The sequence below is a fragment of the Saimiri boliviensis genome, chromosome 20, assembly GCF_048565385.1.
Source record: "Saimiri boliviensis isolate mSaiBol1 chromosome 20, mSaiBol1.pri, whole genome shotgun sequence".
Lineage (NCBI taxonomy): Eukaryota > Metazoa > Chordata > Mammalia > Primates > Cebidae > Saimiri > Saimiri boliviensis.
Window position 1 is genome coordinate 11,332,381 of NC_133468.1, and position 576,716 is coordinate 11,909,096.

Sequence of the window (576,716 nt, forward strand, 5' to 3'; positions counted from 1 at the left end):
TCTGGCCCAAAAAGAAATTTTTTAAACTATCTGGGCATGGTGCACTGCACTCCACCCTGGGTGACAGAGCGAGACTTCATCTTAAAAAAAAACAACTACAATAGGAGAAAACATTTACAAATCATATATTCATATACAAATCATATATGTGCTTAGGAACTTGTATCCAGAATATATTTTAAATCTCTTACACTGGGCATGGTGGCTCACGCCTGTAATCCCAGCACTTTGGAAGGCCAAGGCAGGTGGATCACCTGAGGTCAGGAATTTGAGACCAGCCTGACCAACATGGAGAAACTTTGTCTCTTCTAAAAACACAAAATTAGTCAGGTGTGGTGGCACATATCTGTAATCCTAGCTACTAGGGAGGCTGAGGCAGGAGAATTGCTTGAACCTGGGAGGCGGAGGTTGTGGTGAGCCGAGATAGCACCATTGCACTCCAGCCTGGGCAACAAGGGTGAAACTCTTGTTTCAAATATAAACAAATAAAAATAAAACTCTTACAACTCAATATAAAAAGACAAATAACTTAAAAATGAGCAAACATTCAAGTAGACATTTTTCCAAAATAGATATATAGATATATATACATAATATATATATATTATATATATAATAGATACAAATGCCTATAAGTATATAAAAAGATGCTCAACGTTATTAGCCATTAAGGAAATCTAGTCAAAACCATGAGATACCCTACACACACACACTAAGATGTCTATAATGAAAGATGGACAGTAAGTGTTAGCCAGACTGTGGAGAAATTAGGAGTCTCATACATTGCACACATTGCGGGTGGGAATATAAAACGGGGCAGCCACTTTGGAAACAATTTGCCAGTTCTTCAGAAAGTTAAACAGGGTTACCATATGACCAAGCAATTCCATTCCTAGGTATAAAAATTCAAGACAATTAAAAACATACGGCTATACAAAAGCTTGTACAGGAATGTTCATAGCAGCTTTGTTTCATTCCAATCCCCCAATTGTGGAAACAACCCAAATACCCACCAAATGATAAAAGGATAAACAAAATGTGGTACATTCGTACAATGGAATATTGTCCATAAAGAAGAATGAAGTGAGTCTCAGCTACTGGGTGTTGAAGCGGGGAGGAGGGTTGAGGTGGGAGGATTGCTTGAGCCTGGAAGGTTGAGGCTGCAGTAAGCTCAGATGACAGTACTGCACTCCAGCCTGGGTGACAGAGCAAGATCCCATCTCAAAAAAAAAAAAAAAAGAATGAAGTACCAATGCATGCTACAATATGGATGAACACTGGAAATATTATGCATTGTGAAAGAAGCCAGACTACCTGTTCTATGATTTCACTTATATGAAATATCCAGAATAGACAAATCTAGAGACAGAAAGATTAGCCGGGCGCGGTGGCTCAAGCCTGTAATCCCAGCACTTTGGGAGCCCGAGGCGGGTGGATCACGAGGTCAAGAGATCGAGACCATCCTGGTCAACATGCTGAAACCCCGTCTCTACTAAAAATACAAAAAAAAAAAAAAAAATTAGCTGGGCATGGTGGCACGTGCCTGTAATCCCAGCTACTCAGGAGGCTGAGGCAGAAGAATTGCCTGAACCCAGGAGGCGGAGGTTGCGGTGAGCCGAGATCGTGCCATTGCACTCCAGCCTGGGTAACAAGAGCAAAACTCTGTCAAAAAAAAAAAAAAAAAAAAAAAAGAAAGAAAGAAAGATTGGTGAGCCAGGTGCAGTGACTCACGCCTGTAATCCTAGCACTTTCGGAGGCTGAGGCAGGCAGATGGCTTGAGCTCAGGAGTTGGAGTCCAACCTGGGTAACATGGTGAAACCTCACCTCTATTAAAAAATACAAAAAATTAGCTGGACACGGTGAGGCACACTTGTATAGTACCAGCTATTCGGGAGGCTGAGGTGGGAGAATCACCTGAACCCGAAGGTTGCAGTGAGCCAAGATTGCGACACTGCGCTCCAGCCTGGATGACAGAGGGAGACACTGTCTCAGAAAAAAAAAGATTTTTGGTCCTCTAGGGCTGGGGTGAGGTAGGGGATGGAATGAAATGGGGAGTGACTGCTAACAGGTACAGGGTTTCTTTTGAGGATGACAAAAATGTTTTAAAATTCATTGACTATTGCTGGGCGCGGTGGCTCACGCCTGTAATCCCAGCACTTTGGGAGGCCGAGGCAGGTGGATCATGAGGTCAAGAGATCAAGACCATCCTGGCCAACATGCTGAAACCCCGTCTCTACTAAAAATACAAAAAATTAGCTGGACATGGTGGCACATGCCTGTAATCCCAGCTACTTAGGAGGCTGAGACAGGAGAATCGCTTGAACGCAGGAGGCGGAGGTTGCAGTGAGCCGAGAATGTGCCATTGCACTCCAGCCTGGGCAACAAGAGCGAAACTCCGTCTCAAAATAAATAAATTGATTAATTAAATAAAATTCATTGACTATTGTTATTTAGTCAATATGCCAAAAACCACTGAATTGTACAATGTACATTGGTGAAGGGGTGGGGGTGGATGCAGAAAAGCGAGATGTTGATTCTAGAGTACAAAGTTTCAGTTAGGTGGAATAGGCATTAGTAATCTACTGCACAGAATACTGACTATATAATGCATTGCATACTTCCAAATCGTTAACAGAGTAGACCTTCAATGTTTTCACCACAGAAAGAGATAAGTATGCGAGGTGACGGATATGTTAATTAGCCTATTTTAGTCACTCCACATTATAAACATATATCTAAACATCACACTGTACCTCATAAATGCAGTTGTCAATTAAAAATAAATTAGTGAAATACACAGTATATAAACTATATCTTATTGATAAGTTTGTTTTTTTGTTTTTTTGTTTTTTTTTTGAGACAGAGTCTTTCTCTGTCATCCAGGCTGGAGTACAATGGTGTGATCTCCACTCACCACAATCTCCGCCTCCTGGGTTCAAGCAATTCTCCTGCCTCAGCCTCCAGAGTAGCTGGAATTACAGGTGTGCACCACCACACCCACATATTTTTTTGTATTTTTAGTAGAGAGAGGGTTCCACTATGTTGGCCAGGCTGGTCTTGAACCCCTGCCCTCATGATCCACCCACCTCGGCCTCCCAAAGTGCTGGGATTATAGGCGTGAGCCACCGTGCCCAGCCTATAAATTACTGAGTGTGCGCACTCAGGTGAGCGCACGAGCGTGCACACACACACACACACACACACACACACAGAGAAGAGATTGTTTTGGCTGGGTGTGATGGCTCACACCTGTAATTCCAACACTTAGGGAAGCTGAGGTGGGCGGGTCACCAGGTCAGAAGATTGAGACCTTCCTGGCTAACATGGTGAAAAACCATCTCCAATAAAAATACAAAAAAATTATCCGGGCATGGTGGTGTGTGCCTGTTATCCCAGCTACTTGGGAGGCTGACACAGAGAATCATGTGAACCTGGGAGGTGGAGGTTGCAGTGAGCCAAGAGTGAGCAATTGCACTCTAGCCTGGGTCTCAGAAAAAAATAAAAAGGGATTGTTTGGATAGAAGGTGCCATGCAGTAATTGTTGTTGTTGTTTTGAGACAGTCTCAGGCTAGAGTGCAATGGTGTGATCTCGTCTCACTGCAACCTCTGCCTCCCAGGTTCAAGCAATTCCCCTGCCTCAGCCTCCCTAGTAGCTGCGACTACAGGTATGCACCACCATGCCCGGCTAATTTTTCTATTTTTAGTGGGTGGAGATGGGCATTTCACTATGTTGGCCAACATGGTCTCGAACTCCTGACAAGTGGTCTGCCTGCCTCAGCCTCCCAAGGTGTTGGGATTACAGGCATAAGCCACTGTGCCTGGCCTGCAGTAAGTTTACATGGATGATGCTAGACATGAAATAAACACTTGATGAAGAGCCCCACAGAGTTTGGAGCATTATTTTTGGCCCAGTTTTACAGGTGAGGAAACTAAGGTCCACAGAAACTTTTTTTTTTAGACAGGGTCTCTCTCTGTTGCCCAAACTGGGGTGCAGTGGCACGATCATAGTTCACTGTAGCCTCAACCTCCCTGGGTTCAGGTGATCCTCCCACCTCAGCCCCCTGAGTAGTTGGGACTACAGGCACTCCCCACCACACCTGGCTAATTTTTAAGTTTTACACAGAGACAGAGTCTCCCTATGTTGCTCGGGCTGGTCTCAAAACTGCTGAGCTCAAGTGAGCTTCCCACCTCTGCCTCCTCAAGTGCTGGGATTACAGGCATGAGCCACCATGCCTGGCAGAAACTTCAGACCCTATAGCTAGTACACGATGGAAGCCAGATTCCAATTCAGAAAGTTAATAGCAGAGCTGGGGCCCTGACTGCTACATTATTCTGCCTCCCGGGAACACGTGTCTGTAAGATAAAGGCAGGGTGGAGAATATCCATTGCTGAGAATCTCTCCAAGAGACTGCTCTCTCTTCCTAGTGCCAACTCCTCAGTGCTCATCAGAGAGCCCTCATCATTTGGGTGCCTACCATCTGTTTAATAGACACCGTGGAAGTCTTGGTTTCTGCAATTTCTAGAGTGAAATTCAGGACAAAGCAATCTCTTTGCAAATATTCAGCATGCAGCTTCTCTTCTTCAGGGAAGTGATGAAGTGATGTGTCTGCCAACGTGTATACTTAGTTGAAAATGATCAGATAGAAGGCTTTGTGATACAGCCCCTGATGTCAAAGCAACCTCTGAAAACTCATTAAAACATTGATTTCATAAGCTCTTTTTGGAATATTCAGGACCACAACTGAGGACAATACTAATTCCTCAGTATGAGTTTAATATAGCAGACTTCTGTATCTCACGACATTTCTATGTTTTAATTTAAGCGTAGGTTTTGCTTGCTTGTTTGTCTAATGTCTGATTATCAAATGAATACAGAGATCTAAATCTTTGTATAATATTTTGGTCTATTTCTGTGAGCTAGATTCCCAGATGTGGAATAATCCCGAGTCAAAGGATATGAACATTTTTAAGGCTCTTGATCTGTCTGCATTGCCAAACTGCTTTGCAAAAAAGATTGAACCAATTTACACTCCCACCAGCAGTGTATGAGAATATATTTAAATGCAAATCCCAAGCTGCAGAGCATCTCTTTCTTAGGTATTTCAACTTAAAAAAATTTTTTTCGTGCTAAGCAAAAGCTGACCCAGGATGTTAAAAAAAGAAAGTCTGATACAAAAATGGAGCAGATAGTTAAAACAGCCTCTTAGGCAGAAACAAGCTTTAGAAAGGCCTAAGCAAGATGATAAAAATTTTAAGGCATCAAAGCACGAAGCACAATTCTAAAGGGACCATTAACAATTTGGCTGAGATTGGAAAAGTAACCGCCAAGAATGTTGGGCGTGGTCAGTGCCCCAAATTCTAGATTAGAAAAAGCAGAGTGTTTCACTCATTTACACTTCACTTTGTCCCAAGGACGATTTAAGAGACCCAAAGGCAGGATCTTGAGAAGTAGTATTGTTTTAATCATTAATCCCGTGAAAATGAAAGAAACCCGCGCCCCCTGAGCTAAGGTCAGCGTTCATCTCTTCTCTCCACTGACGCCTCGCCTCTCATCGCAGCTGGGTTGGCCACAACCACGCCTCCAACCCTAATAATGGGGCCCCGTGATTTTAGGGAAGGCGGGAGTGGGCAGGGGAGAGGAAGCCCAGTTTCGGGGCACCAACCCACGGAGCGCCACACAAATTCACAAGGTGCTGGGACCTCCACGTTCAGCCAGAACACCCTCCCTCGAGCCCCCGTTATTGGGGAAACCGCTCCGTCCCCGCCTGCGAGTCTCCCACGACTACTTCTCGGTTTCCCCGCGCGGCACGCTTCCACCGGCGAGGAGCCGGGAACTCGAGTCGGCCCCTTCCCACTTCTCTTTCCTCACTTTTGTTCCGCGGTGCCTGCTTTCCCTCCCTCCTCCGCTCTCCTTTCTCCTTCCCGTCCTCCCTCTCTCCTCCTCGCCTCGCCTCCGGTCCTCCCCCACCGAGCCCCCCGCAGCCCCTCCCCCGCCTCGCCCTCGCCGCGCTCGGCCGCAGCCCCGCCCGCAGCCAATCAGAGCGCGGCCTCCGGGGGCCCCGCCCCTCCCCGGCGGTTCCGGGCGGGCCGGGCCGAGCGCAGGCCGTGGGTGCGGAGGGCGGCGCCGCGGGGCGGGGGCCGATGGGGCCTGGCGGACGGGAGGCGCCCGCGCGTGGCTCGCCTGCGCGCTAGCGTGCGGGGCTGTGAGGGGGCGAGGCGGGCGCTGCGGCCCGCCCGGGATGGGTCAGCCCTGGCCTGGCGGGGCCGAGCCGAAGGCGAGGGCGGCGCGCCGGCCAGGCCTGCCGGGCGGGCGGCCCGGGGGCTGAGGTAGAAGTGGGCGCGGAGGAAGGGGCAGAGCCAAGGCGGTGGGTGGAGCGGCGAGGGGGGCGGAGGCTGGGCCGCGGCGGGCGAGCGGAGCGGAGCGGCGCGCCTGTCCGGAGCTCGGCGGTGGCGCCGGAGGAGGCTGCGGCGGCGGCGGGCCCGGAGGAGCGTCCGGAGGTGGCGGGCGAGGCGCCGGGCGCCCCCATGGGCGGGTGTGTGGGCGCCCAGCACGACTCCTCGGGCAGCCTCAACGAGAACTCGGAGGGCACCGGAGGTAGGTGAGCGCCAGGGGGCAGCCTCGGCCCCCCATTGTTCCCGGCCAGGCCCGGCCACCTGTCCCGACCTCCGCGGGCCGCGCCGCCGGGCCCCCGCGCCCCTTTGTCGTCCCCTCTTCCACGTCATTCCCCGCGCTCCGCTTCCGGCCGCCCCGCCGGCCGCGGGGGTCGCCCCTTCCCGCCCCAGCCCGGAGGAAAAGTCCTCTGAGCGCCGGGGACGTAGCCCTCGGCCCCGCCGACCGCCCCGCTCGGCTCGGGTAAGTCGGACCCGAAGCTGCCCTTCTGGCCAGCTCACTCCCTCTCCAGCCCGTTTAATTATTGAGGAACAGGATGGTGGCGCCGGGGTTGCGGAAAAGCGAATTGATGGCGGGGGGAGGGAGCTTGCTGCGTTCCCTCGGACGGGCCCCGCCTCGTCTCTCCGCACCCTTCCCCGTTCGGTGGAGTTGGCTGGGCTCAGCTTTCCTGAGTTTCAGATGACAGCTGCCCAGGTTGATACCGAGTTGGCCATTTAAACCCGCGAGTTTCTGGAGCTCGGCTGGGGACGTCTCCAGGGGCCGCAGGCATTGTGTTGAGGAGGGGAGGGGAAACAGCCTTCCCGGGTGAAACGTGGCCTCCCGCTACGGCCTGGGGGCGTTGGGCCGGTGTGCTGTCGGAGTGGGCTAGTCAAATTCCGATCTGTCTTACGTAGAAGGAAAATATGTAGGATAAAAGTACAAATGCGGTTGGAGTCTGACTTCCCCAGTAAGATCAGTACTTTAAAAGTTTTCTGACACTGGAACGCACTTCTACTTTATAGCAGAAGTGTGCTGAGGATAGGTATTTTAATTCAGTCAGTAGTAGTTGTAGTACGGCAAAATTAATTCTACCTTTATTGAAGTGACCTTTGGTGAAGTGCATTCTGTGGAATGTTTTAGTTGAAAACAGCCTTTAGGCAAAGATGACGGTATTGGTTTGATTTTGACCTAATATTAGCTGTCTTAAAATGTGGATGTTTGTAAATTTTTTAATCGTTTCGGTATGGGAGGGTTTACAACTTTTTCTTAGCATACTAACATTTAGACCAGTTGCTTGCCCTGTCGCTTAAGCTCTCTTCACAAACCATGTAGACCTGTTTTGGCTGATGGATTTCCTGGATTACATGATTTTCAGCCATGCTACTTTATTAAAATCCATGGGTATCCTGTATGACTAAATCCTGGGTAAATAACGCAGTGAACGTTGTTTTGAAAAAGTGCACAAAAATGCTACTTTATAGTGTATTTCATGTGGTAGCATTATTACCGGAACTTTGAGATCCTCAGCTACAACAAGCAGGAAGATCAAAAGGGCGTGATTTAAAACAGCCTTGGGTTAAGGTAACACTGGGGATCAGAATGAATCTTCCTCTAATTGTGGTGATCATGAATGGTTCTGAAATATATTAGTATTTGTTATAGCTAGTGTTTAGTTTTAATTAAATTTTTTCACAATCATTTTAATATTATCATAAGCATTTTACCCTTCTCCCTAATGTGTGTGGACTAATTTGAGCCTTTTGGTAGTGTGGCTTATGACCAGATAGGCATTTTTTTTTTTTTTTTTTTTTTTTGAGACAGAGTTTCTCTCTTGTTTCCCAGGCTGGAGTGCAATGGCGCGATCTCGGCTCACTGCAACCTCCGCCTCCTGGGTTCAGGCAATTCTCCTGCCTCAGCCTCCTGAGTAGCTGGGATTACAGGCACGCGCCACCATGCCCAGCTAATTTTTTGTACTTTTAGTAGAGACGGGGTTTCACCATGTTGACCAGGATGGTCTCGATCTTTTGACCTCGTGATCCACCCGCCTCGGCCTCCCAAAGTGCTGGGATTACAGGCTTGAGCCACCGCGCCCGGCTCAGATAGGCATTATTAAAACGGACTTTAAAAAGCTTGAAATCTTAGCTTTGGGTAATTTGTTACCAGTGGTGTCCAGTAAGATAGATACAGTATCAGTTTCTTTGAGGACTGAGTTCACTGGACCATAAGCTGGCTATGCATAAGTTTAGGAAAAGGAACATCAACTACCAAACTTTCTCTTTTTTTCCTACTCTGTTGCCAGGCTGGAGTGCAGTGGCTCACTGCAGCCTCTGCCTCCTGGGTTCAAGCGATTCTCCTGCCTCAGACTGGCAAATAGCTGGGACTACAGGCGGGCACCACCACACCCAGTTAATTTTTTTTTTTTTTTTTTTTTTGATGGAGTCTTATTCTGTCACCAGGCTGGAGTGCAGTGGCACGATCTCCGCCAACTGCAACCTCCACCTCCTGGGTTCAAGCAGTTCTGCCTCAGCCTCCTGAGCAGCAGGGATTACAGGCCTGTGCCACCACGCCCAGCCAATTTTTTCTATTTTTTTTTGTAGAGATGAAGACCATCCTGTTGGCCAGGATGGTCTTCATCTCCTGACCTCGTGATCCGCCCATCTTGCCTCCCAAAGTACTGGGATTACAGGCATGGGCCACCACACCCGGCCTAATTTTTGTATTTTTAGTAGAGACGGGTTTCACCGTGTTGGCTGGGATGGTCTTGATCTCTTGACCTTGAGATCTGCCTGCCTTGGCCTCCCAAAGGGCTGGGATTACAGGTGAGAACCACCGCACCTGGCTGGCCAAACTTATTTTCTTCTGGGGAGGGAGCATGGGCCTTAATGTAACGGGTTGGGGAAGAGGCTCTTGGACTGAAAGGATTATTTCTAGAATTTGATTATGGATGCTTTTATTCTCCGTTGTTGTGATGATAATTAAGAGTTAATTGTGGTTTGATGAAACTAGCTCAGGTGTATTACAGGTTAATGTGTGGAAAAAAAAATTATTGCTTAGTAAGTAGTTTTTTATTGGGAAGGGAAAGACTTTTTCCTAAGGGTGTTGGCACTTATCCCTAGCTTTTCAAACATACCGTGGTAGTGACTTAGGTGTGGGGAAGGGGTGGGGTTGGTTTTATTTCTTGAGACACGTTCCTGCTTTGTTGCCCAGGCTGTGCAGTTGCCCAATCACAGCTCACTGCAGCCTTGACCTCCCAGGTACAAGTGATCCTCCTACCTCAGCCTCCCAAGTATCTGAGAACACAAGGTTCATGCCACTACACCCGGCTAATTTTTTAAAAAAATTTTAGTAGCGATGAGTTTTGCCATGTTTTTAATCTGAATGTATTGGGTTATGAAAATTGTTGTATCAACAGGAGCCTTCACATGCTTCTTAGGACGGATTTAAACTTTTCATGACAGATTTAATTACATTCATCAACCAGGTGAGATGGCTCATGCCTGTCATTCCAGCACTTTGGGATGCTGAGGCAGGAGGATTGCTTGAGCCCAGGAGTTGGAGACTAGCCCAGGCAACATAGTGAGACTCTGACTTTAAAAAAATAAACAAAATAATTACATTCACAGTGTTGTGCAAACATCACCATTTTAGAATAGCTTGACCCTTTCTAAATATCAGCCAGCCTTAGTTAAAAAAAAACAAAAACAAAAACAAAAAAACCTTAAAAACTTGACCATTTGAAATACTATACTTTCCTTTTTCCCTCTGAATTTCTCTCTTATGTATGCAAGTAATTATGTGTATATCAATAAAAGCTTCCTCACTGGGTGTATTACTTCTTTGAAGGAATTTGGGAAATTTTTGTAAGAGACTATAGAATATGGAAATAGCTTAATTCACATTATAAGATTTGTGTTATCTATTGTTTTGGAATTATTTGTTGTATTTTCCTCTGGCATATACCTTGCCTAGAATTTAGTTCTTGAGTTTCAGCTACTTAGGCTTTTTAAAATAAAATATATATATTATTTTTATATTTTGTTATTAAGACAGGGTTTTGCTCTGTCACCCAGGCTGAAGTACTGTAACGTGATCATAGATCACTGCAGCCTTGAACTCCTGGGCTCAAGCAGTCCTCTTGAGTAGTTGGGCTACCTTTTTGTTGTTTTTTGTTTTTTGTTTTTTTGAGATGGAGTCTCGATCTGTCACCCAGGCTGGAGGGTAGTGACTTAATCTCCCCTCACTGTAGCCTCAGCCTCCCAGATTCAAGTGATTCTCCTACCTCAGCCTCCGGAGGAGCTGGGGTTACCGGTGCCCACTACCAGGCCCAGCTAATTTTTTTGTATTTTTAGTAGAGATGGGGTTTCACCATCTTGGCCGGGCTGGTCTTGAACTCCTGGCCTTTAAGTGATCCAACCGACCTCTGCTTCTCAAAGTGTTGGGATTACAGATGTGAGCCACTGTGCCAGGCCTGCTTTTTTGTCGTTGTTAAATGCTTGCTTTTAATCAAGGCAGGTATGTCATAGAAGTTACATAAGTTAACAGTTCTAAGCTTCCATGTTCCTAGAATTTCCCATTGTTTTGACTTTTGTTTTGAGACAGAGTTTCACTCTTGTTGCCCAGGCTGGAGAGCATCTCAGAGCTCACTACAACCTCCACCTCCCAGGTTCAAGCAATTCTCCTGCTTCAGCATCCCAAGTAGATGGGTTTACAGGCGTGTACCACCATGCCTGGCTAATTTCTTATTTTTAGTAGAGGGAGTTTTATCATGTTGATCAGGCTTGTCTTGAACTCCTGACCTTAAGTGATCCACCCGCCTTGGCCTCTCAAAGTGCTGACATTAAAGGTGTGAGATACCTTGCCTGGCCCGTTTTGACATGTTTTTTTTTTTTTTTTTTTTTTTTTTTGAGATGGAGTTTCGCTCTTGTTACCCAGGCCGGAGTGCAATGGCGTGATCTCAGCTCACCGCAACCTCCGCCTCCTGGGTTCACGCAATTCTCCTGCCTCAGCCTCCTGAGTAGCTGGGATTACAGGCACGCGCCACCATGCCCAGCTAATGTTTTGTATTTTTAGTAGAGACGGGGTTTCACCATGTTGACCAGGATGGTCTCGATGTCTTGACCTCGTGATCCACCCACCTGGGCCTCCCAAAGTGCTGGGATTACAGGCTTGAGCCACCACACCCAGCTGTTTTGACATTTTTAGACATATTCTGTATGGTTCTCCACCTTATTTATAATGACATTGTGATGCTGGGGTTGGCACTTAGGACCTCTAGACAAGACTTTAGCCATGGCATTTGCTAAGGAATCAAATCCTTTATGATTTTTAAAAATAAATATGTGGGCAGAAAACCCAATAAAATTGTATTAATTTCAGACAACCAACAAGCTTTTCTTTGTTCACCTCTTAAATGAAAGTAATAGAGTTACAAAGTAACTTCTCACTCTCTGAGTATATCATTTATTTTATACATTCAGTGATATCCTAAGAGAACTAACCAAGTGGTCACAAGTTTCCAGGTTTACAGAGGGTAACTGAATGCTGGACACTCATTTCTTTTTTTTTTTTTTGAGATGGAGTTTTGCTCTTGTTACCCAGGCTGGTGTGCAGTGGAGCGATCTCAACTCACCACAGCCTTCACCTCCCGTGTTCAAGTGATTCTCCTGCCTCAGCCTCCCGAGTAGCTTGGCTTACAGGCATGCGCCACCATGCCCGGCTAATTTTGTGTTTTTAGTGGAGCCAGGCTTTCTCCATGTTGGGCAGGCTGGTTTTGAAATCCTGACCCCAGGTAATTCACCCGCCTTGGCCACCGAAAGTGCTGAGATTATAGGCATGAGCCACTACACCTGGCCTGGACATTTCATTTCTTTAGACTCTATTCCAGAATGTCTTGAGGACATCATGGAGTTCTTTCAGATACCCATTTATAGCAGCCTTACAGACACCTACTCAATGAGTAACAATGGTTTTTGAATAGCATCTACCATTTGTCTAGTATTTATTATATAACAGGTCCTGTGCTAAGTGATTAAGTTCTTTCATTTAGTCCTCAACAACCCTGTGAGGTGGTTAGTATCTCCGTTTCATAGACAAAGATTGAAGCCCAGAGCAATTACTACATTAGTGCAAAAATAATTTTGGTCCTTGCCATTACTTTTAATGGCAAAAATGGCAATTACTTTTGCATCAACCTTTAATAACTTGCTCAACATCACATCACATAGCTTATAACTGGCGGTCAGAGCTTAAACCCAGGGCTGCTATAAAGAATACCAGTTTTCTGTGTTTCCCTAGTTTAATAATTTTTTTTTTTTTTTTTTTTTTTTTTGAGACGGGGTTTTGCTCTTGTTACCCAGGCTGGAGTGCAATGGCACGATCTCGGCTCACTGCAACCCCCGCCTCCTTGGTTCAAGCAATTCTCCTGCCTCAGCCTCCCTAGTAGCTGGGAATACAGGCGTGCGCCACCATGCCCAGCTAATTTTTGTATTTTTAGTAGAGACGGGGTTTCACCATGTTGACCAGGATGGTCTCGATCTCTTGACCTCGTGATCCACCCGCCTCGGACTCCCAAAGTGCTGGGATTACAGGCTTGAGCCACCGCGCCCGGCCTGAATTTTCTTATGCTTCTAATCTTTTCGGTTATGCCTATAGTAAAGAGTACAATGGCCAGGTGCAGTGGCTCACGTCTCATGTCTATAATCCCAGTGCTTTGGGAGGCTGAGGTGGGTGGATCATAAGGTCAAGAGATTGAGACGATCCATGGTGAAACCTCGTCTCTACTAAAAATACAAAAATTAGCTGGGCGTGGTGGGGTGCAGCTATAGTCCCAGCTGCTTGGGAGGCTGAGGCAGGAGAATCACTGGAACCTGGGAGGCAGAGGTTGCAGTGAGCTGAGATCTCACCACTGCATTTCAGCCTGGCAACAGGGTGAAACTCTGTCTCAACAACAACAACAAGAGTAAAGCAAAATTGAGGATGAGGAGGACTGAAGATTTAGTCTACTTTTATCCCAAGTGTGACAGTGTAAATAAAAATCCTTCATATTTTCTGGATCGGTGACCTCCGGGGCTTTATGAGAGAGGTGCCTAAAATTTCATACCTCTTTGGCAAGAGACTTTTAGTAGGCATTTACCTGATACAAAACAGAAGATGGCAGATTTTACTAGGAGGAGTGGAGCTGTGGGGAGAGGACCAAAAGGAAAATGGGCACCAAGAAGATGTAGGCTGGAAATACAGTGGTAATCTGGATAGGCAGGTCTGGCAGGTATGAGAACTTAATATATAGGTCAAAGAAGCTATGGGCAGAAAATACTGGATATGGCGAGAGCTGAATCCTCTTTGGGAAAAGTTTTAGCATTAGAGTTTACCTTAAAAACTGACATGGGCCATTGTAGCTGCTGCTTGATCACCTGCCTTCCTTTGGGCTAGCCCCACTCCATTTTCAGTTTTCTGTCAAATAAAAGATTGGAATTTATGTTGGAAGGCATTTTTAAAGAATTTTGCAGTGGACATTAAGTGAGGATTCTTTTTTTTTTTTTTTTGAGACGGAGTTTCGCTCTTGTTACCCAGGCTGGAATGCAATGGCGCGATCTCAGCTCACCGCAACCTCCGCCTCCTGGGTTCAGGCAATTCTCCTGCCTCAGCCTCCTGAGTAGCTGGGATTACAGGCACGTGCCACCATGCTCAGCTAATTTTTTGGTATTTTTAGTAGAGACGGGGTTTCACTATGTTGACCAGGATGGCCTCGATCTCTTGACCTTGTAATCCACCCGCCTCGGCCTCCCAAAGTGCTGGGATTACAGGCATGAGCCACTGCGCCCAGCCTGGATTCTTTTAATCTCTAAATTTATTTAGGAATTAGTTATTAGTGTTGTATGGTTTTTTTTTGTTTGTTTTAAGAGATGGGGTTTCACCATGTTGGCCAGTCTGGTCTCAAACTCCTGACCTCAAGCAGTCCACCTGCCTCGGCCTCCCAAAGTGCTGGGATTACAGGCGTGTGCCATTGCACCAGGCCATTAGTGCTGTATCTTATGTACAGAAGCTTTAATCCATTAGACACCATAGCAATTGTTATTCTTCTGACTTTTGATAGCCCTAGTCTATAATGCCCCTCTTTGGACAGATTTTTAATAGATGGATTTTATTTTTAAATCTGCCTCTTTCTTACTGTATATGCAAAGCTTTGGCAGTACCTTGTTAGTAGTACTTTACCCAGCTGAGTCCTCTAATGAGAATGATTATTGAGTATTAAATTACGGCCAGGCACAGTGGCTCACGCCTGTAATCCCAGCACTTTGGGAGCCCGAGGCGGGTGGATCACGAGGTCAAGAGATCGAGACCATCCTGGTCAACATGGTGAAACCTCGTCTCTACTAAAAACACAAAAAATTAGCTGGGCATGGTGGCGCGTGCATGTAATCCCAGCTACTCAGGAGGCTGAGGCAGGAGAATTGCCTGAACCCAGGAGGTGGAGGTTGACGTGAGCCGAGATGGCACCATTGCACTCCAGCCGGGGGAACAAGAGCGGAAAAACTCCGTCTCAAAAAAAAAAAAGTATTAAATCACTAGTAATAACAATTTTTTTGCCTTTACATTGATGAATTAATTATATCTCTTGTGGCTTTCGACCAAAACACATTCTTATCTTGTTGCAGGAATACATCAGGTTGATTTAGTTTAAGCAACATGATCAAATTAATTGGACATGATCAATTTGCTGATTTAGTGATTTTCATTTTTCCTTACTGCAGACCACCTGAGTGGTTATCGTCATTTGGAGGGCCACTGCACCTGATTCTTTCCATGCCCCTCTTCCACCCTTCCATCTTTCTGCTTCTGCTTATCTGGCAGTACTAGGCTGCCAGCAAGCTTCTCTTGAGTCACTGGTGATTCAAGGAAGATAGACCTTTACTAATGCGTATGTACTTAAAGATGCATGTGTGTTGGCCAAGAGCAATCAGCATGTATTTGTCTTGCGTCAGCTACTTTGACGTGCCATCAGCAAGAATCAAGTGTGGTTTTTAATATATCCATATATTGAGCTGAGAGGTTAAATACCGATGAGTGTAAATTGGGTGTTGTGAGGCCATATTTTTGCATGTTTGCAATGAAACTTAGAAGTTTCCGTTATTGCTCTGTTTTCTGAAATGGAATTTCTGTTGAAGTTAGACATCTAAGAAAAATAAAATATTTACATGTGAAAGCCATTGTAAATGAATTTCACTTGAGAGTGAAGTCATAATTATATTTACATTTGCTCAAAACTTGACTGAGTAATGAATTAATGACTTTTGGGCTTTTCTGATTGAGTTCTTACCCTCAAAGGAAAACCTTTCTTTCTTTTTTTCTTTTTTCTTTTTTTTTTTTTTTTTTTTTGCATTTATTATAGTGGGCTTTTAGGTATAAGCAAGGTCAGGTTATTTCTTTGCATTGGTTCAGTTTCTATGCTTGTGGGCTATGTAATAAGGATATCAAAGGGGTATAGTAACAAATAGTTCAGTTCATTTAGTTACGAATCTGCCTTCAACTTATGGCAACGACTTTATTTCTTAAGTGAGTTAAGATGCTTCTTCCTGAAGTGTTTAAAAAAAAAAATAGCCTTCATTATTCCAACTCCCAGCACTTGAAGCTAGCTGTAATTAGAGATATAAATAAGGCCTGATCTGTGATATTAAGTACCTTGTGGTCTACTGGAGGAATCACACATTTAAGTAGAACTTAGGTGAAGTTCAAAAAATCTCCACAGCAATGAATACTGTATTATCTAACTTCAAGGAGGAGTGGGGAGTAGGGTCAGAAAGCATCACTAAACAGTGATATATATAAGAAGTTGGTCTTGAAAGAGAATTAGATGAAGAAAAGGCAAGGAAGGGCGTTCTGTATGTGGAGGAAATTACTTGTACCGAGACATGAAAAAACATGACATTTGGGGGGATTGCCAAGAAGCTTGTAAGGAAGATGGGTGAAATGTGAAGTTATTAAGATATGTTATTAGATTTGGGAAGGCATGATTGCCATAATCAGTAGACCAAGTTGTGAGAAGATATTATATTAGTTAAGTGGTTTAAAATTTTTGTTTTTGTGCTTCTAACAGACTAATTCCCACGTAATACTGCATTTTGCAAGGTTATTTTATGTAAAATTCTGATGTACTAGGTTATTATAGTCTAACAGATTTTTATTCTGTTACAGTTTTAATGCTAGAGGTTGGACACCCCTAATCCAGAATTTGAAATGCTCCAAAATCCAAAACTTGTTGAGTGGCACCATAACCAGTGCCCAGAGGATTTCAGGTCTTCAGATTAGGGATGCTCACTTAGTATGTGTGCTGCAAGTATTCAAATCTGAAAAAATCTAAAATTTGAAATATTTCTAGTTTCTAACTTTTGAATAAGAGCTACTCAATCCTTATTATCACAGATTAAGCATAAGAAATGTATTTAAGTTTAAAAAGAAAATTAGATGGACCTGGTGGTGGCTGTGCTTCTAGTCCCAGCTACTCATGAGGCTGAGGTGGGAGGATCTGTTTGAGCTCATGAGTTCAAGGCTGCAATGATCTGTGATCGTGCACTCCAGCCTGGGTGACAGAGCAAGACCCTGACTCAAAAAAAAAAAAAAAAAAAAAAAGGAGAAATGTGTTTAACCTTTTTTTTTTTTTTGATACGGAGTCACTCTTGTCTTGTCACCCAGGCTGGAGTGCAATGGCATGATCTCCACTAACCACAACCTCCTCCTGGGTTCAAGCGATTCTTCTGCCTCAGCCTCCTGAGTAGCTAAGATTACAGGCATGCATCACCACACTTGGCTAATTTTGTATTTTTAGTAGAGACAGGTTTTTTCCATGTTGGTCAGGCCAGTCTCGAACTCCTGACCTCAGGTGATCTGCCCACCTTGGCCTCCCAAAATGCTGGGATTACAGGCATGAGTCACTGTGCCTGGCCTGTGTTCAGCCTTTTTTACATGCACATATATATGTTTGTTACAGAATCAGTCTGTGTCTCTTAGGTCCCAATTTTCTGGCATATGGAAAGAGTTTGGTCTGAGATTCTTCAGACTGCTTGGGTGTGTGTGTGTGTGTGTGTGTGTGTGTGTGTGTGTGAGACAGAGTTCACTCTTGTCACCCAGGCTGGCTGGAGTGAAATGGCTTGATCTCAGCTCACTAAAACCTCCGCCTCCTGGATTCAATCAATTCTCCTGCCTCAGCCTCCTGAGTAACTGGGATTACAGGTGCCCACTACCACATCTGGCTAATTTTTGTATGTTTAGTAGAGATGGGGTTTCACCATGTTGGCCAGGCTGGTGTTGAATGCCTGACCTTGTGATCCGCCTGCCCTGTTCTCCCAAAGTGCTGGGATTACAGGCATGAGCCACCACCTTCTGACTGCTTGGGTTTTAATCTTGTTATGAAAAGAGGCCTCCAGGAGCTGTGTTCAACTCAATTTCTTTCATTGTTGAGAGGGAGTGGATGGATTAGATCATCTTTACCAAGGTTACATCTAATACTTTTTTCAAATTATTTATTTTTTATTTTTTTGAGACAGGGCCTCACTCTGTCACCCAGACTGGAGTGCAGTGGTGTAATCTCGGCTTACCGCAACCTCTTCCTCCCAGGCTCAAGTGATTCTCCTTCCTCAGCCTCCCAAGGAGCTAGGATTACAGGTGCATACCACTATTGCCCAGCTAATTTGTCTATTTTTAGTAGAAATGGGGTTTCACCCTGTCAGCTAAGCTGATATCCAACTCCTAACCTCAAATGATCTACCCGCCTCAGCCTGCCAAAGTGCTGCGATTTACAGGTATGAGCCACCTTGCCCCACCCAAACTTTTTAAATGACAATTTTCAAATATACTGAAAAGTTGGAAGGCTCTAGTACTTGAACGCCTGTGACCTATATTAAACAAATGATGTTTTGTCAAATTTTCTTTATATATCTTTTTTTGATGTATATCTCTTATTTTTTTGCACCTGTTTGAAAGTGTGAATATAGACATCATGATACTTCAACATGAATCTCTTAAAAATAAAGCTGTCCTACGTAACGACAGTATCATCACTGCTAAGAAAGATTATTATATCTTCGTGTCCTCTGAGAGCTAGTCCATAGTCTGAATCCCTTAATTATCCCGAAAATGTCTTCTATACCTGGGGTTTTTTCCCCAAAATCAGATCTTATCAGCATTTAGACATTATGTTTGTCACTACAGTCTTTTAAAATCTGGAACTCTTCCTCTTCTTCCCTATGACATTTTCTTTTTTGTTCTGAGATGTAGTCTCATTCTGTCACCCAGGCTGGAGTGTGACATGGTCTTGGCTCACTGCAACCTCTGCCTCCCGGTTTCAAGCAATTCTCCTGTGTCAGCCTCCCGAGTAGCTGGGAAATACAGGCGCACGCCACCATGCTGGCTAATTTTTTTGTGTTTTTTGATGGAGTTGTGGTTTTACAATGTTGGCCAGGTTGGTCTTGAACTCTTGATCTCAAGTGATCCACCCGCCTCAGCCTCCCAGAATGCTGGGATTATAAGCGTGAGCTGCCGTGCTGGCCAACATTTACTTTTTGAAGAGTCTTATAGAATGTACCACAATCTGGATTTGTCTGAATGTGGACCTGGGTCATTTAATGTGTGCTGTAGCCCCTGTGTTTTTCCTGGAAATTAGGTAGATTTAATTCTACAGAGGATGGTGTAACTATTTTCCAGGCTACAGTAGATCCACACTCTTCCCACTTCTCTTCTTCTATGTTTCAACTAGGATAATCTTTCATTACTGACCAACTCTGAGCCTTTTTCTCATTTTTCTACCCAGAAATAATCCTGCCATTTTCTGAACTTCCTTAGTACTATTCTTATAGTACTTATCCTCCCAACTCCTATTTAAAAAAAAAATCTTCTATCATGGCTATTTTTATACATCACTTATCTTCTCAGGATGTAAGCTGCATTGGACCTGGGGCAGAGATTGGTTCTCTCATAATGCTTTAGGCTCAATTATCATTTGTGTGGAACACATCTTTGACTTTATAATGGCATTAGAGAGAAAATAATATTCTCCTAGTAGAAGCCTTTCTTAGTTCTAGAACAGGAGCTTTGTTAAATAGGACCATATAGTGTAATGAAAAGATCTGAGAGTCAGAAGAACCCTTGAGTGCTAGTTCCACTCACCCTCCATTTCGTTATGACCTTAAATAAGTCAGTTGACTTGCCAGCGTTCATTTTTAAGTATGTTAGATGAAATCAGTAGATTCAGACGTTAACATGGAGTGTTATATTTATCTCTATTTATCTGTCATTGAGCATAGCCTTAGCATTTGATTTCTTTATATTTTGTTTTGATGGTATGGAATCAATAAATTCCTGATACACAAAATTTTCTTAAACATAATTTAGAGTCTCATAAAGTAATGTAGGAGATTTTAAGTTTGAATCACTAACATCATCAGCTGTACTCAGAAGTTAAACGTACCATGTCAAGTAGTGTTATAACTTGTTATATTTTCTCTGAGTATTGTTTATTTACTTTGTATTGATGAGAGTATATACTGAGCCAGATGCATTTGAGCTTGCTGTGACATTTAGTGAAACCTAGACATTCATATACTGTGTTAGTGTGCTCACTTCTACAGAAGCACTGCTTCTGGCTGATTTCTAAACTTTTTGTATAGATGGTGTCTTGCTTTGTTGTCTAGGTTGATCTTAAAGTCCTGGCTTTGGGTGATCTGCCCTGCCTGGGCCTCCAGAGTGTTGGGATCATGGGCATGAGCCACTGCAGCCAGCCAACTTTTGGCTGCTTAATGTACTGTAAGTGAAGTTGTTTAGTTATGATGTGAACCTTACCTCTTAGCCTATTTGAAGCTGAATATGCAACATAGCACTATTAGGCCTACTCTCCTTATCTCTCACCTGGCATTACTTTTCTCCTTCCTCTCTTGGGTGTAAAATCCTGCATCTCTTTGCCTACAATTGGAGCCAAGTTATTTTATGTTTAACTATAGAAAATTCAGACAGGAAATACTTTGTGGAAAGGGGGCCGGTGGATGGGATGTGTTTGACAGTTTGTCTGTGGCTTGTGAAGTAGGAACCAGAATCAGATGGCATGTTGAGAAGGATCTGGTAGGTAAAGTCTGGTGTCTGCTCTGCTGTGTTTTTAAAAATCTGACTGTTGCTTATAAGAATGGATTAGAGTCAGATGAAACAAGTGGGATGCCGATACACCCTTTACATCAAGTGGCTCATGTATAGCTTCTTCCCATATCCGGGCTTTTGTGCTGTTCCCTTTGCTTGGAATCTAAACAGTGTGTGGTACTGGCCAGACACGGTGGCTTATGCCTATAATCCCAGCACTTTGGATGGCTGAGACAGGAGGATCACGAGGTCAGGAGTCCGAGACCAGCCTGGCCAATATGTTGAAACCCCATCTCTACTAAAAACACAAAAATTAGCTGGACATGGTGGCACAAGCCTATAATCCCAGCTACTCAGAAGGCTGAAGCAGGAGAATTGCTTGAACCTGGGAGGCAGAGGTTGCAGTAAGCCAAGATCACACCAGTACACTCCAGCCTGGGTGACAGAGCAAGACTCCATCTCAAAAAAACAATGTATGGACAGTTCTTAAAACTAGTATGCCCCTCCCCCATGCTTTAAAAAATTTGCTTTTAGAAATTATTTGTTTACTTACGTACTTCTGTCTTCCCCCAGAATATTGTAAGCACTGTGAGGGCAAGGACTTTGTCTGATTTGTTCTTTACTTTATCCCTGGTATCTGGTATAGTGCCTAGTACATCTGCAGTAGATAGTTGCTGCTTGAGTAAATAAGTGAAATAATGAATAGACAGTTGTGGCTCTTTCATCATTTAGAAAATGAAAAGTTTACTATTTGCTTTAATTACTTCTTTTTTTGTGAAATTATTTTATTACTGACTGGTTCCTTAGTTGTATAGAAGCCTATTATCTTTAGAGAGACTCTTCATAGTAATTAACTTGGATAGATTCTTATTTGCTTGGTGTAAGGCAGTGATCTAATTTGCTTGTTAGGAGCTCCCTACTTATTTTGTGTTTGTGTATTTTATTCTGTCATCCTTAGCAAACCTAGTGGTGTCTTGACTTGCTTTAGATGTGAACAGAGGGTTAATTGCATGTATAGCCTATTTAGTCCAGTGGAATTATGTTGCCCTTGGGCTGATCTATGCTTATGTTGAATGAAGCAGAAATTCAGGCTTCATGTGCAGCCTATACTGAGTATTGTGTAAATAGGAAGTAATTACAACAACCTTTAAGAATTCTCTGAATTTTTAAAATTTGTTTTATTTTCATTTGTATTTTGAGACAGGGTCTCCATCTGTCTCCCAGACTGGAATGCAGTGGCACAACCACAGCTCACTGCAGCCTCAACCTTCTGGGCTCAAGCCATCCTCTCACCTCAGCCTCCTGAGTGGCTGGGACTACAGACACATGCCAGTATGCCTGGTTAATTTGGTCTCCAGCTCCTGGGCTCAGGTGATCCTCTTCTCTTGGCCTCCTAAAGTACTGGGATTACAAGTATGAGCCACTGTGCCCAGCCCCTTGGATTGTTTTATTTTTTTTGTTTTTTATTTTTATTTTTTGAGATGGAGTCTCACTCTGTTGCCCAGGCTAGAGTGCAGTGGCGCAATCTTGGCTCACTGCATCCTATGTCTCCTGAGGCTGAGGCAGGGTTCAAGTGATTTTCCTGCCTTAGCCTCTTGAGTAGTTGGAATTATAGCCACCCGCCACCAAGCCCAGCTATTTTTTAAATATTTTTAGTAGGGATGAGGTCTTACCATTGGCCAGGCTGGTCTCAAAACACCTGACCTCAAGTGATCCACCCACCTTGGCCTCCCAAAGTTCTGGGATTACAGGCGTGAGCCACTGCACCAGACCAGGTGGTTTTATTTTAAGCAGACATTTTAGAGAATGCTGGAGGAGGAGGGGAAGTATCTGAGGACAAGTTATCATTGGTACTGATTTGTAGAATTCTTGTTGAGGCGGCAGTAAGCCATGATGGAGCCACTGCATTCCAGCCTGGGTGACAGCGACAACCTGTTTCAAAAAAACAACAAAAGAAGTAAATAAAATACTGAAGACTAATTTCACTTCAGGGGTCAGAACTATTCATCCTTTATCTTTTTATTCGAAACCACATTTCACTATATAAAAATTAGAGCCAGATGTGTTGTTGTGCATTGTAGTCTCAGCTGCTCTGGAAGCTGAGATGGGAGGAGTGCTTGAGCCCAGCCTGGGCAACATAGCAAGATTCCATCTCAAAAAATTACACAGACACACATACACACACGAGCATTGTATCCTGGGGGGAATTTATTACTCAGCTATTTAAATATAACTTTATATAGCATAAAATTTAAACTATAACATGTTTATGCTTTTATAATACACGCTTTGTATTATGAGATGTTTAGTAATACAGATATATTTTACAATTTTTGTCCTGTTTTTACTTATGAAACTCTTGGCTGGGCATGGTAGCTCACGCCTGTAAGTCAAAAGGCCCTTTGACTTTAATGAAGACCGGTGATAATATTGCCATCTTATAGTGGAGGAAACTGAGGCACAGATCCTCAGTTCTGATTTTGATTTGAAAGAAAAATAAAAAGAGTAGCCAGAAGTATACGCTTTGTCTTCTGTTGTCTAGTTCAGTATTCTCTCCACAGATGATGGGGGTTTTGGTTGGCTTTCTTTCCGTGCATTAGAAGTGTATGTGAGCAGGCCGGGCGCGGTGGCTCAAGCCTGTAATCCCAGCACTTTGGGAGGCCGAGGCGGGTGGATCACGAGGTCAAGAGATCGAGACCATCCCGGTCAACATAGTGAAACCCCGTCTCTACTAAAAATACAAAAAAATTAGCTGGGCATGGTGGCACGTGCCTGTAATCCCAGCTACTCAGGAGGCTGAGGCAGGAGAATTGCCTGAACCCAGGAGGCGGAGGTTGCGGTGAGCCGAGATCGTGCCGTTGCACTCCAGCCTGGGTAACAAGAGCGAAACTCTGTCTCAAAAAAAAGAGAAGTGTATGTGAGCAAGGCCGGGCATGGTGGCTCACATTTGTAATCCCAGCACTTTGGGAGGCTGAAGCAGGTGGGTCAGTTGAGGTCAGGAATTTGAGTCCAGCCTGGCCAACATGGCAAAATCCATCTCTATTAATAATACAAAAATTAACCAGGCATGGAGGTGCATGCCTGTAATCCCAGCTGCTAAGGAGGCTGAGGCATAAGAACTGCTTGAATCTGGGAGGCAGAGGTTACAGTGAGCTGAAATAGTGCTAGTGCATTCCAGCCTGGGTGACAAAGCGAGACTCTTTCTCAAAAAAAAAAAAAAAGTGTATGTCAGTGTTTTCCTTCATGACAGTAAACACAGTTATTACCTAACTGGATCAAATAGGAAAAAAGTCATAATCCTGCCCATCTTCCCTTGTGCCCCTTTACTTGGTTATATTCTTTCTCATCATTGCCTTTGCCTCTTATCTCAATCCCAAGCTGAATGTTTTCACCTTAAAACTCAGTTCAAACTTAACTTGAATTTAACAGTTGAACTGTGTGTGGAACGAAGTTTCCTTGAGCTCTTTGAGGTACAAGAAAGGAAGACTTCGTTTAATCTGTAGAAAGTCTAATAAAGTTTTTCTAAGCCTGTGCTCTTCAATCACTTAGTGGAGTATTGGAAAATCTATCTCAGTTATAAAGTAGTGCTTGTCCCAAGGAGTAAGTCGAAGAGATAACGAAAGTGTCCTCTCTGCACTTAGAATATCAGCATATGGTCATTTGGGGTCACCTGGCTTTATAGCTGATAAAAGGAGCAGAGACATTCTTGCTTCTTAAAGTGTCTCCCTTAGAAGTGGAGGAGGGAGAAGCCTGCAATGGTTCTATAATATAGAGTTTTGTTATCATAGCTTGTGCTTTATCTGATAGTCACCAATTGCTGTCTTGGGAAGTTACTTGGATAATAATTTTAACTTGATGGTGATTCAAGAGTTTTTAAACCTTTGATCGTTGTTGTGTTGCTAAAAATTAACACACAGCACCTGTTAAACAAACCCTGGCTTTCACTGCTTTGGGTTTGTGATGGCTGGCTACGTCATGTCACAGAGACGCTCTTCCTAAACGATTCAGAGTAGTTTATATTCTCTTTAAATTCTTGTAATTTGAAGTTAAAAGCTGAGATGTGCCACAACATATAACAAGTAGGATACAGTGAAAAGGAACTTTAGAAACTATAAAATGATACCCAGTGTTTCTGGAATGAACTTAATCTGTAACAAGATCTCTGAGAATGGAAAGAATTGCTTATCTGTTATTGAATGAAATGACATGTAATAGTCTTAGAAGCAAGAAGGAGACTATCTTTCTGCATTGGATTAATTTTAGGGTAGAAACGGGTTATTGTGGGTGTTTGTATTTTGGTTTTTTATATTTCAGTACTAAATTTGCTGACTAGAACTTGTGATATACCCTGTATAAGGTAAAAAATAACTTTTTTTCTATAACAACCAATCCTTAAGCATTTTAAGAAGGGAATAATCAGTAGGAACAGAGCTTCGATGGTAAAATAGGTTTTTCACACAGGATAAGGATGAATACTAAAAGTTTTATCTGTAGGAAGTTTCACAGTTGATCGGAGAGGGAGGAAAAGTTTTCAGATAAAACATTAAGAGTAAAGAAAATTAAGATGTATTAATAGCATAAAATACAGTTTCCACGGAGAAATAGTTCTGATTTAATAACAAGTAGGAAGTATAAAATACATTGGCAGGTTATTTTTGCAGCAAAATCTCGGAAATATTACAAAATTTTAATGAATAGGAAATTATTGATTAATGGTGTCTTCGCATTTATTCTTTTCTTTTTTTTGAGACAGAGTCTTGCTCTGTCACCAGGCTAGGAGTGCAGTGGTGAAATCTTGGCTCTCTGCAACCTCCACCTCCCAGGTTTGAGTGATTCTCCTGCCTCAGCCTTCCGAGTAGCTGGGACTACAGGTGCATGCCACCATGCCCAGCTAATTTTTATATTTTTAGTAGAGATGGGGTTTTACCATGTTGGCCAGGATGGTCTTGATCTCCTGACCTCGTGATCTTCCCACCTCGGCCTCCCAAAATGCTGGGATTACAGGCGTGAGTCACCTCACCTGGCCTACTCTTTTTTTGGGGAGTGGGAGATAGGGGATGGAATTTCACTCTGTCACCCAGGCTGAGTGCAGTGGCATGATCTCAGCTCACTGCAACCTCCACCTCCAGGTTCAAGCGATTCTCCTGCCCCAGCCTCCCGAGTAGCTGGGCTTATAGGCGCTCACCACCACGCCCAGCCCATTTTTGTATTTTTAGTAGAGACCAAGATTCCCTATGTTGGCCAGACTGGTATTGACCTCTTGACCTCAAGCGATCCACTCGCCTCGGACTCCCAAAGTGCTGGGATTACAGACATGAGCCCCTGCGCCCAGCGCATTTACTCTTGATACAGTCTAAAAGCTTTATTTTAACCTTGCTAAACTAAATCAGTACCTTGTAAAGTTCAGATTAGAACACTTATAAGATCACTTTTGCCTTCTAGGTAACAGAAAAATTGAAGCTTTGATTCCCCTTCCCCCCACACATATATTTATGTGGTATATACACTGTATATACACATGTAACATATAAGAGTGTGTGTATTTTTTATTATATTAATATGTGGATATGTAGTCTCTTTTTTATGAGAACTCGTTGAGTGCTAATCCTTTCTTAATTATAGTCTTTTTTTTTTTTTTTTTGAGACGGAGTTTCGCTCTTGTTACCCAGGCTGGAGTGCAATGGCGCGATCTCGGCTCACCGCAACCTCCGCCTCCTGGGCTCAGGCAATTCTCCTGCCTCAGCCTCCTGAGTAGTTGGGATTACAGGTACGTGCCACCATGCCCAGCTAATTTTTTGCACTTTTTAGTAGAGACGGGGTTTCACCATGTTGACCAGGATGGTCTCGATCTCTCGACCTCGTGATCCACCCACCTTGGCCTCCCAAAGTGCTGGGATTACAGGCTTGAGCCACCGCGCCCGGCCGTCTTTTTTTTTTAAATAGAGTTGGGGGTTTCACCACATTGGCTAGGCTGGTCTCGAACTCCTGACCTCAGGCGATCCGCCTACCTTGGCCTTCCAAAGTGCTGGGATTATAGCCATGAGCCACTGCACCTGGCCAATTATAGTCATTTTTAAAACCCTCAACAAACTAGTCATTAAAAGAACATACCTCAAAATAATAACAGCCGTCTCTGACAGACTCACAGCTAAAATCATACTAAATGGGTAAAAGCTGGAAACATTCCCTTTGAAAACCAGAACTAAACAAGGATGCCCACTCTTACCACACCTATTCAGCATAGTTCTAGAAGTCCTAGCCGGAGCAGGCAGGTAAGAGAAAAATAAAACGCATCCAAAGAGGAAGAGAGGAAGTCAAACTCTCTTTTTGCAGATGATATGATTTTATACCTAGAAAACCTCTTAGTCTACCCAAAAGCCCCTAGATCTGAAACTTTAGCAAAGTTTCTGGATACAAAATCACTGTATAAAATTAGTAGCATTTCTGGCTGGGCTTGGTGACTGATATCTGTCATCCCAGCATTTTGGTAGGCCAAGGCAGGTGGATCATCTGAGGTCAGGAGTTCCAGACCAGCCTGGCCAACATGGTGAAACCCTTCTCTGCTAAAAATGCAAAAATTAGCTGGGTGTGGTGGCAGGCACCTGTAATCCCAGCTACTTGGGAGGCTGAGGTAGGAGAATTGCTTGAACCCGAAAGGTGGAGGTTGCAATGAGCCAAGATACTGCCATTGCATTCCAGCTTGGGTGACAAGAGTGAAACTCTGTCTCAAATTAAAAAAAAAAAAAATAGCATTTCTATACACCAATATCATCCAAGCCTAGAGCTAAATCAAGAACACACTTCTATTCACAGTAGCCACAGAAAGAATAGAATACCTAAGAAAACAGTTAACCAGGGAAGCGAAAGATCTCTACAAGAAGAATTACCAAACACTGCTGAAAGAAATCAGAGGACATAAACAATTGCTTATGGAGAGGAAGAATCAATATTGTTAAAATGGCCATACAGCCCAAAGCAATTTACAGATTTGGTGCTACTCTTCTCAAACTACCAATAACATTTTTCACAGAATTTGAAAACACTCTTCTAAAATTCATATGGAACCAAAAAGGCCCCAAAGCCAAAACAATCCTAAGCAAAAACAAGAAAACATCACACTACCTGACCTCAACTATACTGCAAGGCTACAGTAACCAAAACAGCTTGCTACTGGTACAAAAACTAGACACACAGACCAGTCGAATGGGTTAGATAACCCAGAAACAGAGCCACACACCTACAACCATCTTCAACAAAGTAAGTAGTGGGGCTGGAATAATAATAAATTAGTTCAGCCACTATGTGAAGCAGTTTGGAGATTTCTCAAATAACTTAATACAGAACTACCATTCAACCCGAGAATCCCATTACTGGATACATACCCAAAGGAATACAAATTGGTTTTCCATAAAGACTCATACATGTATATGTTTATCGTAACATCGTTCCCAATAGCAGAGACATAGAATCAACGTAGATGGCCATCATCAGTGGACTGGATAAAGGAAATGTGGTATGGATACACCATGGATTATTACACAGCTATAAAAAGAAGGAAGTCATGTCCTTTGCAGCAACATGGATGCAGCTAGAGACCATTATTCTAAGTGAATTAACACAAAAACAGAAAACCAAATGCTGATATTCTCACTAATAACTGGGAGCTAAACACTGAATACATGTGGATATAAGGAAACGGTAGTCACTGTGGCTGCCTTGAGGGTGGAGGATGGGAGGAGGGTGAGGATCATAAAACTTCTATCAGATGCTGTGCCTGCTACCTGGATGGCATAATAATTTGTACTCCAAACCCCAGTGACATGCAATAAATACCCGTTTAACAAACCTGCACATATATCTCTGAACTTAAAATAAAAGTTGGAAGTAGAAGGGGGGAAAAAAAGAATTCATTAAGGAAAAAAGTCATAATCATTTTTAGAGCTTTTATAAATGTTTTTTCTTTTTTTGATACGGAGTCTCGCGCTTGTTACCCAGACTGGAATACAGTGGTGCGATCTGAGCTGCAACCTCCACCTCCTGGGTTCTCCTGCCTCAGTCTCCCAAGTAGCTGGGATTACAGGTGCCTGCCACCATGCCCAGCTAATTTTTGTATTTTTAGTAGAAACGGGTTTTACCATCTTGGCTGGGCTGGTCTTGAACTCCTGACCTCAGGAGATGTGCCTTCCTTGGCCTCCCAAAGTGCTGGGATTATAGGCATGAGCCACTGTGCCCAGCTGCTTTTACAGACTTTTTGTGAAAAGAATCGGAAAAATACCAAAATGTATAATTACCAGCCCGGACAACATAGCAAAACTACATCTCCACTTAAAAAAAAAAAAAAAACTGGGCATGTTGGCATGGACCTGTAGTCCCAGCTACTTGGGAGACTAAGACCAGGAGCATTACTTGAGACTTCAGTGAGACCTGATGGCGCCACTAAACTCCAGCCGAGGCAACAGAGCAAGATCTTGTCTCCAAAAAAAAAGTATAAGAAAAAATAAACCACATTTATTCTACCACTCAACATAAACATTTTTGTGTATATCCTTTCAGACTCAAGGTATGTGTGTTGGGGGAGGGTGGCGGTGTTGGGAGTGCATGTTCAGAGAAATGTAAAGTGTTTATTAAGGTTATTGCAGCAATGACTTTAAATAGAGTTTGGCTTTACTGGTTTTCCGGTTTGGGAATGTAACTGGAATGTCATTGTTAGTTTTTCATTATAGGATGGATTATCAGTATTTTTTTGAACTTACTATCTTAAAAGTTAAGAATTCAGCCCTGACCCTCCCATCCCGATCCCAGCCTCTACTTAACCTCGCCAGCCCTGGGAAGCTCACAGAGCAAGGGCACCGGTGTCATGTACTGCCCAGAGTAGGTGCCAGGAGCCAGAGGGGAGACTGAGAGCAGCGAGAGCACCTGCCGAGTTGCCCTGCGCACCCAGAGCATGCGCTCCTATCCCTAACTCCGTAACCTGCGGCTGCTGCCACCAGCACCACCTGGATTGGAGCCCTGACATTACTGTGCTTGGGGGGCTCCAGGCAACCCGGATCCAGGCCTTTATTTCTCACCAGCGGTACCCTGTGCCATGCCTCAAAAAGCCAAACACCAGAGTACCCTAGAAAGTTTAACTAAAAGAATGCTCATGTTTGGGTCGCGGTGAGCCGAGATCGCGCCATTACATTCCAGCCTGGGTAACGAGCGAAACTCCGTCTAAAAAAAAAAAAAAAAGCTGATGTTTGACCCAGTTTCTGTCACGCAAGAGGCACCATGGACCCTGTCTTAGTGTCATACCCATCACATGGAATCTGTGAAGCTCAGCAAGTATGGGGTCATCTGCACCATAACATTGCCGGATAAGTTACTTCAGACCCCAGAAGGCCTGTTGCACAGAATACAGATAGAGCTGGTAGACCTAACTGTGAACGAGCAGAGTTCACCCGCTTTGGCTGGGAATTTGCCCTCCTCTGAAGTTCTGTCCTCACACCAGAGGGCCTTGCCTGGGTTGAGCATGCCTTCTTCCAGCCCACTGATGAAAAATACCATCTTCTCCAGGCATGCAGCCCTTCGGCATGCCACTGTTCATGCCGCTGGTGATGGCAGCTGCCCTCTCATGGCACGGAATATGGAGCCTGGGGATAAGCCTGTCATCCAGCCGGTGGTGGTGCAGCCCGTCCCCTTTATGTACATGAGTCACCTTCAGCAGCCTTTCATGGTCTCCTTGTTGGAGGGGATGGAAATTCCAATAGTAGCATGCAAGTACCAGTAATCGAATCAAATGAGAATCCTCTATCACAGAAAAAAAAATAGAACCTGGGATTGAACCACAGAAGACAGATTATTATCCTGAAGAAATGTCACCCCACTTAAACTCTATCTCCCCCTGCAAGCATTGTTACAGGAGAATCACCCTTTGGCCATCATGCAGCCTAGGAAGAGACCTTTACCTGTGGAATCCCTGGATACTCAAAGGAGTCAGAGGATACACAGATGTGATTATTATGGATGCAGCCAAGTGTACACTAAAAGCTCCCACGTGAAAGCACACAGAAGAACACACATAGGAGGAAAACCCTACAAATGTACATGAGAAGGATGCAGATGGCAATTTGCTTGACCTGATCAACTAACAAGACATTTCTGAAAACATACTGGAATCAAAGCTTTCCACTTCCTGGACTGTGACCACAGCTGCTCCCATCTGAACATCTTGCCCTCCATAAGAAATGTCACATGCTAGTGAATGCCTTTGTGTCCTGCTCAGTGTGACTCCCCACTCACCTGGCTCTCTCTCCTGCCTTTCTTTGTCTAACACATTTTTTACATGTACATTTTAATTTGATTCAGCTGGTCTGAATCTCTGAATTTATGTCATCCAAACTTCCATATGGTCAGTAGTAGATGTTTTCTAATCCCCCCTCTCCTTATCACCCGTCAGACCTAAAGAATGTGAATACTTCCACCCGCCCCCCCAAGGGATGCTAAGCAAACCCTTCTTATATACATTTAATGTAATAAGAACAAGGGAGCATGTAAACTAACATAACCAATTGTCAGTTCTCCATGTATTCCTCAAAAGAATGTTAGAGTAAATGTATTAGAAATACAAATTAAAATGTTAAGAATTCATAGGGTTGATATTGACAGTGATTTGAGAGATTTATATCTCAGGACTTAATTTGAGGAAATACAGTGTAGAGCAAAAGGAATACCCAGCTGATAATAAGCAAGTTTCTCAAAGCTTTTCTGAGTGTAGTTTGCAAGAATATTGTATTTCTTACTCCTTCTGAACATTGCGCTTAAGTAAGCTAAAAATAAAGCTTAGAATTTTGTAATGATGGTAGTCTTAGATAAAATTTAAAAAGAGTAAATGGGCACAGTGGCTCACGCCTGTAATTACAGCACTTTGGGATCCTGAGGCAGGAGGGTCACTTGAGCCCAGGAGTTTGAGGCTGCACTGAGCTGTGATGGTGCCACTGCTTTCCACCCTGGCTGATAGAATGAGACCTTTATCTTGAAAAACAAAACAAAAAAGGATTAAGTGACATCTAAGATATTTCTCTTTACCCATGAATCTAACCCCAAGAGAATATAGTTTCTAGTAGTTTTTCTCTTTGTTTTCATCAAAATATCTTTTTCTTTATAACTGGATAAAATTGGACATTTTAGTCCCAGTTCTGCTTTATGATTTCTTAGCAAAATGTTGCACAAGCCAAAATACTATTATGTTTTATCATTCTGTTGAACCTACTTTTTGATTCTTGTCCATTCTTAAAAGCAAGGGGGCTTTGACCTCAGAAACCAATTAAAGGAGAAGGACTTAACAAATGAGTACAACTTCAAGTAAAGTATGTTTATACACTTTTTTGCCAGGCTCTTAACATGAGAATTGCTCAAGCAGAGGAAACTTTTCAGACTGAAGAGGGAGACTTCCTTGAAGAAAGAGTCCTTTGGACTCCTAGTGTATTTCTTAGGAAACAGCCCTTCCTTTGGCAGTGGTCTCAGGTCAGGCAGCAATATGCTTTTGGTAATTGATGTATGCTGCCTAGGAATTATTTTGTTGTTTGGTCACTAAAGATCAATGCCACTCCCTTTCTTGTCAGGTACCAGGTATGTGCGTTCCCTGTTATATCTGGAGGCAGAGGGAAAGAGCTCTAGTCCCCTGGGCATCATGTCTTTGATGCCAGTGGCTTCCTGTCTGCCAGTTTTATCCTCAAGTACCAGGACACGGTGGGGAAAAAAGGCCAACCTAAGCATGGGTTCACATCTTTGAAATCGTACAGAGCCTTAAGACCTCTTAGATGGGTGGATAATGCAGGTCCACTTTGGGAGGGTTGGTAAAAATCCAGATCCAAGTAACTCCTAAAGTAAGCAGATAAGATAGTCCTACTGGTTAAGAACATGAACTTTGGAATCAGTCTTGGTTTGAATCCCTGTTATACCATTAGGATGACACTCAAGTTTCTTCACTGTAAATTTAACTGTTTTTCCTAATGCAAATGATAAGTGTTTTATGGGAAGATTTTACTCTATGTAAATATTTTGTTTCTTAGAAAACAGACAGTAGTAGTAAAAAAAAAAAAAGAAGAAAACAGTAGTTTTAGCATCCATTGGTGGTGTATGAAACAGTTGTTATAATGGTTGTCCAATGGTTACTTCCTAATTCCATCATTTCTTCTAGAATTATTAATTGACATTTTAATGTAAGAAAGAGCTCTCTTATCTCCCTCATTCATTTACTTACTGATAATTGATATGGACTCAAGATTTTCTTTTTTATTAAATAGATTATAATCTGTTAAGTATTGTTATGTCTTTTGATGCTCAAATTAGTCAGTGGGAGCTCCTTCAAGCTGGCTCCTTTAATATTTGGACATGCCTTCGTTATTTGAGCATTTATTTTCTGTCATAACAAATGTCCAAGACTCATCTAATATTTTACTTGTCCGTGCCCTGAACTCATCCAGGGATGCTTGGTTCCTTTTAATGAAGAAGAATATTTAAAAACCATGATCTAGATTCTAGGTGATGTGCTCAATTCTACTGGAGTGTCATTGCCTCTAGGTTCTCTTAATTGTAAGAGCTAGGACCTGCATGCACCCACATATAACACATATCTACATATTTTTATATATTAAAAACAGTGGATTTTGGCCAGGCGTGATGGCTCATGCCTTTAATCCCAGCACTTTGGGAGGCCGAGGTGGGCGGATCACCTGAGGTAAGAGTTCGAGACCAGCCTGGCCAACATGGTGAAACCCTGGCTCTACTAAAAATACAAAAATTAGTTGAGCGTGGTGATGTGTGTCTGTAATCCCAGCTACTTGGGAGGCTGAAGCAGGAGAATCACTTGAACCCAGGAGGTGGAGGTTGCAGTGAGCCAAGATTGTGCCACAGCACTCTTGGGCAACAGAGCAAGACTCTGTCTCAAACAACGACAACAAAAACCACAGTGGATTTCATACTAATACATCTAATTACAGCTTAACACTATATGGTTCATTCTAGCATTCTTTTATCCATATTTGTAACTCCTTTCTCTAGTAAAAACCTGGCTCCTGATTTCCACAGTACGTTTACTTAGATGTTCAACCCAAGAATATACACAGTTTTGGTGCTAATTCATATCATTGTGAAAAACAAAACTGTATAGAGTTCAATCTTTGTTTATAGTTCTTTTTTTCTTGGACTGGGAGTAAAGTAACTTGAAAATTTGAATTAGGTTCATACCCCTTTCATAGTGTAGTTATATTATTCACTTGAAATAGTTAGGTTCATTTATTTCTATTTGTATTCCATTTTAGTTTCTCCCTCTTGTTGATTTTGTTTTTTATTTGTGTGAAATGTTAATATACTTCCATTTATTCCTTGGACTTAGGATAAGATAAAGGCCTCATCAACCTTTATCTACTCAGGATATATCTGTATACATATATAACTTAGGATATATCTGTATAAATATATTGTGATTATACATAATTAGTTTTAGATGTAGCATTTGGTATACAGTCTCATTACTTTATGGTTATACTGTCATGCACAGTGACAAACTATTCACTAAGATTTTGAGTGTCTCAGAAATCCTGCTTTGAGATGAAGCTAGTTATTTGCATTGTAGACAGTGCATTTCTATATTGATGAGATATATTTAAATAATGTTTTTGTATGTTATGTAGTTCTAACATGTCTTAAGTGTTTTGAGTTTTCAAATAATAGTAACTTTTTTTTTCTTTTGCTTGATTGTACAATGAAGCATATAGGTACTTAGAATATACATTTTGGATCAAGAGTGGTGGCTTGTAATCTCAGCACTTTGGGAGGCTGAGATGGGCAGATAATTTGAGGACAAAACCAGCCTGGGCAACGTGGTGTAACCCATATCCACAAAAAAATACAAAAACTAGCCAGGCTTGGTGGCACATGCCTGTAATCCTAGCTAAAGAATATATATTTTAATTATATTCTTTATAATCCTGCTTATAGGATCTCTCTTTTCTTCTCTCTCTCTTTGTTTAAACAACAACAACAAGAAATCCTTAACTCTGTCTTCTTCCTAATCTTAGAAGGGAAATCTTTCAGTGTCTGTTCATTCAGTATGGCATTACATATAGGTTTTCAATAAAGACCATTTATTATGTTGAGGAAATTTCCTTCTAATACCAGTTTTATGAGTGTTTTTGTCATGAAAAAATTTTATCTGACTTTTTCTGCATTGAGATAATCATGTGGGTTCCCCCCCTTAATTCTATTAATGTGACATATTACATAGAGTCTTCTTCTTCTTTTTTTTTTTTTTTTTTTTTTGAGACGGAGTTTCACTTTTGTTACCCAGGCTGGAGTGCAATGGCGCAATCTCGGCTCACCGCAATCTCCACCTCCTGGGTTCAGGCAATTCTGCCTCAGCCTCCTGAGTAGCTGGGATTACAGGCACACACCACCATGCCCAGCTAATGTTTTGTATTTTTGGTAGAGACAGGGTTTCACCATGTTGACTGGGATGGTCTCGATCTCTTGAACTTGTGATCCACCCACCTTGGCCTCCCAAAGTGCTGGGATTACAGGCTTGAGCCACTGCGCCCGGCCTTTTTTTTTTTTTTTTTTTTTTTTAAGACGGAGTTTCGCTCTTGTTACCCAGGCTGGAGTGCAATGGTGCGATCTCTGCTCACCGCAACCTCCGCCTCCTGGGTTCAGGCAATTCTGCCTCAGCCTCCTGAGTAGCTGGGATTACAGGCACGCGCCACCATGCCCAGCTAATTTTTAGTATTTTTAGTAGAGACGGGGTTTCACTATGTTGACCAGGATGGTCTCGATCTCTTGACCTCGTGATCCACCCGCCTCGGCCTCCCAAAGTGCTGGGATTACAGGCTTGAGCCACCGTGCCCGGCCTTTTTTTTTTTTTTTTTTTTTTTTTTAAAGATGGGGTTTCACCGTGTTGGTCAGGCTGGTCTTGAACTCCCGACCTCAGGTGATCCGCCCGCCTTGGCCTCCAAAGTGCTTGGATTACAGGTGTGAGCCACCACGCCTGGCCACATAGATTCTTCTAACAATCTTACAGCCGTGAGAAAGATCTCACTTGATTGTGATGTATAATATTTATTCATTTAGTTTGCTGGTATTAATTATTTGCTGAGGATTTTTGCATATTCTGTTTTGACCAGGCTGGGCTGAAACTAGTGATCTTCCCATCTCAGCCTCCTGTGTGTCTGGGGCTGTGGGTGTGTACCACTGTGCATGGGTTTTGCATATATCTTATGGGCTGTTGCTCTGTAGTTTTCTTGTGGTGTCTTTGGCTTTGCTATTGGGGTAATGTTGGCTTCATAGAAAAAGGAAGTGTTCCTTCTATTTTTTGGAAGAGTTTGAGAAGGATTGCTATTCTTTTTTTTTTCCTCTCTGTGATGGAGTCTTGTCTCTTTCACTTAGGCTGAAGTGCAGTGGTGCCATCTTGTCTCACTGCAACCTCCTCCTCCTGGGTTCAAGCAGTTCTCCTGCCTCAGCCTCCTGAGTAGCTGGGAATACAGGTGCGCACCACCATGCCCGGCTAATTTTTTGTGTTTTTGGTAGAGACAGGGTTTCACCATGTTGGCCAGGCTGGTTCGAACTCCTGACTGCAAGTGTTCCACCTGCCTCGGCCTTCCAAAGTGCTGGGATTACAGTCATGAACCACTGTACCTGGCCCTGCTATTAATTCTATTTCTATAAGATTGGTAATAGCCCCACTTTTATTTCTAATTTTAGTTATTTGTACCTTCTCTTTCTTTCTTAATCTAGCTAAAGGGCATTTGATTTTGTTGACTCTCTATTGTTTTTCTATTCTGTTTTATTTATCTCTGCTCTAATCTTTTTTTTTTTTCCCCCAGACAGGATCTCTCTCTGTCACCCAGGCTGGAGTGCAGTGGTGCAATCATGGCTCATTGCAGCCCCACCTCCCAGCCTCAAGTGATCTTCTGGCTTCAGCCATCCAAGCATCTAGGATTACAGGCACATAGCAGCACATCCAACTAATTTTTTTTTTTTTTTTTTTTTTTTTAGACAGGATCTTGCTTTGTCACCCAGGCTAGAATACAGTAGTGTAATCTCAGCTCACTACAGCCTTCATCTCCCAGGTTTAAGCAATTCTCATGTTTCAGCCATCCGAGTATCTGGGATTAGAGGCGAGTGCCACTAGGCCTGGCTAATTTTTTGTTTGGTTTTGTTTTTTTTGAGATGGCATCTCACTCTGTTGCCCAGGCTGGAGTGCAGTGGCATGATCTCTGCTCACTGCAACCTCCACCTCCCCAGTTCAAGCAATTCTTCTGCCTCAGCTTCCCGAGTAGCTGGGTGTACAGGCACACACCACCACACCCAGCTAATTTTTGTATTTTTAGTAGAGACAGGGTCTCACTGTATTGGCCAGGCTGGTCTCGAACTCCTAACTTCGTGATCTACCCACCTTGGCATCCCAAAGTGCTAAGATTATAAGCATGATCCATCCCACCCAGCCTCTGCTCTAGTCTTTTTTTTTTTTTTTTTTTTGAGACGGAGTTTCACTTGTTACCCAAGCTGGAGTGCAATGGCGCAATCTTGGCTCACCGCAACCTCTGCCTCCTGGGTTCAGGCAATTCTCCTGCCTCAGCCTCCTGAGTAGCTGGGATTACAGGCACGCGCCGCCATGCCCAGCTAATTTTTTGTATTTTTAGTAGAGACGAGGTTTCACCATATTGACCAGGATGGTCTCGATCTCTTGACCTCGTGATCCACCCGCTTCAGCCTCCCAAAGTGCTGGGATTACAGGCTTGAGCCACCGCGCCCGGCCTTGCTCTAGTGTTTATGTTCTTTTACTTTTGGATTTTGTCTGTTCTTTTTTGGTTCCTTGAGGCATGAAGTTAAGTTATTCATTGAGATCTTTCTTCCCTTTTAATGTGTTTACATTTGTGCTTTCAGTGCATCTCGTTAAGTTTTTGTATGCTGTATATTCACTTCTATTCATCTCATTGTATTTTCTCATTTTCCTTGTGATTTCTTATTTGACCCATTCATTGTATGAGCACATTAATTTTTATGTGTTTGTGAATTTTCCAGTTTTTCATCTGTTATTGATTTTTAGCTTCATTCCATGTAATCATAGAAGATAACTTTGTATGATTTCAATCTTTTAAAGTTTATTGAGACTTGTTTTGTGGTTTAATATATAGTCTATCTTAGAGAATTTCCATCTGCCTTTAAGAATGTGTATTCTGCTCCTTTTGGGTAGAATGTTCTATATGTCAGTTAGGCCTAGTTGGTTTATAGTGTTTAAGTCTCCTGTTTCCTTATCGCTATTCTGTCTAGATGTTTCATACATTATTGAAAGTGGGATATTGAAGTTTCCAAGGGTTGTTTGTAGAACTGTATCTCCCTTCAATTCTGTGCTTGCTTCAGATGTTCTGAGGTTCTGTTTTGTGTAATTGTTATGTCTTTGTGATGAATTGACCCTTTAATTATAAAATGTTCCTTGTTACCTTTAGTGAAAATGTTTGTCTTAAAGTCTATTTTATTGTTCGCAAATATAGCCACTGCAGTCCTCTTGTTTTGTTTTTGGTGATAGTGATTGTTTTTTTGTGTGACAAAGTGTTGCTCAGGTTGGAGTGCAGTGGTGTGATCATAGTTTTACCTTGACCTCCCGAGCTCAAGTGATCTTCCCATTTCGGTCTCCCAAAGTGCTAGCATTACAGGTGTGAGCCATTGCACCTGACTTGTTTCTTCTGTAATTCTCTCAGTTTTTGCTTGTTGCCTTTTATTAGGTACATAACCTAATATTGCCATGTCATCTTCGTGAATTGACTCTTACCATTATTTATCTCTAGAGCTGTTTCTTGGTTCTGAAGTCTACTTTGTCTGATGCTAGTATAGCCACTTAAACTTTCTTTTTTTTTTTTTTTTTTTTTGAGCCGGAGTTTCGCTCCTGTTACCCAGGCTGGAGTGCAATGGCGCGATCTCGGCTCACCGCAACCTCCGCCTCCTGGGCTCAGGCAATTCTCCTGCCTCAGCCTCCTGAGTAGCTGGGATTACAGGCACGCGCCACCACGCCCAGCTAGTTTTTTGTATTTTTTAGTAGAGACGGGGTTTCACCATGTTGACCAGGATGGTCTTGATCTCTCAACCTCGTGATCCACCCGCCTCGGCCTCCCAAAGTGCTGGGATTACAGGCTTGAGCCACCGCGCCCGGCCTTAAACTTTCTTTTGATTAGCATTTGCATGATGTTATTTATCATCGTATAATGCTATTTATCATCCTTTTAATTCTGCCTTCTCTACATTAACATATTTACAGGAATTTCTTGTAGATAGCATGTCGTTGAATCTTTAAAAATGCCATCTCAGCCAGGCACAGTGGCTCACACCTGTAATCCCAGCACTTCAGGAGACCGAGGTGGACGGATCACTTGAGGTCAGGAGTTCAAGATCAATGTAGCCAACATGGTGAAACCCCATCTCTACTAAAAGTGCAAAAGTTAGCCAGGAATAGTGGCATGTGTCTGTAGTCCCAGCTATGAGGGAGGCTGAGGCAGGAGAATCACTTGAACGCGGGAGGCAGAGGTGGCAGTGAGCCAAGAATGCACCACTGCACTGCAGCCTGGGCAACAGAGTGAACTCCATCTTAGGGGGGGGGAAATGACAATCTCACAATGTGTTTCTTTTTAAAATTCATTTTAGACTATTTATATTAATGTAGTGACTGATATTATTGGATTCAGGTCTGACATTGTATTACGTGTTCTCTATTTGTTCCCTCTCATTTTTGTTCCTTTGCTTTCTGATTTCTGCCTTCATTTGGATTGTTTAAATGTTTCTATTTTTTATTTCTTTATTGAGAAATAGAAAATAGATTTTCTATTTTTCATTTTTGAAATTTTTATTTGGCTCTTGATTAGCGTTTCTGTTTCTCTGCTAACAACGCTGTTCATTTGTTTTAAGAGTTCCTTCACTCTCCTACCCCACCATGGAACATGGTTATAATAACTGCTTTAAAGTCTTTGTCTGATAATTTCAACATCTGGATCATCTCAGGGTTTTCCATTTGCTGATCATCTTTTCCTCTGAAAATTGGTCACATATTTCTGGCTCTTTGTGTGTTGAGTAATTTTGGATTATGTCCTGGGCATTTTGGTTATTATGTGAGAATCTGTTTCCTTATAAAAATCTGGAGAACTTTGGTTTGGTTTTGTTTTAGCAGGCAATCAACCCTGCTAGGTTTAGTCAGCTATTCTGCCTCTCCTTTTGTTGCTAGTGGTTCTGATGTCAGTTCACTTTTCAAAGCCTTTGCTGTGCTTTGTGCATAGCACATGCACCACTTAAGATCACTGTGGGGCTACAGTGGTGATTTATATCAGAATTTTTCTTTTTCTTTTTCTTTTTTTTTTTTTTTTTTTTTGAGACGGAGTCTTGCTCTGTCACACAGCCTGGAGTGCAGTGGCGCAATCTCAACTCACTGCAACCTCCACCTCTCAGGTTCAAGGGATTCTCCTGTCTTAGCCTCCCAAGCAGCTGGGACTACAGTCATGTGCCACCACACCCAGCCAATTTTTTGTATTTTTAGTAGAGATGGGGTTTCATCATGTTGGCCAGGCTGGTCTTGAACTCCTGACCTTGTGATCCACCTGCCTCAGCCTCCTAAAGTGCTGGGATTACAGCCATAATCACGCCCACCCATAATTCTTTTTTTGTTTGTTTGTTTGTTTGTTTTGAGGCAGTGTCTGTGTCGCCCAGCCTGGATTGCAGTGGAGTGATATCTCTGCTCATTGCAACCTCTGCCTCCCGTGTTTAGATTCTGCTGCCTCAGCTACCGAAGTACCTGGGATTACAGGCATGCGCCACACACCCAGCTAATTTTTGTATTTTCAGTAGAGACGAGGTTTCACCGTGTTGCCCAGGCTGGTCTTGAACTCTTGTGTTTAGATTCTGCTGCCTCAGCTACCGAAGTACCTGGGATTACAGGCATGCGCCACACACCCAGCTAATTTTTGTATTTTCAGTAGAGACGAGGTTTCACCATGTTGCCCAGGCTGGTCTTGAACTCTTGAGCTTAAGCAATCTTCTCGCCTTGGTCTCCTAAACAGAATTTATTTCTCAGAGAACCATGGCTGTATTGTTTTGGTACTTGTTCCATGCATTCACAGGTTAGAGGTAAATGTGGAACTTGAGTCAGTTCAAACACAGAATTTTAGGATATTCTCTTTAGCTGTTTCTGCTCTGCAATTTCCCCCCGATCTCCATTACCAACTAGAAAGACAGGCTCCTCTCAGAGTTGCTACTGCCATCACTGCCAGGTGCTTCCATGTAACTGGAACTGCCTTTGGGGTAAAGTGGCAATAATAAACTGGTAAAATGCAGAGGGAGAAAAAAATATTTTCCTCGTATTCCACAGTACCTTTTTTCTTAGTTTGTCTAATACAATAGATTTTCTTATTGAGTTTTATGTGTCCACCTTACCACCACTATTGCTAGGAACTCTTAAAAGACTACAAAACAGATTTTCTTCCATTTCCCAAGTTTTTGGGCATAATCAGTGAGGGAGATAGATTCTGGTGTGCTTATAATATCCTGACCTCCACCAAATGTCCGGGACATTTTAACACTAAAAACTGGGAGGAAAGGGAAAACAGTTTTGCCATAAGTTGATCTATCACATAAAATTTAGCATTATTTTAAAATATTATTGCTGACTTAATCAATTTTTGCTCAGAATAAGCACTACCCCATAGAAGAGGGTATTTTTTTCCGTATCTCCATTCAGTTGTAGAATTCTGACTATAGAATGCATCCAATCAGCTCTAATATTCAAGGAGCATGAGAATATGTAGGAAGATTAGGCGTGGGCCTAAACAGAACCTTGAAACTGTATCAGCGTTTCCTTCATACTAACACCCAAGATGATGGTCTCCCTTTTTGAAACCAAGGATGCAACCCTGTTGATCTCTGATTTGCCTTCAGAGTCATTCTTCCCATGTCTTGAAAAATAGTGCACATTCTCAGCCATATAACTCTGTGGTCCTATTCTGTAAAAAAAGAAGTCTGGCAACCTGTCTTCTTTCTGACCAATCTGCATCCCTTTCACTTCACATTCCCAATGTTCCATCTGGGGTGGCTCATTAAATCCATGATTCACACCATGAGACTAGCCTGGCCAACATGGTGAAACCCTGCCTCTACTAAAAAAAAAAAAATTAGCTGGGTGTGGTGGGAGGTGCCTGTAATCCTAGCTACTCAGGAGGCTAAGGCAGAATTGCTTGAACCTGGAAGCCGAGGTTGCAGTGAGCTGAGATTGTGCCATTGTACTCCAGCCTGGATGACAAGAGCAAAACTCCTGCTCAAAAAAAAATTGTTTCTCACAATTCCAGAGGCTGGAAAGTTTGAGTCAAGTTTCCAGCTGATTTGGTATCTGATAAGGGCCGCCATCTTCCTGGTTTACATACAGTTACCTTCTTGCTGTGTCTTCACATGTCAAGGAGAAATCATCTCTCTCCTCTCTAGTCTTATAAGGTCACTAGTCCCATTCAGTGCCCCACCTCCAAATACTATCACATTGGGTATTAGATCTTCAGCACACAAATTCTGTGGTGACACACATGCAGTCTATAGCTATGTGGAACTTAAGTTGTATAAACTATTGGTAAGTGATACCAGGGTCAGAACTGGAGTACCTTATTGTATTTTATATCTTATTGTTTTACAGTTCCTGTGGATTTTTCCCCCAAAAAAGTTGTATTGTGAAAGTATTTAAATATTTAACAAAAACAAAAAGACCATGTATGGTGGCTTACATCTGTAATCCCAGCACTTTGGGAGGCTGAGGCGGGAGGATCACTTGAGCTCAGGAGTTTGAGACCAGACTCGGTAACATAGTGAGACGCTGTCTCTACAAAAGAAAAGCAATTGAAGGAGACAATGTGGGTCAATTTTGGAGCATAGATAGTGACTGAAATTTATTTTAATATAATGACTAAATAAAAGTTCATGAATCCTTACCTACTACTAGAAAAGGAATGAGGGAAGACCTTTTTCTTACCAAAGAATGCCATTATTCAAGGATGAAAAGAACGACACCCTTAGAAGAATCACCTTTTCACAACCCAGTAGCTGATTCAGGTAAGAATCATCAGTAGATACACTAAAGCATCGTGGGTAACATGTCTAGAGAGGAAAGAGATGATTTCTCCTTGCCATCTGAGGACACACCAAGAAGGTAACTGTTTGTAAACCAGGAAGATGGCAGCCCATCATGTTACCCGTGTTACTTATACCTTTGTAGGTATAGGTATTTGTAAAGCATTATAGATAACATGATGGGCCGCCTTTGTAGGTATAGGTAAGGGTAAAGGAACAAGTTAAAATGTCTTCATACATTGCCAAATATCCCCTGGAGGGCAAAACTGTCCCCAGCTGAGAAACACTGGCCTATCTCAGATGACAGCATACAAGCCTTGATTGGAACTTGGTATGAAAAAAAGTTATGAAAGACATTTTGGGACAATTGGATAAATCTAAATTAGACTTGATAATAGATGTTATAAATTTTTTTTTAAATTTTCTTAGGTATGACAATGGTAATATAGTGTGTTAGTCTGACTGTTTGCCTTATTACAAAGGAATACCGGAGACTAGGTAATTTATAAAGGAAAGAGTTTTATTTGGTTGGTGGTTCTACAGACCACATGGTGAGGGCCTCAGGGAGCTTACAATCATGGTGGAAGGCAAACGGGGTGCCATTCCATCACATAGCAAGAGAAAAAAGGGGAGGAAGTGTTGTACTCTTTTCAACAACCAGATCTTGTAGGAAGGGCACCAAGCCATTAATGAGGGTCTTCCTCTGTTGCCCAGGCTGGAGTGCAGTAACACGGTCACAGCTCACTGCAGCCTTGACCTCCCAGACTCAAGCGATCCTCCCACCTCAGCCCCTGAGTAGCTAGGACTACAAGTATACACAATTACATCTAGCTAATTTTTGTATTTTCTGTAGAAATAAGGTTTCTCCCTGTTGGCAAGGCTGGTTTCAAACTCCTAGGCTCAGGCGATCCTTGTATCTCAACCTTGAAAAGTGCTGGGATTAGAAGTATGAGCCAGCACACCCAGCCAGCCTTAGACTTCTTTTTTAAAAAAAAAAAACAACTTTTATTTACCATAGTGAGAACAAGCATCACAAAAGCCTTATACTTTCTATTACAGAGGTTTTATAATACCTGGCCCCATCAGATATCAAACTATATTATATCATCTGCAATTATATATAAAATCTAATTATATCTAACTGCAGATTTAATACGTTATCTGCAATTAGAACTAGTTTTATCTATTTCTGTTTCTTAAACTTCTAGTTGTTTTATTCTGATTTTGTATCTGACACTGTTTCTGAATTGTGTTAAATAGTAGTGGAGGTACAGTGGGCGTCTTTCTTTTTTGAGACAGTTTTGCTTTTGTCACTCAGGCTGGAGTGCAGTGGCAGTCTTGTGTGTGTGTGTGTGTGTGTGTGTGTGTGTGTGTGTGTGTGTATGAATATGATCCCCTAACACGAGACCATATATATATATATATATATATATATATATATATATGTATGTCATATGAGGGTCCCTGGAGTACCTTATTGTATTTTGTGTCTTTTTTTTTTTTTTTGAGTTGGAGTTTCACTCTTGTTGCCCAAGCTGGAGGGCAATGGTGTTATCTCAGCTCACCGCAACCTCCACCTCCCAGGTTCAAGCAATTCTGCCTCAGCCTCCCGAGTGGCTGGGACTACAGGTGCGCGCCACCACGCCCAGCTAGTTTTTGTATTTTTAGTAGAAACAGGGTTTCACTATGTTGGCCAGGATGGCCTCGATCACCTGACCTCATGATTCGCCCACCTCAGCCTCCCAAAGTGTTGGGATTACAGGCGTGAGCCACAGCACCCGGCCTGTATTTTGTATCTTATTACTTTATGGTACTTGTGGATTTTTCCTGAGCCCCATGTATGGGGCTCAGGAAAACTCTGACCAACATGATGAAACCCTGTCTCTACTAAAAATACCATGTATATATATATATATACACCATATGTATATCTATGTATGGTATTTTATATGTAATATCTATATATAATACTATTTTATATGTATAAATACTATTTTATATTATATAAAATTATATATAAATATATAAAATATATATATTTAAATATATATAGCATTTTAGTACTATTTTATATTAAAATTTTTATTTAAATTTTATACATTTTTATATTAAATCTTTTTTTTTTTTGAGCTGGACTTTCGCTCTTGTTACCCAGGCTGGAGTGCAATGGCGCGATCTCGGCTCACCGCAACCTCCGCCTCCTGGGTTCAGGCAATTCTCCTGCCTCAGCCTCCTGAGTAGCTGGGATTACAGGCACGCGCCACCATGCCCAGCTAATTTTTTGTATTTTTAATAGAGACGGGGTTTCACCATGTTGACCAGGATGGTCTCAATCTCTTGACCTTGTGATCCACCCGCCACGGCCTCCCAAAGTGCTGGGATTCCAAGCGTGAGCCACCGCGCCCGGCAAGTCTTTATGTAATATAAAATAGTACTAAAATGCTATATATAGAATATTTTTATATATATAGTATTTTTTAGTAGTATTTAGCATATATATATAGTATTTTTAGTAGAGACAGAGTTTTATATATTTTTATGATAGAGACAGGGTCTTAATATGCTGCCAGGCTGACCTTGAACTCCTTGGCTCAAGTGATCGACAGATCCAAAGTGCTGGGATTGCAGGCATGAGCTACCACACCCAACTGCCTAGGCCAACATATTCTTAGTCCCAATTTTATATTATATCATCTTTCTCAATAAAGTTGTGTTTTGGGGTGGGGAGGACTTAAGTGTGTGCTTTCATAATACTTTTAATAAGACTCATCCATTAAGAAAACTCTTTTAAGATCTGAGAGCTATAGTAAAAAAGCAGTGGGGTCGGGGGTGGCCTTTGAACGTACTGTGTTGCAGTAGGCTTTACAAATGGTGCCCGTTTGTATGCTCGGATCATTGTTAAGTGGACTTCCGCTCTGAGGATTAGGGCCAGGAAGTCATTATGAAATTATGTTAATTTTTCCTCCCCCAATAAAGCCACCTCAAAAACATTAAAATTATGTAAATGCCTTTAAAATTATTATGCTTCAATTGATAAGCTGTGGGACATAAGCATGGCAGAAGTTCAGTTTATTTCATTTTTAATAAAATTATAGCACTGAAAATGCTGTGTCTAACTTATCTAGGCAGATATTTCTATATGTGATTCTTAATGTCTAGTTTGTTATAGATGCTGAGTACTTATAAGTTGAAAGTGATTGACCATAAAACCACATCACCCCTTTTTATTGTAGGATTCTTCTTTCATCATCATGGTGTTTCTACAACATGGATTAGGTGGTAGATTGGATGGCTCTAAGGAGCTGGTGTTTCTCCTTTGTGAGGTTTTCCTTTGTCCAGTCAACCATTCTGTTGGCCATAATGAAGCCCATGGATAGATCAGTTCTGTAGAAAAACAGTTCAGCATACTCTTTATTTAGAGTGAATTTTCATTATTGGATTGTTACATTTCAAAAAAAAAAAAAAAAAAAAGCAACCTGGTAAAACATGGAGAGGTATAATGGAAAGAGAGATCAGGACTTTGGGTTTTTTGGTTTTGGGGTTTTGGGGTTTTTTTGTTTTTTTTGTTTTTTTTTTTTTGAGTTGGAATCTTGCTCTGTCGCCCAGGCTGGAATGCAGTGGCTCGATCTTGGCTCACTGCAACCTTTGCCTCCCTAGTTCAAGGGATTCTCCTACCTAAGCCTTCTGAGTAAGTGGGATTACAGGTGCCCGTCGTCACACCTGGCTAATTTTTGTATTTTTGATTGAGATGGGATTTCATCAGTCCAGGCATGGTGGCTCATGCCTGTAATCCCAGCACTTTGGGAGGTGGGTAGCTCACCTGAGGTCAGGAGTTCAAGACCAGCCTGACCAACATGGTAAAACCCTGTCTCTACTAAAAATACAATAGCACTGTGCTCATGGTGAGATCTGGACTTTGAATTTGAATTTGGGCTTGTGAGTTCTAGTATAGGCTCATTATTTTAAGTCATCCTTGTTAAATCTTAGTTTCCTTTCTGACAGTAATGTTGGATTGTACAATCTAAGGTCTCTTCTACCTTTAAGAGCAGATTTTGGATATGGTATTGATTGTTGGCATTTTAGGCATTTTAATTCCCATATCCCTATTTTTATTTTGGCAGTTAGTTGCTTTAGATAAATGTAATATATGTATTATGCATGTATGTATATATGTGTACAGATAGTGCATTCTAAATTTATGTGAATATTTGCGAGTGTCCTTTTAGATTAGCACTGTCTATTACGGAAGAGTTCTAATATTCCATTTTTTCCCTCATGCTATTGGCTTAGGGGAATTGATGCTTTCAGTTTTTCAACCTGTTAAAGCTGTTACTTGAATCATATCTTTATATTTTTACCTTATCCATGCATTATGGCGTCTTCTTTCTTCATTTGAAGAGTCCCATCATTAAATTAAGGTTTTCAAAGAGGAACCCAAAACAGGAAAACAATTACAATCATAGTTAACTTCAAAAATGATTATTTTTTACCAATAAAATGTGAAAAACAGTTTTTGGTAAAATGCTTTAAATTATGTAGTAAAAATACTTAAAAGTATGTGTTATTTAGATCTGAGAAACAAGCCTTGGGTTTTCTGTGTGTTACATCTATTTATTTGCCACAGAGTGGGAAGAAATGTATAAAGATTACAAGGAAAGATAAAGAGTGGGTGAATATGATTAAGAGGCTTCTGAGAAAAAGATGACTTTTGGGTACATTTTGAAAGAAGTGGTAAATGTGGATTGATGGGGAAAGGATATTTTCTGAAATAGATTGTGTTTTTTTTTAATTAAGTTGCTTTATTAATTTTTTATTTATCATATGCTAATCTGTAGAAAACTAAAGATGGTTGTTGCCTGCAGTTTAAGGATAGAGAAACAGAAATGTGGGGAATGAAAGATGTTTCCTGTCTTTAAATTCGTCACTTATAAGAGCGTGATATCTAGTCCTGTGTACTATGAATGATACCAAGCATCTCTCTTTTGGTATCAGCAGTCAGAAAATGTGTGAAACAGATAAAACTGATAAGAGCATAAAATGAAATCCAGTTTAGTATTTATATTCCATATCTTATAAAAAATCTTTAGCTTGGTACAAACTTGAGGTACTTAGCTGCCAGCCTGAGAACTATGTCCAAGTACTGCATTTTCAGAAATACAGGTTTGTGATACCACCTGAAATCAAAGGATAAGATTTGGTGAACAAATGCCTAGAAAGTGTACTCTGATAAAGGCACAGAAAGTGCATGGCAGTCATAGGACAGTTCTTTAACATTTAAGGAAGGGACTTGGAAATTATGAAAAGAAAAAAGCCTGTATATTTTTGCCAAAGGGCTTAAAGACATTCATACAGTGCCTCCAAGTTCATTTTTATCTATTGAGCAAACCCTTGTTTGCAGTTTGATTGTCTGTCACTCATTATGAGTGCTTTGTGAGTATGAACTTAAGTCCTCTTAACCCTAAATATTTTCATGTTTTCATGAGAGGATAGTTCAAATGCTTTTGCTGAATGCTAATTTTTTTCCCAATTATTTATTTAACAAAAGTTAGTCATTTAGTTTAATATGAAGCTTGAAACTTCAGATTTTGTAGTGAAAATTCTGCACTGCTCTGTGGTTTCACTAAAGTAATTATGTTCCAAAGATTTAATCATTTTAACAATGGACATTCCATAGACAGATACTCTATATTATGTATGTTTATAATACAGGTAGAAATAGGCAAACAAAGGTAGTCTTCCTTCATGTCACAAACATTTATTTTGTCTTTTGCAGAATAATAACTGTGAAGCTTTTGACAGCATGTAGATTTGAAAATGCATTTGGGGCCTGTCATGGTGCTGTAATACCAGCACTTTGGGAGGCTGAGGCAGAAGGATCATCTGAGGTCCAGAGTTTGAGACCAGCCTGGGCAACAGAGCAAGACTCTGTCTCAAATAAATAGTTTGATAGGTAGACAGACAGACAGACAGACAGACAGACAGATAGATAGATAGCAATTGCATTTGGAAAGATTTTCCTTAAGCAACATAAATGCATCATCTATTCTTTCTGTGGGACTTTGTTCTATGCCAAATAGAAAGAGGTAAAATGAACCTACTTCACATTTGTAAGGAAGGTGTTTTACAGTTTTTCCAAGGTACTTTGTACCCTTATTATGATTGTTTTTCTGTTAGGTTTCTCTTTTCAAGGGCCTCTTCCTTTCATTTGCTTTAGTTTTAGGTCCTGAGATTGTAGATTAGGTCCTGAGATTTGTTGTTTTTGCCCGTGCTTTGTGATTCTCTCAGAATGACAGGAAAAATTATACTAAGTTATCGCTCATGGATTTAATACATATGCGATCAGATAATTCTGTAGGAATAAGTAGGAAAAAAAGAAAAAAGAAATACTCAGGTAGACCAAAAACTTCATTTAGATAGAATCTTACTGAATCTGCCTGCTTATTGTGCCATCTTCCTCCTCCTGGTCAGTAAGCTGAGTGTTGTCCATAAACTGTCTCTAACTCATCTAAACGATAATGTAGCAGAAAATAAAGGCTACCTTGCATTCCATCATATTGGTGCAATCAGTGGGTTGTGGTTATCGACACTTTCTGAACATCTTTTAGGGAATTATGCTCTAGCTGCATAATCTGTATTATTTGGAAGAAGCAGAGAAAAAATCATTAGTATAGACCGTGATAATTCAAATGTTTCTCACACTTGAATTAAATATAATAGACACTTGTAGGGTTACTCCCAGTGGACACTCAGTACATATTTGTTGATTAAGTAAGTTAGATTTGGTTTCCAGCTCTGCTACTTTAATGGATGAGTTTCCTACTCTGCTTTACCACCCGTTTAGAACTCACCTGTTTTGCATTTAACTAGGACAAGTTAGAAGGCAAAAAGTATTTGAGTTAATGCTGAGCGTTTTAAGTGGAAAACAGCTGGTGGTAGTATGGTATGCCACCCTGAAAGGGAGAGGACAGAAGAGACTTGCCTTGGCAGTCTTTGTTGGTCTTATCTGAGAGTGTAGCCTGGAGAGAGTACAGATAGCCCAACGTCTGGAGTCATTTTATTTTCTGTTTTGCATAGCCCAAATTTCATTTGGCCCTGGGCCAATGAGAGAATTGTCAATTTCGTGGATGCTTTAGAACCAATTTGAGAGTGGTTTCTTTAAAACTGGTATTCTTTCTGCAATTAAATATAGAACATTGAATTTTGACACATACCCTCTCTTCTTCCCACCTGCTCTGTCATTTTATTTCCCACCCACTCTTTTCCAACACTCTTATCTTTTCATCCAGCTTCAATTTTCTTTTTATCTTCTATCCCATCTATCAAACTATTTCCTATCTATAGCACTGTATAATGTTACAGAGCCATAACTAAGAATAGCTCTGTAGGTCAGTATGACCTGTGGAAATAGATCACAGATAATACACCAGGTAGGTATCTGGATGCAAGGATGTTGTATCAGACTTGTTCTACCACCACCACTACTACTACTACTACTACTACTACAATGATGACGACGAGGTAACATTCTCTAAGGGGATATGCTGCGCTTGTCTCTGTTTTCTTCTCTTGGGTTGAAACTAGGTTAGGGTATTGTAGTTCTGTTCCTTGTGGTTGGGAGCTAATCCCTTGGCCTAGAATCAAGGATTATCTCTTTTATTCCCAGTTCCTCAAAAAAAGTAAAGTGCTGATTCTACCCTTTGTAAATTAGTTCCTGTTCGAGTTACAGAGAAAGGTATTTACAGTTACTTGAGTAAAGTCCAGAGAGGAGAATGCTAGAGGAAGTATTCCCGCAATCAGTTTGTTCATGATTCTGATTGTTTGGCTTTTCTTTCTCTGGACACTGAAAAGCAGTCTTTTGCCTCTTTGGATTTTCTCAGTTCCTGCTTCCTGGTTTCATGTGTCTAAGCTACAGTTGCCATTTGGCTTTCCCAGTGTATCTTGCCTCTCTTGTATGGTGTCTCTTGACTCTCATATCTTGCTATTATAGTCTGAAGAAACACTTATCTTCTCGGCAGTTCTTTTAAAATGAACAAAATTTTATTGTATTTAAAAAAAATTTTTTTAGAGCAGTTTTAGGTTCATAACAGAATTAAGAGGAAGGTACAGAGATTTCCCATATACTCCCTGTACCCACACACACATAGCCTCCTTTCTCCGATTATCAGCATCCTCCACCAGAGTGGTGCATTCGTTACAACTATAATTCACTGTATGTTTTTGTTTTGTTTTGTGTGAGATGGGGTCTCACTCTCGCCCAGGCTGGAGTGCAGTGGCGTGATCATGGCTCGCTGCAAACACAACCTCCCAGGCCCAAGTGAACGTCCCACCTCAGCCTCCTGAGTAGCTGGAACCACAGGCACATGCCAACACGCCAGGCTAATTTTTGTGTTTTTTGTAGAGATGGGGGTAGTCTCACGATGTTGCCCAGGCTAGCCTTGAACTCCTGGATTCAAGCTATCCTTCCACCTCAGCCTGTAATTCTTTGTAATGATCCTGTAGAGAGGATGTACTGGGTGGAAAAGAGCTACCAATTTGTTTTGCTCAGAGGCGTCTAATGTCTCTGTTCACTTTTGTAGTTCCAGAATATGTTAAGAGGAATTTTAGAATGCACACATTAGCTAGCAGGCAAATTTCTGGCTGTAATTTTGATGAAATAATCCAAAAGAGGGAATGACCAGATAACTTTTGATACATACTTTATAAGTTTTGGTTTTGATGTCATCTTTTATTTTTCTTCTCAGTTGCTCTAGGTCGTAACCAGCCTTTGAAAAAGGAGAAACCAAAATGGAAAAGCGATTATCCTATGACAGATGGCCAACTGCGCAGCAAGAGGGATGAATTCTGGGATACCGCACCAGCTTTTGAAGGCCGAAAAGAGATTTGGGATGCCTTGAAGGCTGCTGCACTTGCTTTTGAGAGCAATGATCATGAACTGGCACAAGCAATCATCGATGGTGCAAACATAACATTACCACATGGTAGGTTTGGTGTTCCTCAAGGACGGAGGGAGTGTAATCAGCTTTGTTTCTGATAACAAGAAACCAAATGGGAGAGTTTTTCCTTGCTATAAATTATTCTACCTTTTTTTTTTAAATATAGCAAGGAATAGCATTCCTCTTTTTTTCTTGTACGTCTTTCAGCTGGAGACAGGTTTTACTTTGTGTGTTTGTATTTTTTTTTTTTAAATATATCTTAATCTTAGAAAAGAACTGTTTGAGCATCTCAAAAGTTTCCATGTAACCTAGTTCTCCATGAAGACCTCTTCTCTCCACCCTACCACCCCCACTTTACCAGCCCCATCCCACTGTCAGACTGTTCGAGCTTCTACTTCACCGGTTTCCTTCTACCAGCACTAGAGATAGAGTCTCAGTTTAGATTTTATAAGCTGTAGAGACTCAGAGGATGCTCCGTTTAGTCATTACATTTTCTCATCAAGCCTATTTTTGGCATAATAATGTAGAAGTTAGATCCACATGTAAAAACAGTTTGCCATTATTGTAGCCCTTTTCTGTTTTGTGTAGGAATGTGACTCTTTTTTAGGATAACCATAAGCTTTGAATGTTTCTGGGGATGCACACATGCTGGTTCCATGTACAGCTGGTTCCATGTACAGTTTGTTTGATCTCCTTGATGAGAAACACATGAAGAAGTTTCATGCCATATTGAGATTTAGGTGTTAATTTTGTATTTATATATATATATATATATATTTTTTAATTTCTGTATTAATATTCTCAGTATTCTCTCTAGTTTTTCAAGTTAATATTTTTCAGGATTGTCTTTTCAGATCTTTCATTTATTTCTATTTATTTCTTTCATTTATTTCTATTCATTATTATACCATCATTTTTTTAATTCCCAGTATCTCCCTTTATCAGCACTCTTAGAGGAACAGTGATTTTTCACTATCTAATTATCTGCTTTATGTCCTTTCACTCTATGTCAAATAAAAGATTTTTATTTATTTATTTATTCATTTATTTATTTATTCGAGATGGAGTTTCACTCTTGTTACCCAGGTTGGAGTGCAATGGCACGATCTCGGCTCACTGCAACCTCCACCTCCTGGGTTCAAGCAATTCTCCTGCCTCAGCCTCCCAAGTAGCTGGGACTACAGGCGCGTACCACCATCCCCAGCTAATTTTTGTATTTTTAGTAGAGACGGGGTTTCACCTTGTTGACCAGGATGGTCTCAATCTCTTGACCTCGTGATCCACCCGCCTTGGCCTCTCAAAATGCTGGGATTATAGGCGTGAGCCACCGCACCCGGCCTTATTTTGTTTTTTATTCCTTTTTTTTTTTTTTTTTTTTTTTTTTTGAGGCATAGTCTTGCTCCGTCGCCCAGAAGTCTGGAGTGCGGTGGTACACTTGGCTCACTGCGACCTCCACCCCTCAGGTTCAAGTGATTCTCATGCCTCAGTCTTGCCACGATGCCTAGCTAATTTTTGTATTTTTTGTAGAGACAGGGTTTCATCACGTTGGCCAGGCTGGTCTCAGCTCCTGACCTTAGGTGATCCTTAAGAGACAGGTCTCACTCTGTCACCCAGGCCAGAGTGCAGTGGCATGATCATGGCTCATTACAGCCTTAACCTCCCAGGCTTAAGAGATCCTCCTACTTCAGTCTCCCAAGTACTTGGGAGTACAAGTGTGCATCACCATGACTGGCTACTTTTTTTTTCCTTTGAGAGGCATGGTCTCACTGTGTTGCCCAGGCTGTTCTCAAACTCCTGGGTTAAAGCTGTCCTCCTGCCTTGGCATCCCAAAGTACCGAGGTTACAGGCATGAGCCACTATGCCTAGCCAAAAGATATTTAACTTACTGTATATTTGCCAGATTCCAAATCACCATTAATTTCCTGATTAATTGTGCTTCCAAGAAACATTCCTTTTTTTATCGCTGTCTGTTCTTTATTATGAAAGATTATTAGCATAAGCTTGTTACTAATATTATTGAGCACCCACTGATCACTTTTTCTATATATATGCAAAAGTGAACCCTCCTATGTTTGAAAAATTTATAATAGAATGCCATTTTTAGTATGACTTTTTTTTTTTTTTTTTTTTTTTTTTTGAGACAGGGTCTCACTTGCTTGCCCAGGCTAGAGTGCACTGGTGTCATCTTGTCTCACTGTAACTTCCACCTCCCAGGTTCAAGTAGTTCTCAAGCAATGCCTCAGCCTCCCAAGTAGCTGGGATTATAGGCATGCATCATGATGCCAGGCCAGTTTTTGTATTTTTTTTTTTTTTTTTTTTTGGTAGAGACAGGGTTTCACCATGTTGGCCAGGCTGGTCTCAAACTCCTTGCCTCAAGCTATCTGCCCGACTTGGCCTCTCAAAGTGCTGGGATTACAAGCGTGAGCCACTGCACCTGGCCTCAGTATGACTATTTTAGTCCCAGTTTTCATGGACAGTGTCTAAATTCTTAATGTGATTATGGGTTGGGAGGTGGTGGGCATCATCTTAGTCCATTTACCTTTTTCAGTTCTGTAATTATAGTCTTCGTATACCACCTTTATATAATATAAAGGGACAGGGTCTTCCTTTCCAAGTAGTTTTATCATCCTTCTCTTTTTGATGTCTATATCCTCTGTTTTTCAAGGAGAATATATGTTGTAGAGACCTTCATGTGGGCAGAAGAAGAGTCATGTATGTGTGATTGCGTTAAGGTGGAAGAAGCCTGAGATCCAGAATGTTAGAACTTTGAATTTCTTACTTTGTACTTATAATTACCTATCGGAAAACCTTGTTGCATTCTGTGTATTGTAGCCTTGTTTAAAGTAACTGTTGAATGTAAGGCAGGGGCTCATGCATGCCCTATTGGATGTGGGCTCAAATCACTAACTACCCAAGTCCCTCATTTCTGCTTATCTATGTAAACTGCCAAGAAAAGTAATGTTCCCAGCAGCCCTACCTACCAACAGATCAGGGAGAATTACTCTCAGAAATTCAAGAATTACTGGATGAGCCTCTGTTCCCTTTTCTATGTTTAAGGAATATTTTCTGCATAAGCATGGAAGAATCAAGCCAATGTCTGAGCTTTTCTCTTTCAAAGCTCTGTGATAACTTTCTGGGTATTTATATTGTCATTGGTACCCTTGGTTGAATTCTTTTGTTGATATCTGAAACTTGTCAGTATTTCTCGGCCCTTATGTTTTGTCATGTACTGTAACTATAAACATCAGTTTATAACTAGGCTATTGTATGCTGTTACCTAGATTGGCTCAGTGGTATTGCTGAAATTCTCTCCATCTTTTTTGTGTAATTGCATGTTTGAAATTTAACTTTGGGCACATTATGTTGTGCTACCCCTTAAATACCCCAAAGTACTTTATATTTTAAGTTTAAAGTATTGCATAGACTTGACTATTATTTAGTTCAGGCTTTGATATCAGATCTGGTCTTACTTCTGTCCCTACTGTATTACTTGCAGTTAAGTGACTTTGGGCAATTCACATCTTCTGTAAGCTTCAATTTTCTTATCTGTAAAATGTGGATAATTAGTTACCTCATGGGATGGTTATGTTGATTAAATATAATAATAATACATGTAAGTTGTTGGCCAGAGTGCTGGGTATCCAAAAAGCACTTAATAAATAGTAGTGCTGGTGATTTTATTTAAAAAACTCTGACATTAACAAGTAAATTCCCTGTTTCCTGCACCAATATTCTGAACTATAGATTTTGATCATTTTCTAGATTATCTTTTTTTTTTTTGAAGAGTTTCACTTTTGTTACCCAGGGTGGAGAACAAAATAACATTATACTTTTTAATTATCTTCCTCTGTTAATAACAACAGTAAGTCTTCAGGTTATTCTCAAGTGGCAATGAGGAGAGTAAGAGGGAACTTATCATAACTACCTGTTAATTTTCTGTATACACATAAGGTATATTTTCATTCTGGAAATTGACTCATATTGAGAATGGTGTGCATATATACTGTGGAAAAAGCTCCCCATGTGATTTTGATACCTGGTACCCCTTTCACAGTTTTCCTGCCCTGTATGAGCTTTATTTTTCAGGATTTGCACATCATGTTGTTATTCATTGTACATTTCTTTTTTTTTTTTTTTGAGACGGAGTTTCGCTCTTGTTACCCAGGCTGGAGTGCAATGGCGCGATCTCGGCTCACTGCAACCTCTGCCTCTTGGGTTCAAGCAATTCTCCTGCCTCAGCCTCCCTAGTAGCTGGGACTACAGGCATGTGCCACTATGCCCAGCTAATTTTTGTATTTTTAGTAGAGACGGGGTTTCACCATGTTGACCAGGATGGTCTCGATCTCTTGACCTCGTGATCCACCCGCCTCGGCCTCCCAAAGTGCTGGGATTACAGGCGTGAGCCACCGCACCCGGCCATTGTACATTTCTTAAAGAGCTTATTTCTTTTTGTTCATTGATTGCTATTTTGTTACCTAGAAATCCTAAAATCCTAAAAGTATTCTTTTTTTTTTTTTTTTTTTTTTTGAGATGGAATCTCACCCTGTTTCCCAGGCTGGAGTGCAGAGATGCAATCTTAGCTCACTGCAGCCTCTGCCTCCTGGGTTCAAGGGATTCTCCTGCCTCAGACTCCTGAATAGCTGGGATTATAGGCACATGCCACCATGCCCGGCTAATTTTTGTATTTTGAGTTGATACAGGGTTTCACCATGTTGGCCAGGCTGGTCTCGATTTCCTGACCTCATGCTGCTCCTGCCTCCTTAAGTGTTGGGATTATAGGTGTGAGCCACCGTACCTGGCCAAAACATTCTTTAATAGTACTTTACCAGTGACACCAGGTTATAGATGAGCAATTTGCCAAATTAGCATAAACAGGATAAGAAAAAACAAGTAGTTATTTACACTTTTCACAGTTTGCTGCATAGTGAATAGTGTACTATTCAATAATTTTCAGTGAAAGCTTATTCAGAAACTATTTTGTAAAGATGGACACTTAATGCTTTCTGTAATTACAATATAGAAGATTTAAAAGGATTTTAGAAATTACCTACTCCCAGGCCGGGCGCAGTGGCTCAAGCCTGTAATCCCAGCACTTTGGGAGGCCGAGGCAGGTGGATCACAAGATCAAGAGATCAAGACCATCCTGGTCAACATGGTGAAACCCCGTCTCTACTAAAAATACAAAAAATTAGCTGGCCATGGTGGCACGTGCCTATAATCCCAGCTACTGGGGAGGCCGAGGCAGGAGAATTGCTTGAACCCAGGAAGTAGAGGTTGCAGTGAGCTGAGACCATGTCATTGCACTCCAGCCTGGGTAACAGGGGGAGACTCCGTCTCAAAAATAAAAATGCAAGCCTTCTGAGTCAGTTAGAAAAGTCGGGAGCAAAGACATTTATTCCTATAGGCTTTGGAAGAGACCCATAGTGCTACAAAAACCTTGGAGTTCTAGAACATTGCCCCCTTCTTTCATTTTGGGAGAATGGTTTTCTTTTTTTTTTTTTTTTTTTTTGAGACGGAGTTTCACTCTTGTTACCCAGGCTGGAGTGCAATGGCGCGATCTCGGCTCACCGCAACCTCCGCCTCCTGGGTTCAGGCAATTCTCCTGCCTCAGCCTCCTGAGTAGCTGGGATTACAGGCACACGCCACCATGCCCAGCTAATTTTTTGTATTTTTAGTAGAGACGGGGTTTCACCATGTTGACCAGGTTGGTCTCGATCTCTCGACTTTGTGATCCACCCGCCTCGGCCTCCCAAAGTGCTGGGATTACAGGCTTGAGCCACCGCGCCCGGCAAGGGAGAATGGTTTTCTATACCAGATTTTCAATGTGATCTAAATATTAAATTAGTTAACTTTATCAAGATATATTAAAGTAATACTAAACAGCACATGTTTAAAGTGGACAATTTAATCAGCTTTGACATATATATGCTTGTAAAACTATCACCACAGTCAAGATAACAAATATTTCCACACCCTTGCACACATTCATTTTTAACTCTTACAGACCTGTCCATGTAGTGATGCAAGTCTCACGTGGTAAAAATTTTTAACACTGAACTACAGTCTTAAGGGAGTAAGAGCACAGAGGTATTAACAGTGAGGCCTTTAAATGCTTTAAAAAAAAGTCTTTCTAACTTGAAAGACAGCTTAAAAAAGAGTATAAAGCATTCGACCTAATGATATTTAGTAAAGGTATTTTTACTTGTCATCTAATTTTTCTAATTTTCTAGTGGGATATTTTGAGGCATAATTTAAAATAATCATAGAAGAAAACAGTTAACCAAGGAAAATAGAATATCTGAGTCAATCAGCTAGATAAAAGATAGCTAAAAACAACTTCAGAAAATTATATATGAAATCAGAACAGAAGGTGGAGACTTGGCAGCTTTCTTCCTACCATGGGTAGCTCTCAGGGCTTCCTGGCCTGGGGAAATGATGCCCTGGCACTTACTTAGCCTGGTGGCCATCTGTCTCTGCTGTGACATGAAGCCTACAATAGGTTTGTGAAAAGGAAAAAAACAAAACAAAACAAAAAACTGCCCTTCCACAGAGAATATTAGGTGAGTAATGCGAGCAATCCTGGCTAGAACTTTATTAAAACTAGTAATTGCTAAATGAATTGCACCCTTGGTGGCCAGTGGATGGTGATTAAAACCTTTTATAAATTGCAAATACAAAGGTAGCTGAAAGTGATTTTAGAAAACTAGAAAGATCCCTATGGTGTCAACTTTTAGAGTGTTCCTTACCTTTTGTGTTTAAACATACTGGGTTTCTTGAAGCAAACCTCTCTGTATTACCCCATTTTCACACTGCTGTAAAGAACTGCCTGAGACTAGGTAATTATAAAGAAAAGAGGTTTAATTGACGCAGTTCCTCAGGGCTGGGGAGGCCTTAGGAAACTTACAATCATGATGGAAGGCAAAGCGGAAGTAAGACTTTCATATGGCAGCAGGAGAGAGACAAGTGAGGAGCAAAGGGAGAAGAGGCCCTTATAAAACCATCAAATCTTGGCTGGGCACGGTGGCTCACACTGTAATCCCAACACTTTGGGAGACTGAGACAGGCAGATCACTTGAAGTCAGGAGTTTGGGACTAGCCTGGCCAACATGGTGAAATCCCATCTCTACTTAAAATACAAAAATTGGCCAGATACAGTGGCACACGCCTATAATCTCAGGAGGCTGAGGCATGAGAAATGCTTGAAACTGGGAGGCAGAGGTTAGAGTGAGCCAAGATTGTGCCACCGCATCCCAGCCTGGGCAACAGAGTGAGACTCTGTCTCAAAAAGAAAGAAAAACATCAGATCTTGTGAGAACTCACTCATTCTTATGAGAACAGCATGGGGGAAGCTGCCTGCATGATCCAGTCACCTCCCACCAGCTCTCTCCCTAGACAAATGGGGTTTATGGGGATTATAATTCAAGATGAGATTTGTGCGGGAACACAGCCAAACCATGTCGCTCTCCATCGTTTTTATCACACATTCCTCTTAAATACTGTAGATGAGACAGCCTCATACCACTGCAACTCCTCAGTCACCACCATTTTTTTTTTGCACCAACTTGGGTTCATCTTCCATTTCCTTCTTTAAGCTGTCGTAAACATCGTTAGCAAATATGTCGTTGGGCTTCACTGGGCACTGTTGGTTTCTTGCCCCTTGTGATTCATTTCTGGCCTTTTATTTCCTTCCAAGTACATTTTCTCCTTCTCATTAACTAATCTGAGAACCAAGCCCTGTATCTCTTGTACACTTGGTCACTTACTAGTTCTGTGACCCTGGACAAAAGTACTTTATCCTACTTCAATTTTTCGATCTGTAAAATGGGTGTAAAATGAGTATAATAGACTTACCTTGAAGTCCTTTTTAAGTACTACTTTTTTAAGTACTTTTAAAGTACTATCAGATTTCACTATTACTGCCTATTTGGTAATTTTACATCATTGATTTTATATTCAATATTGATTTATATATTTTATATACTTCAACAAGGCGCTATGGTGTTCTCTATTTAACTTGTAATTATTCTTATTTCCATATCACTCCCTATTTCTTGAGATGCCCTTCACTGCTATTCTGTGTCTTTAAAGTCGTGCCCAGAACACACCATTTTTATACAGAATTCCTCCATGTCAGCTCTACCAACTCTAGTCACTTTTCTGTTCTGCAATGTCTCAGCACCTGTGTTTCATTTTCATTGTATCCATTTGTACTGTAATCTGTGATGGATATGTATATGCTCCGGGGGGTCAGGGACAGTCTTGGCTCTCTTATAACCTTCTCTCCTCAGTGCCAGTGACATGCCCTACACACTTCAAGATAATCAGTAAATGTCTATGCAGTGACTCTAGAATGTAAGAATTGTTTCCAATTTCCTTATTAGGTCCTAAAGAGGTTGTGTGGTAGAAACCACTACTAACAGAGTGGTTTGTCTTTAGTAGAGATTTGGGCTTCTTAAATGGTAGAGGACTGGGAATATGTTGCTCAAAAGAGTCTGGGCCACAAAGGAGCCAGTCTGCTCTGAATAGGTAATTGTGAGGTAGTAGTCGGTTATGGAGTACAATGTAAAACATTACTTTTATTGATACTTTATGACCCCAGATATTTAATTCAGGAATAGGGTAACCCATAAACCTACAGACTTAAAATGAAATTAAATCATATTTAAGTAAATGGTATGGATTTTTCCCTTATTTGTTTTAGAGTGGTTTTGGGTTCACAGCAAAATTAAGTGGAAGAAACAGATTTCCCATATACCCCCTACTCCCACACATGCATAGCCTTCCCCAGTATCAATATTCACCATCAGAGTAGTGCATTTGTTAAATGAACCTACATCGGTGAAACATCATTATCACTCAGAAGTCCATAGTTTACTTCAGGGCTTACTCTTGTTATTGTATATTCTGTGGGATTGAACAACTTTATGTTGGCATGTATCCATCATTAATAGTATCATACAGAGTATTTTCACTGTCCTGAAAAATCCTCTGTGTTCTACCTATTTCTCCCTCCCGCCCTCCTAACATGGCAAACATTGACCTTTTTTATTGTCTTTATAGTTTTGCCTTTTCCAGAGTGTGAAATAGTTGAGATCGTATTATATATTATAGCTCTATCACACTGGCATCTTTCACTTACTAATATGTATTTTAAGTTTTCCCTACGTGTTTTCATGACTTACTAGCTCAGTTATTTGTTTATTACTTATTTATACATAGGGTCTCACTCTGTCATCCAGGCTGGAGTATAATGGCCCAGACATAGCTCACTGCAGCCTCAAACTCCAGGGCTTAAGTAATCCTTTCTCCTCAGTCTTCAAGTAGCTGGGACTACGGGCAAGCACCACCATGCCTGGCTAATTTTTTATTTCTTTGGTAGAGGTGGGAACTTGCCATGTTAAAAGTTCAAAATCCAAGCTGGTTTTGAACTCTCAGCCTCAAGCCATCCTCCCACCATAGCCTTCCTAAGCACTGATATTGCAGGCATGAGCCCCTGTGCCCAGCTTCTTTCTGGGATTTTGATTGAGATTTGCATCAAATCTATAGACTAAGCTGGGAAGAACTTGACATCTTGAAAATATTAAGTCTTCCTATCCATAAACATAGACTGTCTCTCTGTTTAGTAATTCTTAATTTTATCAAGGGTTTTTGTTGTTTCATATCTTATACATACTTTGTTAGACTTATACCTAAATATTTTATTTTTGAGGTGCTAATACAAACTGTGTTTTAAATTTCGTATTCTTGTTCATTGCTGGTATATAGGAGAGCAGTTGACTTTTGTATATTAACCTTGTATCTTGTAACCTTGCTATAACTGCTTATTAGTTCTGGTAGCCTTTTATGTTGATTTTTCTTTTTTCTTTTCTTTTTTTTTTTTTTTTTTTTTTTGAGACAGAGTCTTGCTCTTTTGCCAGGTGCCAGGCTGGAGTGCAGTGGCCTCATCTCAGCTCACTGCAACCTCCGCCTCCCGGCTTCCAGCAATTCTCCTGACTCAGCCTCCCGCGTAGCTGGGACTACAGGCGCCTGCCACCACACCCAGCTAATTTTAGTAGAGACAGGGTTTCATTGTGTTGGCCAGGATACTGGTCTGTAGTTTTCTTTGCTTGTAATATTTTGGTATTGAGGTAATGTTGGCCTCCTAGAATGAGTTAGGAAGTTCAGTGCTCCCCGCTTATTTATGGTGGGAAATAGTCTTGGAATGTTCCAAAACCGCCAGTAGATGCTTGAAATTGTGGGTAGTGCTGAACCTGAATGCTGTCAATTGGAACACAATTCTTTTCTTGTCTTCCACCCACAAATGTAATGCCTTTTTCATCTTAACTAATCACTTGTCATGCACTGTGTTTTAACTATTCTGGTTTGAAGTGCCACAGCAAAACTAGCAAGAATTTTTTTCCTTCTTCACAGTTTCACAAATAAATTTGTTCTTCTCTTAAAGGATCTTAGCAACTTGAACATTCTGGCCTTTTTATTTATTTGAGAACCTCCACATTTTCATTTAAAAGAAGTACTTAATGGTTTCTCTTTGGCATATCTAAATTGCCAGCACTGCTACTCTTTTGTTTTAGGGCCATTATTAAAATATGTAAGCATTTTTTGTTCTTTGTTTTTTTGTTTTTTGTTTTTTTGTTTTTTTTTTTTTTGAGACGGAGTTTCACTCGTTACCCAGGCTGGAGTGCAATGGCACGATCTCGGCTCACCGCAACCTCCACCTCCTGGGTTCAAGCAATTCTCCTGCCTCAGCCTCCCGAGTAGCTGGGACTACAGGCGTGCACCACCATGCCCAGCTAATTTTTTGTATTTTAGTAGAGACGGGGTTTCACCATGTTGACCAGGATGGTCTCGATCTCTTGACCTTGTGATCCACCCACCTCAGCCTCCCAAAGTGCTGGGATTACAGGCCTGAGCCACCATGCCCGGCTGTTCTTTGTTTTTTGAGACAGAGTCTTGCTCTGTCACCAGGATGGAGTGCAGTGATGCGATCTTGGCTCACTGCCACCTTCAACTCCCTGGTTCAAGCAATTCTTCTGCTTCGGCCTCCCCAGTAGCTGGGATTACAGGCATGTGCCACCATGCCCAGCTAATTATTGTATTTTTAGTAGAGACACGGTTTCACCATGGTGGCCAGGATGATCTCTATCTCCTGATCTCAAGTGATCCGCCCACCTTGGCCTCCCAAAATGCCACCGCACCCGGACAAATAAGGGTAATTTTAACATAAGCACTGCAATAATGCAACAGTTGATCTGATAACCAAGATGGCTACTAAGTGATTAATGGGCAGATGGTGTATACAGTATGAATACTCTGGACAAAGAGTTGATTCGTGTCCCAAGCTGGATGGAGCAGGATGGCAAGGGATTTTATCATGCTACTCAGAAAGTTATGCAATTTAAAACTTAAGAATTGTGTGATTCTAGATTTTTCCATTTAATATTTTTGGAGCACAGTTGACCAAGAGAAATTGAAACTGCAGAAAGCAAAACTATAAGTAAAGGGTGGAATGATGTATTCCCTTTTCTGTCTAATGAAAAAGATTATAGAGAATTGTTGTAATTTGTTTCTTAAATATTTCATAGAATTTACTGGTGAATCCATCTGGAATTGGTGATTTTCTGTTTTGGAAAGTTATTAATTGATTCAATTTCTTTAATAGATAATAGGCCTATTTGGATTGTTTTGTGTGAGTTTTGGCAGATCGTGTCTTTCAAGGAATTGGTCCATTTTATCTAGGTTATCAAATATATAGGCATAGAGTTCTTCGTAATATTCTTTTAACATCTGTGGGATCTGTAGTGATGTCTTCTCTTTCATTTCTGATACTAGTAATTTGTGTCCTCTTTTTTTTCTCGGTTAGCCTGGGTAGAGGATTATCAGTCTTAGTGATATTTTAAATCGGCTTTTTGTTTTTGTTTTTTCCTTTTTTGTGACAGGGTCTTACTCTGTTGCCCAGGCTGGAGTGAGATCATAGCTCACTATAGCTTCGAACTCCTAGGGGCAGGCAGTCCTCCCACCTCAGCCTCCTAGGTAGCTGGGACTACAGACATGCACCACACCCAGCTAATTTTTGCATTTTTTATGGGTTTTGCCAATGTTACCAGGCTGGTGGAAAACTGGGCTCAAGCAATCTACCCACCTTGGCCTCCCAAAGTTCTGGGATTACAGGCATGAGCCACAGTGCCCAGCCTTGTTCATTTTGTTTATTTATTGATTTTTCCATTTCATTGATTTCTATTTTAGTTGTTTTTTTTTTTTTTCCTTCTGCCTACTTTGGATTTAATTTGGTTTTCTTTTTTTTTTTTTTGGTTTCCCAAGGTGGAAGCTTACTGATTGGTTTTAGATTTTTCTTCTTTAGGCATTATAAATTTACCAATGATCACTGCTTTTCCTGCATCCCCAAATTATAAGTTGTTTTCCTTTAGTTAAAATACATTTTAATTTATCTTGATTTCTTCTTTGATCCCATGTGTTATTTAGAAATGTTTAATATCCATGTATTATGGATTTTCTAGCTACCTTTCTGGAATTGATTTCTAGTTTATTTCCGTTATGGTGTATGAGCAGACATTGTATGATTTCATTTTGTTATGGTGTGTTTTATATTTCAGAATGTGGTTGCTCGGTGAATGTTCCATGTGAATTTAAGAATGTATATTTTGCTATTGTTGAATGAAATAGTTTAAACATGTCCATGGTATTAAATTGATTTATGGTATTGTTGCATTCACATATGTCATTTCTGATTTTCTGCTTGTTACATCTGTCCATTTCTGATTGTAGGGTGTTGAAGGCTTCAACTATAATAGTGGATTCATCTCTTTCTCCTTGTAGTTCTATCAGTTTCTGCCTCACATACTTTGATGCTGTGCTGTTAGGTGCATTTACATTAAACATTATTATTTCTTCTTGGACCAGGCATAGTGGCTCATGCCTGTAATCCCAGCAGGTGAGGTGGGAGGATTGCTTGTGCCCGGAAGTTTGAGACCAGTCTTGGGAAAATGAACATGGCAAAACCCTGACTCTACAAAAAAATTTAAAAATTGGCCAGGCGCGGTGGCTCAAGCCTGTAATCCCAGCACTTTGGGAGGCTGAGACGGGTGGATCACAAGGTCAAGAGATTGAGACCATCCTGGTCAACATGGTGAAACCCCGTCTCTACCAAAAATACAAAAAATTAGCTGGGCATGGTGGCACATGCCTGTAATCCCAGCTACTCAGGAGGCTGAGGCAGGAGAATTGCTTGAACCCAGGAGGCGGAGGTTGCGGTGAGCCGAGATCGCGCCATTGCACTCCAGCCTGGGTAACAAAAGTGAAACTCCATCTCAAAAAAAAAAAAAAAAAAAAAAAAAAAATTAACTGGGCACGGTCAAATATACTTGTAGTTCCAGCTACTTATGAGGCTGAGGCTGAGGCAGAAGGATAGCCTTGAACCAAGCAGTTCAAGGCTGCATTGAGCTATGATCACACCAGTATATTATCACCTAGGTGACAGCAAGACCCTGTCTCTAAAAATGAATAAGAAAAAAAAAATTTTTTTTAAGGTTCTTACTTTACCTTCACTTATTTCTTCTCCAGTGCTTTTCCTTTCTATATGTAGATCTGATAATATTTCCTTTCTATATGTAGATCTGATAATATTTCTTGCAAGGCAGGTCTATGAGCCACAAATTCACTCAGTTTTTGTCTATCTGATAAAGTATTTTTCTCCTTCAGTTTTTTTTTGTTTGTTTTCTTTTTTGTTTTTGAGACAGAGTCTTGCTCTTATTGCCCAGTCTGGAGTGCAATGGCATGACCTCGGCTCACTGCAACCTCTGCCTCCCAGGTTCAAGTGATTCTCCTGCCACAGCCTCCCAAGTAGCTGAGATTACAGGCAGCTGCCACCATGCCCGGCTAATTTTTTTGTATTTTTAGTAGAGATGGGGTTTCACCATGTTGACCAGTCTGACCTGGAACTCTTGACCTCAGGTGATCCACCTCCGTCGGCTTCTAAAGTGCTGGGATTACAGGTGTGAGCCACCATGCCCTGCCTTTCCTTCAGTTTTGAAGGATAATTTCACAGGATACAGAATTGTAGGTTGGTGGTTTTTTCTATGCTTTAAATATTTCACTTCACTATACACTTGTGGGGTTTCTGAGAAGTTGGAGTTGGATATGCAATTTTTATTTATTTTGAGACAGGTCTGTCTCTTGCCCAGGCTGGAGTGCAGTGGCATTGTCTCAGCTCAGTGCACCCTCCACCTCCTGGGCTCAAGCAGTCCTCTCACCTCAGCCTCTCAAGTAGCTGGAACTATAGTCAGATACCACCATGCCCAACTAATTTTTGTATTTTTTGTAGAGACAGTTTCACTGTGTTGTCCAAGCTGGTTTTGAATTCCAAGGAAGTCTGGAGTTATAGGCGTGAATCACTGTGTCTAGCCAGGTTCTTTTTTTTTTTTTTTTTTTTAATCTTTGATTTCCTGAAGTTTGAAAATGATACGCCTAGATGTGTGTAGTTTTTCTGACATTAACTCTGGAAAATTCTCAGTCATGATTGTTTCAAATATTTTTCCTGTTTCTTTCTTTTGTTCTCCTCTGCTATTCCCATTATGTGTATGTTATACTTTGGTTTGTCGCACAGTTTCTGGATACTCTATTTTGAGGTGGAGTTTTTGTTTTTTCGGTTTTGTGAGGTTTTTTGGTCTTCTTTTGTCTTTGCTTTCCAGTTTTGGAGATTTTTACTGAGATGTCATCAAACTCAGATATTCCTTCCTCATTCATGTTCAGTTACCAATAAGCCCATCAAAGGCGTTCTTCATTTCTGTTAGATTGGTTTTGTTCTCTAGCATTTCTTCTTGGTTCTTTTTTAGAATTTCCATCTCTCTTACTACATTCCCATCTGTTCTTCTTGCATGCTATCTACTTCATCCATTAGAGCCATTAGCAATTAATCATGTTTTACATTCCCAGTCTGTTCCTTATAACACCTCTGCTATATCTGAGTCTGATGCTTGCTCTAAAAAACTTTGTTTTTTGCCTTTTGGTTCAGCTTGTAATTTTTCGGGAAAGGTGGACATAATATACAGGAACCATGGGAAATGGGCCTTCAGTAATGTGGAGATCAGGCGCAGGGTGGGGAAGCATTCTGTCACCCTATGATTAGGTTTTCAGTCTTTTTTGAACCTCTGACTCTGGATCATGAATTTGACCGGTGCTTCTCACTCATAGTTCCGTAGGTGGGTCAGGATGGCTCAAAGGGGCTGGAGTTGGGCATTTCTCTCTTTCAGATCAGTTAGGCTCTGATAAAACCCCAGCAGATTAGGCTCTAATTAGTTACTTCTGAGGGAAGAATGCTCTGACATGTTTAAACGGTTCCTTTTGCACCCTCCTCCAACCCAGGGGATTATTCTGACGTGTCACTATGAGGAAATTGTAGAGGTCCAGGGGGTAAAACTCACAATGCTATCACTTTCCCCAGATACCCTTCACCGAGTCCCCATAGAGTTTTCTCTCTAAGACTTGTCCACATTGAGCCTTTAGCAGTTTACTTAGTTATTTGAGGTTTCCCTACCCTGCACTGGTTCTGCAGAGATTTCAGCTCCTGGGCATCTGCTCTGGTAAATGGTGATTCTCTGTATACCCCTGCCTGTCTCTCCTATTTGGGGGACAGTGGTTTGCCCTGTGACCTAACTTCTACAAATCTAAGAAGATCTGTTGATTTTTCAGTTTGCTCAGCCTTTTACTTGTTAGGATGGAGTGGTGACTTCTAAGTTTTTTGCTTGCCAGATTAGAAACTGGAAGTCTGATTTCTAGTTTAAAACTAGAGTGTATTTACAACTCAGATTATAATTTTGTAAAAGGAAGTGCCGGAAGGCCAGGTGCAGTGGCTCAAGCCTGTAATCCCAGCACTTTGGGAGGCCAAGGCGGGTGGATCACGAGGTCAAGAGATCGAGACCATCCTGGTCAACATGGTGAAACCCCGTCTCTACTAAAAATACAAAAAGTAGCTGGGTGTGGTGGGGTGCACCTATAATCCCAGCTACTGGGCAGGCTTAGGCAGGAGAATCGCTTGAACCTGGTAGACGGAGGTTGCAGTGAGCCAAGATTGCGCCACTACACTCGAGACTGTGAAAAAGAATGAGATTCCGTCTCAAACAAAACAAAACAAAGCAGAAGACATCATTCTGCCTGCAGTTTGACTGGTTTGGTTTGCAGTCCTGCTGTATTATATATATGGTATGTAAGGTAATGACATTTGTGTAAACCTGGAAACCACTTTAGAGGTCAGTTGTATTCTGCCTAATTTTGTTGATTGAGAAAGAGGTATTTCAGGTTAAAGAATGTTGCTCAAGGTTGCACAGCTAGTCAATAAAAAGGCTGGGAATTACATCTTGGTCTGATGCTACAGGTTAATGACTTGGTACAGTGCCTCTCTTAAGAGAATTTTTTTATAGTGGAGCAGTTATGTAAATATGTTGTTGTATACCTACAAGGCTGATGCTACTGACCTCCCAACATCGTGAGATACGTCACTAAAGGGGTTTTCCTCATAGAGGTGAGGGGTATGTAGTGAACTGTCCTCTTCCTCTTTTCTGGTTCTAATGATAGCCAACCCATTTGAAAGACACTAGTAGGCATCTTTGCCTCAGGACTAGGCTATATGAAGTATATAAACAGTAAAGTTTGCGCATCTGACTGTACCCACATTTATAAATGTATTGGTACAACAGTGTGAAGTTACTGGTGTAGGCACTGCTTATGATCACAACTGTGCTTGAAGTAGATCCATTTCTGCAGTGGTGTTAGTGAATATGCAGAGGCAACAGAAGAGGGAAGATTCATGTGTGTTCCGCTTTCCAACTAAGCTATCACCTCAGCCCATCTTATGTTACTTAGAAGGCAGACCAGATCAGACCTGTGGTGGGTTGGTGACCATTCTAGTCTCATTTCAGATGCTTTATATTTTCATCCTATTGACATTAAACACAAATACTGGTTCATTAACTCATTTCTTCATTGATAACCATTTCTCAGTGTTCTGGGTCTGGTAGACGTTTTGGTTTTTTTATCCAAATTGATAATAAGCTCATGTAATATTCTAGTTTGAGGAAAGGATATGTTATGTATAACCTTAAAATGTTCATGAAGTTATGCTTTCGGCTGGGCATGGGTGGTGGCTCGCGCCTGTAATCCCAGCACTTTGGGAGGCGGAGGCGGGCGGATCACCCGAGGTCAGGAGTTTGAGACCAGCCTTACCAACATGGAGAAACCCCATCTCTACTAAAAATACAAAATTAGCTGGGTATGGTGGGGTATGCCTGGGACGGGAGGCAGAGGTTGTGGTGAGCCGAGATAGACATTGCACTCCAGCCTGAACAACAAGAACAAAACTGTCTCAAAAAAAAAAGAAATGTTATGCTTTCAAGTTCCCGCAAAAGAAGTCCTGGTGATTATAATGTAGTTTACACACCTAGTTTCAGCTACTCAGAAGGCAGAGGCAGGAAGATTGCTTGAGCCCAGGAGTTTTGAGACCAAACTGGGCAACATAGCAAGACCTTGTCTCTAAAATATTGTTTTTGATTTTTAAATTATAATTTGTAAGGAAATTAGCCATTAATACATTTTTTAAAAACCATGAGTGCTTTTTCCCTTCCCTGAGCTACATTGTGTCATAGCCCTTTTGTTTTTCCTTTTTAATCCATAGCTTCTCTGTACTAGATTGACTAATTGGGGTTAAATAAGACATCTCAGTCATTTCTGTGGTAATTTTGCTAATGAGACTCAGATAAGCAGTGAATCTGTGGCAGCTGCTAAGGCTGTCATCTCTAATTTGTGATCTTTTTAGACTAAGGACTTCTTGCCAAGTGCTTCAGTTTAAGAAGTCCAGGCAATGGGCTGAGCGTGGTGGCTTATGCCTATAATCTCAGCACTTTGGGAGGCCAAGGCAGGTGGATTGTCTGAAATATACAGGGTTCAAGACCAGCCTAGCCAACATGGTGAGATCTCATCTCTACTAAAAATACAAAAATTGGCCAGGCATGGTGGTGTCCACCTGTAGTCCCAGCTACTTAGGAGGCTGAGGCAGGAGAATTGCTTGAACTCGGGAAATGTAGGTTGCAGTGAACCGAGATCCTGTTCCTGCACTGCAGCCTGGGCAACAGAGTGAGACTCTGTCTCAAAAAGAAAAAGGGAAGTCCAGGCACTACAAGCACAGCTTTAGGGCCAGGTGGAATGGCTCATGTCTGTAATCCTAGCACTTTGGCAGGCCAATGTGGGTGGATCACCTGAGGTCAGGAGTTCGAGACTAGCCTGGCCAACATGACAAAACCCTGTCTGTACTAAAAATAGAAAAAATTAGCCAAGTATGGTAGTAGCACCTGTAATCCCAGCACAGCTACTTGGAAGGCTGAGGCAGGAGAATCGCTGGAACCCAGGAGGCAGAGGTTGCAGTGAGCCAAGATCATGCCACTGCACTCCAGTCTGGGCAGCAGAGTGAGACACCATCTCAATTAAAAAAAGAAAAAAAGAAAACTGCTTTGGAACACTTGTGGTGAGTTGAGCTTAGGAATTTTTTTTTTTTTTTTTTTTTTTTTTTGCTTGCTTGTTTAAGGTAGTGGATTCATTTCTGTAAAAAGATATCCTCGGCCGGGCGCGGTGGCTCAAGCCTGTAATCCCAGCACTTTGGGAGGCCGAGGCGGGTGGATCACGAGGTCGAGAGATCGAGACCATCCTGGTCAACATGGTGAAACCCCGTCTCTACTAAAAATACAAAAAACTAGCTGGGCATGGTGGCACGTGCCTATAATCCCAGCTGCTCAGGAGGCTGAGGCAGGAGAATTGCCTGAGCCCAGGAGGCGGAGGTTGCGGTGAGCCGAGATCGTGCCATTGCACTCTAGCCTGGGTAACAAGAGTGAAACTCCGTCTAAAAAAAGAAAAAAAAAAAAGATATCCTCGTGTAATTTAAATTTCCTCTAAGTCTTGTGTAAGCATTAATAATATTAGTAGTACGTTTGAGTTGTATGCCCTTTCACTTCTGTTTTAATGAAATTGTGACGTGGATATGAAATGACTTAGAAAAGTGTAGTGATGAGGATCTAGCATTCTGGTTAATATAAAATAAATAATTGGGTATGGGATTTGATAATTAATCATTGATCAGCTGACAGTGATTGACATTGTTTTTTTCTTTACAGTGCCATGCTAGCAAAAGAAGCTTAATCATTTTTCAAGGTGTAAACTAAAATGCATTCATTTAGAATTAAGTTCTTATTCGTATCTTCTCTTTCTGAAGGTGCACTTACAGAGTGCTATGATGAACTGGGGAACAGATACCAGCTTCCAGTCTATTGCTTGGCACCGCCAATCAACATGATAGAGGAAAAGAGTGACATAGAGACTCTGGATATTCCTGAGCCACCACCCAATTCTGGATATGAATGTCAGCTTCGTTTGCGCCTTTCCACAGGCAAAGACCTCAAACTTGTGGTTCGCAGCACAGACACGGTATTCCACATGAAGAGACGGTTGCATGCAGCAGAGGGAGTGGAACCAGTTAGTCAGCGGTGGTTCTTCTCTGGCAGACCTCTCACCGACAAAATGAAGTTCGAAGAGCTGAAGATCCCAAAGGACTACGTTGTACAGGTGATAGTGAGCCAACCTGTGCAAAACCCAACACCAGTGGAGAACTGAACTGAGCCTGTTGGCTGGCTCCCACATCCTCTGCTCCCTTTTATTGTTGTTGTTGTCATGTCCTACTCTACGGCGTGAAATTTATTTCACTGCTCTAAATTCCCTATGAATGAATTTAGTTCTGAGGAATTACCAGTGAAAAATTCCATCTGTGATGGAGACCAACAAAAATAATAAAACACAAAGAGCCAGGCCTTGAGACTCATGTAATTACAATTTCTAATTTGAAAGGCAGTTAAGAAATAGATAACCATTTATTTTAAAACAACAACTATGTAATGGCTGTATTTAAATGACTTGGACTGTAAATGAAACATTGCACCCATGAAGGACAGCACCAAGCACCTTTTTGAATACAGAATTTTTTTAGAAAAATACACCAAATTATATAATTTCCAGAAACCATAAATAATAGATATAAAACTTAAGCTTTTTTTTTTTTTGTAGTGGAAACTGAAAAGAGCAGTATTTGAGGTTGCTTCTATTCTGTTTTTTTAATTCTTAGCTCGATTAATATTTAGCCGTAAATGAGCAGAGACTGGCAAATTGTGCTTTAGTGTTGCTTTCCTCATCCCCACGTGTTGAGCTCCTTATTAACATTCACACTAAATTTTGGTGCCTTCTAGCACATTAGTGGCAGGCACCCTTCTGGAACACTAGGCAATAATTTAGTCAATACAGTCAGGTCTCTGATTTTCAACAGATACTCAGTTGAAAAGTCACTGTCATCTTGCTGCATAAGTATTTTGAAAGGTCTATATAATGAAGCTGTTTTTATATCCAGGCTTAGAAGGTCACTACTATATTGTACCTTCGTTGATCTATCTATCCTGCTTGGAACTTTTCATAGCAAACTATAACCCCCAAATGCATGGTTCCTGGGCCAGGAAACACCAGAATCAAGTAAGCTGTTCCCACTACAAGTTAATAAAGTCATTGGTCTCCTCCACTTTGCAGGGAGGAGTATAAGGAAAGCATATTCTATCTGTGCCTGGGAGAACTGTGCCTATTTTCAATCTTTTAGAGGAAATTTCAACTCAAAATTTGTAAGTGTGAATAGTTTACTGGTGTCACATAAACATTAGCCGTGAGACCAAATAATGGAACATTGCTTTATACCTTAGTGCTTTCCAGTTCTCTGTTACCTCTAGTCATGGTAGATGACAGTTTTCCTCCCTCATCTTTTGTAGCAAAGAGATAAATGAAGACCCTTTTGCAAGTTAGGGTTAGGGGACTGAAAAAGCCAGTGAGATCATCTGAGTCTTCTATACTATGACTGGAGTGAAGCTGCCAAGAATTAAGTTTAATTTGGAGCCTTTTAAAAGTTGGTTTCATAAGTGAGAAGGGGGCTAACGTGTGACCACTGTACCGCTGAGCATCCGTGAGATGAAAAAGTACAGACAAGAAGGCACTTAACGCTGTTCTCAGTTGGAAAATGTCAGCCCTCCACACCTGTTTGGATGTGAAGTCCATTATTAATTTTAATGACAAAAATGAAAATGCTAATTAGTTTAAATGTAACATTTAAATGGTATTACATTTCCTATAGCCTGATTAAATATATCTATCATTGTAAGTTACCAAGTTTCTGAGAGCTTTAACTACTACCCAGTTTTTATGCAATCACTTTAAAGACTGTGGCTATATCTAATTTAAATTTGCTGATGATTGAATCTAAATTCAAATGAGACCACAGCATTAATCCCAAAGGAGAACTTTTTTATGTTTAGAGGTGGAGATATTAGGGTATTTCAGTATATTGCTCCTGTCATCAAAGTTTTTGTTCATTTGTGTGCCACATCGAATAGCAGCACTTCTCAAAAGTTTGTCAACTGGAAAAGAAAAAGTGTTTAAAACTATTTTTTCTTAAGGAAAATTGGTGATGTCGTCAATATCTATGATGTCGATTGGTAAAAGGTCTTTTTTTGTTGAGGATTTGAGCTCTCTTTAAGAGTTTATTTTATTTTAAAGGAACATATACTTTGAATAACAATTCTCTGGGCATGTTTAACTAACCTAGGTGGGAAAACCATGGTGCTGTTTAATTGTAAATAGATTGATATAAGATTGGACCAGTACTTGATGTGTATAATTTTAGTATGTAGGGTTTATGTGCTTTTTAAAAAAAAAGTTTCAATTTTTCCCTTTGTCTTTGCCTTTATTATTGGTTTTTAATTATTTATACTCTATATAAGGGTAACTGCCTCATTCTAAGTTAGAAGTGTGAAGGTTTTCCTTTTTTAAAAAAACCTCTGCTAAATAAATAACAGGTTTATTATCACCAAACTTAGGCTCTGCTATGCCAAGTCAAACATGGTCATTTATAAATGTGCTTCATCTTCTGCATTGAAATCTTGGTCTAAAATAGGTTGTTGTTTTTGCTTTTGTTTTTTGTTTTCTTTTTAAAGAATCATGCTGGCTGGGTGCTGTGATTTGTGTCTGTAATTCCAGCACTTTAGGAGGCCAAGACGGGAGGATCGCTTGGTTCAAGAGCCCTCCTGGGCAATGTAGGGGAGACCGCATCTCTACTAAAAATTTAAAAATTGGCCAGGCATGATGGCACACTCCTGAAGTCCCAGCTACTTAGGCTGAGTTTGGAGGATCACTTGAGCTGGAATGTCAAGGCTGCAGTGAGCCATAATCATGCCCTTGCCCTCCAAACCAGGAAAATTTTATGAAAAGTAGGTGATACTTCATTATTTTATGAAGTAGGTGATACATACCCATGGAAAAAGAATCCAAACGTACCAAGGTGAAACGAGTCTTTCACTCCTGTCGTTTTTCTGTTTCTCCTCCCCAGAGGTAACAACTTGAGCATGCATCAGAATCACCTGGAAGCTTATTAAAACAGATTGCTAGACGCTTTCCTCAGATATTCTGAGTCATTAGGTCTCGGTGTTGCCCTATCATTTGTATGCTTTAAAGGTCCTGGGTCATGCTGCTTCTGCTGATCTGGGGGGTGCACTCTGAGAACCGCTCTTCTAGTGTATGTGGCTATATTTCTCCACCTCATTTTTTCCCATAAATATATATACTATTTTTTTTCCAAAGTGGTAAGTCACCTGTTCTTTTTTTTTCTAAAATGGTAAATCCCAGAGATGATTCCGCATACATCGATCTAGGTCTGCACCTGCGGTTCTAGGTCTTCACAGGTGCAGTGGCCCGCCGTTGTCTGGGCATGCCACAGTTACATCAGTCTTTATTCTGGTCGGCTTTGCTGTTTGTAGTCTTTTGCTACTGCGAACCATGCTGGGATGAGTTTCCTTTTATATAGATAACATCTTTGTGTCTGTATACATAGATGTAGGAATTGCAATTTATAGATTTTTGTGACTTGTCCTCCAAAGTGATTTTACCAATTAATCCTTGTACTCCAGCAATATGACTGCTTTTATTTCCCTACACCCTGACCACCTTTCTGATCTTTGACAATCTGATAGGTGAAAACTTTGTCCTATGGTTTTTGCCCTGTATTTTCCTTATGAGCGAAGTTTAACATTATACTATATTTTAAGGCCTTTTTTCTTCCTGTGAATATTGTTTGCCCATATTCCTATTGCTTTTTGGTCTTTACTCTCAAGACTTGTACATACCTGTTCTATATTAAGGAAATTAGTTCTTTTCTATCATGTGTTGTCATTTCTTTTGTTTTTGTGGAATTTACCATGTGCAAATTTTAAGTTTTTCATGGTCAGATCTGTCAGTCTCTTACTCTGTGGCTTCTGGGTTTTCTTCTTACCCTCAAATGTCTTCCCCAATCTGAAATTACAAAAATGTTTCTCTTATATGTTTCCTTTTTGGTTTCATTGTTATATGGAGTTTATTTTGATGAAAGAAGTAGGATAGCACTTCAGATTTATTTTTTCGAATAGCTACCCCACTTTTCCTGATAATACTTATTGAATGACATACCTTTTCCTTATTAATGTGAAAAAAAATCCTTATTTTATGACAAGTTTTTAAGACACCATAGTTTTTTTAATGGTCTTATTAATTGGACAAATTAGCAGATATACATTGTGTCTACTTCCAACTCTCCAATACTGTGATTGAGTGTTTTCACGTACAGAGAGGAAAGAGTGAAACTGATAATCTCCCTTGCTATAGCCAATCTTCTGTGTTTTCTGTTTGGGTCTCTTTCGATGCCTCTGATCCTTCTGGTTCTGTAGGCTACTCAGGTGGGTGGGTAACTGTCCTACTCAGCAGATTGTCAGCACTGTTCATTTGGCTTTTTCTAATCGTTGTCTTTGGCATGAGGCTTAAGATGATGGTAAGACATGAACTCTAAGGACTGGTGTAAGATACTGGGTTGGTGCTAAGGTAATTGGAGTTTTTGCCATTGCCATTAAAAGCAGCCTAATAAATGATCTCACTTTATTTATAGTGAGATCTTTATATTTTAGCTTCCTCCAAATGTCTTCCCTCTTTGTAGTGGATATAGATTGTGGAGAAGCCAGTCTGGGCCTAGGCTGAAACTGTAGCCTGGTAAGTACTCCCTCCCATCAGGCCTGCATTCCTCCACCTCTGCAGTTGCTGCTCTCTCCCCAGGGCTCAGGCCACCTGAAGACACTTGGTTGACCAAAAGTTTTAATGCAACTATGACATGGTAATAATACAGAGTGTTGGTACCACTGAAAAACACGCCTAAATGTACAGTGTCTAGTAAACTCTACCCATAAAAGCATAATCCGATGGGTTAATTCACTGTGGAAATAGTGAAACTTAAGCTGAAGCATCTACACACATACCTACAAACACATTTAAAGTTTTTTGTCGGCCGGGCGCGGTGGCTCAAGCCTGTAATCCCAGCATTTTGGGAGGCCAAGGCGGGTGGATCACGAGGTCACGAGATCGAGACCATCCTGGTCAACATGGTGAAACCCCGTCTCTACTAAAAATACAAAAAATTAGCTGGGCATGGTGGCGTGTGCCTGTAATCCCAGCTACTCAGGAGGCTGAGGCAGGAGAATTGCCTGAACCCAGGAGGCGGAGGTTGCGGTGAGCCGAGATCGCGCCATTGCACTCCAGCCTGGGCAACAAGAGCGAAACTCCGTCTCAAAAAAAAAAAAAAAAAGAATATTACTTTAAGTGATGCATTTTGAATTTTTGTTTTGACACTAAGTTTCAGTGTGTGCCCTTCAGAGAGATGCTCAGTTTCCTGATACCACGCTAGAAGCATCCAGTTTAGAAAGATGCCTTAAAAGGAAGAACATTTTAAAAATCTGATAGTTGGGCCAGGCACCATGGCTCACGCCTGTAGTCCCAGCACTTTGGGAGGCCGAGGTGGGCAGATCACCTGAGGTCAGGAGTTCAAGACTAGCATGGCCAACATAGGGAAACCGCATCTCTACTAAAAATACAAAAATTAGCCAGGTGTGGTGGAGGGCACCTATAAATCCCAGCTACTTGGGAGGCTGAGGTGGGAGGAATGCTTGAACCAGGAGGTAGAGGTGCAGTGAACTGAGATCACACCACTGCACTCCAGCCTGGGCAACAAGAGCGAAACTCCATCTCAAAAAAAAAAAAAAAATCTGGCCAGAACAGTGGATCACGCCTGTAATCCCAGCATTTTCTTGGAGGATGCATCACCTGACGTCAGGAGTTCGAGACCAACCTGACTAACATTGTGAAACCCCATCTCTACTAAAAATGCCAAAATTTATCTGGTCATTGTGGCAGGTGCCTGTAATCCCAGCTACTCAAGAAGAAGCTGAGACAGGAGAATCACTTGAACCCGAGAGGCAGAGGTTGCAGTGAGCCGAGATCGCACCGTTGCACTCCAGCCTGGGTGACAAGCGAAACTCCATCTCAAAAAGAAAAAAAAAAATCTGATACTTGGTTATATAGCCACCCTAATGGTTTCCAGAGTGGAGGGGAAATCTTTATAAAATGCTCATTCCTGAAACTTTAGTCATCTGATGGGGTTTTAAGTTAGCCTAAATCAGTATCTAAATGTACCTGTTATCTTTGGCCATCTTTCCTCCCTGCCCCCATTCAGAAACAATAAAGGGTATAATATTTTCATTGCTTTAGAGACCATGTCTGAAAAAAATTCGTATCCATGGTTACACTTTCGTTTTGTTCTGTCTTTAATAGAGACAGGGTCTCACCATGTTGCCCAGGCTAGCCTTGAACTCCTGAGCTCAAGTGGTCCACCCACCTTAGCCTCCCAAAGTGGTGGAATTACAGGTGTGAGCCACTACATCCAGCCATGGTTACCCTTTATATATTTCAGGACCCCTCTGGAATACAGGAGAGAGAAGTCTTCTTGAGACTTCACTATAATTTCTTCCCCCAGAACCACCTCCAGATCCCAAAGCTGGTGGCAAAAGCCATCGAGGCTGCCACAAGAGGCAGAAACTTATACCCAAGATGAGCCTAGTGGTGCACTTTGGAGCTATGGCTAATCTCTAGCTGCCATTTTCTGACCAGACAGTGCTCATCTTTCAGTACAGTGGGTAGGTGTAGTAGTGTCCATACTTGCTTGCCAGAGGGTGTTTCTCCTTGGAGAATAATTGCAAACTCTTCACCAAATCAAAGGCAAGGAAGAGCACTGTTGTGAGATGCCTTGTGTCTTTCTGTTTTATACAATTCCATGAGATAGTTACCATGATCCCTAGATCAAAGGTCAAGTATGTCGAGTTGGATTTGTTTTTCTGGTACCATTGTGGGGAAGAGAAGTTTTGGCTGCTAAATCCATTAGCCACACTTAGAGGCATGAAATCAAAATCCCATCTCTATTAAATTTAGAGAGATAGCAATTATTAGCTGTTATTTACAAGTTTAACTTATGAACAACAGTCTTAGATAAGCAGTATTCTTTTTTTTTTTTTTGAGACGGAGTTTCGCTCTTGTTACCCAGGCTGGAGTGCAATGGCGCAATCTCGGCTCACCGCAACCTCCGCCTCCTGGGTTCAGACAATTCTCCTGCCTCAGCCTCCCGAGTAGCTGGGATTACAGGCACGCGCCACCATGTCCAGCTAATTTTTTTTGTATTTTTAGTAGAGACGGGGTTTCACCATGTTGACCAGGATGGTCTCGATCTCTTGACCTTGTGATCCACCCGCCTCAGCCTCCCAAAGTGCTGGGATTACAGGCTTGAGCCACCGCGCCCGGACCTTTTTTTTTTTTTTTTTTTAAAGATGGGGTTTTACCATGATGGCCAGGCTGATCTTGAACTCCTGACCTCAGGTGATCCACCCACCTTGGTCTCCCAAAGTGCTAGGATTACAGGCATGAGCCACCGCGCTGGGCCTGATAAGCAGTATTCTTGTCTGTTGCACATTGACAAAGTGTAAATAAATTTTTTTTTTTTTTTTGAGATGGAGTTTCGCTCTTGTTACCCAGGCTGGAGTGCAATGGCGCGATCTCGACTCACCGCAACCTCCGCCTGCCGGGTTCAAGCAATTCTCCTGCCTCAGCCTCCTGAGTAGCTGGGATTACAGGCACGCGCCAACATGCCCAGCTAATTTTTTGTATTTTTAGTAGAGACGGGGTTTCACCATGTTGACCAGGATGGTCTCGAATAAATTTTATTTTTGATACTACTCTGGAACTCATGGAATTTCTTCAAACCAGTTATATAATGTATCCTTAAGATATCCTTGGTTTCTAGCTGTGTTTCTTTTTCTTTTTTGAGCTGTATTTAATTTCTTTAATTTATGATAGAGGGAGACATGGTGATGAATAACATTACACAAAATGGATTTCTGAGCCAATGAAATTCCAGCTTAAAACTTGAAGAGAATCTGCTGAAACTACAATGAGCTACTCAGATACTGGCTCTAAGCACAGGCACCTAATTGACCTTGAATTTGAATCCCGGTCCTCCCTCTTGTGAACTATACGTTCTTGAGTAAGTGAGTAAGGCTCTTTTTTTTTTTTTTTTTTTGGACAGTCTCACTCTGTCACCCAGGCTGGATGCAGTGGCGCAATCTCGACTCACTGCAACAACCTTCGCCTCCCAAGTTCAAGCGATTCTCCTGACTCAGCCTCCTTAATAGCTGGGATTAGAGGCGTGCACCACTACGCCTGGCTAATCTTTCTTGGTCTAATTTTCTCATTTGTACATTTAGGAGAGTAACACTTAATTCATAGAACCATAAGGATAAATAAAGTCATACATCTGAAGAACTACCTAACCTGGCAAGGCGTGGTGGCTCACCCCTGTAATCCCATCACTTTGAGAGGCCAAGGCGGGAGGATCGCCTGAGGTTGGGAGTTCAAGACTAGCCTGACCAACATGGAGAAACCCTGTCTCTACTAAGGATACAAAATTAGCCAGGTGTGGTGGCGCAGGCCTGTAATCCCAGCTACTCAGGAGGCTGAGGCAGGAGAATTGCTTGAACGAGGGAGGCAGAGGTAGCAGTGAGCTGAGATCGTGCCATTTCACTCCAGCCTGGGCAACAAGAGCAAAACTCCATCTCAAAAAAAAAAAAAAAAAAAAAAAAACCTACCTAACCCATAGCAAGCATATAATATATGGCAGCTGTCATCAGTAACATTACAGTACAATTGGGTAGAGAGGATTCATAAGTCCCATGTCAAAAAATTCTTTAAATTATTCAAGGCATAAAAAAATTAAAATTGCCGGGCGCGGTGGCTCAAGCCTGTAATCCTAGCACTTTGGGAGGCCGAGGCGGGTGGATCACAAGGTTGAGAGATCGAGACCAACCTGGTCAACATGGTGAAACCCCGTCTCTACTAAAACTACAAAAAATTAGCTGGGCATGGTGGCGCGTGCCTGTAATCCCAGCTACTCAGGAGGCTGAGGCAGGAGAATTGCCTGAACCCAGGAGGCGGAGGTTGTGGTGAGCCGAGATCGCGCCATTGCACTCCAGCCTGGGTAACAAGAGCGAAACTCCGTCTCAAAAAAAAATTAATTAATTAATTAAAAAAATAAAATTATGCAACGGCATGTGATAATTATTACCCGGCTGGGCTTGGTGTCTCATGTCGATAATTCCAGCACTTTTGGAGGCCAAGGTGGGCGGGTCACGAGGTCAGGAGTTTGAGACCAGCCTGGCCAACATGGTGAAACCCTGTCTCTACTAAAAATACAAAAATTAGCCCAGCATGGTGGCACATGCCTATAGTCCCAACTATCAGGTGGCTGAGGCAGAGAGAATCACTTGAACCTGGGAGGCGGAGGTTGCAGTGAGCCGAGATTGTGCCACTGCATTCCAGCCTTGGTGAGAGTGAAACTCGGTCTCAAACAATAATTATAATTATTATTGTTATTTTACCCTAGTAAATTTGGTACACTTGTTTAAGTGCCTAACTCAGAGTAATTCAGGTTCTAGGAAGCACATAGCCTCCATATCCTTAAATGTCAACTCCTGTGGTTGGAGCACTTCACCATTGGCTAGTTCGAAATCTCTGGCAAATAGGTGGCCTTAGCCTAAGAAGCAGGAGACTAGAAAGGACTCTGAGACCTCTGAGCTGGGCACGGTGGCTCATGCCTGTAATCCCAGCACTTTGGAAGGCCGAGGCGGGTGGATCACTTGAGATCGGGAGTTCAAGAACAGCCTGACCAACGTGGAGAAACCCTGTCTCTACTAAAAATACAAAATTAGCTGGGTATGGTGGCACATGGCTATAACCCCAGCTACTCGGGAGGCTGAGGCAAGAGAATCGCTTGAACCTGGGAGGCGGAGGTTGCCGTGAGCTGAGATCGCGCCATTGCAGTCCAGCCTTGGTAAAAAGAGCAAAAACTCCATCTCAAAAAAAAAAAAAAAAGGATCCTGAGACTTTTGGACCACTAGTGACCAGTATCCGGAAAGCTGCACCTTCTTTCAACTGCCTGACTCCAGTTATGTCGTGTTAGCAATTAGTTGGGTACAGAAGAAGCTATTGATAAGGGTTGATCTGAAAAGCAGCAGCAGAATTGGGACATGTCAACAAAAAGAAAGTGATTATTCCATATTACATTATTGGAAGTTCGGTGTAAGGTCAAGAGGTTATTAAAATGCAAAACCTGGCTGGATACAGTGCTCACACCTGTAATCCCAGCACTTTGGGAGGCTGAGGTGGGTGGATAACTTGAGGTCAGGAGTTTGAGAGCAGCCTGGGCAACATGATGAAACCCTGTCTTAACTAAAAATTCAAAAAATTAGCTGGGTATGGGGGTAATCCCAGCTACTCAGGAGGCTGAGGCATAAGGATCACTTGAACCCAGGAGGCAGAGGTTGCAGTGAGTCCAGACCACACTACTACTGCACTACAGCCTGGGCGATAGAGCAAGACTGTCTCAAAAAAAAAAAAAAAAAAAAAAGTCGTAAAGATGCTCTGGATTTATTTTTAGACATGTTAACAGTCTTCATCGATGATCATGTTCTCTACTTTCAGATCCCATTTTTTTCCCAAGAGACTCTTTCAGCTTGCATTTACTTGATGTGACATTTTTATGAGGAGAGATGACTTCTCTCTCTTTTTGGATTCTCCTCTGTTTTTTTCGGCCTCTTCTGTAATTTGTCAATGCGGACGATTGTATACAGCTTAAATTCCTGGTAATTAAGACGCTTTTGTTAGGGGGAAAAAAGAAAAGTTATTTCAGGAAACACTTCATAGTTTGTTTCAGATGATAGCAGGATTGTACTCATTTCTGTTTTAAAAACTTGGAAAATTAAAGACACTCAGTAATTGGGACATAATTATAGTCTGATTGTAGTCGAGTACCCAGGAATAGAGAGTCTATTGTAGATGCTAAAGAAACAAGGATCATTTTTTCTTTTTTTTTTTTTTTTTTGAGACAAGGTCTCAATCGGTCACCCAGGCTGGAGTGCAGTGGCGCAATCTCAGCTCACTGCAACCTCTGCCTCCCAAGTTCAAGTGATTCTCCTGTCTTAGCCTCCCGAGTAACTGGAATTGCAAGCGTGCGCCACCCAGCCTGACTAATTCTTGTATGTTTAGTAGAGACAAGGTTTCGCCATGTTGGCCAGGCTGATCTAGAACTCCCGGCCTCAAGTGGTCTGTCCACCTCAGTCTCCCAAAGTGCTGGGATTACAGTCATAAGCCATGATTCCTGGCACTTTCTTCCATAAGTTTGGTGCAAAAGTAATTGAGGCTTTTGCTATTATTTTCAATTTGCACCGACCATTACCATGTCAAGTCCAGAGGCTTCAGGCTGGCATCTAAAGTTGTTCATAGTGTGGTCATCTTTTTTTTTTTTTTTTTTTTTTGAGATGGAGTTTCGCTCCTGTTACCCAGGCTGGAGTGCAATGGTGCCATCTCAGCTCACCACAACCTCCACCTCCTGGGTTCAGGCAATTCTCCTGCTTCAGCCTCCTGAGTAGCTGGGATTACAGGCATGCACCCCATGCCCAAGTAATTTTTTGTATTTTTAGTAGAGACAGGGTTTCATGTTGACCAGGATGGTCTTGATCTCTTGACCTCGTGATCCACCCGCCTCAGCCTCCCAAAGTGCTGGGATTACAGGCGTGAGCCACCGCGCCCAGCTATCATTTTCAAACTTAGTTACCACTTGCTTCCCCAATGTGGATTTCCTCTTTAGATAGGCAGAATTCACGTCTTCACCATAGCTTTCTCTTAGGATTTTTTTTTTTTTTTTTTTGAGACAGGGTCTCAGTATGTTGCCCACGCTGGCCTGGAACTCCTCAGCTCAAGCCATTCTCCTGCCTCAGCCTCCCGAGGAGCTGGGAGTTACAAGCATGAGTCTGGGATTACAGGCATGAGCCCCCTGCCTGTCCATGATATAGCATTTAGTTAGTCTACCCTTTCTCTTCAAGGGCGCATAAGTCTAAGATTATTTCTGGCCGGGCGCGGTGGCTCACGCCTGTAATCCCAGCATTTTGGGAGGCCGAGGCGGGTGGATCACAAGATCAAGAGATCAAGACCATCCCGGCCAACATGGTGAAACCCGTCTCTACTAAAAATACAAAAAATTAGCTGGGCATGGTGGCACGTGCCTGTAATCCCAGCTACTCAGGAGGCTGAGGCAGGAGAATTGCCTGAACCCAGGAGGCAGAGGTTGCGGTGAGCTGAGATCGCGCCATTGCACTCCAGCCTGGGTAACAAGAGCGAAACTCCATCTCAAAAAAAAAAAAAAAAAAAAAAAGATTATTTCTGATCCTACTGCCATGCAATATGCTTATTTGAGTAGGTTTTTCCCACCCTCCTCCTCACTCATCTCTCCTATATGTAGTGGGACATTTTTCTCTGCTTATGGGAAGAGACTGGCCACACAGACGCCACATTTTGGATCTGTACGTACATGGTCACCTGTAATGTCGAAGTCACAGAAGAGATCTTTGAGTTCCTGTTTTTGAATATTGAAGAGAAATCTGTACATTCCGAAGTTTTTTGGACTGATTATCTGATCCCCATTCAGGTCAAGCAGGTCAAAGACAGTCCGGGAATGACGAAACATAAACTGTTCTTCCAAATGGTTCTATTGTGGGAGAAATAGGTAAGATGAGCAACAGTGTTGTCAATGCTGCTTTCTAAACTTGTTTCATCAAGATATATCTTCCCAGCCCCTTCCCGAGAGAGCTAAAAGCAAAAGACAAAATCAGAAGCTCAGAGCTGAAAGCGTTCTATCATCAACGCAGCGAGTCCCACTTCAGCATCTGCATTCAAAAAGAACTTGAAATCTGCCACATGTAGTAATCAATTCTGCTAGACAGAACTCTAGTTACTATAATGCATTTCCTTACATTCAGTGAAAGTCTTGTGAAACATCATGGCATGGGTGATAAAATGATGACCTTCTTTCCTCAAAAAAATGGGAACTGAGGCCGGGTACAGAGGCTCATGCCTATAATCTAGCACTTTGGGAGGCCAAGGCGGGCGGATCACTTGAGGTAAGGAGTTTGAGACCAACCTGGACAACATGGTGAACCCCCGTTGCTATTAAAAATACAAAAATTAGCTCGGTGTAGCAGCATGCACCTGTAGTCCCGGCTGCTCGGGAAGCTGAGGCATAAGAATTGCTTGAACCTGGACGGTGGAGGTTGCAGTGAGCTGAGATCATGTCACTGCACTCCAGCCTGGGTGACGGAGACTCAGTCTCAAAAAAAAAAAAAAAAAAAAAAAAAAAAAAAAAAAACTGAACTGGGTAAATACACACTGGAAGTGTATATACGGTAAGGAAAGTTTCCACCTTCAGAAACTTCCCTGAGAAAAAGGATCATTGAAGGAGTGAGGCATTTGAGCTCACTGGTGATTGTCTGAAAATCACCAGCTAGAACAAGTGAAGAAAGGAATGCCGAGAAGGGATACGTGGCCAAATCTGTCCTCTATGAGGAGTTGGGGAGTGGGAGGGCGGCCAAGAGGCTGGAGCTACAGCAGGGAGAGGCTGTTGAAAAACCTGAACCATTCAGGAACTAAAGCTCATCATTCTCCCCACCACCCTTTTTTATCCTTTTTTTTTAAAGACGGAGTCTCGGCAGGGCGCGGTGGCTCAAGCCTGTAATCCCAGCACTTTGGGAGGCCGAGGCGGGTGGATCACAAGGTCAAGAGATGGAGACCAACCTTGGTCAACAAGGTGAAACCCCGTCTCTACTAAAAATACAAAAAATTAGCTGGGCATGGTGACGCGTGCCTGTAATCCCAGCTACTCAGGAGGCTGAGACAGGAGAATTGCCTGAACCCAGGAGGCGGAGGTTGCGGTGAGCTGAGATCGCGCCATTGCACTCCAGCCTGGGCAACAAGAGCGAATCTCCAAAAAAAAAAAAAAGACGGAGTCTCTATTGCCCAGGCTGGGGTGCAATGGCGCAATCTCGGCTTACTGCAACCTCCACCTCCTGGGTTCAAACGATTCTCCTGCCTCAGCCTCCCGAGTAGCTGGGACTACAGGCACGCGCCACCATGCCCAGCTAATTTTTGCTTTTTTTTTTTTTTTTTTTTTTTGAGAGGGAGTTTCGCTCTTGTTACCCAGGCTGGAGTGCAATGGCGCGATCTCGGCTCACCGCAATCTCCGCCTCCTGGGTTCAGGCAATTCTCCTGCCTCAGCCTCCTGAGTAGCTGGGATTACAGGCACGCGCCACCATGCCCAACTAATTTTTTGTACTTTTAGTGGAGACGGGGTTTCACCATATTGACCAGGATGGTCTCGATCTCTTGACCCCGTGATCCACCCGCCTCGGCCTCCCAAAGTGCTGGGATTACAGGCTTGAGCCACCGCGCCCAGCAATTTTTGCATTTTAAGTAGAGACAGGGTTTCACCACGTTAGCCAGGATGGTCTCAACCTCCTGAGCTTGTGATCCGCCTGCCTCGGCCTCCCAAAGTGCTGGGATTACAGGCATGAGCCACCGTGCCCAGCCTGCACCACCCATTTTTAATTCCTCTTTTTAGTGAAAGGAAGAAAACCTCTGATGCATTCCTAATTCAGTGCTCCTTTTAGCAAGAGGGTGGCAGCAGCCCCGCTAATACTTGCGTGGTGAGCCAGCAGTATGCACACCAGCACGTAGAACTGCTCAAAGCCGATCTCGCCCACAGCACTCCAGTCCAGCATGTCAAACACAAGGTTGATCTGTCTCTTACTCAAGTCAGTCACATGATGAAGGAAGTGATAAAACAGCACATCTGTTAAGTGGGGCAGGTAAGAAGATGTGTTAGTTGGAAACAGTTTCAAAATGCTAAACAGCTAGGAGCTACATAAATGGTAGTGATGTTGGAAACTTGTTGATCTAGGAAGAATGATGATAACATTTTGTTTCTGGCTTTGCCACTGTGCTTTCTACAATTCCTCAAACCTTGATCGCCCTTGAGCTTGTGGAATAGCACTGGACCTGGAGTTGTGGAGAATGAGGTCATAGACAGGGCTTCACTCCTGCCTCCAGCTCACACAAGTCCGTTAGTCTATACCAGCATTTCTCAAACTGTAATGGGATACCAATCACTTGGGGATCTTGTAAAACTACAGATTCTGATTCAAGAAATCTGTTATGAAACCTGAGATTCCCCATTTCGCCAAGCTCCTAGGTGATGTAGCTGCAGCTGGTCTGAGTACCATGCATGGAGCGGCAAGGGCGTGCCTCACATAGTAAGCAGCAGAGCCGGGGTTCAAGTGTGAATTTGCTTGACCGTGTTGTTTTTTCCATGGTGAAACTCTGTCTTTTGTGCATTAGTTCATGCATATTTAATCGTATACATTCAGAAGAAAAAATACTGAAAAACTCTTTTTTTTCTGAGACAGAGTTTTGCTCTTGTTACCCAGCCTGGAGTGCAATGGCACGATCTCAGCTCACCGCAACCTCCGCCTCCTGGGTTCAGGCAATTCTCCTGTCTCAGCCTCCTGAGTAGCTGGGATTATAGGAATGCGCCACCATGCCCGGCTAATTTTTTGTATTTTTAGTAGAGACGGGGTTTCACCTTGTTGACCAAGGTTGGTCTCGATCTCTTGACCTTGTGATCCACCCGCCTCGGCCTCCCAAAGTGCTGGGATTACAGGGTTGAGCCACCGCGCCCGGCCCGAAAAACACTTTAAAGAACCGGGAAGTGCTGGGCATGGTGGCTCACACCTATAATCCCAGCACTATGGGAGGCTGAGGTGGTTGGATCACTTGAGGTGAGGAGTTTGAGACCAGCCTGACCAACGTAGTGAAATCATATCTCTACTAAAAATACATAAATTAGCTGGGCATGGTGGCACGCACGTGTAATCTCAGCTACTCAGAAGGCTGAGACAAGCCAGGCGTGGTGGCTCAAGCCTGTAATCCCAGCACTTTGGGAGGCCGAGGCGGGTGGATCACGAGGTCGAGAGATCGAGACCATCCTGGTCAACATGGTGAAACCCCGTCTCTACTAAAAATACAAAAAAATTAGCTGGGCATGGTGGCGCGTGCCTGTAGTCCCAGCTACTCAGGAGGCTGAGGCAGGAGAATTGCCTGAACCCAGGAGGTGGAGGTTGCGGTGAGCTGAGATCACGCCATTGCACTCCAGCCTGGGTAACAAGAGCGAAACTCCATCTCAAAAAAAAAAAAAAAAAAAAGAAGGCTGAGACAGGAGAATCACTTGTACTCCAGCCTGGTGACAGAGACTCCCTGTCAGAAAAAAAAAAAAGAACTGGGAAGTTTTTTTGGGAAGTTTTTTGTTGTTGTTGTTTTTTGTTTTTTTCATTTTCAAGATCTTTTTGCATACCAAGTATAGAGAAGCTTTTTGCCTGCCATTCTACTCATTAATCATAAATAAAAGATAAAAAAAATAAACATGGCAATACACTTACACAGTGTTGTGTGGCTGTCTACAGTTGTATGCACAAATCACAGTAACAAGGGATTTTTACTTTTATCTACCTATGTTTCCCTTTGCCCACTGATTACAGCAACTATTTCCTGCATAAGAAATGGCTCCACTGAATACGTAAAACTTATATGTGTAATGTGGAGTCCCAGCTGAAGCCAGCTAAAAGCACAGCAGATCTGTAGTCACAGTGTCATGATTTGGGGGCTTCTGACATCCCCTTAATGTTCCTTCTCTACACCTCCCTGGATATGAGCACCTGGAAACAACACACCATATAGATACACAGTGATGTTTGTGTAATTGCTCCTTGAGAAATGTTTCCATGTGCAACTTAGTAGCCACTTAATAAAGACTGTTTTGAGGCTGGGTGCTGTGGGTCACACCTGTAATTCAGCACTTCGAGAGCCCAAGGCAGGCGAATCACTTGCGGTCAGGAGTTCAAGACCAGCCTGGCCAACATAGTGAAACCCTGTGTCTACTAAAAATTCAAAAATTAGCCAGTGTGGTGGTGCACAGCTGTAGTCCCAGTGTTTGTTATTATTGTAATTATTATTCTTGGGAGCTGAGCCCCACTCAGGCATTAACTCTGGAGACCCCTCAGCAAGACTTCTTATCTGTCAAGCGGGAAAAGTTTGAATCTGATGAGCTATGGGATCCCTTCTACTTATTAATACTTGTGAATGACCAAAAAAAAAAGAAAAAAAGGCTGGGTGTGGTGGCTCACGCCTGTAATCCCAGCACTTTGGGAGACCGAGGAGGGTAGATCACCTCAGGTCAGGAGTTCGAGACCAGCCTGGCCAACATGGTGAAACCTCGTCTCTACTAAAAATACAAAAGTTAGCCTGGCTTGGTGGGGGGAGCCTATAATCCCAGCTACTCGGGAGGCTGAGGCAGGAGAATCGCTTGAACCCAGGAGGTGAAGGTTGCATGAGCCAAGAGGGCACCACTGCACTCCAGCCTGGGCCACAGAGTGAGACTCCGACAAAAAAAAAAAAAAAAGAAAACAAAAAAAAAGCTGCAGATCTCAGCTGTGCTTGTTGAGTTCACAAACAAATAGAATTCCAATTAAAGCACGTTAGGTTCTTTTTGGGACTGGATAGAAATAAGGAATCCTATCTATTCACTTGTTCTGACCTCTGAGAGAGAAATGCTGTTTGTGAGTAAGGGTTTTCTCCTTTGTGATTTTAAGGAGTTCGTTCAATCTTTAAAAACAAACAATAAAAAGGGGACACCTTCATTTTTCTCTTTAATAGAGATTTACGTACAGTGCGTTGCCAAATCTTCGCCATAACCCTGCCCTAGATGAAGCAGCTGCAGGGGACCCGGTTGTAAATAAAAGGTTAAGATGGAAGCACGGGCTCTCTGCCTGCAAAGCCCACACCGAGTCTCTCGCCGAGATGCTTTAGGAGAGGAGTCTCAGCTCCCTGGTAACCAGTTCACTCCCTGGTGATGAAATACTCAGGAGATAATGCCATGCTCAGGTCTCCTGGTCACAGAGGGACTGGAAGAGTGAAGGCACAACCTTCATGTTTGCCCTCCTGCGGGGGAATGACTTAAGGTCTTGGAGATTTGGGTGAGCCAGAGTCTGCTGCTTTCAAAGGAGTCGTTTATTTATTTATTTATTTAAGAAAGATGGAGACTCTCTCTGTCACCAAGGCTGGAGTGCAGTGGTGCTATCTTGGCTCACTGCAGCCTCCGCCCCCCAGATTCAAGCGATTCTCCTGCCTCAGTCTCCTGAGTAGCTGAGATTACAGGCGCCCACCACCATGTCAGGCTGACTTTTATATTTTTAGTAGAGACAAGGTTTCACCATATTGGCCAGGCTGGTCTCCAACTCCTGACCTCAGATGATCTACCCGCCTTGGCCTCCCAAAGTGCTGGGATTACAGGCGTGAGCCACCATACCCAGCTTTTTTTTTTTTTTTTTTTTTTTTTTTTTTTTTTTTTTTTTGTCATTCACAAGTACCAATAAGTGGAAGGTGGAAGGGATCCTGCCGCTCATCAGATTCAAACTTCCCACTTGACAGATTAGAAGTCTTGCTGAAGGGTCTCCAGGGTTAATGCCTGAGTGGGGCTCAGCCCCAAGAATAACAATTACAATAATAACAAACACTTACTAAGTCCTTACAATGTGTCAGACACTGTGCTAAGTATTTGCCATACATGATCTCATTACCTTTTTTTTTTTCCAACTATGAGATGGACTCCATTATGAGAAGCCTCACCTCTCAATGAGGAAAATGAGACTTGGAGACGGTGATGATGCAGTATCCACATCACCAAAGAATAATGGGTGTGGACCCGGATTCCACCACAGAGCCTGCAATTTTCTCCTCCCCACTGATCCGTCCCAGTGTCAATTCTCAGTTGGCAATTTCTCTCTGTGCTTCAACTAGAAGATAAAAGATTTACTGGGCCGGGCGCGGTGGCTCAAGCCTGTAATCCCAGCACTTTGGGAGGCCGAGGCGGGTGGATCACGAGGTCAAGAGATCGAGACCATCCTGGTCAGCATGGTGAAACCCCGTCTCTACTAAAAATACAAAACATTAGCTGGGCATGGTGGCGCGTGCCTGTAATCCCAGCTACTCAGGAGGCTGAGGCAGGAGAATTGCCTGAACCCAGGAGGCGGAGGTTGCGGTGAGCCGAGATCGCGCCATTGCACTCCAGCCTGGGTAACAAGAGTGAAACTCCGTCTCGAAAAAAAAAAAAAAAAAAAAGATTTACTAACAGGCCGGGCGCAGTGGCTCACACCTGTAATCCCAGCACTTTGGGAGGCTGAGGTGGGTGGATCACCTGAAGTCAGGCATTCGAGACCAGACTGGCCAATGTGGTGAAACCCTGTCTCTACTAAAAATATAAAAAATTATCCAGGCATGGTGTGGGCCACCTGTAACCTCAGCTACTCAGGAGGCTGAGGCAGGAGAATTGCTTGAACCCAGGAGGCGGAGGTTGTGGTGAGCCGAGATCACGCCATTGCACTCCAGCCTGGGTAACAAGAGCGAAACTCCGTCTCAAAAAATAAATAAATAAATAAATAAAAATAAAAAATTATCTGGGCATGGTGTGGGCCACCTGTAACCTCAGCTACTCGGGAGGCTGAGGCAGGAGAATCACTTGAACCCAGGAGGCGGAGGTTGCAGGAAGCCGAGATTGTACCACTGCACTTCAGCTTGGGTGACAGAACGAGACAGAAGTTTACTAACAAAACAGTTTCTGGCTCTGCAAGTTTTCCACACGTTAGCTAAAAATCAGGTAAGGACCCAGAGGAGACATGTTTGGAAGTACTGACCATTCAAGGTGTTCTTGCCGTGAACATCCAGAAGGTGAAAATATTCCAACAAAGCCTTCACATTTCTCACGGATAGTAAGCAGTGTACTTTGTCCAGATAGAGGTACCACAGAAACGATCCTTGCTTCAGTCTCATCTTAGTATTCTGTAAACTGAAGGCTCTGGCAACCAGAAATAGAATAGAGAATCCTGCCTCAGAAGTAGAATGTTGGACAGAGTGTCTGAAACCTGGCAGCAATAAAGGTAAACACGTGAGAGGAAACAGTCACAAAGTAAAATTGCTGCTTAATTTTTCCAGCTATGCGATAGATGTCTGTTGTCTGAAATCTCTTGCTAATGTGATTATCCTGATGTCACTAAAATACAATCATTTCTAAGATCCACACAGAAATGAATGAGAGAATGTGCTACATAGGAAAACTGCTACAAAGCCCAAGTGGTTTTCAGAGCATTTATAGCCTAAATCATTTATTAGGAACAAGAAAAATTGAAAATCACACAGAAAAGTACTAAAAGAACCTAGAATAAGTACAATAAAATAATGTCAAAGAGAAGGAATCTCCCTCCCCTGCCCTCCCCTCCCCTCCTCTCCCCTCTTTTTCTTTTCTTTTTGAGACAAGGTCTTGCTCTGTCACCCAGGCTGGAGCACAGTGGGGCGATTGCTGCTCACTGCAGCCTCCACCTCCCGGCCTCAGCTCTCCTCCCACCTCAAGCCCCCAAGTAGCTGGAACCACAGGTGCGTGCCACCACACCAGGCTAATATGTTCACTCTTGGTAGAGGGAGTTTCTCCATGTTGCCCAAGCTGGTCTTGAACTGCTGGGCTTAAGCAATCCACCCTCTTTGGCCTCCCAGAGTGCTGGGTTGACAGGCGTGAGCCACTATGCCTGATCTTCACGTTTTTAAAAAACAAAAATCATCAAATAAAATTGGTTTTAATAACATTTTATCTCATCCGACACAATGGTTGTCAAAGAAAATTTTTTTTTTTTTTTTTTTTTTTTTTTTTTTTTTTTTTTTGAGACGGAGTTTCACTCTTGTTACCCAGGCTGGAGTGCAATGGCGCGATCTCGGCTCACGGCAACCTCCGCCTCCTGGGTTCAGGCAATTCTCCTGCCTCAGCCTCCTGAGTAGCTGGGATTACAGGCACGTGCCACCATGCCCAGCTAATTTTTTGTATTTTTAGTAGAGACGGGGTTTCACTATGTTGACCAGGATGGTCTCGATCTCTTGACCTCGTGATCCACCCGCCTCGGCCTCCCAAAGTGCTGGGATTACAGGCTTGAGCCACCGCGCCCGGCCCAAAGAAAATTTTTAAAAAGAATAACATTTAATCTAACCCAATATATCCAAAATATCTTTTCAATTTGTAATCAACGTTTTTTAAAAAATTAAAATCCAGTGTGTATTTTAGATAGATCACATCTCAGTTTGGACTAGTTGCATTTCAAGTGCTTAATAGTCTCATATGCCCAGTGGCTATCATACTGGACAGCACAGATACATAGAATAGGGCTAGACGCAGTGGCTCACACCTGTAATCCTAGCACTTTGGGAGGCTGAGGCAGGTGGATCACTTGAGGTCAGGAGATTGAGACCAACCTGATCAATACGGTGAAATCCTCATCTCTACTAAAAATACAAAAATTAGCTGGGCATGGTGGTGCACACCTATCATCCCAGCTACTTAGAAGAATGAGGCAGGAGAATCGCTTGAACCCAGGAGGTGGAGGTTGCAGTGAGCCGAGATCACGCGCACCACTGCACTCCAGCCTGGGCGACAGAGTGAGACTCCGTCTCAAAACAAAACAAAACAAAACAGATACATAGAAAAATTTTTCTAGGAAAACTGACTTATAAAGGAGTTTAAAACCTTAATCAACCAATAACCGTAAGAGTAACTAAAAATCAGTAATGAGGCCAGGCACAGTGGTTCGCACCTGTAATCCCAGCACTTTGAGAGCCTGAAGCAGGTGGATCACCTGAGGTGGAGTTCCAGATCAGCCTGGCCAACATGGTGAAACCCCGACTCTACTAAAAATACAAAAATTAAAGGCCAGTCGCGGTGGCTCATGCCTGTAATCTCAGCACTTTGGGAGGCCGAGACAGGTAGATCATGAGGTCAAGAGATCGAGACCATCCTGGTCATCATGGTGAAACCCCGTCTGTACTAAAAATACAAAAATTAGCTGGGCATGGTGGCACACGCCTGTAGTCCCAGCTACTCAGGAAGCTGAGGCAGGAGAATTGCTTGAACACAGGAGGCAGAGGTTGCAGTGAGCCAAGATCGCACCATTGCACTCCAGCCTGGGTAACAAGAGCGAAACTCCATCTCAAAAAAAAAAAAAAAAGAATCCCAGCTACTTGGGATTGAGGCAGGAGGATCGCTTGAACCGGGAGGCAGAGGTTGCAGTGAGCTGAGATTGCACCACTGCACTCCAGACTGGGTGACAGAGTGAGACCCTATCTCAAAAAATAAAATAAAATAGGCTTGGCGCAATGTCTCATGTCTGTAATACCAGCACTTTGGGAGGCCGAGGCACGTGGATCACCTGAGGTCAGGAGTACGACACCAGCCTGGCCAACATGGTAAAACCCCATCTTTACTAAAATTAAAAATTAGCCAGGTGTGGTGGCGTGTGCCTGTAGTCCTGGCTACTCAGGAAATCCAGGTAGGAGAATTGCTTGAGCCCAGGAAGCAGAGATTGCAGTGAGCCGAGATCACATCACCCCACTCCAGCCTGGGTGGACAGATAGAGACTTTGTCTCCACAAAAGTAAATCTTCAATAAATTAATTAAGTAAAATAAAAAACCTGCCGGGGCGTGGTGGCTCATGGCTGTAATCCCAGCACTTTGGGAGGCAGAGGCAGGTGGATCACGAGGTCAGAAGTTCAAGACCAGCCTGGCCAAAATGGTGAAACCCCATTTGTGCTAAAAATTTAAAAATTGACTGTGCATGGTGGCACATGCCTGTACTTCTAGCTACCCGAGAGGCTGAGGCAGGAGAATTGCTTGAACTGGGACCCAGGAGGTGGAGGTTGCAGTGAGCCGAGATCACACCACTGTACTCCACCCTGGGCTACAGAGTGAGACTCTATCTCAAAAAAGCAAAACAGGCTGGGCGCGGTGGCTCAAGCCTGTAATCCCAGCACTTTGGGAGGCCGAGGCGGGTGGATCACGAGGTCGAGAGATCGAGATCATCCTGGTCAACGTGGTGAAACCCCTTCTCTACTAAAAATACAAAAAATTAGCTGGGCATGGTGGCGCGTGCCTGTAGTCCCAGCTACTCAGGAGGCTGAGGCAGGAGAATTGCTTGAACCCAGGAGGCGGAGGTTGCGGTGAGCCGAGATCGTGCCATTGCACTCCAGCCTGTAACAAGAGCGACACTCTGTCTCAAAAAAAAAAAAAAAAAAAAAAAAAAAAAAAGCAAAGCAAAACAAAACAAAACAAAAAACCCCTAAAGGCTGAGTGTGGTGGCTCACACCTGTAATCCCAACACTTTGGGAGGCTGAGGCAGGAGGATCACCTCAGGTCAGGAGTTCAAGACCAGCCTGGCCAACATTGTGAAACCTGATCTCTACTAAAAATACAAAAATTAGGCCAGGCGTGCTGGCTCATGCCTGTAATCCCAGCACTTTGGGAGGCCGAGGCAGGCGCATCACGAGGTAAGGAGCTTAAAACCAGCCTGGCCAACATGGTGAAACCCCATCTCTACCAAAAATTCAAAAATTAGCCAGGTGTGGTGGTACACGCCTGTAGTCCCAGGTACTCGGGAGGTTGAGGCAGAAGAATTGCTTGAACCTGGGAGGCAGAGGCTGCAGTGAGCCGAGATCGTGCCACTGCACCTTGACCTGGGTGAAAGAGTGAGACTCTCTTAAAAAAAAAAAAAAAAAAAAAATTCACAGTTCTCTCTCCCAGAACACAGGGAAGAGAGGCCTTTCTGCTGAGGGGGTCAGGGGAAAGGTGTCATATTTAACTGCATTTCTCCATTATATTAGTTAGGGTGAGTACTTGTTCTGTGAAAGGGCCATCTATGCAAAGTGACCCCTAAACACAGAAGGAGCTGAGAAACCAAATTCAGTTTGTTGGTAGAGGGTGATTTATTGGGGAACTTACAGGCAGCAGCATGGACCTGGGTGGCCATAGACATACAGAACTCTGCCCCACTACTCGCCAGACCCAGGGCTCACCTACCATGGGGAAAGGAGGTTTGTGCTCTAGAGACAATGAAAGGTAATCTCCCAGAAAAGGCAAGAAAGTTATGTGCGTCACAGCCTATAATTTGTATGATAATGTCAAGGTTGCGTTGATGTAAAGGCAGGATTCATAGTGAGTACATGTTCTTTCACTAAAGGACAGTAAATAAAGTAGGAATCTGGGATCGTTCATGGGACTGGGGTTACTTAGAAGTCAACATGGCAGATTAGCATCCAAGATGGAGTCACTTTTGTCTCCACAGTAATGCAGGACAGGTCTCTGGGTGGCCCTGGACAACCCAGTTCACATTGATTTCTCATTTGGATTCTCAAGAATAAATGTAGAATGTGCTGTGAATACAACCTGAGATAAGGAGAGGCTGGCCAGAACAACTCGAGCGCTGTTCCTGTCTCCACCTAGACACAGAATGGCTTCAACGCTTTAGCCCAGCAAGTCATGCTCCCCAGGGCATAAAACCCAAGGCCGGTTTAGTCCGTTAATCCTCCCTGCCAATTATAACATAAACAAATCAATCTTTGTTTCACCATGTTGGCCAGGCTGGTCTCGAACTCCTGACCTTCAGGTGATCCACCTGCCTCCGCCTCCCAAAGTACTGGGATTACAGGCATGAGCTACGGCGCCTGGCCAAAGTCAATGATTTTTATATGCTTTCCTAAATCGACTAATGACACTGAGCATTGTTATATGTGCATATTTGTCACCTGTACACATTGTGTATTCTCTTTCAAGGCAGAGGTATGGGTATTAATGTGAGAATAGGATGGACATTTTCTATCTCAGACCTACAACCTACTTCTCCAAGGAACCGTGGTATTATTTAGTAAAAAATTGTATTTGGAGATCATAATCTGTGCTCTGCTTGACTTTTTAGCCTGTGAGCCTATTGACTCTGATTTCTTGGCCTCTTTTTCTAAGTTCTCAGGGAACTTGTTCTGGCAAAAGCTGAGAACAAGAAACCACTACTATGAGACTGTGATTTATGATAAGAAATATACATTTGGTCTTCCCTAGTTCCTGACACCCAGCTCATAAACCCTATAATTTCCTAAGTGTTAAAAGCTAGAAAGGTGAAAGAAGTCTCTTTTGTTTTCATTCATAAAAAGCACTCCCCCCAACCCATTAATTTTTTTGAGATGGAGTTTTGCTCTTGTTGCCCAGGCTGGAGTGCAATGGCGGGATCTTGGCTCACTGCAACCCCCGTCTCCCAGGTTCAAGTGATCCTCCTGCTTCAGCCACCCAAGTAGCTGGGATTACAGGCGTCCACCACCATACCTGGCTAATTTTTTGTATTTTTAGTAGAGATGGGGTTTCACCATGTTGGCCAGGCTGGTCTAGAACTCCTGATCTCAGGTGATCCACCTGCCTCAGCCTCTCAAAGTGCTGGGATTACAGGTGTGAGCTGCTGTGCCCAGCAAAATCCCCTTTTAACCACACCTGAATTTACGTTAATTTGGTGACTTTTGGAAATCAACAAATTTGGAGCTGGTTGCCAGAGGAACGAACCGTGTGATTAAAAGGCTGGCACTTGCAGCACTCCATCCAACTGACTTCCAGGGAGGGGAGAGAGGCTGGAGATTGACTCAATCCCTAATGGCCAATGATTTAATTAATCATGGCTATGTAAGAGCCCTCTGTAAAAGGCTAAAAGGATAGATATCAAAGAGATTCTGGGTTGGTGAGTCCAGAATAAGTGAACAGGTGGAGTTGCTGGGAGAGTGGTGTGCCTAGAAAGGACAAAGAAGGGCTGGGTGCAAAGTTTCTGGATACAAAAATCACTATAAAATTAGCAGCATTTCTGGCTGGGCTTGGTGACTGACACCTGTAATCCCAGCACTTTGGGAGACAAGGTGGGTGGATCACCAGGTCAGGAGTTCGAGACCAGCCTGGCCAACATGGTGAAACCCCGTCTCTGCTAAAAATACAAAAATTAGTCGGGTGTGGTGGCGCATGCCTGTAATCCCAGCTACTCTGGAGGTTGAAGCAGGAGAATCACTTGAACCTGGAAGGCAGGGGTTGCAGTGAGCCAAGATCATGCCACTGGACTCCAGCCTGGGTGACAGAGCAAGACTCCATCTCAAAATAAATAAATAAATAAATAAATAAATAAATAAATAAATAAATAAAATAAAGTAAAATAAAGGGCAAAAAAGCTCCCAGGCTGGCACGGTGACTCACTCCTGTCATCCCAGAAATTTGGGAGGCCAAGTCAGGATTGTTTGAGGCCAGGTGTTTGAGATCAGCTTGGGTGACATGGTGAGACCCTGTCTCTACAAAATAAAAAATAAGCCAGGCCTGTAGTCCTAGCTGCTTGGGAGGCTGAGGCAGGAGGATTGCTTGAGTCCAGGAGTTTGAAACTGCACTGAGCTATGGTTCTGTAGTAGAGACAGGGTTTCACCATGTTGCCCAGGCTGGTCTTGAACTCCTGACCTCAGGTGACCCACCTGTCTCAGTCTACCAAAGTGCTGGGATTACAGGCATAAGCCACGGTGCCCGGAATTATTCTTGATTTGATTTCTTTATTGGTTACTGGTTTATTTAGGTTTTTATTTCTTTTTTCTTTTCTTTTCTTTTCTTTCTTTTTTTTTGAGACAGAGTCTCACTATGTTGTCAGGCACCAGGCTGGAGTGCGGTGGCACGATCTTGACTCACTGCCACCTCCACCTCCCGGGTTCAAGCAATTATCCTGCCTCAGCCTCCCAAGTAGCTGGGACTACAGGTATGCAACACCACGCCCAGCTAATTTCTGTATTTTAGTAGAGATGGGATTTCACTATATTGGCCAGGATGGTCTCAGTCTCTTGACTTCCTGATCCACCCATCTCAGCCCCCCAAAGTGCTAGGATTACAGGCGTGAGCCACCGCACCCGGCAATTTTTTCTTTTTCTTTTTCTTTTTTTTTTTTTTTAATTAAAGACAAGGTTCCACCATATTGGTCAGGTTGGTCTCAAACCCCTAACCTCAGGTGATCCTCCTGCCTCAGCCTTCCAAAGTGCTGGGATTACAGGCATGAGCCACCATGCCCGGCTAAGCTTTTATTTCTTTTCTTTTCTTTTCTTTTCTTTTCTTTTCTTTTTTTGAGACAGCATCTCACTCAGTCACCAGGCACCAGGCTGGAGGGCAGAGGCACGACCTCGGCTCACTGCCACCTCCGCCTTCCGGGTTCAAGCAATTCTCCTGCCTCAGCCTCCCGAGTAGCTGGGACTACAGGCGCGCATCACCACGCCCAGCTAATTTTTTTTGTATTTTTAGTAGAGACAGGGTTCCACCATGTTGGCCAGGATGGTCTCCATCTCTTGACCTCGTGATCTTCCCGCCTCGGCTTCCCAAAGTGCTGGGATTACAGGCGTAAACCACCACGCCCAGCCTGATTTTTATTTCTTATTGAAGTTATTTTTACCTATCTTTTATATTTTCTTCTCAATAATTACCCATTTTATGTAAATTAAAACATTTATTTACATAAATTTGTCTAAAATATCACTTTGTGATTTTCAAAATATCTACAGTATCTAATATTATGTTCCCTTTTCATTTTTGTTTCTTCCAGTGAATCTTTCACCAATTCTTTTTTCTTTTTCTTTTCTTTTCTTTTTCTTTTTTTTTTGAGACAGAGTCTTGCCATGTTCCTCAGGCTGGAATGCAGTGGTACGATCTTGGCTTACTACAACCTCTGTCTCCCGAGTACAAGTGATTCTTCTGCCTCAGCCTCCCAAGTAGTTGGGATTACAGTCACGCACCACCCTGCCCAGCTAAATTTTGTATTTTTAGTAGAGCTGAGGTTTTGCTGTTTTGGCCAGGCTGGTCTTGAATTCCTTACCTCAGGTGATCCACCCAGCTCGGCCTCCCAAAGTGCCGAAATTACAGGCGTGAGTCACGGTGTCCGGCCCCTTTTTTTTTTCTTTGACTAGTCTGTCTATTAGCGATTTCAAAGAAGTAGCATTAATTCTATTGAACCTCAATGTGTTTCTTACAATGCTTCTGAGGTGTAATTTACACATAAGATTTATCCATTAACAAAAATGAAAGTTTACAATTCAGTTATTTTTGGCAAATTTACCAAGTTATGAAATTGTCACCACTGTGCAGTTTTAGAACATTTTCATCACCCCAATTAGACTGTTTATTGTTCATGTACAGTTAATTCCCATTTCACACCAGCTCCAGGCGACCATTAATCTACTTTCTGTTTGTATGATTTGCCTTTTCTAGACATTTCCTATAAATGGGAATTTGTAGAACACAGGGCCCTTTGTGTCTGGCTTCTTTCACTTAATTTTATTGAATGAACCTCTTTATTTTTATTTCTTATTTATTTATTTTGAGACGGAGTTTCACTCTGTCCTCAGGCTGAAGTGCAGTGGTGCGATCTCAGCTCACTGCAACCTCCACCTCCCAGGTTTAAGTGATTCTCCTGCCTCAGCCTCCCAAGTAGCTGGGACTACAAGCGCACGCCACCATGCCCAGCTCATTTTTGTATTTTAGTAAAGACGGGGTTTCACCATGTTGGCCAGGATGGTCTCGATCTCTTGACTTCATGATCCGCCCATCTCGGCCTCCTAAAGTGCTAGGATTACAGGCATGAGCCACGGTGCCCGCCCCCGCCCCCTTCCCACCCCGCCTCCCAGAAGCTCTCAGAGCTTGTCGGAGTCTTATGACCTTCAGAGCCCTCCAGGCCTACAGCATTCTAGGAAGTCAGAGCCTTCATCTCCTAGCACGGAAGCAACCCTCTTGGTCTCCCCACCCCCTTCGTATAGTTGGCCAAATGTTCTGAAACAAATCAAAGACCTGCCTTTCAGCATGTCCTGGGAGGTTCAGACAGCGCTTGACTCAATGAAACAGTCAGCGTTGAGTGGCATTTCCTTCCTTTAGAGATAAAGACACTACAATTCCAGGCACTCCTGCATCTGCGGAAGCATTCTGGACGGCCAGGACACCCTCTGCGCCGACCACTACCAGCATCGCAGGCGTCTTTAGCTGGCTTTCCCAGCGGAAAACCGTGCTTGGTGTTTGCACACCGCTCAAGGGACATTTTCGAACAAAGCATCGAGGAAGGGGCAAAAACACATCAACATGGCCGTTCTCTGGGGTTGGGGATATTGAAGTGTGACATTAGCAAAGGCTCAATTTGTTTACGAGAGAGGGTCCCCATAATTAGCCTTGCAGATTGCCCGTCCCCCCCCCCCCCCCGCCCTCTCCGTAGATTCAGGTAGAAGCATGTTCTAACCGTCTAGAGCACAAACAGGCAACAGTAGCAGTGAAGTGACTCAAGGGGCCAGGATCCAGGACGAAGGTGCTCAAAGAAGACTTGAGTTTGATCTGTATGTAGTGCGCTCATCTATCTTGAAACTGGGAAATTAAAAATTAAAATAAAGTTTTTATCTACTATGCAAATACATCTGCAAACGCGTCATGAAGTAAAGATAAATCAGTGCCAAGGGAGCTCTTTGTCACAGCTCTCTAATCCTGGCAGGTTTGCGGATCGCGGAGGGGAGCCCCTGGAAAGCCGGGCCTGCAGGGACGCACCGGGCTGCCCCGGCGCTCCCCACCGCACACTAGGAGGCAGCACGGCGCAGAGGAACCCGCAACGGACGGGAAGCCGGGGTGTGCGCCCCGGGCGAGTGCTCTCGCCCGCCGGCGTCCCCATCGTTAAAGTGGGGGCGAGGGCAGCCTCGCGGGACAGCTGCGGGAGGATTAAATGAACAAGTGCAGGTTCACCTTCTGGGCGCTGACAGCGATCCGTGGGCGGTGGCGAAATACCAAGTCGCCGTCCCGCTCGCTCCCTCAAAAGTTTTGGGAGTCACGCGGCGTGGCGGGAGGGCTCCAGAGACCTCGAGCGGTCGCACCCAGCGAACCCCGAAGCTTCTCCAAAGCCCGGCCCGCGGCTCGCGGCGCGGGGTGTGCGGGGACTACAGTTTCCAGAGTGCCCTGCGGCGACGGGCGGAGCCGGGGAGCACCCGCAGCCAATTAGGGGGTCTCGGGGCGCTGCCGGGGAGCTGCAGGTGGAGCCCGCCGGTGGGCGGGCGCGGGGACGGTCCCCCGGAACCGGTCCGGGGCTCTCGCGGGCAGGGCCGGCGGGGGCTGCGGGGCCGGCACGAGGGAGGCGGCCCCGGGGACTGACAGGGCGGGGGCGGGGACGCGGCCGCCTGCGCGGTTCCGGGTGCTCCCGGCGCGGCGCTGCCCGAAGCGCACTTGATCGAGGTCGGGCTGCGGGGAAGGGCGGGTCTCGGGAGAATCCCGAGAGCCGCAGCGTCCTCCAACTCCTCCTCTCCTTCTCCTCGCGGCGGCCAGAGCCACAGCCACAGCCACAGCCACAGCCACAGCCAGAGCCCGAGCCTGAGCCGGCGCCACTGCGCCCCTGGCCATGGCTTTCGCCAATTTCCGCCGCATCCTGCGCCTGTCTACCTTCGAAAAGAGAAAGTCCCGCGAATACGAGCATGTCCGCCGCGACCTGGACCCCAACGAGGTGTGGGAGATCGTGGGCGAGCTGGGCGACGGCGCCTTCGGCAAGGTTTACAAGGTGAGGGCGCGGAGGTGGGTGGCCGGGCGCGCTCCGAGGGGCTCCGGAAGGAAGGGCGCCCGCCCCGGCCCCGGCCAGCCTGACTCTGGTTCTGAGGGCTGAGCTCGGGGTTCCTGGCTCCCGTCCCGGTGACTCTTGTTCTTTGGGGGGAACAGCACTCGATCCGGCCGAGTCCCTGTGTTCTGGGCGCCCCCTCCGGGCACGGCTGCCGCCCCCGCCCCAGTCCTGTTTCAGAGCACTTCCTGTGCGTCCCGCACTGCGCTCAGCGCCGCACGGGGAGACAAAGGGGCGCTGACAGGACCCCAGCATCCGAGAGGGCCACTCGAGGCACCTTCCGGGGACCTTCCGTAAAACTGTGATAACGGGGCACACTTTCTAAAAAGAGAGACCACACAGATGCTGTGGGAATATCGAGGCGACGGGGACCGAGAAACTCGGCAGCGCTTGGAAGGGTTGGGAGTTGGGGACACATCTGAAGATGAGCCAGAGACTGGGAAGGGGGGTGGGATGGCCTCTGGAGTGAGAGGTGGGGCCGGGCAGAGGGGGAGGTCCGGGTCTGGGGAATGCCGAGCCGCGGGGAACAGATTTGATTCCGTCGGTCTGAGTCACAGCTGGGGAGTCTCCCAGCCTGCAGTCACCTCTCCCTTAGAGGAAGACGGGGCAGAGAGCTTTTGTGGAGTGGATGGGGCAGAGCTGATCGAATCTAGAGAAGTGAGGCGAGAGGACGTTGGTCTGTTGTTGGGAACTAATTCTGAGGTGCTGAATTGTTTTAGGGAGCCAACACCTACAGCTTGATTCCCTCCTTTCCCCTAAGAAAACTTTTGCTGGGAGACTCCCACTTGTTAAATTCGTGTATACCTCCAGGAGAGCACCTCTCTCCTAAGCCACCGTCCTCCTCCTTGGGGCTCCTGTAGATTGTGGGCCACTCTGACCCGAGGATTGCCCTTCTAGGAGGCTGGACCACAGAGAAGGCTTCCTCTGACTTGAAAGTGGTCTATCGTCTAGTTACCAAAATTATTCCTAGATGACCAATGATAGCATCATTTGGGAGCTTGTGAGAAGTGACAAATCTCAGCTGGGAGCAGTGGCTCACGCCTGTAACCTCAGCACTTTGGGAGGCCAAGTTGGGCAGATCACAAGGTCAGGAAATGGAGAACATCTTGACCAACATGGTGAAACTCCGTCTCTACTAAAAATACAAAAAAATTAGCCCGATGTGGTGGTTCGTGCCTGTAGTCCTAGCTGCTCCGGAGTCTGAGGCAGGAGAATTGCTGGAACTCACGAGACAGAGGTTGCAGTGAGCCGAGATGGCACCACTGTACTCCAGCCTGGGCGACAAAAGCAAAAATCACTTAGGTGATTACTAAGCAAATAGGTTTGAGATGTACTGCTCTAGGGACTTGGAGTGGTGCCAATGTTTTTCTTTTTCTTTTCTTTTCTTTTCTTTTTTTTTTGAGACAGGGTTTTCCTCTGTTGCCCAGTCTGGAGTAAAGTGGTGCGATCTTGGCTCACTGCAACGTCTGCCTCCTGAGCTCAAGTGATTCTCATGCCTCAGCCTCCTGAGTAGCTAGGACTACAGGTGCACACCACAGCCTGGCTACATTTTGTGTTTTCTGTAGAGTTGGGGTTTGGCCATGTTGCCCAGGCTGGTCATGAACTCAGCTCATGAGGTCAGCCTGTCAGCATTCCAAAGTGTTGGCACCTGACCTGGAGTGGTGGCAATTTTGAGACCAACCAGGCCCTCCTGGTGCCTCTTTTTTTTTTTTTTTTTTCTTTTTTTGAGATGGAGTCTCACTCTGGTGGGCAAGCTGGAATGCAGTGGTTTGATCTCAGCTCACTACAGCCTCCACTTCCCAGGTTAAAGTGATTTTCCTACCTCAGCCACCACGCCTGGCTAATTTTTGTATCTTTAGTAGAGACAAGGTTTCACCATGTTGTCTAAGCAGATCTCAAACTCATGCCTTGGGCTTCCAAAGTGCTAGGATTACAGGCGTGAGCCACCGTGCTTGATCCGGTGCCTCTTTCGTTACCTTACCACCTTCCGTCTGAGCCCACACTTCCCGTTACCGGGTGGGGAGAGGTCTTGTGATGAGAGGCAGTGTTTTTGGACTGCCCCGATTTGCTGTCCTCCTGTGCCTGAGGGCCTTGCGCATATTTGAGGGCAGCCAGCTCACCCTCTCCTCAGCACACCTTTTCTTTACTCTTCTCAGAGCTGCATCTTCCTCCTGGTGGCACCAGAGAATGGTCCTCAGCCTTGTACCTCTCGCTGGACAGTGTCAGTGCCCTTGCCTGGCTTAGACAGAGCCTGCTCCTGGAGCTGTGCTCTGACTGCCGTGAAGGCAGCAGGACCCTCGGTCAGCTCACCGCAGGACCCACTTTCTCCGGGATGTTCACTTGCTGTTTACAGTGTATGCTGTTCGCTCTCAAGGTTTTTGTTGTTTTCTTTTTTGTTTCTTCATTAGGGAAATGGATTTTGTTTCTTCCAATTGCCTTCTTGTCCCCTTCTCTGCGATGTGTCCTGGCTTCATAGGGTTCATCTTCCTTTAAACTTAAATGCAGAACTTTGTTTTTACGCCGGTAAGATTTCCCCTTGTCATTTTCGGTTGTGTTTCCGCCTGCTTTAGCCCCGTAGGACTCCCCTGCTACTCTGAAAGTTTCATACAAAGGAACTTATCCAGTTCACAAGCTATACCGTCTCCTCTTGGTTCTCCAAAGCATGTGGAAAGTCAGTTTTTAAAAAAGTGACTCCAGGGCCTGGTGCCGTGGCTCACCCCTGTAATCCCAGCACTTCAGGAGGCCGAGGTGGGTGGATCACTTGAGGTTAGGAGTTTGAGACCAGCTGCGGCAACACGGCAAAACCGCAACTCTACTAAAAATGCAAAAATAAAAAATTAGCTGGGCGTGGTGGTGCATGCCTATAATCCTATCTACTTAGGAGGCTGAGGCAGGAGAATTGCTTGAACCCGTGAGTCAGAGATTGCAGTGATAAGATCGCACCACTGCCCTTAAGCCTGGGTGACAGAGGGAGACGCCATCTCAAAAACAATGACCACAACAAAAAAGTGACTTTAATTCTCAAAGTTGTGAGCTGGCTCCACCACAGGCCTCTCCCCCTACCTCTCTGAATCCACGATTTTCTCTTAATTAAGGGAGAGCCAGACCAAGAGAGCTATGTGATGGCTGATAGACCTGAGCAATCTATTCTATTACCTACTTGGCCTTAGCATGTACCCCTCTGACCTAAGCCAACCCCATATGCCTTGGTGCCCAGAGAAGAGAAGGGACTAGCATCCAGAGCTCTGGGCCTCAGTTGAACACTTTTTCCTTAGTCACCAACTAAGGAAGACCCATCCTGGATCAGAGATCACTGTCACCCAGGCTGCCTACTCTGGAGAGGTGCTGTTGACTCACCCCTCCTGGCTGAAGTCGAAGCAGGTATTGCTTTTACTAAAGACCCCGCTAATCAAGGACCACGACTCCTGCCCACGTAGTTTGGTTGTTCCCTGGCCTGGTCACTGAAGTAACCCAAACCAAACATTCCATCTTGGTTTTGTGGCTGGAGCCAGAGATTCCGTTTTGACATGGCACCTGAGAAAGCAGTTGGCAGGGAGCTGAGGAGGGACCGCCAGCAGTACTGTTTTTCTTCTGACAGCCTAAGTGATGAAGGCTTCCTGAGGTCTTTCCTGGCCTTGGAAATTTGAATTTGTCAACACTGTTAGGGAGGACTCTAAGATTCCAGATTTCCTGATGAGTCTCCACATTAGCAGTCTCCAAGATATCAAGCCTCCTTTCTCCTCTTCTCCCTGATGAGTCTTTATCTATCTGCCTCAGGAGAAAGATAGGAGGATAGGATTGATTTTGTGCCACGTCTATCTCATTCTCACCCAATCCCTTTGTGATTGCAAATTGGTTTCAAAAGAAAACCATTCTTAGTTCATTACTAGGATACAGACTGGGCTGGGTGCAGGTGTGGTGATCCTAGCCTGTAATCCCAGCCTTTTGGGAGGCTGAGATGGGCGGATCATGAAGTCAGAAGTTCAAGACCAGCCCGGCCAATATGGTGAAACCCCATCTTTATTAAAAATACAAAACAGGCTGGGCTTAGTGGCTCATGCCTGTAATCCAAGTCCGTCTTTATTTATTTTATTTTTATTTATTTTTTTAAAGACGGTGTTTCACCATGTTGGTCAGGCTGGTCTTGAACTCCCGACCTCAGGGGAACCGCCCACCTTGGCCTCCAAAGTGCTTGGATTACGGGCTTAAGCCACCACACCCGGCCAGCCCAGTCTTTAAAAAACAAAACAAAACGAAACAAAATACAAAACATTAGCCGGGCATGGTGGCACATGCCTGTAAGCCTGTAATCCCAGCTACTCGGAGGCCGAGGCAGGAGAATCACTTGAACCTGGGAGGCAGAGGTTGCAGAGAGCCGAGATTATGCTGCTGGCACTCCAGCCTGCACAACAGAGCGAGACTCTGTCTCAAAAAAAAAAAGAAAAAAAGAGAAAAAAAAAAGTAAAGTTTACAAGCTATTTGGTTTTAAAATTCTTATCACTGAAAATCATCTTCATTGTGAAGAGGAGGTAGAAAGGGGAAAAGGTGATAGGTCGAGTGGGAACAGCTGACGTTAGTGGGGTGGGCTTACTGTTACAACAGCAGGCGGCACGGTCCTCATTCACCCAGTGTGGACGGGGAACATGAGGAATGAAAGGAGGCTGGTCCGAAGGTAGTGGGTGATCAGAACTTATTAACATTAGTGTCATGAAAGTTGGTATACAACCCCCCACTGCTAAATTTGACTGGCTTTAAAAAAATAATAATTAAAAAAAAAAAAAAGCCGGGCGCGGTGGCTCAAGCCTGTAATCCCAGCACTTTGGGAGGCCAAGGCAGATGGATCACGAGGTCAAGTGATCGAGACCATCCTGGTCAACATGGTGAAACTCCATCTCTACTAAAAATACAAAAATTTTAGCTGGGCATGGTGGCACGTGCCTGTAATCCCAGCTACTCAGGAGGCTGAGGCAGGAGAATTGCCTGAACCCAGGAGGCGGAGGTTGCGGTGAGCTGAGATCACACCATTGCACTCCAGCCTGGGTAACAAGAGCGAAACTCCGCCTCAAAAAAAAAAAATAAAAAGAAATGAAAGGAGTTGGGTTAGCAGGCTGAGATGGTTTTTCTGCGTCTTTTGGTTTGTTTTTAGAGGCAGTGTCTTACTCTGTCACACAGACTGGAGTGCAGTGGCACCATCATTGCTCACTGTAGCCTCAAACTCCTGGGCTCAGGGGATCCTCCTGCCTCAGCTACCAGAGTAGCTGTGACTATGGACACACGCCACCACACCTGACTAATTTAAATTTTTGTAGAGATTGGGTCTTGTTATATTGTCCAGGTTGGTCTTGAACTCCTACACTCAAGTGATCGTCCTGCCTCAGCCTTCCAAAGTGCTGGGATTACAGGTATGAGCTACTGAGCCTGGTATCCTTCTTAAGAATTGCTTTGCCAGCCTGAGCAACATAATGAAACTCCATCTCCACGAAAAATGCAAAGAATTGGTCGGGCACGGTGGCTCATACCTGTAATCCCAGCGCTTTGGGAGTCCGAGACAGGCAGATCATGAGGTCAGGAGTTCGAGACCAGCCTGGCCAATATGGTGAAACCGAGTGTCTACTAAAAATACAAAAATCAGCCGAGCCTGGTGATGGGCACCTGTAATCCCAGCTACTCAGGAAGCTGAGGCAGGAGAATCGCTTGAAACTGGAAGGGGGAGATTGCAGTGAGCTGCAATAGCACTGCTGCACCCCAGCCTGGGCTAAAGAGTGAAACTCCATCTCAAAACAAAATAATAATAAAAAAGTAGCTGGGTGTGGTAGCATGGGCCTGTGGTCCCAGCTACTCAGGAAGCTGTGGTGGCAGGGTCACTTGAGCCTGGCTGGCAGCAGTTGCAGTGAGCTGAGATCCTGCCGCTGCGCTCCAGCCCAGGAAACAGAATGAGACCCTGAGAGCCTGTCTCAGAACAAACAAACAAACAAAAAATAGAAAATTGCTTTGGTTTTGATTTTTTGTTGTTTTCATACTTTTTTTTTTTTTCAAGATGGAGTCTTGCTCTGTCACCCAGGCTAGAATGCAGGGAGGCAGTCTCAGCTCGCCGCAACCTCCGCCTACCGGGTTCAAGCAATTCTCCTGCTTCAGCCTCCTAAGTAGCTGGGATTACAGGTGCTCACCACCACGCCCAGCTAATTTTTGTATTTTTAGTAGAGACGGGATTTCACCATGTTGGCCAGGCTGGTCTCAAACTCTTGACCTTGTGATCTGCTCTCCTTGGCCTCTCAAAGTGCTGGGATTACTGGGATGAGCCACCAAGCCTGGCCTTTTTAAACCTTTAAAAAATTTATTATTTTGCAAAACTGGGAATTTACCAAACAAATAGCAACAATTAAAAATAAAAAATTAGCCGGGCGCGGTGGCTCACACCTGTAATCACAAACAAACAAAAAAGAGTTAAAATATGGCTGGGCGCGGTGGCTCACACCTGTTATCACACTTTGGGAGGCCAAGGTGGGAGGATCACCTGAGGTCAGGAGTTTGAGACCAGCCTGGCCAACATGGCGAAACCTTGTCTCTACTGAAAATACAAAAATTAGCCTGGCGTGGTGGCAGGTGCCTGTAATCCCAGCTACTCAGGGAGGCTGAGGCAGGAGAATCGTTTGAACCCAGGAGTGCCACCTGGTTGCAGTGAGCCGAGCTCGTGCCACTGCACTCCAGCCTGGGGGACAGAGCAAGACTCTGTCTCAAAAAAGGAGAAGAAATTTAAAATAGATTAAATAATCGTATGCCAGGCACTGTGCTAGGCACTTTACTTAATATGTAGTAGAAGACAATTATGCCTTTGTGAAAACCACAGAGCTATGCAAAATCATGCAGTAAAAACTAGAGGTCTTATGGGAAGAATGGGGTTGAGAGTACAGCACTCAAGAACTTCACTAACGGCGTCTTTTAAAAAAAGTTCAGAATCGAAAAACCAGTAGTGCAGTTTTACACAAGTTACGTGGAGAAGACACACACACACACACACACACACACACACATGCTGCAGTAAGTAGGCATTTTACTTAAAAAGGATTCGCCGCATGGGCGGGCGTGGGTGCTGGGCAGGCAGCAGTGTGGGAGGCTGTGGGAGGAGGTGCATTCGCGGATCATCTGATGGCAGACGCACCTGGGTGGGGCTCAGAGGTGGTTGATGGATGATGGAGGCGTGTGCGTGTGTGTTTTGTGCATTCCTTCAACACCCAGATCAGCTGAAAGCAGTTTTCTGCATTCACCTACTGCGTTCACTTGCTGTTTCTGTACGTAAGCAAACACGACCTTAGCTAATGCTAAGAGTCACTCCCTAGCATGTCGATGGTGCTGATGAAAAGTTGGCAGGTTCAAAATAAGGGTTTTTACAGAGCTGACTGTATCTTGATGAGCAGCTTTGTACAGTTCTTGCTGTATTTTATTTTATTTGAGACGGAGTCTTACTCTGTCCGCCAGACTTGGAGTGTAGAGTGGTATTCGAGACAGGACGAGCAGCTACAGAAAACAAAAGCAAACCACAGGGCAGCAGAAGAAGCCTTTGTAAATGACATTGATGGGTCGTCCCCAGGCACTGTGTGAGAACGGGTGGCCTGGCTGTGTGACTTTAACCCCAAGTCCAGCAAGCAGGCTAAAGACATCTCCCACATGTGCTCAGTGCTCATCTCCCTCAAGCAGGCCCCGCTGGTGCACTGAAGAGCCACCCTGTGGAAAAACTACATCTGCAATATCCTAATCCTTCTCAGTGAAGCTCTTCACAGTCACTGGATTAATTATGCTGAGTTCTTTTGGACCAAACCTTTTTGTCTTTAGAACTGATCATTGTTTGTGACTGCATGTTTCCTTCAACTGTGTTCTCCCTGGCATTCAGAGAGGGCGAGGAGGAAGAGAGAGGGAGGAAAGCCTCCCAACAGTAGCCTCAACCTGTGCTTTTGTGCATTATTCTGAGAATAAATTTCTATTTTAAACTAAAAAAAAGAGCCCGGGGGGCTCTGCAGTGATCTCGGCTCACTGCAACCTCTGCTTCCTGGGTTCAAGTGAGTCTCCTGCTCCAGCCTCTTGAGTAGCTGGGATTACAGGTGTGCGCCACCATGCCGGGCTAATATGTGTATATATATTTGTTCTATTTTTAATAGGGACTGGGTTTCATCATGTTGGCCAGACTGGTCTGGAATTCCTGGAATTCCTGACCTCAAGTGATCCACCCGCCTTGGCCTCCCAAGTGCTGCGATTACAGACATGAGCCGCTGTGCCCGGTTGTTACTGTATTTTAAATTATTTTTTAGGCTATATATATATTTTTTTTCAGATGGAGTTGCACTTTTTTGCCCGGGCTGGAGTGTAGTGGCACCATCTCGGCTCACTGCAACCTCGCCTCCCAGGTTCAAGTGATTCTCCTGCGTTGGCCTCCCGAGTAGCTGGGATTGCAGGTGCCTGCCACTAATTAGCCCGCAGGCTAATTTTTGTATTTTTAGTAGAGATGGGGTTTTGCCATGTTGGCCAGGCTGGTCTCGAACTCCTGACCTCAGGTGATCTGCCCACTTCCTCCTCCCAAAGTGCTGGGACTACAGGTGTGAGCCACCATGCCCGGCCTAGGCTAGACTTTCAAAGGGAGTCACTACGTCAAAGCATATGCCTAATGGAGGGTGATTTTTTTTTTTTTTTTTTTTTTTTTTTTTATAAGAAAAAGAATAAAGAAGAGGAAGAAAGAGAAAGAGGAAGAGGGAGAGAGGATGGGGGTATTGCTTTATTGCCCGGGCTAGAATGTAATCTAAATATGGGTATGCCTATAATTGTCCTTAATAATGGAGATATAAAAGAAAATGAGGGAAGAGAATAACAAACAAGGAGCCAACCAGCATTTCGTTTACACTTCTAAGTTGATATGATGTGGTACTGATCTACGTATTCCTGTATTGGGTGCGTATATATTTAGGATCTTTAGCTCTTCTTGTTGTTGCATTGATCCTTTTATCATTATATAATGTCCTTCTTTGCTTCTTTTGATCTTTGTTGCTTAATTGTAACTTCTGCTTTTTATTTATTTATTTTAACTTTCTGTTTGGTTGGTAAATCCTTCTGCGTCCCTTGTTTTGAGTCTTTGTGTATCCTTGAATGTGAGATGGGTCTGGATGCAGCATACTGATGGGTTTTAGTTTTTTATTCAAATTGCCTGTCTGTCTTTGGATTGGGGGATTTAGTTAATTTAAATTTAGAATTAATAATAATATATGTGAGTTTAATACTGCCACTTAATATTAGCTGGCTATTTTGCCCATTAGTTGATGTAAATTCTTCATTATATTGATGCTCTTTTTGGTATTTTTTTTAGAAAGGCTGATACTGTTTGTTCCTTTCTATGTGTAGTGGTCCTTTCAGAAGCTCTTGTAAAGCAGGCTTGGTGGTAATGAAATCTCTGAGTGCTTGCTTATTCACAAAAAACTTTATTTTTCCTTCACTTGTGAAGCTTAGTTTGGCTGGATGTGAAATTCTGGGTTGAAAGTTCTTTTCTTTAAGGATATTAAATATTGGTCCCCACTCTCTTCTGGCTTGTAGGGTTTCTGCTGAGAGATCTGCTGCTAATAGGCTTCCCTTTGTGGGTAACCTGACCTTTCTCTCTGGCTGCCCTTAGTACTTTCTCCTTCATTTCAACCCTGGTGAATCTGACGATTATGTGCCTTGGAGTTGCTCTTCTTGAGGAATATCTCTGTGGTGTTCTCTGTATTACCTGGAGTTGAATATTATCCTGCCTTACTAAGTTGGGAAAATTTTCCTGAATAATATCCTGAAGCATATTTTCCAGCTTGGATTCATTCTCTTCGTCACATTCAGGTACACCTATCAAGCGTAGATTAGGTCTTTTCACATAGTCCCATATTTCCTGGAGACTTTGCTTGTTCCTTTTTATCCTTTTTTCTCTAATCTTGTCTTCTTGTTTTATTTCATTGAGTTGGTCTTCGACCTCTGATATCCTTTCTTCTGCTTGATCAATTCGGCTGTTAAAACTTGTGCATACTTCACGAAGTTCTCGTATTGTGTTTTCCAGCTCCATCAATTCACTTATATTCCTCTCTAAATTGTGTATTCTTGTTAACATTTCGTCAAATCTTTTTTCAAAGTTCTTAGTTTCTTTAGATTGGTTTAAAACAAGTTCTTTTAATTCACAGAAGTTTCTCATTATCCACATTTTGAAGCCTGCTTCTGTAATTGGAACACACTCGTTCTCCATCAAGCCTTGTTTCGTTGCTGATGAGGAACTGGGATCTCCTGCTGAGGAAGAGGCGTTCTGATCTTGGGTATTCTCAGCCTTTCTTGGCTGTTTTCTTCCCTTCGTTATAAATTTATCCATCTGTGGTCTTTGTATTTACTGTCTTTGTAATTGAGTTTCCGAGTGGACGTCCGACTTATTGATTCTCAGCTCCGAAATCTGAGCAACCCACTGCACCGACTAAATCAGCGGCGTTAAGATTGATGGTGCTTTTCTGACTCTGCACCAAGAACCGACGCTCCGAGGCGCCGGCAAAACCGCCTCGCCGGTCACAAGAGTCGCGCTGGCGACCCGTGGGGCTCCTCCACTGGGAATCTCCTGGTGCGTGAGCAACAAGAATTCATGTGAAGGTATGGCGTCCTCTCGTTCTTTGCGCTTTCACTGGGAGCTACAATCCCGAGCTGCTAGTGATCAGCCATCTTGGATCTCTCTCCTGGAGGGTGATTTTAAAAATAAAATGAGATAAATTAATATAGGTCCCTTTTGTCTCTTGCTATTGCTGAGTCCTCTTAAGACCCCTCAAGTACACAGGGGGCCTTGGCAGCTTGGCCTTGGCCTGTGCAGAGCGTAGATGCCCCTGCTGTGTGCTGGCTTCAGGAGTGATGTGACATTTTGCCCTCCCTGCCTGGTTGAGAGGAAGCCCAGGTTAAGTGAGGCAGGAGCCCTCCCAGGCCTTCTTGCCCCTCCCTGGGCCAGGGGCCTTCTCCTTTCACCTCTTCTCCTGCCTACTAGTTTGAAAGCCTGGGTTTCCTCTTCCTGCGGGGCTGCCCAAGGTCTCAGCGCTGCTCTCCTCCTCCGGAAAGAGATCTGCCCTCAGGCAGTAACCTTGTTTCCGCTCAGCTAAGTATTTTTAAACCCAAGTCCATGCTATTGTGAGTGGGTTTCTGACTTGTGACTCAGCCCCCAAACCAAGGGGGTCTGAACTTCCTGGGGATGACTCCCTTCAAGCGAGTCTGGCTTCTGTGTGGGGCCGTGCCCGCAGCCCTTCGGGACTGATTTCACACTGGCCAGTCTGGGAATTTTTTTGGCTGATTCGAAAGCAAGCAAGGGGAAGGGACTGAAACAGATGGACCCACCCTCCACCTAGGACTCCCCTGTGGCCTAGCCTCCTGAGGTTACCAAGACTCAGGGGGCTCTCCAGGGGCTGTCACCCCACAGACCCCAGAACAGCCCTGGGTAGTCACTCCCAGGCTCACTGCTGTTGAGGATAGTGGAATGGTGGTGGTGAAGGGAAGAGATTTGGGGCTCAGTGGGGTCTGGGTCCCAGTCCTGGCTCTGTTTGAACCCCACGTAGGCGGCCACCTCCTCCTCTGAACCTGAGTCTTGTGTCTGCAAAATGCAGTTGGTTACAGGGCCGATAGGAATGGAGAAGGTGATGTGTTTAGTGTCTGATCCCCGCCCAGGAAGGGCTCAGGAAATGACGATGAGGTGTTATTATTGATGCTCTTGGTGTCCGATGGAGAAGTTCCTGACCCGCCACTATGTCTTGAACCTGGGACAAGGCCAGATACTTCAGTGTTCATAGCATAGCCCTCATGCTAAGGCTTCCTCACCTGGCATGACTGGCATTTTGGGCAGGTTGTTCTTTGTGATGAGCTGTCCTGCGCATTATAGGGTGTTCCACAGGATCGCTGGCTTCTACCCACTGGATGCCAGAACGCCTCCTCGCAGCTGTGGCAACCGAAAGTGTCCCCAGACATTGCCACATGCCTCATGGGGGAGGGAAGCATCATGGCTCCATCTGAGAACCACTGCCTCGTGCAGATGAATGAGACTGGTCTCAAACGCCTAACGTTTCTTTATTCAGCCTGGCAGACAGTATTTGCTGACCTCCTGTGCCAGGTCTCTGGGTGTGCAATGAAAGACGGGCCTTGCAGCCAGAGAAGCCAGGACAGCATCCTGGCTGTCCCACGTAGTCACTGTGTCCTTTCAGGCAAGTGGCTTGTCTCAGCTTCCCCATGAGTACAGTGGGGCTGACTACACCCTCGGGAGCTATTGTGGGAATTGCATCAGTAGCTCACACAGCGAGTATTCAGTTGGCCACAGTAGGTGCTCAGGATAAGAAGGTGGCCTCCCCTGCTGCTTCCAGTGTGTTGTGGGGGAGGAGACAGGAAGGTGCTACGTCCCATGAGAGTTGTACAGGGACAAACAGGCAGCCATCCATGTGCGGGGAAGCTTCCACCTGGTACGGCAGGCGGGATGGTGATAAGGTGGAGAAGGAAGTCCAGGCCAGAAGAGAGGCCGGCCCATTGAGGCCCGACGTTGCTGACTGCTGGCTGTTAGGTCCGATGTGGCCTGAAGATGGGGCCAGGCAGTGTGGCCCCCGTGGAAGTTGAACTAAATTTAAATTGATTGCCAGGATTTTTAAATGAAGAGATTTCACAGAAAATCTCAGATTCCTGTCTTCTCTGTAAGTATCAGATAAGCTGGTCCTGGGCCAGGCACGGTGGCTTACGCCTGTAATCCTAGCACTTTGGGAGGCCAAGGTGGGTGGATCACCTGATGTCAGGCGTTGGAGACCAGCCTGGCCAACACGGTGAAACCTCGTTTCTACTAAAAATAAAAAAATTAGCCAGGCATGGTGGTGCACACCTGTAGTTCCAGCTACTTGGGAGACTGAGGCAGGAGATGCACTTGAACCTGGGAGGTAAAGTTTCCAGTGAGCTGAGATCGCACCACTATACTCCAGCCTGGGCAACAGCAAGATTCTGTCTCAAAAAATATATAGTAAGTTGGTCCCTTCTGCATCTGGGCCAATGATGCTGTCCAAGGGAGCGTCACAGGCCACAGGCAATGGCCGGTTTTCCAGTCATCTCATTCAAACCAGAGGAAAAGTAGGGAAATGAAGTTCCATGGTATATTTATCACTTCAGCATGTGATAAATGTGAAATTAAAGCAATGTGCTAAATCGTTTTTCATGCGAAGCCTTTGAAGTTGGTAGGTGTTGCTCTTACGGCACATCTCCCTCTGCATGGCCATGTGTCAGGTGCTCAACAGTGACAGGTGGCTAGTGGCTACTGTGTTGGGCATGACAGATCTGGCCTCTAGTGTTGCCTCCACAAACCCAGTGGTCACTGGATTTGGGAACTGAGTATGGCCAAGGGCAGGGCCAGATCTGCAATAGCATTTGGGGGCGTGGCTCATTCGGGTTGCCATACAGAATACCATATACTGGGTGACTTGCAAACAGTGAACATTTTATTTCTCATGGTTTGGAGGCTGGGAAGTCCAAGATCAAGGCTCTCACAGAGTTGGTGTCTAGTGAGGGCCTGCTCAGCTTCATACATGGTGCCTTCTCGCTGTGTCCTCACATAGTGGAAGGGACAGTGGGAGAGCTAGCCTTCTAGGGTCTATTTTTTTTTTTTTTTTTTGGGACAGACTCTCACTCCTTCGCCCAGGCTGGAGTGCAGTGGCATGATCTCAGCCCACTGCAAACTCCACCTCCTGATCAAGAGATTCTCCTTCCTGCCTCAGCCTCTAGAGTGTCTGGGATTACAGGCATGCGCTACCGTGCCTGGCTAATTTTGTATTTTTAGTAGAGATGAGGCTTCTCCATGTTGGTCAGGCTGGTCTTGAACTCCTGACCTCAGGTGATCTGCCCACCTCGGACTCCCAAAGTGCTGGGATTATACAGGTGTGAGCCACCGTGTCCGGCGCCTGGCTCTACCTCTTGCAGGTTGGGTGATCCTGAGGAATTTACTTATCTCTGCCTCGGTTTCTTAAGCTGTGAAATGGTGCTGGTAATGGTACAATCGCATAGGGCTGTTGGAAGATGAAATGAGATAACCCATAGAAACCACTTGGTCTAGGACACTGGAAGAAGTCACCTAAGTGTTAGCTTTAGATTGTTTATTGAGCACTTAACAGACTATACTTGTGCCAGGCCCTGTGGTTTCCAAAGTGAACAAGGTAGATGAGTAGGGAGTTGACTTTTGCTCAGTTCTTATCTGTCCATCATTTATTCTTCTATCCCCGTGAAAGGCAGGGGGATACCCTCACTCCACACCTGATGAAGCAGAGGCCCGGAGAGGTGCAGTGACTTAACTCAGGGTCACACAGCTTTTTTATGGCAGAGCTGGGACTTCACTGAGATCTCTCTGGCCAGGAGCCTGTCTCTTTTCTCTTGCAAAGCACAGAGAGAAAAACAAAGGGGCTTGCTGGGCAGTCCACGGTCGCTTCAACGCGGTGTCTGCTCTTGGCCTTGTGGTTTCTGTGCCCAGGAATGTCACCCTTCTTTGCAAGCCTGCCTCAGCTGGATGGCGATGGATGGTGGCCTCTCATGCAGAGGAAGTGGTGAGGGGTGTAGGCAGGACTAGCACAGGAAGTGGCAGGGGAAAGGGGTGGGCGCCAGGGCAGGGAAGCCGAGTGCTCCTGGGGCCCCTCCTGGCACCCTGTGGGTGGGGCTGCTGGTACTGAAGCTGCCTGCGGTGCAGGGTGTCTCTGGGTCCCGTCAGCAGAGCAAGGAGGGCAAGGAGGTGCCGAAAGGACTCCTCCCCCCTTCTCCCTCTCTCCTCCCTTCTCCCTCTCTCCCCCACACTCACCTTCCCCTTCACTCTTTCTCTTCCCCTTTCTCTCTGCTTCCCCTGTGATGCATTTTTCTCCTTCTTCCTGAATAGCTTACTGATATTTTCTTACTAACAGGCTATACCAGGGCTAGCACAGTGGGTCACGCCTGTAATCCTAGCACTTTGGGTGGCCAAGGTAGGAGGATAGCCTGAGGCCAGGAGTTCACACCTGGCCTAGGAAATATAGGAAGACGCCATCTCTTCCAAAAAATTTAAAGTTAGCCGGGCGAGGCGGCTCTCACCTGTAATCCCAGCACTTTGGGAGGTCAAGGCGGGCGGATCACCTGAGGTTGGGAGTTTGAGGCCAGCCTGGCCAACATGGTGAAATCCTGTCTCTACTAAAAATACAAAACTGAGCTGGGCGTGGTGGCAGGTGCTTGTAGACCCAGCTACTCGGGAGGCTGAGGCAGGAGAATCGCTTAAGCCCAGGAGTTGGAGGTTACAGGGAGCCGATATTGTGCCACTACACTCCAGCCAGGCTACAGAGCAAGACTCTGTCTCAAATAAAAAAAAAAAAAAAATTAAAAATTATCCAGGTGTGGTGGCACCAACTGTAGTCCTCTAGAGGCCGAGGCAAGAGGATCACTGGAGGCCATGAATTCAAGGCTGCAGCAAGCTGTGATCACGCCAGTGCACTCCAGTCTGGGTGACAGAGGAAGACCCTGACTGAAAACGGTAACAACAAAAAGCAGGCTCTGTCAGAGCCAGAGTTAGACACCTAAGACTTCGGCGGGAGGATCGGGAAGAGGAGGCCCTTGACCCAGGCACCGGTGACTGAAGAGTTAACGCCAGCCAGCGTGGGTTGGATGGTGGAAGGTGGTGGAGGCCGCTGGCGCCTCTGGGAGGAGCTGAGGTAAGCACAGCTCCTTTGTGCTTCTGGCCGGGCTCCCCTCCTGCCACTCTGTGACTCTGCACAGCTGTCTCCTCCTCATCCTCTCTCGGGCTCTCAGCTCAGGTTCCCTCCTCAGAGAGGCCTGTCCCTCCCTGACCATGGTGGCAGCTGCCTGTAGATTTCCTTCAGGGCGGTTGTTACAAACTGGGATTCTCTTGAGTGTCTCCTTGTTTATTTTCTGTCATCCCAGCAGTGGTGACGTCCCCGAGGGCAGGGAGTGATCCTTCCTTTTCGTCCCTGGCATTCAGAGCAGGGCCTAGGAGGGTTGATGCTCAGTTGATGCCTGCTGAGCTGCAGGCAAGGGGTGGCTCGCATCTGTAATCCCAGCACTTTCGGAGGTCGAGGTGGGTGGATCACCTGAAGTCAGTCGTTCGAGACCAGCCTGGCCAACATGGTGAAAGCCCGTCTCTACTAAAAATACAAAAATTAGCCAGGCGTGGTGTCAGGTGCCTGTAATTCCAGTAACTCAGGAGGCTGAGGCAGGAGAATCGCTTGAACCTGGGAGGCAGAGGTTGCGGTGAGCGAAGATGACGCCATTGCACTCCAGCCTGGGCAACAAGAGCGAAACTCCATCTCAAAAAATTAAAAATAAGAAATACTTGCTGAGCGAATGAAAGGATGAGTGAGTGAATGCCAGGCCTCGCGTATTCCCTCTTTCTGGGCAGGCCCCGCACTGTGCTTATGATGTGGCTGCCCTCGGGAGGCCACACTGTGGTTATGAGGTGGCGCTAGGATCAATTCTGAGCTTCCTCCTAGCTTCCCTGCCTATTTACTGTGTCGCTTCGGGCAAGTCACCTCACCCCTCTGATCCTCAGCATCTTGAGCTGTGACATCTAGATCAAAACAGCACTTTGCCCCAGATTGATGCTTGTGGCCAGCCCTTACTGTCCTGCCTTGCACAGAAGATGTGAATGTGGCTGTTGTGACTGTGATTGTTCTCATTTCTGCGGGGTGACTTCCTGGGGCTTGACAGAGGCAGATTTCCTTGAGGCCCTGAGCCCCTCCCTTGCCTGTTACACTGGAGGGTGCTTCTGGGTGGAAGTTTGTTCTGAGGATAAAAGAAGACTGCCTCCCAGCCTGGAACCTGCACAGGGCCAGTGGGGGTTCTGGTGGGATGAGGGTAAGGCCTCAGCTCTGCCTGCCCCAGGGTGAGGTGCAGCTGAGCGCTGCAGTGTAGCATTCATGCCCTGGAGAAAGAAGCGAATGCTCGTGCCTGGCTTCCCTTCTCCCTCCTTCCTGGAAAGCTCCACAGTCTTGTCTGGGAGCCCAGGCTTGGCCCTGAGAGGTGGCTGCCGCTGTCAGAGCCAACACCGTCACCCAGAGGCAGTGACCCCGTCAGCGCTGGCGAGCCTCCCTGAGATTCTTTCTACCCTTGCTTTGCGTCTTAGTGGGCGCTGGTGCTGGGCTGGGGAAGCCTGAGCCCCTTCTTGAGACCCCTTCTTTGTTAGGGCCCTCACCATCCTCCACTCCCCCTCCCCGACTCACTTTGAGATGACAGGAAACTCATCTCTGGGCTGGGGAGAGGTGACTGGGTGCTTCCGTTAATGAGGAAACTGGAGCTCCAGGAGCTGGTGCCGGCCTCTGGTCTGGCTGCAGGACCATCTGTGGTGGCTAGTGGAAGACCCCTGAAGCACCCGCTCCACGTGGGGCTCCTCGCCCCAGAGATTTCTTTTCTCTTTTTTTTTGTGTTTTGAGGCAGAGTCTTACTCTGTCACCCAGGCTGGAGTGCAGTGACATGATCTCAGCTCACTGCAACCACCACTTCCTGGGTTCAAGCGATTGCCCTGCTTCAGCCTCCCAAGTAGCTTACAGGCACGTGCTCCCATGCCCTGCTAATTTTTGTATTTTTAGTAGAGACAGGGTTTCACCATATTGGCCAGGCTGGTCTTGAACTCCTGACCTCAAGTGATCCACCTGCCTCAGCCTCTCAAAGTGCTAGGATTACAAGCGTGAGCTACCACGCCTGACCACCTTAGAGGCTTTTGACTTGGGGATGCTATTCATCTTACAAGTTCCTGCTTAGCTGTTGGCCTTACTGCGTAACCTTGGGCAAGTGATGTCACCCCTCTGAACCTTGGTTTTCTTTTCTGCAAAATAGGGACAATGGTGCCTCTCACAGTGGGACACAGACATCTTTACACCTGTACCGTCATGAGCCCAGTGCCAAGGACACACAGCCAGATGTGGCAGAGCCAACCCAAGCTCAGTTTCATACCTGAATTATATCTGGTGTTGGCAGAACATGCGTATAGCTTGGTCCTGCCATTTGGAGAGCGTTTGACAACGTGTCAGTCAAAGCCTAGGTGTTTGGATGTGGCACCACGTGACCAGTGTAGCCTGGCTCCATGATAGGGAGCTGCTCAAGTAGATGAGGGTCCTGTCACTCAGTGGAACATTCTGCCACCATTGGAGATGACACTGGGGAAGAGTGATTTGTGCTCCGAAGGGCTGTTCATGCCATACTGTTTGATTTTTTTTTGAGAAGGAGTTTCCCTTTTGTCTTCAGGCTGAAGCTTGATGGCGCCATCTCAGCTCATTGCAATCTCCGCCTCCCGGGTTCAAGCGATTCTCCTGCCTCAGCCTCCAGAGTAGGAGTAGCACACTACAGGTGTGCGCCACCACGCCCGGCTAATTTTGTATTTTTGGTAGAGACAGGGTTTCACCATGTTGGTCATGCTGGTCTCAAACTTCTGACCTCAGGTGATTCACCCACCTCGTCTCCCTAAGTGCTGAGATTACAGCGGGATTACAGCGGGATGACAGGCGTGATCCACCATGCCCAGCCATGCCATACTGTTAAGTGAAAGTGAGAATGACCACTGTATACAGTTTAATCCCAATTTTATAAAGTATGGAAGAGTATATTTGTGACCAGAGAGAATACAGTGAGAGAACATTTATGAACTTTTACTCTGGACCCAGCCTATTCTATTCTATTGTATTCTATTCATTTTAAGATCAGAGTCTTGCTGTGTCGCCCAGGCTGGAGTGCAGTGGCGTGATCTTGGCTCACTGCAACCTCCGCCTCCTGAGTTCGAGTGACTTTCCTGCCTCTGCCTCCATGAGTAGCTGGGACTACAGACATGTGCTACTACACCTGGCTAAGTTTTGTATTTTTAGTAGAGATGGGTTTCACCCTGATGACCAGGCTGGTTTCGAACTCTGACCTCAGGTGATCTGCCTGCCTCGGCCTCCCGAAGTGCTGGCATTACAAGTTTGAGCCACCATGCCCAGCCAAGGACCCAGCCCCTTCTAAGCGCCTTTCACATCTGAACTCATTAAATGCTCACAACAGTCTCTGGAGGAAGAGTGGTTAACGTCTTCATTATATAAAGGTATAAAAGGCTGGGGAGTGAGGACAAAGAGGGCCCCCCGGGGCACACAGCTGGGAAGTGTTAGAGCTGGGATTGGAAAACAGTTCCAAGAATGTCCCACCATAGAATACTAAAGGCAATTCTCTCAGGGATTATGAAAGGTTTTGATTTTCTTCTCTGTACCATTATATTTTTAAGATTGTCTTTAATGAACAGATGTTACTTTAGGACCACGAAGACTGTTGATGGAATAAACAAGCTGACCTTAACCTCTCTGAGGTTCGATACTGTCTGTAAAACAGAGTTCATGAAAGGACACGACCCCCAAGGTTGCAGTGAAGACTACCTTAAACATATGGAGGCAGGGGGCGTAGGTGGCCCTCCAGAAAGTGCAGTGGACCCCAGAGTCCCCTCTCCTCCACAATTCCGCATCCAGTCTCGCTGTCCTCCTCTGAGTAGAGAGGAGCCTGGGAAAGGTGGGAGCAGCCCCCTGCAAGGAGGCAGAGCCCCCGGGCACCTTTCACACTTCCTTTATCAGTGATAGGTGGGGTTGGATTCCCCGTTGTTTTTGAAGAGCTGAGATCTGAGGGCTCCCATATCCCAGTTGGACAGGTTGTCCCGGTTTTCAACCAAGGCCAAGACTTGGTATCTTTGGGCCAGTCCCGTTTGGGTTTCCGTTCTTTATTTGCTGGTTCACAACTTGTGCAGCTCAGCGTTTCCCTGAGCTGTGCCAGGGTGGATGGCCCGAGGGAGATTAGTCTTTGGAAGCCATGTCACTCTTGCTTTTGGACTTCATAATCTTTGCCATCCTTAAGTGTCACTTGTTTTGAAACTTGGCCATCTCATTTGTCGTTGAGCTGAAACTTGGCCTGGTGATGATTGCTTGGGAAGTGGTTTTCTCTCTGCTTGGCAGGACTCAGCTGTGTACATCCTGGCCCAGTCGAAGGCTTTGGCTCCTGCAAGGTAAAGAAAGAGGTACCGTCTTTCAAAACGGGAGAACAGCCAGAGATTCAGGAATAGAAATATGTTGTAGATAAAATTGACTTCTTAATCACTTTCCTTTCATCTCTTATGTGGAGGACTTCATTTCTCCCTGTTTGCGGGAAGGCACAAACACCCATTCTATTCACTCATTCATCAGTCATTTAAGAATACATACTCAGTGTTTGCCATGACCAGACAGATACATAGATACATTGATACAATAGATACATTGATGAACAAAATAAACAAACATGTTTTTAGGCTTTCAAAAACAGAACGCTACACAGTTCCAAGAAAGAACAGTAACCACCAGCAGTCAACTGGCTAACCCATAGTGGTGTATACATTTTCCCATGCGTCACTGAAATTGTCCACATTTTCATTAGGAAACGAAGGCCTGGTATCCTGGCTTCCCCAAGCGCACTTAGCTGGTAAGTAGTAGAGTTGGGACTCGAGCCTGGGTCCTGGGCTGTTTCCACAAATTGCTTGATGGAAATATGCTCATTTCTTTTCTTTTTTTTTCTTTTCTTTTTTTTTTTGAGATGGAATCTCACTCTATCACCCAGGCTGGCATGCATTGGCACGATCTCAGCTCACTGCACCTGCTGCCTCCTGCGTTCAAGAAATTCTGTTGTCTCAGCCTCCCGAGTAGTTGGAACTACAGGCACGTGCCACCACACTTGGCTAATTTTTGTATTTTTAGTAGAGACAGGGTTTCACCATATTGGCCAGGCTGGTCTCGAACTCCTGACCTTGTGATCTGCCTGCTTCAACCTCCAAAAGTGATGGGATTACAGGCATGAGCCACCGCACCTGGCTGAAATTTGCTCATTTCTAAGTTTGCCAAGACGGGGACACTGGATGGAGTGGGGTCGGTACCTGTAACAATAACTTTCTTTTCTTTTCTTTTTTTTTTTTTTTTTTGAGACGGAGTTTCGCTCTCGTTACCCAGGCTGGAGTGCAATGGCGCGATCTCGGCTCACCGCAGCCTCCGCCTCCTGGGCTCAGGCAATTCTCCTGCCTCAGCCTCCTGAGTAGCTGGGATTACAGGCACGCGCCACCACGCCCAGCTAGTTTTTTGTATTTTTAGTAGAGACGGGGTTTCACCAGGATGGTCTCGATCTCTCGACCTCGTGATCCACCCGCCTCGGCCTCCCAAAGTGCTGGGATTACAGGCTTGAGCCACCGCGCCCGGCCAACAATAACTTTCTTGGCTACAAGATTGAAGGAAGGAGAGGGGCTGGTGTTTAGAACCCAGCAAGGGTAGGCTGAAGTGCCTTTTGGAAAGAAGGGAAGATGGTAATTGTCTACTCCCTGGACATACATGTCATTCCTTTATCCCTCTCACGCCCACGTAGTCTCATGCTCCTGCCAACTCCCTCTCCCGTCCATCTGTCCATCCTTCCATTCGTCTGCCCATCCATCCATTCACCCAACCTCTCATTCATTCCTGCATTCCCTACCTCCCATCCGTCCACTCCTCCATCTGCTTGTCTGCCCACCCATCTTCCCATTCACCCACATTCCCACTCTTACATCTACCCACCGGCTGTTCTATGCCAGGTGCTTTGGGGTAAACTGAGAGGAGTCAGGTGGGATTAACTTTTCAAAGATCACGGCCAGGTCAGAGAAGCTGTGATGCAAATGCCCAGGGTACAGGGCAGTCTGTGATGAGAGCCTTAACAAGGTGCAAAGAGATTCTAGTAGGGGAAGGGGGCTGGCGTTCTGGGGAAGATGTCATGGGCTAGGCTGGGGTTGAGTTAGATTTTGCTGGCTGATTAAACACAGGTAGGGAGGAGGCATTCCATGTGGAGGAGGGAGCATGAAGAGGGCTGGGAGGTAGGGAGCAGGCCTGGGGCTGAGGGAGAGGGAGTGGCGGGACCCTGGGGGAGGTGGGCAGGGGCAGATTGTGAGGGCCCTGAGCGCTGGGCCAGGGAGAGCAGGCATTAGCCTGTCAGCAGCAAGCAGCCATTGAGGATTCACTGGGAGTGTTTCTGGTTGAAGACCATGGAGGGAAAGATGGGAAGCAGGACTGGCACACTAAGCACACTGACCAGCTGGGTGGGAGGCCCCTGGCATGACCACTTTGGTGGGCTGCTGAGGGCAGAGAGCGCTGGGCAGAGAACCAGAGCTGAGCTCCAGGCCTGCCAGCACCTCCCAGCTGTGTGACCTGGGACAAGTCAGCTTCTCTGCCTGGGCCTCCTTTTTCTCTTCAATAAAAGGAGATGGCGGTACCTCTGCATACTTCATGGGCTTGTGCTGGAGAAAGGCGGGCTGCTCATTGCCCTGTAGCAAGAGATCATAAGAGGCTTTGGCAGGCCTTTTTCATCCTGAGCCCGCAAGGACACCGGCCTCCCAAGGCCCAGGCCTGTGGTGCACAAGGCTCCCGTCCTCCGCTGACTCGCGCCTGCCAGCCAGGGGCCTTCGTGGGCTCTAAACTCAAGCCTGCGTCAGCTGGCCACCCCAGCTCTGTGTCTGCCGTCCTCAGATCACCCCCTTTGGCTTTAGGCTTTATGTTGGGCCCTTTTCCTGCACATAGTCAGTCCTGCTGTGACCCTGGTTTTCTCTGGGGCTGGATTTTCTCTCTCCTAAATGGAGTCGCAGGCCTTCTTGCAACTGGCAACATTCATCACCATGCAAAGATGAACTGTGTTCAGACAGGGACAGCGTGGCTGTGCACTGTGACACCCAGATCAAGCCCTGCTTTGGTTCCAGTGGCCTGAACCATATTTGACAGATGCCTGGCATGGCTATCTAGAATAAAGATCGGGAAATAGAAACCCTGAGCCCTGACTGCTCCGTTCTTTGGCTCTGACCCACACCCAGGCTTTTCATCTGACAGGTCAGCTGGGAGCCTTCCCTCATGCCTGCCACCCAGCCACGTTGCTAGGAGACCTCCCTGGCAAATGATCGCTGGGTGGGGTTCCTCTGCTGATTCCCTGTACTCGTCCCCTTTTGCTTCCTAGGAAAAGAAACCCCTGTTTCCGAGGCTGGGTCTGGGACAGTGGGGTGAGTTTTAGATGTTCCCTTACCTCCGAAGAGGCATTTTCTGCCAGAGAGGGCTGGCGCTGAACTTTCTACAGTGTTGGAAGTGTTCTGTACTTGCTCTCTTCAATATGGTAGCCACAGTGTGGTAGCACATGAAATGTGGCTAATGCAACTGAGGAACTACGTCTTTGTTTCATATTTATTTATTTAAATAGCCACGTGGACTAGCAGCCACTGCATCAGACACAGAGTGCAGCTCCAGTGGGTTCCGAAAGAACAAGGGTGTCTGTCTCTGGAACGCTTAAGGCAAGGTCAGATGAAGTGGTCTCTTAGTTTGGGGGAGGCTTCTTTGCACCAGCCCCAGTCTGCCTTCACTGGACCCCTGTGGACAATTGCCAGCTGTCACTGGGTCAAAGTCATCTTTATAAACCACTTGACTTCATCATGCTGTGTTTTAGCTCGTCCTTGTCCATAGGCACAGGCAGTGTTCCCAAAAGAAAATTGTAGCCTAGTTACAATTTCCTTATCCTATTTTGCTATTTACTATTACAGCTTAAGTATTTTTTCTCATTACTGTATTATCTTTTTGTTCATCATTTAAAGGGTTGCTTAATATCCCATTAAGTTAATGTAACCATTGTCTTAAGTGATTTCACCTTTTTTCTTTTCCATTACTGTGGACTAATATAAACTGAACATGATCCTAGTACATTTCTTTTGTTGTCTTTTTTTTTTTTTTTGAGATGGAGCCGCTCAGGCTGGAGTGCAATGGGGCGATCTTGGCTCACCACAACCTCCGCCTCCCGAGTTCAAGCGATTCTCCTGCCTCAGCCTTCCAAGTAGCTGGGACTACAGGCGTGTGCCACCATACCCAGCTAATTTTGGTATTTTTAGTAGAGACAGGGTTTCACTATGTTGGCCAGGCTGGTCTCGAATGCCTGACCTCGTGATCTGCCTGCCTTGGCCTCCCAAAGTGCTGGGATTACAGGCATGGGCCACTGCGCCTGGCCTGTTATCTTCTTAAAAGTATCTCCTGGCCTTAAATTCTCAGAAATGAGGGATAATAGGCTGAAAGGGTATTTTCATGGCTTTTAAAACCTACTGCCAATTGGCATCTTTGAAAGATTGAATCAGTTTCTATTCTTGTCAGGAATGAGTTCACCCATTTTACTACATTGTCTCCAGCGCTGGGATTGTCACAATCGCATGTTTTTGGTAATCTATTAAGTGTAAAATGATCCTTTTCACTCTTTTGGAGGAAGATTCCTTTGGCAGAAAAATTCCATCATTTCTGTTGGCCTGTGTCCTGTTAGTCACCACGTTTCCCATGTACGTCTCCAAATCCTAGATTATCAGCCAGCTCTTTGGCGAGGTCTCAGTAAATGTCACCTTATCGGTTATGGTGGACTTGGGAATGAAGGTGGCCTTGATACACGTGTGTTGTGTGGTGAGGCACTCCTCTAGATATCTGTTCCTTGCTGGAACACCCCCAGAGAGAGGGAACTCATTTCCTTCTTGGTGACAAATGGCAGGAGTCCAAAGGGAGTTTATTGGCTCATGCAACTGAAAAGTCTATGGGTAGAGGCTGCCTTCAGGAACAGCTGGTTCCAGGTGCTCCATAGAGCCAGCTGCACTCTGCCTTCCTCCATTTGTGAGCCCTACTTCTGCCATCTTGGCCTTATTCAGAGCAGCCACTCTGAAGGAGTGGCAAGGTGGTCTACAAGACCCTCCAGCCTTTCATTCTATCCATTTAGCAGTGCCAGAGAAAGAAAAAGCTGCTTCCCTGCTGACTTCAGCAAAAATGCAAACAAATGTAAAAAGCCATCCAGACACAACCCTGCTGGCCTGCCTTGGGACCATGTCCAGGCGTCTCTGAACCAATGACTGTGGCAGGTTTCATTTTCAGGCACCCTTGGTTCAACCGTCTGATTGGCTGGGCCTGGGATACGCCCCTGGCCCAGGGTGAGGTCAGCCCACCATGCATCCCTTGGACTCAGAGCAAGGGAGAGGCAGTGTCCAGAGGCAACTCGAGTTTTGAATCCACAAGGGGGAATGGATGCTGGCCAGGTCCCCTGCTACTTCCCAGCCCCAGGGTCAATTTCCAAGCAGCTCCAGTGGCTCCCAGGCCTGAGATTAGGGATGCTCCCAGGGACAGGCCCATCTAGGCTCTTTGCTCTTGTGTTCTGTCTCTCTCTTTATTTATTTTTTTAATTTTGAGATGGAGATTCACTCTTGTTTCCCAGGCTGGAGTGCAATGGCACAATCTAGGCTCACTGCAACCTTTGCCTCCCGGGTTCAAGTAATTCTCCTGCCTCAGCCTCCCGAGTAGCTGGGATTACAGGCGCCCACCATCACGCCCAGCTAATTTTGTAATTTTTCAGTAGAGATGAGGTTTCACCATGTTAGTCAGGCTGGTCTCCAACTCCTGACCTCAGGTGATCCACTCGCCTCGGCCTCTCAAAGTGCTGGGATTACAGGCATAAGCCACTGTGCCCAGCCTCTTGTGTTCTCATTACTCTTCTTGAGACACATCTGTGTCACAGATGAGACGAGTGTCACAAAATTGGGCCCTGGTCTCTGCATTCGCCTTGGCAGACTCAGTTTACTCATCTGCAGGTTGGGGTTGGGGGGCTGCAGTTAAGGAGGGGTGGCTAAAGTTCTCTCCCATCCCTAAGGTCTGTGATATCAGCTACTTCCCAGCAGGCTGAGGGAGTGACACACTGATCAGCTGGCAGCCAGGAGGGAAGAGCAGAGCCTGGGGGTCAGTCCCCTGCTGGCCTCTGTGCAGCTGACTCTTCAGGAAGCCCCCAGCCCCTGACTGGGCTGGCCGGGCCCCTTGGGTGAAGCAGAGCCCAGGCCGGGAGGGTTGTCCCCACCTCCTCCAGGCCGGGCCCCTTGCGGGCACAAGGGGGAGGATTGTTCCCACAGAGGTGCTTGGGCCAGAAAACACAAGTGGCCACTGTGTGTCTGCTCTCAAGGGTGTGGGCTGAGCCGTTAGTCACTGCCGGCCAGCAGTGGAAGGCTGGGCCGGGGCTCCCTGCATCCTGTGCTGGAACCCGGCCTTGCCTCGGCCGGTGGGAGAGACGGACGTCAGAGGCCACAGACAGCCACTTGTTCTCTATGCTGTTTCTTGCCTGCCAACTCCCACATGTGCCTCATCTACTTGGACCACCCTTAACTTTCCAAGACTCACCCACTCCCTAAGATGGCCCTTGTCAGAGCATGGGAGAGAGCTGGACATCATTTTTCCATCCATCCTCCCGCTATGTAGAGGCCCAGATGGGACTTCTGCAGAATATACACGCATCTCTGGCAAAGCAGTCAGGTACATGGAATTTAAACCCACATTGGCCGGAATTCAACTCCTAATCCTATGAACCTGCTGTGTGACCTTGGACAGGTGACTTCATCGCTCTAAGCATCAGTTTTCTTTTTTTTTTTTTTTTTTTTTTTTTTTTTTTTTTTTTTTTTTTTTTTTTTTTTTTTTTTTTTTTTTTGAGACGGAGTTTCGCTCTTGTTACCCAGGCTGGAGTGCAATGGCGCGATCTCGGCTCACCGCAACCTCCGCCTCCTGGGTTCAGGCAATTCTCCTGCCTCAGCCTCCTGAGTAGCTGGGATTACAGGCACGAGCCACCATGCCCAGCTATTTTTTTTTGTATTTTTAGTAGAGACGGGGTTTCACCATGTTGACCAAGATGGTCTCGATCTCTTGACCTTGTGATCCACCCGCCTCGGCCTCCCAAAGTGCTGGGATTACAGGCTTGAGCCACCGCGCCCGGCTAGCATCAGTTTTCTTATATATAAAATCAAACCCTTAATAGAGAGTGTAAAAGTTAATTGAAGGGATCAAACTGTCTTCTTAGGCCCTGTCTCAGCTTCAGTGCTTTGGACTTAGTTTCATTTTCAGGCTTCGTTAGGGGCAGGATGGCTCTAGGCTTGAGGCTAGAAGTCAAGGAGAGCTTGCAGCAGTCTCAGCTGGCTCAGCAGTTGCTGAGAGGTTGCATTTCATTGGCTGAGTCGATCACATGCCAATTTTTTTTTTTTTTTTTTTTTTTGAGACAGTTTCACTCTTGTTGCCCAGCCTGGAGTGCAGTGGCACGATCTTGGCTCACTGCAACCTCCACCTCCCAGGTTCAAGTGATTCTCCTGCCTCAGCCTCCCAAGCAGCTGGGATTACAGGTGCCTGCCACCACACCTGGCTAATTTTTTTTTTTTTTTTTTTTGAGACAGAATTTTGCTCTTGTTGCCCAGGCTGGAGTGCAATCTCGGCTCACCGCAACCTCTGCCTCCTGGGTTCAAGCAATTCTTTTGCCTCAGACTCCCGAGTAGCTGGGACTACAGGCATGTGCCATCACGCCCAGCCAATTTTTGTATTTTTAGTAGAGACGGGGTTTACCGTGTTGGCCAGCCTGATCTCAAACTCCTGACCTCAGGTGATCCACCTGCCTTGGCCCCCCAAAGTGCTGAGATCACAGGCGTGAGCCACCTCACCCCACCACAGTGCCTATTCTTGAGCCAGTCACTGTGGCCCGAGGGAGCGGAATATTCTGATTGGCCGAGTCCCTATCCTCTTCTAAATATTGCAGTTTAGGGACTGGAACTGAGGGCAGGTTGTCCCCTGTGGAAGAAAAATCAGGGGTGGTTGAATTATGATATGAGAGGCAAGTGATTGCCTCATGCAAATTTTTCCTAGGCAGAAACTGCTTGTCTTGTTCACTAGAATTTAGCCAACTAAATAATGGTTGAATGAATGAATAGGGAATAAGCTGCTTCCTGGCAGTGTGGTATAGTGAGCGAGAACACTAGACCGGGGGTCAGGAGGCCACTGTGACAGCTCACAGTCCTGCTGGAATCCCAAGCCTCAGTCTGCTTGCTTGGTAAATGGGCAGGCACCAAGGCCAACGCTGGCCCTAAAAGTTTGTTGGCGGATGACATTCTGGCTGCCTGAGCACTCCTCAGCTGTCAAGCAGTCCCTCTACGTGAGTGGTTGCTATTGGCTGTGATTGTCATTCATCTTTAGCAAAGGGAGATAGAGCAGGGAGCGCTGGACACTTGTCAGGAAAGGTCTTTGGGGGAAATGTTTTGGAGGTAAGGAAGGCTTGAATTTGGATCCAACCCTCACTCTCCACCCCACTCTCTCTATGACCTGAGGCACATCACCCCACCTCTCTGAATCTGTTTCCTTATCTGTAAACTGGGAATAATATTTGTCTTCAAGGGCTGGATGGAGGATGAAGTGAGAAATTCCGTTTAAAGCCCATCCTGGAACACAGAGAGTGCTCAGTCAGTGTTAGCTGTTTTTATCATCAGCCGTATTACCTCCCCTGTGGCCTCAAGGTGATGGATTGCTTTGAAAGAATTTAATTTTGGCCAAGTCACTTTTTGGTCCACAGTTCCTACTAACCTCTGTCTGGCAGGTTCTGGTCTCTGTGGAATCCGAGTGAGGTACTGGGTAGCAGATGCGCCTTGCGTTGGCACTGGCAATGGCTGAGGCCTGACCCTCTGGTCAATGCTGCCTTTCAGGATGGTGGGCAAGGCAAGGTTTGTGCACTCCTGGAAAATGGTCCCCCCCTCGGCCTCTTCCACCATCAGGAGAAAACATCCCTTTTCAGGAAACCCAGGAAAAGGTGACTTGCAGCCTTCTTTGGCAGCTCTCAGGACTGAAGATGAGTGATTGAAGGGGGGCCCTTGCCCAGCTCAGCATGCTCAAGGTGGTCGCCGTGGCCACTGGCCCTAGCTCCAGCCACTCCACCAAGCCCTCCACCTTCCTCTCAGGAAAGGAGCAGAGCTGGCCTAACCTCTCTTCTGGGTTTGGAGAGGAGGAGGCGGAGGAGTAGGAAGAGAAAAAGCAATGTGTGCAGAAAGGAGGGATTCGTTGCCAGCCCTCTGGTGGGGATGTACAAAAATCAGCTTTACAGAAAGCAGGGACACAATCAATTAAAGACTGTGTGTGTGTGTGTGTGTGTGTGTGTGTGTGAGAGAGAGAGAGAGAGAGAGAGAAGAGAGCGCACACGCACCTGAAACTTAACTGATGGATTGCTAAGGCATTCTAAACAAGCTTATGTATTTATTTATTTATTTATTGACGGAGTTTCGCTCTTGTTACCCAGGCTGGAGTGCAATAGCGCGATCTCGGCTCACCGCAACCTCCGCCTCCTGGGTTCAGGCAATTTTCCTGCCTCAGCCTCCTGAGTAGCTGGGATTACAGGCACGCGCCACCATACCCAGCTAGTTTTTTGTATTTTTAGTAGAGACAGGGTTTCACCATGTTGGCCAGGTTGGTCTCAAACTCCTGACCTCAAGCAATTCACCCACCTCAGCCTCCCAAAGTGCTGGAATTACAGGTGCCTGGCCCACCCCTAAGTATTGCTTCCTTCCAGAAGGCTCCTTGGTGGGGTTAGGTGCCATCTCTCTTACCCCATCATAAGCATACTGTCTGGTCACTCTCGGTGGAGGGCTGTGTCTCTCTAGCTATGCTTCGAGCTGGCCAGGGAGAGGGTCGTTCTGTGTCTGTATTGTGGGCACCCTGTGCAGGGCTGGCCCAGTAGTGCTCTGGTAAGTGTCTATTGGCATTGGGTTGTGGAAGCTTCTAAGTGGTGGAGATTACAGGGAGACCTTGTACAGTGGTGGAAAGTGTGCAGAATTTTTGACGTCAGAGGACCCAGATGCAAATTCTGGTGCCACTCCCCCAGTTCCAGTCGCACTTCCCCTCTAAACCTGGACTTGCATGCCCATCTGTGGAATGCGGGAATATCCCTAAGCCTTAGGTCCCTGTAATGACAGGAATGAATGGACATTGTCATTTATGGGGAGCTAGATGTGCAGGAATAACTTGGCCAGCCAGAATTTCTGGAGCAGTCAGATTCCAGAGTTGTCATGGAAGGCAAGTGTGGAGTGTGATCAATATTATCCCTAGGAAGGTGCCATGGTGGAGACTAAGTTAGAATACTCAGTCCAGAGCCCATTTTCCCTGTGTTTTGCAATAGACTGCTGTTAAAGGTCTCCAGATGAGCAGAGTGGTTTTAGGGGCCATTTTTTTTTTTTTTTTCTGAGATGGAATCTCACTCTGTCACTCAGGCTGGAGTGCGGTGGCTTGATCTCGGCTCACTGCAACCTCCGCTTCCAGAGTGCATTCACAGTCTTTCTATGTTGTTGTTTGTAGAGCTGTCTCATTCTTGTATTTTTATGTATTCCATAGTATTGTATGGGCGTATTGTGACATACGATTAAGTACAGACATGATGTGTGGCACTGGCTATTGTCAAGAACAATGTATGTCCTGGTTCAGCATCTCAGTCCCCATCTGGACATCCGGCCTCTGTTCTCATACTCATGCAGGGCTCTGGGCTCACGTCCAGAGGTCGGTTTCCTGCCGAGCATACCTTGTTGACTTCCCGTGTCTCCTCTTTGCAGGCCAAGAACAAGGAGACGGGTGCCTTGGCTGCGGCCAAAGTCATTGAAACCAAGAGTGAGGAGGAGCTGGAGGACTACATCGTGGAGATTGAGATCCTGGCCACCTGTGACCACCCCTACATCGTGAAGCTCCTGGGAGCCTACTATCACAACGGGAAGCTGTGGGTAAGGCTGCTGCCCAGCCCTCCTCCGCTCAGCCTCCATGGCCTGGCGCTCTGGAGCTAGCTTGGTCCTGAGGTCCTCAGTTCTTCCTCAGCACCTGCTTTGAGGGCGAGGACATGGGGAAGTGGGGAGCCCCTGGCCACCTACCTTCCCCTTCCTGTGGTGCCTCCCCCTGGGGAGGAGCACCAGTGATTTGGAGCAGGAAGGAACTTTAAAACTCTACTGCCTGGCCTTGAATCTCAGCCCTGCTATTTACAAGCTGAATAATCCTAACCAAGCTTCTAACCTCTCCGTGCCTTCGTTTCTCCATCTGTAAGGAGGGGCTAATAATAGTACCTAGCTCATAGAGTGATTAGTGGGATTAAGTGAGTTAATTCATGCTAGGTGCTTAGAAGAGTGCTGGGCACATGGAAGAGCCCAGTAAGTGTTGGCTAGTTTATTAATTGTCGTAGTCGCAACTCTTCTACCACTGCCACAGCTGCTACGTGGAGATCCTTCTCGATGGCTGCAGTAAAGAAGCGGTCTCTTTACCAGGCCCCTGTTTTCCGTCAGCATCCTCGTTCTGTGATGAGCAGTGTGGATGCAGCTTCAAGCCCCACCTTCCAAACTCAGCACCACCCCTCAACTTCTTTTTTTGTGTGACAGAGTCTCTCTGTTGCCTAGGCTGTAGTGCAGTGGAGCGTTCTTGGCTCACTGCAACCTCTGCCTCCCAGGTTCAAGCAATTCTCCTGCCTCAGCTTCCCAAGTAGCTGGAATTGCAGACCTGTGCCATAATACCCAGCTAATTTTTTTTGTATTTTTAGCAGAAACAGCATTTCATCATGTTGGACAGGCTGGTCTCAAACTCCTGAGCTCATGTGATCCACCCACCTTGGCCTCCCAAACTTCTAGAATTACAGGTGTGAGCCACCATGCCCAGCCCACCTGTCAACTTCTGTAAAGGATCTGGGGAGTGCCCCCTGGCTTTCATGGGACAAGCCTGCCTAAGTCTGTCTCATTTGTGTTCTCCTGGTGTTAATGCCTCTCAGTTTATAAAACCGAATTCCTGGCCAGGCGCGGTGGCTCATGCCTGTAATCCCAGCTACCTGGGAGGCTGAGGCAGGAGAATCACTTGAACCCGGGAGGCAGAGGTTGCAGTGAGCCCAGATCATGCCATTGCACTCCAGCCTAGGCAACAAGAGCAAAACTTTGTCTTAAAAAATGTGAATTCGTACCATACCTGTTACTTTACCTTTTACTCTTTTTATTTCAAATATATTAAGAACATCTTGGCCAGGCACGGTGGCTCATGCCTGTAATCCCAGCACTTTGGGAGGCTGCGATGGGTGGATCACCTGAGGTCAGGACTTCAAGACCAACCTGGCCAACATGGCGAAAACCCTTCTCTACTAAAAATACAAAAAAATTAGCCAGACGTGGTGGCATGCACCTATAATCCCAGCTACTTGGGAGGCTGAGGCAGGAGAATTGCTTGAACCCAGGAGGCAGAGGTTGCAGTGAGCTGAGATCATGCCATTGCACTCCAGCCTGGGTAACAGAGTGAGACCGTAACTCAAAAAAAAAAAAAAAAAAAAAAGGACATATTTTCATGCCAGTGGAGAAACACTTTTATCTTCATTTTTTTATTCTTCCAGAGAAGTTCCTCTTCTGACTCTGCTGTGTCCTTCTCTATTGGTTTGCATTTAGGTTGCTCCTTTTTTTGGGTTGGGGGGCTGTTATAAAAACTCTGTGATAGACATCTTTTGATTTTGTGTGTGTGTGTTCTTGTCTGAGAGCTTTTTTATGAGAATTTTTAAGATTCTTAAGTGTCTATTGCCAAACTGGCCTCACAGAGCCACTTTTGATATTAAGCAAAGGCGATCTCCCATTGACCCACCCACCCCGCCACCCACTTTCCTGTCCATTCATCTTCCTCTTTGTGCATACAGCAATTGTTGGACTGCTGACTATGTACCCATTAAGAAAAATCTCTATTATGCTTCTATTTCCATTATTGATTGTGGCTGGGTACCAAGTTCCCCACTTTCCCAGTTCGAAACATGCTACTCATAATAGCCAGCATTTATTGAGAGTTTACTGTGTGCTAGGCCTTCTGCTACGAGTTTTACTTGCATTATGTGGTTTAATCTGCATTCTGTGAGGCTGTTGCTTTATCCCGTCTTACAAAAGAAAATGAGAAACAAAAAAGCTGTGCAGGCTGCTCCCCGGACCACACAGCCAGCAAGTGGCAGAGCTGGAAAACCAGGTAGAGCCAAAAACAGTTCCTAACTAGATTGCGACCGTCATGCTGTTGTTGAAATAAATACACTAGACTTTTCTGTCCCTAAGTTGTCACTTTAAGGCTGGTGCTTTCTCATGCCACTCATCCTACGCCCACTGCTGCAGCCAAGACCATTTCTTACCCTCCTCTTTTGTCGCTTCCCTGACAGTCTACGAGTTGTTACTTTGCACATCCTTAAAGGTTACTCGTGCTGTGAGATCAAGGAAGGCGGCTCTGGAACTGGGTGGACATGAGGGGGAAAGCATGTCACGCAGACGGGACAGCATGGGCAGCGGGGTGGAGGCATGACGGGTACAGCACATTTGGGAGAGGGCTAGTCCAGGAGCGGGGCAGCATGTGGCGAAAGGTGAGGGTGGTGAAGTAATTGGAGGCCACGTTGTGGAAGGCCCTGCATGCCAAGGTGAAGACCTCGCCTTCGATCTTTTACTGCAGTGGTACTTACAGCCCTTGGATCAGCTCATCAGTCTCAGCTGGGACTTGGGTAGACATGCAGGATATCAGGCCCCTCCTGAGGCCTACTAAGTCAGTAACTCTGAGGTGAGGCCCAGCCACTGGCATGTTAAGGTAGGGTCCAGCAATCTAAGTGATGCTGATGCTCGTTTAAGCTTGAGAACCAATGTTTTAAGTAACGGAGACCCAGTGCTACTTTACTGTAGGGGAGAGGCATATTATATTCCGTGTTAGGGAAAGAAGTCAGGTTTGAGATGGCAAGAGAAAAAGAAAAACATCGAGGCAGTTTGAGAAGTGGTATGAATAGACCTAGTGCAGGAGCCCAAGGATGTGATGTGGAACATCCTCTGGTCAGGGGAGGCTTCAGGGGAAGGGACATTTGAACTGGGTCTTGCAGGATGCATAGGAGTCCTCCAGGGAGATAAGAGAAGGAAGAGCAGTCAAAGTAGAGAGGCCAGCAAATGGGCAAAAGTGCAGAAGGGAGAAGTCCAGAGATACAGGTTGAAGGAGGCACCAATCCTTTGATAGTTTCTTCTGTGTGTTGGTTCTCAGGCTCATCTCGTGACCAGGCCTGGGCTTCTGTGTGGCTCTAGGAGCCATCTTCCATGTGGATATCTTTCACAAAACCAGTCCTGAACCTGGGGTATGCTCTCAGGGACTTTGGGATGAGAAGCTGGCTGTTCCCCAAGTGTCTTGGGTCCCTTCTGCAGCCGTGGCAGCGAGGGATAGACATTCTCCCGAGTAGGGTGGAGGTCATTCGCCAAACCACCCCATGTGCAATTTGACAAGATTAGCGCATTTTCATCCAGAGTTTGTAATCACGGCAAAATCCGTCTGTGGTTGCTTATCTCTACTTCCACTTTTGAATAGCAAACAGTGCAAGTTGGGGAAAAACAACTCAAATGCTCTAGACCAGTGGAACTCTAATGTGAGCCACACGCATAATTTTGTATTTCTAACAGCCACATCCAAAAGAGCAAAAAGAAACAGATGAAATTAGTTTCAATAATATAATTTACTTGACCTAGTATATAAAAATATGGTCATGTTGATACGTAATCCATATAGAGTTATTGGGCTATTTTACCTTTTTTATTCTATGTCTTCAAATCCAGTGTGTATTTTACAGTTTTAGCACATCTTAATTCAGTAGCTAAATTTTCATCAGAAATCCTTGATCTGTATTTAGATGTCATAAAATTTACAGTTGAGAAAGGTAGATTGACACACCCACGTTGTTCCAGCATTCTTAAACGTTTCCTAGTAGCTGAACCAAATCTCAGTTAAAAAAAAATTTTTTTTCTTGTTTTTGAGATGGAGTCTCGCTCTGCTGCCTAGGCTGGAGTGCAGTGGCACAATCTTAGCTCACCACAACCTCCGCCTCCTGGGTTCAAGTGGTTCTCCTGCCTCAACCTCCCCAGTAGCTGGGACTACAGGCGTGTACCACGATGCCTGCCTAATATTTGTAGTTTTAGTAGAGACGGGGTTTCACCATGTTGGCCAGGCTCGTTTCAAACTCCTGACCTTATGATCTACCTGCCTCAACCTCCCAAAGTGCTGGGATTATAGGTGTGAGCCACTGTGCCCGGCCTCAGTTTTAAAATTTAAATGAATTAAATGAGAACAAAATGATACATTTAGGTCTACCCTCGCCGCATTTTGAACATTCAATAGTGTGTTAGTGGCTCCTGTATTGGACAGCATAGACAGTGAAGCCCTAGATGACGCCCGTGTCCCAAAATGAGTGAGTACAAGAAAGCCTGGGCTAACCTCATGAATTTCTTCTGCTCATAACTACCCCCATCCTCCACCCTCAGCCCGAGCCAGATTTTGGTCTCTGGGCAAGTCTTTTAAGGACAGGGTCTCTTTTCCAACATGTATTACAGGAGCAGGGGTGAGTTCTTTGGGAAGAAAAGCTCTGGTGCCTGGCATTTTCACATTTCTAAATGTACACATCTCCACTGTGATCAGTTTCAAGCTACCAACTCCATGTTGCTAACAGAGCTGGGAAGGCCCCTGGCCTCAAGAGTCTCAAAGTCTAGTGGCAGAAACAGATGGTATGAAAGCCGATGAAGAAGTAGATGAGAGGCCTTGGGCAACGACAAGGGAGTGGAAGAAAAATCCTGGGGAAATGCAGAAGGCATTCCTGGGTAGGGTCGGGATCAGGTGCTGTAAACACGATGGACAGAGAGCTTTTCTTATGAGGTGACGTTTTAGCTGAGAGCCAAAAGACCAGATGGAGGCAGACCTCCAAATGTGTGGGGGCAGAAAGCGCCAGGCAGAGGGAATAGGAAGTGCACAGGTCCCGAGGCAGGAGCCCGCAGAGGACCCGACAGAAGCTGTCGTGGCTGCGCGTGGCAGAGGGAGAGTGGCAGAATAACGCGAACCGCGTCTAGATGGCCAGTGGCACATGCTGCTGAGCAGTTGCTAAATGGAAGGCCCCGTTGTAGAGGCTGGGGATTCATCAGTGAGGGAGAGAAAAAGGGTCCTCAGCCTCATGGAGCCTCCAGTGTGCATGCGGGAGACAGCTCACAGTGCATGAACACATAACTCCAGTCGCGATCAGGGCGGATATAAAATCGGGAGGTGAGCTGGGCTCAGTGACTCACGCCTGTAATTCCAGCACTTTGGGAAGCCAAGGCGGGTGGATCACCTGAGGTCAGGACTTCGAGACCAGCCTGGCCAGCAGAGTGAAACCCTGTCTCTAGTGAAAATACAAAAATTAGCCGGGCGTGGTGGCACATGCCTATAATCCCAGCTACTTGGGAGGCTGAGGCAGGAGAATCACTTGAACACGGGAGGTGGAGGTTGCAATGAGCCGAGATCACGCCACTGCACTCCAGCCTGGACGACAGAGTGAGATTCTGTCTCAAAAAAACAAAAAGCGAAAAAACAAAATCGGGAGGTGTGGTCCAGGGAAGGGCAAGCCACTTCAAGTGCGGGTCAGGGGAGGCCCCTCTGAGGAGGCGGTGTTTGAGAGGAAGGGGTAGAGGGAGGATCAGGAAAATAGAGTTGGAAAGCCCAGAGGCCAGAGCATACCTACTGCCTTCAGAGACAGAGAGGGACCTGGGGAGGGGCCGCAGGAGCCAAGATCAGGGGTGGAGTTGTGATCTCACTGTAGGTGTTGGGAAACCTGGAGGGGAGGGGGTGGGGAGGGGTTGTGTGTATGAGCCAGGCACCTGCCCTCCCGGCAGCTATTAATGGAGTCAGTCTCTGACTGTGCTCTCCTCTTCCCTGCCACGTGGTGGAGGAACTGGGGTCCAGTCCTGGTTCTTGGCACTAACTGGGGTTTTAGCTCATCTCTGAGTGTCTATTTCTTTATCTCTGAAATGGAGACCATGAAAATAAAACCCTGCCTGTGGCATTGTTATCAGAATTAAGGGAGAAGTGCAGTTTGGACATGGGCAGCAGTGTCTGGTGCAGAGTGGGTGCGTGGGAAATGCCACTGTCTCTCTGCCCCCTCTCCCCCGGTTCTGTCTTTCCACTATTCTCCCTACCCACTCTGAGTCCCCTGTTTCTTGCAGCCCCTTCTCTTCTGGCTTCTCTGCCTTTGACCTGGTGAACTTTTCTGAGGCTTTGCTGTGATCATTTCACCCCAAAACGATGAGAAAGGTGATGTCAGGGTCAGGGTGGATGGGGGCATCAGCTGAGAGTGAGGAAAGCGACCCCACCCACCCTGGAGACCCAGCACAGGTCAAGTTCAAAGTCCCTCTGTCTCAGGCTTTCCCTGACCAGAGCTCTTTTCAGCAGGTTTATCTGCCCAGGAATCTGTCTCACTGCTGACTACCGAGGCAATTACTCCTTTGCTTGGCATTGAAGGCCCTGGAGCCTTGAAGTCTTCCTGGGTATTTCCTGTGGATAGAAACTTGCTGTTCTCGCTGCTGAATATCAGCAGTAACAGTGTGCTGTATGAGACCCTTTTGGGGCTGGGCACTATGGTGTGTGCCTGTAATCTCAGCAGTTTGGGAGACTGAGGCAGGAGGATCACTTGAGCCCATGAGTTTGAGACCAGCCTGCACAGCACAGGGAAACTCCCTCTCTACAAAAAATGAAAAAGTAGCTGCATGTGGTGGTGTGCACCTGTGGTCCTGGCTGCTCGGGAGGCTGCGCCTGAGTGGTGGAGGCTGAGCCTGAGTGGTGGAGGCTGAGCCTGAGTGGTGGAGGCTGCGGCTGAGTGGTGGAGGCTGCAGTGAGCCATGATCACACTACTGCACTCAACCTGGGCAACAGAATGAGACCCAGTTTAGGGAAAAAAAAAAAAAAAAAGACCTCTTCATAAGGCTGCCTCAGTTCAAACTTCATTCATTCTCCTCCCTACCTCCTTAATGGTTTATATATATTTTTAACATATATAAAATATGTAAAATACATATTTAATGTATAATACATATTATATAAAATATATATTTTATATATGAAATATATATATATATTTGAGATGGTGTCTGGCCCTGTCACCCTGGCTGGAGTGCAATGGTGCAATCTTGGCTCACTGCAACCTCCGCCTCCTGGGTTCAAACAATTCTCCTGCCTCAGCCTCCCAAGTAGCTGGGATTACAAACACCTGCCACCATGCCTGGCTAATTTTTTGTATTTTTAGTAGAGATGGGGTTTCACTATGTTGGCCAGGTTGGTCTTGAACTCCTGACCTTGTGATCCACCCACCTCAGCCTCCCAAGGTGCTGCGATTACAGGAGTGAGCCACCACACCCGGCCCTAGTTTATGTATATATATATATATATTTTTTTTTTTTTTTTTTTGAGACGGAGTTTCGCTCTTGTTACCCAGGCTGGAGTGCAATGGCACGATCTCGGCTCACCGCAACCTCCGCCTCCTGGGTTCAAGCAATTCTCCTGCCTCAGCCTCCTGAGTAGCTGGGATTACAGGCACGTGCCACCATGCCCAGCTAATTTTTTGTATTTTTAGTAGAGACGGGGTTTCACCATGTTGACCAGGATGGTCTCGATCTCTCGACCTTGTGATCCACCCGCCTCGGCCTCCCAAAGTGCTGGGATTACAAGCTTGAGCCACCGCGCCCGGCCTGTTTATGTATATTTTAAGGTGACTCGCTTTTCAGAAACTGAACATATTTATTTTAACAAAAACCCTTCTTACTCCCTAAATGGAAAACTAGGACCCATTTACCACAAACAAAAGAAAATGAACAGATTTTGTTAAGTAATAGCCTGATCCTTTTGCCTATTAAAGCCTTCAGCTTGGGCACAGCCCTCCCAGGAGAGTGTCATGATGGACCTTTGTAGTGTGTGAGTGCCAGCTGGATGTGGACAAGTGAGAGGGAGCTGAGGACTACTTTCGGCCCTTGGTGCTGTGTGGAGCCCCCAAACTCACCTTCTGATCAGAGGGCCTCTACTGGGGGACATGCCACAGGATGGGAACATTGGGGCCAGGCCCCACAAGGTCATTCTTGATTGGGGATGGTCTTCTTGGGGATGAGGTGATGAGGGTCAGGGTGACTTATCCAGGATCACTTAGCAGGGGACAGAGTCTGGTCTTGGACTCACGTCTCCCCACCCTGAGACCAGTGATCTTGCCCCCACTAGCTTATTTCTCAACTCTCACTGTCTACACCTGGGCTATAGTGTTTTCATCTGCAGAATCCTCTTCTGTTGAAATATATGTAGAAGTCCTTGTGGGCCACAGAGAAAATAGCACAGAGATGCTGCGTAAGCTGGGGTGCCAGGCCTCACCCTGGCTTCCACTTCTGCAGTGACCCCCTAGAGCAGCTCTTGACTTTTTGGGCTCTGGTCTGTCCCAGGGTTCCTCAGCCTTGGCACTGTGGACATTTTGGGTGTGATGATTCTTAGCAATGGGGCTGTCCTGGGCATGCAGGATGTACAGCATACCTGGTCTCCACCCACTAGCTGCCAGTACCACCTTCCACCCTAGGTGCCTGTACCGACTTTCAACCAAAATTCTCTCCAGATGTTGCCGAATGTCCCCTGGGGGATAAGGTCACCCTGGTAGAGAAGCACTGCTTCCTACCACTCATAGGCTCTTACTGTTGGGGGTGGCAATGTGTCAACCAACCAGACAGGCTGTGACCCATGGCCCCTGACCTATGTGTATGAATCCTTAGAGCAAGGCCATAAACTGGGCCACACTGGGGCTGCGGGCATTATTTTGTTTGGTGTGCATGATGTTTTTAGAAATTTGTTGCTAGCATTTTGTCGGATTCCATGTAAAATCCTGGCCTTCTGACTTTCCTTGAATGATCTGGAGATGTTTCTGCATGGCAGCAGCTGCCTAGGGCTGAACAGTCACTGCCCATCAGGTGGATGTCCCCTCCAGTTAGCCTCAGACCTCACCACTCCCTTACGTGCCCCCAATACTGAGGCTGAGGACTGTTGATCATTAGTGTGTGCCATGCACTATTTTTCTTATTGTAAAATTAAAAGGAAATGAAATGTTTTCTCACCCCATGTCTCTATCAAAACTGAGGAAAGTAGGTAACAAGAGTTCCAGTAAAGTGTGTTAGAAGACATTTTTTCCATATAGGCAGGCTGTAGTACACTGTTAAGTTAGCTACTCAGAGCTGGAGGGCATTTAAGCCAGGACTCCTGGCTTAGGGAGTCCAAAAATAGGCTATGAGGGGCCTATGAACTTCCTGAACGTGTATGTCAAGGGGTGTGTGTGTGTGTGTGTGTGTGTGTGAGTGCGTGTGTGTGTGTGTGTTCAGGAGGTGATGGTTGCGGTGGTGAGAGGCAGGGACCCAGAAATGGTACCAGACCTTTGCTTTGAAAAACACAAGGGCCAGCCTCTGGAGCCTGCTGGCTTCCAATCCCTCTCCTGCCTGCCACTTACTAATTGTGAGACCAGAGCCAATTCCTTCTCTCCTTGTGCCTCAGTTTTCTCAACTGTAAAATGGGGATCTTCACAGTAGTGCCCGTAGGAAGAGTTGAGCTAATAGTTGTTTAAAAATAGGGTTGGCCAGATGCAGTGGCTTATGCCTGTAGTCCCAGCACTTTGGGAGGCTGAGGTGGGTGGATCACAGGGTGAGGAGTTCGAGACCAGCCTGGCCAACATGGTGAAACCTCATCTCAACTAAAAATACAAAAATTAGCCAGGCGTGGTGGCACACACCTGTAAATCCCAGCTACTTGGGAGGCTGAGACAGGAGAATTGCTTGAACCTGGGAGGTGGAAGTTGCAGTGAGCCGAGATTGCGCCATTGCACTCCAGCCTGGGCAACAAAGAGTGAAACACCATAAAAAAAAAAAAAAGAAAGAAAGAAAGAAAGAAAAGGTCTACAACAGGGCTGGGCCCACAAAAGGGCTTCGGTAAGTATCAACTGTCACCTTCATCTTGACTCTCCCTTGCTTTCTGTTCTCTTTGGTCCCCAGCATGGGACCCGGTATGAAGTCTGTCTGTGGTAGATGTGCATTGCGGAGATGAAAGGAGGTCTTTCAACGTGCCTGCCCTTGGCGGAGCAGGAGTCTGATTGTCACGAGCAGCCAGAGTTCCTTTGGGGTGGCCCAGCACAAGAACACTCCCCAAGACTTTCTGATGAGGAGGTTGGCTGACGCCATGGTTACCCTCCCTGAAGGAGGAACTGTGGGCTTTTCTCAGTGTGACTTCTTGCCTCAAACTGAACATTCTGCGAAGAGGAAGTACAGGTCCCAGGATCAAGAGCAGGGCATGGATGGGATGGGCGTGCTGTCCACATGTGTCCCCACATGACCTCACATTGCAGTCCAGGGTTTCTGTGGCTTGTCATCCTGGTCTCAGAGACCAGCCCTTGGTCACCGACAGAGATTGCATATCTGACCTTAAAACAACCAGAACTGTAAAGAGAATGTGATACCCAGAAGTACCTAACGGTGCTATGTACTTGAGAAAGTTGCTCAGTGTGGCAGAAGGGATCCGGGACTGGAGTCAGGAGACCTGAGTTCTTCTTTCTTTATTTTATTTTTGAGACATTGATTTGCTCTTGTCGCCCAGGCTAGAGTACAGTGGTGCAGTCTCAGCTCACTGCAACCTCTACCCTCCATGTTCAAGCGATTCTCCTGCCTCAGCCTCCAAGTAGCTGGCATTATAGGCACGTGCCGCCATGCCTGGCTAATTTTTGTGTTTTTAGTAGAGATGGGGTTTCACCATATTGGCCAGGCTGGTCTCACACTCCTGACCTCACATAATCTGTCCTCCTCAGCCTCCCAAAGTGCTGGGGTTACTGGCATGAGCCACCACATCCGACCCAGGAGAACTGAGTTCTGCCTGGACCTGGGACCAACTAGCTATGTGACCCGAGATAAGCATCATCCCTTTCCTGGGCCTCTATTTCCTAATCCGTAACTCTCGGGGCTTGGAAGGGCGGATCCCAAGGAGGTCTTTCAACTAAGTCTGCCCATTTTCTCCCCGCCCTTGTATAGCTGCAGTTCTGAAGTCTGGATCTGTGGTCACCTGGCCCGAGGCATCCCTTTTTGGCAATTTTGGGTGCCGGGACCCTTTCCATGGGTTGCGGGGTCCTGGTCCTCCTGGGGCTCCCTGGCATTCACTAACCCCTTCCCTCCCTCTGGATTGGGCCTTTGGGGCACGCGGTTCTTGGGACACACACACAGGAGCAAAGTCTGCACAGGCTCTGCAGCCCTGGAGGTGTATTATTACTGTATCGACATGCCCATTTTACAGACAGGACACCCTGAGGCCCAGGGACGGAAAGTGGGGGAGGAGGCTCATAGCTCCTTGGCCTAGGGGATGAATCAGGAGGCAGCGGGTGGTGACGCAAGGAAGGAGGCAGAAACATGGCGACGTGAATAGTTGGCCTCGTCAGGAATGCTTTCTGTGCTAGGCCTGTGCCAGATGGGCTCTTTCATGATTATCTCACCAGATCGTCACAGTTCTGTGGGACTGAGTTTTGTTTGTTTGTTTGCTTTTGTATTGCTCTGTCACCCAGGCTGGAGTGGAGTGGCACGATGTCAGTTCATTGCAACTTTCGCCTCCCAGGCTCAAGCAATCCTCCCTCCTTAGCCTCCCAAGTAGCTGGGAGTACAGGCATGTGCCAGCACACCTAGCCAATTGTTGTATGTTTTGTAGGGTAGGGCTGGTCTCTTCACTCCTGGACTCAAGCAGTTCACTTGCCTCAGCCTCCTAAAGTGCTGGGATTACAAGGCTATGAGCCACTGTGCCTGGCCCGAGATTGAGATGTCACCCCCATTTTACGGATGTGAAGACCATGGATTAGAAAGGTGAGGGAGAGTGGCTTGTCCCACATGTCATAGGCAGGCTCCAGCCCAGGTCTGCCTAGCTCCAAAGCCTTCTATCCTGCTCCCTACAGTGCCCCTCTCTGGGTGCCAGGCTCAGGGCATCACTAGGAACAGTTCAAAGAACACTGTCTGTGACCTGCACCCTTTCACTTGAGGAGCCATCCAGCAGAATGTTTATTGGCAGGGCTTGGTGGGGAGGAGGCCTGTGCCAGGGCGCCCGTCCAGTTGATTCCTTGGGCAATGACCCTCCGAGTGCAGCTGGTGGCCTGGAGCAGGTGGAGTTGTGAAGCAGCAGGTAGGTAACCTAGGGTTTTGCTGAGATCCTGCTGTGGGAACAGCAGCCTGGGCTGTCTGTGTCACATGCACAAGAGCATGGGGGATTGTCATTTCAGGATTCACCCACCATGTCACCAGGCATCTCCATGTGGCCTTCCTGTCAGTCCAGTGTACCATCTGACCTTCCCCTTCCCCTGCAGAAGTCCTCTCCAGGCACCTCCCAGCCCTGCGTCCCTCCGCCCGCAAACCCTGTCACTCACACCCTCATTCCTTCAGTTGATCATGCACAGAGTGGGATTGGAATCTGGCTGCACCCTGTCCTGCTGTGTGACCTCGGACACATCTCTTGGTGCCTCTGAGCTGCAGGCTTCTCATCTGGACATTGGGGGTGATGGTGCTGACCATCACAGCGTGTCCAGGGTTGGAAACCCAGCTGGCAGACAGCAGCTGTGTAGGAAGGTCCCAAACCTGCTTGTGGCTTTCACGGTGTGACTCCAAGCCAGGCATCTTCACTAGCAGGACAGGCGTGTTGCTTATAGTCCAGATCAGCCAACAGATGTGTAAACCACGCCCACAGGCTACACCGACGGCAGGTGTAATACGATCACATGTGTATTGGTTCTCATCCACAGTTCCTGGCTCATAATTCCCTTTGTCCTTGTTACAGTCTTCGGTTATAAAGTTGGGTGAGTTAGGCCTCAGAAGCGAGCATCAGGAAACAGAGTCTCTCTCTCTCTGACCTCCCGTCCTCCTGTCGCTTGACTAAGGCAGGACTCTAACTTGATTGTGGGTCAAGAGACTCTGATTCCAGGAGTCTTACAGGAAGGAATGTCACAAGAAAGGCCAAAAAAAAGTCTGAGCAGCAGGCCTTGCTGGGTTTAGACTGTGTGCTTGTTTTTCTAATCACATCTCTATACGTGGTTGTCAGTCATGCGTGTGTAAAGAAGTCTCCATATAAACCCAAGAGGACAGGATTCAGGGATTCGCTGGGCAGCTGACCAGGTAGAACTTCCAGGAGGGTGGTATGCCCAAGGAGGGCACGGAAGCCCCAGCCCCCTTCCCCCAGCCTCACCGTACACATCCCTTCATTTGTATCCTTTGTAGTATCTTTTAGAATGAATCAGTAAATGTTTCCATGAGTTCTGTGAGCCGGTTCCAGCAAATCAACCAAACCCAAAGCAGGGGTCATGGGAACCTCAGCTGGAGGCTAGTCAGTCAGAAGGTCCAGAGGCCTGGACTTACGACTGGTATGTGGGGTGGAGGGCCACAGTTTTGGGGGCTGAGCTCTCAGCCTGTGAGATGTGACACTGTTTCCTGGTAGACAGTTTTGGAATTGAATTGGAAGACACACAGCTAGTGTCCGCTGCTTGTGTGTAGGGAAGAACCCCCACATCTGGTCACAGATGTCTTCTATGTTGATGATTATGGTGTGAAAACAGAGGAAAAACAAGGTTTGAAAGTTATTCCTAGGCCAGGCATGGTGGCTCATGCCTGTAATCCCAGCACTTTGGGAGGCCGAGGTGGGCAAATCACAAGGTCGAGAGATCAAGACCACCCTGGCCAACATGGTGAAACCCCATCTCTACTAAAAATACAAAAATTAGCTGGGCATGGTGGCGCACACCTGTAGTTCCAGCTACTCAGGAGGCCGAGGCAGGAGAATCGCTTGAACTTGGGAGGGAAGGTTGCAGTGAGCTCAGATCACGCCACTACACTCCAGGCTGGTGACAGAGCGAGACTCCACCCCCTCCCCCCCAAAAAGCTCCATCCCCCCCCAAAAAGTTATTCCTGAACAGCAAACATTTTGTATTATTTGAATTGGTGTGACCCTTTATAAAGCCACACCTTTCATATAATAATCCAGACATCTGACTTGGCCTGAAGGATCAGTGGCACTGGCCCCACGGGCCCCATTCCCTTGCAGCCTCTGTGAGTCAGGCTGGGTGTGGCTGTCCTCTGCACAAGCACACGCTCCCAGTCTGCCCTGCCCCAGCCAGGTGACCACTCTGGATTTACGCTCCTTCCTGGTCTGAGATAGGAGCCGATTATTCCAGTGCTGTGGGAAGGAGTGTGGAGACAAGGGAGGTGAGGGGGTGTTGAGGGACTGTGTTCCACTTGCCTTGTGTTTCTTGGACTGCTTCCTTCTTCCTGGCCCTGGGGCTGGGTTGTCTCTGGTGGAAACTTTAGCACTTGTAGCCGTCACGGCCTCTGTCCCTATCATGATAACACTTACCTGTGTCTGGCATTCTACATTCGTGATCTCATGTGATTGGCCTCCCGCCTCCCTCAGGTAGGCAGGGTAGCGATGATTCACTCACTCATTCATTCATTTGCCAACAGATGTTTCCCGGGGAGCAACGACTGTGTGCCAGGCAGTTTAGGGGCTGGCGCACAGACACAAAGGCCTGCCCTCTGGAAGTTTACATTCTGCAGGGGGAGGCAGACAACAGACAATAAATGTAAGGCGTACCTATGTGAGTTGGTGATGTGCGCTGTGGACAGATGGACGCTACACAGTGTGCGTGTGTGCAGTGTTTTATTGTCCTGTGGGAAGTGTGAGCTTGCCCAGGACAGCTGTAGTTTCTCCAGCCTTGCACAGGCGCTGGTGCAGGACTGTCTCTAAGCGTGGTGTTTTCAGTTTCCACATGGACCCAGCTCCGGTGCCGCTGATGGTTGCCCTGTACTCACTGGATGCCAGGTTCTGAGCTACAGGCTTTCCCTGTGTAATCCCATGTGATCACTACCAGGAAGGCAGTCTCTATCATCACCCCTACTTTACAGATGAGCAAACCGAGGCTCAGACCTCTGAAGTTACTTGTCCCAAGGTCATTCTGTTAGTGTCCGGCCAGAATCGGAACTCAGGTGTGTCTGGCCCCAGAGTGAAAACCCAGTGCTCACCTTGGTTCACGTGGGTGATTTGGTTCTTTGGAGACGTAGGTCCCTTGAGTAATGAATCCGGGAAGGCTGGGGGTTGCCCTTAGAGAAGCTGAGACACGGACACCCATCCTGGGCCTCTTGGACAGAACTGGCTTCTTCCCCTCTGTGTCCAGCACTGTCCTTAGCGGAGCTGGCTTTAGGGAATGGTGGCCAGAGAGACAGATGGTCAAATGGATTAAATATGTCCCTGCACACACAGAACTGCCTTTGTCTCTCTGCTAGGGCTGAAGTGTCCGGTTATCATCTACACAGAGTCTGATCTTAGCCCTGATCCTGGCGTTTCTGGAAGATGAGATGGACTCAAGCTCAGGGGACTTTGACCCCAGATCCTCAGTGCTCGCGACCACTGGGCCAGATAGTACCTGAGGGAGTTAGGCCCCTGAATTTGAATCGCCTCGGTTCCATCCTGAGGTGCCCTGGGACTTGGGCACGCATACTTGGGTGTGGAGCCACCTGTCTCCTCATCTGTAAAAGGAGGTTGGGTATCTAAGTCATCCTTTAGATGACCCCTCCCCTTTGCCTTGGCAAGGTGCCTCCCACCCCACCCCATGCCATGTACACACTTAGGAACCTCAAGGTCACTCCCTCTGTTCCAGATGCCCTTGCCCTTGGTGAACTCAGTTCACCCTGCTCCAGAGCAGCCCTCATTCCTTCCCCAGGCTTCCTTCGAATGTGGTGGGCGAGGCCGGGGGTGGTGGAACTCAGTCTGGCCCAGTGTTCCTGGGAGGCTGGGGGGTGTGGGCTGCCTCAACAATGGCAGCATTGTTTGGAGCTCAGAGATGGGGAGATTCTGGGACTCCCCACAGCTGCTGGCTGCTGATAACGCTGAGGACATTTCTGTACTGACTGTTGTGTCTTTTGGTGTCTGCCTCCAGGGACTGGCTCTGCAGGTGCAAGCCTCGGTTGGATGACGTTTGTCATCCATGCTGTATCTGGGGGGCTGAGGAGGTTCCCAGCACCACCCAGTAACGGCATCTCAGTGCACGGAGGCCTGGGGGCTGCCGGCCCTGCCGACCTCTGTTTCCACAGGGAGAAACAAGCCCGGAGAGGGAAGGTGGCTTGCTTGTGGCTATACAGCTAGGCTGTCTGTGTGTCTTAGAGTCAGACCGACCTTGGTTTATACCCTGGTTCTGTCACTTAGGAGCTGAGTGGCTTTGGGGAAACCCCTTCCCCACCAAACCTGTTTCCCCATCTGTAAAACAGGCATGTTTCTCATGAGATTGAGTGAAGGAATGCTTATCAAACACTTAGCACCATGCCATGGATACACTAGTTGCTCAATAATGGCAGTCATCTCTCTTCTCTCTTGGTTGGCAGTAGAGGGAGGGACTGGCTTGCTTTTGTCCCACTTGATTTGCCCAGTCTGGCCGTCATCTCTGTTAGCCATCTTTTGGCTGTTCTGCCCTCATTTCTGGGCATCTTAAGGCCACTGAAATTTTCCATTCATGTTTATTCATTCATTCATTCAACAAACACTTAATGATGATGTACTAGGTCCCAGGCTTTGATGACGGATCATATGAAGGCATTTTTCAGATGTAAACTGCTTCTTCAAGGATAAAGTGACTTCGATCACTTTGAACCTACACAGTCCGTGTTGCAGATGACCTTACGCTTATTGAGAGCTTCATTTTCCAGATGGGAAAACAGCAGAGGCTCAGAGCAGGAAAGAGGTCAGGAGAGCCCCGCAGAAGGACAGCGGCAGACCCGGGACCAAGTCCACATCTCCTGGCTGGGGCTTATTTAATTTGAGTTTTAGGAGTTTTGCTAACATTTATTTATCGAGTACCTTTGTCTACCCAGGACACGCTCTTGGCCTTAGGAAAGGCCCGGGAGGTGAGGTGACCCAGGCTCAGGGCACAGTGTGGTCACTGGGTTGGTTTCCTTCCCTCCCTCCCTCCCTCCCTCCCTCCTTCCTTCCTTCCTTCCTTCCTTCCTTCCTTCCTTCCTTCCCTCCCTCCCTCCCTCCCTCCTTCCTTCCTTCCTTCCCTCCCTCCCTCCCTCCTTCCTTCCTTCATTCCCTCCCTCCTTCCCTCCCTCCCTCCTTCCTTCCTTCCCTCCCTCCCTCCCTCCCTCCCTCCCTCCCTCCTTCCTTCCTTCCTTCCCTCCCTCCCTCCCTCCCTCCCTCCCTCCCTCCCTCCTTCCTTCCTTCATTCCCTCCCTCCTTCCCTCCCTCCCTCTTTCCTTCCTTCCTTCCTTCCCTCTTCCCTCCCTCCCTCCTTCCTTCCTTCCTTCCTTCCTTCCTTCCTTCCTTCCTTCCCTCCCTCCCTCCCTCCCTCCTTCCTTCCTTCCTTCCCTCCCTCCCTCCCTCCTTCCTTCCTTCATTCCCTCCCTCCTTCCCTCCCTCCCTCCTTCCTTCCTTCCCTCCCTCCCTCCCTCCCTCCCTCCCTCCCTCCTTCCTTCCTTCCTTCCCTCCCTCCCTCCCTCCCTCCCTCCCTCCCTCCCTCCTTCCTTCCTTCATTCCCTCCCTCCTTCCCTCCCTCCCTCTTTCCTTCCTTCCTTCCTTCCCTCTTCCCTCCCTCCCTCCTTCCTTCCTTCCTTCCTTCCTTCCTTCCTTCCTTCCTTCCCTCCCTCCCTCCCTCCCTCCTTCCTTCCTTCCTTCCCTCCCTCCCTCCCTCCTTCCTTCCTTCATTCCCTCCCTCCTTCCCTCCCTCCCTCCTTCCTTCCTTCCCTCCCTCCCTCCCTCCCTCCCTCCCTCCCTCCCTCCTTCCTTCCTTCCTTCCCTCTTCCCTCCCTCCCTCCTTCCTTCCTTCATTCCTTCCCTCTTCCCTCCCTCCCCTCCCTCCCTCCATTTTGCTTTCTTGCTCAGCCTGGAGTGCAATGGCACGTTCTCAGCTCACTGCAGCCTCTGCCTCCCCCATTCAAGCAACTCTCCTGCCTCAGCCTCCTGAGTAGCTGGGATTATTGACGTGTGCTACCATGCCAGGCTGACTTGTATTTTTAGCAGTGACAGGGTTTGGCCTTGTTGCCCAGGCTAGTCTTGAACTCCAGAGCTCAAATGATCCACCTCAGCTTCCCAAAGTGTTTGGATTACAAACGTGAGCCACTGCACCCAGCACTAGGTTTTCTCTTGAGGACAGCTGGGGCTGTGACTATGCTGACCCAATTCTTGCTGGCCCTGCTGTCTATGGGCTGGGAAAGTTAATGTTTAAACCCTGTGGATGGTCCAGGCTTTCCCTTATCTGGGCTGAGACATCCTGGCTTCCTTATCTGGGGTGAGCAAGCTCACTTGGTATGTGTGTGCTAACCAGAAGGGCCCAGAGAGGGCTGGAGCAAAGAGACAGAGGGGCCTTTTCTCCCACCACCCAGGGGCTGTGACCCAGACTGTTTGTGGCTTCCTCCTTGAAGCATGAGGAGGGATGGGGTGCTTAATAGATCTCTGCCACTTATCTGTGACCTTCATCTTTCTGACTCTCAGTTTCCCCATATGTAAAATGGGAATAAAATAATGCCTAATGCTGATATTACTTGATAACATTTATTAGGGATTGACTTACTATGTATCAGGCAATGTCTGTCTTTCGGGTGTACGTTATCCTACTAAATCCTTACAATAAATCTCATGAGGTCTAGGCATTTTTTAGGCTACCTACCTCAAATAGTGAGTGTGAGATAATTCATGGAAAGCATTTAGCATACGGCCTGGCACAGAGTAAGCTCTCAAATTGCATTAGGTGTCATGGATGGGGAGACCGAGGCTGGCCCAGGTGAACCTGCTAACTCCCTGCCTGTGGGAATTTTGAGGACGTCACATGTCAAACCATAAAACACCTGCACACATGGCATTTTCTTTGTGTTTGTTTCTTAGAAGGGTGAAAATCAACTTGGCCCAGCACTTTGGTGTCAATATTTATTCCCAGAGGGCTGGTCTGGTGGAGAAGAGAGCTTTTAAAATCCTAGCTCTGTCAGTCCTAGGTGATGTTGAGTTGATTCCTAATTTGCACAGCTCAAAAGACGTTTGTAGAATAATCAGTCTCGGGGCAACTCTAAGTGGACACTGGGCCAAGAAGGCAAATAATTACTTAAATGGAGCTGTGCAGGTCTCATGCTGGGTGCATGACGTGTACTGTCTCATTTATTCCTGCCTAGAAGGGAGGGATAACCACCGAGACCCGTAGGTTGGCCTCCTGAACGTGAACTCCCAGGAGACAGAAACTGTTTTTTCACTGCTGTATTCCCGGTGGCTAAAATAATGCCTGGTACAGGGCAGGTGCCTGGTACATTCATGAATGAATGGATGAGGGACTCTAGAGGTGATGCGGCTGGCCAGGATCACATAGCAAGGCCCCAACCCTTACACTGCACCACCACAGCTGCTCCATCTAAACTGATGGGGGTCATGGAACACGGTGTCCAGTTTCCTTTGGCCTTCAGCCAGAGAAGAAAGCCAGCGATTACAGGCTGCTGTGAAGTCTCCCGTCAGACACCCTCTGAGAGTGCACGTGGGCTGAGGTGGCCAGGAAAACAAGGAGCTCCTGGGTATACAGACCGCACCTCTGACGAGAGGGCCCAGAGAGAGCAGGCAGCTCCCTTACCAGAGTCTGTTACCTTGTTACCCGTGTCTAAGCCCAGGCAGGACCACCTTCTTTTTTTTAGACGGAGTTTTTGCTCTTGTTGTCCAGGCTGGAGTGCAACGGCGCAATCTCGGCTCACTGCAACATCAGTGATTCTCCTGCCTCAGCCTCCCAAGTAGCTGGGATTATAGGCACCTGCCACCGCGCCTGGCTAATTTTTGTATTTTTTGTAGAGACGTGGTTTCACCATCTTGGCCAGGCTGCTCCTGAACTCCTGACCTCGTGATCCACCTGCCTTGGCCTCCCAAAGTGGTGGGATTACAGGCGTGACCCACCGCGCCTGGCCAAGGACCACCTTCTTTTGTCTCTTTTAAATAGTTTTTTTTTTTTTTTTTTTTTTTTTTTGAGACAGGGTCTGGCTCTGACGCCAAGGCTGGAGTGTATGTAATGGCACGATCAGCTCACTGCAACCTCTGATTTGTGGGGGCAAGCCATCCTCCCACCTCAGCTTCCTGAGTGATACCACCATGCCTGGCTAACTTTTTTTTGTTTTTTGTTTTTGTAGAGACAGGGACTCACTTTGTTGCCCAGGCTGGTCTCGAACTCCTGAGCTCAAGCAATCCTCCTGTCTCGGCCTCCCAAAGTGCTGGGATTACAGGCGTGAGCCACCATGCCTGGCCCTAAAATGTATTTTTTTTGTGATAAGAGCACTTAATGTGAGACTACCCTTTAAACACATTTTAACATGGATAGCACCTTATGACACACAGTAAGCCTGTCCAGCAGATCTCCAGAGCTTATTCATCTGGCTTAACTGAAACGTGATGCCCAATAATGAGTAACTCCCCATTTCCCCCACCACCAGCCCCTGGCAACCACCATTCCACTCTTGATTCTAAGAGTTTGATTGTTTTACCAGATTCCTCATTTAAGTGGAAACTGCAGTTCCTGTCTTTCTGTGACTGGCTTACTTCACGTAGCATAATGTCCTCAGGGTTCATCTATATTATCTTACTTTGTGGAATTTCCTTCCTGTTAAGGCAGCATAGAGACCCACTGTGTGTACATACCACTTTTTCTTCTTCCATTCATCTGTCAGTGGACATTCAGGCCGTTTCTACATCTTGGCTTTTATGAAGAGTGCTGCGATGAACATGGGAGTGCAGGTATCTCTTTCAGGATCCTGCTTTTAATGCTTTTGGATAAAAGCAAACCCAGAAGTGGGATTGCTGGATCATATAGTAGTTCCGTTTTTATTTTTATTTATTTATTTTTGAGATGGCGTCTTCCTCAGTTGCCCAGGCTAGAGTGCAGTGGCACGATCTCAGCTCACTGCAACCTCCGCCTCCTGGATTCAAGCAATTCTCCTGCCTCAGCCTCCTGAGTAGCTGGGACTACAGGCACGCGCCACCATGCCCGGCTAGTTTTTGTATTCTTAGTAGCGACGGGGTTTCACCATGTTGGCCAGGATGGTATCCATCTCTTGACCTCATGATGCATCCGTCTCAGCCTCCCAAAGTGCTGGGATTACAAGCCTGTGCCTCCACGCTTGGCCAAGTAATTTTGTTTTTAATTTTTGAGGAGCTTCCATACTGTTTTCCATAGCAGCTACAACATTTTTTAATCACCACCAACAGGTGCAGATGCTCCCTTTTCTCCACATCCTCATCAATACTTGTCATCCATCTTTTGTCTTCTTGATCATAGCCGTTCTTACAGGTGTAGGAGGATGGATATATCGTGGCGGTTTTGATTTGCCTTTCTCTGTCTAGTGATGTTGAGCATCATTTTATTTACCTGTTGGGCGTTTATATGTCGTCTTTGAAGAGGTGTCCATTCAAGTCCTTTGTACATTTTTTAATCGGGATATTAGAGTTTATTTGCAGTTGAGTTGTAGGAGTTCCTTATATATTTTGGAGATTAACCCCGTGTTAAATATATGGTTTGCAAATATTTCTCCCCTTTTTAAGGCTGACTTTTCATTCTGCTGATTGTCTACTTTGCTATGCAGAAGCTTTTTAGTTTGATGTACCCACTTGTTTATTTTTGGTTTTATTTATTTTTTTGCCTGTGCTTTTGGTGTCATATCCATGAAATCATTGCCAAGACCAATGTTATGAGGCTTTTCTTTATGATTTGTTCTAGAAGTTTTATGGTTTAGCGTCTTACATTTAACTTGTAAATTCATTTTGAGTTGATTTTTGTGTATGGTGTAAGGTAGGGGTACGACTTCTCCCTCTTTTATGTATGTCCAGTTTTCCCAGCTCCATTTGTCAAAAAGACTATTTTTTCCTTATTGATTGGTCTTGTTGGCATCCTTGCCAAAATCCATTTGACTATATATGTGAGAGTTTATTTCCTGACTCCATCTCTCTTTTTCACTTTTGTTTTTTAAGAGACAGGGTCTCACTATATTGCCCAGGCTGGTCTTGAATTCTTGGGCTCAAGCAATCCTCCCACCTCGGCCTCCCAAGGTGCCAAGATTACAAGTGTGAGCCACCATGCCCAGCCTTCTTTCTTTTCTTTTCTTTCTTTCTTTTTTTTTTTTTTTTTCTGAGTCAGAGTTTCACTCTTGTTGCCCAGGCTGGAGTGCCATGGCGCGATCTCGGCTCACCGCAACCTCTGCCTCCCGGGTTCAGTTCTCCTGCCTCAGCCTCCCGAGTAGCTAGGATTACAGGCATGTGCCACCACGCCCAACTAATTTTGTATTTTTAGTAGAGACAGGGTTTCGCCGTGTTGGTCAGGCAGGTTTCCAACTCCCGAACTCAGGTGATCTGCCCGCCTCAGGCTCTCAAAGTGCTGGGATTATAGGCATGAGCCACCATGCCCAGCACCCAGCCTTATTTCTGGACTCTCTATTCTTTTCTCTTGATTGATATGTCTGTCTTTATGCCAGTACCACACTGTATTGATTACTGTAGCATTGTAGTATATTTTGAAATCTAGAAGTGTGTGACCTCTACCTTTGTTTTTCTTTTTCAAAGTTGTTTTGAAAAAGGGTCCCTTGAGATTTCATAAATATTTTAGGATAGATTTTTCTATTTCTGTAAAAGATGCCATCAAGATTTGATAGGGATTACACTGAGTCTGTAGATCATGTTGGGTAATATTGACATCTTAACAATGTAAAATCTTCCAATCCATAAACCTGGGACATCTTCCATTTATAGATGTCATCTTTAATTTCTTTTGACAACAATTTGTAGTTTTCAGTGCACAGGTCTTGTGCCTCCTTTTTAAAGTTTATTTATTCTTTTTTTTTTTTTTTTTTTTGAGATGGAGTTTGCTCTTGTTACCCAGGCTGGAGTGCAATGGCGTGATCTCGGCTCGCCGCAACCTCTGCCTCCTGGGTTCAGGCAATTCTCCTGCCTCAGCCTCCTGAGTAGCTGGGATTACAGGCACGTGCCACCATGCCCAGCTAATTTTTTGTATTTTTAGTAGAGACGGGGTTTCACCATGTTGACCAGGATGGTCTCGATCTCTCGACCTCGTGATCCACCCGCCTCGGCCTCCCAAAGTGTTGGGATTACAGGCTTCAGCCACCACACCCGGCTATTTATTCTTAAGCTTTTAGGAATACTACGTAAATATTCCTAAGTATATTCATTTTTATACTATTGTAAATTGAATTAGTTTTTTGTTAGTATACAGAAACACAATTGATTTTTGTATGCTGATCTTATACCTGCAACTAAATCTGTTTGTTAATTTTAACTTTTTTTGGCATAATCTTTAGAGTTTTCTGCATATAAGATTATGTTGTATACCAACAGAAATAATTTTATTGTCCAGGTGCGGTGGCTTATGCAGCACCTTGGGAGGCCAAGGTGGGCTGATCACAAGGTCAGGAGTTCGAGAGCAGCCTGGCCAATATGGTGAAACCCCATAAAAAAGAAAAAAATAATAATAATAGCCCTTCCTAAAAATAAAAAGAAAAAAAGCCTGGTGTGGTGGTGCATGCCTGTAATCCCAGCTATTCAGGAGGCTGAGGCAGGAGAACTGCTTGAACCCAAGCAGTGAACTGAGGTTGTGCCACTGTACTCCAGCCTGGGTGACAGAGCGAGACTCAGCTGGAAAAAAATAATAATAAAAATAATTTTATTTCTTCTTTCTAATTTAGATGTCTTTTATTTCATTCTCTTGCCTCAGTGCACTGGCTAGGACTCCCAGTGCTATGTTGAATAGGAGTGGTGAGAGTGGGCATTTTCGCCTTGTTCCTGATCTTTCAGTCTTTCACTGTTAAGTGTGATGTTAACTGTGCATTTTTAATATGTGGCCTTTACTATGTTGAGGTTATTTTCTTCTATTCTGTTTGTGGAATATTTCTCATGAAATGGTGTTTGAACTTTGCCAAATGCCTTTTCTGCTTTAACTGAGATGATCATGTGTTTTTTTTCCCCCTTTCATTCTGTTATTGTGGTATACTACACGGATACGCTTTTTATGTTGAACCTTCCTTGCATTGCAGGAATAAATCCCACTTGATCATGGTGTAATCTCACTTTTAGTATTTGATTATGATTTGCAAGTAGTTTGTTGAGTATCTTTGCATCAGTATGTCAGAGGCATTCAAACCAGAGTGACTTAATCTTGAATAGGGGCTGGGTAAAATGAGGCTGAGACCTGCTGGGCCACATTCTCAGGAAGTTAGATATTCTTAGCCATAAGATGTTTGTAATTAAGGGATCAGAAACAGACCCATGATCTAACAGATCCAGGAAGTGTCCTGATGTCCTGATATCTTAAGAACAAAAAGCATTCCTGGTTTAAAAATAAGTCTCACTTTAAAGATAATAATATATGAACACTGAGAACACATGGACACAGGGAGAGGAACACCACATACTGGGACCTGTTGTGGGTTCAGGAGCTAGGAGAGGGCTAGCATTAGGAGAAATACCTAATGTAGATGACAGGTTGATGGGTGCAGCAAACCACCATAGCACGTGTATATCTGTGTAACAATCTTGCACGTTCTGCACATGTACCCCAGAACTTAAAGTATAATAAAAATAAACAAAAATAACGATAATAATATAGAATCTTGTGAAAGACAGTAGGTACACAAAGATTAGCAATTCTTCATCACAAACCCTTGTAGGAGAGCACATCTCCCCCATGAATTTTGTTATCTTACATATAGCAAGCATGGTACCTAGGTGGGCACGTTCCTCCTCTTAGTTTTGGGAACGCCATACTCTGCCTGTGGAATAGCCATTCTGTTTTTCTTTGTTTGTTTGTTTGTTCTGAGACAGAGTTTTGTTCCTTTTGCTCAGGTTGGAGTGCAATGGCGCGATCTTGGCTCACTGCAACCTCCGCCTCCCGGGTTCAAGCGATTCTCCTGCCTCAGCCTCCCAAGTAGCTGGGCTTACAGGCACTTGCCAGCACACCCAGCTAATTTTTGTAGTTTTAGTGGAGACAGGGTTTCACCGTGTTTGCCAGGCTGGTCTCGAACTCTTGACCTCATGTGATCCATCTGCCTTGGCCTCCCAAAGTGCTGGGATTACAGGCGTGAGTCACCGCGCCCGGCCTGTTTGGAGGCTTCAGTCTCCTTAGGAGTTCTATCTCTTCAGATCTTTCTTTTCTTCACGATTCAGGCTTGGCAGGTTGTGTTTCTAGGAGTTTTTCTATTTCATCTTGTTTATCCAATTTGTTATCATGCAGTTGTTCATAGTACTCTCTGGTAGTCCTTTCTGTCAAATCAGTAGTACTGTGTGCCCTTTTTCATTTCGGATTATAGTAATCTGAATTTTTTTTTTTTTTTTTTTGAGACAGAGTCTTACTCTGTTGTTGTCCAGACTGGAGTGCAGTGGCGTGACTGCAACCTCCACCTCCTGGGTTCAAGTGATTCTCATGCCTCAGCCACCCAAGTAGCTGGAATTACAGGAGTGTCACCAAGCCTGGCTAATTTTTTTTTATTTTTAGTAGAGACAGGGTTTTTCTATGTTGGCCAAGCTGGTCTCAAACGCCTGACCTCAGGTCATCCACCCACCTTGGCCTCCCAGAGTGTTGGGATTATAGTCGTGAGCCACTGTACCTGGCCGTAATTTGAGTTTTTATCTTAGTCTGTTTAGTTAATGAATATTTTTTTTTTTTTTTTTTTTTTTGAGACAGAGTTTCGCTCTCGTTACCCAGGCTGGAGTGCAATGGCGCGATCTCGGCTCACCGCAACCTCCGCCTCCTGGGCTCAGGCAATTCTCCTGCCTCAGCCTCCTGAGTAGCTGGGATTACAGGCACGTGCCACCATGCCCAGCTAATTTTTTGTATTTTTAGTAGAGACGGGGTTTCACCATGTTGACCAGGATGGTCTCGATCTCTTGACCTCGTGATCCACCCGCCTCAGCCTCCCAAAGTGCTGGGATTACAGGCTTGAGCCACTGTGCCCGGCTAATGAATATATTTTTAAAATTCTTTTGGATCAGGCCGGGCGTGGTGGCTCAAGCCTGTAATCCCAGCACTTTGGGAAGCCGAGGCAGGTGGATCACGAGGTCAAGAGATCGAGACTATCCTGGTCAACATGGTGAAACCCCGTCTCTACTAAAAATACAAAAAAAAAATTAGCTGGGCGTGGTGGTGCGTGCCTGTAATCCCAGCTACTCGGGAGGCTGAGGCAGGAGAATTGCCTGAACTCAGGAGGCGGAGGTTGCAGTGAGCCGAGATCGCGGCATTGCACTCCAGTCTGGGTAACAAGAGTGAAACTCCATCTCAAAAAAAAAAAAAAAAAAAATTCTTTTGGATCTGTATTTAGGAGGGAATTGCTGGATCAATGATAATGCTATGTTTAATATATCGAGGAACTGCTGAACTCTTTCCCAAGGACCAGGACTGTATATTTTACATTCCCACCATCAGTGTATGAAGATTCCAGTTTCTCCATATTCCTGGCAACACTTATTGTTGTTTATCTTTTGTTTTTCTTTTTTGAGATGAAGTCTTGCTCTGTCGCCCAGGCTGGAGTGCAGTCATGTGATCTTGGCTCACTGCAACCTCTGCCTGCTGGGTTAAAATGATTCTTTTGTCTCAGCCTCTCAGGTAACTGGGATTACAGGCATGCACCAACACACCCAGCTAATTTTGTACTTTCAGTAGAGACAGGGTTTCACTATGTTGGCAGTCTGGTCTTGAACTCCTGATCTCAGGTGATCCACCTGCCTCAGCCTCCCAAAGTGCTGGGATTACAGACATGAGCCACCACCCCCGGACTTGTTGTTCATGTTTTTCTTCTAAGCATTCTAGTATGTGTGAAGTGGTATCCCATTTTGGTTTTGATTAGTGTTTCCCTAATGACTAGTGATGTTGAGTGTCTTTTCATATGCTTATTGGTCATTTGTACATCTTCTTTGGAAAAACCTCTATTCAGATCTTTTGCTATTTTAAAATTGGGTTATTTGCTCTTTTACTGTCGAGTGCTAAGAGTTATTTATGTATCCTGGATACTAGTCCTTTATCAGATATATGACTTGCAAAATTTTTTTTTTTTTTTATAAATAGAGATGGGGTGTCACCATGTTGGCCAGGCTGGTCTTGAACTCCTGACCTCAGCTGATCCACCCATCCCAGCCTCCCAAAGTGCTGGGATTACAGGCATGAGCCACCACACCCGGCTGCTTTGCAAATACTTTTTTTTTTTTTTTTTTTTGAGACGGAGTTTCGCTCTTGTTACCCAGGCTGGAGTGCAATGGCGCGATCTCGGCTCACCGCAACCTCTGCCTCCTGGGCTCAGGCAATTCTCCTGCCTCAGCCTCCTGAGTAGCTGGGATTACAGGCACGCGCCACCATGCCCAGCTAATTTTTTGTATCTTTAGTAGAGACGGGGTTTCACCATGTTGACCAGGATGGTCTCGATCTCTCGACCTCGTGATCCACCCGCCTCGGCCTCCCAAAGTGCTGGGATTACAGGCTTGAGCCACCGCGCCCGGCTTGCAAATACTTTTATTCGTGGATTACTTTTTCCTTTTCTTTCTTTCTTTTTTTTTTGTTTTGAGACAGAGTCTTATTCTGTCTCCCAGGCTAGAGTGCAGTAGCACAATCATGGCTCACTGCATTCTCGACCTCCCAAGCTTAAATGATCCTTCCACCTCAGCACCCCAAGTATCTGGGACCACAGGTGTGTGCCACCATGCCTGGCTAATTAAAACATGTTTTCCTTTTTTTTTTTTTTTTTTTTGTAAAGATAAGATCTTCCTATGTTGCCCAGGCTGATTTCAAACTCCTGGGTTCAAGTGATCCTCCCACTTCCGCCTCCCAGAATGCTCAGATTACAGGTGTGAGCCATTGCACCCAGCCTTTACTTTCTTGACATTGTCCTTTGATGCACAAATATTTTTCACATTGGCGAAGTCCCGAATATCTATTTTTTCTTTGGTTGCTGGTGCTTTTGGTGTCATTTTTACCCATCTGGTCTTTACTAACCCCTGTATACCCTTTGACACATATTTAGAGGTCCTCAAAGTTTTTATTCAAAGATGAGAGAATATGTAAATAATTTTTTAAGAAACACTCATTGAAACAGACTGCAGTACTGTCTTTGATAACAAAGATCTCCAAAGCTTCTATGTGAATACTCAGGGCTTCTAAAACCATCTCTTTGTAAAGGTTGATGGGGATCATATCTCCTACCAAAGCCCCTAGCTCTTTGGTTTGAGGCAAGAGAAAAAGGAACACTGGTGACGAAATTTAGGATACCAAGGGGCATAAAAGAGGCAGTACTTCTGCCAGCTTGCCCCCAAGTTTCTCTACCACCATCTTTTTTTTTTTTTTTTGAGACGGAGTTTCGCTCTTGTTACCCAGGCTGGAGTGCAATGGCGTGATCTCGGCTCACCGCAACCTCCGCCTCCTGGGTTCAGGCAATTCTCCTGCCTCAGCCTCCCGAGTAGCTGGGATTACAGGCACGTGCCACCACGCCCAGCTAATTTTTTGTATTTTTAGTAGAGACGGGGTTTCACCTCGTTGACCGGGATGGTCTCGATCTCTCGACCTCGTGATCCACCCGTCTCGGCCTCCCAAAGTGCTGGGATTACAGGCTTGAGCCACCACGCCCGGCCTCTACCACCATCTTAACATTAAGCCATAGTTCTCAAAGTGTGGCCGGGGGTCCAGCAACAGCAGCAGAATCTGAGCCCTTCTTGGAAACCAGATTCTTGGACCTTATTTCAGACCCACTGAATCAGAAGCTCTGGGGTGGGTCCCAGTGATCTGTTTGAACAAGTGCTCTGCTGCACATTGATGTCGGAGAGCCACTGGTGTAGCATGTTCACCTGCTACAACCTGGAATCTGCCACCTGCAGAATGTGATTACTCATCATCGCCTGCCAAGTGTGAGATCAGGTACTTCTGGTGACAATGGATAGCAAACCTTAAACTAACTTACTAAACAACTGCAGAAATCAATTGGCTGGCGTATTCTGCCTAAACAGTCAGTAGGGACACTAGCCCTGAATCAGGGCAAGAGGCAGAACATTTTCCTGCCTGGCTTAGCACCCTGCAGGGGGTGGGTAAGCCCCACCCAGTTCTCATGGCTATTTCACAAAGGGGAAGGAAGAAATGCTGTATGTGGAGGGGGAGGTAGCCCTGGTGCCCAGGACGCCAGGACTCATAAAATGGCCTCTTTGCTGTTTGTCCCGAATCCATTGTTTTCCTTCTTTTCCGCACTCCAGAGACAATGCATCCGAAGGGATCTTTCTGAAGCAAAAGCCTGTCTACAACACCCCTTGCTTATACCCTTTGGTGTGTCTCCGCAGACACACACACACACACACACACACACGCACACGCGGCTCTCCGGTTAGGTTCACACTTCGAGATGTTCAAATTCTAGTTCTAATTGACCTTTTCCAGCCTGCTGGATTCCCAGCCTTTGGAACCCCATGGAATGCTCCACCATTATCCCCTTCCACCTTTTTCCGTGCTGCCCCACCTCTGCTTCTGTGTTCTGCCTGGAATGTCGTTACCCTTCCCCACATGGTAAATTTTCGCCTTTCAAAACTCAGCCTGGATACCTGCTTCCTCTGGGATAGCTCTAAGCCAGGTTAATGACTCTGTCCACAGGCTTCTGGGTTAACAGTCGCCCTGGGCCGGCATGACTCATCTCCATATCTCCCTCAGCTGGCAGCCTCGGGGCAGGGACCCGTTTGATTCTTCTGGGTCCTCAGTCCCCAGGCTTGCCACAGCCTAGGAGTTCACATGGTGTTTGTTGATCACATACTGCTTTTGTGCCCCCTGCTGTTGCCTAGCAAAGTGGGGCCCCTGGTAGACTCAACTGATATTTATCAATGCATTCAACTGACCACAAACCTCCGTTCTTCAGGTCCTGGGAAAACCCTGAGCCACTTGCAAGTATAGGCTGCTTGTGCCCTTGACAGGTTCAAGGAATCAGTCCTCAACACTGGGGCAGTTTCACTTTGGACTTGGTGAGGGCCTAGAGGCCCTTTAGCTTTCAATCCTGAGAAACCTCCCTTTACCCAGGAAGCTGGGGACTGGACCATTTGTATCTTCATCATGGGTGGGCATGGATTCCTCATCCCAATCAGAAGAATAGATGTATCTGTAGCAGTACGTTATTCTAGGCCAGTTCTTCCTATTGAAAAAAAAAAAAATCTGGCAAGGTGCAGTGGCTCATGCCTGTGATCCCGGCACTTTGGGAGGCTGAGGTGGTTGGATCACGAGGTCAGGAGTTTGAGACCAGCTTGGCCAATGTGGTAAAATCCTGTATCTACTAAAAATACAAAAATTAGCCGGGCATGGTGGCGGGCGCCTGTAATCCCAGCTACTCTGGAGGCTGAGGCAGGAGAATCACTTGAACCTGGGAGGCAGAGGTTGCAGTGATCCAAGTCTACACCACTGCACTCTAGCTTGGGTGACAGAGGGAATCTTCATCTTAAAAAAAAAAAAATCTAAAGTCCTTTTCCTAGCTTGAATTTAAAAATTTTTTTTAAATTAAAAATTTACAAATCATGTTTATTTCTAACATACAATTTGATAATATGTATTTATTGAATCTAATACATAAAAATACAAACTACTTGTAAACGTCCTATGAGTTTTGTGCTTCCAGTCTTTTTTCTAAGCATGCATATTTAGTAATTTCCTAAAGCATTGAGATTATTATTTTATTCGTATTTATTACCATTGTCTTAGTGCATTTATGCTTATGCTGCTATAACAAAATACCTAAGACTGGGTTATTTGTCGGCTACAGACATTTATCGAGCTCATGGCTCTGGAAGCTGGGAAGTCCAAGGTTGAGAGGCCGCATCTGGCGAGGGCCTTCTTGCTGCTTCATCCCATGGTGGACGGTGGAAAGGGCAAGAGAGCTTGTGAGAGAGAGCCAGGAACTGAACTCACAGCCTCCAGTCCTTTTATAATCAGCACGGATTCACCCACGAGGATGGAGCTCTCACAGCCTAAACACCTCCCATTACTGTTGGCCCCACCTCCCAACACTGTTACATTGGGGATTAAGTTTCCACCATATGGCTTTTTTTTTTTTTTTTTTTTTTGAGATGGAGTCTTGCTCTTGTTGCCCAGGCTGGAGTGCAGTGGTGGGATCTTGGCTCACCACAACCTCCACCTCCCAGGTTCAAGTGATTCTTCTGCCTCAGCGTCCCGAGTAGCTGGGCCTGCCACCACACCCAGCTAATTTTTTATATTTTTAGCAGAGATGGGGTTTTACTATGTTGGTCAGGCTAGTCTTGAACGCCTGACCTTAGGCGATCCACCCACCTCGGCCTCCCAAAGTGCTGTAATTACAGGTGTGAGCCACCATGCCCTGCCAACACATGCCTTTTGGGAGACACATTCAACTATTATTTTATCTGTTGCCATTGAGACTGTTGTTTTATTAATGAAACTCCTTGTATTTCTGGAAAAAAAAACCCTGACAAGTTTATAATACCAGCCCCTGTAACCTTCCTTCCACTGGTAAGCCGAAGGTAAAAATGTTAAGACCCAGATACTGAAAAAAGCAAGTAAGGCCTGGGAGTCAAACCAACGCTGAAGAACTTAACTTAGAGCTTCCCAGTAGCCAGGGCAAAACAATAAATAAATAAAAGGGACGCTCAAGGGGTTGTGGAGCTCTTGAACTGCAGAAGAGGAAGCAAGCCAGTTTATCAGAATGCTGACCTCTGGAGAGGGCACAGGGACCTTGTGTAAGAGTGTTGTGTAAGGGACAGCTTCACTGAAAGATGAAGGAAGTGCCTGGGTTTGGTCACTTCTCATACTGACTTGTTTTTTTTTGAGACAGACTGTTGCCCAGGCTGGCGTGCAATAGCGTGATCTCAGCTTACTGCAACCTGCGACCTCCACCTCTTGGGTTCCAGTGATTCTCCTGCCTCAGCTTCCCAGGTACCTGGGATTATAGGCGCCACCACCACGCCCAGCTAACTTTGTATTTTTAGTAGAGATGGAGTTTCACCATGTTGGTCAGGCTGGTCTTAAACTCACCATGTTGGCCAGGCTGGTCTTAAACTCCTGACCTCAGTGATCCGCCTGCCTCGGCCTCCCAAACTTCTGGGGTTACAGGTGTGAGCCACCATGCCCGGTCCATACTGACTCTTAAGAACAGCTGTTGGCATGTCCATAAATTGTAGTTCTCAAAAATAAATAAATAAATAGATAAATAAATTGCAGTTCTGGGAAGGCATTTATTTGTTTGGTTTTCCCTAGGAATCAGACTGAGAGGAAGGCATATTTTTGTAGGAAGCCGAAATAATGTAATCTAAGCATGAAACTTTCTGGTGATTTCCTTTAGTAGAGATTTAACAAACCCATGAACTGTGTGGCTTTCGTGCTGTTCTTTCATGTGAGGAATCTCACAATTGTCTCGATGAAGCTGGAGGCAAGAAGTTATGCCATTTTACAGATGAGAAAATGGAGGCTCAGGGAGATTGACTTATCCAGGGTCACACAGCCAATTAAGTGGCATACCAGGACTCAAGCCCAAGTTTACAACCTTTTCCTTTTTGTTTGCACTTTGTTAGAGAAGGGGGAAGTGTCTGACACTGTTTTGTTTTGTTTTGTTTTGTTTGAGATGGAGTTTCGCTCTTGTTACCCAGGCTGGAATGCAATGGCGCGATCTTGGCTCACCGCAATCTCCGCCTCCTGGGTTCAGGCAATTCTCCTGCCTCAACCTCCTGAGTAGCTGGGATTACAGGCACGTGCCACCATGCCCAGCTAATTTTTTGTATTTTTAGTAGAGACGGGGTTTCACCATGTTGACCAGGATGGTCTCAATCTCTTGACCTCGTGATCCACCCGCCTCGGCCTCCCAAAGTGCTGGGATTACAGGCGTGAGCCACCGCGCCCAGCCCCTGACATTGTTAAATATCCACGGTGTATTAGGACTGGGTGTGTGTGTGTGTGTGTGTGTATGTGTGTGTGTGTGACAGAGTCTCGCTCTCTCACCCAAGCTAGAGTGCAGTGGCATGATCTCGGCTCACTGCCACCCCTGCCTCCTGGGAGTGATTCTCCTGCCTCAGTCTCCTGAGTAGCTGGGATTACTGGCACCCACCACCACACCTGGCTACTTTTTGTATTTTTAGTAGAGACGGAGTTTCATCATGTTGGCCAGGCTGATCTCGAACTCCTCATCGCAGGTGATCTCTCTGCCTCAGCCTCCCAAAATGCTGGGATTACAGGAGTGAGTCACTGTCCCTGGCCTAGGATCAGGTCTTTATAAGTACCACCTCATCTGTTTCTTACGGTAAATCATACAGACACGTAATCTTAGCCCATTTTACAGAGAGGCTCGGCAGTTGTCCAGGCCATACAGATAGTAGGTATGAGAGAGGCTAAGCAGGGATTCCCAACCAGGGTTTGGTGACAGAACTTGAGGATGTGTGAGGATTCAATAGAATTGCACAGGAACATTTCTGGGGGAGAGGGGAGAGGGTGGCTTTCACAGAGCCTTAAAAAACCCAAATAGAGACAAATGAGAAAAACACACGCATGAACTCAAGGAAAGAATCATAGTGACAGCTCACATAACTGAGTCCTAACCAGGGGCCAGGCACCTGGCAAGGCCTGGATGAGCTGAGCATTCCCATGAGGGTTAGGGTGCATCACCCCCAGCTCACAGGTTGCTCAGCTAGTAAGTGGCCTTGCATGGTGACTGAGTTTGGCTTCTTTTCCATCATCACCTCTTGTGGCTTGTTTTTTTTCTCGCAGTGAGTAGAATTTTTCTTCCTCTTTTGTGCAGCTGGGAATTAACTGCAGGCAGAATGAGAGGCTGTGCTTCAAAAGGTCATTGCCCGTTTCCAGGTCACCTCTGTCTGTTCCCTCGCCCGTGGCAACAAGCTGATTGGATGGTGGTTGGTTAAGAGTGAACAAATGAATGGATGAATGAATGAATGAATCAGTGGATGAAGGAAGTACCTCTTCCTTGGTGTTCTGGATCAGCATTCAGGGATCCATTTCTGATGACTTTTATTCAAGGGTGTTAGGTCACTGTAGTGCTAGAGAGAAGTCTTGGGGAAGCTGAGGTCAGGCCCGATGTTGATGACCAGGGAGGACTGGAGTGACCCAGCAAGCCTCCTTCCTCCTCAGCAGGCAGTGATGTGAAGTGGGCTGTGCCGCCTTCCACAGCTCTCTGCCATGGCACGCAGCCTTCCACAGCATGTGGCAAGCCTGGCAGGACCTGGAATGCCTTGCTATCCTTGGAACGTAGTACCTCTCGTATCCCTGGCCCATGTTCACTTCCCTGGTTTATCTGCTGGGGTTTTGCATCCCAGTCTGGTGTACCCTCTCGTGCAGCCCAGCGGTGGGGTCCTAGTTCAGAGCAACTGCATCAGCAGCCCTGTTTTACAGCTGAGGACACAGGCTCAGAGGATTGAAGTGACCTATCCAAGGCCACACCAGTGAGCGGTGGATCTAGGTCTTGGGCCCAGCTGTGGCTGGCTCCAAAGCCACGCATCACCACATCCTCAGAGGACCCTCAGGACCTCAGGGTCATATTTACATTGCTGGAGGCCTCATCAAATTCCTGAGGCTGCTCCACCCTCCTCTGGCTGGAGAGCTGTCCCAGGTCCAGCTGGGCCATGGCTGAGGGTTTCCTTCCTGTTTAGAGAGAGTGTGGGTCTTCTTGACTGCCCCAGGGCTTCTGCCGAGCTGGGTTGAAGGGACTTCACAATACGTAGGAACCAGGAGCCGGAAGCTAAGAGGTGATTTTGCCTGTCCTGAAGTTTGTGATGCCATCCCCCTTCCTCAACCACCTGTAGCTCTACTTTGAGAAAAAAGAGGCTAGGCATGACGGCTCACGCCTGTAATCCCAGCACTTTGGGAGGCCCAGGAGGGTGGATCACCTGAGGTCAGGAGCTCGAGACCAGCCTGGCCAAAATGGTGAAACCCCATCTTTACCAAAAATACAAAAAATTAGCTGGGCATGATGGTGGGTGCCTGTAATCCCACCTACTTGGGAGGCTGAGGCAGGAGAATCACTTGAACCTGGAAGGCGGAATTTGCAGTGAGCTGAGATGGTTCCATTGCACCCCAGCCCAGGTGACAGAGCAAGACTCCATCTCAAAAAAAAAAAAAAAAAAAAAAAAAAAAAACAACATTTAAAGAGGCCGGGCGCAGTGGCTAATGCCTGTAATCCCAGCACTTTGGGAGGCTGAGACAGGTGGATCACGTGGTCAAGAGTTCAAGACCAGCCTGAACAACATGGTGAAACCCCTCTCTACTAAAAATACAAAAAAAATTAGCCGGGCATGGGAGTGTACACCTGTAATCCCAGCTACTTGGGAGGCTGAGGCAGGAGAATTGCTTGAACCTGGAAGGCAGAGGTTGCAGGGAGTCTAGATCATGCCACTGCACTCCAGCCTGGTGACAGAGTAAGACTCTGTCTCAATTAAAGAAAAAAAAAGAAAAAGAAAAAAGAGGCTGGACATGATGGTTCATGCCTGTAATCCCAGCACTTTGGGAGGCCAAGGCAGGCAGATCACCTGAGGTCAGGAGTTCGAGACCAGCCTGGCTAACATGGTGAAACCCTGTCTCTACAAAAACACAAAAATTAACCAGGTGTGGTGGCAGGCACCTTTAATCCCAGCTACTTGGGAGGCTGAGGCAGGAGAACAGCTTGAACCCGAGAGGTGGAGCCAAGATCATGCCCTTGCACTCCAGCCTGGGTGACGAGCGAGACTCCATCTCAAAAAAAGAAAGAAAGAAAGAAAGAAAGAAAAAGCATCTATTTGAAGAGCCCAAAGTGGGCCAGAAAGAGTGAGAATGGGAGGGAACCAGGGCAGGAAGAGTTTTTTACTGTAATTGTCCTTTCCGCCCCTCCACTAGGCTGGGAGCCCCTTGAGGGCCTGGACCTGGCTGTTGTCCCAGGGCCTGCAGTCGGTCAGTGTCAAGTAGGTGTGTGATGAGTGAATGGATGACCTGCGGGTTTGGAGCCCTGCTTCCCAGTCCGGGAACAAACTGCGTGGCCTTGGTCAGCTACATCCCCTTTCTTGGCCTCAGTTTCTCCATCTGAGCTGATCTTAGAGGCCCTGATATTCTAAGCCAGCAAGTTCCAGGGCACTGGAAGATGAAAGGAGCCTGAGATGGGTGCCGGGATTCTGGGAGGACTCGGGCAGCTTGGCCGTGGGGAAGGCATCCAGAGGTTCTTGGCTGTGGAGCTTAGGAAACAGAGTAGCTGGCTGGTGGGCACCAGGGCATAGGCGGGAGCAAGGAGGCAGGGCATATGCTTGGCTGAAGGGGCTGTTTGCTGAAGCTTCGGGTCTTAGCAACTTGATTTTCCTTCTTCAGAAAATGAAGCCCCCCAAGCAGCTCCTCTGGGTGTCAGAGCCTCCGGTGAGGGTGAGGCCCATTGGGGGAGGGGGGCTTCCAAGGCAGGAGGAGGAGGGCCAGGGAGCAGGGGCACCCAGACATTGGACGCTGGTGGGCCCTGCCTGGCTGGGACCTGGGGGTTTCCGGTCTCGAGGGCTGGGCAGCCCCACTCATTGTGACTTTGCCCTGTGTTTTCTGCAGATCATGATTGAGTTCTGTCCAGGGGGAGCCGTGGATGCTATCATGCTGGGTGAGTCTTACTTAATTGCCGGGAACAGACGACTGGTTGGCGTCCTAAGTCTAACTGCTGAACAGCTCTGTCTAGGACTGGGTCTTCCACTCTCCTACTCTGTCAGTCCCCACGGCCTCTGAGCACCTCTCTGCTTTGTCTGTTTTTGGGAGCAGGGTTTGGGTTCTTTTTTTTTTTTTTTTCTCTTTTTCTGAGACAGAGTCTTGCTCTGTTGCCCAGGCTGGAGTGCAGTGGTGTGATCTCAGGTCACTCACTGCAACCTCCGCCTCCTGGGTTCAAGCGATTTTCCTGCCTCAGCCTCCCAAGCAGCCTGGGATTACAGGCATACGCCACCACGAATGGCTTATTTTTCTATTTTTAGTCGAGAGCAGGGGGTTGGGTTCTTGAAGAGAATACAGGACATTCGCTGGAAGACCAGCACTCCCTGTCCCAAAAGCCATGTGTGGCCACTTAAACTGGCCACTCTCCCTCTTGTGGCCTCTTGACCATAAGATGGGTGTGATGCCTTCTTTGAGGGACCCCACAGCACAGCACTCTAAGAAGGTGAAACCAAGATACCAGAGGAAGGTCTTTGACAAGTGGGGAGACCCACACATTTAGTAAATGCTCAGTGGGGACAGTGTCAGGTCTGTGTCCTGGGCAAGCTTCAGCATAGCGGTGATAATGACTACAGTGAAATGTTAGTAGTGGCCATTCTTTTGTGAATAGTTACTATATGCCAGAGAGTACAGTAGCCATGTTCACATATGTGATCCTCCTCTGATCCTCAGGTGTAAAATCAGGAAGAGTATCAGTTTTTTGTTTTTGTTTTTTTATTTTTTTTTTTGAGACGGAGTTTCGCTCTTGTTGCCCAGGCTGGAGTGCAATGGCACGGTCTCGGCTCACCGCAACCTCCGCCTCCTGGGTTCAGGCAATTCTCCTGCCTCAGCCTCCTGAGTAGCTGGGATTACAGGCACGCACCGCCATGCCCAGCTAATTTTTAGTATTTTTAGTAGAGACGGGGTTTCACCATGTTGACCAGGATGGTCTTGATCTCTTGACCTTGTGATCCACCCGCCTCGGCCTCCCAAAGTGCTGGGATTACAGGCTTGAGCCACCGCGCCCGGCCCCAGTTTTATTTTTTTATTTTTGAGATGAAGTCTTGCTCGGTTACCCAGGCTGGAGTGCAGTGGCATGATCTTGGCTCACTGCAACCTCCTCCACCTGGGCAATTCTTCTGCCTCAGCCTCCTGCCCGAGTAGCTGGGGTTACAGGTACCTGACACCCCGCCCAGCTAGTTAGTAGAGACGGGGTTTTACCATGTTGGCCAGGCTGGTCTCAAACTCCTGACCTCAGGTGATCCACCCTCTTAGGCCTCCCAAAGTGCTAGGATACAGTCGAGCATCACTTTTATTTTTGATTGAGCTGACACTTGAATGGTTAAGGGGCTCACCCAGTTCACACAGGAGAGCTGTGAACCCAGGTCTGGGTGACCCACTCCTCACCAGGGCCTATCCCGTAGCATCCCCAGCTCTTGCCACCCTGCAGGGTAGTGAGCTCAGAGAGGCCGAGGAGAGGCTTGGAAGGTTGAGAGACATGTCCAGGATTCTGGGATGGCCCAGAAGAGGAGAAGCACTCAGTATAATGTCACACCATTCAAGGTATTTTCCCTGAGTCTATTTCAGGACAGAGACAATCATAATACTGAAACAACCTTGAATGCCATAATCCTGAATGTTGAAATCCCAAAAGAACAAAATGCCAAAAGTCTAAACTCCTGTCAAGTACAATCCTGAAAGATCACAGTCTCAAAAATATAATTCTAAAAAAAAGTTTTTTGAATCTTTATATTATTTTAAAGAGAGATTTGAGAAATATAAAAACACGACAACACCTCATAGTCTACTTTACACAGTCAAATAGGCAATAATAACGTACATATTTTTGCAAGCAGAAACCCTCAGTTATACCCAGGGTGGTTGCACAGGTATAACAATTATGAGCAGATCAGCCGGATGCGGTAGCTCACACCTGTAATCCCAGCACTTTGGGAGGCTGAGGTAGGCAATCACCCAAGGTCAGGAGTTCGAGACCAGCCTGGCTAACATGGTGAAACCCCATCTCTACTAAATATACCAAAATTAATTGGGCGTGGTGGCAGATGCCTGTAATCCTAGCTACTTGGGAGGCTGAGGCAGGAGAATCACTTGAACCCAGGAGGCAGAGATTGCAGTGAGCCAAGATAACACCACTGCACTCCAGCCTGGGTGACACAGTGAAACTCTGTCTCCAGAAAAAAAAAAAAAAAAATTATGAGCAGATGACTTGTACTCATAAAGAGGTCAAAAAGGGAAATGTATAAATGCATATCACCCGGATTGGTGATTGTGTGCACACAGCTTTATTTATTTTTATTTTATTTTATTTATTCATTTTTTTAAAGACGGGGTTTCACCATGTTGGTCAGGCTGGTCTTGAACTCCCGGCCTCAGGTGATCCACCCGCCTTGGCCTCCAAAGTGCTTGGATTACAGACGTGAGCCACCACATCCAGCCTGTGCATACAGCTTTATAGCTGTTGTCTGAAATCTTGTAATGAACTGCCTAAGCCTTTTCATGAGATCGATTAAAACCCTCAGTGGGTCACTAGGGCCTATGCAGATGCCCAAAGAGCTGGGATCTTGAGAAAGTCTATTTTTCATAAAAGGAATTAGAACTCTCTCTAAATCTCTATACCATTTATACCTCCGGTATTGAAAATGATGTGAGGATGAAATACGTAGCATAGTGAATTGCAGAAAGTAATGCTGACTGTTTAAAATAGTGGGGAAAAGGCTGTGTGCAGTGGCTCACACCTGTAATCCCAGCACTTTGGGAGGCTGAGGCAGGTGAATCACTTGAGGTCAGGAGTTCAAGACCAGCCAGGCTAACATGGTGAAACCCCGTCTCTACTCAAAATACAAAAATTAGCCAGGTGTGATGGTGCATGTCTGTAGTCCCAGCTACTCAGGAGGCTGAGGCAGGAGAATCGCTTGAACCCAGAAGCTGGAGGTTGCAGTGAGCCAAGATGGCGCCACTGCACTCCAGCCTGGGTGAGAGAGTGAGCCTCCATCTCAAAAAAAAAAAAAAAAGGGGTGAGGGTGGGGAATATATATATATAAACTAAAGACCATTTAGTTTTTTCAAATTTACCATATGAACAAGTATATTACAGGGATAGATGATGGGCAGTTGCACAGAGACTGTTCGTAAGAGTTGGCCTAACCGGATACCACTATGCTGTGATTGAGAGTTTTACGATTTTAGACTTTAGGGATTTTGATCTTTGGGGATTTTAACATTTGGGATTATGGTATTTGAGACTGTGTCTTTTAGGATTGTGATCCAAACCCATCTCAGGAATGTGTCAGATTCACAGTAGTCCATCCTATCCCAGGCCGTGGAAAGGCAGGACCCATAAGCCTTCGTTTCAGGGCCACTTACCACCCCACCGAGTTCCCAGGCAGGTAAATGACAGTAGCGAGAAGGATACGTGGCACGTGTTATATGGCTCTTGGGTGTGCCTTCTCTCAGCAGACACTGCCTTTGAAGATGACCATTTTGGGGGTTAGAATCCAATAGTATAAAAGAGATAGTCTGGTATGAATTGAGACTTTAGGTTATAAGGAGCCAAAATACTCAGACTTTTTTAGGTGGGGGATGTAGGAGGTAGAATTTATTTGCACAAAGAACTGAAGACTTAAAGGATGGCTAGCTTCAGGCACAGCTTGTTCTAGGAGTTTTAAAGAGTTATGATAAGGGGTGGAGTGCAGTGGCTCATGCCTGTCATCCCAGCACTTTGGGAGGCCGAGGCAGGTGGATCACTTTGAGCTCAGGAGTTCGAGACTAGCCTGGACAACATAGCAAAATGCCGACTCTACAAAAAATACAAAAATTAGCTGGGCTTAGTGGTTTACACTTGTAATCCCAGCTACTCAGGACACTGAAGCTGGAGGATCACTTGAGCTCAGGAAGCAGAGGTTGCAGTGAGCCAAAATCATGCCAGTACACTCTAGCCTGGGTGACAGAGTGAGACCTTGTCTCAAAAAATAAAATAAAAAATAAATGAAGAGTTACAGTAAAGTCTTGATTTCTTTATCCAACGCTTGGCCCCACTGCCCTCTGTGTTAGCCCCATTCTCATGCTGGTTTTCTGCCCTTGATGACAAGATGGTGTGGCAGCTCCAGACATCACATCTGAATTCCAAGCAGCAGGATGGAAGACAAGAGGGTAGAATAACCACCCACCCCTACCCCACAGTGAAGACTCTTTTTTTTTTTTTTTTTTTTTTGAGACGGAGTTTCGCTCTTGTTGCCCAGGCTGGAGTGCAATGGCGCGATCTCGGCTCACCACAACCTCCGCCTCCTGGGTTCAGGCAATTCTCCTGCCTCAGCCTCCCGAGTAGCTGGGATTACAGGCACACGCCACCATGCCCAGCTAATTTTTTTGTATTTTTAGTAGAGACGGGGTTTCACCATGTTGACCAGGATGGTCTCGATCTCTCAACTTCGTGATCCACCCGCCTCGGCCTCCCAAAGTGCTGGGATTACAGGCTTGAGCCACCGCGCCCGGCCAGTGAAGACTCTTTTTAAAAGAGACTTCAGAAAAACTGTACCTGACACTTTGCTATATGTCTCATTAGCTGTAGCATATCACACACAGCTGGAACGGAGGCTGGGGAATGTGGTTTTCTAGCTGGGTAGCCATATGTTCTGATACTAAAAAAGAAGGGGGAAATGGAAGCCAGCTAGCAGCCTCTGTGTCCCCTGGTATGCAGCTTAACTTAATGAGCTTAGCTGGAGGGGAATATCAGAGATAGAAAAGGCACTGAAGTGTACTGTGCCCTCGACCTCATTCACAGCTGGGGCGTGACCGAGACTACAGCTAAGCCAGCAGGCACACCCTGCCCTGCTCCCGTCTCAGTTCTCCTCTGGCCCTGACTGCTCTAGCCCTAGGCAGCTTTCCCCCTGTTGGTGGCAGCAGTTAAAGGAACATTTTGGAAATCATAATTGGAGAAGAGAAGCTGAAATAGTGGCAGCCAACAAGTTCAGAGCCAGGTCCTAGCTGCAGCTCTCTGTTTAGGGTTGACTTTCCTGCAGATGCCTGCCTGGCTTAGAGGGGCTTTCTGCTCCTCCATCCATCTCCCCTTTGCCCTGCATGGCTGGGGGGCATTACCAGCCTGGACTTGGGGTACAGGGGTCCATTCCCTGAGGTCCAGTCCAGGTTTGTCTTTTTTTTTTTTTTGAGACGGAGTTTCGCTCTTGTTACCCAGGCTGGAGTGCAATGGCACGATCTCGGCTCACCGCAACCTCCGCCTCCTGGGTTCAGGCAATTCTCCTGCCTCAGCCTCCTGAGTAGCTGGGATTACAGGCACGTGCCACCATGCCCAGCTAATTTTTTGTATTTTTAGTAGAGACAGGGTTTCACCATGTTGGCCAGGATGGTCTCTATCTCTTGACCTCGTGATCCACCTGCCTCGGCCTCCCAAAGTGCTGGGATTACAGGCTTGAGCCACCGCGCCCAGCCCAGGTTTCTCTTTTTGGAGGCTTTGGGGCACAGGACTGGCCCTTTTGTGAGATGGAGAAAATGCTTATGTGGTGTGTCACCATGGAACCATTCTAGTTTAACACCCAGTGCCTGTTCTGATTGAAATGCATGTGATCGGCCATGCCATGCTGCCTATTAAACATCTTAGGTCTCCACCCTTTTATCGTGGAAAGGATGGGAGGCTAGAATTGGATGTGATGTCAAAGAAGACTTAGATTCATTTGCAGTGTTGTAGTTTGTTTTTAATAAGGAGAAGTATTCATGCATTGCTGTGTAATTAAAAGTCATTCCTAAAAATGTATTGGACTCAAAAGGCTGCATATTGTATGATTCCAACTATATGACAGTCTAGAAAAATGCAACACTATAGGGACAGAAATCAAATTAGTAATTACATAGGGACTGGGAACGGGGGTAAGAGTTTACTACAAAGGCCACGGGAATCTTGGAGGATGATGGATGAATTTTGTATCTAAACTGTGATGGGGGTTACTTGACTGAATATGTTTGTCAAAATTCAAAGAACCGTATATCTTAAATAGGTGAATTTTTTCTATATGTAAATTATACTTCAATAATCCTGACTTTATTTAATTTATTTATTTATTGAAATGGAGTCTCGCTCTGTCTCCCAGGGCTCACTGCAACCTCTGCCTCCCAGGTTCAAGCAATTCTTCTGCCTCAGCCTCCTGAGTAGCTGGGCCACAGGTGTGTGCCACTATGCCCAGCTAATTTTTGTATTATTAGTAGAGACGGGGTTTCACCATATTGGCCAGGCTGGTCTCAAACTCCTGACCTCATGATATGCCCGCCTTAGCCTCCCAAAGTGCTGGGATTACAGGCATAAGCCACCATGCCCAACTCAATCCTGACTTTAAAGGGAGGTGGCTCCCCAGTCCTGACTTTAAAAAGTGTATCAGGCCACGCATGGTGGCTCAGGGCTGGAGCCCTGCCTATGTCAGTTATAATCATCCCATTTCACAGACCAGGAGATGAAGGGCCAGAGCACTTAGGTGACTTGCCAGTAATCACACAACTAGTGAGAGGCAGCACCTGGTAGAGGCTTGGTCTGTGTGCTCCTGAAGCCCATGCAGGCTCTGATCCTGGCCCCTGGCTGGAGGCACAGAGGTTAAGGATGAGGCCACAGGGACAGGGAGCAGCTTGCAGGCTCTAGAGAGAGAGGTCTCTGGTCCAGGAGCCCTGGTCTGGGGCCTGGCTTCCCAGGGCAGGGTAGTTGGCACCTGCATTCCTGTCTGGCATGTCTATTTTGCCACTCCTAAGGACTTGGCAGGGCGAGCTGAACCTTGTGGATTCCTGTCCAGGCACCAGTGGGTGAGCTGGACACTGCAGTGCTGTAGGCAGAGGGAGGACTCGGAGCAGTGTCCCTTTGGGTGACCAGGCTTAGAAGCCGACGACTTGAGAACCTGGCAGGCCAAGGGAGGTGGCTCCCCTGGTCACAGGGGTCTTGGGTAGCAACATTGACTGAATCAGAACAGTCTTGTGGGATGCGGAGCACAAAGCTGTCACCATGGAATCTTTCACTCCCTTCCTCCGCTGCCTCCACATTCTGTCGGCTCCACCTCCCTAATCCATCCATTGAGCAGCTTTTCTCCCTCTCTGCCTTGGCTGCTTTTGGGACTGTGATGACCTCCAGCTGAGCCCCTGCCCCTGCTGCCCAGCAAGCTCTTTGCTGCACTAGAGGGAATTATTTGTTTGTTTATTTTGTTTCATTTATAACATAATAAATGTTACAAGCATAGCTGAGTCTCGCTATGTTGCCCAGGCCAGCCTTGAACTCCTGGCCTCAAGTGATTCTCCTATCTTGGCCTCTTGAGTAGAGGGCACTAAGCTGCTCTCAGCCATGGGAATTTTTTTAATGCAAAAATCAGACTGTCTGCCCCACTCAGAACCTCTCGTGGACTGCCCACTGCATTTCAAATCAAATGCAGCCTCCACGGTGTGGCCCAAAAGTCCTGCAGAGTCAAGGCCCGTTGACCTCTGACCTTGAGTCACTTTGGCTTCATCTGCCCCCTTCCACCACACAAGTCTGTTCCCCTCTCCAGGAATATTCTTCCTGCTCCTCACCTTCCTGCTCCCGGCCTGCTCAGACTTATTCAACTTGCGGACCTCAGGGAAGAAGGGCCCCGGCCATCTCTAGGCAGACATCAAGCTGTCTGCAGCGCGTGCACGTGGGCACTTGTGTCTCCCCACTGACTGGCACACAAAAGGCTCTTAGCGACCAGCCCTCCGGTCTCTCTGGCCTTTCCCTTCCGCATCCCCTGGTGCCACCACCAATAGCCAGTGGAAAGATTAATAGGCAAAAAAAGAAGAAAGAGAAGAAAAGCTTCTTCATGCTGAGAAAGTGGGTCACTCTTCTCAAGAGAGGGTCTCCCCAGTGGACATTTTTTAAACACCAGCTCATGCCAGCCATTGCCTCTGCTGGCTCCTTGACCTAGAGTGCCCTCGCCCCGCCTATTCTCTTCCGTTAAGACACAGCCCAAATGTCCTTTCCTCTGGGCAGCCTCCTGATTCCCCCAGCTAGAAGGGGTTCCTGCCGGTTCTGACATCCCACATGCCTACACCCCACTCTGCTCCAAGTGTCACTCGCATTTCCATGTCCCCTCTGCCTGCCTGTGCCAAGCACACAGCCAGACACATAGTAAGTGCCCCCTGTGTCTGCAGACACGACGGATCTCTATGTCTCAGTCAGGCTTATGTTTACAAACCAGAGCTCTAAAGCCAGACCCTGGTTTGAATCTCAAATCTGTGACTTCCCACCTTCATGACTTTGAGCTAGTGGCTTAACCTTTCCAAGCCTCAATTTCCTCATCTGTAAAAGGGGGACAATACTTGTGCCTGCTTCATAGGACTATTGTGATGACAAAATGGGTCCGTGTACATGCTGTGCTTAGAAATGAACCCAGTACACGGTGAGCACTCCTTAATATTGGTGGCTTTTGTTTCTCCCCGGTGTGGGCCTGACATTTCAATTGCCTGTGGCGAGTGCTTACTGAATTGACAGCTGTTCTCCTACATTACCAGAGCTGGACAGAGGCCTCACGGAGCCCCAGATACAGGTTGTTTGCCGCCAGATGCTAGAAGCCCTCAACTTCCTGCACAGCAAGAGGATCATCCACCGAGATCTGAAAGCTGGCAACGTGCTGATGACCCTCGAGGGAGACATCAGGCTGGGTAAGGGACTCAGGGTGGGAAAGGTGAAGTCACAGGGCACCTGCCTGGGTGTCAGCCTGGCCTCTGCAGGCCAGTGAGAGGTGGGCCTGGTGGGGGTGTGGGTCCTCACGCCTACACCCTCTTGGCATGTCAGCAATTCTCCCCTTCCTACTCTTGCTTCTTTTTTTTTTTTTGAGACGGAATTTCGCTCTGGTTACCCAGGCTGGAGTGCAATGGCGCGATCTCGGCTCACGGCAACCTCCGCCTCCTGGGTTCAGGCAATTCTCCTGCCTCAACCTCCTGAGTAGCTGGGATTACAGGCACGTGCCACCATGCCCAGCTAATGTTTTGTATTTTTAGTAGAGACGAGGTTTCGCCATGTTGACCAGGACGGTCTCGATCTCTTAACCTCGTGATCCACCCGCCTCGGCCTCCCAAAGTGCTGGGATTACAGGCTTAGGCAAGAAGAGGGTCTTTTTTAGGAAGGGGCTGTTACCAATTTTGTTTCAGAGTCAAACCATGAACTGAATTTTTTCTCAAACTTAGTTCGGCCTATGCCCAGGAATGAACAAGGACAGCTTCAAGGTTAGAAGCAAGATGGAGTTGGTTAGGTCTGATTTCTTTCACTGTTATCATTTCCTCAGCTGTAATTTTGCCAAGACTGCTTTATTACCATGGTAGAGCAGTTCTTCCTGGCTCACAGTCCCCCACCTCAGTTTCAGCAAGTCCCAGCACCTCTCTGTCCTTTGCTTTCCTGCTTCTGCCATGGGGGACCTGGCTGGCATTTGTCCACAGGAGCACTGTTGGCATTTTTGACTGGACGGTTTTCACTGTTTTCTGAATGACAAGGTTTCTCCTACCTTGGATTTTTTTTTTTTTTTGAAATAGAGTCTCATCTGTCACTCAGGCTGGAGTACAGTGGTGCGATCTCTGCTCACTGCAGCCTCCGCCGCCTGGGTTCAAGCAGTTCTCCTATTTCAACCTCCTAAGTAGCTGGGACTACAAGCATGCACCACCACACCCAGCTAATTTTTGTATTTTTAGTAGAGATGGAGTTTCATCGTGTTAGCCAGGATGGTCTTGATTTCCTGACTTCATGATACGCCTGCCTTGGCCTCCCAAAGTGCTAGGATTATAGGCATGAGACACTGTGCCTGGATCTACCTTGGACTCTTTTGGTCACCTTCACCAAGGTGACAGATCAAGGGGACAGATGAGAGACTCCCTTATAAATGTGCATATATTCTAAGTTCACTGTTTTTGTGCATGTTATAATACATTTTACACTGTTTGTGTTTTTTTTATTATAAAGGTAATTATGATATTGATGCCTCTACAGAAAGATATATACAAAGATAGACATTGCAACAGTATTTGTAAGAGCAAGAAATCAGAAATGATCCAAGTGCAGGTACTCCAGTAGAGGATTAAACAAGTTATGGTGCTATCAAACAGTGGAATCTTTTTCACCTATTGAAATTAAGTTGCAGAAAAAATTAAGTTGCATCTCTTATAAAGATTTATAATACATACAAGGGGAAAAGCAACTTGAAAAATAGCATGTTTAATCTGATTACATTTTTAAAAGTAGAAAATACATAAATATTATGTATATATAATTTTTGTCTATTTCTACTTATATATAATTTTTAGGTAGGGCATGGCGGCTCACATCTGTAATCCCAGCACTTTGGGAGGCCAAGGTGAGAGGATCGCTTGAGCCAGGAGTTCAGGACCAGCCTGAGCATCATAGTGAGACCTCGACACTATAAAAAAATTGTTTTAGGCCAGGCGCGGTGGCTCAAGCCTGTAATCCCAGCACTTTGGGAGGCCGAGGCAGGTGGATCACGAGGTCGAAAGATCGAGACCATCCTGGTCAACATGGTGAAACCCCGTCTCTATTAAAAATACAAAAAATTAGCTGGGCATGGTGGCGTGTGCCTGTAATCCCAGCTACTCCGGAGGCTGAGGCAGGAGAATTGCCTGAACCCAGGAGGCGGAGGTTGCGGTGAGCCGAGATCGCGCCATTGCACTCCAGCCTGGGTAACAAGAGCGAAACTCCGTCTCAAAAAAAAAAAAATTGTTTTAATTTAAAAAAATATATAATTTTAATATAAATAAATCTGGAGCTATACACAGCAAACCCTTAAATGTTTAGCTGTCAGTATTATAGTTTTTTATCTGTAAAATAATGAGTTTCTAATAAGCAACATTACTTTGGTAATCAGAAAACACACACACCCACGCTACGCATAGAGTTCTGTAGACAATTTGGAATAAGACCCACAGAAAGGAGAATTAAAGTCTCCTAATCCTACCAGAATAAATCACCGCTCCCTGTGGGCTTCCCTCCAGGTCTTTTTTCTGTCTGCAGAAAGGTCAGACGAGATAGTGGGAAAGAGCACAGCTGGGTGACCTGAACGTTATTGAGTCTCTCTTAACTGAAGCTTCCTTATCTGTAAGATGGGGGTCATAATTTTCCAGGCCTTAAAGGGTCATAGATATAAATGATGTGTGTAGGCATAGATGTGCAGATGATATGCATACGTTTCTTTGCACAGTGCTATGCACATGGTGAGTTCTCAGTAAATATTAGTTTTTCTAAGATAAACTGGGATCATTATATGTATACAGTTTCTTAGTCTGGTTTTTAACATTGAATGTCAGCATATACTTCCATATCCTTAAAGATTTCTCAGAAACTTGATGATTTTCGGGTTTTTCTTGTATACCATCACATGCAGAAAACGTAGTTTACCTTTCAAAGCCCTACAGAAAGCCCTGAATGGGATACATAGGTTTCTCGTGAGGTTTATCATTTTCTTTACTAAATCACGAAGTAATGATTGTGCTTGTTCATGGATCTTTGAGTCTCTTTCTATAACATACCTTGAGGAGGAATTCTCAGAAGCAGAGTGCTGGGTGTGTGCAGTGAGTCAGGGTTTGGTTCACCTGCAGCCGTGGTGCCCCGTGCTGCTTGTACCAGTTGACCCTCCCCCCAGTGGAGTGTGAAGCTCTCTTTTCACCACATCCTGGCCCCTGTTGAGTTTTACTTAATAGAAAAAAAAAAAAACCACAAAACCGAAAAACTTTGCTACATATCAGTTTTTTGAACCATAGAAGCAATTCACTGTATTAAAAACATTTTAAAGAATAAAAGTGTGTCAAGGCACAAATGTGAGGTCCCCTCTGTACACTACCCCCACCAAAATCCCACTTCCGAGGAGGTGAACATGAAATGGGATGTGCAGCCTTCCAGACTGTTGTGTATGTGTGTGCGTGTGTGCACATATGTAAACATCATTCTTTTAAAGATAATCTGGCTGGGTGTGGTGGCTCACGCCTGTAATCCCAGCACTTTGGGAGGCTAAGGTGGGAGGGTCATCTGAGGTCAGGAGTTCAAGACCAGCCTGACCAACACAGTGAAACCCGGTCTCTACTAAAAATATATAAATTAGCCAGGCATGATAGTCCACGCCTGTAATCACAGCTACTCGGGAGGCTGAGGCAGGAGAATTGCTTGAACCTGGGAGCCAGAGGTTTGCAGTGAACCGAGATGGCGTCACTCTAACCTGGGCGACACAGCGAAACTCCGTCTCAAAAAAAAAAAAAAAAAAAAAAAAAAAGATAATCTTCTACTAAAGTATCGTTACTTGGATCATTTCTGGAATCATACTACACATTTTATAAGACTCAATGGTCAATCAACAACATGTTTGGGACATGTATTAGAGTTAAACTTCCAGGTTAGTACATACAAACACAGCCTCATTCATTTTAAGAGCTGCATGTTATTTCATAGCTGGGGTGAACCAAAATTTATCTATCTAACCAGGCGTCCCCAAACTTTTTACACAGGGGGCCAGTTCACTGTCCCTCAGACCATTGGAGGGCCGCCACACACTGTGCTCCTCTCACTGACCACCAATGAAAGAGGTGCCCCTTCCTGAAGTGCAGCGGGGGGCCGGATAAATGCCCTCAGGGGGCCGCATGCGGCCCGCGGGGCCGTAGTTTGGGGACGCCTGGTCTAACCATTCAGCAATGAAGCTCCAGCAACAATTTAGATGGTTTCCAATTTTTCATTCTTTTTGGCCATTGCTTTTATAAGCATCCATATATATTATAGATCTAGTTTTGGAGATGGATTTCTGCAGATAGAATTGCTGGCAAACAAGTTTTTAAAACCCGGTTTTATTTTTTACATATATGAGTAAAGGCATTCTAGCAAATTTTGTCTTTATTCATTCATGAGTGTGCTCACTGGATAACCTGTTGAGTGCTTCCTGCTCTAGCTATTGTGCCAGGGATACAACTGTGGACAGAGCGGAAATGATCTCTTTCCTTATGGAAATTATAGTCTAGAAAGGGAGCTTTCCCCACATCTCTGCTGCCCTTGTCTCTTTTAAAATGGAAAGAGAAGGGGGAGTGTTTTCATCAAAAGAGACTGTGTGGTGGAAATCCCTTTTGAATTGTTCAAGGGCAGCCATCAGCTATCAAGGGACACTCCCTCGTAAACTGTGCAGGGAGCAAGCAGGCTCAGTTCTCTGGGCTGCAAGGTGGGGCTGTCCCCCCCATCTGAGCCCCATCACGTGGGGCAGAAGGAGAAATAGCAGCTACCCAAAGAGCTGGCTGATGTGTGCCTGAGGGAGGGTCCTGGGGACCGGCAGTGTGTCATTGTGGTGGTTTGTTTTCCCTCTCTCTTCTTAGGAGGGGATCAGCAGGGCCTGTGGTGGGGGAATGGCCAGCTTCTGGGGATCCTCACCCTGAGCCTGAGAGGCACTCACTGTTCCCAGAAGGTTTTCTGAGATGAGATGATGTGCCGGCCCTTGGTGGTGTTTGCGGGGGAGCCAGGCCCACAGGGGTATCTGGCTGACCCAGCAGGAAGGTGGGCCCGGCCTCCCATTCTTACACTGGAGGCCCAGGAGAGCTGCCCGCCAGAGTCAGCCGCAGAGCCGGACCTGGGTTTCCTGCTTACCCACCTCACCTGCGGCACCTGTTGGTCCCACCCCAGGAGGTCAAGGGCTCCTTGTCCCCTCTCACTGGCCAAGCTGTTCCCCGATACAGCAACTGCTATCCAGTTAGCATTAACCGGGGCTCAGAAGCCAGGTTCCCTGACCACTCCCACGAGGTGGTGGGGGTGGTCTTGGTTCAGCATCAGCCTTGCCCCTGCCTGAAAAAGGCTGGACTGGCTCGTGGGCCGCTGAAATAATCACCATCATCTCACTTTTGCCACAAGTGGGCCTTGCAGCAGAGTACTTTGCGTTTGTCATTTAATCCTTAGGAAAACCTGCACAGTGTTCTGTGGTCACCCCTGTGTCACAGAGGGGGAAACTGAGGGTCAGGGGCTTTGTAACTGCCCTTCCTCCTGCCCTCTCCTGCCTTATCTGCTGCCAACCCCGCCCCTCCTTCCGGCCAGGCTGTGTCCTGTCCCTGCCGGTCCCTCCAGCTTGCTAGTTCCTGCCTCCCAGCCTGTTTGCAGTTTTCTCCGCCTGGAAATACCTTCTCCCAGATCCTGAGTTTGTGTCTAAAGTAGCCCGCCACCTCCCACTCCAACCCGTTCCTTCGCCCTGCCTTCTCAGCCCTGGGGCCTTCTCACTGCGAGGCATTCTGTGGGGTCTGTCGAGTGCCGGACTCCACCACGAGAATAAATGCGCATGGGGGGCAGGACTTGGTCACTTTCATCTCTGCGCCTAGAACAATGTCTGGCACATGACAGATGTGCAGTTAGTGTATGCTGAATAAAACTGTTCTTCCTCCAAGGCCCCCAGCCCTCCCTCCATGACTGTTCCCTCAAGGTCGTGCCCCTACTGTGCACTGTCGAGTAGCCCCACACCCCTGTCTTCCCAACACTTTCCAATGTTAGGAGTAGATGTTTGTTTATTTGCTTACTCTCTGCTTCCCCAACTACGCTGTGGACTACCCGAGGGTCGTCACCGTATTCTCTGCTCCCGGCTAGTGTCTGGCTCCTGAAGGAGTTTGGTGAGCACGTGAATGGGTGAATGGACCAGTGAAGCAGAAGAGCAGAGTCTGGAACCAAGTTCTCCCATATTCAGGCCTGGCCTCTGGGCATTGTGCTGCCTTCTGGTTTGAAATTGTGAGTCTGATGGGAGTTCCTGGATACAGCTCATTTCAAGGCCAGGCACAGGTGGGTGCCCGGAGTGGCCGAAAGTTGTCATAGTGCTGCAGCTTTTTGGGATGAATTGTCCAAAGGCAGCCATCAGCTGTCAGGCGACACCTGTCGCTACTAAAAATACAAAATTAGCTGGGCATGGTGGTAGGCTCCTGCAATCCCGGCTACTCGGGAGGCTGAAGCCTGAGGATCGATCGAACCGGGAAGTGGAGGTTGCAGTGAGCCGATATTGCGCCACTGTACTCCAGCCTGGGTCACAGAGCAAGACTGTCTCAAAATAATAATTATAATATGAATACATAAATAGTAATCAATAAATATAACCCAGGTTGGAGTGCAGTGGCATAATCCTGGCTCACTGCAGCCTCTGCCTCCTGGGTTCAAGTGATTCTCCCACCTCAGCCTCCCCAGTAATTGGGACTACAGGCACATGCCACCACACCCAGCTAATTTTTTTTTTTTTTTTTTTTTGAGAAAGTCTCCAGCTACTCTGTTGCCTGGGCTGGAGCACAGTGGTGTGATCATGGCTCACTGCCGCCTCTACCTCCCAGGTTCAAGTGATTCTTGTGCCTCAGCCTCCCAAGTAGCTGGGATTACAGGCACACATCACCACTCCAGGCTAATTTTTTTAATTTTTAGTAGAGACTGAGTTTTGCCATGTTGGCCAGGCTGATCTCAAACTCCTGGCCTCAAGTGATCTGCCTATTTCTGTCTCCCAAAGTGCTGGGATTACAGCCATAAGCCACCGTGCCTGGCTTCCATTTTTCTTTTCTTTCTTTCTTTCTTTTTTTTTTTTTTTGAGACGGAGTTTCGCTCTTGTTACCCAGGCTGGAGTGCAATGGCGCGATCTCGGCTCACCGCAACCTCTGCCTCCTGGGTTCAGGCAATTCTCCTGCCTCAGCCTCCTGAGTAGCTGGGATTACAGGCACGCGCCACCAGGCCCAGCTAATTTTTTGTATTTTTAGTAGAGACGGGGTTTCACCATGTTGACCAGGATGGTCTCGATCTCTTGACCTCGTGATCCACCCGCCTCGACCTCGCAAAGTGCTGGGATTACAGGCTTGAGCCACCGCGCCCAGCCCGTCCATTTTTCTTAATGTATATAAAAAGTTTAAAAATCACTCCCTGATAGCCAAGTAATTATGGCTGTTTTTAGCGTGTCACTGTTATTATAATGGCGTTTTGGTTAACATCATTATGCATAATTTTTTTGAATTTAAGATTGTTTCATAAGGTTGGAATCCTAGATTTGGAATGATTGGATTAAAAGGGTATGGATATTTTAAAGGTTCTTGCTATTTATTGCCAAATTGCCTTCTTAAAGGCTCTTGCCAGTGTAGGCTCTCAGTAGAGAGGACAGTGTTCATCTCCGTACTTCCTCTCAGCAGCAAATAGTCTTATCTTTTTAATGCTCTCTAATTTGCTAGATAGAAAATGGCATCTGTTAGTCGACTGGGAATGTGTATCCCTGAGTCCACATCCCCGGCTTTTACCCCAAGGCCGTGGGTGGAGGAATGTCCGTGGAAAACTCTGAGATTTTTGTCTTGCAGCTGACTTTGGTGTGTCTGCCAAGAATCTGAAGACTCTGCAGAAACGAGATTCCTTCATAGGCACGCCTTACTGGTGAGTCGTGTAGCTTCTGGAAATGGACTGGACTGGACGTTAAAACTCTCCAGGGTGACCTCCAGGTGCCTTAGACGGGAGGGGCTGGAAGGCAGGGGCGGCTGGGTCAGCCTGTGGGAGCGTGTCCCGCCCCGTGGCTTACTAGCGGTGTGACCTTGGACAAGCTGCCTAGCCTTCCCATGCCTCAGTTTCTTCAGCCACAAAATTAGGGATATTACGGCTTCTACTTAATAAGGCTACTGTGAGGATGAAATGAAATGGTGCACACAGAAGGCACTCCATTAATAACTGAACTAGAATCCCTGAAACAGGATTCAGTTCATGATCTATTCATACATAAATAATAATAATACAATACATACATTGTATTGAGGGCCTGGGCCGGGGGCCAGGAAGGTGAACAGTACAACTTCAGTTCCTACGCTCCTGTGAAGTCTCTCGGGACTTCTCTGAGGCTTCTCTAGTCTGTCGTGTTTCCTTCTTTTCCAGAACTATGACTTTAAAAACAAAACACTGTCACTGAATTTCACGCCTGACTACTACTCTGCCTTCTCACAGTGTTTCCCTGTGCATTGCTTGCCATTGCGGACTTTGGGCTCCTTTCTTGCTTGCTTGTTTCTCACCCTTGCTTTCTCTCTCCCCCCTTTCATACCTGTTTCTCCTCCTCTCTGTGCCGTGGTCTTCTGCCCACCCACCTCCACGCCCCGGTGTTTTGCTCCGTACCTTCCCCTGCGCCCCCACCTGCCCCCTCCCCAGGACTCTGTGTTCCGGATTGCTGCTGCCATCTCGTGGTAGGCATCGGAACTGCAGCAGGACGCGGCGGGGAGCCGCGTGGAGGCGTTCTTCTGTGGAAGAGCGTCCTAAGGAAGACACGTGGGATGCAGAGTCACGCAGATCATGATTCGGGAGCGCTGCCAACCCCTGACAGTGGCTCGTGGTGGCCCTTGACCCTGAATGTCCAAGAAGCGCCTGTGGAGGCCAGATTCTTAGCCCTGTGTTGTCCCTTGGTTGGTTCAGGATGGCCCCTGAGGTGGTCATGTGTGAGACCATGAAGGACACGCCGTACGACTACAAAGCCGACATCTGGTCCCTGGGCATCACGCTGATTGAGATGGCCCAGATCGAGCCGCCACACCACGAGCTCAACCCCATGCGGGTCCTGCTAAAGATAGCCAAGTCGGATCCTCCCACGCTGCTCACGCCCTCTAAGTGGTGAGGGGCAGGGGGGTGCTTGCGCCGGGGTTAGGGCTGGGATATGTGGTGTTGGGGCTGGGGAGGTACGGTGGTAGGGCTCTCCTGCTGCTGCGAGCCCCCAGGAGAGGTTGGGGCCTGGGGGTCTTCAGGCCTCTCTGAGCTTCGTGCCTCTTTTTTCCCTTGGTGTTCTTTATTATTATTTATTTATTTATTTATTTATTTTTGAGATAGGGTCTCACTCTTTTTTGCCGAGACTCGAGTGCTGGAATCGCACCACCGCACTTCAGCCTGGGCAACAGAGTGAGACAGTGTCATAAAAATAAGAGTGGCTTAACCTCTCTGTGACTTGCTTGTCACTCTGAAATGAGAGTGAATAGGAGCAGTCCCCTTACAGGGTGGTTGTGAGGATTAAATTAAGAGATAGTGTGAAGTGCTTAGTTTAAGAGCTTACTGCAACCTCGACCTCTTGAGATCCTTGCACCTCAGCCTCCCTTATAGCTGGAACTGCAGGCACCCACCACCATGCCTGGCTAATTTTTTTGTAGAGATAAGCTCTCCTATGTTGCCCAGGCTGGTCTTGAACTCCTGGCCTCAAGGGATCCATCTGCTTCGGCCTCCCAAAGTCCTGGGATTATAGGTGTGAGCCATCACGCCCCCTTTTTTCTCTTGACATGAAATCTTCATCACAGCAAACCAGGTCACCCAAATAAGCCAGCTTCCATTGGGGGAACAGGAGCCCCAGCTGAGCCCCAGAGCCATATGGTACAACCCTGGGCTGGACATCGGGAGCCTGGGTTCACATACTGGCACTGCTAAGTCTCCTCACTGTGTGGCCTGGGCAAATCCCTGCTCCTCTCTGATTTCTGTGTCCCCATCTGGACAGTGATGTCCATGATGAAAAGGGCATCGTGTAGGCCCTGTCACTTTTAGCTTGTGAAAGTTGTCTCTGTCCTTTGAGGGGCGTGATTGGGACATTGGAGTCTGTGACATGGGGAACTTCTCTCTGCTCTTGCCTCCTCCGTGCTCACCTCTGATGCTTGTCCTCCCAGGTCTGTAGAGTTCCGTGACTTCCTGAAGATAGCCCTGGATAAGAACCCAGAAACCCGGCCCAGTGCCGCACAGCTGCTAGAGGTGAGTGGATTCCCCTCCCGCTCCGCTCCCTGAAGGGCAGAGTCTAATGAGCTCACCAGTGACCTGGATGCTGGGCATGTTCTCACCCCAGCCAGGGGACAGCAGGGACAGCTGTTCCTCTGTCAGCCAGTATTCCCCGGGCACCTCCCAAATGCCAGCCGTGTGTTGGGAGTTCCTTGGGGCGTGAAGCCACCCAGATCCTGTCTGGAGCATGTAAGGAGCATGTATTCCAGTGGAGAGACAGGCGTCAAATAAGCAAGTACGTGCGCATGGCAGGGGGTGGCCAGCGCCCCGGAAGGAGATGCCATGGTGCGGGGGTGGGACGCCTGGGAGCAGCTTTTGTCTTGTAAGGGAGGATAAGGAAGGGCTCTTCCGGTGAGGAGATGCCCACAGGAAGGGAGAGGGCAAGGCCAGTGGCCCAGAGAGAGAGGAGACAGAGGCCTGGGATGGCAGTGTATTCTGCACATGCTGGGAGGAGCCAGGGGGCGGGGGCGGGCGGCGGGGAAGCAGAAGCACAGGGGTGAGGGGAGGGGAGTGGAGGGGCGGAAAGATGAGACCAGAGAGGCACTGAGGTGTCTGTCCCAAGGGTTCCCTAGGAGAACACCTGGCCTCAGCATCGCATCTTCCCCCAGAGACTTAATGACAACAGAAGTACAGAGGGACCCCAGCCCGAGGGGGAGGCACGTGGGCAGAGGTCTTGAGAGCCAGGCGCAAGTTCCCAGGACCCCCTCCCAGTATAGTCACCCGGACACGCTTCATTCTCTGTGCTGTCCACCAGGGAAGCCCCTTAGGGTTTTTCCTGGGTAGTGGTCACATAGGCATCCCCTCCCTGGCAAAGACCTAAGTTCCAGACTCCAGAAGGAAAGCAGGTCATCAACCTAAGCCCTGTTGTTTGCAGAATCGTTTAAGCGGAGCGAGCCACTCTCATCAGTTAATGATGGGGGCCCCTCCTAGTATGCAGAGACCAGCTGAGGATCCGACCTCGTGGCAGCCCTTCCTGAGGCTTGCCGTGCTGTTTTCTGCACCTAGGGCCAGGCTGCACAGGGTCCTGCAGGGCCTTGCAAGCCAGAGCCAGGTCTTGGGCTTTATCTGTGCATTAGGGGAGAAACAGCACCCGGCTTCCATTGAGAAGGGTCCTTCTGGCTGCTGTGCATGGGATCAGGAGACTCTGAGCATCTCGTTAGCTGGCTGTACTGCCTTAGGGTGGGAAGGTGGATGGAGGTTTCCTTGAAGCTTTTTGAGCTATTGGAGGGAGCTGTCAGCCATTCTTTGCCTGGGTCCATGCCTCATGCTAGGGCGTCATGGCTGGCCGCTGGATAAGGTCGGCATGTTCACAGCAGCGTTCTGAGGACTGTGGACAGCACTTGCCCAACCGTCCACAAATACGCTGACCACTGTCCCCCTGTCACTGCCACTGATGGAAAAGGGAGGAATAGGCCTGGGCGATGCAAGGGGGCTGCCCTTTCACTGTCCTATCCACCCCAGTCCTGCCGCCAGCACGGCGGCCCCAGAGGTGTGGAAGGCGCCACACCAGGCACTTGAGTCTTTTTTTTTTTTTTTTTTTTTTTTTGAGACGGAGTTTCGCTCTTGTTACCCAGGCTGGAGTGCAATGGCACGATCTCGGCTCACCGCAACCTCCGCCTCCTGGGTTCAGGCAATTCTCCTGCCTCAGCCTCCTGAGTAGCTGGGATTACAGGCACGCACCACCATGCCCAGCTAATTTTTTGTATTTTTAGTAGAGACGGGGTTTCACCATGTTGACCAGGATGGTCTTGATCTCTTGACCTTGTGATCCACCCGCCTCAGCCTCCCAAAGTGCTGGGATTACAGGCTTGAGCCACCGCGCCCGGCCCTACACTTGAGTCTTTATGTTCACCCAGCTCTCCCCAGCTTCCTACTGTGGGCTGTGCACTGGGCCTGTGGTCAGCATTCTGAGCCACCATGCGTCCCCTTGGGGTAGCAGCTTAGTGATTATGAGTATGAGCTGGGACGGGAAGGTCCAGGGTTCACATCCAGCTCTGCCACTTACTGGCTGTGAGCCCCTGAGCGAGTGGCTTAACCTCTCTGTGACTTGCTTGTCACTCTGAAATGGGAGTAATAGCAGCAGTCCCCTTACAGGGTGGTTGTGAGGACTAAGTGAAGACGTACTAGGAAGCTTCATTCTTAAGCACAGTGCTCAAGGAATGCTTGATGCATAGAATTTACTTATTTATTTATTTTAAAATAAAGGAACCGGCCAGGCACGGCTTACGCCTGTAATCCCAACACTTTGGGAGGCTGAGGCGGGTGGATTGCTTGAGGTCAGGAGTTCAAGACCAGCATGGCCAACATGGTGAAACCCCACCTCTATAAAAAGAAAATAAATAAAAAGGAACCAGGATGCAAAATAGGGTCATCTGCTGGGGGTGAGGGTGGGGTCACAGTTGTTCATTTTACATTTCTATAATGTATTCAAAAGCAAATTTCTGAGGTGGCCAAAGGCCTCATTTTCTGGGTATCCTGGGGAGTGGGCTGGGCTCCCTGAAGTGGGTGCGGTGGAGTGGGGCTGCTGTCGCTGTCCAAGCCGCTTGGGGCCAATTGTTTCCTGTAAGAGGCACCTCCTGCCCCGATACATCCGGCCTCCGGGACATTCCATGGAGAGACCAGCTGTCCCCCATCCCCACATGGCAGCTCCGGAGCTGCAGCCTGAGCCAGGAATTTCCGTTCCACACTTGGAAAAAAGATCCTGCCAGAGGATTCTTAGCGTCCAACAGGAAGGGTTGCAGAAGAGAGGAGTGATCTCTGGAGATAAATAAAGCACCTTTCAGGCCTGTGGGGCTGCTGGCTGTGCCCAGGCGCCTTTTCTACTTCCCAGAGACAGGGCGGGCGTGGTTTACCCCCTCAGGCGAGGATACCAGGATTAGATCCGGGAGGTGACTGGCCCAAGGTCGCTTGGCTTTGAGTAACAGAGGTGGGCCCGGATCTTGGCTTCCCAGCCCCCACTCCAGCGCGGTCAGTCTTCAGGATGTCTACCTGCTTCCAAGAAGCGCCTGGCCCTCCTGTCTCCCTGTGTCCTGCCCCGGGTAGAGTGAATCATGGCCCCACTGGTTTGTGATTCATTCATTGACTCCGGCAGACATTCTTTGGGCCAGGACCAAGTTGTGGTGAGTAACCAGCCTCTGAACTCAGACCCGCCCCTCCCCACCACCGGAAGCTGCATGATTCTCACTCTGTGCCTCACTTTCCTCATCTGTAAGATGTAGAGTGCTGGCTGCACAGAATTGTGTGAGCGAATGCCGTTTTGTATGTAACATTTATTTATTTATTTATTTTTTTTTTTGAGACGGAGTTTCGCTCTTGTTACCCAGGCTGGAGTGCAATAGCGCGATCTCGGCTCACCGCAACCTCCGCCTCCTGGGTTCAGGCAATTCTCCTGCCTCAGCCTCCTGAGTAGCTGGGATTACAGGCACGCGCCACCATGCCCAGCTAATTTTTTGTATTTTTAGTAGAGACGGGGTTTCACCATGTTGACCAGGATGGTCTCGATCTCTTGACCTTGTGATCCACCCGTCTCGGCCTCCCAAAGTGCTGGGATTACAGGCTTGAGCCACCGCGCCCGGCTAAATTTTGTATTTTTTAGTAGAGATGGGGTTTCACCATATTGGACAGACTGGTCTCGAACTTCTGACCTCGTGATCCACCTGCCTTGGCCTCCCAAAGTTCTAGGATTACAGTTGTGAGCCACCTTGCCTGGCCAAAACAGTGAATTTAGTCGGCGCTCTCCTGTAAATTGTGAATGAGCAAATTCTAACTTCATGATGCCTCCACCCCACCCCATCATTCCTTTCCCAGTGGCCCTGAGAGAGTGTGGTGGGTTGAGGAATCCCACATCCCTGGCTACACCCGGGTGCCTTCACCCAGGGTACCTCACACTGACTTCATATCACTAAGACCTTTTGCTTTGGTGTTTTGCAAGGTCCTCAAAAGAACATTCACTTTTAAAGACTCTGACATTTCCACAAAAACCTAGAATAGAACATATACCACTCTGCCTCAAGATCTTGTATTTCCTTTCTTAAAACCAAACACATATGTCCACCCAAAGACATATATGAGGATGTCTCTAGCAGATTTATTCATAGTTGCCAAAAATGGGAAACAGCCCAGATGTCCAGCAGCAGTGGGATGAATAAACAAACTGTGCCATATTCACACAGTGGAACCCTGCACAGAAATAAAACGGGAACAGTTTACTGAAATACGCAACAATGTAGGTGAATCTCACGGTCACGATGCTGAGTAACAGAAGCCAACGCAAAAGACTGCACACTCGATGCTCTGTTTCTAGGAAGCTGAGGAGCAGGCTCCCGAGGCTGGCAGCGTGGGAGTGGGGTTGCCTGCCAAGGGAGATGGGAACCTTCCCTGGTGATGGAAATGTTCTGTATCTTGAGCTGGGTGGCAGTTACGCTGGATGCATATATATGTAAAAAGTCATTGAGGCTGGGCGCAATGGCTCACACCTATAATCCCAGCACTTTGGGAGGCCGAGGCAGGTGGATCACTTAAGGTCAGGAGTTCAAGACCAGCCTGGCCAACATGGTGAAACCCTGTCTCTACTAAAAACACAAAAAATTAGCGGGGTGTGGTAGCACACACCTGTAACCCCAGCTATTTGGGAAGCTGAGGCTCCAGGAGAATTGCTTGAACCGGGAGGCGGAGGTTGCAGTGAGCCGAGATCTTGCCGTTGCGCTCCAGCCTGGGCAACAAGAGCAAAACTCTGTCTCAAAAAAAAAAAAAAAAATCATTGAGCTCCTGTGAAATTCACAGTAGGAATGTTACTCCTCAACAAAATGTATGTAGCATATTTTGTAAAACTACATATTAAAACCTTTTAAAAAGGAAATTAGACACCCTCCCTTCCAAACATGGCTTGAGCTCCTGCTTTGGGCTAAGCGTTTTCAAATACATGATCTCCTTTAATCCACATGACCTCCCTGTGAGTTCATCGTTATTGTGTCCGCTTCGGAGATAAGGAACCTGTGGCTCAGAGAGGTTAAGTGACATGCTCAAAGTCACACAGCTGGTGAGAGACAGAGCTGGGATCTGCCCTCTTTCCAACATACTTGGGACTTTCTCCGTTGTCTCTGGGTCTCCAAGTTCATGTGCACGTTTTGCTCAGGAATGAGGCTGGCCTTCTCTGCCCTAGGGGGTGAGCTCCCCCAGCCTCTTCCACCCACCTTTGACCCCAGAGTGGTTCTAATCTAGGTGCATCTTGCCCCCTCAGCACCCCTTCGTCAGCAGCGTCACCAGTAATAAGGCTCTGCGGGAGCTGGTGGCTGAGGCCAAGGCTGAGGTGATGGAGGAGATCGAAGACGGCCGGGATGAAGGGGAAGAGGAGGACACCATGGAGGCCGCCTCTGTAAGGCCGGGGAGAGTGGGGCTTGGCGGGCGCTGGGAGGATGGGCTCTCAGTGGCCCTGCTGGTGTGGGAGGGGCAGGGGAGGCCGGGGCTCTGGCTCAGGGAATTTCTTCCCAGCTTAGAGGTTGCAGATACCCACGCTGTGGGTTATGTAAGATGGCACATGGGCCAGGGTGAGGCAGCAGCAGGCGTTGGCCGGATCTGGATCCTGTGAGTTTTCAGGAGATACCAGGGGTCTAGAGTTTCACATGAAATCTCCCCATTTTTAAAAGTCGGTAACTGATTCATGGCTTCCCGGCCTTTGTTTCCGTCATGGCTCGCATACAAAACAAGACTGTTTTTAGCTTACTTTGGGATAAATACGTGGGGCTGCATATGGCCACAGGACCCCCTCTAGCTGCCTTCTGTGCCAAGGAGACCCATGTCTGGGCACATTTGGAACCTTTTTGCAGCTTCAGTGCTTGCTGGATTTAGATTGAAATTTAAGCTCGTTTAAATTTGTAAAAGCCCTCTGAGCCAAGGAAAACGTGTCTGTGGGCTGGAGTCTGGCCTGAGCTGTTGCTCTGTAATCCCTGGTCTCGCTGCTGGGGAAGGCCTCTTCAAATGGTTCCCGTGCCTAGAAAAGCAGGGGCTGGACTTGCCCGTCGGGGGATGGAGCTGGCCTACATCCTCGTGCTGTGGTTGGCACTGTGGCTTTCTCAGATTTAATTCAGTCCTGGGCGGAGTCTGAGGCTGGTGCAGATCCTCACCAGGGTGAAGAAGGAAAGCCCCGAGGGGGCAGAGCAGGCAGAATCATCATAGCCACCGCAACCATGCGTGGAGCCCCTGGCGGTTGCTGGGCCCTTTACGGCTGACACAGGGTCACCAAGCTCCGTTTTACGGACAGGAAAACTGAGGTCGATGCAGTGAAGTGGCTGGCTGGGCGGATAGGTGGCAGGGCCAGCTGTGGATGTGGAGTAGGAGAACCTCAGTGAGGCCTGGCCCCAGAAGGCAGAAAGCTCTCACACCAGCCTCATGGTCTACAGACAGGAGGCTGATCTTCGTCCTGAGGGTAGTGGGAACCCTGAAGGGTTTCGGGCAGGGACTGGGTATTGGTGTGGAGGGGACAGAATCAGATCTGAGTTTTTGAGCTATCACTATAGGTGTCGAATAGAAGGTAGACTGGAGTTGCTTCCACCAGCTGCCATCTTTGAGGTTAAAAACCAGTGGCTGGCAAGACCCAAAGGAATGCTTCTAGTGTGAATCCATTCGTGGCAAGTTTGTAAGCAGGCACAGCTTAGAGACCATGGGACAGTGACTCCATCAAGAGGTGGAAGAGGATTGCCACCAGGAAGGACAGGGCAGCAGGGGATAGCCTCTGGGGCACAACAGTGTCCCCTCTTGGCCTGGAGAGTGGCTACATGGATACTCACTTTATTCATCAAATTAGAGATTTTTTTTTTAATCAAAACATTTATTGCGTGAATAATCATTGAAATTCTTAAGATGAACTTGATGCGGCCGGGCACAGTGGCTCACGCCTGTAATCCTAGCACTTTGGGAGGCCAAGGTGGGTGGATTACCTGAGGTCAGGAGTTCGAGACCAGTCTGACCAACATGGTGAAACCCCATCTCAGAAAAAAAACAAAACAAAACATGAACTGGATGCTGCAGCAGCTGCCCTCTGTGTTTACGTGTTGTTCCTCCATGGAATCCATGCCTGAAACTGCGGTACACTGTCTTTAGTCTCCTCGTTTGACCAGTCCCGGTGGGATTTCGCCTTTGAGCCTTGGCACTCCAATTGAACTTTCTCTGGCGCTTGGTGGGGCAGCCACATTCGCCACAGGTCGACTTCTGAAGGTGGTGGGCCTTAGAGCCACAACGGTGGCACAACATGTGCGTCTCACTGCGACACTTTCCAAACAATGACACTCCCCTCGTCATCTTGCTTCTGTGGCAAAGACCGGAGAGCGGAGATTTATTATTCCCATACACAGGAAGGGTGTCCTCTTTCACCACAGCCTAGCAACACTTCCAGTACTTTCCAACCCAACAAAGACTCTAAAAAACAAAAATAAAGCCGAAAACGTAGTGGCCACAAGGGCTGAATCCAGCCCCTAGACAGGCTTGGCTTGTCCTTTATCAGATTTTTTAAAAATATGAGTTAGTTACCACCTAAAAATTAAGAGCTGTCCATTAAAAATCTAGATTTCCAATTTGTCTTTAAAAATTGGGAGGTTCGGCCGGGCAAGGCGGCACACACCTATAATCCCAGCACTTTGGGAGGTCGAGACGGGCAGATCACTTGAGTCCAGGAGCTTGAGACCAGCCTGGGTGACCTACTGAAACCATGTCTCTACTAAAAAAATGCAAAAATTAGCTGGGTGTGGTGGCATGCACCTGTAGTCCCAGCTACTCAGGAGACTACTTGGGAGGCTGAGGTGGGAGGATCACTCCCAGGTGGGAGCCCGGGAAACAGGTTGCGTTGATCCAGGATGATGCCACTATACTCCAGCCTTGGTGACAGCAAGACCCTGCTTCAAATAAATAAATAAAATAACAAATTAAAACTTAAAATATGGGAAGGTTTGGCCACAGGGGAGCCATTTTCTGGAATGGAGTGGCCACTGAGCCCTCCCCATGGGCTGCGAGCTGGCCAGCTGGCCACAGCTGCCTCCTAGGAGAAATACCAGCTATTAAATTCAGCTAAGATTAGAGCTAGTGAGGAGATTGCTATGCCTCAAAATAAGTAGTGATTTTATTATGGTTAGGTAGTAAGGAGTGGCGAAGACTGGCTAGGGAGATGTCTGCTCTCCTCTCTTGGCCCTGGCCCATTTCATCTTGGGAGTGTCTGACTTTCTCACCCCACTGCGTCTCTGTCTCTTTCTTTGAACATACAGCAGCATGGCCTTGACTATCTATTTTTTTCTAGACCCTGGAGAATCATACTCAGAACTCCTCTGAAGTGAGTCCGCTGAAACTCAACACTGACAAACCTCTCAAGGAGTCACCTTCCACCCCGCTGGCACCCAGCCAGCCTCAGGACAGTGTGAATGGGCCTTGCAGCCAGCCCTCTGGGGACGGCCCCCTCCAAACCACCAGTCCCCCAGACGTGGCCCCTGGAAATGAGAACAGCCTGGCAGTCCCTGTGCCCCTGAGGAAGTCCCGACCCATGTCAATGGACGCCAGAATTCAGGTAGCCCAGGAGAAGCAAGTTGCTGAGCAGGGTGGGGACCTCAGCCCAGCAGCCAACAGATCCCAAAAAGCCAGCCAGAGCCGACCCAACAGCAGCGCCCTGGAGACCTTGGGTGGGGAGAAGCTGACCAATGGCAGCCTGGAGCCGCCTGCCCAGGCAGCTCCAGGCCCTTCCAAGGGAGACTCGGACTGCAGCAGCCTCTGCACCTCTGAGAGCATGGACTTCGGTACCAATCTCTCCGCCGACCTGTCCCTGAACAAAGAGACGGGCTCTCTGTCCATCAAGGTAATGCCGCCTCTCCCACCACAGGCTTGCAGCGAGGGCTTGCAGGATGTTCTGCGGCTCCAGTTGGGTTTCAAAAGCATTTGGGGCTTCCTTGCATTTTAAGCGGTTCACTGGGGAATTTTTGGTTTGACTTATAGTTTGATCTCCAAAATATCTGGTTCAGTGTGGGATTTAGGAACATCAAGCGGATGGTTTGGTTTGGGATTTAGGAATGTCAAAGCTTGGTAAAAGGCCCTGCTAAAATCTGGGAGACAGAATTCTAGGCCTTTGCTACAAATGAAGTTCTCTCATCTAGGGGTCAGCCGCGAGACCCAGCTGACAAATGGTAAATTCGACTAAAGGAAACGGGCTCAAAGCTGCCTTCCCTGCCTCCGGGGTCTTTCTGGAGTTGGGCAGTGTTGGGAATGTCGCCTCCACCGCACCAGAGGCCTGGGCGTGAGGCGAACCCTGTACAAGGGCTGTAAAAAAGAACAGAGGGCCTTCGTCCTCTCAGTTTACAGACGAGCAGATGGAGGCTCAGAGGAGTGAGGAGCTAGCCCAGGGCGTGGTAGGAGCGGGAAGGTGGTCAGACCCCCGGCTCCGAGCTCTGAACTTTCCCAGTGGGAGCCATGGCCTCCATCTCCTTGGGCAGCGGAAGGGGCTGACTCCTTTCCCGGCCTCCCCAGTAAACCCCAGGGTGTTACCTAACTCACCACTGGTCACCTGACTCTCTACCCAAGGCTGATTTTAGGGGAGATAACTGTATGATTTTGTTTTTCCTTCCCAAATTTACTTGGTGAAAAGCACGCAGTCGAGACTCAACCGTATTTGCTAAGCCAGAGGGGCTGACAGGAGCCGCAGCGGCCGGTCAGCTTCAGGCAGGCAGAGGAAGCGCAGTTCCAACAGATGACCGTGGCAGGCACGGACAGCAGCTGTCACCTGTGAGCAGTGTCTCCCCTTAGGACAGGCATCCTGCCCCTTCTCTTCCTAAAGACGCTAAGTGAACAAACAAACACAAAAAGGCGTTTTTGTCTGTCTGTTTGTTGAATAACACAGTCCCACCTAGAGCACGGGGTCCCTAGCTCTTCACCGGGCTGCGGAGAACGTTCCTGGTTGAGTGCATTGCGTCAGGGACCTCAGGCTGTTGTGATGAGAGCCCCCCGCTGAGCCAGCACCCACGGACGTGACTAGGAGGCCCCGTGACCAGGCACAGTTCTCAGCAGAAGGCTGTGGCCACGGGTGTCCTTTGTTCCACTCCGCTCTCTCTCCTGCCAGCCCTCACTTCTCACTGCTGGTCTGCCCCGTGCTGACTGGGTCCTGGCATGTGAGCTTAGAGATGAGAGTTGGGCACGATAGATCCATGCTGATGCTGTCCAGAGCCCTTGGACGAGATGCCACAGGCAAGAGATGGGGGCCCAGACCTCAGGGAGCAAGAACCATCTGCCCCTCTCAGCTCAGCAGGCGTGGAGCTCACATAGATTTTGAGGGCTCAGAGACCTGCCATGCTGGCTCCTCACTCCTCTTGCAGGGATGAGAGGCCCGGTGTTAGGAAGGCAGGGCTGGGCTTCACCAAAAAGAGCCTTTGAAAGCAGCCAAGAGGCCAGAGACAGTGGGCAGAGCAGGCGGATTAGGGAACACCTTCAGAATCAGAGCTGAGAACTTCCAGAGGGTACCACGTATAACACACTAACACCTCCAGGATTCCGGTGGCACCCTGAACAATCGCTTGTGACATGTGCGATTTCTCACAGTCAAACATCAAGATTAGGCATAATCTCACAGCGGCTCCCGGCAGGGGGGGAATTTAGGCGAGGTCAGCTTTGGCTACCAAAGCAGTTATGAAAACAGCTTTTGGTTTTCGGGCTGCTTTGGATTTTGGCACCATGCGTAAGGGTTGGGTATAGTCTGCAGTAATAACTGTCAGAAAGAAATGCCAAGCATGGAACACACACCGGGAGCAGGCGCTGCTCTGTGTGCCCCCCATGTGTTCTCTCATTGAATCTTCACAACCTCCCCGGGAGGCGGTGTTATTATCCTCCTGGGACAGGTGAGGAAGCTGAGGCTCAGACAGGACAAGAGGCGGGCCCAGAGGCACAGAGCCAGTAAGTGGTATAGTGAGGGTTAGAATGCAGCTCTTTCTGACACCATGTCCTGGATACATGAGACGTGCTGGCGGCAAGGTAGGGGAGGCCTCAGCCCAGGGTCTGAAGGTTGAGGTCAGGGAAAGGCAAGGGCTTTTAGGTTAAGTTGAGGCAAGAGAGACGATGGACGGCCGCATTTCTCTGGGTGGGGCTGAAGCTTCGGGCCCAGCAGAGCTGTGGCCTCACCTGCTACAACAGCCACGAGTCCTTTGCTGAAGTGCTGAGACTTCCCTCATGGTTTTCCCTGGCCAGGACCTGAAGCTACACAACAAAACCCTCAAGCGGACACGCAAATTTATGGTGGATGGTGTGGAGGTGAGCATCACCACCTCCAAGATCATCAGTGAAGATGAGAAGAAGGATGAGGAGATGAGATTTCTCAGGCAAGCCTGGGAAGGGACACCAATGGTGGCAACAGGGTGGGGCTGTGGTAAGAGGAGTGGGCACTGGTCCTTTTGGTGAGAGGACTCTGTGTACAGCATGAAGTGGGGGAATCAAGGAGACAAAAGGGAACTCATTTTGCCTGAGATCCTGCACTCCTCCATCTACCCAGTCATTCATCTGTCTATCCACCCATCCATTCAATTATTCACCCATCCATCCACCTACTCACCTATCTACCTATTCATCTATCTGCCCATCCATCTACCCACCCTTCCACCCACTCACTCCTCCACCCAGCCACCCATCTACCCACTCAGCTTTCCATCCATCTAACTGTCCACCCATTCATCTACCCATCCACTTAATCATTCATCCTCCCATTTATTTATCCACCCATCCATCCACCTACATACCTCTCTGCCTATCCATCTACCCACCCATTCATCCATCCATTCATGCATGCATCCATCCATCCATCCGTCTACCCACCCACTCATCCACTCATTCATCTACCCACTCACCCTTCTATCTATCCACCTAATCATCCACCGATCCATCTGCCCACTCACCATTCTGTCATTCTCTCCATCTGCCTAATTATCCATCTGTTTATCTATCTATTCACCTATCTAATCACTCATCCATCCATCTATTCTTCCATTCATTTATCTACCCATCCGTCCACTCACCTACTCCCAATCTGTCTTTCCATCTGTCCACTCAATCATCCACCCAGTCATCTACCAATTCATCTACCCATCCTAACCATCCATCCATCTATCCATCCATCCATCCGTATTCCATGTGTCCACCAACCCACCAGATTGGCGATAACGTGGTGACCCAAATAGATAAGGCCATTGCCCTGGTAGAACTTACACCCAGTGGGCCAACACACAGTACACAAGATAATCCCTGATCGTGGTACATGCCATGAAAGAAGTAACAAGTGACATGATGGTGAGTGCCTGGAGTGGGGGCGGCTGCTCCCAGGGAAGCCCCCGAGCCAGGCCTGAAGGGTGAGGGGAGCAGAGCTCGGGGAGTCCAGGGGAAGCTGCAGTTGCTCAGGCCCCGAGGAATAACTCCTCAGCTTGTTTAAGGGACTGGTGGAGGGAGAGCGGGAGATCTTGACTAGGATGGCCAGGCTCTGGGCTCAGGCTGGGGCAGTGGCTGGGAAGAGGGAAAAACATGGTCAGATTTGACCTAGATTTTGGAGGCAAAACCGGTGAGCTGGTGAAGAATTGGAACAGGGAGGAAGGTGTGAGGCAAAGCTGTTTGCTAGGATCCATCTTTATACTTTTCAGCTGCTTATCCTCCACTTACAGCCCTCCTTCGGGAGACCCTATTTCCACATTTTGTAAACAAATGAGGAAACAGTATTTCTGAGCAAGTAAGTCACTTGACTGGGTCTTCCAGTTGGGCAGGGATAAAGCTGAGATTCTAACTGGGTCTGTCTGTGTGAGAATTCCTTCAGGTTTCACTGGACCATGTAGCTGGCCAGAGCTGGGGGAGCTTCGCGCTTAGAGAGGACATGGAGCCATGGAGTTCTTTTGGGGCCAGGACTTTGTAGGGTAAATTCCTGATTAGTGTGGAGAAAATTTCAAGAACATCAATCACATATTTTTATACATGTGAATTAAAATTTTTAATATTCATATATTTTTAAAAAGCTGGTCGGGCGCGGTGGCTCACGCCTGTAATCCCAGCACTTTGGGAGGCCGAGGCGGGTGGATCATGAGGTCAAGAGATCGAGACCATCCTGGTCAACATAGTGAAACCCCGTCTCTACTAAAAATACAAAAAATTAGCTGGGCATGGTGGCGAGTGCCTGTAATCCCAGCTACTCAGGAGGCTGAGGCAGGAGAATTGCCTGAACCCAGGAGGCGGAGGTTGCGTGAGCCGAGATCGTGCCATTGCACTCCAGCCTGGGTAACAAGAGCGAAACTCCATCTCAAAAAAAAAAAAAAAAAAAAAAAAAGCTTAAGCATGCAGCCAGGCACAGCGGCACACACCTGTAATTTCAGCACTTTGGGAGGCTGAAAGGAGTGGATCCCTTGAGGCCAGGAGTTCGAGACCATTCTGGGCAACATAATGTCTCTACAAAAAATTTTAAAATTAGCTGGGCACATGCCTAGTCCCAGCTACTCGGGAGGCTGAGGTGGGAGGATCACTTGAGCCTAGGAGGTCGAGGCTGCAGTGAGCTGTGATCATGCCACCACACTCCAGCCTGGGCAACAGAGAAAGACTTTGTCTCTCAAAAATAAATGAAAATAAATTGTAAAAAATAAAAGCATAGGCAGGGCGCAGTGGCTTACACCTGTAATCCTAGCACTTTGCAAGGCCTAGGTGGGTGGATCACCCGAAACAAGCCTGACCAACATGACAAAACTCAGTCTCTACTAAAAATACAAAAATTAGCCCTGCATGGGGTGGTGGCGGGCACCTGTAGTCCCATCTACTCTGGAGGCTGAAAGGGGAGACTAACGTGAACCTGGGAGGTGGAGGTTGCAGGGAGCCAATATTGCGCCACTGCACTCCAGCCTGGGCGACAGAGTGAGACTCTATCATATAAATAAATAAACAAACAAGGAAACATGCCAAAACCAAATAAAAGTAGTTCTAGATGTTCTCGATCATTTCTCCCCCTAGGAGACAGTAGGAGGAAAGACAGACTTTTCACCAGTGTGGTGTCTGCGCGCGTGCACGCGCGCACACACACACACACACACACGCACACACGCACGCACACGTCATCTATGTGGGTTGGGAAGGCTAGGGCACAGGTTACTTTGGCAGATGACACCACTTTCTGTGTTAATGGTCACCTGAGAGGTACCCTGGACTCTGAGCTTCAACCTCAGGAGCTGGGTTTCCATCACCTCCCCGCTGGGCAGTTGAAGTTCCCAGGGTTAAAATTCTAGATTGGCCACACCCCATGGAGAAGCGATGCTCTGGCCTTGGCTGTGGGTCCCCACCCTCCTCCTAAGCAGAGCAGCTGCGTGCTACTCAAGGTCAAAAGGTGAGACCTCGAGGAGGTGAAGAGGTGCTGGTCAGGAACCAGGATTTTCTCCTTTGCCTGCCGTGGTCTGGAGGTCTGAGCACCTGTAAACCAGGCTAGGCCACCAGACCACAGGGGTGAGGAAGGCCCTGATCATTCCCTGCTGGCCCAGGCCCCTGGTCATACCTGACCCCTGGCATTTGTGGAGAGTTGGGTCACACCTAGGGTTTTTTTTTTTTTTTTTTTCCACACCTAGGGTTTTGAACCACGTGACTGAGCGTTTATCACACTCCCAGGATGATGACGAGGCTTCTGTGCAGAGGTCCCCCTGCCCTTCCCTAAAACCGCCTCTGCCGTTCCTTCCCTCTTGAGCATCAGCCTTCTCTTTGCCTCCCTTTCTTTCTGAGAGCGCAGGCGGGCCAGGGAGGTGCTAGAGCCTGGCTGCCTGCCTGCCTTCTCTACGCCTTTTATGCTTTTTGTCAATTCTTCTCTAAACCTTAGTTTCTCTTGAGTCGGGATTTCCATTTCTTCATTAACACCCTCAAAAATTGCCTCCTCTCGGCCGGGCGCGGTGGCTCACACCTGTAATCCCAGCACTTTGGGAGGCCGAGCAAGGCAGATCACCAGGTCAAGAGATTGAGACCATCCTGGCCAACATGGTGAAACCCCCCTCTCTACTAAAAAATACAAAAATTAGCTGGGCGTGGTGGCATGCGCCTGTAGTCCCAGCTACTAGGGAGGCTGAGGCAGGAGAATTGCTTGAACCCAGGAGGCAGAGATTGCAGTGAGCCAAGATCGCGCCACTCTATTCCAGCCTGGTGTCTGGTCACAGAGCAAGACTGTCTCAAAAAAAAAAAAAAAAAAAAAAAAAATTGCCTCCTCTCCTCTCACTTTCCAGAAAAGCGGAGGCTCAGACAGTCTTCCTGGCTGTGGAAGGTGCCTCTGGCTTTTCGCCAAAGCAGGGCAGCCATTACCTCTTCCTCCTTGTTAGAATTTGAGCAGTTGCCACTTACAGAGGGCTGGTCATGTGCCTGCCACGTGAACACTTTACCTGTGTCATCTCAGTTATCCCTCAAAGGACCCAAGAGGTAAAGATGGTTAGCCTCGTTTTGCAGAGGAGGGAATGAGGCCCGCAAGGATGACTGACGGACTGAGAGGGCACCCAGCTGGAAAGCTGATGGAGCCTAGATTCAGACAGGGGTGCTCTGACCCCAGAGAATGTGCTTGGCCTCGCTGCACTGCTCAGCGCCTGCTTGTGCTGCTCTATGAGCAGTTATGGCCCCTCCGAGCCATGAGGAAGGCCACTGGGGTCAGAGCGTGGCCTCATGGGAATCACCATGGTGCCACCCTGGACTAGGACACAGGTCTCATGGACCGCGACCCCAGTTCAGTCAGGAGGCCCAAGTTCTTTCTGTAGCAGTTTGCTTTCTTTTTCTCTGATTATATAAATAATACATAGCAACCCTTCCTTCCTTCCTTCCTTCCTTCCTTCCCTCCCTCCCTCCCTCCCTCCCTCTCTCCCTCTCTTTTTCTTTTTCTTTTTTTTTTTTGAGATGGAATCTTACTCTGTCTCCCAGGCTGGAGTGTAGTGGCGCAATCTCTGCTCATTGCAACCTTCACCTCCCGGGCTCAAGCCATTCTCCTGCCTCAGCCTCCCGAGTGGCTGGGATTACAGGCGCACGCTACCATGCCCAGCTAATTTTTGTGTTTTTAGTAGAGATTTCACCATGTTGGCCAGGATGGTTTTGAACTCCTGACCTCAAATGATCCGCCCACCCTGGCCTCCCAAGGTGCTGGGATTACAGGCGTTTGCCACCGTGCCTGACCTACATAGCAATTTTTAATGGATTTGCTCATTAAGAAACATGGGTAATACTTGGGGCTTATCCTGCCAGTATTTTTTCTGTGAGTGCACACATACACACACTGACAATATATATAAAATTAGGGCATGTGGCTTAGGTCAGTTTTTTTTTCTTTTTTAAAGACAGGATCTTGCTCTGTAGCCCAGGCTGGAGTGCAGTGGTACAATCACACAGCTAACGGCAGCTGGGCCTCCTGGGCTCAAGCAATCTTCCCACCTCAGCCTTTTAAGTAGCTGGGACCACAGGCATGCACCACCACCCCTGGCTAACTTTTTACTTGTGGCAGAGACAAGATCTCGCTATGTTGCCCAGGCTGGTCTCGAACTCCTGAGCTCAAGTGATGCTCCCCACTTGGCCTCCCAAAGTCCTGGAATTACAGGCATGAGTCATCATGACTGGCCCAGGTCAAAATTTTATTATGTGTTATTTTTAGCATGTAATAAAAGTTGAACATCCCAAATCAAAAACTCCAAAATCCAAAATGCTACAAACTCTGCAACTTTTTGAGCACTGATAGGAAATTCTCACGGGAACATTTTGGACTTAAGATTTTCAGATTAGGGATGCTTGTTCAGTAAGTATAATATTCTAAAATCTAAAAAAAAAAATCGAGCCTGCTGGGTTGCGGGCTTGCCCCGCTGGGCTCAGAGAAGGGACGTTGGAGAGGGCTCCCTGCTGCTGCCCCATCACGCGTGCCCGCAGTGTACGAGAGTCCTGGCATTCGTGGATGGAAATGGAAGCTTATGGAGTTGCTGAGCCCCTTTCCGCAGGCTGAACACCTTAGGGAGCAACAACCCGGTGGTGTCGTTTGCAGTGAAGATCGAACTCCGTGTTGTAGCCGAATTGGAGAGGCGAGAGTGACATGTGTGTCCCCTTCTTGCATCGGTAGATGAACCATGGGAAGCTCAAGAAGGAGTCTTGTTCTGTCACCCAGGCTGGAGTACAGTGGTGTGATCTCAGCTCACTGTAACCTCCACCTGCTGAGTTCAAGCTATTCTCCACCCTCAGCCTCCTGAGTGGCTGAGATTACAGTTGCCCACCACCGTGCCTGGCTAATTTTTGTATTTCTAGTAGAGACTGTTTGACCAAGTTGACCAGTCTTGAACTCCTGAACTCAAGTGATCCACCCACCTTGGCCTCCCAAAGTGCTGGGATTACAGGTGTGAGCCACCGCGCCCGGCCAGTGTTTTACTTCTTCTTCTTCCTTTTTTTTTTTTTTGTATCCTGTGAAAGAAATCTTTGTCTATCCCAAGGTCATGAAGGCATTCTCCTGTATTGTCTTTTACATGTTTTCTTGTTTTACCTTTTATATTTTGACTTATAATCCATCTGGAACTGATTTTAGTGTAAAATGTTTATAGAAATTAATATAAACATAGATTTCTCTTTTTTTTTTTTTTTTGAGACGGAGTTTCGCCCTTGTTACCCAGGCTGGAGTGCAATGGCGCGATCTCGGCTCACCGCAACCTCCGCCTCCTGGGCTCAAGCAATTCTCCTGCCTCAGCCTCCTGAGTAGCTGGGATTACAGGCACGCGCCACCATGCCCAGCTAATTTTTTGTATCTTTAGTAGAGACGGGGTTTCACCATGTTGACCAGGATGGTTTCGATCTCTCGACCTCATGATCCACCCGCCTCAGCCTCCCAAAGTGCTGGGATTACAGGCTTGAGCCACCGCGCCCGGCTTTATAAACATAGATTTCTAATTGACCCAACACGATTGAAAAGATCCTGCCTTCCCATTGCTGTGACTTAAGTGTCACTTTTGTCATAAATTGAGCATGTATGTGGACCTCTAGACTATTCTGTTCTATTGGTCATTTGCCTAAACTTGCTCCAAATACCACGTTGTCTTAATTATTGAGTTTCGAAAGAAGTCTCACTATCCTCTAGCGTAAGTCCTCCTACTTCCCTTCAAGATTAGCTTATTTTTGGTTCTTTGTCTTTCTCTACAAATTTTACAAGCAACGTGGGAATTTACACGCACACATACAATCTCCTGGAACTTTTATTGGAGTTGTATTGGTTCTATAGATTGATTTTGGAGAGAAATGACATTTTTCCAATATGGAGGATCCATGTGAGTTAACCGGCAGAGAGCTTTTTCAAGCTTTATCTTTTCTATGATTTTACTTAATGAGAATAAGTAAAGTTAATAATAAAAATAACCACAATACTTTTAATACCTAACATTTGTAATAGTTACTATACACTGGATTTTTGGGTTAAGTGCTTTATAGCCATTGTATTGTTTCCTTAGAAAAATTAACTATTAAAACTAGCCAGAAATTGAGATCTCCATGAAGAAAACCATACCATTTTGTTACAGGGCATAAAAACCGTATTTCAGCTAATTGTAAGACACGATGTGTCCTTGAATGGGAAGAATTAATCATCATAAATGTCAATGGTTTTTTAAATAAATATATACCTTAAATTAATTCCAATCAGAATATCAGTGGTGGTTTCCTGGGGCTATAAAAACATATTTAGCATTTATATTGGAGAAATTCTAAATGTTTTAGAGCTGACAACAAAAATAGTTAATTGTGAAAAGACAATGATGTAGGATTCCCTTGCCAGCTATTAAAACTTTCTACAAAGCTAATATAATAATTTTTAAACTGTGTGATTTTAGCTTATAAGTAAGTGCACAGATCAGAAGACCAGAAAGTCAAAAAAATCTGAGTATGTATTCAAATTTAATACATGATAAAGATGGCATTTTAGTTCAGTGGGAGAGAAAATGGTTTATTTAATTATGCTACTAACGTAATTAGTTATTGGTCTGGAAAGTAACACCTCCAGCCATGAATAAAAGCATTATGAATGAATTAACCCTAAATGAAAAATAAAACAAAAGACAATAGAATTTTTTTTTTTTTAATCTAAAAAAATCTGAAAGCCAAAACACTTCTGGCCCCAAGCTTTTTCAGTAAAAGATACTCTATCTGTATAAGGTCATGGTTCAGAATTAAAAAAGAAAAAAAAAAGGCTGGGCATGGTGGCTCAAGCCTGTAATCCCAGCACTTTGGGACGCCGAGGCGGGTGGATCACGAGGTCAAGAGATCCATCCATCCATCCTGGTCAACACGGTGAAACCCTGTCACTACTAAAAATACAAAAAATTAGCCGGGCATGGTGGCGCGTGCCTGTAATCCCAGCTACTCAGGAGGCTGAGGCAGGAGAATTGCCTGAACCCAGGAGGCGGAGGTTGCGGTGAGCCGAGATCGCGCCATTGCACTCCAGCCTGGGTAACGAGAGCGAAACTCCGTCTCAAAAAAAAAAAAAAAGATTAAGAGTGAAAAATCTCCCTCATTTTCCTATTAGAAATCCAGTTCCCTTTCCTGTGTTAGTGTTTTGATTTGATCCTTCCAGAGATACTGGAGAAGTAAGAAATAAAGATGTGTGTGTACACAGACCTATTATTGTCCTTTTTTCTTCCAGATAAGGTAGCAACACAGGCCTATTCCTTAATATCTTGCCTTTTTTACCTAGAGATTATTCCATATCTATTCATAAAGAATTATTATTATTATTTTTTGAATTATTATTTTTAATAGATGTTTCCTCATGTAATTAAACATTTTCTGAAGCTTGATTTTTTTTTTAAGGTTGTATAGAATTCTATCATATTGATATATTGATACACTTTATTTACATATACCTATATTGATGGACATTTGCTTCCGATTTTTTACTCTTATAAATAACATTGATTTTAAATAACTGAATATTCTTTGTTGTTGTTGCTGAGACGGAGTTTCCCTCTTGTAGGCCAGGCTGGAGTGCAATGGCATGATCTCAGCTCACTGCAACCTCCGCCTCCTAGGTTCAAGCGATTCTCCTGCCTCAGCTACTGAGTAGCTGGGATTACAGGCACGTGCCACCATGTCTGGCTAATTTTTGTATTTTTAGGAGAGATGGGGTTTCACCATGTTGGCCAGGCTGATCTCCAACTCCTGACCTCAAGTGATCCACCCACCTCACCCTCCCAAAGTGCTAGGATTACAGGTGTGGGCCACCGGGCCTGGCTGAATATTCTTATTCACTGGTCTTGTGCATCTGTAAATATAAAATCCAGAAGTGAAACTACTATGTCAAAAGACGTAGACTTATTACCAAATTGTCCTCCAGAAATGTACCAGTTTCTACCATCAAATTTTCTACATCATGAAAATGTAGTTTCTTTTTTTTTTTGAGATGGAGTTTCGCTCTTGTTGCCCAGGCTGGAGTGCAATGGCGCGATCTCGGCTCACCACAACCTCCGCCTCCTGGGTTCAGGCAATTCTCCTGCCTCAGCCTCCTGAGTAGCTGGGATTACAGGCACGCACCACCATGCCCAGCTACTTTTTTGTATTTTTAGTAGAGACGGGGTTTCACCATGTTGACCAGGATGGTCTCGATCTCTTGACCTTGTGATCCACCCACCTCGGCCTCCCAAAGTGCTGGGATTACAGGCTTGAGCCACCGCGCCCGGCGAAAATGTAGTTTCTATATCAAATTTTCTATATTTCTTTTTAATTTGCATTGCGTATCTACTATATAGGTGATTTTTTTTTTTTTTTTAATCTTTTACTTCATGTCTGTTCTTGTTATTTGCCACTTTTTTGGTTAGGATAGTAGTCCTTTTATTGATTTGTAAGCACTCTTTATATATTAAGATTATTAAGGCTTTGTCTGTCAATAAATATCAAATGAAGCCTGAGTTCTAGGCATGCCTGTGCCCAAGACTTGTGTGATTTTGCTCCATGATGCAGCCCTCAGTGTTTCAAGCTGTGAGTATTGTGACCTCTGAGGCCACTTTCTTACTGTGAAATATCTACATCCTTTAACCTTTCAGGCGCCAAGAACTCAGAGAGCTTCGGCTGCTCCAGAAGGAAGAGCATCGGAACCAGACCCAGCTGAGTAACAAGCATGAGCTGCAACTGGAGCAAATGCACAAACGTTTTGAACAGGAAATCAACGTGAGTGTGAGAAAAGATGGGACCCTGGAGGGCTTCCTGCCTCCATGTGTTCTTTCAGTTAAAGTTACATAGCGAGAATGATTGGGTCCCGGAGAGTGATTCACATCAGTTGCCCGATTCCTGGGGTTTCCTGACCTTGTTAGGCAGTGACTTGTTAACGCGGAATCCCATGAAGGTCCCAGTGACCCTGAGTCCCACAGGAGGATCTCCAGAGGGAAAATAACCTTTACTGAGCACCATGCAACAACACATGATGTGGTCTCCCTTTTGCCGGGGAGGAAACGGAGACTCAGGTTAAGTAGCTTACCCCAGGTCACACAGCAAGGAGGTGGTGGAGCTGGGATTCAAACCTAGGTCTGAGCACAAGCTCTGGGTTCTCCCTGTTCCTCTCCCCCGTATCTCTCCAGGTATAAAGGGACTCTGCTGAATTTCTTGGAATTTCTGCTCTTTTTAGGCCAAGAAGAAGTTCTTTGACACAGAACTAGAGAACCTGGAGCGTCAGCAAAAGCAGCAAGTGGAGAAGATGGAGCAAGACCATGCGGTGCGCCGCCGGGAGGAGGCCAAGCGGATCCGCCTGGAGCAGGATCGGGACTACGCCCGGTTCCAAGAGCAGCTCAAACTGATGAAGAAAGAGGTGAGTATGTGCTGGGTTGGGGCAGGGGCATCTTGGAGAATCAGGGGTTTCTTGGTTGCAAGAGATCAAGGCTCCAGCTCAACTTCGCCTTGGTGACAGAGGGTTACGGCTGAAGAGCTCGGGAGCTGGCGAGCCTGGATCTGTGTGCCCCAGCTGCTCCATGAGGACACACTTCTCCATTGTCTGAACTCTGTTTTCCTCTGTGTTGCTGTGGCGCAGGGCAGGCCCTCACCATGTGGCCTCAGGCAGCTTCCTTTACATACTCCCAGCTTAGCAACCTCCGCGGAGAAACAGCAGGGAAGAAGGAAGGGCTGGTGGCCCAGGGGAATTTGAGATGCTGTTCCCAGAAGGGCGAGTGGCTGCTGGGTGGGTAGGCACAGACATCATGTCTGATACGCTCCACCCTCTCTGCCTCCTCCTTCGCCCCCTGTTGGAAGAGGAAGGGGAGGGTAGAAGAAGGTAGGTGGTCCTGAAGCACATCTCTCGGGCTGCTCTGGAGAGAGGCATCTGAGTGTCAAAGAACACCCCATGCCTCCCTCTGTGGAGCGATACCGGGAGGCCAGGACACTCTGACCTAGATACCCTCAATGAAGGAAGGAGACAAGTAGGCTGGACGTCCCCAGGACAGGAACAGCAGTCCAGGCTGTTCTCAGTCTCCAACTGGGAGCAGTGGGTAAGGAGCCTCTCTGAGGGTCTCAGAGCCCAGATTCCAGACTTTACAATGGTGGGCATGACATTCAGGGCATCCTAGGGGCTTGGACAGCTGCCTGTGGGAGCCAGGGCTCCTGGCCAGCTGAGCAGATGAGGCAGTCACCTTAGGCACAAATGTACCTCGGAGATACCGTGGGTGTGGTTCCATATCACCACAATAAAGCAAATACTGCAATAAAGCCAGTCCCTAATACTCAGTAAACTATGCTATACACAAATGTGCTGTCACCTAGGCTTTGTGGCTTCTTTTTAGAGCACAGGCAGAGTAGATTCAGCATGATTCTTTTTTTATTTTTATTTTTTGAGACAGGGTCTTGCGCTGTTGCCCAGGCTGGAGTGCCGTGTCGTGATCTCCGCTCACTACAACCTCCGCCTCCCAGGTTCAAGCAATTCTCCTGCCTCAGCCTCCTGAGTAGCTGGGACTGCAGGCACATGCCACCATGCCCAGCTGATTTTTGTATTTTTAGTAGAGATGGGGTTTCACCATATTGGCCAGGATGGCATCAAACTCCTGACCTCGTGCTCCACCCTCCTCAGCCTCCAAAAGTGCTGGGATTACAGGCATGCGCCACCCCACCCAGCTTAGCATGATACTTAAGGGCCCTAGGATTTTCAAAATAGTAAATGGGCACGGTGGCTCACACCTGTACTCTCAGCACTTTGGAAGGCCGTGGTGGGCGGATCACGAGGTCAAGAGATCGAGACGTTTCCTGGCCAACATGGTGAAACCCCATCTCTACTAAAAATACAAAAATAAGCCAGGCGTGGTGGCATGCGCCTCTGGTCTCAGCTACTCGGGAAGCTGAGGCGGAAGAATCGCTTGAACACAGGAGGCGGAGGTTGCAGTGAGCTGAGATTGCGCCACTACACTCCAGCCTGGTGACAGAGCAAGACTCCGTCTCAAAAAAAAAAAAAAAAAAAAAAATCAAAATAGTAAATGAACATTGGCTTCAACTTCAAGTCACCATCAGCATTAACCCCTCACAAGAGAGTCAGCCTGTCCTTTGAAGCTTTGAAGCCAGGCATTGACTTCTCCTCTGTAGCTATGAGAGTCCTAGGTGGCATCTTCTACAACAGAAAGCTGTTTCATCTACACTGAAAATCTCTTGTTTAGTGCAGCCACTTTCATCAATGATCTTAGCTAGATCTTCATGATCACTCACTGCAGCTTCTCCATCAGCACTTGGAGCTTCACCTTGCACCCTTCGTGTTACGGAGATGGCCTCTTTCTGTAAACCTCATGAACCAACCTCTGCCAGCTTCCAGCCTTTCTTCTGCAGCTTCCTCCCCTCTCTCAGCCTTCACAGAAGTAAAGAGAGTTAGGGTTGTGTCCTGGAGTAGGCTTTGGGGTAAGGGAATGTTGTAGCTGGTTTGATCTTCTACCCAGACCACTAAGACTTTCTCTACCTCAGCTTAGATTGCTTTGCTTTCTCATCATTCGTGTTCCTTGGAGTCGCACTTTTTCTTTCAAGACCTTTTCATTTGTATTCACGACTTGGCTAACTGGTGGGGGTGGCCTAGCTTTTGACCTAGTACGTTTTCTCCATGCCATCCTCACCAAGCTTCATCATTTCTACCTTTTGATTTAAAGTGAGACACATGCATCTCCTACTTTCACGTGGACAGTTAGAGGCCATGGTAGGGATATTAATTAGCCTAATTTTAATTTCGTTTTGTCTCAGAGAATAGGGAGGCCCAAGGAGAGGGGAAGAGACGGGAAAGGCCTTCTGTGGAGCAGTCAGAACACATCCCAGCATTCATTGATTAAGTTCACTGTCCTATATGGGCTTGTAGCACCCTAAAACAATTACGGTAGTAACATCAGATGTCACTGATCGTAGATTGCCATAATAGAGATAATAATAATGAAAACATGTGCAATATTGTGAGAATTACCAAAATGTGGACAGGATGTGAGTATATGCTTTTGGAAAAATGTCGCTGATAGACTTGCTCGACACCGAATTGCCACAAACCTTCAATTTGTAAGAATTACGGGCCGGGCGCGGTGGCTCAAGCCTGTAATCCCAGCACTTTGGGAGGCTGAGGCGGGTGGATCACGAGGTCAAGAGATCCATCCATCCATCCTGGTCAACATGGTGAAACCCCGTCTGTACTAAAAAAACAAAAAATTAGCTGGGCATGGTGGCGCATGCCTGTAATCCCAGCTACTCAGGAGGATGAGGCAGGAGAATTGCCTGAACCCAGGAGGCGGAGGTTGCGGTGAGCCGAGATCGCGCCATTGCACTCCAGCCTGGGTAACAAGAGTGAAACTCCGTCTCGATCTCTTGACCTCATGATCCACCCGCCTCGGCCTCCCAAAGTACTGGCATTACAGGCTTGAGCTACCGCGCCTGGCCGGATTAATATTTCATAGTGGGAGAGGGATTAGGAAAAAATGTCTAAAAGAACTTCTATAGGGACCTTTTTGTTGTTTGTTTTTTGGTTTTTTGGTTTTTTTGGAGATGGAGTCTTGCTCTGTCACCCAGCTGGAGTGCAGTGGTGCGATCTTGGCTCCCTGCAACCTCCACTGCCCAGGTTTAAGCAATTCCCCTGCCTCAGCCTCCCCAGTAGCTGGGACTACAGGTGTGCACCACTACACCTGGCTGATTTTTTGTATTTTAGTAGAGATGGGGTTTCACCATGCTGGCCAGGATGTTCTTGATCTCCTGACCTCGTGATCTGCCTGCCTTGGCCTCCCAAAGTGCTGGGATTACGGGCATGAGCCACCTTGCCCAGCCTAGGACTGTAAGTTTTTAAAAAGGTTGAGAAACGCTGCCCTGCAAGAAACTGAGGTGCTCTTACCAGAAGAAGGGGTGGAAACCAAGCAGCTGAAAACAGCACCTGGCCACTCTGGAGGAGCTGGAAGCTGAAACTAGCAACAGGCAGGAGTAGGCCAGCGCGAGGCACCTGCTCAGAGGGACTTGGTGGGGAGCCACGCAGGATGCTGGCCCCTGCCAAGCTGAGCCTCTTCTTGGGTCTCTCTGGCCCAGGAGTTCTGGGTTGAGGATTACACTGTAGGAAGCATGGAGAGGGCCCTGACCCAGCCGCTGTGTGCTGTCTCCGCTGCAGGTGAAGAACGAGGTGGAGAAGCTCCCCCGACAGCAGCGGAAGGAGAGCATGAAGCAGAAGATGGAGGAGCACACGCAGAAAAAACAGCTTCTTGTGAGTCCCTGGATCCAGCTGCGGAGTGCAGGGGCTGGTGCAGGGCTGCAGACCTGGGGTGGTGACCAGGCCTCCCTCTGCCTTTGCCCAATCCCTGCCCCTCAGATACCCTGTCCTGAATACCTAAATCTGGCCTCATCCTTCATGGCCTCCATTATTCCCTCCTCCATGCAGCCTTCCTTAATTGACCTGACTCCACCTATAAGTGAGATCTTCCATCTCTGGATACCCGAACCCTTTAGCACCTCCTACCTTGTTTTAGGGTTATTTATTTGTAAGTCACATCTCCTTGACCAACCCAGTGTATTCCCTTGCCCACTTGGCATCTTTTAAGTCTAAAGGACATCAAACTCGTGATGTCCCAGGCCTGGTCCTGTTCTCATGCTCTGAGGGATGCCACCTTCCTTCCTTTCTGGCCTATCATTCCTGACCCCTGCTCTCCCTCCAGTCTTTCGTCACCTGCTGAAGCATGGTATGTGTATTTCTTATCTCCTGTCTCTGGATCTACCAGCTTGTCACCATCTGCATAACCCTCCAGCCACTGTCCAGTGACCTCCCAGCGAGACTTCCTGTTGCTGTTTTTCCCCTGCAGTTTATTTTCTCCTGCCTGCAGGTGTGATCAGTGTGAATTCCAAATCTGATAATAGCACCCTTTTCCCCACAGCTCTGTGCCTTAAAACCCTTCAGTGACTCCCGCATTGTCCCTAAGATAAGCGCCTGCCTTGCTGTGCCCTGCCCGTCCTATCCAGCCTTTTCATCCCTTGCCAGAATACTTCCATTTTCCCCCACTAGCATGTCTTTGTGTGTTTTGCTTCCTCAGCCCCCAAAGCAGAGAATATTTGAGTCCACATTTACAAATGCTTTGTATATTACCTGGTTCAGCATTTATGGCTTACCAGGGTACGGGCTGTTCATTTTCCCATTCGCAGAAGAGGAAACTAAGGCTGAGAGAGGTGCCATTGCTGAGTTCAGAGTCGGAGAGGGGGTCGAGGCTTCATGCTTGTGTTCTCTCTGGGACACTCTGTGACCTGTCCTGTAACACCACGATTAGAAAGAGAGTGCAGAGCTGGCGAGGGCGGGGCACACGGGCCCTCATCCACGCAGAGGGACAGAGGATTGTATGGCTTGCTGCATAGAGAGCCTAGAAAATGTGCACATCCTTTGGCTTGAATTTCCTGCTTCTAGAAATCCTGAGGAAGTCTAAAAATCCTGAAGGAATTATCAGAGGTTCACAAATACTTAGCTACCAGAATTTGAAGAGTAGCACTATTTAAAATAGATAAAACCTGGAAACACGCTATTGTTTGTTGGCTAAATAGAGTGTATCCACTGCATGAAATATTTTCAGCCATTGACACACATATGATAGAAGATCACATTATTTATTTTATTTTTTTGAAACAGAGTTTCAAAAACTGGGAGTTTAATCCCCTTTTTTTTTTTTTTTTTGAGATGGAGTCTCACCCTGTTGCCCAGGCTAGAGTGCACTGGTGCAATCTCTGCTCGGTGCAATCTCTGCTCACTACAACCTCTGCGTCCTAGGCCAAGTGATTCTCCTGCCTTAGCCTCCCAAGTAGCTGAGACCACAGGTGCTCACCACCACGCCTGGCTGATTTTTGTATTTTTAGTAGAGAAGGGGTTTCACCACGTTAGCCAGGCTGGTCTCGAACTCCTGACCCCAGGCAATCCGCCTGCTTCGGCCTCCCAACGTACTGGGATTATAGGCATGAACCACCGCGCCTGGCCAGAAGATCACATTATAATATGGAAAGATTTTTTTAGGTAAGTTTTTAAAATTGTGGTAAAATAGTTATAACATAAAATTGACCATCTTTACCATTCTTAAGTGGACAGGGTAGTGGTGGTAAGCACGTTCACATGAGGCGGCCATCACCGCCATTCATCGCCAGAGCTCCTTCATGTTGCGCACTCATCACACCGTAACTCTTCATTTCTTCTCCTCCAACCCTTGGGAACTCTGCTTTCTCTGAATTTGACGACTCTAGGTACCTCATATAAGTGGAGTCATGCAATATTTGTCCTTTTGTGATTGGCTGATTTCACTTAGCATAATGTCCTCAAGGTTCATCCATGTTGTTGCATGTGTCAGAATCTCCTTCCTTTTTAAGGCTGAATAATATCCCATTGTGTGGAAATAGCACATGATGTTTATCCACTTATCTATCGATGGACACATGGGTTGTTTTCATCCCTTGACTATTGTGAATAATCCTTCTGTGAACTTGAGCGCACATATATCTCTTTGAGCCCTTTTTAATAATTTTTGTAACACAACAATGACAATAGCTGTAGATACACTCGTACAGACATTTCCAGTTGTCAACCCATTTTTACTAATTCCATGGTTGCTAAATTTTTTTAATTTTTTTTTTTACTCTTTATTATGAAAAATTAAAAACATAGGAATAGGGAGGCCGAGGCAGGCAAATCACTTGAGGTCAGGAGTTCAAGGCCAGCCTGGGCAATATGGTGAACCCCCCCCCCCATCTCTACTAAAAATACAAAAATTAGCTGGGTGTGGTGGTACATGTCTATAGTCCCAGCTACTTAGAAGGCCAAAGCAGGAGAATCACTTGAACCTGGGAGGCTGAGGTTGCAGTGAGTCAAGCTCAAGTGACTGCACTCCAGCCTGGGTGACAGAGCGAGACCCTCTCTCAAAACATAATAAAACATAGAAACATAGGAATAGGTATAATGGTATAATGAACTGCCATATACCTGTCACCTAATCTCAGTAATATCACCTCATGTCCACTCATTCACTCCCTGACCCCAAGGTATTATTTTGAATCCAATCCCAGACATCATATTATTTTACCTGTCAAACACCACAAAAATAACCACCATACCATAAACACACCTAGCAAATTCAACGATCATTGCCGAACAGCATCACATTGTCAGCATTCCAGTTTCCAGTTGTCTCATGAATGGCATCTTTTTAAAAAAAATAGGCCGGGCGCGGTGGCTCACGCCTGTAATCTCAGCACTTTGGGAGGCCGAGGCAGGTGGATCATGAGGTCAAGAGATCGAGACCATCCTGGTCAACATGGTGAAACCCCGTCTCTACTAAAAATACAAAAAATTAGCTGGGCGTGGTGGCGCGTGCCTGTAATCCCAGCTACTCAGGAGGCTGAGGCAGGAGAATTGCCTGAGCCCAGGAGGCGGAGGTTGCGGTGAGCCGAGATCGCGCCATTGCACTCCAGCCTGGGTAACGAGCAAAACTCCGTCTCAAAAAAAAAAAAAAAAAAAAAAAAGGTTCTTTGAGCCAGGATCCAGATGAAGCCCCATGTTGAATCTGTTGGATGTATCTGTAAGTCTCGCTTCAATTTCCCCTCTACCAATTTCTTTTTCAATTTCTGAATTTTCTTCTCTGATCACGTGGGCTTTTCTACCATAATAGGAAGAGACACTGAGGTGCCCAAGCCAGCTCTGAGTAAAGGCCTGTCCTCCTCCCTCCCCACAGGACCGGGACTTTGTAGCCAAGCAGAAGGAGGACCTGGAGCGGGCCATGAAGAAGCTCACTGCCGACAACAGGCGGGAAATCTGCGACAAGGAGCGTGAATGCCTCATGAGGAAGCAGGAGCTCCTTCGAGGTGGGGGCGTGTGAGTGGCAGCGCTGTCTTGGCCCAGAGTTTCTGTCAATGGACATCTGAGCCCTGGGAAGTGGGGATGGGCAAGAAAAAACCCCCAGGCCTTCTTCATCCCCAAAACTAAACATCATGCTTCATGGTGAAACCTGGGGAAAACCCCCACTGAAACAAGGAACAAGGCAAAGACAACAGTTGTCACCAACACTGTTTGACATTATTCCAGAAGTCAAGTGAAGAAAAGAAAGGGACAGGCCTAGAGTGGGTGGAAATTGTGAATAAGCGGGCTGGGTTTACGGAAGGTGGAGACAGGACGAGGAGCCCCATCCAACAGCGTGGCGCGGACCGAGCCACCACTCCACCAGGCGTGTCGCGGTCTGTTTTGCTGCTTTATCTCATTGAATCCTCACCTGACACTGTGAAGCTGGGCCTAGGCCATCCCCATTTCTGTAGGTGAGGAGACTGAGGCTTGGAGACTTACTCTTTTTGGCAGAGTATCTTAGTTCATTCAGGCTGCTATAACAAATTCCCACTGACTGGGTGGCTTATAAACAGCAGATACTCATTTCTCACACTTCTGGAGGCTGGGAAATCCAGTCTAGGTGCCAGCGCACCTGTGGTCTGGAGAGGGTTTACTCTGCTTCATAGATGGCTCCTTCTCACTGCATCCTCACATAGCAGAAGGGAGACTAGCTCTGGGGTCTCTTTGGGTTTTGTGGTTTTGTTTTGTGTTGTTTTTGAGACAGGGTCATGCTCTGTGGCCGAGGCTGGAGTGCAGTGGCACAGTCAGGGCTCACTGTGACCTCTGCCTCTGGGGTTCAAGCAGTCCTCCCACCTCAGACTCCCAAGTAGCTGTGACTACAGGCATGTGCTACCATGCTTGGATAATTTTTGTGTTGTTGGTATAAATGGGGTCTTCTATGTTGCCCAGCCTGGTCTCGAAGTCCTGGGCCCAAGCAATCTGCCTGCCTCAGCCTCCCAAAGCACTGGGATTACAGGCATAAGCCAAAGTGCCCAGCCTGGGGTCTCTTTTATTAATAAAAGGGCACTGATCCCATTCACGAGGGCTCCACTTCCCAGAAGGCCCCACCTCCTGATACCCTCACCTCAGGGCTTAAGATTTCGACACACACAGTTAGAGGGGACATAAGCGTTCAAACGGTAGCACTGAGATTGCACAGTTGATGGGGGATAGAGCTGGGCCTGGATGACAGTATCAGGAAGCCAGGCCTACCCTGGTGCTGTTCTGAGTTCAAGGGTTTTCAGGGCTGACTGAAGAAAAATAAATGACCACAAGATGGCAGTAGCATACAAGCAGCTTTGCTTAGTGGGGCATTTGGACAGGTTTACATGCCAAGGGGCTCCCTTACAGAATGAGGCCTTCTAGAGATGATGGTGCAGGCCATCACCCAGCAGGGGAAGAGGGCAAAAGAACTCTTGGGCAAGAAGGGAACCTGAGAGGGGGATCACATGTCTAGAGGAGTTGTCCAGCATAGAGAACTCAGATGCAACATCTCTGGGTCAGAGAACTGCAAAGGGCAGTGGGGTCTTTATGTAACCCTTGGGTCTACCTTCTCTTGGCTAGCAGATATTAGGTGCAGTTTAATGGGGTATAGAAAGTAGGCAGGCTCGGGCCGGGCGCGGTGGCTCACGCCTGTAATCCCAGCACTTTGGGAGGCCGAGGCGGGTGAATCACGAGGTCAAGAGATCGAGACCATCCTGGTCAACATGGTGAAACCCCGTCTCTACTAAAAATACAAAAAATTAGCTGGGCATGGTGGCACGTGCCTGTAATCCCAGCTACTCAGGAGGCTGAGGCAGGAGAATTGCCTGAACCCAGGAGGCGGAGGTTGTGCTGAGCCGAGAACACGCCATTGCACTCCAGCCTGGGTAACAAGAGTGAAACTCCGTCTCGGGGAAAAAAAAAAAAAAAGAAAAGAAAAGAAAGTAGGCAGGCTCCAAATGGCTAAATATCTGCTTGGTTTGAGCTTTCTTTTCTTTCTTTCTTTTTTTTTTTGAGAGGGAGTCTTGCTGTGTTGTCCAGGCTGGAGTGCAGTGACCCAATCTTAGCTCACTGCAACCTCCACCTCCCAGGTTCAAGCAATTCTTCTGCCTCAGCCTCTGTAGTAGCTGAGATGATTACAGGTTTGCACCACCACACCCAGCTAATTTTTTATACTTTTAGTAGAGATGGAGTTTCACCATGTTGGCCAGGCTGGTCTTGAACTCCTGACCTCAAGTAATCCACCCGCCTTGGCCTCCCAAAGTGATGGGATTACATACATGAACCACCACGTCTGGCCCAGCCTGTTTGAGCTTTTTTATGTAACTATATACATGTTTTTGGGGTTTTCTTTTTTTTTGAGACCAAGTCTCACTCTGTCACCCAGGCTGGGGTGAACTGGCACAATATCGGCTCACTCCAGCCTCTGCCTCCACTGTTCAAGCAAGTCTCCTGCCTCAGTGTCCCAAGTAGCTGGGATTACAGGTGCATGCCACCACGCTCAGCTAATTTTTTTGGTTTTGGTGAAGATGGGGTTTTGCCGTTTTGCTCAAGCTGGTCTTGAGCTCCTGGGCTCAAACAATCTGCCCACATCAGCCTCCCAGAGTGCTGGGATGACAGGCGTGAGCCACGGTGCCCAGGCCGTACATATTATGTTTTAAAAATAACAAGGGGATGGGTGCAAATTGGAGTTTGCTGCCTGTGGACTTTTGACGGTCAGGGCCTGCTGTGAGGAAGTAAACAACATGAGGCCAGTATCCCAGCGCCATTTATACAACAGGCCTCATCCAGGCCTTTGATGACCAGTGCAGTTAAGCAACATACACCTCTTATTATTTGGTGTGGATCAGCAAAAATGGGATCCTTACGTTTTCAGTATTCTGCATAGAGCACAGTTGTCTGAGAAAAGCCTTCACCTCCTTTTCCTATCCCATGATGTTGGTAAGAACCGCCCCATTTACAGAACTATGGTTCTGATGTTGGCGTGGAAGCCAAAACCACAATTCTGATATACCAAAAGCCAGTATCATTTTGCACAGAACAGGAAAGCAGTGAAATAAACAACATTCGAAGTGAGCCACGCATAATCTCCTGTCTCAAAGGGCGTGAGATTCTCCCTTTGACCCCAAGTCTCCACCTGGGTGCTGTTCATAAGAGTGGATTAATTGACCTCCAGTGATAAGACGCCAGATACCATTGTCTCCGTAATGCATGCATGGGAGGTGCAGGGGACAAGGAGGATTTCACCCATTTTTCAGAGGAGGAAATGACAAGAGGCCATTGTGTCTTCTTCATGGGGTCTTCATCTGAGCCCTTCCCATTTGCCCATCAGGAAAGCAGAGATGCAGTGTGGATTGCACTTAAAAGTGTCTCCCAAGGACACTCCTCCCTCCATGGTATAGCTGTGTCCATTTGGCAGAGATGCAGCTGATGCCTAGAGAACCCCTCCATTCCCAACCCCACCGATGGAGCTGGGTTCCAGCCTACATCTGCAGTTTCTCTGGCTCCTGACTTTGAACACTTCCTGCTATACCATGTTGCTGGGAGCTATCATTCCTTAGGCTTACAGGAAGTTTCTAGGCCCCAGCTCAGATCAGCCAACACGGTCTATTGAGGTAGCACACGTGGCGATTCCTGAGCCCAGCAGGTTGGTTGTCGGCTCCGGCGTGAGGGGGCTGGACAGAGGGGTGGGGCCGAGGGCCTGTCGAGTCTCCGGCTGTCAGCGCCTCACCAGGTGGGTGGCATGTCCTCTGCAGACCGGGAAGCGGCCCTGTGGGAGATGGAGGAGCACCAGCTGCAGGAGAGGCACCAGCTGGTGAAGCAGCAGCTCAAAGACCAGTACTTCCTCCAGCGGCACGAGCTGCTGCGCAAGCATGAGAAGGTGAGGTTGCCAGCGGCGCGGGGCTCGGGTCTGCTGCTGGGCCGACCCGGGAGAGCTACGAAGCTGTGCGTGATGGGGCACCTCGTGGGTACCATCTGTGTCCCCAAGAGGAGCCAGGGCTGGCTGCATTGAGGCCCCACGAAGTTCTCCAGGGGTGTCCTCCTTCAGCTTGAGGGACCGGGAATAGGGGAAACCATGCGATGGCCCAAGCAGCTCCCTCGCTGACTCTTGTTACTTGCCGTGATTTTTTCTTTCCTTTTTTCTTTTCTTTTTTTTTTTTTTTTTTTTTTTTTTTTGAGGCAGAGTCTCACTCTGTCACTCAGGCTGGAGTGCAATGGCGCAATCTTGGCTCACTGCAGCCTCCATCTCCCGGGTTCAAGTGATTCTCCTGCCTCAGCCTCCCGACTAGCTGGGATTACAGGCGCTTGCCACCACACCCAGCTAATTTTTGTAATTTTTAGTAGAGTCGGGCTTTTATCTTGTTGGCCAGGCTGGTCTCGAACTCCTGATCTCGAGTGATCTGCCCGCCTTGGCCTCCGAAAGTGCTGGGATTACAGGCGAGAGCCACCGCTCCAGCCCGGGGTGTGTCCGCCTTTGCTCTTTTTTCTCTTTTCCCTCCTTGCCTTCCCTTTCCATTTCCTCTTTGTTTCTCTCTTTCTTGTGCATCCGCTCAGAATACTTTTGGGTCTCCACTTAAACACCACCTCTACTGGGAAGCCTTCCCTGAACTCCCCAGGTGAGAGCCCTGCTCTGTGTGGCCAAGCACCCTCTCCTGTGGGAATTGTCTGTCTCAGTTCAGCCTCCGTAGTGGGACAGTATCAGACAGACCAAGGTCTGGATGCACAGCAGCTGTGGATGATTCCAGTTTCTTATCTGAGTGAAGTGATGAGAGTCAGCATAGGGCCATGGGAGTTCAGAATAAGGCTACCCAACCAGGTGAGGAAATCAGGGAAGGCTTCATGGAGGAGGTGATGCCCATGCTGAGCTTTGAAATACAAATAGGTGTTAGGGGAAGGAAAAAAATTTAAATGTATCAAGTTTTTTAAAAAAATATAAATTCACATCTGCCATCACTGATGATGAACCATCCCGTTTAGTGTACATTTTGCTTTGAGATACTAGCTAATGATGGCATACAACCATTCATTAGATGAGAAGGCATTTAGAAGGTAAGAATCAAGGCCGGGCGTGGTGGCTCACACCTGTAATCCAAGCACTTTGGAGGCCAAGGCAAGTGGATCAGCTGAGGTCGGGAGTTCAAGACCAGCCTGACCAACACTGTGAAACCCAGTCTTTAAAAAAAAAAAAAAAAAAAAAAAGAAGGTAAGAATCCAAAATACTAACAAGAATTTTTAAAGTGAGAAGAAAAAAAATGTTACTAGCAGAAGTAAAATAACAAGCCTTGCTTTGCTGAACGTTGTGGGCTGCGTTGGTCCTGGGCCCCGGAATGGAGTGTGGGGGCCTTTAGCCTCTGACCGCACTCCGAGGGCAGAGTGCAGCTGACCTCAGCGCCGCCCCCGGGGCTTTCCTCCCCAGGAGCGGGAGCAGATGCAACGCTACAACCAGCGCATGATCGAGCAGCTGAAGGTGCGGCAGCAGCAGGAAAAGGCGCGGCTGCCCAAGATTCAGAGGAGTGAGGGCAAGACGCGCATGGCCATGTACAAGAAGAGCCTCCACATCAATGGCGCAGGCAGCGCGGCTGAGCAGCGTGAGAAGATCAAGCAGGTGGGAGCCGGTGTGCGGGTCTGCGGGTGTGCTGGGGTGCAGGCAGGGCCAGGTTTGGCGGGGCCTGGGCTTTATACGATTTGGGAGAATATGAAACAAGATACGGGCTGGGCGTGGTGGCTCACGCCTGTAATCTCAACACTTTGAGAGGCCAAGGCAGGCGGGTCGCTTGAGTCCGGGAGTTTGAGACCAGCCTGAGCAGCCGAGCAAAACCCCATCTCTACAAAAAATAATTTTAAAAATAATTAGCCCGGTATGCTGGCTACTTGGAAAGCTGAGGTGGGAGGATCGCTTGAGCCTGGGAGGCAGAGGTTGCAGTGAGCTGAGATCTCCTCACTGCACTCCAGCCGGGCAACAGAGCGAGACTCTGTCTCAAAATAAAAAGGCTCACTCCTGTAATCTCAGCACTTTGGGAAGCTGAGGCGGGCAGATCACCTCGGGTCAGGAGTTCGAGACCATCCTGGCCAACATGGTGAAGCCCTGTCTCTAGTAAATACAAAAATTAGCCAGTGTGGTGGCGCATGCCTGTAATCCTAGCTACTGAGGAGGCTGAAGCAGGAGAATTGCTTGGGAGGTTGCAGTGAGCCAAGGTCACACCATTGCACTCCAGCCTGGGTGACAGAGCAAGACCCCATCTCAAAAAAAAAGAAAGATACGCCTTGACTCTCCCACCATAAGGTCTTGGGGTTGGGTGGGGGGGCGGTTGTGTGAGTCACCACGTGTGCCCTGGAAGCTTCATCAGCCTCCTGATGAATTCACCTGTGTGTGTGGGCAGAGGCGGGAGCGTGGTGCTGTGCTACAGATTCTCCTGTGCTGTTCCCTTCCGCACTCCTATGCTTTTATCTGGGCATCTTCCCCACATCCTGTGTTGCCGTGTGGCTTGGGCACATGGACCCTGTGATTCCTGCCTGGCACACACACATTCCTGGCATGTGTAACATTACAGTGTCACGTCCCCACCATCCTGGGAGCTCCTTGAGAGTAGGGGCTGGATCTCAGCTCAGGGTGAGGACTTAACACAGGCACTGCCTGGGGTGGTGCTGGGTACTGGAGCTGGGCACAGACCAGTCCCCTGAAGGGTCTCCCTAGGCCAGGGCTGAGGTGGGCTCCCTACCCAACCAGCCAGGCCCTGGCCCCCTGAGGCACCCACTCTCTCTCTGGTGCAGTTCTCCCAGCAGGAGGAGAAGAGGCAGAAGTCGGAGCGGCTGCAGCAACAGCAGAAACACGAGAACCAGATGCGGGACATGCTGGCACAGTGTGAGAGCAACATGAGCGAGCTGCAGCAGCTGCAGGTACCGCTGCCTGCCCCTTCCCCCAGCTGCCTCGGTTTCCCCAAGGTCATCAGCTCTCAGGGGGCCAGAAACTCCACAGCAGGGAAGGATCTTCATCAGCCAAGCCCAGGGTGGACGTGTTGCAATCCTGCCATGCTGCTCTTGGGCTGTGTGAGGTTGGGCAAATCACAGCGCCCTCCCAAGCCATAGCTCTCACACCTCTAAAACGGGCGTGGGGTGGGGGTGCCCATTCCCGCTGTGCAGGATTGGGGTGAGGACTTGTGACTGCAGTGATGCTGGAGCTGGCAGTGGGCTGTGGCAGGGCTTCTGAGTCATCGCTGTTTGGGGCAAAGGCGGTGGGAGTGTGGCCGAACCCCTTGTGGGCTGCTTTCCTGCCGTAATTCCTGACCTCTTCAAGTTTCCTAGCCCCAGGAGCTGGTACTTGAAGCCCCCCTGTGGGGATGGGGCCTGACTCGAACTTCAGGAAATTGCTCGGACTGTTGGACACATTGAACAGTTTCTGGAGAGGCAGGGAGGCGTGGAGGAAACACTCCAGGTGTTGAGGGCTGCCCGGCAGGGTTCTGCTGATTACCACTGTGTGACTTTTGGCCAAGCCACTCACCTTGCACATCTGCTTTCCTATCCCTGCCTCGGGTTTCTGTGAGCACTGAGAGCCCATATGAAGTGCCGAGCACAGCTCTGGGCAGGCCACAGGAACTCAGCGCTGCTGTGATGATTACTTCTCACCCAGCCGAGCTCTGAATTTCCGCAAGCCTCTAGCATGCAACTCAAAATGAAAATCTCCAATTTTCCAACCCCAATAGAGTGGTGGTATCTGGATAAAGGCACTTTCCAGGCCGGGCGTGGTGGCTCACACCTGTGATCCCAGCACTTTGGGAGGCTGAGGCAGGTGGCTTACCTGAGGTCAGGAGTTTGAGACCAGTCTGACCAACATGGTGAAACCCCATCTCAAAAAAAAAAAAAAAAGAAAGAAAAAAAGGGCCGGGCATGGTGGCTCAAGCCTGTAATCCCAGCACTTTGGGAGGCCAAGGCGGGTGGATCACGAGGTCAAAAGATCGAGACCATCCTGGTCAACATGGTGAAACCCCGTCTCTACTAAAAATACAAAAAATTAGCTGGGCATGGTGGCACGTGCCTGTAATCCCAGCTACTCAGGAGGCTGAGGCAGGAGAATTGCCTGAACCCAGGAGGCGGAGGTTGCGGTGAGCCGAGATCGCGCCATTGCACTCCAGCCTGGGTAACAAGAGCGAAACTCCGTCTCAAAAAAAAAAAAATAGAGAAATGTTTAAGTAAATTTGATAAATGCACACTGTGGGATATTCTATAGCAGGCGTCCCCAAACTGCAGCCCGCGGGCCGCATGCGGCCCCCTGAGGCCATTTATCCGGCCCCCCGCCTCACTTCAGGAAGGGGTACCTCTTTCATTGGTGGTCAGTGAGAGGAGCACAGTATGTGGCGGCCCTCCAATGGTCTGAGGGACAGTGAACTGGCCCCCTGTGTAAAAAGTTTGGGGACGCCTGTTCTATAGGCATTAAAATAATTATGAAAAACATGACTTCCTTATAGAAATGTTTACATTATAATGTTAAGCACATGGCAGGGGTTGGTTTCAGAATTGCATGCACAGGGTGAGCTGAACAACATGGGACAGAGAGATACAGGAGAGAAATCAAAACGTTCATAGTGGTGCCCCTGTGTGGTGTGATTAGGGCATGCATTGTCAGTAGTTTTATTGTTTTTTTAAAATGATATATGTTCTTTTTGAAACATTCAAACCATGTACAAAGCACAAAGAAAAAATTTGCAAAATGGTCAGGCTCAGTGGCTCACACCTGTAATCCCAGCACTTTGGGAGGCCTAGGAAGGTGGATCACTTGAGGTCAGGAGTTAGAAAGCAGCTCGACCAAGAGATGGTAAAACCCCATCTCTACTAAAAATACAAAAATTAGCCAGGTGTGGTGGCGGGCACCTGTATTCCCAGCTACTCGGTAGGCTGAGGCAGGAGAATCGCTTGAGCCCAGGAGGTGGAGGTTCCAGTGAGCCAAGATCATGCCACTGCACTCCGGCCTGGGCTACAGAGTGAGATCCAGTCTCAAAAAAAAAAAAAAAAAAAAAAAAAAAGTTGCAAACCTACCACATATCCACATCCCCACCATAGAGTTAATAAGAACTATTAACGTCTTCTAGACTATTCCTCCAGGCACTTCTGGGTGCATGTAACGTACATATAGAGTTTGAATAAGTGGGGTTTATCGTCAAGAAGAAGTCATAAATGAACGATGCTGGGGCCCTGTGGCCTCAGCGTGAGGTGTGTCTCAGTCTTCAGGGCCTGTGTCTTTTTCTAATTTCTCACCTGTTCTGCCTGGAATTTGTTCCAGAATGAAAAATGCCACCTCTTGGTAGAGCATGAAACCCAGAAGCTGAAGGCCCTGGATGAGAGCCATAACCAGAACCTGAAGGAATGGCGGGACAAGCTTCGGCCGCGCAAGAAGGTAACCGTGTCTGGCGGGTGGGCTCAGTCTCGGACTCTGCTCCGTGCGTGCACAGGCCTCTGGCCAGAACATGATAGGTCTCCTTATTTTGGTGGGCTCTTGCTTTGTGGCACCATAAAATGGATCTCCAGGCTGAGAGAGAGGGGAGCTTTCTAACCCTTTGTGGATGAACGCCCCCGCAGCTTCCACCCGTGGAGGGGCATCCTCTTGCTTGGCTCCCTCTCACGGACCAAAGGACTCCTGCCAGGTAGTGTCCGCAGAGGATGCTGCAGTGAGTCGAACCAGCCATGCTGCCAGGCCAAAGCCCAGCCGATGGGGATTTTCTCTTAGAGGAGGTTATTCTGAGAAGTCAGAACCCAGCACCAGGTAGACTGCTTGCCAGTTTCGTTTTCGGTTGCTGTGTCATGAACTGCCACACACTTAGCAGCTTCAACCAACATCTGTTTACTCTCTCCTAGTGATGGAGGTCAAGAGTCTGGGTGGGCTTGCCTGCTCAGGGACTCACCAGACTGCAGTCAAAGTTGTCAGCATGGCTGGGCTCTTAGCTGAAGTTTCTGGGGAAGAATCACTTCCAAACCCATTCAGCTTTCCACAGAATCCAGTTCCTTGTGGCTGTAGGTCTGAGGTCCCTGTTTCCTTGCTGGCCTCAGACAGGGGTTACTTTCGTTTCTAGAGGCCACTGGCATTCCTTATCATGTGGCCTCCTCCACCTGCAGATAGCAAATGTGCATTCAGACCTTCTCGGGCTTTGAATGTCTCTGGTGTCCCCTTCTGCCACCAGCCGGAGAAAACTCTTTTAAAAGGCTCATGTGATTAAATCAGGCTCATGGGATAGTTTCCCTGCTTGCAGGAATGATATTACATTCAGAGGTTCCACCTACACTCAGATGAGTGGGGAGTTATATGAGAGTGAGTCGCAGGGGTCATTTTTGAATTGTGCCTGCCATACTTTCACCTTCAAAACCCACGCCCTCACTCAGTCCCGCACCTTTCTTTACTGCCCCGTCACTCTCTATCCATCTTTGCAAAGCGTTTTGAGCAGCCCATTACCCTGTCGCAATTTCTTCCTCAGCCCACTGAGAAATTTCTTACACAGCCCACTGCAGCTGCTCCTGGCAAGGTCAATACAGCATCCTGGTGGCCAAATCCCATGGTTACAACTTGCTGGACTTGACCTCCTAGTGGCAGTCAATGCTGTCAGTCACTCTCTTCCTTGCCTGTCTTGTCCTCCTAGGCCCACCTTCTGCTGGGTTTCTTCTCTGTCACTGGCCCCTCTGCAACGTCCCTCCTGACTCATCTGTTGATTTATTTATTTATTTTATTTTATTTATTTATTTTTTTTTGAGACGGAGTTTCGCTCTTGCTGCCCAGGCTGGAGTGCAATGGCACATTCTCGGTATTTATTTTATTTTTTATTTAGAGACAGAATTTCACTCTGTCGCCTGAGGGTGGAGTGCAGTGGCGCGATCTCAGCTCACTGCAACCTCCACCTCCTGGGTTCAAATGATTTTTCTGCCTCAGCCTCCTGAGCAGCTGGGATTACAGTCACATGCCACTATGCCCGGCTAGTTTTTCTATTTCTTTTTTTTTTTTTTTTTTTTTTTTGTGAGACGGAGTTTTGCTCTTGTTACCCACGCTGGAGTGCAATGGCGCAATCTCGGCTCACCACAACCTCCACCTCCTGGGTTCAGGCAATTCTCCTGCCTCAGCCTCCTGAGTAGCTGGGATTACAGGCACGCGCCACCATGCCCAACTAATTTTTTTGTATTTTTCTTAGTAGAGACGGGGTTTCACCATGTTGACCAGAATGGTCTCGATCTCTTGACCTCGTGATCCACCCGCCTCGGCCTCCCAAAGTGCTGGGATTACAGGCTTGAGCCACCGCGCCCGGCTAGTTTTTCTATTTCTAGTAGAAATGGGGTTTCACCACGTTGGCCAGGCTGGTCTTGAACTCCTGACATCAAGTGATCCACCTGCCTTGGCCTCTCAAAGTGCTGGGATTATAGGCGCATGATCTCAGCTCTCTGCAACCTCTGCCTCCCTGCCTCAGCTTCCTAAGTAGCTGGGACTACAGGTGTGCACCACTGTGCCTGGTGGGTGTAATTTTTTTTTTTTTTTTTTGAGACAGAGTCTCGCTCTGTTACCTAGGCTAGAGTGCAGTGGCTTAATCTCAGCTCACTGCAACCTCCGCTTCCTGGGTTCAAGCAATTCTCCCACCTCAGTCTCCCGAGTAACTGGGACTACAGGCACCTGCCACCATGCCTCAATAATTTTTGTAATTTTAATAGAGACGGGGTTTCACCATATGGGTCAGGCTGGTCTCAAACTCCTGACCCCAGGTGATCCACCTGCCTCGGCCCCCAAAGTGCTGGGATTATAAGCGTGAGCCATTACACCCAGCAGATACAATTTTTTAAAAATATTGTATAATGAAATGTGTCAACTTTTGGAAGATCTGCGTAACTCAGTAAACCAATATTTTCCAAGTGACCAGTGCATGATGTTACAAGATCATGGCTGGGGCAAAGTGACATCCAAAGTGCAAGACAGAGCATCAGATTTTTTTTTTTTGAGATGGAGTGGCGCCATCTTGGCTCACTGCAATCTCCACCTCCCAGGTTCAAGGGATTCTCCTGCCTCAGTCTTATGAGTAGCTGGGATTACAAGAGCTGGCTACCACTCCCAAAGTTCTGAGATTACAGGAGTGAGCTCAGGAGTTCAAGACCAGCCTGGGCAACATGGTGAAATCTCATCTCTACAAAAAAAATACAAAATACAAAAATTAGCCAGGCATAGTGGCACATACCTGTGGTCGCAGATACTCTGGAGCCTGAGATGGGAGGATCACACGAGGCCAGGAAGTCAAGGCTACAGTGAGCCATGATTGCACGATTGTACTCTAGCCTGGGTTGAGATCCTGTCAAAAAGAAAAAAGAAAATTGAGACGCTGTCAAGTTCAGGCTGGTGGACACAGGTTTTCTAAAGTTCTAATTTTTGCTTGAATGTTCAAATTTTGTCATTGGCAATAAATATCCTTAGTTGTTTTCCTTGAAGTGATCAGCACAATTTGTTCATTTTCAAGAAAGTGTTTGCTAAATACTCACATTTGTTGGTTTTTTTTTTTTTAATGGGATCTTGCTATGTTGCCCTGGGCTCAAGCAGTTCTCCTGTCTCAGCCTCCCAAGTAGCTGGAAATGTAGATGCATGCCCCAGGTTGTCAGTTAATTTTTTTTTTTTTTAAATAAAAATGATATTCTAGGATAGGCGCAGTGCTCATGCCTGTAATCCCAGCACTTTGGGAGGCCGAGGCGGGTGGATCACCTGAGGTCAGGAGTTCAAGACCAGCCTGGCCAACATGGTGAAACCCTGTCTCTATAAAAAAAAAAAAAAAAAAAAGGCCGGGCGCGGTGGCTCACGCCTGTAATCCCAGCACTTTGGGAGGCCGAGGCGGGTGGATCACGAGGTCAAGAGATCGAGACCATCCTGGTCAACATGGTGAAACCCCGTCTCTACTAAAAATACAAAAAAAATTAGCTGGGCATGGTGGCGCACGCCTGTAGTCCCAGCTACTAGGGAGGCAGCTGAGGCAAGAGAATTGCCTGAACCCAGGAGGCGGAGGTTGTGGTGAGCCGAGATCGCACCATTGCACTCCAGCCTGGGTAACAAGAGCGAAACGCCGTCTCAAAAAAAAAAAAAAAAAAAAATAAATAAAAAATAAAAATAAAATGAACCATTTGTGCTGCACCATCAAGGTGATCTTAAGTGCCATTGGCTTTATTGTTTTAATTGTAAACTTTCTAAAATATTGTGAGTGGGCCTGGCTTGGCAGCTCACGCCTGTAATCCCAGCACTTTGGGAGGCTGAGGTGGGTGGATCACCTGAGGTCAGGAGTTGGAGACCAGACCAGCCTGGTCAATATGGCAAAACGGTCTCTACTAAAAATTCAAAAATTAGCCAGGCATGGTGGCAGGTGCCTGTAATCCCAGCTATTCAGGAGGCTGAGGCAGGAGAATTGCTTGAACCTGGGGCGGTGGGGGACAGAGGTTACGGTGAGCCAGATCATGCCACTTCACTCCAGCCTGGGTGAAAGAGTGAAACTCCATCTCAAAAAAATAAACATATAAAGATAAGGCCGGGCGCGGTGGCTCAAACCTGTAATCCCAGCACTTTGGAGGCCGAGGTGGGTGGTGGGTGGATCACAACGTCAAGCGATCGAGACCATCCTGGTCAACATGGTGAAACCCCGTCTCTACTAAAAACACAAAAAATTAGCTGGGCATGGTGGCGCGTGCCTGTAATCCCAGCTACTCAGGAGGCTGAGGCAGGAGAATTGCCTGAACCCAGGAGGCGGAGGTTGCGGTGAGCCGAGATCGCGCCATTGCACTCCAGCCTGGGTAACAAGAGCGAAACTCCGTCTCAAAAATAAATAAATAAATAAAGATAAAAATAAATAAATACTGAGAGTGCACAGTGGTGAAGAATGCCCGTTCAGTTTGGTGCCATTGTCTTAATCCTCCAGAAGCTCCAGAAGTTTTACCCAGCATTGCTTTTGTACCATCAGCATGGATATCAAAACAGTGAAAAGACAAACTGCGTATATTATTAGGAAACCTAGAACTTGCTGCCCCTCCCCCACCCCAAGAAAGGGTTTTGGGCCCCCTAGGGGTTCATGGACCACACTTTGAGAACCACTCTTCTGGCCTCATCTCCTGTGAGTCTCCTCCCCAACTTGTGCTCTGAACAGATTTCAGTACCCAAATAGATCTCCGTACCATATGCACTTCCCTCGTTCCGTGCTGGGCTTTTGCCCAGCCTCTTCCCCTTGCCAGGAATTCTCTACCCAGCAGCCTTGCTTGGCCAACTTCTGTTTGTCTTCATTATTCAGGCCTCCCCCACGGAGGCTGTATGGTGTCTCTTCTGGGCTCCAGCAACTCCCTGCCCCTGCCCCTGTCATGGTGCTTATCACGTGGGATTGCATTCGTGTGTCGTTAGCTTGATCATTCATTCATTTGTGTATTAATGCAACACATATTTCTTGAGCACCTACTAAGTGCCCTACACTGTTTCAGGCACTAGAGACACTACACTGAACAAAAGGGACAAGTCTGTGCTCTCAGGAAGGACTGACCTTCTAGTGAGAGGCCAAGAAGCAGGGAGGGAAACGGCATGCAGGGTCACAAAGCAGGGCTGCTTCAGACAGTGTGGGAGGAAGATGTCCAAGAAGATGACATCTGAGCAAAGATCTGAAGGACCTGAGGAGGGGGCTGTGCAGCTGTGGGGCGTCTCAGGGGGACATTCCCAGCACAGGGAAGAGCAGCTGCAAAGGCCTGGATGCCTTGCTTACGAAACAAGGAGGCCCCCGCAGCCAGAGAGAGCGGCAGTGATAGTGGGAGGTAACAGGAGGTAAAGTCAGGGGTAGTGGAGCTACTAGAGGGTTCTGAGCAGTACAGGGTAGTCTGACTCATGGTTTTTGTTTTTGTTTTTGTTTGAGACTGAGTCTCGTTCCATCACCCAGGCTGGAGTGCAGTGGTGCAATCTTGGTTCACTGCAACCGCCGCCTCCCAGGTTCAAGCAATGCTGCTGCCTCAGCCTCCCAAGTACCTGGGACTACAGGCATTCGCCACCACACCCGGCTAATTTTTGTATTTTTAGTAGAGATGGGGTTTCACCATATTGGTCAGGCTGGTCTCAAACTCCTGACCTCGTGATCTGCCCGCCTCAGCCTCCCAAAGTGCTGGGATTACAGGCGTGAGCCACTGGGCCCAACACTGACTCATGTTTTGAAAAGGATCCTGCTGGCTGCCCTTAGGGGTCAAGAGTGAAAGCAGAGAGACCTGTACGGAAACTGTGGTGATAACCCTGGGGAGAAATGATGGCAGCTTGGACTAGGGTGGTATCAGAGGTGGAGGGAATTTGCCCATTTCCTCTTTAGCTGGCACTCTGGATGTTTTTTTTTATTTTTATTTTTTGAGACAGAGTTTCGCTCTTGTTACCCAGGCTGGAGTGCAATGGTGCAATCTCGGCTCACTGCTACCTCTGCCTCCTGGGTTCAGGCAATTCTCCTGCCTCAGACTCCTGAGTAGCTGGGATTACAGGCACGCGCCACCATGCCCAGCTAATTTTTTGTATTTTTTTTTTTAGTAGAGACAGGGTTTCACCATGTTGACCAGGATGGTCTCTATCTCTTGACCTCGTGATCCACCTGCCTCGGCCTCCCAGAGTGCTGGGATTACAGGCTTAAGCCACCGCGCCCGGCCCTCTGGATGTTCTTGCTGGTCACCAGCTTTGGGATCTTGGGCAAGCCATCTATCTTCCCCACTCTGGGCCTGTATTCGTCTTTATTTATTTTAAGGAATTGGCTCATACAATTGTAGGGGCTGAGTCTGAAATCTGCAGGGCAGGTCGGCAGGCTGGAGACCCAGTGCTTGTTGCTGTCTAGAGGCAGAATTCCTTCTTTCTTCTTTTCTCTCAAGGCCTTCAACTGATTGAAGAGGCCCACCCTCATGATGAAGGGTAATACTCAGAGTTTACCTATTCAAATGCTAATCACATCTAGAAAATACCTTTATAGCGACATCTAGTCTGGTGTTTGACCAAACAGATGGATACCATGGCCTTGCCAAGTTGATACATAAATTTAACCCAGCACAGTGGTACATACCTGTAATCCCAGCTACATGGGAGCCTGAGGCGGAGGCTGCAGTGAGCCAAGATCGCATCTCTGTACTCTAGCCTAGATGACAAAGCAAGACTCTGCCTCAGAAAAAAACAAACAAGCACACATGGGGCCTCAATGTGGTTGTTTGTACGGTGAAGCTATCAAGACTGCAATGTTATGCCAAAAGTTGCCAGCACATAGTACAGGCCGAGGACATACTCATTTCCTTCCATTCCCCTAAACTCTCTGAGGAGAGAGCTGCCCAAATTACCCTTCATCTCGTGCCCCTGGGTCCTGAAGTCCCGAGGTTTGTGAGGTTTGCTCTGCCATCTTACATCAGTTCTGCTTACTGGAACTGTGGTCTGAACAGGAGGCAGCTGCCCATCTCAGCTGCATAATGGCCTTGGAAGTCCTTGAACTGAGGCCTCCCTCCCCGCGCTAATGGAGCTTTCTGGCTGGAAGCTGGCCAGGGTCCCAGACTTCCTGTTACCAGGCCCACGCTCATCAGTTTCTGTAACCATGGCCTGCTGGGACTTTCAATACTTGATACTCAAATCAATAATATTCCTGCTGACGTGGTTGGTTCTGCAATCCGGAAAGAAACGTTCACCTGGTTCTCTTACCTGGGGGATCTATACCTGTGGCACGTCCTGAGAGAGTCTGAAAACGAATGATCACGTTGCCTCTAGCTGTTGCCTTATGTCTCATTGCTTCAAAGAGGGACCTGGGCTCAGGGGAGGTACCACAGGTGTGCAGTTGGGAAGCTGGCGTTGAACTTTGCCCGTGGGGGCTGCCTCTTCGCAGAATTCTTTATAGAATTCTTCTGTCATTAGCTGCTTGGGTTTCTGCTGGAACAATGACCCAGAGGTGATGATTTTCGTTTGAGAATAAATGGTCTTTTACATTCTTGCATTATGGTCAGTAGCCTGTGAACCCCCTGCCTTGCATGGAGGCAGGGGAGATGACTGTACATTGTGGAGTATTTTTAGAAAAATTCAGATGTGGCCGGGCGCGGTGGCTCAAGCCTGTAATCCCAGCACTTTGGGAGGCCGAGGCGGGTGGATCACTAGGTCAAGAGATCGAGACCATCCTGGTCAACAAGGTGAAACCCCGTCTCTACTAAAAATACTAAAAATTATCTGGCCATGGTGGCGCGTGCCTGTAATCCCAGCTACTCAGGAGGCTGAGGCAGGAGAATTGCCTGAACCCGGGAGGCGGAGGTTGCGGTGAGCCAAGATCGCGCCATTGCACTCCAGCCAGAGCGAAACTCCGTCTCAAAAAAAAAAAAAAAAAAAGAAAAATTCAGATGTATCTCAAGTAAATACAAAATATCTGGCAGAGTCAATAAAGTGTTGCTTGGGTCAGTGTTAATACAGAATGTGGCCTCAAGCAAGTCACATCTTCCCTCCTGAATCCTGGCTTTTTGGGCTGTAAAATGTAGACAATACTTATTTCCTTAAAATAGGTGTTAGCAATCTACTGCCAATGGCCTAATCTGGCCCACCAACTTTATTTGTAAATAAAGTTTTATTGGAACACAGCCATGCTCCTTCATTTACAGATTGTCTGTGGCTGATTTTGTGCTATGGTGGCAGTTAAGTATTCACGACAGAGACCAAATATGTCCTGCAAAGGCAAAAATGTTTACTTTCTGTCACATAACAGAAAAAAGATCATGGACTCTGGCCTTAGAAGGTTGTATTGAGAAATATATGTGGTGGGTAGACAGAATAGTGCTTAAACAGCCCAGGCTTCGGAGTCACACAGATGGGATAAAGTCCTAACTAGTTGTGAGACCTTGGGCAAGTTACTAAACAAACCACTCTGCTAAAAAAGCAGAGCCTGTTATTATATTGTTGGTATTCCTAGAGCTGAGGTCCCAAACTGATGGCCTATGTGCTGGAATTGGCTTACAGACATGGTATGTTTGGCCAACATAGTGATGTACCTTTTTTTTTTTTTTTTTTTTTTTTTTGAGACAGAGTCTTGCTCTGTCACCCAGGCTGGAGTGCAGTGGCACGATCTCAGCTCACTCCAACCTCTGCCTCCCCTCGAGTGATTTTCCTGCATCAGCCTCTTGAGTAGCTGAAATTACAGGCACACACCACCAGGCCTGGCTAATTTTTGTATTTTTAGTAAAGATGGGGTTTCACCATGTTGGCCTGGCTGGTCTTGAACTCCTAACCTCAGGTGTTCCACCTGCTTCGTTCTCCCAAAGTGTTGGGATTACTGGCATAAGCCACCACGCCTGGCTTGCAAATTTTTTTTAAAGATGTCCACATTTAAGTATATAAGGAGATTTTATATTAAAACCTTGATTTCCAGTTTCTTTGGAAAATCCCGGGGTGGGTGTGGTGGCTCACACCTATTATCCCAGCACTTTGGGAGGCCGAGGTGAGTGGATTGCTTGAGGTCATGAGTTCAAGACCAGTCTGCCAAATGATAAAACCTTGTCTCTATTAAAAATACAAAATAATTAGCTGGGTGTGGTAGTATGCATCTGTAATCCCAGCTACTCGGGAGGCTAAGGCAGGGGAATTGCTTAGACCAGGGAGGTGGAGGTTGCAGTGAGCTGAAATTGCACCACTACACTCCAGCCTGGGAGACAGAGCGAGACTCCATTTCAAAAAAAAAAAAAAAAAAAATCCTTCCGCTCTGGCAACATTGTTTCACCATCAAATCCGGGTTCTTTGCACTGCACTTGGCTTCTGTTCTTAATTGAATGCTTATTATTGGAGAGCCCTTAAAAACTCTTTCAGGGCCAACTGCAGTGGCTCACGCCTGTAATCCCAGCACTCTGGGAGGCTGAGGTGGGTGGATCACCTAGGTCAGGAGTTTGAGACCAGCCTGACCAACATGGTGAAACCCCATCTCTACTTAAAATGGAAAAATTAGCCAGGCGTGGTGGCAGGTGCCTGTAATCCCAGCTACTGGAGAGGCTGAGGCAGGAGAATCGCTTCAACCTGGGAGGGTGAAGTTGCAGTGAGCTGAGATACTGCCACTGCACTCCAGCCTGGGCCACAGATCTAGACTCTGTCTTGAAAAGAAAAGAAAAATCTTTCTAGTAGGATCCAGTTTGTCTAGATAAGCTTGCATATGCCCAAGGGAACCTCCCGCAGTGCTTTTCAGCTAGAGCTCTCCTCCGAGTTACCTGAAGAGTTTGTACAGTACAGAAGCCCTTGGTCCCACTGCAGTCTTCAAAATCAGAACCTCTGGGGTTGGGCAAAGGCACGTGTATTTCGAAAAAAAAAAAAAAAAAAACCTCTGACATCTCTGCTTCCTTGCTGCTGAATCTCTCTCCGTCTCTCTCCGTCCTCTCCCTTGGGTTTTTCTCCAGTCATTTGGCTGTTTTCCTGCCTGGGGATTTGCGTCTGCTTTTTTCTTCCCTGCCCTGTCTAGATTGGCATTTCCGCCAACTGTACCCTTTGGTCCAGAGGGAGCTTCTGAGTAGCAGTGGCGGGAGGTGCGCTTACCTCCTGGGAGAGGGGCTCTAGGGTAGGAAAGAGGGAAGACCCAGTTTCCCAAGCACTGAGGCCTGGGAGGGAACGTTCCAGAGAAGACCTTGTCAGTGGGGGGTCCTGTGAGTGGGAGACCCACGTGTGGCCTGCAGATCTGACCCAGCACCGCCCTCCTCTCTCTTCCCTAGGCTCTGGAAGAGGATCTGAACCAGAAGAAGCAGGAGCAGGAGATGTTCTTCAAGCTAAGCGAGGAGGCAGAGTGCCCAAACCCCAGCACCCCAAGCAAGGCCAGCAAGTTCTTCCCCTACAGTTCTGCAGATGCTTCTTAACAACCGCCCAGGGCTGTGGCTGGCAGCTTGGGGGGCCCCAGGGCCTTCTCCTTCATTCTCTGTGAACACGTAACTCAGGATCTCTTTTCCCTCTTGCATCTGTGCCAGCTCAAGTCCAGCCCCTCGCCCTGTGCCACCCCAGCTGTGCCCGGCAGACCTGCCCCGGTGTTCCTGACTTCTTGCTGGCCTGTGGAGGGCGAGGTGTTACTACGTGTCGCCTGACCCTAATGTATGTTCTCCTCGAGCCCCAGATCCCTTCAGGCTGGAAGGGGTGGGGCTGTCGGTGGGGTCACGGTCCAGCAGGAATGCGTGTTCTGTCGCTTCAAGTCTTCTGTTTGCCAAAATACCAGTTTTGCTCTCCCTGGGCCCAAAGCACTGCTGATGAAAACCCCGTGGGCTCATCTGGCTGTAATTCTTGCTGGTTTTTCAGTCATTCCCAGAAGAGTCATGGAACCGTTGAGCCATTTCTGCTCCCAGTGGAGCCCGGCCTGCAGCTGGCTGCTCAGGAGATGGCCTCATTCATCCCGTTCTCCCAGTTTGCTTTCCACTTAAGATAAGACCGTGTCTATGTGGGAGGTGGGGACTGGGGAAAGAGGGAGGCTGAAACATTGATTCTGCTTCTTGGGTGTTTCATGCCATCTCGCATCCCTCTTCTTGCACACGCGTGTGAATGCACGCACACACACGGGACTTGGTCTGCTGGCCTGGCCTCTTCTGCCCAGGTGGGTTGGAACACATTTGCTGCCTGAGCCTGTGCCACTGAGCGTGTTAGGTGGAGCAGTTGGTGTGGCGTGTGCGGGGTGTTGGCACCAGAGGCACAGAGAAGCACAGGCTGTACTGCCAGGCTGCGACTCATGCTGGCCCCACGCAGGCTCCTGTGTTCAGGGACTAATTCCTCAGCACACAAGCCTTCCACAATCCTGTCTGCTCCAGAGCACTCTGCCCACCCTGTCTGCAGGTGAAACAGGAGGGCTGTTTCCTCCGCCCCATCCCTGCCCCACCATGTTCAGGACTCCCACCTTGCATTTCAGACCTGGGCTGGCAGGCTCTTGGACTTATCTTCAGGAATAAAAAGCATCAGGAACCTGGCAGAAGCACGGGTTCTGTACCTCAGATGGACCCCTGGGCCTTCGCTTCTCAGTTGGCTTCCCCCGGATTCTGATCCCATGGCTGCAGTGTATATAACTCAATAAAAGCAAATGTTCAAACCAGTATGCAGGTTTATTTACAAAGAAAATCTTTCTCACCCTGATTTCTGATTGTTTCATTGAAATAGCTGTAAAATGTATGGCTTCTCCAGGAGGATAACTGCTTTTAAAAAACACAAATAAAAACAAAAAAATTGGTAAGGATTTGAGTGAGAGGACTTTTTGTGCCTTCACTCCTATAGGTTTATGATTCTTTTTTTTTTTTTTTTTTAGGCTGGTCATGGTAGCTCACCTGAGATCAGGAGCCAGATAGAGTCTCTCATACGTTGCCCAAGCTGGTCTCAAACTCCTGGTTCAAGTGATTTCCCCCCACTTAACCCTCAAGATTAGCTGGAATGACAGAAACATGCCACTGTTCCCAGCTAGGTTAAGGTTCTATATACTCTGTCTTTCTTTCTTTTTTATTTTTTTTAATTGAGTCGGGGTCTCACTGTGTTGCCCAGCCTGGGGTGCAGTGGCTAGTCACAGGCACGATCCCACTACTGATCAGCGCGGGAGTTTTGCCCTGCTCCATTTCTGACCTGGGCTGGTTCATCCCTCCTTAGACAACCTGGTGGTCCCCCATTCCTGGGAGGTCACCATACTGATGTCGAACTTAGTGTGGATACCGGATCAGCATAGCGCACTACAGCCCAGAACTCCTGGGCTCAAATGATCCTCCCACCTCAGCCTCCCGAGTAGCTGGGACTACAGGTACACGCCACTGCGCCCGGTACTCTGTCTTTCTAAAGCAATTTCCTGGAAATTCTCTCAACATTGGTTATAACTGGATGCTTGGGAAGGGAGGGGCAGCGCTTCAACAAGAAAAGGGGACTGCCCAAATCTTAGGAAAGATCCTCTTGGAGCTAGGTAAGGCAGTGGTTCTCAGGTTAGTGAGCATTTAGCTTCCCTGCACAGAATTTGACCCAGATGGGACGTTTTTCAGGTCTCTCACAAATGAGACAAGTGAAACAATCGTCTCCTTTTATTTTCTTTGGTGCACAGGTGCTGGGGAAACATGAACTAGCTGCAGTGTAACTGCAGAACACAGACCCAGTTCGACCAGGCCAGGTCAGCATTGGGAACCGTCAGACAGGGCTGCTTTGGGCTCTGCTTATAGTATTTTTGTTTGTAGTCTCGCGTGTGAAAAAGTATTAGGTGAAATGCCAACTTCATGGTTGAGGTGAAAGTCTCATTATTCCCCTTGTGGCTCGTCCTTCACATCATTTTTTTTTTCTTTTTGAGACTGAGTGTCGCTCTTGTTGCCCAGGCTGGAGTACAATGGCGTGATCAGGGCTGACTGCAACCTCCGCCTCCCAGGCTCAAGCAATTCTGCTGCCTCAGCCTCCTGAGTAGCTGGGACTACAGGCATGTGCCACCATGCGCAGCTAGTTTTTGTATTTTTGGTAAAGACAGGGTTTCACCATGTTGACCAGGATGGTCTCGATCTCTTGACCTCATGAACCGCCCACCTCAGCCTCCCAAAGTGCTGGGATTACAGGCGTGAGCCACCGCGCCTGGCCTCCTTCACATCCTCTTTGCCCTTAAAGGAGTTGCTGCCTCCCTGTTTAGTGCCGCCTGACCCCTCAGAGCTTCCCTGTGCTTTTTTGGATGGGGACTGGCAGGGTCTCCTAGCCTTACAAGGGAGCCACCATGCAGTGCCCATCTGAGAGGCCCAGGCAGTTATGCCTCGTGCTCTGTGCTAGTGTTTTTTGTATAAGGGACAGACAGAGCTGATTTTTCTTTTTTTCCTTTGTCTGGATTTAGCAAAGTCAATGTAACTTACTTATGTTTTCTCTTTATGAAACATAGAAGTTATTTTATTTTATTTTTATTTTATTTTATTTTATTTTATTTTGAGATGGAGTTTCGCTCTTGTTATCCAGGCTGGAGTGCAATGGCGCCATCTCGGCTCACCACAACCTCCACCTCCTGGGTTCAGGCAATTCTCCTGCCTCAGCCTCCTGAGTAGCTGGGATTACAGGCACGCGCCACCATGCCCAGCTAATTTTTTTTTGCAATTTTAGTAGAGACAGGGTTTCACCATGTTGACCAGGATGGTCTCGATCTCCTGACCTCGTGATCCACCCACCTCGGCCTCCCAAAGTGCTGGGATTACAGGCTTGAGCCACCACGCCCGGCCGAAGTTATTTTATTTTATTTTATTTTATTTTTTATTGTATTTTTTTCTTTTTTGAGACGGAGTTTCGCTCGTTACCCAGGCTGGAATGCAATGGCACGATCTCGGCTCACCGCAACCTCCGCCTCCTGGGCTCAGGCAATTTTCCTGCCTCAGCCTCCCGAGTAGCTGGGATTACAGGCATGCGCCACCATGCCCAGCTAGTTTTTTGTATTTTTAGTAGAGACGGGGTTTCACCATGCTGACCAGGATGGTCTCGATCTCTCGACCTCGTGATCCACCTGCCTCGGCCTCCCAAAGTGCTGGGATTACAGGCTTGAGCCACCGCGCCTGGCATAGAAGTTATTTTTATGTAGTTTCCAGCCTTTATACAAAATTTTTGTAAAAGGTTTTCTACAAAGTTAACTACAAGAATACAAGAATGTAAACATGCTTCTAATGAAATGACAAGGATATCTGCCATTCGGTTGTTCTTTTGGATGGGGGTGAAAAGCAGGGCACACTTACCCATATTCACCCGGCAAGAAAGGGCTTATCTTCCAAGTACACAGGTGCCTCCCAGGTCATACAGCAGCTCAGACGTCGGGTTTCTGTTTGGAAAGACATTATGCTTGGCTGAGAGAATGTGTTGAGGGCCATGCTCTCTACAGGCATTTACCATCATTCCCATTTAACAACAAGCATTCACTGTCCCCCAGAAGTTTTCACCTGTTAATGTACTGAATCCTTTTGACAATGGGGAAGACATCATCCTTCCTATTTTATGTATTTATTTATTGTTTTGTTTTGTTTTTTGTAGAGACAGGGTCTCCCTGTGGCCTAGGGTGGAATGCAGTGGTATGACCATGGTTCACGGTAACTTCAAACCCTTGGTCTCAGACGATCCTCTCACCTTAGCTTCCTGAGTAGGTAGGATTACAGGCATGAGCCACGGTGCCTGGCTAACTTTTTTTGTGGAGACGGGTGACAGGGCAGGAGGGATCACTATATTGCCCAGGTTGGCCTCAAACTCCCGGCCTCAAGCAGTCCTCCTGCCTCAGCCTCCCAAACAGTTGGAATTACAGGTGTGAGCCACCACACCAGGCTCATTCTCATTTTATAGATGAGGAAATGGGCACTAGGCCAGGGGAAGGGTCAAGCCAAATCTCAAATCACTGGTAAGTGACTGTGGGAGTCAAACTTAGACCTTCTGCAAGAGGTGTTTCTGGTATACCTCCTGTGTCTCACCCAACTGCCACTTGAACTAATCAAGGGTCACACAGACACCTAGACACTAGCCATCTCTGCCGTATTTAAAAGAATCTGTCTGTTATGCCTCTGAAACAACATTCAGGCTTCCTTAACTTTGGGTCCACAGACTCTCCCCACAAAGGATCCATATGTAGAATTCAGGGTGTCTTGGAACTTGGATGGCAAAAGAGTTGGTCTTTAGTTTATTATTATTTTCTTTAATTTTTTTTAAAATTTTTTTTTTCTTTAAAGATGGGGTTTCACGGGCCGGGCGCGGTGGCTCAAGCCTGTAATCCCAGCACTTTGGGAGGCCGAGGCGGGCGGATCACAAGGTCAAGAGATCAAGACCATCCTGGTCAACATGGTGAAACCCCGTCTCTACTAAAAATACAAAAAATTAGCTGGGCATGGTGGCGCATGCCTGTAATCCCAGCTACTCAGGAGGCTGAGGCAGGAGAATTGCCTGAACCCAGGGGGCGGAGGTTGCGGTAAGCCAAGATCGTGCCATTGCACTCCAGCCTGGGTAACAAGAGCGAAACTCCGTCTCACAAGAAAAAAAAAAAAAAAAAAAAAGATGGGGTTTCACAACGTTGGTCAGGCTGGTCTTGAACTCCTGACCTCAGGTGATCCTCCCGCCTTGGCCTCCAAAGTGCTTGAATTATAGGCATGAGCCACCACACTCAGCTGGTCTTCAGTTTTACTATCCTTTAACTGAAATTAAGCATTTCCTTTCATTATGGATGTAGCCAACAAACTCTAGCAGTATTAACGGTAGTTGTGACCATCACCAATAGAAGTCACAGATACTTTGTATCACACTGCAGCTGTTGTAGGGATCTCAAAATATTTTTATCACTTGGAAATTACAGTAGCTATTAAACCTATTGCTAGATCTTGTTATTTAATGTGCATATGTGTATATACATCCATACATCACATTACATGGGCATATATATCACATACATAATATCTACAGGTTTTTCAGTATTTTGTTACCTGTATTCCATATGATTGGTTTCATTTGTAATCTACATGCTTTATATTGTATACTTGAAAATATTATTCTGAGAAGCCACCAGGCAGTGGCTCATGCCTGTAATCCCAGCACTTTGGGAGGCTGAGGCCGGCAGATTACTTGGGATCAGGAGTTCGAGACCAGCCTGGCTGACATGGTGAAACCCTGTCTCTACTAAAAATACAAAAATTAGCCAGGCATGGTGGCACGCCTGTAATCCTAGCTACTCAGGAGGCTGAGACACAAGAATTGCTTGAACCCAGGAGGCGGAGGTTGCAGTGAGCCGAGATTACACCACTGCACTCCAGCCTGGTCAACAGAGCGAGACTCTGTCTCAAAAAAATGTATATATTATTCTGAGAAGGGATTCATATTCTTTGTGGAATGCCAGTGGAGTCTGTGACACAAAAAATGATTTAGAACCACTGTTTCTCCAGCCTTGAATTGTCTCTGTCCCAGAAACCTTCTGACCAGCAGGGGGCAGGCCGCAGCCACGAGGTCAGTGCGGACTTTACAGTGACTACTGTCTGGGAGATGCAAACAAACAAGCAGCTGGCCTGCCTGCCATTAAGGGCTAGAAAAACGACTGGGGTTCTCGTGCAAAATAATTCCTGAAACTGACAAACCAACAGTCCACTAGGGGATTCACAGAACTGGGAAATGAGATCATTCTACATTCATTGACACCTCTTAAGTACCATGTGCTAGAGATGCCAAGATGAGTAAGACATTGACACTGCCGGGTGGTTTACGCCTGTAATCCCAGCACTTTGGAAGGCTGAGGCGGGTGGATCACGAGGTCAAGAGATTGAGACCATCCTGGTCAACATGGTGAAACCCTGTCTCTTTTAAAAATACAAAAAAGTAGCTGGGCATGGTGGCACGTGCCTGTAATCCAAGCTACTCGGGAGGCTGAGGCAGGAGAATTGCCTGAACCCAGGAGGTGGAGGTTGCGGTGAGCCAAGATCGCACCATTGTACTCCAGCCTGGGTAACGAGTGAAACTCCGTCTCAAAAAAAAACAAAATGTATACTTAGGCTACATTAAATTTATTATTCTTTCTCAATAAATTAACCAAATCTTAGGGCTAATTTTTTTTGCTTTATAAACTTTTTAATTTTAAAAATATTTTTGACTTTTGTAATAACACTTCACTTAAAATATAAACACATGGGACAGCTGCACAAAAACATTTTTCTTTCCTTATATCCTTATTCTAGAAGGTTTGTTCTATTTAAACAAAATGTTTAACTTTGTTTTTACTTTTTACAATTTCTTTTTAAAATGAAGACACAAACACACACATTAACCGAGGCCCACACAAGGTCAGGATCATCTATGACTATTTTTCAATTTCCACATCTTGTACCGCTGGAAGGTCTTCAGGGGCAATAACATGCATGGAGCTGTCATCTCCTATGATAACAATGCCTTCTTTTGGAGTATGTCCTGAAGGACCTGCCTGAGAATGTTTTACAGTTAACTTTTTTTGTTACTAAGTAGTACACTTGGCCAGGTACAGTGGCTCACATGTATAATCCCAGCACTTTGGGAAGCCGAGGTAGGTGGATCATGAGGTCAGAAGTTCAAGACCAGCCTGACCAAGATAATAAAATCCCATCTCGGCCGGGCCCGGTGGCTCACGCCTGTAATCCTAGCACTTTGGGAGGCCGAGGTGGGTGGATCACCTGAAGTCAGGAGTTCAAGACCAGCCTGGCCATCATGGTGAATGAAACCTCATCTTTAAAATAAAATAAAATAAAATAAAATAAAATAAAATAAAATAAAATAAAATCCCATCTCTACTAAAAATACAAAAATTAACCAGCCATGGTGGCAGGTGCCTGTAATCCCAGCTACTTGGGAGGCAGAAGAAGGGAATTGCTTCAACCTGGGAAGCAGATGTTGCAGTGAGCCGAGATCATGCCACTGCACTCCAGATTGGGCAGCAGAGCAAGATTCTGTCTAAAAAAAAATAGTACTCTCTAAAATAATGATAAAAGGCCAGGCACAGTGGTTCTCGCCTGTAATCCTAGCACTTTGGGCAGCTGAGGCAAGCTAATCACTTGAGGTCAGGAGATCAAGACGAGCCTGGCCAACATGGTGAAACTCCAACTCTACTAAAAATGCAGAAATTAGCCGGGTGTGGTGGTGTACACCTGCAATCCCAGCTACTTGGGAGGCTGAGACAGAAGAATTGCTTGAATCTGGGAGGCAGAGGTTGCAGTGAGCCAAGGTCATGCACTGCATTCCAGCCTGAGCAACAGCGCAAGACTCTGGCTCTCTTTTTTTTTTTTGAGATGGAGTTTCGCTCTTGTTACCCAGGCTGGAGTGCAATGGCGTGATCTCGGCTCACTGCAACCTCCGCCTCCTGGGTTCAGGCAATTCTCCTGCCTCAACCTCCTGAGTAGCTGGGATTACAGGCACGCGCCACCGTGCCCAGCTAATGTTTTGTATTTTCAGTAGAGACGGGGTTTCACCATGTTGACCAGGATGGTATCGATCTCTTGACCTCGTGATCCACCCACCTCCGCCTCCCAAAGTGCTGGGATTACAGGCTTGAGCCACCGCGCCCGGCAAGACTCTATCTCAAAAAGAAAAGGAAAGGGCCGGGTGCGGTGGCTCACGCCTATAATCCCAGCACTTTGGGAGGCGGAGGTGGGTGGATCACGAAGTCAAGAGATCGAGGCCATCCTGGTCAACATGGTGAAACCCCATCTCTACTAAAAGTACAAAAAATTAGCTGGGCACGGTAGCGCGTGCCTGTAGTCCCAGCTACTCAGGAGGCTGAGACAGGAGAATTGCTTGAACCCAGGAGGCAGAGGTTTCGGTGAGCCGAGATCGCGCCATTGCACTCCAGCCTGGGTAACAAGAGCTAAACTCCGTCTCAAAAAAAAAAAAAAAAAAAGAGTTACAGGTTGCGACCCGGTGCGGTGGCTCATGCCTGTAATCCCAGCACTTTGGGAGGCCAAGGCAGGTGGATCACCTGAGGTCAGGAGTTCAACAGCAGCTTGACCAACATGGTGAAACATCCTCTCTACTAAAAATACAAAAAATTAGCCGGGCGTGGTGGTGGGCACCTATAATCCCAGCTACTCAGGGGCTGAGGCAGGAGAGTCTCTTGAACCCAGGAGGCAGAGGCTGTAGTGAGCTGAGATTGTGTCACTGTACTCCAGCCTGGGCAACAAGAGCAAAACTCCATCTCAAAAAACAAAGCAAAACCAAAAACCACAAAAATCAGCTGGGTGTGGTGGCACGTGTCTGTAATCTCAGCTACTTGGAAGGCTGAGGCAGGAGAATCCCTTGAACCTGGGAGGCAGAGTTTGCAGTGAGCCAAGACTGAGCCACTGCACTGCAGCCTGGTAACAGTAAGACTCTGTCTCAAAAACAAATAAAAAACAACAACAAAAAAGAGTTACAGGTTGGGGCTGGCAAGCAGGAAATTGCCCACTGAGGTGCCACTAAACTCACCAGGAAGCCACCACTCTGTGAATGTCCCAGCCCCCTGTGTGTGTGCGGAGGAAGGTATGGTTCTATAAGCCATTTGCTGCCATGTGCCACAAAGCCAGAAGGAAAAGCAAGTACATTGGAACCAGGATTGAGAAGCCCCTTCATTCTGCTGTGTTCCTCTAGTGCTCTCTACTGACAGAGTTAAACACTGTGCTGGCTGGCAGAGGAGAAATATTTACAGGATCCTGCTCTAGTATCTCAAAGCATGGAAAAGAAGGGTAGATTAGTTATGAATTACTAACAGGCACATATATGTTCTGCTGCAAAAGAATGTATTTGATTACAGAGTGCTGTCTGTAACCCCAGGAGGGTTGCAATATACACAGTTTATGTACCACTGTGTTTTTGTACAATCTAACCAATTTTGGGCTGACCTCAGGGAGATAGGGACCTGTAACACTTTGTTTTGGTCATGTCTTGCAAGCCTCAGTGAAGAGCTATCTGATACACTCTGGGAAAATATGCCTCAAGGTGTTCTGCCTTTGAAGACCAAATCTAATCAACAGCTGTCATCAAGCCTGAGGCAATAGAGTACTGGAGTTCTTGTGTGAGAAGAGGTGAGAGCAAGGTGAAAAAGCTTTGGCTCAGCCCACCTCTTACTATCCTGGATAAGACTTTTTTTTTTTTTTTTTTTTTTTTTTTTTTTTTGAAGCAGAGTCTTGCTCTGTCACCAGGCTGGAGTGCAATGGGGTGATATCGGCTCACCGCAACCTCCACCTCCTGGGTTCAAGCGATTCTCCTCCCCCAGCCTCTAAGTAGCTGGGATTACAGGCACGCGCCACCATGCCCAGCTAATTTTTTGTATTTTCAGTAGAGACAGGGTTTCACCATGTTGGCCAGAATGATCTCAATCTCCTGATCTTGTGATCCGCCCGCCTCAGTCTTCCAAAGTGCTGGGATTACAGGCATGAGCCACTGGCCCGGCCAAGACTTCTTTTATCATATAGATGACGTTTTTTTGGTGGTGGTTGTTTTGTTTTGAGACAGGGTCTTGTTGTGTCACCCATGCTGGTCATTCTGTTACCCAGGCTGGAATACAGTGGCACAAACATGGCTCACTTCTCATTTGACTTCTCAGGCTCAAGTGATCCTCCCGCCTCAGCCTCCTGAGGAGTTGGAGCCACAGGCGTGAGCCCCCATACCTAGTTAGTTCCTATATATGAGTTTTTAATCCCACTGAGGTCCTAAAATTTGACCCATTAATAGTACTTTTTCCCTTTTAAGGTGGGATACAATTTTCTTTTCTTTTTTTTTAATAGATCATATCGAAGCCACAGATGGTGGCCCCTCCCAATGCCCTCAGGGATGATTTTTTTTTTTTTTTTTTTTTTTTTTTTTTGAGACGGAGTTTCGCTCTTGTTACCCAGGCTGGAGTGCAAAGGCGCGATCTGGGCTCACCGCAACCTCTGCCTCCTGGGTTCAGGCAATTCTCCTGCCTCAGCCTCCTGAGTAGCTGGGATTACAGGCACTCGCCACCATGCCCAGCTAATTTTTTGTATCTTTAGTAGAGACAGGGTTTCACCATGTTGACCAGGATGGTCTCGGTCTCTTGACCTCATGATCCACCCGCCTCGGCCTCCCAAAGTGCTGGGATTACAGGCTTGAGCTGCCACGCCCAGCCGAGGGATGATTTTAATAAAAGGACAGAAACCTTGATTTATCTCCAATACAGTTCCAATGCCAGGGGATGCAAACTAAATATCTATACAGCTTAGGCATGCAACTTAAATGAGTGAAGCATGCAGAAAAAAGACAAAAAGCAGTGATAGTAACTGTGAAAAACCATAGAACATATGCTGAAATATAGTTGCTATTTAACTCCTGCATATTGTTGCCATGTAGATCCAGTTGCCAGATACCTTAATTTTTCGTTTTTTTTTTTTCTTTTAAAGACGGGGTTTCCCCATGTTGGTCAGGCTGGTCATGAACTCATGACCTCAGGTGATCCACCTGCCTTGGCCTCCAAAGTGCTTGGATTACAGGTGTGAGCCACTACACCTGGCCAGATATCCTAATTTTTCAAGAAAAGCTGGAAATTCAGATTCGAAAACATGAAACTATCGGATTTTTAAAACAGTAAAGAAGACGGTGAAGGATAAATATATATATGTTGGGGGTCACATCCAGTTTGTGACTCCTACCCCATGCCTCTCTGTTTTCATACCCCTTCCCACACTGACTATGGGTCTGGCCACACTACTTGTTTTGGCCAGTGGAACATTACCAAGTGTGGTGCAACCCGAGGTTTGATAAGCATTTGTTCACTGGGGCTTGACCTTTCTCAAGTCACTATGCAGACGTTTGAATGATAAAAAGCCACTTGGAGAAGAGAGGCCCTAGAGGATGAAAAGTCATTTCGAATGAGCTCCCAGTTGATGGCAGCCCAATGTGTAACCTCAGCTTACACCATGTGGGCCCCTGGCCCAGCCCCGGTGGGCCCACACAATTGTAAAATAATAATAAACCATTGTTATTCTAAGCTACTAAGTCTTGGGTAGTTTGTTGTGTTGCAATAAGTAACTGAAACAGAGGTCATTTATAACCCTTGCTTTACACAGACAGCAGGCCAGTGGCAAAAACTTTCTCATTCTGTGCTCTTTCTATTGCTTTTCTTTCAATTCTCTTTGTAAAAAGCACCAGGTAAGGACTATGAAACTTCAATCTACCTGCAGGGAACTTCAACTGTGTCTTGAATGCATGCAAATTACTCTAATTTAGCCCTTGGGAATGAAAAGATTTAGAGGTCACTCAGCCCCTTCCACTTTACAGGTAGAGAGAATGAAAAAACACTTTGAGAAAGTGAAAAGCAGCCTCTGATATCTGGAAGCTGGCCTGGTTCAATCAGCCAAGCCATGATGTTACTAGACCATGGCCTGGCCCTTAGAGCTAGGGTTTGTGTTCTCCTGCAGAAACATAAACAATTTCAAAGAACATCAACATCAGACGATTCTGTGATTCTGTGACCATGACAGATCTAGACAAATACAAGACCACTCTATAATCAGGTTCAAACAGATAAAACATGGTGATTGTCCAAACCACAAAAAATGACTTCAACACCCCTGATTGGCTAATAGAGGGAGTTGCTGCTGCTTTTTTTTTTTTTTTTTTTTTTTTTTTTTCCCCATTTTTGAGGCAAAGTTTGGCTCTGTCGCTCAGGCTGCAGTGCAGTGGTGCAGTCTCCACTCACTGAAACCTCCACTTCCTGGGCTCAAGCGATCCTCCCACCTCAGCCTCCCAAGTGACTGAGACTACAGGCGCACACCACCAGGCTCAGTTCATTTTTGTATTTTTTGTAGAGACGATGTTCTCCTTGTTGTCCAGGCTGGTCTGGAACTTCCGGGCTCAAACGATTCGCCCACCTTGGCCTCCCAAAGTGCTGGGATTACGGGCGCGAGCCGCCGTGCCCGGCCAGGTTGCTGTTTCTTTACCTGTACAGCTTTAGCCTTACAGGTATTCATTCCCTTCCACTAGATAGGATGAACTGAGATGCTCAATCACGTAACGACCCTCTCTTCCTGACAGCATCTAATCCAGTGAAGCCCACACTTCCTTAAAGCCTCTCCCGAATCATAAACTGTTACCGAGATGCCCCATCGTTCCTCAATGTGTGTTTTCAGTCACTGCAACTAGTAATAAACACAGCTTGTTCAACGATCCGTGTGTTCCTGGAGGGATTTGGTTAAAGGGCACTGACAGACCTAAGCTGGAGGCTGAGTTCACTAGCAATCTCCGCTTGTGTGCTCCTTCTTAGCCACTATCACTCTTTTGGTTAATGTCTGTCGTCCCTCTACCAGAATTAAGCTCCATGAGAACAGGAGCCTTGTCTGCCATGTTCAGAGCTGATTCTCAGTGCCTAGAGCGGTACGAAGCAGAAGCTGGATGCTTAAAAAATAACCATTTCTGCCGGGCGCGGTGGCTCAAGCCTGTAATCCCAGCACTTTGGGAGGCCGAGACGGGTGGATCACGAGGTCAAGAGATCGAGACCATCCTGGTCAACATGGTGAAACCCCGTCTCTACTAAAACTACAAAAAATTAGCTGGGCATGGTGGGGCGTGCCTGTAATCCCGGCTACTCAGGAGGCTGAGGCTGGAGAACTGTCTGAACCCAGGAGGCGGAGGTTTGGTGAGCCGAGATCGCGCCTTTGCACTCCAGCCTGGGTAACAAGAGTGAAACTCCGTCTCAAACAAAACAAAACAAAACAAAACAAAACAAAACAAAAAAATACCATTTCTGAACGAATCAATGAGACGGACTCGATATCCGCAGGTTCCTTTAATCTTGCAGCTCCTCGCAGATCGTGTGACATACACACACAGCACCACAGCACGTTTCCCAAAACTCCCTCTTTCCCGAAGAAATCTCCAAACCCTCACTCCTAGGATGCCCAGCCTCTCAGCCTCTTCCCTGGGCCGAGCTTCTCTCACTCGCTGGCCCCTTCCCACACCTGAGACCCAGGCCCATACACCTACCTTCCTAACGCTCCTAGAATCCACCTGTCTCCACCATCTGCCCTTACTACCAGACGCTGGCGGACCGCAGCGCAGCTACCCAAGCGTCCAGTGGGCACTGCGACACGGACCGCGCATGTGCGGAAATGGGTCGCACACGCAGGACCTCCGACTAGTGAGGAGTTGCCTCGGAGTTTCCGTCCCGGTCCGGGCAGCCTTGGGCTGCCAGGAAGTCAGGAGAGACTACCCGGAAGTAGAACCTGGGCGCACGGCTTTCTGGGCCATGTAGTCGTGGCGCTCTCGAGGCCCTAATATGAGCACGCTCTTAACTCTTCAGGTCTACACGTCCTACATCCACAGTACAGTGCTACTCTCAGCTAGGAGTTCAGCTTCGGGTGCCAAGAGCCAGCGGCCCGGTGTCGGCGGCTCGCTCCCACAACGCTCTGCGGGCCGCGGCGCCTGCTGGGAGGTGTAGTTCCCGCTCTGCGTACTGCGTCCGCCGAGGGGGAGGGCGGAGCTGCCGGCGGCCCGGGCGGGCTGGCAGCTAGAGTGGGTGCGATAGCCGCCTCCGCCTCTGCCGCCTCCGCCGTCGCCTCCTCCGCCCGGGCCGTTCGCTGCTGCGCGGGGAGAGCGAGGCGGGGCCGCCGGGGCCGCCATGGAGCCCGACTCGGTGATTGAGGACAAGACCATCGAGCTCATGGTGAGTGCGGCCCGCTGGACCGTCTGTGCTTCCGTCCGTCCGGCCCCGGGCGGGCCTGCCCACCTCCGGTGCGAGGCCGGTGCGAGGCCGGCTCTGGCCCTTCCCCGCCGTCTCGGCCCAGACCCGGGCCCCTAGCCTTCCCTGGCCTCGAACCCTGCCCGGGCTCCTCCGATCCCTCGATATCTCAGGCCGGTCCTGGCCCGGCCCCCTCCGTGCCCCTCGCTCGCTTCTCCCCCTCCCTCTGTCCCGTCTCGGGTCCCAGCTCTCGGACGACCCTCGCTCGCTTTTGCTGTAGACTTAGGTCTCACTCGTTCTGGCACCCCATTCTCCTTCTTTTAGAAGGGGATTTTTTCCCCCCTTTCCTCTGTGTCTCCGGCCCAGGCCCGTACCGCGCTTGCAAGCCCCACTCAGGCCGAGCGAGGTGGTGGGAAGGAGTAGGGAGGAGATCGGTCGGGGCCGCCCGGGCCTCGATGTCCTAGGAGGGCTTTCAGCACCCACTCCCCAGCCTAGGTCTGTGTGGATGCCAGGATGGGCCCTGCAGAGCTGGGGGGCAGGGAGCTCTCGGGTTTGAGGCTGTGGCGGATAAGGAGGCCTCTTTCCCGGGCCCTGGTGGTGTCCGGCTTCTCGGACAAAGGGTTTCCTACTCGGCGGAGAGGGATGTTTGCATAGCAAGGCCCCAGGTGCTCTAGATTCCATCCCCCAGGAAAGAGAAGCCGCAACTTCACGTTTCCCAGAGCTGCGTTCGGAAATTGGGGATGATGGGGGAGGGAGCCCTCCGCATCACTGCCGGGAGTTCTTTCTTCTCAGAAAGAAAAAAAAAAAAAAAAAAAAAAAAGAGGGGAATCCTTGGCCCCCGGGGGAAACGACCACTCTTCTATTAGAAACCACTGGCAGCCAGGCCAGACTCCCCGGTCCGTGGACACTCTCTACCCTCCTCCGAAGCTTTAGAATTTGAAGCCAGAAGGGGTTTTTAGGAACAGGGCCGTGAGAGAGTGGCTGGAAGTGAAGAATTTGCTAATTGGTGGATGATTTGGTGGAAGCAATAAAATATGGCAGATATTACCTGCCAATTTGAACATGAGGGAAATCAAACTGGGCTCTGGAGAGTTAGGAAGAGGAAGTCCGCATCAGCAAACGGACGTGTCCAGGATTTCTTCCTGTGGAAGCCTTGACAGTTTCTTTGTATCTGTCCTAACACGGTAACAACTTCCCCTTGGTTGAGAGGAGAGGTGGAAGAATCTACTTAACCCAGCAAAATGTTTTCCTAGCCAGATTTTCTTCAGTGTGAAAATGTTTATTGAGTCAGTGATTCCACTGGGTAGGGTTGGTGACATCAGAGCCACTTCCCCCATTTAACGCTATAAATAATAAATGGTGACACTGAAAGTCTGCTGGATAGCTGCATGGTTTCTGTGGATGATGGTATCTGGGGAGTTGAGATGCTTGTTTTAAAAATGGAAGTACAGTAGCATAAATATGGAGGCAGCTTAATGTTTGCTGTCCTTTGCGTAATTCACAGAGCTGGACTTCTGTAGCATTCTTGAAAACTAGGAGAAAAAAAGAGAAACTGGTAGTTTTTGATTTTTGTATGCATGTGTGTGTGCACGTGTGGTTGTTTTCAAAGGGATAATGTCACATGCTGAGTAATTTTTCCTTTTCAGCATAATTTATCATACTCGTAGTCAAGTGTTTGCTATTCTGTAACTTTTGTAGTGGGTTATTTTGCTAAATATCTTAAATCGACTAAGTATATTACATATTCTTAAGGATGTACATACAATACCTGTACTTACAACAAAAGTACTTCATATCGAAAAATTGTAACTTGGTGCCTCTTTGCAATTGGCTGTTTCCAGCTCCTTCTGTTTCTATTCTTTTAAAAAATAACTAAAATGTCTTTATTTTCAAAAGAATTGGGAGAAATACATTGTAACCCAAGTCAGTGTATGGTTACAAAATAAAAAAATAAAAACCTTTGGCCCAAATTTATTGGCTTCCTATATTTATAACTTAAAAAGTTTTGATTTTACATGATAGCACTTGGTTTTGATCTGAAAAGAGATTTCAGCCTATTACAGACATTATAAACTGGGATTTGAACTGGAATTCTTAGAAAATTTAATGGAGAGTTTAGTATTATTACGATTAATTTAAAAATGGCTTTTTATTTAAGGATTTTGATATTCCCTGAAAGGGATACCGTTTGACTGTTAGATAACCCTTATCTTCAGTTAAGTGTATGTATTTATTTTGGTAAAATAGCACAGGTGTTTAACAACTGATTCAGTAAATCCAGGATAAGTGTAGGAATAATAATGCCTTAGAATCTCATTGCATGTGGCTTTCTGTTTTCACTGCATTTAAATGACAGTTTCCAGAACTGGGTTAAAAATGTTTTTTACATTAGTTTCAAAATAATACGATTGATAGAGATGGGGTTAAAATGATGGTGTTTTAAAAGCCTAAAGCATGAAATGTTTTTAGATTTTTATGAGTCAGCTTGAGCAGTCAGATATTTGTGATTGTGCTGCTTGTACCAGTTTGGCACTTAATGGTTAACAAGATAACTTTCATTTTGTATTCCAAAGTGTGCTATACTAAAAAGAGGAAGCAGACTTCCTGGTTATCTCCATTTTCTAATCTTCATCCTTCTACTTCCCCTGATAATAATTCTGTTTTTCCTGGCATTTTTTGCTAAGTACATTAGGAAATAAAGCTGGTGATAGCAGAAGAATTAAATTTCTAAATATAACTCCCACGTTGTCCTACCTCTGCCTGAGGCCTGGGTCCACAAAGGGTGTGTCTCCTACTGATCTGCTCTATAGGATTCAGATTTTAATGTTATTAAAGTCTATAAACTCTTAATTTAGACCGTGAACTTACTGATGATGAACTGATGGTAAATAATGTAACCACCAGATGACTTTTATGGCTTATATTGGCTCTGTACCTGTTAGTGGGCCTGTTTTTCCAGATTTCTTATCACTTTAGGAAAAGGGATCCTGCCTCCTCTAGGGATGTGAGTGAATCTCCTCTTCCCTTTACACAATTAATGGATGGCTTGTAGTTAATTGTTAAATGACTTACCTTTTTGCTGAGTGACCTTAAGTGAGTCATTTCCCTTCTCTTTATCTCTTAAGTGGCTGTATTACTTGTTGAATGAAGTAATATAGGTTAAAATACATTGATCCACCGGGCGTGATAGCTCACGCCTGTAATCCCAGCATTTTGGGAGGCCGAGGCGGGCGGAACACTAGGTCAGGAGTTCAATACCAGCCTGACCAACATGGTGAAACCCCATCTCTAAAAATAAATAAATAAAAATACATTGATCCTCATTAAGAAGGTGTGGGCAGGTGCAGTGGCTCACACCTGTAATACCAGCACTTCAGGAGGTAGAAGGATTGCTTGAGCCCAGGAGTTTGACACTGGCCTAGGCAGCATAGCAAGACCCTGTCTCTACAAAAAATAAAAAAAATTAGGCATGGTGATGCACTCCTATAGTCCCTGCTACTCAGGAGCCTGAGGTGTGAGGATCGCTTGAGCCTGGGAGTTTGAGGAGATCTGGGATTGTGCTACTTGGCTCCAGCATGGGCAACAGAGCAAGACCCTCTCAAAAAAAAAAAGCAAATAAATGAAGTTATTGGAAATGGTCTTTTTTGTTTTTGGATCATCTTTTTTTTTTCCTGTCATTGACTTTGTAAGAGGATAAGTAGGGTTGTTTAGTGATCAAGAAATTGGATATTACTTTGTCACCATCCTTATCCTCACATAGCACACCGCTGGAGATGTGCTAACTTACCAAATGCAGACTCACTGGACACAGGTTTCAGTAGGGTCCAAATGAATAAACCACACACACACACACACACATACACACACACATACACGTACACATACACACATTTAAATAAAATAAGTGGACCTCACTGACCTGCCTAAAGAGGCTGTGGCTCTAATATAGCAGTTTTTGCCCCTGATTATGCAGTAGGTTAGATATCCTTTCAGAGTTGACATGGATAAACATGTTTCTGTACACAAATCTTGGCATTCTTGGCCCTTGACTGCTGTAGTCTGTCTCCTACAAACAGGGAGAACTAGCCCAGGAGAATCACTAAGCCATTACATAGATTCACAAAATAGCACATATATCCCTCTGACTAGTGCTGTTTGAGCCTATGAATTCTAGAAACAAAATTATCTGCTCTGTAAGGTCTGTGGTATCCTGGGTTTCACCATGTGATATTTGTTCTTCATGGAAAAGAAAGTATTTCAAGTCCTAGTGATTCCAACTCCAGTCTTTCTTTATATTCCATTCTCCCTTACGGCTTTTCTGCCTACTTTCATCCCTTACTGTATGTTCTAGTCAAAGTATGGAGGACTGTGTTTCTCCAAATTTGGCTTACACGTTTCCTTTGTCAGCACTGACAGAAATGGACCTAAGCCCATTTATTGAAGGCTGCTGATATTTATCAAAAGGACCTAATAGTTGGTTCTCTGGCCAAATTGGCTCAGGTTACATCTCGGCAATCTTCTCTTTCATCTATGCTAATGAAGTCCTGTCCACCCTTAAAACACAATAGGTGCCACCTCTTTTGATGCCAGTTTGTATTATGGTAGCAGATAACCTCTTGTTTTTGTGTCTAAATAGCACTGCCAATGTGACACTCATTGTTAAATGAAATGAATGAATTCTGATACTTTGTATTTATCCTGTAGCATTTAATGTATTTCAGCCTTGTATTATAGTTACCTGTTTGTGTCCTCTGTTGAATGGTAAACTCCTCATGGGAAGGGTTGGGGCCTTACTTATCTTCCTGTGACGCACAGTTCTTTCATACACACAGTGTCTTTTTTGTGGAAGGTGTTCAGGAAATGTTGGGTTGAATTTTCCTGGTGATCATTTTCAGACGTTACTGCCTTTTGCCTGTATCTTGCCTATCCTCTTTTCTCAACATTTTCACCCACATTACTGATTCTCACAATAATCAGTTCCTAACTTTTATGGGAGTTATCATATCTTCCTATATATTGTAAAAACTTGCATTTGTGCCTCATCTCTTCTAGAGGCTGTATTTGATTGTCCTATTAGTCCTTGACAAGGCTCAGCACGTTGGTGCTCAATATGGAGTGAACTTAATGTTAGGTTTTCTTTTTTTCATGCATTGAAACCTTTTAAGATTTCCTTTTGAATAGCTTAAGACAAAGGGAGAGATGAATAGAGGAGAAAGACGAGGAGGAGGAAAACGTGGGTGAGGTGGGTGGTGTGTGGTACATAGGACATCCATAGACATAGTAAGCATTATTTAGAGACTTTCCACACGTGCAGATTGATTTACATAGAACTCAGAGAGTGGTTTTTAGCAAAGAATTGAGGAAACGAAATACTTTTTACATCTGTTGGTGCAGATTTGCCAAAGAGTTGATAAGCTCCAAGGGTTCCATGACCTTAGAAGAGCATGATTTAGCAGAAAGGGCATGGGCTTTGAAGTGAAACATGTGAATTTGTATTCTAGCTTTGTCACTGGCTAGCTGTGTGACCTAAAGGTAATCTTTCTGTGGTATGATTTTATTATATGTAAAAAAAAAAAAGCCGGGCGCGGTGGCTCAAGCCTGTAATCCCAGCACTTTGGGAGGCCGAGGCGGGTGGATCACAAGGTCAAGAGATCGAGACCATCCTGGTCAACATGGTGAAACCCCGTCTCTACTAAAAATAAAAAAATAAAAATTAGCTGGGCATGGTGGTGCATGCCGGTAATCCCAGCTACTCAGGAGGCTGAGGCAGGAGAATTGCTTGAACCCAGGAGGCAGAGGTTGCGGTGAGCCGAGATCGTGCCATTGCACTCCAGCCTGGGTAACGAGAGCGAAACTCCGTCTCAAAAAAAAAAAAAAAAGAAACGTTAGGTTTTGGTCTGAGTTGTTGGGAAGATTATATGAGAGATGTGGACTTCATAAAATGGACTTTGCAGAGGATTGCTTTTCTTCAAATGCTGACCATACTTACTTTCCCCACAAGTACAAGGACTGTAACGCAAAGTCAAGACAGATGGTGTGAAAGGGTTTTTATTTTTTTCTCCTGAGCTGTGCATGTATTTATTTGTGAGGCTTTACAGAGGACTAACATTTAGTTGGTTTTAGCCATACATTTAATGAACCATCTTTGGGAAACACAGTGAAATCATACAGAGTCAATAGTATCTTGGAAAATATGGGCGGTATTATTACTGTGACTACCAATTTGGCATAATTAGATCTATGCTATAACTACAGAGAGAACCCACCCAGCCCTATTTTTATACCTGGTATCCTGCCGGAGAGACTGGTGATTAGTTTATGTTGACATTGAGCATTGGGATTTATGTTTGATCAGTTTAGTTTAGATTGACAAATTGTGATTTTGAATTGCAGTTCTTATCATTAAAGCTGATGGTTTTGATCTTAACAGAATAAACAGTGAGAATTCATACAAGATTTCCTTCTGAGTTGTATTGTTCATTGAATTAGTTGACAATGGGGGAAGAAACCTGTTGGTTAAGAATGTGCTCTTTACACGTGGTTAGTTTCTGCTGATCACAGTTGCTTAAGAGGAAGTTTGTCTTTATAGGCAAATGAGAGACGGACCAGGAAGACCTGACAATCCAGTAGGGTGTCTCTCAACTGGTTCTCACTGTTTTAACGAAATTAAAAGATTTCAGAGTTCTGTGATGTCAGCGGGAAACATTTTTAGGAAATTCCCTCTCAGGTTGAGTCAACAATGAAGATCTTCATAAAATGGAAAGCTGTGAAGTAGAAACACTGGGACATTAGCATGAAAAATGAAAAAAAAGGTTTTGGCTTGTGTAGAGAGTTGTGTAAATATAAGTATATTGCATGTAGGAAACCAGTATAGTATAGTGAACAGTATAGTATAGTATAGTATAGTAAAAAGCCTATGATCCACAGAAGAAAAAGACTGAGGTTCTGCTGTTGTGAAAAAGGAACTTGAGTAATTTTTTTTTTAGAGTTAACTGGAGAACATTTAAACAGTTTTGGTAACTAACAATAAAATATATTTTGGCTCTCTAAAATGACTACATGATAGACTCAAAGAGAAGGGGGCAAAGGGGCAGGAATAACTCAGTCCTGACACTCCTCATCTGGCATCTGTTAATCTTTGTGTGGCTAGTGTAAGGCCTGCCAGCAGTTAGGCATTGAAGATATATATATATATATATATATATATATATATATATATATACATACACACATATATATTTCTCGAGGGGAGAAAAATTAACTCAGTAGTACAGCGGAAAAGTCTGAGGATTTAAGACATCCAGAAATGAGACTGTTAGTCAAGTTGTTGTGATTATGTTGCTGTATCTTGTTTTGCATTTTAGATATAACAGTAAGTTATACCATGAAAAGCATAGTATATTGTTTTAGCAATTGCTACCAGCCACTACCTACTTTTGCCAATATTGGGTTTAAGAGTAATACCACTCTTAATTAGGCTTAAGAGTAATACCACTTAATGGGAAAAACTTGAGAACTCATTATTTGCTTGGGATTTTACTTGTGTTATCTAAGGAGATAACATAACTCACAACTTTAAGTTGTGTCTTAAGGTATTTCCACCTGATTGTTATGGTGAGGTTAATCAGAGACTAGTATTTTAGTCACTTTCATTGCTTTACCTACAATATAAACAATCAGAACTTCTTTAAGAGCCATTGCTTGTGGACTGTCAACAAATCTTAGAATTTAAAAATTACTTGGGTTCAGCTGGATTTGAGATTCTTTGTTACAGTCGTTACTGCTAAACCCAAAGACTACTTGAATACCATTATAATGTGTTTTGCCACCGTCTTTTTTTTTTTTTTTTTCCTGAGTTGGAGTCTCGCCCAGGCTGGAGTACAATGGCATGATCTCGGCTTACTGCAACCTCCGCCTCCTGCGTTCAAATGATTCTCCTGCCTCAGCCTCCTGAGTAGCTGGGATTATAGTTCATTTTTGTATTTTTAATAGAGATGGGGTTTCACCATATTGGTCAGGCTGTCCTTGAACTCCTGACCTCAAGTGATCTGCCCGCCTTGGCCTCCCAAAGTGTTAGGATCACAGGTGTGAGGCACTGCACCTGGCCTATAATGTGTTTTGTTTTAGCATTAATATTGTGGGCTTTAGGCTGGGTGCCAAGGCTCATGCCTGTAATCCCAGCATTTTGGGAGGCTGAGGCAGGCAGATCACTTGAGCTTAGGAGTTCGAGACCAGCCTGGGCAACATGGTGAAATCCCATCTCTACTTAAAAAAACAAAAACTAAATTGTATATATATAGTGGGCCTTAGAATTGTTGGCCAGGCGCGGTGGCTCACGCCTATAGTCCCAGCACTTTGGGAGGCCGAGACAGGTGGATCATGAGGTCAAGAGATCGAGACCATCCTGGTCAACATGGTGAAACCCTGTTTCTACTAAAAATACAAAAATTAGCTGGGCATGGTGGCGCACGCCTGTAGTCCCAGCTACTTGGGAGGCTGAGGCAGGAGAATTGCTTGAACCCAGGAGACAGAGGTTGCGGTGAGCCAAGATGGCGCCATTGCACTCCAGCCTGGGTAACAAGAGTGAAACTCCGTCTCAAAAAAAAAAAAAAAATTGTTTGGGTCTTTGTTAATTAAATGCTTTTTTAAATGGCAAGATCTAGGGAATTATCCCTTTTGGAGTGGCTCAACTGATTCATCTGCTGAAATATTTCCTCTTCATAGTTCATAGTATTTTCATAGTTCTCCATTTTGATGTTAATTAATTTAGGACCTTTGAGAGCAAAGCTTGGTTTCTTCTCTCTCAGAAATCATAGGCTTTCTGACTCTTGAATTGTGGAGTCCATAGTGCTCCATGAAAAGGGCATGGGCTCTACTACCTAGTAGATGTGGGACTTTCTGCTCATCTTTTTTGAGAATTAAATATGGGTAATTACTGTAAAGGGCTTGGCCAATTAGTAGCTCTTCAGTAAGGTAGGTATACTATAATTACTGCAGGAACGTTTTGGCAGTAGTGTAGCAATTGAGGAAGTAGCAAATTTATGTGCAAGTGAGTCCAGTCTTTTTGTTTTTATCTTTGTTGTCTTGTTGAATGCCTTTTCTCTCTCCCTTTTGGTTTGTTTAGAATTTGTAGTCTAATTTGATAAGATAGAAAAAGAATGTTGTTATAATATGGACAGGATTTAATATTTAATGATGTCACCTAGTAAATTGTTTATTAGCATTCTTTACGATTTTCCCCAGTTTAACTGATGATTGGCCATTGTAGGGGACTAGCCTTTATTGAGTCAGAAGTTCACTCTTAAATTATATGTTTTAAAACATAGTATATTTTTGCTAAGGGTAGAGGATTTCATTAATATGTAGATACGATGTTTTATGTGTAACAAATCAAAAGATTTGTTAGGTGCGTAAATAAATATCTTTATGGTAGATATTTGAGCCCTCTCATATCATTATTTTTGGCTGGCATACTATTTTTGTAATGGTGGAGGAGCTGTCTTAGAAAATGGATAAGGAAGTTCAGTGTAGCTGGATAGCCTACGACAATTTATGTGGATGATAGGATGTTTTTTAGCTGCTCTCATTTGGAAACTGCAGCTCTTTATCATGAGTAAATATTAATATTAGGATTGTTCCATTATTTGTCATGAGTTTTGTATCCTTCTTTCAACACAGAGGTGAGGAATGCTGCTGCAGGCATTTTATGCCAAATAGCTGACTCAGGGGTTATAACTTTTTTCCTGTGCCTCAGATCCACCATTCCATTGACCCTTCCTTCTGTTTCTTGGAGGCTGCCCTTTGCCGCTGGTGCCATGGTGGGTGTATGGATTGCTTTCTGTCTTTCAACAGTTACCGAAGTGCATGTTTGGGATTTTGTTGAAGAAAGCTGGATACAGTAAACGGAAAGAATCTTGGAAGATGCTTGACTGCTGTCTTTTCTCAGACTAGTCTGAAAGGGAAAACCCCCATTCATTCTGGATTGGTGGATCTGAAGTACAAAATATTTTCCAGGTAAGCAATTACCCTGTATTGTTTCATTTTGTGGAACTCAACTCGCTGAAAGAAATTTTGAAAAATATTTTTTTAAATTTCTTTTGTCCATTAATAGGAAAAGGAGGAAATATTAGATGTTTTTGCATAGTGTCATGTTTGGCCGTGTTTGGGTGTGGATCAGTGAAGGCATATGTGGCTGAATTGCTAGTAAAAAATTGTTTTACTGTAAGAAGGGCAGTTGTTAATTTTCTTTGAGACATTCTGTTGCCCAGGCTGGCCTGCAGTGGTACGAACATGGCTTACTGCAGCCTTGACCTCTTGGCCTCACATGATCTTCCCGCCTCAGCCTCACGGGTAGCTGGGACCACAGGCGTGTGCCACCATGCTCAGCTAATTTCTTTTTTGTAGAGATAGGGTCTTGCCATGCTGCCCAGGCTGGTCTCAAACTCCTGGGCTCAAGTGATCCGCCTGCCTTGGCTTCCCAAAGTGTTGGGATTACAGACATGAGTCACCACGCCTAACTCAGTTATTTTTATTGTAAGCCCAAATCGTTTTTATTCATAGTCTAACAGGAAATACAGTAAATAGGGACATAATTTTGGGGAATAGCTTGTAAAACATGGAAAACAAATGGTAACTTTGAGGCATTCTCACATGATTTATATAATAGTTAATACCTGGTCAAAATTTTTTTTGCAGTTTCATGTAAAGTGGTGATAGTTTATTCTGAGGACTCTTTGGAGGGTCTTCTTGGGAAGATTTACTAACTGTAGCAACTGCTTATTGAGAGCATGTGCTATATGCCAGCTACCTTTGTAGGCACTTTACATATATTATTTAATTGGCATAGTGCTTCACCTGCATTTTACAGCTAGTGAAATGGAGCTCATAAGCATAAAGTGCTGGTTACTCAGGTCATACAGCTAGTAAACGGTAGAACCAAGATTTACGCTTGGGTCCAGGTGTCCTCAAAGTTGTGACTCTTTTTTTTTTTTGAGACGGAGTTTCGCTCTTGTTACCCAGGCTGGAGTGCAATGGCGCGATCTCGGCTCACCACAACCTCCGCCTCCTGGGTTCAGGCAATTCTCCTGCCTCAGCCTCCCGAGTAGCTGGGATTACAGGCATGTGCCACCATGCCCAGCTAATTTTTTGTAGTTTTAGTAGAGACGGGGTTTCACCATGTTGACCAGGATGGTCTCAATCCCTTGACCTTGCGATCCACCCGCCTCGGCCTCCCAAAGTGCTGGGATTACAGGCTTGAGCCACTGTGCCCGGCCTAAAGTTCTGACTCTTTCTGTCTTACTATACTTGCTGAAGTTTGTACTTCAACTTCTAGATTTTCAAATTGCCTGTCTGCAAGAGGAAGGTGTGATTTTCTACAACAGGTTTCCACTCAAAAGAACACGTGCTGGGTCATTGTTTGGCATGGTATTTTAATCATTTAATATGATTAAATGCTTGCTTACTGAAAAATCAGATCTTCAGTCAGTTCGTTAAGTGAACATAAAGGTAATTTAGGGAGTATAGGAGAGATAATGCATTTAAATATTGAAATGTGCTTTATACAGGGAAGTGTCACTTGGTCCAGTGAACTCAAACCTGTATCTTCTCAGTTCCTCCTTAGTATTTGTTAGTTATTTAAATAGCTCAGTAGCTCATTATATAGACTTCTTTTGGCCTGTGGTTTGTCATCCTTACAAGTAAGGCATTGTCAGGCAACATTCTTGAAAGCATGACTTTTTTTCGTTATTTAATATTCTTTCTGGAGAATATCCTGCTCCCTTTCATCTTAAAATTTCTTTTTATCATAGATGGACACTCGGATTTTGTGATCCTTGATTAGTTTAGTACTCCCACATTTGCTAATATTCTCTGGTGAGAATATTCTCTGCTAATATTCTCTGGTTGCTCACTGCAACCTCTGCCTCCGAGGTTCAAGTGATTCTGGTGTCTCAGCTGCCCAAGTAGCTGGGATTACAGATGTGTACCTCCATGCCCAGCTAATTTTTGTATTTTTAGTAGGGATGGGGTTTTGCTGTGTTGGCCAGGCTTGTCTTGAAGTCCTGGCCTCAAGTAATCTGCCTGACTCGGTCTCCTAAAATGTTGGGATTACAGGCGTGAGCCATTTTTCACCTTGTCATATGAAGTATAGTTAGGTGGTAGTGGTGGTGTTAGTAGTAATAGCAGAATTAATAGTTAACACTGGTGGTGGTAGTGGTAGTAGTAGTGTCAGAAGTAATAGTTAACACTAGGCACTTACTCTTTATTGAGCATGATTCTAGATACTTTATACGTGTAAACTTATTTGCTTGGGATCAGAAGTGTTGAGGATTTTAGAATTTTTTCAGATTTTCGAATATTTGCCATATACTGATTCAACATCCCTAATAGAAAATCTGAAATCTGAAAAGTTTCAGTGAGTATTTCCTTTGAGTGTCATGTTGTCATTGAAAACATTTTAGATTTTGGAGCACTTTGGATTTTGTATTTTTGAATTAGGGATACTCAAACTGTAGTAACCTAATGAGATAGGTATCATAATTTCCACCCTACTGGTGAGGAAACTAAAGGGTAGAGTGGTTAAATAACATGCCCAGGTCACACATCTTATAAGGGACAAAGGTGAGCTATGAACCCAGGCAGTCTGGTTTCAGAGAATGTGCTTCTTACCTCTGTGCTATACTAGTGTCATCTAGTAATAGAGGGGCAGAAATCCTAAAGACTAAAACTATATATTCTGATTTCAAGAAATCATTGCAAAAGGAAAAGAAAAAGTTGTTATGTACTTCTTTCTTTTTTTTTGAGACAGAGTTTCACTCTTGTTACCCAGGCTGGAGTGCAATGGCGCGATCTCGGCTCACCGCAACCTCCGCCTCCTGGGTTCAGGCAATTCTCCTGCCTCAGCCTCCCGAGTAGCTGGGATTACAGGCACGCGCCACCATGCCCAGCTAATTTTTTTGTATTTTTAGTAGAGACGGGGTTTCACCATGTTGACCAGGATGGTCTCGATCTCTTGACCTCGTGATCCACCCGCCTTGGCTTCCCAAAGTGCTGGGATTACAGGCTTGAGCCACCGCGCCCGGCCTGTATTTCTTAGCTTTTGTAGAAAACAGGCTAGCTCTCAGGTCCTGTGTTAGCCATCTAGGGCTGTCAGGCTGTTTCCTAAAACAACTTGGAATAGGTTAGTTTGAGGTTACCTTTTAGAACAGTGCTGTCCATAGAACTTTTTGCAGTGACTGAGATGTTCAGTGTTGGCACTGTTCAATATGGTACAGGGTGGCTGTTTTGAAGTGTGGCTCCATAATGAAGTAACTGAATATTTAATCTTAATTTTAATTAAATTTACATTTACCTAGCTACATGTGGAGATTTAGTATTTACTGTCATCCTAGGTCCGGTCCTTGGTTTACCACTTACAGAAATTTGATCTGCTCAGCATGCCCAAGACACCCCCTTTTCCCTGGGTTGGACTAACATTAACTAACCTTACAAGACTGATGTGTAAAACTGAAATTTTAATTTATTAATTTATGGTGATATAAGTGTGTTGACATGATTAGTATATTCATTTCTGATAGGCGGATTTACTTACTAGTTCCTGATTAATATGCTAGTTTAATTTTTTTCAAACGAGTCAGAGGGACCTGAAGACTCAAGCCAAATGACTGGAATATTCTTTTCATATAGGAAGATTTTACCAGGGAAGTAAGACATCTGCTGGCCTGGGACTGAGATGTGCTCATTCAGCTTACTGTTAGGGATGGTTTTTCCCTATGGCAAAACCTCTTCCTTCACCTCTTCTGCTTGCTTTTGTTTCCTAGATTATTTTTTATGATTAAGGCATTTGTTTTTAGGCATATTAGTGCATTCAGCTTGAATGCACCCTTGACTTACAGGTCTGGAAAGCCCTTTATTTTCCTTTTTTTTTTTTTAATTTAGTATCCAGCAAAATGTTTTCCTTAAGGTTCCTTTATCACTACTGTAATCCATTTTGTGTTCATTTTCAACTCTGAGAAAAGTTGAATTTTCTTTGCTTTTGTGTGGCCTCTTTCTACTAAAATGAGTTCAGTTTGGGATATGGTGAATTTGAGTTGCCTGTGGATGAATTGCCTAAGAAGAGAAGTATCTAGTAGGAATATTGGCCTGGAGCTCATCAGAGAGAAATATTGGGGAGTTTTTAGCTGCAATGGTAGCTGACTAGACTTTAGTACAGTTATGATTACTCAGAGTATAGACTGAAGAATATATGTATCGGTATATGGGAACGCCAACATAAAGGAATGGGCTGCAGCTAAGGTCAGAACCTGAGATCATATGTGATGTTGACTGAGAGGTGTTATTACCACCCTCTCCTTTTTCTTTTTCTTTTTTTAGACAGCGTTTCACTCTGTCACCTAGGCTGGAGTGCAATGGCGTCGTCTCAGCTCGCTGTAATAACCTCTGCCTCCTGGGTTTAAGCGATTCTCCCACCTTAGCCTACCTGAGAAGCTGGGACTACAGGCAGTGCCACTACACCTGGCTAATTTTTGTATTTTTAGTATAGACAGGATTTCATTATCTTGGCCAGGCTGGTCTTGAACTCTTGACCTAAAGTGATCCACTCACCTAGGCCTCCCAAAGTGCTGGGATTACAGAATTCAGTTACCCTCCCGGCCAGACCCTCCCCTTTTCATCTTGACCTGTGAATTTTGTTACAGCCTGCCAGTACTTATTCCTAGTCAGCAAATGTTAGCCCATTATGCTTGAGTTGTGACTTTCTCTTTTCAGTTTAATAGTTTGCTTAATTTTTGAAATGTGTTTTTGAGAGCATATCTTATGTACATTTATGCAAACTCAAATTTTATGCATCTGGTGACAAAAATAAGAGAAAGAGAAAGAACCTAAATAGTGACGATTCTGGATCAAATGTGAGATGGGAAGTGGGAATCTGTTTCAGTCTGTCTCAGTTCCTGAATGCCTTTTTTCTAGCTGTGATGTGTGTGATTATGATATTTTAAAGACACACACTTTTAATATCACAACATGAGGCCTAAATACAAGCCAGCTATTTTATCCACTAGTCAGTTGAAGAAACAGTGAGTGAACTGTTCCAATGCTGGAGTAAAAATTAGCTGTGTTAGAATTATTGAGATGCTGTGTTGGTCTCAAGTATGGCATATGCTTAAGGGATTTTTGAGGCATATTTTTTGTCATATGCTATTTTTCACCTTACATATTTACTTCAGACCCTGATGACTAGGTGTCCTGCAACTCCACTATAACTAAGTTTTGATAGAAAGCATGGAGACATGAATAGTTCATTACAGTTACAGTCAATCAATACTTGACAAAGTTTTTGAATGAATTACTATATATATCTGTGATACAAAATTAATAAGGTACAAAAGGGGCTGGGTGCCATGGCTTGTACCTGTAATCCCAGCACTTTGGAAGGCTGAGGCAGGTGGATCACCTGAGGTCAGGAGTTTGAGACCAGCCTGACCAACATGGTGAAACCCTGTCTCTACTAAAAATACAAAAATTTGCTGGGCATGATGGCAGGCACCTGTAATCCCAGCTACTTGGAAGGCTGAGGTAGGAGAATCACTTGAATCCAGGAGGTGGAGATTTGCAGTGAGTCAAGATCACGCCATTGCACACTAGCCTGGGCGACAGAGCAAGACTTGGTCTAAAAGAAACCAAACTATGGCCGGGCGCGGTGGCTCAAGCCTGTAATCCCAGCACTTTGGGAGGCCGAGGCGGGTGGATCACGAGGTCGAGAGATCGAGACCATCCTGGTCAACATGGTAAAACCCCGTCTCTACTAAAAATACAAAAAATGAGCTGGCCATGGTGGTGCGTGCCTGTAATCCCAGCTACTCAGGAGGCTGAGGCAGGAGAATTGCCTGAACCCAGGAGGCGGAGGTTGCGGTGAGCCGAGATCGCGCCATTGCACTCCAGCCTGGGTAACAAGAGCGAAACTCCGTCTCAAAAAAAAAAAAAAAAAAAAAAAAACACCAAAGTACAAAAGGGAGTACACAGCAAAAAAAAAAATGTTTCTCATTCCCTCTAGCCACCTAGCTACATTCTTAGGTAGCCTTCCTAGACATACGTTTTTACACCTTCATTTTTTTAAGTAAAATATGATTCAGTTATCTTTCCTATTTTTTCCCCAAAGAGCTCTCAAATGTTTTGAGGAGATAATTTAATTTAAAAGATGCATGCTGATTTATTGTACAAATATGCCACAATTCATGTAACCAGTTTGGACTGATGCATGCTATTATAGATAATGGTATATAGAAGAACTGTGCCTATGGAGTGTCTTCAGGACAGGATCTTGGGCATACTTGCCAGATGCTTTTATAAATCTGATAGACACTGCCACATTGCCCTGCAGTCACGTTGCAACAATTTATACTCTCACAGACCTTGAGTAACAGTGCTCTTATTTCCTGACAGTCTCATGGTATTACATGAATTTTAAACTGTTTGCTTTTTAAATTGTTCTTCTCTTTTTCCTCCATTAACTTTTTATTATGAAAAATATCATATACATCTGAGAGTTGGGGTATAAAAAGTACTGCAATAGACCGAGTGTGGTAGCTCAAGCCTGTAATCCCAGCACTTTGGGAGGCTGAGGCGGGTAGATCACCTGAGGTCAGGAGTTCAAGACCAGCCTGACCAAGATGATGAAACCCCCGTCTCTATAAAAAGAAAAAATGAAATTTAAAAAGTACAGCAAACATTTTTTATACTCTTTCCACCTAGATTCAACAGTTGTTAACATTTTGCCTTGAGTCATTTCTATTCCCTCTCCCTTCTCTTATTTTCCCCTTCTTCCCTCCTTCCCAGTTCTCTCTTTTTTCCTTCCCTCTCTTACTCAGTCTTTCCTGCCTCCCTCTCTTTTTTGTTGTTAAAAATATGAAAGTAAGTTGCAAACATCGTAATACTTAACCCCTAGGTTTTCAACATGTATCTCCTAAGAATAAGGATAGTGTTTCTCTCTTCCTCTCAAACCACAAATACATGCATAGACACACAACCATATCTCCATATATATAACTACATTATATAAAATCACATATACTTTATACATGTGTAACTACTGTTTTCACATCTAAGAAAATTAAAGTAATTCCATAATATAATATTAAACATCAGTTAAATCTAACTTTTCCTAATTGTCTCAAAAATGTGTTTTATAGTACCCTCACTTCTTTCAAACAAACCGACAAACCAGGATTCAAACAAAGGACAACCTTTGTATTTGGTTATGTTTCTTGTACTCTCTTTTAAGAACAGTTCCTTTACCCCTTTGCCTCCTTTCCTGGCATTAACTTGTTTGAAGAGACTAGCTCCAGTTGTCTTATAGGATGTGTAACCTTTTTTGTTCATTGAGTGTTTCCTCGTGGTGTCATTTAACTTGTTTCTCTAGCTTCTCTACTTCCTGTAAACTGGAAGTTGATTGCGATGCATCCAGGTTAAACATTTTGACGAGAATGCTTCATCATAGGTGAAGTATACTTCACATTGAGTCACATCAGGAGGCACTTAATGACGGGTTGTCCCATTACGAGCAATGCTAATTTTGATTCCTTGGCTGAGGTGGCAGCAGCCAGATCTCTCCATAATGAAGGTAAAATTTTCTCCTCAGCTATTAGAGAGGAATCTCTGGGACACTGTTTTGGCACCTTGTAAATACCCTGTTTCATTACAGCCTTTCACCCAGTGGTTTCAGCATCCTGATCCTGAAATTGGTTATTACATTAGGTGTTGCAAAATTGTAGGGTTTTTTTTTTTTTTAAATTTTTCGAGACAGAGTCTTGCTCGTTTGTCCAGGCTGGTGTGCAGTGGTGCAGTTTTGGCTCACTGCAACCTCCACCTCTCGGGTTCAAGTGATTTTCCTGCCTCAGCCTCTCGAATAACTGGAACTTACAGGCGTGTGCCACCACGCCCAGCTAATTTTTTTTTTTTTTTAATTTTTGTATTTTTAATAGAGATGGGGTTTTGCCACGTTGGCCTGGATGGTCTTGAACTTTTGACCTCGGGTGATCCACCCGCCTCGGCCTCCCAAACTGTTGGGATTACAGGTGTGAGCCACTGTGCTGGCCAGAATTGTAGTATGTATGTGAGTATGTATTTATTTAGTGAGGTGGAGTCTTACTTTGTTGCTCAGGCTGGGGTGCACTGGTGTGATCTAAACTCACTGCAGCCTCCGCCTCCTGGGTTCAAAAGATTCTCCTGCGTCAGCCTCCCAAGTAACTGGGATTACAGGCACCTGCCACCATGACTGGCTAATTTCTGTATTTTTATTAGAGACAGGATTTCTCCATGTTGGCCAGACTGGTCTCGAACTCCTGACTTCAAGTGATCCACCTGCCTCAGCCTCCTAAAGTGCTGGGATTACAGGTGTGAGCCACCATGCCCAGCCAGAATTGTAATTTTAAAATTGCTATTCCCACAGGCTGTCCTTTTCTTTATCACCTTAACTCTCCTGAGTTTTTTTATTCAGTGTTAGCCATCAATTACAGTCTTTGCCAGTGCTCAGATTGTTTCAGATTTGGCTACTGAGAGCTTTTTCTATTTTTCTAGGTAGCTCCTCCCATTTCCTTTTGACATGATCCCATCAGTGGTTTTTCTCCCCCCACCTTGGCTTTTTTGGTGCAACAAGATGTCCCAGATTCACCTTATATTTCCATAAGGTGATCAGGAATTAGCCATTTCTCCAAGGCTCTAGTTCTTTTTAGTGAGGAATGGTGTTTAGAAACTAAAATCATTGCTGTGGGTTGTTGTTGCTTCTAGACCTCTTCAGTGGACGGAGCTAAGAAGTATGTTTAAAAAGAACCATGAGTTCATGTTATTTCTGATTCAGATGTAATATTGGAGAGATTTTTTTTCCTGACTCTGTTAGCCTTTTGATTTTCCAAATCTAAGGGACCTTATCAGTGTCATGGCCACATCAAATTGAGATACACATTGTTACTTAAATAGCCAGGCAGATAAATAGTTTAATCCATTCTTTTTTTTTTTAGAGATGGGGTTTTACCATGTTGCCCAGGCTGGTCTTGAACTCCTGACTTCAGATGATCTACCTTCCTCAGCCTCCCAAAGTGCTGGGATTACAGGCTTGAGCCACCATGCCTGGCCTCATCCATTCATTATTGAGCATGTACTTTGTTCTAGGTACTGTTTGGTAATGTGGGGAATACGGAAAAGAATCAAATGTATACCTTGCTTCCAGAATCTTGTAGTCTTTTACTTAAAAAAGCATAGCATAGTGTGAAGGTTTATAAAGATCACAGGAGGTAGACAGTGTTGTAGTAATTAGAAAAGGAAGGAAATTTTATAAGGGATATTTTAAAAACTTACCCTTTGAGACTCGAGCAGGAATTAGACATAAACACGGATATATTGGCATAGTGGAGCTTCATAGCTAAGGGAACCAAGTGAACAATGGTTGGCAGACATGGTATTTGTTGTCTCTCTGGGGGACAAGTAATTCTGTGTATTGCTGGAGTATTGCTTGTATGGGAGGGACTATGGGTGATGAATTTGGAAAGGCAGGTTGTAACGAAATCTTGAACTTTATCCCGTTGGGTCATTGGTCTCCAACCTTTTTGGCAGGGACCAGTTTCCTGGAAGACAGTTTTTCCACAGACGAGACGGGGGAGTGGGGATTGAACTGTTCCACCTCAGATCATCAGGCATTACTTAGATTCTCATAAGGAGCGTATAGCCTAGCCTTGTATGTGCAGTTCACAATAGGGTTTGCGCTTTTGTGAGAATCTAATGCCTTGGCTGATCTGACAGGAGGCATAGCTCAGGTGGTAATGTGAGCAATTGGGAACAGCTGTAAATACAGATAAAGCTTCGTTTCCTGTTCACCACCTGCTGTGATGCCCAGTGCTTAACAGGTGACAAGACTGATACTGGTCCACAGCCCGAGGTTGGGGACCCCTGCTTTAGGTCATAAGATGCAAACTAATAACCTGTGGATAGGTAGAGCTTCACAGACGTATTTTATTTGGTCCACATGGATTTTATTTATTTATTTATTATTTGTTTTTGAGACAGAGTCTCACTCTGTCACCCAGGCTGGACTGCAGTGATGTGATCTCACTGTAACCTCTACCTCCCAGGTTCAAGTGATTCTCATGCCTCAGCCTCCCGAGTAGCTGGGACTACAGTTGCATACCACTATGCCCAGCTAGTTTTTGTATTTTTAGTAGAGACAGGGTTTCGCCACGTTGACCAGGTTGGTCTCAAACTCCTGGCCTCAAGCAATCCACCTGCCTTCGCCTCCCAAAGTGTTGGGAATTACAGGCGTGAGCCACAGCACCTGGCCTGGCAGCTGCTCCTGACACTTTCTTTTGTGTCCTTCCAGATGATGCCATAGCATGCCTGACCAGATTTTAAAAATTGGGACATTTCATATTGAAAATTGGAGCTCACTAGTAGCTGTTCTTTTGAGTCAGAGCTTGTACTTTTCCTGTACATAACTCCTGTGAAACCAATTTCACTTTACCTAAATGGTCATATACATTTTTAATTTTTTTTTTTTTTGATCAGAATCTTGCTGTGTCACTGAGGCTGGAGTACAGTGGTTGGTAACGATCATGGCTTACTGCAGCCTTGACCTCCTGGGCTTCAGCTATCCTCCTGCCTCAGCCTCCCAAGTAGTTGGGACTGCAGGTGCACAGCACCATGTCTGGCTAACTTTTCAAATTATATTTTATTTTTCGAAACAGGGTCTTGCTCTGTTGCCCAGACTGGTGAGGTGTAGAGGTGCAATGTTAGCTCACTGTAGCCTCTAATTCCTGGGCTCAAGCCATCCTCCCACCTCAGCCTCCCAGGTAGCTGGGACTATAGTGGCATGCCACCATGCCCAGCTAATTTTTAAATTGTTTGTGTAGAGATGAAGTCTTGCTGTGTTGCACAGGCTGGTCTTGAACTGACTTCAAATGATCCTCATGTCTCAACCTCCTGAAGTGTTAGGATGATAGGCATGAGCCACCACACCTCGTCTGTTTTTATTATTTTTTTAGATACTGGGTCTCACTGTTGCCCAGGCTGGTCTCGAACTCCTGGCCTCAAGCAATCCCCCTGCCCAGGCCTCCTGCTGTTGGAATTATATATAAGTTTTTGAGCTCGTGATCCCTTCCTAGATTGGAGGAGGTATAAGGGTGATGGATGTGGGTTTGAGAAGGGAGTTGACTATGAAAATGTGAGCAAGATCTGTGGTTTACAAAGATCGCTCTGGTTGTCAGATTAGAGGATGCATTAGAGTAGGACAGATTGGAGCAGGGGGACTAATTCGTTCACTGTTGGAATGTCCTAGGGAAGAAATGATGAGATAGTAACATGGTATGAAGAGGAGGAAATGAGACATTTTAGGTGCAGAGAGGATGGTTGTATTGATAGCTGTGAGTACATGTGTGTATGTATTGACATGAATGTAAATCAGACTATTAATAGAGTCCTGTTTCTGAAAACCTTTGCCTTCATAAATTAGTGCCTGAAAGTTAATTACTTGTTTTTATAACCTGTTGGTTAATTTTGGAAGGCAGTAGTAATAATTTTAGGCATGTTGTCATTGTAAAGCTTCGTTTTATAATATGCAAATAACATGCTTTGACAAAAAAATGTAATAATGACCTGGCTTTATTTCTGAAAATTGTGTATTAAGTAAATATTTATGGTGTGATTCTTCTTTTTCTATCATTTTCCTTATAATTATAGAGCTCAATTTTTAAACAAAAATATTGTAAAGCTATATACTTATTTTTAAGGAGCTTGCTGCATGTATTTAATTTTCCTACAATCTCTACTAGAAGTTAATCAAAAGGATAGTGAATTCATAAGGTCCTTTCCCCCCCCACACTTAAAATTATACCATATTAGGATCATCTAGACTGTTAGTAACTATTTTATTGGAAATCCTCCCTGTCTGATTAGAGCATGACTTTATCGAGTGCCATTGCCAGTGCCATTATTCCAGATACTTAGTATTACCTCCAGCCCACACATGCTGAGGGAGATAGACATGAAGTATATATAAATTAATAGAATAGAAGTGAGATTGACTGACAAGCCACACCTGGTTTATGTGTAATAAGCTTCCAGCTCTGGAGGATGAACAGAGATTGGTTAAGAGAGCATTTGTATATATATGTTTTATTGTGTAAAACTTAAAGAACATGTCTTAAGTGTATAGCTCAATGACTTTTTACATATATGCATAGCACATTATGTAACCACTACCCAGATCAAAATATAGACCTTCTCAAGGCTTGCTTTTTGCCTGTACCTCACCCAGTCAATGAACTCTCTTTTTTGTTTTTTTTTTGAGATGGAGTTTCGCTCATATTGCCAGGGCTGGAGTGCAATGGCAGTCTCAGCTCAACGCAACCTCTGTCTCTGCCTCTGCCTCCCAGGTTCAAGCCTCAGCCTCCAGAGTAGATGGGATTATGGGCATGCGCCATCATGCCTGGCTAATTCTGTATTTTTAGTAGAGACAGGGTTTCTCCATGTTGGTCAGAGTGGTCTTGAACTCCTGAGCTCAGGTGATCTGCCTGCCTTGGCTTCCCAAAATGCTGGGATTACAGGTGTAAGCCACCATGCCGAGCTCTGAACTCTCTTCTTCAAGGTCTTTTCTGACCTCTTTCACTATAGGCTAGTTATGTCTGTTTTTGAATTTCATGTAAATAGGATTATAGAATATAAACTCTGGTGGTTTTGTTCCCCCACTCATTATGTTTGTAATATTCATTCATTTTGTTGTGTGTAACTGTAGTTTTTCTTTTCTTTTTTTTTTTTTTTTTTTGAGACGGAGTTTTGCTCTTGTTACCCAGGCTGGAGTACAATGGCGCGATCTCAGCTCACCACAACCTCCGCCTCCTGGGCTCAGGCAATTCTCCTGCCTCAGCCTCCTAAGTAGCTGGGATTACAGGCACGCGCCATCACGCCCAGCTAGTTTTTTGTATTTTTAGTAGAGACAGGGTTTCACCATGTTGACCAGGATGGTCTCGATCTCTTGACCTCGTGATCCACCCGCCTCGGCCTCCCAAAGTGCTGGGATTACAGGCTTGAGCCACCGCGCCCGGCTTATTTTCTATGCATTATTCCATTGTAGATATTCACAGTTTGTTTTACTTGGTTGATTAAATGCTTGGATTGCTGAATACTTGCCTGCTATTGATGAATACTTGAGTTGCTTCTAATTTTTGTCTGCTACTATGGGTAACAGTTCTAAGGTAGACATAAGCACTTGTTTCTCTTGGGTATAAAAACCCAAGGGATAGACATATATTTAACTTTAATAGATATCGCTTGTTTTGGGAAAAACTCTCTCAAACCATGTTTTTCCTCTGCTTTCAAACTAATACAACAGCAGTCATCAACACAGAAGAAGGCTTCTGTGACCAAATGTGTGGGAGTGGGTTTCTCTCCACCACTAGTGAGCAATCAGTTCTACAGTGGATACCAGCTGTGTGTTCTTCAATTCAATTCCGAAGCTATCTACTTAAAGATAGTGTCAGATCCCACAGGTTGAGGGCTTGGTGCTCGAGATTGCCCACCCCATACACATACCAGTTGCAAGCCTGGGCCTCTGGTCCTTCTGAGCTTCAAGTTGGGGTTCCTGCTACCTCTACTATGGGTTTGATTAATTTGCTGGAAGGGCTCACAGAATTCAGGGAAACAGGTAACATTTACCAGTTTATCGTAAAGAATATTATTACAAAGGATATAGATGAAGAGATATGTCAGATGAGGTATGGGGGAGGGGTTGTAGAGCTTCTATGCCCTCTGTGATTGGGCCATGCTCCAGAAACCTCCACTGTTCATCTATCTAGAATGCTGTCCTCTTGGATTTTTTTTTTTTTTTTTTTTGAGACAGGGTCTTGCTCTGTTGCCCAGGCTGGAGTATGGTGGCACAAACACACCTTACCCACAGCCTTGACCTTTCTGGCTCAAGCAGTCCTTCTGCCCCAGTCTCTTGAGTAGCTTGGATCACAGGTGTACACTCGGTTAATTTTTTAGTTTTTTGTATAGATTGGTTCTTCCATGTTGGCCAGGCTGGTCTCAAACTCCTGGCTCAAGTAATCCACCTGCCTCAGCCTTCCAAAGTGGTAGGATTACAGGAATGAGCCACTGCTCGCATCTTAGGGATTCCCCCCACCCAAGACGGAGTCATCCAGGCTGTAGTGCAGTGGCTCAATCTCTGCTCACTGCAACCTTTGCCTCCCGGGTTCAATCGATTCTCCTGCCTCAGCCTCCTGAGTAGCTGGGATTACAGGCACACGCCACCATGCCTGGCTAATTTTTGTACTTTTAATAGAGATAGGATTTCACCATATTGGTCAGGCTGGTCTTGAACTACTGACCTCATGATCCACCCTCCTCGGCCTCTCAAGTGCTGGGATTACAGGAGAGAAAAGTACGTTATAAAGGATACAACTGAATAGTCAGGCTAAGAGGTATATAGAGCAAGTAAAATACTTTACTTACGTTTATTGGTTTTTGTAAAGTACCTTATAAAGGATACAACTGAATAGTCAGACTAAGAGGTATGTATGTAGGGTGAGGTCTGGAAGGGTCCTGAGTGCAGGAGCTCTGTCTCTGTGGAGTTGGGGTATACCTCCCTCCTGGTGTTAGCATGTGTTTGCCATCCCAGAAGTTCTCTGAACCCTGCCCTTTAAGAATTTTTTCTTTTTTTTTTTTTTTTTTTTTTTTTTTGCCGGGCGTGGTGTCTCAGCCTGTAATCCCAGCACTTTGGGAGGCCCGAGGCGGGTGGATCAGGAGGTCGAGAGATCGAGACCATCCTGGCCAGCATGGTGAAACCCCGCCTCTACTAAAAATACAAAAAACTAGCTGGGCGTGGTGGCGTGTGCCTGTAATCCCAGCTACTTAGGAGGCTGAGGCAGGAGAATTGCCTGAGCCCAGGAGGCGGAGGTTGCAGTGAGCCGAGACCACGCCATTGCACTCCAGCCTGGGTAACAAGAGCGAAACTCCGTCATTTTTTTTTTTAATGGAGGTCACGCTACCTGGGATGATTAATGATTAATCATTGGGCATTGGTGATTAACTCAATTCCTAGCTCCTCTTGCTTCTCCAGTGCGTTTTCTTTCCCCAGAGATGGTGGTGGGGGTGGTGAAAATTTGGATCCTCTAATCACGTGGTTCCTCTGGCAGCCAGCCCCCATCCTCCAAGGGTTACCTCATTAGCATAAACTCTTGTGTGGTTGAAAGTGGCTTGTTTTAAATAACAAAAGGTACTCCTCTCAATACTATCACTCAGGCAATTCCAAGAATTTTAGAGGCTTTTGTGCTAGGAATGGGGGTCATCAGGGCAGCAAAGATCAAATATATGTTTCTTATGTCACAAAATGTATATTTTGTGTTTCAAGTAACTGCTAGATCTTTTCCCAAAGTGGTTTTACATTCTTATACTTTCTCTGGCAATATGAGTTTAGTTGCTGTAAATCCTAGTTAGCACTTGGCATTGTCAGTCTTTTCAATTTTAGCCATTCTGATAGGTGTGAAGTAGTATCTCGGTGAGGTTTTAATTTACATTTCTATGTGCCTGTTGCCCATTTGAATATCCTTTTTACAAGTATGCCTTTTTTTGACCTTATAAAAAAATTGAGTTGTCTTCTTATTTATGAGAATCTTTTTATAGTCTAGAAATGAGTCCTTTGTCAGATGTATATATTGCAGACATCTCTGTTTTGTGACTTGCCTATTTACTGTCTAAATCATGTTTTTTGATGGACAGAAGGTCTTAATACTAATGAAGTTCAATTTTTTATTTCATGGTTACTGTTTTTCATGTCCTTCTTAAGAAATTTTAAGGTCTTCAAGATAATTTTGTTTTCTTCCAGAAGTCCTAGAGTTTTACCATCTCAAAATAATTTTTATGGTTGAGATTGGGATCAATGTTCATTTTTCCCCCATATTTTTAACCAGATAGTACACCACCATTATTTAAATATACATTAAAAAGTAATTGCAAAATTATTGCATACTTAACTTTTTTTTACAGAGGCAATTCACATTTATTATAGAAAAAAAGAAAATAAAAATAATGTAAAAATAAGAAGGAAAAGGAACAAAGTTTTCCTTGTAACTACTATTAATATATGGTATGTATTTTTCCCTTCCTTCATCTATCTCTCTCTCTCTATATATATATATACACACACACACACACACACACACACACACACACGTACATATGCTTCTATGTATGTATGCGTTTTGTATGTATAGTTTTATTTTTTGAGAGGGGTTTTTGTTGCCCAGGCTGGAATGCAGTGGCGTGATTGTGGCTCATGCTTCAACTGTAGCCTTGACTTCCCAGGCTCAAGTGATTCTCCCAGCTCAGTCGACTGAATAGCTGGGACTACAGGCATACAACACAATGCCTGGCTAATTTTTGAAGTTTTTATAGAGACGGGGTCTCGCTATGTTGCCCAGGATGGTCTCAAACTTTTTAAAAGAGCATGAATATATATATATATATATATATATATATATATTTTTTTTTTTTTTTGAGACGGAGTTTTGCTCTTGTTACCCAGGCTGGAGTGCAATGGCGCGATCTCGGCTCACCGCAACCTCCGCCTCCTGGGTTCAGGCAATTCTCCTGCCTCAGCCTCCTAAGTAGCTGGGATTACAGGCACGTGCCACCATGCCCAGCTAATTTTTTGTATTTTTAGTAGAGACGGGGTTTCACCATGTTGACCAGGATGGTCTCTATCTCTTGACCTCTGATCCACCCGCCTCGGCCTCCCAAAGTGCTGGGATTACAGGCTTGAGCCACCGCGCCCGGCCGAGCATGAATATTTTACATAGCCAAAGGTTTTACCCACTGTTCATAACGTTTATGAACATGACATGGCAGACTATATTCTCTGTATGAAACATATTTTCTCCATGTTTATGCCATTTTAGGGTTTTAATAAATCTTTAAAAATCCCAGTTTGATTAAAGAATTAAATATTTAAATTACTAGTGATATTGTACATATTTTTCTAATATTGGTGGCTATTCATATTTCTTTTGTGAAGAAAGAGGAATGTTAAAATTAGTTGTAGTTCTGCTCTGCTGATTCTAGGTGCAAGGGGGAGTGTGGCGGAAGGAAATCACCCGGGTGAGGAACTTTGGATTTTGTTGTGACTGGGGAACTGCTGCTGCCCTTTTGTGATTGAAATGGCCATTTTTGTTAGAAGCCAGCTGTGGAAGTGTTTGCCTCACTCTGCATACTGTCCCTGGTAATGGAAATTGGGTCCCTTCTCTGGGTAGACCCCAGCTCTGGATGCTCTTTATGAAACACTTTAGGATCAATTGCTATTGGCCTCACTGACAGCTTCAAGGACTCTCACTCCTACTTCTAGCCTTTGCTGCTTTGAGATGGGGTTCTGCTGGGAATTCCTTCCCCTTCTCAGGTGGGCTTTTCTTTCTTTATATGCAGTGAACTCTATTTCTAGTCCAGATTTTTTCTGTATTATATTTTTAGAAATACCTTGAAATGTCTTCTATATGTGGAGGGCACCGCTGACCAGGATTCAAGTCCATTGTAGTCTGTGTTTTATTTTGATAATCCTTTGATGATTTTGGTTGCATCAGTCAGTAACCCCAACTTTGACACCTGTTTTCCTTCTGAGTCTTGTCTATTTTTGCTCTTTTTCACCCTTGCTGTCTGTGCTTTTGTCACAGTGATTTTTTTCCCCTCCTTTTTCTCTGTTTTTCTGAATCCTGCTTGAGGGTTCCAACAAGCATTATACTTTGTTCTCATTATTAAGGAGGGGTCACCCTTTCTTCCTTCCTTGCCCAGTTAACCTCTGCTTGTCTTTCAGAGTTGAGCTCAAGCATCAACTCCTTAGGAACCATATCTGGGTCCCCTGGGTACCTTCATAGATTAAGTTCCCCTGTTACACTCTAGCAGCACTCAGTTCTTTTTTTTTTTTTTTTTTTCCCACAGCTATTAATGTAACTGTAGTTGACAAATTGATATGATTTGGCTGTCTCCCCACCCCCCATCTCATCTTGAATTCTCATGTGTTGTGGGAGGTATCCATTGGGAGGGGATTGAATCATGGGAGCAGGTCTTTCCATGCTGTTCTCGTGTTAGTGAATACGTCTCATGAGATCTGATGTTTTTAAAAATGGGGAGTTTCCCTGTACAAGCTTCTCTCTTTTTTGCTTGCTGCCATTCCACGTTGTGACCTGCTCCTCCTTGCCTTCTGCTGTGATTGGGAGGCCTCCAGCCATGTGGAACTGTAAGTCCAGTTAAACCTCTTTCTTTTGTAACTTGCCTAGTCTTGAGTATGTCTTTATCAGCAGCATGGAACAGACTAATACACAAATGTATTGCATAATCCCCTGCTAGACAGTCAACTCTAATTAGAAAGTAATCTCCATGGGGGCAAAGATCACATCTGTTCCTTTATCTTCAGTTTATGGCATATTCATTCCCAGCATCTGTCTTAGTTTGTTTTGTGCTGCTATAACAAAATACCTGAGATTGGGTAATTTGAAAGAACAGAGGTCTCTCCCTTTCTCTCTCTCTCTTTTTTTTTTTTTTTTTTTTTTTTTGAGACATGGTCTCTCTCTGTTTCAGTGGTGCAATCATGGCTCACTGTAGCCTCAATCTTCTAGGCTGGGTTCTAGTGATCTTCTCATCTCACTCAACTCCCTGAGTAGCTGAGACCACCCACATGTGGCTCCATGCCCAAATAATTTTTAAATTTTCTATAGAGGTGGGGTCTCTCTGTGTTGCAGGATGGTCTCAAACTCTTGGGCTTAAGTGATCTTGCTGTCTCAACCTACTAAAGTGCTGGGAGTGCAGGCATGAGCCACCCTGCCTGGCCAGAGATTTCTTTCTTTCTTTCCTTTTTTTTTTTTTGTTTGAGACGGAGTTTCATTCTTGTTGCCCAGGCTGACCTCGACTCACTGCAACCTCCTCCCGGGTTCAAGCAACTCTCCTGCCCCAGCCTCCCAAGTAGCTGGGATTACAGGTGTGCACCACCACTCCTGGCTTAATTTTGTATTTTTAGTAGAGATGAGGTTTCATTTTTGTTGGTCAGGCTGGTCTCAAATTCCTGACCTCAGGTGATCCACCTGCCTTGGGCTCAGTACTGTAATCAGTGCTGGGATTATAGGTGTGAGCCACCACGCCCAGCTCCCCTGGTGGCTGGGAAGACCAAGGGTAAGGGGCTGAAACCTCAAAAGGGCCTTCTTGCTGCATTATCCCACAGATGGAAGATCATGAGAGAAGCTTGCCTGATAGAGCAGGAGATTGAACTTGCAGCCTCAAACCCTTTTATAGTTGGTATTAATCCATTCATGAGAGTGGAGCTCCCATGACCTACACACTTACCATTAAGCCCTACCTCCCAGCATTGTTACATTTGGGATTAAGCTTCCAACACATGCTTTTTGGAGGACACATGCAAACCATAACAGCATCTATCACAGTGCTTGCCAGGCAGTTGCCCAGTTGAATGAGGGAATACATTTGGAAGAGCAAATGAGAATTACCATCTTATTTCATAAGTCTGTTTCTACTAACAAAGTGAGTATATTTGCTACTTAAACTTGTCGTGTTTTGTGTTTCAGTACCATCTCTTAATTGACTTGATCCTAAAATTAAACAGTTGGCATCAGAAACTTCTTTCAGAAGTTGAAAAAGAACCCCCGCATGGCCCTAACTGCTGCTCCTCCCCTCCTTCTGCCTCCTTCTCTCTCTCCAAACCCTCCATCCTTGTGTGTTTCAGTGGTTAATAGGTTGATTATTCCTATGAGTTGTTAGTAAATGCTGTGTATAATCTCTTCTTGGAAACTCACCTGATAGTCCTTATTTTAATAATGTGTTTCCCAACATTTCCCAAACTTTCTGATCCCAGAATTTCTCCCTCTGTATATTTTGGTTCAAAATATGTGTGATCTGGCCAGGCGCGGTGGCTCAAGTCTGTAATCCCAGCACTTTGGGAGGCCGAGGCGGGTGGATCACGAGGTCAAGAGATCAAGACCATCCTGGTCAACATGGTGAAACCCCGTCTCTACTAAAAATACAAAAATTAGCTGGGCATGGTGGTGTGTGCCTGTAATCCCAGCTACTCAGGAGGCTGAGGCAGGAGAATTGCCTGAACCCAGGAGGTGGAAAAAAAAAAAAAAAAAAAAAAAATATGTGTGATCTAAGGGACACACACTTTTGGAAGTGCTGTTCTTTATGATTTTTGTTCACCCTAATTCCTTTTATTCACCAAGGATTTCTCTGTCCTCTGCCAAAATAAGGAGGGAGGAGAGAACTAGTATTTGTTAAATACTTACTGTTTGCCAGATTTACATCCACTGTTTCTTTTAACTTTTACTGTAGCTTTGAAATGTAGACTTACTTGTTTTCCACATTTTAGCATGTGAAGAAGTGGAAACTGGAGAAGGTAATTAATTTTTGCCCAGGGTCATGTACATAGCAAAGTGATAGGTTTTATTTACTTATTTTACATTTTATTTATTCATTTTTATTTTATTTTATTTCCACCTATTCCAGGAGATATTCATTTATATTATAATGCCTGTGCTCTTCTCACACCAGCTTGGAGTAAGAAAAATAAAACTCTTCTGATTATTCCAGACGCCTCACCTCTATAACCACCTCTTAGCCAGCAGCACTAAAGAGAGCCTGAGGCTCGAGAAGAGCAGGATCTTCAGGCTGTGGCTGGCCAGCAGCAGATTCTCAGCATTTGGGAGATTGAGAAGAAAAGGGGGAAGCCTTGACACACCCTCCCTAAACTGCCCCTATAAACTCTTATGCTTCTTCCCTTCCTTGTTCTCCCAGTTCCATTATTTTCTTTTTCTTTTTCTTTTCTTTTTATTTTTTTGAGACGGAGTTTCGCTCTTGTTACCCAGGCTGGAGTGCAATGGCGCGATCTCGGCTCACCGCAACCTCCGCCTCCTGGGTTCAGGCAATTCTCCTGCCTCAGCCTCCTGAGTAGCTGGGATTACAGGCACGCGCCACCATGCCCAGCTAATTTTTTGTATTTTTAGTAGAGACGGGGTTTCACCATGTTGACCAGGATGGTCTTGATCTCTTGACCTCGTGATCCACCCGCCTCGGCCTCCCAAAGTGCTGGGATTACAAGCTTGAGCCACCGCGCCCGGCCTCCATTATTTTCTAGAGTGGCATATGACATCTTTTTTGTAGTTTTAGGTTGATTTTTTTATCAGTAATTTCATAGCTCCCCATTGGATGCCTCTTTTGATATAGCAGGTTTTGTGCCTCTCAAGCCATTTGAACAGCTAACTCTTAGGTTGTGTAACTTGCACGAGGACACGTGGTTTTAGACCTGGGATCTTAATCCACCTTTGCATGTTTTTTTGACAACGATCTCTCTGTTTTTTGTTTTTTTTTGTAGACAGAGTTTCGCTCTTGTTACCCAGGCTGGAGTGCAATGGCGCGATCTCGGCTCACCGCAACTTCCGCCTCCTGGGTTCAGGCGATTCTCCCGCCTCAGCCTCCTGAGTAGCTGGGATTACAGGCACGCGCCACCATGCCCAGCTATTTTTTTGTATTTTTAGTAGAGACGGGGTTTCACCATGTTGACCAGGATGGTCTCGATCTCTCGACCTCGTGATCCACCTGCCTCGGCCTCCCAAAGTGCTGGGATTACAGGCTTGAGCCACCGCGCCCGGCCGATCTCTCTGTTTTTAAGAGATGAGGTCTTGGTATGTTGCCTAGGCTGAAGTGCAGTGAATATTTATAGGTGCAGTCATAGCCCACTGCAGCCTCCTGGCCTCAAGTGATCCTCTTGTCTCAGTCTCCTGAGTAACAGGAATAGGTCACCATGCTTGGCCCCTTCCTGTTTTTTTAGCTTCAATAAATTTATTCATAAGGGAACCTTATCATAAACAATTAAAATTTATAAAATCATGCGTTTGATGTGCTACCTATTTATTTTTTACCATATAGATTTAAACATAATAGCTATTAAACATTAAAATAATCTTCATGTACCAATAGAAATCATCTTGAGTACCAAACTTTGGGAAACATTGCTCTAATCTCTCCTCTTTTTTTTTTTTCCTCCACTTTTTATTTATTTATTTTTTTGAGACAGAGTCTAGCTCTGTTTCCCAGGCTGGAGTACAGTGGCACGATCTCGGCTCACTGCAACCTCTGCTTCCCGGGTTCAAGCGATTCTCCTGCCTCAGCCTCCGGAGTAGCTTGGATTACAGGTGCCCTCCACCACACCCAGCTGATTTCTGTGTTTGTAGTAGCAGCAGGGTTTCACTGTGATAGCCAGGCTGGTCTTGAACTCTCGACCTTGTGATCCGCCCGCCTCAACCTCCCCAAGTGCTGGGATTACAAGCATGAGCCAGCACGCCTGGCCTCCTTTTTTTTCCCTTGGAGATGGAGTCTTGCTCTGTCACCCAGGCTGGAGTGCAGTGATGCAATGTTGGCTCACTGCAACCTCTGCTTCCCGGGTTCAAGTGATTCTCCTGCCTCAGCCTCCCCCCAGGTAGCTGGGACTACAGGCTAATTTTTTGTGTATTTAGTAGATACAGGGTTTCACTTTGTTAGCCAGGATGGTCTCAATCTCTTGACCTCGTGTTCTGCCTGCCTCGGCCTCCCAAAGTCCTGGGATTATGGGCATGAGCCTGGCCTAATCTCCCCTCTTAACTTTATCCATCCATCTATCCATGAATAGTTCAGCATGTTTCTGTAAAAGATAAGTACTCAAAAACAAAGACTTAAAAACATACACATATATACATGTCGTTCCATTATTTGCATCTAAAAAACTAATAATTTTGAAATATCAAATAGTGTTCATATTTGCCTAATTGTCTCATAAGTATATTTAAATTAATAGCCTATTTTTTAGAACAGTTTTAGATTTACAGAAACTTACAGAAAAATTGAGGTTGTACAGAATTCTCAATCCCCCTTCTACCCCCATTCCCCCTAGTTTTCATTATGATTAGCATTTATGTTAGTGTGGTACATTCATTACAATTAATGAACCGGTACTGATGCATTATTATTAACTAAAGTCCAGCATTTATTCAGATTTCCTTAGTTTTTACTTAATTATTTTTTTTTCTGGTCTATGATCTCATCCAGGATATCATCTGACACTTGTGTTGTCGTGTGTCCTTAGGCTTCTCTTGGCTGGGATGGTTTCTCAAACTGTCCTCATTTTTGATGACCTTGACTGTTTTGAGGAGTGCCACTCAGGTACATTATAGGATGCCCTGTGTTGGAATTTGTTTGCTGCTTTTCTCAAATTATTTTTATGGTTTGCCTTTTGAATTCAGGATCCAGACTTAGGTCACAGATTGCTTATAGTGAATAGTTTCTTATATCTCTTTGAATCTATAAAAATTGCCTCTCCCATCTTTTTTTTCTTGCTTTTTATTTATTGAAGAAGCTGGGTTGCTTATTTGTTCTGTATAACTTCCTGCTTTCTGGGTTTTGCAGGTTATGTTCTCATTTGGTTTACATATTTTGTTCTTTGTATTACATATTTTAGCTAGATCTAGAGGCTGGTTAGGTTCAAGTTCAGTGTGTTTTCCTTCAATTAAGAAACAGAATGCCCGGCACAATCAGTGCCTGAAGAATATCTTAGTTTATAGTGTTATTACTCAGTTATTTCCTTTATGTAAGCCTTTGTATATAGTCATGTGTTATAGTTGCAACAACAACAACAAAAAGAAACAGAATGAAGGCTGGGCGCGGTGGCTCACACCTGTAATCCCAGCACTTTGGGAGGCTCAGGCGGGTGGATCACAAGGTCAAGAGATTGAGACCATCCTGGTCAACAAGGTGAAACCCCCGTCTCTACTAAAAATACAAAAATTAGCTGGGCATGGTGGCGCATGCCTTTAGTCCCAGCTACTTGGGAGGCTGAGACAGGAGAATTGCTTGAACCCAGGAGGCGGAGGTTGCGGTGAGCCGAGATTGCGCCATTGCACTCCAGCCTGGGTAACAAGAGTGGAAACTCTGTCTCAAAAAAAAAAAAGAAACAGAATGAAATAAAACATAAAACAAACCTGTGATCTTTCCACTGTGCAACAGTACTCTCTTTTTTAACCTTTTTATTATTATATTTGATATTCTTTTTAAAAAATAAAAATTGTAAATTGCTTGATGCATGAGGCCCTTCCTAATGGGCCCGATACCTTTTACGACTGATGAGTCCGGCTGGGCACATCTACACACACAGACACACATCCGATTGTTCTCCTTCCAATTCGAAAACATAAGCAAAAGCTTCCAAGGTTAGTTACAGAGAGAGCTACCTTCAAAAGTGCTGATCTGGCACCCGTGGGCGATCAGACCATGCTTCCACCCAAAATGGGGTGGGCTACTTTCCCAGGTTCAATCTTACCAAATTCAGTGGTCCGGACTTCCCCAAATACTAGTTCCTCCTCGGTATTCAGCCACTGGGTGGATCCACACTACAGGGCCTCCCTGCTCCGCTCTGGCTAGGCTTTTCCACCAGGCAAATACCTGTCCAGGAGCGCTCTCAGGATGCATCACCCCAACGAGCAGGAGTCTCCCTGAAGGGATGCTCCACAGGGCTAGGCAAACCACCTAAGAGACTTTTTCCCTGCTGTCTGCTATCCGAGACTCACTTTCCGGCTAGCGCACCAAAATGTAGCAGGAGCAGCTGTGGGAAACGGATCTCTTGGACACTGAATATAGGAGGAAGTAGGGTTTATTTGGCTGGGAGCAAGGTGGTACAGTTGCCTAACAGCCAAGCTCCACAGTACTGTCTTTTATGATTTCTGTATTTTTTCCAAGTGGACTTTGAAAACATAGCACTTTTGTGCATGTGGCTTCTTCTGAGTTAAAACCCAGACAGGGCCGGGTGCGGTGGCTCAAGCCTGTAATCCCAGCACTTTGGGAGGCCGAGGCGGGTGGATCACAAGGTCAAGAGATCGAGACCATCCTGGTCAACATAGCAAAACCCCGTCTCCACTAAAAATACAAAAAATTAGCTGGGCATGGTGGCGTGTGCCTGTAATCCCAGCTACTCAGGAGGCTGAGGCAGGAGAATTGCCTGAACCCAGGAGGCGGAGGTTGCGGTGAGCCGAGATCGCACCATTGCACTCCAGCCTGGGTAACAAGAGCAAAACTCCGTCTCAAAAACAAAAAACAAAAAACAAAAACAAAAACCCAGACAGTTTATTGATGATAGGTAGTGAAGCAATAACCTGGCTGCTGGAATGTTCACAGGTGGTTGTTTCTTTTGCCAGAGTCAGTGATGACACATTTTATGGCACTAACAACTGGTATTAATGTTTTAGTCCTTGCTGGGCATGATGGCTCACGCCTGTAATCCCAGTAGTTTGGGTGGATCACCTGAGGTCGGAGTTTGAGACCAGCATGGCCAATGTGACGAAAACTTGTCTCTACTAAAAATAAAAAAAATTAGCTGGGTGTGGTGGTGGGTACCTGTGTAAAACATTTTATTTTTTTATTTTTTGAGAAGGAGTCTCACTCTTCTGTCCAGGCAGGAGCGCAGTGGTGCAATCTCGGCTCACGGCAACCTCGGCCTCCGGGGTTCAAATGATTCTCCTGCCTCAGCCTCCCGAGTAGCTGGGATTACAGGCACCTGCCACCATGCTCTTCTAATTTTTGCATTTTTAGTAGGGTTGGGGTTTTGCCATGTTGGCCAGGCTGGTCTTGAACTCCTGACCTCAGGTGATCTGCCTGCCTTGGCTTCCTAAAGTATTGGGATTACAGGAGTGAGTCACCACAGTGCCTGGCCTTTTTTTTTTTTTTTTTTTTTTTGAGACAGAATCTCACTCTGTTGCCCAGGCTGGAGTGCAGTGGCGTGATCTTGGCTCACTGTAGCCTTAACCTTCGGGGCTCAAGCGATTCTTCTACTTCAGCTTCCCTGGTAGCTGGGACAGAGGTGTGCACTACCACATCCAGCTAATTTATTTATTTATTTTTGTAGAGACAAGATCTCGTTGTGTTGCCCAGGCTGGTCTCGAACTCCTGGGCTCAAACTATTTTCCTGCCTCAGCCTCCCAAAGTTCTGGGATTACAGGTTTGAGCTGTCCAGGCTGGAGTGCAGTAACACAATCTGGGCTCACTGCAGCCTCGACTGTCAGGCTCTGGTGATTCTCCCACCTCAACCTTCTGAGTAGCTGGTGCTACAGGCATGCACCACCATGCCCAGCTATTTTTTTTGTATCTTTTGTAGAGACAGGGTTTTGCTGTGTTGCCCAGGCTGGTGTCTATCTCTTGTGCTCAAGCAATCTGCCCTCCTTGGCCTGCAAAAGTGCTGGGATTACAGGTGTGAGCCACCATGCCCAGCCTCCCTATAGTTTTTAATTTTCAACTTTTCCCTTTTTCTCTGTTCAAAAATGTAAGAACTTTTTTTTTTCTCTCCTCACTGCCTGTAAAAATTTAATGACTTTTTGCTGTTGGTAGCATATACAGAAACTTTAGTTTATTTCAGAAAAAGGATTTGAGTGATTACAGTGATATATACAGTGTAGGAAGATTGAAAACAAAATAAATGAGAAAATGAAGATGAAAAATAGGACAAAAACATGAGTCTGGGGTAAAGTGCATCATCGCAGGCTGGGTGTGATGGGCTGCACTTGTAGTCCTAGCTACTCAGGGAGCTGAGGCGGGAAGATTGTTTGAGCCCATGAGTTCGAGGCTGCAGTGAGCTATGATGGCACCCCTGTATTCTCTATCCTAGGCAACAGTGAGACCCTGTCTCTAAAAAAAGAATATGAATTACAGATTGTTTTTTTCTCTTAAACGTAACTGGAAATGTCCCCATGAGATTTGTCTTCCAATTCTTCTCTTAATTTGATAGTCTCTCAGACGTTAATGAAAAATTTATGATGGTGATTTCTGTATTCTGTGTTTTGTAGAACATCTTGACTGATTTCTTATAGCCACATCATTCTTAAAGTTATTAAAGCAATGGAGTTGAACAGAGTTTCTGACAAGTTTGTAAGCAGTCCAGTATCTTGTAAATTTGTGTTGGCCCTGTACATAATAACTTTACTACTTCCTTAGTGAGAAGTTCCAGAATGTTGTTTGCTGTCCACATTCATGTGTACACATGCAAAAAGCATCTGTAAACCTATAGATTGACTTTATTGTTGCATGAGTTCAGCTGTGACAATCTGCTGTTAAGACTAGGTGCTTTCAAGGGGTAGGTACTGACAGCACAGTGTGAGACATTTACAGGAACTGGGCTAGAAAAATATTTTAAGAACATGGACAAAATGGTCTCTAAACTTTATAGGGTCCCTTTCAGTTCCAGAATTTAGTGAAATTCCTTGGTTCAACTCATGAGAACTCCCTTTTTCCAGTTGCCTGCAGGATTTGAACAATGTGAAGAGAATCAAAGACATCCTTGCTGTGCATTAAGCAGCAGGAATCCCTCACTCTAAGGCTATCCTAGCCCCTGGTTGAAAGACAAATTAATTTCTTAGAGCCCAGTGGACTGTAAAGCACACATTTTATTTTTTATTTGAAACCAAGGTCAGCTTAGGATACAGGAACAATGAACTATATGAAGAAGAAGAAAGAACAAGTGTAAAGTTTGCTATAAAATTAAGGGATGATAAAATGTGACACTTTATATCTGTTAGCTTTGACAATTTACTTTTCATGCTGTTCTTAGCTAAAGAAGGAAAATTTTTATTACCATTATTTTCCAAATCTCTGTGTGGGTGTATGTATATAAAATTGAAACTCTGCTAACTTGGAACATGTATTTATTTGGTGTAGGGGCCCGTTGGGTCTTTGAAAATAAATGTTGTATGCATTTGAGAAATGAGCAGTGTTTATAAAATAGTAGAGGGCTTGTTTACATGATATATGGTTTGAATTTGTATTAGTTAGTTCTCTCACTGCTGTAAAGAGCTGCCTGAGACTGGGTGATTTATAAAGAAAAGAGGTTGAATTGGCTTACAGTTCCGCATGGCTGGGGAGGCCTCAGGAAACTCAGAAGCATGATGGAAGGGGAAGCAGACATGGTGGCAGGAGGGAGAGGAGGACCTGTCAGACACTCATAAAACCATCAGATCTCGTGAGAACCCATTATCACAAGAACAGAATAGGGAGACTGCCTCCGTGATCCAGTCACCTCCCACCAGATCTCTTCCTCGATGCATATGGGTTATGGGGATTACAATTTGAGATGAGATTTGGGTGGGGACAGGGAGACAAAACATATCAGAATTCAAAAGATTTTTTTTTTTTTTTTTTGAGATGGAGTTTCGCTCTTGTTACCCAGGCTGGAGTGCAATGGCACGATCTTGGCTCACCGCAACCTCCGCCTCCTGGGTTCAAGCAATTCTCCTGCCTCAGCCTCCTGAGTAGCTGGGATTACAGGCACGTGCCACCATGCCCAGCTAATGTTTTATATTTTTTTTTAGTAGAGACGGGGTTTCACCATGTTCACCAGGATGGTCTCGATCTCTCGACCTCGTGATCCACCCGCCTCGGCCTCCCAAAGTGCTGGGATTACAGGCTTGAGCCACCGCGCCCGGCTTCAAAAAATTTTTTTAACAGGGCCAACTTTTATTCTACAGGTACTTATTCAGAGTGCTCAGTGAGACAAGGAGCGTGTTAGATGGACTTTGAAAGTCTTTGGAAGTGACAAGTCTACCAAAGATTTAAAAAATACCACTAATTAGGACAGGTGTGGTTGCTTATGCCTGTAATCCTAGCACTTTGGGAGGCTGAGGTCGACGGATCACTGGAGGCTAAGAGTTCAAGACCAGCCTGGCCAACACAGTGAAACCCTGTCTCTACCTAAAATAGAAAAAATTAGCTGGGTGTGGTGGTGCACACCTGTAATCCCTCGTCTACTTGGGAGACTGAGGCATGAGAATCACTTGAACCTGAAGGGCAGAAGTTGTAGTGAGCCGAGGTCATGCACTGCACTCCGCCTGGCTGATAGAGTGAGACTCTTTCTCAAAACAAAAACAAAAAAAAAGCTGCTAGTTAAATTTTAATACTCTTGAAGGTAGTGAAACTGCATGTATTTAAAATGTTTCATACTTCAGGAGTTTAGCCATCTTTCTCCCTTTAGCAAACCAGAAGTAATAGAAGTAATATGGCTTTATTTGCAGAAATTATTTTTAATACCATAATATATAGTTTTGAGAATTCTTGTCTATCAAAGCATCTATATACTTGATGTTTAGTAAACTTTTTTAAATGAATAAGCAGTTTAAAGTGAAAAAGATAAAATAGAAATATTATGTAGTCTGATGATAATTGTGTCAAACCTTTATTGAGAGAAGATATATTTCTCAGGTAATCTTCCAGAAAGTGGTATCTCTTCCTAGATAAAAATGAGAATGTTCATTACATTAGAAGAAAAAAGTTTTTCCTCCCATATGTTCTTTTTTGGGGCGGGGATACAGAGTCTCGTCATGTTGCCCAGACTGGAGTGCAGTGGCACGATCTCATCAGTTCACTGCAACCTCCACCTCTTGGGTTCAAGTGATTCTCCTGCCTCAGCCTCCTGAGTAGCTGGGACTACAGGCCCTGCCACCATGCCTGGCTAATTTTTGTATTTTCAATAGAGACAGGTTTCACCATGTTGGCCAGGCTCGCCTCGAACTCCTGACCTCATGATCCACCCACCTTGGCCTCCAAAAGTGCTGGGATTACAGATGTGAGCCACACCTGGCCCCTTACATGTGTTCTAATGTTCGTTTAAAAACATGTTCAGGCCGGGCGCGGTGGCTCAAGCCTGTAATCCCAGCACTTTGGGAGGCCGAGGCGGGTGGATCACGAGGTCGAGAGATTGAGACCAACCTGGTCAACATGGTGAAACCCCGTCTCTACTAAAAATACAAAAAATTAGCTGGGCATGGTGGTGCGTGCCTATAATCCCAGCTACTCAGGAGGCTGAGGCAGGAGAATTGCCTGAACCCAGGAGGCGGAGGTTGCGGTGAGCCGAGATCGCGCCATTGCACTCCAGCCTGGGTAACAAGAGTGAAACTCCGTCTCAAACAAAAAAACAAAAAAACAAAAAAAACAAAAAAAAAACCTGTTCAACTTAGCCCTCTCTTAAATGAAAGTAGGGTAAGGGTTTTGGAGTGGTATATTAGAGGGCAGTGAGGATCTTCTTGTGCACATATTTCCAGAAAGTCTCTGATTAGAAGTCTTTTGACTCATGATGGTGGGTAGAAGGACCAGAAAGCAATACAGCCAGCATAGATGTCTTAGATGCTAAGGTAGGGGAAGTTGGAGTAGCTCAAGGTGGGGACAGGGGCACTGGTATAGATAATGAGAGCAGATGTCTCTCCGTTCCTAGAAAATGTCTAAAAAACAAGTTGGGTTTTTAGTTTTGTCACCTGGAAGGCCTCTCAGATGTCATGCAGTGTAGACCGGGTACTGTCACATATTTAGAAGTGATAATTTAGAAGACACAACACCCTTACTTAGTTGTTTTCTGACTGGAGACCCTCCGTTAGTTATTTAGAAGCCACAGGCATTGAAATGAATTGAGCAATAGTGTCTTTGTTACCTCAGAGTGCAACCAAATTCTGATAGCTGGCCTAACCCTACCTACTCTCCACCTTCATTAGGAGAATGACCTACAATCAGGGGACAAGTTGCTATGACCCGAGTAACTGTGGAAATGTCAGTATTCAGTTTAGAGATGGCTCAGAGGAGAGATAATTGAGAAGTTTGAGTTGTCAATTGGCCTCATCTGAAAAAATATGGCAGCCAAAAAGAATAAAGTAAAAATTACCTGTATTAATTCCAGATATTTATACACACACACGCATGCACACACACACAATATATTTTATATTTGTTAAATAAAAATAGGATCATAATGTAAGTGCTGGTTTGTTGCCTTTATTCACTTAAAGTTTCTTGAACTCTTTTGGCGTACTGTAACTTTCTTTCTATATATTAAACTTCCTTTGGTGTCTATAAATATATTCCTATAGCATGATTTGTATTTGGTGGAGACACAGTATTTTGTCTTATGGGTAATCCCTGATTTGCGGAGCCAGTCCCTTTTGTTGGCATTTTCCCTTTGCTATTATGAACAGTGATGTGATGGACATCTTCTTGGCTATATTTTTGGACATTTTTTTTTCTCCTTGATACAGTTTCTTACATGTGAAATTGCCGAGTCAAATAATGTGAGTTTCGAGTCTTGACAATGTATTGCAGAGTTGTGCACACCAGGGATTGTATCAGTTACACAATTCCACTCCCATCTGCAATATAGATGAATGACAGGTAGATACAAATTGAAAATCAGTCAGGGAAACCTGAGTTAAATGTCAGGCAAAGGAAGTGAGAGGCAATATAGATCAGGGAAGAAAGCAGGGATTTTGGAGTCAGATAGATGCAATTCTGTCATTTTTGACCTCTGGCAAGTGATTTTATGTCTCTGCTCCTCAGTTTTTCTCATCTGTGAAACTCAGCTGCTTCTTTGGCCAGAGGTTGTATGAGAGTTAATGAGTACAGTATAGCCATAAGGTGGGTACTCAGTTTGTACCCCCACCCAACATATCCTTCTTTGTTAATTTTCATGTCATTTAACATTTTTATTGAAAAGGTTAAACTTACGGTGGAGAGGTCTTCCCCTAAAACTTTCCTAATTGGAGCACAGATGCTAACCAGCAAAGGCCCAGATGTGCTTAAGTGTTAAATTTTCTCCAGGCTCAGGATTTATAGATCTTGGATAAACCTCATTGGGATTGAGTTCAGACTGATTTAACCTCAAGCTTGCTGGGGGATTCTGTTCCCCCTTGGCAACAGAACCTCAGGCTGGTCCTAGTACAACTGAGGACCCATGTGGCTATGCCGGAAATAGATAATTTTGTTACATCCTGTTCTCTGTCATGCTGCTTAGAATAGAGATTCCACTTCCCACTTCAAACATCTAATTCTTTCCTCCTCCAGCTTCTGTAAGAGCTCTGAAAAACCTGGTGACATTTTTGAATCATGGGTGGTAGTTGTAAAGTGGACAAGGATGATGTTTTTTCCTTTGGATTTCCTCAGGAATAAACCATTATGATTTTGATGTTCACTGCTGTTTCCAAGGGCCATTAGGTGAAATATTTTTCTAGCACTTAGCATTTTAACTCATTTTAAACTAGGTGTTTAAGATGGTCTCGAAATTAATTTCTGGTAAAAGAATATGTTTTTATTAAATTGTGTTTTAGTCCATTCTCATACTGTGAAGAACTATCTGAGAGTGGGTAATTCATAAAGGAAAGAGGTCTAATTGACTCACAGTTCTGCAGGCTTAACAGGAGGCCTCAGGAAACTTACAATCATGGCTGAAGGCAAAGGGGAAACAAGCATGTTTTATCAAGGTGAAGCAGGAGAGAGCTAGAAGGGGAGAGTTCCACACACGGTCAACAGCGAGATTTCGTGAGAACTCACTATCTCGAGAACAGCAAGGGAGAAGTCTGCCTCCATGATTCAATTAGTTCCTTCCAGGCCCTTCCCCAGACATGTGGGGATGACAATTTGATAAGATTTGAGTAAGGACACAGAGCCAAACCATATCAATTTGTGAATATGTTGGGAACTGCCCCGTTAAAAAAATAGTCAAGTTACTGTTTATAATTAAAAAAAAGATATCACTTAAAATTACACAAGGTAGTATTAAGGTATTAACATGAGTACTAGGTGGTCATTGGAGAAAAATTGAAAAATGTGAATGAATAAAAATTTGAAAAGAACATTACCCTTCATCTCTCTACCAGAGAGATTATGGTGAAGATCCATTTTAGTTTTAGTGCTTTTGGGTTCTGATATCTTTTTGTTTTGTTTTGTTTTGTTTTAAAGACAAGAGTTTTGTTCTGTTGCCCAGGCTGGAGTACAGTGGCACAATCTCAGCTCACAGCAACCTCTGCCTCCTGGGTTCAAGCAGTTCTCGTGCCTCAGTTTTCTGAGTAGATGGGATTATAGGTGCATGCCACCATGACTGGCTAACTTTTTGTATTTTCATTAGAGACAGGGTTTTACCATGTTGGCCAGGCTTGTCTCAAACGCCTGACCTCAAGTAATTCCCTGCCTTGGCCTCCCATAGTGCTGGGATTATAGACATAAGCCACCTTGCCTGGCCAGGTTCTGATATCTTAGAATGATTCAAGATGAAAATTGTATGGACAGTAAACTAATTTATTAAAAAATTATGGTAGTGTTTAAGGAAAGTTTGGCTTCTGACTTGGAGTCCTGATTCCACTACTTTTGGGGTGTTCTTGAATCTCTAAAAACTTGGCAGATAGTAAATTTCGGTTTTCCTCATTCTTCTCATTTTTATTTTTTTCTGCCCTTTCTACCTATTTCTCTGCATCCCCTTTTCTTCCCTTAACATTATTGCAGCCTGAAAATACCCCATGGTATAATATTATGACAATACAATTGCTAAGAATTAAAATGTAAACTTTTTTGGTTACATGTCACATGTTTACTATCAAATTCTGTTATTATAAAATCCCATTACAAGGAAAAGAAAGTATTTTGCACATTAAAGTAGTGGGCCAATATTAATTTCTGTGAAAGGTTGTAGAAAATGCCTTTAAACTGTGAATTAACGTTTATTTTACAACCTGATTACTATATTGTGATTCTTGGTTTTAAAAGCAATGCAATTATTGTGGTCAGAGTGCTATTTCTTATAGGTTGCCATCAGACATTTTAAAAGTGGAAGTCTAGATTCTGAATTTTAGAAGACTCTTCTGAATGCTTTGTAGCCTTATTTTTATTACAAATAGTACTGCTTCTTGAAAAGCAGCAGGCTGAGAGATGAGGCACGATAGGATAATTCCTGAGCTGGATTAACTTTATTGCTTAGTTTATTTGGCAGTCTTCAGCAGAAACTGAATGGGGACTCTAGCTGTCTAATCCAGGTTTAGAGAGCTGGAGTTAATGTACTCCCCTTGAGCCCACCCTACTGTCTCATTCTTCAGAACCCAGTCCTCACTCGTGACTAGAGATTCCCAGTGGAAAGGGCATTACTGCCAAATGATTACTGTGAAATGGATCTTTTATTTCTCTTCTTCATCTAGGAGCTCCCATTTCATTATCATGGTCCTTTTTGTTTTGTATTCTATTAGTAGGGCCTGGTGGAAGTTATGTGGGGGGTGGGGGTGGGGAAGGACCTAGACTGAATATGAAAGTTGGTAAGTGCTGATTCTTGTGTCTACTCTTTGTAGCCCATCTGAAAGAAATTGCTTTGGTTGTGAAACAAAAATGAGCTAATATCTTGTAGATTCTCTAAGAGATTTATCTTTCTTCTCTGCAAATCAAGCTTGGCTGTAGCTGCCAAGGGTCATTCCTTTGCTTAAAACAGTTTAGTAGCTCTTTCATCATTGTCTGTAGCAGTGATCTGAATATTGAAATTTTGGATGTCTCACTTAAAGAAATTTAATAGATTAAAAACAAAAATCCATAATGTAGTATCTATAAAAACATCTATGGTTTTTGTACTGTCTGTTTACACTCTTTGTCATTGGGTTTCTGTTGAGCAGACTTCTTACATCGTTTGTGGCAAATATTCTCCACGTGTTCTAGAAAACATGGGGTCCTCCTTTGATGCTGGCTCGAATTGGCTTGGCTTTGGCTTTGGCTTGATATTATGCTTTACCCCTTACCTTTTAGTCTTAAAAACCCCCATCCCCTCTCCACCTTCACTTGTGTGCTACATGATCTGCTTCTGTTCCTCTCTGGCAGATATTGTACAAACAGTATATGTTCTGAGTTCCTGAAAAAAAAAAAAAAAAAAAAAAAAAGTTACACACGTTGATGTAAAATTGGATGACACAGCTGAGAAGCATTGGGTCATTGGTGGGCTGAAGTACAGAATTTAAGAGCCGTTCTACAGGATGAAGTCCCAAGTGTGATAGAACGGTAGAGGAGAGTCCTCTGTTGTTTGGCCCCTCCCTGTCTCGCTAAGCTTTTCTCATCTCACACTTAAATATTTTAATGCTAAATTAATTGCAGATATTTGCATAGAATGTTTTATTTTTTACTTCTTTGGCTTTGCTTATGCTATTTATTCTTCTTGGAATGTCTGTCTCTTTTTCCCCTGGCTGCCTCCTACTTACCCTTTGTGAATTAGTTCAGGTATCTCCTTTGTTTGGGTGGTTTAAGTTCATATTTGTGTGTATATGTATATGTACGTGTGTGTGTGTGTGTGTGTGTGTGTGTGTATTTACATTATACATTCTAAGACTCTCTCTTGTGAGCTCCTGGACAATAAAGAGAATGTCGTAATTGCTTTACTATGTACAGATAGATATAAGTTCAGAAGTTTTTTTGCTTAATGGAACAGTGTATTTAAGCCACTCAACTTGGTTACTTCAATCATGATGACAGGAGTGAGAAGAAGCTGGTAATGATTCTGTGGGAAGAAGATTAAATAAAAAGGTTGGTTGGGGGAAGTTATAGAAAACCTATAATAAGGCAGATTTCCAAATCAGAGGTTATAACATTAGAGAGATGATTAACATAAAATACCTCTTTGGGGAACTTTTAAAAGAATTGCTTCTTTGAGAAGGAATCAGGGCAGGAGATTCAAAACAATCCCATCTAAAAACAGACTGAAGTTAGCTTTTGTGAGTTCTTCAAGTGGGCCAATCAGAATACAAGGTGCCTTCAACCACTTTTCCTTTCGATTTGTTCCTATGGCAATAGGAAGAGAGCCTAGGACATTTTTCTCCTACCTCTTTTAATACACTTTCTTTTTGCTTTTGAAAAATGCCAAAAGAGATTATTCTTTTTGTCTTTACTGACTTACAGTGTTCCTCAGCGTAGTGGCTTTGATTTAGGTTTTTTTTTTTGATTTTATAGTGGATATGGCAAAAGCAATAAACATCATCAGCTTCCCTGGCTAATATTATTTTCTTCAGCTATAGAACCTATAAATGCACAATCTAATTAGGTATTAGCAGTTAATATTACAACCCATTATGAATCATTTCCTGTTCTCTATGTACAATCCTAAATTAGAATATTGATCATTACGAGTAGCTAGATATGAAATTATAACAAATGTATTTTGGCAGTTTTTGACCCTCCAAAGTCTTAAGTATCCCTGCTGTGATTCTCCTGGGTTTTTTTTGTTGAGCTCAAGGCTAAGATCTCAAGAGGAAAGAGGCTTAGTGTGTATTGTTGTTGGCTTAGTAAGTATTTGTTAAAATTGGTAAATACTCATGGTATCAGCGGTATTCTTCAGACACATTTTAGCAATGTCAAAGAACACTGTTCACTTAAAAAAGAATAATCGTCTATGCTGTGAATTTAGCTATATATGAAGAAATCTTTTCATTACTCAGTTAAACAATCATGGAAAATAGTTACTCCAGAAGATCAACATGGGTTTCCAGCCATGTCCCTAAATTAAAAATTAGAAGCTTCAAGAATCACTTAATGGCTGGAAGTGGTGGCTCCTGCCCGCAATCCCAGCACTTTGGGAGGCCGAGGCGGGTGGATCACCTGAGGCCTGGAGTGCAAGACCAGCCTGGCCAACATGGTAAAACCCTGTCTCTACTGAAGTACAAAAATTAGCCAGGCATGGTGGCAGGTGCCTGTAATCCCAGTTCCTTGGGAGGCTGAGGCAGGAGAATTGCTTGAACCTGGGAGGTGGAGGTTTCAATGAACCAGATCATGCCACTGTACTCCATCCTGGGTGACAGAGTGAGACTCCCATCTCAAAAGAAAAAAAAAGAATCAACTACTGTTGTGGTCCTAGCTGTATTTTAATGTTCTTAGGTTGATGAATGTAGAACTTTTATTTTCATCCATTATTTTCAAGTTGGATCAGTGTTCTCCTGATCTATTAGATCTAAGACCTAAGAGGAACCTACCTTGTTTTGGCTAGCAGGTACAGACTTTCTTACTAAAAAGTGGGTGTATTTCCTAGAGCAGCATTTTCTGTTGAGTAGACTGTTTTTCAGCAATATGGGTGGTCACTTAGCTTCAAAGTAATTGTTGAGTGTGAAAGTAGGCAGTTGTAATACCCTTTAACCACTATCTGTGCTCTTAGAAATGGAAAACAATATTGTCTTGAAACTGAAAGTTCCCAGTCTTGGGATGATCTGAGAGTTGAGACCTCGGATTAGTAGATAATTGGCAGTTGCTTCACATACCAGCTTGGGTGATACCTAGGATCAAGCTATCTCTTCCTGCATTCTGTTCCGAAGCAAATAGTGTAAGGTATGAAGCATAGTGAAAAGTACTCTTGCCTTAGACCTGGATTGAAATCTTGGCACCAACCCAGTGCTATGCAATTTTGGATAAGTAAGTTACTTCATCTCTGAGCCTGTGTTTCCTCTTCTGAATGCTGGGGAAGGTGATGTCTGTTTTATAGGATTATTGTGAAAATGAGATGTGATATCCTTTATAAAGTATTTAGCCTGATGTTGGCATCTAATAAATAGTAAATACTGGTATCATTCTTTATATCTCACAGTATCTACGATATGTATTATGAAGAGAAAATCTTGGAAATCTAACCCTCAGAGGGTCCTTTAAAAATCTTTTCCTGAATATGTTAAATAACAGACTTCAAAAAGCTTTGAAATAAATGGTTAATGTTTAAAAATCAAGTTCACTGAAAATCTTCTTTATGTTGATTGTTTTCCACATTTTTGGTATGATTAAATTATTAAATGGTTAAAAAGCCTTGGGAATATCATTATTTTTCAATTTGGGCTTAGTTTCTTCACCTCTAATCTAAAATCAGTGGTGGGTGGTTACTAAATAGTCTTTAAAAATGCCTTCCTGTTTTCACAATCTAATTTTTTGATTTATTGAATGTGAAAAATAGCCTTTTAAAAAGTTTCAGATTCCAAGTTATTAGCAGAATCTAATCAATAATACCTTATGCTTTCATGGTTTTTACCCTTTGAGGCAAATAGTATTAACCCTTGAAGAGGGAACCTGACTTTTTACTGAATAAGCAAAAATTGATTTACAGATGAACATTGGTGTTAATATGATATTAGTTGCTGAATCCAGATATAATCCTTTTTTTGTTGTTGTTGAGGTAGGATCTCACTCTGTTGCCCAGGCTGGAGTGTAGTGCTGATATCTTGGCTCACTGCAACCTCCGCCTCCCAGGCTGAAGCAATGCTCCCACCTCAGCCTCCTGAGCAGCTGGTACTATAAGTGCCACCATGCCTGGCTAATTTTTGTATTTTTTGTAAAGGTGGGGTTTCACCATGTTGCCCAGGCTGGTCTCGAACTCCTGGGCTTAAGCAGTCCTCCAATCTTGGCCTCCTGAAGTGCTGGGATTACAGGCATGAGCCATCTCACCTGGCTAGGTATATAGTCCTTAAGCTCTTTTTTGCCCATCCACTTGTGATGTATGTTGATGTAAGTATTCTTTTATTAAACATGTATGAGAATATCTCTGGATAGTGTTTGTTATAGTGAAAGAAAGTTTGTCAGGTTTAATTTCTAGTCCTAATTCTGCCATCAATTATTAGCCCTTATTCTCCTGCACCTTGAACAAGTTGCTGTGTTTTTGTTATTGTTGTTTGTTTGTTTGTTTGTTTTTTGAGGCAGTCTGACTCTGTCTCCCAGGCTGGAGTACAGTGGTGTGATCTTGGCTCACCGCAACCTCTGATTTCTGGGTTTAAGCAATCTCCTGCCTCAGCCTCCCGTGGAGCTGGGATTACAGGTTCGTGCCACCATGCCTGACAAATTTTTGTGTTTTTAGTAGAGACAAGGTTATACCATATTGGCCAGGCCAGTCTTGAACTCCTCACCTCAAGTGATCTGCCCACCTCGGCTTCCTAAAGTGCTAAGATTATAGGTGTGAGCCAACGCCCCTGGCCTATGTTGCTGTTTTAACAAATCAGGCTCTTATTTCCATTTTAATTAAAAATTTTTTTTTTCTTAATTGAAAAAAAATTCCATGGGACTCTGCTTGATATCTCTTTCCTAATCTTCAGTTTCCTCATCGTAAAATGGAATAATACCTATTTTACAAGGGTTATTGTGAGAGTTTACTATTTCATCTGTCTAGCATATAACAGAAGCTTGACAAATGGCAACTACTTTCATGATTTTATGCAAACATTCAGCGTCTTTTATGTGTTTGATACTCTGATATGGAAGTGTTGGGGCAACTAAATTTGTGTGCCTGGAGTTTCAATGATATATTGCCACTGTATTGGCTATGGTAAGTTTTGGAATAAAGGCATACTTGGAAGTGTGTCATTTTCATTGCTACCAGAAAGCTGCTGAATTTTTATTTTATTTATTTATTTTTATTTTTATTTTTATTATTAATTAATTAATTAATTAATTTTTTGAGACGGAGTTTCACTCTTGTTACCCACGCTGGAGTACAATGGCGTGATCTCGGCTCACCACAACCTCCGCCTCCTGGGTTCAGGCAATTCTCCTGCCTCAGCCTCCTGAGTAGCTGGGATTACAGGCATGTGCCACCATGCCCAGCTAATTTTTTTTTTTTTTTTTTTGAGACGGAGTTTCGCTCTTGTTACCCAGGCTGGAGTGCAATGGCGTGATCTCGGCTCACCGCAACCTCCGCCTCCCGGGTTGAGGCAATTCTCCTGCCTCAGCCTCCTGAGTAGCTGGGATTACAGGCACACGCCACCATGCCCAGCTGATTTTTTGTATTTTTAGTAGAGACGGGGTTTCACCATGTCGAACAGGATGGTCTCAAACTCTCGACCTCGTGATCCACCCGCCTCGGCCTCCCAAAGTGCTGGAATTACAGGATTGAGCCAACGCACCCGGCTTTTTTTTTTTTTTTAAAAAAAAGAGATGGGGTCTTGGTGTGTTGCCCAGGCTGGGGTGCAGTGGCTATTCAAAGGCGCAATCCCAGTACTGATCAGCACGGGAGTTTTGACCTGCTCCCTTTCCAACCTGGGCTGGTTCACCCCTACTTAGGCAACCTGGTGGTTCCCCGCTCCCAGGAGGTCACCACATTGATGCCGAACTTAGTGTGGACACCTGATCGGCATAGTGCACTACAGCCCAGAACTCCTGGGCTCAAGCTATCCTCCCTCCTCAGCCTCTCCAGTAGCTAGGACTACAGGCACGTGCCACCACACTTGACACTGCTCAATTTTTTATTCCACTTGGTTCCTCTGATTTTGTATTCTTTTTTTTTAAATGCCTTTTCTAAGTAGTCTCAATATTCCTTGTATTATAGGTGAAATGTAACTAGTAAGTGGCAGATGCTAGAAAGGAACCCAGGTCTCTGATTTCAAGCAAAGTGATCTTTGTCTGTATTGCAGCTGGGTGATCATAGAATTTATCCACCAAACCAGCACACTTTTGAGAGTGCAAGTTATGTGGGGACAATATCATCTAGGACTGTATCAAGCAAATGAGGGTATTTGGCTATTCTAATTACAGCTAGAACAAACAAGTGTATGAACTTGGATCCAAGACTTCTGGGATGTTCTGGTTGAACCCACTCACTCACTCACCTTTAGGTTTTTTTGCATGATTTTTGATTTTGCCATAGTAAATTAATTGACTTTAGATCTGAATGATTGAACATTATGGTCTAATGGTTATTAAGTAGTAGCCATAATATATATGTTCATGTTTATATTTTACTTTTTTTCTTAATCCCTTTAAAACCAGCAAGCTTTTAGAAAAGGATGGGAAAAGCGTTTTAATTCTTAGTCATGTCAAACGAACGTTGTAAACAAAGTCCAAAATGAAAATCGTGACATTCCAGTGTTTTTTCTTTGGGGAGACAGAGATGTGGCTGACACTGAAAATCAGATGCATTTTTAATCACCTCTTTTATTGCCTTTATCTATCAGTCTGTCACTCATCTTTCTTGTTCTTTTTGCCTTATTCTCTAGGTCTCCTGTGATTTTACCTTAGGGAGGTACAAAACTACTCACATGATAAAAGTTGGGGTGATCTGAGTTTTCATAACAGCAGCATCATAGTCTTGTGGAAAGAGTGTGGGTTTTGGTAGCAGACAAACGAAAGTTTGAAATTCTAGCTCTCCCTCCCTTGGTTGTGTGTCCTTGTGCAAATCACTTAACCTCTGAGCCTTGCTTTCTTTACGCTGCGATATGAGGATTAGAGAACAAATGTAAAGTGCTGGGCAAATAGTACGTTCTTAAAGAATGATGACAATTATGGTTATGTGACATAGACCAGAAACTGTGGCATTGATGAAATTAGTCAGCAGTCTCACCACTAATTTTGTTTTGCACTCAAATTTTCACAGTTCCCTTTAGTGGGTTTTTGTTTAAACATTCGCTCTCTCCCTCTTTACTCTGTTCACTATATCCTGAGAAATGAGTAGCTGGCAGCAGAAACCTCCTTTCCATAGAACATCAAGTGGGCCCTCTCCCAAGGTTTCAGTAAGCTGTCTGGGACCATCCCTAACCTCCAAACTGCCAAGGGTGCACCCCCTGCCCCAACTAACATTCAAGTTGCCTGTGTGAAGGAGTGATTTGTTGCGGCCTCTAACTGCTTCTTCTCTTCCTTCCTTTTTGTCATCCTGCAGTGTTCTGTGCCAAGGTCTTTGTGGCTAGGCTGCGCCAACCTGGTAGAGAGCATGTGCGCACTGAGTTGCCTGCAGAGCATGCCCAGTGTCAGATGTCTCCAGGTGCCTCTCTTCTTTCTTGTTGTAAATGTGTTTTTACGTATGCCATGAACATTTGTTGAAACTTGCAGTAGTGTGTTTAATCCAATGTTAAGTCTGCTAAATGTTCTGTGTAACCCTCTGCTTTCCTCCAGCCTGGCTGCCCCACACGGAGGAGTTAGTACCAAGAGAGGCCCTTCTGAGCAAATGGGTCTTTGGCTGGGCCCTGTCCTCCCCTTTTCTGCTCCTGTTTTTTTAACTCTTTCCCCCTCACCTTGAGGTTGTAATTCTCATGTTTAATAGTTGTGCATGTGCCAAAAAAACCAAAACAAAAAACTCCTGACATTTTCCATTTGGCTACCTTTAACAGTACTTTGTTGAGTTGGGAGGGTTTCATAATTAAAGTGGTGATTTTTCTATTTTGAAACTCATCCTTTTGGCTTGCTTTCTCTCCCCTCTTCAAAAAAGGAGCGGGGAGGGAATCACTACTGGTATAAAGCCTCAAATTGAAGTTTATAAAGATCATAGCTTTATGCTGCCAATAACTTGTCAGTTTGGGCCACCTCCCAAAGGCCAGATCTGACACCTGTCCTCAGGGTCCACCCAGTTTTCCAGGCCGAGGCCGGCAGAGAATTCCACAGATAAAAGTAACACTTTTTGGGGGTGGATGGGAAGGGGTTGCTCAGGATAGAACTGTTAGCAGGAGTGCAGCTGGTGACCGTCTCTTACTGGGGTGGCTTCCTAAGAGAGCCAAGGAAGAAAACATTGGAGCTTTATTTGTGAAGCTCTGTTTACAGCAAGCATGTGTTTAATTAAGTATGGTTTCAGTAGCAGTATTCAGTTTTCATCACTGCACATTCCAGACAGTTTGATATATCTTTAAAAAGCCATATTAAATTCCTGGCATCCGGTTGAGACTGTCCTGTTTTAGGAAAACTAAAATAAGGCATTGAGTTAGAGGGATATTATTGATGGTATGGGTGACTTTACTGTTCTCAAGGTTATCTTTCTATTCATGTTTACAGTCTTAAATGGAGCTGGGGAGCCAGGAAGGAGGAAAATTTTCTTCATATTGGGGTCAGGCATTTTATTTACTTATTGGCAAACATTCTGAGTAGCACTGGTGTGGTTATTGATTCAAATTGCTTTCTTTGGAAAACTGTACTGGAACCTCACTAACACAATTAACTGTAGAGTGGGTTCAATATAGGGCCCAGTTGTCTTTGATTCTGTATATAAAGGTGGGTTACAAGTCTTACCATACAAGAATAGAGTGCTTCAGTGAGGCTCAAAGTGTAATGAATATATGTTTACTTTTGGAAAAGCAGCTTCTGTGCATGTGATGTAACTTTAACAAAAGTGTTCTTTAAATGGCCACCATTATTTATTGCATGTGCACTCCTTGATGCTATATAATGGATATTTGTGTTATCATAATAGTGTACATTTTTGTCTCTATTTTTCCAGGGGGGAAAAAAAAAAAGTTACAGTTGCTTTTTAGTGGGCTGACCCAGTTTTTTCCAGAACTGGAAATTTAAGTAGGGGAAGAATTGTAATTGTTAATGAGGTCTTGAAGTGCAGATTCTTTTTATTGCATTTATTTAAAAGTAATTGGCCAATGGAAGGCATCATTCAATATGTTTTAGTAACAGTATTGTGAGTTCTCTGGAGGTGGGGTGAGTGGGAGGAAGTACGGGTTCCTACCTTGTTGAAAATCGAAATCCAGATTTGTTAAAAGTTCTTTGACTCATCTTTCTCAGTGAAATTCACTTAAGAGGAAAAAAGAAAAAGAAACTTTGTCTTGGTTGGGTCTTATTTCAGTGAGTGGAGGAATATTGTCTTTAGAGTTGTGTATTTTGTTTACTTAGGCTTTAATTTTTGCTAGTATATAATTGAGAGTATGCAGCACAGTAAAATGAAATAAGTACTCAGCTGATTGGAACTAGCAAATCATTACTCTGTTTTGTTCCACATGTGAATGGAAAGTAAACATGTTTTAATGTTAATGAACCTGGAAGACTTCCTTCCTCTCTAAAGTATTATCTTAATGCCAGCATTCCTTCCCTTTACCTCCAGTCTCCAAAGAGTGTTAAAATTTTGTGCCTTAATTTGGGGTTGGGCTGTCAAAGAAGGCCTATTGCTTATATGCCACATCTTTGGTTTATTGCAAAGATGACTTTCCCTTTGCACACCTCTTAGTAACCTCGTATTAAGTAGGCCTGAGAAGAGCAGGAATAGTTAGGCTACCTGGAGAGAACGGAGCATAGTTCTTTCCCAATCTGTGGAGTTCCATGAAAGAGTCCCCTTAAAATTGTCTCAGTGGACCCACTGATAGTTGCAACTTGAGCCAATTGACCTGTCTATATGGCTGAATTTTAGTATACCTTTTGAAAAAGGAGAGAGGAAGATAGTAGTCGCCCTTAGGCATAATTTACCCACTCCAGTTTCAGCCATCTTTGAAAAGGGAAAGCAGATACCAGAGACTTAAAAATTACTTATTACCAACTGTTGCATGGTGCTTCACATATATTAGCTTTGTGACAACCCTGTGAGGTAGGTGTTATCTCCAGTTTTCTGATGCGGAAACTGAGCCTGAGGTGACTATTTGGCTCAAGATAATGTTTACATAACTGTAAAGTGGTAGGCCTGGCATATGAACTGCGTACTTGCCTGATTCTCAAACTGGTTTTCTTTACTCTACTCTGGAATGCTGCTTTTGTAGTTTTCCAGGTTAGTTTTATTTGTAGAAACCTCACTATTGATACCTGGTATATGGTTTGTTTCTAAGAAAAGAAAAACCTGCTAAATTCTATAGGAAAAAAAAATGCTGTTCTGTTTGCCAAAATGAGCCCTTTGGTATCTCATAGCTAGTGAGGTTCTTGAGTGGACTCTGCAGACTTAATTCCATGAATATTTACTGAGCAATTGGTATGTGCCAAGGCCTCTGTTGGATATCTCTGAACCAAGCTGAACTGTAGTCAGTATTTCATTTGCCTCCTGATTCAACCAGTTGATTGTTAAAGCAAACAATCAGGAGTTCAAACCATGTGGATTATTAATTTGCCCAGATTCCTGTGACATGAGAATAAATCAATGTTAATAATAGTATGTATCATTTATTTTCCACATTCTTTCTGTGTGTTGGACTCTAGGAATTGGATTATCTCATTTGATCTTTTATGGAAAAGTTATCAATCCTGGCATTTTTATATATGAAATTATATAAGTGAATGAAGTTGCCTAAGGTTACACATTGTTGGAAGTAGCGGAACTAGGTTATGAACGTAATTTGGATGACTGCAAAGCCAGTGCTCTAGTCACCAGTCTGTAGTGACAACCACCATTTAAACTTGCAACTGCCATTTTTAGGTTGAAACAAATTTCCCTTAATTTTTGTAGTTAAAAATTTAAAGCTAACACACCAGTGTGATATAATAGACTGGCAGGTTTTCTTGGGAATGCCATTTGCAGCCTCAGTTGGGGGAGAGTGTTAGTGATAAGCCATTTGCAGGGGTAGGATTGATGACTTGGAATGACTATGAAAATCATGTGAGTCGAGTTTGAGTGCCTCCTTCCAAGCTCTAGTGCATATAGTGCTGGGCAGTAAGTAATGCAGCTTCTTAACGGCTGCCTTTCTTGTTTTTTTTTTTTTTTTTTTTTTTTTTTTTTACTTTTAATAGGTGTAGTGAGCCATAGCGGTCTGAGAATGCCACAGAACTTACCAGAGCTTTTGACGTAAGAGGATATTTTTTTAGAGGAGGGAGAGAGCTTGGTAGAAAGAACTCTGGCTTTGCAGACAAACCCCAATTCTAGTCCTGTTCCTGCTGCTTAATGACTCTGTGATACTGGGAAAGTTACTTTATTTTCCTGAACCCCAGTTTCTTCATCTTTAAAAATTTTATAGTGTTTTTATGAGGTAAAGAAAGATAATTGCCACCTTTTAACTGATTCTTACTGTTGGTGGGGGTGGGGGGTGATGGGATGAAAATCCATTTTTTTAAATTTACTTGCTCCTGGTTTTCTATTTAATAGGGAATTTCAGTCCTGCAGTCTGGGATTCCAGGACTAAGTAAGGATTAGCTAAAAGACAATGCATATGATATGGCCTCTTTTGTTCAGGGTCGGTCTGTCTGTCTCAGGTCAGACATGGCTGTTTAAAATCATTGCCTCTGTTTCTTTTCTAATGAACATTGGGTATTTGTGCTTTCTTGTTGATTATCCTATAGCGTTCTGCATCTGATAATGTAAACCTTTTGGGTTTCTCAATGGTAGATCTGTAGTATTTTTATAAACCCTAAAACCTACATTTTTGGCTGGACACAGTGGCTTACCCCTATAATCCCAGTGCTTTGTGAGGTCAGGAGTTTGAGACCAGCCTTTGCACCATAGCAAGGCCCTAGGAAACAATTTTTTTTTTTTGTATTTTGTCTCTACAAAACAAAATAAAAAATTAGGTAGGCATAGTGGCATGCACCTGTAGTCCTAGCTACTCTGGGAGCTGAGGTTGGGGAATCCCTTGAACCCAGGACTTGGAGGTTACAGTGAGCTGTGATCATGCCACTGCACTCCAGCCTGGGTGAAAGAACAAGCTCCTTGTCTGTAAAACAGGGGTGTCCAATCTTTTCACTTCTCTGAACCACATAGGAAGAAGAATTGTCTTGGGCTACACATAAAATACACTAATGATAGCTGATGAGCTTAAAAAAAAAAAAACTGCAAAAGAAAACAAATCTCACAATATTTAAAGAAAGTTTACAAATTTGTTTTGGGCCTCATTTAAAGCCATCCTGGGGGCCCGCAGGCCACGGGTTTGCTCTAAAAAATATATAAATAGGCTGAGTGCAGTGGCACACCCCTGTAATCTTGCACTTTGGGAGGCCAAGGTGGGCAGATCACTTGAGGTCAGGAGTTTGAGACCAGCCTGGCCAACATGGTAAAACCCAGCCTCTACTAAAAATGCGAAAATGAGCCAGGTGTGGTGGTAGGTGCCTGTAATTCGAGCTACTTGGGGAGGCTGAGGCAGGAGAATTGCTTGAACCCAGAAGATGGAGGTTGCAGTGAGCTGAGATCATGCCACTGCACTCCAGCCTGGGCTACAGAGGGAGGCTCCGTCTCAAAAAAAGAAAAAAAAGGCCGGGCGTGGTGGCTCACGCCTGTAATCCCAGCACTTTGGGAGGCCAAGGCGGGTAGATCACGAGGTCGAGAGATCGAGACCATCCTGGTCAACATGGTGAAACTCCGTCTCTACTAAAAATACAAAAAATTAGCTGGGCATGGTGGCACATGTGTGTAATCCCAGCTACTCAAGAGGCTGAGGCAGAATTGCCTGAACCCAGGAGGCGGAGGTTGCGGTGAGCGGAGATTGCGCCATTGCACTCCAGCCTGGGTAACAAGAGCGAAACTCCGTCTCAAAAAAAAAAAAAAAAAAAAAAAAGAAAAAGAAAAAGAAAAAGAAAAAAAATACACACACACACACACACACACGTATACATATATGGTTAAAAAAACACATCTTTCCTCTTTATAAGGAAATTTTCAAAATAGAGTTTCAAAAAGAAAAACGCTCTTAGTAGTAGCCTAAGCACCTACCACCCAGAGAGAACATTTGTTGCTATTTTAGGGTTTTACTTCCTCCTGTCTGTTCAGTAGGGAGGAATCCATCAAATTGTGTAGTTCACTGTGTTATTATGCTGCTGCTGATGATTTTAACAGTGGTATTTTTAATGCTCTTTGGAACCCCAGCTTGACGTTGGAGTCACTAGAAGGATAAAGGAGGGGCTAGCACAGTGCCCTTTTTACTTTGATCTCACTTAGAATAGCTTTGGATTTATCCATTCTACATAATGAGGCTCTTAGGAAGATTTCATTTTAAAAACTTTGTCCTGGCCGGGTGTGGTGGCTCAGGCCTATAATCCCTTGGGAGGCCGAGGTGGGCGAATCACCTGAGGTCGGGAGTTTGAGACCAGCCTGACCAACTTGAGAAACTTCCTCTCTACTAAAAATACAAAATTAGCTGGGCGTGGTGGCACGTTCCTGTAATTCCAGCTACTCAGGAGGCTGAGACAGAAGAATCACTTGAATTCCGGAGGCAGAGGTTGCAGTGGGCTGAGAGCACACCATTGCACCTCAGCTTGGGCAACAAGAGCAAAACTCTGTCTCAAATATAAAAATAAACAAACAAAAACACCTTTCTCCTTATAGAAATGAGAGAATTATTTAACTTTACCTCAGTTTTCAAAATTATGCTAATCTTAGTTTAGTGTTTCTTCAATTCGTTTCTTCTAGGGCATCTTAAAAGCAAATCTAAAGTGCCTCAAAGTTTTACAAACCACTGTTTCATGCTAGCATTTAAACAATTTTAAACAAGATTCAAGAAATTAAAAATAAAGGCCAGTCGTGGTGGCTCACACCTGTAATCCCAGCCCTTTAGGAGACTGAGACAGGAAGATCACTTGAGGTCAGGAGTTTGAGACCAGCCCGGGCAACCGTGTCTCTCCTAAAAATACAAAAATTAGGGCCGGGCGCGGTGGCTCAAGCCTGTAATCCCAGCACTTTGGGAGGCCGAGGCGGGTGGATCACAAGGTCGAGAGATCGAGACCAACCTGGTCAACATAGTGAAACCCCGTCTCTACTAAAAATACTAAAAATTAGCTGGGCATGGTGGCACATGCCTGTAATCCCAGCTACTCAGGAGGCTGAGGCAGGAGAATTGCCTGAACCCAGGAGGCGGAGGTTGCGGTGAGCCGAGATCGTGCCATTGCACTCCAGCCTGGGTAACAAGAGCGAAACTCTGTCTCAAAAAAAAAAAAACAAAAAACAAAAATTAGCTGGGCATGGTGGCGTGCACCTGTAATCCCAGCTACTCTGGAGGCTGAGGCAGGAGAATCAATTGAACTTGGGAGGCAGAGGTTGCAGTGAGCCGAGATTGGGCCCACTGTACTACTCCAGCCGGGGTGAAGGAGTGCGACTCCATCTTAAAACCAAACCAAATCAAACCAAACCAAACCAAACAAAAATTAAAAATAACATGGCTGGTAATAAAGGTTATATTAATAAAAAGACAGGTAACGTTTTCTTTGATGCCAGGTCTCACTCCCCAGAGTTCACTTACCAGTTTCCCATTATCCTTTTAGACTAAAGCTTGAAAAATGTGAATAAAACCATGTTATACATATTATTTTTCAATTAACGTACATTGACCATCTTTCCATATCAGCATGTAACACCAAATAGAACTTTCCATCATAGGGCTTTCAACAAAATAGCCAGTTTCCTCTTTTTTATTTTATTGTGATAGAGTCTTGCTCTGTCATCCAGGTGGAAGTGCAGTGGCAGGATCATGGCTTGCTGCAGCTTTGACCTCCCAAGCTTAAGTTATCCTCCCACTTCAGCCTCCTGAGTAGCTGGGACAACAGGCATGTGCTACCATGCCCAGCTAATTTTTCAGTTTTTTTGTACAGACAGAGTTTTAGTATATTGCCCAGGCTGGTCTCAAATTTCTGGGCTCAAGTGATCCTCTGTGTTCAGCCTCCCAAAAGTGCTGGGTTATAGGTGTGAGCCACTGAGCCTGGTGGCAGCTAGTTTTCCTTTTGAAGGGCCTTTCGACTACAATTGTTATTTCATTTTGGTGGGTATCAGGTACTTCACTAATTTCATTGCATATGTATCTTTAGACTTTCATGATTATGTCTATGGAATGAATTCCTAGGAGTGCAATTGCTTGGTCAAGGAATATCAGTATTTTGTTATGAATTAATTAAATTATATACAGAAAAGTTTAATAATCTCTCCCTTCCAATCCCTTCCTCCCCACTAAGAAACAAATGTTAACGTTTTGTTGTCTGTCATTGTATATTTGTTCTCTTTGTTCATAGGAGGCTATGCAATCTGACAACTATGGGAATTCCCTCATTTTAAAACAAATTTTAAAATTTATTTACTTTTTTGAGACAGTCTCACTCTGTTGCCCAGGCTTGAGTGCAGTGGCGTGATCTGGGCCCACTGCGCCCTTTGCCTCCCAGGTTCAAGCAGTCCTCCTGCCTCAGCCTCCTGAGTATCTGGGACCACAGCAGGTGTGTGCCACCATGTCCAGCTATTTTGTTTTATTTTGAGTAGAGATGGGGTTTCACCATGTTGGCCAGGCTGGTCTTGAACTCCTGACCTCAGGTGATCCACCTGCCCCAGCTGCCCAAAGTGCTGGAATTACAGGTGTGAACCACCGTGTCTGGCCATTTTTTTTTTTTTTCAAATAGAAAAAAATGGGCTTACCTTAGAAAAATCACAATGCAATGTCACTTATTTGCTTTATTTACTTAACATTATATTATAGACATGTCCCAAGATTAGTAAAGTTCAACTCTTTCATGAATGGTACTTTTATCATCCCTAGATTTTGGCGGTGGAGACGAGAGTACAGCTGTTTTTTAAATTGTTTTTTCATTTTTGAAGTATAAAGTGTATATAGAAAAGTTTAGAAACCTTAAGTACATAGCTCAGTGATTTATCTAAAGTGAACAGTGCTTTATTTTGATAGGTATGGCTAAATTGCTTTCATGGAGAATAGACCTGTTTACATTACAAGCATTGCTGTAACTCCTGAATATAATTTAGAATGTTTAAGGTGTACTTTAAAAGTATTACTAAAAATAACATACTTATTCAAAGTCAATAAATAAAAACTGGCAAATAGTAACATGATGAATCAAGATTTTCTGTCATTTAAAATCATTGTGTAATATTCCATTTAATAGATATATTAGTAATTTTCAGAAAATTTCCCTTCTATATTAAGACTGCTTTCAATCTGAGACATTTTAAGCCTTGTGGAGTTACACTTGATTGTAATTAAGTCTTTATATACTTCTGTGATCATTTTCTTAGGTAAGATACTGTGCACATTTAGATTGCTAGCTTGTAGGTTTGAGAAGCCGGGTCAAATTAACTCTTAAAAGCAGCACACCAGAGATTCCCTTTTCATATACTCCAGATGACATTGAATATTTTAATTTTGTACTTCTTTGACATTTTGATGGATGAAAATTCAAAAATGATATCTTGTTATTATAATGTACATTTAATTAATTGCTAATGAGATGGAATATATGTATACATAAAAATATTCATTGGCCATTTCTGTTTTTCTATTGGCAGCCTCATTTAAAATATCTGATTTGTAGGAACTCTTTATATATTAAATATATGAACTATTACTTATTACAAATATTTCTCCCAGTTTGACATTTGCCTTTCAGCATCATGCTGTCTTTTATACGTAATACTAGTTTGAAAGTGTCTTAATGATGATACAGACTTTGAAAGTTCAGTGCCAAACATTATTCCTAGCATTGAAATTTCCATGTTATATTTTCTGAAAATAGTGAGGATGACTTGGTGATATGAGAATTTGAAGCAGCAAAAGAACAGCAAATAAATTAATATTTTAGAGAAAGTTTTAATGACAGCACAATGCCTGGCACATAGTACTAGCACTAAGAAATCACATTCCCTGTTGAAGAGAGCCTGTGCTATGGGAAAACTATACCTTGCTTTACTAACAGTTATAATTTATGGTTTTCAAAACAATGTGTATGATAGATTACAGCTCCATAGTCTAACTTGAGGATAGGGAGATGAGTAAATGCAATTCAGAACACATTAAAAAATGTCTTTTTACTTGAACAAAAATGATGTCATGTACCCGATACTACAGACATTTATTATGTTGCTTATAAGAGTGCTGGTTTTATTTATTTCTGTTGGTTTATATTTACTGTTCGTTCTGTTTATGAAAGTAACATTTTTTGGGTTTGATTTTTGTTGTTGTTTTTCAATTAAATAGAAACAAGATCTCCCTATGTTGCCCAGGCTGGTCTCGAACTCCTGGGCTCAAGAACTTCCCCTACCTTGATCTCCCAAAGTTCTGGGATTACAGGTGTGAGCCACCATGCCTGGCTAGTAACACTTTTTTTTTTTTTTTAAATGGCAAAGATTTTAGTCAGTGGACAAGTATGAAGAAGAAATTAACCAGTCATAATCTCACTTCATTTAGTATCTGTTGATTGTTTTCTTCTGACATTTTGTTTCTATGTAGATATGTAGATAGACATTTTGTATATAGTGCTCATTTTGTATGTGTATGTGTGTGTGTGTGTGTGTGTGTGTGTGTGTGTTTGTATTATATAAAATGTGTATATATATAAATATGTAAAATATATATATATATTTGTTTTTATATAGGCTTATACTCCATACACTCAATTATAACCCAATTTTAAAATTGAATGGTGTGAACAATATGGTTCATATTAGTAACCATAGATCTACATTTTTAGTTTTAAAAATAAAATTTTTATTTTTTTGAGACAGAGTCTTGTTCTGTTGCCCAAGCTAGAGTGCAGTGGTGGAACATGGCTCATTGCAGCCTTGACCTCCCAGGCTCAAGTAATCCTCTCCCCTCAGCCTCCCAAGTATCTGGGATCACAGAACCACACCAGCCACTCCTGGCTAATTTTAAAATTTTTTTGTAAAGATGGAGTCTCCCTGTGTTGCCCAGGTTGGTACATTTTTAGTAACTGTGGTTTCATTGTCTGGGTAGACAATAATTTAGTCAATCTCTTACTAATGGACATTAAGGACATTAAATTTGAGTGTATATTCATGCTTAATTTCTTAGATTATCTTATTCATTGAAAAAATTCTGAGTCAAAGGAAGTGGACTTTTTTTTTCCCTAATAATTGATATGAGAGCTCCCTGTGTTCACCAGGATGGTCTTGAACTCCTCTGCTCTAGTGATCTGCCCGCCTTGGCCTTGCAAAATGCTGAGATTACAGGCGTGAGCCACCGCACCCGGCCCTGGTGCAAAACTTCTAGCAAAAACATTATTCTAGTTTTTAATATCGTTAGCAATGTATGATTATAATAGAAATAAGTGCCCAATGTAGAAAACTGGGAAATATAGGAAAGCATAAAGAATAATTAAAAAATCACTCTTTTGTTTTTTCTTTTTCTTTTTTTTTTTTTTTTTTTGATAAAATTCAACTTTGCTCTGTGTTGGGAAATTTTTGTAATAAGAATTTGGGAAGGCCGGGCGCGGTGGCTTAAGCCTGTAATCCCAGCACTTTGGGAGGCCGAGGCGGGTGGATCATGAGGTCAATAGATCGAGACCATCCTGGTCAACATGGTGAAACCCCGTCTCTACTAAAAAAAAAAATACAAAAAATTAGCTGGGCATGGTGGCGCGTGCCTGTAATCCCAGCTACTCAGGAGGCTGAGGCAGAAGAATTGCCTGAACCCAGGAGGCGGAGGTTGCGGTGAGCCAAGATTGCTCCATTGCACTCCAGCCTGGGTAACGAGTGAAACTCAGTCTCAAAAAAAAAAAAAAAAAAAAAAAGAATTTGGGAAATATTTTCTTTCTCTGAGTTTCAGATTTTTTAAAATTTTTTAGTTTATTACTTTAATTTTAAATTCTGTCTTGTCCAATGTTAACATTGATTTCTTGTTTTGTATATATTTGTCCATACCTTTATTTCTCAATTTTTAAAAAAAATTGGTTTGTTTAAATTGTGTTTTTTGGTAAATAACAGAATAAGAAATATCTAAGGTAAATTATGTTTTCTTTCTCCTATTTGAGAGGCATACTGATGATGACTGAGTTACCTTGATTTTCTGTGTTTTTTTTTTTTTTTTTTTTTGCACCTTAGTCTTCATTTCCCAATTTATTTGTAGCATTTTGAGACTGCAAGGCATTTTTATGGCATACATATATAGTTACATAAAAGTCACATTTGATTCTAAAGCAAAGATGGATGATAGATAGCCTGTCAGTCTCCATTCCCTCCAGTGAAAGCAGAATGTAAAGTATGGGCTTATCAATATAATCTGAGATAGCAATTGAAGTGAGATAAAGAGTAGTTTAGTGTGTATCTGAATACTAAATGGGAATCAAGAGGCAGAGATGTATTCCTAAAATTCGTGGTGTAACCTTGAACATGTTAATTTTTTACTATTCTTACTCCTTTATGGTAAAACAAGAATGATATTCACATCTCATGTATCTCATGAAGATGTGCCAGTGCTGTAGATGAGACCAGAGACAAGGGAAACAGCAGAGATGATGAAAGTTTCTGCCAGTTTCCATTGTCAAATCTCTCATCATAACAATAAATGTCGACATTGAAGCACATAAGTACATAAGGCAAATATTATCAGATTTGAAGGGAGATGGATGGCAATACAATAATAGTAGAGAACTTCCACATCTCACTTTCAACAACATGTAAGTCACCCAGACAGAAAATAGTAAGGACCCAGCAGACTTAAACAACACGATAGACCAAGTAAACCTAACAAATATATAGCTAACATTTCAATGAACTGAGACATTAGACTACAAAATAAGTCTTAATCAATTTAAGAAGACTGAAATCGTGAATTTGTTCCTGCCATTTTGATACTAGCTGACTGTTTTGCCCGTTAGTTGATGCAGTTTCTTCATTGTGTGGATGCTCTTTACAATTTGGTATGTTTTTTGAGTGGCTGATACTGGTTGTTCATTACTATGTTTAGTGCTTTCAGGAGCTCTTGTAAAGCAGGCCTGGTGGTGATGAAATCTCTGAGTACTTGCTTGTTTGCAAAGGATTTTATTTTTCCTTCACTTATGAAGCTTAATTTGGCTAGATATGAAATTCTGGGTTGAAAGTTCTTTTCTTTAAGGATGTTGATTATTGGCCCCCACTCTCTTCTGGCTTATAGGGTTTCTGCTGAGAGATCTGCTGTGAGTCTGATGGGCTTCCCTTTGTAGGTAATCCGACCTTTCTCTCTGGCTGTCCTTAGCATTTTTTCCTTCATTTCAACCCTGGTGAATCTGATGATTGTGTGCCTTGGGGTTGCTCTTCTTGAGGAATATCTTTGTGGTGTTCTTTGTATTTTCTGAATTTGAATATTGGGCCGTCTTTCTAGGTTGAGAAAGTTTTCCTGGATGATATCCTGAAGAGTATTTTCCAGCTTGGATTCATTCTCTCCATCATATTCAGGTACACCTATCAAAGGTAGATTAGATCTTTTCACATAGTCCCACATTTCTTGGAGACTTTGTTCATTCCTTTTTACCCTTTTTCCTCCAGTCTTGCTTTCTTGTTTTATTTCATTGAGTTGATCTTCGACCTCTGATATCCTTTCTTCTACTTGGTCAATTCGGCTGTTGAAACTTGTGCATGCTTCACGAAGTTCTCGTGTTGTGCTTTTCAGCTCCATCAATTCACTTATATTCCTCTCTAAGTTGTCCATTCTCGTTAGCATTTCATCAAGTCTTTTTTCAAGGTTCTTAGTTTCTTTGCATTGGGTTAGAACATGTTCTTTTAGCTCTAAGAAGTTTCTTATTACCCACCTTCTGAAGCCTGATTCTGTCATTTCATCACACTCATTCTCCGTCCCATCTTGTTCCTTTGCTGGTGAGGAGTTGTGATCCCTTGTAGGAGGAGAGGTAATCTGGTTTTGGGTGCTTTCATCCATTTTGCGCTGGTTTCTTCCCATCTTTGTGGATTTGTCCACCTGTCGTCTTTGAAGTTGTTGACTTTCAGGTTGGGTCTCTGAGTGGACGTCTACTAGATGTTTGCTGATGATGCAGTTATTTCCTTCTGTTTCTTAATTTTCCTTCTAACAGTCAGGCCCCTCTGCTGTAGGACTGCTGAGGTTCACTCCAGGCCCTGCTTGCCTGGGGATAACCTGCAGCTGCTACAGAACATTAAGGGTTGCTGCTAATTTCTTCTTCTGCAGTCTTTGTCCCAGAAGGATACCCGCCAAATGTCAGTCTGAGCTCTCCTTTATGAGGTGACTCTTTGGGTATATGAAGGTCAGGCCTGTTTTTTCTTCAAGCAACAAATTACTTGTGATGTTCTTACTAATGTGTTAGGCATAGGGCCTGGTAATAGAGGAGTGCACGAAACAGACAAAAGCCTTGCTGTCTTAGAATCTACATTTTAGTGGTAAAAGAAAATGAGTAGAACAGCCAGGTGCGGTGGCTCACACCTGTAATACCAGCACCTTCGGAGGCCAAGGCAGGCAGATCACTTGAAGGCAGGAGTTCAAGATCAGCCTGGCCAACATGGTGAACCCTGTCTCTACTAAAAATACAAAAATTAGCCAGGAGTGTGGTGGTAGGTGCCTTTAATCTCAGCTACTGGGGAGGCTGAGACTGGAACATTGCTTGAATCTGGGAGGCAGAGGTTGCAGTGAGCCAAGATCTCGCCACTGTACTCCAGCCTGGATGACAGAGTGAGACGAAAAAAAAAAAAAAAAAAAAAAAAAAAAGAAAATGAGTAAAATAAAAAGAAAAATCAGTAGAAAATAAAAATTATTTTTATTTTTTATTTAAAAAAAGAAAATGAGTAAAAAATTTTTTTTTCTAAAAAAATGAGTAAAATACACAGTATGTTAGATGGAAATATGTTCTGTGGAGAAAAGTGGGACTAGAGCACTCCAAGGTTTGGGGAGGGCTTGTTTTAAATAGAGCGATGAGAGAAACCAATTTGAGCAAAGATCTGAAGGAAATGAGGTGCAAACTGTTCTAGAGGAAAAGAAGCCCATGTAGAGGGGGACAGCAAATGTAAAACAAGCCCCAGAGGTAGGAATGTTTGTGGCTTGTTAAAATAGCCTGAAGGCTAATGTCTGGCTGGAGTGTGAATTGAGGGAGAAAGTAGTAGGAGATGAAATCAGAGAGGGAAGGAGGAAGGCTGTGTAATTTGGGTCTTCTAGACTTTTGTAGGCTTTGGCTTTTATTCTGCATGAGATGGGAAGTTATTAGAGAATTTTTACCAGAGGGGTAATCTAACGTCTTGACAGGTTCACTCCACCTGCTGTGTAGACATAGAAGGAAGAGATGGGAGCAGGGAGACCAACTCTAAGATTGACCAACATGTCAGTCAGGGTTTTCTAGAGACACAGAATCAATATTAGATAGATATTTTAGGAAACTGATTCCTAAAGTGACCATGGGGGCTGGCAAGATTGAATTTTGTGAGATAGGCCATTAGGCTGGAAACTCAGGAAGGATTTCCCTGTTGTAGTCTGGAGGCAAAATTTCTCCTTCTCTGGGAAACCTCAGTCTTTTCTCTTAGGCCTTCAGTTGACTGGATGAGGCTTACCTACATTATGGAGGGTAATAGACTCAAAGTCTACTAATTGTAAATGTTAAATCATACCTAAGGATACCCTCACAGCAATATATGCTAATAGATTCGTATTTGACCGAACAGCTGGCCATTTAATCTAGCCTAGCCAAGTTGACACATAAAATTAACCATCACAAGCAGACTGGGAAGAGGCCAAGCTTTGGAGTTAGGGGTTCAAAATGGAAACAGTTCATGATGAAATGAAAGAAAAGGGGAGTATGAGGTTAGTAAAAATATTAACCTTGTCAAGTTGGTATCATTTATAGCATCAATATTTAACAGGAATGTATTCAGAGGTGATTTGGACTTTGGAGCATTGGTATGGTTGGAAGATAAAAATGTAATATGTTTCTATTTGCAATGGTCAAATAGTGCTTTGTATATAGTGTCCAATTTGTGAAAGAACTATTAAGTATGTAGGGAGCTTACAGTTAGTGAATACTGCATGCCTAGACATGTTACTAAGTTCTTTCTCATATATTATCTTTCTTCATAAAGATAGGCACTTTATAAACTTTATAAGGTAGGCACTATTCTATCTGTTTCGTACATGAGGAAACTGAACTCAGGGAGAGAGAGCTTGTGACTTGCCTAGGGGTATATACCTTCTATATGGTGGAACCAGGATTCAAACCTAGTCTTTCTAGTTTTATTATACCTCACTGCCTCTTAAAGTAGAAACTATTTTCATAGGCATGATTTTTATATTTTAAATAGTATAGACTTTTCTAAATCTAGGGCAATTATGCAATAGGAATGCTGTTTATGTTATACCAGTAGCTTGCATGATCAAATATCTCGTCTTCAGAGACCTCTGACCACCCAGTCTAATAGCTTTCTGCTTTCCACTCTGTTATTTTACCTTGCTTTATTTTTTCCTTCATAGCACTTAGCACTGTATGAAATTATATTCCATGTTTGTTTTCCTCCTGTCTGTTGTCTTTTTCCCCACTGGAATCCAAGTTCTATGAGAAAAAGGGTCATGTCTTCTTTTTCACTACTTGGTAAACACATCTGTTTCTAAAATAGTCCCAGCAGGTAGTGGGTGCTCAAGAATTATCTGTCGAATGAAGAATAAGCATAATAAACTGGATGTGAAGGAAAGGCTATTTCTAAGCTTGTTTAGGATTATATGGTATAATATTATTTGTTGTCACAGTTAGGACTACTTTGGACTTATTTCTTTGAATTCTGTGAATATATTCCTGTGAGTTGAAAGAGTATCTTGAAAAATACTGATTTTGATTTGAAGACTAGACTCTATTTTTGTTTTGCTTTTTTGATTATAAAATGAATACTATTTATTCTTTTTTCAAAAAAATTATTATTTTTAATTTATTATTATTATTTTTTGATACGGGTCTGGCTCTGTTGCCAGGCTGGGGTGCAATAGCATGATCTCGGCTAACTGCAACTTCCGCCTCCCAGTTTCAAGCAATTCTCTTGCCTCAGCCTCCCGAGTTGCTGGGACTACATACAGGCAGGGGCCACCACACCCAGCTAATTTTCGTATTTTTAGCGGAGATGGGGTTTCACCATGTAGACCAGCATGGTCTTAATCTCCTGACTTCATGATCTGCCTGCCTCAGCCTCCCAAAGTGCTGAGATTAGAGGTGTGAGCCTCCATGCCCAGCCATGAATATTATTTATTATAGACCATTGGGGTAAAATTGGGAAGAAAAATGAGAAATAAACCACAGTTTATGTAGTGCCATTCTTAATATTTTTGGCATGTTTCTTTTTTATGCATATGTTTTACATAGTTGGGATTATTAGATGTATAATTTTAAAATTATATATACATACCTATAAATATATGTATAATTTTATTTTACTTTTTATGCTTTGTATACTTAATAGAATGATTATATTAATGTATTCCTGTAATTTCTCATAGCCTAACTTGAAATGGTCTTATAATGTATTTTATGAACTTTCCATAACTTGTCATTTCTTTGAGTGTTTCGAATCTTTATTCTTAATTATTTAAAAAGCTAATAATCACCATCCTTGTGCATAAATCTTTGGGTTCATTTTGAATTAGCTAGGATATATTCCAGGAGATACATCAGCTATATCTTGTGAGATTGTTTTCTGGAGTGTTTATATCTCCTTAACACCTTCTCAAGGATTGAACGTTTTCATTTTGAAAAGGTTTAGCAAACCTTTTGCTCTAAATGATTTAGTAGCATGCAATAAATTCCAACCTCTTTTCAAGTGGCAACTCTTTTCTCTGTGCAGTTTGAATATATGTTGAGTCAGCTAAGGCATGGCCTACTAAAAGATCTACTACTGATACGCTTGGCAGAGAAAAGGATGTTAAGAGACATCCAAACACCTGACAATGGCCAGCCTGTGCCTTCCTATTGAGTTGCCTGGCTGCTATGACTAGAGTTCAAAATTCAGATCATTCACTTAGAATGAAGTTACGAACTGCTTAGCAAAACAGAATCACTCTTATATCTTGTACATATTTATGTACTATGGTTATGAGTACCTACGATGTCCCATGTGTTACGTTACACGTAGAGAACAAGCTGCCAATTGTAGAAAGATTGCATATGAACACTGTCTACCCTAATATAAAGAAGGTTCCTCTCTTTAGAAAACAAGAGTCACTTATTGGCATCCCTATAAAATTTTTACATTATAGGATGCATCTTAGTTACTTTAATTTGGAGTAAAAGGCAAATGTTAAATCCGTCATCTTTAAGATAATAAGAAATGAAAAATTGAGGGTTAAAGTAGTGGTAGCTGTGATGGTAGATAGGAAGAAACTATCACGTAATTTCAAAGAAAAAGACTGTCAAAAGAAACATTGCCCGGGGGCATCTGGTAGAGTTCACAGAAAAGAGATAGATGGATGAACCCCTTATTTAAAAAAATTAATTAAGTAATTGATTAATTTTTGAGATAGAGTCTTACTCTGTCACCCAGGCCAGAGTGCAGTGGTGTGATCACAACCCACTGCGGCCTTAACACCCTGGGCTCAAGTGATCGTCCTACCTCAGTGTTCTGAGTAACTGGATGACAGGTGTGTGCCACCACGCCTGGCTAGCCTTTTTGTATTTTTTGTAGATACAGGGTTTCACTATGTTGCCCAGGCTGGTCTCAGACTACTGGGCTCAAGTGATCTGCCTGCTGTGGCCTCCCAAAGTGCTAGTATTACAAGTGTGAGCCACCACAACAGGCGATTTCTTTACAGTTCTTAAAAATTATGTTTGTGGCTGTGTAGTCCAATTACTGAGATCAAGAGTCACTTGGGTTAGTTTTTACCCCCTTCCATTAAGTATGATTATGTTATTCATTAGTTTCTGTTGATATTCCATCTCTTTTTCTCTTTTCTTGTTTTTTTGTTTGTTTGTTTGTTTGTTTTTGAAACAGAGTCTCGCTGTGTTACCCAGGGGTGCATTGGCACTATCTTGGCTCACTGCAACCTCTACCTCCTAGATTCCAGCAATTCTCATGTCTCAGCCTGCCAAGTACATGCCAAGTACAGGCATGTGCCATCATGCCCTGCCTGGCTAATTTTTTAAAATTTTTGTAGGGGTCTCATTGTGCTGCCCAGGCCGATCTCAAACTCCTGGGTTCAAGGGATCCTCCTGCCTCAGCCTCCCAAAGTGTTGGGATTACAGGCGTGAGCCACTTGCTGTCCCTCATTTCCTTTGTTTTGGATTTTGAATCATAGTTAGCACCCTTTCCCTATACCTAGATTTTAAAGGAATTCACCCATGTTTTCTTTCCTTTTTCTTTTTTTTTGAGTTGAAGTTTCTCTCTTTCATCCAGGCTGGAGTGAAATGGCATGAAATTGGCTCATTGCACCCTTTGTCTTTGGGTTCAAGCGATTCTCCTGCTTCAGCCTCCCAAGTAGCTGGAATTATAGGTGCCTGCCACTACACCTGGCTAATTTTTGTATTTTTAGTAGAGATAGTGTTTTGCTATGTTGGCTAGGCTGATCTCAAACTCCTGACCTCAGGTGACCCACCCAACTTGGCCTCCCAAAGTACTAGGATTACAGGTGTGAGGCCACTACCCCCAGCCACCCATGTTTTCTTCAAGTGACTTAACAGTTTTACTCTTTAAATTTCTGATCTATTTGCAATCTATTGATGTACATTCTGTTAAGTATGGATCCAGTTTCATCTTTTTCCAAATTGCTGGCCAGTTGTCCTAGCATTAAAGAAGTTTCCCAGTGATTTGAGGTACCACTTTTATCATGTGCTAAATTTTCATATATACTTGAGTCTGTTTCTGGGCCTTCTATTCCATTAAGCCAGAATTTGGCAAACTGTGGCCTGCATGTCAAACCTAGCCGTGTTTGTTGCTATTGTTGATGGTTTTTTTTTTTTTTTTTTGGACGGAGTTTTGCTCTTGTTACCCAGGCTGGAGTGCAATGGCGCGATGTCGGCTCACCACAACCTCCGCCTCCTGGGTTCAGGCAATTCTGCCTCAGCCTCCTGAGTAGCTGGGATTACAGGCACACGCCACCATGCCCAGCTAATTTTTTGTATTTTTAGTAGAGACGGGGTTTCACCATGTTGACCAGGATGGTCTCGATCTCTTGACCTCGTGATCCACCTGCCTCGGCCTCCCAAAGTGCTGGGATTACAGGCTTGAGCCACCGTGCCCGGCCGGTTTTTTTTTTTGACAGTCTTGTTCCCAGGCTGGAGTGCAGTGACGCAGTCTCGCTCACTGCAACCTCCGCCTCATGGTTTCAGGAGATTTTCCTGCTTCCACCTCTCGAGTAGCTGGGACTACAGACACCTGCCACTACACCTGGCTAATTTTTGTGTTTTTAGTAGAGGTGGGGTTTCACCATGTTGGCCAGGCTGGTCTCGAACTCCTGACCTCAAATGATCCACCCACCTTGGCCTCCCAAAGTGCTGGGATGATAGGTGTGAGCCACTGTGCCCAACCCCCACCATGTTTTTATAAATAAAGTTATATTGGAGCACAGCCACACTCATTCACTTACAAATCATCTGTGGCTGCTTTCATCCTATAACAGAAGAGTTGAGTAGTAGTTGTGACAAAATCTATGAGTCCTGCAAAGGTTAAAATATTTACATCTGACCCTTTACAGAAAAAGCTTGCCGACCTTATTCTGGAGTAGTTGTGTATTCTTGTGCTATAAAAGTATCTCACTTTTCAATAGAGAAGCTTATTTACAGTGCATTTTGATGTCCAGTAAGACTGATTCCCCACTTCTGTTTTTTTGTATTTTTTACTGAATACTCTTATAAGTTTGCTTTTGCGTATGAACTTGAGTGTCAGTTTGTCTAGCTCCATAAAGTCTTTTTTTTGGTGGGATTATTGGGGGTATGATAAACTTATAAATTAGGGAGAACTGTCATCTTTAGAATGTTGAGTTCTCTTATCCAACAATAGTTACAAAGAAAAGAGTAGAGAAACCTGTCAAAGAACTAATCCAGAAAAATGCCTCAGGTCAACATGGATTTACAGAGAATTCTACCAAACCTTTAAAGAACAAATAGACCAGAAGCACTATAAATTGTTTCATAACACTGACTGAAGGATTTTTTCTTTTTCTTTTTTTTCTGGGAATTACTTGTAGTTTTATTGTCTTTTGATCAGAGACTCTTATTTTCTAATTTTTCTTTTTTACTGAACTTAAGCTTTCAGAAATTTTTTGCATGTGCTGGAAAAGCAAGTTTAGTCTGTACAAACAGAGTGTAAAATTTCAGATCCTGTAAGATCTGCCTGCCTTATTGGTGTTTATTCTTCTGATTTTTTATTTTTTGCTCTCTTGAGAGTAGTGTGTATAGTGTATTTATATCCATGTCTCTCTGCATTTCTTTTAGTTTGTTTCTTTTCATGATGTTCTTTCTTTGCTCTTTTATTTTTGAAATTTCTTTTTAAAGTTAGAAAGGTTTGTATTTTTGCTTTTAATTATAATTTTTGTAATGCTTCTCTTTCCTGTTTTTTTTTTGGAGACGAAGTTTCACTCTTGCCACCCAGGCTGGAGTGCAGTGGTGCCGATCTCGGCTCACTGCAACCTCTTCCCTCTGGGTTCAAGTGATTCTCCTGCCTCAGCCTCCTGAATAGCTGAGATTACAGGCATGCGCTACGATGCCTGGCTAATTTTTTAGAATTTTTTGTATTTAGTAGAGTTGGGGTTTCGCCATGTTGGTCAGACCAGTCTTGAGCTCCTGACCTCAGGTGATCCACCCACCTCAGCCTTCTAAAGTGCTGGGATTACAGGTGTGCACCACCAGGTGCGGCCTGTTTTTTTTAACAGACGGCTTTCACTATGTTGCCTAGGCTAGAGTGCAGTAGCATCATAGTTCAGTATAGCCTCAAACTCCTGGGCTCAAATGATCAGGGCCCACTTCAGCCTTCTGAGTCACTGGGACTGTAGATGTGGGCTACCACCTGGCTAATTTAAAAATTTTTTTAGAGACAGAGTCTTGCTGTGTTGCCCAGCTGGTCTTGAACTCCCTGGCTTGTGGGATCCTCTCATCTTGGCCTCCCAAAGTTTTGGGATTACAGGCATAAGCCACTGCACCTGGCCTGCGGTTTTAGTTTTGTTATTTCTTTGTCTGAATGTGCCATATAATTCTTCTGTTATTTTTCAGACTTTTTTGATTCTTTTTTTTTTTTTTTTTGAGACGGGGTTTCGCTCTTGTTACCCAGGCTGGAGTGCAATGGCGCGATCTCGGCTCACCGCAACCTCCACCTCCTGGGTTCAGGCAATTCTCCTGCCTCAGCCTCCTGAGTAGCTGGGATTATAGGCACGCACCACCATGCCCAGCTAATTTTTTTTGTATTTTTAATAGAGACGGGGTTTCACCATGTTGACCAGGTTGGTCTCGATCTCTTGACCTCGTGATCCACCCGCCTCGGCCTCCCAAAATGCTGGGATTACAGGCTTGAGCCACCGCGCCCGGCCACTAATTGTTTTAATGTCTCCATAGTTTTGCCTTTCTCAGAATATCATCTAGTTGGATCACGTGGTGTGTAGTCGTTTCAGATTGTCTTCTCTCACTTAGTAATAAGTGTTTAAGTTTCCCCCAGGTTTTTTTTGATGACTTGATACCTCATTTCATTGAATGACATTCAGTTGTCTGGATGTACCACACTTTTTTGTGTGTGTATGTGTGAGAGAAGATCTTGCTTTGTTTCCCAGGCTGGAGTGCAATGGTGTGATGATGGCTCACTGAAGCCTCAACCTCCTGGGCTTAAGCAATCCTCCCACCTCAGCCTCCCAAGTAGCTGGAACAACAGGTGCATACCCCTTTGCCTGAATAAAAAAAAAAAAGTTTTTTTTTTTTTTGGGTAGAAGCAGGATCTCCCTATGTTGTCCAGGCTGGTCTCAAAGTCCTGGGCTCAAGAGAGTCTCCTGACTTGGCCTCCCAACGTGCTGGGATTACATGGATGAGACACTGTGCCTGGCACTACCACAGTTTATTAATTCACCTATTGAAGAATATTTTGGTTGCTTCCAAGTTTTAGCAGTTATGTATAACTGCTTCTGTAAACAGACATGTGCAGGTTTTTCTGTGGATTTTAGTTTTCACTTTATTTGGACAAGTGAAAAAGAGCATGCATATTGGATTGTTGGGCAAGAGTGTGTATATAGCAGCTTTCTAAGAAACTGCCAAATTGTCTTCCAAAGTGGCTGTACCAGAGTAGGGTGACTATAGTTAAAGAAAAATGTGTTGTACTTTGATGATGGACACCGTAAATACTCTGACTTCATCACTACACATTATATACATGTAGCAAAATTTCACATATACCCCATACATTTGTACAAATTAAAAAAAAAATAACAAAGTGACCGTACTATTTTATATTTCTACCAGCAGTGAAGGAAAGTTCCTGTAGCTCCACATGTCTTCTCCAGCATTTGGTGGTATTTGCATTTTGGATTTTGGCCATGCTGATAGATGTGTTGTGGTATCTTGTATTAACTTGTATTTACCTGATGACTTATGAAGGGATGCTCCATATTCTATGTTTATTTGTCATCTGTATATCTTTTCTGGTGAAGTGACTGATAAGGTTTTTGGCCAATTTTAAAAACTATGTTGTTTACTTTTTTCTTGTTGTGTTTGAAGAATTGTTTCTAGGCCAGGCACAATGGCTCATGTTGTAATCGCAGCATCTTAGGAGGCTGAAGCAGGTGGATTGCTAGAGCCCGGAAGTTTGAGACCAGCCTGGGCAATGTGGCCAAGTGCCATCTCTACAAAATATACAAAAAGTAGCCATGCATGGTGGTGCACACCTGTGGTCCCAGCTACTTGGAAGGCTGAGGTTGGAGGATCATTTGAGGCTAGGGGGTTGAGGCCATAGTGAGTGGTGCTTGTATCACTGCACTGCAGTGTGGGTGACAGAATGAGACCCTGTCTCATAAAAGGAGAAAGAAAAAGAGGGACAGAGAAATGGTTTCTGTATTTCGGATAACAATCTTTTGTCATGTATGTCTTTTGCAAATATTTTCCCTTGAGTTTGTGGTATATTTTTTTCAATTCTCTTGACACTATCTCTCAGAGTAGAAATTTTTTTTTTTTTTTTTTTTTTTTTTGAGACGGAGTTTCGCTCTTGTTACCCAGGCTGGAGTGCAATGGCGCGATCTCGGCTCACCGCAACCTCCGCCTCCTGGGTTCAGGCAATTCTCCTGCCTCAGCCTCCTGAGTAGCTGGGATTACAGGCACGTGCAACCACGCCCAGCTAATTTTTTGTATTTTTAGTAGAGACGGGGTTTCACCATGTTGACCAGGATGGTCTCGATCTCTCGACCTCGTGATCCACCCGCCTCGGCCTCCCAAAGTGCTGGGATTACAGGCTTGAGCCACCGCGCCCGGCAAAATTTTTAATTTTTAATGAAATCCAGCTTCATGTATTGTGCCTTTGATAAGTCTAAGAAAGTCATCAACAAACCTAAGATCATCTAGATTTTCTCCTATGTTATCTTTGAGGGTTTTATAGTTTTCCATTTTCCATTCAGGTTTGTGATCTATTTTCAGTTAATTTTTGTGAAACGTGTCTAGATGGGTGTCTAGATTCATTTTTTTGCATGTTCATTTGTTGATAAGACTTTTCATTGCATTGACTTTGCTTTTTTCCCACTTAAAATAGTTTAGACCTTTCCCCCATCATTGTTCATCTAAAATAGTGTTTCCCTGACTTTGGGCAGTTAAGTACAGCTCTCACAATTTTTGACACATCTGCATACCATTTGTGTGTGTGTGTGTGTGTGTGTGTGTGTGTGTGTTACCTACTGACCATGTTTTTAAAATACGCTTTTTTAAGCGAATCAGAAAAAGGAGCTATAATCACTGCATGACTGGAAAATCAGTGGTGCTTACTGGCATAGATTAGTGTAAAAGTAAATACCATTAAAAATCCCCAACCTGTGCAACATACCGAGATCTTGTCTCCATAAAAGAAAAATTAAAAAATTAGCCAGGTACGGTGGCATGTGCCTGTGGTCCCAACTACTTGGGAGGCTGAAGCTGGAAGATTGCTTAAGCTCAGAAAATGGAGGCTGCAGTGAACTGTGATCGTGCCACTGCACTATATCCTGGATGACAGGACATGACTTTTTCTCAAAAAAACAACCCCCAAACCAAAAACCCATATGACATTTTAGCCAGATAGTTTTTTTTTTTTTAACAGAAAATTGAACAGTAGGCCAGCTCTTTTTGTTAAAAACAGGTAGTAGCAGGTATTAGAGAGATGTGAAAATATCTTTTGATGGAATTAGAACTGAAAGCAAACTGAAAAAGTGGTAACTTTTGCAGTATGGGATTTCTTATACTCTACTAACCTTTACCAGGGTTTTTCAGGGGCTTTCAAAGTAAGAAATGAAATTTATGTTTATACCTAGTGTACATGAGATGCGTATTTATTTGTGTTTGTGTAATATATGTGTGTGTGTATATATATGCGCATGTGATGCAGGAGCTTTTCAGTGCTGCTTCTCCAGCTGGAGACCTTTGCAACTGGCAGTGCCTCGCCCAGGGCCTCGCTCCGCTCCTGGCTTGCTGTTGGAGGTACAGCCTGGCGGGCTGCTCTTGGCTTGGCCCTGGCCCTGGTCCCACCCTCAGTCTGCGCTTCGGCCAGCTGTGCTACAGCCTGCTTTCGCCTTGGACACTGGCATCTGGACAAGGTTTTGGAGACCCAGCAACCGGGGGACCCCAATCTGGGTGTTACAGCATGTCACAGCTCCAGCTTAGGGAGTGCCGAGGTCTGGGCCCTCAGAAGGGTTTTAGCTCTTCTCTCCTTCCTGTAGCTCGCCCGGCTGGGCAGGGGCTGGTGGGGGCGGCGGGTGTGGGCGTTTCAGCCCATTTGTGTTACAGCTCACTTAATCCCGTGCCCGCCTGGCGGAGTTCTACAGTATTACAACCTTTTTTGTACTGGATTCAGTGGGTCCTAAGTTCCTGTCCTGCATTCAGGAAGAATGAGGTTATACTCACAATCAGAGAGTGAGCAGGATGGAGAGTTTTGTTGAGCAAGGGAACAGTTCTCAGCAGAGAGGGCACGCAGAACGGGTAGTCCACTACTCTAAGTCGGGGTAGTCCCCCAGTGTGGCTGAGTTCGAGGCGTTTAATAGGCACAGAATGGAAGAGGTGTGGGCCAGAGGTAGCATTGGAAAAGGCAACGTTTGATTGATTAAAAAGCGTTATTCAGAAAGAACCAATTGGGAAAGAGCTGGCAAACAGGAATAGAAATTCTCACTCCGGGTCTTGGGCTTCATCCAGAACCAGCAGCTGGGTCTTCAGGCTTCAGGCTGTTTTTAGCTTGAAGGTGGGGTTTCACTGGAGACCCACCCGTTTCCGCCTAGGATTTGGTTTGCCTCCTGCTGCTATCACGTGTGTATGTGTTATGCCTATATATTCAGGAAAATTGCTGCCATTTTTAATTGTAAGATATTAATTATAAGAAACATCTCTTTCAGAGATGTTAAAATGTGAAAAAAATGCATCGTAGAATTGAAGTAGATGATATAATATGTGCTCTATTCTATGTAAGTTTTTTAAGTTTTTTTTTTAAATGCTGGTTATCCCTTAAATTGATATTTAAAACTATAATGGATTGCAGTCTCTAACTGGAAAAACAGGGACTTAAATTTTAAAAATATGAATCTTAATTTCTGTTTTACTTAAAAATCAATAAAGATGAATTTTAAATGAAAATGTACAAAGTAAAATAAAAATTTTAGGTGTGGAAGAGCATCTTTATGACATTAGGAGAGAAAAGATTTCTTGAGCAAGACACAGAAAGCATAAATAATAAAGGAAGGCTGGGCGCGGTGGCTCACGCCTGTAATCCTAGCACTTTGGGAGGCCAAGGTGGGTGGATCACCTGAGGTCAGGAGTTCAAGACCAGCCTGGCCATCATCCCCATCTTAAATAATAATAATAATATAATAATAATAATGGAAATAATTAATATATTAAACATCATTAAAATTCTGTTTATCAAAAGACACCATTAAGAGAATGAAAAGTTAAGCCACAGATTGGGAGAAGACCTTTGTAATAATATATTTGAGAAAGAAGTTCATTCTAGTATATATATAAAATTTCTAGAAATCAGTAAGAAAAAGTCTAACCAAAAATTGGTTAAAAGCTTTGTTATCCAGACTGGGTGTGGTGATTCAGCCTGTAATTCCAGCACTTTGGGAGGCTGAGGTGGGCAGATCACTTGAAGCCAGGAGTTCAAGACCAGCCTGGACAACATGACGAAACCATCTCTACTAAAAGTACAAAAATTAGCCTGGCATCGTGGTGCACGCCTGTAGTCCCAGCTACTTGGGAGGCTGAGGCACGAGAATTGCTTGAACCTGGGAGGTGGAGGTTGCAGTGAGCTGGGATCATGCCACTGTACTCCAGCCTAGGTGACAGAGCGAGACTCTGACACACACACACACACACACACACACACACACACACACCACACACACACACACACACCACACACCACACCACACACACCACACACACACACCACACCACACACACACACACACACACACACACACACACACACACACGTGATTGGTGATGATGAAAAGAAAAATGTTCTTCTACATTCATTCTTTCAGATGTTTGTAGTATTATTTCAGTAGAACTACAATTTAGATTAATTAGAAGAAAACTCACTGCACTAAAATAATCCATTTAACAGTAGTTTTAATCAAACTCTCAGTGGATTTAAAATTTATTCGTAGTTTACATTTTTATGAGATGGCAGAAAGAAAATAACTGGTATGTTCCTATATCTTAGCATTTGTCTGGAGGAAGGAGATTTCCAGTCAAGTTGTTTGGTGGTGATTGCGTTAATGTATATACATATATGGCTTGCTTTCTTCTGAATTGCCGTATTTGTATGAGAGATAGGGATTGCTGTTTTGGACAAACTTATCTCTTCTTTTTCAAAATGAATGCTTCCAAAAAAAAAAAAAAAAAATCAAAATGAATGCTTCTGGCTTTCTAGTGGTTTTAATTCCCAGCAATGTGTTGGCAAGATTTAGGCTTTAGAGGCCTCGGTGTAGGTAACAATAACAATAAAAAGGCATTTGGTTTGCCTTTGCCAGTCATCGTTCTATGTATTTATCTTTGGAATTCACAGCAAATAGTAATTGGTAGAATATATTTGGATTTTTCTGCTTGGCCTAATCTTAAGTGTGTAATAATATCTTCCTGATTTCTAACTATATTTGGGATTTGTTTTTGTGACCTAGGATGGTATATCAGGTTTTACAAAATGCTCCATGGAAAATTGAGAATAATATATAGTCTTTTATGGATAGAAAGTTTGAGATAGATTTAGTAAATTAAGCCCTTCTTCCCCCCCACCCCCAATTTATTTATTTATTTCTTCCTTCCTTCCTTCCTTCCTTCCTTTCTTTCTTGTCTTCTTCATCTATCAAAGCTGGAATGGTATTTAAAAAATAAAATTTCCAACTTTTCCCCTTTATGTACTGTTGATTGGTGTGGTGGCTTACACCTGTAATCCCAGCGACTTGGGAGGCTGAGATAGGAGGATGACTTGAGCCTGTGCAACATGGCAAGACCCTGTCTCTAAAAAATTTAAAAAAATTATTTGGGCGTTACGGTGTGAGCCTGTAAGTTCTAGCTGCTCAGGAGGCTGCGGTGGGAGGATTGCTTGAGTCCAGGAGTTCGAGACTGTAGTAAGCTACATGCCTCTGTACTCCAGCCTGGGTGAATCATGCCTCTGTACTCCAGCCTGGGTGACAAAGTAGAACCCCGACTCTTTAAAAAATAAAAAAAGCACTCTTCTTTTTCAACTTTGCTTTTCAGAAATTTAAAACATAGCTATTATTTTAAATAATTAATTAAATAATAAATACTGCTGCCCTTGCAATTAAGACCCTTGCTTTCCTTTTAATTTTAAATTTTCTGCTATGTTTTTGCTCATTTCTTTTAGCCTTTTTTGTATGAATTTGTTATTATGCTTACCTTTGTGTATATGGGGGTCTCCTCAATTCAGCTTTGTTTTATTAAAACATACTGGTTGCAGTTTATTGAATTGATTTCATAGGCCAAAACCAACAGTTGGAAAACACCCAAGACATATTTTTCTCTATGGAAAGTACATTGATTTCTGGATAGAACAGACTTAGGTCTGAATCTTGTGTCTCTCATTTACTAGCTGTGTGACTCTTGACTGTCAGTTACTTACTGCAGAATTTGCAGCATTTTTAAAGTAGGAAATTGATTCCTCATATAACTCTCAAAGTAGGGAATTTTGCAATTGAAATATATTCTGTGTTAGTTTGTGGCTCCTACTGGCAAACATATATTATTGCTAAGAGCCTGTTGTACCTATACATAAACTAAATGAAAATGGAGGCTGGGTCCTTGGAACCAGCTTACCACTTCTATTGATTAGTATGAAAGTGAGAAGGGAGGGTGTGCAGAAGAGATTCTAAGATTATTGAAATGCTGTGAAGAAAGAATGAATTCTGGGTGGTAGCTGAGATTCCATAGCAGATGCACTATTGCTGTGCTAAATTACCCAGTTGATGGAAACATCTTGACAAGTTTTCAAGTCACAATACTGTGTGCTTTTTTGTTTGTTTGTTTTGGAATAATGATGCAATGGGGTAAAATTTCTTAGGCTTTGTTTGTTTGTTTGTTTGTTTTTATGTAGAATTCAATTTCAGAACTGTAATTTACATCTGGGCTACCTAGAATGCATTTATTTGCCTGGGTGAGGCCTTTTTGTATCGGGGTTGCAATGTTCATGAAAATGCACAGATAACAAGGAAAGTTACTTTTGCTAACCTGTTCATCATATTAAAAAACCACACTATATGTATTTTCAGTTATTTTTTATTTTGTTTATTATTACTACTTTTTTTTTTTTTTTATAGAGATGAAGTTTGCTCTGTTGCCTGGGCTGGAGTACATTGGCAAAATCTTAGCTTATTGCAGCATCAAACTTCTGAGATCCTCTCACCTTAGCCTCCTGAGTAGTTAGGAGGCTTGGCTTATTTTTACATATTTTAAGAGATGGAGTCTGTGTTGTGCAGGATGGTCTCAAACTCCTTGCCACAGGCTATCCTTCTACCTTGGCCTGGGATTACAGGAGTGAGCCACTGTGCTCAGCCCTTGAGTTTTTTTTTTTTTTTTTTTTTTTTAATAGCAGTGTTTGGAATTTGATTATTCTTTCCATCCTCTTTCAGTGAACATATTTGTGATGAGTGATATGAAATTTCCAAATCTGACTCTGAGGGTAAAAAATTTGGCTTCCATAAGAGAATTTTCTATTCTTGCCATCACCACTTGTTTCTGTGACCTTATATACAGAATGAGTATCCCTTATCTGCCTGGGGCCAAAAATGTTTCTGATTTTAGAAAGTAAACTGGTTGGAGACCTGATTAATTGAACTAACCAGACAACCATCCAAACCAGGTGTCCCCAAACTTTTTACACAGGGGGCCAGTTCACTGTCCCTCAGACCGTTGGAGGGCAGCCACATACTGTGCTCCTCTAACTGACCACCAGTGAAAGAGGTGCCCCTTCCTGAAGTGCGGCGGGGGGCCACAGTTTGGGGATGCCTGATTCAAACCAATCATCCTTAGAATGGAAACTTATACTACTTCCAGTTATGCTCAGAATTCAGTTTATGAAGACAGAGTAACTGTTTGTGCCTGGGTTTTCTTTACTTTCTTCTTCTTCTTCTTTTTTTTTTTTTTTTTTTTTGAGACAGAGTCTCACTTTGTCTCGGAGGGTAGAGTGCAGTGGCACCATCTCGGCTCACTGCAACCTCCGCCTCCTGGGTTAAAGTGATTTTCCTGCCTCAGCCTCCCAAGTAGCTGGGACTACAGGTGCATGCCATCATGCACAGCTAATTTTTGAATTTTTAGTAGTGATGGGGTTTTACCATGTTGGCCAGGCTGGTCTTGAACTACTGACCTCATAATCTGCTCACTTTGACCTCCCAATGTGCTGGAATTACAGGTGTGAGCCACCGTGCCAGCAATAATTTTTGAGCAGCGATAGATCAAAATTACTTTGAGAACTTGAAAGAAAAACACATGTATAGGCTCCTTCTGTTCCATGGTCAGCCATATGTATATATATATATATATATATATATGGCTTCATGTTATTTATAGTCCTTATTCACACCCCAAGTCCATGGACCTCTAGTAAAGAATCACTGATAACCATGGTTTCCAAATACGAATTTAATGGCAAGCAGGACATACCCCCGAATTTAGAAATCAACATACTCCATGAATTGCCCTACCATGGTGAGGTCAGGGTGTATGTGAAGAGCATGGCAGACTGTCACAGGGGCCAAGGAAAGATGCCTATGGAGAAAGAAGGGCCAGGCTTGAGATGGTAGTGCTTTCGTATATTCTCCCACAGCACGAGTGTAGGTTTTCAAGTGGAGAGAGTGATTTAGCCCACTTCCTTGGGACACTTGGCAATCTGGAGACATTTTTGATTCTCACAGTCGGAGGTGTGGGATTCTCCTGGTATAGGTACTGGCCAAGGATGCTGCTAACATTCTGTAATGCACACCACACCCCACAGAACAAAGAAATATCCATCTCAGAATGTCAAAGTATTAATATTTGGTCTGCCCGAGAGACTGACTGCTTCTTCCTAGATTGTATCTTTGATTGGTAGTAGTATCAGAATAATAGGAGGGTCTGCATTTTAATCTGTTTATATGTGATGGTCCTTGGTAGACATAAGAGGAGAGAAATGATGAGAAGGGTAGAAACTAGACTGGTTGGTATTTCAAGTAACTTTTCCTTCTCCTAAGTATTGGAGATTTAAAGAGGATTTCAACTCTCAGGTTGGCCATGGTTTTACATGAGAGTTTAGATGCAGGGAATGACCTTTCTTTTCTCTTGGGAAACTCATTGTTTTTTCTTACTTCACCCTTGAACCTGTGACCTTTTGTCTCTTGCCTTTAAAGAATAAAATTCACAGTGAAAATAAATTATGGCTTCCGTAAGAGAATTTTCTATTCCTGCCATCACCACTTATTTCTACGACCCTATATATGGAATGAGTATCCCTTATCTGCCTGGGACCAAAAGTGTTACTGATTTTGGAAGTGTTCAGATTTTAGAATATCTGTATTATACTTTTGGAATTAGGATTTTTGCATGTGGGATGTTCAACCTGTAGCAGGCTGAGAAGATGGGGAATAGGAGGGGACAGTATTTTATTTACCAACGTGGGTGTTTCCTTTGTTTTCCAAAAGTATTTGGTGAAAAGGGAGGAAGGAATTATGCCAGGCTATTGTTGTAGTCCAGTGTTTGCCAGTATGTGCTGAGCTATTATTAATAAAGATTATTATAAAAGGGGCACTGTCCATGTCCAACAAACTTGGGAAAGTTGGATTAAATGTATTTAACCTAATTTTTAAATAATAGTATATTATAGAGCCGTTCGTATCCTAATGGAGTGTATTGTAACCTCTGAGAGACAGATATATCTATATCTATGTAGATATATAAAATATATATATCTGAATATATACATTTATGCATACACACACAGAGTGAGAGAGAGCGTGCGCTCTAGAGTATAAGGACACGTATAGCATTTCTCAAACCTAATTAGACTCTTGGATGCTTTTTCCTCCAGGCATCTTTTGTGTCGCCTGGAATCCTCTTTGAAACTGATCCTCTGGTCGGTGTAGCTTGAGAGCAGCATTTTCCCTTTGGTGTCTTCTCCTGAAACCTTTATTACAGAAGTTGAAATGTATGTAGGATGGGAGAACTATTCCAGCACCCATGCTTTATTAAAAACAGTTTTATTAAATTGTATGTCTAGCCCTTTTATGAAGCCTTAGAGAATAGTTGGTATTTTCTTCAGGGGATTGTTTCCTTCTCAACTGTTGAAGTAAGCATCATTTCTCTGTTTTGCAATCAATGAAGAATGAAATTTTCTCACTGTAGAGATAGTTGTTTCTTGTGTAGTGTACAGGGACATCTGACATTTCTTGTGTTTCCTTCTTAAGTAAAGAAGGAAAGGTCTTAGGTCACAATAGCTCTGGAGGATTCTGGCTCTTATATTTCATAAGCTTTTAGTTTAAGACGTATATACATCCTTCATATGTTTCCTCTGCAATACCTGGAGACATGAGGTGGGGACTTGTCGTGGACCGTCCGGGACAGGTAGGCAAGAGGCAAGGTCTCTCGACCTGCAAGAGGGTCCCAATACCTGGAAGAGGGAGTACGCCTGGAAAATTAATAAAGACAGAGAGAAAGTGAGGCGTCTGGAGGGCTGATAGGCTGTGCCTAAACAGCAAATTTTATTTTTCAAAGGTTAGGAATAAATACACTTTCTTGGCTCTGGTTTCAGAAGGAATGGTATCAGCTCCTCTTTGTATCATAGCAAGAGGAAATGCAAATGTATGCCTCACATGGCCTATACAATAAAGAAGTCAGATATGCAATCAGTGGTTGTAAAAAGTAACAGAATTTCCTGTAATCACAAAGTTTGTTTGCATCCAAACATTATTCACAAAGCTTGTTTACATCCAAACATTATTCACAAAACTTGTTTACATCCAAACATTATTCCTCCTGGCTACAGGTATCTCTGGTTTGACCTTGTTTTAGAACTGAGATGTGAAAAGGTTTTCTGATTTTGCTCATCAGAATATCTTTTAATCAGATTCTCCTTTGTCTGCTCCTGACTCAACTTAACTCATCTTCCCCATTCAGGGGTCTCTGAGTCAGAAATCAAAGCCATCCCTTATCTAGGGTACAAGGCAGTCAGGTAAGGTTTAAGGCTTATTCTTAAAGAGTCATAAAAAGGTTAAAAGCAGGAACCGGTTGCCGGCAGGGGGTCACTCGGTCTAGCAGCAAGGCATAGTTTTAGGCCCAAAGGATATTGTGGTTGATATTAGAAACTGATCATTCATCTTTCAGTTCCTATATTTCCGGATAGCTCGACTGCCTCCAGTAGGAAACTGTGTTTGGTATCAAACTCACCGTATAGTGAGACTCAACGCCTTTTGGGGGTCTCACACAGGAATGTTCCCCACAGGGACTGACTTCTCATCTCTCTTACATTTAATTCCTCATTCCTTACCATGCTCTACCTTTCATGTTTCCAGCCATTCTTTCTCCTTACCACTCTTAGAACACAGACATTGTAACTACCAAACTCAGGGGATGGGGTACTGAGTCACTGCTCCCCCTTTGTTTATTCCCCTGAGAAACATGCTGGCTTTAAACCCTTAGGTCCCTTCAAGATAGCAGTAAAAAGGAGATTATGTGGAGAGACCTTCAGAAATACTTTGTTTCCCTGTTCTTCATCCCATTCAGGATTACTTATTGCTTTCAGGACTCCAGCCCTGTTTTGGACCCTTGGACACACTGCCTTTCTCTCTAGCTCATGCTTGGTTTTTACATAGAGCCTCCACCCAGCTCTCTCTCTTTCTCATTGTGGACCTTGGTGCTGTGAGATTTATAGGATTCTACTGAGAAAGTCAGGTGATTTTCCCCACAGGCAGCCATCTGGAGCCATCCTGTCCACATCTCTGAAATCAGAAAAGCTTAAGAAGAAAACACAGGGGAAAAGTAGCATCTTCAAATCAGAGTCAAGTAATGTTTTTGGGAATACCCATTATGCACAAAGCATTATACAGGGTAGTCTCCATCCCCACAACAGCTCTGTGTTTGTATTTGTTCCAGGGCTAAAAGAACTTGCTCAAGCTCACACACATACACATTGAGTGAGTGACCAAATCAGGAATCCAACTTCTCTTTGACTTCAAAGCCTCTGGCTTTCCTACCCCATCATACTGCATCCCTGATCAGAGCCAGTTGTGTGACCCGTAGAGTGGCTAGTGTTCACTGTTGATTCTTATGTCTTTTCCCATATGGATTGTTTGGAAATACTGGGTAAATAGTTCAAAAATTTTAGGACTTGAAGAACATAAACGAAAGATAGGGAAAATTTGAGAGAGGCTTATTCCTTAAAGGCGATAAACAGGATCTTATAAACACTGATAACCTAAATAGCTCTTTTTTTTTTTTTTTTGAGACTGAGTTTCGCTCTTGTTAACCCAGGCTGAAGTGCAATGGCACGACCTCCGCCTCCTGGGTTCAGGCAATTCTCCTGCCTCAGCCTCCTGAGTAGCTGGGATTACAGACAGGCACGTGCCACCATGCCCACCTAATTTTTTTGTGTTTTTAGTAGAGACGGGGTTTCACCAGGATGGTCTCGATCTCTTGACCTCGTGATCCACCTGCCTCGGCCTCCCAAAGTGCTGGGATTACAAGCTTGAGCCACCGCACCCGGCCTTTTTTTTTTTTTTTGAGATGGAGTTTCACTCTTGTTACCCAGGCTGGAGTGCAATGGCGCGATCTCCACTCACCGCAACCTCCGCCTCCTGGGTTCAGGCAATTCTCCTGCCTCAGCCTCCCGAGTAGCTGGGATTACAGGCACACGCCACCATGCCCAGCTAATTTTTTGTATTTTTAGTAGAGACGGGGTTTCACCATGTTGACCAGGATGGTCTCGATCTCTTGACCTCGTGATCCACCCACCTCGGCCTCCCAAAGTGCTGGGATTACAGGCTTGAGCCACCGTGCCCGGCCTAAATAGCTCTATAGTATCCTTCTGAATAATGCTGTGAGATAAATGTTGCTTAAATTTTATACCCCCATCTTACAATTTTAGGTTTAGGAATCTTAGAGAGACTGCTATCCATAAATGAGTTGTTAATCTTTTCAGAGCACAACTAGACCACTTCCCCTTCTCATTAAGTTTCCATTTAGCCATTAGGTGGGAGCTTCAAAAGGGAAAATCCAATCATGTATAATCTCTAGTTAATGGGCATCTATTGAGCGACTAGGTCACCAGAAAGAATAATTACACAGTACCTCTTTGTGCGGTAAACACAAAAATCAAAAGCTAATGCATTCCCAAGGCAAGCCAGATTGTTACTGGCTAACAGCATACTCTTCTTCAGGGAGAAAGTTGGGGCACCCACCGTGCTTGCTAGGGAAGATTGCAAAGCCATTCCAGAAAAACAAGGCTATCAAGGGAGGAAAGGCGAAGGCAGGGGGCCTTCCAAGGCTTTGCTACTTCTAATTGCTGATTCCTTGGGGTTCATTACTGAATAGCAGACCTTTTAGTAAATGTTTTGTGCAATTATTGGAAACTTCATGGGTCTTTGGAATTTCTTGCCATAAGTGAAAAAAATAGTGATGTCTGAGGTCGAGCTTCAGCCTGACTCCCACAATTTTAGCCTTTTTTCTGAGCACACCCAACCTTTGAAAATAATGACTTTATGTTTGCTTTTGTCTAACCACTAACTCCATTGATTTGTGAAAGATGAGCAGCTCTCCCTTGATTCTATGGCATGTGTTAGCCACAAGGCCAAATAGTTCTTGGGTTTGTGTTGGTACACTTGTAGTTTGAGTTTTCAAAATTATTTCTTATAGTTATTTAGGATTTGCAGAACTTGGTATAATTCAAATAACCTGTTTTTCCCCCCTTAGAACACTTCAGTTATGGAAGATCAAAATGAAGATGAGTCCCCAAAGAAAAATACCCTTTGGCAGGTAGGAGTGGCGGCGCGCAGATGAGATGGCGACTGACTTACTGTAGATAAGCTGCTCCCTCAGTGGTGTCCTAGGTGGAATCGAGAGCCAAGCATCTTTGTTTTATTTTGTGCAGTTTTGCTAGTTTCAGAATCCACCCCAATTTATTTTCATTTCCTTAGGGAATTGCCATTACAAATATACTAAAGAATTTTGGAGTTTCCACAAAGATTCTGAAGTGGCTGTAGCCTAAAATGTTCTGTCTGTGGCCTCTGTGTAAGCCAAAGACGGACAGTGATGGCATCCTTTGTCACCAGAATGGCACCGTGCCACACACCAGTGAATACATGAATGGCCTTTTCTCCTTTTGCTCTGGACCTTCACTCTTCTCTCCCATTTCCCTGTCCTTTTAAGCTCATCTCCTTCTCTCTTGGCTCTGTTGTAAGGTTTGCCAGTTTTCTTTCCAATTCCTGAGAGAGATTTTTTTTTTTTTTTTTTTTTTTTGGTGAGTGGTCGGGGGTGTGGGGAGCAAGCAAAGTTTCATAATTTGGTGTTTTATCAACCGTCATGGTACACATGGCTTTCCCCTTCATGACGATAGGATTAAAAGCAACAGAAATCTAAATCCAAAGATGATAATTTAAGAATAAGTTCTCTGGGTTCATTTGATTTGAAACTAAAAAGGTAGATTAGTTAGCAGGAACAAAGTGCACCCTACCCATTTAAGATGAAATGAAGCAAAGCAAAACAATGCTAGGAAGAGCTTGCTGGGCTGAGCATGTGGTTGGAAATAGAATATCGAAAATGTGCTATAGAATAGTGCATATGCCAGTAGTTTCTTTTTAACATTGTGTGCAGACTGAATTTTGTACCCTCCTTCAGGTTTATTATTTTGCAGTGGGATGCTCTTTATTTACTGTGTGTGTGTTTTTTTTTTAGTTGGCAGTGGTTCTTAACACTTTAGCTTTCAGTTTTTCTTTCATCTATCTTCCAGTCAACTAGCTAATAGTTATACAAGCACTCTAGGGAGGCTAGATGATTAGGAATCTGCCTGTAAATAAAATAACACTTTGGCTTATCAAATGAATTAATGCCTATGAAAGTACTTTGTAAATTATAAAGCAGAATACAAATAAAGTTGTTATCATTCTATTTAACCTGTTATGAACCATTATTTTGGCAAGTTATTTGAAATAAAATATAGAAATAAAGGGGGAAGAAAGCATACTTAGTTTCCTTTCTTAAGGTAAGGCACTTTTGAGATTTTAATGTATATCCTTTACTGTTTCATGGTATGTTCCCCTTGTCATAAATTACTGTAATCATAATGCTTTATAAAATCCTGGATCTTGCCTTTTGTTTCGTAATATTATTTTATAAGCATGTTCTATTGTTATAAAAAATACTGCTTTTTTTTTTTTTTTTTTTTTTTTGAGATGGAGTTTCGCTCTTGTTTCCCAGGCTGGAGTGCAATGGCGCGATCTCGGCTCACCGCAGCCTCCGCCTCCTGGGTTCAGGCAATTCTCCTGCCTCAGCCTCCTGAGTAGCTGGGATTACAGGCACGTGCCACCATGCCCAGCTAATTTTTGTATTTTTTTTAGTAGAGACAGGGTTTCACTATGTTGACCAGGACGGTCTCCATCTCTTGACCTCGTGATCCACCCGCCTCAGCCTCCCAAAGTGCTGGGATTACAGGCTTGAGCCACCGCGCCCGGCTGCTTTTTTTTTTTTTTTTTTCTTTTTTTAAACAGAGTCTTGATCTGCTTCCCAAGCTGAAGTGCAGTGGCACAATCTCGACTCACTGCAACCTCTGCCTCCCAGATTCAAGCATTTCCTGCCTCAGCCTCCCAAGTAGCTGAGATTACAGGCGCCTGCCACCATGCCTGGCTAATTTTTTGGGTATTTTTAGTAGAAACGGGGTTTCACCATGTTGGCCAGGCTGGTTTCGAACTCATGACCTTAAGTGATCCAGCCACCTTGGCTTCCCAAAGTGTTGGGATTACAGGCGTGAGCCACCATGCCTGACCAAAGTATGACTTTATAAGTTAATTTTAGTGGCTTACATTATAGCTCTTAATGTTGATGTGTTAGAATTTGTTTTGTTAGACAGTTGCCTATAATTGAGCAGTTATTTCTAACTTTATTATATTGTGTTGGACATCCTTATGCTTAAAGCAGCATAGATGCCCCTTATTACTGCCAATATGCATCACAGCTAAGACTTTTCACTTCATCTCTGTTTTGAACTCTTAGTTTTTGAGTCTGTTTAGACTCAAATGTCTTACTACTATAAGCAAAATTGAAAAATCCTTGTTCAATGCTTCCCCCTGGTGGTACCTGGTGGCACTGAGCTTCTCCTCATCCAATATATGAGGGAAGAAACGTTCCTAGACAATGGGGTGGTAAGATAAATTGAGTGGAAGATAGATGCCTTCCCATCTTATAACTCTAAATATGGACGTAAGAACTTCAGACATGAAATTTATAAGATTTTTTGTCAAGGAAGACTGAAGACTCCTTTGGATATTTAAGAGGATGTCTTCTTTGGGATGGGTGTAGTCTACTTTAAGTTTGGGGACATACTGATAGTGAAAGCTCTTGGTTCTTTCTATGCAAGACTCCTGAGATAAGTCCTAATGGAATTAATATGTATTTGTAATTCACCTCTTCAGACCTTAGAATTATCCTTTGTGTTATTTTTTTTCTGGTATTATGTATGAGAAGGCTATCAGAAGAGTGAGACAGATTGCTTGACTAATATTTGACAAAAGTATTGAGTTTATTTTGTTTTTAGACAGGGACGTTACTGTGCCTCATAGTAGTTGTGGTTTGAGTCTAGTGACTGAGATTATTTTTAATGTTACTGTCCAGATGCAGTGTATGTAGTTTCAGTTTTAAAAAATACATACTGGTTTTATGTAAGGACATGTATAAAGATTTGATGAGAAATGCATTGTTAGTTTAAGTCTGTGAGTTGTCCATAAACCACCCATGTAAGGATGCAGAACTTTTCAGGTATACATGTTTATTTGCCTTGGGTCACTTTCCGCGGAGGTAATTAAAAGAAGGATGGGAAAGTCTAAACTGTTTTGCCAGATTAATAGCCCTGGGAAACAGTATGGAGGAGATTGAAACTGTTGGGTAAAATGAAGCTTTTTGGATTGAATTGATTTCAGGTTTCAACACAACACAGTTTATCTTTGTTATATAGATCAGTGCTTCTCAACATGTGGTCCCTAAATACTTGGGCTCCACTCCAGACCAATAAAACCAGGACCTCTAGGGTGAGACCCAGCAACCTGTGTGTTTAACAACCCCTCTTGTTATTCTGAGGCTAGCTCAAGTATGAGAACCATTAGCGTAGATGTACATAGCATTAACTTTCAACCTTGAGGAAGTAAAACAAACTGTTAATAATCAATCAGTTGCCACTTTGCCAAGTTGAGCAGTTTCTCTAAGATGGTTATCTCCAGCATTGGTTCACGGTTGGAGATAACTCATCTATATCCTGTGTATAGAGATACCCAGTATGTATCTTTGGAGCATCATCTTATAATAAGCTTTGGAAGATGATGATTTAAAGTGCCTTTTACAAATAGCTGTAACTTTGGCATTTCTTGTAGTGACTAATTTGAGGACACATAGCCTGAATACATTTTTAACTACCGAATGAATTAATAAAAGAATGAGTTTGGCTTTTGGGTAAAAGTGGCATTTTAAGATTAAATGCACAGGGTGAAAAATGTTTCTAATGAAATATTAACTAGATTTCTGTCCTCATTAAACTAATGATTTTTTATTTTTCTAAAATAGATAAGTAATGGAACATCATCTGTGATCGTCTCCAGAAAGAGGCCATCAGAAGGAAACTATCAAAAAGAAAAAGACTTGTGTATTAAATATTTTGACCAGTGGTCTGAATCAGATCAAGTGGAATTTGTGGAACATCTTATTTCACGAATGTGTCATTATCAGCATGGACATATTAACTCTTACCTGAAGCCCATGTTGCAGCGGGACTTTATTACCGCTTTACCAGGTAACTGTATTTGTCTTTTGATTCAAAAGCTGAGCAGTGGAAGAATGCCCAGCCCAAGGACCTAGGTGGAGCTGGGTGGATATTTATGAAATGAATGAATGAGTACTGTGTGAGGCAGCATTTCTTTGGGACACATACTTTAATATACGGAACTTGAGGAATTATAATTTAGTATCTAGGAAATACAGTGAGTGTCTTTAATAGCATTCATTATTAGTCATAACTGTTACTTCATTTCGTTTGTTGAATGAGTTGATGATATGCTTTTTATTTTGATGTAGTTTAGAGTGTGCACTTTGCCTTTGTATGTAATTTTAAAAAACATGGCACTCTTTCTCCTTCAAACATAGTTTGTATGTTTGTCCCAAAGTTTAGGACATTCATTCATATCTGAAGTGACTCTTAAGGAATGGCAAAAATATATTGGGAAAACTGCTAGCATGTCTTACTATATTTCTCAAAGCCGGTTTCTGCATTCTCTCCCTCACTACCCTCTTCGCATATATGTCTCATACACACATAGGTGTGTACACACACACACACACACACACACACATCTGGTTAAATTTATTTTGATTTTTAAAAGTAGACTTTATATTTTTAGAGCAGTTTGAGGTTGAGAGCAAACTGGAAGGGAGAATGCAGAGAATTCCCATATTCACAGAGCCTGTTCCCTCAGCCTGCTCCACTGTCAGCATCTCACAGCAGAGCAGTGCATTTATTACAGTTCATGAACCTACACTGACACATCATTATTACCCCAAATTCATAGCTTACATTAGGGTTTACTTTTGCTGTTATGTATTTTGTTGGTTTGGGCAAATGTATAATGACATATATCTACTATAAGAGTTCCTACAGAATGGTTTCACCATGCTCCACCTTTTCATTCCCCTTTGATTTTTAAAAAATAATTTAAAATTTGCCCTGTTCTGTACCACCTTTTAATTGTTTCTTAACAAGGTGATGTCTTGCTATGTGTACTAGGCTGGTCTCGAACTCGAGTGTTCCTTCTGCCTCAGCCTCCTGAGTAGGTGGTACTACAGACACGCACCACTGTGCCCGGCTCTCCTTTGAATTTTGATTGGTCATGAATTTTTTTCTGTTTCTACTTTTAAAAAGATTCTCAATTTAAATTTGTCTTGGGTGAGATACAGAGATTTCACTCCTGTAGAGAATGCTGGCCAGAATGTTATCCTCTGTGTGGCCAGTGTAGTGTGGTGGTTAAAATTGCCATGTTTTCAGAATAAGCCTGGAAGTAGCCAGGGATGAGCCAGTACCATTGCCACAGCCCTACCCCTTGTCAGAGTTACAGGATAGCTGCTTAAACAGTAGCTCCTCCCTTACCCTGTCTGTGATTTTAGAACATCAGGACTCCATGTTCTAAGTACTTCCAAACCAAACAAGAGCCAAGCTCAGGTCTCAGGCCTGAAACCTGGGGCTGCAAATTGACAAGCCAGCTTCTGATTTCTAATGTCTCGTCCCGAGCTTGTAAGTTTACCTCCTACAGTGGAAGTTTGAAGGATATTTGGGAGTTGGCTTAGAAAAATCTCACACTGCGTCCTTTTTATGCTGAAGTGTAGGATGACTTGCACATTTCTTCCATTAGAATCTTTAGAAAAGCAAGATATGAACCCTCTGTTTCTAGAATTGTACTATTTAATTGCTGAAGGTGATCTTAGCCATCACTTAGTCCTGTTTTTCATTGTGTAGATTAGGAAGCCAAGGAGAAATTAATTGGGTGAGATACCCAGAATCATACATCTTGGTTCTGGTGGTGGTGGTGTGAATGATGGTAGGGGTTGCTTCAAAAATTAGTACAAAGGCTAAGGAAAATTCCTTAAATCGGCCCCGGGTATTGAATGTAAGGATTACAACTCAATTCAGTAATACTTTTAATTATGAGGGAGAGATGCAGGGAGGGAGAGAGGGAGACACGCTTTTGATGGTATGAGAGGGAGTTGTAGGTGAATAGAAGTAAGGTGAGGCATGTACACATGGTGCAGTTTCTCTATATGTACAGGGCTGGAACTCAGAAACCGATGGAATCAGGCTGCATCTCACACCAACAAAAGACAGTCGTTTTTTAAGTTGGCAGTAGTATTTTATTCCTCCTAAGTGTTTTTAATTGATGAGATGATGCCTTCATTTTTCTCAAGCAATTTCATTTATTATTTGTTTTCCACTGTTTTGGTTTTATTTTCTTCCCTGTAATTTGTTCCTGAAAACATTTTAGAGTGCCAGGGAACTCACTTTATATTTGCAGAGTAGCCACAAGGTGGCACTGTTGAAGTTCTCTTGATTTGCAGAGTACAGTTCAGCAGCAGCTCCCCATTGGGGAGTGTACAGCCTCGGAGAAGCAGCAGAACAGATGAACATGTGTTATGTATATAAATATGGTTAGTATAATTGTATACAATTCAGTTTTCATTACAGTGAATGTTAAGGCATTGTCCATATCTCTGTTAAAGTGGAATTTTGTGGTATTGAATATTACATGAAATGAATGGACCATTGGCTGGGACATGGAAATACTTTTGTTAAAATACTATTTGTTTTAACAGGACTTGATCTGAACATATATACATATGTCAATATATATCATACATATGTATCTAATGGCTGAGGACAAGCTGACCAAGTCGATTGTGTCAGTTAGTATCTAGTAGAGCTAGATTAAACATGGCATTAGTTCTTAACACAGACTCTGCCTTAAGAGCATCACAGGAGAAACAGGTCCATGTCCATGGTGATACTTAGACTTAATAATGTGTGGGGCAACTTACCAATCATTATACTAATTAGGTGTTTAGTTTTTTCTGTATATCATCTTGATGGTGAGTTTTTGCTCTGTTGAAGTTGACGGTGAACGTATGACTTCATTTGATTGTGAAAACCATTAATTCTGTAAAAATTATCTATAATTTTAGCTTTTAAATGCTTGCTGTGAATATCATACCTGTCAGTATAGGGAAAATGGAAAATGTTTGTGGTCTCTGGCTCCTTTTGGCTCAGTGGAAAAAGTGATAATTATGATACGCCTTTCTAAAAATCATAGTAAATGTTTAGTCTGCAATGTCAATTTCTGCAGGCTGAGTTTGTGGTTTGTAAGAACTGTCGTTAATGGGAAAATTCATACTATATAAAGTAGAGAAAGATTGTACTTCAAAGAGGACGATAAGCATTGGTGATCTGTTTGTTGAGGTGTCTAAGCAATTAAGAATTTCGCAATACTTGGCTTTCAGGCCCTGGTTTATTCAATTCTCTTATCACCAAGAAAGGATGATAAACCATTATGGACTGTAAATGTGGCAGACTAGATTAAAGGTCCTAGGAGATGTGGAAGAACCAGAGTATAGACAAGGCTTTAGGTTGGGCACACGGCCAGAGATGCAGCGTGACAGTGGGGAGAGCATGGGTGCTGGATTCACACAGGCCCTTGGTTTGAATCCTACGCTTGCACTTTGTAGCCGTGTGATCCCACTTTTTGGAGGCTCAGTTTCCTCATCTGTGTGGGAATAATAGTAATAGTTAATTGCATGAGGATTAATGATAATGTGTTATGCCTGGCATCTATTGGGTATTCTGAGGATGGCAGCTTAAAAAAGAACCCAGAGAGGCAGGAAACACCTGCTTCTCCAGAGGTGGTAAGATTTATTGCTAGGAAATTTTAATTATTCACCAACTGATTTCCGAATTGATTCATCCTGACATCATATAGGTGTGTATGTCACTTTGTTTTTTTGTTTCCTGGGTGTTTTATGGAAAAAGATGTTAGACTTTGTGACCTGAGCTGCTTTTTACTTCATTTCTGTCTGAATCCTTAGATTGGTGTTTTCCAAGTGAAAGGCATCCATGGAGGGACTGTTGCTGTTAGCAATTGCATTGTTTTCTTTTAAAATGTTTAGAACTTCAGATTTTCCAACTAGATTTGTGACTAGTGAGGGAGAAGGGATAGCAGGGGTGGGTGGGAAAGGAAGTTTCTTTGCAGCTGCTCTTTGAAATGCATTTCTAAAATAGTAAAAGTTTTTGTAATTGTGTGATCTAAGCAGCTGTGTTAAAACTGGTTGTAGTCAAGGACATTGAATTGACATTTGAGTTTCATTTTGATACAGTGTTGTTTACATATTGAGCTTTGAAATTTGTGCCTTTTAATTGTTTTAATTTATTATTGAAAATTTTCCAGACTTTCATCTGGTTCCTGTAATTAGCAACAGCAGCATGTCTTCAGCACTGTGTGCAAAGTGTTACGCCCTCAAACGGCCAGGCGCGGTGGCTCATGCCTGTAATCCTAGCACTTTGGGAGGCCAAGGTGGGTGGATCACCTGAGGTCAGGAGTTCAAGACTAGCCTGGCCATCATGGTGAAACCCCATCTTTAAAAGATTAAAAAAAAAAAAATTAAAAATAATAAGGCCGGGCGCGGTGGCTCAAGCCTGTAATCCCAGCATTTTGGGAGGCCGAGGCGGGTGGATCACGAGGTCAAGAGATCGAGACCATCCTGGTCAACATGGTGAAACCCCGTCTCTACTAAAAATACAAAAAAAATTAGCTGGGCATGGTGGTGCGTGCCTGTAATCCCAGCTACTCAGGAGGCTGAGGCAGGAGAATTGCCTGAACCCGGGAGGCGGAGGTTGCGGTGAGCCGAGATGGCGCCATTGCACTCCAGCCTGGGTAACAAGAGCGAAACTCCGTCTCAAAAAAAAAAAAAAAAAAAAAAAAAAAAAGGTGTTATGGCCTCAATTTTCTGAGGCTGTAATGTGTCCTCTTGTTGCCTTGGGAAGAGGGGTGGTGGTGGGAGATGGGGGAGTCTCAGCATGATAGAGTAATGAGAGCCAGACACAGGTACTTCAAAAATGCTTAGTTTTAACACCTCAAAGCACTTTTTAGCCCAGGCAAATGGACCACCTTGTTCAGTAACCTTTGTCCTGAATAGCCTTGAAACCAGAAGGTTATATGGTCTGCATGGCTCCTGAGGGTGGCTACTCTATGGTGCCTGAATAGAGATTGTGTGATTCCTGTTCTTCTCAAAACATTTAAGGGGATATGAGACTTACACCAAGAAAATAGACGGGCTTAACTTTTTGCTAGAGGAGACGTGTAATAGTTTTTCTGCAGAAAGTAACAAGCAGATTATTCTGTAGCGGCCCTATCCATTGATCTCCACTAAGGGGATTTTGGGGAGAAGAGAACAAAGACTGACATTTCTTGAGTGAACCTGTTATGTATCTGGCTTCTTATTTATGCTGTCTTATTAACCTTCCCAATAAGACTGGGAGATTCCCTCTGTATAAAATAAGGGCATTTACAGTACCTATCTCAGAAGGTTCTTGTGCAGATTATGTGACATGATTTATGTCAGACATTTAATATCATTCTGATATTATGGAAAACTGAGATCCTAAAAGAAAAACTGATTTGCTTAAGGTCACACAGCTAGCAATTGACAGAACTGAGTTTCAACCCGGTTTATCTGGCTTTACAGGCAATATGTGCTCCACAAGACTAAGCTTGCTGCCTCAGAGAAGTATGAAGTGCATTTAAAGTATTAGTCAAAGGAAATGGGTCATCTCAAATATCACTTAATTGGACTGATGACATTTGAAAGAAAAAATAAGTATTAGTAAGGGATTTATTTATGTAAAAACTCATCGATAGCCTAGTTGTGAGCAACTGAGGTGGGGATTAAAGAGGACTAAAAGGGGTATCATTGCTTTAAACCAATCGTTCTCAACATTTCAGCGTTATCTTAAAAATACAGATTCCTGGGCCTTACCATCTAGAGGTTCTGATTTAGTAGGTCAGGAGAAGATTGGGGGAATCTTCTCTTTGTTGCTGTTGTTTTGAAAATCAGTAACCCTAAGTTGAGTCAGAGATAACCGCACAGCCTCATAGACCACCCATATAGGTGGAAGGTTTGGGTGCTGCTTTGCCATCACAGATGATGGGGATATTGCAGGCTTTGAGGCCTGAAAAGGCAAGTACCTAATGCATTCTTATTATTTATTTATAAAGACAGAGTCTTGCACTGTTACCGAGGCTGGAGTGCAGTGGCGCGATTTCCACTCATTGCAGCCTCCATCTCCTGGGTTCAAGTGATTCTCGTGCCTTATCTTCCAAGCAGTTGGGATTACAGGCGTGTACCACCATGGCTAATTTTTGTATTTTTAGTAGAGGTGGAGTTTTGCCATGTTGGCCAGGCTGGTCTTGAACTGCTAGGCTCAAGCGGTTCGGCCGCCTCAGCCTTCCAAAGTCCTGGGATTACAAATGTGAACCACTGCACCGGCCCCTAATGCATCCTTTTCTTGCTGTTTGTTTCACCTCTGAGAGAGGAGAGGGTTCTAGAGGGGGAAGTAGTTAGGGATGTGTTTATAACCAATTAGGAGAATTTGGGTTAATGATACAGAAATAATATAAACCTTTAAAAGTTCTGAGCCTGGGCAACATAGTGAGACCTTGTCTCTACTTTAAAAAAAAAATTTTTTTTTTATTAGCCTGGCATGGTAGTGCACACTTGTAGTCCCAGCTATTAGGGAGGCTAAGGCAGGAGGATTACTTGATTCTGGAAGGTTGAGGCTGTAGTGAGCCAAACATGTCACTGCACTCTAGCCTGGGCAACAGAGCGAGATGTTGTAATTAGCTATGTTCTGATATTAAGTGTAGAAACAAGATAAGGAAGATAAGTACCTTATTAGAAAGATTGAAAGAGCTAAGTTTGTTAGTCCGTAACTAGAGACGCTGAACAAAAATGTGATTAGGGCTGTAAGATTCTGCAGTTTGAGATTCTGATGAATAATTTGCCAATCCTAGTGATGCAGAGGCAGAAGTAGAACCCCATGTGATTATCCTTGGATTTCCCTGATTTTAAGTAAACATAGAAGATGGAAGAGAGGCAGCCAGGTGCAGTGGCTCATGCCTGTAATCCCAGCACTTCAAAGGCCAAGGCAGGAGGATTGTTTGAGACCATCGGGCAATACAGTGAGACCTCATCTCTACAAATAAAAAAGTTAGCTGAATGTGGGGGGCATGTGCCTGTAGTCCTAGTTACTTGGGAGGTTGAGGTGGGAGGATTGCTTGAATCCAGGAGTTTAAGGTGGCAGTGAGCCATGATTCTGCCACTGTACTCCAACTTGGGTGATAGAGTGAGTCCCTGTGAACCTTTGAGAATGGTACCAAGAAGATCAAACCCCGGATAATGTAAAATTGTCCAAAATGTTGAAGAATTGAAGACAAAATAATTAATTATTTGGACAAAATTATGAAGAATGAAGGGATCGTGTGGTCAGCTAGATAGCATAGTGATAATAGAAAGAAACAACATATTTTAATTCTCATGAATATAACACCCCCCCCCCCCAAGAATAATGGCTTTAAAACAAAGGATTGAAAAGTAATATTTGAGAAAGTTGTGAAGATACTTCAGAATCACGTAGCTCCTGTAAACAAGTAAGCCTAAATACATTGTATGCCTAGATGGTGGCAAAACCTGTGGTTGTAATTTTTGGAATTGTAGAACATTGTGAAGTAATTGAAAACCAGTAGACAGAACTGTTGGGTACAGTTGTGTCCTGTACAGCTTGTCCAGTTGTACATGGCAGTCTTGCATGATAGCACCAGAGATGATTATGAGCAGACATCCTGGAATTAAGAACTCGAGAAGGTGTTTTCAGGGGATTTAGCTATTGAACTTGATGTTGCACTTCAGCAGAATTCTTAGATGAGTTTCAAAGGCTAATCATCCTCTGAAAGATTGTGTATGGTTGTGTAAACCCAGAAGGATGTATACAGAATGTTAAAAGTTGTTCCTGTCTCTGGGAAATGGGGTTTAGAGTCTTAAAAATTTTTGCGCATCTACACTTTATAATTTTTCTATAATGAATGTGAACTAGATATATTTAAAAGGGATACAGAGCAGCTAGTGTCAACATGTAAGTGAAAAATTGCATTACAACTTTATGTAGTAAACCCCAGCATGGGAACATGAAAAGCAGGTATACCGAACTCACCTTATTTCCTTTTTGTATAAAATTTCAGGCTAGTAAGTGGGTCTGAAGAATGATGTAAAGATGGCAGTATCATCACAGGTTGTTTTTACCAAATACCCCTGAGGACAGAATGGAGAGATGTGGGCTGGGCAGTGGCACATATAGATGACTACAGACCGGTGGCTTAGTGTGGGTGTCCTGGGCATATTGATGAGTGCATCAGTGTTAGCCTGGAGGGAAATACTATGAAATAATAGCTACTAATAGCTCGTGTCATGGGTGCTGTCCTTGGTTCTGACCCGTTTAACGTGTTTACCAATACGTTTTAACATGTTTGCCTTAGTACTTTAGCCCATAATGCAGGTCTGGTATGGAATACCCACTCTTCTGGATGTGACAAAAACCAGAATTCTAGAGACTGAAATGGATGGGTCAGATAGAGCTTTGAAGGTGAATTACAGTAAGGATAAATATAAACTTCACAAAGCTGCCCACCCCCCCCTTACAACTAGCTGTACAAATAAAGCATTAGGGGAAATTGTTCTAATAGATGTTTTGTGGGGAGAGGCCTAGGATTTTTTTCTTAACTTACTGCCGTCTTAGACGTCTTCTGTGATATGACTGTCAGATGAAGACAGTGCAGCCTTTGACCACATTAACTGTAATATAAATGACATGTGGAGAGGACAGTGGTCCCAGTGTAGTCTTTATTATCAGACCATAGCTTTGCTCTTTGATCTAGTCCAGAGTAAGAGAATTTTAGTATATGAAAGACTTAGAAATCATAATACCAGTGTAATAATAGTCATTCCTAGAGTTGAAGAAACTTAAGTTTGTGAAGCATTTTTAATGCATCATCTCATTTTGATATTTTCAGAGTCAGGTAGAGATTATTATCGTAATCTTACACAGATGAGGAAACTGAAAGCTTAATAATAATTTACCTACATCTGGCCTTTCAGTACTGAGTTTAGTCCTGCTATACTACTACTAGTTATTTTGAGAAAAAGGAACAGATATTAACCTTGTAGAGTGCTTTCTTGTCTATAAAATGTTTTCATAACTGTTTAATTTGATTCTGACAGTGTGAGAAAGGACAGTTGTTACTGGTGATTACTGTTTTGTATGTTAGAGCACAAAAATTCAAGGCACAGGGATATTTCAGTATTTGTTTCGTGTCATAGAACTAGTAAGTGGTGAACCTGGGACTTGAGATGGCAATTTTCTGGCTATATGTCCTGTGTTCTCATCCCTACATAGAATAAGCCTGGGGATAAGCTTTATTTCTTGTAACTACAGAAGACGTGCTTATAATAACCTCTAAGAGTCTAGGATTTGTAGACATGGGTTTATTGCTTTTGAGGATTTTCCCCATCTGTTTAGGAACAGAAAATGGATACTCACAAAAGGTAGATGAAAAGATTGACAAAAATACATTTAAGCACAATCGACTTTATTTCTTGGATTGTCATTTAACTCTTCATTCGTTTTTTCAAGATGAGTCGGTGTTTTGACTTTTTTGTCTTCTGAGCTTCCAGGGATTCCCAGGGGGTATGGATTAATGAGGATATGATTTGTTATGAGAGATGGTGAATAAGATGGGAATGAACACAGACTTTGAAGCAAGAAATCTGAGTTCCAGTCTTGGTTTTACCAATAGTAAAGCCAAGGTAGTGTATAATCTTGAGGTCTTTATCTCTCTGTGCTTCATCTGTAAAATTTGGAGCATCATTGCCCCATAGAAGTGCTGTGAGAGTTATAGAAAATAAAATGAAAAGTCTTTTATCATAATATTTGACAAATGCAGAACTGTCCAAGATCAGCTTTTACACACAGAGAAGAGTTGCTGTCAATTGTTTTATCATAAAAAATCAGATCCAAAAAGAAGTGTATATGTTTATGTACTCATGAATTTGAATATCTGTAGAACTTTTGATATTACTAAAATATTTTACTTCGTTCAGGATTTCTTTATTCCTCTTATCTTTAAGGAAATGATGGCTGGTACCTTTCTCTTTCCCTTCCCATTCCCTCACTCCCTTTTCTGTTTTGTAGAGCAAGGCTTAGATCACATAGCAGAAAACATTCTTTCGTACCTGGATGCCAGGTCTCTGTGTGCAGCAGAGCTGGTATGTAAAGAATGGCAGCGAGTGATCTCAGAAGGAATGCTGTGGAAGAAGCTGATTGAACGAATGGTACGCACTGATCCCCTATGGAAAGGACTTTCAGAAAGAAGAGGGTGGTAAGTACTTGGGTTGCTTGTTCCCTTGAAAAAATTTCATTGACATAGAGTCAGCTTGATTCCTCAAAAAGGCAATTATACTTGCAAATGTGCTGGCCTATTTTTAAAAAGGGGGGTGGAAATGAGTGGTCAGAAGTTGAAAGAAAGAGTTGTTAAAATTTCTCCTTCTGAAATGTGTATTTCCTTTATTAACTGTACTATGTAGTTTGAATGGGAAGCCAAAGCTATGTATTTATGCTTTTTCCTTCACAGTTTTCCTAGGTCATGATACCATTATCAAAATATAGATATGCCAAAAATACGAAAAAGTCAAGTAGTGCCATTTTGCTGTTTGTTATTACTTATAGTTGAGGAAGTAATAACAGTGATAGGATTTTTCAGAGAAAACTCGTAACTGAGATGCAGCTTTATAGCTAGCTCTATGCTGTATGGCCCAGTTAGCACAGAGAAAGAGAGAGCTACAGACAGAGGTGCAGAGGTGGGGCTGTATTTTCCTTATGAGTGAGGGTCAGAGCTGTATTTTCCTTATGGGAGGAAGTTTTATGTATACTAAGTTAGATTTTTCACAAAACTACATTAGTGCTTTTTATTAAACTCTATGGAATAAAAGGCTAGATTGTCGTGTATTAGTACTGGGAAAACAGAAGACCAGGATTATATTAGAGAGCTGTGAATTGAGCTGAACTTGTCTCTAACATGTAAATTTGTCAGAAATCCTCCTTTTGAACTGTTGAAGCTTTATGCAAGTTAAAAGACATGAAAGATATATCTTTGTCAGCACCATGTTTAAATAAAATTCACCCTTTTATGTGTAAAAATGTAACATCTATTTGTTTTTATTTGCCAGGGATCAGTACCTGTTTAAAAACAGACCCACAGATGGCCCTCCAAATTCATTTTATAGGTCATTATACCCAAAGATTATCCAGGATATAGAGGTAACTATGTTTTATCTGTTTTGTGGGCTCTTTGTGTCTTATTCTCAACTCTTTTATGTTGCCTTAGAGAGTGTTCTTTTGTTCTAAAATCGTAGAACTAATAAGTTTTTTAAAAGTTGAGCTTTTGAAGTAAATGTGTCACCATGTATAATCTGCAGCTATTCCTCAGAGAAGATGACGTCTTTTGCAAAGAATATCTAACTTTTCTAAAACATGAAATGCTTCTGCAAGGCTGCCAGTTAACTCAAACCTTAATCTAAAATCATCTTTTTATTCTTTTTTTTTTTTTTGAGATGGAGTTTCGCTCTTGTTACCCAGGCTGGACTGCAATGGCGCGATCTCGGCTCACCGCAACCTCCGCCTCCTGGGTTCAGGCAATTCTCCTGCCTCAGCCTCCTGAGTAGCTGGGATTACAGGCATGCGCCACCATGCCCAGCTAATTTTTTGTATTTTTAGTAGAGACGGGGTTTCACCATGTTGACCAGGTTGGTCTCGATCTCTCGACCTCGTGATCCACCCACCTCGGCCTCCCAAAGTGCTGGGATTACAGGCTTGAGCCACTGCGCCCGGCCCTAAAATCATCTTTTTATTCTAATCTGATAAATTTTCCAAAATCCAAGGCCCTGTTTTTTTAAGTAAGCATCCATTTACATTTTTTAGCCATCTCTAGAGAACTAGAGAAGGCACATTGAATTACCTCTGTACATTACTCATAGTTTTTCATGAAAATGACTCAGATATCGTTCTAAGCAATAGTTAAGTGGATTTTATAGGGCAAATTATGCTGCTCCTGGACTGTTTTGGATTTGAGCATAACTTCACCAGACCAGTAAAACTCTGTAAACTTGATGAGAAACATTGGAGATGTTTGATACCGTTCATGTGTTCTAATTAGTTCAGTTTTACTATTTAGCCTTTTTCCTTGAACCAGGAAAGACATGCACAGGCATTTCTCATTAACTCTTTCACATGTGTTCTTGGCAGGTCTTGGTTACTTCACTGTTTCCTCCTTGGCAGAAAAGTTTAGCCTTTGCTAGGCAATGCAATATCACCCATAAAGTTATACTCTGTTTCCCAAATGTGAAGTAATCCTCTCCCCCAGGTGATAGACATAAAAGTAATTGTGCCAGAATTCATTAACGGAGAAACATGTGCTTTTTTGGACCCCTCCCCGCTTCCAGGCAGATGTGAATAATGGAATCATTCCATTAATAGTAAATCTGAATGTGACTAGAATATTATTATTTAAAACACAAACTGTCTTGAGTAATCTGCTCTCTGAAATGGTCTATAAAGTAACCCTTTATGGATGTTAAATAAAAACTTTTGCTAGATAAATCATAAAGTTTAAGATGTAATTGACCGTCTGCAATTCAAAACATAGAATAAGTTGCCCCTACAGTGTTAGTGTTAACTTTAATCTTAGGTTGATGTGTGTGTGTTGTAGGGGAGACAGGGCTGTCTCTTACCCCTAGGTAGTTGTTCTGAGGCATTGCTTATGTACACATCTTAGAAACTACATTACCTTCTGTTTCTTTTTCCCTTGATGAGGGGCAACTACAAAGTTATCTCCAGACTTCTTTGAATAATTTTATCAAGAAATTCTTTGAAAATCATGATGTTTAAAGTTAATTATGAACGAATAGGAACCCTGGAAGAACTCTGATCAGGTTGAAGATATGGCAACATAGATTATTTTATTGAATCCTCATGACTGCTGTTCTAATTGACAGTGTGAATTCAATATTCTGTGGCATGACAGTATGTGACACCACCTGCCATCATCATTTCCTCAGGCTGAAATGATATTCTAAAGTGAGAGAGGAGGCAGATGTGAGGGGAAACAGCTCTGGGGGAAAACTCTATGTGACACACAACCTCTACATCATGGTGGTCTACCCAGTGGTTCTTAAAGTGTGGTTTGGAAAAACCCACCGGTTGGCCACAGAAGTCTTCTCCAGATTTTTGTGGGCTAGACCTCTTGATAAAGGGATGATGTTTATACTTTGGTATATGCACTGCTAGTAATAATAATAAAAGTAATAAACCACTAATAGCATTTACTTGTGCCAGATGCTTTGTTAACTACTTTATAATGCATTTTCTCATTTAACATTTTGGACAAAACCTGCAAGGTAGGCCAAGTACTTCTTTAAATTTGAGGAAACCTTAAAAGATTAAAAAGGTTAAACAGTTTAGTCAGGATCACACAGCTAGTGGGTAATTGAGTCTGTGATCAGCCATATACCCTTCTATCCTTAATACGAGTTTTTCACAATAGACCACTGGTACCACATCAAAATAGATTTTTTTATTCCTGTTTTGGGAGTGTGTTTTATTCTCTCCAGAATAAACAATATAGACAGTTCTGTGTAGAGTTCTATGTAGAGAGTTCTTTCAGTGATCCATGGATCAAATGAGAGTCTCATGAGCTTGGCTCTGTGCATATGGCGGGTATGAAATCCTCACAAGCAGACTATAATAATTACAAATATCCACTTCGAGTCCTTGCAGTGTATCAAAGTATGTTGGGTGATTTACATAGATTATTGTTTTTTATTCTTAAAACAAGGTGCATGTTATTACCTTTATAATAAGGGGAAACTGAGACTAAAAGAAGTTTTAGAACTTGCCGTGTAATTAAGTAGAAGAGATGGGATGGGATTTTTAACTGAGGTCTGTCTAGCTCTATCTAGGCTGAGAGTTGTCATTTTCAGAGTGGAAAATTCAGGAAGTGAGGGAGAAAGAGGCATCTTTTATGCCTGTTGAATTTCAAGGTGGTCTTTACATCTTTCTGTAATTGTGTGACCATTCAGTGTCCTTGGCTGTTTGTTGAAAAAAGTGTATGAATTAAGATCTGATTAGTGGGTCCTGTTTTAGTTCAGTTATGGGAAAGTAGTAGGTTTTTAAGCACATTGCAGAAAGATAAATTACACTTGGAATGCCAAGTGGCTGTTTATGTACCCCATTCCTCCCCGGTTGCCTGTACATAGCTTCAGAGTCTCTTATGTTTTTTTCCCTTGTACTTTGCAGGGTTGCCAGTTCACAACACCTTTTTTCTTTTTCTTTTTTTCCTTCTTCCTCCACCTCGACAGCTTGGCTCCTGTGCCAGCTCCTGTAATCTGTACCTTCTCGGATTTGGCTCTGATAAGCAGAAAGGAGGCGTTCATCTTTGAATCTGCCCTTTTACATTGACCCACCAAAAATTGGCTTAATTTTAAGGGAAAAATAGAGAACCTGGCGTAATGCAGCCAACTCGTGTTATTCAGGAAATGAGGATGTGAGCATGGAGTCTGGGGAGACTAAATATGTATTGTAAGCTTTCTGCAAAGGTTCATCTCGCCTGGGTGTTCTTGCCACACATAGAGAGGGTTTAGAGGGTCTCCGAATTGAGAAGGAATTCCTAGAAAACCCGAGGCTCGCTCCTAAAAGCAGCAGCCATATTCTCCTTTGCTAAAGTCTTAGTTGTTGTTGTTATTATTATTATTGTTGTTACCATTAATGGTGGACTGACTGTACTTTGCTACAAGTGATTTAATTTAATCCTCAAATTGTCGAAGCTGAGATTTTACTCCAAAGCTCATGCTGTTTTCACTCTAGCATGCCCCCAGGTGTCCATTAACAGAGAGATGGGAATTGTTATAATGGCCTTAGAGTTCTGGTATTCCGAACTTGGATTTTTCTCTTTTGCCATTTGAGTAGTGATAAACTCCTTCAAGTGATCTACCTTCTTCCTCTCTTCATTCATTGCATTAAAGCCTTTGAAGTGCTCTTCTTGGACAGACCACTGGGAAAATGATGGTGTGTTGTATCACACCTTTTAATAAGCCACATTTTATTCAGGGAAAGCAGGGAGCTTTTTTTGTGGTTTGCGAACCTGATATTAACATTGTCCTGACCAGAAAATGTCAAAACTTGCCCACCCACCCAGTTGTGTTTAGGCTTCTAAAAATAATGTTATTCCTCTATACTCAGACATCTGTTTTCACTCTATTGCCAATTTAAATGCCGCTGTATACTCTGTGTATCATGGCTACTTTCCCAGTATTTTGAAAATTTGCACAGGGTAAGGGGATTTTACAAGTTCTCAAAAACATGAAATATTCCTCTACAGTAGCCATACCACATGATGGCTAAGTGAAATGATAGGTATCCACATAATTAAAAAGGTGCACCTGTGTATGACCTCTATTCCTGCTGCTGACATTAAGATAATAGTTGGATTCCATTTGAAGGCTGAGCCTGTCTTCCTGGGAATGTTTAGGGAAGGCTAAGGCTTGTTAGCATTAAGTATCAGCCTAGACTGAGACAATAGTATCTGGCACCTTTGTGAGAATATATATGTATTTGTTGTTGCAGCTCACTATTATTTTTTAGTTAGTGTTTTCAACAACTGAAGAAGAACATAACTGCTACCATTTGCTGGCACTATAATGAGAACTTACAGACATAATCTCATTTGAACCTTACAGTGGTTTTGAGGCAGTAGATACTACCATTCCCATCTTTACAGAGAGTGAAAGACCTTTGCCAAAGTTGCTACTTGACCTAGGTATTTTCTACCACAGTGGGCTACCTGCCAGTTTTAAAGATCTAGTTTTTCTTTAAAAAACAGAAACAAACAAAAAAAACTCCCTGGCTTATAAGCATTCAAGTAAGAGTCAAGGTCATCAGACATCATGGCGTAGTGTTTTAGGTCAGTGTAGTTGACAGGAAGTGCTGTTTTCTTGTGCAGGTAGCCTTGGGAATTGAGAAGAGGAACTACCCAGGGTTGGTGCGCAGCAGAGCAGTCAGCTCCCTCATCTGGCTCCGAGTCTCTTTCATGGCTTTTCAAAACAAGCTCCACTTTGGGATTCAGGAAACTAATGATTTTTAAAACAGTCCTAGGTGAGGACTTTCTAAAATGACACATTAAGAATTGGCTGACAAACGATTTCTTTTAAAATGCAGAAACTTATTTGAGAAAAGTAGGCTTTTTATAAGTGTTGAGAAGCTAAGCCATTTGCTGACTGCCGTTCAACTTAGAATAAAGGTCTGGTATCTAGCAGAGTTTTTGAGAGGTCCTCTTCCCTAGCTCTTACTGGAGGGCTGGGAATGGGGCTATAGCCCAGCCTTTACTGTTGTCATCCTCTGTCCAGACATCTCAGCGGATTGATGTATCACAGGCTGAGTGTGTAGCCTGACCCTGGCTCCTCTGTGTAGTCTTCTGTGCTGCGTCTTTAGGGTTTTGGGTACAGTTAAAGATTGTAGCCACATCATTCACTTCTTGGAAACATTTTAGAGTAGTGGGAGACATGTAGGAAATTCTTTTTGGTATAGGGATTCCCCCCACCTCCTCTTTTAAATTAAAATAATTGTTTTCCCCTCAAGCTCCCATGTAATAGTAAATGTGCTTTTTCTAGTAATTGAAATATAGAGGGTAACAAAGCTGCTCACTGATTCAGTGACTTTTTAAAGCAATTATATACCTCTTTTTTTTTTTTTTTTTTTTTTTTTTTGAGACGGAGTTTCGCTCTTGTTACCCAGGTTGGGGTGCAATGGCGCGATCTTGGCTCATCGCAACCTCCACCTCCTGGGTTCAGGCAATTCTCCTGCCTCAGCCTCCTGAGTAGCTGGGATTACAGGCATGTGCCACCATGCCCAGCTAATTTTTTGTATTTTTAGTAGAGACGGGGTTTCACCATGTTGACCAGGATGGTCTCGATCTCTCGACCTCGTGATCCACCCGCCTCGGCCTCCCAAAGTGCTGGGATTACAGGCTTGAGCCACCGCGCCCGGCAATTATATACCTCTTAAGCCTAAGAATGGCTACATGAATTTTAAAAATAACACCTGATATATATGTAAAGACATACTATGAATTCATCGCTGTAATACTCTGGGTTCACATGAAGTCATACATTCACTAAGAGTCACTGGCCACAAGTTAGACTTATTAGCAGTACATCTGCCTCCTAACTCAGTATTTTCCTGGAATGCTTAGCATGTTGAGATGGCTCAGTCACTATCTAAAAATATATTGTTTCTCTAAATGATTCCAAGCATTGAGTTCTGCTTAAGAAATTCCTGTATTCTAGATCTCTTTTTAAAAAGTTGCTTATCCAGATAGATCTGTTGTCTGCCTTGATAGAGGTAGCAGAAGTGGTTTGGGTTTGTTTTGTTTTGTTTTGTTTTGAAATGTGCTTTTATCTATCTAACACTTTACCAAGTCATTAGAGATGATGACCCAGGCTAGGAAGTTCTGAACTACTGGCAGATAGACAGATGAGTATTTCCCCTCTCCTGGCATCTCCATAGCACCTCCTGGCATCTCCTGAGTGTTGGAAATATGCCGTCCTGCCCTCATGGATGTGTATGGGAGTTCCTTCAGGGCAGATACCATATTTCCAGGACTGTTGTTAAGCACTGGGGCCATAAATGATGGAAATATTCCCTTTTTAAGTATATGAGTGTCGATATCTCCAACCCTCCATTTCCTTTTCTATAAAATGCAAACAATGATTCCTGCTTCCGAGTTTATGATTAAATTAGCCACAAAACATATGAAGTGAGTGACATAGTGTTAGGAAAACATAGTGCCTGGCATACAGCTTTCAGTAAATTTTAACATTTTAGAGTGCACAGAGGCATACTGTCTTCAAAATAAAAAGAAATACAATTTGTTAGCTGTCAGCAGAGCCAGTAAATAAATACCTATTATGAATATCTCCTTTCTTCAACAAAGCAAATAATTAGACTTTTAGTTGCCCAGAGATAATTAGCTACTCAGAGAGGAACTATATCCTGAACTGAAGTGTAACAGGTCATTGCAACCCCTGTTGTTCCCCAATTTCAGGGATCAGGAATTCAGACTTTGGTTACTCTTAGTAGAGACATTATCTCTTTTGAGCCTTAAAAATCACTCATATCTACTACCAGAGGTTAGGTCTTCTGGTGCTCTGGGCATGACCTACTTCTTCACTAACCCTGGCCCAGTGGTCTCAGGCTATAGAGCTCATTATCTCCCTTAAGCCCTGTAGCACTTAGAATTTTTATCACTCATTTGGCACTTACATTTTATCTGGAATTGTTACTGATCTTTTTATGTTCTGTGTGCACTGCCTCAAGAGGCAGGCCCATCTTGCTTTGTAGATAATGAATGTTAGTAGCAAAGGCATGGGTTCAAAATCAGAACTGAGTGTGATTTCCATCTGGTCTGATTACTGATTTCGTGGCTGCAGGCAAATTGAACTCTGTTTTCTTGTTGTACAAAGGAAATAATAAGAGCTTCCTTCCAAGGTTATTGTGTAGATCATTTAACCAAATAAACTCAGTTCAGGGTCTGTCTAGATCCAGACACTATGGGCCTAGGTATTGGAGTGCTGCCTCCCTGAATGCAGTATGCCTCCTGTTGTTCTTTTTATCCTCAGTGCCTAGCACCGTACCTGGAGTATATAAACATCTCAGCAAATGTTGAATGAAAGATAAGAGGAACAACAATCCAGGGCCAAAATGAGACATTACAGAAACATTAAGAAGGTTAAAAATGACAGCAAAGAAAATTCTTCCTATTTAGTTGGCTTTTAGTAGTTGCTCAATATCTTTTCTCATTGATCAAGACAATGCTTTGTTTGGATGCATAGATTGTCAACATATGCTCAATGAAGGTATTTTAATTGGGATTAGGGAGCGACCCAATGAGTTATTACTTACTTGCCTATTTTGGGTGCAAATGGCATTCTTTAAACATACTGAATTCTGTCTAGGCCAGTTTTTTCAAGCCCAGTCCAAAACTCATTGGAAATCCTACGACAGTTGCCAAATGGGCAGGGAAAGTTTAAGAAAAAACATTGTTGGGTTAGTGTCTTACTTGGAAAAGAGCATAATTCCTATCCACAGACAGTTATACAAACCAAGATTGGGGTATCGGTGGTATGCTGTTTCTGGAAGCAACGCCAAAGTCTGAAACCTAGTAGAATAAATTGATTCACAAAAACTCATCTCTTGCCTCCTTTTTCCCTAGACTATAGAATCTAACTGGCGGTGTGGACGACACAACTTGCAGAGGATTCAGTGCCGCTCTGAAAATAGTAAAGGTGTCTACTGTTTACAGTACGATGATGAAAAAATTATCAGTGGCCTACGAGATAATTCTATTAAGGTGAATGAATGAATTTTGTATGTGTTATTTTTAGAATGGTGGTTATGTGTTAGACACTAGATGTGACAATCTTTCCATTTACTTGAGATTGGTTTTTATCTCTTCCACTCAATCCTGGCAGCTCTCAGCGTAGTTCTAAAGAACTAGAGCCAGAGCATTTCCCTGTAACTAATACAGGACCCTGGATTGTCTCACTTCTTATTCTTCTCTAAGCACATTCACACTCTATATTCCATATTAGGTGTAAATAGAAAATATCCCAGTATCACAGGGCTCTTGATTACTTTGCCAGCTGGTAAGAGTATTGCTGGTTTTTAAACCAAAGCTGTTACCTTTTATAGTTTCTGAGAAGGACTTAGAGAATAATACCATAGGATAACAGAGCAACTTAACATTGTTTTCATTCAGTTTTCAATAGTAGATAGACTGGATTATTTCTCCATGTTTAATCTGTTTGATGGCTGATCTGATCTGATTTTATTTTACATTGTTTGCAGCTTATGTCCTCGTATTTAAGAAAACATTGAGCTTTTTAAACTTCGTAGAAAGTATTTTAACTTAGAAACAGGGAAGTCTGCTCTTCTGTTGTATAATTCTGTGAGTTTTGATAAACACACAGAGGTATATAACTGTTAAAACAATCAAGATATGGAGCAACTCTCTCATTGCCCCAGTTCCTTTGTCTTGCCCCTTTCTTTCCCTAGGCTTTTCTTTCTCTTTCCTGTACTTACCCATTCACCTGTTGAAGGACGTTTGTGTTGTTTCTAGTTTCTCACAATTATGATTAAAGCTACCATAAGTTTATACCTGTAGGTTTTTTGGGGAACATAAGTTTTTAGTTCATTGGGTGAAAACTCTGAGGAGTGAGTTGCTGGCTCATATGGTAAGCATATGTTTCACCTGCTAAGAAACTGCCCAGCTGTTTTCCAGAGTGCCTGTGCCATTTCACACTCCCATCAACAGTGATGAGAGTTTTGCTTTGTTGTTGCTGCTTTGTTTTGAGACGGAATCTTGCTGTGTCACCCAGGCTGGAGTACAGTGGTGTGATCTTGGCTCACACCAACCCCCGACTCCTGGGTCCAAGTGATTCTCCTGCCTTCCTGCCTCAGCCTCCTGAGTAGCTGGGACCGTAAGCACATGCCACCATGCCCAGCTGATTGTTATATTTTTAGTAGAGATGGTGTTTTACCGTGTTGCCCAGGCTGGCCTTGAATTCCTGACCTCAAGTAATGCACCTGCCTCGGCCTCCCAAAGTGCTAGGGTTACAGGCGTGAGCCACTGTGTCCAGCCTGAGAGTTGCTTTTGTTCTGCATTCTTGCCAACCCTTGATAGTCTCAGTTTTTTTGATATTAGTCATTCTTTTTTTTTTTTTTTTTAAATAGAGATGGGGTTTCACCATGTTGGTCAGGCTGGTCTTGAACTCCTGACCTTGTGTGTAATTCTCCCATCTCTGCCTCCCAAAGTGCTGGGATTACACGCATGAGCCACCACTCCTGGCGATATTAGCCATTCTAATAGGTGTGTGGACATATCTCACTTTGCTTTAAATTCACATTTCCCCAGTGATGATAGTGAGCATCTTTTTATGTGCTTACTTGCCATCTCTGTATTCTTTGGTGAAGTTTGTTTTCAGATCTTTTACCCATTTTTAAAATGGGTTCTTTTTTTTATAATTGAGTTTTCAGAGTTCTTTATGTAGTCTAGATACAAGTCCCTTGTTAGATATGTTTTGCAGATATTTTTCCCAATTAGTGTGTTATCTTTTCATTTTCTTAATGATCTCTTTAATGGCACAAAAGGACTTAATTTTTTTGTTGTTGTTTATTTGGTTTTGGGTTTTTTTTTTTTTTTTTTTAAAGATGGAGTCACCCAGGCTGGAGTGCAGTGGCACAATCTCGGCTCACTGCAACCTCCACCTCCCAGGTTCAAGCGATTCTTGTGCCTCAGCTTCCCAAGTAGCTGGTACTACAGGCATGCGCTACCACATCCAGCTAATTTTTTTACTTAGTAGAGACAGGGTTCCACCATGTTGGCCAGGCTGGTCTTGAACTCCTGGCCTCAGGTGATCTGCCTGCCTCAGCCTTCCAAAGTGCTGGGATTATAGGCGTGAGCCACTGTGCCTGGCTGAAGATTTTAATTTTGATGAAGTCCACCTTACCATTTTTTTCTTTTATGGATCATGCTTTCGATGTTATATCTAAAAATCCTTTCACAGAATGTCTTGAATCTGTAAATTTACATCTTTCATTCATTACATTCAGAAGTCTTCAGTCATTATTTTTAAAAATATTTTTTTCTGTATCAATTTCTCCATTTGTTCTGAGCCTCTAATCACATAAATATTAGATCTTTTTTTTTTTTTTTTTTAAATAAAGATGGGGTTTTACCATGTTGGTCAGGCTGGTCTTGAACTCCGGACCTCAGGTGATTCACCCGCCTTGGCCTCCAAAGTGCTTGGATTACAGGCTTGAGCCACTACGCCCGGCCAATATCAGATCTTTTGATACTGTTCCATATTGTTTTCAATTTTTGTTGCTTTCTTTTCTGGATAATTTCTATTGGCCTATCCTCAAGTTGACTGAATTTTTCATCTCTTCATCTCTATTCTCCTGTTACCCCGCTGCCATCAAGTCATTTTTTATTTCAGGTATGATATTTTATAGTTTCTGTTTCTCTGCTGAGAATTACTCTCTTTTTCATTTACCTTAAGCATGTCTATCTTTATCCAATGGAGTATAGTTAGTTGCCTAATGTCTTTAACCATGTCAGCCTCTGGGTAATCTCCAGCTTGACATCTGTTGATTGTCTAGTCCCTGAGAATTGATCCTTTTTCTTGGTTTTTGTATGCCAGGTAATTTAAACTAGTATTTTGGGCATTGTGGATATTATGTTGTAAAGACTATGGGTCCTGTTATAGTCCTCTGGAGAATGTATTTGGGTAAGTGTGTTTTTAAGCAGATAGTCAACTTAGTTGCGTTCAGAACACAAGTTCTGTCTTGACTTCATCAGAGGGGTTGGGGGTGTGGTTCTAATCTCTTTTCCACTGTTGAAAACCTTTGCCATGCCACTTTGGGTCTGTCATGGGCTTTCACTACTCAGAGGTTAGTCTGAGGCTTTAGCAGTGCTTTAAGTGTCAGCTCATTTAGACAGCCTTTGCTGTGCTGGTTCGGTCTCTTCTGTGCAAGAGCAGCTCAAGGGTAAGCCCAAGTCATGTGTTGTTTGGGTTCTTTTATTTCCAGCTCTTTTCTCTTGGATTTCCCTAAGTCTCTTCAGCTCATAAGGACATTTTTTCCCCTTTTCCTCTGGCCAGAAAAGTTGGGTCACTCTTGGATTTTTGTTATATTTTCCACTGTTCTGCAGTGTGTCTCCATGACTGGGGCATGAACCCTGTGAGAAGAGAGAGAAAAGAAACCCCCAGAGACCTTTTTCTAGCCCGTCTGCCTAGAAAGAGGGATTTCTTTCAGAATTTTAGCTGCATGTATTGCTATTTCGCTGTAGACCTTCCTGGTCAGGGCCTGCCTTTGAGCAAAAGCCACAATAGGAAGAAAAGGGAAAAACTGGGTGTGGTGGCTCATGCCTGTAATCTCAGCACTTTGGCAGGCCATGGCAGGTGGATCACTTGAGGGTTAGGAGTTCAAGACTAGCCTGGCCATCATGGTGAAACCCCATCTCTACTAAAAATACAAAAAAAGTTAGCTGGGTGTGGTGGTGGGCATCTGTAACCCCAGCTGCTCAGGAGGCTGAGGCAGGAGAGTTGCTTGAACCCAGGAAGCAGAGGTTGCAGTGATCCAGGATCCCACCGCTGCACTTCAGAGCAAGACTGTCTCAATTTAATTAAAAAAAAAAAAAAGAAAGAAAAGAAAAGGGAAAACAACAAACAAAAACAATGGTAAATTCACCCCCATGCAGATTATTTCTTCCAATTTTGACCCATTGCCACCTCTACCTTTTACTGCCTCTCTCCCCTTACTTTTCAGAGTTCTCAACTCGTTTTTATCAGGAGTCAGCTGGAGAGATAGATTGTAGCAGGCTTTCTCTATTTTGGCCCTGTTTTCTGTTGTTGTTCTACTTTGGGCGAAATGAAGTTTTTTTGCTTTTTGTAAATAATTTTTTATTTTTTGTTTTTTAAAAAGTGAAATAGTGGCATTTTAGTAATTTTAGCTACCTAGGGCAAAGGACACTCTGAATTATAGAATATAAGAAACTATTCTGTTGATTTCCTATATGTATGGCAATATTTGCCAAAAGATATTCTGTGGATGTAAATCTACATGATGTTAGCAGGCAGTCTAGGCAAAGAATAATGTTCTCCAAAGAAGTTTAGATAACATTACCCACTGTATCTTCAGCTTAGAAATTCACAGGATACAGTGGCATATGAAGGCTTTGAGAAGGCCTACAATAGAGACACTGTTTCCCAAGTTCCAAAACTTATTTGACCACATAACTGTATTTTTAAATTTTAAATTTTTTTTTTTTTTTTTTTGAGACAGAGTCTTGCTGTGTTGCTTAGGCTGGCGTGCAGTGGTGTGATCTCAGCTTACTGCAGCCTCCACCTCCCGGGTTCAAGAGAGTGATTCTTCTGCCTCAGAATCCTGAGTAGCTGGGACTACTGGTGCCCACCACCACGCTTCTAATTTTTTTGTATTTTTAGTAGAGACAAGGTTTTACTATGTTGGCAAGGCTGGTCTCAAACTCTTGACCTCAAGTGATCAGCCCGCCTTGGCCTCCCATACTGCTGATATTACAGGTGTGAGCCGCCATTCCTGGACCTCAGAACCCTATTTTTATGTATACTTGATAGCCCTAACCTATGGCCACCATACTCTAGAAAATGTGACATATGCTACTATTTAATCCTGGTGGTTTTTCTTTAAGGAGTAGATAAGAATGGTTTATATCAACTTTGCCAAAGCATTGTCTGGCTGTGGGCTTGTAATTCATTTACACTAGATGTGGTTTCTAAATAATTCTCTTAATTGTGAGGCACACCCATTTGACTTACAAGACATAGAATAGTAGAGCAGAAGTACACTTTGAGGAGATTATCTAGACCAGTGGTTAGAAACCTTTTTACTGCGTTCTGCACCAGTCCTTGATCACTAATCACTTTAAAAATAACCCAGGTTCCATTAGGTCAGAAGTGAAAAGCAAGCTTTGCTATCGTAGAAAGACATTATACTTCAATGTCTACAGCATTTATAAAATCTTGATCACTTGCAGTTGCAGTAAACTGTAGGAACACTGCAAATTATGATGGTATTGTTGTACATGTCAAGAAATAGGGCCACAGAGTCTATTTTTAATAGTTCAACCTTTGAACAAATTAATTCCCATCTCTCATTAGATATGAACAGTATTGATAACTTGGAAACACTGGAAAGATTAAAAGAAGGGAGTGGGTTTGGTATATAAGAAGTTGCTTCTTGTCCTGACAACAAGTAAAAATCTGAACAAACTGAAAAATGAACCGTTCTACTTAGATTCCTAAGAGAATCTAGAGGTCACAGGAGAAGCTGCTGCTCCACAAATTGGAGAGACAGACAGATACAGAGAATCGTAACTCACTGGAGCAGAAACCTCTGGGAGAACCAGTGCCTGGGTAGGATAACCTGAACTGTAATTGAAATATTGCTGGAAGCTTAGTGTGGGACAAGTCTGAGAAATAAAAACTGAGGAGGACCCAGTCATCAGGGATCCCCACCACACTTTTGTGCCAAGAGCTCTACCAGGTTCTCACAGTGATTATCACAGAAAAGTCTTGTGCTTACAGCAGCAAGGGGAAGGGAAAAGAAATTTTTTTTGAGGTGGAGTCTTGCCCTGTTGCCAGGCTAGAGTGCAGTGGTGTGATCTTGGCTCACTGCAGCCTCTGCCTCCCAGGTTCCAGTGATTATCCTGCTTCAGACTCCTGAGTAGCTGGAACTACAAGTGTATGCCACCATGCCCGGCTAATTTTTATATTTTTAGTAAAGATGAGGTTTCACCATGTTGGCCAGGATTGGTCTGAATCTGTAGACTTCGTGATCCGCCTGCCATGGCCTACCAAAAGAAACCTTCTTAACTATACCAGAATATTCTGTACTTCTTAACAAGGTCTACCTTCAGTAGAAACTGCTTAGCCAGAGCCTAACTGACCTGGGGAAGGGAAGTACACAATTCCAGCTTCTTCCTCCATTTGGTCGCACCTAAAGGGGTGAGGGAGAACTGAGAAGTACTTGTGAAGTCGAGGTAGAGGCGCACTAAAAGACTGAGAAGACCTAGTCGTGGGACTATAGAACACTTCACTTCTTTGAAGGCCTTCGTATAGCATTTTCTTTTGTCCAGCACTTCATGCCTACCTATCAAGAAAAAAGTTACAAGGCATAGTAAAAGACAAAACACACACACCCAACACAGTGTGAAGAGAGGAAGTGTCAGAACCAGACTCAGGTAAGATATGACAGGGCTGTTGTTGTTATCAAACCAAGAGTTTAAAAGAACTTCGATTAATATGCTAAGGGTTTTAATGGATAAAGTCGATAGCATGCAAAAACAGCATGGTACTGGCACAAAAATAGGCATACAGACCAATGGAACAGAAGAGAGAACCCAGTAATAAATCCCAATACAGCCAACTGATCTTCAGCAAAGCAAACAAAATCATGAAGTGGGGAAAGACACCCTTTTCAACAAATGGTGCTGGGATAATTGGCAAGCCACATACAGGATGGTGAAACTGGATCCTCTCACTTTACGTAAAAATCAACTCAATATGGATTAAGGACTTACGACCTGAAACTGTAAAAATTCTAGAAGAGAACATTGCAAAACCCTTCTAGACATTGGTTTAGGCAAGGATTTCATGACCAAGAACCCAAAAGCAAATGCAATAGAAACAAAGAGAAATAGCTGGGACCTAATTAAACTAAAGAGTTTTTGCACGGCAAAAGGAACAGTCAGCAGAGTAAACAGACGACCCATATAGTGGGAGGAAATCTTCACAATCTGTACATCTGATAAAGGACTAATATCCAGAACTCGAGCAAATCCATAAGTAAACAATCCCATCAAAAAGTGGGCTAAGGACATCAATAGACAATTCTCAAAAGAAGATATACAAATAGCCAACAAACTTATGAAAAAATGTGCAATGTCTGAAAAAATGCTCAACAAACATGAAAAAAAAATCAGAGAAATGCAAATCAAAACCACGATGCGATACCACCTCACTCCTGCAAGAATGGCCATAATCTAAGAACAGTAGATGCTGGCGTGGATGTGGTGAACAGGGAACACTTCTACACTGCTGGTGGGAATGTAAACTAGTACAGCTGCTACGGAAACAGTGTGGAGATTCCTTAAAGAATGAAAAGTAGAACTACCATTTGATCCAGAAATCCCACTGGGTGTCTACCCAGAGGAAAAGAAGTTATTATTAGAAAAAGATACTTGGACATGCATGTTTATAGCAGCAGCACAGTTTCATAATTGCGAAGTTGTGGAACCAACCCAAATGCCCTTCAATCAACGAATAGATAAAGAAACTGTGATAGACACACACACACACACACACACACACACACACACACACGATGGAATATTATGCAACCATATAAAGGAATGATTAACAGCATTCACAGTGACCTGGATGAGACTGGAGACTATTATTCTAAGTGAAGTGACTCAGGAATGGAAAACCAAACACCATATGTTCTCACTGATGTGTGGGCGCTGAGCTATGAGGATGCAGAGGCATGAGAATGATGCAGGGGACTTTGGGGAGTTGGGGGGAAGGTGGGAGGGGCGAGGGATAGAAGACTACAAATACAGTACAGCATCTGCGGGTTGGGTGATGGGTGCACCACAATCTCACAAGTCACCACTGAAGTACTTACTCCTGTAAACAAATACCACCTGTATCCCAGCAACTTACGGAGAAGTCAAAAATAAATAAATTTTAAAAGTTAATAAAAAAATAAAAGGCTAGAAACTAATACAGTGACCAATCTCATACCACAGTGGACTTAAACTAGAAATCAGTAACAAAAAGAAGCTGGAAAAGTGTCTAAATACTTTAAGATTAAGTAACATAATTCTAAATAACACATAAACAAAGAAGAAATCTCAGGAAAAATTTTTAAAATATTTTGAGGCTGAGCACAGCGGCTCATGTCTGTAACCCTTACCCTTTGGGACCGGCTGAGGTGGGAGGATTGCTTGAGCCCAGAAGTTTGAGACCAACCTGGGTAACATAGGGATACTCTGTCTATTTAAAAAAAAAAAAAAAAAAATTAGCTGGACGTTGTGGCATGTGTCTGTAGTCTCAGCTACTCAAGAGGCTGAGGTGGAAGGATCACTTGAGCCCAGGAAGTTAAAGGCTGCAGTAAGCTGTGATTGCATCACTGTATTTCAGCCTGAATGACAGTGTTAGACTCCCTCCCTCCCTCCCTCCCTCCTTCCCTCCCTTCTTCCCTCCTTCCCTCCTTCCTTCCTTCCGTGTGCACGTGCGCGCGCACATGCATGCGCATGTATGCGGGTGTAACTAAATGAAAATGAAAACCCAAGTTATCAAAATCTGTGAGATGCAGTGAAAGCTTAGAGAGAATTTTGCAATTTTGAGTGCATATATTAGAAAAGAAAGACTAAAATCAGTCATCTAAGCTTCTACCTTAGAAAACTAGAAAAAGAGCAGATTAAATCCATAGTAAGCAGAATAAAAGAGTTAATGAAAATTAGGGCAGAGATCAATGAAATTGATAACAGGTAATCAATAGAAATAATTATGAAAACCAAAAGATTTGTCTTTGAAAAGATTGATAAGCCTCTAGCTATGCTAATGTAGGAAAAAAAGAACTCAAATTCCTAATACAGAAATGAAAGAGATCACTATAGATCTCATGAATTTTAAATGAATAATAAAAGAATGTTATGAACAACTCCATGTCCACAAATTTGATAATTTGTCTGAAATGAATTAATTCCCTGAAAGACACAATCTGCCAGAATTGTCATAAAAGCAAATGGATAATCTGAATAGGTCTTTGTCTATTGAAGAAATCGAGTCAATAATTAATTACCTTTCAAAACAGAAAGCACTAGGCCCAGATTGGTTACTGGTGAATTCTGCCAAACATTTAAGCAAGGAATAATACTAGTTCTCTACAACCTCTTCCAAAAGATAGAAGCAGAGAGAATATTTCCTTGCTCATTCTATGAGGCCAGCATTACCTTAGTACTGAACTAGACAAAGACATTATAAGAAAAGAAAACCACAGACCAATATCACTCATGAGTGTGGACACAAAAATCCTCAACAAAATATTGGCAAGCCCAGTCCAACAATATATTAAAAGATGCAGTAAATATGAACAAGTATTTGTCCCAGGTATGCAAGGCTTACCTTCACATTTAACCTTCAAGAATCAATTAATGTAATCCATCATATCAATAAGCCAAAAAAGAAAATCACATCAATAGATGCAGAAAAGGCATTTGACAAAATTGACCACTCATTCATGTTAAAAACCCTTAGTAAACTATGAATAGAGGAGAACTTTCTTAACTTGATAAAGAGTATCTACTAAAAGCCTATAGCTAATATCATACTCAATGCTGAGAAATGTGAAACTTTCTCACTAAGATCAGGAATAAGGCAAAGATGTCTCTACTCACCACTACTTTTCAACATTGTATTCGAACTCCTAGATAACACAGTAAGACAAGAGGAAATAAAAGGTCTACAAATCAAGAAGGAAGAAGTAAACCTGTCTTTGCTTGTAGATGACGTGATTGTAGCAAAAAAATGAAGGCATCAGCAAAAAAAACCTCCTAGAACGAATAAATGATTATTGCAAGGTTGCAGGATACAAGGTTAATATACATAAATCAGTTGCTTACCTACATACCAGCAATGAACAAGTGGAATATGAAATTAAAAACACAGTAACATAACTGCATGGTGGCTTCTGCTTGAAATCCCAGCACTTTGGGAAGCTGAGGCATGTGGATCATCTGAGGTCAGGAGTTTGTGACCTGCCTGGCCAACATGGTGAAACCTTGTCTCTACTAAAAATACAAAAATTAGCTGGGCCTCGTGGCATGTACCTGTAGTCGTAGCTACTCAGGAGACTGAGGCAGGAGAATCGCTTCAACCTGGGAGGTGGAGGTTGCAGTGAGCCAAGATCATACCACTACACTCCAGCTTAGGTGACAGAGCGAGACTCCATCTCAAAAATACAAAAAACACAGTAACATTTATATTAGCATCCCTACCCCAAAACAAAAAACACAATAACATTCCTATTAGCACCCCCCAACCCCAAATGAAAAACTTAGGTATAAATCTAACAAAATATTTATAAGATCTATGTGACGAAAACTGTCAAACTCTGATTCAAGAAATCAAAACAACTAAATAAATGGAGAGAGATTTCATGCTTATGGGCAGGAAGACTATTCTGAGGATGTCAGTCATTTCTTCCCAGACTGGTCTATAGGTTCAATGCAGTCTCAATCAAAGACTCAGCAAACTATTTTGTGGATATCTACCAGCTGACTTTATATGAAGCAAAAGCCAGCATGGATATTGAAGAAGAATAAAGACAGAGGATTAACACTACTTGAGGAATTACAGTAAAACTGCAATAATCATGATGGTGTGGTGCTGGCAACAGAATGGACAGCTAGATCCATGGAAAAGAATAGAGAACCCAGAAATACATGCCTTCACAAATATAGTCACCTGATCTTTTACAAAGGAACAAAGGTAATACAATGGAGAAAAGATAGTCTCTTTAGCAATTGGGGCAGCAGCTCTAGACACCATATTGCCTCCGTTACTCCCAAATAATACAGACACAGATCCTATATACTTCACAAAAATTAAATCAAAATGGATTAAAGGCCTAGATGTAAAACAGAAAACCATAAAATTTGTAGAATACAATGTAGGAGAAAACCTACATGATCTTGTTGGTGACTTTTTAGATACAACGCCAAAGGCATGATCCATGAAAGAAAGAATAAGCTGGACTTTATTAAAATAAAAAATTTCTGCTCTGTGAGAGACATTGTGCAGAGAATGAAAAAACAAGCCACAGACTAGAGAAAATACATGTGAAAGACATAGAAAGAGCTCTTGAATCTCAACAGTTAGAAAATTAATTAACCTATTTAAAAAAAAAAATAAGGCATAGACCTTAACAGACATGTCACCAAAGAAGATACACAGATGGCATATAAGCATGTGACAAGATGTTCCACATAAGTCATCAGAGAAATGTGGATTATAACAATGAGAAACCACTACACACCTGTTTGCATGGCCAGAATCCAGAACACTGACAACACCCAATGCTGGCAAGAATGTGGAACCACAGGAACAGGAACTTTAATTCATTGCTGGTGGAAATACAAAATGGTACAGCCACGTTGTAAGGCAGTTTGGCAATTCTTACAAAACTAAACATACTTTTACCATATGATCCAGCAGTTGTGCTACTTAGTATTTACACAACGGAATCAAAAACGTATGTCTACACAAAAACCTGGACCCAGATGTTTATGGCAGTTTTGCCCATCATTGCCCAAACTTGGAAGCAACCAAGGTGTCCTACAGTCGGTGTATGGAGAAATGAACTGGAGTACGTCTAGACAACAGGGGTAATATTTAGCACTAAAAGGGAATGTATATCAAGCCATGAAAAGACAGGGAGGAACTTTAAATGTGTATTACTGTGTGAAAGAAGCCAATCTAAAAAGGCTACATACTGTATGATTCCAACTCTGTGACATTCTAGAGAAGACAAATCTGTGGAAGCAGTAAAAGACGTGAGAAAAGGAACACTCAGGAGTATGAAAACAACTATTAATAACAATTTACTTCCTTTAATCCTTTTTTCCTTTTCTGCAATATACATAGTCATGTGTCACTTTATAGATAATTTTTATTCTGCTTTTTAAAAATGCTTAACTTTGTAATGAAGCATGATATTTTCTCATTAAAAACTATTCATAGTTTACTTTGAGACTTATGAAATGTTGGACATTTTATTTTCGCTTTTTTATTTTTGTAAACATAGGGGTATGCATTTTTAAAAGGTCTTAATAGTTATGTTGTCATGTTGCTTTCCAGAGATTGAGCCTCTTCTTTATTTATTTTTAGGAGACATAAAATAAAATGGCAAAGCAGGGTCCTGCTTTGTCACCCAGGCTGGAGTACAGTGGTGTGATTGTTGCTCACTGCAGCCTTGCCTCCTGGGCTCAAGCAATCCTGTCACCTTAGCCTCCTGAGTTGCTGGGAGTACAGGCACACACCACCATGCCTGGCTAATTAAAAAAAACAAAAACAAAAACAAAAACATAAATAAAATTTGTGGAGATGGGTTTCCCAGGCTGGTCTTGAACTTCTGGGCTCAAGTGATACTTCTGTCTCAGCCTCCCAAAGTGTTGGGATTACAGGCATGAGCCACAGCACCCAGCCAGTGAGTGAATTCTTTTCACAGATTTTATTTTTAAAAAGTTCCCTTTATGAGGCTGTTGATAAGTGTAATGAGATTAATAGCTAAGGGTTCAAATTAAACAAAATAGCACATCTATAACAGTAGTTAACCACTATTGTCTGTATTCCTACTTGTTATTTCTTACCTGTTCGATATTCAGTATTTCTTATTTAGTATAACCCAAGTATTTCATTTTATAATCAGAACGTAAGGTGGGACAGTAACATTCATCAAAATATAGTATAATAAATCGTTGTTTGTGGCTAATCTTGTCTCAATAGATTTGGGATAAAACCAGCCTGGAATGTTTGAAAGTGTTAACAGGACACACAGGCTCTGTCCTCTGCCTGCAGTATGATGAGCGTGTCATTGTAACTGGCTCTTCAGATTCTACAGTGAGGTGAGTGATCTGGCTTCATTGATCTTGTAAGCCTTCCCTGAGAAAGTCTGAGATTGACATCCTCCTCTGGGAGAGGCATACATAAACTTTGCATACATTTTTACATGCTGTTTTTCAAACTACTTTTGTTGTAGATATGTTTGAGCAAATTAGGCAAGACAGCTAATTTAAGAGTGTTGCTGTTCTTTGTAGAGATGACAACATGCTTTCCCGTAAGAGCACATACCAAGTATTAGGCTGGCTTTTTCCTTTTGGGAAACTGTGGTTCAGAGCAGAGAGGAGGAAGGCAGCTGTTCTAGGGGTGTAGTGGGCACCACCTACAAATACTGAAAGACTCAGAAGCAGTTTGCAGAATCTTTTCAGCAACACCAGGAAAGTAAAATGTGAGAGCAGATAATATACTCGGTACTCTGTATCATTTTATCAGTTCTCACGTCAACCTTTCTGAAGAGGTAAATGTTACCTTCATTTTTGGAGTTGTATTAGGAAACCAAGACCAGAGAGATTAAATAATTTGCTCAGTCACAGAATTAATAAATTTTGAACCTTGAATTGACACAAGTCATGACCGTATATGTAGCCTTGCCAGTAGTGGAAGCACTGATTTTCAGTTGTCACCCAGTGGCAGAATGATGAAGATGAAAGTGGCAGTGTTCTGCAGTAGAAGGAAAGCAATGACTTTTGGGTAAGAGGTGAGCGAGTAGAAAGGGAACATTATTGATATCCATTCCTATACCTCTGGGATAAACACATTTCTTCACACCAAATGGGCTTGGGAGTTAGGTGTAGTGATGAGGCCATCAGAGCTACAGGTCACACAGAAGCCTCAGCAAGACTACTGGTGGCCGGAGGAAATGCGAAAGAGAAGGAAACAGCTCTTCTGGGTTGGGTCAGATATTTGAAGAGGATTGTTTTACAGGTACACGAGCCCAGGCGATTGGAATGGTCACTGAGTCTGTCCCCGGATGCCCACGTTCTCCCCTTTCACTCCTCTCTTTTAGTTGTGGTGACTAGCCTCTCACTTCACTCCTGACTCTCTCACCACCCCTGTTTAAAGCACGCCTAGTATCCTCCCCCGGACTCATTGCTTCCATACCACTGCTTCTGCCAGAGATCGTTTCTCAGCCTCAGAGGCCTGAGTCTTTTCTCCTCTGCCCTGTGTGAACTTGTCCTCTAAGGAAATGAGGGTTACAAAAAAACCGTGATGTGGAAGTACTGCCCCCAAATCCCTGGATGTACAAAGCATCCTCCCCCGGACTCATTGCTTCTGTACCACTGCTTCTGCCAGAGATCGTTTCTCAGCCTCAGAGGCCTGAGTCTTTTCTCCTCTGCCCTGTGTGAACTTGTCCTCTAAGGAAATGAGGGTTACAAAAAAGCTGTGATGTGGAAGTGCTGCCCCCAAATCCCTGGATATACAAAGCATCCAGCTGGTAGATCTGGCTTTGTCCATAAAGCAGCTTTATAAAGAAGTGGATGTGATGATTGATGAGGCATCATGACTTACCAATTTGCAGTGGATAAATAATAGACTCAGAGGCCTGTCAGAGGTCAACAAGAACCATAAGCTTGGAACCATTCTCTGTTCTTCAGCCATCAAGATTCCTTCTTCCTGTCATCTCAGACTCACTGCAAAATTTACTTTCTTGAAGGAATCATCTTTTCTATCAGCACGAGCCTGCGAATACCGTCTCTGAATACCTGACTGCTAAATATACCTAAACTCGAGCAGAGCCAGAATTAGCCACCTTGTTTGAAACCATCTCAGCCCTTCTCAGCAATAAAGACATTGCTTTTAGGGCCCCCTTTTAATCATGTTCTTAGGTTCATTAAGAATGGGTCCTGTCTTTGTCCATTTATGTTGCTCTAAAGGAATACCTGAGGCTTGGTAATTTATAAAGAAAAGGGGTTTATTTCACTTATGGTTTTGCAGGCTCTCCAAGAAGCATGGTACCAGTATTTGCTTCTGATGAGGGTTTTGAGCTACCTCTACTCATGGCAGAAGGCAATGGGGAGCCAGTGTGTGCAGATTACATGTGAGAGGGAAGCAAGAGAGAGGGAGGAGATGCTAGGCCCTTTTCAACAACAAATTCTCTCAGGAACTAAGAGTGAATTCCCTCCTATGAGGACGGCACCAAGCCATTCATGAGTGATCCACCACCATGACCCAGACACCTCCTGCCAGGCCCCACCTCCAACATTGAGGATCAATTTCAGCATGAGATTTGGTGGAGTCAAACCATATCCAAACCATTGCAGACCCAGACAGAACTCAGATACCAGAATCATTTCCTGGCTGTCTCAATAATTAGGCATCATGCTTTTCTTTTCTCTGCTAGAGTGTGGGATGTGAACACGGGTGAAGTTCTTAACACATTGATCCATCACAATGAGGCTGTACTGCACTTACGCTTCAGCAATGGACTGATGGTGACCTGTTCCAAGGACCGCTCCATTGCTGTGTGGGACATGGCTTCTGCAACTGATATCACTTTACGCCGTGTCCTGGTTGGCCATCGGGCTGCTGTCAACGTCGTAGACTTTGATGACAAGTACATCGTGTCTGCCTCTGGTGACAGGACTATCAAAGTAAGTGTGTCTACAGTTATAACCCTACCTGCTCCTGTCCCTTTTAGAACAGAGAAAAAGCAGAAGTGGCTTATACCAACCTGGTACCCGGCAAGATCTTTATTCTCCTCTGTGCTCATGAACCCAGAGGCCATCTGTATACCTCTAGAGTCGTAGGCAAGGTAGGAGGAGAAGCCATGGATCCAGAAGAGAGAACAGTCTTCTATTTCATGAAATGACATTCTTGATCACTTTTTTAAGGGGAAGAGAGCTAACCTGTTGAGCATGTATTGTGTTGGGAGCTTTACTGTCTCAGTTAACACTTCTAGCACTCTTCTGAGGTAGGTGTTGCCCCATTTTACACATGTGGCTCAGAGAGTAAAGGATTGTGTTGGTCATCATCACATCTAGTTAGTGGCAGAGCTTGAATTTAATTTATTCACCACGTGGTGGACTCTGGGCTGGATCCCAGGGATGTGATGATGAAGACATGTCCTAGCCTTCAAGAAGCTTATCATGCGGTAAAGTGGGAGGCAGACTTGTGACAAGGAGCTGAAGTCTAGAGTGATCCCTAGGATATGGTAAATGCAGTCCTGATTCCAATATCCAAGCTCACTTTTTTGAATTTTTAGCTTTCTTGTGTTTTTATAACAGCTTTACCGAGATTCAGTTTCCATACCATAAGACTGAACACTTTAAAGGGTGTAATTCCATGCCCTTTAGTACATTTGCAGTGTTTTATAACATCAGTGTTGTCTAGTTCCAGAACATTTTCATCACTCTCTAAAACCCCCACACTCATTAGCAGTCAACCTGTGTTTCCTCCAAGTCCCTGGTGATCATCTGTCTTCTGTCTTGGGATTGGCCTATTCTAAACACTTCTTAGAAATGGAAGAATACACTATGTGGCCTTTTGTTTCTCGCTTCTTTGACTTATCGTAATGTTTTTAAGATTCATCTATGTGACTTGTAGCATCTAATCAGCTTTGTTCCTTCTGCCTTTTTTTTTTTTTTTTTTTTAAGTAGAGATGGGGTCTTGCTATATTGCCCAGAGTGGTCTTGGACTCCTGGGCTCAAGTAGTCCTCGGCCTCCCAAGGTGTCGGGATTATAGGCATGAGCTGCCATACCTGGCCAGTACTTTGTTGCTTCCAGTGGCTGAATAAAATTTCATTGTTTATCTGTTATTCATTGATGGACATTTTAGTTGTTTCCATTTTTTTGTCTATTATGAATGATGCTGCTATAAATATTGTAGAAGTTTTCGTGTTTTTAATTCTCTTAGGATGGCAACTCCGTGTTTAACTTCTTTTTTGTCTGAAGACAGTCTCATTCTGTCACCCAGGCTGGAATGCAGTGGCACAGTCATGTCTCACTTCAGCCTTGACCTGGGGTCAAGCAGTCCCTGAGCTCAGGGACCCCAGAGGCTCCCACCTAAGCCTCCTGGAATAGCTGGGAGTATAGGCACTACTATGTGCACCCCCCCGCACCCCAACCTTTTTTTCCCCCCTAGAGATCGGGTCTCACTTTGTTGCCCAGGCTTATGTTCAGCATTTTGAGGAACTGCCGAACTATTTTCCAAAGGCGCTCCACCATTTTACAGTCCTGCCAGTGGTACATGAGGGTTTCAGCTTGCTCAAAGAACCTCCTTTTCATGACCAGCATTGGATAGCATTCTTATAATTAACCCCACAAATCACAAAGTATGTAGCATTAGGCTTTAGATTGGATAGTTGGGAAGCTAAACAACTAGGATTTATATGCAGTGACTTACTCCCACAGTCACACCAGTTGTTATGAGACCAGTGCCTGCAAGTTGAGAGGGTTTGAGCTTTATTGCAAAACAGCTGTTTCATAATATCAGCCTGGACGATTTCTCCATATCCCTGCCAACACTTGTTATTATTTGTCTCTTTTATTTTATATGCCCTATATGGTCAGTGGTGTTTCCTTGGGTTTGCTTTGCATTGCCTTATTACTGATGATGCGAAACAACATTTTGTATCCTTATTGGCCATTTGTGTACCTTCTCTAGAGAAATGTGTATTTAAGTCTTTTACCCACTTTAAAAATTGGTAATTTGTCTTTTTATTGTTGAGTTATAAGTTCTTTATATATTCCGGCCACAAATCCCTTCTGCGATACATGATTTGCAAATATTTTCTCCCTTTCTGTGGGTTGTCTTTTCACTTTTTTGATGGTGTCCTCTGATGCACAAATGATTTTAATTTGGATGATGTTCAATTTATCAAGACTTGTATAGTGTCAGTGCTTACGTTTAGGTCCTTAATCCATTTTGAGTTAAACTTTTGTCTTAAGGTATGAGGTAGAGGTGCGGCGCTATTCTTTTACATGCATCTTTGTTTATCCTATTCAGCTACAAGTGCAGCTGGTGAGATAGGTCAGGGCACTCTGGTTGCTGTGCGTCTCCTTTTTTGTCTAATAATGTGTTAAGATGTCTGTGAACACATAAGTCTTTCAGATGATGTCACAAAAGAGTGTAGTACTCGACACACGTACAATTAGAAGTAATATGTCAAAACCAATGGAGCTGTTCAAGAAAATATGCTGGAAAAGAGGGTGACATGAAAGGTGAAACTTTTCCTTTGTTTTTTGGGACGGAGTCTTGCCTTGTCACCCAGACTGGAGTGCAGTGGCACAAACATGGCTCACTGCGGCCTCAACCTACTGGGCTCAAGTGATCCTTGCACCTCAACTCCCGGAGTAGCTGGGACCACAGGTGCACGCTATCACGCCCGGCTAATTTTATTTTTTGAAGAGATGAGATTTCACTGCATTGTACAGGCTGGTCTTGAACTCCTGAGCTCAAGCAGTTCTCCCGCCTCAGCCTCCCAAAGTGCTTGGAATTAGGTGTGAGCCACCATACCTAGCTGGAAGCTCTTTTATTACATTAGCTCCATTGGGTTTGACATGTCAGCTGGTATAAAAACATAAAATCTGGCCCAAACTCTTGCCTTCAGGTAAATGAGTGTCCGAACCATCCAGAGATACTCTCTTTGTAAAGATCCCAAAGACTGAAGACTTTGCTTCCTTCTGCGTTTTATTCCAGTGTTATCACTCAGCAGCCAAGGGAATTTTATGCCGTCTGGTCTGTTCCCCACCCTCCCAACTTTGAGTTAGAAGACACTGTATTTTATAATCACATATTTGGGTCATTCTCAGAAGCTCTGTCTTTTTAAGAAGGATATATTGTGGGAAGACTTTTCTGCATTCATTCTTTAAAATACTGTTAATGTGTTACACAGGTCTGGAGCACGAGCACCTGTGAATTTGTTCGTACTCTCAATGGGCACAAGCGAGGCATTGCCTGTCTCCAGTACAGGGATCGGCTGGTTGTTAGTGGATCATCAGATAATACCATTAGGTGAGTAGAAGTTGGAAGGCTGACAGAGCGGGCTTATTTTTTCCACATTGTTGATTCATCTCCTAGTAGTAATGCTCAAAACAACTGAATGTTTCAGATAAGAAAGCTTTAGGTAACTTTTAGAAATTTATTTGGCTCTGTATACTTAAGTGGGAAAACTGTGTATGCCCTGGGTGTTCTTCCAAGATTCCCCCAGTACAGAAAGTTTTATAACCTCAGCTCCACCCAGGATCACTTAATACCAGAGCTCTTCAGGACAGACTAGGGTGCTGCTGCCCATCTGGCTCAGATTTCCCTCACCTGTGAATTCCCACCTCCCTACCTCACACATGGGTGTATACTTTATTTTTCTCTCCCAAGACTGCATTATGGAATCATCCATTCCTGTCAGGTCATTTACCTCCCTTTTTCCTTCCTAGCACTCAGCCTCCCTGCTTTCTAATAAATCTGACTAGCCTTAGACATTGTGTATCTTATTAAGAACATCCCTTTAATATCTACTTAATTATCTCCTGCCATTTTCTCAGTGTCTCAATATATGCTAGTAGCTTTACATAAGTGACTACATTTAACTTTGGTTTATATTCAAATTGGCTAATCTTTGGTCAAAATAAAGATTGGCTTTAAGATTATTAAAAAAATTTTTTTAAAGGTAAGCAAATAACAAAAAAGCTATAATGGCTGTTAAGTCTGCTTTATCATTTTAGGCTTTAAGATACCATAAAAGTTAGTTTAAAGGCCGGGCGCGGTGGCTCAAGCCTGTAATCCCAGCACTTTGGGAGGCTGAGGCGGGTGGATCACGAGGTCAAGAGATCGAGACCATCCTGGTCAACATGGTGAAACCGCGTCTCTGCTAAAAATACAAAACATTAGCTGGGCATGGTGGCGCGTGCCTGTAATCCTAGCTACTCAGGAGGCTGAGGCAGGAGAATTGCCTGAACCCAGGAGGCGGAGGTTGCGGTGAGCCGTGATCGCGCCATTGCACTCCAGCCTGGATAACCAGAGCGAAACTCTGTCTCAAAAAAAAAAAAAAAAAAAAGTTAGTTTAGAGCTTAAATCTTGATTCTCTTATATTCGTCATGCTTTGAGGTATTGCTTAATGTTTCGTCAATAAACAGTTCTTAACTTCGTCATTGGAATTGTTGAGGTTTTACAAGATAGTAATGTGTATTACTCTTCCAGCTTATAGAAGGGAACCACTTTGGAGTCATAGTGGCAGTACTGAATGGCTTTGATCACAGATTAGAGATGCTGTCATCACGGATACTAAGATTTGATAAGGGCAGCTGTAATAAAATGTTCTTTGGATGTATCGTAGGGATTACTGGTAGAGAAGCTGAGAAAAAGTTATGATAGAATTAATTTGCTCACTTTGTTTTGTACATGCTAGCTAGCCATGATTTTTTTTCCTACAAATACTGTAGAAAATTAATCATAATAGGAAAAAATAAAAAACATCTCTAACTCCAGAATTGTTATATAAATCATATGCAGAGAAAAAGGCTTAGGTGTAGTCGATGGGTTTATATTTCCAGCAGGACACTGCATGTACCTAATAAGTCTCCCACTCTGACCTTATAAACTGTCAGTCCTGGTATTTGGCATATAGTATCAAGGAAGGGGTATCCCCAAGCCTCATCAGGAGAGAGCCACCTCCCCTGCTGGTCCACCAGTTCTAACCTCAGTGGTCCTCATGGACTACACTGGGCTAGAAGTGCCTTGTGAGAGGGGAGCTTAACCCCCTGGCTATATGTGGTATCTCCCTTCCCACCATGTCTCCTCCATGCTTTTACTCTTTTACCGCCTGCGATCCCTGTCTCCCCAGAAAAGTCCTTCCTACACCATTTGTCTGTGTTTTTTTTCAACTCAGACATCAAGAGAATGCCTACAAACTAAATAGAATTGAATTTTCTTGTTTGTTGATTTTATTGAAATAGTAATACAGACACATGATTAAAAACAGTTTCAAATCATATAAAAGGGAATAGAATAACAAGTAAGGCTTCCTCCTAGGTTAGTGCTTGGAAACACACAGATGGTGTAAATGCATACATACAGCTTTGTGTGTGTGGTACAGACTGGAAGTGAGATAGAAATAGAGAGCTCCAAGATAGTACAAAATTACATCTCTGTGACACAGACATAAAAACTTACAGACTGTGTGAATCACGTGTGGGAAATTGTTTCACGGAGGTCTGTTTTTCATTCAAGGCTCTGGGATATTGAATGTGGTGCCTGTTTAAGAGTCCTCGAGGGACATGAAGAATTGGTTCGATGCATCCGGTTTGATAACAAGAGGATTGTCAGTGGGGCCTATGATGGGTATGTCTTTCAGATTTTCAGATGTACTGCTGTAACTATATCAAGATGAAAAATTAATGTTGTGTACTAAGCAACTCTGTATGTACCAGGTCCTATGGTAGGTTTCTGTGTAATGGTGGTTGGCAGGTATTATTATACTAGTTGGTTCGGTGAGGACACTCAAGCCCAGTAAGAACTAAATCTTGCCTCAAATCACACAGAGGTAGAGCCACTGTGCTTCCTAAACTATACTTTTTTTCACTCTTGTTGCCCAGGCTGGAGTGCAGTGGTGCAATCTTGCCTCACTGCAACCTCCACCTCCCAAGTTCAAGCAGTTCTCCTGCCTCAGCCACCCAAGTAGCTGGAATTACAGGCATGCGCCACCACGCTTGGCTAATTTTGTATTTTTAGTAGAGATGGGATTTCTCGATGTTGGCCAGGCTGGTCTTGAACTCCGGATGTCAGGTGATCCGCCTGCATTAGCCTTATGAAATGCTGGGATTACAGGTGTGAGCCATCATGCCACACCCCTAAACTTATGCTTTTAATCACTGTAAACTCCAGCAATAGCTTAGCTGTGAGGGTATTTACTTCTTTGCTTTATCCCTAAATTAAGTCAGGGTGTGTGTGTGTGTGTGTGTGTGTGTGTGTGTGTGTGTGTTTGTTTTCAGTAATAAGTTTCTTCTGTGTGTGTGTGTGTATGTGTGTGTGTGTTTGTTTTCAGTAATAAGTTTCTTCTGTGTTTGTGTGTGTGTGTGTGTATGTTTGTTTTCAGTAATAAGTTTCTTCTGTGTGTGTGTGTGTGTGTGTGTTTATGTTTGTTTTCAGTAATAAGTTTCTTCTTTTTCCCTTTTGGCAAATTGAACAAACCCTCTTTAAAACACCTCACTGCATTTTAAATGAGCAAATGGCAACTGTAAATCTTTCCAGATGACCTTATATATACTTTCCAAATGGGTTAGTTGGTCTGTTTGTACTCCGATTACTAACTTGCAGCAGGTGCTTAATTTGGAGAACGGTATCCTTGGAATTTCACAAAGAGCCCTAGCTTCTGTCAGCCACACCTACTCAGCCCTAGAGAGTCCCCTGATGAATGAATTTGGTGACATAGGTTATCAAGCCTGAAACTGAATTTAGATAACCTGAAGTTGTTTTCTTATCTCCCTTAAAATAATTTCTTTAAAATTTCAGTGATTCTGAGAATGTGTAGGTTGTTAATTTTTCCCAAATCAAGTGTATTGGTTCAGATAACTTGTAAAAACATAAGCATGTTCCCCATTAGCTTTTATAATAGGCAGTTCAGATACACTCCTTTTTGTCAAGGAAATGTTTGGAAGCATATAAATTGTTCACTTTTCCACTAATCACAATCTCATTTTCCTTTCTAGGAAAATTAAAGTTTGGGACTTGCAAGCTGCTCTTGACCCTCGAGCCCCAGCAAGCACGTTGTGTTTGCGCACATTGGTGGTACGTGATCTCTTGAGATGGGAATTGGTTCCCTGTGCTGGAGGATGACCATATGCAGATAGCCTTGTCTAGGTGTATCACAGGAGAGCTTGTGTGTCTCACAGTATGCTTTCAGAGCATTTCACTGTTCATTTCGTTTGCCAAAGTCAGAGAATATTTGATGTTTACATTACTGTGAGCACTTTCCTAAGGGGAGACGTAATGCAACTTAAGATATGAAGGCAGGCTTCTTGATTTGTAGGGCACTGGTTTCCTCATAGGACAAGCAATGTTTCCTTCTTGTAGGTTTGGAAGATTTCTTAATGTGGCTATTTGTAGTTAGGTTTTAATAACAGTACGTTTTTATACTATATATAAATTTTTATAGTATGTATAAGTACTGTTAAATTTTTGAAGAGATAGTCATTTGAGAATACTGGTAGATTAAAAAAATTTTTAGTAGTTTTTAATTTCTATTTCTTCACTTCTTGCATTGACTAGAACATGCAGAACTGTCTTTATTCTTGATTTTAATGGGAACCCTTAAAATGTTTCACCATGAATTTTGATGCTGGCAGCAGTTTGAGGTATAGCCTGGTCATGTTAAAACAAACGATTCTTCTGGTTCTAGGTTTTCCAGTGGATTTTTAGAGAGTATCAAGAATGAGTATTATATATTGTTGTTTACTTTTCTAAGGCCCTTTGTGAGGTGATCTTTGAAATATTGGTAGATGAGAGTCTAGGATACAAAGTTTAATGAAAGAAAAGACCTAGCAAGAAAAGGAAGAAGAGCCTTTGTTCCTGGGATGAAGGACACAACTCAGCGAGTTCCGAACAGCTGCTTAGGAAGTCTGTTTAAGTGGCTGCATTTTCATTTTCTGCCAAATTTCTCATTGTGAGATATCAAGGACTGTAAAGATCTTATTTTATTCATGAAGTTGTTATATTTCATAGGAACATTCTGGACGTGTGTTTCGGCTACAGTTTGATGAGTTTCAAATCATCAGCAGCTCCCATGATGACACTATTTTGATTTGGGATTTCTTAAATGTGCCTCCCAGTGCCCAGAATGAGACCCGTTCTCCCTCCAGAACATACACTTACATCTCTAGATAACAGTCTGCACTTTCACCCGTTTCAGGTGAGTACTGTCCCCTCCCCTTCCAATTTTGCTGATTGAATTCACCTTCCCTTTCTGGAAATTTGGTGATTTGGGTTCCTTGGTGATATCAACCAAGGACTCTTTTAGATGTCAACTTTTGCAGAGTTCCAAGTGTAAGGCTAGATCTTTATAGTCACACCCATACAAGGTTTAAGTTGGAATCTTGCTTCATATTGGCAGATGATGGACATGGTTCCTGTTTTTAAAAACTGTGTTCCTAAGTGATTTTCTAGGGTCATATCAATTGAACACCAGTAAGATTCCTTGTATTTTATTTTGGGGTACAAGAATCTTCTTTTTCTCTTTCTTTCTTGTCCTTCAGTTCTTTTATTTAAAAAAAAAAATCATCTGATAAAACATTCAAAATCCCTTTCTTCCCCATTAACCACAGTCCGCCCAGCACCATCGTTCTTTGATGGTGATAATAATAATCTTCTTTGATGAATCAAAGAAGAGTATCTGTTGAGAGATCCCCAAAACCTATTCTGCTTCCATGAAACACACAGATATGCTGAGAAGCAAAGTCCTTTGCTCTGGTTACAGGAACACTGAGAGTCATTATAACCATTGATGACAGAATGTTTTGATTTTACTAAGGGTGTTAAGTCTGGAAGATGAGAAGTCTTACTTGGCTGTGTCCTAGGAACTGATGACTTAGGAAGAGTATTGACAACTCTTTGTGTTCTGCCAAGGGCCAGTGAAGTCTATACACGTTAAACTTTGTAGATTGAATAAACATGTTTACACATAATCATACTACTATGAATAGATGTATACGAACACTATTGTGATTAATAAAATTTGTTTTTATTTAAAATCATTACTTAATTCTTAGTGGCTTTGTATCATAACCTATTTTCCTGTTCAGTGAATTTCAAAAGTTTAAGAAAGTCCATGTGCAGTATTAGGAATTTTTGGATGGAGGGATTGAGAACTCCTGGTACCTATTCACCAAGTTACCATCATCTTTTCAGACACTCTTTCATCAATATTCCAGATCCAATAAATAGAACTCGACCAGGAAGTTTGTCTTACCTAGAGGTCAAGAAACTATATATATATAGCTAGGGGCCAAAATTCACTCACGGCCTGTTTTTTGTTTTTTTTTTTTAAATTAGTCTCTGCTTATCCATTAAGTTTTTTTCCCCCTGTCTCCACAGGCTAAGAATAGTTTTTACATTTTTGAATGCTTAAAAGAAATTAAAAGAATATTTTTTCATGACATGTAATCATTATATGAAATTTAAATTCCAGTGTCCGTAAATAAAGATTTTTGGAACGCCGCCATGCTCATTCCTTTATGTATTGTCTGTGGCTGTTTTTGTGCTTCAGTGGCAGAGTTTAGTAGTTGCAACAGAGACCTTACGGCCTACAATGTCTGAAATATTTACCACATGGCCCTTTTAGAAAAAGTTTACTGATTTCTGGTCTTGCCCCTGCTCCATCTATAGCAGTAAACCAAGGGTCTGCGTCAGGAATGGCAAATAAGTATTTTCTCCATGCTAACTCAGTTTGGTCAGTAGTGACTGGTGGGAGTGCTGGCTTTGGAAGGATTCTGGGACCCCATGTGGACCCCAAAGGACTAGTAATGATTGGTAATGTCTGCCTTGCAGGAGTGACCTATAAGCCAGTTACCTATTTGCTGTTTGTTACTGGTCTCGAATGTATTCAGACTGTTCCTTATCATAATCTTCTACCTTGCTGCTTTCTTTCTGGATAGATTTTTTTTTTTTTCATTTGTTCTCTTTTCTTCTTTTAAGTACTGTCTTCCTCAATTTTTTTTTTTTTTTTCGTTTCTTTCTGGATAGAGTCTTCATAAATCAGTTGAAAAATCCATATGGCAGAATTATTATAATTATTGAATGGAGCCTTAAAATAGAAATTACAGAGGCAGGAGGCAGGGATCTCTTGAGTGATTGCTCCTCCCCCCATCTCCCCTCCCAAGAAGCCTAAGAAAATATAGGGAAGGAGGAATGGACCCAAGTAAAAACTACTTAAAGAGGCAGATGGGAAAATTTAAGACATCCATATTATGGTTTTCTTTTCTGGTGTATTTAATAGATGAATCGACAACATCTATATATTACCTAAAAGTGCCCTGAACAAGATGCCTTTGGTTGAGAGATGAAGGAGTGATCACCAGTGCCGTTTCTTATCGGCTGTGGTGGAAAGGAAACTCGTGTTACTTCCTCCAGGCCTTCCTCCTGCCCCCCTTTTTTGGAACCCTCAGAACAACTGCCTTGTTGCGATCAATTATAAGTCAATGGAAAAATCTTACCTGCTTAAGGTGGTGGTTCCCTGTATCCCAGCACAAGCAGTAAGATCCCAAATGTATTTGTCTCTTCAGATTGAATTACTTTTGACAACCTTGGCAGTCAGCTTTATAGATTTTACTGCCCTTTTCTCAGTTCTCCCCACCCGCCTTTTGAGACAGTGTCTTGCTCTGTCACCCAGGTGGGGAATGCAGTGGCACAATTTTGGCTCACTGCAACCTCCGCCTCCCAGGCTCAGGTGATCCTCCTGCCTCGACCTGGCAAGTAGCTGGGGCTGCAGGTACTTAGTCACCACATTCAGCTAATTTTTGTGTTTTTAGTAGAGACAGGGTTTCACTATGTTGGCCAGGCTGGTCTCAAACTCCTGACCTCAAGTGATCCGCCTGCCTCAGCCTCCCAAAGTGCTGGGAATACCAGGGTGAGCCATCGCACCTGGCCTCAAATTCTTTTCATTTATTGTAACGTGAAAAAACTATAGCCATGTGATATTGTAAGATTTATGCATAATAAGAAACACTACCCTGATGATGATTTATCCTTGCAGTAAAATATTCACATGTAAAATAGCAGGTGAGAATATCTTCATGTTTGCAAATGCAACAATAGATTTATTTGCGGAGTAATTTTTTAAAAAATTACTAACACTTAAGAGCTGTATGTCGTATTATGTATTCAGTAGCTCAAAATTTATTGTTTTATTACAAGACAGTATTAGACCATTATTAGATTCCCTTAAATATCCTTAATGGGAAAACAGTGGCAGATGAAATGGAATCTTGAATTCATTGAGAAGACTTACTAAGATTCTTGATCTTTATGAAAATTGACAACCTTTTGGGAAAAATCACCTTTATAAAAAGCGTTCAAGCTTTATAAAGTCTCTCTCACTTTTTTTTTTTTGGCTACCTAAGGTGACTTTAGACTTCTAGGTCAGTGGTTTAGTGCCTCACTGATTGTGACATAATCTGAGCAGGTTTTGAGTTGTTTTTTTTTTTTTTTTTTTTTTTAAGAATAGAAAATAGTCTGCATTGTACATAAAAATGATAAATGTGAATATGAATATTCTCGTGAATATTCTGTTTTACATGGGTGTGTGTGTACACTTACGTACGTGAGGAATGTAGAAACTGTGATTAAAATGTGTTTCTGACTCAAAGCCATGGTCAAAAAATTAAGGAACATTAGTGGCCTTTCCCCTGACACTATTATTCTTCTACAAATGATTTATTTATTAAAAAGGAAGTAATTTCTGATTGCTAGCATTCTGATTTTTGATTACTAGCATTCTGATTTTGAAAGACTAATTTTTACATATTTTTGTTTCCTAGTGATGGATGAGGGCTCTTGTGATATCTGGCCCCATGTAGGTTCTGAATATCATAAAAGATTACATTAGGCATAAAATGCAATGTGAAGCATCTTTTGTTACATGTGTACTTTTTCAGAGCAGCGTTGAGAGATGATAGGTTACAGAGTCAGCCCTCTCCTGGAATCCCTTCTCTGTCACTTGATGACTCTTTGAACTAAACACAGCCTTTCTTAGCCTTAGTTCTCTTATTTGTGAAGTGGGTGTCCCGATAGTTTTTTCCTCATAGGCTTGTTGTGAGGTTTAAATAAATGTCGTACCTAGTATGTAGTACACTCAAAACAACTTACAGCTTCTATTGTTAATGCTAAGAAGTTGAGAAGCATAATGTGTTAGGGGTACACATGTAGAAGTGTGCATGGGGATAGGGTGTAGAGTGTATATCCTTACCTAAACACAGTATCCACCCACACTCCCTTGGTTTTTGCATTGTTTTCTCAGGGTTTTCTAGTCTTGAACTACTGGCTACGTGGCTACCAAATGCCTAAGGGAGTTCGTTCACAGCTGAGTGATAAAGCTGGAATTGGTTCTAGACGCTGGGTAGATGCAAAGCAGCCTGACTCTTCAAGTCCCGCCATTTCTCACCTCTGATTCCAGCTCTGCTTCGAGAAGGACACCTTAGCTCCACTGACTTCGAGCAGAACAGAAGCCCATTTCCTTCCCTCATCAGTGAAAAAAATCTAATGTTTCAAATGTAAATTGTTGATAGAAAAGGAACATAGAATTTGTTTTACGGAAGTAAATCGACCGTCAAGAGAAGACTTGGCCTCTAATTTATATTGCTTTGCACTTTGGTTTGATATTAAGAAACAGCATTCTTCTTCAGTGAAATTTTGGGTGCCAAACACCTACCCAGAATGTCCAGGGCTTTCCTTTTCAAAAGTTAGCATTCTCCTTTTGACCGTCCAAGTCATTATGAATTCTGACTTGTTGTATTAGGGACATGTTGGACAATGGAAAAATCTCTCTGGATTGTTTCAGACATTTGTTTTGGATTATACTTCCTTTCTGTACCAATTTCTTTTAATTTAAAGAACTATAAGTCAGTTATATTATCTCCCAACAGGTAATATAGCTCTTTTCTTTTATTAACTGTTCTTTGTCCCCCAGCCATCTCCTGATATTTGGTAGAGTAACACCTTTATACGTGTGCTTGCCTCCTAATTTAAAATACTGTATTCGCATGTAGATATAATGTACATAACAGTTTAACCTCAAAGTTGCTGGAGTCAGGGCCCCCTGTGCTTGAGACACTAATACAGAGTGTGTTCGCACTTAGCCATGGGCTGGGCTCAAGAACCTGATACCAGGGTTGGTGTGGATTACCTAGAACCCTTCCTGCAGTAGTCATACAGTGTTTTAATTTTGTTACTGTCATTGTGTGTGTGTGGTTTGTGTGTGTTTTTAATGAGAATCTTGTTTTAAAATGTAATTTCTAAAGTTTAATACAAATGTTTTATTTGTTGTGCAGTATATATTATACAATAGAGAGGTACCTTAAACATTTTTTGTTCTTATTCTTTTTCTCTTAAGTACTCCTGAGTACTAGTGGTCACTTCCCATAGTATTCATTTGGCTTCACTGTCAAAAATCATTATTCTGTGCAGTTGTAGCCCTGGGAAGGGGAAATAAGAAGGCCCTATTGACAGGCTGTCCTGGCTCTGGAATCCATGCGTCCTGGCCTTGCCAGGGTTCTGGTAGGGCCCACTGGTGTGTTGGAGCCTGCAGGGCAGGGCAGGCTGATGCAGAGGCCCATGCTGAGGGGAGGGTACTCCTAAGTGGTGTAAAGCCTCAAGCCCATGAATTCCACCCTAGTCATCTCTGGTGTCACTTGCTGCTGTGGCCCCAGCAGGTCTGAAAGCTCCCAAGTACTCCTGGGTATTCAGCGCAAATGTGTAAATGGCACTGTCGCCCTGGTACATGGAAAGGATGTTGGCATCCAGTTGGCACTCCTTCTCCCTTATTCAATATTAGGTTTGATTTGCCCTTTGTCATTGTTTCCAAAGATCAAGGAATGTCAATAACATTTTAAAGGACCAATAAACAGCCTCCTATAAATTAAACCTCTTCCCGTGGAAGCACACTCTACGACTAAAGGGAAGGTCCCTGGGCTCTGATTTGTCGTTTGCATTGAGAACGGTGTGGGGATCAATGTGTGTGTATGTGATTTGTTTATAGAGTTGGCTTTGCTTTTTTAGTTTCTCTTTAAAAAAAAAAAAAAATCTTCCCTCCCATGTTACTAAATTAATTTATGTTTTTGAGAGGTTGAGTGTAAACGATAAACCTCCATTCATAAGGTGGATGTTGTAAGCTTGATGGTGGTTGTGAAAGTGATTTAGCTTTGACCACTTTTCATCTTACGGCTTCAATATCAAACTGGTTAGGAAAGCCCAGGGGGAAGGGAGGGGGCAGGGGAGGAGGCAATTCTGAATGAATGAATGAATGGATTTTTTTTGTTGTTTTTGCATGTTTAATATAGAAGTTCCCCTTGTTCCTTGGGAGATCATGGCCTTTGAATATGCACACAACCCTTGAATTGTGCCTACTAAATTATAGCAGGGGACTTTGGCACCCAAGGAATTCTGACTTTCTGGGATTATAATAGTAATTCCCAGCCATACTCTGGACTTTATTTTGCTAACCATAATTAAGCAAATGTAAATTACTGCTATATTAATGTTTTAAAGCACTGGGATAGTCTAATTCTAACTTGTAATTAATTATGTTTGCCAATTATCTGTTTGAAATAAATTTGTGTCTGAACAGCTATTGAAACTGTTAAATTGTACAGATATTATTCATGACAGCTTTGTACTGTGGAATGTGCTTAATAAAAAACAAAAAAGTTTGACTTTTGTCCAATAAATTGCTAAGTAATGCCAGTAAATCAAGTATGAGGATTATGCAGTGCACCTGATCTGGCCTCATGCAACTGTTACTTCAGCTACTGACTCGAAGCCAATACTCCTAATAAAGTGTTGCAATACTCTGATGTTCTGTTAAGAAATTTTTCAAAACACTGTTAAGTGCTATTAGGAATCCAGTGACATACAATTTACAGATTTTAAGAATCATCTTCTCTATAAAATGAAGTTGAAGGCAAACTGGTTTTGGCCTGTGAGAATGTAGAAAATAATATTTCCTTGTCTTGGGCTTTTGCGGAAAGCTAGCTTGAACCTCAGGAGGTAGCTGGGGGAGAGCCAAGAACTCTTTCCCTGCAGACCTGCTTCCCACACATACTTAATTGCTTCACAAGTTACTGTCAACATGAAAATGGCCTCTGAGACATCCCAAGAGGCATCAGGTGTGAATGGATCCTCCTCTTCTTTTTAAAATTTTTATTTATTTATTTATTTATTTATTTATTTATTTATTTTTGAGACGGAGTTTCACTCTTGTTACCCAGGCTAGAGTGCAATGGCGCCATCTCGGCTCACCGCAACCTCCGCCTCCTGGGTTCAGGCAGTTCTCCTGCCTCAGCCTCCTGAGTAGCTGGGATTACAGGCACGAGCCACCATGCCCAGCTGATTTTTTGTATTTTTAGTAGAGGCGGGGTTTCACCATGTTGACCAGGATGGTCTCGATCTCTTGACCTCATGATCCACCCGCCTTGGCCTCCCAAAGTGCTGGGATTACAGGCTTGAGCCACTGCGCCCGGCTATTTATTTATTTTTTGAGATGGAATCTCACTCTGTCACCCAGGCTGGAGTGCAGTGGCACGATCTTGGCTCACTGCAACCTCTGCCTCCTGGGTTCAAGCAGTTCTCTGCCTCAGCCTCCCGAGTAGCTGGGATTATAGGTGCCTGCCGCCACACCCTGCTCATTTAAGAAATATTTTTAGTAGAGACGGGGTTTCACCATCTTAGCTAGGCTGGTCTTGAACTTGTGATCCACCCACCTCTGCCTCCCAAAGTGCTGGAATTATAGGCATGAGCCATCGCGCTGGCCCTTCCCTTCTTGCAGAAGGGCGGTGGAGGTGTGAAAGGTGCAGTTTTGCAGTCCTCTCCACCGTAGCATCAGATACGAATAATTTGTGTGTGTGCAAGTGCATCACTGGTAGAGTACTGAAGTGAAAAGAATCCAGTGAGTATCTGTAGGATTCTACTTAGAAGTTATACTACTCAGAAGAACTGAGTAGAAGCTGAGTTTTTCCAGCTAGTGAGGCTAAGCTTTCCCCGTTAGTCAACCCGACTGGTAATGCGGGCTTTTTGCATGAGATTAGAGTATTTCTATGTAATCGTTCTCACCCATTTTTCTTGTAGAACACGTTTTTTAAATGTGTCATATGTATGTGGTTAAGAGGACTAATATACAAACCACAAAAAGTAAAAAGTAATTTTTCCTCTCCCCCTTCACTCCCAGTCCCTTAAATGATGATTAACCAGTTTCTTTCATGTCCTTTCGTAGATACCCTCTTTTCTATATACAGCTTGCTCTTCCAGCTGGGGAAGACTCCAGGAGCTTGTCTTGTGGGGGCTAAGATCTCGGGGCTCCTGCTGCCTCATTGCGCAGAGCTGAATCCAACCCCTTGTAGGCGCTCAGCATCTGTGGGATGACTGAGTATATGGCCATCTCAAGGTGTTTGCCTGCCCCACAGATAGGACGGTGGACCCTATACATCAAATGCACTAATTCAGCAGTTAAAAATTATATGGGTTAGGTACAGCCATGTGAAAGATTTGTAGGGCAGATCATAAGTAACTTTTTATTAGTTAATGTGTTTTTTTTTAGAGTGCTTTAAAAATTTTTTTAAATATACTTAAAGTTCTGGAGCACATGTGCAGAACCTGTGGGTTTGTTACATCGGTGTACACGTGCCATCGTGGTCTGCTGCATCCATCACACCGTCATCTACATTAGGTGTTTCTCCTAATGCTCTCCTTCCCTGATTCCCCCACTCCCTAAGTAACTTTTTCTGTGCATGTCAGGTAAACCAGAAAGTAGAATCCTATAAATGAGATGGTATTGTTCTATTATTTTCAACTTTGTGGTCATCTGCTCATCCTGTCTTTAGGAAATGTTTGATTTTATTGCTCAGAGTATGTGATTTATTACTGGGCTGGCCTGGGAGAACCTGGTAGTTACAAGGCCAAGGACTTGAGTGGGGACAGAGAACAGCTTAAACCTGGGGTCTGGTGAGATCTCAGTGTGTACAGCTGAAGCGCTCTCTACCCTTCACTACCACCTTGAGATTTAATGGACTTTGCCATTTCCCATTCCTTGCAGGCTGTGTTTGTACTTCCAAATCCCACCAACATGGGGGACTGGGAAAGATGATTTTTTTAAGCATCTAGCTCTGTTGCCCAGGTTGGAGTGCAGTGGTGCAATCATAGCTCACTACAGCCTCAAACTCTGGGACTAAAGGGACCCTCTTGCCTCAGCCTCCCAAGGTGCTGCGATTACAGGCTTGAGCCATGATGCCCAGTGGAAGGGATGTTCTTAGAACACCATTGATCAATTCTACGGGGGCCACTTGTCTACCAGATGGCAGAGAGGAAAGAGCATGGGCTTTGGGGCCCAGAGATCCAGCTCAGGATTGGAGCCCTGCCACCTAATTGGCAGCAGGCCCCACGGGCAAGGGCATTGATTATCCTGAACCCGAACTCCTCAGCTGGGAAGGAAACACAGTGCTTACTATGATTACTAAGTGCTTACTAAGTGCTTACTCAGATTACTATGGGGATTAAATGACATTTCTAAAGTGCCTAGCTACAGTGCCTTGTAGCTTCAACTTAGATGTTTAAACAAAGGGAACAGAATGCTCAGAGGGGAGAAAGGGACAGGAGTTAGTGGAATTTGGGGTGCCATACTATGAAACCAACGTACTCAGGCAATCCTGAAGCCAGTCTGGGCCTCTTGAGGGGAAATACAAGAACTGATCATCTTCCCTGAGGACTGGTCCCAGTGAGAACTTGAGTCTGTAACCAGGGCCTGGGTTGTTCAGTGGGTGGAAGAGGGGGACGGACCAGTGAACAGGTTTATACTGAGTTATATTTGTTAATTTTATTATAAATATAAAGGCAGTCAACCTGTCATATCCCCAGCTAGTATTTCTGGGAAGAGAATGAGGTCTAAACATGTCACTCTCCTAGGTGAACTGTATTGTCTCCAGAGAGGACAGGAGAATTTCACGCCTTCAAGGTGTGTATAGCTGGTGGATGATGCAGGGAAGAGGTTGGATCATGCCCACTACAGCAAGAAGGAAGGTAAGTGAGTGAATACAAAATAAAGATTCATGGGTGCCAGGCTGCTGGTGAAGGCTTTGTGTGCTCATCCTCACAGTAGCCCTGCATGATTTATGTTCTGACCATTTTACGGGTGAAGATACTGAGGCTCAGGTCTGTCTTTGTGAGCAGCTGGGTTTAGCACTGATTCTGGTGTGTCTTGGTGGCCACAGCTGGCTTCTTAGCACACTGCCCTAGCGTCTCCCTCTCCATGCTCTGTGGGCCCCTGGATGCCTAGTCTCTCTCTGAAGAGCCAGGCTGACTGTGGTCCCTTGGCACCCACAGAGCCTCTGCCCTTCTCTCCTCCCCTCCACTGCTATGTCCCTGGCATATATTCTTGGTGTGTCTTCAGAAGTGCACAAAGTGTGATGGAGTGCAAGGGGCCGGACAGGTGCAAGAGCCTGACTGTGGCTGGTCCTGTGGGCCTGGCTGGGGAGTGGGGGCTCCATCCTGGGAGCAGGGGCAGCCAGCCGCTGGCTGGTTTTAAGCTCAGGAGTGACCAGTTGGAAAGCTAGAGTTAGGATTCAGGAGAGAGATGCTCAGGTTCTTTGAATAAGGAACATTGAAGAGGCGAGAGAGGGTGTTGGGAATTGCCGGGCTTGGTGTGGAGGGAGCTGGAGGCGCTGACAACAGCATTCATATTTGGTGCGTGTCTCCTGGGCACCAGCAGATGGGGCTATAACGGAAAAAGACACAGGTCCCTGCTCTCAGGAAGCTTACATTCTAAAAGAAAGGAAAAATGCGCAATGATTGACCGTGTCCACAAACATGCATTTACAAGATAAATTCAGATAATGTTGACTGCTGTGACAAGGTTACACTGGGCGGTCGTTAGGTGTGGCCTGGGGGACACTGGATCCAGGTTTTCAGTAAGCAGGAACTGGTCATGTACTGAGCTGGGACAGAATGTTCCAGGCTGCGGGCATGAACATGCCAAGGCCTTGAGATGGGGATTTCTGGAGTGGGCGACGGGCCGGAGGGGTCTCCAGTCTCCCAGATAAGGGAATTGGGGTTGATTCGATCCAGGGGTAAAAGGGGGATGTGTTTGGATGTGGACATTGGAGGGACCCCAGAGAGGTTCCAGTGGAGCCCCTGGGCTGCCTAGAAGAGGAGAGAAGTGGTAGTTTCAGAAGACAGAGCCCAGAGGAAAGGGGCATGGGAGGACAAGCCTGTGACAAAGGTGGGAAGGAGAAGCGGGACAGCCAGGAACGTGATACCCAGCAGTCTTTGCAGGGCCCGTGGACGCTCTCAGAACTTGGAAACCCTCTTTTGCAAACACTTGCCTCCAAGCTGCCCAGGCCTCCTGGGGAACAATGCCTGTCCACTAATCACACTGAAGGACACCTAATCCCGTTTCACACTTCTTCCAAGACAGCACCACACTCTCCTAATGGCCAGGGCTCTGGCAGCAATAACAAACAGGCGCCTGGGAATAGCTTCTGCACGCCGCCTCTTGCCTGGCCTGTCCTTGGGAACACTCCCCGCCGCCCATCTGCACAAACAGACGGGGGCCAGGTCTGCGCCTCAGGAATGAAGAGATAAAAGGGACCATCGGGACTTTTTCCACCAAAGGCGAAAGCATTTTATAGAACGGGCTGCGAGTTTTTCTTTCAGGAAATTTCATCATGTCTCCAAGAAGGGGAGGGGGAAAAAGAGACACACAGAGAGAGAGAGAGAGAGAGAGAGAGAGAGAGAGAGAGAGAGAGAGAGAGGTGGGCAAGGGGGGCGGGGAGGAAGAGAGAGAGAGAGAGAAGTTAATTGGCCTCAGATTTTCTCACTCCCTTTTCATATTGGTAACACGAGGCAGCCCAGGTCAGATTCAGGTCAGCGACGTTTGGGCTCTTTAGTGCCCCTCTGTGAATACCTCATTTCTGTAATAGTTTTTCCTTTAAAAACAGCTCTGCCTTCTTTGGCAGATGGTGACATTCCATTAGCATATGGAATATTTTTCAAAACACATCCGAAAGCATGTCTCTTACGGAGGAGACTGGGCAAAGCGAACGAGTGTCTGAAAAGTATGTTGGGAGCAACTCAACATTTAACAGAAGGCCTCACTCCCGCCTTTGCCCCCGGCCTCTCCATCATCTCTCCTGCGTTGTTACCGTAACCAAAAGGAGACAGGAAGATGTTCCCCAAAGCTTAGTCTGTTAGCTTTACTGGGACTGTCCCAGTACCCAGGATAGCTAGAGAGAGGCTGAACCTAGGATGAGAACATGATTCTTGGCCTGGGCTGGATGTTGGCAAACCCACGTGGATGTGCCTTTGGGGCGGTGACGGATACCTTGTGCACTGAGCACCTACTATGTGCCAACTATGTGCCAGATGCTGTGGGTAACATACGTTATTGTCGTTCCTGCTGAAATCCATCTCGCACACAGTAAGCATGTGTCAGGGTATGTCACCACCCTGCCCAGCACTCCCCAGTGGCTGCCACTATGCTTAGAATCAAGTTCAAACTCCTTGTTACGGTCTTCAGTAACCTCAGCCCCCCTTTTCCATGTCATTTTATGTCCAGCTTTCCTCTCTCACTCCCACTCCGCGACATGAGCTTTCTTTCCGTTCTTGTTACTACTTCAGGGCCTTTGCAGGCACTGCATGCGTTTCCCCAGCTCTTTGCATTGCTGCCTCCTCGTCATTCAGGTCTCAGCCCAAGTACCTCGTCCCCAGAGGAGACTTCTCTGACCAGACGATCTAAGTTATCCCATGTCCCCCCGCACTGCGTCCTGCGTCCCATTTACTCTATAGTACTCACCATTACTTTATTTGTCGACTTGTATTTATTCAAGACACATTTACTGAAGGCCTACTATGTGCTGGGTGCTAAGCTAGGCAGTGACAAAACGGACAACTATTCCCGCCTCCAGGAAGCCTACATGATGACGCCGCAAGGCAGATGGGAACCGAGCCACGTTTCTGCCTTCCCTGAAGAATCAGGACCGAGCGACGCCCTCCCTTCGCCCTCCACGCCCGCTCTCTGGCTGTCCGCCTGCTCCGCTGCCCGCCCCGCCACGTGACGGAACAGGCATTCACCGAGCACTTCCTGGCCGGAGACCGCGCCGCCGCCATCTCCAGGACGGCTGCCGCCCGGATCGAGCGGGTCAAGCTGCTGCTGCAGGTCCAGCGCTTGAGCAGGCACATCGCCGCCGACCAGCAGTACAAGGGCATTGTGGACTGCACGGTCCGCATGCCCAAGGAGCAGGGCGTGCTGTCCTTCCGGAGGGGCAACCTGGCCAACGCCATCCGCGACTTCGCCATGCAAGCCCTCAATTTCGCCTTCAAGGATAAGTACAAGCAGATCTTCCTGGGGGCCGTGGACAAGCACACGCAGTTCTGCAGGTACTTCGCGGGGCAGCCGGCGCCACCTCCCTCTGCTTCGTGTACCCCACTGGATTTCTCCAGAACCCGCCTGGCAGCCGGCGTGGGAAAGTCAGGCACGGAGCGTGAGTTCCGAGGCCTGGGACACCGTCCGGCGAAGGTCACCAAGTCCCGCGGCGTCCGCGGCCTGTCCCAGGGCTCCAGCGTCTCCGTGCAGGGCATCATCATCTACCGATTCGCCTACTTTGGCGTGTACGATGCCGCCAAGGGCGTGCTCCCTGACCCCAAGAACACGCACATCGTGGTGAGCTGGACGATCGCGCAGACGGTGATGGCCGCGGCCGGCGTGGTCTCCCCCCGCCTTCCACGTGGTCCAGCGTCCTCCGGGGCATGGGGGCGCCTTCGTGCTGGTCCTGCACGACGAGCTGAAGGTCATGTAAGGGCCTCGGCGGCCTCCTCCACACGCACCAAGGGAACCAAGAAAACCACGTAGAATCCTCAACTGTGCGGACCATCGACCTTCGAGAAATTCCGGTTGTCTTTTTCCCAGCCGGATCCCGCCTGTAGACAGCCCAGGAAGGCTCTAGAAAAGGGGCGTGTTGTGATCCATGTCTTGATCGCTGCGGGGAGGGAACCATGGCGTCCTTGCTGCACGCGGGTGAGACACTCCAGTACTGAGACCTAGAGTCCAGATGCTTGTAGGACTCAAGTCGTGTTTAAGTGTTTATTTAAAACAAGAGCACCGCGTCCCGCATTTGTACTTAAGCACTAGGCCCTGTTTTGCACAGCGGAGTGCTTGCAGTTATGTTCTGTGGGCATCCTGCTTCGAAAGAGTAAACAAAAAACGCAGGGCGTGTTGGGGGAGGAGGAGAACCAGGACCTTGTTTGTTTTGTTCAGAGACTATTTTGGGAAGTGGTGATCACAGAGCTCAAGGAATTGCAGTTAAATGAAGAACTGAGCCCACATCTTATAAACAATTGCGTTGAGGCATAGGCAGGAAGTGGTTTTCAAGATGACCCCGCCAGTAAAACAGCAGAGCCAGGATCTGAACCGTGCCCCGTTTGACGCGGAGGCTGGACATCCGTGACGCCTGCCCAGCCCAGGCATCTTGCCCAGGCATCTTGCCGGGTGCTTTCCACACTGCTTCCTTCTCAGCCCGATATTTGGGTCCTCCTGCACTCCCCACCACCCACCCAGCTTTCCCCTGGGCTGTTCTCTAGCATCCCACTCTCAGTAGGGCTACTTGCTCTCTGCAACATGTTGGTTGATATCTATCCTTTGACTCTCTCAGCCCCAGTTTCCTCATCAAAATGAGAATTTGAGCCACAGTATATCTGCTAAGGCATGTACAGTTCCATGATCCAACCTTCTGACTAACCCATCCATAAGTTGTGTTCAATAAGAGGTGATAAATTAGTGGTTAAAGATTAATTTTGATTTCTGCAGTTCCAGCTGAATAGCCATGATCCGTGTAGTCTCATGCTACCTCCTCTCAGACCAGCATTCCTAGCTCTCCACTCTGCTCACTATATTGATCTACGGCTGCAAGTCCCCTTCAACTGGCTTCTGCAAAGAAGGGTGTTTATTAGCTTTTGTCACACATAGCCCAGGAATGAGCTGGCCACAGGCATGTCTGGATCTAGGAGCTCCATCTGCGTCATCAGCTCTTGGGGCTCACTCTCTTTGCCTCTCTGTCTGGCTCTCCTCTCTCACAGTTTCATTCTAAAGCAGGCTTGCTTCCCACATGGTAGCCAGGTGGCTGCCGGTAGCCCCAAGAACACGTCCTATCCTTTGAGTATCTCCAGTGGAGCAAAATCTCTTCCCAGCAGCCCCAAAGAGTCATGGGACCAAGTCTCTTTGCCTCAGTGGGAATCATGTGCCCACCCTTAAAACCCATGGAATTAACCCTAATGGTCAAGGTTGGGGTCCGCCCCACACTAACCACATGGGCTGAGAATGGAAGGGAGGCAGATCTCCAATGGATTAGGATTCTGGGGTCCAAAAAGAAAGGGGAATGGAGGCTGGACAGACAGAGCCCAGTGTCCCCTGCTGCTGCCACTAGACACACCTTTTCCCGTGGGAAATGACTACTTTTGCATGTTCTTCAAGGCCTAGCTCAAATATCATCTCCCCCCCAATCCACAGAGCAGGAGCTAAAGCCCTCAGCCCCTGAACTCTCCCTGAACTCTTTTTGAGCCCTTTTCACTTTCTCTTTGGCATTTGAGCTTTTAATGTGCATGAGCAGAGAGAGTCTGCCTTTGGGGTCAGAAAAGTTTGGGTTCAGATCTCATCTACCCTCTTCAGGAGTCAGGTGACCAAGGACAGGGTATGGCTCCCTTCTAATCAGTCCTCCCTCCTGGACCTGCTCTGAGCATTAAATGAGATGAAGTGAGCCCAGCGAGGGCATAGGGGGAATTCTGATTTCTTTCATGCCAGGAGCCATGTTTTGGTCCTCTCTGTGTCTTCAGCCCCAGTCACAGGTACAAAGAACAGCAGATGTGTTCAACAAACAGACTCCTGGATTCCGGAACTTTGAGCATGCAGTGGAGTTTCCCGTTTCACAGCACTCAGATTCTAAAGTGAGCACAGAGTTCAGATGCTTGAAAAACTCTTTTTTTTTTTTTTTTTTTGAGACGGAGTTTCGCTCTTGTTACCCAGGCTGGAGTGCAATGGCGCGATCTCGGCTCACTGCAACCTCCGCCTCCTGGGTTCAGGCAATTCTCCTGCCTCAGCCTCCTGAGTAGCTGGGATTACAGGCACGCGCCACCATGCCCAGCTAATGTTTTGTATTTTTAGTAGAGATGGGGTTTTACCATGTTGACCAGGATGGTTTCGATCTCTCGACCTCGTGATCCACCCGCCTCGGCCTCCCAAAGTGCTGGGATTACAGGCTTGAGCCACCGCGCCCGGCCGAAAAACTCTTAAAATGTGGATTCAATACCGTGCACAAGGTATGTGTGATGTTACCCAGCGTAGCGATTCCTGCACCAGTTGAGAGTTTGAGTACCATCGAGCTGGCCAAGGGCAAAAAGAAAAGTCTGCATGCAGGTAGTCATTCTACACACTGGGTAGTCATTCAAATAATTCTGCTTTTAAACTAACTATTGGGAGGGATAGGGCGGTGAGAGGGAAAAGGGAAATGAGAAGAGGGTGAATTCTACATTTTAAATTGCCTGCAAGGTTCATTCCACGTTCCATTCTGCTTTTTTTTTTTTTTTTTTTTTTTGAGACTGAGTTTCACTCTTGTCACCCAGGCTGGAGTGCAGGGCATGATCTCAGCTCACTGCAACCTCCGCCTCCCAGGTTCAAGCCATTCTCCTGCCTCAGCCTCCCTAGTAGCTGGGATTACAGATGCGCGCCACCACACCTGGCGAATTGTGTATTTTAGTAGAGATGGGGTTTCACCATGTTGGTCAGGCTGGTCTTGAACCCCTGACCTCAAGTGAGCCACCCTCCTCGGCCTCCCAAAGTGCTGGGATTACAGGTATAAGCCAGCGCGCCTGGCCCCGTTCTGCTTTGCTATGTAGCCTTCATCGTACCTTTAAAATGTGTCAGGAGGCTCGTTTGTTGTGGGGAGAACTGTGGTTCATATACAGAAATAAACTGAAAAGCATGTGTAGCAGGACATGGGGCTCAGTGAACACGGTGGGATTTGAACCCAAGTCTTGCTGACATACCTGGTCCTGTAGAAAACTTCTGGGCCTCTGGGGCCTGCATGACCCACTGGCGGCCTCACCAAACTGGACCTGACCCTCACACCCTGAGACAGCAGTCACTGAGACTGAGGTTCTAAAGCTGCGAGTGCGATTCAACAGGTATACAACGTGGTTCCTTTTTTTCAAGAATTTTGGTTTTTAAGTTTGGATTTGGGGGTACATTTGCAGGTTTCTTACCTGGGTATATTGCATAATGATGAGGCTTGGAGTAAGACAGGTCCCATCACCCAGGTACTGAACACGGTACCCCACACGTGGTTTTTCAATACTTACTCCTCTCTCCCTGCGCCTCATAGCCCCCAGTGTCTACTCTTGCCATCTTGACGTCCATGAGTCTTCAAAGATGTGGTCTTGCTGCTGTTGCCGCCTCCTTAACTCTTGGCTGGAGAGCAGAATTCAGGGAAGCAGAGTTGATCTTGGCTCCCTATCTGTAAATCTTTTTTTTTTTTTTAATTTTTTTTGAGACGGAGTTTCGCTCTTGTTACCCAGGCTGGAGTGCAATGGCGTGATCTCGGCTCACCGCAACCTCCGCCTCCTGGGTTCAGGCAATTCTCCTGCCTCAGCCTCCTGAGTAGCTGGGATTACAGGCACGCGCCACCATGCCCAGCTGATTTTTTTTGTATTTTTAGTAGAGACGGGGTTTCACCATGTCGACCAGGATGGTCTCGAACTCTCGACCTCGTGATCCACCCGCCTCAGCCTCCCAAAGTGCTGGGATTACAGGCTTGAGCCACCATGCCTGGCCCTATCTGTAAATCTTGATAGGCATAATTTCATTCTCAAGACAGGTACATAGCCTTGACTACCTTCGCCATCTTGACCCCCACCTCCCAAACCCCGTTCAGCCCTGTCTAGAACTTGGAAAGCACGTGGCCTTACTTTTCCAGGAACGAGCTTTATTGTTGTGCTTCTGCAGAGTCCTCCATGTGATTTCTGGGACAGCCCTGTCAATCCTCTGAGTGTGATCTCAGCCAGAACGTGTCACGATGGCAGACATGGGAAGAAAGGAACCGGGATGTCCAAATGGTCCTAGACTCCACAGGTGCCCTCAGAGGCGAAGGGGCTTCCTGCTGAAGCCCAGGCCCATCCCACCAGCATCTGAACAGGACTGTCACTACTACGGAGGTCCCAGTTTTGGTGACTGTGGGTTTCAAAACGTTACCTTTTCTTGGGCGAAGTCAGGCTGAGTTGGCACTGGCTCTTTGCGGAGCAGCCGAACCCCATGCTTCCCGTGCAAACCCATGGAGTAAGAGCCAGGGTCCCGAGGCACCTGCCTGGGGTCTGCCCTGGTTGTGTCATGAGGTCGGGAATCCGGGCAGGCTTTTAGCTATCAGATCCCTCCATAGCTGGAGTTCACAGAAACTTCACTGTGTCACTCCAGTGTCAGTTTTTGGTTTTTTGAGCATCGCCTCGTCTGCCACCAAGTTGCTGATCACTCAGTCTCTTCCTGTTTAAATCCAAAGGGACAGAGCCTGATCAGCTCCAGGACTTGAAACTCCTGGGCAGGGCTTTTTCTTCCAGCCTCTTCATAGGTTACCAACCAGCCAGTGGATGGGCTGCTCTTGAGTTCAGGGGACGCTCTTTTACCTAGTCAGGGGCCCTTTCTTGTTCAAGCCCAGCCTAAAGCCATTTTCCTTCCCCTGGGCCTCCTGATGGGGTGGTTTCCCTTAGGAGGGCACTCAGGTGTGGCTGACACCATCACTCACAGATCAGGACCCAAACTTCACCAGGAGGCTTTGCTTCTCCCCATCCACCCCAGCTCCTTGCTAAGCTTTGACAAGGTCAGCAGAACTGAGTGAGATCCAAGGGACAAAGGGGCCCAGGCTTCATGGGTCCTGGAAGTAAGAAGGCTCAGCAGGAAGGCTGCGATTCACAGAGAAACATCGGTTCTGCACTGTGTCTCCGAATACTAACCATTACCGCAGTCTCTACTGGAGTCTCACTTATCTCTTTTTAATTTTAATGTTTTAATTTTTTGTAGTGAAAGGGGTCTCGTTGTGTTGCCCAAGCTGATCTTGAACTCCTGGCCACAAGCATCCTCCTGCCTTTGCCTCCCAAAATGCTGGGATTACAGGCACGAGCCACCACGGCTGGCCCATGACTTATCTTTAGATCCCGGTAGGTAGCCCTATGCCTGGCACTTAGCTGGCCCTCAGGATACTTTTTTTGGAGTAGCCATAAATAAGTAGGGATGCCCCAGGGAGACTGGGATGAGCAATACTGAGAAGTTTCACACAGTTCTCCGGCCAAAGTGCTTGGTCTCTTTCCACCATCACCTGGTTTCCCTGGATCAGTTTTACATCTCATTAATAGCTTAGATTTCATTTTCTTTGTAGTTCCCTTGCAGTGTTTCCCAGTGTGTGTCCTGTGGGACAATAGTTCAGTGGAATATTAATTATAATAGTGCAAAGGGATTCTGAGATCAAGTGAGTTTGGGAAATACCAAGCTAAAGAAAAGGAACCAGGTTTATTTGCTGAGGGACTTATCAGAGCCTTTAATGTGTTAATGTATGTTGTTACCATCCACAAAGGTAATGGAGCCTTTCGTGTTTCCCACACCTTTTTGACCTTGAAATCATTATTTTTTCCCCTATGAGTATCTCACAGGACTAGTGTTCTGAGGAGCAGTACACTGAGAAATGGAAAGGAAATGCTGTCTTTCCCCTTTATTGGGTATGTGGGATTCGTAGAATTTGCTTATTTGTCTGATCCATGATTGCTGGATATGGGAGGACAGGCATGTGTTAGACTGTCCATCTTCAGAGAGGTTTCCTGCTCTTCCTGGTGGTCCACTAGTTATGGGCTGTGGTTGCTATGGTGATAGCAGGGAGGCTGCAGACCCCAGAAGGGATTAGGCATATCTGTGTATAAACTTTGGACAATTTCTTCCTTTCACTTGGGCTTGAGTCACAGCATTGCGTACCCCAAGAAAACATCATGAGATATGTAAAGTTCCCTTACTCCCACAAAGCAGCCTGGTTTTCGTCTTTGAGTATGGACGGGCTGGTAGGAGTGGAACAAGGGATGATGTATCGTTTCTCCTGAGTTTCTCAACTTCAGCACGACTGACATTTGGATAGGATCACTGTTTGTGGGGCCTCTCCTGTGCCTTGGAGGATATTTTCGGCGTCTCTACCCACTGGCCTCTACCCACTGGATGTCAGTAGAAGGTATCATCCCTCCTGCCTCCCCATTGTGAAAACCCAAGATGTCTGCAAACATTGCCAGGTGTCCTCTAGGAGACAAAATCCCTCTCCATAGAAAACCACTGCTTAAAGAGAAGGTTGTGCACAGTCTGTGGAAGGCTGTTGGAATACTCTTGGAAGCATTTTATCATACTCTTGGAAGAAGGAAAATAGTGCTATCATGCTCAAAGCATGGTCTGAGAGCCTATAAGACATGCCAACTAATTAAACTCTCCCTTGGGGCGTTTTCTTAACTCATCCTTAAAGCTCATGTATCTGTTGAGTTTCTTGGTTGCAAGTTACAGAAAACCCAATCCAAAATGGTCTAAGCCAGAAAATGAATTTTTTGGCTCTAGTAACTGAAGAGTCCAACATAGTCTAACTTCAGGTACAGCTGGATCCAGGTGCTTAAACAGTGTTAGCAAGCATTAATAATTTTTCCAAATCTTTGCTCTGATTCCTCACTATTGATTTCATTCTCAGACACGCTCTTCCCATGTGGCAGTGAGAAAGCTGCCAGCAGCTCCGGCCTACTCCTCACTAGAACAGATCTGGTGGAAAGGGAAAGCTTCTCTTCCCTCACGGTTTAATGCAAGTCCTGGATCTGATTCCCATTGGCCCAGGATGCTATGCTATTCTCATTAGCTATGCCGGATTCACATGCCTGTCCCCGAAGCTTAGGGAGGAGCCAACACCAACGGAACCCGTCAGTGGGGAACAGGGGAGGAATGGTTCTTTAGAGGCAAACGGGGGCAGTTACTTGAAGAAAGGTTAGTAGATGCTGGTCAGGGAAGCACCTCTATTTCCTCATTAATAAAAATGCTAAACAGCAGCCAATGGCAGCTCCCACTTGTGGAACATGAACTCTGTACCAGACCCTTCCTGCACCGCGTTATTCCTAATCACCACCAGCATCCTGAGAGGCAGCTGTTGTCAACCTATTTTACAGATGGGTAAGTAGAGTCTCAGAGTTAGGTGAAATGACTTGGCTAAAGTCACAAAGCGGGGCAGTGGCTGAGCCACAGACCACAGGCACCCTTTCCCCTCCTCTAGGACACCCTCTGTAACCAACTTTCTTCCTGCAGCAATCCGAAAGGAGTCACAAGGTCTCCTGTTGCTGTTTTGGCAAGAGGTGGGCAGATATTGGAGGGCCACCCTCCAGGCCACTGCCCAACCTTTTCTTGTCAATTTCACACCAGTTTGTGACAATCATCCCTGAAGGGCCATATTGATAAAACAAGAAAGGGAGTGCTTGGCTGGCGTTTTCTGACTTGGCTTTGTTTTCTCTGCTTGGTCTGTTTTCCTTGCCTCCTTTTTTGCCCATTGCTGCTGTTTTATCTTCCATTCCCCTGGGGGGCCTTCAGAGGGTGCATTATTAATAAAGCTAACATTGGCCAGGAGGGGCGGCTCATGCCTGTAATCCCAGCACTTTGGGAGGCTGAGTTGGGTGGATCATGAGGTCAGGAGTTTGAGACCACCCTGGCCAACGTGGTGAAACCCTATCTCTACTAAAAAAATATATATATATAAATTAGCTGGGCGTGGTGGTGTGCTCCTGTAATCCCAGCTACTTGAGAGACTGAAGAAGCAGGAGAATTGCTTGAGCCTGGGAGGTGGAGGTTGCCATGAGCCAAGATCATGCCACTGCACTGCAGCCTGGGTGACAGAGCAAGATTCTGTCTCAAAAAAAAAAAAAAAAAGCTAACATTTCCAGAAGGCTTACCATGTGCTGGACACTGTGTCAACGAATTTCCATGACATGAATTCATAACTTTTCTCAACTATCATATAAAGTAGACACTACTATTATCCCCATTTTGCAGATGCAGCACCTGAGACCTGGAGAGGCTGAAGGACTTACCCCAGGTTACCCAGGCAGCAGACGGGAGAATTGGTGTTTGAATCCAGGCAGGACCTATTGCCTTTAGTATGGCATCAAAACTTCAGGAAGTTGCAAACCAATGGCCTGTGAGTCAAATCTGGCTAACAGATATATTTTGTTTGGCCCACATAGTATTTCAAAAACCATTTGAACTCATTGCCAATGTTTAAAAATTGAGAACCTGCACATTAAAAAAAAATTTGTTCTTTTCTGCTTCTCTTGAAAAAAAAAAAAAAAAAAAAAAAGAAGACTGGCACCACTGGGCCTACATTCCTGCCTGGCAGAGACTGGCTGGAGCTGCAGCTCAGTTCCAGGTGCCTGCTTTGGGTGGGGTGTGTTCCTCCAGCTCGACACAGTCCCCACCACTCCTTAAAGCTTTCCCAATGTGGAGGCCAGTGTCATTTGCTGTGGCTCACTGTTTGTGCTCTGCTGGGTCCCATGTGGCCCTCCTGGCTTACCTGCCTGGCTATGGAGGGCATGTGGCCTTGCTGCTCCTCCCCCACGTGCACGGGCTCCCGCCGGCTTCTGACCACAGTGGTTTGGGATTGCTGTAATCTCGCCACAAATTCAGTGGAAAGGTCTCCTGCTGGTGAAGCTCTCACTTAGGGACTGGAAGAGTTGGACAGTACCCCAATCCCACCCCTTCCCAAACTTTGGTTTATTGGTCAGCCAAGGCCATTTTCTTGGCAGTGTTTGTCTTGGGTACATGACCCCTTTTTCTTGCTCCCTAAAGAGCCCCCTAACGTTTTCCTAATCCTCCTCAGGAGAACCATCACCTGGATTATCATGAAACCCGAGCGCACGCGGCGTGAGGTACAACCCTTTACAACTGGCGGACCATCTCGTTTCTGCCCAGTTCTGTTTGTTTAAACTCTTTGCTGGCAGGACCCCAGCTCAGGGACAGAGTTCCATGGTGTTCACAGGCAGATGTTCTGGCCTGTTGCAAGGACCAACGTTCATAGCCAGGACAGGAGAGCTGGTGGCCGGAATCCAGGGCGAGGGGGTGGAGGGCACTTCACGGGCGTGTTCAGGGAGGAGAGGGATGGATGAGAACAATGACTCACAGTACTTTTGCAAATGGAGTTTACAGGCCCCATGTAACGCATGAGAACACCGAGGCTTAGAGAGATGGGGTTACTTGTACAAGGTTACAAAGCTAGAGGAGGGAAAAGAAACGAAATATTTTATAGTTCAGGGCATAGGACTCTGCCAATTTCAGGCATGTAGATGATGATGGTGGTGGCAGTGGTGATAATGATGATAGGATCTGAAAGGCACGGTGAAGGCCTTAAAGATCTTCTGGATGTGGTCATTGTAACCTGTCAAGGCATGACCTGGATTCTTTTACAGCATGGCTTCTCCCCTAGAATCACAGAATGACCGAGAGGGAGGACGTTGACACTGCACAGACCTGGGGCTGACCCGGCCCTGCTGCTGAGTGGCTGAGTGGCCCCTGGTGACTTCCATGAGCCTCAGTGTCCTTATCTGCAAAATGGGAGGAAAGAGTAGATCATAGGAATTTTGTGAGGAGTAAATGAAAGACTGCGTATAAAGCGCAGAGCCTGCATCTGGCATGCGAGACTTGTTGAAAGAATGTTAACTTGTCCCGTTTTACCGTTAACTGGCAATGTGAGGTTCTGTGCACAGCCAGGGTTCACTGAACACGGTTAAGCCCAGAGTCCTTATTTGGAGGCAGTGGCAAGAAACCAGGCTCAAGCCGCAGTGCTTCAACTTTCTAAGCATGCAACTTCAGGGAACATCACGCCCCCTGGAAGGGGGTAAAGTCGGTGCGGGGGATGATACTTCTCTTGCAGGTCTGTTGAGGGATGAGATGCTGTCTGTAAAGTGTTCAGCACATAGTAGGTGCACAACCAAGTTATTGTTCGTGAGGACAGCTTGTCTCATGCCCAGACTGGGCTTACCCCAGAGGGGTCAGGGTCATGTGCACATCCTTTCCTTCCGGCAAATCAAGGTGAACTGGATGAATGGCTTGGCACCTTCTCACATGCAGACGTGCTGGGAGTGGGAGGTGGACCGGCGGGGTTCTGCACAACCTGGAGCTCATTTCATGGACAGAAAAGAAACGGGAAGCCAGGCACCCTCTCCTGAGGGCCTACTGTGTCCAGATGCTTTGCTGAAATTGAGAGTATTTATTTCTCAGTCACAAACTCAGGTGTGAGAAAATGGAGCTTTGTGTCCAGAACACAGTTAACTCTGGTTTCCAGCTCCCTCCGTGAGCCTGACCGCAGGCTGCTTAACCCAGTCCTCTTCCGGCTGGAACTGAGGGATTTAAGCTCTGATTTGGGTTTATAATGCAGATGGCCTCCCAGACTCCTCCTCCCGCTCTGGGTCGTGCTGGAGGTAGGATGTGGGGACTAGGGGGATCTCCTCTGGCTTGGCCCCTTCTCTCCAGCCTGGCTCCCAGGGCCTGATGACTGTTGTACCAAACCATGGCCTTGACCTCCATCTGGCGCTGGCCCTGGAGCCCTGTGAGGTGTCAGTCTGGATGTAGTGGGAGGTCTGTGGGAGGCCGGCTCAGGAAAGGCAGATGCCTTGAGGCCTTCCACAGGTTTTCTCAGGTGCGGACACCCAGCGCTGCCATCCGCTGTCCCAGGGTGCAAACAGCTGCATCCCCGTATTCCAGGAATGCTGTTGCCTCTGCCCTCGCAGCGGGTCTCATCCTGGCAACAGCCTGCAGGGTTGGGAGCAGCTGTGAGCCGTTTGTGCAGGAGTGCTCGGGGCGATGGTCACGGGCCTCGTCTTTCAGCCTGGGCGGAATGGTACTAAAGCTTGCCCTCCTTCTCCTAGGTAGCACTGCCTCGAACGTAGTCCTAGCAAGACTCCTAGGAGTCTTCTGATCGTGGTGGGAGAACCTATCTGCATCACGGCTCACAAACAGCGCTTTTAGACCCTCTCCACTGCAGTGGAGGAAACAGCCCCAGAGAGGGGAAGACTTACCCAAGTCACACAGCTAAGAGGCAAAATCAGGATTCAGACTCAACCTCCCAGTGCTCACTCCACTGTGCCTTGTTGGCCTGGCCGTAGAAGGCCTCCTGGCTGGAGGTCATTGCCTGAGCCTGGGGATGACACACATGTCCACTGGATGTCATGATTTCTCTACTGAAGCTAGCTCGACCTTTTGGCAGTGACGCAGGATTTTTCCCTCTCCTTGGGCAAGGCGTCTCACACGGGACACTCAGGGGTTGGCTCCCCCTCCTTTTGGCTCAAAGACAGGACGTAAGACCTGTATCCTGTTTTCCTAGGGTGGGGAAGGTCTACACACAGGAGGGTCCCCTCTTTCCTGGGGACGTGGGACCACCACGGCCTTCTCTACCCCACTCCACGGCCCCCTCCACAGCCTCTGCCCAAATCCCCTTTCCTGGGCTCCAAGTTGTATCACCTTAGTTAACTCTTCATTCCCCAAGTCTCTAAGAAAAACATGTCCTCCCCACGCCGTCTCTCCACCTAGGAAACAGGTGGCCTTCTCTCTGTCTCTCTGTGGGCGTCAAGTCAGGACAGAATGCACTGAACAGCAAAGCCCTGCCTGGCTCTGGGCTGCCTGCTGTGTGCTGAGGACCTGGGGACAAACCAGCCATGCTCCCAGCTGAGCAGGACGTCCTCACAAGACTGCACAGTTTGAACTTGCTGAGGTCAGGGCTCTGCATTGACCTGACAGAGAAAGATAGCATAGGCATTTCTGGGGGAGTCCTGGGGCCGGCGTTTGAGGCCTGTCACAGTGCTGAGGCTTAAATGACAGGACACGTGTAGCTAGAGCAGGAAGTGAAAGGCAGGGATGGGACTCGAAGGCTTGGAGCACGGCCACCCATCATCCGCACCACCTCCAGCATCGCCTCTCCCCTAGGCTCCACCCCACCACTCGGAGGCAGTGGAGAGAGGTCAGGACTCGGCGCAAGACAGCCTGACCTCTTGTTCTTTGATTCTACCATCAGCAAATGACCTTGGGAAGGTCCGTTGACCTCTCTCAGCTTTCGTTTTCTCATGTGCAGAGTTAGAATAACACTTAGGCAGTGCAATCATAGATACAGAAAGTACTTTGGAACAAGCAAAAAAAAAAAAAAAAAAAAAAGACCAATGTGGTGTTTGTCAATGGAATGTTTTGATACCATTTATCAAGATAATCTTCATTAAGTATTCTAAGAGTGGGCCGGATGTCGTGGCTGAGGCGGGCAGATCACCTGAGGTCAGGAGTTTGAGACCAGTCTGGCCAACATGGTGAAACCCCATCTCTACTAAAAATACAAAAATGAGCTGGGCGTGGTGGCGGGCACCTGTAGACTCAGCTGCTTGGGAGGCTGAGGCCAGATAATCACTCGAACCCGGGGGTAGAGGTTGCAGTGAGCCAAGATCGCACCACTTCTCCCCAGCCTGGGTGACAGATCAAGACTCCGTCCTCCCACCCTCCCCAAAATATATATATTCTAAGAATCAAGCCCAAAAAGGAATGGGGGAAAGGATCTAGATTAACCAATGGGGTACATTGGGCAATAACTACTGAGTCCTCATTTTATAGGTGGGAAGTAAAGAGCTTTATTCTTTCATTCAACAAAATTTTATCTGGGTGATGGCTCATGCCTGTAATTCCAGTGCTTTGAGAGGCTGAGGTGGGAGGATTGCTTGAAGCCAGGAGTTCGAGACCAGCCAGGGCAACATATCAAGATCTTGTCTCAAAAAAAAAAAAAAAAAAAAAAAAAAAAGCCGAGAGTGGTGGTGTGTCCCTGTAGTCTCAGCCACTCAGAAGTCTGAGGCGAAAGAATGACTGAAGCCCAGGAATTTGAGGTTACAGTGAGATGTGATTATGCCACACACTCCAGCCTCGATGACACGGTGGGACCCAGTCTTTAAAAATAAAACAGCAAAATCAAAATACTTTATCTAGTGCTGGGAAAGTGCAGCGAATAAGACAGGCAGCCAGCCAGACAGAAAATATGTCCAGCCCTTTCACATCTAGTCTCTCCTTCGCCTTTCCACGAATCCAGTGATGAAATGCGCTTGGAGAGGTAAAAATGAATTTTCAAAAACATATAGCACCAATAGCAGACAGGTGAAAGAAAAACACACATTAAATACATATTAGCTATCATTTCACGACCAGCATGAAAGCCAGAATCATTTTACCCCAGAGCCTACTTTTTCCCCCTTGTGGTCTCGCTAAGACCGGATTCTCTTATGTTGTACGTATCCTGTTGTATCCATTGGGATGCATTTGGCTGTAAGCAAATAGGATTAACCCACTAACAGTAGCCTATGCAATCAAGGCATATATATATTCTTGCTCTGTCGCTAAGCTGGAGTGTAATGGAGCCATCCTGGCTCACTGCAACCCCTGCCTCCTGGGTTCAAGTGATTCCCTTGCCTCAACCTCCCGAGTAGCTAGGACTACAGGCTTGCGCCACCATGCTCAGCTAATTTTTTGTATTTTAGTAGATGGTCTCCATCTCCTGACCTCGTGACCCACCCGCCTCAGTCTCCCAAAGTGCTGGGATTACAGGCGTGAGCCACCGCACTCGGCTGACATCTTATACTAGGTATCTGCAGGCAGGCAGTCAATCCTAGGTTGGTTCAAAGATTCGAAGTTAACATCAAACTCTCTCTTTCTTCTTATTCTGCCATCCTCAATGTATTTCCTTAGAAGAGTCCAGACATATTCCCTCACAGTCAGGAGGCCTGCCACTGCTTGGAGCATCGTGTCTTTGTACACCGTCTTTGCATCATTGTCTTCGCATCATGTCAGGGCAGAAAGTAGGGGTTCCCTATTTACTAAGAAGAACAAAACTTTCCCAGAGGCCAGACATGTCTTTGACTAGAACTGGATCACATGACCATTTCTAGCTATAAGGAAGGGCAAGCAGCCAATGAAGGGGAATGGGAGTGCCCTGGCTTTTTAGATCAAGGATGCATCCTCTAGGGCTTGGGCGCACCTGCTGAGGCTTGGGGTTCTGTTAGCAAAGAGGAAGTGGGAGGCTGGCTCCTGGGGACAGAAGGGGACCTAGGTGACTCCTGGCCCTCATCGCCTCTCCAGGTGGTTATATTCCAGCAGTAAGGGAGGAAGTCCAATCTAGCACTTGGGGTAACACTGCTGTCATGGTTGTTCCTGGTGGGAGGATGGATGTGGTGAACTGAGAAGTGGGGGTGGGGGCTGAAGGGAGAGGGAGAGAATTGGAAACTTTGGGTAGCAGGGACCATGTCATGCATTCTCTGTGGCCCCACGTCCCACGCGAGGCCAGACGCAGCATGGGGATTCAACAGGTGTCGGATGCTTGAATGAACGAACGAACTGGGGGCGGGGGAACGGGGGCAGGACTCATCTGCTCTGTCACCTGGTGTTCTTATCCCCACAGGCCCCTGATACATTCCTTCTGGAGCCTGGTTCCAGGAAAAATGTTGTCTCTACCGAGGTTTGAACATGCTTTCTGTTGTTGGAAAATGAAAACTATGCAACCCCATGTGTTTCTCTTTCTGCCTTAGCTGCCAGAAGCCAGAGCCAAATGTGTCGCCCAAGTGCGGGGAGCTGTGCTCCCTGGTTTCTGAAGCACCACCCTGCTTCCTTTGGGGAGCACTGTTCAGATTTACCTGCCTTGCACCAGAACCTCTGGGCACCCCTATGCCTAGCCCAGCTCCAGGGCCAAATCATAAAGAAATTCAAGTGCTTGACAAATAAGCCCAGAGTCGTCCAACCTGAGAAAAGTGTCTTATCAAAGTCGACACTCTGATCTCATAGAGACAAAATAGGAGAGCAATGGCTTCCATCAAGGCTGAAAGCAAACATTTTGTCTATCTTAATGACCAGTGAATCACTGAGTCCACCGTATTTTTCCACTTCAAGTTGTTTCTGGGCTGCTGAGGAGACACGCCCTTCCTGGGTTTAACGGCCCTTGTGTCAGGCGGTGGAGAGGAGGCGTGTTTACTTTTTGCAGGGAAAATAGTGGTTAATGGTGGGACGGATGGACCTGATTAGTAATTGGTGATTTATCCCATGGACGTTCTTTGGGTTTTCCTGGTGGTTTGCGCTTGAATTTCGGCTGAATGAAGTAGGAGGAAAATGGTTTCGAGGACAAAGGGGTGGGATTGGCTCAGGGTTGAGGGCTGTTTCAGGGACAGGTGGAGGTTTGCGAAGACTGAGGGAGAAGGTTGTTCCATCTGTTGTTCAAGACTCTTCCTCTGTGTTCATTCAGTCACTCGCTTAATCGCTCACTCACTCATTCACTTATTCGTGGTTATGAAGTTCCAAGCACATTCTCTGTGCTGGGGATACAGCACACCTCACACCTCCTAAGCATCATGGAGCCAATGCGATGGATACGCTCTCTGCTCCAGACTGCATCTTCTGTCCCCTGCCAAATTCCTTTGTTGAAAGCTAATCCCCAAAGTGATGGTATTTGGAGGTGGGGTGTTTGGTAGGTGAGTAGGTCTTGAAGGTGGATTCCTTGCGAACTGAATTAGTGTCCTTAAAAGATAGACTGAAAAGAGCTCCCTGGCTCTCTTTCCACCACACGAGGACACAGGAGGAGTCAGCCCTAACCCAGAAGAGAGCCCTCACCGGAACCTCATCATGCTGGCACCTGGATTTCAGATTTCCAGCCTCCAGAACCATGAGAAATCCATTTCTATTATTTATAAGCCACCTGGTTTCTGGTGGCTTTTTTTTTTTTTTTTTTTTTACAGCGGCCTGAGCTGGCGAAGACACCCTCCTTCAGAGGAGCGTGCAGACTTGGTAAGGGAAACAGATGGGCCGACAGATAATTCCCAGCAGAGGTGTGTTCAAACACGAGGTAATAACAGCTAACGCTTACTAGGCATTTGCCACATACTAGACACGATTCTAAGTGCTTTTCATGTATTAATCATTTGTGTCTCTCAACAGCTCTGGGGGCTTGGTCCTAAGCAAATGGAGGAACAGAGATGTAAGTAACTTACCCAAGGTCACACAGCCAGCAGATCTGCACTGAAGCAGTGTGTCCAGCTTTTTATCATCATGGTATCCAGTTCTACTTTGGAAATGAGGTGGGTCTGCCTCAAAAGGGAAGGGTTCCCAGAGAGAGTGATGTTGAATGTGGGCTTTGAGGAGGAAGTAGAGAAGTTTTCGAGGTAAAGGAGGACACAGGAAGATGCCCCAAGAGCTGAGAGTGCCTGTCATGTGCAAAGAGTGGCAAGGGATGGAGGTTTCCTGAGAGGGGAAGTGGAGGAGAGGTCGGCATGGCCAGACCCTGACCCTTTCCAAAAAGAGGGAGTTGGGTAGTCTGATTTTAAATGAAGAAATAGCTCTGGCCAGGCACGGTGGCTCACATCTGTAATCACAGCACTTTGGGAGGCCCAGATGGGAGGATCACATGAGGTCAGGAGTTCAAGACCAGCCTGTCCAACATGGCGAAACTCCATCTCTACAAAAATACATAAATTAGCCGGGCATAATGGGCACCTGTAATCCCAGCTACTAGGGAGGCTAAGGTGGGAGGATCACTTGAACTCAGGAGGCAGAGGTGGCAGTGAGCCGAGACGGTGCCACTGCACTCCAGCCTGGGTGACAGAGTGTGACTCCGTCTACAAAACAACAACAACAATAACAACAAAGAAAATTAAAACAAACAAACAAACAAAAAAAATAGAAAAAGAGAAAGAGCTCCCAGGCAGCTCAGTGGAGAACGGCTTGCAAGGTGGGGGAAGATTAAAGGTAGGGGAAAGTGGACACCTGCCGTTTCAGCTTCCTAGCACCTGCTCTTCCAGGGGACACCCTCCCTTACTCTGAGGCCTGGTGGTTTGATTGATGCTGGCTGTACCCTAGCTGGAGTGGTAGCACATGACTCAGGTTTGGCCAATCAGCCTCTTCCATCCCCCGACTGCAGGGATTGGGTCAGGAGTGTACATGTGACCAGAGGCCGACCAATGAGACTCAATTCTGAGATTTCTGTTAGACTTGTTGCAGGAAAGAAACTTTCTCCTAAGGTTGCTGAGCTGGGGATGTCCACCTGGAGCTGTGGGGGCCATGCTGTCACTACGTGAAGATGGGGTGCTTGACACCAAAGCTGCATTTGTTTCCTTGGGTAGCCATAACAAAGTGCCACAGGCAGGGCAGCTTAAACAGCAGAAATTTATTTTCCCACAATTCTGGAGGCTAAGTCCAAGATCAAGGTGTCCGCATTGTTGATTTCTTCTGAGGCTTCTCTTCGGCTTGTAGATGGGTGGCTGTCTTCTTCTAGTGTCTTTACATGGTCTTCCCTCTGTGTGTGTCTGTGTCCTAATCTCTTCTTCTTCTTTTTTTTTTTTTTTTTTTTGAGACAGAGTCTTGCTCTGTCACTCAAGCTGGAGTGCAGTGGCGCCATCGCAGCTCACTGCAACCTCTGCCTCCTGGGTTCAATTGATTCTACTGCCTCAGCCTCCTGAGTAGCTGGGACTACAGGTGCCCACCACCACACCCTCTAATTTTTGTATTTTTAGTAGAGATGGGGTCACACCATATTGACCAGGCTGGTCTTGAACTCCTGACCTTGTGATCCGCCCTCCTCGGCCTCCCAAAGTGCTGGGATTACAGGTGTGAGCCACCTTGCCTAGCCATACACTACTCATAACAAATTAAGTTCCACCTAATGACCTCACTTAACCCTAACCACCTCTTTAAAGACTCTATCAGAAAATACAGTTAAATTGGAAGAACTGGGGGTTAGGATTTCAACATACTGGAGGTGGGAGTTGCACAATTCAGCACATAGCAGAAGCCAACACAGAAAAAAAACCACAGAAATGAGGTAAGAGACTGAGGCTTGACTTTGTTTGAGCTCCTGGATCCAGCTGTGCCTGAAGCTGAAACTAATACTACCCTGGACTCTTGAGTTTTATGATCCAGTAAATACCTAAGTCCTGCCTCTCCTTTTCTTCCCCTCATGAACCTAGTTGAGTTGGATTTCTGTCACTTACAGTTAAAATTCCTGAGTAATACATAGAGGAACTAGTTAACAAACTATTAAAATAGTCTACCCCAATTTAATCACACTTGCAAGGACATTGCTTGTATTTACACCAGATCTGCCTAATTCTAATAGCTAGAGGTAGCAAATATGGTAAAAATTGAGCCAAGGTGGCACTAATCTCTCCCATTAAGTAGGAATTCCTACCTTAGCTCTGAAGCCATGTAGGAGAGGGCCATTACTGCCAATGTTTCTAATGTGTACAGTAGGCTGGGGTGCTGGCAGGGAAAAATTAAACATGTAATTTGTTTTTTGTTTTTTTTTTAAAAAAAAAGGCTTTCTAGGCCGGGCACAGTGGTTCATGCCTCTAATCCCAGCACTTTGGGAGGCTGAGGCAGGAGAATAGCTTGAGTCCAGGAGTTTGAGACCAGCCTGGCCAATGTGGTAAAACCTCATCTCTACAAAAAATACAAAAATTAGCCAGGTGAGATGGTGTGTTTCTGTAATCCCAGCTACTTGGGAGGCTGAGGCAGGAGGATCACTTGAGCTCAGGAAGCAGAAGTTTCAGTGAGTCAAGATGGCGCCACTGTACTCCACCCTGGGTGACAAGGCAAGACCCTGTCTCAAAATAATAATAATAATAAAGCTTTCTAGAAGGGAAAAATCACCTTGGGAAGCCTTGAGTGGGTGCCATGGAGAGTGGGCTCCAGACATCACTGGCTCGCAGGTGCTGCTGGGGTTGACTAGAGGGGAGCTCAGGGGAGCAGCGGCTTTCTTCCAGCAGATTACGGACTTGGGCAGGAACTACTGAACAAGCACTCTGTTAGGCTAGGCTTCCTGAGACCTCGTGCCTGGGCTGAGCACAACAGGGCTGTGGCTGACATGGTGCCCACTGGCCTCCAAAAGGAAAGAGCGGGGAGAACTAGAAATGGGGCTGGAGGAACGTCAGCGTCTCCCTCCTGGGTGGGCTCCCTGGCAGTCCTGGGAGCTGGCCGTGTCTGGAGGACGAGCCTCCTTTAGGTGTGCAGCTGGCTTTCTCAGTGCCACTAAGGTGGATTGGGATCTCTTTCAATGAGAGGGTTTTCGAGGGACCCTCAGCTCAATGCTCTGCTGGCTTCCTCCAGGGATGCTGAGAGGTGGCCCTTCTAGTGGTAAGATGAGGGCCCCATGGCCTTGCGGAGTCAGCCACATGGCATTCACTAAAATCCCTGTGCCTGACCTACCTGGTGATTTGGGGCAAGTGACTTCACCTTCATCAATGGCAAAGGGGAACCAACCTCACAGCCTTCTCCTGAAGCTGAAGTGAAACGAAGCAGTCATAAAGGGACAGGCTTTGGAGCCCCTGGGTTTGCATCCCAGTTTACTTACTAAGCTGGGTGGTCTCGGGCAAGTCTCTCCCCGTCTCTGAGCCTCAGTGTCCCACTCTGTAAAATGGGCCTATCAATAGAACTTATTTCCTAGGGCAAATGTGAGGAATGACTGAGATAAAACATGTAAACTTCGTGACAGCAAAGCGTTTTGTTATTTATTTATTACCTCTGCAGTTACTGGGACATAAAGATGCTAAATAAACGGAATCAGTTTTTATTGTTATTATGATTCACTGTTATCCGGCACTGGTTGAGGCTGCTCTGTGTGACGTCCCACAGGCACTGTCTGTGAGTTCCTGGTCAGGACGGGGAAGACAAGACCGCTATCTCTGGCACACTTCGCAAACTCTGTCTCCAGGGATAGGGTGAGGCTCCTGTTGCACAGGAAAGGGCAGAAGGGAGGGCTGGGGGTGTCCTCTGCACTGTGGAAGCACCTCACCTGCGTCATTTCACTGTAGCCATACTCACGCCCCATCAACCAGATTCGTTTATTGCCCCACTTGATGCTGGGGTAATATTTATTACCCGAGGTTTATCAAGCTATAGCCATTGAGATCATACTGCCAGGGAGAAGTAGAGCCAGGGTTCAAACCTGAATTTGTACTGTTTCAAATCTCTCTTTTTTTCCCCAGGCTGGAATGCAGCGGGCAATTACAGCTCATTACAGCCTCCGACTCCTGAGCCCAGGCAGTCCCCCCACTTCAGCCTCCCTGGTATCTGGGACCATGCGCGTGTGGCACCATGTAGTTTCCTTCTTTTTAAACAGTGTGGTATGCAGGAAGCAGTGAAGGAGGGACAGAGGGTCAGAGCCACCGGGTGGAGGGCACTTCCTGGGCTGGCTGGGGCAGGGCCTCTAGGAATGGGTCTCAAGGGCAGGATCCACTGCCTTCTCTCATATTTGGCAGGTCCTGTGTCCCCTGCCTGCTCCGTACCCCCAGAATTCTTTAGCAAGTGGCTTCATCGAGACGGGAGGGACTCTTTGCTCAGAAAAAATGGAGTGCAGAACCTACTTCTACCCGTGCCAGCACCAGCCTTTGGAGGCAAATAAAAGGGAGTGGGCACTGGGATGGCAGAGCCAGAGTTGCACTAAAATCTACCTGACAAATGGCCCCTCTCCCATGAGCCCACGAACAGCAGAGAGGAAGGTGCCCAGGCCAAGCAGAAATATTTCTGCAGCATGGCTGAGGTCAAGAACAAGCAGAGCTGCCTCCTGTATACCTGAGAAGCGGCCTCCAGGTTCAAGCAATCCTCCTGCCTCAGCTTCCTGAGTAGCTGGGATTACAGGCACCTGCCACCACACCCAGCTAATTTTTGTATTTTTAGTAGAGACAGGGTTTCACCATGTTGTCCAGGCTGGTCTCGAACTCCTGACCTCACTGCAGATGGAAGCATGCTTTGGCTAAACTGGAGTTTGAGACTGGCCTGGGAACTGGGAAAGAGGATACATTTGGGAAAACTGCAGTGTAGAATGCATAACAGTAGAAGGAGTCTCATGGATGATTATCAGGTGGCTCTCAGAATCAAGAGGAAAGCTGGATATGAGCTTTAGGCAGGAGGGGGAAACTGAGGCAGGAGGAAGCCCCTGTCTAGTGATGGTCCCTTTCAAATGCACTACCTGCTCTGGGTCTTGCTATGCCCCCTGGACTCTTGACCGTCTGGAAGCCTCTGGGAGTCACTTCTTGCTCTGTGCCTCTAGGTCCCTCCTTCCAGAGTCAAATCCCCCATGGGGAGGGCTTCTGGATAAAATACAGGATGCCCAGTGACTTTCAACTTTTCAGATAACCGAAAAGTAATTTTTAGTAGAAAAAAAGTTATTTGTCTGGCTGGGCATAGTGGCTCATGCTTGTAATCCCAGCACTCTGGGAGGCTGAGGGGGTGGATCACTTGAGGTCAGGAGTTCCAGACCACCTTGGCCAACATGGTGAAACCCTGTCTCTACTAAAAATACAAAGAAAATTAGCTGCGCATGGTAGCAGGTGCCTGTAATCCCAGCTACTGAGGAGGCTGAGGCAGGAGAATTGCTTGAACCCAGGAGGCGGAGGTTTGTACCACTGTGCCCAGCCTGGGTGACCAAGTGAGACTCTGCCTCTAAAAAAAAAAAAAAAAAAATTGAAGAAGTAGAAAAAAAGTTATTTATCTGAAATTCAAATTTAGCTGGGTAGCCTACATTTTTATTTGCTAACTCTAGCCACCCTATTCAGAGTGCTGGGCTCTGCTTTGGTGGTCGGTGGGAAGGAACGTTGCCCCTTTCACTTCTGGGGTAAGACTGTCAATCCTGTTGGATTGATCACACTTGTTTAGATGAAGAATAGATTAAAAAAAAAAAAAAGCAAATACAACTGCAATTCCTTTAACTCGCCTCCCCCCCTCCATTTTTTTTTGAGACAGGGTCTCACTCTGTCATGCAGGCTGGAGTACAGTGGCATGGTCAGGGCTCACTGCAGAGTTGAGGTCCTGGGTTCAAGCGATCCTCCTGCTTCAGCCTCCAGAGTGCCCGGCACTACAGGTGCATGCCACCACACCCAGCTAATTTTTATAACTTTTTTTTTTTTTTTTTTGTAGAGATGGGGTTTTGCCATGTTGGCCAGGCTGGTCTCAAACTCCTGGGCTCAGGCTCTCTGCCCTCCTCAGCCCCACAAAGTGCTAGGATTATAGGTATGAGCCACTGTGCCTGTCCTGTTCCCCCATTTTTAAAAAAAGTCACCTCCCTGATTGGTTTTCAAAGCTGCCTTCACTCAAAGAGGGCCTGGAGGATCGGAATGACCCATAGAGTCGTTCATTGTGTGTGCAGGCTTTTCATAACACAAAAGGTAGGTCTTCCCCATCCTTCCCATCCTCTCCTTGCTGGTCATCTTATATGCGGAGAATCCAAGGATCTTCTTACTGATGAGTCCTCACCTCTCACGAGCAGGTGAAGAAGGAGTGGAGCTGAAATGGAAATAATCTATGGGCTGGACTGTCTAGACAGCGTTCGCTCCTCTGGATAGGGAGGAGAGCAGACAGAAGCACGCTCTGGCCAAACTGAAACTCAAGCCGTCACTGCCAGCCCTTCCCGAGCCACCTCAGATGAGCCTCGTCTCTGGGCCACAGCCAGAATTAGCCTGGGGCTGTTTCTCATTCCTATTTCAAAGGATCTGTGCTCCGAGCAGAGGAAAAGCTTGAACATTTACAGTAAAAAATCTAGTAAAAAGGGTAAGAAACAGAGGCTCCTCCTTTCTAGCTTTCTTATCTTTTTGTTTTGGGGAGGGCAGTGAAAGAAAATTATTTTTTTAACTATAAAACTTTGTCTTAAGATCAATTTTGGAAAGAAAAGCATCTACTAATTGAAAACATCACTTTTGGGGCCCTTAAGTCAAGGGAAACAGGTGCAGGTTTGTGGTTTTAGAGAGAGTATTTCTTTTGGAAAAAAAGTAGGAAAAGTATCCAGATAAGGTCCTTCCAAAGCCAAATAGACTTTTATTTTTCAGCCCTTTATTACATAGAAGGCGACTGAGATTAACTGAAAAGTTAAAAGAAAAATCAACCCTCACCCTTTTAGGTAACACTCCAGTCTCTCCTTTTACTTTCCAAGGCTGAAGAGAGAGCAAATGTTTACTGCAATTTTGATAAGATTCCCTTTCAATGTGGTCTGTTCCTGGATGGAGTCCCATCTTTCATCTGCTTTTATTCTTAATCCTGTGGTTAAGCCTGGGCCTCCCTTTTCTTCTTGTACAAGCTCAACAGAGCTGGCATTTTTCCCTTACCATTTCAGTGATGTGTTTTTCAGTGTTTTATCTGGTTGTGAAGGGGCAGGAATGTCAAGGTCAAAAAAGTATTGGAGGGCCGGGCGCGGTGGCTCAAGCCTGTAATCCCAGCACTTTGGGAGGCCGAGGCGGGTGGATCACGAGGTCGACAGATCGAGACCATCCTGGTCAACATGGTGAAACCCTGTCTCTACTAAAAACACAAAAAATTAGCTGGGCATGGTGGCGCGTGCCTGTAATCCCAGCTACTCAGGAGGCTGAGGCAGGAGAATTGCCTGAACCCAGGAGGCGGAGGTTGCGGTGAGCCGAGATCTCGCCATTGCACTCCAGCCTGGGTAACAAGAGCAAAACTCCGTCTCAAAAAAAAAAAAAAAAAAGAACTATTGGAAAAAGTCAGTAGTATTTCGGTACCTGCTGAGGGTTAGGTGCTTGGATGTTATATGTTTCTGCATTCCCACAGTAAAACCATGTGAGGTTGGGGAAGTTTTCTTTTTTTTTTTTTTTTCTTTTCTTTTTTTTTTTTTTTTATGATCCCTTTAACGCCCATGGCATTAGTAACGATGGCCTCTTTCATTTCTCAAGTGAGTCATTTTTGTCTTCCCTGTCTGTCTCTCTGTCTTGTTCTGTGCCTTTTTCTCTCTCATTCTCTCTTTTCCACAGCTTTTCCCTCTTTCTCCTCCTCCTCCATCTTATTCTTATGCATTTAGATTAGATAGAATGAAGAAAAATGAAGATTGTTCTGAATCTTTGCTTATTCCTTCTCTAATGCTATCCATTCTTTTTTTTTTTTTTTAATTAAAGACTTCAAAAGAAGAAAAGTGGTGTAAAAATGGGTTATTTTGTTTTACAGTTTTTGGGGATTTTTAAACATAAAAATTATAAAAAGAGCAAATAAGAAGAAGCAGAGAAAAAGGAATGTCTGCACACTGTTGGTGGGAATGTCAAGTGGTACAGCCGCTATGGAAAAGAGTATGGGTGTTGCTCAGAAAATTTTCTTTTTTTAACCTCTCTGGGTGGTTGAGGAATTGGTGGCTCAGAGAAGAGCCTCAGACACAGCTGGTGTCTCAGAAGAGCTGGTGACACAGCTCAAGGTGACACCACCAGAAGCTGAATTTGAAAGCCAAGTCTGTCTGACCTCCAAGCCTTTGCTCCTGTAATCATACTACCTTACCTTCTGCCTTTGCAAGCATGAGGTGGCGAATCAAGCTAAGAGCTATGAGAATACCCAGAAGCACCTTTCTTCCAGATAACTCACAACATCTTTTCTTTGGGAACTCTTCAATAGGTTTATTTCAGTGAAAGATACACCATTGCCGTGGTTTTGGGGAATGATTCTGAATCTTATCTTACTGATTAAGAAAGATGGTTAATGGAGCCTGTTTCTTTAAGAAATTTACATCATATATTAGTTAGCTGTTGCCATGAAACAAGTCACAACAACACTTAGTGACTTGAAGTAACAACATGTGTTATCTTACAATTTCTGTAGGTGTGGACACTGGACATGATTTAGCTGGGTCCTGTGCTTCAGGGTCTCTCACAGGCAGCACACAAGGTGTCATCTGGGCTATAGTCATCAGACGGCTGGATTGGGGAAGATCTGCTTCCAAGTTTATTTACATGGTTGTTGGCAGGATTCAATTCCTGGTAGGCTGCGAGCTTTAGTTCCTCATTGCCTGATGGCTGGAGGGTTCCCTTAGTTATGCTTCATGTGGGTCTCTGCAGCATGGCTGCTTGCTTCATCAAAGTGTACAAGAAGGGAGCTAGCAATTGGAACGTGTCAGCAAGGTGGATTTCACATTCCTTTTTTAAGCTAACCATGGAAGTGATATTCCATGACTTTTGGTGTATTCTGTGTGTCAGGAACAAAACACTAGGTCCAGCCTACCACTCAAAGTATGAGATTACACAGGGCATAAATACTATGGGGTGGGGATTACAGGCAATTATGTCAGCAGCTACGTATCATACACGAGAGAAGTGGAAATGGTGGTTATAAGAATAGCCATAATAATAGTAAAAAGGCCGGTGAAGACAGCCAGCATTTATTGGGTGTTCTTGATGTGTCAGGCACTGGGCTAAATGCCTTCTATGTGCTGTCTCATTTAATCTCCTCATCATTCTTATGAACTTCCCTGAGTTACTACAGCAAAGAATTAGGACCCAATTCTGTTGTTTCTACTCCAAAGTTCATCCCTTTACATGATGCAGATCATTGATATGAATGCAATGAGCTGCTGAGGCCCTAAGAAAGCCCTGATCGAGAGAGGAATCTGACAAATGAAGCTGAACTCACTGCTCATCAGAAAATTGCAAATGAACATGACCAGAAGCCATTTCTTACCCATCAGATTGGAAAAGAAAATGTAAGTTGGTAAGAGTGTGGAGAATTTTCATACACTGCTGAGAGGCTATAAATTTTTGTACTGTCACCTTGGAGGAAAATATGGCAGGATCTATTAAAATTTTAAAAGAACATAAAAATTAAAAATGTGCATAGCCTATGACCTAGAAATTACACTTTTGAGTATCTACCTTAGAGAAATACTTGCACATGTGCACAAAGAGCTGTATACAAGAATTTTCATTGCAGTACTGTTTCTAAGAGTAAGTAATAAATAGTAAAACTGAAACATAGTGCAAATGTTCATCAGTTTTAAAAATGGCTAAATTGTGGAAATTATTCTACCAAAAAGACGCATGCGCTTATATGTTCATCACAGCACTATTCACAATAGCAAATACGTGGAATCAACCTAGGTACCTATCAGTGGTGGACTGGAAAAAGAAAATGTAGTACATATGCACCGTGGAATACTATGCAGCCATAAAAAAGAACAAAATCATGTCCTTTGCAGCAACATGGGTGCACCTAGAGGCCATTATTCTAGGTGAATTATCTCAGGAACAGAAAACCAAATACTTCATGTTCTTACTTGGAAGTGTGAGTTAAACAATGGGACTCATGGACATAAAGGTGGAGACAGTAGACACTAGGGACTACTGCAGCGGGAGAGAAGAGAGAAGAATTGAAAAACTAACTATTGGGTACTATGCTCAACACCTCGGTGATGGGATCCGTTGTACCCTAAACCTCAGCATCATGCAATAAATCCAGGTAACAAACCTACACTTGTACCCTTTGAATCTAACATAAATGTTAAAAGTATTTAAAAAAAATACATTGTGGAGCATTCGTACTGTGGGAAACTATGCAGCTGGTAAAGAGAATAAGGTGGATCTGTGTATTAGTTCATTTTCAAACTGCTGAAAAACACATACCTGAGACTGGGCAATTTACAAAAGAAAGAGGTTTATTGAACTTACAGTTCTACAGGCTGGGGAGGCCTCACAGTCATGGTGGAAGGCCATGAGGGACAAGTCACATCTTATGTGGATGGCAGCAGGCAAAGAGAGAGCTTGTGCAAAGAAACTCCCATTGTTAAAACCATCAGATCTCATGAGACCCATTACTGTCATGAGGACAGCATGGGAAAGATCTGCCCTTAAGATTCAATCATCTCCCACCAGGTCCCTCGTACAACATGTGGGAACTATGGGAGATGCAAGATGAGATTTGGGTGGGAACACAGAACCAAGCCATATAAATTTACGAGTGTGGTATGGAAATAGCTCCAAAACATTTTACTGAGTAAGAAGAGCAAGTTGCAGAGTTATACCCTCAGCATGATACCATTTAGGTAACTCCCAGCAATATTACATCTCTCTCTCTGTATGTGTGTGTGTGTATGTATTCAAATGCATGAGAAAAAGTCTAGAAAGGTGCGCACTAAACTGATTGTATTGGCCAGAACTAGGTAATATGGCCACCCTTGGGAGCAAAGGTGTCTAGGAAGGTGAATATTTTTTAGTTTGCTAATCAAGAAAAGTAAGGAAGAAGGTAGTGAATGGCTTTTAGGTGGCCAATTAAAAATGTCTGCCATAGTTTACCCTTTTAGTTACCAACATCCACTTGTCTTTATTTCTATACATATACTCTATGTACAGTTCAAAGTCCAAAGGCAGTTATTGAATCTATGTTGAAATTCAGGATCTCTGAGTAACAATGTGCAGTCCACTCATCAGGACCAGATGTTAGAGGATACTGCCTGCTTGTTACCTTAGCTACATCTGAAAGATATTGGGGTCGATGTCTTTTCTGGGAACTGCATCACTTTAGCAGCCCATTTCTTCTTGGTAGAAGTTCGACCCCCAAGGATTATTTTTAGAGTTGAACAGTCACAAGCTGTCATAGATTGTTTGGAAATACGCATTCCTCAAAAGTGTAATAGAGATCCAGTCTTTGGTTTCAGAGACTTCCATATGTAAGTAACCACAAAATATTTTATCTAGACAGAGTATGTAAGCCTAAATAGTTTCATTTTTTAAAACTCACTCTCTCTCTCTGTGCCCTACCCAACCCTTCAGCCCTTGGTTTACTGGCTGATTATTTAGGGCAATTTAAAATAGCAACCTTGGGTGGAGAAACATCTCCTTTAACTTGATCTTTGTGTGTTGGTGCTCCCTCTTTATTTGGCAGGAAACTCTTAAGGGAAGGTACTAGACAACAGCTTTTGGCACTGATATAATTTCCTGCTAACATTGTGGCTTTATGGCTGTTGTTTGTGCTGTTACTTGAGCTTTTTTGACCCACAAGACTTCAAATTGTGGGATTCTCAGTCAATTTAGATTAGAGGTTGTAGTCAGATCATGCCTCCTTTAGCAAAGCTGTATCTTTTCCACTGGCTTGAAGACTGGCTAGCTCTTGCTGGCAATCATCTCTCTCATAGGACCTGGTAAAATGGTAAGAATTGGCCAGCATGGATTAATACTCCAGAATTTTCAATAATTTCTTTGTACTCCATATTCTCAATAGATATAAAGTCTTAAGGCAGAGCAGGCAACACTTTGACCAAATGTTTGCAAGTGCATAAGAAGGATCATCTGCTTCTTTCAGTAATAATTGGATCCTTCTTCTGCCATATTTAAGCTTCTGTTACTTTCATTACCCCACTCCTGGTATCAATTAATTTTTTTTTTAATCAGAGAATACTTTTAGTTGTGCATGAGAGAAATTGACTCTGATTTAATAAGCAGAAAAGAGCTTAATGAAAGAATAGTGATAATGTAGAGTTGTTGCAAAGGCAGAAGAATTAGAAATAATGTTCCTAAAAATGCTAGAGGACTGATCTAATGAGAAAGCTATTGCTATTGCTACTACCAAGCACTAAATTCTATATCTCACAATGCTGCCAGGAACTCAACTTTAGTGCAATGAATACTGCTGCCAGCACTGATGTTATTTCTCTTCTAGTAATTTGACTTTTAAACTACTCCCAACATCCTCACAACCAGATGTTTCTGGTGATACCTTCTCCAGCAACATGTTTTGAGTAGAACCCTTTCCCATATTCTTACTTTATATTGAAAGTCTACATGAATACATCTTATTGGTGGCACCTAAAATGCAGACCTGTGGTTAGGTGCAAAGGGGGCTAGAGAAACAAGTTTTCTGAATTCTACCTTAGAGAGAAAGGAATTCATAAGGCTGAAGATTCTATAAATGTATTAAGAATGTTCATCAGAGAACATGACAGATCTACACATTGGCTTTATTCACAGGCTGTATGTCGTGTCCACAAAAGTTTCAGGCTCTTCTGTTATGGTGACAAGAGGGCCGAGAAGCTCCAAACTCACATCAAGTTCAATCCCGATGGAAAAAAGTAAGTTTCCCCCTTGCCTCCACAAAACTTTTGAGATACACTTTAATTGGTCAGGTTCATTTTAATTGGACAGGTGAGGTCAAGCACTCAACCCTGAAATAGTTCCAATGGCCCAAAGCACGGCATGCCTTATGGACCAGGATTGGGTTATGTGTTCTACCCTTGAAACAGAGATTTTCATCTCTGTGGCCTGAGAAAGGAGGGGAGAACCACAAACAAGTATTGGGAAATGGGGAACGGATCCTGATAAAGAAACAAATAAAAAAGAGTTAATGTCTTTCATTCTATATAGAGAGCAGGTGATTTTGCTCATGTCTTTCTAAAACTTCCTCTAAAAAATTTTTTCAGCACAAGAAATATCATTGGTTGATTGGAGTTATTTATTTATTTATATCAGTGTGAAGTTAAGGGTTCCTATCTTATACAACAGGTTACAATCAGTTGCTATCCTCATTTATTTAATAATAAAATTGTCCCAGATTTGTGTGGTTAGAGCCCCTTCACCCTGAATTCTGTATCTTTTTAGATGAGTCCCTATCTTTCTGTAAGCACTTCTTTATTTTTTGGTAAAACATCAATCTTAGGCTTCACTCTTACTTTTTCTGGGCCAGCCCTGGGATCAGTCCTCATGGAGTATGGGGTTTTATTTTACTCTACCTACAAGCAAATAAGAAACTGTTAGTATTTCATGAATGTTGGCAGAATACATGAGACTCCTGAGTCCAAGATAAAGGACTTTATTACTTATGACACAGGAAGTAACATAAGAATTAGCATAATTCATTGGTTTTTCTGCACCCCAGTCCAAGGGAGCAACGTGATATGACCCAGATGGATATCATGTGTGGAGTATGTTTGCATGGCAACCAAAGAACACTGAACTTGAGGAATCCACCACTTTTTTTTTTTTTTTTTTTGAAGTCTTACTCTGTTACACAGGCTGGAGTGCAGTGGCACAATCACAGCTCACTGCAGCCTTGACCTCCCAGGCTCAGGTGATCCTCCCACCTTAGCCTTGTAAGCAGCTGGGACCAGAGAAGTGGACCACCACACCCAGCTAATTTTAATTTTTTGTAGACACAGGGTTTCACCATGTTGCCCAGTCTGGTCTTGAACTTCTAGGCTCAAGCAATCCACCTGCCTTGGCCTCCCAAAGTGCTGGGATTATAGGAATGAGATACCATGTCCAGCCTGATCCACCACTTTTATAGCAAAAAATAAGCAAGCCTAATCTTTATTCTGGAAGGAGACATTACTTGTTCTGCAAAGCTGCTCACTGCAAACATAATCATGAGATGGGCCTGGGAAGGAGTAATCATATCTTCCATTCTTGGCACACCAAGCAAGAATGTGCAGGTGTTCTTGAGCATATAGCAGTTTGCCTCTTCAGGAGCCATTTCTCCATTGACCGTTGGCTCATTTTAGTGGAGGATGATATTTAGAAACCAAGATCTACTATGTTAAGGTGCTTATTGGTATTGAGCTGTTGCTTCTAGATGCACTTGGTGGACAGAGCTAGGGAATACACACACACACACACACACACACACACACACACACACACACACATTTTAATCTCTATCAATGCATCTAATAATCTCTCTTTTTCTCTATCTTCATAAATTCCCACTGATTTCTTCAATCCAATACAATAAGTTCATCCCAGTTTTCTGCCTTTTCATATTTGTAACACTTCTTGGACAAAAAGAAACTCATAACATATTTACTAACTTGCTTAATGCTCCTGTAAGTAACCAACCTATTATCACTGCCACTGCTACCCACCCTACAGTCATATGAATGACCTCCTGACCTGATGTGCTGGGATGCATCTCTCTTCCTCCTATGTGGTTGCCTTCCTCCTGGCCAGTGTGGCTCCAACACCCTGTGCTGGTCCACTACTCATGAAGACACTCTTCTGACCTACTCAGACTTCGAGTAACTGCCACCACTCATGAAGATACTCTCCTCACCTACTCAGGCTCTGAATCCCCATGCCAGGCTGTCACCAACACTGCCTCCCTGCATGAGTCCCCTTCTTACCCTACCTGGTGAGACATCCTGGGCCAGGCTATCCTTGCTAGAGCCACCACTCTGTGTAGACATGCTCCTCACCTCTCTCAGTTTCTAAAACTCCCATCCTCATCTTCTGTAGACTCCTACCTTGCTCAGCCACACCTGGTGGCTTTTAGATTCACTTAATCAGGAAGAGAAAAAAGGAGAAAGAACACAAATGATCAATGTTAACAGCTGCAAAACACAGCATGATGTGGCTGTAACCACCTCCTTACACCACCTCCATGTTTGCTTAACCACTTCCCAGCTGTATTAAGTAGAGTTATTTATATTTTCTCCTTTTCTAGATACCATTCCAGGAATCAAACTATAAACATAAATCTCTGTGCATCTCTCTGTACATCTCCCTGATGATTTTATTAGGACAGATTCCTAGAAGGGGAATGCTTTCTGGGTCAGAGGGTCTGGATGTTTTGAAAGCTCCTGGTCTTTGTAGCACAGATTCAGTGTTCATCTTACAATTCATGCAACCTTAAATAAATAAACAAGCGTGACTCTGTCCCAGAGGCTGCTTGGGATTTTCTACAGATGATACTTGTTTTGCCACTGAATGACATCATCTCCCTTTTTACACCAAGATTGATGTGGGAAATTCAGTATAAATACCCTGCATCAACAAGCCATTGTGTCACCAGGCCTTTTAAAGATGGGCAGCTCACTGCAGTGTGTTGGCCCAGCCTGTGAGGGACAGGCGCCTGTGATTTATAAGGTCCAGGCATGAAGTCTTCAGGAAAGTTGGTGAAGTACTTTATAGGTCACCTGTATTTTTCCTACCATAGATGTTTTGACTCACGGGTTTCCTTTATGTCACTCTGTCCATAGTCTAGGTATTATTAAAATGGAATAAAGAAGTTACTGTAGCAGAGGCTGAGTAGCTCGGGGGAGGGAGTTTAAGATTCTAAATAGGAGAGGAAAGAAGTAACAGGAGAGGTGATTAATTAGGACAAATATTGGCAGCCAAGCAACCCAGTATTTGCTGCACGAGGACCACTGATCCAGCTTTGTGCTAGGAGTTGTCGGGGAGTTCACTTGTTCATTCATTGAACAAAGACTGATTGGTCACCTACTTTATGCCAGGCACTATCCTAGGTGCTGGGGACCCAAGAAGAAAGTGACATTGTCCCTGCTTTTTAGGAGTTCAGAGTCTTGAAGAGGAGAAAGCAAGTTCATCATGTAATATCTGCTGGAGCTCTTGGTCCAGCTTGTAGAAGTTTCTGTGATGCTTCTGAGCAGGATGCTTGAAGTAGAAAAATGTATCCATTACTTGGCTGTGGTGGGGGAAGTTTTTTAAGTCAGAGAAAACAGCTTGAGCAAAGGTACACATTTCCCTGAGGTCACTAGCAAGGATTTAGTGTGTCTGTTCCACATGTCCAACACTGTGCTAGGGACTGCAGGGGTGAGGGGTGGGGGTGGGGGAGGGGCAGATTTTATTCCTCAGATTTTAGCTCAGAAGGTTGTGAGAGGACTGTTGGCAAAAAGTTATTAAATGATTTTCTTCCGCTTTCAGGATAAATTCCAAATGTCTTACCTAAGCATCCAAGGTTGACTCAGTCAGTGTTTGCTTTGTGACAAATAACCACACAATATCAGTGGCATGCCCACCTGAGAAGCGTTCATTGTTCTTCCTCATGTATGTGTGGTTGGCGAGGATGTGGCTGATCTTGGCTGGGCTCACCTGGGCTGGTCTCTGGGCTGTGTGTTGCATCCCAGGCCTGCCCCATGTATCTCTCGACCTTTCTAGGTCAGTGATGGCCTAAAGGATGTTCTTGTCATGGCAAAAGGGAAGAGTAGAAGAGGTCAGTTCTAACCTTAGAAACACATTTCTAGCTTTTGCTCCCCTCTTCTCTGCTAGTGTCCATAGGTCAAAGCTAGTCACACAGATGTGCCCAAAGTAAAGGTGAGGAGATTGCACTCTGAGGGTCATGGTAAGGGTAGGGTTGTATAACAGATCCCCTGCAATCTAGCCTCTGCAGAGCTTACCTGCCTCTGCAGGTAAGCCTCACGTCTTTCTTCTCTTCTGGTACTTCTGCTAGAGCCACATGTGTTCCCTGGACATGCTACATATTGTGCACATGCTATTTCACCGACCCAGGATGCTCCTCCCTGTCTCATACATTTGGTCAACCTCATCGCATCATTCCTGACTACGCAGGGCCTGGCTCAGAAGATCAGGGAGGACATCCTTATTCGTCTTTCTTTTCCTCTCTGCAGGTATGAGTGGATCACGGAGATTCAGGGCCCCTCGTGGTGCTTGGTTCTCTCTTTGAGTATTTTCTCTTTCTTTCCTCCCGTCTTTCTCCTACTCTTCGTCTCTCTCTCTTGCTGTTGTTCTTAGCTTGCATTGGCATGAAAATTTTAAGATGAACATCTGGCTTAGAGACAGTTGGCCTTACTTTGACCCTGAACCCTGACTAGGATGCTTTGCAGTGTAGAAGGCTCACCCAGGCAGCTGTTTATAGAGCAGCTCCTCTGGTTTCTCTTCCGCCCTTGCTCTTCAGGTTCTCTGTGTGGGGAGGGTGGTGGCGGTAGTAAAAGGCAGGATCCAAGCATTCCTGGGTCCTTGTGGTAACACCATCAAATAGTTCCTATTCTACCTGTCCTTAAACTAAGGTACAGAGCAGGTTGTACAGAGTAGCTGTGAATGAATGAGTGAGTGAATTATGGGTACATTTCTTCTATGTAGCTTTCCACTCATCTTTAGGACAGGTGAGCCTTGAACTTGAGCTCCCAAAGGCAGAAGGAATGAAGCAGCAATGACAAGACCCAGACCTGCCCATCTTAATCAGCTTTGAAGGTTGCCGTCACCACCAGCAGCAGAAAGCAGCTCTGAGAAGTGGGCGTGTTTGCAAAGCAGACTTTGGGGTGGAGACTTAGCTCAAAGCATCCTATTTGCAGAGGTTCTAGAAAGTTATGGAGCTCTGGGGAACCAGCCTGGGGCCACTCATAGCCCACTTAGTGCCAATGTTGTCTTTAGGGGCCTCCAATTCCCTTTATCAAGATCTTTTTTATATTTTTTAAATGGAGCCTGGATACTGTTAACATGAACGTTGAACAGGTCAAGCAGTTCCAGCCATTATTGATAATAAAAAGAGGGATTCTACAAATGTAACAGCCAACCCAGTGCCCCAACAGGCAGCATTTTTTTCTTGGTCTAAGTTGTGGGTTCTTTCTGCAATTTAATAAAGAAAAATACTGAGATTGGGAGAGGTTAAGTGATCTCTCACGGGTAGAAAGTGGCCAGGGCAGACAGTTAATCCTGGTTGGTCTGGGCAGCGCTGACTATCTTCTGCAGAGGTGTCATGGTGTTGTAGAGGGCCGCGGGTCAGCTCAGGGCCATGAAGGAAGCAAATTTCAGGTGTGAGGACTGAGGAACCAGCTGTAGAAGGCAGAGGCTGTAAGGATTTGGCATTTGCATAGGAAGTGGGGTGGGCGTCAAAGTCCAGCATCAAGGTTGCAAAGCATGAGTGGGTATCTGAGACCGGTTTCAAGGTGGGGCGGGGGGCAGGTGTGTGAGCCTGAAATGGAAAAGGGCGGCCAGAGCGGACCTGTTGGGCCTCCTCTATCCTCAGGCACCTGCTTTCTGCTGCAATTACAATGCTCCCATGAGACTGCACCGCAGAAAAAAAGTGCTCCTTAGAGCAAAATTCGATAATCAATGAGTGGGCAGCCCCGGCCCCTCCCAATAAAACATTCGTTGTCAAGAAGCCGCATCTACCCTGTGCTCACCAAAACCGGCCAGATTCACCTGTCTACCTGTACGAGAACGGGCAGCAGTGAGCACTGTGGAAGGATCGGAGCGGCTACACCATTAGGGAGGGCGTGGATTGGGTGACGGTCATGCACGTTTGCTGCTGTAGGCCCAGCAGTTACCGCATTATCTTGGTATCAGCACCCCAGTTTTCATGTGGGTGCTGTCCCCCATGTAGCCCTTGTTTCCAAGGGAAGCAGGCCCAAATCCCAGCTCCAGAAGGTGGCCCTGGTTGGCCTAAGTTTGTGCTTACAGCTCAGTGCCCTGGCCTCAGTGACTGGCAGGGGTCCCAGGGAGGCATTTCTTGGGAACTTCTGAAAAAGAAGCTTTGCAGAGCTCCCCCTTTTCCACCGGACTAGGAAGCCCTCATGGCTTCCAGCAACCATCTTGTGGCCAAAGGGGAGGGAAAGCAGAGGCCAGAGGCAGAGGGGAGAAATGGAAGGGAATGAGGTTCTTGGAGACTCTGCCGAGCTGCTCACAAAGCTTTACTGAAGCCTGTGCCTCCTCGGCACTTCTCAGTCGCAGGAGTTAATATGTTAACACGTTCGTTTGGTGTGACTTGGGAATGCACGGTTCCGGAGTGATTTAGAGGGCTCCTGCCTCCTCTGTGTTCTCTTTGGAAGCACTTCCAGGCCATCTTGCAGATGCAGCCTCTGAGTTATACCCCTGCACTGGGCTCAGGGGACCTGAGGGGGAGGTCACGGATCCCTGCCTGCCTGCGAAGGACCAGCCTCTCCCCCACGCCATTCTTCTCCCCTGCTCTGGTCCATATATCAGACCAGCCTAGCAACCATGATGACAGCAAAATCTCAGAAACTGGGGTGGGGGACACAGTTTTTAATATTTTTCTTTTCAATAAAATGTTGTCTTGATTTCTTTTCTTGAGACTTCTCTACCCATTTTGGATGAGGTCAGCCATAAGACAGAAGCCTCAGGGGCTATAGGAATGGACTGCTCAACTGAAATTTGGACAGAATGTGCTCTCTGGTGCTTCCCAACTCTGACGAGCTCTGGTTCTGTGAAAGTTGATCCAATGATGGTAAAGGGACTCCAGGAGCATCTGCTGGGTGCCAGGCACCTCCTAGCCACTCTGTCCTTCGCAGGAGTGGAAATGGAGGCTGTGGATAGCTCAAGGCTACATGGAGGCAGAGTTAGGATTGGAATTTCACTCCTTTTGACACTAAGACCTCTACATTCCACGACTGCACGTGCTCTACCCTTGCTTTGGGACCTGTTTTTTTTTTTTTTTTTTTTTTTTTTTCTGTAAAGATGGTTACTTTACTTTGGAAAAGGTCAGATGGAGGGACACACTGCAGCCTGAGGGAATTGTTTTTGGAGCTCTTGTCTCACAGGATCCTTTTCTTCTCATGAACTTAGTTCAGCCAAGGGTGCTTGAGAGGCCAGTTTTCAGTCTTGCCCCCCCCACTGAAACTTGGAAGAATGTGAACCAGCACCAGCGAGCTTGCTGGGTGAACTTGGAAGCAGCAGAGACTGGTCAGAGTTGGCCTGTCTCTAGCTCCCTGTGTACAAGTGGAGGGATGTTTGTTGTTTCAGCGGCCACTGAGTAGAACTCAGAGAGAGGGCGTGGAGACCTCAGAGGCCAGGCAGGCTGAGGATGGCTTGTGCGCACACCACAAACCGGCTTCCAAACATAGCCACAGGTCAGGGGAAAAACCCCAACCTGACTTCAGAAGCTCTCCTGATGGATGTACAAATCCCCTTGAGGAAACTCTCTGGATTTTTGTTGGATGTTCACTGTGTTTCCTGGATGCAGTTTGGAAGAGAGTAAACAACTCAACTTTTGTTGGGCAGGAACTTAGAAGAAAGGGGATGCGGCTCTGTAACCCAACTACACACGCCTTCCTGCATGGAGCGTCTCTTCAATGTGCTCTCACCCAGGGCCCAGTCCTGTGTGAATAGTCTCATGCACTGAGATGGCGGGAAAACCTGAGGGATGGGGAGCCTTATCCGGATTGCACAGGTGAGGCCATGGGTCCAATGCTGGTGAAGAGACTCACACCAGCTCAAACAACCTGATGGTGCTAGAGTCAGGATTTCGATCTCAAACTGGTTATCTCCAAAAGTCATCTCTTAACCACTCAGTTTAATGGCCTCATCACTTAATTAACTCGCCTGGGAGAAATGCCCCGTTCAGGTATGTACACAGATAGTGTGGGCCGGGGCCAGGAGGAGGGTGCGCTGTGCAGGTGGACTCGCGTATTGAGCTGACCCATTCATGAGCCTCCTCTGCCAGCTGGTCATAGGGCCACCCACCCCGATCCCATGAAGCTGATGGAGAGGCATGGGTATGACACTGGTGCGCGGCTTGGTGGCCTGGGCCACTTGTTCATACATCTGAATTGTGCATTCTGGACCTGCTGTTGCTCAATCTAGAATGTGCCTGTCCCATCTTACAACAGGCTATAGCTGGGCCTGTCCAGCCTCGTGACTTGGTGGATCATGACAGGCAGTTCTGGCTGCATGTTCACTTGATATTTCATGGCCAGGTGCCTCGTAACGAGCAGGCAAATAGCAAGCCAGGAGCTGCTTGTTGAAAGGTACATAGTCCTCCAGCACAGGTAACATGGTCTTGTTCTGGAAGCCCAGGGATCTATGCAGTGATTCTTCTACTGGGGCCTTCCGTAAGCTCCTCATGGTGATTTCTTTCTCTTACAGAAAACTCTAATATCGTAGGGCCAGCTGAGTCATGTGGCCCAAGTGGCAGGGCTGCTTGCTCACAGCCTGGACCTGCCGCCCAGCCCTTTTCCGCTCTGGGTCCCATTTGCACCAGGAGACTTTTGTGTCACTCAGTAAACTGTTTCAGAGCAGTTTCCCCAAATGTGGAATGTGCTGTCTCCAGACCCCAAAAAGGCACACCAGGCTTTGTGCTTCCTTTTGAGTGGTGAGAGGTGGAAGATGCTTTAACGTGTCCTTTATTTTGGAGGGGATGGCCCCTTACATAGTAAGGCCCACCCTTGCATGCTTAGGACTAAAAATGTCACTAATATAGAGGGTTGTTGATATTTATTTATTTATTTTTTATTTTTTGAGATGGAGTCTTGCTCTGTTGCCCAAGCTGAAGTGCAGTAGTGCAATCTCAGCTCACTGCAACCTCTGCCTCCTGGGTTAAAGCAATTCCCCTGCCTCAGCCTCCCGAGTAGCTGTGACTACAGGCACGTACCACCACCCCTGGCTAATTTTTTGTATTTCTGGTAAAGACAGGGTTTCACTGTGTTAACAAGGATGGTCTCTATCTCCTGACCTCATGATCCACCCACTTCGGCCTCACAAAGTGCTGGGATTCCAGGTGTGAGCCACCATGCCCAGCTGATATTTATTTTTTTAAGGGACAGAGTCTTACTCTGTCGCCCAGGCTGGAGTGCAGTAGTGCACTCATAGCTCACTGCACCCTTGAACTCCTGGGCTCAAATGATCCTCCTGCTTCAGCCTCCGGAATAGCTAGGATTACACGCATGAGCCACCACACCTGGCTGAATTTTTTAAGGTTTGTTTTCCAACCTCTGGAGCCCATGTGCCTTAAGAAAGCCTCTTGCATACTTGGCATTTCTTGCTCATTTAGTTTGACTAATTCAATGTCATTGAGATAGTAATATTTGCCATGTCTGTTATTGTTATATGTGATGTTCTACAGAATGTGCAGATAGGGTCTAGATCCCTTTGGACTATATCTTGAAAAAGAATGGGACAACTTACATAGTCCTAGACTCTCAATCTGCGCTGTGGACTGCTCCATGGGAATGCAGACTGCTCTTGGCATTCGTTCTTGACAGGGATAGAAAACAATCCATTGGCCTCAGCGGGGGTTGCGTGCCATGCACCCTGAGCTGTGTTAGTCTGCTCTCGCAAAGATGTCACATCTGGACCAGCCGCTGTAACTGTCAAGCTTGTGCAGCCTGCTGTCATCCTCCAGCATCCATCTGGTTTTTGTAGGGCGTGGATGGGTGAGTGAAATGAGGATATTACAGGGACCACCACTGCTGCTCCTTTAGGTCTTTAAGGGTGGCATTAATTACTGTCATTCTCCTAGGGCTGTGATTTTATTTTTGATTTAATGTCATGGCTGGGGGATGAGGGCAATTTTGAAGGCTTCCACTTTGGCTTTCTTCACCAGAGTGGTTCCATCTGCCAAGGAACCAGTGTGGGGGCTCTCCTAATTATAGCAAACGTTCATTCCACTCACACATTTGAGAACCAAGGAAACGACCACTAGTTGCGTCCACTGTGAACCAGCCCATAGACCCCATACTGGGGACTGTGTTGATGTTGCAACTCAGATCTGGTGTCCGGTAGTCCTTGAAATATCTGAGTATTTCCCCTGACATCTCACCTGGCACTAGACGCCCTTGGGGAGTGATTGAGGGAATCATGACTGCAAACACTTTCTGTGGTGTTCCAGGGTCTTTCCTCATGGGGACCCTGTACTCCTTCAGTTGGCAGTTTCTAGGTCTCAAATCAGAGCAAGGGACCATGATATTTAATTGAGGTAACCTCTCTTAGTCTCCTGAATTAATCATCCTTGATTTCTTTGAATTGTATACAGTGAGAAATGCCCTTTTGGGGAAGGTACCTTTGCTTTGCCCCTAGGGGGCACTGCATTCTCTTTACCTTTCTGTAGGGCTCCATGGGCTGGGCTCCCTGCTTCCACCCCATCCTGCCTAACTCTTCACTATGCTGCCACTGACCTTGCCTCTGATGGTCAAGCGCTACCACCTGGTCTCTGTTATTTTGTCATCCAGTTGTTATCATGAAGACTGTTCCCATAAAAGCGTCTCCTACCGACAGCACTGGCCATGAGAACACCAACCCTGACCTTCGGTGAGGCTGCTATTCCTCCCAGTGCATTATGTATTGCATCAGTAGATGGGGCATCGTCTGGGCTCACCTTCAGAGCAGAGTGGGAGGACAGAGCAGAAGAACGTATCTACTCGAGCACACCCACGTCTCCAAGTCTGAGTCTTTCTTCCATCATGTGTGATAACAGCTCTGAAATTCTGTTTGACTCAGTGCCAGCCATTCCAAAAGCCACCAAAGGACGTTTTTAGCAATGTCTCCTCGCTAGGGTGTAAAGTGCTGTATGGTGAGACAACGTGCCCATATGGATAAACTTTTCTTTTAATGACCATATTCTGCCCCTTTATCCAGCATATGACCTCTTCTCCTGCTGATCCACGTGGCTAGGTCTTGCAGCTCCTTCAGGGGACAGTCCCTTTCTACCCTTAGCAGGTGCAACTCTTCCCTGACTCGGTTATGTTGTCTTAACTCTAGTTATTGGTCTAGTAGCCAGAAGAAGGATGGGGGCGTACTCTCAGGCAGTGTGCTTTCTGGAAAGGCACCTCTGCATCATGTTCAAGCAAGGGAAGAATTCTAGCCTTCAGCAGGGAGTAATGGGCCACTTCTGCAGGCCAGTGGTTTCAGGGGATTCTGGGAATTCATGATTTTCAACTGTATCAACCCAGATGTCTCTATCCTGACTCAAGGTCATCCTCCTCCCCAATCAGGACCCTGACCTTGGCATAGTAGCCTTGCTGGCACTGAGAATTCCACCTTCTCTGGACTTCTGCTCCCCCTATGATGTTCTGAGCCCAATCCAAAACTTCTTCTGACCTCTCCTGCAGAAAATGAGCGTCTTTTTGTGTACTGCCAAAAAACACCCTCTGGCTTTCACACTAAGTCTTCCATTGATGATTACTTCTCTGTCACGCCCGGCCTTTCATTGCCATTCTCCCAGGCATCAATAGTGTGCAGCAACTGCCATCCTGTTCCATTGTGCTGATAGTTGCCACTTCCCTAAACCTTTCAGAAGCCTAAGGCAGTAGACGCATGAGTGCCTCCCTTGCCTGGCCATCCCCTCCCACAAGACTGGTGAAGATTGTAACCATTACACCGCAACCTTCACGCCAGGGGCTAACTGTCCTCCATTCGCCGTGGTGAGGCAGGGTCCTGCCAGCTGGACAGCAGGTAATCCAACTCTAAAGTCCCATTTTGGAATCTACTTGTATCCCATCTATCTTAGGCTGCATTCCCCAGGAAAGAGACTCTGAGATGGATCTGCAAGCAGCTGGCTTATTGGGGTTCTCAGGAACAGTGCCTGTGTAGAGAGAAGCAAGACTGAGCCAATGGAAGGTTGAACGGTGACGCAGTTGCAGCAGGGGATCCAGCTGATCCCCCAGGGAACTCAAGCTGAGACGCCCTTCAGAGATGTCCAGACTTGAGGCAAGGAGGCTGGGTCTTGGTGTCCTGGCACTAGTCAGTCACGTGATGCGGGCTTCTGTGGGGAGGGGAGTAACAGGCAGTGAGTCAGCTTCCTTTAGCTGAGGGTGACAAAGAAGAATATTATTCTGACACTTGTTAAAATGGTGAGGAAGCCTATTGCAATAGGGGAGAGAGATCTGGCTCAACTCTGAATACAGCAAGGATGACAGGGGATTTATAGGGTGAGGGGTTGGGGATGAAAAATGAGGAAGAGGAGACATCAAGTGTAGGGGGCTTCTTGCCAAACTTGCCTAGTAGGATTCTTGCTAAACTCAGGCCAATAACTTACACATCAAAGGTGGAGATAAGGACCCTGACTGGATATCAAGGGTGGTCAGATGTCAAGGGACGAGGGGATTCACACCAAACTGACTTAGCAAGATTCTGGCTAAGACTGGACTCGAAAAATTTGCAGGGATGAACCCAGAGGCCCAAAGTTGAAGCCTGGTCAAGAAGAGGGCTCAGAGGAGCCTAAATAAAGTTTGGTTAAAGACAGAGCCTTTGTCAAGGGCCATGCTGAAGATGGGTCTCAGCTGTGACCCACTGGCCAGTGCGAGGAACGAGTTGTTCCTTGGTCTTGCAAGTGGCATCAGGTCCACCAGTGTCCGATGTTAAGATTCTCTTTGCCTGTTCACTGGTCGCATGTGGTCACTTTCTGCCCTTCACATTTCCCGAATAAACGCAATCTGGGTAGAGTCAGACAGAGAACTGCTAGGCTGAAAGGAGAAGAAATGGGGTTATTGGGATAACTGGAGCCAGACTAAAAACTAGATGACTGAAGCCAGCACACTCACACTGCTTGGACTCCGATGTTGAATAAATTGAGTTATTGGTGTTTGAGCCTCTCTCCTGCCTGGGAAGCAGAGATCAGTGACCGTCTAGAACAGGCTAGGTGGTCTAGCTGAGGTGGTCTCTTACCCATTGCTCTCATGTAATGGGTAAGCTGAGGGGGTCTCTTACCCATTTGCAAGCTGAGGGGGTCTCTTACCCATTGCTCTCATGTAATGGGCATGTCTGGGAGAGGGCTGAGGGTCAGGTAGAGATACAGGTGGCTCTAACAGGGTCATTAAAGCAAATTTAATCTAATTTGTCCTGGGAATCCCCAGTTTTATGGTGCAAATGCATTCAACTTTCACAGACTTTTACTACAAGCCATGTGATGTAGGACAGTGTAAGATATTGGGCTCTCTGATGTCTCCCCGGTTATTTCTGGGAATCTCTAGGGGTGTCTCTAGTGAGATCAGCCTTTTAGATGATTTTTCCAACTCCCTTAATAATGTCTGCTGTCCAAAAAAACTACCTGAGGGCAGCACATTGCCAATGTCAATGCCACTGGTGAGCTCCATGAGATGCAGGTATTTGGATGAGGATTCCGCACCCTCATTGCTCCCATGAGGAAAGCATTGCAACCATTACAACCCATCAGGGGCAACTCAGTCAGTGTTCCTGGGCCCCGTCTGTACAGGGGCCAGGATGAGTTCCACACAGAGCATGCGGGGGCTTTCTGTGAAAAGCAGCTTTCTCACTGTATTGAGAGGGCCCCAGAGAGCCAGGCTCTCTTTCTCTCACACCAAACACATTGAGGACAGACAGTAGCCATACCTGCTGCTGAAAGCATGTCACAGACATGGGAACGAGTAGTCTCAGGACGTGGACAGTGGATGAAAGGGCGGAAAGGCCCCCGGCCCTTCTTGATGTTGTTGACACACTACATCAACGACATTTTAAGTAACCCATCCCCCAGAAAATCTAATCTTAGATGAACAGATAACTTTACTGTCCCAAGCCAGTTTGAATTGGGTTTTCTTTTATTTGCTCCCTGAAGCCCTTTGACCCAATGCAGCTCTCTTTAACTTCTGTCCTTAGCTCCTCTCTTAAAAAGACTCAGACGTAAATCACAGGACTTAGTTTTTTGCTGTTTGCAAATATCTCCTCTCTCCTCTAACTGAAACTCCCCACAAATCCACCCATGGTGACCACCCTTGCACTCTCAGCCTCAGCTCTGTCATAGTTGAGGGTTCTACCTGGGTCTCCTTAAATAAGGAGAACCTGAGACAGCGAATGGGAGGCAGATCACAGCACCAATGGCTGGAGAGCCTAGGAGGGTAGGGATGGGTACTTGGAATGAAATGCGGAGCCACAGTTCTAGAATCAGAACTCTGGTTCCAAATCCCAGCTTCACCAGTGTAAGACTAGGGTTGGGCCAGTCATTTACTTCCCTATGCCTCTACTTTAAATTGGGCTTAATAAAAGCATCTGTCACAGAGGCTTTTTTGTTGTTGTTGTTTTTTAGGATGAAATGAGATAATGTAGATAAGATGCTTAAATAGGGCTGATACACAGTAAGTGCATAATAAATGTTTCCCACTGTTGGCTGCTCTGATGGGTTATCATCTGAGTGTGTAGAAAAGCAGAGCAGGGGTCTGTTTCCCACCTTGGGGCTCTCAGCTTCTCCTGGGTGAGCTGGGCTAGTATCTGGGCTGAGTCTGCCTAAAAACCCAGAGAAGGAATGGAAACTGGGTTAGTCCTTGGTGTGGAATTCTCTTGCTTTCTACATTGAATCCAAACAGCTTGGTGGTGGTGATGGAGTGGGGCGGTAGGAGAGTAAGTGGCTGTTGTCATGTCTGAGCACACGCCCCGTCCTCCTTCTGTGTGAGGAATTAGCCTGGATTTGAGTGTTTGGAAGGCATCAGAAGGTGGCTCACCACAGCTTTAAGCTTCTTTTCATCTTGCTTGGGCCCTGCCACATCTTTATTAGGTTTATAAACTCTTTTTTCCCCTTTCTTTAAAAAAAATCTCTGTTTATTTGTAGAGCCACTCATTTTAAAACTTGTGCAATATCTTAAATGTCATTTTTGCCCCAGTCTGCTCATAATGCATGAGCAAGTGTCTCTTACATAACTCTTACATGCAGCTCAGAGGCCTTTGAAAGTAATGATTCCCAGCAAGCATTTAACACGGACAATCATTACATAACATGGAAAATGTACAACTCCCATAATTAATTTGATCTAGTCTTTTGAAGTCAAAGAGATAGAGGCTACGTATTGACCTTGCCAGCAGAACTGGTTAATTCTGCCAGTTCAGGCTGGGTCTACTAAAGGCCTCAAGGAGACTTGATGCAATCACATTAATGCCCAGTGTAGTGAAATAACCAGCCAGACTCAGTCCTCAACTGGGTCATCTCTGTCAGACAACTGGCCTTCGTTTATTTTCTCTTTCCACTGTATTGGCCTGGGAAATTGGATTAATTGGCCTGTTGTTTTGGCATTGGGTACAGTCAAATCATTGGCCAATTTGGTGGGGAAAAACATCTGTCAAGTTTGTTGTTCCGCTAGCTGATCTGAAGCCCTGTGTAGACACAGCTGTACTTAAGATCTGTTGAGAAATATAGATCCAGTGAACATGGTGGTTGGATTCACTGGCTCCCTTTTGACATGGCTGTGTTGTGTTGGTGCTCCAACATTCTTCATGCAAGAGGTCTCACTTTGCTTGTATATTCTGGATGACTGATTAGTGGGAGGCTTTGCTGAGGTGCGTTAAGAATCATAGGGACATAGGTTTGCATCTTGGCCACTAATTACTTGTATGACCTCTGGAAGTCACTTTCCCTACTGAGCCTCAGTTGCTTCACCTGTAAAGTGGGAACAATTCCAATACTACCTGCCTCATACCATTGTTGCCAGGTTTGGGGACCAATCATCTTGGTATGCCCAGGATTGAAGGAGTTCCTGAGATGTGACTTTTGGTTTTAAAACTGGAGCATTCCTGGAAAATGAGCAGTCACCTGGTGAATATTAAATGAGACAGAGTCTGCAGAGTATTTAAGACATGTGAAAGACATTTTATAAAGGCTGAGCATATTATTACAGTCTAGTTTTTGATCAAGCACCCATTATCTGGAGCTAGTAAAAAATGGGATGATCCCTTCTTCAAGATAGTGTGAGTTCCTCATAGCACAGGAGAGACCACTCTCCTCTCTCATATGTGGCATTTATCACCCCAATTCTTCCTCTGTGTCAGGTGAGGTTGACAGGCTTCTAGAGTTTCAGGAACAGTGAAACTAAGAAGTGCCCAGCTTTTCATCACAATCTAGAACTTTCTGGCTCCAAAGCCAGGAAGCCTGCATTCTGTGTCCTGCTCTGCCACCACCTAGTTACGTGACTGAGATGGTAGCACTTTACTTTGGTGAGACTTAGTTTCCTCAAAGGGAGAGAATGATATCGTCGTCTCATGGGGCTCTCGTGAGCTGGAAAGAAATCATGCATGTAAAAGGGCTTGCTGAACTGCAAGACATCATTCAGATGGGAAATGTTTTATTAAGGGCCTAATCCAGCAGATTTTCTTCACTTCAGGAAAGAATGGCAGACTTCCACTATCTTTAGACTTGGAGCCCAAAATCCAACAGTTGGCCACCCTGCCACCAGGCTCTCGCTACGTGATATTCAAGCTGGCTCTGCTCTCAAGGCAGTCAAGGTCTATAGATGGACACATTCAATGTCATGAGTTGAGATAAGAGAGGATCCCAAGCCAGGTGTGGTGGCTCATGCCTGTAATCCCAGCACTTTGGGAGGCTGAGGTGGGTGGATCATGAGGTCAAGAGATCGAGACCATCCTGGCCAACATGGTGAAACCCCATAGCTACTAAAAATAGAAAAATTAGCTGGGTGTGGTGGCATGTGCCTGTAATCCCAGCTACTTGGGAGGCTGAGGAAGGAGAATTACTTGAACCCAGAGGCGGAGGTTGCAGTGAGCTGAGATTGTGCCACTACCCTCCAGCCTGGCGATAGAGCAAGACTCCATCTCAAAAAAAAAGAGGATCCTGGTCCAGGTGCACTGGCAACTCTGAAAAGAGTCAGGGGACCCAGCATGGGGGTCAGAGAAGGGCCAAGTGTGGGTCAAGCTGAAGAGTGAAGGAAAAATGTTCTAGGCAGAGGGGAGAGCTCGAGCTGCTGTGGAGGTGAGGAGTGCCTGCTTTCAGGAACTGTCAGTGTCCCCGGGCAACACTCATGAAGTGGGAACCTGACGAAGGTAAGGTGGGTGGGGACCAGCTCATGAATGGTCTCCTATGCAGTGTTACTCTGGATTCTTTTAGTTAAGAGAGGCAACTAAACTAGTTGAGTGAAAAGGGGGATTTTTGAGAAGATCCTGGTATAGCTCAGAGAATTGAGGGCAGAAATACAGAAAGCCCAGGCTTGACAGTCCCTGGTCCCTTCTCTCATTCTCTCCCGTCCTCAGTTACAACCTTTCCTACCAGAGGTGGCCAGCACAGCATGGAACGTGATCATCAGCGGCCTAGAGGCACATCTTCTCCAGTTCATCCTCCAAATTCAAGAATCCTCCCTCCCAGTTCTAGTAGAAAAATCCAGGGCGAGATCTCTGATTGATGGTGTTCAGGGCAGGTGCCCATCTCTGGTGAATCGCTGCAGCAGGGAGAATGGGGTGTTAGGAGTGGCTCTGTGGGTCACTCTGCTCCCAGGTGGGGGAAAGAGGTGTTGAGTAGCGATGGTGATAAACACAGTCAATCCTATTTGCAGATTTCTTGTTTGTGAACTCACTTACTTGCTAAAATTTACTTGTAGCCCCCAAATTACTCACAGTGCTTTTGTGGTCATTCACAGACATGCAGAGAGCAGTGAGAAATTGGAGTTGTCTGGTACATTTAGTTGCACACGTTCCTGGCTGAAGCCAAGCAAGGCGACTCTCTGCCTCCTTGTCTCATTCACCATAAGCCAGTGTCCTTTTCAAGGTGTATGCAGTGCTGTGTTTCTTACATTTTGTGCTTTTATTGATGATTTTGCTGTGTATAACATCAGTGCTGAAGGACTGTCAAGTTTTCCCAAGTAAGTGTAAGAAGGATGTGATGGGGCTGGGCGCAGTGGCTCACACTTGTAATCCCAGCACTTTGGGATGCCGAGGCAGGTGGATCACAAGGTCAGGAGTTCGAGACCAGCCTGGCCAACATGGTGAAATCCTGTCTCTAGTAACAATACAAAAACTAGCTGGACATGGTGGCACATGCCTGTAATCCCGGTTACTTGGAGGCAGAGGCAGGAGGATTGCTTAAACCCTGGAGGCAGAGGTTGCAGTGAGCCGAGATTGTGCCAATGCACTCCAGCCTGGGCAACAAGAGCTAGACTGTCTCAAAAAAAAAAAAAAAGAAGGATGTGATGTGCTTTACAGAGGAAATATGTGCATTGGAAAAGTTTCATTCGGGCATGAGCTGCAGTCCTGTTGGCCATGCTTAGTACAATGTTAATGGACCAGCAATATATGTGAAATACATATTAAAATTAAACAGAAACAGACACATGGCAAGATTATATATTGATTTGTTGATGAAAATATTGTGACCAGAGGCTTGCAGGAACCTAAACCTGCATGTCCCCTAGGAACAATGGTTTGGTGTTCGTTAAGTCGGCATTTGTGGTGATTTTATAGAACATGACTGTGATGAATAACAAGAATGCACTGGACCTTGCAAAAAGAGTTGAGACTATCCTGGAAGCAGTAGGGAGCCACTGAAGGGTTTTAAATGAGAGAGAGATGGATATGGTTTGTGTTTGAAGAAGTCCCTCTGGCTACTGGGTGGAGGTTAGAAGAGAGGACCCAGGAATGAATGCAGAAGAGTCAGAAGGTGGTTGTAGAATCCTCATGAGAGATATGACATCTGATCCAGGAAAGGAGGCTGGGGAAGAGGAGAAGAGGAAGAGCTTGAGAGAGATATTTAATTGGTAAAGTTGGTAAGAATGGAAACTCACTAGATGATGGGAGTAGGGAAGGTGGACCCCAAACATCTCTGTGCTTTAAAAATGTCAACATCTGATTATTAAAGGAATGTCTCATTGGTCTGCACCACGTGTTTCCCTCCATGAGGGGTGGTAGGGAGCCTCAGCCTTTGGTGGGGAGCTGAGCAGCTGTAAGAGCTGGTGTTTGGGGACAGGCACACATTCTCCCAACGCCCTCCCTGTTAACGGCACGAAGGACCAGCTGTGTTTTCTCTGCCTCCTTACATCATCACCAGTCATAAAAACCTGACCAAGGGGAATTGTGCTGACGATCTGGGCTGTGATGTATGAGACAAAGGAGTCCAGGGGGCTGGTTTCAGCGTTTGCACGGTTACGATTGCTGCCGGTTGGGAGAGAAGGCAGGCTAGACCTGGCATGCATTGCATTTGACGATCGTCTACGGTTGCTCTCCAGGTCAATAGTTTCCCGGCTTTCAGCAGACTCTGATTGTTTAGTTCAACCCCGGCCTTTTAATACAGCTGGCACGCTCCAGCAAGGTGCCGCAGCTGGGGTGGAATGCCTCCCTGCCCGCCCCAACTCTGCTCCCTGCAAACCTCAAGGTCTCCAGCTCTCTAATCACAGAGGCCCTCCTTTCCTAGACTTCGGGGTTCTGGTTCAGCACCTTCCTCCAGCCTTGCTGTCTGCTCTTGGTCTCTGGGTGACCCATTGAAACACCTCACCTGAGGCCGACAGGAGGCTTCTCTGTGTCTGTGTATCTTGGACTTTCCCTTCACAACAAAGAGCTCTCTGATGATGCAGAGGAACCCAGTCCTGCCCATTCACACGTGGGCTGTTAGTGCAGCCCTGCTCTGCCCGTGAGCAAAATCCACATCTTTATTTTAGGGGACAAATGTTCATCTGCAAATGACTGGACTCTGCCAGGTACTCGTTTAGAAGACAAAAATGGAGAAAGAAAACCCTTATTATGCATCATATGTTGATAACAACTCACATTTTAGAGTGTTCATCACATACCAGGCACAGTGCTAAGTGCTTTTACTTAATTTACCTTTTTAGGTAGCTTTTTTGTTTGTTTGAGACAGAATCTCGTTCTGTCACTCAGGCTGGGGTGCAATGGTGCAATCTCAGCTCACCATAACCTCCGCCTCCCGGGTTCAAGTGAGTCTCCTGCCTCAGCCTCCTGAGTAGCTTGGATTACAGGTGCCTGCCATCATGCCTTGCTAATTTTTGTATTTTTAGCAGAGTTGGGGTCTCACTGTGTTGGCCAGGCTGGTCTTGAACTTCTGACCTCAGGGGATCCGCCTGTCTTGGCCACCCCTGCTGGGATTACAGGCATGAGCCACCATGCTTGACCTTTCTTAGGTAGCTTTTACTGTAAGCACAGAAAGGTTAAGGAAGGTGTCCTAAGTCCTGCTGCTTGTGAGTGAGTGACCCAGCCAGGATCTGAGTCCAGGCTGCCTGGTCGACCCCGGAGCTTGTACTCACCACTGCTTCATCAGCAACACCAGTATCATGGCGGGGAAACACTCTCCACAGCCTGTGCTCCTGCCAATGCGCATTGCTGGCCAGCACTGGGATGAACCAGGGTGCGTGAAAACCCAGTGACTCAGAGCCCAGCGAGGCCCTACGGCCATCCATCTCCATCGCACGACTGGGGTTGAGGATTCTTCAGTTTTCAGAATTTAGGAACGCAACAGGAATGCACCATCTCCCAAAGCACACACTTAAAAAAGGATGATTTTTTATTTCTAGAAAATAATTTCAACTTTTGTTTTTAATTCGGGGGTACACGTGCAGTTTTTTTCCCTGGGTGTATCTTGTGATGCTGAGGTCTGGGATACAAGTGATCCTGTCACCCGGGTACTGAGCATGGTACCCAATAGTTTTTCAATTCCTGTCCTTCTTCCCTCCCTCTCTAGTAGACCGTTGTCTATTACTGGCTCTTTATGTCTATGAGAACCTGATGTTTAGCTTCCACTTATAAGTGAGAACGTGTGGTATTTGGTTTTCTGATCCTGTGTTAATTCACGTAAGATAATGGCCTCCAATTGCATCTACGTTCTACAGAGGACATAATTTCTTCTTTTTTTATGGCTGTGTAGTATTCCCTGGTGTAAATGTACCACATTTTCTTTATCCAATCCACTGCTGATGGACATCTAAGACTGATTCCATGTCTATGCTATTACCACACACTTTTTAATGTTAATTTTTAATGGATATTTTTCTTTACACAAATAATACATGACTGCATTTGTATTGTAAATGTTTCAAGCATATTAAAAAGAGAATGTGGAAGTCCCTCCTCCTCTCCCTTTTCCCCATTCTACATTTAGTAGAAAAAAAGTTGCTACTTTTTTCCTATGAGAGCGTCCCATCCTTGCATATACTACCATTGAAAGTGGTAGCCGACTTTCAATAGTGACCACCTCTATTGACCACCAGTCTGCTTCCTATGCGTTTTCTGACACTTGCATGTATACACGTACACCCCTTTTCTCCCCACCCCCCCTTTTTAACCAATAGGATCATCCTATCTGTATTACTTCGCAACTTGATTGTTTTTCCACTCATTACCTTAGTGGTCTTTCCAGGAGGATCCCTGTTGCCCTCCCTCATTCACTGGAATAGCTACATAGTATTCCATATTATGGATTACCATGATTTACTTAACCCACTTGACCAGGCACTTTCCCAGCAACACAGATCATTTGAAAAAGTAAATTACCCGTGGTTACTGAGTGGTAAGCAAATAAATAATAAAGTCTAAATGGGAGAAGGTTGTCAAGGGCGGAGTGTTAATTGGGTTATAGGAAAAGAGGAGAGGGGATGGGATGTCTCCCCCAGCTCTGACCCAGTGCCTCCTGCCTGCAGGCGTCTGCTCCGTTCAGGGTGCTGATGTCCTGCTGGCCCACCCCACAGCCGTCAACCCTGCTCTCTTTCCTATTTTAGTGTTTCCATCCAGGCCCTTCGAGCCCTCTGACCACATAACCACAACATGCCTCTCCTCTGCTGCTCCGGGGAGGTTCAGATACATACAGGTTGCCTGAGTTCCTGGACACTCATGGCATCAGGGACAAGAGCTGGTTAAACCTTGTCAGCTAAAAGGTTCCGCAAAGTCAGTCTGTAGCAATTCACATTCCACACGGGCATCTCACCCGGTCTTAGTAAAACCCAAACACCGACTTTTGTTGAGACTTTGACGAGCCCCTGAAACCACCGAGGGCCCGGCTTGCCTCGGCACACGTCTGAAATATGTCAGGCAGGTGTTTCCAAAGAACGTATGTTACAGGAAAATATATCCTGATGTAATCTGACTAATTTGGCTTTTGCCTTACTTTCAAGAGAACTGGCTATTTGTAATGGAAACAGTGCTTGGGCCACTTCAGACGGGGCTTTGTAATGTGAGCTGGTAAAACCCTGCAGGTGCTACGGGGGCCCCTGTTTTCATTTTACGTCTCACGTTTGTTTATTTAATGTGTTTCTCTGGGAGGGGAAAAAAAAAAAAAGAGACCCGGGAGGGGTTTAACAAGTCATTTTTCATTTCAGAAAAAAGAAATGGTTTTGTATTAAGAAAATTAGCGTCGAGCGGGGCGGCAGGAACCCTGCCGGTGACAGGAAGTGCACATGGCCTGGGAGGATATGTTTCTTGAGACTAATTCCCCAAAGACACGTGTTCAGGATCCGACATACCTGGGGCCCTTGGCAGAGGCATCAATTAGAGAGTGGGAAGCAGTGTTTTCCTTGCTAATTCTTGGCTACCGAATAGGGGTTACTGAAAGCTCCCTTTTCCCCCCTTGGAGTTAGGCAGTTTTGAAAAATTGTAAAATTATGAATTCGACTTTGTTTCCAATCAAGGGAGGGGGAAATGCTTTCCAGGGTGCAAAGCCTGTGTGCTGTGGGGAGAGTGCTACGTTTCACCCTCCGATGACAGAGCACCCACGGCCAGCTCTGGGGCACTTGCCCCACTAAGGTGGGGGCGCCCTGAAACTGGAGGTAGGCGGGGTGAGGGTGGGTGTGAGGAGTTGTGGAGACAGCTGCTGCAGCACCCGTGCCAGTTAGAAAGGGGATTCTAGTTAGAAAGGACGGGAGGGAAATGAGACCAGCCCTGCCCGTCTCTATTATCAAGATTCATTTCATGCAGGTTGAGGGCAGCGGGTAGCCATCATCAGCACAGAAAATGTGATGTATTTGTCACCCACGACTCTCCTGTGCCCCACAGATTGGGTTCAATGAGACTCAAGTCCCGGTTCCCTGAGCTTAATGGGATGGTCCAGTGCTTGTTCCAGCTCGCGCCAGGTCTTGGGTGAGTGTTTTCATGCACCCCTCTCCCTCTTGGTCCTCGTGTTTCCAAGAGCTGCCTTGGGCCTGGCTCATGGCAGTCTGTGCAGGAAGCTCAGCCCCTTCACCAGTTTCTACAGGAAAATCTGCCCCCAAGCATGTCATGAGGGCCATGACCGATGATGGGTGCGGGCACAGGAAGCTGCTGCACCACAAACCATCATCTTCTGCCACCTCGCAGGTCTGTCTGGATCTCCCTTGCCTTCCTCTGCCTTCTCCTCTCCCTGGAAGTTGCTACTTTTTTCCTATGAGAGAGTCCCATCCTTGCATATTCAGGTCCCTATGGAGACTCACTTCCCCCCAACAAACACATTTCCCTTCCTAAGAAGAGTTCTGGTGAATAAAATGTTCTACATAGGCCAGGCACAGTGGCTCATGCCTGTAATCCCAGCACTTTGGGAGGCCAAGGTGGGTGGATCATGAGGTCAGGAGATGTAGACCATCCTGGCTAACACAGTGAAACCCCGTCTCTACTAAAAATACAAGAAATCAGCCGGGCGTAGTGGTGCATGCATGTAATCCCAGCTACTCAGGAGGCTGAGGCAGGAGAATCGCTTGAACCCAGGAGGTGGAGGTTGCAGTAAGCCGAGATCGTGCCACTGCACTCCAGCCTGGGCTACAGAGCGAGACTCCCCGCCCCCCTCAAAAAAGTTCTACATATACGTAACTGTATCCATTTGTGCCTTGCAGAGCATTGAAATATAACAGCATCATCCAGACCCACAGAATCATACATAATCATAGCCAGTTCAAATTGAAAAAGGCCTTGGAGATCCGCCAACCCACCCATTCAGCTTACAGGTTAGGAAACAGATGCCCGGCGAAGACAAGGGACTTGCCCAAGGTCACCTTGAAGTTGTGGTGGAGTTCGACTAAGACCAGGCTTCCTGAATCCTGCCCCAGCATGCTCTGCTACAGGACCCCATCCCCAAATTCTTTTTTTTTTGAGACAGTTTTTTGCTCGTGTTGCCCAGGCTGGAGTGCAATGGCACGATTTTGGCTCACTGCAGCCTTCACCTCCTGGGTTCAAGCGATTCTCTTGCGTCAGCCTCCCAAGCAGCTGGGATTATAAGCGCCTGACACCATGCCCGACTAATTTTTTGTATTTTTAGTAGAGAAGGGGTTTCACCATGCTGGCCAGTCTGATCTCGAACTACTGGCCTCAGGTGATCCGCCCCCCTCAGCCTCCCAAAGTGCTGGGATTACAGACGTGAGCCACCGCACTGGGACCCGAATTCTTTGAAGACTGCTTTCGGGAAGGGACCTGAGAGCTGTACAGGCACATCCATCCCATGCTATGGCCTGTGGGTTCTGCCAGCTACATTTCTTCCTCTCCTTTCCCATTGCCTTGGTGTGGGGAGGCAGCAGACACAGTTTGATCTGCATACTGGAGACAGTGACACAGTTTGCTCTGCATTCACTGCAGCTGGCTTGTTGGGAAAAAATTAAGATAAAGTGAAAGAATATCTTTGAAAATGATAACACTCAGTATTTGGGAGGGTTAGTAGGGACACACTTCTTATACACTGCTGGTGAGAATTAGTACAATTTTGTCCCAAAGCAATTTGGTAATATATATGATGAATTTGAATAACATTCGTATGCTCTGTTTTGCCATTTTTTTTTTTTTTTGAGACAGAGTTTTGCTGTTGTTGCTCAGGCTGGAGTGCAATGGCACAATCTCGGCTCACTACAACCTCCATCTCCCATGTTCAAGTGATTCTTCTGCCTCAGTCTTCCGAGAATCTGGGATTACAGGTGTGCACCACCATGCCCAGCTAATTTTTTGTATTTAATAGAGACAGAGTTTCACCATGTTAGGCAGGCTGGTCTCAAACTCCTAACCTCAGGCGATCCACTTACCTTGGCCTCCCAAAGTGCTGGGATTACAAGCGTGAGCCCTTATGCCTGTGTTTTGCCAAACTTTTAAAATGAAGTTTAATATGATACAGCTACATGCATAAATTTTCAGTGAAGTGCTTGATGAATTTTTACAGACAGAGCTATGCACACATCATACAGATCAAAATACAGAATATTGCCAGCACCTCAAGAGCCTCTCTTGTACTCTCTCCTGGTCATTACTTCCAAACAGTAGTCAATATCCCAACTTATATGACTATAGACAGATGTTTGTCTGACTTTGGATTTCATATGACTGGAAGCACAGAGAATATGCTCTTGCGTGTTTGTCTTCTTGCAGTGAACATCGTATCTGTGAGACTTCTCTGTGTTTTCACATGTATTTGTTTGTTTTCATCACTAGGTAGTATTTCATTCCATGAATGAATATAATACTATTTACTTGTCTATTCGACTATCGAGGTCATTTAAATGGTTTCTAGCTCTTAAGTACTAGGAATAATGCTGCTATGATATTTTTGGTCGTGACTTTTTGTACACACACGTATATGCATTTCTTTTCTTTTAAATTTTATTTTACTTTCTGTTCCGGGATACATGTGCCGAACATGCAGGTTTGTTACATATACATGGGCCATGGTGGTTTGCTGCACCTGTCAACCAGTCATCTAGGTTTTAAGCCCTGCATGCATTAGGTATTTGTCCTAATGCTCTCCCTCCCCTTGTCCCCCGTCCCCTGACAGGCCCCGATGTGTGATGTTCCCCTCCCTGTGTCCCTGTGTTCTCATTGTTCAACTTCCCCTTATGAGTGAGAACATGCATATATATGCGTTTCTGAAAGCATACATTTGGAGTGAAACTTTTGGGTCATGAAATGTGTATGTTCAGCTTTAGCAGGTACTGCCAACAGCCTTTCAAAAGCAATTGTACCACTTTACACGGCCACGGAAATATATAAGAGTTCTAGTAGCTGTATCCTTGCAAAATTTGATGTCAGATTAAAAAATTTAAACATTCCCACTGTAGTGGTGATACTTCATTGTGGCGTTATCCATTCCTGGACAGCTAATTGGCCATTTGGATATGCCCTTTTGGGGAGTGCCTGTTCACATTTTGACTTTTTAAAGAGATGTCTGTCCTTTTCCTATTGATTTGTAGGAGTTCTTTATATGATCACGATTCAGGTTCCTAGTTGGATGTGTGTATTGCACACGGCTTCTCCCATCCTGTTTGCCTTTTTGCTCTCTTAATGGCGTCTTGAATAACAATTCTTAATTTTCAAATGGTTGAATTTATTAATCTTTTCCTTTATTTAATGTTCTTTGTGTTTTGCTTAAGAAATCTTTGTCTATTCAGGGTCACGACTATACTCCTAGGTTTTATTCCAGAAGCTTTATTCTTTTACTTTTTACATATAGGTCAATCATTCACCTGGAATAGAATTTGAAGAGTCGATGCCCATATTTTCCCTAAGGTTGCGCAACTCATCTGGCACCATTTATTGACAAGACAGTTCTCCCCACACTGCTTTGTAGCGGTGCCTTTGCCATAAGGCAGGTGCCCGGATAGGTCTGGGTCAGATCAAGTTTGTTATCCATGTCATTTAAACCTCATATTCGTATTTGTGTATCTGTGTTGTCAGTTGGCTGTGACACATGTGTCAAAACATCCCACTATGGTTATGGAATTCATTATTTCTCCTTTTAGTTCTTACAGTGTTTGAGGCCATATTATTAAGCTCCTTGGAATTTAGGATCCTTAAGTATTACTGTTGAATTGAACCCTCTATAATTATGATTTGTTTTTTTTTTTTAAGATGGGGTCTTGCTGTGTTGCCCAGGCTGGGGTACAGTAGCATGGTCATAGCTCACTGCAGCCTCAAAATCCTGAGCTCATGTGACCCTCCCACCTCAGCCTCCCAAGTGGCCAGGACAACAGGTGTATAGCGCCATGCCTGGCCTGAATTGTCATTCTTTATGTCTTATAACACATCTGGACTTCATGTCTATTTGATCTGATAGTAGAGCTATACCCACTTTTAAAAATTTCTACCTACTTATCTACTTTTTAGTATTTTTCTGAGTATATTTTTCTATCCTTTTACTTTCAACCTTTCTGGGTCTTTGTATCTCTTGTAAGCAACGTACCTTTAAAAAATATAGATTAACAGTCTTTCTGTTTTAATTGGAGTATTTAGTCCATTTTCAGTTTTTGGCTTTTATGAATAAAGTTTCAATAAATATTTTTATACAAGATTTTTTGTGGGTAGATGGTTTTTCCTTGGGCAAATATCTGGAAGTGAAATGTTTGAGTCATAGGGTTGAGTCATTACTTTATTTATTTATTTATTTTAAGGACAGCATCTCAGTCTCTCATTCTGTTGCCTAGGCTGGAGTGCAGTAGTGCAATCGTGGCTTATGGCAGCCTCAACTTTCTGGGCTCAAGCGATCCTCCTGCCTTAGCCTCTCAAATAGCGGAGGCTACAGGTGCATGCCACCACTCAAGGATAATTTATTTTTCGTAGAGAGAGGATCTCACTATGTTGCCCAGGCTGGTCTCAAACTCCTGGGCTCAAGCAATCTTCCCACCTTAGCCCCTAAAGTGTTGGGGTTACAGACATGAGCCACCGTGCCTGGCCTATTTTATTGTTTTTAACTAACGTTATTTAAGTATGATTTGCATATAATAAAAAAGAGACTTAAATTGTACAGTTTGATGAATTTCAATAAATGTGTACCCTGATGTGACCAATAAACCAAATCAAGAGCTAGAATACTTCTATTATTCCAAAAAGTTTCCTTGTGTATCTCCCCCAAGACATTGATTTATTTCTATCATCATAATTTAGTTTTGCCTGGAATCACACAGCAAATCCCCCCGTTTTTTTTTTGTGACAGAGTCTCACTCTATCACACAGGTTGGAGTGCAATGGTGCAATCTTGGCTCACTGCAGTTACTGCCTCCCAGGTTCAAGTGAGTCTCCTGCCTAGGCCTCCCCATTAGCTGCGATTACAGGCATGTGCCGCCATCCCAGCTAACTTTTATGTTTTTAGTAGAGACAGGGTTTTACCATGTTGGGCAGGTGTCGAACTCCTGATCACTCAGGTGATCTGCCTGCCTCAACCTCCCAAAGTGCTGGAATTACAGGTGTGAGCCACTGTGCTTGGCCTGAATACTCTTGTCTTTCTTATTTCACGTAACAGTGTTTTTGAGACTCATCCATGTTGTTGCATGTATCAGTAGTTCATTTAAAAAATGTATGCTTCACCTGGATGATTCTCCCCAATCCCAGTAAAATGTATGCAAACAGTATTCTATTGTAGGCATATACCACAATTTATTTATGGACATTTGAGTTGTTTCCAGTATTTGTCTTTTATGAATAGAGCTGTTCTGAACATTTTTGTGCAATTTTGCTTTCTTTTCTTTTGGATAAATACTTGGAAGTGGAATCACTAGGACATAGTGCAGGTGTGTATTTATAATCAACTGCCAAGCTAATTTCCAGAGTGAGTTGGACAACTGTATTTTATTTATTTTTATTTATTTATTTAATTTTTGAGCTGGAGTCTCATTCTGTGGCCCAGGCTGGAATGCGGTGGCACAATCTTGGCTCACCACAACCTCTGCCTCCTGGGTTCAAGTGATTCTCCTGCCTCAGCCTCCTGAGTAGCTGGGACTACAGGCACGTGCCCCCATGCCCAGCTAATTTTTGTATTTTTAGTAGAGACGGGTTTTTCCATGTTGGCCAGGCTGTTCTCAAACTCCTGACCTCAAGTGATCTGCCTGCCTTGGCCTCCTCAAGTGGAATTGTACAATTTTAGAATTCCATCAGCTGTGTATGAAATTTTCAGTGCTCTCTCTTCCTTGTCAACATGTGAAATTGCCATAGCATCTCCTTGTGATTTTAATTTGCATGTCCTGGATGAGCAGTGATGTTGAGTACCTTTCTCGTGCTTGCTGTCTATTGCTGTACCTTCCTTTTTTGAGACGGACTTTTGCCCTTGTTGCCTAGACTGGAGTGCAGTGTGTGATCTCGGCTCACTGCAGCCTCTGCCTCCTGGGTTCAAGTGATTCTCCTGCCTCAGCCTCCTGAGTAGCTGGGATTACAGGCGCCCGCCACCATGCCCAGCAAATTTTGTGTTTTTAGTAGAGACAGATTTCTCCATATCGGTCAGGCTGGTCTCGCCCGACCTTACGTGATCCGCCCACCTCGGCCTCCCAAAGTGTTGGGATTACAGGCGTGAGCCACCAAGCCCGGCCTGTATTCTTCTTAACTGTCTTTTCAAACGTACAGCACACTGAAAAAATTGAGTGGTCTGTTTTTTTCTTATTGATTTGTGGGAATTCTTTATACATTCTGGATGTAAGTCTTCCGTCATATACATGTACTGTGAATAGTTTCTCTTAATCTATAGGGTGTCTTTCATGTTCTTAATGTGTTTGCTAATATTGGTGAACTGAATAGTTCTTGAGAAGAGAAGGATCTCTTAAATGCCAACACTGCTGTGCAGGATGTGGGGAAAATACTTATGACATGCTGCTAGATTGAAAAAGGAGAAAACACAAAGCTGAACTTGTGATTATGACTTTAACTCTTTCAAAATATGCATTGAAAAAAAACTGTAGGAAAATACATAAAACATTGCTTTGACTGACCATGGGTAGTGAGGTCATTCTCCCCTGCTGCCTAAAAAATGACAGTAAAATATACATAACATAAAATTTACCATTTTTGTCATCTTATTAATTTATTTATGAGATGGAGTTTTGCTTTATTTTTGCCCAGGCTGGAGTGCAATGGTGTGATCTCGATTCACTGCAACTTCCACCTCCCAGGTTCAAATGATTCTCCTGCCTTAGTCTCCTGAATAGCTGGGATTACAAGTACCCATCATCATGACTGGCTAATTTTTTGTATTTTTAGTAGAGATGGAGGTTTCACCATTTTGGCCAGGTTGGTCTCGAACTCCTGATCTCCAGTGATCCACCTGCCTCAAACTCCCAAAGTGCTGGGATTACAGGCATGAGCCACCATGCCCGGCCATTTTTGCCATTTTAAAGTGGGCAATTCCGTGGCATTGTGTACATCACCACTGTGCAGCCATCACCACTATCTAATCACAGAACTTTTTTCATCACCCAAAACAGAAACCCTGTACCCATTAAGCAGTCTCTCCATTCCCTCCTTCTACCAGCCCCCGGCAACCACCAATATGATTTCTCTTTCTATTCTCTTGCTATTTGAAAAACATATACTTTATGCTTTATTTTTTTTTCCGGATTTTTGTTAATGCATTTTGATATGTGAAATGGAGCAGAAACAAAGAAAAACAAAGAATGAGCAAGTAAGTTACGTGGCATCGCGTGCTGAGCTGTACGTCAGAGCGGGGAGGCGGCAGAACTCATGTTGTGGCGACAGCTAACATGGGTTCAGCTCTGACGGTGCCTGTGTGATTCCTCTGGCGTGTATCTCACACCCACCCCAGCAGGCAGGTTCTGCTATTATGCATCATACTATACATGATGCAGAATCTCTTCCCAGGTCTCAGGAGATCCCGTTTTTTTCTGACTCCCTCACCACTCTGGGAATGCATATGTGGGCAGAGACCATACTGGTTCTTCTCTCCAAAATATTGCCAATGCCCAGTACAGCCCCAGCTCATCTTTGTGTTTATTAAGAATTGCTGAATGTTAGCCGGGCACAGTGGCGGGCGCCTGTAATCCCAGCTACTCGTGAGGATGAGACAGGAGAATCGCTTGAACCTGGGAGGCAGAGATTGTAGTGAGCCGAGATCGCGCCACTGCGCTTCAGCTGAGGTGACAGTACAAGACTCTGTCTCAAAAACAAAACAAAACAAAACAAAACAAAACAAAACAAAACAAAACAAAACAACACCCTGCCAAAGCCAAACCAAACTGAAACAGAAAAAGAGTTGCTGAATGGATTAAGAGTAGCTTGCAAGTGTACAAGACAAATTCCCCTAACTAGAGTTCTTAGCTCATGCCTCATCCTTTTCTCCCACTCATCACTTTGCTGACCCCTCTCTGGAGCATGACCGGCCACATCTAAGTCACAACTTAGCTGGTACACTAAAGCAGAAAGAGTGAGAGGGGTCTCTAGGTGCAGCCTTGAGTCACAAGCAGGCTGGAAGGAAGTGGGAGCTGAGGGACCAGGGACTGTGTCTTGAGCTGTGAGAACATATCTGAACGGTAGATTCATTAGGTCTCTCCTGGCTTTAATGACCAGGGCGGGAGGAGAGAAGTAATAACGAGTGACATTTATATAGTGTGTTACGGTTTACATAGCTCTTGCATGCACATTACCTCATTTAATCCGGAAGAAGCACAGGGTGGGGTTGAAGCTCGTGGCCCTGGGCTTTGCCTGTCTGGGTTTGCATCCTGACTCTACGACTTACTATGTGACCCTGGACTATTTAGGCATCTTGCATCCCAATTTCCTTATGTGTGCAATGAAGGCACTGATAGTAACTGTCCCGTATGCTTGCTGTGATGATTAAATAAGGTTATGCCCCTAAAGCACTTAGAATAGCATCTGGAGCATAGTAAACACTAAATAAAAATTGGTGCTTATTACTCAGTCCTCTCGATAGGCCCAGGAGATGTATAGACCTATTCCATTTTATAGGCAAGCTGAATGGGGCTGAGAAGGATAGAGTCCACCTGTCTGAGGTCACACGGTGGAGAAGCAGGGGTGAAGGGCAGGGCTAGCCCTAGGTCTGTTGGACTCCTGAGCCTGGTTCTTTCAGGTCCTTCACGCTACCTCCTCTGACGTGCACTTAGTCTAGGCTCAAAGGCAGAATAAACTGTAGCGGGCTCGTGCTTTTGAGGCTAGTTTATAAAAAGATCACTTGGGCCCGGGGCTGTTTTAATCCCAGCACTTGGGGAGGCCGAGGCAGGCAGATCAGGAGGTCAGGAGTTCGAGACCAGCCTGACCACCATGGTGAAACCGCGACTCTACTAAAAATACAAAAATTAGCGGGTCGTGATGGCACACACCTGTAATCCCAGCTACTCAGGAGGCTGAGGCAGGAAAATTGCTTGAACCTGGGAGGCAGAGGTTGCAGTGAGCCCAGATCACACCACTGTACTCCAGCCTGGGTGACAGAGAGAGACTCCAACTCAAAAAAAAAAAAAAAAAAAGATCACTTGTCTAGATGAGCTAAGGTCCCAGTGAGATACTATAGTGGAGAAAGCACTTTCTACTCCACCAGAGTATGATGAAAATGTAAATAATTGTTATTATTGAGATGTTAACAAAGTATTTTGATTTTTTCCCTAGCATTTATTTGTCCCCTTTTGGGGACAGCACCCCAGTATCCCTAGGAAAGCCACACTTCCTCCACTCGGTCGGTGCTGACTGTATCCCTGGATGGAGGACAGAGCTCTGGCCAATCAGAGCATTGCATCCCCTCAGCCACAGGCTTAGCTCAGGAATGGGCATGTGACATAGTCTGCGAGACAAGGCCCAACTGCAGGACTTTGCTTGCAGCCACTGGGGAAGAAGCATTTCCTTCCTTCTGGCCAGGCTCGGTGGATATGATAGGACGGCCTGGCACTTCTGAAGCCACCCTGCCTCACAGTGGGGTTGGCCTGCCTGAGAATGGGGCCAGCCCAGAGGCAAGCCGAGTAGACAGATGGAGAGATATAGTCCAGGTCCCCAAATGTAACTGAGCTACCTGTTTTTTCTATTACGCTGCCTTGTCCTAAGCATCTGCTAGGTTTCCACACTCAGCTTCATGGTCGTTGCACCCTCCTCATATCCCAGCAGCTGCTTGGAGGAAGTGGGAGTAGCTCTACAGGACAGAGGAGGAGACAGGCTCTAAGTTAGGGAGTGATTTGGCTCATGTGCACAGGGTCTCCAGACCCTTCCTGCTAAGGGCACAGCCCTTCTACTAAGAAGGCAGGCTCAGGGTCTGGATGAAGCCCCTGCCTTCTGTCTTCCCCTGCCCTCAGGCAGCGATGCATTCTCTAATGGGAATGTCACAACAAAAAAATTGGGTGCCCCAGGAAACGTGTCTTCTTCGGCTCCATCCCTCATCTCCCTCAATTGTCCTCCTGACATCCCGATTGGAGCCAAATTGGATTTATTGCATTTCACAATTCTGTTGAACCAATTTGTGGATTAAGAAAACAAATGAAATCCACATTTTTATTTGACACCATCAAAAAATAGGACATGCAGACAGGAAACGGACATTCTGGTCTTGCAATAGATTGAGTGGAGCCCAAATCCTTGCTTCTCAGAGGTTTTCGTTGTTGTTGTTTCCTGTCAACCTGATTGTCACAGACCTTTGGAAGCCTGTCCCCACATCTTCTCTGAGACCTGGGGTCGGGTCCTTACGTTGAGGCTGAGCACCCACACCTGGGATGTGATTCCTTTCTGCCCTCACCCCATCATTCTCTCTCCAGTTTCCCTGCGATTTCCTCTTGGCCATAGCCTGGTGTAAGTTCCAGCATTTTTGTATAGCTGTTCTAGCAGATTTTCATTTTAGTGCCAACCCAGGCGCTCTATCCCTTCCTTGAACTCTTAGTTAGGCCAATAAATATTTATGTAGCTCATTGGCAATTAATTAGGTGCCTTTGGCACTGCATCCAATGGCTTGTAAATCAACATAGAGATTTCACTTCCCCCATGTTTGCTTCTTGGCTTTCCAGCAGAAAGACAAGCTATGAGTAGGCAGGGACCGTGATTTCTACTTCTCTGTATATGTGTACCCTACATGTAGTAGCATGCAATGAATATTTATGGCCTTATAAATTTAATCGGCATATGATTACTTAACAATAAAGCAAGGACTTTTCCAGAGAGAAAAGACATCATCTTGGCTGGGCTGGATGGAGGGTAGGCTGATTACACAGATTTAGAGTGAGGGCTCTGATGCCAGACAGGTTAGAATCCTGGCTCCCCACTTACTGAGCATGTGATGTTAACCATGATGCAATCTCTCTGTGCCTCGGCTTCTACCTCATAATCTAGAAAAAGCAATAGCACTTGACTAACCCTAACACAGGAAGCATGCTCTAAATGTCAGCTATCACGATTTTATTATTTCCTCCGAATAAGACTTATATTCTTAAGAAATACACATGCTGTCACACAGGTAGCCTTTACTGTATCCAGTTTTTGTCTAGAGTATCAGATTCTTATCATTAAAAGGTGAATAATCTGAATGATTGTGATTTTTTCCCCCTCATTATACTTGTTAAAGGAAGAAAAAAACTAGCTGATAAAAAACAATTAAAAAAGCAGACAAAAGAAAAATCTGGAATAAACCAATGTAAGCAAAACGGGAGAACCTGAGGATGAGGAAGGTTGCCAATGTACCCACGAAGGAAAAGAGAGGTGGGGGAGAAAGCCATCAATTAAAATTAATTAAACATTTTTAATGATCTCTGATGCTGACCTCATGCTCCAGGTGCCTAAAACAAAGAAAAGAAAGGCAGATAATTGGGTGTTCAGGACATTTTCCCCAACTGGCCACTTTCCCTTTAACAAGACCAAGCCTGTCTTCTCCACTGTACTCTCGTGGGCTAGCTGGGTCAGTACGTAAAATCATGGCTCAGAAGTCCCAAGACCTGGCGAGTAGCTGTGTAGACCCAACTCCCTGGCTGGGTGGATTAAACTTACTGCACCCTGAGTCTCTGCGTTTTGTGCCAGCTCCAGCCCAACAGTCTCTGCCAGGCCTCCATTTCCCACGTGGAAAACTGCAGTGCTTGCTAAGTGATCTTGTTCGTTATCCACTGAAATCACCTTGTCTTGACTTTTCTACTTGTTTTTTATTTGTTTCCCCCATTAGCCTATAAACTTCTCATTCCCAGCATCTGGGGCACATGCATGGCCCAATAAACATTTCTTCATTGAATGGAAGGAGCTGTGAATAGTGGCCTCCTCCAGCAAAGAACGTTCTCTCTCCCAAAGGGAAATCTACTTTGTCGATATGAAAGTGAGCTTCTTAATAGGTCTGTGGGGAAACATTTTGCTAACTCCATCCAAGTCATAACAGACTTCAAAGTCATAAAGGCAGTAATATGCTTCCTTTTAAGTGTGTCATTTGTATTTTTTCACACCCAGGAATGGTGAACTATCCCCCAATTATTATTTTGTGCTTTTGAGGCAGGCCGGCCCATTCACCTATGGGGACTCTGGTGGCCAAGCACCTCCCACCTCATTCTTGGCAATTGTTTTTATCTGCCTCCCTTCACACTGGCCCTAGCTCAGGTCTGGGAATCTGCCCAGGGTCTGACCTTTGAGTGTCTGTCTCATGCAATTCTGCTGCCCTGGTATTGACCCTCAAGGACACGGACGTATACTCTCTGCCACATTCATGACCACCTTGGGTGATGTGTCAAGGCATCTTAGTACAGCCCAGAGTTCCGTGGAAGGAAATGGCCCCAGGCTGCTTCCTGTTTGAGGTAGCTCTGTTCTGGATCACTTGGTCCTCCTCTCTCCCTCCTGCCACTGCTGATTGCATCGCGGCAATCACCCCAAGGTCATCCCAAAGCCAGGCTGGTGTGTAGAGCCTGGCTTGGTGCAGGAGCCCCAGCCAATGAGATGGGTCAGTCATATCCCACCTGCCTCTCCTGGGATTTGACTTGGGGAATGTGGGCAGAATCACAGTCAGTAGAAGTTGGAAGCTAAGTGGGAGCAGCCACAGGGGGCTGGGGCAAATCAGAATTATGACGAATCAGAAACAGAAGCGCAGAGTTGAAGACGAGATACGAAGCTTGGAAGCAGGAAGACATGGGGCAGACACACAAAGGAAGCCAACACTGGAGAGCGGCAACATAAAGGGGGTGTGCTGGAGGAGAGCCCCAGGACTCCTGCAGCTGGGCACTGGAGCCACCTTGAACTCTCAAAGACCTCCCTGCCCCAGTCTCCACCATCCCAGGTGTTGGCATCCCCCTGGTTTTGGGGGAGATTCTGGCTCCCTTGTAGCACCACAATAAACTCATTGCCTGAGTTATTCCAAGTGACTCCCTGTTCTTTATGGGCTCACAAGCCAACACACCAAAAACAGCCACCATCAATGGGTTAGGGGCCCAGACCAGCATGGCGGGGACAGAGGAGGTGCCCAAATAACCAACTCCTCTGCCTCAGACCCTAATACCCACAGTTAAACCCTTGGCTTAACTCCTCAAGGGTCTAAGCTCCATTTTTTTTTTTTTCTTTTTTTTTGAGGCAGAGTCTCACTCTGTCGCCTAGGCTGGAGTGCAATGGCGAGATCTCGGCTCACTGCAACATCTGCCTCCCGGGTTCAAGCGATTCTCCTGCCTCAGCCTCCCAAGTAACTGGGATTATAGGCACATGCCATGACGCCTGGCTATTTTGTTTGTAGTTTTAGTAGAGACGGGTTGCACCATGTTGGCCAGGCTAGTTTTGAACTCCAGACCTCAAGTCATCTGCCTACCTCGGCCTCCCAAAGTGCTGAGATTACAGGCATGAGCCACTGTGCCTAATCTCATTTTCTTTTTTTTTGAGATTATAGTCTTACTCTGTTGCCCAGGCTGGCGTGCAGCGGCATGCTCTTGGCTCATTGCAACCTCTGCCTCCTGGGTTCAAGCAATTCTCCTGCCTCAGCCTCCTGAGTAGCTGGGATTAGAGACACGCACCACCATGACCAGCTAATTTTTGTATTTTTAGTACAGATGAGGTTTCACCATGGTGGTCAGGCTGGTCTCGAACTCCTGACCTCATGATCTGCCCACCTGGACCTCCCAAAGTGCTTGCTTGCTGGGATTACAGGCATGAGCCACCGTGCTCAGCCCTCATTTTCTTTTTTAAAAAATGTATCCCCAAGTTTTGTTTACATGTATAAAATATATATTTTATCAATATATTTATAACTGTATCTTATAGACAATATAAATACATAAGTATATGTAATATAAAAATATAATGTAAAAACATACATAACTACTGTATGGTAATATATAACTATAAATGCAAGCAAATATCATTCAGATCCTTCCCATAGAACTCCTGCTGAAATAGCTGCAAATGGGAAAAAACAGATTCTGGTCCCAATCCCCTGCCAAATATTCAAAGTGGAAAATTGGGATAATAATTTGCAAAGACTTTTTCCATCCCAAATGACAATTGATTAATCCCTCCTGGCAAACAAATTGCTGTACCATCCCCTGTAAGTCAGATGTCCTCTGAGATTAGTGTAATTGAAACCCTCATGACTATCCAAAGATTTCAGGTGGCTCTAATAATTGGTACATGTATAATAACTCCATCAAAACAGAAAACAAAAAGTCATACAAAGGGGAAAATAAATAACCCCAAATAATGAGGCTGATACAATTCCAGTAATGAACAACTAAACTCAAGTTTCCTGGAGCTAATGGGAAAAAGGGGAAGTCCTACATAAAAATGATCATTGTTTAATCAAAATAAATTAATCAAAAGAGAAGGGTTTTCTTTTGGAATTATTTAAAAAAATCAATTCATTCATAATTTCATCATAGTAATACTGTTATTTTTGATTGTATACATATATTCCAGTCCTTGTCTGCAAGTAAAATTGAAATTTGTTTTTCAAAAATATTTGATTAAGCAAAACATGCAGATAGTGTGAAAACAAGAAAGTATGAAAAATATACTGAAAGTTTCCTCTCCTTGTTATATATCTGCCCAGCTTCAAATTCCCTCATTCCCAGGCAGGGTTGTATCCTTCTAGGGTTTTTATGGATATTTAATAACATCATCATCATCATCACCAATATCAACAACAAAATATATATTCTTATCTTCAGCCCTCTTTTTGCACCTTAATTTTTTTTTTTTTGAGACAGAATCTCACTCTGTCGCCCAGGCTGGAGTGCAGTGGCACCATCTCAGCTCACTGCAGCCTCTGCCTCCTGGGTTCAAACAATTCTCCTTCCTCAGCCTCCCGAGTAACTGGGATTACAGGCACATGCCACCATGCTGGGCTATTTTTTTTTTTTTTTTTTTTTTTTTTGGTATTTTTGGTAGAGATGGGGTTTCACAATGTTGGTCAGGCTGGTCTCGAACTCTTGACTTCAAGTGATTTATCTGCCTTGGCCTTCCAAAGTGCTGGGATTACAGGCATGAGCCACCGTGCCTGGCCTACACCTTAATTTTTTTCACTTAATTACATATCTTGCAGGCTTTCCCATCTCAGCAGGAGGAAAGTGCCCCATCCATATGGGCAGTTATAACAAAATGCCTTAGAATGGGTAGTTTGTAAATAACACACATTTATTTTTCACAGTTCTGGAAGCTGGGAAGTCCAAGATCAAGGCACCAACAGATTCAGTGTCTGGTGAACACTTGTTCCTCATAACAGACACCTTGAGCTGTGTCCTCACATGATGGAAGGAGGAAACAGGCTCCTCAAGACTCTACTATTAATATAATGACACTAACAAGCCTCTATTAATTATTAATATAACGGCATTGTCTCACTAATGAGGGCAGAATCCTCATGACCTAATCACCTCCTGAAGGCGCCACTTCTTAACACCATCACATTGGGTATTAGGTTCCAATATATGCATTTTGGGGGTCACCCATATTCACACCACAGTAGAAAGCTTCCTTATTCTCTTTTATAGCTACATGATTGTTCATTGTCTGGCTCTACCATAACTTATATAACCAGAGCCCTCCTGGTATCATTTAGATTGCTTCCATTTTTTTGCTATTGCAAATAAAGCCGGGGTGAATAATCTTATACGTATGTAATTTGATGTGTGGAAAAATGTAGCTGTGGGATAAATTCCTTGAAACAGACTGTTGGGTCAAAGAGAAAATGCATTTGTAAATTTGATAGTTATCACCAAATAGAGATTTCAGGAACGTATACTTCCACCAGTACAGTCAGATGGTTGAATGCCCCATAAGATCCACACACTCAGCCAGAACTAGTATCCTCCTGCCACAGTCCAGGGAGGAAGAAAGAGACACGTGAAAAAGGAAGAGCTGGTTATCTGATACCGGCTATGTGCCAGATACACTCTGTAAACACACCCTAGACATATTGTCTTCCTATAAGGCAAAGTGTGTTTCCCCGATTTTTATATGTGAGGAAACTCAGTCTCAGGTTAAGGAAACTTAAACAACGTCTCAAGAAAATAGAAGAGTCCTGAACCCTTGACTGGCTCTGAAGCCCGTGTTGGTTCCAGGGGACCACGTCATGGTGCCAGGGAGGATATCTCAGCCGAGCTCTGGTGTTCCCCTAAGGCTGTTTCTGTCAGCATTCATGAATGTCAAGAGTGGACTTCATTTCCCAACTACTTTATTTTCTTGCCTGCTTGGAACTTCAAGAGTCAGAGCTCTGTCCTGCTTAGAGAAACCCGTGGCAACGCCTTACCGTTCGTGCTCTCCCCAGGCCCCAGACCCGCCATCACATGTGACTTTTAAGTGTGGAGCAGTGCTCCTCCAGGTGCGACTCTCCCAGAAGAACATCCAGCCACAGTTCCAGGTCCCGCACGAGCTGCTCCAGCTCTAGCACCTCTTTCTCTAGCTTCTCCAAGAAGACATGCAAATTCTCCTTCAACCAGTTCCTGATGGCCTTTATGGGTTCTTCCGAGGGCTCGTTGGTCTGATATTCAAGCCCCTGGAAGGCAGACACCCGAGTGGCGTCTTGTGCTTTCTCAGATAGGACCCTCCTCCCTGCCCCCACTGGGGGGCAAAAAGATCCCTGGGCCTTTGCACGTGCTATTCATTGTGCTTATAGTACCTGTCCCCACCTTCTACCTTTGGCCAGCTCCTACTTATCTTTCATGACCCATGTTGCCAATGCCACCTCCTCTGGAAAGCATTCCCAGATTGCCTCACCTCAGTATCTTGCTGGATATGTTACCTGGGAATCGCCAAGATTCTGGTAGTAGTTACAGTCTCGGATCCTTTCTGACACCTCCCAGCTGCTTCCTGAAATAGGCACAAACATCACCTCTTTAGAGCAAATGAGTGCTAATTGAAATAAATGTAGTCGGTCATCCCAGTGCAATGAAGGGAGAAGGCAGGTTATGGAGGTCCCCTTAACATGCAGCCATCTTTGGAATACTCCACCAAGCTTCATGAGGATTTGGTTCCTCTTTTCTCGGATTCCAGAATGCTCACCCGATATCCCTGTGCTCAAGTACAGCACCAAGATCAGCAATGTCAACAGAGTCTAGGGTGCAAGAAGAGGAGGAGGAAGAAGAACATGAGGATAAATTCTCTACAGCTCCGCCTACTTGCATCACAAAGGGCCAGACATGGGAGTGTTTATAAGACAGTTTTTTGAGCTTAACTTTTTTCTAGTTATCTAAGTCACACTTGCTTACTACAAAACTCCCAAACTTTGAAGAAATAGATAACATGGCAAGTTACTGATGTTCAATTTGTGTTTTCTCTTATTTAAACATTTTTTGTTTTAATTGATCTTTAAAAGCAATCAACTTTATTGTGGTATAATTTACAAAATGTACACATTTTAAATTTACAAAATTTAAAATGTATAGTCTGATGAGTTTTGATAAATGTCTATACCTGTAGACTGTCACCGCAATCAAGATGTAGAACATTTTCATCACCATAGTTCCCTCATGCCCTTTTTGATGTCAATTCCATCTTCACTCCTGCCCTGACTAGAGAGAACCATTAATCTGTTCTCTGTCACTGTGAGTAGTTTTTTCTGTTCTATAACCTTGTATAAGTGGAATTACACAGTGTGTGTGCTTTTGCATTTAGTTTCTTTTGCTTAAGATAACATTTTTGAAATGCCTCATTTTTTTGTGCTCAGTTTTATTGATGAGTATATTGTGTGTTTTATTGATGAGTATTTATATTATATGGACACTGAATATTGTACAATTAGTTTCTTTACCTGTTGATGGACTTTTGGGTTGTTTCCAGTTTGGGGGTGTTATGAATAAAAGTGCTATGAACACTCATATACAAATCCTTGTGTGAACATATGTTCATATTTCTTTTGGGTTAATATTCAGAAATGCAAATGCTGGGTTATATAGTAAACGTATGTTTAATTTTAGAAGAGACCACCAAACTGTTTTCCAAGGTGTTTGTACTATTTTTTATTCTCATTAGCAATTCATGAGAGTTCCAGTTGCTCCACATCCTCGTCAACATTTGATATTGTCAATCTTTTTTACTTTTCTTGAGAACAGATCTTGATCTGTCACCCATGCTGGAGTGCAGTGGTGTGACCTTGGCTCTCTGCAGCCTTGACTTCCCTGCTCAAGCCATCTTTCCACCTCAGCCTCCTGAATAGCTAGGACTAGGGATGTGCATCACAATGCCTGGCTAACTTAAAAAATTGTTTTTAGTAGAGATGAGGTCTCATTATGTTGCCCAGGCTGGTCTTGAACTCCTGAACTCAAGTGATCCTTCCACCCTGGTCTCCCAAAATGTCCCAGTCTTAATTTCAGGCATTTTACTGTGTAGTGACATCTCAATCTAGTTTTCATATGCATTTCCCTAATGACTAATGATGTTGAGCATCTTGTCATATGCTTATTGAGCATTCATAATTCATGTATCATTTTTTGTGGTGTGACTATTTAGGTCTTTCATCTATTTTTTAATTGGACTATTTATCTTTTTCTTCTTAAGTTGTAATAGTTTTTTTTTTTAACATATGCTGGGTATGAGTTCTTTGACAGATATTTGGATTGTGAATATATTTTCTAGAAGTCTGCATCTTGTCTTTTCAAGTTCTTATCAGTGTCTTGAAAATTAAAATGCTTCAGTTTTGATGAAGATCATTTCACCAAAGTTTTTCCTTTTGTGATTGTGCTTTTTATGTGTTGTTTAGAAACTTTTGCCTTCTTCAAGGTTGTGAAGACTTTTTCCTCTTCTAGATATTTTATCATTTTAACTTTTACATTTAGGAGTACGATCCATTTTGAATTAATTTTTGTATTTGACGAAATCCCACATGAGGTTCGAATTTCAGCCCTGAGAATGAATCCTTCAGGAGCTCTCCAATTCAAGAGCATTATCCTATTTACTTCAGTTCGTTCATTCATTACGCATCTATTAGGCACCACACACCATGCTAGGCACTAGGGATTCAGCAGGAAACTAAACACAAAGTCCATTCCTCCTGGAACATACCTTCTACTGGCAGTGCTGAGAATTTAATAAGACAGTGTCAGTAACAGCCCCGGCAAGAAGTGCCTAAGCCCGTAAGCTGTGTTTCACAGGAGTAGGATCCAGGGACAGTTGGGTGCAAGGTTCATTCCGGGCTTTGGGGCCCTTACTGTCTGTCTGGAGTGACAAAAGGAGCCCAGATGGAAGGAAAACAGTATGTACCTGGTCTGGCCTCACCTGCTTCTTGTCCTCACACTGGCTGCCCCTTCTCCGTTCAAGCAGCTGGGCTGTCACCTGCTCTGCTGCCACCTGCCTCCTGCTGCCCACTTGCTGGGTCGCCATAGCCTCAGATCTGGCTACTTGGGTGGACCAAGGTCCCCTCACTCAACAGGCAGAAGGGTACCCTTCCCCCCTCCCCCCTACCTGTGGTCACCAGGCATCCCTCAAGCACTGAGTTCTGATGTCACAGAAGGTGGGGACAGCAAGGTTCCCATCTTCCCACCATCCTGATTTTTAGTCCCTTCCCTCACTTTTTTCATATGAATGTAGAAAACAAAGGTCAGGAAGAAATCCATCAAAAGATTGTTTCAGGATGATGATTTTTCTGATTCTTTTCTTCTATATTTGCAAGTTTTTAATAAAAAATGCTAATTCTAAAGTATAAAAAACAATAGGTTAGGTGCAGTGGCTCACACTTGTAATCAATTCCTAGCACTTTGGGAGGCTGAGCTGGAGGATTGCTTTAGTCCAGAAGTTCAACATCAGCCTGGGCAATATGGTGAGACCATGTCTCTATTAAACAAAATTACAGAAAAAGCTATTTATAATTGAAAAATGTATGGAAATAATTATAGATTCACATGCAATTGTAAGAAACAATACAGAGGCTGGGTGCGGTAGCTCACACCTGTAATCCCAGCACTTTGAGAGGCCAAGGTGGGTGGATCATGAGGTTAGGATCCCCACCCTGGCTAATATGGTGAAACTCTGTCTCTACTGAAAATACAAAAAAAAAAAAAAAAAAAAAAAAGAAAGAAAGAAAGAAAGAAAAAAAGAAATTAGCTGGGTGTGGTGGTGCATGCCTGTAGTCCCAGCTACTCAGAAGGCTGAAGAATCACTTGAACCTGGGAGGTGGAGGTTGTAGTGAGCTGAGATTGCGCCACTGCACTCCAGCCTGGGCAACAGAGTGAGATTCTGTCGTAAAAACAGACAAACAAACAAACAAAAAAAAAATACAGGGAGATCCTGTGTCCCGTCTATGAAGCTTCCCCTCATGGCACAGTAACAGCCTGCATCACTGCAGTAGATCACAGCCTGGATATGGACACTGATGCACTCTACCAATCTTAAGCAGACTTCCCTAGTGTTACTTGTTCTCATTTGTGTGTGTGTGTGTGTTTAACTCTAAAGAATTTTGTGTAGGTTTGTGTACTTAGGACTACAGTCAAAATACAGAAGAATTTCAAAACTGCTAGAGACTTTGTGCTGCTTCGTGATGCCTGTTGCCTCCCAACCCCGCCCACACTGTTCCTAACTCCTGGAAACCACTTACCTGCTCTCTCTTTCTAAAATTTGTTTATTCCAAATGCCACATAAATGGAATGAAACAGCATTTAACCTTTGGGGATTGGCTTACAAAAAAAAGCATAGTATAATTTCCTGGAAATTAATCCAATATATTGCATGTATCAGGAGTTCATTCCTTTTGAGTGCTAATATTTTGTGATATGTGTATGCCATAGTGAAGGACATGTTCCAAACATGATCAAAACCTGGCTGCCTCTCGTTTTTGACTCTTGTGAGTAAAGGTGATCTGAATATTGTTGTACATGCTTTTAGGTAAACATAAATTTAATTTCTCTGGGATAAATGCCTGAGAATGCAATTGCTGGGCTATAACCTCATGGCATGATAGTTTTATAAGAAATTGTCAAACTTTTCCAGAACGGCTGTGCCATTGTACATTCCCATTAACGGTGTATGAGTGATTTGGTTTCTCCTCATACCCACCAATATCTGTTTTCATTATTTTTTAATTTAACCATTTTGATAGATGTTTAGTGACATCTCATTGTGGTTTTAACATGTATTTCCCTGATAGCTAATGATATTATGATGTTGAACATCTTTTTTAAAAAAATTATTAAACAATTATTATTATTATTATTTTGGTGGAGACAGTGTCTTGCTATGTTTCCCAGGCTGGTCTTGAACTTCTGGCCTCAAGCAATCCTCCCACCTCAGGTTCCCAAAGTGCTGGGATTACAGGAGTGAGCCACCATGCCCTGCCTGAACATCTTTTCATATGCTTGCTTGCCATCTGCAGCTCCTCCTCAGTGGAATATCTGCTCCTGTCTTTTGCCCATTTACTAATTGGATTGGTTTTGCTACAGTTGCCTTTTGAGAGAGTTCTTTGCTCATTTTGGATACTAATCCTTCTTAGGATATATGGTTTGCAGATTATTTTCTCCCAGTTTGTAGCTTATCTTTTCAACCTCATTACAGGGAGTTTTGCAGAGAAAATGTTTTAAGTTTTGATCCAATCTACCACTTTTTCTTTTATGAGTTGTGCTTTATTTGAGACAAGTCTAAAAACTCTTTAGCTAGCCCTAGGTCCCAAAGATTTTCTCCTATTTTTTTTTTGGTTGTATAGCTTTATGCTTCATATTTCAGCCCATGATTCATCTGGAATCAATTCTTGTATAAAGCATGAAGTTTAAGGTCCATTTCTTTTGTTTATGGATGTCCAGTTGCTCCAGGACCATTTGTCCTGTATTCTGCTTCATTGATCTATGTATCTATTCCTGAATCATGCCACACTGCCCTGATTGCCGTAGCTATTCAGTGATCCTTAATAGCAGGTAGAGTGATTTTTCCTATTTTGTTTTTCTTTGTCAAGATTGTTTCAGCTCTCCTAGGACCTATGCCTTTCCATATAAACTTTGGAACAAACTTATCTAGTCCACAACATGCCCAGCTGGGATTGTGATAGGAATTGCATCAAACCTATGAATCACTTTGGGGAGCACTGTCACCCTCACTATGTGGTGTCTTCTAGCCTGTGAACACAGTATGCTTCTTCATTTATTTAGCTCTTCTGTTTTGTTTGTTTTTTAACCAGCATTTTGTAATTTTTGGAATATGGCTTTTGTACATGCTTTGTTAGGTATACCTAACTATTTCATATTCTTTGGACTTTCCTTATACTTTAAAAGCCCCCATGTACCAAACAAATTTCATGTCTTAAGAAATCATCAATGTTCCACATTTTTTTGAGTTAACTTTACCAAAATTCCACACACATAGTTTCTGATTGGCACCCAGATAACTGATATATTGAGACCTGCTATATGCTAGGCATTCCACTAGATTATTTTACTAAAGCTTCTCTAGGCTATAATTCTATGGGCAGTGGGGAATTGAATCTGTCTTACTATCGCATTTCTAATGTCCCTCATGCAAACCGTTACATAGTAAATGTTCAGTAAAAATACCTGTTGAAAGGATGAATCATGCACAATCTCAAACTGTAGCCTCCGAGAAGCCAGGAACTGTGTCTGGTGAATCCATTTTTGTGTTCATAGTACTTGGCTCAGTAGATATTTGCCGAATGAGTAAAGCAGGTGGTATGATTTTTATGTTTATGAAGAAGTCAAGGTCCAGAGAGGCTAAGGAAGGAAATCAGAATTGTTGGGTGTCATGAATGAAATACCTACTGTGTGCCTGATCCAGGCTAAATGCTTTCTGCACAGTATCTCATCTAATAGTAATTGCCTTGCAAGGCCAGTGCTGTTAGTTTCTGTTGGGGATGTCACTCTCCTTACTCAGTAGCACATGCCCTGCCTTGGTATGGGTCTATGTAACTCCAAAGTCTTTTAGTTTACCACAAGGAGTTAATGTAGTTTCAGTTAAAAACAAAGAACGTTGCCATTCTTGTCTTTTGTGGCTTCATTGTACGTAAATAGATGTGGGACTTCCGTTAGATTTTCTGAATATCAAACATAGCCATCTTCCCTCCTGCCCTTCCAACTCCAGGACTGTCCTAGGTTGGCGCCTGGGCACTTCATACAGTCTCCACTCTTTCCTGCCTCTTCTTCTGCATATCTTTATCATGATTACTGAAGCGGCTACGTTGTCTGGGGTAAATACACAGGGTTCGTCGTCTTATGTCAGGAAAATTTACCACACGGACACACATAATAGGCAAAAGAGAGAGAGAGGGGACTTCTCAGAGGAAAAGACCAGCCAGTGGTGGATGAGCCAGAATTTTACAGTTAGGCTTGAGGAGGTGGGGTCTGATTTACAAAGAGCTCACAGATTGGTTCCATCAGGTATGATATTTACACAGTGAGTGTGGAAGGCGAGCCACCCCGCCCTAATCTTATTACGCAAATGAACTTTCCCCTTGGCTGGGGCTCTCTTGTCTGCTCCTTACTGTACACTTGGCAGACAAAGAGAAGGGAAGATGGAGCCGCCATCTTGAACGTGATTGGCACAACTGTCAGCATCCATGTCTGCAGCTCGATTTTACAGGCTGCTCTTCGCTAGAAAGGAAAATGATTGGGGGCTGCTCTTCTTTAAAAGGAAAACCCTACCAAGCACTTCTGTGCCCTCACTATCTAAGTAATTTCTTCTTAACTCCTGCATTTGTATCATCCTATGTGCAACTAAGATATTTGAAGAGTTTTCTAAGTCCTGGGCGCTGTGCAAAGTGCTTTTCATGCATTGGTTCACCATATAAAAATTACAACTCTAGGTGGTAAATCATATTTTTTTATGGAGATGATCTGTAAAATCATCTCCATTTTACAGATGAAGAAACTGAAGCTTAGAGTGAGTAAGTCACTTTCCCCAAGTGACTCGGCTGGTAAAAGGCAGGGATGAGATCTGGACTCCACCATTCTGGGGACAGCACCCTGGCTCTTGGTGGCCGTGAGATACTGCTTCTTCCCTGGAAAGATTCAAGAACAGAGAAAGAACAAGTCCAGCCCAAGACAGGCCAAGGAAAGGTACCCAACTCAAGTGTCTTGCCTCCCACTTGAGGACTCTCCAAATGCCGTTTGCATTGTCCTGATGCTCTTGCATGCACCCATGCAGTTGCTGGCTCTTGGGCTTTATCTGGTGGGCACATTAGAAATGGCAAGTGTGGGTATGTAAGGACTGCTCATTAAGCTAATTATGGCACATCAAAAGTAACGAATTACAGTCACAAAAAGTAATGAATTACAGTAAAAAATTACAGTCACACACAAAAGTAATGAATTACAGTCACATTTTTCTAGGAAACACAATAAATTCTTCCAGGAAACCCCTTTGGAAGGCAGAACTTTTGGGATTTGGCCTCAGGGCAGGGAGGGGAGGGAGGGAAAGCTTCCCCATTTGGCCCTCAGAGAACTGTGGGCAGGGGGCTGGCAGAGGGTCAGTATGGCACTGGGTGCTCCACACTTCCTAGTAAAGGAAGAGGGAGAGGATGAGAAAGGAGAGGGAGGCCTTTGAAGGAGGGAATTATGGAGCAAGTCAATGTGAGAGTGAGTTGGGGGGTGGCAGGAAATGAATGGAAATGTGTGAATGAATAAAGATTTCCAGGGGAATAAATAATCAGTCTTGAAAAACTGCACTCTGCCAAGGGAGAAATCTGCCCCAAACCTAATAGGTGGAGACCAAGCAGTGCCTTGTGCTTGAGTCCTGTCTCCCAATAATACCTGGGTTCAAATCCTGGTATCATTGTAACATTCACTTGGGAAAGTGACATCATGTCTCTAAGTCTCAGTTATCTGAAAAGTGAGGCCAATAATAATAATAATGCATGTCGTACGGGGTTACTGGGAGGGCTAAACAGGATGAATTAACTGGATAGTGCCTGGCTCAAACTGGAACCTCAGGTAGTTTCTCTCTCTCTCGCCCCCTCCTCTCTCTCTCTCCTTCTTCTCCTCCCTGCTTTCCTCTCTCTTCATTCCCACTCCCCCCTCCTTTCCTCCTCCTCACTTCTCCAAGTATTTGATGGGCTGCCCCTGTGCCAATTCAATTTAATTCTCCCAGTAATGTAAGATTGCAAAGAGTTTATATGAAAAGTCTATCCAGAAAACCGATAGTGATGACATAATTGGCAAGCCTGTACAGGAGTGGGTGGCAACTACGGAAGGAAGAGGACCGGATGGCTTCACAAAGGAGGAGGCATTTTTGGCTAGCCGAGGGGAGAAGAAAGGATATCTGGGGAGACTGAGAATTACGGGAAAAGACATCACAACCTGGGCCTGAAACCAGAACCCAGTCTTAGCTTGGGTCTGGTGCCCCGCCTTTCGTCTACAGAGAAAAGACTTGTATTTTAACAAACATTGAAAGCTCAGATGCATACAGGTACTCAACAGTTAATAAAACAAGAGAAGTAGTCTGGGTGTGAAACAAAAGGGCATGGTGGGGACCATGGCAAAATCATAACACACATGTCCAGAAAGGCCAGCCAATTGTTGCATGAGAATGTGGGGTTCAGTGTGGTGAGAACTGATTTATTTTCAATCGAAGTAAGAAATTCAGTTTTTTGTGTGAAACCTCCTGACTTGTGAATGTTGGCAACAAACTCGACTTTAGGAAAAAAATTCACTGTGTGAGCCTAATGCATGCCATCAATTTGTGAATTCTTATTGTGTGTCTGCTGTACTCAAACTACGCCTGTCCCTAATCCTCGAAACAGCCCTGCTCTGTGGAACCATGGCGAGCCACAGAAGCCCCTATGGCTAACTAAAATTAGAAAAGGCCAATCTTGAGAGAGACCTCCGGAGTTTGACGGGAAGGCTGAAACTCCAGGGAGAAGAATAGTCATCGGGACCGTGGACAGGGGCCTATCACAGGCAGAGACTGACCCAGAGCGGAATACTGGGGTAAATGTTTAACCTGGGTGGTGAGATTCCAATGCCATGAAATAATTCTAAATTCTCTTGGTGTCTATATTAGTTATCTATGGCTTCTGTAATGAATTATTACAAACTAGATGGCTTCAAATGACAAATTAATTTTTTGTAGTTCTGGAAACCGTAAGTCCAGTCAGTAGCACTGGGCTGAACTCTCAAAGCATCCGTCTGACTGTACTTCCTCCAAAGGTTCTAGGGGGGAACTCATTGCTCAGCTCTTTCAGCTTTTGTGGCTGCCAGCATTCCTTGGCTTGTGGCTACAGCACTCCCATCTCTTCCTTCATGGTTATATTGCCTTGTCCTTTTCTTTTGCTCTCTCTCCTGTCTCTCTCTCCTCTCTCCTCTCTCTTCTCTCCTCTCTCTCTCTCTCTCTCAAATTTTTCTATCTTTCTTTTATAAGGATTCATAGGATCATGCTGGGGGCCCTTGGATAATCCAGGAAAATCTCCTAACCTTTTTTTCTTTTTTGAGACAGTCTCACTTTGTTAACAAGGCTGGAGTGTATTGACATGATCTTGGCTCACTGCAACCTCTGCCTCCTGGGTTCAAGCAATTCCCGAACCAGCCTCCGAGTAGCTGGGATTACAGGCATCCGCCATCATGCTCGGCAAATTTTTGTATTTTTGTAGAGACGGGGTTTCACCATGTTGTCCAGGGTGGTCTTGAACTCCGATCTCAAGTGATCCATCTCCCTCGGCCTCCCAAATTGCTGGATTGCAGGCATTAGCCACCTCACCCAGCCAAATCTCCTTGTCTCAAAACCCTTCATTTGATGACATCTGGAAAGTCCTATTTTGCCATTTAAGGTAATATTCACAGGTTCAAGGAATTGAGATACGGGTGTCTCTTCAGGCTTTTCTCAGCCTACCACTGGGTCTTTGGGATGCTCCCTGAAGATTCAAAGCTCTGGGCAGGGTCAGCTGCTAGGCTGAGGTAGGGAGGATGCTGGGGGCTTCTGCTGTTTCTGCAGTGGAGACAAGGCTGTGTCACCCCCCAAGACTCACCTGATGGGTGGTTACCTCCAGGGAAGGAGGGATGGGGGCTGTTGGGCATTGCCAATGTCCCCTCCTTCCTTCTGCACTGAGATGGAGACCTCGTTCTGGGAGACTGGGGGATGTCCAAGCTCTTAGCCCCAGAAGGGCAGGGTCTATCTCCCTTTCACAGTCTGTGGCACAACACCTGGCACTGAGTAGGTGCTCAGGGTTTCTTCACAGCCTGCTGCCTCCAGGTTCTGTTCTCTTTCGCTGCAGCAAGCGGGCGGTTGGGAGGCCAGGCCAGCTGACGGGCAAATACACACACGGACACACAGCCTTGGCACAGGCCTGTCTGCTAGGGCCACAGGCCACACCAAAAATACCCTTCTGCATGCCCCATTAACCAGAGGGCCAAAGAACTGTGAAGAGTGGACCAAAAAGGAAAAAAAAAAGCGGGATTAATTTATGAGGCGTTCTGCTGCCTGGATGGCTCATTGCATACCCGCTCTGGCGATGCCGCTCTGTAATGTGCTTCTAGACTTACTGTACTTCGACATCCAGGGGCTCTTTTGTAACATGCCAAGTATTCCGCCCTTATTGTTCTAGGCACCTCCTGTTGGTCATTGGGCTCATTTATTTCAGTCGGAATTTCAGGACCAGACACAACTCTTATTACTCACTGCTTCGGAGAGGGAATAAAAGAGCAATTGATATTTGGAAAAATGAAAACTATGTCCAGAATACTCTGGGCTCTGAGGCCAAGAAGAAAAAAAAAAAAAAAAAAGGGAGGGGGAAGCTGGAGGGAAAAATAAGGCGGGCTCACCCCGTCATGCACTCTGTCGTGGCCTGTCTCGGAGACATGGAGTCTAGAATGTCTGCAGACGAATGAATCAATGGCAGGGCTCTGGGAATTCCTCAGGCACCTGGGCCCTTCCACCCATGACTTCAGCCGCCACCTGCGGGAGCAGAGCTGGAAGAGTTTGGAGTGTGAAGCACCCCTCAATTAGTTGAGTGTGTTAAATTGGGTCTTGGGTTGGAGGGTGAGGGAGAAACCCCAGTGGGGTTGTTGAATTCCTAAAGTCGCCTGCTCCTGAATCCAAGACTCTTGTGGAAAATTAACTTTGGAATAGAATTTTGATGCGTGACAACCCAGATGCTTGCTTTCAGGACTGATAGGAGGCTGAGGAGTCAGACGGCTCTGTGCATGGGCATAGAGATGATGATGATGATGCGTTCCCAAGCCCCCGTCAGTGCTCTTTTGGGGGCATGAAGGCAAGCATCTCCCTTGCCATTCAAGACCCTGACCCTTTGCCTGGTGCATGTGGGTGTGAAATCTGTGACTTCGCTGTTCCTGGAAGTCCTGGTTGAATGCTGGGTTTTTGGCAGACAGAGAGGCTCCTGCAGATGCAGGAAAGTGGGGTATGGGTTTCGCTCTGCCCTGGCCAACAAAAACTGCCAAGAGTGACGACATACATAAAAGGGAAGGGGTGGCTACACGTGCCTCCGCCTTGTTGTGTTGCGGTCTGGGGCTTGGGCTGCAGAGCTGGGCATCCTGAGGACAAATCTCACTCTCGCTCACTGTGAGACCGTGGGCTTCGTGCTGTCTCACGAAGGGGTCTCTGTTCTCCTATCTGTAAGGTAGGGATAAAAATACCTGCCTTAGGCCAGGTGTGGTGTCTCATGCCTGTAGTCCCAGCACTTTGGGAGGTCAAGGCGGGTGGATCACCTGAGGTCACGAGTTTGAGACCAGCCTGGCCACATGGCAAAAACCTGTATCTAAAAATACAAAATGAGCTGGGCATGGTGGTGCCTGCCTGTAATTCCAGCTACTTGGGAGGCTGAGGCAGGAGGATTGCCTGAACCTGGGCGGCGGAGGTTGCAGTGAGTTGAGGTCACGCCACTGCACTCCAGCCTGGGCAACAAGAGCAAAATTTCATCTCAACACAACAAAACAAAACAAAACACCTGTCTTATCGGGTTGTTTTAAGGGAAGAAAGATAACATGTACAAATTCTGACCCACGGCAGTGCTAGCGCGGGCTCACTTTTCTTACACATTTGCTGTCAAGCACAGGATTAAGCACTTAATTCCTTTCTGGAATCCTCGCAGCAACTCCACAAGATGGAAACTAAAACCACATCTGCTTTACAGATAGGAAACCGAGGCTAAGGGAGATTGGGGGCCTTACTCACAACTCCAGAGCCTGAGTTCTTAACATCTCCTACAACAAGCCAAACAGGGAGACAGACTGGCAAAGTTCACCGCTGCCTCCTCTTCCTGTGGCGATGGGGAGGACCATACTGTATCTTCATATGAACATGGGCTGGAGCTGTTGCGGGACTAACAAGATCCTTTCACATGGTAGAGTTACCCTCAGAGGGGCAAGGTGCCCACTCCAGGAGACACGTGCCAGCAGAGCCTGAAGGAGGTGGAGGCGGGAGGTAGGGGTGGGGGAATGCTTGGTTCTTGGTGCTGGAGTGTGAGGGCAGCCCCGTCTTGGTCTGTTCCAGATGTTTCTTTCTCTCTCCAATTGTGTACATTTGAATTTGAGGCAAGAAGGTAGCTAAGGGCCCAGGGATGAGAAGACCCTGTTAAAGGGGCGATGAGCACATGGCGCTTCCAGCACATCTAGTGAGGGCTCAGTGTCTATCTGTCAAATGAACGTGGTGGAGGGCGAGCATCTGGAGGTGGAAACCAGCCCTCTGAGGTTGAAAGGACTTCAAGACGGTATCAAAACATCCATGTCTGGATGTTTCTGGGCTAAGAATCCTGCCCCACCTCTGACTTCATTCTCTGACCACCAGAGTCTCCGCATTCCTTTCCCCAGGGGGTCTGAAGACAGCTGGGGTCTTCTAAGGGGTCTCCTGGTCTACGCTTGGGAGACCTGTGGGCCAAAATTTCAGGCCACATTTGTAAAAACAGGGTGAGACTGTAGACACGGCCCAAGACAAGGCTCCCACAGACCTTGAGCCAGTTTCTTTTTGTCTTAAGCTGTTCTGGGTTTCTGGCATTCGGGAATAGAGGGATTCTTGACACAATAGCCGCATGTCAGGTTGTGCTTTTACAAGGAACACGATGAAACTCTCTTCTGCATCCAAGACGCTTCCTGGGATTTGTGGACGAGCCTTGCGACCAAGTTCAAAGGAGGCTTTGAAGGAATTGGAAGGTTGGGTGGGGCAGGGCAGGGCAGGGACAGTGTGCCATGGGTCGACCCGAGGTAAACCCAAAAGGAACTTCAAACCCACAAGGGGCATGAGACTGCTGGAATCCAGGGTCCCCTGGGCCATCCATGGTGCAAGGCCTGTGGGAGTTGGGAGAGGGGTCGGATGGTGAGCTCTGCAGCCAAGCAGACCTGGGTTCCCATATTGTTTCTGCTGACTGCCTGTGTAACCCTGCATGGGCTCCTTCCTCTCTCTCTGCTGCCTCAGTTCCCTCATCTGTAAAATAGAAGTGACATTACTGTCTATTTCACAGGCCATTGTGTCAAGGTGGGGGCAAGCATGGGATCACTGAATGAGGTGGGCCAGGGGGAGAGTGGGCCAAGGCTACATGCCATCGATCCCTGCTCTGCATGCCAACAGCAATCACAACAGCCAGGTGTTAGGACAGCAACAGCTAATATCACCAAACTCTTGATTGTGCCTGGTCTAACAAGCTTGATCTCACCCAATCCTTGCAAGCGCCTTCTGAATAGATGCCGTTCTTCTTCTATTTGTCAGATGAGAAGTCAGACACAAAGTCCATAGCCACTGAACCACACGCTGCCTCCTGAGAAGCACACAAACAATAAATGCACAAATGACTTATCTAAATTCTACTCACCATTCAGGGCCTGGCATGAGACCCGCCTCCTTGATATGGTTCTCCAACCATATGTCTCTTTACCCATCTGGACTGCAGACAGATATATACTTTTTAAAAATAAGTTGTCTTAAAAATTAGGAGCTTTCCCGTACAAATCTAGATTTGTGGCTTTTCTTGAAGAATGAGAGATCTGGCCACACTGACCCATGTTCCTGCATGCCAACACTTGCCTGAGGCTGGGCAGTCCAGTTTCCTTTAGATGGGGCCTGGGTGCTCCTGCTGGTGACTGGACGCTATGCCTGGCTGGTCTTGAAGACATCTGGCTTGAATCTTACTCTCTGTTAGGTTATCTCATCACAGTGCCTTGAATCATTAGCAAATTCTTTCTATGCATTTTTTGGTCTGCCCCATGAGGGCACCAGCTCCTATGGGAGGGAAAAGCCTTCCACATCTTTAAAATCTCTCCTGTCTGGGGCTGTGTGGGCCCCAGGGTCCATGACCTGTAATTATCTGTTAATTGGATTAACCAAAAGCAGGCAGCCCCAGACAGAGGGCTCGGAAGGGATTCAGTGACATCAGAGGAAGGGATTCAGTGACCTCAAAGAGGTAGTGCATCTCTGTCGCTCTACCATGGTGGACGTAAAACTGATGCTTATCTAGCCCCTGCTGTGCACCAGGCATGGTGGAAGGAATCATGGGGATATTATCTCACTGAGCCCCCACCATATCCTTGAGACTGAGGTCACTGTCCCCATTCTACAGATGAGGAAAGTCAGGCTCAAGAGAACCGAAGAGACCTGCCTAAGGTCAGAACCAGCTTGCTGGTGGCTGAGTTAGGATTCGAACCCAGGTCTGTTGACTCCCACACTGACTCTTTCCACACACACCCTGGGCCAGGTCTCCACGCCAGACCCCTCTCTGCCAAAGAGAAGACCTTTGCGATGTTTTGTGTCCTTGAAGGCAAACCAAAAGAATTCCCTACAACTCGCTGCTGGCATTTCAAGTATTGGTTTATGGGTTTCTTGGTGAGAATGCATCCAGGGGCCTATCACCCTTAGTGAAATAGATACTTTTCCAATCAAAGAGTCAAACCAGAGCTTGGCTTCTTAGAAAACCACTTGTCTGGAATGCTTGCCAGTGACCAGACGGTCCCACAGTTCAGATTTTTAAAACTGTCTCAAATGTATGGAGAGACCTTTAGGGTGGAGGGTGGGAAAGGCACATACCTTGCTGTGGAAATACATTGACATTCAAATCGTCAGGGCTTCTCGGCTGGCCAGGGTCAAGTCAGCCCTTTTGTGGCGTTCTCAGGAGTCTCGCTGCCTTGCTGAACCCAAAATGAGCTTTTATTTTATGAGACTTTTCTTTCATGAAACAAAAACAGTAATTAAAGAGAAAAACCTTCTATAAACAAGTGTCTATAGTTCTCGTTTGCTTAACTTTTTCCAACCTTATGAAAAATTGGAACTGAAATTGCCTTCTGAAAGAAGGTTCGGGAAGTATTTTCTTTCAGGTTCATTCAAAATAGTCACACCTCCTTCTCCACCCCTTCCCGAATGCTGATGTTTCCAATGGTCTTCACCATATCCTGAAACTAATAAAGTGGTGTGTTTTCATTATCTCTCGCCACAATAATAAAGATATGCAAATGACTCTGAATTTAGTTTGTGACCTAAACCCTCACCCCAAATCTGGATGGAATCTGAGATCCTAAATGGTTCAACCATTTGGACTGAAGAGGTTGGTTAATTTCATCCAAGAACCAGTCATAGGCTGGTTAGGGACTGGTTAATTCATTCCAAACGGTCAACCGAGGATGGTGAGCAGACATAACCTGTGGTTCAAAAGGTTTCCCTTAACCCTTCCTGAATTTTGATCTGGGATTTATACAAACACAAATTATGTGTGGGGTGGAGTGCAGCCAGGAAGTCTCTGAGAAAACTCCATCTTACACATTTTCTTTGAGACGGCCAGACATAAATCTTTGAGGATATCCGTCTTCCTACCAGAGTGGCTGGATTTTTATGGTTACTACACCCTGGTTAGATTTTAATGGATAAAATACTTTTTTTGAGTCCAGGGAAAGAGCTAATATTCCCTGAGTAGCTAATACAGTCTTTCAAGCAGAAAGGAATGACTATTTTTTTAAAAAGTCAGAAACTGTACGCTACCAAGGGGTGAAAAGGATGTGTGTGTGTGTGTGTGTGTGTGTGTGTGTGTGTGTGTGTGTGTGTATGTGTGTGTATCTGTTTGAATGGATGAATGAAAGAATGGCACTTTGGGGATACGTTTTCACTTCTTTTCAGGATAAGCAAGTTAATTTTCTGCCTCTAAAATAATAGATAAACCTGGGAAATAGGTTGTCTTCCTCTAAGCTAAAGTAAGGTAAATATATATTTGTCAATTCAAACTACCCTTCCTTATACCCTTAAAAATCTTTAATAATAATAGAATGTCAATTTTTAAATCTGTGCGTTCATTATTGGTTTGCAGTACTCAATCTCCCTCCGTTTTCTCCTTCACTCGTTCTTTCAAATATTTTTATGAGTACCCACTACATGTCAGGCACTGTCCTGGTTCTCTTGAAGTTCCATACAGAGACCACCAGAGAAATGTGCTGACCATACCAAGCCAGCTTTATTTATTAATTATTATTATTATTTTCTGAGACAGAGTCTCACTCTTCAGCCCAAACTGGAGTGAAGAGGCATGATCTCGGCCCATCGCAACCTCTGCTCCCTGGATTCAAGCAATGCTCCTGCCTCAGCCTCCCGAGTAGCTGGGATTACAGGCACCTGCCAACACACCTGGCTTTTTTTTTTTTTTTTTTTTTTTGTATTTTTAGTAGACATGGGGTTTCACCATGTTGGCCAGGCTGGTCTCAAACTCCTGACCTCAGGTGATCCACCTGCCTCGGCCTCCCAAAGTGCTGGGATTACAGATTACAGGCGTTAGCCACTGTTTCAGGCACAAGCCAGATTTATTAAACTTGCTGAGCAAGGAAGAGCACCACCCTGAGAGAGTCCCATAGTATCTTAAATGGGAATATTAGCAAAGGGCACTTATAGGGGCTTAGGGAATAAGGATTTGAAGGTGCTCTGCTGGGCACTGGGGGCACAGAGACAAACGACTCAATTTGACTTCAAAGAGCTCACAGTCTATAGATTGTAGGCAGACTGTCGCACTATAGTAGATACCAGGGAACACAGAGGAGGACCCCGACCTGAGGTCTACTGAGGAGCCTCCAAAGAGGACCTCTGAAGGAGTTAAATCTTAATGAAATGCACTAGTAAGAAAGGAGTGGGGAGGGCGTTACAGGGAATAGCTATGAGATGTCAGCGAGCCCTCATGGGGCATTTGAGGAACTGCAAATAGTTTAGGCTTGGCTGCAGGAGGGCAGTGGTGGAAGACAAAGTCAAAGAGGGCAGGAGAGTCTGATCATTCAGGATCCTGGATGTCCAGTTAGGCAGCTTGGGTTTTATGCAGAAAGGCTGTGGGAACCATATGAAAGCAAGCACAGAGGGGAGAGCTCTGGGTGCAATGGTTAATTAGGGAGCACCCTTGGGAAGGTGAGGTGGATGGGTTTGGAGAGAAGGAAGGAAGACGGTTTGCCTTATCACTGTGGTTCAGATGTGGAGGGCAGAAAGCGTGGGTGTTTGAGTGGGAGCCGATTTGCCAGGCACTGCTCTTGCTGGAGATGCAGCAATGCACAAAGACAGGAGGTCCCTGCTCCTGAGAAACTGACTTATTCACTCCAGTCATTGGATCAGAGTATCAGTCATCCATTGAACCAACACAAGTTAACTTTTGGACCTGGTGTGGTGGCTCACACCTGTAATCCCAGCACTTTGGGAAGCCAAAGTGGGCAGAACACTTGAGGTCAGGAGTTCAAGACCAGCCTGCCCAACATGGTAAAACCCCATCTTCACTAAAAAATACAAAAATATCTAGGAGTGGTGGTGCATGCCTGTAATCCCAGCTACTCAGGAGGCTGAAGCAGGAGAATCACTTGAACCCGGGTAGTGGAGGTTGCAGTGAGCCAAGATTGCACCACTGCACTTCAGCCTGGGCAAGAGAGCGAATCTGTCTCAATTTAAAAAAAAAAAAAAAAAAAAAAAGTTAACTTTTGAGTGCCTACTGTGTGGTAGACACTTTCTTTTTCTTTTCTTTTAAAAACTTTTTAACTGTAAGCTAGAACACAGATCAAGAAAAAAAACCACACAAAACAAATGGATAGCCTCTGAATCATCATTAAGTGGACACCCTTGAAACCACCACTCAGCCACCTAGAAGCCCTTTCATTTGCCCTGTCCTGCAATCAAACCTCTCCCTCCTCTCAAAGGGAACCAGTATCCTGACTTTTATAGTAATCTCTTCCACTTTTCCTTTTGGTTTTATCACCCAAATATACAACCCTAGATGATATAATTTAGTTTTATTCATTTATTAAAAACATATCCCTTTGAAATACCTTTAATCTATAGGTTACCCGTATATCTTTTTCTCTTTTTCTATAATGTATGTGTTCAAAACCTGGATTGATTGACCTGTTTGTTCTTCTACACTTGGGATTTTACTCTTTTTTACATTCTCTTGGTGCAGTTGGACATGTTCCCCTGTCCCATAAATTTCCTGCAAATTGGCAGCTGTCAGAGGCTTAATCAGATTCAATGTGTTAGCAGGACTAGAGGTGGTAGTGTGTAGTTTTCATCAGAAGGCATAGAATCTAGTTTTTGCTTTTTTGTGTGTGATGTTGGCAGCCATTGCTGACCAATACTAGATCTGTTAATTCATTGGGGGTTGTGAAAATGGAGATAACCTAATGCCACCATTTTGTCTTTGTATACTGGCTATAACTTTTTTTTAGGAAGTTACTTTCCCTCACTTGCTGTTTGATTTCCTATTTGAAAGTATATAAAAGGAAAGGCATGATGAATGTTTGATTCCTTCCTATGATCCACTAAAAAAATTAGTTTTAAAAATATAATTAAAAACTCATAGATTTAAACATATTTGATAGGTTTCCAATTCATTGCAACTTTCAACCTTACTGAAGCTCCAATTATTCTATATTTGGCAAGCGGAAGCCACTTCATATTGGCTTCTGGTTCCTTCTGATACAACTTAGTAGCCTTTGATAGCTTTGAAGCCATCTGGTATGCAAAATAGCCCATGCTCATCTTGTACATTTCCAGCTCCAGGCTTGGAATCAGCCATTTCTTTAAGAACCCCGGTTTCTACTGACAGGATATGGTGTTTAAAGAGGACAATCTGGGTGTTTACTGTTGTTCATTGTGACAGGGCTGCTCATTGTTTCTAGACCTCTTCCCTGAAACAGTATGTGTGTCGGTGTGTACATGCACACACACATACCTTGTGAGTTTATACTGATATGTCCAATTCAAATTCAGAACTTCAGAGATATCACTTAGCGCTCTGTATGTTATATTTGTATCTGCTTCTACACTGAGAACCCTGGACACAGCAGTTGGTAAATCTGAATAAACCATAATTATTCATTTGCTTTGTTCCATTTCATATATACAATCATCACAAAATAACAATATTAAAGCTACCACCATGGATTAAGATTGCTGAAACAGTTCATTTTCTTTCATATACTAGCTCCACTCTTCTTCATTAAAAACACACACACACACAAAAAAAACGGTTGTACTATATCTACATAGTCAGATCAAAGAAGCATTTTTTACTATCATCTTTCCCTTTTAATTCTCATTTAGCCTTAGTTCTATGCATAGTTGTCCCTTCTGTAATTTTTGTTGCCTGAAGATCATTTTCTAGTAGATTCCACAAAAGACTCATGGGAATAATATTTCTTGAGTTGATAACAGTTTGTACCCTTTATATTTGAAGGTTAGTTTTGCTAGATATAAAATCCTTGGCTCATCTTTTCTTTCCTGTCTTCTGGCATAAAGTGTTGTTGTCAAAAAGTCTGATGCCTATCACATTTTCTTTCTAAGTCACATGGTTTTTTTTCCCTATATGCCTGAAAGGCTTCCTTTTTCCTTTAATGGTCAGTGATTTTCCTAGAATATGTCTAGTTTTTGTCAGCTTGGGTCAATAAATTCTCAGGTACATGGTGTCATCATTCATTACATAGTTTCAAGTCTCTTCAGCTTAGGAAATTTTTGAATCATAGATTCTAGCATTTGTTTGTTCTTTTACTTTAGTTTTCTTCCTCTGGGAATTATTTTATCCATAGGTTGGATATTCTTTGTCTATATTCAGTGTTTATAACTTCCCCTCAAATTATTTTAAATCTCTTTTAAAATATTTTTATTTTAACATTGTTTCTCTTTTTCATATTGTATTTATCTTAAGGCATTATTTGATGTGTTTTCTGCACTGTGCTTCTAGTTTAGTCTTCATTTATAAAATCACTCTTTTCCTTTATTTCTAATTCTGTCTTGAGTTCTGCCATCTCACTTCTGATCTGAGGTTTTAAACTTTTGATTTATGTGGTTCTATCATTGCCTTAAGGTCTTTTATTTATCTCAAAATATATGCCAAGATTTTTATTTCTTTTTAAAGGATTTTTCTGGTGTGTTCTTATTATCTAATTATCTGATTAAAGAACTGAATAATAATTTTTCCACTAACACTGTACAGGATTTGTTCTTACTGCTTTTAATGTTTATCATTTTTATGTCAATTTAATTTTTTTGAACTCCTAGGTAGTTGTTCTTTTATCACTTACTAGGTTCCTCTTCTGTTATTTTCATATAAAGTAAAAAATTATAGCAGCTTGCTTTTTGGGACTTCTTGGCTATGTTCTCTTTCACTTTATCTGTACTTTTTCATTCCTTTATCTGTTCCCCTGTCCTATTTAATTTTGATTCTATTCCCAGAAGTTTTTCCTCTGTGTTGGATCCTGTCCCAGAAAGGAGTTCTTGTGGGTCCATGCTGAGAGTGTGTAGGAATGACACCGCACCAATCTGTCCCTTGCTTACTGGTTCTATTCATCCCTTTTGGAAGTCAGCAAAGGCCCTCCTAGGTTCAGCTGCTGTGGTCAGGTTAGTCTGTCACACTTCCTCATGAATGCCTGTTGTCTATTTTGGGGTCCTCTTGTTCTGGGGGCCATTAGATTCCTTGTCGCTTCCATTACCCTCATGGATGCCAATAACATGGAGCCCTTATGGCTATTGGTGCTTTGGGGTTTGTGGGCATTCATTTTTACCTAATTTGTTTTAAAGATTGTACAGGCGTTTGGGTTTTTCTACCCGATTGCTCTGTTTTTATTATGGGGTTTGAGGACATCTAAAACTGTACTTCCATCATCACTGCCCCCACTCTTCTAGAAACCATATGTACCTTATGTGTTAAATGAGTTATGATACAACAGTCCAATGAAGTAGCTATTATTTTTTCTCTTATGCAGAGGACGTAAGCAAGTCTTCCAAAGAGGGAAATCATTTATACCTAAGTGGGAGAGCTATGATTTGAAGCTACGGAACCCTAAATCTTCTATAGTGACCATCATTATTCCCATTTTAAACCACCCAATCAATATTTAAATACCTGCTTTGTTCTGGGCACTGTAGAATAAGCAGTGGACTTAAAATAGGAATAATAGTAATTAAAGCAAACATATATATGGAGCAGAAATATTCCAGGCTGTGTGCTGAGCACATTACACACTATACCATACTACCCTCATTACCACCAGGGCTCTAGATAATTACGATGGAACAAACTGGGATTCAAAGAAGTTAATTAATATAAAGCAGATCATGTCACATTACCTTGCTTAATAGTTCACAATGACTCCCTATCATACTAGAAATAAGATTAAAATCTTTATCCTGACATGTAAAAAACCTACTTGATCTGTCTGCTGTCTACCTCTCTGACCCTATCTTAGACCCCTCTCTTCCCCATCCACATGCGCCAACCACCCCAACCTTCTTCAAGCGTTTCAGCTGTTCCAAAATCAGTCTCACTGTAAGGCCCTTGTCTCAGCTGTTCCAGCTGCCACATGGGCTGTTCCTGAATGTCGCAAGCATGGCACCTTCCCGTGGCTTCAGAGAGACCTTTCCCAACAGCCCAGCATAAAGTAGCTCTTTACTTATCCTCTGTCACCTCATCCGATTTTAATTCTCTGTGTACCATTTAGTATTATGTGATACCCTTGTTGTTTATTCATTTACTTACTGTCTTGCTACACTTACCAAATTACAAGCATTATAAGAGCAGAGATCGCCTTCTGAGAGCAGAGCCTGAGTCAAGGGTTTAGGTGCAAGTACATCTGGGAGGTAGTTCCAGAAAGGAGGAGGGAGAGAGCAGGAAGAGTGGAAACGGGAAAGAGGAAGAGCCAATGCAAGGTGTGCTGCCGAGATTGTGGCTGGAGGCAGCAGAGCCTCAGTTCCCCTAGGATCTCAGAAAAGTGCACGAGATGTCTCCCAGACTTGCCTACATGAAGGATGGGAGGCTGGAGGGTTATCCACCAGATTTTGCCGCCATTGATTAAGGGTAGCCCCCAGGAGTATTAGCCCTACACTTCTGTGTTGCATTTACAGAAGGTCCTAAGAGGCCCCTTTCATGTCAGAAAATTTCTTGGGGGAGGAAGCAGAGTGTTCCTCAGTGCACCTGGTAGGTGGGAGGCTGCACCGAGGTGAGCTTGATCTTGTATGGAAGTGTCTGCTGTGGCTGTGGCTGACATAAGAGGGCAGGAGCAGTGATGCCACTGCAGGGCCCACACTTAGTCTGTTCTGCAAGGACAGCCCAGGCTGGAAAGTGGAGCCAGTGCACTAAGACGCAGAGGAGGCAGACTGTGGGCTCCTAAAGTCTGTTGTTGTTGTTTTTGAGATGGAGTCTTGCCCGGTCGCTCAGGCTGGAGTGCAGTGGCATGATCTCAGCTCACTACAACCTCTGCCTCCTGGGTTCAAGTGATTCTCCTACCTCAGCCTCCCGAGTAGCTGGGACTACAGGCATGAGCCACCACTCCTGGCTAATTTTTGTATTTTTAGTAGAGATGGGGTTTCACTATATTGGTCAGGCTGGTCTTGATCTCTTGACCTCGTGATCTGCCCACCTTGGCCTCCCAAAGTGCTAGGATTACAGGCGTGAGCCACTGTGCTTGGCCTGAAGTCTGCTTTTTAACTGGCAGGGCACACGGTATATGGTCCTTACCCTTCTCAACCTCCCCAATTTGGGCAGAGCAGGGTGAGAGGCATATACAAAAATAAAAGGGAGACTGCTGTCCTCAGCTGGAAGGTGCGGGAAGAGGAGATGAACTCAGGCTGAATGGAGAGGTCGGAACGAATCTTGGAATCATATGACCAGCTACCACTTTATGGAGCATCGACCATTTGTTCGATGAATACTTTCTCTAGTTTTTATGACTCTAGATGAAAGGTATTTCATTCTGATTTTATAGACACCAGTGGCAGAGGGAGTTAAAGACCCTGGCCACACGGCTACCAGGGATTTCCGCGCAGGCCTCTCTGGCTTCAGGGTTGAATTGGCCTCCTTAGTACACAGAAGAGCCATGAAGAGGGTTGAGCATGGCCCCAGCCTCTCCCACTATCTTGCCTAGAAATCTGGCTCAAGGGCCATCAGTACTCAAGCTGGGTTGGGCCGGACTGGTTTTCTTGTGTACTCCTGTCTTGGGTATGCCACAATCCTTACTGGAATACTTGTGTTTCCACACCTAAGGGCAGGCCAGCAGTGACTTCCTAGCCATGAGAGGGGCCCGGGCAACATGTAACATTCATTGATGTGCAAGAGGTGGGACCCGGGGCCCACACGATTGAGCCCCAGATTAGTTGGTGAGGGAGGAATGGAAGGGTTTCTTTTTCCTCCTTGCTCTGCTCTCCTGGACCCCAGCAGCTGGTGCAGATTCAGATAAGCATCTGCACTTTGGGAAGCTGATTCCTACTGAATCCAGCCCCTGAACCGTCTGAGGTCCACCCATCCCTAATTTTCATATGAGTTATATTAAAGTGTCTGATGGGAAAGTATGTCTTGGTTTAAAAATAGAATAATACAACAATAAATCAAGAAGAAAAAGCAAACTGAAAAAATGCAGAAAACAGATGAAAAGAAAAGGGAAAAAGTGAACGGTATAAAAATACCCTCCATGCCAGGCACTTCAAATGTGATTTCCTGTGGCCTGCACTTTGAAAAAGCCTCCTGTTACGCCATGTGCCGCCTCTGAAGGCCAACGGGGCAGACCAGAGAGGCGTGTTGAGACTTGGAGGCCAGGGCGACATCTGACCTGCTTCTGCTCCAGACATATACACCGAGGACACGTCAGATGATTTTCCGCTCGGTGGAACTGAGCCCCGTGGGCCTGCTCCACCCACCCCGTGCCCACCCGGCTCTGACACACTTCCTGTTATGGGCGGTGGGGCACACAGTGGGGCCGCTCGTCGAGGCCAGGGCACTGGCTTCCCTGTGGGTTGGTTCAGACGACTTCAAAAGCTGCATCTGGCATGCGGAGAAATGATTTAAAAGTGAACTTGGGTGGCTCCCAATCCGACCTACTCCAAGTAAGTAGAAAGAAAACATACATTATCTCATGTTAAAGAGCAGGCTTCTTTGAAGGCACTGCCAACTATTTATGAAATCCTAACTTACTGCTGAAAAAAGCCCCCCGACAATCCCAGCAACCGCTGGCAAGGCCAAAAGGACAGGAACATGATGTCAGGATGCCAAATTCCAAATTGGCCAGGATTGCATGACAAATTTGTGATTCTAATCAACCAGCATCTCAAACGTATGCCCCAAGAATATACTGTCTGTATCAGGGATGCACTTGTCTGATATTAAATTATGCCAAAGAAAAGTGAAATAAACATCTTTTCCAACAGGCTGATGTGGGAGGGGCGAGAGGTGGTGGTATAGAGTGGAAAAAATAACATTTCAATAACACGAGAGAAAAAAGAACAAATCAAGACTGACGCAGCCTGTGAAATTGTCCAGTTCAGATGTTTGGTGCTGAAGTTTGCTGTGTATCATGGGACGTGGAAGCCTGGTTGGGGTGGAGTGTGGAGTGTGGGTGTGGACGGAAAGGGATTCATACCCCTGGGGGCACCTGACACAGATGGGTTTGAACCTGAGAAGTGTCCCAAGATAGATTGGGCTCATATTTATAAACCACTAAAATGTTCCTGGTTTGCCAGGCAAGAAATTGGCAGCAGGCATCCTCTAAACATGTGTATGTGTGTGTGAATGTTCGCGTGTGTGTGTGTGCGTGTGTGTGTGCCTGCACACGTGTGTCCTGGCCGTCAGCTTGAGGCCAGCTGCACTTGATTAGTAATCTCCAGCATGCCCACAAACATGCATGTGACTGAGGGGATGGGATGCCCTTAAGAAAATGCGATTTGTTAATGCCTTACTGTGGATCTCAGCTACTTTTGCCACCCTTCTGTGCCTGAGAATGGGATCTTGGGGGAGGTGCTACGTGGGGCTGCCTATTGAGTGTGGGCAGAGGAAATAAATGTGCTTAGGACTCTGCCCCTTTCTCACTGCACTGATTCCACTCTAGGGATGAATAAAGGACCCTCGTGGCCAGCAATCAGAAACTCCCAATTTCAAGTCCTGGCTTTGCCTTTAAAGAGAGAAAAAGAGGACCAGGCACTGAGTGCTGAACTTAAACATTTTTTTTAAAAAACTCCTGGAATCATGCACAGGGAAACCATTACATCTGTTCCTTTCTTAGTGTTAGGGTTATTACGACTAAAAACAAAATTGAGATATATCAGTTGCAAGTGCTATAGGCATTACCATTTAAAGTATTATTTTTATTAAGGAAATGAAAACCTCCCATTTCAAACTAACCTCTGAATTAGCTCCGCCCTGGTAACTGAAGTTTCTGACATTTATCATTACCTTGGGTTATGCGTTGAAAGTTCATGTTCAAATGCAAATCCTATCGGAGAAGAAGAAACATGTTAAGGCATGTCATATGTACCTGCTCATCTAGTATGGCTCAAGGCCGAATTCTTAAACTTTTGGGGGTCATGGAATCCTTTGTGACTCTGAGGTGCCCTCACAAAATGCGCATCCATATGTTCACATGAAATTTGCTTATAATTTCATGGTGTTAATGGATTCATTGAAATAGAAGTCCAGAGATCTCATATTAAGATCCTCTTGCTCTAAAAGTTGGAAACAGATTGGATGATACATTTTGAAGAATGCCAGGAAGGGTCAAGGGCAATAGGCACAGCCTTGGAGGGCAGATAAATACGCTCAGGTGTGGAGAGCTGAAATGACCATCTCAAGGTTATAAAACCAGAAGATGATGGAGCTGGGACCAGAACCAAGGGCAACTGGACTTATTGCCCAGTGGAGTCCTGCAAGGAACCAAGGAAGCCTGTGTTCAAGACTCCACTCTGTCACTTCTGTGTGACCTTGGGCAAGTAATTTAAGTAGCTTGGGCATGTGCTCTAATCTTCAGCTTCTTTATCTATAGCCATGACTTAACCACATACTTAAGCGATTCGTCTATTAATGGAGAAACTGATATTTACCTTAAGCGTTCCCTATGACTTTGACTATTGGTAATATATGTGAAGCATTTCATAAACTATAAAGCTCCACATAAATTCCTAGCATTATTGCTATTGATGCTGAAGGACAGGTGGTAGGGTCTAAATATTTGTGTCTCCCTTACATTCATGGGTTGAAATCAAATCTCCAGTGTATTGGTATTAAGAGGTGGGGCCTTTGGAGATGACTAGGTCATAAGGGTGGAGGCCCTGTGAATGGGATTAGTGCCCTCCTGAAAGAGACCTGACGGAGCTTGTTTGCCCTTCTGCCACAGGAGGATGCAGCAAGAAGGTGCTATATGAAGCAGAGACCAGGCCCTCACCAGGCATTGAATCTGTCAATGCCTTAATTTTGGATTTCCCAGCCCCCAGAACTATGAGCCATGCATTTCTGTTGTTTATGTCATCCAGCCTTAGATAATTCATTATGGCAACTTGAATAGACTAAGATAACAGAGAATGTAAATATATGGCAACTTTTGTTCTGGAAACTTAATAGTGAAAAATTAGGGCACTATAGTCTAAACTATTCTAGTTTGAATCTGGACAAAATATAAGGGAAAATTGTGGAACAATTTCTGCCATGGGTACTATGATGGCTGATCTGAACAGTGAAGGACTGTGAGTATATTAGTTAGGAATTTTTCTATCATGATGAAAATCCACCTCAAAATGGCCTAAGCCAAGAAAAGAAATTTATTGGCTCACATATTTGTTTCTGTTTATTATTTCACTTTGTCTTCCATCATATGGTCTTGTTTCTTGGCATACCTAGTAATTTTTGATTAAACATTGTATAAAAACATTGTAGACTCTCTAGATGATATTATCTTCTTCCATAGAAAAACGCTTTCACTGTTTCCTATGTTAGATAGATAGAGTGGGGGCTGATCACCTTAATCGAATCAAACTAAGGTGAGTCAAGGCTGGGTTGCAATTTTAGTAATGTTCCATCTAACTCTGTTTGCTTCTAGTCCTCCAGGACTGCCAGTTGAGAGATTAATGTGTTCACCTCAAACTCCTTCTCCTAGCAAGGCCTAAAATTCCAATCCTTGTCTCTCCAGCGCTGTGAGATTGTTGAAAACACTATCCTGCTTTTAAAAGGCTTTTTGTTTAGCTTCAGAATTCAACAGCTCTGTTGGTTTCTCTGTCCTCAAACAGAGGGAGCTCTGCCCAGGAAAAGTCTGGATTCTTATTCTCTCTTTTGCATGCCAACTTGACAAAGTTTTTCCCTAAGGAGAAAGTAGCTTCAGAATGCCAAATCACCTTTTTACGCTTCCTACTCTCTGAGTCTTATCTCCTCTAGTTCTGATTGTTTCAGCAGATTTCTAATAACTCTAAATAGGTTAGAAAGGAAAAAAGAGTTTGTGCCTGGGCTTTAAGTTTTTCCTCAGAGGGAGTATAGCAAAAGTCTCTAGATTATATATCTTAGAAGTCTAGGGATAGATCTGAAACTACTAGAAGAGCTGAATCCAGGTGACCAATGATATTATTAGGCATTTTTTCTCTCTCTCTTTCAGCTCCATTTCACTCCATATAGGCTTCTTCTAAAACAACATTTTGCCCCTGAGGTTGCAGAGAAGGCCTCTAGAAACTCCAGACTTACAGTAGATTAACAATCCTGGTAGAAAGAGAAAGCTTCTTTCTCAATAACCTCAATAATTGGCCTAGTTTGGGTCATGTGTCCACCCTGATTCAAACACTGTGACAGGAGAATAAAATATGATACTTCTCTTTTTTTTGAGATGAAGTCTCGCTCTGTCACCAGGTTGGAGTGCAGTGGCCCGATCTTGGCTCACTGTAACTTCCACCTCCAGATTCAAGCAATTCTCCGGCCTCAGCCTCCCAAGTAGCTGGGACTACAGGTGTGCACCACCACACTCAGCTAATTTTTTTTAAGGAGAGATCGGGTTTCACTATGTTGGCCAGGATGGTCTCAATCTCCTGACCTCATGATCCACCCCCATCAGCCTCCCAAAGTGTTGAGATTACAGGTGTGAGCCGCCATGCCCAGCCAAAACATGATACTTTCTAAGGCCTTGTCACATGCCTACCATGGAGTCTGGGTGTGATCAACTTCAAATGACCCACCTAACTAAACATGAGGGCAGGGTGGTTCTCTGGGCCAAAAAAAAGGAGGTGTTATTTTTCTAGAGGAAAGGGGAATGGATGCTGGCCAGTCTATAGATATCCTCTACAGTGAAAGTTGTGCAAAGAAGGCAGGACTGAGGTGTGGAAAGCATTCATCTGCCTCTTCACCCCAGCTCCTGCCGTCATTCTCAGAGATCCTCATTTCCATGTAAACAACTCATCAAAACACCTCAAAATTCCTGGGCCTTCGTAACTCTCATAACTCTTACCTCAACTCCAGTTCAACCTCACTCCCTGCACTTGGTCATTACCTGAAAATGCTCATGTCTCATCCTCGGATCCCCTACACTTCATGCCTGTTCTGTTGCTGACCCCTGAGACTCCTCAGTCCTTGACCTTTCCATTTATTAGCTAGACAGCACCCACTTGCCAAGCCCCCAGCCCCGGGATGATGCCACTTTTTACCTTTTCAAGTCCTCAAGTGGCCTGATGCTGGAAGAACTCATGCAACTGTGAAGACTGGTACCATCGTGAAAACACTGTGGTTTCTTAAGTAGCTTTGTCCTTTGTCTTGTTTTGTTTTTGTCTTGTTTTTATTTAATATTCCATTCCCTTCACAGATGCATTCAAACCTTCACCATCTCCTTCACAGTAGCCCATGAAGGCCATTAGGGAAAATCTTTCACAACTTCCTTTTTTTTTTGAGATGGAGTCTTGCTGTGTCACCCAGGCTGGAGTGCAGTGGTGCAATCTCGGCTCACTGCAACCTCTACCTCCAGGGATTCCCTTGCCTCAGCCTCCTGAATATCTGGGACTCCAGGGATTTCCCTGCCTCAGCCTCCTGCCTCAGCCTCCTGAATAACTGGGACTACAGAAGAATGCCACCCATGCCTGGCTAGTTTTTTTTTTTTTTTTTTTTTTTTTTTGTGTGTGTGTGTGTGTGTGTGTGTGTGTGTGTGTGTGTGTATTTTTAGTAGAGACAGGTTTTCATCATGTTAGCCAGGATGGTCTTGATCTCCTGACCTCGTGATCCACCTGCCTGAGCCTTCCAAAATGCCAGGATTACACACGTGAGCCACCGCACCCAGCCCACAACTTCTTATTTTTTAATCCATACACTTTTTGCATCTGCATTAGAGAGGGCCTGCAAAGGTTTGTGCTTGCTCGGTATACATGTCTCTTTCTTCTGGTAATAGTGTCTCAGTTTTCCTCTGGGAAAACCCTTGCTCCACTCAGTTTGTCTGGTTTGAATGGGAGTGATCATATCCTTTGAATTTGGGTGTTCAATAAAACAAGTTAATCTTCCTGGCCAGGGTGACTGTGTTTTGAATAGATATAGAGCCAAAGAGTATCCAGTGAGAAACCACCTCAGGAATGATTCAGAGTGAGAAGTTTATATTTTGCTGGGATGACTAAGCTAGGAGGGTAAAGTTTGTGCATTAATCACCAGTATGCTTATGCTTATACCATGAAAATAGGTCCTACATGAGACTGGAGTCATCGTAACTCTAAGAGATGAAAAAAAAAAAAAAAAGGAAAGAAAGAGAGGGAGCCAATTATGTGATCTGAATCCCCAGCTCTAGCTATTCCTGAAGGTGCTACTTCTATACTTTTTAGTTAAAGGGGTCAAGAAATTCCCTTTTTCTGCCTATGTCAGTTAAAACTGGGGTTCTCTTACTACTAACCAAAAATATCTTGATCAATATGCACACATACCCTTATCTTCTTTATTCAGTACCAGGAAACAGTGCATCCGGATTCTTTTTCAGATTCATCTCTCCATCAGTGCTGTTCGTGTATTCAACACACATTTCTTGAGAGCCTGCCTCAAGTTAGATATTGTTCCTGACACGGGGGAATACTGTAGGAAACGAGATGAGATCTTTCCTTCAGGGGGCTTACTGTCTAGTGGGAAAGAAGGCTAAAATGAGAAAGATTATAAAATTTGAGCTGCGATAAATGCTATGATTGGTGCTAAGATGGAGAATGGCTGGGTGGTGGAGGAGAAGTAGTGGGAGCACTTTAGTTACCTTTTTAAAAATTGCTGGTTTAATTTTACTGAGGTTAGAGGGTGTATCCTTATGATTGTCTTTCTCTCACATTTGTTGAGAATTTTTAAATGCTTGTTTTATATTCTATGTGCACTTGTGTGTATTCTGAAGTTGTTGTGTAGAGTGTTCAAGAAATGTTAATTAGGTCAGTTTTGTTGATAGCATTTTTTAAAGTCTGTTGTATCCTAATTGCTTTTTGTTTCCTTACATCAGTTACCCAGTGATGTGTTAAAATCTTGGCTTATTGTCTATTTCTGCTTTTATTTATTTATTTTTAAAAATAAGAAACAAGGTCTTTCTCTGTCACCTAGGCTGGAGTGCAGTGGTACAATTATAGATCATCGTAGCCACAAACTCTGGGCTCAATTGATCCTCCTGCCTCAGTCTCCCGAGTAGTTGGGACTGTAGGCATGAATCACCATGCTCAGCTACTGTTTTTTTAAACTTTTTTTGTGTGTGTGCGTGTTTTTTTTTTTTTTTTTTTTTTTTTTTTTTTTTTACAATCTACTTTTACTATACGTATATATTCTGAAACTATTATTAAGTGCACACAAATTTAGGATTGGTTGATATTCTTGTTGAATGAGTTCTTTCGTCGTCATGAAATGTTATGTATCTCTAAGTCCTACTTTCTGGTGGAAATTTGCTTTGGTGGTATATGACTACATTAGTATAGCCACCACACTTTTTTTTTTTTTTTTTTTTAGACAGAGTCTTACTCTGTCACCCAGGCTCGAGTGCAGTGGTGCGATCTCAGCTCACTGCAATCTCCACTTCTTGGGTTCAAGTGATTCTCCTGTCTCAGTCTCCTTGAGTAGCTGGGATTACAGGTGACCACCACTATGCCCAGCTAATTTTTTGTATTTTCAGTAGAGATGGGATTTCACCATGTTGGTCAGGCTGGTCTTGAACTCCTGACGTCATGATTCGCCTGCCTCAGCCTCCCAAAGTGCTGGGATTCAGGCGTGAGCAATCGCACCTGGCCAGCCACACACTTTTAAATGTTAATGTTTGTATAATGTATATTTAATGGCTGCAGATAATTGGCCTTACAATGATTACTGAGACTCAAACGATTCCGCATAGACCAACCATATCTTTAAAGTTTATTAATTAGCCCTTTCTGCTTGGTTGCATTCCAGATGCTACAGGGTTGTCTTTACTATTTACTCCAAGGGTGGAGGTACATTTCATTGTCCAGCAATAAATATTTGTTAGTTTAGTATGAGACAGATATTTCAGAAATTATCAGAGAATCTTAGAATTAAAAAGAGTTTGGAAAATAACAAAAAGATGAACTCCCAAGGAAGATACACAGAGAGATAAAGAGAATTAGTTCCAGAGGAGGAGAGCTCTGGGAAATTCTTGGATGATATTTGTTTAGGGATGGGAGCTTGAGGATTCACTATGTCAATAGGTGAGGTAACAAATTGTTAACAGAGATAATTTTCATTGAGTAGAAACTTGAATAAAGGAACAGAAGCAAGGACACAAATAAAAAGTCTGTTTTAATGGAAGGTTGAGACAATCAAGATGAGGCTAGAAAGATAGGTCAGCCTTGTGGTGGAGGGGCCAAAATATGAATTTCAGGAAGCTCTGTAGTGTACAAATTCACCAAGACTCACTAGAGTTACTTAAATACAAAAGAGCCAGTATGAAAACTGCTGAAGTTTCATCTTATTGGTGTATAATGTTTGGAGTAAGAAGAGCCAGTTAAGAAGGTGAGAGGAGATGAGGGTCAGTATTCTGGGGACAGAACTTCAATGGAGTGGGTAGAGGATAGCCCTAAATAAGAAAGAAAAGCAGCAGATATTAAGCTTTGATTGATGAACTGAGAGATGTGGTGTGTGGGGATGAATAATACATATTTGTGTGTGAATAGGAAGATTTCTAAAATATTTTTGTTGTAGTTAAAAATATATAATATAAAAATTTCCATTTTAATGGGTTTCAAGCATACTCTTCGATGGTATTGATTACACTCACAATGTTGTGCAACCATCACCATGATCTATTTTCAAAATTTTCCATCACCCCAAACAGAAACTATGCAACCATTATGCAACAACTTCCCATTCCCTCATCCCCACCAATCCCTGGTAACCTCTGTTTTACTCTCTGTCTCTATGACTTTTCCCATTGTAGATGCCTCATATATATAAATGGAATAAGGTGGTATTTGTTTTTTTGTGCCTGGATTATTTCACTTAGCATAATGTTTTCAAGGTTCATCCATGTTGTGGCGTGCATCAGAACTTCATTCTTTTTTATGACTGAACAGTAAGTATTCCAAGGTATGGCTGTACCATGTTTTGTGTATCTGTTTGTCTGTTGACAGACACATGCCTTGTTTCTACCTTTTGTCGGTTGTGAATAATGTTGATGAACATTGACATACAAGTTTCTAAATCTGTTTTCAATCTTTGAGTATCTACCTAAGAGTAGAATTGCTGGGTCAAATATAAAGATGTTTATGTTTGGCTTTTTGAGGAACTATCAAACTGTTTCCATGGTGGTTGTACTCTCACATTTCCACTGTCAGTGTAGGAGAGTTCCAATTTCTCCACATCCTTGTCACACCTGTTATTTTTCATTTTATTGATTATTGCCATCATAATAGATGAAAAGGGGTGCCTCACTGTGGCTTTGATTTGTGTTGCTCTAATGACTATTGATATTGAGCATCTTTTCATGTGCTTATCGGCCATTTGTATATCTTCTTTGGAGAAATGTATTTGTGTTCTTTGCCAATTTTTATTTATTTATTTAGGCTGGCAATCTGCCACTTTTAAAATATAACATTGATTGCTTAGATGGTTTGATGCAGAACAGCTTTCTTCTTATTCTGAATTTGGAAACTTTATACAACTGAATACAGAGAGAAAAAAAGGCACCAAAACCAAACTGTAATTCTCTGTTCGTGTGGCACAAACCAGTTTTGCACATAACATGTAGCAGCAGGTTTTAAATTCCCTTTAGAAAAATATGAATTCTACACATTTATTATTGTTTTCTGCTTAATGCATAAGCTGAGATCACTAAGATTAACTTCCTTCTTGAAGAAAGACAGGAAAGAGATGAACAGAGAATCAGAATGTATGATAAATCTTTCTGAAACTGGCATTTAACTGTTAGGTAACTTGCCCAGAGATGTTTGGAAAACAGCCTTTTGGGATTTTTTTGTTTGGTTTTTATAGTCAGGTGTTTCTTGCAGTGATTGAATCTCGGCATTGTGGCCATTGATAAAAGAGAAAAAACTTGCACCTCAAAAATATTTTCAGAAGAATATATATATATATATATTTGGAATATATATATATATATTTGTAAAAGCCTGAGAGAAGAGGAAAGAGAATCAAACAAAATGTATAGAAACTAATTAGCTGGATGTGCAAACTAAACTATGATTCACCCAGGGTTTAAAGAAGCCACAAACTTCACAGTTTAATACTGGAGGGAAGGGGCAAAACAATGAACAAATAATACATTTCTCAACCCCACTAATAAAATGTGGCAAGACGGTATTGACTATCAGGATTAAGATCAAAACTAAGTAAAACTTTAAATCAGTTTTTTTTTTTTTTTTTTTTTGCTATTGTTGAGTTCTAGGAGTTCTTTGTATATTCTGGGTATTATTAAACTTTTATCAGATATGTGATTTGCAAATATTTTGTCCTATTCTGCAGGTTTTCTTTCAGTTTCTTGATAATGTCCTTTGATGCATAAATGTTTCTAATTTTGATAAAGTTCAATTTGTCTATTTTTTCTTTTGTTTTTCATGCTTTTGATGTTATACAAGAATCTATTGCCAAGTCCAAGTTTGTGAAGATTTACCCCTGTTTTCTTCAAAGACGTTTATGGTTTTAGCTCTTACATTTAGATCTCTGATTCATTTTGAGTGCATTTTTGTATATAATGTGAGGTAGGGATCCAAGATCATTCTTTCAGGTGTGAAAATGCAGTTGGCTCAGAATAATTTTTTGAAGAGACAGTTCTTCCTTTTTGAATGGACTTGGCACTCTTGTCAAACAATCATTTGACGTTAGCTCTATGGGTTTATTTCCAAGATCTCTATTCTACTCCGTTGATCTCTATATCTATCCTATACAGGTACCACATTGTTTTAATTACTGGAACTTTACAGTAAATTTTGAAACCAGGGGGATAAATCCTACTTTGTTCTTTTCAAGATGATTTTGGCTATTCAGAGCCTCTTGCAATTTCTTATGAATATGAGGATTGGAAAAAGAAGTATATGAGGATTGGTTATTCAATTTCTGCAAAAAAAAAAAAAGGGGGCATTGGGGTTTTGTTAGGGATTGTGTTGGCTCTGGAGATTACTTTGGCCTTTGGGTAGTATTGACATGATAATATTAAGCCACACTAGCCATTAATACAAGATGCCTTTCCATTTATTAAGTTTTCTTTGATTTCTTCCAGCAATGTTTTATAGTTTTCAGTGTACAAGACTTTCACTTTTTTAGTTAAATGTATTCCTAGATAATTTACTCTTTTAAATACTATTTAGAGTAGAATTGATTTTTAAATTTCCTTATCAGAGTGTACATTGCAGAGGTACAGAAACATAACTGACTTTTGTGTATTTATCCTGTGTCCTACACATTTGCTGAATTTTTTTATTATCTCTAGTTGCATTCTTTATCATCTCCTACCCTTTATGTTTTTGTCATAAATTACATCTTTATACATTGTGTTCCCAATAACATAAATTTATAATTTAAAACATGTATTTGCCTTTTAAATCCTGTAAGAAATAAAGATTGGCATTACAAACCAAAAATACAATAATACAGGCTTTTATATTTATCTAGGTATTTATCTTTACTAGGGATCTCTTTTTCTTCATACAGCTTTAAATTACTGTCTAGTGTCCTTTAATTTTAACTTGAAGGACTCCTTTCAGTATTTCTTGTAGGGCAGGTCTAGTGGTAATGAACTCCCTCCACTTTTGTTTCTATGGAAATGTCTTAATTTTTCCCTCATTTCTGCAGGACAGTTTTGCTGATACACAATTCTATGTTGACAGATATTTTTTTTTTTTTGCACTTTAAATATGTCATCCCACTGTCTTTTGGCTTTCGTGGATTCTGATGAAAAATCCGATGTTAATTTTATTGAGGCTCCCATGTACATGATATCATTTCTCTCTTGCTGCTCTTAAGATTCTCTCTTTGAATTGTTGTAAGCCTGTAGTTAATTTCCAGTGTTATGAAATGTTGGTTTTGACAACTTATGCCAGTGTTCTTGTTGCTTTCATTGTATAGAAGCTTTGGGAGGTCCTTTTTTTCTCATTCCAGAAGTGGGTCTTCTGGTCTATTTACATTTAATGTAATAATTGTTTTAGTTGGGTTCTGAGGCAGGAAAGAGACTGGCCAATTTCAGAATTGAGGTCAGGTCAATGTGAGTGGAACACAGTAAGAGAAGGAGGAGACAAAAAGAGATGAGGTTAGAGGAGGAGGCTGGGGCCAATTCAGGCTTTGAGGTTAATGGTAAGAAATTTGGATTTTATGCAACGTGAATTAAGGCTTAGGAAGTTTTCAACAGGAGTGTGACATGTTTGGATTTACATTTTAGGAAGATCACCATGGCCACTTGAGAGGCATGGATTAGAGAGAGTAGTAGGAGCAAGAAGGCCAGCTAAAAGTCTGTTGCAATCACCTGGTGAGAAGTGATCTAAGCCTTGATGAAAGGCTTTCCTTTCCTTTCTTCTTCCAATTTCTCCAGCACTGTTTCAGCAGCCACCTCTCATCTATCCCCTAAATTTTCAATCCCTTCTCTTTTCAATTTTTCCTCAGTCTCTATACATGATCAAGTCACTCAGATTTTATAAAATAATCTTTGTTTCACTTCCTCTTTCTAGTTACCATCCAATATCTTTCTCTTTTCCTGCAATATTTTCAAAAGAGAAATCTACAACTGTTGTCTGACTTTCACTTTTTCCTTTTTCTGGCCAGTTCTCTGTGCTCTTATTTCTGCCTTCCAATCAGTACCTGGCTAAGTATCCAGTAACTTCCTCACTGCTGTATAGGATCCACCTTATATTCCTCTCCCCTCATCTCCTGCCACTCCCCTCTGTGGATGGCTTGTTCACTGCTGTCTCTATTGTTAGGCTTGATGCATGGAATATAGGAGTTGCCAAATTAATTTTTTCTGAGTAAAAGACTTAATGCTGATATTCTAGAGATAAGACCAGCTATTCACAGAGGGATTTATCATTTCCTAGGACCGTTCTTGGTGAATATCAGTTTATTCACTTATCATTATCTTCCTTTTTTCAGTATCAGGACACAGTACATCTCTGTTCCTATTTAAAATTAGCTCCTCGGCTGGGTGCTCATGCCTGTAATCCCAGCATTTTGGGAGGGTGGAGTGGGCAGATCACTTGAGGTCAGGAGTTTGAGACCAACCTGGCCAACATGGTGAGATATTGTTCCTACTAAAAATGCAAAAGTTAGCTGGGTGTGGTGGTGCATGCCTGCATTCCCAGCTTCTAGGGAGGCTGAAGCAAGAGAATCACTTGAACCCAGGAGGTGGAGGCTGCAGTGAGCTAAGATCATACCACTGCACTCTATCCTGGGCAACAGAGTGAGATTCCATCTCAAAAAATAAATAAATAAAATAAAATTAGGCCCTCTATCTGGGATAGTGATTAATTTATTCTTTTATTCCACAAACACCTCTTGAGGGCTCATCTTGTCTCAAGAATCATTTATAATTAGTATCATCATTACAATCTGTCTTATTCATGGTGCACAGTGCCTTGTACATAGTAAGCCCTTAATTAAAGTTTGTAGCTTTGAACTGATTTGCTATAGGATATAATAATTACATTTATCATGTTCCAGCTCTCTGTAAGATTAAAGCCAGACACATTTTAAAAAATCTTTTCATTTAGGTACATTCTTGTATACAGTAAAGCACATGGGTTTTATGTGACTCAATGACCTTTTAATGGTTATACCTTGGGTGACCATTACCCAGGTCAAGATATAGAACTTGTCCCATACCCTAGAAGACTACTTCATGCCTTGACACAGTTTTGAGCATATGCACATGAATAAAAAGACTTTAGAATTTTATTATATGTTTTCTTTTATCCTAGAATAAAAAAGGAAGGTGCACAAGAAAGTTCAAGCATAAAGCTAAACTGAGGACATAAAAATCTTTAATGCTACTTGACAATTGGTAGTAAATTGTTTGATTATTCAGAATCAGGATTCTTTTACTTAACTGAAGAGATGTGACCTTCTGCCAAAAATAATCTTTTCCCATCAATTCCTACCATAAAATTGGAAACATTATCCGGGGGTACAAATACTGGCCTCTGGCTGTAGACTCACACTCAAAAACAGCGACTCCCTGATAAAACTTCACCAGTAACACCCAAAATGTTAATACAACTCACAAAACTCAGAATTATCTGCAGAATTCCAAATAAATTTCAAAATCAAAGCACTGGGAGTGAAAATGCAATAAGAAATCTTTGGTAATATCATGGCCTCATGTCACAACCTTCTTGCAGCAGAGTAATCCCAGGAGCTAAGAATTCTGGAGGCTTGGCTTTACAGGTAGTGGGTGGTGGGTGGCGGATTCTTGGTACTAGTAGTGCGACTGAAGTCAATTTGCTTTTCTGAACCACAATTAATTTCTCTCCAGTTTTAGGATACAAATATAAAAGCCCTCCCTATTTGACAAGGCTTTTTTGAGGGTCAAGTGAGATAATACTTAGTGGGTTTGCTTGTTCATTTATTTAGTTAATTACCATTTGAATAATATCTATTATGAATCTTTTATGTACCCAATACTGTGCTAGAGTATAAAGTGATGAACAAGATGGTCCTGTTTTCTGCTCTTGTGGAGTTTATAATCAATCGTAGAATAGAGACGCTATACAACTGTATGCAGAGCTCCCTGTGAAATATGATATGGAAAGGTAGGCAGTCAATTTAAAAAAACTTGATTACAATACAAAATTACAAAAACAATACCTATACAACTTACACAGTTTATTTTTACTGAAAATATTCACATATACATTCAGCCAACAATATTATGATGTAGGAAAGTGTCTTTTTGTAGGATCTGAGTTTGCAGAATAAAGTTCTATATACTTTTTATCGTGTAAACCACTTTCTTTTTTTTTTTTTTGCTATTAAAAAATTTTTTTTAATAAGAAAAAGAATAAAGAAGAGGAAGAAAGAGAAAGAGGAAGAGGGAGAGAGAATGGGGGTATTGCTTTGCTGCCCGGGCTAGAATGCAGTCTAAATATGGGTATGCCTATAATTGTCCTTAATAATGGAGACATGAAAGAAAATGAGGGAAGAGAATAACAAACAAGGAGCCACCCAACATTTCGTTTAAACTTCTAAGTTGATATGATGTGGTGCTGATAAGAGTGTATATTTTGTGTAAAGTGGAGAGTTCTATAAATGTTAATTACGTTTACTTGTTCCAGATCTGAGTTCAAGTCCTGGATATCGTTATTAATTTTCTGTCTCATTGATCTGTCTAATATTAATGTTGAAGTCTCTCATTATTATTGTGTGGGAGTCTAAGTCTCTTTATAAGTCTTGTATGTCTGGGTATTCCTGTATTGGGTGCGTGTATATTTAGGACCTTTAACTCTTCTTGTTGTTGCATTAATTCTTTTATCATTATGTAATGTCCTTCTTTGCTTCTTTTGATCTTTGTTGGTTTAAATACTATTTTATCAGAGGCAAAAATTGTAACTTCTGCTTTTTATTTATTTATTTTTGCTCTCTGGTTGGTTGGTAAGTCTCTCTCCATCCTTTGTTTTGAGTCTTTGTGTATCCTTGAATGTGAGATGGGTCTGGATGCAGCATACAGTTTTAGTTTTTTGTCCAAATTGCTTGTCTTTGAATTGAGGAATTTAGTCAATTTAAATTTAGAATTGATAATGATATATGTGAGTTTAATACTGTCATTTAATATTAGCTTGCTATTTTGCCCATTAGTTGATGTAAATTCTTTATTATATTGATGTTTTTTACTTTTTGGTATTTTTTAGAAAGGCTGATACTGTTTGTTCTTTTCTATGTGTAGTGGTTCTTTCAGAAGCTCTTGTAAAGCAGGCCTGGTGGTGATGAATTCTCTGAGTGCTTGCTTGTTCACAAAAAACTTTATTTTTCCTTCACTTATGAAGCTTAGTTTGGCTGGATGTAAAATTCTTGGTTGAAAGTTCTTTTCTTTAAGGATGTTGAATATTGGTCCCCACTCTCTTCCGGCTTGTAGGGTTTCTGCTGAGAGATCTGCTGTGAGTCTGATAGGCTTCCCTTTGTGGGTAACCTGACCTTTCTCTCTGGCTGCCCTTAGTATTTTCTCCTTCATTTCAACCCTGGTGAATCTGACGATTATGTGCCTTGGAGTTGCTCTTCCTGAGGAATATCTCTGTGGTGTTCTCTGTATTACCTGGAGCTGAATATTATCCTGCCTTACTAAGTTGGGAAAATTTTCCTGAATAATATCCTGAAGCATATTTTCCAGCTTGGATTCATTCTCTTCGTCACATTCAGGTACACCTATCAAGCATAGATTAGGTCTTTTCACATAGTCCCATATTTCTTGGAGACTTTGCTCATTCCTTTTTATCCTTTTTTCTCTAATCTTGTCTTCTTGTTTTATTTCATTGAGTTGGTCTTCGACCTCTGATATCCTTTCTTCTGCTTGATCAACTCGGCTGTTAAAACTTGTGCATACTTCACGTAGTTCTCGTATTGTGTTTTTCAGTTCCATCAATTCGCTTATTTTCCTCTCTAAATTTTGTATTCTTGTTGACATTTCGTCAAACCTTTTTTCAAAGTTCTTAGTTTCTTTAGATTGTGTTAGCATAAGTTCTTTTAATTCACAGGAGTTTCTTATTATCCACATTTTGAAGCCTGCTTCTGTAATTGGAACACACTTGTTCTCCATCAAGCCTTGTTTCGTTGCTGATGAGGAACTGGGATCCCCTGGTGAGGGAGAGGCGTTCCGATCTTGGGTATTCTCAGCCTTTTTTGGCTGTTTTCTTCCCTTCGTTGTAGATTTATCCATCTGTGGTCTTTATAATTACCGTCTTTGTAATTGGGTTTCTGAGTGGACGTCCAACTTATTGATTCTCAGCGCCGAAATCTGAGCAACCCACTGTGCCGACCAAATCAGCGGCATCAAGATGGATGGTGCCTCTCTGACTCTGCACCAAGAACCGACGCTCCGAGGCGCCGGCAAAACCGCCTCGCCGGTCCCGAGAGTCGCGCTGGCGACCCGTGGGGCTCCTCCGCCAGGAATCTCCCGGTGCGCGAGCAACAAGAATTCATGTGAAGGTATGGCGTCCTCTCGTTCTTTGTGTTTTCAGTGGGAGCTACAATCCGGAGCTGCTAGTGATCAGCCATCTTGGATCTACAACCACTTTCTTTAAAGTGAAACAAAATATGTATAAGTTAATACAAGTGCCTAATCTTTCTAAAATTTTATAGCTCTTGTTGCTGGTTGTTTGGAGTTTTTCCCTCACCTCCATCCAACAGATATAATTTTCTGAGACTTGCCTAGATTGACTCTTTCCAAAGTGGTCAAGTTGGAAACAGTAATGTTTCTTTAATGCTCATTTTGCATTTGTTTGCATAATATTTAATTAAATTATGTAATGACAGTATTGAGTACAACTGCCATAAACAATTTAGACAGTAAATGTAATGATCTCTTGGTCAGTAAACAACTCACATGTTGGGAGTGGAAGTTGATGGGCATGCTAAAGGGTACCTCCATGGGACATAATGCATTTGGCTGCAAGGAACAGAATCTTCAAATGAAACGAGTTTTAAGCATTGCTTTCGAAAAACTCTCAGTGCATAGTAAAAATACACATTTTAAATTGTCCCTTAGCACATATGCAAATCCACATGCATAGAGTATAAACTGAAGCAAATTTTTGTAAGCAGCACTTACCTTTACTTTTTGTGATGCTACCTAATATTTTTTATTTTTGTCTATTCTTCCCTATTTTAATTCTATTAAAAATGCTAGTCACAACCCACTAATATAATCTCATGTCTCATTAATGGGGTGCAACCCGGAGTGTGCAAAACACTGGCTTAACCCGATAGGACATTTATTAGTTTTTGTGGGAAGATATCTAGAGGAGAAGCCCTTGAGATGCTGCAGTAGCTCAGCAGCACCCTCAAGGTCACAGGTATTTTCCATAGACTTCTTTCTGCCATCTGCAGCAAATTCAGAATGTCTCTGCTCATGGTGCAAAATGGCTTCTACATCTAGCAGTTGTTACAAGTGGACAGACTTGCACCCAACACAAAAGAGAGAAAAGAAACTTTTCCCAGAAGCCCCCAGCTGCTCCTCCTCTGGTCCCATTGGCTAGGATTGGTCACATGTCTGTGCTTCAGCTGCAAGGGAGTCTGGGAAAGCAGGTGACTGGCATTTTCAGCCTCTTTATAGGGATATGTGCTCTGCCAAAAAAGATGAAGGGAAGGGGACTGTGATTGGGAAGGGGGCCCAGTAGGAAGAGCATTGAGACCTGGCAGGTGTGAGCACTCAGCTTGCTCTGGGCATCAGTTTTATGTTACCCAGAGGGCAATACTAGAGAGAGTTTCTTAATCCAGGAAACTTCCTAAGTAGAGGGTGGTTAGATGAGTGCCTAACTGCAACATGTCAAAAGCTATGAAAAAAAAAAAAAAAGATGCACTGCTTTTATTGGTTCATGTTGCAGGGGACTTACCTGGGCCAGGGAACTGGGGAGGCCCCTTCAGGGAAGCGGCTCTGTTAAGCCAGTATGGAGACGGACCGTGGTGGTGGGTGGTAGGAACAGTGTTCCAGGCAGAGGGAAGAGAGGGAAGAGCTCATGACAAGGCTAAGCAGAAGGAAGGAGGGGTCATGGTTGAGGCGGCATATTTATTTCACTTGCCCACTTCCTGTGGCCCTAGCCCTGCACTAGGAATCCATGACTAAGAGAGGAATAGGACATCTTCTGCCCTTGGGAATGTCACTGTCCCTTAGGAGAGGGTGATGTATGAACAGTCGTAACTAGAAACCAAGTGGAATGTATATCTTCAAAATGTTATGATGTCTCCTGGTGGAGCTGACACAGGGGCCTTCTTTGGTGGCACCTAATAGGCAGGATCTGCATGTGTAGAATTAGCACAGGTCACGCCTTCCAGCGGGAGGGCCTGCTGTGAGCAAAGGCCTGGAGGCAGGAAGGCAGGGTCAGGGGTCAGCCTCTTAGCTGGAGGGCTGGGCGCCTGAAGGGGAACCAGAGGGGATAGGGCAGGGAAGGTTAGGAGGTGGCTCTGGCCAGCATTGTCCCAGTTCCCTGCGTTGAAACCCAGCCATCTGCAGCCCCAGCCTTGGCTAACCCTCCTGGCAGTGAGTGTGACACTGGGCCCTGTGAGACAGAAGGAATGACTCAGGCTTTGCTGTTGTTTAGCATATTTTTTTCCCCCAAAGCAGAGTGACTCCCAGGGAGAGGCCCTTGCCTGGCCCTTCTTCTTGGCACCAGCGAAGGCACCTCTCCTGTCTCGTTGGAGAAAGGCCAGTCTCTGAATGGTCAGAGGTCACTGGGTCTCATGTCTTCCCCACTGCTGGCCCTTTAAGCAGTGAGGCTGGGGGCTGGGACATCAGTGTTCCCGCGTCGAGGGGACGTCCAGGTCTGCAATTCATGGGTGTTGGCCCAGGAGGAACACTCAGGGCCTGAGACGGGGTGATTGGGGTGGTGGTGGGCAAACCTTTGTGGCAGTCCCTGGGAGGCCTAGGAGGGGCCACCGGGATGTGAGTTGAACAGTTTCACTTTCATGTGAGGTTTCTCAACTGCTGGCATTTGGGGTGGGATCATGCCTCACGGTCGGGGGCTGTCCTGTGCACTGTGGGATGTTTAGCAGCATTCCTGCCCTCTACGCGCTAGAGGCCAGCAGCATCCTTCTCCGAGGTGCGACAACCGAAAAGCTCTCCAGACATTGCCAAATGTCTCCTGGGTTGGTAAAATTGCCTCAGGCTGGGAATTGAGACCTTAAGGTGAGTAAAGAGACATCTCAGAGCTTCCCTCGGCAGACCACTCTGTTAGGACCACAGGAAACACTGCCCACCTTTCTGGGACCATGCAGGTGATAATTTAGAGATGGCAAAACTAGAGGCCACTGGGGGCAGCTATTTGGCTGGAGGTCTGGGCACCAGAAGGGGAGCCAGAGGGACTAAGACAGGGAAGGTTAGAAAGTGGCTCAGGCCACAGCGTCATGTACAGGGCCTTTGGGGTTGGTCTGGACAGGGGTGATGGCAGAGGAAACCGAGGGGAGCGAGAGGCGTTTGGGTATTGGGTTTGCGGAAGAGGGAGGAGCTGAGAGTGGCTTCTGGTGTCTGGCTCAGGCCACTGTGCAGACTGCTGTTTCAGAAGCGAAGGCAGGGCACCAGGACAAGGAGTAGCTGGGGTCAAGTGGCTGCAGGGACGAAGGCCAATACCCTGAACTCAGGCCTCCTTCTCTGGTCATCCCCACTCTCTCCAACCTTGTCTGATATTTGTCCCTCAGCATCTCCAAGAACCAGCCCCATGGCTGCTGCCATCCAAGGCAGGGAGGACGAGCAGAGGCCGGACGGGTCACTGCCCTGGCTGGAGCAACCTCACGTCTTTCCAGCAGAAAGCTGGGGCTTTGGCTATGTTGCTGCCACCATCGGATGCTAGTTCAGTTTGGCTTTCTGTGGACAAGAGCCCGGGGGAGGATTTCTAGCCAGGTTGTTTAACGGCTGGTGGAGGAATGGGGAGCTAGAGAAAATGTCACTACCCCTTTCCTGAGGATCGCACGAGAGAAGGCCTTGGCCTGAAAGGACTGGTCCTGAGGCAGCTGGCCCTTTAAGAAGAACTGTTCTCAGCAGGACTTTGGTGTCTTCTGGGAAAGGTTAGGTTTTCTGAGCAAGGGTGACCTTCCATGAAGGCTGGGCTCCTTCAGCGAGCTTGCTCGTCTGGGGAGTTGGGCCTTGGACAAAGGGATCCTGCATGGTGGCCACAAGCCAGGACTCCGGCTGGAGGAGTGTGATGGCTTTATACTTGGGCATGTCCTCCCCTTCCTCCTTCTCTCCCGACTGCTGTCCTTCTACCGCTCTTACCCCCTCCTTCTCAGCTGCGATTGACCCTTGCTGGGGCATGAGGCCTCCCTCCAGGCCTTCTGAGGTCTGTCAGGAACAGCGTCTGCCCTTGCAGACAGTAGACATTGAAATGCAAAGGCAAGCGGTCCAAACAGCAATTCGGGAGGCAGGATTCAGCACTAAGTATATACTCCAAGGCACGCAGCGACCACCTCATTCTCCGAGCCAACACAAGCATCTGCTTTCTGTGCCTTTGCACGATTTGTTCCCTTCACCTTAAATGCCCCCTGTAGTAGACACTTGCCATTGTCTTTGGGCATCCAGCAACCAAATCCCCTTCCTATGAGACTTGGTGAGTGCAGAGTCCGTTCCCGGGAATAAGAGCTCAGAATCCCAACACCACCTTTCTCATCCGGTCCTGCAGCTAAGGTGCGGCGTGTCACCCAGACTCTGCTAATCAGATGTGCTTGGCATGGGCTTGACATCAGGAGCTGTTGAAATGGAATAGTAGGGACGTGGGGAACCCCTCTGGTGGTGGAAGCTGTGGTGTCCCGTGCTGGGGGTGGGTGGTGGCAGTGATATCCTCACTGGATCAGTTCTGTGACATGCTTTAGGGCAATGCTCTCGGCTGTTTTGCCTAGAATGTCGTTATTCATCCCTCCCAGCAGTTTCGAGAGCTTCTGCCATCCTTTTAATGAATTATTTTCCTGTTTAAAAGAGCCGGAGTCAGCACCTATACTTGCAACTATGAACTCTGGCAATTTTGCCCTTCTCTATAGAAAATATTTATGTCCCTGCAGATTCACAGGTTGAAATCTTAATGCCCAGTGTGATGGTTTTTGGAGGTGGATCTCTGGGAAATGACTAGGGCATGAGGGCATGACCGTCATGAATGGGGTTAGTGCCCTATAAATAAAAGGCCCCAGAGAGCTTCCTTGTTCCTTCTACCATGTGGAGACACAGTGACAAGATGTCTATTTATGAACCAGAAAGGGGGTCCTCACCAGACAGTGAATCTGCCAGCACCTTGACATTGGAATTTCCAGCCTCTGGAACTATGAGAATTGATTTCTGATGTTTATAAGCCACCCAGTCTACGAGATTCTGTTACAGCAGTCCCAATGGACTAAGGCACTCTTCCTCTTCCTTCCACTGTCTGGCAAACTCCAATTCATCTTTACATAATCTACTCAAATAGCACCTCTTTCAGGAAGCCCTCTTGGATTCCTCAGGCAGTAAGTAGCTAAAGCATCTGGGGCTCCCAGGTGCATACAAAGTATTATGAGGGCTGTAGCAAGTCAGGAGATGGTTCAGATGCACTCACTGAACCATCTCCATCGGGTAGCGGAGAGGGGAGGAGGGGCAGGGAGGGGAGGTAGGAAAACAAAGTAGTGACAAGCTTGAGCTCTAGAGTTCAAATCCTAGATCAGACGCACGCTGGCTGTGTGGTTTTAGGCAATTTATGTAAAATCTCTGTGCCTCAGTTTCCTCCTTCACAAAATGGGGGCTAGTATGGGACCTATTTCATAGGATTGTTGTGAGCATTAAAAATTACACATGAGAAGTGCTTGAGAAGAGTTCCTGGCACTTGGCAACTACTCGATAAATATGCGTTGTGGTTTTGGCAGGTAGCAGGGTGCAGCATCAAGTCAGGAGATGTAAGTTCCACCCTAGCCTGGCCAAAGGCTGTTTGAAATAAAGAGAATCCTATTTCAAAGCAGCTTAATCAAAGGATATAGAAGTCTTTCGCGGGACCCCAAAGCGGAAAAATAAAGATGAAAAGTCACAAGGGTCCAGAATCAGGAAATGGAAGGTCGGCGTCACCAAGCAACTATGTACTCCATCTTGCTCTTCCTTTCTGAAGCCAATCCGTCTATCTTCTCTGTTTCTTCTTCCATGCCCACACATGGGCTTTCCATGTCTTTCTGTGCACATAGCTCCCAAAGTTACATGCAGAAGCCATCTAATGGTCTCTGAATCCCAATCCTCAATTCCCAACAGAGAGTCTCAGATGAACTCAGTTTGAAGGAGTCCATCCCTGGTCCAGTCAGTGGTGGCCAAGAGGTGGGGCCAATGTGGTACAAACCTGAGCTAGGCAGACTGGCCCTCTCTCTGTCTCAGCTCAGACATATATAGAAAGTTTTTATGAACATATTAGTTGGAATGTTTTCAGCCACAAGTAACAGAATACTCAAGTAAAAGTAGTTTAATTATCAAATACCTTTATCCTCTTAAATAACAAGAAGTATGGAGCAGGTGTGCTGGGGTTGGTTTGTGGCTCAATCTTGTCATCAAGAAGTCAATGCCTTTTCATCCTTCAGCTCTGCCGTCCATAGTCTGTTACTTTTTATCTTTAGACTTGTCACGTCATGGCTACAAAATAATTGTGGTAGCTCCAGGCATCGCACCTTCACTGGACAGTATCCAAACCAGGAAGTACAAGGCCTTTCCTCCTGCATCAATTTCTTTAATTGAGGAGTCTGTAAGGTTAGAGATTTCTTCTTATATTTCCATTGGTCAGCACTACATATGCAAGGGAAAGGGAAAATATCTGCCATTTCCAACTTCTACTACTGGAGAGAAAATTCACCAGGAAGGAAGAGTGTAGGAGAAAAGCTGTTGAATAAGCAACTCACCATGTCTGCCATGGTGAGAGTCACTTTAGTCTGGTCAACTGCCAAAGTAGGGTCATTCTAGAAAATACCATTCATTGCTTAAAATAAAAGCATTAAAGATAATGCTCAGCGTTGTTTTTGCTGATAGAAATTTAGAAATCATTCGTGTACAAATACATCACGTCCAAAGGGCTGTGTTTAAGACTATTTCTTTCTAAGCCTCTACAGTATGCATGTCTGTATAGAGTTGAGTTTCACAGATGGACCAGTGATGTGCTGGCATTGATTCTGGCTCCACTTGGTGCTTTTCTGCTCTTCAGAAATGTATCCAAAGATGTTTTTACTTTGACTTTCTTCTTTTCATGGTAAGAAGACACTTCTTTAAACAGCTCATGGGCCAACACTAATGACTAACACGATAACCAAGACTAAAATGGATGCACATGACTGCTGCACACCGTCTGTGGGGAGTGGGTGGAGCTGGCCTAGTTTTCCTGCAGTGCATGGCTTTGTTCTTATCTGTGAATGTTTGTAAGTATAGGAGTTTCAGTGCAGATGTGAAATTGTTTTTGAAATATTGGTGGCTCTTATGATTTGTGTGTGTGTTTTTTTTTTTTTTTTTTTCAAGAAGAAGCTTTTCTTTGGTTTGATGCTCACTGAGGGTAGAAAGAAAGCCCAAAGAAAAAGAGGTGAGGGTCCCACAGTGCAATGACTTCCTCCTCAGTGCATGAGTGCAAAGTCACACAGTCATGGATGACTTGTCTGGAGGTCCTGAGTTCCTCATTCTATACCATGGAAGTCATCAACGTGCCTCGTGGCAGAAGGTTCTGGTAAAAGAGAGCCCAGGCTTTGAAGCTAATTGTCTTGGGTTTCATGGCCATCTCTCCCACTTCTTTGGCTAAAAGAGCAGCAATGGGCAATCTCATTCTCAGTTTCCTCAACTAGAGCAAAGTCAAATCCTGGATTTTAGGGTCTGGTGTGGGATCATGGGAATTGGCTGGGTGATTTCTTAAGGTCTTTTCCAACCTTGAGCTTCTGATTCTGAAGATTGGAGTCCACCTCCAAAATCATGATTATCTCTTCTTCCTCCTCTCTCTTCTTTTCCATTATCATCATCATCATCATTATAATCATCATAATCATCACCATCCCTGAGTGAAACGTTGTCCTAGGCACTGCCCCGAGTCCTCTACCTATTTAAATTAATTGAATCCCTGTGGCAAACATACAAGGTAAGTACTGTTGCTCACATCTCACAGATTAGGAGGCTAAAGCGCAGAGAGGTGAGAGGATTTGCCCAAGGTCAACCCAGCTGGTAGGTGGCAGAGTAGAGATCCGAACTTCCAGGCTAGGATTTGTTTTATTTAGAAGCCACTCTGTCCCCTGGATTGTTTCCAGTGCTTCTCAAGGAGCCCATGTTCCTCAAATAAACATGCTCTAGGATAAAGCTGTAGCCCCAAAGACCAGGCCTAGGAAAAGCTTTCATGCAGACTCAGTGGCTACCAGCCTCCTCTTATAATCAGGTAACCCTCCTGGAGAAGGAGCTTAAGGGTCTTCTCCCTGAGCGGCCTATGCCTCAAGTGGATTCTACTTCCATACGGTGACATTTGGGGATTTTGCCTGCTCAGTATCCATCCTCTCTTCTTTTGGTGACAGCACCCCAATTTTTCTTTTGGGGAAATCACCTCAACTCCACTCTTAATGTGTTTGGGGAGACTGACTCCTCTCTTCTCTCCCCACTTCCCACCCACATGTTAGGGATAGTCACATGATCTAATTTTGACCAATCAGAGTGTTCTCATCAGACCAAAGTTCAAGTTGTCTAATGATCTGCAGTCCTGGGACTTTTGTGGAACTGTTGGGAAAGACAACTTCTTTCCTGCTGGAGGGCTCCTGGGTCCACTCAATGTGAAAGGCTTTCTGAGAAGCTGAGGCAGAGGGATGACAGAAGACACATGTGAGCACCTGGATCCATCAGTTCCTGAAGCCAGTCCTCTCTGCTGGAATGGGAACAATCAGGACTGATACACCTGAAAGATACTGACTGCAGCACAAATTGTGCTAGAAAAAAACGATTTGCTATTTCCATGTTTGTAGCAGATTGGCATCCCCACCCTCCCACCACAAGCTCAAACACTTGTTTGGTATATAACTTTGGCTTGGAGACTGCTTCAGTTTGGCTTTTTTTTTGGATGCAAGCAACTGTTAGTTGTCTCCTGGAAAGGGAGACTCATTGAAGGAGTTCCCCTGATGGGAACTGGAATTGGAGTTCAGGCAGGAACTGAGACAGCCCGGGAGCCGGAGGCTCTTGTGTCTCTGTTGCAGTTCTGTTTCTCTCTGCTCTTGTTCGCTCTGTCTCAGTTTCATTCACCAGGGCCTCTGCCGACTCGTGAATTCTGCTCCCTTGAATCTCCACGAGCAGACGGTCCACCATGGCCCTGACTCCAGCACGTAATATCCTTTCTGTTTCAGTTCTCATTGGAAACTCCCAAAGGAGGAATAGAATTAGCCCAGCTCATCCCTTCCTGACACATCTCAGGTTGCTGGTCGGTCTGTGGATTCCTAGGTCTGCTGTCATCTCAGGTTGCAATAGCTGTGCCTGGGGTCCTGGGTAGGTCTGATGCCACACAGTATCCAATCAGCTGTGCTGTCCCACGGCCCACTTAAGGCTTCCTTTTCAGGAGGAGCTGTGGGGTGGCAGAGCTGTGGTTGACATCTCTTGTGTGAAAGAAAGGCTCTATTTGAACCATACCTAATTGTCAGTGAGTCAAAGTGAGGAACATTTCATGGAGAGGCTCAAACTACTCTCATGGAGCTATGGCTTAAGTGGGAAGATGGACAGTGGACGAGAAGACACTCCCATTTACTCTAACCATGGTCAGTGATGAAAGATGGGCGGCTGTCCTAGACAGCTGTGGGAGGGCCCATTGCAGAGTGTGCATTCAGGGAAGGCTCCTGGGAGGAGATGTCATTTGAGCTAAAGCTTGACCAAAGGATCCAGATGGATCATGCTGGTAGGCAGAGAAACAGCATGTCTAAAGGCTCCAAGTTGGAAATGAAACAGTGTATTTGAGGAACTAAAAATGATCTTGTGACTGGAACACTTAGGGTAAGAAAAAGAGAGTTTTAAAATGTGGTCAGAGATGGCTGGGCAGAGTGGCTCACACCTGTAATCCCAGCACTTTGGGAGGTCAAGGCAGAAGGATCACCTGAGGTCAAGAGTTCAAGACCAGGTTGGCCAACATGGCAAAACTCCATCTTTACTAAAAATACAAAACATTAGCCGGGTGTGGTTGTGGGTGCCTGTAATCTCAGCTACTTGGGAGGCTGAGGCAGGAGAATCGCTTGAATCCGGGAGGCAGAGATTGCAGTGAGCAGAGATCGTGCCATTGTACTCCAACCTCGGCAACAGAGGGAGACTCCGTCTCAAATAAATAAAAAATAAAAAATAAGATGTGGTCAGAGATGTTAGTAGGACCTGTATCACAGATGAGTCCTGGTATGACGCTGATGTTTTATTCTGATTGCAACTGGAAGGCATCAGTGAGGATAATTCAATTTTTACTTTCAAGGTCTGTGGCCTTGGGAAAGTCATGTCTCCAAGCTTTTATTTTTCTCTTCTGTGACATGTAGATAAGAATTGAGCTAATTTTTTAAAGACTCTGTAAAGATTAAATAAGAAAATGGCTACATGAGATAAACCTGTTTGAAAACAGTTGTGCCTTGGCAGACCTCTGTAAAGATTCCCTTCTTTTTCTTTAGAAAAGAAACAGGAAATTGCCATCCATTGGCAAATTCCCTTCTCCCTTGACCAACCTAGGTACATTTTGGACTCAGGGTTTCACTTTTCTATTCTCTCAGCTTACATCCAGATTTGGCCATTGTCTGCTCCTTCGTCATTCTTTTTTTCTTTTTAAAGACAGAATCTTGCTCTGTCGCCCAGGCTGGAGTGCAGTGGCGCAATCTCAGTTCACTGCAGTCCCCAGTTCTGGGGTTCAAGCGATTCTCCTGCCTCAGCCTCCCAAGTAGCTGGGATTACAGGTGCCTGCCAGCATGCCCGACTAATTTTTGTATCTTTAGTAGAGATGAGGTTTCATTATGTTGGCCAGGCTGGTCTTGAACTCCTGACCTCAAGGGATCCACCGACCTCAACCTCCCAAAGTGCTGGGATTACAGGCATGAGCCACCAGGCCTGGCCTCTCCTCGTTCTTTTGTTGAGGACTTTGCACATAGACTGTTTGGGAGTATTGCATTTCATACATCTTTAGCATTGTTCATCATTCTCAATCCTGTTTCCATTACTTCAGCCCTTCTCAGGGCAGAGTTCCTTCCCCTGTTTAGCATTTATGTCACTTGTCTTAAATAGACCTTCTCTTGATTTCATCTGAACTCTTATGTTTTATGGAGATTTTTAGCTGAATGGGGGAAGTTGTGATTTTATCATTAACCCCATGGGGAAGGCAGATCACACCTGTATGTTGAAGAGAACTTTGGAGCCAGACAGAACAGGGTCCAAACTCTTGAGTTCCTCTTTTCTGGCTGTCAGGCAAGTGACCTCACCAGTCTGACCCCCAGTTTCCTCATCTACAAACATGAGGCTAGAAATAGTGCTGACCTTGTTGGGTTATTGGGCCTGGTGTGAAGCAGGTCTTCAATGATGTTAGTTAATTTCTCTGTCTATTGCTCCCTCCACCCACTGCCTCATGCCTTGTTCTTTGACCTTTGCATTGATGATCTTTGGTCTGATTCTCGGTATGCACCTTTTCAGAATCCATGGGTCTCTATAAGCATCTAGTCATGTTCCATGCATTGCGGTCTTCGAGGTTAGGCTGACTTGGGTTCCACTTCCAATTCTCCTGCTTAGCAGTTTGTCCCTTGAATTCTTGGAGGCTCACTTTCCTCATGGGCCAGTGGGAGATATCACAAGTACTGCTATGGCTGGAATGTTTGTCGCCTCCAAATTTCATATTGAAATTTAATCCCCAATATGGCAGTATTGAGAGGTGGGGCCTTTAAGAGGTGATTGGGTCATGAGTGCTGTGCCCTCATAAATGGATGGATGGGTTAATGAGTGGGCATGGGAGTGGGACTGTGGCTTCATATGAGGAGGAGGGTCCCAAACTACCAAGCTCAGCCACCTCACCATGTGATGCCCTGAGCTGCCTTGGGGCCCTGCAGAGAGTCCCCACTAGAAGGAAGGCCCTCACCAGATGTGGCCACTCGACCTGGGACTTCTCAGCCTCCACAACGGTAAGAAATAAATTCCTTCTCTTTATAAATTGCCCAGTTTCAGATATTCTATTATAAGCAACCGAAAATGGACTAAGGCAAGTACCACAAACATTAGCTGAAATAGTATTCTGGAAACACTTAGTGTAGAGCCTGGCATATTATAAGTGGTCAATAAAAGGTATTGCTATTACACATTACAGGAACACTAGACTCTAAACCCCTGCAGGCAAGGGCTGTGTTTCTTCATCTTTGTCCACCCTTATCCTTGCAAAGGGCCTGAAACACCATGGGCCCTCAGCTTGTTTCAATTCCTTCCATCTCCTATAACAAAAATAGACCTACTTTGTTGCCAACTTGGCAGGAACACTGGCATCTCCGTAATATCCTACCTGTTTACAGAAATGCCACTTTCTAAGATCCTGGAGATGGGTTGGGATTGCAAAGTGAAATCCCTCAGGACTTGATTGAGTGACCCAACTACAAGCTGCTGTTGGGAGGATGGGGAAGGTGGACGGAAGCCAGGACCCCAGCAGGGGATTCTCTAAAGGCAGGGCCCTCCCTCCAGAGCTGCTTGTCTTATTTATGTCTTCTTGTCTCATTATTTTTCTAAGAACCTTTTTAGAATTTCACTGGGAATCAAAAAATACATTTTGCCAAATTCAGAGGCCTTGTAACCACAGGGCCTTGTCCTAGTGACCAAACTAAGACCAAACCGTAACCTTCTGGCGCTGTTTACAGCTGGCAAAAGACCACTTTGAGTTTCAGAGCAAAAAGAGTTAGAAAATTCTATGAAACGCCTCAGAAGACTCACAGACATCAAACAGCTCTAACAAAACCAATGTTATAATTAGTTAAGTATAAATGAATCAGAACCATATGGCTTAAAGGCTAAAGGAAAAAGAGTTGGAGGAAAAAATGTCCTCTGGGATTTAATCGAACAAAAATTGCTGAAAAGATTGTTGATGTTCACCAAGCTCAGACCCCAACTGGGTGCTCTCCAATCCCAATTTAGCATTTCTCCCCTTCCCAGGTACTTCCCGTGAAGCCAGGGTGACTTGTGGGGCCTGCTCTCTTGATGCTGGGAGTTGTGGGGGTGGAGTAGGTGTGAAGTGGGCACTAATGCTCAGGGAATCTGGGGAGCACTGAGAAGGGGTGCCCAAGCCAGACTTGGTAGATTGGGAATGGCTTCCATGTGGAGATGAAACTGAGCCAGGGTTACAGGTCGATGAGGAGTTGAGGGGCTAAGGGTAGAGCGGGCGTTCTGGAGGAGGCAGTGACTTATGCATATGCAGAGGAGAGACTAAACGTGGGATGATCATGGAACTGCAAGATATTTGGAGTGGCTGGTTCTCCGCTCATGCCTTCCTTCGCTGGCCACCCAATTAAAGGCACGTGCCCCCTCCCATACACTCCCAGTCACATCTCCATGTGGCATTTTCCTTGCCACCCTTCTCACTCTCATTTCTTCCTTTGCCTCATTGTTATTGACATTCCCTAGCACGTAAGCTTCCAAAGAGAAAGGCTCTTGTTTGTCTTGCCCCCCACTGTGCACTGTGTTTCTAGCAGCTAACATAGTATCTGACTTGGTGTGGCTGCCCAGTAAGCATTTGAGGAATGAATGAATGGAAAATGAATGAGTGAATGGCTGGAGAGCAGAAGAAATGAGGGATGGGGAAATAAGCAAGACTGGAGAAGTGGGCGGCTGCCAGGCCTGGAAGACTTTGTACATGGTGCTAAGAGGCCCCTGAAGGTAATGGAGAGTCAATCAAGGGTTTCTAGGGAAATGTGATGAGGATGTGATAAGGTCAGCACTGTGTTACGTTATTAGGAATCAGTGAAGGTGGGAACCTGGAACCCCGGAGAAAACGGGTGGCAACCAAATCCTATGTTTGTTTGGTGTTTCCCCATCATCCCTCAAAAGGTGTGAAAGGTGGTGAGCTGTGTAGAATAGGTGATTGATTAATGCTGCGGAGTTACTAAGGAGTAGATGACTCTTAATTGCTACGTACAAGCCGTTATTTTCTCATTTAGAAAAAGGATCTTGTGGTTCACTGTGAAAAATCATCTTCCAGAAAAAAGAAAGAGACATGTGTATGTCTGCTCTGTCTCAAATGTTTTCTCTGAACCAGAATCTCTTTCCGTAGGGTGCTGTCCTGGCAACTCTCGGGTTACGTGAAGCTGGGCAGAGGTTTCTCTGACATTTCAGCAGAGTCACAAGTGGGTGGAATGGGAAGCTCCAAGCTGCAAAATAGGTAAGTTGCTCAATGTCCCTGGAAAACCTCCGAGGACAGAAAGTGTGATTTGGGGGAGTATTTTAGGTTCAGAGACATCTTTATGTTAGGGGAGAAATTCATGTGCCAGGCTCTCGGAGTTGTTCATAACAGTGTGTTATTGCTGGAAGCCCCAGAGGAGCTTGGACTGAGCTCCCTTCGCAGGGGGCTGAGCCTCCCTGAGAAACTTGTTTACTTCCCCAGACACATCAGTCTCACCATGTTCACTGCCTCTACTCCTCCACTTTACTACCCTCCCCAACCCCCAGATGCAGGAGAAGCCGGTGCTCTTCTCCATGCAGAAGACACTGTAATCACCATAGCTAGCTCTTCCCAAGTGGTTGCCACGTGCCCGCTCTCATTTCAGGCGTGTTCTAGGTGTATCGTCTGCCTGGGTCTTCACAGCTTGGAAGCTCAGAGAGCTGAAATTACTTGCGCAAAGTCACACAGTACCAGTGGAGGCTCAAACACTGTTCCTCTTAAGAGTCTCTCACCTCAGGTGATTTTAACCCTTACAGATGGAGCTTGCCAGAAACCCAAGCCCACTCTTTTCCTCCACACCATGTAACTGCTCTGGTCTTATCAAGACGCATCTGCCTTCTCTCGTGGATTTGCATAGTAGCATTTGCAGGGAGCGTTTGTGGGCTTGGGACTATTCAGTGGCCAGCAGCACTTCCATCCCCTCTGGAGACCCACCCTCCATTGTGCGCAGTCACGGGAGAGTAGGTGATGCACCTGCCCCCTACACAGAAGCACAAACACCCAGTTCTTTCCCTCTCTGCTCCAGCTGCAACCAAAGGGTGTATACATAATCCAGGCTAGGGTAGCCACATGTTCTCTCCAGGACTTGGACCCTTGAATGAGAGATTTGGGGCTGGGAGGAATGGCTAGAGGCTCTCCAGGCCAGCGGCAGTGGTGGTGTGCTGGCCACCCATTCTCGTGACCTTGCTAAGGCCCCTGTTGCTTAACTCTCTGGCAAGCCCTTGGTTTCTGGCCATTTTCCAGACTTCGTCACTCTTCTCTGCCAATTCTATTAGCCCCTGATAGCCTTCCAATAAATTCCACTTGATTACCACATGGCTTGCAATCAAGAACCCAGCCTAACACACAACCATTTATTAAATACCAACTAAGAGCCAGACACTTGACATGTGACATCTTGTCAGATCCTCAAACATTCTGGTGAGAAAAGCGTTATTATACCTGTTTTCCAAATGAGGATACTGAGGCTCAGGGAGCTGGGTGATGTGTCCAAAGATGCCCAGCTACAGAGTGGCAATGCTGGAATTTGAAGCCGGGTTTTTCTGATTCTGAATTCCACGCTATCTTACTTGCCTTTTTCATCTGCTGCAGCTTGTGGTGCCTTGGCGAGACGGCACTGGCTAGTCTGGGACTTCCAACGTGCAACCTAAATTGCTGGGCTGAGACTTGTGGCAGAAAATGCTTTCAAAATCCAACTTGCTCACATACATGAACACCTGCCAGGAAGGAATTTAAGGCGTTTGGTCTAAACATGGAAAAGCTGAGTTCATTTGCCCCAGAGGGGGCACCTGCAGGGAAAAGGAAAAATGGTTTTAACCCTTTCTCTGAGTCAGAAAATGAGGCCTCCAGATTCTCCTTTCATTCTTCAAGTATCAGAAAGATCTGGGCGGTGAATTCCACAGATGAGATTCATTGTGAGGGCAGAAGAAATCCATGGAAATGGTGAACTCCTTCATATTTGTGCCTCTCGATTGTCAGTTTGGGGGATGTTTGAAAGAAGTTTGAGCTGTGTCTGAAGAACCCATTTATTTTTATGCAGCTTCCTGGGGGAAATTTTGGAATTCCTCAAATCCAAGACTTTTGAGATTTTAGAACCTCCGAGAGGCCTGATCTGTTGACCAATCCCCCAGCCTTCATACCCCAGCCACCTCCCTACTGCCTCCTCATAATTACACTTTCTTTATTCTCCTGTTGAAGGACATTTGGCTTATTGCCAGTTTGGGGCTATAATAATGAAAGCTGCTATCAGGATTTGTGTATAAGTGTTTTTGGGAACATGTGTATTCATTTTCTTGAATAAACACCTACAAGTGGAATTGCTGGATTATGGGGTGGATATGTATATATTTAACTCTTTTCATGTTTCTTTTTGTAGTAGCTTTACTGAAGTATAATTCACATATATTTGTTTATAAGAAACAGGCCAATCATTTTCTAAAGTAGTTGTACCATTCTGTATTCCTACCAACAATGTATGAGAATTCCTATTGCTTCACATTCTAGCTTAAGTTTAAGATTGTCAGTATTTTTAATTTTAGTCATGCTAGTGGCTAGGGTTGTTTTTTTCTTGTAAATTTGTTTAAGTTCCTCGTAGATTCTGGATATCAGCCCTTTGTCGATGGGTAGATTGCAAAACTTTTCTCCCATTTTGTAGGTTGCCTGTTCACTCTGCTCTCCTTAAGCTGATAAGCAAATTCAGCAAAATCTCAGGACACAAAATCAATGTAAAAAATCACAAGCATTTTTATACATCAAAAATAAACAGAGACCCAAATCATGAGTGGACTCCCATTCACAACTGCTACAAAGAGAATCAAATACCTAGGAGTACAATTTACAAGGGATGTGAAGGACCTCTTCAAGGAGAACTACAAACCACTGCTCAAGGAAATAGAGGGCATAAACAAATGGAAAAACATTCCATGTTCAGGGATAGGAAGAAACAATATTGTGAAAAATGGCCATACTGCTTAAAGTAATTTATAGATTCAATGCTACCCCCATCAAGCTACCACTGACTTTCTTCACAGAACTGGAAAAAACTACTTTAAATTTTTATGGAACCAAAAAAGAGCCTGTGTAGCCAAAACAATCCTAAACAAAAAGAACAAAGCTGGAGGCATCATGCTGACTTCAAACTATACTACAAGGCTACAGTAACCAAAACAGCATGGTACTGGTACCAAAACAGATTTATAGACCAATGGAACAGAACAGAGGCCTCAGAAATAATGCCACATATCCACAACTATCTGAACTTTGACAAACCTGAAAAAAACAAGCAATGGGTAAAGGATTCCCTATTTAATAAATGGTGTTGGAAAAACTGGCCAGCCATATGCAGAAAAGTGAAACTGGACCCATTCCTTACACTGTATATAAAAATTAACTCAAGATGGATTAAAGACTTAAAAATAAGAACTAAAACCATAAAAACCTTAGGAAAAAACCTAGGCAAAACCATTTAGAACATAGGCATAGGCAAAGACTTCATGACTAAAACACCAAAAGCAATGGCAAAAAAAAGACAAAACTGACAAATGGAATCTAGTTAAACTAAAGAGCTTCTGCACAGCAATTTACTAATATTTTGTACAAAGATTTTTGTGTCTATGTTCACATAGGGATATTTGAATATTCTATTTTATTCTGCAAAGTTATAATAACTTTTTAAAGTAATTTGATAATTTTATCTCAGCTGTGAAATTTATTGCAGTAGAATTTTTCAAAATTAAAAAAATCATTTTGATATATTGAGAGTTTGTACTTATATACTCTCTTTTATTCCTGATATTGGTCATTTGTATTCTCTTTTTTTCTTGGGGAGAATTGCTAAGGGTTAATCAACTGATTTAGTCTGCTTAAAGAACCAACTGTGTACTTATTTTATCTTCTGTGTGATTTGTATTTAATTGGCTTGCCTTTCCGTAGCATTTTAAGATGGTAACTTAGAAAATTGATTTTACATTTTTCTCTTTTTCTATAGAAGCATTTAAATATGTACATTTCCCTGTAATTTAGCTAAATCTTATCAATTTTGAAATATTGTATTTCTCTTATTAGTTCAAAATACAATTTGATTTGCATCATGATTTCTTCTTTGAATATGTGTTATAAATGTGCTGCTTAATTTCCAAATATTTGAAGCTTTCTAAATAATATTATTAACTTCTAGTTTAATTCTAGTGTCATCATATAACACACTGTACTAGAGTATAATCTTTCGCAATCCTCTGCAATGTGTTTTATGGGCCTGCATTTGGTTATTCAACAGCAGTTGGGTACAGTGTTCTTTAAATGTCAATTAGGTCAATGTAGTTAATAGTCTTGTTTAGGTCTCCTATGTTCTTATGATTTCTGTCTAATTCTATCAATTACTAAGAAAAAGGTGTTAAAATATCCAACATGATTTTTGAATTGGTCTACTTCTCCCCTTAGTTCTGTAGTTTTACTTCATGTATTTGGAAACAGTGTTAATAGGCTCATTCACATTTATGGTTGTTATGTCTTCCTTATGAATTGACTCTTTTGATCATTTCCAAACGCCCTTCTTTATTTCTTGTAATTCTTCTCTTCCTGAAAACTAGTGTGTTTGAAATTAATATAGCAAGTCCATTTTTTTGGTTGCAGTTTGCAGATATATATTTTTCTATTATTTTTCTTTCAAGCCATTTGTGTCTTTATAGTTAAGAATTCTGTTCTTGTAGACTGCATATAGCTGGATCTTCTTATCCATCTGATAATCCACCTTTTAATGGAAGTGGTTTTTCAGTCTATTGAAATTTATTGCAAATATTGATAAGGTTGGATTTTGATCTATTACTTTTTTCCTTGTTCTACATATTTTTTTGTGTCTGTTTTTGTTTCTCTATTTTTCTTCTCCTACATCATTTGGGTTAGTCAAATACTTTTTAGTATCTCTTTTTAATTTTCCCATTGTATTTTTAGCTATATCTCTTTGCATTTTGTAGAAATTGCTCTAGAGATTACACTATGCATCCTTAATTTATCAGAGACTATTGAGTTAATATTGTACAAATTCACATAAGATACATTACTCCAAGATTTCACATCTTTACAATTCTGATGCTTTAAAAAAAAAAAACTTTGATATTTCCATTCAAAATTAAAGAAATGGAAAATTGTCAAAAAAATATATAGTTTAAAAAAATTATAGTTTAATTAACCCTATCCTTTGTGTCATTATTATAATGTATATTGCATATACACATGTATAAATCACACAATATTTGGGTTTTTTTTCTTTAAACTGCCATTTAAAAAAATTAAGAGCAGAAAACAATCTTTTATACTTACTCACATATTTATTATTTCTAGTGCTCTTCATTCATTTTTATATGGGTTTCCACCTGATGTTATTTCTTTTCATCCTGAAAAGCTTAGTTTGTCATTTCTTGTGTTTTAAGCTGATTGGTTAAAAAAAAAAAGCCTGTGCATTTTTATTTACTTATAAAATAGTTATTTTACTTCCTTTTTTGAAGGATGTTTTGCTTAACATCTTCAGTTGATCTTTTGTTTCTTTCAGTATTTTGAAGATACCCTCCCATTGTCTTCTGGTCTTTATTGCTTTTTGTGAGAAGTTAGTCATCATTTTTATAGTTATTCTTTTGCATAGTATTATTTTCCTCTGGCTACTAAAAGATTTTCTATTTATCACAGCAGTTTCACTGTGATGTGCCTCTGTATAATTCTATTTGTATTTATCCTGCATGGGTTTTCTGAACTTTTTGTTTTATTTTCCACAAAATTACTAGGTAAACATGTTACACAGGTAGATATATTTTTACAGGCTATTGAACCTCTGTTTATCTGCTTTTCCCTCTCTTTTCTATAGGTTGAGTAATGCCTATTACCTATTTTCAAGTTCACAGTTTCTTTATATTTTCATCTCTAAACTGCTGTTAAACACACTCGGTAAAATTTTCATTTTAAATACTATAGTTCTTAATTCTAGAATTTCTACTTTGTTTTTAAAAATAGTCTCAGTTTGTTGGCTGAGATTCCTCAACTATTCCATCGTTATGACAATGTTTTTCTTTAAATCCTTGAACATATTTCTAGTACCTGCCTTGAAATCCTCTTTTGCTCATTCAAACATTTGAATTGTCTTGGAGTTGGTTTCTATTGGCTGTTTTCTTCTCTTGATTACAACTCACACTTTTCCGTTTCTTTGTATATCTAGTAATGCTTCATTTTACACTGGAGGTTTTGAACAATACCTTGTAGAGCCTATGGATTCAGTTATGTTCCTTTAATGAGTGTTACTTTTAGTTTCAGCAAGGCATTACCTTGGTTGAGTTCAAATTCCAAACTCAGTCTTTCTTGTGGTGGATAACCGCTGAACTGTTTAATTCCTCCAGCTTCCCAGCTGTTGCTTTTTGCTGAGAACCTTGAAATCTTCCTTACACATGCACAGTGCGTGAGTCAATAAGAATTTAAAGGAGTTTTTAATGTAAATTTTTCGGGTTTCACATTTTATGGCTCCCTGTTTTTCAGCATTTCTTCCTCATTTTCTACCTTTGTGGCTGCTCCAAACTGCCTCCTCTGGTTCCTAAAGCCAGTGTGACTGAGGCCTTTTGCTTGAGTTCTAGCCACTCTGAGCTACATAGACTGAAAAGCATTTTAAGGCAAAAATGTAGTCAACTTCCTTCCAGTTCTTGTCCTTTTTTTGGTAAAAAGGTAACAATTGCCTTCAAATTGCTGTTTTGTCCAGAGTGTGTATTGTGACTTGCAGGAGGGTTATTATACTACAGTTTACTCTACTGGAAATGTAACTCCCCAAAATTGTATATCAATACGTTTGTTTATTTAATGCCTGTCTTCTTCACTAGAGGAGGCTTCATAAGGGCAAGGACCAGTTTAATTTTGTTCACTGTTGCACTCCTGCTGCCACTCAGTAAATAACAGTAAGTTGAATGAATGAATGTTACTTAATTCTCACAACTCCCACATCATCAAGTATTCATATTCTTTCCTTTCCCTTATTTTCTCTATAGATTTGCTCCTCTACTAGCTCTTCTCGTAGTCATGATATGGCTGCTACAGTATCAAGGGTCTCATGCAGACAAGAAATGTCAAGAGGAAGAGGAGAGCCTCACTTTTCCCAGGCTTTTCCTTTAAGAGCAGAAAAACTATCCCCAGAATTCCTCCAGCTCACTTCCCATCTTACGTCAATGGCCTGAACCGGCCCATATGCCCACATTCTCAGTCAAATACTGATAAGGGAAAGGGGGCCACTATGAGTGGTTTAGACTAATTGGGTTTATCATGAAGTTCCTTGAAGCAGAAGTATACAACAGAATGAAATCTTGACTCCACTTTCAAGAATAAACAGGGAGAGATGACTGAAGGAGGCCAGCAAAATCAGATGTGGGTTCTGTCCTCATGGAGCATACGGCTGCACGGTGAAGATTTACCTAATTTCACTAACAAACTTATAACTGTGGTCAGTGTTCTGAGGGAAAGGAAATCCAGTTGTATGATAACATATGACAAAAAAAGTGAACTAGGATGGAGGTGCGGGTGGTGTGATTGGGAAAGCCAGGGACATGATCTGCAGGATGGCTGGCCTGGATCCAAATTCCGCTCCACTTACTTGCTGTGTGATTTTAGACAAGTCGCTTCATCTCTCTGAGCTCAACTTCATCTATAACGATCCTTCCCGGGGTTGTCAAAGGATTGAATGAATCACTCTATGTAACTACTTGGCACACAGTAGGTGCTTCAGTGGCTCCTTTTCCAGATTAGAGAAGGAGAAAACGTGTACATTTGGAGTTAGCAACAAGACAGGATGATTCCTCATGTTTGTTTTGGAAAACAAGTCTTAACCTCACAGCCATGACAGAGTCTGACATCATCAGACATCAGGCCTGTTAAGAATCGCACTCTTAATTGAAAATGTCCAGAGTTTGTGATTAATTGCAATCCTTTTCGGATACTTTCCCTGAGAATTTAATTTTTCTCCCCACCCACCCAGAGGTCCGGCTTACAATACAACAAGTACAATAAATCTTGCACTGAAGATGGCCCCTCTCTAGTGCAAGCTAGAGCAGGACTCGTCGGGATTAGAAGCCTAGACGGTCTGGAGTCACCTGGTGAGGTTTACGCCCACAGCTGGGGCCCAGCCTATCTAATTAGGACCAGAAAGTGGTTGAGAAGGGGACGGGTGCATATTCTAGGCGTCCTCCTCCAGTGTCTGTTTCTAATAATGGCAGCAAGTAGCAGAGGCGGCAGGGTGAGCGTGGAGCGTGGTGACATCATCCCCCCAGCTGTTTTACACATCTGTAACATGGCTCATTAGGACTCTCTTAACACCTCATCCTTCCCTGCTCCAGTTGGGTGAGAAAAGGTGCTCGCTCTTACATGTGAGGGGCCCCGAGATTGGGGCTGATTTCAGGGTCAAAGATTCGCTTGGACACTCTACCAGTCCTCAGAATTTTCATGGAGACACCCCTGTGCAGCATGCGCTCCTTGAAAGTGCTAATGGCTTCAATATGAGGCTGGCACTTCTGCGCGATGGCTGGTGTTCAGGGCCAGCTTAGTCTTGGGGAGTAGGCCCCGCGCGGCAGCTGCAGAAATGTTTTTGCTTATTTTGAGCATTCTAAGTTTTTCCTAGCCATGAATAACAACAATCGAATAAATCATCCCACAGTGTAGCAGTGTAGGATGGTCTTTTTTTTTTTTTTTTTTTTTTTTCAAGAACAACCAAAAAAATGGCATATCATGTACTATGGATATTACACATAAAAAATTCCACCATATTTATAGGCAGTAGTTAACTAACTATATTTAGATATTTGAAACTGTCTTAAATCAGATGAATGAGAAAAGCTTCCTGGATTTTAGTGAAATGCCTGAATGACTAAACCAAAAAAATAAAGTTTTATGGCTATGAAGTATAGTACATATTCCGAAATAAAAGATAAGTGATATTTACAAAATAAAAAGAGAAACTTCGTCAATAGACAGCCTCATGGAATAAAGCAGGGTCCCAGATTAAGAGACCTTGGTTTGAGTTGTAAAATCTACTCAAGAGGAGGGTGCGAGGGCGGAAGCCATTCATTTTAGCTCTTTAAATTTCTTCTTTGAATGGGGATGGTAAAATGCCCCTCATAGGATTTTTGAGAGGACTGAAAATATAAAGTATGGAAAGTGTTTAGCATTGTACCCATCACAAAGTTAGTGCTTAAATATATTAGCTATAATCATTAATGCTATTGCTGTTCTTACTTCTTCTACAACTGTTATTGTTGAAATGCAAAGTCAAAATGGTACATTTTTATCGACTATTGAGTACTGTAATGTTTCAACTAACACATAAGGCTCTTGATTAGAAGATAATTATTGTATTGTCTCTAAGGAAGCAAAAAGGCTGCCGGTTAAACCATGGCACATTGCTTTCTGATTCTATCAACTGTGAGAGGTAGTCTTTTCAGTTAGGATAGGGTAGGTGAGTCTGCAGTAACAAACAATTACAAAATTCCGGGGCGTCATGCAACTGACGTTTATTTCTGGTTTGCATTACAAATTAAACTCAGCACTCGGCTCACTGTGGTCACTTAGGAACTGTATTAGCTTGTTTAGGGTTGCCACCACACAGGACCACAGCCTGGGTGGCTTATGTAAGAAGTCTGCTATGGCTACTGTCACACTTCTGGAGGCTGGAAGTCGACATCAAGGCATCAGCGGTGTTGGTGTTTTCTGAGCCCTCTCTCACCGTATCTTCCGTCTGTGCCCTTCTGAGTCCTTGTCATTTCTTCTTCTTTCTTTCTTTATTTTTCTTTTTTTGAGATGGAGTCTCGCTCTGTTGCCCAGGCTGGAGTACAGTGGCACTGTCTTGGCTCACTGCAACCTCCACCTCCTTGGTTCAAGCGATTCTCCTGCCTCAGCCTCTTGAGTAGCTGTGACAACAGGCATGTGCCACCACACTCGGCTACTTTTTGTATTTTTAGTAGAGAAGGGGTTTCACTGTTAGCCAGGATGGTCTCTATCTCCTGACTTTGGCCTCCTAAAGTGCTAGGATTACAGGTGTGAGTCACTGCACCCGGCCATCTTTTCTTCTTATAAGGACACCAGTCATATTGGATTAGGACCCATTCCAATGACCTCATTCTAACTTAACTACGTCTTTAAAGACCTGGTCTCCAAATACAGTCACATCCTGAGGTACAGGAGTTAGACCCTCAATACAGGAATTTCAAAGGATATAACTCAACCCATGACAGGAACTCAGACTAGTGGAGGCTCCAGATCCTCATAACCTCCCAGGATCATTTCCAGGGGCAAAGGGACATGGCAGACAACACGAGTTTTCCACGGCTTCCTCTCGGAAAGCACACTGTTGGCAAAGCAAGACACAGGGTACGTCTCATTTCAAAAGGCGACATGACTGTGGAAGTGTAATGCTCCATTGTACCCAGAGCAAAGAGAATTGCCATAGTTTTTGGACCACTTATTATGCCTAGCGTTCCACTATTGGAACATGAAGCTTATTTATACCCTACCGCTCAAGGTCATTGCCAAGGTCTGATTTTTCACAAAAATTTGCAACCTCCAGCATAAATGGATTAATAACCATCACACAGCCCCATTTCAGAGCTATTGATGTGAAAAAAATGTATATCTTAGAACCAATAAAATAGGAGATATGAGAGATCGTCATTACTATATGGTGAGGGTGACAGTTTAAATCAACAGGGCCTGCTTAGCCAAGGCACCCTCTCTGGGCCTTAATATTCTCATCTAGAAAATGGAATAGGCGATTCTCTAATGATCAATAATTTAATGATCATGAGTGAATGGTCATTATAAGTACAAGAATTAAATTCTGGAAAGCATCATCTCTCAGGCCTTTGAAAATGATCTAATTTTGTAGATTGCACCCTCTATTCTTGCAAGTAGGCCCATGAATGTGGAAAGTGAATGCTGAGAGCCATGAAGTTTTCCTCCTCATTGTCCATTTCTCTTCTGGTAGCTTTCCAGGTGTGTGGTCAGGTTAAGAGACTGAGGCTTAAAACAGGAAGGCGTTACATTCCTCTCACCATGACAAAACCTGAGACAATGAGAAGATAGATTCTTTTCCTCCTGAGGCTGCTGAGGCAGGATCAGATCTCTCTCCCGGGTCTGAAGGAGATCATAGAAGGTTCAAAGTTCCAAGAACCATTCTGCCACCATAAGAATCCAGAACTTAGAGTATAATTAAAAAAAAAAAAAAAAAAAGAATCCTGAGAATGAAGCCAACCTCATGCTAATTGTCAAGACCACGCTGATTTGAGTTTATTTGAGTCCTTGGAGCCAGCCATGCCGGAAGATTTTTTACTAACATGAATAAAAAATTCTATTTTGGATGCTGCACTTTGAGTTGGGTTTTCTATTACTTGCAGCTGAAAAGCTGAAATGGTCCTATGTGATAAGAGAGTAAGACCATGATTTTGAGCATTTAATCTAACAAGAACCACAATACTGTGCCTGAATACCAAAAGGGGATTAGGTGTTGCCTTTTGACAGTATATGAAATAACTAATTTCTATCGCTTTCCTGTAATGGCCATCAGAATTTCTGTTTCAAAATTTAGTTTTCTGAGTTGAGCTTTAATGCCATACATGGACAGTCATACGAAATTCCAGAATGCATTTATTATAAAAATATCGCTGAAGATATTGTCACATGTATCACTCAGTGATGCTTTCATAAGTAAACTTCTTTTAGAATTCAATATTAGGAGAAATCTTAGGAAAGGATATGCTCTTCTCCTCTTCTGAAAATATGTGAATAACTAATCTTATATTCCTGAGGCTGGATGTGGCGGCTCACGCCTGTAATCCCAGCACTTTGGGAGGCTGAGGCAGGTGAATGGCTTGAGCTCAGGAGTTCAAGATTAGCCTAGGCAACATGGAGAAACCCTGTTTCTACAAAAAATACCAAAATTAGCCAGGCTTGATGGTGCATGACTATAATCCCAGCTATTTGGGGGGCTGAGGTGGGAGAATTGCTTGAGTCCAGGAGACAGAGGTTGCAGTGGGTTGAGATCACACCACTGAACTCCAAACTTGGCAACGGAGAGGGACCCTGTCTCCAAACACAAAACAAAACCAAAACCAAAAAAGCAAAAAGAACTAATCTTGTATTCCTTTTTGCTTTGGCTGCCAGGAAGCTCAGAACCAGTTTTCAAAGCTCAATCTCAAGTTATTTACACTACCTTGTGGTTGGTTCGTTTTCCTTTTCTTTGGTTCTTATGTTCTGTGTATGATACACATCACATGTTTTTGTTTTATACCACCCCAAATTCCTCAATGGAAGAAGCATGTTATAAACAAATAAAATGTGTCCAGAATTATTACCATTGTAAAAGTGATTTTAGGAGAGAAAGAGTTAGTAACTATGCTAACATTTTCTCTGAGTTGAAATCTGAAAAAGTGGTCAGGGACTCTCAAATTCAGGTATTGGTATGAATTATAAGAGCCTTGCATTTTCATCCTCCTGACCCACAAAGCTCTCTGTTTAGTCTGACAATTGGGGTACCTGACTCCCTGAGGAGATGAGTGCTTTGCTCTGGGGCCCGGGGAGTAAAAAAGTGATGCAAATCCAACAGGCTTTGGCTGCTTACTTGCCAGCCATGGGACTCGGATAAGTCACTCAGCTTCTCTGGGTCTGTTTTCTTTCATGGAAAGGAGGGAATGCCCCCTACAGGAAGCTGTCGTGGAGAGTGAAGGACATTCCAGATGCATAGCACCTAGCAAGGTGTCTGGCAGATTGTGCCACCAAAGGCCAGCCATGTCTTTCTTTTGCAGAGTGTCACCTGCTTTTCTATACCAGAGGCCTCTGTCTTTTTACAGAGCCACATGTTGGATGTGATTGCCACATCGGACTGGATTCCCCTCTAGCCTTGTGTTTGTTGATCTTTGCCCCTTAGCCTTCATCCAGAGGCAGCCCAAGAAATAGCCCCACATATTCTACGTTCTATTCCCGTAGGGCTATTGCAGAGACTTGGTTCTCTATGTGATTTAGGGTTCCCAGATGAAGCCCTACATGAATTTTTATTTCAGAAGTAGGTGTTAAGGAAAAGTTTTGCTGGGAGTTATTTTCTCTCTCACAATAAATATTAGGCAATTGATGCTCCCCGACCCCCCACTTCGGCTTCTGGGAAACCCCAAAGAAAAAACCATGAGGAGATAAATAACTTCAACCGAACCCCCAATCTCAGGAACCACCAAGAAACAAGTGAGCTGCACCATCTGGTGTGGAGACACTCACAACTGAGGGGAAAGTGGAGGGCCCGGGTGGGGCGGGGCGAGGAGGAAGAGCATGCTGTGGGAGAGCGCAGAAGCCCTCAACATTATTTTCTCAAAGCTTTGACACCCTCCTGGAACGTAGGATTTTCCTTCTCTAGATTTTGGTTATTGCAGACCATCCTACAGCCAACCAACCCCCAAGCGTGTGAGCCACCCCAGCCAGGACCAGCAGAGCCATCTGGATGCGCACAGCTGACTGCAGATGCATGAATGAGCCAAGACCAGCAGAATTTAAGAGCAAAAATAACGGTTTATTGTTTTCAGCCGTTGAGTCTAAGGATGGTCTGTTGTAAGAACAATAGCTGATACACTCTCCCAGTGTCTACAGTTATGGGGTACACAATAAGTACTAAATAAATGGCTGTTTTGTGGAGTGAGATAGTCTTATTAAGAGCAATAGCTGAGGCCGGGCATGGTGGTTCATGCCTGTAATCCCAGCACTTTGGGAGGCAAGCAGATCATGAGGTCAGGAGATTGAGACCTGGCCAACATGGTGAAACCCCATCTCTACTAAAAATACAAAAATTAGCTGGGTGTGGTGGCACACACCTGTAGTCTCAGCTACTCAGGAGGCTGAGGCAGGAGGATCACTTGAACCCAGGAGGAGGAGGCTACAGTGAGCTGGGATCACACCACTACACTCCAGCTTGGGTGACAGAACAGGACTCCACCTCAAAAAAAAAAAAAAAAAAAAAAAAAAAAAGCAAATAACCGATATACTCTCCCAGTGTCTGTCGTTATAGGGTACACAGTAAGTGCTAAATAAATGTCTGTTTTGTGGAATGAGAGTCTCATTAAGAACAATAGCTGATACACTCTCCCAGTATATAGTAAGTGCTACATAAATGCCCATTTTGTGGAACGGAATTGAGGATCTCTATTATTATGTGGCTTTAGGGTATTTCCTAGTTGACTTCCAAGTTTAAGGAGGGAAATAGGTCAGAGAAGAGTGTGTACATTTGACTGTGGCTCAGCAGACCTGAATGACAGTCCTAAATGCTGTCTGTCTGCAGTACATGGGCCACTTCTATTGTTCTGTAGGTCAGTTTCCTGACCTACAGAATGAAAGAGAGAACCAGACTTGCATAAAAGTCAGCTAGAATCTTGGCCATGATCAAGCAGAAAACCTGCCCTGCAAGAACGCTGCTACCACCAGAGCCACCGCTCCCTAGATGTCACAGTACCTTCCTACTGTCCCACATTGTGCTGGTTGCTCCTGCCAAGACAGTCTCTCCACTGTCCCTCTTCTTGGTGTGACCAGTTCCCCAATGAGTCATCTGTTTCCTCCTGAGACCTCGAATGATGCACCTGCCTTCTTTCTTCAGGCTTCACAGGTTGGTGGCCTCAGGCCAAGCTTCATGCGCTCTCTTATTCAGTGTCACCTTCCCAACCACAGTCCTCTTAGTTGGGTCACAAGCCAACTCCTGCACCCATCAGTGTGGCCATGGGGTATAATGCACCAACTAGATTGGCCTGGGCCACACTTTCCTGGACTGGTGTGGAGCCTCATCCAAACCACATGAACTGGGGGTGGGATGGGGCTGGATCCTCCTGTCTCACATAGGAGAGAAAAAGGCGAGAGATGCTGGGGAAGAAGTGAATGAAGCCTCCTATGAGTTGCTTCAAGCTCTCTGCTATTGATGTTTTAGGGAACAGGGATGGGTGGTATTAAAGCCTGTGTTCCAATCCTGTCTCTACCACTTACCTGTCATGTGGGTTTAGGCAAGTCCACTTACTGCAGCCTCAGCAGTCTCACTTCTAAAGTGGAGAATGCACTTCCCCACTCCAAGTCTGTGTGCAAACGAGGAAGCACGTGCACCCTCTTTGGCACCCAAGCTGCTGGTAAACACTAAACAGTGGCAATTATTATTATAATTATTATCATTCCCTGGCTTGGGCCTCTGGGAGTCCAAAGTTGCCCAAGGACCAGCTGCAGATCATTAGGCTTCATGTGGCTGACATCTGGGCTCAGAGAAGCAAGTGCTGGGGATGTGTCCCAGTCACCCAGACCAGGCCGTAGGCTGAGCCCACCAAGCACCTGCATGAGGGGAGGTGCGGGTTTCTGTCCAGTGTGGTGTCTTGCAGCTTGTTTAATGAAAGCCTGTTAACAGTCTTGTTTCAACACACTGGAGGGGTTACAGCGTCTGAGTGATTAGGGCTGAGGAGGGAGCAGCAGGTGGCCCTGAAAGCTGAGTCAGGGGAGTGGCTGGAGTAATTACCAATGCCATCTCTATCCAGCCCTTTCTGCTGCTCAGGTCTTGTGCTAAATGCTTTACATCTGTGTGGAGACTGCTATATGTCTTCCAGAATCCATTCTTCTTTTTTGGGTGTACGATCAGAACCCCTGATTTTAACCTCAGCACATCGTTGTCCAGAATAAAGGCAGTATGTCTTACCCTCTTCCTTTTGCCAGGTAGAACCATATTCTGACCAATGAGATGTAAGCAGAAGAGATACGTGCAATTTCAGTATCATGCTTTTAAAAGGAAAGAGCATGCCCCTTTCCTTCTATATGCAGGCTGGAATGCAAACATGTCAGCGAGCTACCTTCAGTCACGTGGACAGAGCAATACCTTAGAGACAGCAGAACAAACAAGAGGGAAGGAATCGAGGATCATGGCCCCATGGAGTCACCATAACAGCCCAGAATTGCTTATGCCTGGATTCTCATGTGAGAAATAAATGGATCTCCACATTGTCTAACGTGAGTTCTATTGCTATAAAAGATCGTAACCAATACATGTGCATTTTTATAAGAACATATTTCTATCCTAGGTTGAGATGAGAAAAGCGAGGTTCAGAAGGTTTAGTAACTTGCTCAAGTATATTAGTTAGTACAACACTAGCTGCTGTAACAAGTAGACCCAATACCAAAGATATAGGGTCTTAAGTACTATGAAGTTTATTTCTTGCTCACTTCACAGTAACATGTGGCAAAAAAATCAGTAGAGTAGCCTTTTCTCTTCCACCATCTGGGACTCAGGATAACGGAGGTGCTTCCATCTGTTGAAACATGGAAATTCCAAAGTTGCCCTAGGGTCATGTTCATTCCAGCCAGACTGAAGGGGGGAAAAAGCAGGGAAGGGCAGGGAGGTTTCATGGACCAATCTGGAAGTGGCACACATGCTTCTCATGTTTCATTGGCTAGAACTCAGTCACATGGCCAAATCTAACTGTAAAGGAAGCTGGGAAAGGTAGTCTTGCTGTGTGCGCAGGAGAAAAGGAGACAATTTTGCTGAAGAGCCAACCAGTTTCTGCCACACTGAGATCACTTAGCTAGAAGTTACAGAAGGTGAACTGGTCAACCTAATTCTGAAGCTTAATGTTATTTGCGTTCTCCCTGTTGCCTCCCAGTTTTGAAGCAAAGACTTTAGACTTTGTTTGATGTCTGTGATGGTCTTGGGATGTGTCAATGTGGCTAGGCTACAGCCTCCAGTTATTTCAATCAATGTGCTATCTAGGTGTTGCTGTGAAGGTATTTTATAGATGTGATTAATGTCCCTATTAGACTTTAAGTAAGGGAGATTATGCTAGATAATCTGAGTAGGCCTGATTCAATTAGTTAACAGGCCTTAAGAGGAAAACAGGTTTCTATGAAGAATAAATCCTGCCAGCGGGCGGCAGCTTTGGCTGGTACCTGAGAGTTCCCGGCTGTCCCTCTTGAGGGTTTGCCCTGAATTTCAGACTTGCCTGGCCAGCTCCCAAGCTGTGTAAGCCAATTCCTTGCCATGGATCTCTTAATGTGTATCTGCTAGGGATTCTGCGTTGCTGCTTGAACAATATCATTTGTCCTCTGCCTTCTTTGTCCCTAAGCCCCCCAGCTTTGACAGTACCTCATACTCCACTCGTGTTTACTAATGCATGCCACACGTTTTTGCTGAGCAGTTATTATTTACCAGTGACTGTGGTATATACTAAGTCCTCAAACAAATCAAAATAGTCTCTGGCCTTGTGGAACAAGTGGAAGAGACAGGCTTCAATCAAAGGATCAGACAAGCAAATGTGGAGTGACATCCTATGGTAAGTGCCATGACAGGAAAGCTCAGAGGCCTATGAGGAGACCTAATATCCAGCTGAAGGGTCAGGGACAGCATTCCCGATGAGTCACATGGAAACCAAGCTCTGAAGGAAGCAGTGCACTCAGCTGAGGAGTGTGGGCGTGGCCTAAGAAGGCAGGTGTTCCAGGCAGGGGGAACAGCATGAGCGACGGGCTGGACATGGAGGCAGAATGGCAGGTTCAGTGATGGAGATTAAGGTAGCAGGGCTGGGGAGCTCCTAGCAGTAAGAAGTTGAAGGAAATGAGAGGCAGGCCATTTTGAAGATTTTGGTCCTTATCTTAAAGCTCTGGGAAGCCACCAAAGAATTCTCAGCAGAGAGGTGATATGACCAGGTTTCCCCTTGAAAGATGATCTGAGCTGCAGGTGGCAGAGAGGACTGGAGAGTCCCATAGTGGAGGCAGGAAGAGTAAGCAGGGTCTCCAGTGTCCCTGGGTCTTTCCTCTTATAAAGGAAGCAGCTGCTGTACCAAGCCTAAGGATGTGACCTTTTCCTCCCGAATACCCTTATGCTGTCCTTTCCACCTCCCTTCTATTTGCAAACTATCCATTACTTCAAGACCAGTGAGGTAGGAGGCAGGACTTGGCAATGGAGGTGGGGCTCAGACAACAGACCAAACTGATGGCCAGCTAGAATAGGGCCAGGGTGGAAGCAGCTTTCCATAAGACATGCCCACCAGCGGGCCATGCCAGTGTACTGCACAGTGTCTGGTATATAATAAGTGCTCAGTGAAAATGTGTGGCATATGTTAGAACACGAAAGGAATATGAGGGACTGTCACAGGTGGGGAGCTTAGGGACGAGAAAAATTAGGCAGAGGACAAATGATATTGTTCAAGCAGCAAAGGATCCTAGGGTCCAGGTCTTCATATCATATGTATGAGAAGGTATGTACCATTCATATATAGATATGAATATATAAATATATAAATGGAGATAGGTTTTTAGACCATAGATTTCTTATTTGGGTCTGTACACCAGAAAGTCTGTGGTTGGTTTGTAGAGACTCTGTAAATACAATCTTTTTTTGTTTGAGATAGAGTTTTGCTGGGTTGCCCAGGCTGGTCTTGAACTCCTGGGTTCAAGGGATCCCTCCACCTCAGCCTCTTGAGTAGCTGGGACTACAGATGCATGTCACTGCACCTGGCTATGAATATGAAAATTTTTCCCATGTTTTGAGTTTGGATCTCTTTTGCTAAGAGGAGTGTTTATCAGATTTGCAGCAGGGCCTGTTACCCCCCAAAAAGGTTAAGAATCACTACACACTGGGGTCCATTGGGGGGAAATGGGGGAGGGACGGGGGGGTGGGGAGGTGGGGAGAGAGAGCATGGGGAGAAATGGCAGATACAGGTGAGGGGAAGGAAGGCAGCAAATCACACTGCCATGTGTGTACCTATGCAACAATCTTGCATGTTCTTCACATGTACCCCAAAACCTAAAATGCAATTAAAAAAAAAAGAATCACTACTTCAGACAAACATAACAACATGATAGCTAACACTTATCCATTTTATAAAAACTCATTTGGCACCTTTATGCCAGGCCTTGGTGGATTCATGGTGACCCCACATTGTCCCTGCCTCTCTTGAGGGCTTGAGGCTTTATGCACTCCAGGTGGATGGGTCCTCAGATCAGCCTGCAAGGTGTGTGCCATCTGCTGATGAGAATCCTAGGGCTTAGCAGGATTCACTGACTTCTTCAAGAACCCCGAGTTATTTATTCATTGGGCACTCACATTGGGCTGGGTCTGCGCTTACCACATCCGGCCTCTGGCCACACGACTGAGCACATGAAATGTGGCTGTCCCTTTGCAGACAAATGTGCTGTATCTAGAAAATACACAAGGGATTTTGAAGACTTAGCAGTTTAGAAAATGTCTCAATTTTAAAAATATTGATCATTTGTTGAAATGATTTACTTTAGATCTGTCGGGTTAACTAAAATATGTTCTTAAAATTAATTTCATTTGTTTGTTTTTGCTCTTTAAATGTGGCTACTAGAACATTTAGAATTTTGTATGTGGCTTGCATTTGTGGGTCGCATTCTATTTCTACTGGGTAATGCTGTGGTAGGCTCTCAGGCTCTGGTGGTGAGGAAGACAAATACGAAGAATGGCAGTTCTTGGCCTGGGCACACTCTAAAAAAATTCCTTAAAAGGCTAAATATAGACAAAAATAGAAAAATGCACTTAAAAGCAAAGAGAATGTGAATCTCAGGTGGGCAAGAAATAACCATTTACTATTATCTTTTTTGGCCAGCTTTAAAATGATTCAAAGGTCCCATTCTGATGGCCTCTCAACTTCAGTCATTCCTGGGGCAGGCTCCCGTACTCTTGGGTTATGTCAGGGAGAGAGCCTTTGGTCATCTGTCTCTCCTAGTGCACACTGGCTACCAAGGAGACGCTTGTCACCTGGGCTGCATATTCTCTTAAATCCACTTGGGGATGGAGTCTTTGCCGAGACTGGAAACCCCAGTATGTAGGGTAGCACCACATAGCCACCTCTGGGATTCTGCCATCCCCTAGGACTCTACTGCTGTGGGTACTCCTTTCCTTACTGTGCCTCTTTTTGCATCTACCCTCAACACACATCTACACCCCCAAGACCCTGATGATCGTCTCTTTAGCCAGCAGAAGCTAGAAGTCTGTGATCTGCAGATTGAAGGCTGAATCTAGCCTAGCGATAGGTTTTATTTGGCAGACAAAGTGTTCAGTTTTTAATTTGACTTTGATGCCAGCATTTTAAAGTCATGAGCTTCCCTTTCTTTTTTTAAATTTATTTACTTATTTATTTTAATACCTAAAAGCTGTATATATTTATGGTGTATAGCATGATGTTTCAATAGAGGTATACATTGTAGAGTGGCTAAATCAAGCTAATGAACCTACCTATTACCTCACATACTTATCATTTTTTTGTGGTGAGAACACTTGAGATCTATTCTGTTAGCAATTTCCAAAGTCATAAGCTTTCACATAAAAATTAACATTTCCAGCTTCTCTTGAAATGTTAGAACCTCCAGCGACCCTGGGCCTCTGTTCCTATGGCAATGAATGGCCAGAGGGAGTAGCTGCAAAAAGCTATGTGAAAGGATCCATTTCATTCCTTTTAGTGACTGCATGCTTTTCTACTGTTACGTGTGATTTTTGGATGCTTTTTGTGTTAGAAATAAACTAAACTTTGCATTATTTTGAGAAGCAGGGCTGCGACTAGGGTGAGGCAAGTGGGTGCCTTGGCTGCAGAATTTAAGGAGGCGCTCATGCTTGCACAACTCTGAGAGCGAGCGCCTCCTGAAACTTTGCACCCTGGGCGTCCCACTCACCACACCTCAGTCTCAACTCCACCGGGGCTGTTTTCTTCCAACACATCCCTCAGTCTTCTGCCAGCTTCCTCTGCTAAGGTACATATAAAAAGAGGCTTTTCCAGGTATCCTTGGTCAATCTGGGGAGAGTCTTCGCTGGCCTTGAGTGGGCTTTGAGGTGTGAGAAGGAAATAAGGCATAGGCACTGTCAGGAAAGAAATAAGAAATGTGATTGGAGAGGGGAAGAGAGGGATGGGGGAGGGAGTTGGATGTGGAGTGAGGAAAGGTTTTGGTTTTCTTTTAATTTCAGAGGTGAGAAGCTAGAATGGATTGATAGGGGGAGGGCATAATGGGATGGAAGAGGCTATACATCCCGATGGGGTGGGTAGGGAATGAGATGAGCAACAGCTGGCACTGTTCTGTGTGTGCTGCCCGCATGCCAGGAGCCATGTGGAGGGCTACGTGCCACGCCCTCCGCCACACTTCCCACTGCCCTGGGAAGAGACAATCACATCATCCTCATCTTGCAGATGGGGCAACCAAACTCAGAAAGGTGAAGCAGCTTGCTGGAGACCAGACAGCGGAACCCTTCTTTGAAATGCTGCATTTGAGGGTTGATGAACACTGCTGGCAGAGTGAGTACCCGGCACACGCACATCTGTGCAGTGCTGTCCATAGCAGTGCACAGAAGGGGCTGAACACAGTGAGGAACAACATGGGACATGAGGTCAGGGGACACAGGCGGCATGCCTTCTCAGCCTCTCTCAACTTTCTTTCAAAGGATGCCTTTGGGCAATGGCAGGGGTGATTTTCTACCCGTCCAGTTTTGGGTCCTGCCAAGTGGTGGGAAGCTTTGTGTGAATACCTTTCAGCCTTTTGTCTGCTGCCCTATTCCCAGCCCCCTTCCCCAAGAACTCCAATGCAAGTATTTGTACAGTTATAAAAACTGGATTACAGGAATAATCTGTTTCCATAACAATAGGACCATATTGCTGCATAATCATATAATAAGAATGTGACTTTTACAATGAACAGTCACGTTGTGATTATGTGACAGTGACAATTCTGGGAATAGGTGCTGTCCTCTGCAATGCCACAAAGCCCAGGAAAGCTTGATCACAGCGGCCAAGTCATGGCGGCCATGACGCATGTGGCTAGTTTTGTGACAGAGCTAGGGTTGAACTCAGGTCTGTCTTTTTTCAAAGTCAAAACAGAAGGGAGGAAGATTCAGCCTTGGACAAGAGGCAGTCCACCTCTCCTCCCAAAGCAGGAACTTAGAAGGAATGGATAGCTGTGCCTACAGGTAGAATTTTGTGGGGCCAGTATGTGAACAGAAAGGGCAGAAGTTGAGGGTGACCTTAAATCCTTTTTAAGGAGGCAAGAGGTAGGAACACTTGCTGAGAGCAGAAGAGGACTGATGAGACTGGGAGTTTGAAAGAAGAGTTTAATGTGCTGGAGAGCTACACTGGGCTGGGGTTGGTGACCTGGTAGTGTTATAGGGCACCATCGAGGACCGGGTTGAATTTGGAGACCAGGGTTTAGAAATGAGGCCCGTATGTCCGCTGTGGTTTTCCCTAGCAGCTCTCTGCAGCCTGGGAGCTGAAGCCAGGAAGGCTGATTGTTGTAGTCGTCTAGAGCTGGGGTTTTGCTAGGCTGGGTAGCAGAAGAAGAATGGAACTAAGGAAATTACATACATTGGCGAAGGACTTGTTCAAGTGAGCAACTGTAGGATTTAAGGCAGCGTACTCTCTGTTGTAAGTGACAAAACCCCAATTTTACCTGACTTAAGCAGATATGCTTATATATCCAGCAAGTCCAGGAATGTGATGGTTTCAGGCATGACTGGATCCAGGGGTTTAAACAATGTCAAGACACCGTCTTTGTCTATGGGCTGTGCTTTCCCGTATTGGCTTCCTTTTCAGATGGTTTGTCCCTGTGCAGCATCCATCTTTGCCCCTTGCAGCTCCAGGTCTGTAACCAACTAGTTCAGCAACTCCAGCTGAAAGAGTGGTTCATGCTCCAAGGGTTCCAGAAAATGCCATACAGGATTGACTCATTGCCAATGACCCTGTCCAGGGAAGGCAGTTTTCCAATTGCCCATTAACCCTAGAGTCTGCTCTACTTGAGACCCAGAGGGTCTCAAGGGGTGTCCTCTACACATGGGGAGCAGAAGAAGAGAGGGCATGAGCGGGAGGTGGAGGACACGTGTGGTGGGTGGAAGGGAGTCAGTGAGTGGGAAGGGCAGAGGCTGTGTTCTTAGAGCTGGGAGAGGCGAGCTTTGAACAAGGATTATCACCAGGGTAGATGTTAGAATGAATGTGTGAGCTGGGCTTAGGGGTGTGGATTTGTCAGGGTTCTTGGCTGCAAGCAACAAACGTTTTCTCCACCCTAAGCAATAAGGACTCCCATTAGCAGGACTTCGGGCACTCCCAGAGTTGACACGAGGCTGGAGAGCTGGGATTGGACTGAGAATGGGAACCAAGAATGCCCCGGGATAGAGGAGGCAGGAAGATGCGGCAGAAACAAATTGGCCGCCCAGTGCCACTGCTGCTGCAGTGAGTCTGACCCCCGCCGTCCTCATGTGCTGAAGTCACAAGCTCAAAACGTAAACTCACACGTGCAGTCCTCCTCCGTCTGGGTCTACGTCATGGGCCTGCCCTTGGCTGGCCTCTTGGGCGAGGGAGAGAGCCCAGTTTCCCACCCCAGAAACACATGAGAGAGAGCCGTGGACAGAAGGAGAAAGCAGGTTGAGAAGCTGGAAAGCCAACCAGGCGACCACGTCCGTGTAGATGGAAGTGAGGACGGCTTAGGTGCCTCAGCTGACCCACCTCTGGCATGTTTTCCACAACAACTCTGCAGGCTGGCTTTTAGTGCTTGCAGAAAGGGAGACTGAGGCTCTGGTGGGTGAAGTCATGTGCCCGAGGTGATGGGTGGCAGAGCTGGGATTCCAAACCTAGGCATGCCAGTGCCCAAAGCCCTGGCTGTCTCCTGCCTTTGCCTGCTGGTCATGAGGCCCATCTGGACCTTGTGAGGTGCAGGCTGGGTCCTTGACAAAGGAGTGCTCACTGAGTGATCCTGCAGGTGCCCTGGGGAGTGGCCTCCGCTGCACCTGGGACTGGTCTATCCCCTGAAGCAACCCCAAGGCACAGACTCCACAGCAGTCCTGGAGAAAGGAGAACAAGTGACGTCCCCATCCTTCTCTTCAGCCATGGTGTTTGTTTGTTTTCTTGGATGTTATTTTGATGTCCCTTAAAAGCAGTAAACGTGCCAAGGCACACTGAGTCCACTCTGGGAGATGGTTGAGTCGCAGGGTTGCGGGCAGGGCACTAATGACCCAGGCGCCAGGGCCAAGCCCAATCCCGGCTCCAAGGCTCCTTACACAAGGCCCCTCCCCTCCCCACCCGGGACAGGGTCTGGTGGCCAGAAAAGCACATCCTGGCAGTGGGACCGCCTCCCGCTCACTGTCACACATTCTGGGGAAGCTGGTCTCTCGCTTTGTGTACTCCTTGAGAAGGGAAAACTTCCTGTTTGTTAAGAAAAAAGCCCTGCAAACGGCAAGACGCCCTTGGACATCAAAGTGTTCTTACGACACAGCATCCTAATGGCTTAAGTATCAATGAATCAGGGACATATGGATCCCATTTGCCATAAAGTACACACGGGCTTCAAAATCCTGGGGAAACATGCCAGGCAAAATATGTTTCAGGTTTTATTGAACCAAAAAATTCTAAGAAGATAGATTTTCGACGGTTACCAAACCCAGAATACAAGTCTGGCCGTCCAGCTGACGGCAGAGAAATCTTGGTTCCCTTAAGCCACGGTAGCTTAAGCCATTGTCCCTGATAGGAGAGACAAATTAAATGAGGTTTCGATGCAATTGAGATAGAAAAGGCTCTTACGGGATCTTTTCCTTTATAGGAACATTTTGAGTGTGTCTGAGAAGAGTCTCGCTAATTTTCTAGTAGAACAATGGGTTCAAAATTTAGATAATGTGATTTGAAAGGACAGCAGTTATCTGGGGCAACACCCAGAAAATGAAACTTCAATAAAGCTCCCTAGGGAATTCGCTTCTTTCTCGCTCTGAAAACCTGCCCAATAGGAGAGGAAATGGAAGGAAAGACGGAAGGAAAGAGAGAGGAAGGAGCAAAAGGAAGACAAAGAAACAAGGAAGAAAGGGAAGGAAGGAAAGGGAGAGAAGGAAGAGAAAAGAATGAACATTTTCTTAGAACTGAAGCATCTGCATCGGGAAACATGGTGTCACACACGCTAACGTGTCTTAGCAATCGGGCTGTTTTTGCGTTCTGCAATCCGTTTTTCTAGTCGTATAGTTCTCGCTGGTTTGCAACCTTGCTTTGTGAAAAGTGTCATAAAGAAATGCTTTACCATGAACGCACTCTGACTAGATCATATTTCAGGTTGCTACTCTCCAAGACATTATCCCAACGAGAATCCGTGTACTGTGGAGTGATCTGTCGGAGCCCGTTAGAGGGACAGATGAGAGGATTGGACTGGGGCCCGGGCTTTGTAATGAAACCTTAGCTCAGACAAGGGCCAAAGAGGGGGCTGTGGTTTGTCGGGTGTGGGGAGGAGGGGTCTTGAGGAATTCACGCGGCTTCACTCTGGATGGGTTCGAAGCCACGTTCAAAGCCGCTCAGTGCTGAAAGGCGAACATTCCTGTCTGTGGGCTCCTTCACCGTCCTTCACCCTTTGGTAGGTGAACCAGCTCTGACCACCGATGCCTCATGCATGAGAACACCAGATTGCCACTTGACTTTATTTTTAGTGTTTCGATTGTGTGTTATGTCTCTGTGTGTGTTTGTGTCACTTTCAAGTGGAATATGGTATGTTATAAATAAAGCCCCACTTTCTCCTATTCTGATCACACACCATATGAGTGTTGTGGGGGGCAGGGGCAGAGGAGGAGGGATCGGGGTGCCTATTCCACTGGTCCACATGCATCTGAGATTTTCTTTTGAAAATCCCAAGGCCTGGCCCACACTGACATGAAATTATTATGTACTTCTGTTGTACAACAAATTATCATCCTATACTGTTGCAGCAGGCATTTCTAAAGCGAATGCAGGTTGTAGTAATTTTGTCATACAGAGTAATATGTCACACAGACCATTCTGGATTTAGACCAATATATACAGTTTCTGGCCTAAGCAGTAACACATGTTTGGAGGAGAGATCGTTTCATTTTACTGGAATGGACAGTAAGTAGAAACACATTCCATATTTCTTTTTTTTTTTTTCCTCTTATTTCTCCCTGCCCTGAAATTTGGAAGCCAGAGTGCCCCGTGCACTTGACCTCAGGTTTTCAGCTGCTTACAAACCATGGTGCCCAGAGTTCTATGATGCCCGTGTGTTCAGCAACTGGTGGCTCATGAAATTAAAAAAAAAAAAAAAACACAAAAACCATTGCTCAACAGGTTTCTCAGAAACCCTCCAAGAACTGTTTTCAGCAAATGCAAATGGCACTCAAAATTTGCCCAATAACGTGCTAGCTCAAGTTCAGAACTTTTCTGCAGCTAATTTTAGGCTTTCGAAGGCTGGCTTGTGGAAACCTTTTTTATTTTCCCCTCCTTTTTGCTTGATGAGTCTCAAAACTGCCTTGTGAAAGGAACAAAAGATGGACAGGATGAGCAGTCAGGGGACTGATGCTTTTGCTGCAGACCCTGCATATTCCCAACTCAGAGATACTCAGGTTATCTTATTTGCCTGGATTCCCAAGGGGACACTGTTTCACCTTGCCATTTGTCCGGAGACAGGGGGTGAGGCAGGGCAGTGAGGTTGCTAGCTGGTGGCATTTGCTGCTGCTGATCCTGGGGTCAGGAAAAGTGTCATTGGGGTTGGAGAAAAAAGGAAGGGGAAGCTGGGTGCAGTGGCTCATACCTGTAATCCCAGCACTTTGGGAGGCCGAGGTGGGTGAATCATGAAGTCAAGAGATCAAGACCATCTTGGCCAACATGATGAAACCCTGTCTCTACTAAAAATAAAAATAGAAATAAAAAAATTAGCTGAGCATGGTGGTGCATGCCTGTAGTCCCAGCTACTTGGAAGGCTGAGGCAGCAGAATGGCTTGAAACTGGCAAATGGAAGTTGCAGTGAGCCGGGATCGTGCCACTGCACTCCAGCCTGGCGATACAGCGAGACTCTGTCTCAAAAAAAAAAAAAAAAAAAAAAAAAAAGGAAGGGTGTTCATGTTAATGAGACACCTACTTTGTGCTTTGTACAAATTGGATTTCACTCAAATTCTCACAAGAATGCTATTTCCTAGTGAGGAAACAGGTATTCAAACCCCACAGTTCCTCCGTGGGACTGGAGGATCCGGCTGTTGGGCCTAGCACCTCAGCCCTTTCTCTCCTGCGGGCTGTGGCTCAGTGCTCAGCACACCATCCTTGGCAATGCTTTATCTTCCATGTGCTTGGTTAATGCAGGCGCTGTAGGATTAGAAGGTCCTGAGGTGCAGGGACCCTGGATTTACCTTGTGTATCTTATTCCTCACTTTGGGCCTCGTCTTAGTGGAGAGAATCCTTTAGATCAGTTGTTCTCAACTGGGCATGGCTTTGTCCCCACGGACATCTGGCAATACATGGAGGTGTTTCAATAGTCACAATTTGGGGAGGGGTGCTACCCTCTCGAGGGTAGAGGACAGCGATGCCATTAGCACAGGACAGCTCCCAGCAACAAAGAATTCAATAGCCCCAAATGTCACTAGTGTGGACATTAAGAAGTCCTGCTTTAGAAGGAAAACAGTCAGGTCGAGCCTCACGTTCACAAAAACAACCTAAGTCACTTGTCAGAAAGACTTTTTTTTTTTTTTTTTTTTAAAAAGGAAAATGACTACCAGACATGCAGCATACTTGCTTAGAAAGTTAAAGCCATGGCCCACCAACCTTCATCCGTGACTAAAACAAATTGAGAACTAGCAAGAGTGGTAAATGGCAGAGAGAGACTTAAGCCAGAACAGGGGCTTCTTGAAGGCATGGGTTATGTTACATTAATTTTGCATCTCCTGTGCACAGCACAGGGCTCAGCATCCAGCAGGCGCTTTATAAATGCATGTTGCATGTCCGATGGAATGAATAGACCCTCTTGGTAGACAATGTCACACTAAATTGTATCAGCCACTGAATTGCTGAATGTTACACTCTATTCAGCTCTACAGCCACATCCCAGACTTGCCATTGATGGGAACCTCACTCTCTCACAGAGAAGTCCATTCTGTTTTTGGACCACTGTAAACATTGGAAAGGCTTCTAATCATGGTCTGGAGCCCCTTTCCATGGTAAGGGCCTAATAGCTGCTGTTGAATGACCACTGGTTAGTGGAATGGTATAGCCGGGGTTAAAAGATGTTTAAAAGAGTCCAGGGCTACATCTTGGTCACCTTTCAATCCCCAGGGCATTTCCTGGGCCTCACAGATAGGAGCTTGCTCCCCACTTATTCCAAAAAAAAACAGCGTTCATCATTGGAGGCCACTTCCTGTCTTGGGATCCAAAATGTTCTCCCACCTGGGAAGCCCCTGCCCTGTGCTGGTCTTCTCCTTCCCACAAAATCTCAGAGGGCTTCATGGAAGGCTGAGCTCTGCCACCTCCAGGATTTCTGCAGGTCAGAGCCTTAGCAGAAGAGGTGAGGTGATAGACTTTGAAGCCAGCTCGCTCTGGGGGCTAGTCCCACCTCTGTCACCATGCGGCTGTGAGGCCATCAGGTTTCCTTTTTCTCATCCATAAAATGGGGAACCGATGCCTCCCTCCTAGGTCACACCCAGGGAACGTGATTATAATAAGAACACCAGCTGTGGCTTACTGAATGCTTGGCATATCGTTGACTGGCAGGCACTCTTTTTCATCTTTCCATGAGTACGATGTTTTCTTGGCCTTACTTTACTTGCAAAAACTGAGGCATGGAAAAAAGTGACTTGCTCAAGATCTCAGTGTCAGGAAGGGGTAGAGATGAGTCCACACCAGGGCTAACTGGTCTCAGAGTTTAGGTTTGTTTACCATTCCATGCCAATGCTAAATCTACGCCTAATCACTTCATTCCTGTTTCCCCTTTCCAGTACACACTTCAAAATGGTGTTGGTGGGCTGGGCGCAGTGGCTCACGCCTGTAATCCCAGCACTTAGGGAGGCCAAGTCGGGCGGATCACAAGGTCAAGAGATCGAGACCATCCTGGCCAACATGGTGAAACCCCATCTCCACTAAAAATACAAAAATTAGCTGGGCATGGTGGTGGGCGCCTGTAGTCCCAGCTACTTGGGAGGCTGGGGCAGGAGAATTAATTGCTTGAGCCTGGGAGAAGGAGGTTGCAGTGAGCCGAGATTGTGCCACTGCACTCCAGCCTGGCGACAGAGCGAGACTTCGACTCAAAAAAAAAAAAAAAAAAAAAAAAAAAAAAAAAAAATCTTGGCTTGCTCTTTAATGACTTCCTTAACCTGGACTCTGTCTCAAAATCTCCTACAAGCTGCAAGAAGCCACGGTCTCACCTTTCCTGAAATCAACACTCTCCCCAGCCCCTCCTCCTTCAGGCACAAAGGAGGTGCTCGGGTGACATTTGCTTCCTTGGAAAAAGATGGACGGGTTGCATCTTGTCCCTCTTCGTCTCTCTTTACACACACACAGTCGTGCACACAGCCATACAAGCATGTGTGTATTGTGCATATATTGTACCCATTCACGCACACACGTACACACACACTCACATTCCCCACACAGACACACATGCCCTCATATGTGAATACACACACACACTCACAGACTAGACATGCAGTGAACACATACTTGCCACATATATACACACACACACAGGCTGTACACACACTTACACATATCCATCATCTACACATTCACGCACAGACGCACACACGCCACATGCACTCCCACTGCTGAATGCTCACACACTCACACATACTTATACACTCCCATGTACTCTCTGCCCCTGGGACTGACTGTCTCCTCAGCGAGTGGGGGTCCCAGGTGGGGCCCGACTGCTGGTTCTCAGCCCCTCACAAGCCTGCCTGGGGAGTGAGGCCTCACTTAGAGGCTTCATTGTCAAAAGGCATGCTTTCTACCAAGATTGTTTTGAACCATGGACATTTCAAATGCATTTAATTTACAGCCATGGGTTTTGTACACGTCACATATATTTTCTCTCTGGGAAGCCCTGTTTCTGGAGCCGAGGCCACCGCATGTGTGTGCCAGGGGGAAGGGCGAGGGTCTGGAGCGGCAGAACGGCTTTTCCACGTGGGTAATTGTGGTCATCAGGAAAGCGTCTCACAGCAGTTTACGCTTTCTCTGTTTACCAAAGCCCCAGCATCTGTTCTGAGACAGAGCTGCTGAGTTTAGGGCATCCCACAGCTCAGCCCATCCGTGTCAGCAAGCTGCCTTCACCGACAAGATCTGAATCTGTAGACAAGAAAGGAAAAGAAGAGAGAAGTAAAGAAAAGAAAAGACAAGAAAAGTGGCGGGAGAAGAGGAGGGAAAAGAGATGTCAACAGATGCTCTGAAGTGGCCAAGGAATTCTGTTTACTCCTTGGCGATATTTTTGCCTTTTGTTGTGGCAAAGACCTGCCTTTTACCACGTTGTTGAACTATCTTCAAAGTCTGGAAATCTGAGGGCCATTCCAATAAAAACCTTTGTTGGGCTGCAGCAGAGAGAACCCCAAATTCAAATGAATTCTCAGCAGTTGGCAGCAGCAGTGAGAACTGGGCAGCCTGAGCCAGAAAAAAGAAAGGAGACCAAGAACCCCTGTCTCCATGACAGGAGAGGGCACAGGGCACTCGAGGTGGAGGGTCTTGCCAGTTGAAGGGTCCTCGAAAACACTGTGGGGCCACATGGAACCTAGTTCAAACCCTGCTCCACCACTAATTCAATATGTTTTCTTGGACCTGCCACTCTACCTCTCTCTGAGCCTCAGTTTTCACATCTGTAAAATGGGTGTGTGTGTGTGTGTGTGTGCATGTGTGTGTGCATGTGTGTGTAAGTAACCATCTGTAAAGCTGGTGTATAGCTTAGAGACGAAGTATGTAAAGTGCTTGGCACATGGGAGGTGTGGACAGATTTTAATTACCATCTCCTTGCTAACACAGAAAAATCTGACTGTGCCTTGGGGCCTATCCTCTCCACTCCAAGCACTGGGTGTCCCAACATTTCTAGGAATAGTTGTCATCTGGCATCTTCTGTTCCCTCCACCTTCCAAGATGAAGGGAGGCAAGTCTATGGGTCTCTCCAAGATAGGGAGCTAGTCCTTTGCCCATCTGTCTGGGTTAGAAGGTGACCACAGCAGGCTGATGTGGGCTGACACTGTATGGCCCACCCAGATGGGAATCAAGAATGAAAGCAACCAGTCCCCAGGAGCAAGGGATGCCCTAGAAGGGAGGGCATCTCATTTTTGTCAAGTGTGTCTCTGTCATCTGTAGGCATTGCTCATCCTTTTCCTGATCAGAGGTAGAGATGGATCTTATGTGGGCTCGTCCAGTCCATTCAAGCTGAGCAAGGCAGCCTCCATGTCCACAGTAAACCTTGGACATCATTCAGTTTGAGCTGTTCATTGTGATACCCAATGCTTATTAGGCCATTCATCTATGCATCTATCCATCCATCCACCCAATCATCCACCCATTCACCCATCCATTCATCCATCCATCCATCCACCCACCGATTCACCCATCCATCTACCCATCATCCATCCACCCAATCATCCACCCATTCACCCATCCATTCATCCATCCATCCATCCACCCACCGATTCACCCATCCATCTACCCATCACCCATCCATCCATCCACCCATCCATCCATTCATCCACCCAGCCATCCACCCAACCACCCAACATCCATCCACCCACTCACCCACCCATCCATCCATCCACCCACCTGTCCACCCATCTACCTGTCCATCCATCCATCCATTCACCCACCCACCCACCCACCAATCCATCTATCCATCTGGCCATATTCCAGGCTTCATCCATGTGCTGGGCTTCAGGCATGGGGCTCAGTAGAACCTGCCTGGTGGGAGAGACAAGCATGCAAACTCCAAGAGATGGTTCAGGTGTTGTGGGAACCCAAGAAGGGACCTTGGCCCAGTTTCACAGGAGCTGCACAGGGTGACAGTGGACGTGGCAGTCTTCTCAGAACAGAGTACGCTTAAACTGACTCACGTTTGTCCAAGTCTCATGATGATATAATTTCCTGGGCCTCAAGATTGAAAATTTCCCTTAAAACTGTGTTCAGGGGCCTGGCTCATGAAGCATTGTCTGTATGACTGGGGAGCCACTGTAAATGAGGGCAGGGGTGGGCAGTCCAGTGTGACTGTGTTTGAGGGAGGCACACAGCGCTGAATGTCATCTAAGGGAGCCTTGCCACCTCAGAACCCCCATTTGACTGGATCCCCAGGAACTGCTCCCTGTGCTGGGCACTAAGGGATCAGGGTGGGCGAGGGCAAGTGGTCTCCCATTCTCAAGGGAGAAAACAGTGACTGATGCTCCAGGGGAGAAGCAGGGTGACAAGAGTCACAGAACTCAGGTATCGGGCCTTGTGGTCAAGGAAGGCTTCCGAAGGAAATGACCTTCAAGCTGGAACCTGAGTGGGGAGTGGACATTAGTAAGAAAGAAGGCTCAGGCAAAGGGAACAGCAGATTCAAAAAGACAACAGAAGCCCCACAGCAGGGAGAAGCTGAGTAATTTTTCTACGGCTGTAGCCAGGGAGTGAAAAAGCAAAGAGAAGCAGGGGCCAGGTTGTTGGGGATGAGGTCCTTGGGGCAGGGCTTGAAACCAGGTCTGGGGCTCACTGGGCTCACCTGGTTTTCTAACCTAGTCTATTCTGGATCTTTCTTGTCCATTCTCTGCTATGCCCCTTGGTAAGCCTGTTAACTGCAAATGTGGCTGCCTTTTCCTTCTGCTTAAATCCTCTCTAGATCTCCATTACTCTCAGGGTAAAATCCAAGCTCCTTGCCATGACTTTTTAGGGTCCCAGGGTTGTAAGAGGTGATGGAGTACTTACTCCAAGACCTTCAGTAGCCAAGACCTTCAGCTTGGCCGGGTGTGGTGGCTCACGCCTGTAATCCCAGCACTTTGGGAGGACGAGGTGAGTGAGGATCACCTGAGGTCAGGAGTTCGAGACCAGCCAACGTAGTGAAACCCTGTTTCTACTAAAAAATGCAAAAATTAGCTGGGCATGGTGGCACATGCCTGTAGTCCCAGCCACTCAGGAGGCTGAGGCAGGAGAATCGCTTGAACCTGGGAGGCAGTGGTTGCAGTGGGCCAAGACTGTGCCACTGCACACACAAAAAAGACCTTCAGCTGTAGGGCAGGTAGACACGGCCTCCAGTCCCAGATGCCCTACTATGAGTTGATCTTGGAGAAAGAAACTGCCTTACCTTTCTGAGCCTCAGTTTCCTCATCTGTAAAGTGGGCACAGGAAATGGGATCATGCCTGTGTTCCCCAAGAAGCTTCCAACAGGTAACAAATCTGTGGCCAGTGACAACCTCACGAGCCTCATTTCCACCTCTTACTACATGTTGTACGTCTCACAGCTAGCACCTGTAGACACTGGGGTGCTTGTTGCTGTTTCCTGCCTCGGCTTACACAGTGCCCTCAGCCTAGAACACCTTCTTTGCCACTGACTGCCCTGACAGCCTACTCACCCTTCAAGACCCAGCTCAGAGCTCCTTTCCTCTGAGAAGTTCTCTCCGAGTTTCCGCCCCTTCGTTGCTCCAGTCATCGTAAAGAGCACCCCTGCACTTCCCAAAGCCTGTCTCACTCCACGCCTAACACCTGCTAGTTCAGAGTCAGGTCTTCTTGGCTCTTGAGCCTCAAGGGCCAGGCATGGAGTTTCACTCCTGGCCAGTCTACACCCACACTCACTCCACACGCTTATTCTGACTTGATTCTGTTTGCATTCTCTTTTCCAGGCTAGAAATGGGGACGGGCACCCCGAGCCAGGCGCTTGCTCCAGCCCAGATCCCCCAGCAGGAGGCTGGTTCACTGCAAGACCAATCTGGAGGCTGCTGGTCATCTCCTTTGAAGACACAAAGACAGCGTGTGTGCTGCAGTTTCAGGCTTCTTCCTGCTGGAACCTGGGCTGGCCTGTGCCACTCCTGGCCACAGGGAGCCCTGGGGCACTGCCACTCTTGTTTTGCCCCACCTGAGAGATGATGGGCAGGCCCTAGCCTTCCATTACCTATGCCAGGAAACACCTCCTGGGTCATTGCCAGGCTCGGATACAGTGTCCCCATACAGGGGCAGTGAGGACGGAGGAGTGTTCACCCCAGCTGGGCTTCTACCCCAAGGCTGCAGGGGCCAGGAGCCAGGCTTCAGACTTGTATTTAGGCTATGGGAGGTCCTGGCTAGAAAAGCTCTCAATCCAACTTTCATATTCGTAAGAACATGCAAAGTTCCCCGCTGCCTACCAAATGCCAGGCTCTGGCTGAATGCTTTACGTTGCTTTAATCTCACATAACTTTACAACCCTGTGAAGTAGACACAGTTCTTATCCCCATCCCTGTTTTACAGATGAGGAAACTGCTGCACAGAGAGGTTAAGTAACATGCCCAAGGTAACACAGCCAGCAGTGCTGGAATTTGAACGAGAAAATTGAACTTAATGAGCTTAAGGCTCTGTGTTATACATGCAGAAGCTGAGGCAAGAGTGGGGAAAAGCCTAGGCCTTTTCTTGCTTTACCTCATTGTTGAAGAAAATCCACAAAAATCTTTGCCTTTTGTTTGTTTGATTGTGGGGTCACCCAGTCCTCGGTTGCATCCCAGCTAAGTGACCTTGACCAGGCGACTCCAGCTAAGCGTCAGTTTCCTCACATGTGAAATGGAGCCACCATGCCCTCCCCTGTGCAGCTGTGAGGGGTTCTAAGTGAAAAGTGGCTGGACACAGGGTCTGGCAGGGATGAGTGAGCAAGGCCCGCAGGGGATCAGTTCCCGCCATTACTACTGCTCCATCAGCTTCTGTAAGGCATTTGCGGCCCCAACAGGAAGAGCCTTAGAGTGACAGAGACTAAGACCCAGCAATGCAGGGCAAAAGATAAAAAAAGAACTGGAGGAGAGGAGAGAAGCTACACCACGAGGCCTAGAGAAGACAGTCCGTCTCTCCTTCACCTGCTGCTTCTGCAGTTTAGTTAAGCGGAGGCCTCTGGAGTCAGAATGATTAGGCTCCAATCTTAGCACCACCACTTACTATTAAGAGTTCTTGGTCTTTGGGAAAACTATCTGCTCTCCATGTTCCCATCTGCAAAATGGGACAAACAATAGTGACTATCCCACAGGCTCGTGGTTGTGAGGGTTACCGGGGCCAAGGCGAGTAGCACAGTGCCTGGCTTGGAATATGGGCATTATTACTGAACCAGCACACACTTGCTGGGCACCTGCTCTGGGTCAGGCTCTGGGGAATCATGTGCCACCTCTATGATGATGTGTGTCCTGAAACAGTTCACATTACAGTGGGGAGACAGATAAAGGAGCACCCGGATGCCTGAGGAGTTATGAATGCTATGAAAATTAAACCTGGAGTGTAGCTCTGAGCTTCCTAACGGCCAAGCCAAAGAGAGAAACAGATTATGTGGTTTTCATTTTCTAGAAGTACATGAGGCAGACAATTATTTTTCCTGGGCTCCCAATTCCCATTGTACTTATGGAGAGAAAGGGGATACAGACGGGTTAAGCCCCTCAAGCAAGGTCACACAGCTAATAAGCTAGCAAATACTAGCTGGGTCTTGATCTGGCCCCTTCCCAAGCCTGAGGCCTCTCTGCGGTTTAAGACTGGTATCACAGGATACCATGTCGCCATGCCTGGCTGGTCTATGTTGATGTGCATGGGAGCAGCCTTCCATCCCTGTCCCCACATGTTGGCAAGTGTGCAGTAGCCAGGGAGGCTGGATCTTAACTTTCTGGTGAGCAGACCCTTTGCAGCCACGTGGAGGTGAAAACAGGCAGTCTGTGTATCATTTCTGCTACATTAAAGAGGAGGCAGTGCAATGAAAAACAGAATTTCTGGTAGGTTTGAGCCATAGACAATTGCTTCTATTTGGCCATTTTGGCCCATAAAAATGGCAATATCACATGGTTCAACCTAATCATACTTACTTAATATTGCGCTTTAAAATCCTAAAATAGATTCACTTCTTCTCTTTGCTCTCTTCCTATGAAATAACATCCCAAACCTCATGGGGTCGATGTGCTAGTTATACTGTTTTCTCGAGCGGATACATAGCTACTAACATTTCACAGACAGTCCATCCATGTGCCTCTGGAAGTCGTCTGTTCCAGGCAGTGGTCTTTAGGGCTGAACCTCCTGAGTTACAGCTGGGGTCACCACCTGCTTGTTGCGCTCACCTCACCGGATGGTTAATTCTGTGATTAATTTACCATTAATTAAACCAAGTCGACTTGGCGAGGCCATAGTGCCCAGATACTTGGTGGAACGTTTTTCTGGATGTCTCCGTAAGGGTGTTTTGGGGCAAGATTAACATTTACATGGATGGATTTTAAGTAAAGCAGATTGCCCCCTCTATAGTGGGTGAGCTTCATCCAATCTGCTGAAGACCTGAATAGAACAGAAGGCCTGACCTCCCTCAGCAAGAGTGATTTCTGCAGCAGACGGCCTTCCGACTTGAACGGCGACATCGATGCTTCCCAGGGTCTCCAGCCTGCCAGACCCACCCTGCAGATTTTACCTGTGGGGCTCCGAAATTACGAGAGCCGGATCTTTAAAGTAAATCTCTAGCATCTATCCATCTATCCATCCATCCATCATCTGTCTACTGTATATGGTACATGTGTATCTATATGGACACATAGGTACATGTAAACACCCTATTGGTTCTGTTTCTATGGAGAACCCAGACTAGATGCCCTTTGCCTCCTCTTCTGGGCCATGGGGTTGCTATTAACTTGGCTGTGCTGAGGCACAGATGAGATGATGCAACCTAGTGAGTGCCGACTAAGTGTTATCTGTTACTGGTACCACTGTTATCAATGCTACTGATGTTAGATGGGGGACGGGCTTCTGATCCCTGCCACGTGCCCTGACCTCCCTCGTGCACTCATTGTTTCCACAGAAGGTGCCTATCCTTAGGGGGCATTTCCTCCTAGGAGCCTGGGCTCTGCCTGCCAGCCCCACATCGCCTGTGCATGCACCACACGCCAGGCTGGTTGGTTTGAGAGTCTGGGAGGCTGCAAGGCTTCGTGGAGTGAGCGCTGGATTGGCGCCAGCAAGGCTGTTCTGGGGATTAAATGAGATTTGGCCTGAGCAGCCTTTGCCACAAGGTACTTGGACACAAGGCTGGTTTCTCCACTCTGTGTCATGTGAAATCTGACTCAGGATATTCAGTCTCAATGCTTTAGGTGTGGGGAATGGGGAGGCTTCCTTACCTTAAACTTCTACAAGAATTCTGGGAACTTCATATGACTAAAAATTAGGGCCGAGCATCTGATCTTCTTGGGCCATGGTTTGTTGGCAGGCAGGGAGTCCCTCCTCAGTGCCCATCTGGGCCATGAAGTCTTCACTGGGCATCTGAGGCCCAAGGGAGGCAAGGCCAGCTTCCCAAGTGTCTGGCTGGTGCTGCTGCCCCAGGCACCATGCTCAGAAGGGCCTCATTCTTGGTTTCATTCTCTCTGCTGCCATCTTGAAATTCAGAACAACTTTTAAACAAGGGACCCACATTTTCATTATACACCAGGCTCTGGAAGTTATGGGTCCAGTCCTTCTCCAGGAGGCCAACGATGTGCATCTTCCTTGGAGATTCCACCGGCCCAGGGCCTTCACGGGGATGAAAGTCCCCTTGGCTGCAAGTGGGGCCATCTTTCCCAACCACATGTTCATTCTTGGAAATCTCACCTCCTTTTCATCCCTTGGAATCAGCCCCTTTTAGACAAGCCAGTTTTTTGTGTCTGTGAACTTAAAATTTTGCAAGTACAGCCCCTTACTCCCCACGGGCCAAGGAAACCTTGGTCCTCCAAGACATGAAGCCCACCTTTCCTTCTTGAAAAAGAAAAAGGGGAAATCCTCTTACTCTTTCACGGCGAGACCCCTTGAATCCTTCACATAGCCCGTCTCTCCATCGGAGAGTATCTCCCTCAGCACTGGATAAACGGTAGGTCCCTTCCCTACCTGGCACTAGCCTGAAGTTGGGCATTACTGCTTCCATTTCAAAGATGAATAGACTAAGACCCAGAGAGATTCTGAGCCTTGTCAACAATCACAGAGCCTCCCAGCGTCCCACTCTTCTCAGAGTTTCTGTAGACCAGAGAAGTGAGGAAATGAGGGTATGCGTGGGCAAAGGTATTCTTTACATAATTTTCACTCCTCTAAACAAACAGTCTTGGATCAGTTTATAATCAGAAATCGCGACTGTTCTCGTTTATGGCAGACGTGATCTTAAGAGTTAACATTTGTATCTTATTTGTTCCTCACGGCAGCTCTATGAAGTTTGTGTTAAGGCTTTTTCTTTTTGAGATGGAGTCTCGCTCTGTCGCCCAGGCTGGAGTGCAGTTGCATGATCTTGGCTCACTGCAACCTCTGCCTCTTGGGTTCAAGCGATTCTCCTGTCTCAGCCTCTCAAGTAGCTGGGACTACAGGCATGTGCCACTATGCCCAACTAATTTTGTGTGTGTGTATGTGTATTTTTAGTAGAGACGGGGTTTCACCATGTTGGCCAGGCTGGTCTCGATCGGCTGACCTCGTGATCTGCCCACCTCAGCCTCCCAAAGTGCTGGGATTACAGGCGTGAGCCACAGCTCCCAGCTAAGGCTTCATTTTAACAGATGGGAAAACTGAAGTTAGAAGAAGCTGAGAATGATGCCCAAGGTCACAGAGAGCTCTGAGTTTGAAGCTGGGCAGGTAGTGCCAGCTGCAGCCCAAGGCGGAAACCTAAACCCACTCTTGTTAGCTGGGAAACTCTGAAATGCTGCCCCATCCAAGCCACGTCACGCTCTGCAGTGGGGAAGGTCTACTCGGGAGGTGCAGAGGTGCTCAGAGGATGGTTTCAATTTTCAAGCCGTGGTCTGACCACTCATGTTTTTGGAAAATTAAAAATTAAATCTTGGCCCTGAACTGAGAGCAAAGAAGCAGTATTCTGCTCTTGGAGCTCTGCCTGCTCACCCTCGTGAATTGGGGGCTCTATATTGTGAGGGAAATGGCAATTTCAGCTGCCAAAGAGTAGATTACACTCCCTGCAGCCCTCGAACCCAAGAGTTATTGCTGTGGGTAGAGAGCTGGGCGGCGTTGCCCTGGCCTTAGTGAATTGGAAAAGGCCTTGACATTTTGGGATCTTCCTGAAACCCTATCCAGGTGCAGGAAGGAGCTGTGTGCTGGGGTGGGAGGGATTGCCAGGGGACAATGAGGTCAGGATTCTGAGGACAATGCTTATTCAGATGAGAGCTGTGGCAGTGGCCAGGCTGCCACTGCAAAGTGTGGATTGCTAAGATAGTCTCCCACAGGAACCTCCAGGTCTTCTTCCTCGCCCTGACTGCGTCGTGGAAAACCCGACGTCTGTTTACGAATAGCTCTCCCCTCTCATCAGCCCGCTCAGGCCTCGTCCTGCCTGGATGGCTGTCATTGCCCCTTTGTGGGACCTCCTGCCTCGTCATGCCCGCTCCATACTGGTCAACCCCACCACACTTGGAAGTGCAGAACCTCAGGGGTCCTTACTGTGTAAGTCTGACGCACTGAAGGACTTGACTGTGGCCGCACCCTCCAGCTTTGTCTTCTGCACCTGTCGCCCACATCCAGTCACGCCAAGCCACAGAGGCTCCCCAAATACACCACGATCTTTCCCACCTCTAAGCCTTTGCCTCTTCCACTCCTCTGCTGGGGACACCCTGCCTCCTTCGTCGGTCCCGCTTCCATCCTGCCCACTTCACCAAGTTGAAGCTTCCGGAGGGCAGGAACCAGTAGACCTGGATTCCATGTCCCAGCTTTCCATGTCTGTCGAATTAAAATGAAATGAACATAAATTTGCATGTGCATTTCAGGACTCCAGTCCATCTCTCGTGGAGTTTGAAGCCCAGAAATAGATGAAGAGGAGGAAAATTATCTTATCAGAGCTCCCCTCTGAAATTAGAATCTGATTGATTTTTTTGCTGTTCAGTGATTATTTCTTGAGCATGTACTGTGTTCCAGGTTCAGTATGGGGCCCTGGGCTGGATACCGTGTTGTTGGATGCTATTATATAAAGTGCAAAGAGACACAGCTTTCTGGAGGGCCGAGGCAAGAAGGGAGACTCCAAATCAATGAGCAATTAGATGTGCGATTGAATAAATGTTGCAAACTGCCAAAGGGCACCTGTCAGAAAAACCAGGAGGGACAAGTAGACGGTTGGGGGTGCCTTAGACAATGTGGTCAGACGTTTCCGGGAAAGGGAGGCATTTAAGCAGAGGTCTGGGGGCCTTGGGAAAGAGGTGCCCAGGCAGAGGGAAAGCGTGGGCAAAGGCCAGAGGTAGGAAGGCGCTTGGTGCTTTTGAAGGACAGAAAGGAGGCCAACGTAGCTGAAGTGACGTGAGGGAGCAGGAGTGGGGCTGGTGCAGAAGACAACCTCTCTCAGCCTCCTCTGAACTCAGGGCCCTTCTCACCATGGAAGACTCGGGACTTGGAACAAAAAAATGATACTCTTTTCTGGAAGTATATATGCCCACTCTCTCTCAATCTCCCTCCCCTTCTAAGAGGTCTCCACTCTGTCAGCCAAACAGATAGAGCCTGTGCAGGAGGAGGGGGAGGCCAAGCCCAGGCAAGAGCTCATTCTCCAGGGCCCGGAAAGGCCCAGAGCATCCCCAGACTTGGCCTTGGAGAAGCCAAGTTCCTGAAATGACATCTTTGGGAGAAACCCAGGTAGGCTGCGGTGCTGGGAACAATGGCAAAGGAATGCTTCAACTCCCCCATGGGTGCTGAGCGGCCAGAGAGGGGGCTCTCCAGACTCCACTGTGCCTGGGGTGCCAGTCTAGCCCCGCAGCTAAGAGCTTGAACCCTGGAGCCCTGTTGCTTGGGTTTGAACATCATTTCAGCATATGACGACTGGTGATCTTGGACAACTTGACCATCTTTGGCCTCCCCTTCCTGAACTGCACGTAAAGGGGAAAACAGTACAGAGTCATCATCAGATTAAATGAGTTGATGAATGCCAAGCACCTGGAACAGCGCCTGGCACTTAGTAACAATGTAATAGGCTTCAGCTAGTATTGTTATGATTCTTTTTTTTTTTTTTTTTGAGATGGAGTCTCGCTCTGTTGCCAAGACTGGAGTGCAATGGTGTGATCTTGGCTCTCTGCAACTTCTGCCTCCTGGTTTCAAGCAATTCCCCTGTTTCAGAATGCCATGTAGCTGGGATTACAGGTGCCCACCACCACACCTGACTTTTGTATTTTTAGCAGAGATGGAGTTTCACCATGTTGGCCAGGCTGGTCTCGAACTCTTGACCTCAGGTGATCTGCCTGCCTAGACCTCCCAAAGTGCTGGGATTACAGGCATGAGGCATCACACTCGACCTGTTAAGATCGCGCCCAGCCTGTTATGATTCACCAGGCCTCAGATATCTGGGAACTGCCCATCAGCTGCAGGCAGAGAGCAATGTGTATAAAGGCCACTAGCCTGGAAGACCTTTTTTGGGAAACACGTACATCAGTTTGACATGTGTCCCGGGTGAATCTTGTTTGTTCTACTTGGCAGCTTGTTCCCCAGGGAAAATTCTCCCCGAGACTTTATTGGGTATAGGGACAGGTAGGCACGCCTGTTTATCCCTTCCTCCCCTTGGGTGTTTCCACCGAGGGAAGCGTAGGTGCTGTAATGGAAATCTGAGATTTATATTCTCATTAAACATGATGAGCAACCCGATCCTATGGGTGCACAACCTCAGTTCATCCAGTTATCAAGCTCCAGGCCTTAACAAAATCAAAATATTTAAAAAATTTTTTAAAAACTTTTGAAAAGCACATTTACTATTTGTTTTCCCAACAACAGTTTCCCTCCGATTTAAAATCATTGATTTGAGTGAAATATGACCCATATGTCTCTGATTAACTTGCTGGTTAGCTAATTTACAACTGTAAAGATGGCTTTGAAATGACAAAGTCTCACACAAAATCTCAGCGCCATGATTATTTACACTTGGACATCAAATAGCTCTTGGGAAATACTTTGTGAAGTGGCTGGGGGCTTTTTGGGTTAAAATTTTATTTTCTTTTGAATTCATCATGGCTGCTGCTGTTTCTTTTCATGCTCTTCTATCTGCTCCTTTTCTCCCCAGTTCCCTTCTTTTTCTTCGTTTATTTTTAATGAGGATTCAGTAGAACTTGGGTCTTGAAAACCTACTTGAGGTTGAGACTCAGCATGCTGAATTGAATTGCTCATAAACCCATCCAAACAAATGCGTGTTCCCATCGTACAAAACACTGGTTTCCTAGAAAACTGGGCACACTTATCCAGTAGGGCAAATGGGAGGCGGTGGGCTTCAGGGGTTGGCAAGGTGAGAAGGACATTCTGAGCATGTTCAGCTTGGATGTTCAGGCTGAGATTAAGGAAAAAACAAAAAAAAACCCCTAAGATTTTTAACACTGGGAAGCGAGTGGTCTAGGGATGGTTTTGGAGATATATTTGAAGAGAAAAAAAAAAAAAGCCTAGGGAAATTGGTTGAATGTTTTTAGGAGAAAATGTGTTTGTTCAAAAGTTAAAAGTTAAGAGATCCAAGGTCGAGGGTAGATTTTTGTCTTCCTGTTTATTTTTGTCCTGGATTCTCCACTTTCCCCACATCCGATTCTTTGCCAAGTGCCATGGAACCATGGAGTTTTCTCTCCCTGAGCCTTCTCCCTGCATTCTCCATCTCCCCCAAAGCAGCATTTCTCTACGTCATCCAGAACCCGAACCATCACATTCACCTCTTCCCCTGGTCTCCCGTCCCCACCCTGCACCACATCCCAGCGGGAGCTTCCTGTAGCAGAGATTAGAATGTGTGCCTCTGGTGCTTAAGATCGGTCCGCAGTAATGGTCTGTGTGGCTGAACACTTCCTCTGTGTTGTCGCTGTGTGGATCATGGTTTTGCCTCAGTTTGCCCTCCCCTCCATTCTGTGAAGATTTCCTCTCTCAACCCTACTTCCCAGGTGGGGAAGCTGAGAATCAGATAGACTGAGTCACTCAGAGAGGCAGGGGGAGGCCAGGGAATCCAGTCCAGAGCCCCCACCCTGAGCCTGAGGTGCTGCCTCCCCAGGGTACCTGCAGGAGCAAGTCCAAACTCCTGCAGGGTCCACAGGCCTGAAGACCCTCTCTGGGACCCTCTCTGCCACACCTCACACTCCTCTCCCACACCCACCCTCGCCTCCAGCTATGCCAACCTATGAGTTCACACGTCCACACCCGGGCACAGGCTGTTCCCTCTGGTAGGAAACACCCTTTCCTCGCAGCCCCAGCTCTGCCCAGCATGCTCTGTTCATTCTCAGGGCTCCAGGGCTCCTCTTCTGGGAAGCCTCCTTCACCTGCGGAATGCCACTGTCTGTGCCAGCTTGGCATCCTGCTTCCCCTTCTCCTGACGATAGTGCCGGATTTGCATGGGGCTGGCTCCCTTCAATTTCAGGACTGAGCAGGCCACCCAGACTTGGCCAATAGTCAATCAATGATTCCACCTGTATGGAGACTACAATGAGTGGTTGAGAGAGTGGCACCTGATCTGGGCAAATTCACCAGTACTCAAACCTGGGAATTTGGCTGAAATTAAAAGTAAACAGGGATTCTCCTTTCACAGGGGTTGCTAACCCTGTTGAGCTTGGAGGGCACTCCCGGTGGACAGCTTGCCTGTCAGAGAGTGGCACTGTCTTCAAAATAAAGTCAGTGTGGCTGAAAGCACAGCTGAAGCAGGGGAGAAACGCCTGTTGACATTCTTGAGTTCCTGGATAAAGCCATGCTTGAAGACAGTTGCCCTGAACTTTTCAGAAACATGAGCTAATCAATCTCTGCCCCACCCCTGCCTTTTTCCCTCCTTAAACCAAGTGAGTTGGAGTCCTGTCACTTGCCACCAAGAGTCATGAAGAACACACCATCCAAGTTCATACCTCCCTCCTCTGTGCCACCTCAGGACCCAGTGTCACTTCTATCATTTCTGGTATTCCCACCTAATTGCAATTTATTCACTCATGTGTCTTTGCTACTGGACCCCAAGCTTCTTGAGAACAAGGACAGTGGCTTCTTTATCTCTGTCGTCTCAGCCAGACTAAGAAGCAGCAAGCTGGCATTAAAGTCATGGACTTTGAAGTCAATCAGCCTGGGTTCGAATCCTGGCTCTGCCTGTTGCTGAACATGAAGCCTCGCCAAGTTCCTCACTCTACCTCCTTGAGTCTCAATTTCCTGAACGCTCATTATAAAGGGGCATTATTAAGAAGGAATGAGGTCACTTTCACTGCCTTAGCTCAGTGCCTGGCCTCTATGAGGCACTTCGTAAGGGGTAACTATAGTTATTATTATACTTTGGTCCCAGGGAGTCAGTCTTATGAGAATCACAGATCATTGCATGGCAGACCAGGGGTGGGGATGGTTCACACACAAGCATAGCCACAGTTTCCCGAAATGGTACCAGCATTGTTCCCAGATACTAGGAGACCCTGAGCTGGGAGGAGTTTAGGAGCGTGGGGGTACCAGCATTGTTCCCAGATACTAGGAGACCCTGAGCTGGGAGGAGTTTAGGAGCGTGGGAGGAAGTGGGCAGCTCCTCTCAGCCCTGCCCCTGAGGCCATGGCAGTTCTCTGGCGGGGAGTGGGCATGGGTGTGTAAGCAGAGAAGGAAAAATCCACCCTCCCAGGGCCTCTCCCCATGACCAGCCCCAATACCCTCACTGCAGACTCAGGGCTGGAGTTCTTTGCTCTGGGGAGAAGTGCCTTGTTAGCAGCTTAGGCACTGGAGTCAGGCAGTCCTGACTTAGTACCTTGGCTTTCCACCTTCTTAGCTGTGTGTCTCTAGGCAAGATACTGACCATCCCTGAACCTCTGTTTCCTCATTTTCAAAATGAGTTTTTTAGAAGAAAAATGAGATCATGTAATGTAAGCTCTTAGACCAGTGCCAACAAATGGGAACGATTATTTTTAAGGATTAAAATGAAGTCCGTGAGGGATTTCAACTCCCTGCTGCCCTGGCACTGAGCTGGTCGTTTGGAAGCAGCAGGGCCTTGGACTCCAGGATGGACGCACTCAGCCCTCCCTCCAGAACACTGTGGCGGCTGAGGGTGTGTATGACGAGATCCCGCTGCCTGCCTTGGAATTCTCACGTACCCTGCAAGTTACACAACTTCCCTGTGCCTCAGTTGCCTCACTTATAAAACAGAGATAAAAACAGCATCTACCTCACTGGGGAGCTTTGAGGATTAAATGACCTAATGCATTCAATACACTTAGAACCGTGCCTGACGCATGGCAAGTGCTTAATAAACATTAGCTATTAGTCATTTCTAGAGTAAGTGACTGCTCATTTCATCGAGAGACTTCCATCTCAAAAGAAATAGAGGAAAATGTGCTTGTCCTCAGTAAACGTATAGTCTAAATTGGGGCCATAGTGATAAATCACAATAATGATAGTTACTGAGTTTTAAATTGTGTTTCTGCAGATGGCGGGAAGAGCTGTCTTTTCCTCTCTTGTCGCAGCGCTGTAAGACCACACTCAGGCTGGGGCTGCCTGGACCACGCTTCCAACTTCGTAGGGTGAGCTAATCCGGGCAGATGAAGCCAAGATAACACAGAGCCTAGAAGTGAGAAGGATGAGGTTGTAGAGAAGAGAGAAATGGGAAGTGGGCTAGGGAAGACGAGAGAAGGAAGAGAGAGAAGGAGACTAGGAGAAAAAGCGGACTCCCAGTTCCTGGGTGCTATGGCCCCTGCTCCCAGCATCACTCCTTTCTGTGGGTCCATGAGCCAATGAATTTGTTGAGTTGCTTGAGGTACCATGTTTCATAGCATCCAACATGCCATCAATTGCAAGATGCACTATTATTTAATATGACAATTAACTCTCAACGGATTGCAAAGCACAATGTTAAAACACGGAACTCAGGGCAGAGGAGATGAATATGATGGTTCAAACTGGGCTTCTGTTTCTCAAAGAATTGTTTCACAATTCATTCACGTGCTCTTCCTCCCCACTCTGGAAACACACCCTGGCACAGAAGGCCTGCAGTGTCTTCATCTCTTACAGAAGAGGTCTTTGGAAGGAGTAGGAGGGCAGCACAGCCCATTCACTTGTGGAAATAGAGGAATAAGGTATAGAAATGTTCTGTCTCTTAAATGGCAAAGTTGCAAGCTCTGGGCTGGAGCAGATAGTGGAGATAGTTGCTCCAGAAGCAATTCCCATGTACCAGGGACACTTACTCTTCACATCAACCTTTGAGTGAGCTTTGGCTGCCCCTGTTTTACAGCAGAGGAAAGCAAGGTCTGCTTCAATTAACCTACCCGACCAAGCTCAGGCAATAAAGGCATCACAGAGCCAAGATTCCAACCCTTCCCAACTGGCGACATTGTCCTCCCTGTGGAACTTGGCTGTCTCCTTAGTTTGGTCTTAATTATCCCAAAAATTGTCAAATAAGACACACTCCAGTGAGAAGCAAAAGCAGAAGTGTTGCAGGAGTGTTACAGCTCAACACTGTCTCTCAGTGATTAAAAATAATGTTCACCTTCCGGTGTTCTTAGAAATTCAGGAGAAAAACAGAGGGCCACATTCTCAGCTGGCTACTGATCTCTCCCGGTGCCCATTCTATTTTTTTTTTTTTTTTTTTTTTGAGACAGAGTCTCACTCTGTCACCAGGGTGGAGTGCAGTGGCACAATCTCGGCTCACTGCAACCTCCACCTCCTGTGATTCTCAAGTGATTCTCCTGCCTCAGCCTCCCAAGTAGCTAAGACTACAGGTGCATGCCACCACATCCAGCTAATTTTTGTATTTTTAGTAGAGACGGGGTTTCACCATGTTGTCCAAGATGGTTTTGATCTCTTGACCTCATGATCTGCCCACTTTGGCTCCCAAAGTGCTGGGACTACAGGCGTGAGCCACCATGCCTGGAGGCCATCCTATTTTCATCTGAACATCTCCAGGTATGAATAGAGGCTTCAAGGTGTTAGGGGGCAGGCCTGGAATCCATGGGCAGGTCACTTTCCTCCCACAGGCCTCAGTGTCCCCATCTGTAATATGCCAGGAGCCTGGGCTAGACTAGCTCACCTTTAAAGCTCTTCCAAGTCAAATAGAAACTTTAGTTGTTAATTTCGCTTAAGCATTTTATAGGTTGTAAAGCTCTCACTTGGTTCTCTGATGAGGCAGCCCTCAATCTTTTTTCTGTTGGTACACCATAATGAGGTTGACATATCTGGTATTCCCCACAATTCCACTGGGTAGCTGTAGTTTCACAATTTCCATCCTACTCAAGAGAGCATATTAGAATGCAAATGAGAAGGGATGACGTTGGCATAGGCTAACCTTGGATATGCTCTAAGTTATATAATTTTAGCCCAAATCATTTGAAATATCAGTGCTTTGTTGTAAGCCTATAATTACATTGCCAGGCTTTTCCCAACTGCTTCTGACCCACAAGGTTGTCTAGACACTGGATCAAAGCCATGGCTATAATGAGCTCAAAAGGAGACAGCACAGGCTTCACATCTGTGTAAGAGCTATAGTAAATGGCATTTTAATAGCTGGTGTCCAGGTTCCTTCTAGGAAAGGAGTTGTGTTTTACTGTGAACTGAATTGAAGGGATGGGAGCAGTGATCCTGAGGGCCCTGGGAGTCAGAGTTTCCAGGAGGAGAGCTGGGTTGCCCCACACAATAGAGAAGATGTGGAGTCCCCAGACATAACCCAGGAGGGAAGAGGTAAAGGGTAGAGGAGCCAGGGAGTGAATGGAAGGTTATGCTGTGTTGGATATCTCCCAGCTCTGTGATTCTCAAACATTTAGATGCTCTCAAGTCCCCAATGAGGGGTGTGTGTGTGTGTGTGTGTGTGTGTGTGTGCGCGTATCCAGTGAATGAGGCTATCAGCCCATATACGTATACTCATAATGTAGGAATCAAGAAGCATGGCTAATGATGGGGCCTCAAACCTCTGCAAATGTTCAGAAGTCTTGGAAGTTCCTATCTGCTCCAGTCCATAGGATTGGGGGATTCAGGACATCCTAGTTAGGCTGTTAAAGCTTCAAGTGCTGTTAAAGCCCCATCTAACATCTGGGTTTTCATTCACTTTACAGATGAGGAGCCAAAAGAATTTGGCAGAATTGGCCAAAACCGGCTCATTCCTTCTGCTGGGCCCTGATGAGGCACTTGTTTTCTGTGGTTCCCACTCCCGGTTTCTCCTCTTTTAAATTCTAACTTATTCATCCGCGTAGTAAAGCCCCTAGGTGATCCCAGCTTCTGCCCTTCCCTAACTCTGATTTACTCAGATTTTTAACTTTTGAAATAATTTCAGATTTCCGAAAGCATTATTAAGATAGTACCAAGAGTTCCCATGTACCCTTCACCCATTTTCCCCTAATTTTAACATCTTCCATAACGTTTGTCTAAACTAAGAAAACTGATACGACACCATTAACTACTCATAGACTTTGCATGAATTTCATCAGCTTTTCCCTAATACACTCTGTTTCAGAATGCACTCCAGGGCGCCATGTTGGATTTAGTTGTCAAGCCTCCTTAGCCTCCTCCAATCTGTGCTAGTTCCCCAGTCATTCCTTATTTTTCATGGTGTTGCGTACTATACATGTTGGCTCTCCATGTATGCATTTATCTACCTGTCAGATGGGTCCATCAACTCATCCACAAGGTGGCCGGCCATGTGTGAAGCCTTGGGAGCTCAGAAATGAATCAGATGAGATCCCTGACTTCAAGGATCTAACAGTCAAGGAGACTCGCAGGAAACTAGCATGAAATCAGACTAATAAAAACCATGACAGAGGAAAGCACAGGGCAGAAGAGCTGAGCCCATGAGTACAAATGGAAGGGCTGGAGCCCAAAAGCACAGAGCACCCTTTGTCAAACTTTGCATTGAGGCAGAGGAACAATCCTCCCTCAAGGAGTGCCTGCAATTATATAGGAATCCTGATTCATCGGGCATCATTGCAGGGTGGGCAGACAACATCATCTCATGGTGCAACAGCATGCTTCAACAGAGATGCACGTGTTCCATCTGTGACAGACAGGCATTGTAGGTTGAATTGTACCTGCTCTCCAAAGTATGTTGAAGACTTAACCCTTAGTACCTGTGAATGTAATCTGATTTGAAAATAGGGTAATAAAATTAAGATGAAGTAATACTGAATTAGGATGGGCCCTGATTCAATGACAGGTGTTCATATAAGGTGAGAGAAATTTGGACCCAGACATGCAGGGAAAATGCCATGTGACCATGTGACCATGGAGGCAGAGATTGAAGTGATACATCAACAAGCCAAGGAGCAGCAAGGATCGAGGGTAACCACCAGAAACTGGAAAGAGTAAGAAAGGACCCTCCCTAGAGTCTTCAGAGAGAACATGGCCCTGCTGATCCTTTGACTTCAGACTTCCAGCTTCCGGAACTGTGAAAGAATAGATTTTTGTTGTTCTAGACCACTCTGTTTACAGTAATTACCTATGGTAGCACTAAGACATTAATACAGTAGCTTCTAGAATGGCTCCCATTGGCCTCCACATCTTGGTATCCATGTCTGTGTATAATCCCCTCCCACTGAGTGTTGCTGAGGAAGAGAATACAGTGAAAGTGATGGATGTCACTTTCTAAGATTAGGCTATAAAAGACTGTGACTTCTGGAGCTCTTATTCTCTCTTTTCCTCTCTCTCTCTCTCTCTCTCTCTCTCTCTGGGTCTTCTTGCTGGCTTGCTCTGATGAAGCAAGTTGCCACAATGTGAACCACCCCATGGAGAGGCTCACGTGATAAAGAACTGTGGTGGCTCTAGTCACCAGCTAGTGATTCGCCGAGGCCCTCCATCCAATGCCCATGAGGAACTGAATCCTGCCAACAATCACATCAGTGAACTTGGAAGCAGTCTCTTCCCTAGCCAGTTCTTGAAATGACTGAAGACTTGGCCAACACCTTAATTACCACCTTGTAGAAACCTTGAGCCAGAGAATCCTGCTAAGATGTGCCCAGATTTTTGACCTGCAGAAATGGTAAGACAATAAATGTTCTAAGCCAGTTCGTTTTGGGGTAATTTGCTATGCAGCAATAGATAGCCAATAAAGCATATAACAGAAACAGATGGAATTAACAGCTGATTGTAGCCAGGTAGAAACACAGGTCCATTGTTTACAAGTCTGTAGATTTTTTTAAAGGAAGGCTAGCTGGAAATCTAATTTTTAATGGAAAATTTCCAATTAGAACAATATTTCTCAATCAAGAAAGACTTTGCCCCCCAAGGGACATTTGGCAATATCAAGATATCTTTTTATTGTCGTGTCTGGAGGGCGTGCCTGGCTTCCAAGGTATAGAGGCCAGAGATACGGCTAAACATCCAGTATGAGAAAAACATGTGGCCCAAAATGTCAATATAATGTACAAGACAGGTCCCTCCTCCCAGTATCTGGCTCAAAATATCAATAATGCCACTTTGAGAAACCTGAATAGAAAAACACTGCTTGAACTAAATAAACAAGTCTGTTGATTACATTTGGTGGGAGCTTCCAGGTTGCAATTCCTACTGTAATGATTTTTTTATCTTATTTCATGGTGTGACTGGTTTCTGATACAATCAGACCTCGTAGGGCAGGAATGGCTTTATTCTTTGTCACTATTTCCTTTTAAACCTACTCTGTTCCATCTCCCTCCCCTGCCTCTACGTGATATCTTGGGTTTCCCAAGCTCTTTCAGGTATTAGAACATATCATTATCAGCTATTAAAAATGCAGCCACATCTAATATTAAAACTGAATCTCTCATTCAATTGAAAATTTCTTTCCTCAGTCTGGCCTCACCTGAGAATTCTTCAGATCAGCCCTCAGGAAGAGAGATGTATCAATCAGAGTTCAGTGCAGAAAACAGAAACCATGCCAGGTATTTCCAATGAAGGGGCTGAATACAGGAAATTGATTAAATGGGTGTTAGAAGATGGAGGGGCAAAAAGGGGAAGGCACAGCAACACCGAGATCAGGCACTGCAGGAAGCAGCTGCCACCCCTAGGGCTGTGGAATGGGGAGAAAGAAGGTGTTGTTATTAAATTCTATCAGCTTGGAAGAATTGTTGTCATCTTCAGAGCTGAGGCCATTGGGTAGGAGTTGATGCTCAGAAGCCAGGGGCTTGGGAGAGATGCAACCACCTGCAGAAACACTGCCAGAAGAAGGAAACAGAGAGCTAGAGGGAGAACAAACAATGGCTTTTTCACTCCACTGACCCCTCCCTCCACCTTCTGATCTCATTCTAGGGCCTCTTATTGACAGAAACTCAAAGGAAGTCAACTTGGAAAGCATCTTTTAATGCTGGGAATTTTAGTTTACAGACTCCCGGACCCCATTTTGCTGGGCAAACGGAAGGTAGGCATGAGCCAGGAGACAATGGCAGACTGCATGTGGGGATGGCTGTCCTTTCACCACCCCGTACTCCTTGAGTCTCTATACCTCCTCCACTCTGCATGTTGTTCTGGCTCCTTCAGCACCGGGTTGCAAGGGGAGAAAGTAAAGGTCCCCACAGGCCAAATGCCCTGTAATATCTGAAGTCTACAAAGCACATGTTCCAGTGTACTTCGGTCTTGGAAAGTAGATAATTGGTTCTCCATTCTCTCTGGTCAGCCAATGAGCAAATGCTGGCTCTCTCTTTTATAGCTTCTTCACGGACCTCCTGATGGGGACCTTGAAACTCCCATTTTTTTTTCTCTTATGTGACAGTCCCTGGCTGGTAACATACAATGTCCCCCAGCTCCTATGCTTTCATGATATGCAGCACACAGAGATCTCCTGCTGGGGTCCTCTGGCCCTGGCAGGCCTTTCTCTTTGGTGAGGTCCTTTCCAGAAGGCTCTAGTCCAGCTGTCTCATGGTGCTCACTTAGTCCATGAGAAAAGTCAGTGTTCCCCACCCCCCCCACCCACACACGAAAATCTGGAGGGGCAAGTTACTTCATAGTGGCACCCTCTCTTTAATTAGTCCTCACTGGCAAACTAATGAGGCTTTTGCTTTTAGACGTCCCCAGGTGAGAGTCAGGAACCATGTCCAGTGACTCCAGGAAAATCAGTCAAGTTTCCTCAAAGATTCTTCTATCAACTCTGATAGCACCACTGAATAAACCTACAGCAGAACGCCTGAATAAAAGCAAATAGTAAAGGCATATATTTCATATAACAAACTCCCAGTTTGGTTCAGAGGCTTAATAACTCTGGAACGGTGTCTTTATGAGTCTCTTTGGCCTTACTTTCATGGTGACAAGATGGTTGCAGCATCTCCAGGAATCACATCTTCATCTGCAAAGTCCAAAGTCAAAAGGAAAGGGGGTTATGGGAGGAAAGGCCACGTTCCGTCTCCCTCTGTCTTTTATCTCTCCCAAAAGGCCCTAGCAAATCTTCCCTAACATCTCATTGGCCAGAAGTAGATCATACATCCACTCCTAGGCCAATCACAGACAAGAGAGAATGGAAAGACCAAGAGTAACTTAGAACAATTACAAGTCAACCTTCGAGGCCAGAATGAAATTGGGGTATGTTTTCCAAAGAAGAAGGGGAAATGGCCTTGGGTAGAGAACTAGCAGTATCTGCCACAGACATTTTGTCACTTCTGGAGTTTTGCGCTATGTAAATACTGCCCTAAATATTCCTTTGCACGGCCAGAGCAGTTACCTGCATCTTAGTGCCCCGTGAGCTGCAGCCTGCCGGCTTCTAGGCCAGTCATCACAGCCCTCTGTTTTGGCAGATCACCTGGAGTGTGTGAGTTGCCGGCCAGGGTTCAAATTTTCTGGCTGTGTGCCCAGGGACAGACTATTATCAGCTGATACAGACAATCTGATTACTTCCATATTTCCCTTTTCCTACTTTTATTTTGGTTTAGCCTTTGAAAATTTCTTGAGCTCTCGTCTAGTCTAGTCAACGCATTCTAGTCAATCCCAATCTCAGAATGTGCAAAACCCAACATTAACAATTTAGAACAAAACCTGAAATCAACAGAATCTATTTTTTGTTTCTATTAGCCTCTTCTCTGGAAATCTTGCAGTGTGCAGTTTGGATTAGTGACTGGTTTAAGAAATCTCACTGCCACCTACCAAGCACTTCACCAGGAACCACATTTAATGAACCCCAATAATTAGATCCTCAAGAGAGGCATTTGTTGGTCAAATCGCAGAATAATTATTGGTCACTGTTACTTAGGACAGGTATTGTTAGCTGTTGTAGTAGACAATCTCCAAATTCAGTGGCTTCACCCAATGGAAGTTTGTATCTTATCACATAGTCTAATCAGGGTTTCCTGGTCAAGGGGACTTCCAAGTACGGATTCAGCAACCCAGGCTCCTTCCATCTGGTTGGCCTCCCTCTTCCACAGTCCTAAATCCTCTCTAATCAACCAATAGATGGAGAAGAGGATATGGGATTATGTATGAGAGGCCTTGCAGGGTGAGCCCTGGAAGTGCACCCGTTACTTGTCTCCACTCTCCAGAGTACGCACTCACACGGCCATACCCACACAGGAGTGGCCAGGAAGGGTGACCCAGCTGTGCACCCAAGAGGAAAGCCCTCTCTGTCAAAGCAGGTGCCAGCTGCTTTATGTACATTATCTTGTAAGGTGGGCATGAAAATTCCCATTTTAAGATGAGAAAGCCGAGGCTCAGAGAGGTGACGTGTCCTGCCCAAGGTGACACAAATCATATATACCAGAGGAAGAACATCTCCTGCATTTTCTGCAATTGACTTCATACTTTTGCCTTTCACATTTAGATGTGTGGTCCCCTTGAAGTCCACCTTTGTACGTACTTTAACATAGGGCTCTAGTTTTAGCCTTCTCCAGTTTTCCCCAAAACCATATACTAGACAACTTATTTTTTTCACAACACTTGATTTTATGGCTTTTTTTCCAAAAGGGTCAAATCAGTTTCCCTGTCACTTCACCTTCTTTCAGAGCTGACACTGTTATTTA

General features: G+C 44.7%; 6 protein-coding genes, 2 long non-coding RNA genes, 1 other non-coding gene and 1 pseudogene across 24 annotated transcripts; 7 read left to right on the plus strand and 3 right to left on the minus strand.

Annotated features, from left to right (window-relative positions):
• The first annotated feature begins 6,459 nt into the window (after window positions 1–6,459).
• Window positions 6,460–73,349, plus strand: UBTD2 (ubiquitin domain containing 2). Of its 4 annotated transcripts, none has more exons than XM_039460688.2 (3): window positions 6,460–6,595; window positions 51,349–51,585; window positions 70,811–73,349. In XM_039460688.2, exons 1-3 carry the CDS (start codon window positions 6,526–6,528, stop codon window positions 71,206–71,208), a joined length of 705 nt encoding a protein of 234 aa, XP_039316622.1. In that variant the 5' UTR covers window positions 6,460–6,525; the 3' UTR covers window positions 71,209–73,349. The 4 variants fall into 4 exon arrangements, with proteins under 4 accessions (XP_039316622.1, XP_039316624.1, XP_074246606.1 ...); XM_039460690.2 differs by lacking the exon at window positions 6,460–6,595 and adding an exon at window positions 6,643–6,853; XM_074390505.1 differs by lacking the exon at window positions 6,460–6,595 and adding an exon at window positions 26,173–26,255.
• LOC141582472 (Krueppel-like factor 3 pseudogene) lies at window positions 26,263–35,362 on the plus strand (annotated as a pseudogene).
• Window positions 32,072–32,216, plus strand: LOC120360434 (small nucleolar RNA SNORA57). Its single transcript, XR_005576932.1, has one exon. It is a non-coding gene; the product is annotated as a small nucleolar RNA SNORA57 (small nucleolar RNA).
• Window positions 73,350–81,611: 8,262 nt separating the features above from the next.
• Window positions 81,612–90,840, minus strand: EFCAB9 (EF-hand calcium binding domain 9). Its single transcript, XM_039460729.2, has 4 exons — window positions 90,705–90,840; window positions 85,605–85,753; window positions 83,441–83,617; window positions 81,612–81,728 (listed from the first exon to the last, which is right to left on the minus strand). The coding sequence occupies exons 1-4, from the start codon at window positions 90,838–90,840 to the stop codon at window positions 81,612–81,614; spliced, it is 579 nt and encodes a 192-aa protein (XP_039316663.1).
• A 10,137-nt stretch (window positions 90,841–100,977) lies between these two features.
• STK10 (serine/threonine kinase 10) lies at window positions 100,978–237,958 on the plus strand. Of its 3 annotated transcripts, XR_012515266.1 has the most exons (20): window positions 100,981–101,438; window positions 131,935–132,099; window positions 168,738–168,786; window positions 177,393–177,542; window positions 185,202–185,274; window positions 186,292–186,486; window positions 187,518–187,599; window positions 192,863–192,997; window positions 195,908–196,456; window positions 198,829–198,959; window positions 208,665–208,788; window positions 209,243–209,422; window positions 213,206–213,298; window positions 216,786–216,915; window positions 220,669–220,793; window positions 222,330–222,518; window positions 223,685–223,810; window positions 226,188–226,301; window positions 236,606–236,975; window positions 237,177–237,958. XR_012515266.1 is itself a non-coding variant. In XM_039460498.2 (19 exons), exons 1-19 carry the CDS (start codon window positions 101,283–101,285, stop codon window positions 236,744–236,746), a joined length of 2,907 nt encoding a protein of 968 aa, XP_039316432.1. In that variant the 5' UTR covers window positions 100,981–101,282; the 3' UTR covers window positions 236,747–237,958. The 3 variants fall into 3 exon arrangements, 2 of the variants coding, with proteins under 2 accessions (XP_039316431.1, XP_039316432.1); XM_039460498.2 differs by having other exon boundaries at window positions 236,606–237,958; XM_039460497.2 differs by lacking the exons at window positions 236,606–236,975; window positions 237,177–237,958 and having other exon boundaries at window positions 100,978–101,438; window positions 226,188–226,457.
• Window positions 226,923–250,526, minus strand: LOC120360380 (uncharacterized). Of its 4 annotated transcripts, XR_012515269.1 has the most exons (6): window positions 250,302–250,526; window positions 240,581–240,663; window positions 233,583–233,804; window positions 232,963–233,034; window positions 229,108–229,218; window positions 226,923–227,011 (listed from the first exon to the last, which is right to left on the minus strand). It is a non-coding gene; the product is annotated as an uncharacterized LOC120360380 (long non-coding RNA). The 4 variants fall into 4 exon arrangements; XR_012515268.1 differs by lacking the exon at window positions 226,923–227,011 and having other exon boundaries at window positions 228,067–229,218; window positions 233,583–233,807; window positions 250,302–250,524; XR_012515267.1 differs by lacking the exon at window positions 226,923–227,011 and having other exon boundaries at window positions 228,067–229,218; window positions 250,302–250,523.
• Window positions 250,527–250,779: 253 nt separating this feature from the next.
• On the plus strand, window positions 250,780–395,642 carry FBXW11 (F-box and WD repeat domain containing 11). Of its 8 annotated transcripts, XM_074390256.1 has the most exons (15): window positions 250,780–250,980; window positions 260,848–261,009; window positions 302,471–302,572; window positions 338,701–338,763; window positions 342,556–342,781; window positions 352,820–353,006; window positions 353,854–353,944; window positions 361,947–362,084; window positions 374,845–374,963; window positions 377,300–377,549; window positions 380,793–380,911; window positions 383,123–383,233; window positions 384,601–384,679; window positions 385,613–385,799; window positions 389,901–392,451. In XM_074390256.1, the coding sequence occupies exons 3-14, from the start codon at window positions 302,522–302,524 to the stop codon at window positions 385,772–385,774; spliced, it is 1,596 nt and encodes a 531-aa protein (XP_074246357.1). In that variant the 5' UTR covers window positions 250,780–250,980; window positions 260,848–261,009; window positions 302,471–302,521; the 3' UTR covers window positions 385,775–385,799; window positions 389,901–392,451. The 8 variants fall into 8 exon arrangements, with proteins under 8 accessions (XP_074246357.1, XP_074246356.1, XP_074246358.1 ...); XM_074390255.1 differs by lacking the exons at window positions 260,848–261,009; window positions 389,901–392,451 and adding an exon at window positions 395,552–395,642; XM_074390257.1 differs by lacking the exon at window positions 338,701–338,763.
• A 481-nt stretch (window positions 395,643–396,123) lies between these two features.
• LOC141582416 (uncharacterized) lies at window positions 396,124–401,622 on the plus strand. Its single transcript, XM_074390258.1, is given in 2 exon segments — window positions 396,124–398,692; window positions 398,695–401,622. Coding segments are annotated over 2 exon segments (1,371 nt in total). The 5' UTR covers window positions 396,124–398,118; the 3' UTR covers window positions 399,492–401,622.
• A 66,362-nt stretch (window positions 401,623–467,984) lies between these two features.
• Window positions 467,985–471,019, minus strand: SMIM23 (small integral membrane protein 23). Its single transcript, XM_003936198.2, has 4 exons — window positions 470,915–471,019; window positions 468,704–468,755; window positions 468,444–468,511; window positions 467,985–468,197 (listed from the first exon to the last, which is right to left on the minus strand). The coding sequence occupies exons 1-4, from the start codon at window positions 471,017–471,019 to the stop codon at window positions 467,985–467,987; spliced, it is 438 nt and encodes a 145-aa protein (XP_003936247.1).
• A 30,097-nt stretch (window positions 471,020–501,116) lies between these two features.
• LOC141582435 (uncharacterized) lies at window positions 501,117–527,004 on the plus strand. The gene is made up of 3 exons (XR_012515274.1): window positions 501,117–501,303; window positions 523,112–523,219; window positions 524,591–527,004. It is a non-coding gene; the product is annotated as an uncharacterized LOC141582435 (long non-coding RNA).
• The last annotated feature ends 49,712 nt before the right edge of the window (window positions 527,005–576,716 follow it).

Coding starts and splice junctions, on each gene's coding strand:
- STK10 (XM_039460497.2), top strand. CDS start 101,283: ATGGCTTTCGCCAATTTCCGCCGCATCCTGCGCCTGTCTACCTTCGAA. Junction 209,423..213,205: donor TCAAACTGATGAAGAAAGAG/GTGAGTATGTGC, acceptor TCTCCGCTGCAG/GTGAAGAACGAGGTGGAGAA. Junction 220,794..222,329: donor TGCTGCGCAAGCATGAGAAG/GTGAGGTTGCCA, acceptor TTTCCTCCCCAG/GAGCGGGAGCAGATGCAACG.
- FBXW11 (XM_074390255.1), top strand. CDS start 250,936: ATGGAGCCCGACTCGGTGATTGAGGACAAGACCATCGAGCTCATG. Junction 338,764..342,555: donor AGAAAAATACCCTTTGGCAG/GTAGGAGTGGCG, acceptor TTTCTAAAATAG/ATAAGTAATGGAACATCATC. Junction 342,782..352,819: donor CTTTATTACCGCTTTACCAG/GTAACTGTATTT, acceptor TCTGTTTTGTAG/AGCAAGGCTTAGATCACATA.
- EFCAB9 (XM_039460729.2), bottom strand. CDS start 90,840: ATGAGACTGAAGCAAGGATCGTTTCTGTGGTACCTCTATCTGGACAAA. Junction 85,754..90,704: donor CGGCAAGAACACCTTGAATG/GTCAGTACTTCC, acceptor CCCACTTAACAG/ATGTGCTGTTTTATCACTTC. Junction 81,729..83,440: donor TCGACATTACAGGTGACCAT/GTACGTACAGAT, acceptor CCCTAACAAAAG/CGTCTTAATTACCAGGAATT.
- UBTD2 (XM_074390503.1), top strand. CDS start 42,487: ATGAGGGAAGACCTTTTTCTTACCAAAGAATGCCATTATTCAAGGATG. Junction 42,590..51,348: donor CAACCCAGTAGCTGATTCAG/GTAAGAATCATC, acceptor TTTTCTTCTCAG/TTGCTCTAGGTCGTAACCAG. Junction 51,586..70,810: donor AAACATAACATTACCACATG/GTAGGTTTGGTG, acceptor CTCTTTCTGAAG/GTGCACTTACAGAGTGCTAT.
- SMIM23 (XM_003936198.2), bottom strand. CDS start 471,019: ATGGCGACCCAGCAAGTGGGCAGCAGGAGGCAGGTGGCAGCAGAGCAG. Junction 468,756..470,914: donor AGTGTGAGGACAAGAAGCAG/GTGAGGCCAGAC, acceptor CTTGCACCCTAG/ACTCTGTTGACATTGCTGAT. Junction 468,198..468,443: donor AGAATCTTGGCGATTCCCAG/GTAACATATCCA, acceptor TCTGCCTTCCAG/GGGCTTGAATATCAGACCAA.